Genomic DNA, 407787 nt, shown 5'->3' with positions numbered 1-407787 from the left:
ATCTTGAGGTTGTAAATCAGCCACTACACCATTGACTTGGCTCATGAGGTTTAAGAACAGGCAAAATAAAACATGCCACTTCTATTGTTTAACTGCCAGATCTTTGATTCATTGATCTTCACTGCTGTTGGTGACTTCACTGTGGATCTTTAGCAGGGTTTCCCAATAACTTAAAATACAATTGGAATATGGTAACCGTATTTATTTTTATAATGATAGATAATCATGTTTTGCTCTTCATTTGCTTACAGGCAACCGTTACCTGACACAATATGGACTTTCCCTAGGTGTATTCTGACTATGAGACATTAGTGGGGTGAGGGGGATGGGGAGGTGAGGTTTCTGTTAAATAAATCTATTATCTATGAGTTGTGTAGCTATGAGCATACATCATTACAAAGACGCCTTGGTCTACTTAGAAAATGAGAACCATTCATTAGGGATCTGATGAATTCTTGAGTGTCCTGTCCTGCCATGACCAAGGTCCCTGGTGGAACTTGACCTGTTCTCCTGAAGACACCAAGTGAGATGGAAAGTGTGACCAAGATCTAGCCCTCTTGTTCCTGGTCAAGAATAACAAGGTGAACAACAGCTCGTCAGCTTTCCCATGCTCACTCCACAGTACAATTACTTTGCAAGAGATTTCTACATACATTTGAGTATCTGACTATTATACCTATCAAAATTTCAACCTGGGTTGATGACCCACTGCACCTGAAATTTAAACTTCCTCCATGGTGTTGATATAGCTCTCTACCTTCATGCAGCCCAATAACCCCCTGAAATCTATGAAATCCTCCAATTTACCCTTTTGTGCTGAACTAATTTTCATCCCCACACCATTGATGGTTGTCTTCAGCTGCTGAGGATTTTTTTTCCACCCTCTTTACTTGATCTTCATCTTTCCTATCTACTAACTGGCTGGTTAAATTGAACTTGACCAAGCTATTAGTTATATTACTTAATATCTCCTTATACTCAGAAACAATTTTTATCCAGTAATACTCTTCTCAACCTTGAGGGACCACAAAGAGAATGTATAAAATTCACCACCGGTTGGAACGCACTTGTGTCTGCAATCTTAATGTTCTGTTTCAATGTTGACAGTACATCTGTTATCAACTTTACCAGCACATACTTCACAAAATCATCCTCAAAGGATCCTCTTGGTGAAGCATGAATGAAATTTCACATGTGAAATGTGACAGCTGAGGAAGGTTTTACAGAATACCAATTGGAGATGAATATGTAAGTCTTCACCACCAATTATGATCAGAATGTTTAATTCGAGAAATACATCTTCTTTTGATATTTGTTAGAATATGAAGGTCATTTTTAGTTGAACTTCATAGTCTAACATATTTAGTTAACCTTCAAGGGTGGCATGGTTGGTGTAGCAGTTAGGACCAGACTGCGGTTTGAATCCCGCGCTGTCTGTAAGGAGTTTGTACGTTCTCTCTGTGTCTGCATGGGTTTTCTCTGGGGGCTCCAGTTTCCTCCCACTGTTCAAAATGTTCCGGGGGGTGTATGTTAATGGGGTATAAATTGGGGAGCACGGACTCGTGGGCCGAAATGGCCTGTTACCGTGCTGTATGTCTACTCATTCATTCTTGGGATCTAGATGTTGCTGGCAAAACCAGACCCTTTGGGAATCAAGTTCCTCTTTATACCACTCTCATTTCACAGAACATGGCCATTGTCATCTACACCTTTCAAATGTTCATCTATTTACTAAAATCTGTCTTCACTGCTTTCTCAGGCAATGTTACAAGATTTGAATCATATTCTGGGTGGAAAAATTCCTCAAGTCCTAACTAAACCTCTAATCAACTCTATCTAGGCCTCTCATGCCTCATATAGTTAACCCGTCAGCTTTCCCATCTGTTGCATTATCAATAACTCCAAAGACTAGAAGTTTATTATCATAAACAGAAGGCACATCTTATGTTGCTGACCCGAAACCCAAGCTTGTTCTGGGGGAAGGGTTATGATGTTACCACCCTAATTAGGGGAATCAAGGGGGTAGAACCAATGAACAAGGGGCAGGCCAGCCATACACATACAAACAATATTAACAGTAGTTCCACCACATACACCCACTCGCAGGATGAAGTGGGTTCCATGTCCATCACAAATTCAATCTGTCTGGTGACCTTGTGACCGTCATAGTGCCAGCTGTGGCTCAGCTGTTGACTCCTGGACAGTCTGGTCATTGTCAGTGGATGGGTGTCGGGCAACTGAACTGAGACAGTTGGGGCAGGGGCTGGAGTAGGGTGACACGGTATGTGGTGGATGATCATGGGGAGTGAATGTGCTAATTGGTCTGCCGGAGTTCTGAGGTCTCCCACATACAACAGGTCCTGGATGGACACGTTGTCCTCGCGCCCATCCGGGTATGCCAAAAAGGCATATTGGGGGTTTGCGCAGAGGAGGTGGACCCTCTCAAACAGTGGATCAGACTTATAGCTTCTCACATGCTTCCAGAACAGGAGTGGTCCTGGGGACATCAACCAGGGTGGCAGCATGGTCCCTGATGCACACTTCCTGGGGAAGGAAAATAACTTTTCATGTGGGTGGCATTGGTGGTGATCTGATTGCGTGGAGCACTTTGGGGAGGATCTCTTGCCAGTGAGAGACAGACAGACCTGTCTGACCTCAGGGCTAGGAGGATGCCCTTCCAAATGGTGACATTCTCCCTTTCCACCTGGCCATTCCCTCAGGAGTTGTAGCTGGTGGTCCTGCTCATGATAATACCTCTGGCCAGCAGATATTGGCGCAGCTCATCACTCACGAAGGAGGACCCCCGATCACTATGAATATAGCAGGGGATATCTGAACAGGATGAAGAGGTTGCTTTAGTGATGATGGCAGCAATCATGTCTGGGCAAGGAACAGGAAACGGGAATACTCGTCAATGAGAAAGTACATGTTGCAGTTCAAAGAGGGCGGGGGCCCCTTGAAATCCATGCTCAGGCACTAAAACGAGCGGGTGGCCTTAATCAGGTACAACCTGTCTGGCTGGTAGGTGTGGTTTGCACTCCATACTGATTGGCAGTTTCTGGTCATCATCCTGATGTCCTCAACCAAACAGGGGAGGTTACGGGCTTTGACAAAATGGAAGAAGCTGGTGACCCCAGGGTGGCAGAAGGTGTTGTGCAGAGCTTATAAGCAGTCTATTTGTGCACGGGTGCAAGTTTCTCAGGACAGGGCATCTGAAGGCTCATTGAGCTTTCCTGGTCAGTACATAGTTGTGGGTGGAGAGTTCGATTCTCCACCTCAGAATCTTGTCGTTCTTGATTTTACCCCGCTGCTTGTTATTCAACATGAAAATGACTGCACATTGGTCAGTCAGCAGGATAAATAGTTTGCTGGCAAGATAGTGACTTCAGCCTCAACCATGGTGGGGCCTCCTTCTCGATGAAGGAGTGCTGGATCTCAGGGCCTTGAAGTGTGTGGGAGAAAAATGCTACAGGTCTGCCCACCTGGTTAAGTGTGCGGCCAGGGAAAATTCGGATGCATCACTCTCCACCTGGAATGGGGTGGATTCGTCCACAGCACACATTGCAGCTTTGGTAATATCACCGTTGATGTGGCTGAAGGCCTCACAGATGGGCTTATCAGCATAGTTGGGACCCACTGGGCATAATAGGAGAAAAACCCCAGGCACCTTTTCAGGGCCTTGAAGCAGTGGGGAAACTGGGAGCTTCAACAAGGGGTGGATGTAATTGGGATGGGGCAAATAACTCCATTCTCTACAACGCAGCTAAGTATAGCCAGGCGTGATGTGTGGAATAAACATTTATCTTTGTTTTAGGTGAGGTTAAGGCTTTTGGCTGTCTGGAAGAATTTTCGTTTGGCGTCATGGTCCTGCAGATTGTGACCGCAGACAGTGCCATTGTCAAATTAGGAGATTGTAGCCAGCAGCCTATGCTTGTCCACCATTTGGACATCTTCCCTCTGGAAGATGGAGACTCCATTGGTGACCCCAAAGGGGACCCCAGAAAGTGATAGAGGCAGCCATCCACCTGGAACACAGTGTACTGGTGGTCCTCCGGGTGGATAGGGACCTGGTGGTATGCCGACTTTAAGTCAGTGGTGGAAAATACCCGATATTGGGTGATTTGGTTTACCATGTTGACTGTGCAGGGGAGGGGTACACGTCCAGTTGTGTAAACCGTTAATGGTCTGACTGTAGTTGATAACCATTCAGCGTTTATTTCCCCACACTTAACCACCACTACCTGAGCTCTCCAAGGGCTGGTACTGGGTTCAACGATCCACTCAGTCAGGAACTGTCTCACTTCTGATTTGATGAAGGCCCTGTCCCAAGTGCTGCATCACCTGCTCTTGATGGCGACATGCTTACAGTTGGGGTTGAAATTGGCGAACAGAGGTGGGGAGGGAATCCAGAGGGTGGAGACCCTACAGGTCACGCGTGGTGGGCAGATTGCGGGTTGCTGGTTGGGCATGTTTGGAGGAGAGGGCAGGTGGTTTAAAAACTGTTGGTTGCAGACCATGATGGGGCCCATCATATTCCATAGTGACGCTCTTAAGATGGCACTGAAAGTCCAACGCCACTAGTACAGGTGCGCAGAGCTGTGGCATCACAAGGAGTTTAAAACTTTTTACGCACGTCAGCCCCACTACGCATCTGGCATGGATCTCTGCCAAGTGGGACTTAGAGGCAATAGAGACTCTGTAATTCACTGGTCTCATTGCGAGGGAGTAACACTACACCGTGTCAGGGTGGATGAAGCTCTCCATTCTCCTACTATCAAACAGGCAGCTCATCTTGCACCCATTTACCTCTGTCTATCATTGACCTGGTAAGCTGATGAGGGCTGCTTTGACAAGCATGAGTGAAGCCAGAGTAGCATTGCTGTCTGATCCGCTGTACTAGTTTGTGGTTTGGTAAGCATCCAAGATGGCGGCCCCCATGGTGTGCACACGATGCTGTTGTTGATCATCTGAAGTGATGTCATCCAAGATGGTGGCAGCCCCCACTGCCTGCATGTGGTGCTGCTTGGGTTGGAGGTTGCTTGGTTTTGCATACCTTCATGTAGTGTCCCTTCTTCCTTCAGCTAGAACAGACCACATCCTTTGCTGGGCAACACTTCCTGGGATGTTTCTGCTGGCTGCAGAAGGAGCACTTTGGGTGCTTGCCGGCAGTGGCGCCCATAGTCATGTCCAGATGTGGGGTGGCCTGCGATCATACGTCCCAAGATGGCGGCGCCTCTGTTCCCCATGCACCGGCCGCATTATCAGTTGAGAAAGAGTCCACATTGCTACTTCCAGAGTTTTAACTAGTTCAATAGCTTTCTGCAGCTTCAGCTCACCCTGTTCTAGTAGTAAATGGCGAATGTAATCCAATCTGATGCCTGCTACACAGGCATCTCAGAACAGGTCCTCCGTGTACTCTTCTGCTGATACGACCTTGTAGCTGCAGGCCCGTCAAAGGTCTCGAAGGACCTGAAGGTAGTCATTGATCAACTCTCTGGATTGCTGCTTATTCATGGCTAATTCATGCCTGGCATAAACTTCATTCACCTGAGGCAGTTACTGGCCTTTCAGAATATCTGTTACTTTGGTGAATATCTTGCAGTCTCTGATCATCGGGTAAACAAGGTGTTCGACTTTTGAAAACAGTAAGTGCAGCTTGTCTGCGTTGTATTGTACGATCACAGTGGAGGCCTGCAGAAGCTCGTTAAAGCAATGTAGCTAGAGTTTGAACTTGTCGGATGCTTCCAGTGATCACGGGTTGATTCATAGCCTCTCTAGTCTCAGCAACTTGTCCATTCCAAAGTAATTATGGTAATAAAATTGATGTGCTATCAATAACTCCAAAGACTAGAAGTTACCTGACATAGGCTTTTATTACCATAAACAGAGGTACATTTCATGTTGTCCTGAGACCCAAGCTTGTTCTGGGGGAGGGGTCATGGTGTTGATGCCATTATAAGGGAAATCAAAGGGGAGGACCCACAGGTACAATCAGCAAGGGGCAGACCAGCCATACACATACAAACAGTATTAACAGTGGTTCCACCGCACCTTCCAAAGAAAACAAACCCAGTTTATGAAATCTCTTCTCATTGCTGAAACACACCATCTCGGAAACAACCTCCAACTGCATCCTTCCTATAGGTGACAACCAGAATTACATCCAGTGCTACAGCTGTGACCTTGTATTTTATATAGTTGTACCATAACTTCCTTGTTCTTATATCCTTTAAATTTTGAATGTCATATCTATATTTGGATAAGAATGTAGATGGCATGATTAGTCAGTTTCAAGGTGATACCAACATTGATGATGTAGTGAACAGATTATCTAAGGTTACAACAGAGATACTTGGAGAGAAATGGCAGATGGAATTTAACTTGGATAGCACTTTGGGAAGTTAAATCAAGACAGAATTCTCAGTGAATGACAGAGCCCTGGGGATTGTTGCCAGAGAGATCTAGTTCTCTGAAAGGGAAAAGACAGGAAGGCAGGATGTGAAGAAGGTGTATGATATGCTTTCCTTCATCCGCTATGGCATTGATTACAAGAGTTGTGTTCTGCAAAATACTGGTTATTCTGCACTGGAGTAGTGTGTGCATTTCTGGTCACCACGCTCGAGGAAGGATATGATTAAATCAAAGGGTGGAGAAAAATTCACAAGGATGTGGTTTGGAATGGATGATTTGAATTGTAAGGAGAGATTGGACAGGTTCAGACTATATTCCCTGGAGTGAAGGCAACTGAGAGATGGCATGCTACGGCTGTATTAAATTATGAGAGGCAAAGATAGAACAGAGAATTAGTCTTGCCCAGGGTAGGGAAGTCTGTGTATGGAGTTAAGTTGGGGGGGGGAGGGATGGTGGGAATCTCATGGGCAAGTTTTTTGCGTAGACTGGTGGGTTTATAGGGTCTTATAGGGCCAGAAGGGGTGATAGAAGCAAGTACAATGTCAATATATAAATTTTCTGATATGTGCATGGATAAGAAAGCATCTTGGTTGGCATGGAAATGTGTCCTGCAGGGCATGTTTCCCTGCGTTATAACTCTAAGAAATCTATCCATCCTTCCCTCTCCCTCTCTACAAGTTAGAGCTAATTTTTTCCCTTATTTTTCCAAATCTGATGAAGGGCATTTGACCTGAATTTCTTCTTGCAGTGTTTCTGACGGGTCCACGAGTTCTCCCAGCATTTTCTGATTTTATTCTCTTTGTTCTGCATTATCATAATGAACTCATGGGTCTCGGCCACAACCTCATTTAAAATATTTTAATTTCTAACTTTTCTAGTTCTGATTAACGATTTTGATCCGAATCATTAACTCTGTCTCCACAAATGTTGACCATTTCCAGCATTTTTAGCTTGATTTCAGATGTCCAACATCAATGCAAGTTTTTTTTTCCGATGAGCAGCAATGCGTCCAAGCTCTCTGCTGCTCAGTCTCGAACTTTATCGCTCTATCACACTGCCAGTACTGCTTTCTCGCTTCCTCGCCGTACTTTGCCAACTCTGCGCGTCTCCCTTCCTAACTCCCTGCGTGCAGCGCCCTTTCCGCAGTCCGTGTCGCTGTTCGGATGCTGTCGCTCTGTACGCTGTGGCTGGCTCTGGGCCCCAGCCTGGCCTTTGCTGGGAGCCCCGGGGTGGTGCTGTTCCTGGCCGATGACCTTGGATACGGAGATCTCGGCTGCTTCGGCCACCCAAGCTCCCGCACTCCCCATCTGGACCGGCTTGCAGCATCGGGCCGGAGGTTCAGCGACTTCTACAGCGCATCCAGCGTCTGCAGCCCGTCTCGGTGAGAGGGAGGCCCGAGGTGGGGCGTGGGGCACCGGGTTGGGCCGAGTGTTGAAATTTGGTAGACTGTTCAACTCCTCTTTTGCGCCACTTCAAAGCCCTGCGAAATCTGGATTTAACTCTTTCAGTATTGCAACCCCCTGTGCTGCACGGGAATGTGACAACATTGATGATGAATCAACAAAAATTGAAAACTTGTGCAAAGCCATCTGCTCTGGTGTTCTGCAACCCAAGGAGATGGGATCCCATCTGTCCCAGAGCATCCAACCAAGCACGAACCCACAATTAAGGACCAGGACTGTCCAGTAGGATTTGAACCTTACACCATGATGTAACTTTCTGGGGTTGTGAAGTTCTCACTGGACCAAAAACTAAAATCAAATTGTCAAAGCACTATCAAACTGGGCTACGTGGTTAGAAATGTTTCATCCACACATTGCTTCTCAAACGATTAACGTTTGACTCATGATTTTCACCATTGTTGGTGACTTCACCCAGGATCCATGCCATGTTGCTCTATATTTTAAAAGAAAAATCTAGCGCAGGCACTTATTTGTACATTGATTGATAATTCCCATGTCCTGCTTCTTCCTTTCAGGGCAGCCTTGCTCACAGGCCGTTACCCAACGCGGTCAGGAATTTTTCCAGGCGTGTTTAACCCCAGTTCAAAGGGTGGACTTCCACTGAATGAAACTACGATCGCAGAGTTGCTGAAGCAGCAAGGATATGTCACTGCAATGGTGGGGAAGTGGCACTTGGGCTACGGACTAAATGGGACCTACCTACCCATCCACCAGGGTTTTGATGAATTCTTGGGTGTGCCATACTCCCATGATCAGGGTCCTTGCCAGAACCTGACCTGTTTTCCACCAGACACCAAGTGCTATGGCAAGTGTGATCAAGGTGTAGTCCTCTTGCCGTTGGTCAAGAATAACAAGGTGGTCCAACAACCAGTCAACTTTCCCAAGCTCACTCCAATGTACAATTACTTTGCAAGAGACTTCATTCTAAGAGCGGCAAAAAAGCAAAAACCATTCTTCCTTTACTATGCATCACATGTGAGTAGCGTATCATTGTAGCTTATGGCAAAATTTATCTCCAGGGCCAAGGCTTTCCTTTCTTTTCCTCTCAACCAGCCTTGTAACACTCTAGATCTCTGGAATGCATGAATTCTGTCGTATTTGTTTGATTTTCATCTCAACAAACTGAATTGAATTGTTCATTGTGATGTGTACTTAGGGACAGTGAAAAGCTTTGTTTTACGTAATATCCAGGCAAGCCAACTCGAACTTAAATAGAGCAGGATAGAATAGTAAAGCAAGGGTGCAGGGTGTAACATTACACTAAGAATGGATAAAAAATGGGTATAGTGTTACATAGAAAAAATGCAGGGCATAAGGAAAAGTTCAGCTACAACAGTGCAAGGGAATTATTTCAAAATGAGATGTGCACTGAAGTCTGATAACAGCGGGAAAGGCATTTTCCTTGAATCTGTAGGTTCAGGTTTTCAAGCTCGTATATTCTACCCGATGAAGGGGGGGGGGGTGGGGGAAGAGTGTGAGGTGGATCTTTTTTTTGAATATTTAATTTTTAATTTTTTTTCAAAAATATACATAATAAAATCTTCAGTATCAAAATATATTAAACTTTTTCTTACAAACCACAAAAACAACAGTCCCTCCCTCTCTCTCTCCCTCCCCCTTCCCATACATACAGATCCACATACCATCAGAGCTTACTTATCTTTTACATGTATAGAATACAGTTGGGGAAATCACGTTTGGATTATGTATAATAGTAACATTTATAGTCCTTTTTAAATTACTGTGTTTGGGCCCCTATGTGGTCTAGATTTGGCTGCCAGATCTTTACAAAAGTGTCATACACTTTAAATTATATGTGATTTTTTTTCTCCACCAGTATACAGCTGTTCATTTCCGCGGTCCATCATACTATAAGTATAGGGAAGTTGGACTTTGAAGTGTCGCAAAACATTTTTTTTGCTATCGCCAATGCTATTTTTATAAATGAGATTTTATATTTACTCAATTTGTTGCTTATTTCCATAAAATTACCTAGTAGATATATCTCTGAGTCGCCCGTGAAGGCCACTCCTGTTATCCTGGTTAATTTTTCTGAGATGCCTTGCCAAAATGGCCTCACCTTCACTCACAACCACGTAGAATGTAGAAAAGTTTCTGTCTCAGTCCCACATCTGAAAGACGCCTCTGATATTTCCGCTTTTGATCTGGTAAAATATAATTGGTGTAAAAAAAATTATATTGAACCAATCCATGTCTTGCATTTATAATTGATGTCATGCTGTCCTTACACCAATCTGACCAGCTTCTTTCTGAAATCACCACACCCAAATCCGACTCTCATCTTTCCCTTGACCTCTGTAACCCTGGTTTTGCACTTTTGCTCTGGAGAGCCAGTGCTTTTTTGTTATAAGTTTGGGTGTATTCCCCATCCAGATTGTTCGTTCCGTTTTACTAATTTCAGATGGTGTTAACGTCAGTCCCCATCTTTCTCTTAAGAACGATCTAAGCTGTGGGGGAGGTCATGTGATGGAGTAGTAACTGGTCCGGTGTAACCTGCCCTCTCTGGAGAAAAGTTTTTAAAAATGATTAGAAAGTAGAGCCTTGATCTAAAATAATTAAAAACCGAAAGTTAAATAGTTGCAGAAAAACTTGATGATGGCACCAAAAAAAGAAAACCTATACTGGTTAACAGAGAAGAAGTAACAACAATGACAGAAGATAAAGAGGAAGGCCTTACCTGCACAGTGGGTCCAGGAGTAGTCTCAAAGGAGGTAACCTGATTTGCAAGTTCTGCAGTTGAGCAGATTCGGGGTAGCACTACGCAGGGCGGGCTTCAGCAGTGGCTCATGGAGTCAAGAGAAGAAACACTATTGCACATGCACGAAGAGCCGCGCATGCCTGGAACTCATTTTAAACAAGACATTGAAGAAATAGGACGTCGACAACAGGTTATTTTAAGTATAATGGAAGTTAATTTAGAAAAAATGACTGGAGCAGAATCTGTATCAAACGAAGAACTAAATCCAGACATATTAGAAGAAACAAAAAAGATTAAGAAGAAAGATAAAATTTGTTTTGATTCAAGAACTGTATATATTGCTATAAATGTTAAGGATTTGATCATATTAAGGCTTTATTTAATTTTTTCTCGGAAAATGAATTATATATTCTCTGGGCGAGGTCCAGGAAAAAAAAAGGACAGTATGCTGCAAAATCAGGTGACAATTGTGGTTTATATCGCCACCCAAGATGTTAAAGGTGTTGTGATTGTCTTCAAGTTAGTAAAGACACCATAATTCTTATTTATTTTTAAGTTACTTGTGTCATTAAGTATAGTAAAAAACTAATCTTCAAATGTGTATTTTTAGAGAAATAGAGTTGGAGGATTTGAAATGCTGGTGCATAGAGGAATTTAGATTAATAAAATAAATACATTGAAATTTATAACTATTAATATTAATGGAATACAAAATCATATTAAAGGGACAAAAATTATTGACATTATTAAAACAGAAAAATTAGATATAAGATTTGTACAGGAAACACATTTAACAAGCAGAACATCTTAAAATGAAGAGAGATTGGGTGGGTTACATATTAGCATATCTTGTAATTCAAAAGCTGGAGGAATTGTTATCTTAATCAACAGCGTAATCTGTCAAAATCATTGTCTACGACAGAAGTTTATGATGCATTAATGTCTTTACTGAACTATAAAGCGCCAGGTGAAGATGGAGTTTTATAAAGCCTGCAAAGAATTATTAATTCATCCTTTTTTAGAGGTATTAAAACAAGTGGAAGAAACTCAGGATTTACCCAAATCTTTCAATGATGCCAAAAAAAGGAAAATATACTTTATTACCATCCTCACATGGACCAATATCTTTGTTAAATACAGATTACAAACTCATTGCAAAATTAGTAGCAAATATATTAACAAATTTTCTTCCAAAATTAGTAAATTAGACCAGATCGATAATGTGCGTAAATTTATTAATTTGATTCATACGAACAAACAAGGAAAGAATAAACCATTGCAGTAGCATTAGATGCTGAAAAGGCCTTTGATAGGCTTGAATGGAGTTTCTTATTTAAAGTATTATAGAAATTTAAATTACTAGAGCAATTCATTAACTGGATTATGGCTTTATATAATGGTCCTAGGGCAAGAGAATTGACTAATGGATTTATTTCAGACTCTTTTACATTAAGTAGGTCAACTAGACAGGGATGTCCATTATCACCTTCCCTTTTTGTTCTAGCTAGAGAACCATTAGTAGAATTGATAAGATCAGATAAAAAAATAAAAGGAAAACAAATAAACAATGAAGAATTTAAAAATTAGTCCATTTGCAGACTATTGCTTTAGCAATGTATAATAATAACTTGGAAAATGGAAATATATTTGAAAATACGGCATTGGAATATGGAAATGAATAATTGTATTCCATTAGAAAAAATTACTTATAATTTAAAAGATAATTTTGGACAATTTCAACAAATTTGGGAACCATATATAAAGTTTATTAGTGATCGCCAGATTCAATCCTCCAACTGTTAATGAGATAATAAAATAAAGGTTATATTCATTGAGTCAATAAAATTAGATAAAAGCTGGATGACACTTTTTTTCTATTTTTTCTTCTTTTTCTGTCCTTCTCTTTCTTTTCCTTCTTGGGGTTAATGGGGGGGTGGAGAGGGAGGTAGGACAGGGTGAAAATGAAAAATGTCATTATATGTATATATATGGATTTATGTATGTAAAATTTATAGTTTTGAATTATTGACTTATTAAATAAAAAATGTGTTTTATTTGTTCGAAGGACATGAGTTCCTTCTCTATAGGAGTCTTTAATATGTCTTTTGCCTTTGTCATTCCACACATTTAATATTCTATTGCCTAATTTCATAGGCAATAACACAATGGGGCTTTTATGGATATCCCTACTTTTTTTCCTATACTTTCATTAATTTCTTGCCACGTTCTGATCATATGTATTAGTATGGGATTATTTGTCTTTTTTTCTAGAGAATCCATTTATAGATAAATTCCTTTGCTTCCCCCTCCCCCATTGAATGCATTCCTATCTGAATCCAAGAGGGGGGCTGTCTTCCACAAAGAAGGCTGCGAGAAATCTAGCTTGCGCAGTTAGGTGGTATTTTTTAAAATCTGGAAGTGTAAGTCCTCCCAGCCCATAGTCCCATGTCAGTTTTTACAGTGCTATTCTTGGTATCTTACTATTCCATAGGAACTGTCTAATATGATTGTTTAATAATTTAAAGAAATTTTTAGGTAACTGAATAGGCAGCAATTGAAAAAGATACTGCAGTCTTTGCATTGTTTTCATTTTGACGCAATTAACCCTTTCCACTAGAGTAATCGGTCTTTCCATTTCTGCAGGTCTTCTTCTATCTTCCCCAAAAGAAGAACATAATTTAGTGTATACAGATTTTCTAAATTGTTGTCAGTTGCTATTCCAAGATGTTTTATTCCATCCATCTTCCTTTCATATTCAAAATGTGTTAATGGCATTATCTCGCTTTTATCCATATTTATTTTATAATCAGATATTATTCATATTTTTCTAATGTTCCTTGTAATTTTTCAAAAGATTTAGCCAGGTCTGATAGGTATAGTAGCTTATCATCGGCAAATAGACTAATTTTGTGTTCTTGTCCAAAACCAAAACTATTATTAAACATTTATTTTAATAAGAAAAAGTTTAACATTATATATGTTGAAAGAAGAGAAAATATGCAGATGTTGAAAATTTTCAATAAATATTTAGTTTGGCCCACGAATTAGTCCAAGTTTTTAATTTTGGCCCTTTGTGAATTTGAGTTTGACACCCCTGTTCTAGAGCCTTTAGCCTGTCTTTTATTTTGTTCAGCTCAGCCTCCATTTGAGTTATTTGTTCCATTCAATCTTCCACGATTTCTTTAATTTCTGATATAATTTCCAAATGTCTGTTATCGCTGATTCAGCACTCATAAAATGAATGTACAAAGTTTCCATCTTATTCAGGATGTTGGCTCTGCTGGGTTCAGCCAGTCCCAAGGCTCCTTCTGTGCCGCTCCTTGTCGGGCTTTCATTCGATGTTCCTGAATGACCTGTTGCTTCTTCAGTTTTTGTTTTTGGTAGACTTGGTCAATTAGTTCTAGCTTTATCCATTTTTGACAATGAAATTCTGATTTTTGAGCTTTCAAACTGACTTTGTAATACTTTTTATGGAGGGCTCTTTCAAAACACGTCAGCTCAGATCCTCTGCATGGCCATGCCCCGTGAGATGGGTCTTTTAATCTGTTGACAGTTTTCCAGAGGCAGAGAGAGGTATAGACAGAATTGATGGAGGAGTGGTAAATTTGCGTGATGATCTGAGTTGCATTCACAACTGGCTGCTCTGCCTTCAGTTGCTGAGCCCCTGAACTCTGGAATTCTTCCCCACTTATGTGGCGTACATCAGTCTGTGTTAAACCTACTTACACCAAATGTTTAATTTCTCTCCCAATATCTCTTGATCAGCTTGGCATCAGTCTTTGTCTGATAATGCCCTTGCAAATAAATATTAGAAGTTTGGATTGAAGAATCAATAGAGTTTTGGTTTAACTGCCAGTGAATGCTTGTAATACACAACTGTCTCCTTTGTTACCCTGTGCAATGAGGAACAGCTATATCAGAATGCTGAAGACTTCATCTTTTGAGACCAGGCTATGGGATAAATGTGAATCAGCTGAGAAGAGTTGTAGCCTGAGCTCCATCTGCTGGCAAAATGTTATTTTAAAAAATTAATTGTGCAATTCTAACATACTGTATGTCCTGCTTTGACCTATCTTTATGTTCTTTTAGTACTCTACAGGTCGATGTCCACAGGAAACACAGTGCAAGTCATGTGCAATTAGTGGGTGGAGTATTTCACACTACACCCTGCAACTTGCCAGTATTCTCTTCGGATGCTGAGGCTCGAGAAAGGGAACATGTGTGGGTAAATTTTATCAAAGGATCTGGGCCGCTACTATAACAGCAGACCTAATTTTACATTTTTTTTATTTGCAGCATACTCATTATCCACAGTTTGCAAGTGCAGACTTTACAAGAAAGTCTGAGAGAGGTCCACTGGGAGATGCACTAATGGAATTTGATGGTTCGGTCGGGCAGATAATGAAAGCTTTACGTGATGCCGGAGTGGAGAATAACACCTTTGTGTTCTTCACTAGTGATAATGGGTATGGTGAATTAGAAATAAAGGTACATAATCTTTTATCTTAAATTCTGAAAACTGAAACCCCTGAAAACTGAACATTTTTTCCATGGATATCATTTGCACGCCAAAGCTCGTGTTGAGCGCAAGACATGACTGACAAGACCCACTCCCGTCCAGCGGTTTGTCTCAGTGCTAGTAATTTTATGGTCTATCTTTGTATCTCACTTCATTTACCACACACCTCCCCACCACCCCCCCCCCCCCCCCCCCGACCCCTGTCCAGAGACTCAGGGGCATAGCTACGCAAAATAGCGCCAGTGCATCAAAATAAACAGTGACAAGAAGGTCTCGCGAGAGCTGGCCTTGGTGACCGTCATGATGTATTTGGCATTGTATAATTGAGAACGAACGCTAGGTAGAGTGTACTGAGCATTGTGAATACCTGGGGCAGCAGCTTTCAGCCAGTGGGGGGGGGGGAATGGCACCGCCACCACCGCAATTGCTTAATGTACCGCCATTATAATTTATTAACTGAAAAATTCTGAATTCCGAGAAATGTCTGGTCACAAGGGTTTCAAATAAAAGATTATGTACCTGTACACAGTTTTTTTGAGTGTCTGAAATTTGTTAGAATATGCAAGTCAGTTTTATTTCTCCTTCTACTTCTCTTTATTCATTTCTAAGAAACTGGTAATGCTGGGCAGATTCCCATTAGAGATCTTGCTGCCTGCTGGTTTTTGTTTGATAACATTAGCAGTTGAGCAGTTTATTACAACAACTATTTTGCTGAACTGTTTCTGGAGCAGGAAAGTGGTTCACCTCGTGGTTGTGTGATTGGAATTAATGCTACCTGCACAAAATCCTTCAATCACTGCAGAGGTGAACAAACCAATGTCATTGTCCTCTTCCAAACATTCTCAGCAACAAAGCCCTAATACTCAAATCAGCTCCATTGGGAAACTATACCATTAAAAGCTTTGTCTCAGGAAAAAAATTACCAAGTGAGCATAAGGAATGATTCAAGGATGTGGTCAAAGTCTCCTTTAAAAAAATGCAAAATGCCCACTAACTGCAGAAAATCTCTGGTCATGGTGCACACGGAGCATTCATAGTGGCATCAAGAACCTCGTCCTTCTATTGGGAGCACAGAGAATTTCAATGGACCTACACTTCCTGTCCCATGTGTTCCCACTCTGTGTCCCACAGATGTCCCGTGGATCAGCTTAGAACCCACAGAATGGAAGTGGAAGCTGATTATCCTTGATTGCCCAGCAAAGTCCAGAGAAAGCAGAAATATAGAACGCCTTCTCCAAAGTGACAAGAGATCAGCTCAGTTGTTCACAAAAGTCAAATTTCCTTAATGTTTTTAATGCACCAGCCTTTAATTTCCTTGAACATGTTTTCTAAGGATAATGTTCAGAAATGATTTGGTTTGTCACTTTTACTTGCCACAAACCATTGTTCTCAGTTGATGTGCCGAGAGCCTTATTTTATATTAGACCTGTTTTATACAGCATGCAATAGGACAGAGCAAAGAGAATTCGAGACTGATCTAACCCCCACTGAACATTGGTTCAGGAGAAGTTGTCCTGACTAAGGTAATTATTGTAGTAGCAAGACTCTATAACTGACTTCTTCTTTTTCAGCCCAGAACTGATGCGACGATCACGTGGAGGAAATGCGGGGCTGCTGAAGTGTGGTAAAGGCACCACGTATGAAGGAGGAATGAGGGAACCTGCGATTGCCTACTGGCCTGGCCAGATTACTCCAGGTCTGCCATTCCCGGACATCCAACCACTAAAATATTGTTCGTGCTCTAAGCTTGAACACATAATCTTACTGTAAACTGATGCTATCGAGACAGTACAGAGAAAATTTACAAGGATGCTGTCTGGATTGGAGAGCATGCCTTATGCGAATAGGTTGAGAGAACTTGGTCTTTTCTCCTTGGAGTGATGAAGAATGAGGGGTGACCTGATAGAGGTATACAAGATGATGAGGGCTTTGATCATGTGGAAGACCAGAGGTTTTTTCCCAGGACTGAAATGCCTAACACAAGGAGCATAGTTTTAAGGTGCTTGGGAGTAAGCACAAGGGGGGGGGAAATGAAAGAGGTACGTTTTTCACACAAATATAGTGGCATAGAGTGCACTGCCAGCAATGGTGAAGGGTATAGGTACAACAGGATATTTTAAGAGACTATTAGATAAATGTTTGGAGAGTTATGCAGTAGGGAAATTCTGGGCAGTGGTTAAGAGTAGGGGATATTGGGTCAGCTCAGCACTGGGCTGAAAGGCCTGTACTGTGCTGTAGATTTCTATATTCTAACTCAGATCCCATTAAGAGATCATCTCAGTCAGGATTCTGTCCAACCTCTGACAGGTTTATTAACCAAAGCATAGTTAGGAGTTCAGTGTTTGATCTGTATCTCAACTTCACTTGCTGTTTTTGCCCAGCATTTCTAGAAAATAAAAACATTTTGATTTCAACTTCCAACATTTTGTCCTTTAAGTGGAAGAGAGTTCTGAATTTTCAATAACCATTGATTTCACCCTTGCGTGACCTGGCCCCAATTTTAAAATTATATTTGCTTGAATTCTACACCTAAACAAATAATTCTCTTATCAGTAGTTTACTATTAATTCCTTTCATTAATCTGAAGACCTTGATTAGATTAGCACCCATTTTCCCATAAGATTTTACCTTCATTTATTTCTTGGAAGCATCCATTTTTGTGTTGATATGCATATTCATACTAAATGCTTCAATACAAATTATAAACCGACCTGTAATCATGATTGATTTAACTGGGGAGGGTGGGATTGAGATAAATGTTTTTCAAAAATAACTCTTGGCCTTTAATGGTGTGTAATAGGAATGGTTCCCCTTTCAGAAAGTAATGATGTTCTTTGCTCTTCAGGTCTGACCCACGAGCTGGCCAGCACCTTGGACATTCTACCAACAATTGCCAGCCTCACAGGTGCAAAGCTTCCACACATCAAACTCGATGGATACGACATGAGTGATATCCTCTTCAATAACAGAAAGGTACAGGTCATTATACAGTAAAAACCCTTGGTATCTGGCACCTATAGAGATTGGTCTATGTATATTTTTCAGTTGCTTGAGATTTGCTCTTATTATGCCTAACTAATGCACCTGCATTAAGAATAAATAATTTAAAAGACAAAATTATTATATAAGCTTCACATATATAAACCTTGAAACATTTTATTTTATTTTCAGCCACATTTTTTGAAAACATTTAACTGTCACTGCACCTGCAGATTCCTCCCCCTCCACGGAGCTATTTGAAGGACATGTTATTCAAGGACAAGGTTCTAAATTACTCTTTCATGCTGCTTCCCAGTCCAGCACATCCAATCTGTCCTTCATGGCTTCTTTTGTTTAAATTGTGATCAACAGATTCAGAACTGCAAGACTTTCAAACTATGTTAAATTCTGGCACTCATTCCTCAGGACCTCTTTACAGCTCAATATTTTTCATTATGCTAGATCTTTTATTGACTATTCCTTTGTCAGTCCTCAACATACTAACCCAAATGCAACGAGTCTAAATTGTACAAATTCACATACTGCATTGTTTGAATTACTGAAATTGATTTGCCCAGACCTGTATGTGACAATGTTACAAGCAGTTCTTACTGTACTCATATGGTACCGTGCATATTATTCAGAGAGCTCTAAACAACTCCCAAATATTTTCTGCATTCTGATGCTTCTTAGTTCCTCCCAAATTCATTCTAATTCTCAACATGATTTGTTGAGTTAAGATCCCTTTTAACTATTGTAATGTCATGCTTTATTAACTCCTATACTTTGATTCTTTGCATTTTAATTAATCCACCTTGAGGCAGATATTATGTGTATTTGTCATTAAATCAGGGAAGTGCTGCCAGATGTCCTTACCAGTTTTAATCATGGGATCAACACCGGATGATCTTGTTTCTGGCTCATTGTTGTGTGCACCCTGCTGTGCCCGGATGAGCTGCTGGTTCAAAATTGCTTCATTGGCCGTAAACATTTTGTGTTACCGAGGTTGCTCAGGGCAATTACCACAGACCACTGAGGTTGTCAGTCATTAGCAAGTTACTCTAAGTCCAAAAATATGGATGCCAAAAATCCGAACCACCTGAGAATCTGGACTTTTCAAAAACTCAAACTTTTAAAATTTAGCAGGCTTTTATGTGTGTTGCATGCATGTGTAAGCACCATAGAGAGGCACAGCAGCAACTTTATTTTTCTTTAAAGCTGCTCGTTTTGATAAATGAAGCACGCTGAATTTGCTAATGAATAAACTATCAAAATGGACCTGTTCATCTCTTTTGTATTCTTCATTAATTTGAATTTTAAAAGTACTACTCGAGAATCTGGAAGATCCGAACTGACCCAATTCCTGAGCAGTCCAAATTTTCGAACTTCTACTGTGTATATAATGCTGAGCCTCACTGCATTCTGATCAGCAAGACCAAACATTTATTGGTGATGGAATTGAATAGGACACGGGCTTCAACATAAATTGCAGTTGAGTGTTTGATTGCTGTGTCCATTATAATGTTTTGCAGAGCAAAAGGGACACCATGTTTTACTATCCAATCTCCCCCAGCAAAAAGTTGGGAGTTTTTGCTGTACGCTACAGGCAGTACAAGGCCCATTACTACACTCAAGGTAAGGCAGCTGGAGTGGACAAGCACAAAATGGGCACAAGTGAAACAAACTTGGGCAACTGTAAAAATAGAAAATGTTGGAGAAGCTCAGCAGGTCAAACAGCGTCCTTTATGTAGCAAAGTTGAAGATACAGAATCGATGTTTCGGTCATGAGCCCTTCATCAAGGTATGAGAAAATGCCGGTGAGCATATGAATAAAAGAGTAGGGTGGGGAGGGGGGGTGTGGCAAGGCAGGAGTTGATAGGTAGAGAAATGAGGGAGGGGATAGCTGCAATGGGTGGGGGTTGATGGTGGGGCTGTGTGGGTGCAAGAACTGGAAGAACAGGAAAAGGGGGGAGGGGAAAGAAAAGGCAAGCACATTTTAATGGAAACCAGTAAACTCAATGTTCATGCCATGTGGCTGGAGAGTCCCCAGGTGGAAAATAAGGTGTTGTTCTTCCAATCTATGGGTGGTCAGTACATAAGGTCATGGACAGACACGTGTGCGTGAGAGTGTGACCCAGAATTGAAATGGTTGGCCACTGAGAGGTCTCTGTGGTTGCAAATGGTGCAGAGGTGTTGAGCAAAGTGATCTCCCAGTCTGTGACCGGTCTCTCCAAGGTATAGAAAAATTACACACCGTGCCGATCATTAAAAAAAAAAGTAGAAAAAAGAAAAAGAGAATTACCCCCCCTCCCCCAAAGGAAAAGGGAAAAAAAAGAGGTAACTTTCCCATATAATGTGACAAGATCATGTTTTCCAAAAGCATTAATTACACATAGATGAAACATTACATGATTCTTCCAGAGGTTCCTTCCTCCCTTCAGGGATAAATGTCTTGATATAGGCATAAGGATATTGGAGATGGTGGTATTGGAGACCGGAGGGGGGATCATCAAAGGTTAACCCCCGTATATCTTAAATATGGGTTCCATATGCTTAAAAACATGTTGTAACAATTTCTGAAGTTGTAAGTAATCTTCTCCAGGGGAACACAGCTATGCATTTCTGACTTCCAACGGGTCAGACTCAGTTGGAAATCAGATTTCCAAGAAATGGATATGCATTTCCCGACCACCTCTAAAACAAGTTTATCAAATTTCAATTGATTTTTCCCAGGTTGAGTTTAGAAGACACCTGAGGAAATCTGCACAAGGTGAGGGGAGGAAAGTTTAGGGGAGATGTCAAGAATAAGTTTTTTAATCAGAGAGTAATAGATGCTTGAAATGCACTGCCAGGGATGGTAGTGGAGACTGGTACAATAGACATTTAAAAGACTCTTAAATAGATGCTTGGATACAAGAAAAACAGAGGATTAAAGGTTATGGGTGTAACGTAGGGAAGATTTAGTTTGTTGTGCATGTTTCTAGCGTTCGGTGCAACATCAGAGGCTGAAAAGCCTGTACTATGCTGTTTTGTAACCAAGAGTGGAGCTAAAATCTCAAGCAAAGGTGGGAAGGTGGGCATGAGCAAATAAGAAAGGCTACGATTAAATGAGTGACGGTGATTACAAGAGATAAAGAATAGGACAGTGGCACTATGGGAGAGAGATTTCAATGTATGAATAAAACTGCAAGTGAAGGCATTCACGATGTGACCCATTGATACTGCCATCCAAAGTATTCACAATTTATTCAAGGTATTATGTGAAAATGTTTACAGGTGTTTTCATTCATACTTCCACCAGGTTCCACTCACAGCGATTCTACTCCTGATCATGCCTGTCATTGGGATTCGCTACTCAGCTTTCATAACCCTCCACTGCTTTTTGACTTGGAAGCTGATCCTTCTGAGAACTATCCACTGAGCAGTTTTGACATTCCCAATTATAGCTGGATAATTGAGGAGATCAAGAAGAAAAAGTTGTTGTTTGAACTCGGAATGGAGTTTGGGGAAAGTCAAATTGAAAGGGGTGATGACCCAAATCTTGAGCCTTGCATTAAGCCTGGGTGCACACCCTGGCCTGCCTGCTGCATTAAAACAGAATAAAGAGAGGAAAGGAGGCAAGATGCAGGCAAATGCCACTTGTATTAAAATTTTAACTCATCTCAGAGAGGGCCTCTTGGACACTGCTGACTTGGTGAAGAAAGAAGGATAGCGTGAGCATTCTCCTGCTGGCAGGAATTCAAGGTGCAACCTGATTTATTCTGATTAGTCCTGAAATTAAACTTTGCCAATTGTTGTTTGGTTTTATCTTTAACAGCAGCTGCAATTCTTCTTTATTCTATCGTGTCTTCAAAAAAGTAAAGCTGAACAAGGTATCCTTAAAAAGAAGGTGAACAGGAGACCTTACTGGGTTTGATCTGTTTAGGCCACTGAATACATAACTACATCATTCACCTGACAAGCAACTTTTAAAGATTCCCTCTGAAGTCCTAATGATTCCTCATGATATGGGAAATAAGGTCAATTGGTACATCAAGATTCAAAGTGCTTTTACAACACAGCCACTTAGCGCCTGTGATGTTGATTTGCCTTGTCATTTTCTTGCTGCATTGTTGACTAATAGCATTTGTCAGTACAGGTGCCTAACCTTTTATCCGGAATTCCTAAAACTGGAAACCTCCAAAACCAGCATTTTTTTCGTGGATAACATCTGCTCATCAAAGAATTTGGCGCCAAACATGACCCAAAAGTGACCCTCGCTCAACTCCCATGTATCCCGTCATGTTCTGCTACTTTATAAGTGCCTCCGAATCGCTATATTCTGACGCCCATCACAGTGATTTCAGTCGGCCCAGCGGTGGCTCAATGGCTGTTGTCACTTCCCATAATCCTCCACGTAGCTGAAACCACTGTGCCAGCGTAGGGGAGCTAAGAAGGAAGCCATTCCCCTGGCACTGGAACAGAGGTGGGGGGGGGCGGGGGGAGAGAGAGAGATGGAAGTGCGACTTGGGCAAGCGAGGGGGGAGACAGCAGCGTGATTCGGGCAGGTGAGGGGGGAGAGACGGCAGTGCAACTCAAGTGGAGGAGAGAGATGGCAGTGTGACTTGGGAAGTGGGGAAGAGACAGCAGCTTACTCAGGGTGAGGAGGGGGTGGATACAGCAACGAAACTCGAGCAGGTGGGCGTAAAGGGACTGAAATCAAATTGATTCTGAAATCCAGAAGATTCTGAACAACAGCAAATGTCAGTTCCAATGATCCCAGATAAAAGGTTAGACACCTGTATTATTTCAAGCCTGAATACCAAAAGGCCTGTGTTATCCATTCTCCATTTTAACTTGTTCTTTTCCTCATCTTTATTCCTTCTACAATTCCAGTCCTTTGTGAATGATACTTGCACCTCATCTTCTTTGTTACCTCTTGATGTCCACTTGCATCAATAGTTTTTGCTTTAGCTGAGGGCCTTGGATTTTTCTTAATAGAGAGGAGAGTTGAAACAGAGGTGGCCATTGCATCATGGTCTTTTAACCTGAACTCCTTTTCCCAATCTTTGTTTCACAACCCTGGATTTATTTTGAGTTTCATTTGACTGACAGTTTCAACAGCCTTTTAATGAAGAGAATTCAGATTTCTACTCACCTTTTTGTGGAAAAGAGATTTCTAATTTCACTGACGAATGGTTTGGGTCTAATATTTTTTCCCAACCAAGGGGAATTGTTTTTCTGTGTATCTGAACTATTGAATCATGCAACCACTGTAAATAAGCTCAACCATCTAAACCCAAAGGAATCCAAATGAGGTATGTATTTTAACAGGTATTTTAACATGGACAAATATTGAATTTTGGATATCTAATTAATTTTTAATGATTTCCTTGAAAAGGAAGTGCTTTGTAAAACTAATATTTAATGATATTATTTTTGTGAATTTTTCTGAAGGGAAAATTAATCACTAATCAATCACTGGTTGAGCTTTTGTATGCTCAGGATATCTATTTTCCCCATTGGATAACTGCTTTTAGTAAACACTTGTTAAATGAGTCGGAGCTGCAGTTGTCGTCACCGAGGCTGAGGGTGCAGGATAGTTGAGGTGCCTCAACAGCTATGCTGGATTATCAGCTGATGATGCAAGAGTAGTTATTGGCATCCCGATGTTGCAGGTCCCTTTTTTTCATTTTTATTTGTGGACATTGCCACAGAGCTCGCGCATCAGGTGACTTTGTATCCACGATTCCCCCCATGTTTCCATACTCTGCTTGTGACCCATCAAGGAAAAGTCCTCTTGTCCCAGAGTACTCCTGGGGTCTGTAGAGTTGGACCCCATGAGCCAACACCTGTGAGAAGAAAGCAGATCTTAGCATAAGACCCTGAATTTAGGATGGGAGAAAGAGCCTCAGTGTGAAATAAAATGAATTATTTCTTTGCCTTCGTAACTGTAGTCTGCTGTTTTTTTTTCCAAAAGCCAAATACCTTTGGATAGAGGTTGATGGTCTCTGGGCAACACATTTCATCCAAAGGTTTTGTTCCTCTTCAGCCACTGAAGCTGTAATGGTCTCTGTTTTGCAACAAGTATTTATTACTGTCGCTAAGTGAAATGTGAAATTGATGGGAAGCTTGAAGCATTGCTCTCTACTTAGAGCAATGTTTTGAGGTAAGAAATTGCAAAAGACAGCCACCTTTCCATTCAGAGTAAATTATTTCTGCCTATTTTTATATATATCTAAAGTGATTCCTTTATCTATATACTTAATTCAAATGTGGATGTAAAACATATTCTTGCTTTACCATAACTCATTCACCAGCCCAACGTTCCTGAAATGTTCTCACAGCTGTACTCCAAATTTTAACTAGGTCCTACATCTCTAACGTTACTTTTTGTTTCAACTTTCTTGAGATAAACGTCTTTAAATTTATATTTTCCATTTTAACAGTTAAATCATAAATCCTAGCTTTTTTTGCCCCTTTTAAAACATATTTCATTGTCCTTTGGGCCCTAGTAAATATCCTCACTACCTTTTTGATGTGCCTACTTCCTTTATCAATGGCCCTCACAATCTGCTAGCCATCTGCACCACTCATACAAGCATGGTGGAAAGAATGATTTCCTGTGCCATATCATTCCAATTCTATTGTCAAAGCATTAAATACAGTGATTGAAACTGTCAATCACCATCTCTGACCTTGTCTTATGAACTCTCAGTCTGAGCAAAAATTATTGGACCTAAACAATGGACAGTTTCATTGCTTTAAAATTTTATTGACATAGAGACTATCGTCAACAAAAATATCTGTAAATATCTGTGAATGCAGATCAGATAAAGAGAGACACTAGTCCAACTGAAGTGAGAAAGCCATAATGCAAACAGGTAGCACTGTTGTTTGGTGTTGCCATGCGAGCATGCTCATTGCTGGTTTGCATTTGGCCAAACTTTGATGTCTTCCATTGAATCCACTCGATGTACTTCCGGACAGATGTGTAGATACCTGGGTGAATTTTCTGGCCACAGCCCAAACCCCAGTTGGTGATACCTAGTTGGTAAAATTTCCCCGTGCCAAGCACCTTGCACACCAAAGGGCCTCCGCTGTCTGTCTGCAATAAAAGGTAATGATTATGACACCCAGCATCCCAGTATACCCTTTGTTCCTCATGTAGATATGAACCAGGTGTATGGTGAAGAATGAGTGGGTTCATCTGCTTTGAATTTGATCCAAATCCCAAAGATTTACTTCTCTATTTAGTCCACCTCAACACTGACAAGTTTTAAATAATACAGTAAGTAAGTAGATACCTGACATCTGTCCGGTCCTGCCCATTTAAATCCAGCACACAGCACTTTATCATTTAGTGAGCCATTGTACCAGTCACCTTGGTTGCAAATAGCAGTTGGGATGATACTGATCTCTTGTTCCTGCAAAATATCTGTCCATTTATCTAAAAGAAAACCAATTTATGAGATTGATTATGGCACTGAAATACAAATCATGAGACCACTAGACCCCTCCACCCTGCTAAGATCATAGCTGTTTCTGATTCTAGTGTCAGCTGTGCATTCCCACCTTGCTTATTGAGTATCTATCTGCCTTGGATCTATTCAGGCGCTATGCTTTTACCACTCTTTGAGGAAGAGAGTGCCAAAGAATCACAATCCTCTTTTAAAAAAAAAAATATGCCCTCATCTGGAAATATGTGGAAGCTGTGGAGAGGATGTAGATGAGATTTACCAGGATGTTGACTGGATTAGAAAATATGTCTTATGAGACAAGGTTAGCAGAGTTGGGGCTTTTCTCCTTGGAGCGAAGAAGGGTGAGAGGTGACTTGATAAAGGTCTACATGATTATGACAGGCATAGACAAGGAAGACAGAACTTTTTTTCCCAGGGCGGAGCAGCAAACAACAGAAGACATCTGAATGAAGTGAAGGAAGGAAATTGTAGGGCACATCAGGGATACTTTTTTTTTACCCAGAGAGTTGTGAGTACCTGGAATGCATTGTCAGGGATGATGATGGAGGCTGGAACAATAAGGACATTTAGGAGACTCTTAGGTGCATGGATGAACGGAAAATAGAGGGTTTATGAGGTAGGGAGGCTTTAGTTATTTTTTTTGTAGATATATATGGGTAGGCACAACCTCGTGGGCTGAAGGACCTATACTGTGCTGCCATGTTCTATATTCTATCTTAATTGTGTAGTCTTTAAAGGTTTTTCCATTTAATAAGATCTGTACTGGGACCTTACCAACAGCCATTAGTTATTGTGGATTCTTTATGTGATTTCCCTTTCATTCAAAACTAACCTTTTTACAGATCAAGTCGTCACCTTTATTTATCATTCATACCATGCTCGCAGGGCAAAGACAAGATAGCATTTTTCCAGGATCACAAGGCATATTTACTTAAATATAAGTTAGAATTAAAAACATTCAAATATTAAGACGTATACAGTAACAGTCCATGATACCCCTAACCCCAAATGTTCTGGGAGTTCAGGAGTCTGATGGCTTGGGAGAAAAAGCGCTTGTCCAATCTGGTCGTAAAGGCCCGAGTGCTGCAGTATCTCCTACCAGATGGCAGAAAGGAGAACAGTTTACTTGAGGGGTGTGTGAGTCCTTCGCAATGTTCATTGCCTTTTGTCTGCAGTCAAGTATTGTAAATGTCCTTCATGGTAGGAAGAGAGCCCCCAATGATCTTTTACACTTTTTCAAACAGAATCAACTCTTTCTTTGCCGACATCCAGCACATATCGAGAGGGTGTTACTATTTAAATTTATTGATTGCAATTAAACTTCCATTAGATGATAGTTATCCACACCAATTAATTATTTGAGATTTGAGATTCCTTGAGCAGTTAACTTACCTTTCCCTTCTACCATGCCCCATCCAGCAGTGACACATGGCTTGAGTTCAGCAATATCAAGTCTCTGGTTCTGAAGGCATACTGGCTGAATGTAATTGGTGAACACAATCGGGTTTGTAACCTTGATGAGAGCAATGTCGTTAGCTTCTGTGTCTGGATTGTAATTTTCGTGCTTGATGACCTCTGCCACTGGTCTGGCATATGTATTTTTACTGAACCTTGAGATCTGTTCTAATCCAAACACCAGCATAATTTTCTCCACGTTGCTTAAGGAGGATAAACATGAGATTGTTACAAACTGGAAGGACATATTTAGCTGCTGTACAGCAAAACTGCAGATTGTTTGCATACACCTTTGTCAAATAATTTCTGAGATTTAAATACCAGCATTTCACTCTGTTTCCAATTTAATTAATCCAGTTTGATTGGAGAATTAGAAAATGTTGGAAACACTCACCAGGTCAGACAGCATCATCGGGGAGAAAAACAGTCAATATTTCAGGTCTGAGTCCTTGCCACAGATGCTATCCAACCTGCTGAGTGTTTCCAGCATTTTGTGTTCTTATGCCCCACATTTGCAGATTTTCAATTTTAATTTCTCGGTTAGAAAATTCAAGTTTACAGGAAAAGGGAGAGTTGACTTGGCTTCCTCCTCCTGAACATTATCAGGGTATATTTGGAACTAGAATAAAACCAGATTAATAAAAAGGAAGTAGTATCCCTACAATTGATGTACAAGTCTTTCATGCTTCTAATTGGTAAGACAATATTTGACCTGTTCACTGTAGTTACAGAAGTGCATCTTAAAATAGGACATCCAAGTTATTTTTTAAATTTCAAATTAACAGTTTAATGAGCCACATGAGTTGCTGAAGTAACTAAAGTGGGTGTTGTAATGAAGGGCCTGTATGAGGAAGAGAGCAGCCCTTCTCAAACACAAAGGTCAATAAAATCCTAACAAAGGAGCTTCATTTCAAACTATCCACCTTCCCTGTGTGACTGTAACATGTCCATGCAACAACACATGCCTTGTCTTTTCTCCATTAATTCACAAAGCTGTTTATTTTCGTTGGTAGGTTTGGAGACTTTGATCATAGAGTGTGCATTGTGTCCTGGAACAATGGTGAAATGCCACACCTAGTGAACACATTGGACCTTCCAAGTGTATGCAGCAGTGATGCGGAAATGTAGGCAGTAGTCATTTTCTCCTACCTATCTCACCAGAGACCTAGCTGGAATCTAGCTGACAAAAACTCTATTCCCACACCCACTCAGACTTGGTTGAATGAAACAAAAGATTCCTTTACACTGGAGATATCTCATCAGCACAATATCCTCGATACTCTCCTCAGTGTTTTGGGCAAAATGACTACCTCAGTAAAAATCTCAATGTAAAGACCTTTTCCTTTATCTCCTTGTAATACGCTGAGTGCTTGAGTTTGCTGACTGCATATTGGTTCTCAGGTTACAACAGAGATAACATCTCAAACTTTGGTTGAAAAGTACTCTGGGATGTCTTGGGAATGTGAAAAGTGCCATGTTAATGTGAGTCTTTTTGAACAAGGATCACATTCAAGTAAGTGGGAAGAGGGTGGACTGTGGTTTGTCAATCTGTTGAAATTATTGTGTTCTTTTACTTCTGGCTGAGGTCAAAAATTAGTGGTGGTGACAGTCCCCACAATGGTGAATGGACCAGTTGATGACAAGAGTTGGAATATCCAGGAAGTTGAAAAACAAAAACTGGCAGAAAAACAAAGAGGAAAGGAGTAAAACACGAAAATCTGCAGATACCGTGATTGAAGTAAAAACACAATGCTTGAGGTATGTTACGTCAGACTAGATGTTAATATCCCTTTTTGAACTCCTGAGACTTGCTGCCTAGACTCTGCAGAGTAGCATCTTCTCGATTATCAAGCGCCCTCCTCCCTCAAGTGTTTCACTGATAGACCCACGACACCTTCAGAAGGTTCAGCAGTGAATCCCGGCATCTGGGCTCATCCCCTAGATGATTCACTCACTTGAATGCCCAGGTGGAATCCTTTCTCCTCATCCAGAGACACTGACTACCCTTTTCAGCAGCTCTGGAGAGATCTTTGACAGCTTATCAGTGTTTCTTTCCTCGCACTCCCAACTCCCAGAATAGCCTTGATGTTGATGTGGCTATAAATCCTCTGTAGCCTACTTCAGCTAGTCAGACCCTTGAAACTCATCAGGTCAAACCGTGTACCATATATAGCATAATAACCAACATTTCGGGCTTGAGCTCTTCATCAAGGTATGAACAAAATGTAGGCAGGTGCCTGAACAAAATGTTGGGGGTGGGGAGACAGAAGGGAGGGATGAAAGGTATTGCTATCTGGTGCAGTTTCCATAAGAGGGTACAATAACTACACTTGTTTCAATGCACCTCCCAAGGTAGGATTCAGTTACTGCCAATGTTTAGATGCAACACCTTTGAGAGGAAACAGTTACCACTGCAGTAAAGGGGGTGGCTCTGAGGGATAGTCTTTGGGCTTATTTATGCTGTTAAGGAAGGATGCAACTGCAACTCCCATTCAGTGAGGCTCTCAGGTGTGGGGGGCGGGGGGTGGAGAATTACACTTGCAGATCCCTGAGGAAGACACAGTTACCACACTTTAAAAGTGCGACTTCTGTGATAGTAATGGAACACATACAGATCCCAGACTTCCCTCAAGTAGACTCTAAATTGGCACAGATACAGTTATTGTTTGCAGGATAGGCAATGTCTGAAAGTCATTGTGGAAGCACAGACTGGACTGGAGATTCAATCTATGAACACGTTCACCTGTTAATGTAAATCACTGAGTCTGTTAGGAACAGATTAATCAGGGAAATCCTTACTTGGCCACCTTGGCTTTGAAGCAATGAGCTGCAGTCAGCACCCAGTAGTTGTCGATAACAGATCCACTACATGTATGCCTATAAGTCCCATCTTTTGAAGCGATCTGTACACTGACCAACCAAGGCCAAGCACCTGGATCTGCATCATGATTCCCCAAAATCTCCGAACCCAGGTCTTCCTCCTCCTCATTCACTGCTGGGCGGTGGCTGCATTCTATAAAAAAAGAGGGGAACTGTTACTTCAGAGGGAACAACTATCACAATTGTAGAGATTAGCGACACCAAGCTACCACACCCCACAAGCAGTAGAGACCCTCCGACAAAGACCAACTCGAGTCAGCCCTAGCTCAGTGGCCAGCACTCCAACTTCTGAGATAAAAGAAAAAGGTTTCAAGCCCATTTTAGAGACTCAAGCACAATGCCAGGCTGCCCTTTTCTGTGAAGTACGAAGGAAAGGCTGTGCTGTCACAGGTTTTGGTTTACAGATAAACCATTGAAACTGTCTAGTTCCTTTGACAGCGTAGTTCAGGAAATGCAGGGAAGTTCTCACTTGCCTTCCAGCTAGGATTTAATCAGCATCTGATGTCACCAAAAATATATTTTGTGAAAGCTTTCTTTGTAAAAATTGGCATTGGTACCTCCATTTCAATAATTGTGGCACTTTAAAAATAGTGCTTTTAAACATTTTGGAAGTTCCTGAGGGGTGGAAAAAGCTTTGTAATTGGCAAGTATTTTGCTTGCCATTTCAGCCTGGACTTTGAAAATTGACATCACAATTAAACTCTAGCCCCAAGGCAACACTAAGACTCATCCACAGTATTGAGTTTCAGAGATACCAGCTTTACACTGTTGTTGCTGGGTTACTCCTCAACTTGTATTCCTGACATTGAACTCTGTCACATCACTGTCCAAAAGTACATTGCCCAGCTAATCATTGCTGGCAAGGTGTTATATCCATTGGGTCATCAGACCTGGAGACATTTTTGTGCAATACACAAAGGTTTTTAGCCCTTAGCTACTCTCCCACTTGAGTTTGAAGAAGTGAGAGCAGACCTGTGCAGAATATTTCCATGTGCAGTCTCACGAGGCCTCTAAAATATTGCAGCAAGATGTCTCTATTTCTGGTTGCTAAACCTTGTGCAATAAAGACCACCATACTATTTAGATTCCTTACTGCCTGCTGAACTTGCATGTTAACTTCTGTGATTCATCTACAAGGATCCCCCTTCAAACTCTCACTGTTTTAAATAATACAATACTGTTCAAGTTTTTTTTCTACCAATGTGGTTGTCCTCAAAATTTTCCACATTATACTCCATCAACCATGTCCTTGTTCATTCACCCACATCTGTAGCTATTTGAAGTCTGTACTTTTTTCTCACAGCCCAAACAGCATCCAGCCTTATCAATGCCAAGCTTGGATATTTTACATTTGATTCACTCATCCAATCGATAATGATTGTGAACATCTGGGACCGCAATACCAACCTTTGTGGCACCTTACTTTTCAGATCCTCACAAAGCAGAATAACCCATTTATTCTTATTTCTCCATTTTGATCTGATAACTAATTCTCAAGCCTCAAAGACAAGAGATCGCTCCAGTACCATTGCTTTGTAGTTCTGCTTTTTAATTTAGACCCAGGATTATCATACTCCTTCAGAAAACCTTTTCTTTTATCCTGTTCAAGTCATAGGTTCCCACATGAATTAAATAGTGCCCCTTCCATTTCATACCTCTTCATCCCAAGGACATGATCTTAAACTGGCACTGGATAGGAAATACAGCCTTTGGAATTCATGCTCTTGGACTGCAGAACACAGAATCTATCGCCTAAGTATCTTTCCTCCATTATCTTTACAATACTCTTCACTCTCCCAACTTCAGTGATTATCTGCAATGGTCCACTCTACAATTTTAATCCACACAGACATGTGTAGATCTTGCACCTGTGGGTGTCCAAGGTCAGTGACTCCTGCAAGTTAACCTTTGAATGCCTATACTTGTGCTTCACCCTAAGTCACACTGCCCACTTTTGACTGACCAAGCAACAATACTTTATTCTCAGGGTGCAACTACATCAGGGAATACATTTCCCCTTCCCCAGTACATTGCAGTGTCTGAATCTTGGACACCACCTCATTAATTCTGTGATAAATGTCCTTAAGCCACACACATTTCCTGTCAATGTGTTCACCATATATCTTATCACTTCCATCAACATCCACTTACTACAGCTGCACCATATCACATACCCTGCCATAGTTCTCTCACTACCTTGGACACCATCTCAAGGTTAACCAGTCCAGAAATCAATTTTAAAAAAAGATCTGCAGCAAAGTCTCTGACTTACTGTTCCAATATTTCATTTTGCCCATTCCCCACTTACCAGAGTTTCTGTGTTCAGCTGCATTAGTGGCACAACACAGAGTCAGAAGGAAGAGATGGAAGAAGGCAAGTTTCAATAATTGCATGCTTTTGATCTCTTACTGAAACTGTAATGCCCACCCAACTTAAGTTGTGACTCATAGGCATGGATTATTCACCTGGGGGAATGTTTTCTGCCCATATTTATTGTTACACCAAATGATGTCAGAGCCACCATTGTTACACTGAGTGACATCGAGGTTAATTGAAGTCATAGCTCAAGAATAATCTAGAGATTATTGTGATATTGTTGGCAACCTGGCTTCAACATAAGCCTGAATGTTGAACGGAAGATCTCGTTACTGTGATACCAGTATCAGAATTTCACAACAGCTTCTTCCTTAAATTTATCATCTCCAACATCATTAAGGACTTAAGAACGGGAATATCACGACTTCCAAGGTGGTATAACACAAAGATCTGAAGAGGTTAATACAAACACTAAGTTTAATTGTTTAACAATTTGGTTCAAACATTAAATTTAATAATTCAACCGTTCAGTTTGGTTGTTGTTATCCACGTTCGATAATGCGAGCTGCCCTGCCAACTCAGAGAAAGGAAAAGAATCTGCCCAGCCTTGCGCTGCCAGTCCTCTGCTTGGACCCCATCATGCGCCATTCTCCTGGAGAACTAAGTGGTGCATTCTGCCACATGACCCCCAACCCAGAACCGGAGTATTGGAGGTAGTTAGGTTGTTAAGTTGAGGGTGGGTTTGGTCATGATGGTGGATGCCCTCTGCGGCAGGGTTGTATCACCTGCACTGGTTGGTCAATGTCCAAGTGTGCCAGCTTGAGACGGTCCATGGAGACAGTCTTGTGCCTGCTGCCCATGTCAATGACAAAAATCATGGCATCGTTTTGCAGTACTCTGAAGGGCCCCTCATGGTTTTTGCAGAGGTGTATGGCAAAGAAAAACATACCGGCAGCCCTGGGAGTGGGGTGGGTCATATGTGATTGTGAGACCATGTCAGGATGTTGGGATGGGAGAAAGTGTGCCCACCTTCTCCCAGAGGTGCATCAGTATGGTCATAGGTGGTTCTTGATGTCCACATGCTTCCAGGGTGCCCCTGGGACTGTAACTGGGTGTCATACACCACCTCAGCTGAGAAAGTTGCCAGGTCCTCCTTTGGGGCAGTGCACTGCTTACGGGCTGACCAAGGATCAGATACTTTGACAAAGGCAACATGAGTGGTTTGTGGTTCATGAAAGCCATGAAATTCCTGCTCTCAAGAAAGTATCAGAAATGCTGGACGGCGAGGTAAAGAGCAAGGAGCACCTGGTTGAAAGCACTGAACTTCTGTTTAGGGAGTCTCAGGCAATGACTGAGAAAGGCGATGGGGCTGCCAGCTACCATTGATCAGTTGCTTCAGCATTCCACCCACGGCTGTGCCAGATGCGTTGACCATGAGGGTGGTTAGTGCATTGGCCCATGGATGTTCCAGCATTGTTGCCTTTGCCAGCGCTTCCTTGGTGTTGTCGAATGTAGTCATGGCAGCGTCGTCCCAAATGAGCTCTTTCAGCTTGTTGGCCAGGATCTTGAAAAGTGGTTGCATTATCCTGGCTGCTGCTAGCACGAAGCGGTGATAGACGTTGACCGTGCCGATAAACTCTTGGGAGTCCCTTCACAGTAGAGGATCTGGGAAACTTGCAAATGGTCTCGACCTTGGACAGGAGCAAGACCGCTCCATGCTGGTTGATGTGGTGACCGAGGAATTTGATGGAAGTGAGGCCAAACTGACACTTGACAAGGTTGATCTCCAGGCCATGCTCATCAAACCTCTGGCAGAGCTGTTGGAGATGTGCGCGGTCCTCCTAGTGAGAGTGGCTGGTGATGAGGATGTCAATGAGGTAGATGAACATGAAGTTGAACCTGCAGCTGACCATGTCCAATAGCCTTTGAAAAGCTTGGGCAGCGTTCTTGAGGCTGAAAGGCATGTACAGGAACTCAAAGAGCCCAAATGGGGTGATGAGAGCCATCTTAAGGATGTCATCTGGGTGGACCAGAATCTGATGGTCCTAGATGTGAGGGACAGGATACCGGTCAACTGTTCTGACTTTATTAAGATGGCAGTAGTCTCCACAGGGACTCCAGCCCCCAGACATTTTGGGGACGATGTGAAGTGGGGATGCCCATGAGCTACCTGAGCGGCGCACTATGCCCATTTCCTCCATTCTGCGGAACTCATTTTTTGGCCAGTTGGAGCCTGTTGGGGGGGGGGGGGTGTTGTGGGAGCCTACATGTGCGTACATGGAATGGCGGTCCAGTGATGGGGATAAGTTGCTGCACCCCATGCTTGGGGCTGGTCGTTGTGAATTGGGAAGTTATGATGTCTGGGAAATCGACTAGGATCCTGGTATACTCATTGTCAGAGAAAGTCACTGAGCCAAGGTGGGGTGCAGTCGATTTGAATGTCTTGAAATTGACGAGATGTTGTCCTTTAAAATCAACCAGCATGGATTTCGTCCGGAGAAAGTTGGCGCCCAGGAACATTTGTGAGATGTTGGCGATGTTAAAGGTCCACTTGAAATGGCAAGAGTTGAAGTTGAGTGGGATCTTGCGGACCCCATATTTCCTGATGCTGCTGCTGTTGGCAGTGGTCGGGGGAGGCCCCTTCTTTCTGGAATGAGTGTCAATGCTCTAGGGGGACAACACATTGACTTCTGCTCCCATGTCAATGAGAAAATGCCTCCCCGAATGATGATCCAAGATGCAGAGGAGTCAATTATTTTGGCCGTTGTCATTGCTTCTACCAACGTCCAGCCAAGGCATTTCCCAGATGTGTGCAGGGTGGTCAGCATTGGCAGCCATGGAGCCCCATCTTTGGTGGTAGTACCATCTCTTGTCCTTACTGGTGCTGTTCAAGGCAGGTATCACTGCCGCCCTTTCCGTGGAGGCTAGGGGCGTCCATATCATCTGTCAAGGTACAGCCATCACCCGTTGATGGTTGCTTCCCCCTGCTGTTTGGCTTACCTGTACAGGCTTCCAGCTGTCGTGAAAGCGTCATCCGTGAGGAGCAGGTGGATGTCCTCAGGCATTTACTCGAGGAAAACCTGTTCAAAGAGGAGGAAGGTCCTTTGTCCATCCAGCAGGGCGATCATTTCATTCATGAGCGTAGACGGTTTTCAGTCACCTAAGCCATCCATTTGCAGTAGCTTTGCCACCCTGTCACTACAAGAGAGACTGAATGTATGCTTGAGGAGTGTATTGATCCCTTTGTACTTGTTGTCAGTTGGTGGTTGGTGATGCGCCTGGTGGTTTCCTGGTCTAGCGCACTGACCACGTAGTAGTACTTAGTGGCATCAGCAGTTATCTGGTGTATGTGGAATTGGGCTTCAGCTTCTTCAAACCATACTTGCGATTGTGATGTCCAGAAGGTGGGCAGTTTGAGTGAAACTGTGTTCTGTAGATCCTCAAGCATACATTAGGATCCAACATTTTGCAATCCAAAAGAGGCTGTTTTGGGGTGGGTCACCACTCTAGTAATTTGTGAGTTGTACAAACACTGAGTTTAATTGATTAACAATTCGGTTCAAACATTAAGTTTAATAATTCAACAGTTTAAGTTGGTCGAAAACACAAGCCGATCTGACATCTCAGAGAGAGGAAAAGCAACCATCCAGCCTCGCACTGCCATTCCAATGCTTAGGCCCCATCACGCACCAGGCTCCTGCTCTCGCAAGAGCCCAAAACTCTGAACGACAGTTCGAGAACTAAGTTGCACAATCCACCACAAGGTCTCACTATTTTCCTGTAAGATCATTGGATCAAGCACTGGAATTGCTGACCCAGTATGATCAGAGGACCTTCATCGAGTAGACTGCAAAAATGTAAGAAAATCAATCAATCAGAGAAAATAGGAATGGAGCAATAAATTCCAGCTGTATGAGATAATGCCCACATTCACAAATTGTTTTTTATTTGGTAGGCCAGGTGGAATTTGGAAAGCACCCCACATCATGAATATCTCTCTCTTCACTAAGCATAATTTTTTTTTAAAAAAGTATATTGAACTGGAGTTCAATGTAGAAAAATGTGAGAGATATGACCAGTAGGTCATTTCCATTAGGAATGAACCTCTCACTGCTTATCAAATATCTTGGTATTTGGGTTATCTAGTCCTCTAAGTGTTACCTGTGGCCTAAATGGATCACTTTTCTCCTTGAATCAAATGGTTAAATCCCACATTAAGAATTTTATCATAAATTTGCATAATATTTCAGCGATGATAAACTGAACCCCCATTTCTCCCCTCAGATGTATGTAAAAGATTCCACAACACTCTTTCAAAAGGAGCAGGCAAGCTTCCTCTTGAAGTTAAGACCTTTATTCACCCTTCAAAGAACAAGGCCAAAACAGATCATCTAAGAGATTATCTACTTGCTATTTTAGGAGCTTGCTGAATCCACATTGGCCATAGTGTATCCAAAAAACACTTCATTGAGTGCAAGAGCTTTGAGATGTGCTAAGATCATCTAAGGTACATATTGCATGCAATAAAAACACAGAAAAGCTACAGGAACTCAACTAGTCTTGTTGTGTCCAGAGGAGGTAAAGATATATTACCAATGTTTCCTGCTTTTTTTTTAAAGATGCCTGCCTGCTTTTTGCCTATACCTTTGAAGAAGGGCTCAGGCCTGAAATGTCAGTAATATATCTTTAACTCCTATGGATGCTATGGACCTGCTGAGTTCCTCCAACATTTCTGTGTTTTTACTACAATCACAGCATCTGTAATCTTCTGTGTTTCACTACATATTACATGCAAACATTGCTTATTAGATCAGTGCACTGGATGTGCCTATTTAAGGACTAGGTATTTACCTTTTGCCTGACAAAGTTACAACTTCTGAACCAGGTAAATGTCCGTTTGGTTCAAAGACAGAACCCAAAGTGCCCACAATGATACAAACTGGTTAACTCTTGCTGGGAGCTCATCCTGTGATTCTCCAAGTTGCAACAAACTCCAGTTCACTTGCATTTGAGAATGCAATTATGAGTCAGTTTCTTCCTAGGGTAAAAATAACACATATAAGAGGACAAGGATTTAAGATGGGAGGGGGAATTTAATGGAGATATGCAGGGCAGGCATTTTGCAGAGTGGTAGGTGCCTGCAATAAACTTCCAGGGGTACTGATGGATACAACTGTAGCATTTAAGAGGCTTATATATAGCAGGGAATAGAGGGATATATGCAAGCAGCAGTTTTTTTAGTTTAATCTGGCCTCATGTTCAGTGTATGCCATAGTTCCTTTGTTTCATTTTCAGTGATGGTTGATTCTCCAGGTGAAGTACCAAAGGAATCCTGACCTGTCAACATTTCAAGTGAGGTATACAAATCAGATCTTGATTGACCTTTCATGTGGACAAAAAGCATAATGGCACTCTTTTGAAGATAGCTAAAGCATTTGCCATGGCAACCTAATATTAAGGTCTAAACCAACACCACTAAACCTGATTTAAAAACAGAAAATGCTGGAACTTCTCAGCAACATTAAACAAAATTAACATTTCAGGTCAAAGATTTTTCATGAAAAAATTAACTCTGTTGATCTTCCACAGATGCTGTTTTATTTACTTCTTCCAGCATTTTTGTTCTTTTTTATCTCAGATTTTTGACATCTGTAGTTTTTCACTATTGATTATCAGGTTAATATCTAATTGCTCATTACAAAAATTGTTTTTTCCATTTCCAACAAAATTTGCATATGACAAATTACTGTAATTCCAAATATAAAGCACCCAGACCTCTTGATTAGAACCTAGTCTGAATTCTAAATATCCAATATTCCACACTTAAGCTAACAAATCACACTACCAGGTGTTATTTTAAAAAAACAGTATCTCAATTGCCTAAATTGACTCAAGGTTTTAATCTCATTCCCAGCTATTTGTTATTTTATGTTGAAAACTTCCACACAGTTAGCATAATGCTGTTACTGAACCAGCGACTGGGACTGGAGTTCGAATCCCTCGCTGAAAGTAAGGAAATTGTAATTTCTCCCTGAGTCTGGGGTTGAGGGGGGTGTTTCCTCTGGGTGCTCCAGTTTTCTTCCACCCTTCAAAACGTACTGGGGGTTGTACGTCCAATTGGGTGTAAAAAGCGGCACAGGCTCGTGGACTGAAATGGCTTTTTTACCGTATTGTAGGTGTAAATTTTTTAAAAATTTAAATTGTTGACATTACAGTAGTGCTCACTTATATGTATCTGATGCTCTTTAATTAAATTAATTCAATAAAACTTTTTTAAAACTACAGTAGCAACATCTAGTTTGAAACTAAGAAGTGCAGTGGTAACCTATTGTTCAAATTGGCAGTGGCATCTATTGTTGAAACTTACAAGTGCAATGTACATTCAGTCCAATATATTGTTAGAGATTATGTTCTAATGGGTAACTCTCTGCAGTTGGCTCAAGGGCTGTAGTTTGGCCACCCCTGCTTTACATTCATTGATTAACATTGATTAATTTAAGGTTGAAAACTCAGTTGTATTCATCCTTATTAATTTAAAAGGTTAAATTAATTATAAGTTAAACTTTTAAAATTATTTTAAATTATAAAGATATAAAATAAAATAAACTTTTATTTTATGAGTTGTGTTTTAATCATAATAAAGTTCTTCATGGATTAGTGATCTATTATTCAAAAACCTGCTGACTGGCCAGAAGCAGGATAGTCCAGCACACAGTAAGGTGCTGATCAGATTTATACCCCTCACATTTTCCATCAGAGATGAGAGTTTTTTGATGACTTTCCCCATGGAATTCTCTTTTTTTTTAAATTTTTTATTTTTCACACTATAAACCACATTGATCAAGATACATACATTTTTCTTTTCAAATATATACAGTGTCATTTTCTCCCCCCCCTTCCCATCCCACCCTCCCTACCTCCCCTCCCATTCATTTAAAGTTCAGAATCTAAGATACATTAAACCCGTCAAACAATGTTGTCACTCAATAAAAATAAACAAGAAATTCCACTGAGTCAATTCTTTTCATTTCCTTCTCCTTCTGTCATTTTAGGTGGTAGATGTCCCCGGTAGGTTTTCTCTATTGTGTTTCATGTATGGCTCCCATATTTGTTCAAATATTGTAATATTATTTCTTAAATTATATGTTATTTTTTCTAATGGAATACATTTATTCATTTCTATATACCATTGTTGTATTCTCAAGTTATCTTCTAATTTCCAGGCTGACATAATACATTTTTTTGCTACAGCTAGGGCCATCCTAACAAATCTTTTTTGTGCACCATCCAAATCAAGTCCAAATTCTTTGTTTTTTATGTTACTTAGGAGGAAGATCTCTGGGTTTTTTGGTATATTGCTTTTTGTGATTTTATTTAATATCTGGTTTAGATCTTTCCAAAATTTTTTCACTTTTTCACATGTCCAGATTGCATGAATTGTTGTTCCCATTTCCTTTTTACAGCGAAAACATCTGTCAGATACTGTTGGGTCCCATTTATTTAACTTTTGAGGTGTAATGTATAGCCTGTGTATCCAGTTATATTGTATCATACGTAACCTCGTGTTTATTGTATTTCTCATAGTTCCTGAGCATAACTTCTCCCATGTTTCCTTCTTTATCTTTATGTTTAAATCTTGTTCCCATTTTTGTTTAGTTTTACCATTTGTTTCCTCATTCTCCTTTTCTTGCAGTTTAATATACATATTTGTTATAAATGTTTTGATTATCATTGTGTCTGTAATCACATATTCAAAATTACTTCCCTCTGGTAAGTAATTGCTTCCCAATTTGTCCTTCAAGTAGGATTTCAGTTGGTAGTATGCCAACACTGTATCGTGAGTTATATTATATTTATCCTTCATTTGTTCAAAGGATAATAATTTATTTCCTGAAAAGCAATTTTCTATTCTTTTGATCCCTTTTTTCTCCCATTTTCTAAAGGAAAGGTTATCTATTGTAAAAGGGATTCGCTGATTTTTGCGTCAGTTTTAGTTTTGGTAATTGGTAATTTGTTTTATTCCTTTCAACATGAATCTTCTTCCAAATATTGAGCAGATGATGTAATACTGGAGAATTCCTACATTGTACCAATTTTTCATCCCATTTATATAATATATGTTCAGGTATCTTCTCCCCTATTTTATCTAGTTCTAATCTAGTCCAATCTGGCTTTTACCTTGTTTGATAAAAATCTGATAGGTATCTTAATTGTGCGGCTCTCTAATAATTTTTAAATTTTGGCATTCTATGGAATTCTCAATCAGCACATCCTCTGACTCTATGGCAGAGTCCTTAACATCACCTTCACCCAATCTTTCTACATGCTGTGCCATAATCTGCAAGTTCTTAGTTCAGCCTCAAATTCCCAATATTGATTCTGTTTGTCTGCTCACTCCCTCTCATGCTTCCACCAAAGTCTTCCTGATACTCATCACTTGCTTTCATGTTCTGAGTGCAATTATCCTGCTCTTCACTCATTCCCAAACGTTCTAAAACTCTCACAAGGCCATGGCAGCTTGAGACCCAGTCCCATGTACCAACCACAAGTGCAATGACAGTCTTCAAGTCGTGAAACTTCTGTGGTCTCACCTGAAACAAAGAGTTTTCAGTTTTAAGTTCTCAATTCTGAAACCAGCAACTGCTGAACCAAACTTGCAGTAATAGGGAGAAAACACACCAGTAAAATTCAGGGACTGGAGGACAATAAGTGAACTCTTAAAGGCAGGAGTGGCCAAACTACAGCCTGTGGATCAACTGCAGTCCATTGCCCATTTTTAAGTGGCCATTAGAACATAGTCTCTAACAATAAATTGCACTTATGTACATTACACTTATTAGTTTCATCACCAGATGCTGCTGCCATAGTGAGTTTTATTGTATTCATTTAAATTAAAATTAAGAGCAACAGATACACAAATTCCTACTGAAATATGTGAGCACATCAATAAACTGTTCAGTAGTGTATTGTTATTTTAATGGAAAAATTCTGCAGGCATGCGGTGGTCTGATTATCACAACACTGCTACAATGCCAGAATCGGAATGGGTCTGAATCCTACATCATCTGTAAGAAGTTCTCTCCGTGTCTGCGTAGGTTTCATCCAGGAGCTCCAGTTTCCTCCCACCATTCCATCTGTACTGGGTTTGTGGGTTAATTGGGCAGCATGGGCTAATGGGCCAAAAGGGCCTGTTACCATGCTATATGTCTAAATTTAATTTTAAATGAATTTTTGATGGCACAGGGGTTTTCTGGTCTAAAAACACCATTTTTCTTGCAGTGTAATTGATTGAAAACTGCAGAATTTAATATTGTTTGGCCCATGATTCCTTATATTTTTCTGTATGTGGTCCACAAACCTCCCCAAAAGTGTTTGGGCACCCCCGCCTAAAGGGTTCGCCATTTTCATGGAATTCAGATATCTGGTTGAGCTACTTTCATTTCACTCCTTGCTCTTACTATTTTGTAAATCCCTTAAACCTCAATCCCCCAATTATTTTCTTCACTCTTTTGTTACCCATAAATGCCGCAATGTGCATTTTATCACCCTGTACCTGTGGGAAGTGTGTCTAGCTGCAGCACCTGGCTGAGAGCATCAACAGCAGCTATGATGCTGAGAGCATCATAGATAGGAGCTTTAGAGAGGTGGATAGGCCTCAAGAGCAGGCAGCAGGTAGTCAGGTTACATTCAGGAAAGGCTGAAGGGGTAAGTGAGAGTGCAGGATTACCCTGTGGCCATTCTCCACATTAGCAATTATATCATTTGGAAACTGTTGAGTGGTGCAGCGAGTCTTTAAGAGGAGTGTTGTGAGTAGTTCTGGTCCAGCTGTAGGAAGGATGTCATTAAGCTGGAGAGGGTAAAGACAAGATTCACAAGGATGTTACTGGCACTGGAGAGATTGAGTTAAAAGATCTTTTTTTTTTACATTGCCAGTTTCCTAATTATATCAGGCATTCGGAACCAGGAGCCAAGGACTTTGATACCTGGAGCACAGGTTGACCACTGAAATGGACAAGAAGTCTTGCAGCTATGGAGGTTACAGGAGTGCAGGAGGCAGTGCTGTTGAAGGAGGTGGTGGGATCCACGGATAATCAATGTCTCTGAGGGTATGCTATTTTGTTTCACTTTCTCTTGGTAGAGGCACTGGACTAGTAGCACCTCTGTGTGCTTGCTTACAGGGCAAACAATTGTCACTTTTGGTATTTATGTACATGATAATGAAGGAACTGTGAGCCTTAAACTCCCAGTCTTATGCAGAGAGGTCACAAAACAGTCTGATATGGGAAATGATCATCTTAATGTGGGTGCAACAGGAGGAGTTCTGTGTGATAACAATGATGAAATATCAATGGGACAGTGCAGATAGAACTTTTGTTCAGCATTTTCCCCATGTACTACCAGGAGGATTTTGATGGAACAATAACAGGACAAGCTTTATAGATAATTCCATTATGTATATGTGCTGAAAATATTTGGTTGGACAATGTATACGGAAGTTTGCTGTGTATCTAACCTGTTGTTCCCTAACTTGGGACTCATTGGTAGGACATGGTAGGAGCTTTACTTTGCCTCCAACCTTCCTGCACCAACCCTGGCAGTGTTAGTTGGGACAGAGTCGACTGAGCTAATTTGACATTGTTAACAACAAGCCCCCTCCCCACCCTTCTCCAAAGCATCCTATCAGTGAGCATTTCATGAAGCAGGGTGGAGGAAGTGTAATGCTGAACATCTGAGAAGGAAAATCTCCAGCTTAGGTTGAAAGGCGGGAGGACGGTGTGCGACCCACAACTGTTTTAAATATTACTTTCACACAATTAAACCTTACCTGTGGGTGACAGTGTAATTTATGGGAACTGAGAATAATATTAACTAGCACTCAGCATAAGTTCATTTTTGGTTCCTCATTCAATCTCTGGATAGAATATAGAAACATAACAATTAATACTAGCAACCTTTATATCATTTAACCACCAACCATCAGAATGAGAATGCCTAGGCCATCATTTACTATTTGGTTATAATACTCTTGCATACATATGACTGTATGTTACAGGGTGTAACTCCTGCTATATAATAATACTGAGCGTATTTTTATTAACCCGCTCTGTGCCTCAAGGAAACATTCCTGGACAAGTTGAAAGATGTACTATGTCACAGAGCTTGATATTCCTGCAAATTCTATTAGCAACCAACCATGGTATTAGTGAATGATTTTTGTCCCTGCAGCTTCCTCAATGGGTACTTGCAGCATCAGTCATAGTGTTACTTTAGAACGGAGGATAATCTGTTTTTTCATCTCCATTTTAAAAGGGGAAAATGCCTGTGTTGATTTCTTCTCATGTGACATAATTATTGCACGTCGGCCACCATTGTCTTTACAAAGTGAGATTTTGATTAAGTTGTGAGGAGGTCCAAGAAATTTGGCAATAAAGCTCTGCTCAAAGTACTTAGCCACGTGCATTTATAAACACGGACAAATACCACAAACCACATCCAGATTTATCAAACCATGCATACTTGTATTCACACAAATACAAGTATTCTTGACTGCATCCTCTTCATTGGACCCTCTGCCTCTCCTTTCCTAGTTAACTCTTGATCATTCTCTTCTTTGTTTCATCCTCCCTCAATCCCCCTCTCCTCAGTCACTATTTTATTTTTTTCATTAATACTGGGTGTTGCACGGGCATTTGAGTTATGACGACCTCCTGCTCTACTGCCTTAGAACAAATCTTGATTGAATGCAGACCTTTCTATCTACCCTGAGAGTTCTCTTCAGTGATTCTCACCAAAGTTTATATTCCTCCCAATACTGATTACAAACAGGCGCTTGAGGAGCTCCATGATGTGGTCAGTAATCAAGAGGTGGCCAAGACCGACGCACTACAGATCCACTGTGTAATTAGATCATGGATTTCCTCATCTCAAGACCACAATCAATGAGGATTGGTAATAACTTCTTCTCCACCATCTCCATCTGCACCGGAGCACCACAAGGCTGAGTTCTTAGCCCCCTGCTCTACTCGCTTTACACCTGTGACTGTGAGACTTGGTAAGACAATAACACCATCTACAAATTTACTGACAATACCTTGGTAATGGGTTGTATTTAAAAAAGTGATGAGTCAGCCTATAGGAGGGAGATTGAAAACTTGGCTGAATGGTGCATCAACAACAATCTTGCACTCAAATTCACCAAAACCAAAGAACTGATTGTTGACTTCAGGAAGGGAAAACCAGGGGTGTATGATCCAGTGATCATTGGGGAATTGGAAATGGAGAGGGTGTGCGAATTTAAGTTCTTGGGAGTCACTCTCTCAGAAGGATCTTTCTTGGGCCCAACACTGATGGCATTGTGAAGAAAGCACGTCAGCACCTCTACTTCCTTACGAGTTTGCAGAAGTTTGGTATGGCATCAGAAACCCTGGGAAATTTCTATAGATGTGTGGTGGGAAGAATGCTGACCGGCTGCATCACAGTTGGGGACACCAATACCCCTGAGCATAAAGCCTTCCAAAGGGTAATAGATGTAGCCCAGGATATCACAGGCAAAATCCTCCTCATCATCAAGAACATCTACAGGGAATGCTGCCATCGGAGAATAGCAGCAATCATCCAGGATCCACACCACCCAGTACATGCTCTTCTTACTGCTGTCATCAGGAAATGTCTCAAGACTCAAACTACCAGGTTCAGGAACAGCTGCAACCCCTCCATCATTAGACTCCTCAACAACAAACTTAATCATGTCATTGATATAATCAGTGCTGTTTATTCGGAGTACATTAATGGCTCCATTAGATTCAGTTTCTTCTTTCAATTTTGATTTCATTGCATAAAGGTTCCGACCTAGATTCGAAACCATTGGGATCAACTTGATTCTTGATCTAGATATCCTTCAATCTACCCAACTCATCTTTGGAAACTTCTCAATGTATCCTCAGCACCTCCTGTGTTGCTCCAGCTTCACCTATCTCTGCATGATGCTTGGTTCTGCAATCCAGGAGAATGTCTTTTATAGCCAGTCTCTTCCTATCGTGATTGAGCCTGAGCCAACTCTAGCTGCTAAACAGTATTCTTCTTTCATGTATCACTATAACATCTAGCAGCTCTCACAACTTCAGTACTTTTCAGTGTACCTCTGCCAGTTTAAGTTCAGGTACTTTCTGCTACTCAGCTGCATACCTTAAATGCCGGTGATTAAGGCGGTCTTTGAACTTTAAAAATGTCACCCCTAAATGGTGGGGGGTGGGGTCGCTTACACAGCAAGTATAAAATACAGACCTTAACAGCGAAGTCACAACGCTTCCCCACGACACGTGTAAAATCTGAAATTAACAGTCTCAGTGCTCCCATGCAGAGTCCATATGGCGAGTTTGACTACCGTCAGTTCTGTACAGGCTTTAAGTGGCCATTTAAAGGAACCAATGGTAGTTAATTTTAAAATATATCAATAAAATGTAAACCTTTACTGGGTTATTTGCTTTTGATATATTGTGAATTATATTAAATGTGACTAGCAGCGTCTCACCACTGGTCAGCAATATGTCAGACTTGGAGTAGTCTTATAATACAAAACCTATATTTTAGGTGAAAGTTCAGGTGATGTCTTCTACTGATTTATCTTGTATCTCAGCATATATGGTATTCACTTTGATTCATAGTGTAACACTACATTCAGTGTCATGCACAGATGACTGCCATTCACCTTCACAATGACCAACTTGCAGCTTGTGGGCACAACATTTTTCACTTTCTGGGGAATTGTATTTAGAATTAAACACTGTGAAATCACCTGAAAATATCTCCACTTTAGATAATTGAGGAAGTTGTTTGGCTAGAACACTACCCTGCAATGCACTTGAAAAAAATGTCCTGGAGGTGAGATGATTGACCTCACACCACCAATAGCCAATAGCCTCCTTGTGATGAGATGACTCCTGTCAGAGAAGGTCATTTTATGGCACCCACTGATTTCAGCCACACCCACTGCCCCTCGACGCCACATTTGATCCAATGCTGCCCTGGTTTCAAGAATGCCAGTCACTGTCTCCTCACCTCTGGAATTCAGCTCTTTCCCCAAGTTTAGAGCTAGCTGCAATGTGATTTGAAACCTTGTAATCCTAAAGAAACTCAAAATTAGTGCCAGTGACCATTTACTCTATCAAGCCCTTGTATAATCTTCAGCTCTTCTCTAAAGCTTTATTTTTCTAAAAAGTACCACCTATTCAATAGTTTGCACCTACAATGACTAAAATCAGTTCATTTATTTCCTACTCAGAATAAAAATAGCTATCCACCATGATGCTGATTCCAGCCATTTAAACCCGTGCCACCCAGTTACACCCAAATTAACCTACAACCCTGTACGTTTTGGAGGGTGGGATCAAACCAGACCACCCAGGGAAAACCCACAGAGACACAGGGAGAACAGACAAACTCTTTACGTATATAGCCTACTGACCGGAAATGGAACATATCACACAGGATAAAAGCAATCATATTTATTTCTACTTAAATATTTTACATGAGCAAAGGTATTGGACTGAACAAGGCAATCTTAGATCTAATTAGAACTTCCTTTATGAAGAATTATTTGCTTTCTTATTTCTTAGTATCTAATGGAATTGAAAAGAAACTTTTCAAGAAGGGAGCTTCCCCTGGAAACAACTCTCACTAAATGATCTAGTCCAGAAATTCAATCAGTTACAGGGCCACTGGGATTTGTCTATTAACCTCTTTAAAGCAATCACTTTATTTTAACCTTTGATGATATTACCCAATAGTAAGGAAGGACGAATCCTCTTTTGTACGCTCAGGATCATTAAGGTGTGATCTTAATAAAAGGTAGAAATGATTTCATGGACATCAGCCATCGAACAATTGCTGAAAGATCTGCTGAATGTAAGCCAGTGTACCACACCTCGCTGCCGGATCGTGGAATTGAAGGAATTCAGCAATCAATTCATGATTCATGCAGCATTAAGAATCACCCCGATCACAGCAGGAACCCCTGTCACAGCTAAGTGGTACCTTTTGAGGTACTTGCAATATTTTCATTGATGATAAAGCAGCAGATTTGTCAATTTATAAGCGTTCTCTTCAGCAATTACCCTCTATAACCAATTGTTGATTTTAAAAATGGGGTTCATGCCTGTTAAATTATTGGGCTTGTTCAATTCAACAGGTTCTGTCCATTCCCTCTTTCACTCCTCACCATCCTCCACCCCTCCTTCGGTCAGAATATACATCATTTGTGCATTTAAACAAAAGTGAACTTTCACTATGCTCCTGCACAAAAGATGCTGATTGAGTACATTAGACATTATTTCCTTAAAAATTATGGATTCAATTTGATAGCTGATTGAACAAACACCGTCTGACTTCTCATACAAATTGTTGAGTTGCTTGGGCAGTGGTCAGAAAACAGGGGAGTTCTTCATAGTCAAGATTTATACAGCATATAAACTACAAACCGTAAAACCTCCAGGTGCTGGAATCCTGAGCAAACAATTAGCTTCTGGAGGAACTCAGTGGAACAGACAACATCCATGAGTAGAATGGTCAGTGAATATTACGGGTTAGGACCCTTTATCCTGCTCACTATGAAGCCTATCTATGCTAATCCCATTTGCCCACATTAGGCTCTTGTCCCACTACACCTTTGATGACCAACTTAAATTGTTAGTGAGGTATCAAAGAACTTTGTTATATATCAGACACAAAGGTAAGTTTAATGATTAAAAATAATAATTCTGTAAATAATGGATTCATAGGCAGTTTCTTTCCTGCTGTTATCAGACATGTAACACGGCCATACACTTTTGTTTATTTACTTGTTTTATTTTTGCACTACTCGTAGTTCAGTATGGGTTGGCTTGCCTGGATAGTGTGCAAAACAAAGGTTTTTTTTAAAAAAATCAGTTCCTAAAAGACTGATCCCACTGGCCAGTAACTCAGCCAGTCACTCAAATGAGTAAAGTAATACCTGATTCAGATGTGAACAGGTACTTTTGTTCCAACTTGAGTTATTCTATTCTAGAAATAGATACCAAGTTTAAACTCAAAGAAGGTCAGGCACCTTGTGACTAAAAACAAACAGGCATCTGTATAAACCCTGGATTCGAAAGCAGAGTTTTTATTGATTCAGGAAGGCAAGGATTATTCACTGTGCAAGTTTACAGATTCATTGTTTATTCAGGATAATGATTGAAATAGATGTGAAACGGTGATGGGTATAATCGTGACAGATATAATTACACAGTAATAGACTGATTTCATACCTTTAGCACAATTTAATAAATTGCCACCAGAGAAGAAAGTAAATTCATTGTTGATGCTGAATTCTTTAAATAATTACCAGGGCAGGAATAATAAAGTTGTTAATTTATACTCTCCACATGTCCTCAACAGCAGCAGAAAGATGGGACAGGGGCCTTGGTTCCTCATTGATGATTTCATTGCAATATAGGAAAGTACCAACTGGAAATAATGTAGGATTAGTGTAAATGGGTGAGTGATGATTGGTGCTAATGTGTTGAGCCAAAGAACCTGTTTCTGCACTGTATCTCTATGACTATGTTCCAGGTGGAACAAGGGTTAAGTACTGAGTAAAGCTCCATAACACTATTCCAACAAATACTTACAGGGAAGATATAGCATAAGTTATGCGCAGAGTAAAATGCAAAATGAGAAAAGTAATGCATTCCCATATAATATTTCTCCTTTTCAAAATTAAACCTAGAGCCTACAATCATCTCCTTCTCTAATTGTAACTACCTTTAGGGTAAGGGTTAGGGTTATCCAAATAGTCATTGCACATAGGTAGTGAGCAGGCATAGTGTTTTATTGGCTTCTGCATCTGACAAGATGTTGGGGTGATGTGGGGGCATCATCAGGCACCTGATATGGGCAGTTAACAGGGTTGTAGTCCCAAAATTCAGAGCTGGAGACCTATTTGCAGCTCACTTGAATGATTTGGAAAGAGTTTGAATCTCACATTCTGATACAGAGGTCCAAATGCTCCCATTAAACCTCACAATGGAGGTGTGACAAGGTTGTCAGTTTAGAGAAATTAAATCAAAAATGTCGATGTCTTTCCTTAATTGTCTCCCTCCTGACGATTGCTTCTGCTTCAAGATGTTACTTGCCTCATTTCAGGAACATTGGTAACTCCCCACCATTCCTCTTTCTTTCCCTTTCACTAAAAAAAAACTCCACAAACGTTTCCATTCTATTTAGCAGAAATTAGGAAAGTTTGTGGGATTTCAAACCAGGAGATTTTGTTTTCATTTGCTTTTCCCATGTGAGGATATCTTCACCAATGTTGTTGTCTTCACCATCCCTTTACTGAAGAGATAATGTGACCGCTTCTCCCTGACAGTCATTTTCAGTTTATTTGACAAAGCAGCAAAATGCATCATGTTCTCTTCTTCACTCTGAAACAATAAAGCAAAATTAATAACATTTGCTATTTTAGTTAATTTTGAGGAAGTTCTGTGGTTCAGATTGAAGGGTGCCAGGTGAAGAGATGATGCATCAAGCAAAAGGTCAAAGAGTAAAATGAAATATCTCAGCTGAAAGGTTAAGCATCATTGTGATGGATAGCAGGTGAAGAATCACGGATCAGATTGAATTGTTCAAGTTAACCATCAACAGTACAGAGCAGTTTAAAGGGTGACAGAGAAATAATTGTTAACCAGGAGAAGCTGGTCTTGCCAAATGGTGATTTTGAAGCCTACAGATTGAAGGGGGAAGACAAATTTAGGGAGATTCCATAGAACCAATGAGAATGAACCAGTGCAGGAGAGAGTGCAGTGCCTTCATCTTGATTCCTCAATGAGATCCTGAGGATGCTCTGGGGCAGAATATTCAGCATTTAAAAGCAATGAGAAGTACCCATGTTAGAGAGGGGTGAGAGAGAGAGAGAGAGAGGTGTGAGAGGGGTTGAGAGAGAGGAATTAAGAGGGAGGAGTGTGAGGGGGGGTGATGAGAGAGAGGTGAGAAAGAGAAAGGGGTGAGAAAGAGGGAGGTGAGAGAAGAGGGGTGAGGTAAGAGAGAGAGGTGTGTGTATGTGTGAGAGAGAGAGCACGAGTTCCAACATGTGAAAGGGTATGTGATTCATTGGTACTCTGGTGGGTTTCTTTACTTCATAGGACATTTAAATCAGTTTGTGCATGAGAACCCTCATACAACAATGGTGTAAGTCACAAGATAGTCTGTTTAAATTATGTTGGTTGAGGGAATAGTGTTCATCTGAACACCAGATGGCATTCTATAGCTCTTGTGAAATACAATTATTGACCTTTTAAACCCATCTGAAAGGACAGATTTTCTTTGGTTTGAACAGTTCAGCTGAAGGACAGCCCCTGGCAATGCTGCAGCACTGCTTCAGAATAACACTGGTGAGTCAACTGAGTTTGTAGGCTTCAGCGTCTCTATCTGCATTTGAAACCATAACCAAGAGAGAATGACCACCAAGCTAAAGATTTAACCAGCAGTGAAATTTTAAAGTTCACATCTTGTGCATTGTAAGAGCAAACAAGTGCTTACACCGCCATGTATATGTGCGTGAACATGTGGTCCCGCCCAGTACATGGGCCTTGTGGTGGTACACCACCGGCCTACTCCAGGGGGCAACACCTGTACCTGCAGGAGTGTAAGGGGACAGGACAACACCTGGCCGGCTGTCAATCAGTCGGCCTGAAGGGATCAAGCCCCACCCGGTCAGGTATCAATCACCCTCCGGGATATAAACCTGCACCGGCCTCCTGAAGCTCACTCAGAATTACTGCAGCTACAGCCAGCCTGGCTCTGTGGAAGCCTTTGTGGATTAAAGCCTGTTGTACAGTCTTTACCTTGTGTGTGTCTGATTCTGGCTAACAGCACACCACAGGCCTCTGGAAATACAAGTTAAAATGTCAAAGTTTATTCCACCAGGACCCCCACACTCTCTCTTGATCAGGCCTGTGACAGTGATTGAAGGTTCCTACCTGAGTTAGTGCCAGGATCAACCGGCGAATTACACGATCTTCCAGTATGGAGGGCAAGCCAGTGAATTTGCTGATGCAATCCAAGATGCAGTTTATTGTCCCTTCCTGGCTCTGAGAGATGTAGGAGAATGTGTCAGGAAACTCATAGATCAATTTGTGGTGCAAAACAAATAGAATCCCATATTTCCAGACAAAGGCACAAAAAATGGTGACTGAAGCCCTTATGCAATATTCATTTTTTCTAAGTATTTCCATGTGACCTCATAAGGGTTGCAGTCTCATCTGTCCCTAACAGACCCATGCTGAGGTAGGATAATATCCCCCAGTCCCATCACAAAGCAGCTAGAGTCTGAGTACGGGCCAATGAACCAGAATGCATAGGACTTTATTCCCAGTGCACAGTCAGCTGGCGAGCAAAGATGGTGGATTTCTCTTTAACTTAATTGTACAATGGTGAGACCAAAATTTGTTCATCATCCTCGATTACCCATGGAAAAAATTAGTAATGAGCTGACTTTGTGAACCTCTGCAGCTCCATAAGGGATGGCACCATGAAATCCAGTGTGTGGAACCACTGGCAATGAAAACATATAGAAACTTCCAAGTCAGAGTTGTATATGCCTACCTATGCTGCTATGATTTCATCCGTGGAATGTCTGAGTTTAAAATAATCTGATACTTCATATGCACAAACTCAGTGTCACGAGATGTATCAATCCAAAACCCACCTTCTTCAAACCCTGCAGATGATGCTTCTCTGTTGGTTTAGACAACAGTGCCATTACATCCTCTGATCTCAGCACCGGCTCCTGCATCAGGAATAAACTCAGAGTCAGAACCTATCCTATTACTTCCCTCTCCTCTGATCATTTGACCGTGATTTTCTTCCCTCTTTCATGAAGTAGCAGACTCATCCCGGGCATATGGTCCACTGAACTGTGCTAGATTGACCAGCACATCTCCCAGCAGACATTTCCAGATGTATTCAGGACCTGCAACACAAGCAGCTTCTATCAAGCATTGGTAGTAGGGTGGTGCAGTTGTAATACTGGATCTGTACCAATACCCCAGGGAACAGGAGTTCAAGTCACTTCACCACTTTCACAACTTCAGATCCAAAAAAAATTAATGACCTTGAGATGTTCCAACCAGCACCACATCAGTGCACTGAGAATCCTGGGGTCTTCCTCTCCACCCAATCGGCCCCAACCCCCTTCATTCTCATTTAGCTCCACCTTTAAGAGAAAAGAACAGAGATTGATTAAATCTACAGCATATGTGTTAGTGGGCAGGGTCCACTATGTTAAAATGAATGTGCTGCCTAGGCTTCAGTACCTCTTTCAGACATTGCCTGTGGGATTGCCCTGGTGATTCTTCCAAAATTTGTTTTTGCGAATAAGGACATTTCTATGGAATGGAAAGGTAGCCAGAGTCTCTATGGAAAAATTGACCTGGCATTATAGTCAGGGTGGTTTACAAATTCAAGACTTTAAGAAATACTATTGGGCAGTCCAGTTGAGAATACATTGCCTCACTTTTTTGTGGGGGTGGGGTGGGGAGGTGTACCATCCTGGACACAAATTGGCCTGCACGTGGTAGGTGAGAAGATAGCAGAGGACTTTATAAGTGGGACACTAAATTGTTTTCTGGGAAAACAAGCAGCCATTACTAAAATAAATAATTTCTATTTGGAATAAAACAACTAATATTTAGGAATCAAAGTGACTCTGTCCCCAAAAACACCCTGACTCCAAATAAGACTAATACCATTGATGGTGGGTAACAAGATCCTGGACACCTGGTGTCATAATGGTATCAGGTGTGTAGAGGACTTTTATGAGCGAGGGCAGCTAATGATGATTGCACGATTCAGGAATAAGTACAATCTGTCAAGTAAGATGTTCCACTGCTACCTTCAATTAAGATCTTTTCTGCAGGGCAAGTTATGTCCAACTATGGCCCTACCAAAGTGAGTGAAATAGAGGTCCTGATTCGAAGGGGGAACACACAGAAGTTCATCTCGACAATGTATTTCTTGCTCCAAGCAGAAAGACCTAACCAGGCCTTCACAAATCAAAGCAGAGGTAGGAGTCAAACCTAGGAATAACGATTGATGAGCAGACAGGTCCGACCAGCATGACTGCAATTATTAATGTGCGGTACATGCTGGTACAATAGAACTTCCTTCACCAGCTGTACATGACGCTGCAAAAATTGAATTATCAGACCAATGCTTCAGATGGAGCATTGAGACAGGAAAATTTGTGCACACAACCTGGACATGTCCCAAGGTGGAACTGAGCCAAACCCTGGAAAGAAATTATAGGTAAAGAATTCCTACAGGACCCAGAGTTATTCCTGTTGGGGAACATAATGGACATAAGTCTCATGATGAACCTGTCCAAATTTCAAATCCAATTCATAATGATTCCATTGGCCATGAATTGCATTGCGGTTACCTGGAAATCCGACTCCTGCCTGAACATTGCATGCTGGAATACGAAAATGCAAAGCTGTGTTGCCTGAGGAAAATTACAACTCAAGAAAAAAGTATAATACTTTTGTGAAAATTTGGCAACTATACCTAAATTCCATAGGAGCACAATTATAGTGTGGACAATCGTGCCTCGCTATCCTACCTTCCCAGTCTGCCCCTTAATTGGCGGGGGGAGCAGGAAGAAAACAGCTTGAGCACTACCCGCCACGTGACAAACCTATAAACCTCTGATATATGTTTTGTACCTTTGTTGTGAATATCCTGAGTGTGTGTAATTGTGAGTTGAGTGTTAAGTATTAAATGTGGGGCATGGAGGGAAGGAGATGGAAAAAGCTTGAACTCTACAGGAAATAAAATTGACAAATGTAAATTGCAATTGATATTGTTAATATAATTATTGATAATGTTGACAGCTGTTTAAGATTGGAAAATAATAAATAAAATATTTTAAAAATCTACAGCATGTATAGGACAGAGTGGTTGAAGGTGGAGCAGAGAGAGGCAAAGGAAATTCAAAAACTGAGATAATGAAACAAAGAGAGAGAAATGCTGACAGAATAAATTTCCCAGTTCTAATGAAGTTTCTGACCTGAAACATTAATTCTTGTTCTCTATCTACAGATGCTGAATGACCTGTTTCAGCATTTTCTGCTTTTATTGGCGGAATGGGAGTCAGAAAGGGAAAATTAATGAGAAAGGACCATCTGGGAAGAGAGAGAGGGAGAGAAAAAGAGACAGGAAGAGTGTGAGAGAGAGGGTGAGAGAGAGAAAGAGAATAAATTACTTTTGAAGTGTAATTGCTCGTATTTCTTTTGATAACTCGCCAAAGTGGGCAACATAAGTACTTTGTACCACCTGTACTTCAAAAGTACTAGACAATGATCATCTGCACTGAGGGAGTCCAACTCCTTACCTGACTACATTAATTTCCTCCCTCAGCAATGCAGAGGGACAGTATGATGGAGGAAATGCACACCAGCTACCCTACACTTCTGATAATATCTCCCAAATCTGCATACTCTGCCACCAAGGCCATGGACAGAGTACCACCACCTGTAGGTTCTCCTTCAAGTTGCACATCCTCCTGTCCTGGAAATAGACTGCCTGCCCTTCACCATTGCTGGGGCTAAACCTTGGAACTCAGTCCCTGGTAGCATGCAGGAACACCTTCACTGTAAGGACTGTGGTTGTTCATCATCACCTTCTTGGGGACAGTTGGCAGCAGACACTAAATTACAGCTGCCCCAGTGATCTCCATATCCCGAAAAATACATCGATTAAAAAGTCAGGTACTCCCTCAGGATTATGTGTTCAAATGTCCTGAGGCCTGTCTCAGAGGTTCGAATACTTCAGTGACCGTGCTTGTGAAGGGTAAATCTTTGCTTTCTGCCATGGTACCAAGGCAGAGAGATGCAGTTAGGAGGGAGGTTTACAGGTTAGTGCAGTATGAAGTTTCCATAATTTGCAGTTGGCTTATTGCGATCATTATTGCCATCAGATGGTGCTGGTTTTGAGTGGAAGTGGAATGCATTTGTCAGCCTGGCATGGCATGCATTCATATATATCATCATCTTTACCTGAAAGAAAAGCATTTATAAAGGGCTTTCTGTGGCTCTTTCAAGACATCCTGAAGGATTTTACTGCCAATTACAGTACAACACTGATTATCCAAAATCAGATGCTCCAAAATTCTCATTTATCCTAAATGTTTTCAGAGCCGAACTGACTGAGGACCTCAGGCCCCCAACAGCAGCAGCAGTGGACCTCGGGCCCCTGGTGCCAGCTTCAACAGACGTCGGGCTCTCAGCAGCAGCTGACCTCAGGCTCTCGGTGACTGCGACAGCGGACTCAATCTCCCGGGCATAAACAGGGCCTTGGTGGGGAAGTTTTGGTGATCGACAGTGACCAGCATTTTCTGGTGAGAATTAAACTTTATTTTAATGCTTAATAGCCTTACCTTGTTGCTGTTGTTGTTTAAACACTTACAAATGATCTGTTTTCAAAAAATAACCGGTTCTCTGAAACAATACATTTATGCGAAATGGGCCAAATCCTGACCATTTTAGATAATTGGAGTTGTATTGTAAGTGTTTTTAAAGTAGAAAATGTGCCAGCTAATCTGGGCACAAGTTGCCACAGTGTGATAAGGGCTTAATAAACTATTTTAGAATTGATGGCCAGGCCACCAGTGAGAAGTTCCCATTCAGGACTTTACATCCTTCTGGGAGAGCATGAAATCTTTTGTCCTAACCTCTCATCTTTGTGACAAATCTCAGAGAGTAACATACATACCCTGAGAACAACACTGGTGTGTCAGCCTGGGCTTTGTGCTCAAGCCTCTGGACTGGGCCTTGAACTCTAAACCTTCTGACTCAGTAACACAAGTGATCCCAACACACTCACAGCAACATGCCGCACGAGCTTCACTGAGAATGAAGGTGGGGTGCGAATGTAGTGGAACCCAGTACAGGCTGGCCCACCTCTGACTCCATCTCCTCCTCACAAGATTCCCCAATAAAAGCTGAGCTGCCCTTGTCTCCTCCCTTCAGACCAGCCTTGGAACTGGGCCAGCAGCATGTGAAGACGTGCCTGTGTTTTAGGTTATTAAAGCCTTTAATCACTTGCTTCAAGTCCGCATGTGGTTAGTGATCATGCTACAACACTGAATATGAAACAGTCATTTATAAATCCAGTAGATAATTCAGGAGAAACTGCTTCCTCCAGAAAGTGGCTACTGTGTGGAACTTGACACTGCACAAAGCTGGTGCAACAAATGCCAGAGATGTCTATAACCTGGAGAAACATGCAAGGAAAGCAGGATTTGAAGATTTGGTCACATGGTTAAATCAAGTAGGGTGAATGGAGCAGAAATAGCATCAAAGGACTACTGAGATGACGGTCTGTTTCCTGTTGTAGGCTGAGTGCATTATGAGTGTTAATTACCCATAAAAGTTGAGTCAGCAGGTTTTGGCAGGCAGTTCCAATGGGCATCATTACGGCCAAACCTCAATCCTGTGCTTGCCAGTTAATCAGTCAGATGTACTAGGCCCTGTATATTCATCCACACTATGTGTTGATTCGGTTGCATTGTATTTAGTGCTGAGATTCCTGGCTCTCCTTCATTGTCATCCCTAGCTCAAATTTCTCTGTGCAAATAAGCTCTGGTTCCTTTCCTGTGAACAATACTTTACACATCTCTTCTCCACAATACTGCTGTTATATACTAGTTAACATCAATCAATCTCTGTCAGTTTGTAGTAGATCTGGGGAAAAAGAAATGCTCAGGTTTTACTGTGTGTTTTGGAGCCAACGCCATTTAATTAATACACTAGAGCTGCAAAACAGAGAATATATATCTCAAATTAATTATTCACTAGAATCTAAAATGTTATTTTCTAAAACAAATCTAACTGGTTTACCTTTAAATGAATTAATGGTTCCAGTGGCTCATTACCTGCCAGAGATGAACTTTTGTCAACAAGTCGTCATCTATTTGTGGTCCTTCTGACATTGCCCTGGCAACCATTTCCAGGAGAGACCCATGGTCATCTGCTTTTCTGATATGCTCTTTAACTGAGAAGTTTCTATGGACTTTACCCTAAAGAATAAATATAAGAGAGAAGAGACAGAAACAAAATGATGAGAGTAGTTTGTAAGCAGTGCCTTGAATCTGTCATAGGAACTAAGCAGACCTGACTTTATGGCCTTGCTTCCCTGTTGCCCCTTCCCCAGGAAGCTCACACTGACACACAGTCACTTTTTTACACACTTAGCTGGAGCAAAGAATGAGGCAGACTTGGGCACCATTAAAACCTTGATCCTCGATCAATGGAAATATTTCAAAGTGCTTCCCAGTTGGGAAATCTAACTATTTAATTATGGAGAAAACGGGGGTGATTAGTATAGTGGTTAGCACAACGCTGTTACAGCATCAGCGATCGGGACTGAAGTTTGAACCCCGCGCTGTCTGTAAGGAGTTTGTACATTCACCCTGTGTCTACGTGGGTTTCCTCCCACCATTCAAAAAACCTACTGGGGAGTGTAGGTCGATTGGGTGTAATTGGGCTGCATGGGCTTGTGGGCCAAAAAGGTCTGTTACTGTGCTGTATGTCTAATTTATTTTTAAAATTACGGGTAAATGTGCCACTCAGTGGTTAAATGTTGATTAGACAGATGTGTCCCAGTGCACATTCTCATCTCAAAGTTGAAAGATCATTGATTCCAGTCTTTTTTGAGAATTCAACAGACAATCGGAATGCATCCTGTCCGCTGTCAGGTGCATATGAACAAAAGTACATTCTCCCCGTTTTCCTGGCAAAACAAATCCATTATCCAACATTCTTCAGTTATCTTATCATTTACTTCATCTTGTTTGTGAGAACAAGCTGTTAGCAAACTTGAGCTATCTTCGCAATATTTCAAAAGCTACATCATTGACTAGTTGGGAAAACATTCCAAAGTTCTATTTAAAGGCAAGTTCTTTCCTTTTTACTGACTTAAACCAGAGATGAATCAGAAATCTACAAATAAACCACAGAAAATTAAACATAATCATCCATTGGCTATCAAGAGTCCAAGGTGGACTGTGCTGTGTTAGTTGAATATAAATGGCGAACAGTAAGGGAGGTACAAAGGAGATAGGAATTCCTGTGTGGAGGAGACATACAATCCAATGCCATCTGCTACAGAGAACACACTTTGTGTGGCCATCGCACAGAAATGGGAACAGGAGTCACTTTGCAATTACTTTCAGTGTCAACCAACATCTATTTTAGCCACTGATATTCTTTTATGAAGGTAAATGTTCCACAAATAGCAATGTGGTAAAAGAATAAATAATTAATGTTTAGTTGGGTCAAATTTATGAGGAGGAAAGCAGGAATAACTTCTTTGAAATAATTCTGTAGGATCTTTCACCACCACCTGAGATGGCTGAGCAACCCGAGAGAGAAGTCACATCTACAGGGTAACTTCACTAAAGATACACAGCTTCAATGAAGAGTTACTGAAATAACTGGTAAGTCTTTAATCGTTCAGAAAGAACATGAAGGGGAATGGAGGGGAAGAGGAAACCCCATGAGAATGACTGTTCACTGCACCTCAACACCCAGTCCATACCTTCACAAGGCTGCCTGTGCTGAGCAGAGAATTTGTTCGCTTTGGGAGGATGAGTGATGCTGCTTTGTCAATCTGTGCCTGGTTTTTGTCGTCTGCAAAGTTGCTCCTCCCTTCACAGCTGGCAGAGCATTTCAATGGCCTACCGAAGAATTGTTCAAAACTCTCGGTTCGCTTTTGACCCACAGACATCGACTGTTGTCCAATTGCATCCTGAAAGTAGAATTTATAGCATTTTAGTGATTTTCTGTGGCAGTTCAGATGGTGCTGGAAGCATTAAATTGTCAGCACTCTACATTTCACTACTTTGTGCCAACATTGAACTGAGTCACCGCAAAACTAGAACACATAATCACTGCACTTCCAGCTGCTGGAACTGACCACCACTATCCTGGACCAAATTATTCAGGAAATCTCTCTACAGTGATGGTCTGCAGCCTTGAGGAACAATGTCATTGCTTTAGAGCAGTGGTTCTCAATTTTTTTAAGGTGGAACGTGAGTGGGAAAACAAGGTTGAGAATTACTGCTCTAAAGAGAGTGAAGGGGAGAACTTTGGTTACAAAAAGAGAAGGATAAGGTCAGCATCAACACCTCAGCTGCCATGGATACAGAGGAGGAAATCAAATAGCACTGGGCAAACAGGGTTTTGCTTCCTTAACACTTTGGGTGCATTTTATGGATTTTGGGCTGCTAATCATTAAAATGACTTTAACATTTTCCTATCACATACCATTTTGTGTTTTCCTAACGTAGATCTACTAGTATATTCCCCACAAAGCAAGCTGTATGGGTCCAGTTGAAGCATGCCTGGACATGCATTCAGTACAGGTGCTATGCAAATGTTGACTTAGGCCTGGGTATCCTTGGAAGGCACAGAGCAAAAAACTACATCTGGCTGATTGACAACATTCTTCAAGCAGACAAAACCATGAAGTGCCATGTGTCTTTGAAAATTCATTTTTTACATTCGTATTTGGACTTCCCTGCTGATTGGTTTTCAAAGTATATTAGCATCTGGTAAAGATGGTGTATAGCATGTATAGGTAACAAGAAGCAAATGAGGTACTAGAAGAGTATGGAAAATGTAAGAAAATACTTAAGAAGGAAATCAGGAAGGCAAAAAGAAGACATGAGTTTGCTTCAGCAGATAATGTGAAGGTAAGCCTGAAGGGTTTCTACAAATATGTTGAGAGTAAAAGAAGAGTAAGGGACAAAATTGGTCCTCTAGAAGATCAAAGTGGTGGTCTATATGTTGAGCCTCACGACATGGAGGAGATTTTAAACAGTTATTTTACACCAGTATTTAGCTTGGTGTACAAGGAAGGAAGGGAAACAAGCAGTAGTGGCATGGAACATATAGATATTAAAGTGGAGGAGGTTCTTGCTGCCTTACAGCAAATATAGGTAGATAAATCCCCCAAGCCTGACTTGATATTCCCTCGGACCTTGAGGGAGACTAGTGTAGAAATTGCAGGGGCCTGGGCAGAAATATTTAAAATGTCCTTAGCCATGGGTGGTGCAGAGGATTGGAGGGGAGTTCATGTTGTTCCATTGTTTAAAACAGCTCCAAATATAAACCAGGAAATTATAAGCCGGTGAGCCTGACGTCAATAGTGGGTAAATTATTGGAGGGTCTTCTGAGAGATCGGATATACTTGGACAGTCAAGGGCTGATTATGCATACTCAGCATGGCTTTGTGTGTGGTAGGTCATGTTTAATGAATCTTATAGAGGTTTTTGAGGAGGTTACCAAGAAAGCAGATGAAGGAAAGGCTGTGGACTTTAGTAAGGCCTTTGACAAGGTCTCACATGGGAGATTAGTTCAGAAGTTCCGACACTAGGCATCCATGGAGTGTTGTAAAATGAATTCAAAATTGGCTGAATGGGAGAAGAGGGAGTGATAGCAGATGATTGCTTCTCAGACTAGAGGCCTGTGATTAGGTTGTGCCTCAGGGATCAGCCCTGAGGCCATTGTTGTTAGTCAATTATCTGGATAATAATGTCCACCTCACTGACAAAAGGCAAAGGAGGAAAAACCCAACACCCAACCCCAACCAACCAATTTTCCCCTGCAACCGCTGCAACCGTGTCTGCCTGTCCCGCATCGGACTTGTCAGCCACAAACGAGCCTGCAGCTGACGTGGACTTTTTACCCCCTCCATAAATCTTCGTCCGCGAAGCCAAGCCAAAGAATGTAGTAAATTGGATCAGCAAGTTTACTGATAACATTAAGATTGGAGGCGTTGTGGACAGTGAGGAAGGGTTTTAAAGCTCGCAGAGGGATGTGGACCAACTGGAAAAATGGGCCATAAAATGGCAGATGGAAATTAATGCAGAAAAGTGTGAGGTGTTGCTTTTTGGAAGCACAAACCAAGGTAAGACATACACAGTAAGTGGTTGGGCACTGAGCAGCGCAGAGGAATAAAGGGATCTGGCGTCACAGGTAGGGTTGTAAAGAAAGCTTTTGGCATCTTGGCCTTCATAAATCAACGTATAGAGTACAGGAGTTGGGATGTTATGATGAGGTTGTGTAAGACATTGGTGAGGCCAAATTTAGAGTACTGTGTGAAGTTCTGGTCGCCAAACTACAGGAAGGATATCAGTAAGATTGAAAGAGTGCAGAGAAGATTTACTAGGATGTTGCTGGGTCTTCAGGAGTTGAGTTTCAGGGAAAGATTAAACAGGTTGGTACTTTATTCCTTAGAGCATAGAAGAATGAGGGGAGATTTGATAGAGGTTTACAAAATTATGAGGGGAATAGACCAAGTAAATGCGAATAGGCTCTTTCCACTTAGATTGGGAGAGATAAATATGACAACATATTTTATTTTCAAGAAGCAAACCTTTTCAAAAAAATTGTTGCCCAGTGTAATCAGCAAGTCAGGCAGACAGTGTTGTGAGAGACATAGAAAATCTCTTGAAAGATCATTGATCTGAAAGGCTAACTGTACCTCTCACCACAGGAATTGTCTCATCTGTTGAGTATCTGAGCTTAGTTTATGTACCCTAACTTGTCGCAGACTACATTCAGAGATACCCGCAATCAGATGGTAAGTACCACCTTTACCCTTCCGTCAAATTTTCACACCATATCTGCTGTCCTCTAAATGCCGTCTAAACATGTAGATCTGATCTCAGCTTGTAACTCACTGCCCAGTACAGATACTGTCTTGTGATGATGACCAAGTTCTGTCATTTCCTGATTACCTGTGCTTGATCCAGGCGAGTGGCTCTGAAGAGCCTGGAGTCACTGAGGGACCGTGATAATTTGCTGAGTTGAATTTCTGTATGTCTATCTGTGGAGATGCTTGATGTCCATGAACCAGCTACACCCACGAGAGGCCTCAGCACATTGTCGGGGTCGACAGGCTGTTGAAATTCTGGAAAGGGCATGAAGGAAGTGATAGTGTGTCTGATGTCCAGAGTCATGATGCGTTCGCTCATCTCCTTTTGTTTCTCCACCTGTACCGCAGTTCGATCCTGCTGATTGAACACTATCTGCAGAAGCCTCTTGCAGGCGTAGTCCACTACCTTGGGCACGTATTTGAGCTGCCGTGCTTCGTAGCCGTGCAGGAGATGTTGCTGGCGATAAAGATACTGTTGCAATGTGATGGGTGGGATGTGCAAACTCACACCTGTGAAAACTGTTCTTTGAGAGTCAATGAACTGGGCAAAGTCAAAGACCAGGTCAATCTGAGTGCGGGTCTGGATAGAGAAGGGACGCTTGATCCGAACAAACTGTACAGCTTCACTGGGGCTGACCCGTGTGGCATAAACCAGGTAACATGCAATCAGGACTCCTGTCAGAGAACAAGGAAATGGACAATAGGAAGAAAATATTCATTAATATGTACTTCTTCACACACTCAGTGCTGCTAGAATTTAATCCCTTTTATTGGGATGAAATTCTAATAAAATTCACAGGAGCGTTGTTCGAGCCACGGAACATTACAGCACAGAAAACAGGCCCGATGGACCTTCTAGTCTGTGCCGAACTATTATTCGGCCTCGTCCCACTGACCTGCACCCAGTCCCTAGCCCACCATACCCCTCCCAAATTTTATTTATATGTTAAAAATTGAGCCCACATTCACCACTTCAGCTGGCAGATTCCACACTCCTACTATTCTCTGTCTGAAGAAGTTCCCCCTAAAATTCCCCATAAACTTTTCCCTTTTCACCCTTAACCCATGCCTTCTGGTTTGTATTTCACCTACCCTCAGTGGAAAAAGCCTTCCTACATTTACTCTGTCTATATCCCTTATAATTTTGTATACTGTTTCAAATCTCCCATCATTCTTCTACGCTCCAGGGAATAAAGTCCAAACCTCTGCAACAGAGGTCATATAGAATTCCTGGAATTAAATGTGGTAGGAAGAGGAAACCAAAATATGAAATTGCGTACAGGAGATTCAGGACAGGAAAATTATTATTTTTTATTTTTGACAGATGGTTGTGAGGCTGTGAATTCATTGGTGAAGTTGGTGAGTGCAGAGGCCAGGTGGTGACAGTCACTGGGTTATACTTATAGGGTGGGAATGGAAAGTCTGGAGCAGGCAGAGATGAAGGCTACCACCATAACCAACAGGTCAGACCCTTGTATATCCAGGAAATCTGCAGATGCTGTGGAAGAGTTCCGGAGAAACTCAGCAGGTCATGCAGCACCCATAAAAGGCAACCAACGCTTCGGGCCAGGGCCCTTGCTTCGGTGTAAGCAAAAACAAGCAGGCGCATATATTCAGTACGATCAAATTAAAACAATTTTCCTCATTTTGCACACATCTATCAATAATTTTAACCTTTGACTTCTGATTGACTAACCATTGCACCAAATGGCCTAATTTCCATGTTGTGATTTCCGTATGATTCAAGGGGCCACGTCCACATCTAAGATGGGACTAACAAATCTATGGTCACCCAATTCAACCTTGCCCATCTGGCCTGTCTTCTGCAGTTTTCATGAGCCAAAGATGCAGGGAACAGGACTCAGTGACTGATTCACCACTAGCTATGTTCATTGTTTCAGAACATATAACAGTAGCCAGTTTCGCAAATCTGGGTACAGGGAAGGGGGAGTCACCTTGGGGGGTGGGGGAAGGTGGCCACCTTAGTGCCAATAAGTGGTTAACACTACAAGGTTCGATAATGGATGAATGAATATGACACTATGAATATGAAAACTGTCTGGGTTCAGATAAATAGGAGGAAGTCTTGCAGACGTTGAATTGATTCCTCAACTGTCTCACAACTGATCTGTTTCTCAGCTCATTCCAACCATTCAGGCATCACATTTCTCCATAGCCTTCCTCTATTGACATTAGATTTGAATGACCCCGTTCCCCAGCATCCGAAACCTTTTATTAGGAATCGTTGCGCCTGAACAACTTGATGTGACTCCCATGAACTTCTCAGAAGAATTGTTCAGCTGACAGACCTGTTCTTCCGAGTCCAGCGTGACAATGCACCGCCACCCTGCCCTCCTGTACAGCAAAGGATGTCACCTTCACTGCATCCAGTATACACACCAGGGAGGATACTCCAAAATCTGCCATTGCGAAGTTGAAAAAGTAAACTGCAAATGAGAAAACAGAGTGGAAATCAAAGGACAATCTCCCAAATGGTAAAGGAAATTCCTTCCAATAACAATCTATAAGATGTCTGGCTCCTAATACAGTAATTTAATATTCTTGTAACAGGCAACTAATGAAATGTCTGTAGCACAGTGACACAGCACTGATATAACCTGCAGCAATCCTCCTCACTGTCTTTTGGCCACCATCAAATACCGCCTCATATTTACTGCTCAAGTGATCTCATAACTTGCCCCAGCATCAGCCAGTTACTCAGGCACCAACTGGACACTTAACACATTTACCAGGCACATGAACAATTTTTTCCAACAATGTGCACCTTATCCCAATTTAATGTTAAACACCTGCACAGACATTCACACCCAAACATAAAATTATCAGCAAGAAATGAAATAATAATTTAATGAAATATTTCAAAGATTTGATGAAATTCCATCTGAGGCCAGTCTCTCCCTCTTTGTCTCTATCTTTTTCCTCCTCTACTACTTTTTCCCCTTTTCTTATCCAGACTGAACCTGACGAACTAAACCTGATAAGATTCAAGCACAGTGGCAACAAAAGCAAATTCAGAGTAATTTAATCCGGGAGGCCTCTTCCATTAAACCATTGAATTATAATGATATTCTATACACAGCATAAAATTAAGATAATCATTTATAAAACATGAGTTTTACAGTCCTGGTAATTAGTGTCAGCAAGAGTCCCCAGACACCAATCTGACCTCAGTCCCCTACTCCCTGTTGTGACGAAGTGATAGCTAGCTTTGTGTATTCAATCTCTCAAATGTGAAACCATTCTGCTGAGCCAAGTGTAAATAGAAACGGAGATTTTTAATTAATGGCTTGGAAATCGCACAGTATCAGCCGTTTTCTGCCACCAGCAGATGCTGTTTGCTGTGTTAACATGAGAAGTAGAGAGCTGGCACCTCGTTTTAGACTCAGCAAGGTAAACGTTTCCCATTCCAGGCAGACAGCATCCACAGCAGTTACAGCAGCTTAGATTCAATAGTTTGGAAATTACATTGCTGTAGAGAAACGGAGGAAATCTAAAGCAAACAATGAGAAGCTGAGGAACTCATCAGATCAGGCAGCCTCCATGGGTCAGTCAACGTTTCAAGCCAGGACTCTTCATAGAGACTTCATTCAGTGATATGGGTCTTGAGAAAAGGTCCCAGCCCAAAACGTGATGCAACGAGTCCATCAAGCATCTTATTAATTGCCCATTGAACTACGCTATGACAGTTTTAATGTGACTCCAGTACGATTTTGAGCCGCAATGTGATGTTGCCTTTTTGGTAAACCAACAGAGGATTCCTGGCCACATAATTGAAATAGGTAGGAAGTGCCTGTCATTTATGAATGAGAACCCCAAGGCCAGTTGGATTTCCCCTCTCTCTCAATGCAGCCAATGCATCGCCCATTCCTGTCATCTTATGTCCACAAGTATATTATCCACAAAGCAAGCTGTTTTAGTGCACCCCTGGGCATGCACTCAGTGCAAGTGTTATGCAAATATTGTCTTAGGCCTGGAAGGCATCTAAGGATGTTGTTTAGAATTTTCTTGGCAACTACACAGCACCATCCTACATCCAGGTGATTGACAACATGCTTCAAGCTACAAAGCCATGAAGTGCAGCGTGTCGTTGAAAATTCTTGTTCGGCTTTCACACTGGGACGTCTTCCCTGCTGATCTTGGTGCAGTCAGTGACGAACGTGGTGAAAGGTTTCACCAGGATATTGTGACCATGGAATAGAGGTATCAAGGCAACTGGAATCCATCAGTGCTGGCCGACTATTGTTGGACACTGACACGAGAGGCATCAGATGCTGAGTACAAATGAAAATCAGCGGCAAAACATTTTTTAAGTCAGTTGAACAGACACAATGTGACAGCATCATTAACATTCATTTAATATTACTGTGACTTCCTACGTGTACAGCAAATCTGAAATTATCTTTGTGTTCATCTGGACTTGTTTATTATAATCCACAAATTTTTTTTGGGGCAAAAAACTTTCAAAAAAATTGTTGTCTAGTGTTATTGGTGAACTTTAGTCACTGTTGTAACAGGGGAAAACTTGCACCTAATTGGTGTAACGGTGTGAGATGGATAGCCACCAATGGCTTTAGAGCAGTTTGTATGCTCAGATGTCTGAAGAGGCTAAAACCAAGACCTAACTTGGAGCTCTCAACTGAATCAAGCTTACCTTTAATTAAGGATGCTTCTTAACCCAAGTTCAAGTTTGCAATAAATAGGTTATGGCTAATCAAGAAAATTTCCATTCCAATTCTCAGAATCTGACACATCCTGCATTAAATCCATATTAAATTAGAAAGGGTCAAAGTTTTCTATCAGATATTCCATTTGTTTTGTGGAATCCCATAACAGGAACACACCATCTGCACACAGCAGCAGGGTGCTATGGGTTAGAGTTTCTGTGTGGCCTTGCAGTTACCTCATCTCCATTCCCTGAGTCACTGACTTGGTTGCCAAAGGAAAGTCTCACCCAAAAGGAGGATGGGTTGGAGAGTCATGAGCCAGCAGCCCTTGGGTTCTCAGCAAACCACACCTGGCTTCATAGCCCATGGAAGCAGTTTCAAGGCTAATATGGCAGGTAACAATCAATGTGCTCTATCATTCCAACTGAAAATTGGTAATGACATTTTGCTACCTTCAAAAGGCTGAGAGCTTGTGCAATAGAACTTACTATCATTCTCCATGAAGACTTCAGGTAAATATGAAAATCCACTCTTTAACTCCAAGGGGTCTCCACAATAACTGTGTTCACCTGGCACCTGCAGATTTATCACAGATTTGATGTTTAACCTGTAGAAAGAAGGATAACAATTTTGTTTTCTATAGACTGTAGCTAATAGGAATCACATCTTTGTGCTGGGGGGAGGGGGATCACAATTCATCTTACACCCTTAAAAAAGAAAAAAAAATGTAGAGTTATACAGCATGGAATCAGGCCTGATGGCCCAACTCATTCATGGTGACCAAGTTGTCTACCTACGCTAATCTCAGTTGCCTGTATTTGACCCATATCGTTGAAAACCTTTCCTATCAATGCACCTATTTAAATTACCTTTTGAATATTACAATTGTGCCTGGCCCCACCACTCCCTCTGGCAGCTTGTTTCTCTGTGTGAAAAAGGTGTTCTTCAGGTTTCTTTTAAATCTTTTGCCCTCACTTTAAATCTGTGCCCTCCAGTTTTAGATTCTCCTACCTTAGGAACAAGGCTCAGACTATTTACCATATCTATGCCCCTCATAGTTTTCTATACATGCCCTCCCTCAGTCCAGGGATATCAGTCCAGTCCAGTTTATCCATCCTACTCTGCAGACCACTGGCATCCCTTTAAATCTTTTCTGCATCCTTTCCAGCTTAATGATATCTATCCTATAACTGGGCAACCAGAACTGCACACAATAACATTCAGTGTGTCTGGAATTAGACCAATAACATTAACACCAGTAACAATTCACAGACCAAAGACTGTGATACATCAAGGGATCACTAGAGGTGTCAAGAATAGGACACAAATAAAGACAATCAGAATTTTGTGGAGGATCACTAGAGGGCGGGGATAGGTAACTGATGAGGGCCAAGAACTGGGGAAGGGGTAGCTATCAGAGAGGGAGGAGATAACAGGTGCCACAGTCCTCTAGTCAACACTTACCCTTTGAACTGCTTGATGATGCTGAACTTCTCAATGAGACGAGTAGATGGCCTTGCCATGGCCAGAATGTCCTCAGTAACCCTGGAGAGTGAGAGGGAGATACATCATCTTTCTTCATTATCACTCAGATGGTGGCTGGCGAGAAGAGCACTTATTGCCGATCATTAATTGCCCCCAAGAAGGTGATGATGAACCACCTTCTTGAATCACTGCATTCCGCATGGTGTGAAGTACTCCCACTGTCCTATTTAACAGGGAGTTCCAGAGTTTGCTCTTCTAGTAATGAAGGCCAACAATATACGTCCAAGTCAGGGTAGTATGTGACTTCAGTCAGGTCTTCCAGTACGTCTACTGCCAGTATTCTAAGTGTTAGTGGGACTGAGTTTGGGAGTCTTGGAGATTTTCTGCAATGCATCCTCATAGATAGTACATATTATAAAAGGGCAGCACGGCTGGCACAATGTCTTTACAGCGCCCGTCTGTAAGGAGTTTGTACATTTTCCCTGTGGCTGCATGGGTTTTCCCTGGGGGCTCCAGTTTCCTCCCACCGTTCGAAACGTACTGGGGATGTAGGTTAATTTGGTGTAAATTGAGCAGCATGGACATGGGCTGAAATAGCCTGGTACCATGATATTTGTCTAAAAAAAACTAAAAGTTAAAATTTTCAAGAGACTCATAGAACAGGGAGACCTGACAATATTTATACTGAACAAATACTTAAATAGAGGACAAATAGAAAAGCTGAACCCTTAGCTTTATAAACAAATTAAGTGATTTTATATACAAAAGAACTTAAATCAAGCTTAGGCTCCAAATGGATTAAAGTGGTAAAATCTAGGGATCAGAATTCCATGGTGATGATAAGGTCTTGAAATGCATGGAAAGGAAATTCAATGGAGTGATTCCTAGGATGTGGATAAAACGCACTGGATAAGCTGGAGTTGTTCTCAGTGCAGATTTAGTCGGTGTTTAAAATAATAAGAGGAGAGCCAGTGATGAGGACATGGAAGTAAGTTACACAAGATGCAGAGGTGAACAGAGCTAAAAAGAAATGTGGCAAATTGTTGGAATGTGGAAGGTACTCCTTAACTGAAGAAAATTTAAAACAACTTATGAAATCGAATTGGATGTTTGAATGAAAGTATTTGTGGGAATGCAGGAAAGAGAGATGGGATTTCTCTTCAAAAGAATTAGCACTGGCATGTCTGGTAAAATAGCCTCTTCTTCGCATTGGCCATTCTGATTGATGTGCATGTTGACCCATCCTTTCAATATTTCCTCTTCCTTCACTCTCACATACTGATTATTTCCAGAATTTGCAAATCACATTTATTCAACAGCATTTCTTTAGTTACACTTTTAAAAAAAAATTACTCTCCATGCATATTTACATTCTGTGCCTTTCTCCAGTAAACTATTGCCAAACTGGAATCCCTCTGCCTACTTCCTACTTTCGGCTCCCTCGTAACCTGTCTGATGTTTGTGGGGATATACGTTTCTGTGACTGACCTACCATGCTGAGAACACGCCCCGGATTGCTTGTTGCTGCAAGCTCCAGTCACCAGGTCCCTCATAGCGACATTCTTTCCCTCCACACACCAGAGAGCAGATCAGATGGGGTGGCACTGCCTTGATGAGATGCTCTCGAGCTGGAGAGTAAGTGGGACGTGGGATGGGGATCTGCAAGGTCATGACAGGTGAGGAGAGGAAAGTTCCAAACAATTCTAAACCAGAACAAGCAGACAAAAGAGGAAGTGCAGAGTAAGAGACACACAGAGGGGGGTGGGGGGTGGGGGGGGGGGGGTCACTGGAGATGTTAGCTTGATACCAATGTCATAAGTAGTTAAGTTTAAAATTTACATTTAGCTATGGGGAAAAGAAGAGGTGAGGAACCATGAAAGTAAAAAGAGGAGAGGAGAGGGGAAGGAACAAGGGGAGGAAAGGGGAAAAGGAAACACAAAAGAATAAAAGTTTAGATTCACATTTTATACCATAATATTTTTATTCTATATATCTTATTATTTTCAAGTCAAATAGAAACCTATTTTTACAGAAACTGATTGGTCAGGTGGAGCACTGATTGTCTCCAGAAGTTAATTGGTTAGGATTGGATGGTTGAAATACTCCAAGAAATTCATTATTCAAGTGATAACTGACAAATAATCTTCCTCAGACGCTAATTCAAAATGATTCCATTTTGGGCTCAGTGGTATCCCCAACATTGGCACAGACTTTGGGAGAATGTCAAAAAGATGATTAGATATTTCATTCTTTCTGCTCTTCAGACTTTCAGTGCCGATTACATGTGTGATTATTGAGATGTCTCCAAGAGGTTTTCTGCACAGTTCAGAATTTATATCCTTGGAAGATGAAGAGCTTAGTTCATTGGAAGTGTTGGATCCTGCTCTGGCGGTGAGGTGAGTTCAAATTCAGTGTGTGGAGCCCAGAACTTTCAAAAGACTTTTTGTGTTTCAGTGATCAATGGTCACACACAATGGTACAGAGTGGATGTCAGGCCATGTGACAGTGAGCTGCACGAGCAGTGTTGCCTCGAGTTTGATTCCATTTGGTGCTTGGTTGGTTGATTGTGCCTCCTGTATTTGGCCCGTGGTAAGAAAAGTATCATCCATAGGGCTAGCCTGAGTATGGCTTTAAATATGCTCATGATTCAGGTGAGCACTGAGATATTCAATCTTCAGAAGACATAGTAAACTGCCACTCCTGCATTCACCACCCACTTCTCCCCCACTCCCTCCTTGACCTTGTGTGTAAATGCAAGATACCCAACAGCACTATTCAAAGAAGGGGAGGAGATTCACTGAGTATGTTGGCCAATATTTAGCCTTTAAATTGGGAGTCTGGATGACTGGAATCTGGGTCAGCAATTGTTAATCATTAGCCATGTGTGCCAAATTACATTGGTGATCAGTTAATTTAGAGAATTGACTGCAGGTCTGGTAATCATGAACAGGGGTAAGTAAAATCTTGCTCTTTTAAGATTATCTTGTGCTTTTTATTTCTTTGATTACTGAATTTTAATCAATGTTTATTAAGTAAATGTACACATGGATTGGAAGCAAAGGTCAGTTATTCGTGCAGAAGGGAAAAAGATTGTACACAGTAAATAAATTTACACAAAAGAAGAGCTAAAGAGTAGGACTAAAAATGCAAAATTTTAATATATATATGAATTATAGAGGGGAAGTGAAACAAATAGGAAGGATGGTGAGAGTGAATAGAAAGGAAAACTAAATAAAATGTGATTTCCAGACATGTAAATGGTAAATTGGTGGACAAAGGAAGGGTGTGTTGACAAGGTACCAAATGCAAAAGAGTCTTATGGCTAGATTGAATGTTCTGCATGTGCTTTTGCTGGAGGTCATTGTCAAAATAGCTATAAGCAAGGATATCATACAAATCTGAAATAAAATAAAGAGAAAGAGAACCTAGTTAAAGCAAAGGCAAGTTGTAAGACAACTAGTAAGTGAAAATTAATTTGAGAAGTATTCAAAAGACATCGAAGATTGTAAACACAATCTACTCCACGTGGTGTGGCCTCTCTTACACCAGTGGGACCAAATACAGATTGAGTGATTGTTTCACTGAACATCTGCCTGTGGATCTAGGCTTGAGCTTTCTGCAACCAACCATTTCACTTCCCTTCACCATTCCCACATTGATGCATCTGTTCTCAGCCTCATCCATTATCAGGGTGAGGTTAAACATAATCTTAAGAAGCAACACCTTGTATTCCTCCTGGACAGCCTTAAATCTAATGGCATGAACATTGATTTGAAACCTCTATTTGGTTCCAATGTTTATTTCCCCTACCTTGTTCTTACTTTTTAATTTTTTCCCCTCTTCCTATCTCTTGCACCTTTTGCCCAGTATCCCATCACTGTTAGGCCCCTCCCAACTCTTTTGCCTCTCCAAAATATTACCCCTTTTTACTTTAGTCTCAATAAGGGTTCCTGACCAGAAATGTGGTCTGACCATTTCTACCCATGGATACTGCCTCACCTGTTGAGTTCCTCCAACAACTCATTGTTTGCTCATAAATAAAACCCTGCAGAGATTTTCCAAAGAAAACTCTGATCTGACTGACCTTAATGAGTCCGCTGATGAATTAATGAGTTGATAAGGGTAATAAAGTTGTATTGCATACAGGATCTTTACAAAAAATAGAACCAATATCACAAAGTCATGACTGCCAGGTTTACCGATGGCAGAAAATAACTTGTGGGTAGATACAAGAACATCAGAAAGAGACAGGTGGGAAAATGTGAAATTCTTGATTTTGGCCGGAAAGATAGAAACAGCTTATCTAATTGGTGAGAGATTACAAACTCTCTAATGTTGTGCAAGTGCATGGCTTGCAAAGTCCCAACTCCCAGTAGAGGAAATAGTTGGGAAGCCCACTAGCAAGTAATCATTGAGTACAAAAATAGGATGGTTATGCTTCAGTTACGCAAGGTGAGACCACATCTGGAAAACTGTATAAAACGTGTCACATTGTTTAAGGAAGGATGCAAATATATTCAAAGCAGTTCAGAGAGGTGATTGCTAGCCTTTACCTGGAATGTGAGGATTGGCCTGCAAAGTAGGGTTCATATCCATTGGAATGTAGAAGTGACCTGATTGAAACCTATATCCTGAAGGGCCTTGACTTGGTGGATGTGGTGATGACATTTTCCCCGTGTTGGAGAATCTAGAAATAAGGCTCAATTTAAAAGTATAAAATATATTTTTTTAATATATACAATGTTGTATGTATTCCAAACTCTACCTCAGTGCAATGGAAGGAAAGACTTTGAATATTTTTAAGGCAGAGGTAGATTCTTGATGAGCAAGAGGTAAAATGTTACTATGGGTAGATGGGATGCAGAATTGGGGTTAAAATGAGATCATCCATGATCTCACTAAATGATAGATCAGGTTCGAGAGACTGAATGGCCTAGTCTTTCCCCCATCTTGTACATTTGTAAAATTGAAATCTGTAGGATTAAAGGGATTGCCTTTATGAATAAGAGACCAAAAAAAAAATGACACTTATAGAGAATTGTTTTTCAAACAACAGGTAAACGACAGAGTTTTCCTGGGCTTCGCATTAGAGGTGCTGTTCTTTTAAATATTTTTAAATTTTCTAAACTTGAGGACTCCAGCATTTTTTAATGTAGATGGCAAAGAAATTAGGAAAAATAATAACAGACCAGGAAATATGGACTGACTGATAAAATGGGAAAATGCATGTTAAGTAATACATTTTGGGAGGAAAATTTCAGAGCCTGGATAGATTTTATGGTGCAGAGAAACTTGCCAGGAACAAGGCAAAATAGAGGAAGCAAAGTTATGATGAGGGTATCAGTGGCATCTAACTTGAATCCCAGAAAAGTCATGATACTTGAAACGAACAAAGTAAATGTCAAAGGGAAATATAAGCAGAATTGGACTAATTGGATACCACTTTCAAATAATTAATTTTGATGCTTTACCACAAGGTGTATATTATTGTATTGCACATTTTCTAATAAAACTAATGTGTGTGGTTGACAGTTATTACCACAGTTACTATGTTTATTTGGTGATAAATGTTCAACAGCACTAAGTTAGATTAATTATGGATAATGCTACTAAACAAAGGAAGTTTGGACTCCCACTTTACAGCACATTGGGCAGGAGTTACAAGAGACTAGGGAGTCATCACCTTGAGATTGTAATCACAAGATATAGGAGCAGAAGTTAGCCCATCAAGTCTGCTCCGCCATTCTAAACATGAGTGATCCATCCACACACTCGGCCATCTCCTCGCTTCCTCCCTGTAATCCTTGATGCCCTAATTAATGAAATGCCTGTCAATCTCTGCCTTTAATATATGTGGCAACAAGTTCCACAGACTCATGACCCTCTGACTAAAGAAGTTTTTCTTACCTGTTTTAAATTGGTGCCCTTTTATTCTGACATTGTGCTCTCTTGTCCTAGACTCCCCTACCGTGGGAAAATCCTTGCACATCAACTCTGTCCAGGCCTTTCAGCATTTAAAATGCTTCTGAGGTCACCGTTCATCCTTCTGTACTCTAATGAAAACAGTTGAAGAGAAAACAAGGGTTAGCTCATATGCTAACCCTTTCATGCCTAGTATCATTCTAATAAATCACTCTAAATCCTCTCCAATACCAGCATGTCTTTTCTCAAATAAGATGCCCAAACTGTACACAGTACTCCAAGTGAGGTCTCACCAGTGCATTATAGAATCTCAACAATCCAAGTAAAAACACAGAAATGTTGGAGGAACTCAAGCTGGTCTCGCAGCATCCTTGGAGGTAAAGATATTACCAACACTTCTGGCCTGAGCCCTCCTCAAAATTAGAAAAAGTAGAGGGATGCATGCTCAACAATTCAAACTCTTAAAAATATTGCAAGATTGAGTGTGAGGGATAAAAGTGATTGGAAATAGTTTCCATTAAACTGAGTAATTTTTTTTTGCTTTTTAAACTGTTTATTCTTTTTTTAAAATTTTTTATTTTTCACACCATAAACCACATTGATCAAGATACATACATTTTCCTTTTCAAATATATACAGTGTCGTTTCCTCCCCCCCCCCTTCCCATCCCACCCTCCCTACCTCCCCTCCCATTCATTTAAAGTACAGAATCTAAGATACATTAAACCAGTCAAACAATGTTGTCACTCAATAAAAATAACAAGAAATCCCATTGAGTCAATTCTTTTCATTTCCTTCTCCTTCTGTCATTTTAGGTGATAGATGTCCCCGGTAGGTTTTCTCTATTGTGTTTCATGTATGGCTCCCATATTTGTTCAAATATTGCAATATTATTTCTTAAATTATATGTTATTTTTTCTAATAGAATACATTTATTCATTTCTATATACCATTGTTGTATTCTCAAGTTATCTTCTAATTTCTAGACTGACATAATCCATTTTTTTGCTACAGCTAGGGCTATCCTAACAAATCTTTTTTGTGCACCATCCAAATCAAGTCCAAATTCTTTGTTTTTTATGTTACTTAGGAGGAAGATCTCTGGGTTTTTTGGTATATTGCTTTCTGTAATTTTATTTAATATCTGGTTTAGATCTTCCCAAAATTTTTTCACTTTCTCACACGTCCAGATTGCATGAATTGTTGTTCCCATTTCTTTTTTACAACGAAAACATCTGTCAGATACTGTTGGGTCCCATTTATTTAACTTTTGAGGTGTAATGTATAGCCTGTGTATCCAGTTATATTGTATCATACGTAACCTCGTGTTTATTGTATTTCTCATAGTTCCAGAGCATAACTTCTCCCATGTTTTCTTCTTTATCTTTATGTTTAAATCTTGTTCCCATTTTTGTTTAGTTTTACCATTTGTTTCCTCATTCTCCTTTTCTTACAGTTTAATATATATATGTTATAAATTTTTTGATTATCATTGTATCTGTAATCACATATTCAAAATTACTTCCCTCTGGTAACCTCTGACTGCTTCACAATTTGTCTTTCAAGTAGGATTTCAGTTGGTAGTATGCCAACACTGTATCATGAGTTATATTATATTTATCCTTCATTTGTTCAAAGGATAGTAATTTATTTCCTGAAAAACAATTTTCTATTCTTTTGAGCCCTTTTTTCTCCCATTCTCTAAAGGAAAGGTTATCTATTCTAAAAGGGAGTAACTGATTTTGCATCAGTAATAGTTTTGGTAATTGGTAATTTGTTTTATTCCTTTCTACATGAATCTTCTTCCAAATATTGAGCAGATGATGTAATACTGGAGAATTCCTACGTTGTACCAATTTTTCATCCCATTTATATTAATATATGTTCAGGTATCTTCTCCCCTATTTTATCCAGTTCTAATCTAGTCCAATCTGGCTTTTCCCTTGTTTGATAAAAATCTGATAGGTATCTTAATTGTGCGGCTCTATAATAACTTTTAAAGTTTGGCAGTTGTAAGCCTTGTTTATACCATTCTGTTAATTTATCTAGTGCTATCCTCGGTTTCCCCCCTTTCCATAAAAATTTCCTTATTATTTTCTTTAACTCCTTGAAGAATTTCTCCATCAAGTGTATTGGCAATGCCTGAAATAGGTATTGTATCCTTGGGAAAATGTTCATTTTAATACAGTTTATCCTTCCTATTAGTGTTAGTGGTAAGTCTTTCCAATGCTCTAAGTCGTCCTGTAATGTTTTCATTAGTGGATAATAATTGAGTTTATATAGATGGCCGAGGTTTTTATTTATTTGTATACCTAGGTATTGTATTGCTTGCATTTGCCATCTGAATGGTGATTCTTCTTAAATTTTGAGAAATCCGCGTTATTCATTGGCATTGCTTCACTTTTATTTGTGTTAATCTTGTAACCCGACACTTCTCCATATTCCTTCAATTTCTTATGTAATTCTTTTATTGATAATTCTGGTTCTGTTAAGTATACTATAACGTCATCTGCAAATAAACTGATTTTATATTCCTTGTCTTTTATTTTTATCCCTTTTATTTTATTTTCTGTTCTTATCAATTCTGCTAGTGGTTCTATAGCTAACACGAACAACAAGGGTGATAGTGGGCATCCCTGCCTTGTTGATCTGCTTCAGTTAAATTGCTTTGATATATATCCATTTACTGTCACTTTCTCCAATGACCCCTTATATAATGCTTTAAACCAATTAATATACTTCTCTGGTAAACTGAATTTTTGTAATACTTTGAATAAATAATTCCATTCTACTCTGTCAAAGGCCTTCTCTGCGTCTAAAGCAACTGCTACTGTTGGAGCTTTATTCCCTTCTACTGCATGAATTAGGTTAATAAATTTATAAATATTCTCTGTTGTTCGTCTTTTTTTAATAAATCCAGTTTGGTCTAGATTTACTATTTTAGGTACATAGTCGGCTAATCTGTTTGCTAATAGTTTAGCTATTATCTTATAATCTGTGTTAAGTAAAGATATTGGTCTATATGATGCTGGTGTGAGTGGATCTTTCCCTGTCTTTGGTATTACTGTAATTATTGCTGTTTTGCATGAATCTGGTAAGCTTTGTGTTTTATCAATCTGGTTGATTACTTCCAGGAGGGGAGGAATTAATAAATCTTTAAATGTTTTATAGAATTCTATTGGGAATCCTGGTGTTTTATTATTTGGTAGTTTTTTTTTATTATCTCTTGTATTTCTACTATTTCAAATGATTCTGTTAATTTATTTTGTTCCTCTATTTGTAATTTTGGTAGTTCAATTTTAGTTAAAAATTCATCTATTTTGTCGTCTTTCCCTTCATTTTCAGTTTGGTATAATTGTTCGTAGAATTCTCTGAAGTTTTCATTAATCTCCATTGTATTATATGTGATTTGTTTGTCTTTTTCCTTGATTCCAATACCATTCTCTTAGTTTGTTCTGTCTTAAGCTGCCATGCTAGAATTTTGTGCGTTTTTTCTCCTAGTTCATAATATTTCTGTTTTATCTTCATTATGTTCTTCTCCACCTTGCATGTTTGTAGTGTTTCATATTTTATTTTTTTATCTGCCAATTCTCTTCTTTTAGTTGTCTTCCTTCATTGCTAATTCTTTTTCTATATTTACTATTTCCCTTTCCAACTGCTCTGTTTCCTGATTGTAGTCCTTCTTCATCTTGGTTACATAACTTATTATTTGCCCTCTGATGAACACTTTCATTGCGTCCCACAGTATAAACTTATCTTTCACTGATTCCGTATTTATTTCAAAGTACATTTTAATTTGTCTTTCAATGAATTCTCTAAAATCCTGCCTTTTAAGTAGCATGGAGTTTAATCTCCATCTATACATTCTTGGAAGGATGTCTTCTAACTCTATTGTCAATATCAGGGGTGAGTGGTCCGATAATATTCTAGCTTTATATTCTGTTTTTCTTACTCTGTCTTGCATACGAGCTGATAACAGGAATAGGTCTATTCTTGAGTATGTTTTATGTCTACCCGAATAATATGAATATTCCTTTCCCTTTGGGTGTTGTTTCCTCCATATATCCAAAAGTTGCATTTCTTGCATCGATTTAATTATAAATTTGGTTACTTTGTTCTTTCTGTTAATTTTTTTCCCAGTTTTAACCATGTTTGAATCCAAATTAAGGTTGAAATCCCCTCCTATTAGTATGTTCCCTTGCGTGTCTGCTATCTTCAAAAAAATATCTTGCATAAATTTTTGATCTTCTTCATTATGTAAATATACATTGAGTAAATTCCAAAACTCCGAATGTATCTGACACTTTATCATTACATATCTCCCTGCTGTATCTATTATTTCCTCTTCTATTTTAATTGGTACATTTTTACTGATTAATATAGCTACTCCTCTAGCTTTTGAATTATATGACGCTGCTGTTACATGTCCTACCCAATCTCTCTTTAATTTCTTGTGCTCCATTTCAGTTAAATGTGTTTCTTGCACGAATGCTATATCAATTTTTTTTCTTTTTTCAGTAAATTTAGCAGTTTCTTCCTTTTGATTTGGTTATGTATTCCGTTAATATTTAAAGTCATATAGTTCAACGTAGCCATTTCATACTTTGTTTATCTTTCCTTTCCGTTTCCTCATCATCACCTTTCCTTCTTATCCATTTCTGCTTTCTTGTTTTGAACACTTTATAAGACAACATTTCTAAAACATCAAACATTTCCCTTATTCTCCTAGCTAAAATTTCTTTAACCCCATTATCCCCTCCCCTTCCTGAGTTGCCCTTTATCCCTTGTCGGGCAACCACATCTCCCCTCTCCATTTGGAATTGCGAATTCACTCGCAAGCGTCAACTGATTTCGCAGTGACTGTAACTCCTCCCCACCCAGCCCCCCCCCCCCCAGAAAAGATTTCAATTTTCATATATAACAAAGGTCACTCTCTTAATTCCCTCCTTACTTCCTCTCATTCCCTTATTAATTCTTATCTATACTCTATATATTTCCCTTTAAATTGCGGATACACTCATGTACACACATATATACATACACACCTATATATATACACACACACATACATATAGTTCATGGTCATTTTTACTCTCGTTACATGTCTTCATCTCTCTGCCTGTTTTGTAGTTGTTCTGCAAATTTTCGTGCTTCCTCCGGATCCGAGAATAGTCTGTTTTGCTGCCCTGGAATAACTATTTTAAGTACCACTGGGTACTTTAGCATAAATTTATATCCTTTTTTCCATAGGATCATTTTTGCTGTATTAAACTCCTTTCTCTTCTTCAGGAGTTCAAAACTTATGTCTGGATAGAAAAAAATTGTTTGACCTTTGTATTCCAGTGGCTTTTTGTCTTCTCTTATTTTCTCTTGTTGTATATCTTAAGAATTTTACTAAAATGGATCTTGGTTTTTGCTGTGGCTGTGGTTTTGGGGCTAATGTTCTATGTGCCCTTTCTATTTCCATTTCTTCCTGTAATTCTGGTCTTCCTAGGACCCTGGGGATCCAATCTTTTATAAATTCTCTCATATTCTTGCCTTCTTCATCTTCCTTAAGGCCCACTATCTTTATATTATTTCTTCTATTATAATTTTCCATTATATCTTCTGAGCTAACAGCTCTTGTGTCTCTTTAACTTTTTTATTAGATTCTTCTAATTTCTCTTTTAAGTCCTCTACTTCCATTTCTACGGCTGTTTCTCGTTCTTCCACCTTGTCCACTCTTTTTCCTATATCTGACATGACCATCTCTATTCTATTCATTTTTTCTTCTGCACTTTTAATTCTTCTTTTTATTTCACTAAATTCTTGTAATTGCCATTCTTTTACTGATTCCATATATTCTTTAAAAAAAAATATATCCATTGTCTTGCCTTTCCCTTCTTCTTCCATTTCTCTATGTTCTTCTTCTTCTTCTTCCTCTGGGTTGGTCATGTTGTTTCTTTGTTTTCTTTTTACTCTCTTTCTTGTTCTCTTTGTTTTCTGTGTTCTCTTCCTGTTGCGTTGCAGCTGTCATCCTCAGCTGTGGAGATCGACTCCTCAGCTGTTCCCCCCTCCTGTCAGTGTTTTTTTTTTTCATGCGCGGTTGTGCACTTTTACTTGGCTCCGCGAGCCATTTTTATAGTCCTGAGCTCAGGACTTCCACTGACCTGAGGGAGCGGGCTTCTCTCTCCGCGGTGGGCCTCCTCGGACAGGTAAGGCCTTCACCTTCTTCTCTTCTTCCCGTTGCTTTCGACTTTTCTTTCTTCGCTGCCATTTTCTTCCCACCTTTACTTTTACTTTGTTTTAATTTTTATTCTTGTACCTTTGTGTTTTGTGTTTTTTTTTAAACTTTTCCGGAGAGGGCTGGAGTTCCCTGACCGGCCACTACTCCATCACGTGACTCCTCCCCATTAAACTGAGTAATTGAAACTCCCTGCAAAAGTCAGGTTGTAGCAAGATTAAGATGTTACCTATTCTAGTCAACCTCTTGAAATGGAACAGATGTAGAGAGGATGAGCACTAGGACCCTGCAGACATTTTATCCTCACAATTGAATCAGTTGTAAGTATCTGGTGACTTGTTTCAGTTGGTGGAGTTGGGGCTTATAAGTTACAATCCGTTGTGTTGGAAGTTGCTGGTTAAACCTCTTAGGTTTGAGTTCTGGAGTAAGAGCTGGCAGGACTACCATCCGTGGAGTTACAATTTTCTGATAGAAACCAGGGCTGGGTAAGAATTTCTTATTCAGTTTCTAGGACAGTAGGTTATGTTAGAGTTCATGGGTTAGAGATTACCAACTAGAATTGTAAAATTGAGAGTTACTGGTCCATGGAGTTGGGGTTACTAGAAAACTACATGGAGGAGATTGTCTTGAGCAGCTGACTTGACAGGGATGAGAAGGAATAGTTTAATTTCTCTCCATGTTAAACAGGTTGCAGTTTTTCAAAAGTTTGAATAAAAATATTTTTAAAATGTTTAAACAGAAGAATAAATCAGACTATATTTAAAAAGTAGACTGAGTAAGTTCTGAAAGCAACCATTTTCTGAGGAAGGGTGTGATAATTGATGCAGAGTCTGACTTACCGGTTGTAACTGCAGGCTCCTGCGGCATACAACTCCCAGCTTCCGGATGTTTCAAAACATACCCATCCTTACAATTGTATTTCTGGTCTGAAGCAACTGTATAGGTTTTCTGGTAAAGGACCAGCAATAAGTCTGTGCCTACACCACTCTCCACAATTCACACAAGCAACTGGTATCGGGTAACGATGGTGCCTTTGGTTTACCAGATACTTACAACTGATTCAGTTGTGAGGATAAAATGTCTGCAGGGTCCTAGTGCTCATCCTCTCTACATTTATACTCTGTTCCATTTCAAGAGGTTTACTAGAATAGGTAACATCTTAATCTTGCTACAACCTGACTTTTGCAGGAAGTTTCAATTACTCAGTTTAATGGAAACTATTTCCAAACCACTTTTATCCCTCACTCAATCTTGCAATAATATATTTTTAAGAGTTTGAATTGTTGAGCATGCATCCCTCTACTTTTTCTAATTTTGAGGAGGGCTCAGGCCAGAAGTGTTGGTAATATCTTTACCTCCAAGGACGCTGCGAGACCAGCTTGAGTTCCTCCAACATTTCTGTGTTTTTACTTGGATTGTTGAGTGTACAGGCCATAAGACACATACAAAAGGAATAATAGAGTGAGAATCTCAGGAGTGTTACTGGGAAATTCTGTGGGATAGCAGGGAAGATAAAAGTAAGGGAAGGTATGAAGAAGATATAGTGGGATTATAGTAAATAGGAAAACTGGAAGAGGAATTAGAAGTGTGCATTAAGGGGTGGGATAACAGGAGAAAGTTAAATGAAAATTAGGTGAAAATAATCAAGTCCTATCATGAAGGACATGCAGAATCGTACAACATGGAAGGTGTTCTGTGCTATCTCACAAATAGTTCCATTTCTGCTTTCTTTCCCTGCAAAACTTACAGGAAATGTCAAACGCTCCAATGAAAATTACTAGTGAATGTAAGGTAGAGACTTAGTTTGTTGAGTAGGTTTTTAATCAGTCAGCACAACATCGTGAGCTGAAGGGCCTGCAGTTTTCTATGAATCTCTTTGCACCAGCTCCCCAAGCAATGAGCTCCTGATGATGTTAAATTGCACAGTGGAAAAGATGGTTCCAGACTTGAGACAAATTCAACCCAAGGCTTTAACTGTCCATTTTCCTCCAAGGTGCTGCCTGTCCCAGAGTTCCACCAGTACATTGATTCTTGATGCCAGCATCTCATGTCTCCAGTAAAGCATGTCTCTTTCTTGCTAATTATCTTAAGTCTGACCCCTTGTTGCTGACAAGCTTGTTTCTAGAAATAATTCTGGCGTATTCTTTATATCAATAACTTTCATGATTTTTGAATGCCTCTACTTATTAGAGCGGCAAGGTTGGGAGTTACTATATAGTCTATGTGGTGTTCTCATCACAAGTGAGTTTACGTATGGCAAACACAGGGTCAATTTGGCAGAATTTGTTTCATTTCTCCACAGTTTAACTTTTCAACAGCTAAACACAGAACTAATTTTAAGTGTGTGGATTGAAGAATAACACATTTAAAAACAAAAAAGTGAAATCTGACTGATGAACAAAAGTGAGGATAAATAGATGGGTCAACCTTTTTCTTTCCACTCACATACCACTTTAAGTAATCCCTATGCCGCAAGTGCTCTGTGATTAGTAAGGGATTGCTTAAGGTGGTACGAGTGGGAAGGTTGAGAATAACTGCTCTCGACCCAATTGTTATTGAAATATTTTGCTTGAAAAAAAGTCATCGACCCATTTCTTTTGGAGTTATGAAACTGTGCACATAATGAGTCAATTAGGTACAATTATAACAGTGGTTTTTAAACATTTTTCCGCCCATAAACCACCTTCAACAATCCCTTACTAATCACAGAGCACCTATGGCATTAGGGATTACTGAAAGTGGTATGTGAGTGGAAAGAAAAAGGTTGAGAAACATGATAAAGGAAGAAAGTAGAGAGACGGGAAAGTTCACTGAAGAAAACAGCCTTGGAGAATGAAGGCATTCTGGCTTTGAATTCAGACAGAGGCAGAAATTTTTTGGATGACCTCAAGTCATGGAAGAAAGGCCAACCATGAAAGAGTTGGAATGGTGAAGTCCAGATGACAATTTTCAGTGGCAGATTCACGAAGGCAGGAGTGAAGTTGGTTTGTAGAAATGGGTGGTCTTAATGATGGGTAGATAACGTGTTATTAAATTCTCATTGGGAACAGTGAAACAGAACAAGTCATGAGACATTTCATTCTTAGTAACGACTTGTCTGTGCACAAATATGAGATCAGATGTTGAACTGTGTGCAGATGTTTAGGTCACTGTTGCTTTAATGGATACTGGGAGCCTCTGGTGCAAGGAGGTTCTGAACAAAACAAGGAAATCTGGAGGAGAGTATGGCACTATATAGCACAATGAAGGTATAAGCTTTGACATGATAGATGCTACATCAATGCTCTGACACATTATTCCATATTTCTGATATCATTTGGAAGAATGGTACATAAAATTATGAGGCATCAGGAAGTGAATAGTCTCTTTCTTCTCACGGTAGGGGGCTCAATATGGTGGGGCTAGGTTTAAGGTGAGAGTGGGCAGACTTAGAAGGGACTTGTGACAATATTTTCCATAGAGGATAGTGGATATATGGGATGAGCTGCCAGAGAAAGCTGTGGAGGTAGGTCACAATTTAAAGGACTGGTTCCTGGGTAGGAAAGGTTAACAGATACTGGCTTCATAGAACTAGCTCAGGTAGACCACTTGTTCGGCTTGAATAATTTGGGTCAAAGGGCCTGCTTCTGTGCTGCATTAACTCAATGACAGTCATATTTGGGTGGGGGAAAGCTAGGGTAGAGATAGGACACAATTTTTAATATCTTTGAAATCAAAATATCAGAGGCTCAAATTATAAATAACATTCAAACTTGATAGTTCACTTTGTTTCAAAGAAATTCTGCAGGTGCAATTTGCACAGTTCTCCTTTAAGAAGCAAGGACCTGACCTAATTTTAAATAATGGGATTAGCTTCAGCCAAACACACACTGATCCAATGGATTGTGCATTTGACAGTGAATAAGCAATTGGACAAATGATACCATCATCAAGGTTTAAACACGGACATACAACACCACTCCCAAAACATATAGATTCACACTGACACTTCACACAGGCCATTTATAAGTTTTGGTCACCCTGCTACTAGCTCCGTCATGCTGTTCTCAAATTCTGTTTAATTGTTCTCATGAGGTACCATATTACATTTAACATATTAAATTAATGGTATTTATTATTCATTGCTTGGGAGTAATCTTGCAGGTTACTTCTAATCTTTTGAAGAAAAATTGTGGCAAGTTGATAAAGATGTTTCTCCTTATTTGTTCACTTTGCTTGTCCAAATTAATCTTCATCAGTGATCAATATATTCTGTCTGGTGTACCATCCCTATGAAAGGCTAGCGTGGGTATCTGTGTTCATAGGTTCCCTTTTGATGAAATCTGAAAATTTACCACCTTCTCAATGCACTTTTTAATCTTGCATTGGGAACCTTGTTCTTTTTCATTTCTCAACAATATTCAGCTGGGGGGCTCACCGGCTTGCTGGAGACTAAAATCAGGCAAACATCTACTTTGTATATGAACCTTTGGAATCTTAAGGGAAGACCACATTCCTTGTCAAATAAGTCCCATGACACAGTTTAATGAACTCCTGTGTTTGTCACTCCATGTAAGCAAGATACAGTGGGGGATGCAAGCAGTAAGTTCTATTCTATCTTTAATTAATGAAGATCTCACTATTTTACTGGGTACAAACAGCTAAAGTGAAATTTAAGGCACCACGTTTTCAGAAAGGTTAAGGCTGCAGAAAATTGTTTTTCTGAGAGCACAGGCATGGTCTCCATGGGTTGTTTTATGTTGCTGTTCACTGAATCAAACTACCACATCTTTTATTAAAGATTACCAGTATTCAAGAACCAGTAGTGGCTGGTATATCAAAACCTCATCACATACAGTTCTTAAAGATAAACCCACATTCACACATGTAGTATTAGTGGAGATAACAAACCAAAGCAAATCACATCTACATGTATTGAAGAAATACATTCAATAACTATTTACATACAGGTTATACAATAGGTTATATATTTACATAGTTATATAGTGTATTTAATTGATATACAAGTTTTCTTAACCTCAGATCATTTCCACGCCTGAAATCTGCTGGATTACCTCCTCTGACAGGCTTGATTTCAGAGCACATGTACCTCCTGACCCATACCTTGCCCTGACACAAAGGGACCTGGGAGCCCTTCTGCAATGATTCACAAAAGACTAGTATACAGAAGTAATTAGGAAAGCTATTATCTTTGCCTCCATTTATTGCATGCAGAATAAAGTACTAAAATAAATAGGCACTGGTGAGACAACAGGACACAAGAGACTACAGCTGCTGTAATCTGGAGCTGCTATAGGAAATCAGTGGGTCCAGGGCTATCTGTAGAGAATAGTTGACTGTAACTTGTCTCCATTGATGCTGCCAGACCTGCTGCATTCCTTCAGTTCATTTTTGTTTCGTAAGACTACATTAGATGCTCTGCTGTGCAACATTGGTCTTGGTTTAAAAATGAGTTGAAAAGCATTTTGGCTTTTATATGGAGTATGGGCAAGTTGTTTTATAAGGAAATGATAGACAGGCTGAGTTTAAAAGAATATGAGGTGACTTGATTGTCAAACCTCTGAGGAACAGAGATTTCAAAGTGGATCCAGAGATGGCACTCTACCTTATGGGCAAATCAAGCATGAAGGCTCAGTTTTTAAAAATAAAAGGATTGCCTATTGAGACAGAACAGATATTGACAAGCAAAATGGTGAGACTGCTGTGGCGAGGATAATCAGGGTTGATGTTAAGTCAAATCAGACATGATCTTAACAATTGAGCAAGCTTAACTGGCCTTTCTCTTTTCCTACTTAATTTTGTATCATAGAACCGTTCCTGTTATTCAGTACCAGCTTCACTTTCCCAGTCAGTGTCCCTTTGGGATTGCATGGCCTTCCTGACTGATAAAAGAATCTTTCAGGCATTTAAGTACTAATTTAGTCCTTCTGAAATCTCTAAGGATTCATTTCACCAGACCTCCATAGCTTTGTAATCAAGCATGCTCAGATGCCCCAGCCTACAAATTGCTCATCACCTGACCATGTGATATGTGTCACCTCTTCCAGAACCTATTTCCCTCCACTTGGCCTGCCTCAAGCTTGGTCAACTGTACAAGCCAGGACTATCCTGTGTTGAAATATAACATGGCCTGTATACTAGCAGAATCAATGCCTGTGGTAATTAATTATACAGTAATTGCTATGTCATTGTTTCTGTCACCATATGGACAGAACATTTGGCCTCCATTAAACTGAGGATTTTTTTTTTTAAAAAAAGGATATGTTACAAAATGAAGGACTGGACAAGTGAACAGCCTGCAGTCTGGGAAATGAAGCGATCTTTGTTTCCTCTTCAGAAGGCAGCTGAGACAGCAAATCCATAGAATGATTCCACTTTGGCATCTACTCATCCAGGCAAAGAAACACAACAGCCTCAAATTGCAGGTACAGTGAAAGTTCCGGACCGCTTGGGGATTGGATTTTCGGGATTGTCAAGCAGTACCTCTGTAGCGCTTGCTAACACAATGCACGCACACACACACACAAAAGCAGAGTTGTCAAGTCCAGATTCTCAGGTGGTCTGGATTTCTGGCATCCAGTTTTTTGGTCACCCTTTTCTCAATGGCTGTCTTTGACACAAAAGTTGCAGCTCATACCCAAAGTGAAATGTCCAGCAGTTAGAAACTTATAAGTAGAAATGGTCAGTGTCTTTCAATCTGTATGAATTTTTTTAACCACTAGATGCGATTGTCTCAAGGTACAATTCTATATGATTAAATAAGTCCTGTTGGAAGCATTACGCAACATCCAGAATATTCATCAACCATTAACAAATTCCCTTCTATGCATTGGTTTACATATCATTGGACACACATCATTCCACTTACGTGATACCCTTTGGACAAAGGTGAATCTTCTGCTGCAACCAATGCTGTTTTCCTGAAGCTAACATTTGCACGCCAGAAATACATCCAAAATAAAACTGCCTTGTTCTCTTGAGTCATTTTAGTAGAAAAAATTCTGCATCCACTACAAGTCAATCCGGCTCAAACTTTCACCCGAAATCCTTTAACTAGTGTACAAGTGGTCACACAGCACCTACCCAAGTGTCTTGAACTACACCTCTTTGCCAGGATCCTTAACCCAGTCAAGTTATGAATCTGTTCAGATTTGATAGCCTCTGGTTTTAAAGTACTGAGTGAAGGTGACTCTTTAATATTCTCAGGATTCCTTTTAAGAGAACACATGCCTTCATCCTGTTAATAAATTCATCACCACCAGCAGTGTTACATCTCCCTTTCTATACAAGGCTGGTTCTATGCTTTATTCCCCTCCCTGGACCTCAATATTGTTCATTCTCAGGAACATCACTTACAAAGCAATTTGCTGGGTCCTCAAGAGCACTGACATACCCACCACATCTGCTGCTGGCTTCATTATCATTATCCCCAGTGAACTTGTTATCATCTCAAATTTATTACCCCACTTCCTTGAGTAGCATTATTATTACCTTGACAACATTGCGTTGCTTTTCACTAAGTGGCAAGGAGCTACCAAATATCCACTATGGAAGATAGTCAATTAACAGCAGTGATTGGTAGAATATATAACCATTTGTTCCTAAGTTACACTCTCATATACAATACAGATTGGAAGATTTAATGTAAGTGCTGCAAATAATGGGAAAATGTTTGCACTAAGCACAGATCATACCTTGAAGGTACATATTTGGTAAAACAAGGAAATGCTTTTTAAAACAAAACTCAATTGATACAACATGGAATGTACTAAAAGGATGGTAGAAACAAATTCTTGAAAGGGTATATTTTGGAGGGCTATTAGAAAATCAAAGGTAATAACTCAACATGGTTTCTTTATGGGCATTGCTTAGCTGAAAATTCATCGAGCCAGTTCCACTTAGAGGTCAAATTGATTGCCATGCTTCTGGGTTAAAATTTGTTCTGACATTCCCCATACAGGTACATGCATAGGAAAGGTATCGAGCAATTATGGACTGAACACAGGCATTTGGGACATCTTGGTCCAACATGGACAAGTTGAGATGAATGGCCCATTTCCAAGTTGTAAAACTAGGACTCCAGATTCCTTCCCATTAACCCAAGGATGTTGTGTCACTCCAAACTCTCAGATAGTTGCACAGGCCCCATGTTAAACATGGGTCTTTGATCATCTGCTTCATCTGGTTGAGTGCAGATGAAGCTATTTGAATAGGGAGTCACTGGGGAAGAGGGGTTAACAGTCCTTTAGCATCTGACTGAAGATAATTCATCAAACTTTCATATTAAAAAGGTGGAAAAGGAGATGATTCAAATGTATTTCACAAACCCAGAACATCCTAGAGCTTTCGGTACAACTATGTTGGGAAACAAGCTGTGAGGTAATGACCAAACTAAGTGATATTAGTTGAATTATATCCAAAATACAGGTAAACTTGTCTTTCAAAATTGTGCCATGGCATGTTCTACGCAACTGCAGATCAGATGGGTACAACTCAGCTTAAACACACATGCACATTTTACCGAGTTTTCAGACTGAGATCTGGTGATAGTTATTCAGCATTGTTTGTGTTTTAACACAAGTTTTGCAGTTTATTCTCTGATCGCCAAATTTCTTAAATTGCACGATGAGCTATTACATTTTCTGCTGGCATTTTAATATCAGACTGAGCTCCCTTTGTCCACCATTCTTGGAACCTTAACCCATATCACTGCCCTAAAGCTCCAATTGCAGCCATTTCAGACTTAAAATTGAATTACTGCACTGGAACTTTTCAAACTTGTCGTATTTGATCCCTGCAACTCACTGGTTTGGCTTCCAGTGCATGTCTGAATGCAATTTCTCCGTCCCCCAAACACAATAAACATCACCTCCTTCAAGACCAATTTTTTAAAAAATGAAGTCAATCACAAAACCCTCAAGAGGGTTGATGTCAAATTTCATCTGGTTTGTCTCCTGGTATAGTACCCCGATATATTTTTCTGGATTAAAGGCCTTACACAAAAATTAGAACTCCCTATCCATAGGGAGATAGAATAACTACAAAACTGCCCATGTACAAGGAATAGTGAATGGATTAATGTACTGACAATTATGTCGGAAGGAGATCAAAATACAGTAAAACCCCCGTTATCTGGAATTCAAGCAACTGGCAAAGTAATCGTAAAAAATAAATAGGTAAAAAATGTGGGCATTCAAAATTGGCACACCTTGGTGTTAGTTCGTCAAATGGAAAATTAAATTATCCCCATAGGTGCCAGATACTAGGGGTTTTACTGCATTCACCTTTATTCCCGCTGAAGGTGCAACAGGACAAAGTATGTGAACAAAAATACACACTCTGCTTTCTCCATCACATTATAGGAGTTTAACCTACATTTTCCTTAAATAGTTTCCCTATTGGAATATTCTTCCACTGCACAAGCTGCCTGTGGATTGTCCAAGGAAGACCATTGATTTAAATGGAATCAGTCTGCAAACCACCAAAGCTGGAGCTGACATAACCTGGAAAGACAATTTAGTGTTAAGTGCTTCTCAACATTAACTCCATCAAATTTCCAGAACTTTCTGAATAAGCTTTGAAATTTGCAGAGTATAGTCTCAGCAACCCAAAGAATTGATTGGATTTCCTGAAAGGCCAATGACAAATCAAAAAATTCTCTAAATCAAAAGCATTTATTCCACTGCTCCACCTCATTAAAAAATTTTTTTTTGTTTTTACAGGCATTGAAATGCAAAAGACTTTCTGTGAAGCTTCATCCAACAGTAAGCATCAGGAATGAACATTTCTGGCCTACAGTTCTTCCTCCTGGCCTTTGCCCAGATTGTCAAGTCTAGACTTGTGGCTAATACACCAAAGTACCTTGACTTTTAACCTGAGCTTGTAACTGAGTGGGAGATTGCTGATTGGTGGATGAAGAATGGGGAAGGGTGAAGAGGTTATACAAACAAAAAACAAGTCACATGTCAATCAATTCTGATGGATTTTTTCCAGAGTTCAAACTGGGACATGCCTTGACATTTTGTTTGTGGTCCATCACAACATCATCTACATAATGTGCAACTAAGCAAGGTGTAGAGAGAATATCCACACTCCCCCTTTCCACACGAACTATGAGATGTGACTACAAATACTTAATGGTAATAGAATCACATGTTGGAAGTTCAGCAAAGCTCTGGAAACCTGAAAGCAGAAACTATTAACAAGTTTCCAACTCCAATTCAAGGCCTATAACCATATCCCATCTCACCCGATCTTCTTTCGTTTTACGATAGGCAGGTGGTTAAACAAAAATTTCCACCAGTTGCAGTAATGCATTAACTGCTAGGAATGAATTGACAAGGACTTTAAAGCTGCATGCTGGAATTGGAAACAAAAACAGAAATGCTGAAAAAAAATCATCCAATATTATGTCAGGTGCTACTAGACAGGCTGAGTTCTTGTAGCATGTGTTTTAGACAAGGACACAATATTAACCACTCTTTCCATATCCACCTTCTGACAATACTTGTCAATTAGACTGAACAAAAATAGTTATTTCTCCAGCAAAATTATTTTTAAATCAAAACTTAACCACGAACAATTATGATGACAAAAAGAAAATTATGGTCCAGTCTGTTGAATGAACTATTGAAGTGAAATCTTACTGTAACAGTGCTTGTCTCTGGGCCACAGGGAAAATTACAAGCACACAATAGCCCATCACACTACTAACTCCGTCCTGGATGAGGCTGCCATTGCTTTTCTTCTCTCTAAGTTCTTCACAGCTCAAGTTACAAAAGTCCAAAAACAAAAGTAAAAAATTGTGCGTCACAAGCCAGGAGGCGCGAAGCAGGGAAGCTGCCTCAGTTCAACAGGCAGAGGAAGATGGTCAAGGGTGCCTTTGGTGTTTGATGGCCAGTGGGGAGGGGACGTTGGGAGCCATGGTCTGGTGAGCAATGCCCCCATCTTCAGTAAAGCCGCTTTTCGTAACTGAAAAAGAGAAAAAAATGTATAGATAACCATGGGATCTCTGCAAAAATCTGCACACAATTCCTGTCAGGCCAAACTTCCCTTTATTTCCCTTCTTCCAAGTGCCCAATTGTAGTTTTCAGTTATTTTCCCATCATATGAAACATTACATACAATTGCAGGATTTTGCTGCATCTGGCCCATACACATTTGATGGACACTTCATTGGCTTTAACACACCTTGAGATGATCTGAGAGTATCATTTAAAGGCACAATTTACCCAAGTTCGTTCGTTCTTCCAGCTGTAGGCACAAATAACCCATAAAACACATGTAGAGTTAAAATGGCGCAGAAATTCTAATATACCTAGATGTATACCAGTGTAAGAATGGCTTTGAGGTGGGGTGCCATTGATTGTTTCACTCAGAGTTCCCCCCACCATAACTTCATTTGCACTCTCAGTAACTGAATGGGTATTGCACAATTTTGCTAAAGGTATAGAGGACAAGGCCAACATAAGGATGGTCACTAACCATAAGCTTAGCAAGATTGTGATGTGCTTCATGGAAGGGATGGAGAGTCATAGGGAAAGAGGATTTTAGCAGAGATTTGGAGTCTAGGAATGTGGTCAAGGACTCTGGCTGAAAATTGAGTAAGAGCAATGGGGGGGGGGGGGTGAAGAGCAGGGGTTGAAACTCGAGGCTTCCACAGGGGTCTCAGGGAATTGAAGGGTCAGGACAGGATGGAAACAGAATTGAGGATTGTGTTTTGAGGGGAATAGGAGAATTATGGCCAAAAACAGGAGAGACAGCACTCCCTGTACCAGTTGAGGAATGGGTAGGTTTCAAGTGGTATGATGGAATACAAGTGATCATGCCTCCATAAATAATCTTGGTTCATCAGTCAGTAATCAGAAGATCAGCAATGATAGGAAGGGAAAGTGGGGGAGGAAGACAGGACACTGGCATCAGAAAGTTGCAAGGGAATTACCTGTAAAAACACAGAAATGCAGGAGGAACTCCACCAGTCTTGCAGCATCCATAGAAGGTAAAGATACAATATATTATCTACATCTCGGGCCTGAAGAAGTAGTTCAGGCCCAAAATATCAGTAATATCTTTACCTCCTATGGGAGGCAGCAAGACTGGTGGAGTTCCTTCAGTATTTCTATGTGTTTTTACTCCAATCACAGCATCTGCAGACTTTCATGTTTCATAAGTACCTGACAGGGTTCCTAACCCAACATTGCATCAGAAAGAATAACCAACAGAGGTTATTGCTTCAGCAACTTATTCTAAGCTCCTCTGACTGCTTCAAAGAGAATGTTACACAGCTGTCACAATGCTGAACTTCAGTGGGAATTCTTAACGTGAACCCAGGCTCAAAATCATTGAGCATGTGAGAGCAGAGGATCACCTCTAAAGTTGGGCACCATGGTCTGTCTAGTGGGCACTGGGGCCAATTGAGACTGCTCTATCAGCGCAGCCATCCTGACAAAGGGGTCAGCCTGCTCTGTACGATCCCAGTCGTTCTTGGCCCTGTAAAACCTTGCACAGGGCTTCATCCAGCGTATTACAAGTCCAGAATGCACAACCCCAAATTCATATGGGGGGGGGGGGGGGTGGTTTAAACTTCAAGCAAGGAACTTGAATTTGTAGTGTCACCAAACATTCAAATGCAGCGCAGACTGTTCAGTGCAGTGTGCTGTGGCAGACAACGTAAGACACTATTAATCTACTAATCGTTTGGTTTACTTACATGGCAAAAATGTGTATCTGATACGTGATTGCATGAGCAAAAGAGAAAGAAAAAGAAAAATGGATGGATAAATACAGCTCTAGCTTAAAATGTCACTGCCAGATACAGCACAACAGGCAAGAACAGCACATGCCTACGATACCAGCAGCTCCTTTCATATTATAACCAAGGCCACTAGTTTGTAGGGTTTCTCAGAGGAAGGGAGAATATGGAGCCTGATGTACAAACACCAGGAATAAATGAACCAATCCACAGAGCAGGAGATTGCAACATGTTAACACTGACAGACCAATGGCCCTGGTTTAGTATGGGTATGAGCTGGAGGCTGTTGCCAGGTTCTACACATGCACTAAAGGAGACCCCAGAGACATCATCTGCTGGGAAGGGAAAGGGAGGTGGGTGAGTGCATGATCCTTAACAATTTTCTTCCCTTCCTTGCACCTCCCTAGACTCAAAGGGACACTTGCACATGTTACTATTGGTATATCCACCATACACCAGGACTGATTGAGGGCATTATCTTAACTGCTCACTTGTACATACAAACCATTCACACCCAGAATTAAATAAATCAAGGAATCCTCAAAGTCTCTACGCCATCATCCTCACTTCTGTTTGATAAACCAGCTTCTATCTGCAAAGCAGTTCAGAAACTCAGGTAAATAAAGGAAGTACCGAAAATATTCTACAAGTAGTCACAGCTCAGGTGAAAAACAATAATCTGTCTGATCAGGTTTTATTCATGTCTCAGCTGAATGCATTCTCACAAGAGCCAGGTGTGGGCTCAGAACCCACGGCACAGGGTACATATTATTAAACCTATTCACCTTCGCAGAAAAGCTCTTAAACTGAGACTCATTCTGTCCTGTTGTATGGAAGCAAAACTATCTCACAGAATTAAATTATTCCATGACACAATATGAAGGGAAGCAGAATTCCTTAAAGGTTTTCTGATCAATAGCTTTTCCCAATCAGCGTTAGAATAATGTAACTAGCCAACTACATTACTCTCTATAAATTCCCAGTGCTCAAATTGCCTGCCACATTCCTATATTATTACATTGACAAACTTTAAACAGGAAGGTAGGATCTACATAACAAGGGAGCCAGAGTGGGCAGTGCAGAGAGAGTGAAGGTTGGAAGTCTGGTTGCCAGGAAGTTTGAAGAAGGCAGGCAAGAAGGAATGTATAAAAAACAATGGAACGAGGGAGGTGTAGTTTGGAGGTTTAGTCCTTCTGTACCACTGAATGTTTATGGGTCAAAGAAAACACTGACAACAATAATGGGTTAAATGTTTGTTCAGCCACAGATCACCTTCCTCGCCCATCTCAACCATACCTGGAACAGAAGGAGGTCAATTCTGCAACTCTGCTATTCTGTTTAAGCATACACAATGAAATGATCGTGAGGATGGGCTGCAGCTAATCCACCACTAAAAGCAGAAACGAAAATCTATGTTTAAAAAAGAGACCAGTTGGGAGACTTACGAATGCAGACCATGCACACCTCCTTCTACCTGAGCGGAGATGGTTCTCTTCTCAAATTTCAGCTCCCCTGAGTACATCATTGACCTGAAAAATGGGCAACATAGTAAATAGATCATGAAGTATTGGAGAAGGGATGGTGGGGAGAGGAGAAGGAGAAATATGGCAAATGAAATGGACAAGACAAATCACATAATCAAGGTGTACAGGTATACCTCGCTTTATGAAGGTCGAGCGTCCCTGAGAAGCAGCTCTTAAACCGAAAATTCATAAAGCCAAGACCCATTGACGACTATTGGAGGCAATTTTAATAAAAACAAAAACCAATTATACTTTCTTGGTAAAAGCGAACACTGGTTATTTTGCACAAGCAAATTTTCGTTATTTGAGTTATTCATAAAACTGAGTTTACCTGTATTCTCCAAATTTTCAGTGATCATCTAAAGCAGGAATGTTATGAATCTGACAACCCATCTTCTGCACATGGTTAATCTACTGCCCCACTACATTACATTTTATCCCAATTTAATGCAAGATATCTGCTGGGAATCAGAGTGGCCCATCATCCTATCCTACACTGACAATGGTTTGTAGCATCAGGAGAAATCCTTTCCATAATTCTCTGCAGCTGGCCAAGCTCCCAAAAGATTCAAATGGGAAAAAAACCCAAGGACAATTAAAGAAAGTACACTGTAGGAAAAATGACCGGCTTTAATTGGAGCTTTCCAACCTTGAGTTAATTGCATTGCGAGGTCAACAATGGTGACTGGCTAGAACATGGCAAGAAAACATAATATTGGAACTCACTCACCGAAGGATGGAAAGACTCTTGGCTCCAATATCCTGACATCCGTGCTGTATTCCTGCAATCAAGTAAGGTGCAAACTTGTGGATTGATCCCTTGTCCTGGATTGATCCCGAAACTCCTTGGGCCACTTTCACCTTATCACCTTCACTGAACACCACAAAAGAATCAGTATTGAGGTCAAAGATCGTGCAAACCAGTGATTTTCAAACTGCCCTCCAAACTCACATTCCACCTTAAGCAATCTCAATGCTACAAGTACTTTGTGATTGGTAAGGGTTTATTTAAAGTGGTGAGTGGGAAGGGAAGGTTGAGAATCATTGCTCTAGACCCAATTGTTAATAAAATATTTTGCTTGAGAAAAATTGTCATTGGGCCCATTTCATTTGGTATGATTAAAACTGGCTTTTAAACCTTTTTCTTTCCACTCACATACTGTACCACCTAACTCATCACAGAGTACTTATGGCATAGGGAATTCTTAAAGTGGAATGTGAGTTTGGGGGGGGGGGGGGGGGGGGGTGCAGTTTGAAAACCACTTACCCACTTACCTCAAATATGATAGCTGTAAGGATTTTGTTGCCAAAGTTTTTTTTAAAATTGAATTACACTTAGCAATGAAGTTAAAGTATATCACTACCCCAAAGGCTACAGCTTCTTTCAAAGGGGATGGAACATGGGGATCAACTTCTCAAAGGCATCACCCTGCTGCATCTTCCTGGCCCATGACAGTGACTCCCAAACCTACCTGAAGTATCGTTTCTGACTGTTTGTGCTTTTCTCCATGGCATCCAACGACCCCATTCCACGATATTTCTTCAACCTCACTCCATCGGAGAAAAAATACTCGCCTGGGGCCTCCGTGGTAGCTGCCAGCAATGAACCCATCATCACTGATAGGGGAGGGATAGGGATTGAAGAATGCAAAAGAGGATGAGTGGAAACAGAAAAGTGAAGGAAGAGCTGACATTAACTTAGAGCAGTGGCTCTCAATCTTTCTGCCCCCCCCGCCCCCCCCCCAATTCACATACCATCCTATGCCATAGGAGGTGTGGTCAGTAAGGGATTATTAAGGTGGTATGTCAGTGGAAAAACAAGGTTGAGAACCGCTGACTTAGAGGCATTGAGTTTTCCCTTATGAGTTCATTGCTACACTTGTCCCACCTTAGCTTCAATGCATGTGCAGGGGAATTCTACCGCTCGTAAGAATTGTGCGGAACAGGAAGAGGAAGAATTACCCCTCAAATAAAATTAACCAAGATCCAACTCCAAATTGCTATCATTTTCACACAGCCTTCTCCATCTTGATCAAGAACATATATGAAATTCAATATTAACCTGTCAACCGCAAATCAGGATTCTAAATCAAATGCTCAACCACATCCAGAGCAGAGCAAATGATCTTTTATACAATATGCCAAATCCAGAGGACAGATACTCTATATGTATAAAGTTGCATCAAAACTGAAGGTTCTCTCTGGTTTCCATTGGCCAATCACTTGGTTTTTTTTTACCCACCCCTGCATCTCCTTCCCCTTCTCCAACAAGATAGTCAAAATGGTTGAGACAATCATTGGGTGTCCCTGGTGTTTCCTTTCCACTTTGTAGCCAATGTATGGCCCAGCTGTCTTCCACTGCCTTAGCACTGCACTTGCATCACCGTTTCCGGCCAAAGTTCACCTGGACCCTCGTTCTCAGTTACGTATCATTAAGTTTATCACTTCCTGCCCCAACTTAATTCATAGCCAACAATATTGGACTTCAAAGAGTTTGCTTCCTGAACAATTTTAGGTGTATTTTATGGATTTTGGGCTACTGATCACAAAAATTACCATAACATTTTTCAATCACATACTTTTTTTTTTAAAGCTATACCCTATTTTTGTTATTTCCTGCCATATTTTAAGTCTACTAGTATAATGCTCACAAAGCAACCTGTTTTAGTCAGTCCAAACATAAGTAAATGTAGACTTGGGCCTGGGCTACAGACTGGCTATAAAAGCTCACATATACTGATTCTGTACATTACATTGACAATAGATTAAACACATGACGATGCACATGTTCTTCAGGGAACAGCATAGTGTTTGTACTTAAAAAGTAGCATTTATTGTCTTCGGGAAGATCCAATACAGCAGAAAGGTCTCATCAATGTTCCATCAGCTGTGATACATTCTGTGGCGAGTATATACTTAGCACTTTGGACTCCAAACATATTTAACCTCTCAAAATGGAGACTCCAGACTGGGTCCATGGGTAAATGGGGATATGGAGTATATGCACTTGTTGGTAGTCCCTGAAAACAGGTACACTGAGTCCATAAGGTTAAGCCTCAGAGATGCAGCATGACTGCACTTATTAAGTCTATGAACTCTACCTCAGTTGTAAAATTGATGACTTAAGACAAACCCTGGGCTTCTCACATGTGTTGTACAACATGTGCAGACAACCTGAGAGGTCCGAATAAACATGCTAAATTCAATAAAATTTAATTTCACATTTCTCCAACCTCCAACGTGATGCAGCAGATCTGAAATTATCTTTGTGTTCAGCTTGAAGATGTCTATCGTAGTCTGCAATTCTTTTTCAAGAAACAAACCTTGTTAAAAAATTTGTTGTCCAGTGTGATTATTACCTTTTTCCAATTATTGTACTGAATTAAAAATACACCATCGTGGAAACTCATCCCTCGCCTTTTTGCCCATCTCAAACCTCTTTTTCCACTTAAATTACCTTAAATATATTCTCACAAACAGCTGGGAAATAGTGCTTAAATTGGAGGAGCTGTCCCTGGAGGTAGGCAAGGAATTGGTTGATAACATCTTTAAAATACGAGTCCGTGGGTGCGTCTGTGTGCCAAAATCATCCATCATAAACAGACCAGAACATACCTACCAAAGAAGATGGTAGATAAAGTGGAAGGAAGGAGTTGCTCTGCGTACACATTAATTCTAGATCCATGAAGTCTCATGGTTATCACTTCAAACATGGACAAGAAAACACTTTTCTGATTTATCACTTGCTTCTCAGACTATGAAAGGGTGCTTCTCTATTTTGAACAATACTTGAAAGAAGCAGTGGCATGGTATATACTCTGGGTGATGTCTTCTGACAGTCACCACCAACATGGTTGGCTTGTATGAAAACTGACCGAGCTACCCAAGCGCTGATGATACACCTACCAGATTGGGGTCATTGGCAGGTAGAGTGAACCAAAACAAGGAACAAGTTAACTTTACAGTAATTTTAAAAAAGACTATAAATGTTACTATTATACATATCCAAACATGATTTCCCCCAATTGTATTCTATATATTCTAAAGATATGTAAGCTCTAACGGTGTGCGGATCTGTAGGTACAGAAAGGGGGAGGGAGGAAGGAACTGTTTTGTTTTTGTTGTTGTTTGTCAGAAAAAGTTTAATATATTGTGATACTGAAGATTATGTATATTTTTGAAAAATTCAAAAATAAAATATTCAAAAAAAAGGAACAATTTAGCTTAATCTCATCCTCTTCAGATGCACCTGTACTTGATAATACTTGTAGAAATGACAACTTCACAGTCCTTGTGGAAATGGTTACAAATCGAGGACACCTTCCATTTCATAGAGTTGCACACCAATTGTGTTCCATGGGTCGAACTCACCATGCATCTGGCAGCTCAAAACCAAGCATCTATGAAGCCAGAAGCTCAACGCCATTCAAGACAAAGCACTTTTGTCAGTTGGTTGACACCCCTGCAGCCACTAAAAATTAATTCCCCTGGCATGCAGTGGTTACAATGTGTACCATCAACAAAATGCACTGCAATTGCTCACCCAGCCTATTCATACAATGACCTCTAACATTTGAAATGGCTACAGGCAGCTTGAAAACTATCAGTTGCATATTTCCCATCACATCATCTCCAGTACATCAATGTCCCACCATTGCTGGATGTAAACCTGGAAACTCCCTAACAATATAAGAGCCCCTTCATAAGGTGGGTCACCACATTTCCAAAAGCAATCGGGGTAGACAATAAATAGCAACTTAAAAACACGTACATTCCAAGTACAGTAAAACTCCCAATATCTGGTGCCTTTGGGAATTGGCAAGATGCTGGAAAAGTGAATTTTCCGGTTGCCTGTAAATTTTGTATATTCACTTTAATTGCATGCCTTACCTAAACTTGAACAAGGATGGAAATATTGACCAAGTTACCTGTTGAAGCTCCCAAGGCCAGAGCCTTCACCACATGCCCAACTGTCTGGATTCCACCATCAGCAATGACCGGGACACCAAATCGACGAGCATATTCTGCCACTTTGTATACGGCAGTACCCTGAGGTCTGCCACATGCCATAACTGTATGGAAATAAATGATACATATTAATGACATTAGATTCACCTCCCCCAGTTCAGAAACCAGGCTACCACCTAGATCAAGGGCAGTTGAAGTAATACCTATTAAACCAGGACAAGGGGATAGAGAGAAATAATTTTTAACTCTTATGTCTGATCACACTCAGAAATATTACGATTTGATCAGCAAACCGATGGAAGAGAGTCCATGAAAATGAACTGTCATCTGATTCAGGCCCACTTTGAGATTAGCGCATGAATGCATTTAATGTTGACAATAACAATCTTGACATCATCAACTAAAAGTAACTTGTGCACGCCCAAGCTCAGTTTTGAGAATCTCTAGTTCTGGCTAGCACATGTAATCCACATCATTTAACAGAAGTACAGAAAATAGGTGTTAGCCATCTAGCCCTTTAAGATGGCTTCCCAATTCAATCTGATTATGGCTAATCCTTTAATTGCAAAACCATATTCCTGCTCTTTTTCCAAATCTTTTATGTCTTCAACATAAAGTATATACACTTTAGAGGTCCTTCCTTCTCCTGTGACCTCTATCCCCAAGAAGGATAGCACCCATTTTCAAGTTAGAACCATTCAGACTTGGGTCATATTTTCTTACATAATAGCAAAAAATTAGATACTTGAATCAGCCCAAAAAAATCACGAGAAATGCTGCATTTTTCTTTCCATCATTGCTGAACCAAAAACAGAATGAGGGAACTGCAATAAACACTGACCTGTCACAGATACCCAGATCATAGAATGACCCACAGACCAATTGACCAGACATTAAAGGCAATAAACTGTATGGACACTGGTGGATTTGCCCCATGAGTGTCCAGCTAAGGCCAACATTCATTAATAGTATGCTGCCAAAAAATATCAAAACGACAAGCTGAGAATTCTCAACCACAGGCAACAGCAATGCCAATAACCACAAGAGGGCAGCAGTGGACTCCAGTACTGGCCTACAGCAGCATGACACCCACTTCCTTAATTTGCTTACTCCAGCCAAATGAATGGGGCATTCAGATCCCTCCTCAGTCTTCTAAATCACTTCAACAGTTAGGACGTGCTGCATGCATGGACTTTCGCTTAACTGTCAACCTGCGTTAACACTCATTGCAAACCCAGTCAAGATGGCTGTGAATCCTCTTGGAATGTTGATGAAGTTACTAAATTACGTGTGGCTCTTTGCTATAATAGGAACCACTTCACACAGAAAAACCATTACTCAGTGTGTGCATGTTAAATTCATTAATGCTGTATTGCATTTGGAGCCCTGTTTAAGGCAAACATCAAATCTGTTCTTCTATCCCATCCTGCCCTCACTGTGCTTCTACATGTCACCTTCCCCCACCTCGTGTGCCAAGCTCACCTTCCTGGGTGATGCAGATTGAACCACACCCCATCCCAACCCGTAGAGCATCCACTCCTGCGTCAATCAGGTTTTTGGCTTGTGCTGCAGTTACCACTGTAAAGACAAAACGTAGTCAACAGTGAAGGAGGCGTCCCAATGACCAGGGCTCCCACAAAGGAGGGCAGACATGGAGAAGGCTTCATAACAAGCATACTGGGAAAGAGTGAGATTAGGTCATTTTACTCATGTGGGATAGAGACACACTAGGATATACAGCCCAAAGAAACATTTTGAACACAATCTCTCGTTCTAGCTATATCATTTAACAGTTCAATCTTGTAGTTAAGTTTAACATGAACTAATCACCTCTGACAGAGGGTCAGAAGGGGATTTATATAACCATATAACCACTTACAGCATAGAACAGGACAGTTCGGCCCTACTAGTCCATGCCGTAGCAAATCCCCACCCTCCTAGTCCCACTGACCAGCACCCAGTCCATACCCCTCTAGACCCCTCCTATCCATGTAATGATCCAGTCTTTCCTTAAATGTAACCAATGATCCCGTCTCGACCACGTCTGCCGGAAGCTCATTCCACATCCCCACTACCCTCTGCGTAAAGAAATTTCCCCTCATGTTCCCCTTATAATTTTCCCCCTTCAATCTTAAACCATGTCCTCTAGTTTGAATCTCCCCCTTTCTTAATTGAAAAAGCCTATCCACATTTACTCTGTCCGTCCCTTTTAAAATCTTAAACACCTCTATCAAGTCCCCTTTCAATCTTCTACGCTCCAGAGAAAAAAGCCCCAGTCTGCACAACCTTTCCCTGTAACTCAGACCTTGAAATCCTGTCAACATTCTCGTGAACCTTCTCTGCACTCTCTCTATTTTGTTTATATCTTTCCTATAATTTGGTGACCAAAACTGTACACAGTACTCCAAATTTGGCCTCACCAATGCCTTGTACAATTTCATCATAACCTCCCTACTCTTGAATTCAATACTCCGATTTATGAAGGCCAACATTCCAAATGCCTTCTTCACCACACCATCTACCTGAGTATCAGCCTTGAGGGTACTATTTACCATAACTCCTAAGTCCTTTTGTTGCTCTGCACTCCTCAATTGTCTACCATTCTATGTATATGACCTATTTAAATTTGCCTTTCCAAAATGTAGCACCTCACATTTATCTGTATTAAATTCCATCAGCCATTTCTCAGCCCACACCTCCAGCCTTCCTAAATCACCTTGTAATCTACGGTAATCTACCTCACTGTCCACAACACCACCAATCTTTGTGTCATCCGCAAACTTGCTTATCCAATTCTCCACCCCTACATCCAGATCGTTAATATATATAACAAATAATAGTGGACCCAGGACCGAACCCTGAGGAACTCCACTAGTCACCGGCCTCCAATTGGACAAACAATTTTCTACCACTACTCTCTGACACCTCCCATCCAACCATTGCTGAATCCATTTCACTACTTTATTTATACCTAATGCCTCCACCTTTTTTCCTAACCTCCTGTGGGGAACTTTGTCAAAAAGCTTTACTAAAGTCCAAATAGACAACATCCACAGCTTTCCCTTCATCAACCTTTTTTGTAACCCCCTCGAAGAACTCAATCAGGTTTGTCAAGCATGATCTACCCCTGACAAAACCATGCTGATTACTCCCTAGCAATCCCTGTACCTCCAAAAATTGGTAAATAGCATCCCTCAGAACACTTTCCATCAACTTGCCCACCACAGACGTCAGACTTACAGGCCTATAATTCCCAGGTTTGCATTTGGACCCTTTCTTAAACAGAGGAACCACATGCGCCACCCTCCAATCCTTTGGCACCACCCCCGTGGCCAGTGACATCCTAAATATCTCTGTTAATGGCCCCACTAACTGTTCACTAGCCTCCCTGAGTGTCCTAGAGAATATTTTGTCCGGTCCAGGAGATTTATCCACCTTTATCTTTTTTAACACAGCCATCACTACCTCCTCGGTCATAACCTCCCCACTATTTTTCTTTACTTCAACTGGTTCAACATTTTTTTCCCTAGTGAATACCGAGGCAAAGAAATCATTCAAAATTTCCCCCATTTCCTCAGACTTCTCACTCAGCCTACCCTCGCTATCTACAAGGGGTCCAATTTTATTTCTCACTAATCTTTTACTTTTAATGTACTTATAGAAACCCTTTGGATTTATTTTTACTCTGTCAGCCAAAGCCTCTTCATGCCTTTTTTTGGCCTTGAAGTGTTGATTTTCTCTTACCATTCCCACCAACCACCTGTAGCTCTGGATATTTCTGCTTAATGTATCGAATCATGTTTATCTGGAAGACAGAGTTTCCTTGGGAGGAGTCCTGGAAGCAAAAGACAAATTAGGATTACAAAACTCACCGATTACAAAACTCACTCAAAACATCCCTTTTTCAATCTCTTTCAAAGAGAGACAATTTTACAGTCAGCCAAAAGTGAAGATAGCACAGTCTTTTCAACATTTTATGTGGTTGAGGACATCTCCCTCAGTGCCACACTAAAGTATGGTCCTGCATTTACGTTAGTGACTCTGCAATGGAACTTCCTATGACCATGATTCAGAGGGCAGAGTGACTCATTGACATGAATAGAGCCTGGTTTCAAGGCTCCTTGGGGTCCACATAGCTGCGGCTGACATCGCGCTACAACCAATTCCTGCTTTGCTCTTACCAACACAACAACATCCACCCCCGCCTGCATCAACAGGTCCAGCCGATATTTGTCATCCTCCCGTGTTCCAATGGCTGCGCCACAGAGCAGCTGCTTCCGTGAATCTTTAGATGCCAGTGGGTAATCTCGATTCTTCTTCAAGTCTGTCCGTGCAATGATTGAGATCAGCTCATCCATGTCATTTACGATTGGCAGCTTCCCTGAAGGAATAAATCACAAATGAAGCCACCACCAGAGCTGTCCACTGCCAAGATAGGGTCAGCAAAACCCACAGCAGGACTCTGCCTCCCACTGCCACCAAGGGCAGAGCCCCACCAGAATTGCAGCATTCCCCAGAGGTCTCTATCCCATGGACATCCACTCCTCCCCATGAATCACACTACAACCATGGATGTTCTCTGCCCAGCCTCCAAATCGTTCCTCATGGACCTCCTACACATCTCCCCACAGAAGTTCCTCTCACATACAAGAACTCACCTTGCCATCCCAGTGCATTCCCGCCCCCACACAACTAATGCATCATTACAGCTATGGCACCTTTCTTGCTACGTTGTAGAATTTCATTGGCCTCCTTGAGGGTCACACCAGCTGGAGCAACAACTAGGTCTTCCCGCTTCGTCATCACCTGAACACAGAAACGCAAAACGAGTGAGTGTATATCCCTTATTGGGCCCTATACCCCATACAGATTCTACTCCACCTCCTGCATTTAGGCACTTATTGACATCGAACAATGGAAGGCCTGCATTCTATTCTCCGGACATCCTAAATTACTCGCAACTGTTGATAATTTGTAAATGCAGACCTGCTGCTGCAATATGTGAAATGTGGCTGCTAATTTGTGTACATCAAGCTTCCACAAAAAGCAATGTGATAATGACCATATAAATGCTTCGTTTTGTCATTTTTAAATGGTGATAGAATCTTTCAGCACTGAAAAAGGTTCCATACCCCTCCAGGACCATGGTGGCATTGGCATCCCTGCTTTCATTTCCAATCATCCAATTTTATTCTTCTTACATGCCTGATCAACTCACCCTCAGGTTCTACCACTCAACACACCCAGAGCGATGCAAAGTGGCCAATTAACCCACCAACCAGCATGTCTTTGGGACATAGGAGGAAGCCTAAGTGGTCACAGGGAGAACTTGAAAACTCCACACAGACAGCAAAGCCTACTGTATTGACCTGGTGACAAATTCTACAAGGACAAATATGGACCTCAACTATCAAGGATAATCTATTGCTCTTCTTTTACATTGAGATGCTCGAGCAATCCAAGCCACAGATTTACCTTTGTGAAGCAGCAGGCTATAATTCTGTAGTTTAAAATGAGCCAAAAACCTGACTCCAACAGAAAAAAAGGCATCCTTCACTTTCAACGCAATAGGCCTACAGAATAATGCTAGCTGTAACTGTCATTGTATATTTTATACCTCGTTCAAGGCAGTGTCATAATCCTTCTCCGAAAGGAAGTCAATATCCCGCGATGTGACGATCCCCATCAGCTTGCTCCCCATTTTCCCCGTTTCTGTGATTGGAATTCCTGAGAAGCCATGCCGTAATTTAGCTTCAAAAACATCCCCGACGGTGTGGTGGAGGCTCATGACCACTGGGTCGGTGATGAAGCCCTGCTCAAATTTCTGCAAGAAGTGAGACACAGATGTAAATTGCGCATAGAAAGAGGAGTGGCAACATCAAAGGGGAAAACGAGCTCACCCAAATACATTCTCATTAAGTACTGGGGCAGAGTCATGGTCCCCACTACACACCCTAGCACCACATCAATGAAAGAAACACTTGGGAGTTGCAAACTTTCCCCTCCAGCTCAGGTTGGTTAAAGAATATCTAAAAATTACAGATGATGGAAATCTGAAATCATAACAGAAAACAAGTCTGCAGCAACTATGGCAAAACAAACAGTTGTGTTTGACTAAAAATGTTAACTCAGTTTTTCTTAGATGGGGCCAGTGCACATGGTTGCAGTGACCACTCCAGCTCCAAAGGGACAATCTCTCATTGAGTTTCCTTGTCTTTGATCAAAAATACATTTTTTTAAAAATGATTTAATTCTATTTATTTTGCTTAAATCCTTTTCGCCCTCCCCAAAAATACATCTTTATGTATATGTGATTAGCATGGACTGTGTATTGTATGTGCACCCATAGTCCAGAGAAATGCTGTTTTGTCAGGTTGGATATGTACAGTCAGATAATAAATGAACTTTACCTCTGTGCTCTCAGATCTGCAAAATCTTTTGTGCATATTCTGTTCTTTTGATAGCTTATATACTGAGAAAAATGGAGGCAAGGAGGTGGACAAAGGTAAAATACCCAAGTCAGCCATGCTTTCTTTGAATGCACAGCAACCCAAGACACTGAAACACCCTCAAAAAGAAAAAAAAACATGCTTTACAAAAAGGATTATGTTCACAATAATCAATTCTGAAAATGGAACATTTCCAAAATGATTTGGTGAAACAAGTACCACTTTTTCATCATTTATATTCAGCTTAGTACGAAAAGGAAAGGGGAGATAGAAGGTGTTACAAGATCAAACCAGCAACTCACAAAGAAGGCATATCACACAGGGGTAAAGATGAACAATTACTTTATTAACAAAAATTCACCTTCAAACTTTAATTCAAAATCCCCCTTTTATAACAATGCCCACTGGTTACTATGCAAATTTCTACAACAGTATAAAACTAATAAATTCCCCAGCCGAAATATAACATATGTAATTAAAGTCTAAGTTATAATTCCAACCAGCCCACAGAAAAACTTAAGACACAAAACAAACACAAAACACACAAGACTCACAAAACTTCGATCTCAACCGAAGCAAAATCAAACTAAATTCAGTTTGTTTGGTAAACTGAAGTCAAAAGATCTTTGAGAGAGAGCACAAAATTCAAAGTTGTCTTCTTGTGTTGCTCGCAGGGAGAGGAACAACGGCTTGGTTCGGATCCTTCTGGCTGCCTTCGGAATGTTCATCCTTTTTGAAATCCCAACATTCTAAACTGTCCTCCAGACCGTGACTCATGCTCTGGGCCGCCTTCCACTCCACAGCACCCCCAGTGGTGGTTTATCGTCCAAATCCAGAATTTTTTTTCATTTTCTGCACGTGCCCAGTCCATCTTCCACTCTCTCAGCAGTCCACCTTCACCTTGGCTCTCTAAGGCAAACTGTCACTTTTTAACATAAAACCACACAACACATAGGCCAATACACAACACAGAACTCTGTAACAAAGGCAGAAGAGAATTAAAATGATGGACATTTAGCTTTGTGCATGCTATAGCGAAATAGCAATCTGGTTTTAGAGTTAAATTCCAGCAATGAAATGGGAACCCAAGCTTCAGACCAAGACACCAAACTATGGGTACAGATCTTTTAAAAAAAATAAATGGTGTAGTATAACACAGAATATAATTTACTTTCTTTCTCACTTTGCACACCAGGATCAGAGCCAAATCTATTTTAACAAATCCTGATTCAGTTCAACAAAAAAAAGAGATATTTTGCAAGTTCAGGTCTTCTAAAGCTCAGAGAAGCTGAAATTAATTGCAAAAGTCTCAAGCCAGTCATAACATGAAACATGCAAATGGAGCCCACCTTAACCTTGCGGACCTCATTAGCTTGAAACTCCGGGGTACAGTTGTGATGGATGAATCCAATTCCACCCATTAACTATAGAAAGGACAGAATAAAAAAAACACAATTAGATTTATCTAATTGTGGGGAAGGGGAAAGAGGGACTGGATGGCGTGGCTTATATAACTTTATATGTCCTTATTCCTGTCAAATTTTCATTGCTGATACAGAGAATGTTTTGCCATTTTCTGATGTAAAAATTGTGAGTAGTTTCATGGAACACTTTTCTCTTTTTAATGTACAAAACAATCACTGGAGGTGTTAGATCTTGAGCCCTCCAGAGCGCTTTACAGTTTATACACCTTCAGACATTGCTCTTCAAAGTTATAAATGGGGAAGAGTCCACTCAGTTCTGTGGAACTCAGAATGCACAGTGCAATTGACAAGTCGATTGGACCCCGTCCTGTGCCCATGTGTTTAGGGGAGTGGAGGAGGGTGGGGAAGAAAGACAGGATCAGGATGGTGTGGCAACCCGCTGAGACCATGTGTCAGGAGGTGAGAGAAGGACTGGAAGGTGTGGTAACACGTGTGTTTTGTGGGGAAGGGGAAAGAGGGACTGGATGGCGTGGTGACCTGCTGAGCCCATCTGTAAGGGGTGGGGGGGAGAAGAGAACTGGACAGAGGTAAACCCGGATTGCTTCTCCCAGAAAGTCTCTGTACCAAAAGTGGTGGCTTCCAGTTGCCAACATTTGGGTGTCTGCAGGGTCACGGCGTGGCGACCCTCTGCCAACTTCAGCACCCTCCCTCCACTTTGACCTGGTGGCTGGCCTGAGCTCATTGTTTATAGTCCATTATTTCAATAGTTCGGAACCACTGCTGCAGGAAAGGTTATGATTTTCCTTTAATTTCTTTTTGTGTCATAGCTGTGTTCATGTCACTGGGGTCTGAGAGCCAGCCTGTGATCACAGACCCCCCCCACCACCAGACAGAACAAATTCCCTTCTTTGTCCTTGAGTGGTCCTCCTCTCATCTTGGTTACCATCATTTTAATATTATGACGAAATGCCTTGAGATTCTCTTTAATCCTATTCACCAAGGGCTTTTTATGTCCCCTTTGAGCACCCCCCTCCTGCAATATCCTGTTTCAGTTCTCTCCTGCTTTCCTCAAAAGCCTTGTCTGATTTCAGGTTCCTAAAACTTGAGGTCCCTTTTCCCTTTTGACTAAATTTGGAAAATTCTTCTATACCCAAGATTCACAAAATTTGACATTCTCATCTTTCTTTATTGGCCTTTAAACAATTCCTACATGTAAAATGTGAATATCCACTAACAACTGTTCAAGTGACAGAAACAGTAGATGATCAATATAAAGCTGTCCCATCAACATGCCCTGGAATACCATACCCTGTACTGAACTCTCTATCCAATGCAAAGTACTCACATACTCAGTATCTCACCCACTTCTTCCTCTGACTCCAGGCATAAATTCCCTTTGTCCCACCAAACATTCCTGAATCCCTGCACTATACCCCATGCAGCATTTCTGTAACTTCCTGCACCAACTGAGCACGAGGCCAGGAAAATTCAGACAACTGGAAGGGAAGAGGAATTTTGAGATTTCAGTTCACTCTAAAGCCAAGAGGGTCCATGTTCCTTCTTCCAGTTTTTATGGTCTCATAGAACCATACATCACAGGCAATTTCTTCAGACCAATAACACAATGAGTTCGCTCTGTCCATCAAGCACCAATTTATATTAATGTTACACTAACCCCATTTTATTTTTCGCAGCTACTCCCTCCAGATTCCCAGTTTATTCAATCTTAAGAAGAACATTACTTCATTGTGGCTTGAATTATTTTAGATAGGGTAAAATACATTTTCTGCTGAAACATTTGTCAAACAATCCTAATTGTTTCCAGATTCTAAAGTAGAAATAACACATCTTTTTATTGCAAGCTGAAGGACCAGCAAATCTATGATCTGAGTCAAAATGGTGAGACTTAATTCTAAACACTGTTGCACACTACATCATGGCACAAAAGTCCTTATGGCACACCATACCTCTATTATAAAGCTACCCAATTAAGACCACTTTCATGCTTTTTACCTGTAGCAATAGTTTATTTTACCCCTATCCAATTCTTTTGAATGACATTGTTTATGATTTGAGCAATCACGTTCTACATCACAATTAGTGTGCATGCATAAAAATGTTGCCTCTGGCTACCTTGGTTCGAATGGCTTTATAAACACACATGAAGAAGGGCAGTCCTTCTTTCTCAAAACTCACCCCCATAGCAATTGCCATGCTGGATTCTGTCACAGTATCCATGGGAGAGGAGACAAGGGGAGTCTTCAAGGTTATTTTCTTGGTGAGAGCAGAAGTTAGGTCCTATTAGTGGGGGGAAAAAAGGTTTCCAGTGAAATAAAACCTATCAAACTTACGAAGTGTGATTTTCTTGATTATACATTCAAAACCTGTTGAACTTGGAGATAACCCAGTTAAAGACCAAAGTTTAATTTAGGGATTTGGGATTTTTTTCATAGGATACCACATATCCAAGAGTGAATCTAAATAGAAGATTAAAGGTTGAAGAACTGATTCAACAGGAAAAATATGCACACCGGAAATAAGTTTTAAGATGAAATTATATAACCCAATAAAGGAACATCCAGGTGTGCATAACAGGCCAGTAGCTAATGCAGGGATTTGTCTTGAGAATTTTAATCTAAAACTTCAATATTTCTATTTTATAGAAAGATGCGATTTTCATAGAAAAAGCGTTCAGCTTAAGACAAAATACATCACTGCAACCAAGCAGAGGTTGCACATGTAAATCTTCTCACACTTTTCTCACTACAGGGTCTATGACAAATCTGACAAACATTTCTCCCCTCAGTAATTTGAATGCTGCATAACAAGGTGTAGAATTAGCAGCTGAACTGCCTGACACTCAAGGAAAAGCATGGACAACCAAATTTAGGGGAAGTGCAGGACAGAAAGAAAACAGAGTGAAGGGGCCAAGAGAAGGGGGTGAAGAGTTAAAACAGAAGGTACAGAGGCCAAAAATGTCTGGCCATAATTTGGCATTTTATTAGAGTTCTACAGATCTGATGTTTACTGATTTAATTCATATAATTCTGCTTTCTGCACCTGACAGGAAACTTAAGTCTACTCACCACTTCATCTGCAGCAAAGTCAATAAAACCAGGAAGAATCAAGAAGTCACTATGGAGAATAAAGGGTAAAAAAGAGACATGAATAAATTAAACCAGTCAGCAGCAAGTATTCACAGGGGTTTGAATAAGGAGCTTGCCCTGGTACCAACAGTCCTTCACAAGCAAAACAAGGATTTTTATATAAAAACCTTAAAGGGAGCAAATAAAACCCAAGACAACTGAGACCAAAGAGTTTTGGTAGGCAACCTGAGAGAAATGTTGATTTCCATTGAAACTGAGATTACTGTTACGTTACACTGTCAAAATATACCATATTGTTAGATGTATCCAAAACCACTGCTACAACATTGTAATAAATTAACTTATTTGTAAATCCAAAAAATAAAGCAAAGTAGTGGAGAGAGAACTGGAAAAAGGAATCTGAATAGACAGCTGAAATCCTGGATAACAAACGTGGAATAATGAAAACTGGAAATGTCCAAGTGACCAGAAGGGATGTACGGAAAACTTGGAAAGCTGTTGGAGTAACAGGAGTAGGGAGGTTGGGGAGGGGGAGAGGCCACAGGGAGATTGGATACAAATTGTCCAATTTTGAAATAAAGGTCAATTAGAAAAGAGAAGATTAAAAGGAAGCCTATTTAGGTGGCAGACTGGGCCTGATCTAACTCTACAAAGGCAATGCAATGACCCTAACCTATATCCAATGATAGAGTACATGACATAATTGCTTCAGAATCAGGGTATGGGTTCACGTCTGGAAAAATGGACTGAAGAATGGCAGATGGAATTTAATTCAGGCAAGTGTGAGGTGCTGCACTTTTGGATATAGTAAAAGGTAGAGCAGAGGGACCTGGGAATACAGATACATAATTCCCTGAAAGCAATATCACAGGGGAATAGGGTTATAAAGAGAGCTTTTGGCATTGGCCTTCATAAATCAGAGTATTGAGCAGAGGAGTTGGGATGTTATGGTAAAGTCTGCAGTGTGACTCTAAGTTGGCACTAACTCTGCTCACTTAGGTGCTAAACATTCCATGAAACTATTCAAATGGCAGAGAATCCTCCCGGTTTCCCTATTTATTCTTCTATTTAAATTGAATTAATCAGTCCCTCACATGACAAAGCCTTGTATGTTCCTCCTGTAGTCTGAATGCTGATCTGAGGTTGCAACTGACTCACCCCACCCCTCCCCCTCACATACCCTAGGACCCTACTCTCCCCCTCCCTGTGGGCCCTTAAGGCCCTTCCTGTCTGTGCCAAATCACTTTTCTGCCTAGTCCCTGTGACCTGCACCCAGTCCATAGCCCTCCATACCCCTCCCATCCATGTACCTGTCCAAATTCTTTTTAAATGTTAAAACTGAGCCCGCATGCACTACCTCAGCTAGCATTTCGTTTCCCACTCCCACCATTCTCTGTGTGAAGAAGTTTCCCCCAAACATTTCACCTTTAACCCTTTACCCATGTCCTCCTTATGTCCTTTTGTATCTCACCTACGCTCAGTGGAAAAAGCCTACCTATATTTACTCTGTCTATCACCCTAATTTTAAATAGTTCTATCAAATCTCCCCTAATTCCTCTACACTCCAGAGAACAAAGATGTAACTTGTCTAACCTTTCCCAGAAACTCAGTACCTGAAGTCTAAGCAACATCGTTGTAAATCTTCTCTGCACTCTCTCCAACTTAGGGGACCAAAACGGCACAGTGCTCCAAATTTGGCCTCACCAATGTCTGGTACAACTTTACCGTAACATCCCAACTCCTCTGCTCAATACTCTGATTTATGAAGGCCAATGCCAAAAGCTCTCTTTACAACCCTATTCCCCTGTGACATTGCTTTCAGGGAATTATGTATCTGTATTCCCAGGTCCCTCTGCTCTACCATTTACTATATCCAAAAGTGCAGCACCTCACACTTGCCTGAATTAAATTCCATCTGCCATTCTTCAGTCCATTTTTCCACCTGGTCTAAACTTATGGCGCATAGGGAATACTGAAGGTGGAATGTGAGTTTTAACAATAAAAGTTGCCCACCTTTGCTGTTTCGGTTCCATGACTTCACTGCTTGTTTCTCTTACTTCTCATGACTCTGCGCTAGTTTTCTGAGTGAATACTGATTAAAAAATTAAGATCTCCAACCACTCTGATTTCAAGGGGACCAATTTTGTCCCTTTCTATCCTTCTGCTCTTAATGTACCTGTAGAAACTTAGCATTTCCTTCACACTGTCTGCCAAAACAACCTCAAGTCTTTTAGTCTTCCTGATTTTGAGGTTTTCTTGCATTTTTTAAAATATATACTCAAGTACTTTATTCGCTCCATGTTGCCTAAATCTACTATATACATATCTTCTGAACCAAATCCCACATGTCCCTCAAAAACCAAGGATCCCTATGCCTGCTAACTTTTCCTTTAATCCATGGGTCCCCAGGCCCTATTCTCCCCCAGCACAGCGGGTCTCAGGGCCCTTCTCTCCCTCGGCACCAAGGGTTCCAGGCCTTCTCTCCCCCAGCACAGCGGGTCCTGGGCCCCTTCTCTCCCCAGCACCTCAGGTCTCAGGCCCTTTCTCTTCCCAGCACTATGGGTCCCGGGCCCCTTCACTCCCCCAGCTCTGCGCCCCCTGACTGCCAGGTTCCTCCAGCACTGGGCCCCAGGCCACTATGCTCACTCAGTTCTGCAGATCAAGGGCTTCCACAATTCTGCATCAAACAATGGCCTGGATTTGTGGCTGAATTCTCTGGAGCAGGACGAGTTTTCTGTTTGTGGGTTGGTAACCGTCATATCTAACAACAGGCTGAGATGCACAGCCACATGATTCAGCACACAACCCAGAAACAAGTACAATGTCTTCAGCCAAGGACAACTCCAGAGCCAAAATAAAGAACTCCACAAACAAAGCAGCAGAAATTGTAAGCAGTGCCACCTCCCAAAACACTGAGAACTTTGTTGGCTAATGATACCAACCTTGGAACATATAACAAACACTCCATTTTAATATTTAATCATAGCTGCTTACTGCTAAAATAGATTTCCCACAAATTCCTCAAACATCTCTGACCCAAGTATTTGCTGTTCATAAAAGCAACAAGTCAGTGTACTCGACATTCATTGTACAGTTGATTCCATGTGATAGTATTACTTGCACTTAATGTTACTCCTTCCCTTTAGTCCTGATAAAGGATCCAAACCCAAAACATTGATTGATCCATGGATGCTGTCTGTCCTGTTGATTTCCTCCAGCTATTCTTTGTTTACCTCTGATATAGTGACTTGTCAACTGCGGAGGTTCCTTGGGACAAAAGTGTGCAATTTCAATTCTGCCACATGCTGACCTTTCCTTTAATCCATGGGTCATATACTCTTTCAAGTAATCAATATTGCTTGGAATTTACAACCCTAAATTGAACCAAACAATTAGTGGTAATATTAATGCTTTACAGGCTCTCATTACCTCTTCCCATTCAGTCTATGCTGCACCTGTCCTGGGAATACAGTAGAATCCCCTTTATCTGGCACCTACAGGGATTGCAGATGCCGGATATGCAACTTTTACAGTTGACTGAGACTCAATCTTCCAATGACTAACTAAAGAAGACACCGTTTAAAAGATATAAGACATGTCAATACGTAAAGTAATTTGAAAAAACATTGTAGTCTTCAATTATGTAAAGTTCACTTTAATCAAATAATTCCTATAACTTACAAAATTTAAATTTGAATCCTGGTCACTGGGGCTGTAACAGACTGCGCTAACCACGTTGGTGTCAGAATTAACCTGCCCTCCCCCATTTACAGATAAAGCCTTACTAATATACCTAATATAAATAAAGATAAAAATTCTTACTAGACAGAGATAGAGACTCTTTGGGAGAGTCGCACCAGCAGCAAGTGGCATTGGCCAGCGCCATTTTATTCAAGCACAACTTTATTCAAACAACTGCTGCAGGTGGGGCACAACTGGGGCTTACCGCTGGCTGAACGTTTACTCCCATCTTTACCAAGAAGGTGTGTGATGCTTCAGAGAACATTTACTTTTACAATTTAAAATTTTTTATTTCAACTTTTAATTAAAATGTTATTATTCATTCTCAAAAAAAAATTATTTCCTTGATTTTTTTGCTGTTTGTTTGGATTTCTGATTGATTGAATTCCGGATAATGGAGATTCTACTGTATTTGATAAGACAGTGAAGTGATTGAGAACAAAGTTGATCAGCACACACACATAACAAGGGATGAACTAAGCAAGGGCACTAAGTTATGACAAGGGTTGTCACACAGCTGGATGGACTCAGATTGCCCTTGAGGATAATGTAGGAGGAAAGAACATAAGCTAAGATAGGATCAAAAAGTGATTGCTTCTTTCCCTTCTTAATGCAACTTTGAGCAGTGGGACAAAGAATGAGAACTTGTGATATTTTCAGTACTAACCGGAATCTGACTTCTCAAGTGGAAGGATGGGTCAAGTCAGGGTGGCAAGATTTCATAACTTAAATAATGGAGAGGAATTTGAGAAGATTTCCATGAGGGTCTGGGAAAGAATGAATTAATATAGAGCTCAATTCAACAGGGTAATGATACAGAAATGATGCTTTTACAGCAATACTTTCCATTGTTTAAAACTTCAGGAAACAGAAACATAATAAAAACCTTTCATTTACTGTATTCTTTGAATGATTTTTGCCATGAAACTTTAGATGAATCCTCAATTACCAAGATCAAATTAATGGAAATTCTTTCCTTTGATCTTATAACGGTTTGCAGTGCAGTTATAGGAAGCTGGGAAGATTTACCTCTCTTAAATAAGTTATGATAACCTGGAATGCACTGCTTGAAAGATTATGGAAGAAGATTCAAAGATAATTTTCTGAGGGGAAACACGTCTTTAAGGAAAATACATTGGCAAAATTATGGCAAACAACAAAGCAGCAGGACTAACTGGGCAATGTCCTAATCTCATTAATTTCTACATTACCCATCTTTGAAGAACCCAGGCTGTATTTGCTACATCACCACTCAGAGCAGGGTTTCCAAAGCAAAGAACTAATTCTTAATCAGCTTCCTTTCCCTCACTCTTTTTGACCCACATGAAAATAAAGATTCTTTTCACACAAATTCTATTGTAACGACTACAGAACACAAACCTCAATGAACTACTTTGAGGTAAAGCTCTCATAGGACACAAACAAAAATCTCAAAAAGCTGTCAGATAAATACTATCTCAAAACAATGGGGGAATCCTCAGTCAAATATAAAAGTCTAAAAAACATCTAACCTTGTACACAAGTTGAGAGAGGCACAATTTCAATTTACCAATGCAAGGAATACAGTAAAAACCCTGGTATCCAGAATTCAAGCAAACAGCAGCCTCAAGCAAATGGCCAAAAAAAGTGAACGTTTTTTAAAAATTAAATATACAAGAATAAAATAATAGGTAAAAAATATACGTTTAAAATTGTAAAAGTAAATATTTGTTGAAGCAACACAAAAATCTTTGGTGAAGATGGGAGGAAATATTCAGCCAGTGGAGTGCTTTGCTCATGCTTGGTCATAGCAGCTGTTTGAATAGAATTGAATAAAATGGTGGCACCCATGAAGAAGAGATAATTGATGCTGCTTCTTGTTGGAGAGACTCTCTAAAGTGTCTCCTTATCCCTGCTTACTAAGAGTCGCTCCGAGTTATTCAGAGGCTTTTTTCTGTCAACTTGGTCGGGGGGGTTACAACATTATTGTTCATCTTTCAGGCAACTTGTAGATGCAGCGATGGTTAACTGTTTTCAAAGAATATGACTGAAAATGAAGTAAAATTATTTAAAGTGAAGTTTGTTCGATGTAAGTACAGTATTGTATTTTTATCTTTTAAACTGTTTTTAAATTTAGACATACAGCACAGTAACAGGCCATTTCAGCCCATGAGTTTGTGTCATCCAATTTACCTATACCCCCAGTACATTTCGAACAGGTGGGAGGAAACTGGAGCCCCTGGGGAAAATCCATTGACATCGGGAGAATGTACAAAATCCTTACAGACAGTGCAGGATTTGAACACCGTCCCAATCACTAGCCACTAACCACTACGCCCACCATGCCGCCCCAAATTCTTATTCTTAGTTAGGCATTGTAAGAGAGTCTCAAGCAACCAGAAAATACACTTATTCTGCATCTACCAATCTCCATAGATACCAGATACCATGGGGTTTGCTGCACCAAGTTTCATACTATATCAGGGTGAAACACAAAATTCTGTAGATGCTGTCTGTGATTGTAGAAAAAACACATCGAAATGCTGGAGGAACTCAACGTCTTTTCAGTGTCCATAGGAGTCAAAGATATATTGCTGATGTTTCAGGCCTGAGCCCTTCTTCAAGGAATAAGCAGAATAAACCAGAAGCAGGAAATCTCAGGATTCAGACAATGCTTGCTAGGAGAAGGAACAAGACTATCAAAAGGTGTTAATTGGATATGATAAGGGATGAGGAATGTGACAGATTATGTAAAATTTTATACTGTATATAGATATGTTTTAGAGGAGATAAATTATGGGAGGGTTTTTTTAGTGTAGGTCACAAACACAGATCTCATTTAAAATGCCAGAGCTCTGCTCAAGCCAGTCAGTCCAGGCTCCCAGTGCCTTTGTGAAGACAATGGAAGCTGAAGGACTTCACAAGTAAGTGTTAATTGGACATTTGTGGAGTAATGGATTATTATTTTGGAAAGCAAAAGATGAACAAATTCAGAAGATTGGGTTCAGTGCCGCAATCTGTCTGATGACGACCAACAAATCTCTCTCTGAAAACTGACAAGAACCTTCCTGAGTGGTAGCCATTTAACTTTCAAGCACAAAAGCCTGATGAAGATTCATAAAAGTTAAATTCTGTGCACAGTATAAGAATTGCCTGGTACCGGTGAACGGAGGAGTGAGAAGTGAGATTGGACTGTGAATCAAAGAACTTTTCTGAACTTACACACATATTACATACACATGCGCTTAGAATTAGAAGGGGGTTAAGTTAAGTTCATAGAAATATGTTAAAGTTTGATCCTGATTTTATGTTTAAAGTAACTTTTGTTTAAGTAACCATTTGTTTTGGTGAATTTCTATTGCTGCTGGGTTTTGGATTACTCTGGGCCCATCACATTTGGGAGTTCAGGAAGGTTCTTGTCAGTTTTCAGAGAAAGATTTCTTACTCATTGGACACAAACAGATTCCTTCTGATCAGCCACTTCAGTGTCTTGCCAAAAAAACTTGCCCCATCAGGGTTTTCCAGACAATAACCTCTTTCCTGTTCCTTCTTGTTTCCCTTATTTCAAGTGAAATATTATATAGCCAGCCATCACCTCTTGTTTCGACCACAAGGGTTCCCAACAAGCTGAACTTAGAACTCACAACCAGTCTTCAAAATGGGGTTTTCAAAGAAGCTTCCAAAACCCACTGCAGTAAACCAGCAGTCTCTCTCTCTCTCTCTCTCTCTGTCACACTTAGAGAAAAAAACCTGTTTGATGCTCTCTGCTTGCAAAATCACATGACCTTCTTAGAACAGCAAACTGCCTTCAGACAGATTGTGGAACCCAGACCCAATCTTCTGAGTCTGTTCATCTGTTACTTTCCAAAATAATAATCCATTACTCCACAACATGTCCAATTAACACCTACTTGTGAAGTCCTTCAGCAGTTTCCATTGTCTTTACAAAGGCACTGGGAGCCTTGACTGTCTGGCTTGAGCAAAGCTCTGGCATTTTAAATGAGAGCTGTGTGGTGAAGTATTTGTGTTTGTGACCCACACTAAAAAAAAACACACAATTTATCTCCTTTAAAACATATACAAAACATAACAATCTGTCACAGGTAAGAATTTATCATGTTTGCATGAAAGGAGATGGAAGGGAGAGACAGAGCTAAGGGAAAGCGGCAGAGGAAGAAGTGAGAGGGGGAAATGGAATGGAGAATTGAAATGGGTGGGAGATCCATGCTATTGCGGCAGTCAGAGCCGAAGTTCTCAACAAAGCAATCTCCAAGTCTGTGCCCATTCTCTCCGATGTAGAGAGTACAATGGTAGCACCTGATGCAGTAGATGACCCCTGCAGATACACAAGTGAAATGTTGCATCACTTGGAAGGACTGTTTGGGTCCCCAAATGGTGGTAAAGGAGGAGGTACATGCAAGTGGAGCATCTCCTGCAGTCACAGGGTAGGTCCCAAGGGGATGATTAGTTGGGAGGAAGGAATGGGCAAGGGAGTCACTGAGGGACCAGTCCTTGCAGAAGGCCAAAAGGGGAATAGGTGTCTAGTGGTGGGATCACGTATTTGGTGGCAGAAATGGTGGAGTAAGATGCGTTGGATGCAGAGACTGGTGGGGTGGTAGGTGAGGACGAGAGGAATCCTATTCTTGTTTGCATGTGGAGCCCAGGACAGATGTGCAGGTAATGGAAGATATGCGGGTGAGCACTGAATTGATGGTGGCACAGGGAAAGCCGTGTTGTTTGAAGGAGGAGGATATCTCTGATGATCTGGCATGGAAGTCCTCATCCTGGGTTCAGGTGTGACAGAAAAATTGAGAGAATGGAATTAAATTATAACCCACCAACTCCCATAGCTACCTCAACTACACCTCTTCCCACTTTGTCCTCTATAAGGATTCCATTGCATGGGATGGAGATTTAGGCAATAGGTTGTACTGATTTTGATCCAAATCTTGCCCCCATTCTCAGAAGTCAACCTCTTGAAAACATCTACTTGCCATTGTTTCTTAGACTATTCGATCATTAAAAATCCACATCTTGACAAGTTCATGTGGCAAATGCACGCACCAAAGGAAAATTGCACTACTTTTGAAAAATACTGTCTAGAAAATTAGGATTTAAAGCACATGGTTCTTGAAAAATTCTTCACAGAAAATAAGTGTTATTGTGGATTGCCAACATCAATTTGCATTGCCCTGCTTCATCCAAAAAATAACCTAGCTGTAACCTGAACAACCATACAATCCAAACAAGATCACATGATCTTGGGAATGAGAAAGATAGAAACTCTCATCAATAGAAATTAATTTCCTTAGATTTTAATCAGAGATTGACACATTCCACGGAACTAAGTATTCCTGTTTTGTCATTAAGGCAGAACTTTGTTCATTAACATTCCATAGATGGAAGCAGTCCAAGAATTGCTTGATACACAGGAACAGGATTAAGGAAGTATTTCACTGTTGGATGGATCAGCCATTAAACTGAGCCACTTCTTTAAGTGGATGCAAGAAATCTCATTGTACTAACACCAGCCAATATTCAGTACAAGCCCAAAAATCCAGACTGCTTGGGGGTTGGGTTGGTCCGGATTTTCCGGAATCTCTGGCAGTACTTCTAAAATTCAAATTTAAGGAGGAATAAACAAGAGATGAACAGGTAACGTTTGATAGTTTATTAGTAAATACAGCATGCTTCATTTATTAGAGAAAAATAAAGTCAACAAACGTGGTCACTTGTTGCCACTATGCATCTGTGGTGCTTACGCATACACACAAATTAAATTTTACAAGTTTGAGCTTTTTCAAAAATTCCAGATTCTCAGGTGGTCTTAATTTCTGGCATCTGGATATTTGAACTTCTACCGTTTATTCTTCAATCAGCATTGCTAAATAAAGTGCCTGCTCATCAGCAGAATACAGTCTTCAAAGCTTAATGTGCAAATCGATTGCCCTATCTTCTACAATAGAACTTATTCTAAAAGTCCTGACATCATGAAATCGTGAAGGCAACATAAACGTTGGTCTTTCAAGATGGATATGTTTGATGAAACAAGATGGGAAGGGCACGAGATACCAGCATTAAATTCAGACTTATTGGAAGCTCTGGAGAAAGAACTGGAAGTGTACAGTGAATGAAGGCCAACTTCAATTGGTGGGAAATTGAAAATATCTCATTGGCATTCTGAATTTCTTGAATTGCTCCAATCTGATAAATAAACCTTTTTTTCCTAAAGTATCTTCAAACTAATATCAGACATGCTCTCCAACCTGTTCCTCAGCCCCCATTCAAGCCATGTATCTTTCTGGTCCTGCACAAAGCAATCCTCACATACCATCTCTGATCATTGAATCATCAAATTAATTTCTTAAATCTAATTTATCCACTTACAGCAAATGATACATCTTTCATTGAATTAGCTCAAATTAATTGAACATGATTCTGGTCAAATGAAAAAAAAATCTTCCAACATTTAACATGTGATAAACATTTAAACAATTATGCCTCTTAGTAAAGAATGCTCCCAACGTAATTAGTAGCATGCACATCAGAGTCAGGAGAAGGCAAGTTCAAGACCATATCCAGCACAAAATCATGGATAACACTTCATGTAAACACCAGAGGTGCAGTTTCCCAGTTGAAGCGTGAAAGTGAGGTTCAATTTACCCTTCTGAGGTTGTACATCAGAGACATTTAAACCCTACAAAACTTTAATCTGGAAAAAAGGATAAGGCTCTACCCATGGAAACACAAGAACTGCAGATGCTGGATGCTATGAGCAAACAATGAGAATGTTCAACAGATAGCATGCTGGAGGAACTCAACAGGTCCGGCAGCATCCATGAAAGACATAAAATAGTCAATATTTCAGATCAAAACATTAACAATCTTTGTCCTTCCATGGATGCTGGCTGCTCCGGTGAGTTCCTCCAGCATTTTAAGTTGTGCTCCAGTTTTCCAGCCATCTGAAGCCTTTCTTGCATTCCATTGAGAATGGGCAATCAATGTTTCAGTCAACATTTTTCTTCAGCACTAATGCCTGACCACAGTTCAACAGCTTCTCATTGTTTGCTCAACCTTCTTCTCATTGAGCTGCAGTCAATGCAGTGAGGGACCTGGGGGCAGGGACCTGAGCAAGGGGAATAGGGTGGGACTGGGGGCTAATAGGGAGGGGGCAGAGGGCGGGTGCAGATGTTATCCGGAGGATTGGAGACTGGGAGATTGCTCCGGCGGGGTGAAACGGTGGTCCCAGGGGAAACCCGCCCTACAATTTTGGGTTTCCCTCTGCCTTGACATCACCTCAGGCAGACGCGAAGGTCCGTGTTCCCATTGCTGTGGGGCGGGTCACCGACTTCGCAGCCACTGCATTCGCCCTGCAACGTGGAGCCAGGATGCGGGCAACGTGTCCCTCAGGAAGCACCCGCGGGCGCCAGAACACTTACTTGTAAGTGAGCCCGTCCGCGGAAGCGAAGAGAATCTGTGCGGTGAGGCCATCCTCGGGCACATAGCCGGTGCCGCCGCTGATGAGGTAGTCGGCCATGCTGCGGAAAGAGAAGCGGCGAGTGAATGAACACAGCCCTGGGAGCCGCGAGCTGGCGGGCACCAGGCCACGGGGCTCGGGCTCGGGCACGTGCGCGCGCTCCAATTTCCGGACGGCGCCGGACCCAGAGGAGAGCGCGCATGCGCCCGAGGCCCTGGGAACCGTTGCCAGGACATCGCCCCGTTGGTTCCGCGGCGCCACGGGCCTCGTGGAGACTGGCGTTGCAGGAGGAGGGTTCCGGCCTGTGCTATCATTATGGAACTGCAGAGATGACTTGTACTTCTCGGGTCAGTCGCTTTGTGGTTTTTCCACTCTTATGTAACTGATATTTAGTAGAAATGATAAAAATTGGGCACTGCCATCAATATCACGGCTCTCCCATTAGCATTCACCAGAGAAGCTGCACAGAACCTTGTTGCCGAGTTTTCCAACTTTTACTCACAATGCATTGCTGTGGCATTTTATAGGATATAAATCCACATTCAGCAATGTGCCTGGTGACATTTCAGAACCATGTGCCAACAGATCAATAATGCAGTCATTGATCAATCTCAGACCACGAACCTTCCTTCAAATAACCTTAACCAAATGATTTTTTTTAAAATTAAGATTGTGGGAACTGAAAATTAACTGATGAATTTTCAAGAGGCCGAGGCTTGTTTGAATGACCGGGCTTTCCCTGAATTCTGTGAGCAACTTTTGAAAAAGTAGACCAATTGGTGGTAAAGTTACAAAGGGCCTTCATCAAGTGTAGCATTATTAACCAATGAATGTTTCAAGCCAAGTCAGCCTGGCCGTGGTGGTGGTGGGCGAAGCCAAAGTAGGGATAAAGAAGCCAAACACAATTCGCTGGAGGAATTCAAAAGGTCAAGCAACGTCAGTAACATGGTGTGTCTTGAGAATAGACTGAGGAAATGAAGGTACAGAACCAGGGGCGAGACAGGAGTCCCCGTCGGAGATGGTGCAACAAGATGGACAGAGAGGCAAAGGATTGGCAGACAAAGGGGGGATGGCCACAAAAAAAAGTTCAGGTGAAATCTGATAAGAAAACAATAAATGGAAGGGGAGGATTAGTTGAGAGAGCAGATCAATCCAGTGGGGGAGATGGGGTGGGGGGGGGGGGATTTTTCCACTCTCCTTTCCCCGCTACCCTTTGGTTCTGTCTGGTCTCTCTTTATACCACCATTCTCACATGGCAATCTTTGTCTTCTAATCACTCACTCCGTCCACCTGATGCGTGTGCTTATCTTGCCTCTCTGGCAACTGCCATCAGTTCATAATGTTTCACCTTTACATGGTTCGCCAATCCTATATTGGGAACCCCGTCCCACACTGTTCTCTTTACCACTGGTCTCACAAGGGGAGGGCAGACCTTACTGCATGACACCAAAATGACTCTATAAATTTTTTGTGCAGTAATCAGCTGGAATTTATTATTTTTTATAAAAATATCCTGGTCATTAGTTATAACAACAAAAACATTTTTTGTAAGCCCATCTTACATGTATCAATATACCTACAAAGCTAAAACTCTATGGTAATTTATTTTTAAACCTTCTAATGTCCTCAGTCAGAGCTATCATTATTACCCATTTACAGTGATGCTTTGAATCACATGGTTTTATATGCATGCACTACAAGCACGCGCTGTTGTTTTCATTCCTGCTAGTTGCTGCATATATCAAACTTCTGGTGTTTAAGCTACCATATTGTGGTAATTAGTATTTGTGAACCTATATCAATATCAATAATTAAAAGGGAAAAAAATCAAAAAAGGCTGATACTAATAAAGTTGTAATCCAATATAGAAAGATTTTACAAAACAATTTTGTTAGTATTCATGTAGGAAATATTACATTTAAGCAATCTACAACTATATTTATCACATACTATTCTATATTTTTACAACTACAGGTACACGATTCTTTATCTGGACACCTAAAATCCGGAAAGTTCCAAAATCCGGCAAGTGGGGACCAGCAGTTGGGGGAGGCGGTCGGCAGCCGAGGGATCAGCAGTTGGGGGAGACGGCCGAGTGGCTGAGGGACCACGGTCGTGGGAGGCAGCCGGGAGACCGGCGGTCGAAGGACTGGTGGTTGGGGGAAACAGCTGAGGGACCAGCGGTCGGGGGAGACGGCCAGGTGGCCAAGGGATTGCAGCCAGGGGACCGGCGGTCAAAGGACTGGCGGTTGGGGAAGGTGACCAAGGGACCAGCGGTCGGGGGAAGGCGTCCGATGGCCAAATGACCGGCAGTCGGGGGAGACAGCCAAGGGACTGGCGGTCAGGGGAAGCGGCAGGGTGGCCGAGGGACGGGCGGTCGAGGGAGGCAGCCATGCAGCCGAGGGACCGGCGGCCAAGGGTCCGGCAGTCGGGGGAGGCGGCCTGGCGACAGAGGGACCGCTGTCGGGGGAGATGGCCGAGGGATCATGGTCAGGGGAGACAGCCGTTGGGGGAGACTGCTGGGCAACTGGAAGGGGTTGGGGGTGGATAAGCAGCACAATTCGGGTGGGCTTTCCAAAATCCGGAAAAATCCGAAATTCGGAACACACTGTCCCCCAAGGGTTCCAGATAAACGATCGTGTACCTGTATATATTTTTTCAAATATTGCTAATTTGTCTTTTTTTACATTTAGGTTATACCTATGATATTGTAATTTTAATTTTGCTAGTTGTCTGTATCACTACTATTGCCATTACATTTAGTGATATAGGTAATTACGATTTACTAGTAACATTAGTACAAAAAACATTACTAAGGATTCTGTATGGTTTGGTACGAGAAGAGGTCCATGGAGTGGGAGTGACACCAACTCTAGTGATGGCATTGCTCTTTACACTGGCTTCTGAACTTCATTTTTTTTTCGGTCTTGATTAAGAGCTTTGGCTCGAAACATTGACCACTCTTTTCTCTCTCTCTGATGGTGCTTGACCCTGTGAGTTCCTCCAGTAGATTGAATTTGGCTTTAGATTCCAGCATCTACAGTCTCCTGTGTAACTCCAGTCTGTATTCATGTATTCAGATTAATAAAAAATAGGAAATGGTTCATTCCTGAGGCTATTGTTTACATTTTGTATCAAGGATTTGCACTTTTAATGAAAACCACATATTGAATATTTGCAAATAAAGACAAATGGAAGGAAGGATAAGATTCATAGAGGACTGTAAATTATTAAAACAGTACATTGATAAACTTGCAACAAAGACATATAAATGGGTAATTCAATATCAGCACATACTTTTTTCAATATTATGAAACTCTGGGAGATCATTCAGAAGATGAGATTCATCCCAGCTCTCAGCAGTGCAATAAAATCAAAGGCTTCATGCAGTGCCCTCCATAAGGTTTGAGACATGGACACTTTTTTCCTTTATTTGCCCCTATGCTCTACAGTTTTTTTTTAATTTTAATCAAACAATTCACATGTAATTAACGTGCACATAGAAATTACAGCAATTTTTATACACAGTCCCCTCATTTCAGGGCACCATAATGTTTGGGAAATTTGGCTTCACAGGCATTTGTAAGTATTCAAGTATGTTTAATTGCTTCATTAGTGCAGGTATAAGAGAGCTTATGATCACCTTTGGAATCTGGAGTTGCCATTTTTCAACATGAGGACCAGACTTGTGCCAATTAAAGTCAAAGAAGCTGTTATGAGGTTGAAAAATAAGAATAAAACTTAAAAAGACATCACTCAAACTTTAGGATTACCAAAATCCTAAGTAGCATTAGTACAAAAAACATTACTAAGGATTCTGTATGGTTTGGTATGAGAGGAGGTCCATGGGGTGGACCAGAAGTATGGGCTTGAGCCCCTCATCAGGGTATGGAAAAATGTTGGCAGGCATCCAAACAAAAGAATAGGGGGAGGGGTGGTCGCAAAGGCAGGAGGTGATAGGTGGAGAAGGGAAGGAAGGGACAGCAGCAATCAAATAAAGGAGGGTTAGGGGAGGAGAGATGGCTATGTGAAGGGGGGAAAGAAGGAGAACTGGAAGGGAGGGGAGGTGGAAGAGGAGAGCAGATTACCAGAAACTGGAAAAGTCGATGCTAATGCCATCTGGCTAGAGGGTGCACAAACGGAAAATCAGGTGTTCCTCCAATTTGCGGGTGGTCTTGGTGGAACAGTACACAAGGCCATGGGCAGACATATCTAAGTGTGGGAATGTGACACTGAACTGAAATGATTGGCACAGGGAAGTCTTTATCACTGGTGCAGATGGAGCGAAGATCCTCAGTGAAGCGATCTCCCAATCTGTGCCCAGTCTCTGATGTAGAGAAGGCCACAAAGGAGTGCCAGATGCAGTAAATCAATCCTGCGGATACACAAGTGAAGTGTTGCTTCACTTGAAATGCCTGTTTCGGGCCCCAGTCCATGGTAAAGGAGGAGGTGTGAGCAGAAGTATGGCACTTCCTGCAGCTATGAGAAAGAGCCAGGGTGGGGGATTGATGGGGAAGGATGAGTGCACGAGGGAGTCACAGAGGGTGGACCCTACAGAAGGCAGAGAGGGGAGGAGGGAAGAAGATGTGTTTGATAATGGGATCCTGTTATAAGTGCCGGAAATTCCGGAGAATAATGTGTTGGATGCAGAGGCTGGTGGGGGAGTAGGTGAGGATAAGGGGAATTCTGTTTGTTGCATCTGGGGGCAGAGGGGGCCAAGGCAGATAAGTGGAAAATGGAGGAGATGCAGATGAGGGCTGAGTTGATGGTGGTGGAGGGGAAGCCATGTTTGTGGAACAAGGCAGACATTTGGAAGACCTGGACTGGAAGACTTCATCTTGGGAACAGATACGGCAGAGACGGAGAAATTGAGAGAAGGGGATAGAATCCTTGCAGGGGACAGGGTGCGAGGAGGTGTAGTCAAGGTAGTTGTGGGAGTTAGTGGGTTTGTAATATATGTCAGTCAAAACCTGAGAAGCAAGCCTAGCTCTAACACCTGCACCAATTAAGTAATTAAACATGCCTGAGTACTCGCAAACACCTGTGAAGTCAAATGTCCCAAACATTATGATGCCCTGAAATGAGGGGACTATGTATAAAAAGTGCAGCAATTTCTAGATGGTCAAACCAAAATGTATACAAATAACCTTGAATAAAATCTGGAATGTGCACTTTAATTACATGTGAATTGTTTGATTACTAATTTAAAACGATGGAGCACAGGGACAAATGAAGGAAAAAAAGTGTCTTTGTCCTAAACATTATTGAGGATATTGTATGTGTCCTCCAATTTGCAGGTGGTCTTGGTGGAACAATACATAAGGCCATGGGCAGACATATAAGTGTGGGAGTGTGAAATGGTTGGCTACAGGGAAGTCTTTATCACTGGTGCAGATGGAGCGAAGATCCTCAGTGAAGAGATCTCCCAATCTGCGCCCAGTCTCCGATGTAGAGAAGGCCACAAAGGAGTGCCAGATGCAGTAAATCAATCCTGCGGATACACAAGTGAAGTGTTTCTTCACTTGAAAGGCCTGTTTCGGGCCCCAGTCCATGGTAAAGGAGGAGCACTAAGACACTACAACTTACTTTCTTTAACATGCACATGCACATCTGCATCATTTCATTCTTTTGCCACCCACCAACACTAAGTAACCAATTTATCTTTTGCAACGAAAACACCCAGAGGAAACTGGTGTGGTCACAGGATCAACATGCAAATTCTACACAGGCAGCACCTGAAGTCACTGGAGTAAACTGACAGCTATGCAATGCACAGTCCCGAAGTTGAATGTGAACTATCTTACTAAGAAATATTGAGGCCTAATATTATGTAGGAAACACGAATCAAAATGGTATTCAGAAGAAAAAAGAGCTGAGAGCATATATTCAAAAATTACCAGAAGTTGTGAATAAAGCCATCATAAAAACAAAAATAAAGCACGAAAGTCTGGAGACACTGTAGTTGAAGTAAAAACACAATATAGGAGAAACTCAGCTGGTTAGACACTACTTTATATAATAAAGATACATAACTAATGTTTTGGGCTTGAGCCCTTAAGGTAGGAAAAATATTGTTAGGTTCCTGAACAAAATGGTCGGGGGAGGGAGGGGTGGGTGATGGGCAGGGGGAGGAGTAAGGTCCTTAAGGCAGGAGGTAATAGGTGGAAAAGGGTGCTGATATGCTCTCCCTCCCTTTTCCACTTATTACCTCCTCCATTTGGGACCGTGCTCCTCCTGCTGACCCACCCCCACCATTTTGTTTGACCTGCTGAGTTTCTCTTGCATTGTGTTTTTACATCATAAAAACAAACTAAGTATTGGGATTTGTTTCTGGTATAGATGTTAGAATCAGAGCATGGTTATGGCATAGAGGTCATGTGGCCCATTGTGTCTTTACAAGAACAACTCACTAGTTGCACTCCAGAACCCTTTCTGGACAGCTTGCAAATTTATCTCTATCATCGATTCATGTAATTCCCTTTAGAAGGCCACAGAGAAATCTACCTCCCCTACGTCTACAGGCAGTGTATTCAGATTCCAACCATAAAGATTATTTTACCAAACAATTAAGTTGCAATGGTCAGAAATCAAACCTGGGGCTCCTGTGTGGCTGGAGAGAATTCTGCCACTGTTTTTCCTGTGTCACTCTTTATTTTGCACTTGTGACTTCTAGTCCTTGACATTGTCACAACTTATGAAACTTGGCTGTGTGCAAACTGACGGAGATATTTCTTACAGTATTGACTGCATTTCAAAAGTACTATATATAGTTCATTGGCAATGAACATATTGGAGCACCCATAGGTTAAAAAAAAATGCCTTACATTTTCTGTTTGTGTTGATTTCATGACAAGGTTACTGCAAAATTGCTGCTAAATACTACTGTTTTGACCAGACCCCTCACCATTTAAATACTATCAAATTAACCTTCAGTTTCCTCCTCTTCAAAGAAGAGTCCTGGCTTTTCTAACCTGCACTTGCAACTATAGATTCGTGTCCCAAGAATCATTTTCATAGATTATTTTAAACATGATGATTTTTGATTCTATGTATTCAATTCAGGATCTGTTTTACATTAAGAATTTAGAAGCATGAAAAAAGTGTAAAATGCAGAGATGACAAATAAAACCAGATCCACAAGGTTATACCAATCAGAAAAAGTTGAACAAACTTGGGCTCTTTTTCTTGGTTTAAAATAAGCAAAAGTGACCCAATAAAAGTCAAACTATAAAAGGCTTTGAAAAATGCATTCATGAGAAGTATTTTTCAACTTTGAAGAAAAGAAAAACCTAAGGTCATCGATGTCAATAAAAGATGATCCATGGAAAAGAAAGAATTCAGAAGAAACTTGTTCATTCAAATGGGTGAAAATGCAGGTCATTATCAAAGGAGGTCATTGATATATATATATATATATATATATATAATATGGATGTACAAATGGAAGCTGGATAAGCAAGTGAGAGATAAAAAAAGATAGATATGGTGATATAATTAAATTGGAAAAGAGAAGGCTTGAATAGATCATGAGAGGAGTTTGAGGAGATTCGGTGTGTCACGGAAGACTCTCGAAAACCTCTATGGGTGTATTGCGGAGAGCATTCTGGTTGGTTGCGTCACTCTCCGGACAAGAAAACTTCAGAGGTTTGCTAACGCGACCTGCGACATCACGGGCACCAGTCTTCACTCTACCGAGGGCATCTACAAGAGGTGGTGTCTTAAGAAAGCAGCCTCTATCCTCAAGGCCCCTGACCCCCCCCCCCCCCCCCCCAGGCCATGCCCTCTTCACTCTGCTACCATCAGGAAAAAGGTACAGGAACCTGAAGATGAGCGCTCAGTGGGTTGAGGACAGCTTCTTCCCCTCTGCCATCAGATTCCTGAATGTACCAGAAACTGCCTCACTTTGACTTTTACTTGCACTATTTTTATTTATTTTGTAAGGTGGTTTATAGAAATGTTTCCACTGAGACGCTGCTGCAAATCCACAAATTTCGTGACATGTTCATGAGGATAAATTCTGATTTGATTCTAAGCACTGACATAATCAGTTTAGACCATATGATCTTTTTCTGCATGTCCATTCTAAATAATGTTCTTGGTAATTCCATATAGGAAACCCACAAAGGCTGGCAAGGGCCCAGTGGAGTGGTTCTTGCAATATTTGATTCTATAATGTTACTCTATTTTTCTTAAAAGCTGTCTTGAGCAAATGCTTGAGGTACAGTCTAATCAATACTTAGTATAGTATTGAATTATGTGGCCCAATCGTGCTTATTTGTGCACTATGTACTGCTCATGTGGTTGTAAGATTTGTCATGTACATAACAGGCCAATCAATCCCTTCCTTTAGGAACAGATCATGAAGTTGCCACCGAGAAAGTAAATTAAAGATACCCATTATAAGGCTGAATGACAATTGGTGTGTTGGAACATCAGAAATGCTTGTTTTTGGGTGAGAAGTTAATCTGAAGCTCTCTCCATCCTTTCAGTGGATGTGAACAATGCCATAGTACTACTCCAAAAAGAGAAGCAAAAATTTCCCCATTGCCCTGGATGTATAGTTTGCCTTCAACCAAATCCTTAAGTCAGAACATTTAATGATTAGTTCTTTGCTCTTTGCTCATTGTGGAACTTGGCTGCGTGCTATATTTCTTACAGTATTGACTGCATTTCAAAAGTACTATATATAGTTCATTGGCAATGAACATATTGGAGCACCCATAGGTTAAAAAAAATATGCCTTATATTTTCTGTTTGTGTTGATTTCATGACAAGGTTACTGCAAAATAGTATGAAAAAAATTGCTGCTAAATACTGCTGTTTTGGGAAAGGTCACAAATAACGGCTGCCCATCTGTGACTCAGCACCTTGGAACTGGCCAATAATACAGTAGGGCCTAGCTTTAACTGCCTTACTATGGCAGGCAACACCTGAAGCCAAGAAACACACAGAGAGAAAGAACTGTCACTGCGAGATGCATACCATGGAACAAAATCAAGATGACTAAGAACTATCAAGAAAAATTCTGGCAGAATAATATAGATTATGGGAGAGGAAACGATAGAATAGTGGGAAGAGAGAGTTTGATGGATAGAGGAAGAGAAAGAGAACAATATCTTATACATAAAATAAAAACAACAGAGAAACATTGCAAGAGAAATTGTGAGCAGTGTAAATGATTAAAAGACATTTGTGTGTGTGTAAGAGAGATTGGCAGGCAGATCTAAAGAGAATCATATAGAGAAACTTCTGAACAAAGGGAGAAATCATCAATCTATATTAGAAAATATAAGGAATAGTAGCCATCAAATGATTTAAAAAATGTTGACGACTAGATAGTAAAAGAAATGGAGCGACAGACAGAAAGAGTCCAGAGACAGATGGACTGAGAAATTGTTGGAAAGGAACTAAGACAGACAGTTGCTTCGCTGTTAGTACCAATACAAGGTCAAATATAATATTGTTCTTCTAATATTAATAGTTAACAGAAATGATGTGCATAAAATCAGTTAACCAAGTGAAGACACAGAGCATATAAAATGTATTCACATTGTGCCTCTACAAAAATATTCTAAAAACCTCATGGGCAATGAATTATATAATGCAATTAAAAGATCACAAGATCCTTGTCCATGAGAATTATTATTCAGCAATAGTGGTTCATTTGGACAGTAACCTATAACCTGAATGCAGCATAAAATCAGTCCTGAACGATCCCACCCTTTATACCTCCACAACAAAGTATAAGAGGGAATTGATTGAAACAAATAATATCCTGAGGGGTTTTGACAGGGTTGATGTGGACAGGTTGCTGCCTCATGGGAAAACCCAAAACCAGGTCTCACTGTTTAATAATAAAAGATGGCCCATATAAGTGGAACGAGGAGAATATTTTCCCTGAAAAATGAGAATCTCTGAGGGATGAAAAGTTACCAGGTTACTTGTTGAGTTTACAGTCTCATCAACTATGACCTCATTAAATCATAGAACAGGCCCAAGGTACCAATTGGCCGATTGTTTGCAGTTCTGGTTGCCCAATTATAGGAAAGATGTGATTAATCTGGAAAGGGTGCAGAAAAGATTCACAAACATGTGGCTGGGACAGGAGGGGATAAGAAATAAGGAGAGGCTGAATAGATCGAATCATTTCCTCCAGAGGGTAGGGGGCTGAGGGGGTGACTTTATCGAGCTATATATGGTAAAATCGCCGTCGTCTGGAATTCAAGCAACCGGTAGACTCAACCAACCAGGAAAAAAATCGTGCAAAATAAATAGGTAAATATGAAAGTTTAAAATTGTTGCCCCTAGCAGTCAGTTCGCCAATCCATGCAACACACAATCTTAAGCAACCGAAAAATTCACTTATCCAGCATCTACCAATCCTCTTCGGTGCCGGATACCTGGGTTTAACTGTAAAATCACGAGGGGCATAGATAAGGTGAATGATAACATCTGTTTTAAAAGAGGAAGGGAGACTAAATCCAGAGGGCATGGATTTAAAGGGAGAGGGAAAGATTTAAAAGGCACCAAAAGTGGATCATTTTCACAGAAAGTGGTTGGTATGTAGAACAAGCTACCAAAGGAAAATTTCAGATTTATTGACAGAATACATACGTGATATCACATACAGCCCCAAGATTCCTTTTTCCTGTGGGCATGGCAGAATTACCACTAATTGGTAGTGCAAAAAATAAACATGAAAAAAATAAAAGAACTGTAAACAGATAACAAATGTAAAAGAAAACTTGCTGTGCGATACAGAGAGAACAAAAGAAAATCAATAAAGTGCACAAGTAAGAGCCCTTAAATGAGTCCCTGATTGAGTTTGTTGTTGAGGAGTCTAATGGTGGAGGGGTAGCAGCTGTTCCTGAACCTGGTGGTGCAAGTCTTGTGACACCTATACCTCTTTCCTGATGGCAGCGTGAGAACAGAGCTTGTGCTGGGTGGTGTGGGTCTTTGATGATTGCTGCTGACCTCCAACAGCAGCATTCCCTGTAGATGTACTCAATAGTGGGGAGGGTTTCCTTTCCTGAAGTCAGCAATCAACTGTTTTGGTGACATTGAATGGAAGTTTGCTGTTGGTTCACCATTCAGCCAAGTTTTCAATCTCCATCTTGTTTGCTGACTCCTCCCCTTCCTTTATACAATCCAATACCATGGTATCGTCAGCAAATTTGTAGATGGTGTTATTGTCGTGCTAAGCTACACAGTTGTAGATGTAAAATGAGTAGAGCAGGGGGCTAAGAACACAGCCTTGTGGTGCTCTGGTACTGATGGAGATTGTAGAGAAGTTCTTACCAATCCTCACTGATTGTGGTCTGGCGGTGAGGAAATACATGATCTAATTACACAGTGGGGTGTTAACTCCCAGGTCTTGGAGTTTGCTGATCAGTTTTGAAGGGATGATGATGTTAAATACTGAACTGTAATTGATAAAGAACATCCTGATATGTGCATATTTGCTGTTCAGGTGTTTCAGACCTTTGTGTAGAGCCAGTGAGATGGCATCTGCCGTGATAGACGAACTGGAATGAATCCACGTCACCCCTCAGACAGGAGCTGATCTGCTTCATCACCAGTCTTTCAAAACACTTCATCGCTGTTGATGTAAATTTACAAGGATGTTGCCTGGCTTAGAATACCTAGAGTACAGAGAAAGAGGTTAGGACTTTATTCCTTGGAATGTAGACAGTTGAGAAGGAATTTGATAGCGGTGTTTAAAATTATGAAGGGAATAGATAAACTAGATGCAAGTAGACTCTTCCCCCTGAGAGCAGGGGAGGTTGAAACAAGAGGACACAAGTTGAGAGTAAGGGGGCAAAATTTTAGGAGAAACATTAGAGGGTGCTTCTTAACTCAGAGAGTGGTGGCTGAATGGGACAATCTTCCAGAGGAAATAGTTGAGAGAGAGTCAATTCTTTCTTTTAAGAGGAGGCTGGATATATACATGGATAAGAGGGGGGGTTAGAGGGTATGGGCAGAGAATAGGTGGGGGGGAAGCTAGCGGAGTTGTTTGAGTAAACTGGCATGGACTTGTAGGGCCAAGATGGCCTGTTTCCATGCCATAAACTGTTAGATGGTTATATATGGTTAAATGCTACTAGTCAATAATCATTAAGGCAGGTTACTATACTCTTCTTGGGCACTGGTATGATTAACTCCTGTTTGAAACAGGTGGGTACCATTCCCTGCTGAAGTGAAACATTCAAGATATCTGTGTGAACACCTTGGTAAGTTGGTCAGCACAAATACTTGGTCAGGTACTTCATCAAGGCCAGATACTTTCCTCTGATTCACTCTCCTGAAGGCAGCACGCACATCATCCTCAGATACGGACACGATGGGATCATCAGGGGACATGGGGTTATAGACACAAGTACAATAATAATGTTTAAAATACATCCAGATAGGTATATGAAAAGGATAGATTTCATATTAGAGGAATATGGGCCAAAGATATGGAGAGGATAAGCAAATTTAAGTTCTTGGAAGTCACTATCTCAGAGAATCTTTCCTGGACCCAACACCATAATGTCATCATTAGCGTCTATACTTCCTCAGGAGTTTGTGGCGGTTTGGTATGACATTGAAAACCCTGGCAAATTTCTACAGATGTGTGGTGGAAAGTGTCTTGATAGGCTGCATCCTTTATCCAGAACCCTTGGGGGACAGTGTGTTCCGAATTCCGGATTTCGGAAAGCCCACCTGAATTGTGCTGCCATATCCACCCCCACCCCCTTCCAGTCTCCCGGCCGTCTCCCCCAAGCGCCGGTCCCTCGGCCGCCTCCCCCAAGCGCTGGTCCCTCATCCGCCTCCCCCAAGCAACGATCCCCCGGCCACCTCCCCCAAACGCCAGTCTCCCGGACACCTCCCCCAAGCACCGGCCGCCTCTCTCCCCACTCACCGGATTTTGGAGCTTTCCGGATTTTAGATGTCCAGATAAACGATCGTGTACCTGTACCTCTGAGAGTAAAGTCCTGCAAAAGGTAGTGGGCACAGCCCAGTACATCGCAAACAAAACTCTCCCCACTGTCGAGAACATCTACAGGGGATGCTGCCATCGGAAACAACAACAATCATCAAGGATCCACACCACCCAGCACACATTCTGTTCTTATTGTTACCATCAGGAAGGAAGTATAGGGGCTACAAGACTCACACAACTAGGTTCAGGAACAGCTGCTATCCCTCCTCAACAATAAACTGAATCAGGAATTCATTTGGGGACTCTTTTGCACATTAACTTTTTTCTTACTGCATTGCAGTTTGTTTACATTTCTTTATTTGCTTACATGTGTACATTGTGTACAATATCTTTTTCACTACCAATTCTAGCCCACAGGAAAACGAATCTCAGTGTTGTATGTGATGTCATGTATGTACTCTGGCAATAAATCTGAAATCTAAAAGCAGGCAAATTAAACTATCTCACTTAGAAAACCTGGTCAGCATGGATGAGTTGGGCTGAAGGGACTATTTATTTGCTCTGTGACTCTACTATGTTAAAATCTGTCCAGCTTCTGTTGGTTCCAGGATTCCCAGAACCTTACTCTCCTTCTAGCAAAGCAACATTTTTCAGCATATTTGCTATTATGTCTTCCACAAAGTCCAAAGAAAAATAAAAATTCATTAAACGAAAAACAAAGCAAGAAAGAGGAAGTTAAAAAAAGGATAAAAATAAAGGATTCGAAAGAAAGAATAAAAGAAAGAAAAATGTGATGAAAAAGGCAAAAAAAAATTCAGGGAAAAAAGAAAAGGAAGAAATGAATGAAGTAAATTTTCCCATTTTGTCACTTGCAATCCCAGAGCATCCAAAAGAGCTTTACAGGCAAGCAAGGACTGAAGCAGAGTCACTTGTATAAACTTGTACATAAATATTGGATATTAAAGGAATCAATGGAAACTAAGATAAAAGATTGGACATGATTTTAATAAAAGATGGAGCAGGGGCTAATGTCTGAATCTATTTCTTATGCCAAAGTTAAACTCTGAATGTAGTAATAACTAGATAATCAGTTTTGGTGCTGATTAGTAAATAAGTAAAATACTTCTGATGAGTGGTCACTGTTGATGTGGGAGAGAATAGAACTGGATAATAAAATATTAGAAAAGAGACAAATGTCCCATGAGAACAAACTTATGTTCCACAAAGGATTAAGCACTTGGGTCTTTATATTTTATAGGTCTGATTTAAATTTGGAATCCAAGTTTCCCTTGTTAAATTTTCCTTGTTTCAAATTAAATTGATGTAAAAGATTTATAATCCATCAAATCTTATCAAACCTTAAGACATTGGGATATTGAAGTTAAATAAACGTTGTCTTCCTGTCATCCCCACTATATTCCCTCCCCACCCCGACCCAAAATAATCAATGTCATGTAATTTACAGGTAAAGGGGAAATCTGAAATACCATTGCTTTTGCAATGTGCAATTAGTGAATTAAATTGGATTAGAGCATAAGAGTATAGAATATGACCCAACAGTAAGTGGAAACATAGCATTTTCAGTTGCCAGATAAGCAGAAAGTACTGGGTTGCAGCCTACAGTGTGGAAAACAAGTTATGCAGAAATAAAATGTAAAATAAAACTTACTCACATTGAATAATTATCTTAATTCCTGCAATAATCATAGGAGGAGGGTCTTGTAAACAGAATATTGAGTCCTTGTGGTGATGCCCCGAATAAACATAATCATTCTTACTTTATACCACCATGTAAACCAAGTTTAATATTAGCTTTGAGTTTCTTGATTCTCAAATCTTTTTCGAAAACATCTCGGTTTGGTTTGATTTCCATTTTGACTTGATAAACAAGATATCTCTCTACAGAGAGAAAATAACAAATGTCTCAAAACTATTATCTTTAGATACAGTTTAAACCCAGCACATCAGATTTAGGTTGATGAGCCACACCAGAATTATCAGAGCTCTGCACACAGGTGAGAAAGCCACGTCAACGTCACTTCACTTTGACTCAGCTAGAATCATCAGCTCTCCCTGGCTCAGCTGGGAGACCCACAAAAGAACCATCTCTCAGACTGTACTAGAAAGCGAAACTAGAACCATCTCTCCTCAACCCAACAGCTCTCTTGAACTCAGATGGAAGAGCTACCCTAAAACCACCAGGTCTCCTAGAGTCTACTGGGAAAGTCACACTAAACCCAGGACCTATTTTAGACTCAGCAAGAATTACATTATTTGATAATCACCTCTCACAGTAAATATTGTTAATGAAAGAATATTTCTCATCATTTCTCAAGTATGATGAAATCACCAAATTGTCCCACTGGAACTCAAGTAAGAATTGGTTTGTTTACATTAATAAAATTTGCAATTCTTACTGATCAAGTAGAGCTTGAACAGATGATCCAGTTTTCAACATGGAGGGAACTCCACATCTTTATTTCTTTATGAAGAATTGGTACTAAGTATACCATGGAAATATAGCATAGTAATCCATAGATTTTGACTGGGCTGCTATCCATAATTGTGATCCGTGGTATTTACTATCAACTGCTGCCCTCACTTTTAAGCTGTAGTTCTGGTGAACGATACAGTGAATGGGGCAACAAATGTGATAAATCAAGAAGCTGTGTTCTGGTGGATTGACGGAGGGAGGCAAGTCAACAGCTTTAAACTGATTAGGTGGGGGAAAGGTTCTAATAATAAGGTTTGATCAATTAAAATGAAATAAGAGAGTAGTGCCACAACGTAGTGAGGGGAGAAAGGTGTGACATGAAGGGGCAGAAAATATAAGCAAAAGAGTTAGGCAAAAACTGAATATGGAGTAAGTAATAGTAAAATTGAATGCTTCAGACACTTTATCTGAATGCATTTAGCATTTTGCAATAATGTAGATGAATTAAAGACACAAATAGTAACACACCAGTTTGATCTAATATTTACTTCTGAGTTGTCGTTGCACAGTGGCCAGGCTTGGAAACTCAATATTCCAGATTATTTAATGTTGCAAGTAATAGGTGGACATGGAAAGGGGGAGTGGTGGCCCCCAAAATGTTGATCTCATTATGATATTTGCAAAATGTAGACATATCAAAGAAGGGAATTACAATTAGCATAGGTGATTTTAATCTTCATATTGATTAGTCTAATCAACCTGGCAAGGGTTCCATGGAAAAAGAATATATAAACACGTTAGAGATTGTTTCTAAGAAGAGTTTGTTACAAAATCTACCTGGAACAGACTATTTTTGATCTGATCATCTGTAATGGATAGGAATAATGAAAGGTCTTATGGTTAAGGATCTCTGAAATTAATGATCACAACATGGTGGAATTTCATGGAACATAGACCCTTTGGCCTTCGATGTCAGCACTAAACACAATGTCTAATTAAATGCAAAGGATCCACTTCTCCCACACACCTGTACCCTCTCCAACACATCTGTTCAAACACTCCCACACTTGTTTCCACCTCGCCCATGAGCATTCCCACATCTCGAATGCACATTTCCACCTCTCCGATGCACATTCCACCTTTCTGACCCCCGTTCTACCTCTCCAACACACCTGATCAATCTTTCTTCCCCACTCCTGATCAATCTCTCTCCCCCACATCAGATCAGATTCTCCCACACAACTGATCAATCCCTCTCCCCCACATCCAATCAACCTCTCTCCCCCACACCTGATCAATCTCTTTCCCATACCCAATCAATCTACTCCCCCACACCCGATCAATCTCTCTCACCCACACCCGATCAATCGCTATCCCCCACACCCGATCAATCTCTCTCCCCCAGACCCAATCAATCTCTCCCGCACACCTGATCAATTCCTCTCCTACACACCTGATCAATCTCTCTCCCTCATGCATTCCATCTCCTAAACCTTCTTTTCTTCCTATATACTGCCTTATCTTCATCTCTCACATGTCAGCAACAACTCTGGCAAACATCACAATACCAATCTGTTGTATCTCACCTCAAACCCTGTTCCCTTCCTCCTACAACTGCTCCTGCACTCAGTCTATTTCTTCCAAAGACTTGTTTCACCTCATCTCATGCTGGTTCCATTTCCTGCACACATGTTGCAAGCGTCATAGACATAGACATGCACATTCTTTCTCAGATTTATGCTCTTCCATGCCACACTTGTTCCATCTATGCTGTGCTCCTGTACCATTTCATATCCCGTTCCACAACCAAAAATTCAACTTCTCCTTACCACTCTGTCCTATCACCCCTCAGACTTGTTCCATCTCTTCCATCCACCTGTTCCAACTCTCCTGCACACCCTCATACACTTGATTCATCTTTCTGCTGTGTTACACATCTGATGCAGCTTTCTCTGTCTCTCACAAAGACTACACATAATTCTTCATCCATATCACAAACCTGGTCCCTTATTCCCATATCTGTTGCTTTCCCTTTTTGCAGTCTTTTCACTTATGAACTAATGATCCTTCTTGAACCAACTTTTTAGCAATGGTATGTGAGGCACAAAACTATAAATTAATCCATTTTCACAATGACACTGTAGCATTTATCATAGAAAACTGGAAGGCTCCTAGTGGTCACATTATCTCTGCTGCTAAAGAGCATTTAGACCAAGGGTGGCCAACCTTTTAATTTTTAATTTAGACATACAGCATGGTAACAGGCCATTTCAGCCCATAAGTACTTACTCAGGGTGTAGGTTAATTGGATGGCATGGACTCATGGGTCTAAATGGCCTGTTACCATGCTGTATGTCTAAATAAAAATTAAAAGGTTGGTCACCCCTGATTTAGACAGTTTCAGCCATCCCAAGGGAACAATATCTAAAACAAGCTACAAAAACAAGTTGAAATAAAATGTCCAAAGCAATTCTTAGTAGCTTGTATACTAAAGTAATTAAACTGGACTGTATAAATTCTCTAGCAATAATGAGTATTTATAAAAATGTAGGAAGTACTATTCTCGAGTAATAATAATTTTTTTCTGATATATATTGGGATTCTGCCATGCACATCTTCACAAATAGTACATGACAATCTAATGGCAAGCAAACATGATGCTTATTACAAAAGTATTCCTTTTTAATGGAGAGAGTTGTGTCATAACGAGAACAGAATTTGGTAGAAATTCAATGACAATTGTGATAACTGTATCTGAAATCTCAGTTTCTAACTACTGAGGTTTTTCATGACGGCAGACCAATAGAGGGTGAACTAAGACTCTCGTGGAATCTTTGGACTTTACTCACCTCATGGATTAGATGATAAAACTGTAAACATCTGTGTCACACAGACAAGAAAGCCCTGGGTTTGACTGCACTATCTGACCTTAGCCAGAAAATAGGAGTGGTCTGATTCACATCACAAGTCCAGGTTTAGGAAGGAGACATTTTCCAGTGCATCTACTCTTGCAAAACTCCTTCTCACGGTCCTTGAAACCTCTTTCTCTGTTTCGCTCAACATCTTAAGTTCTCCACACTCTCATTCAAATTCTTTGTAAAATAGTTTTGATTAACTTGTCATCACTTCATGTGTGGTATTATTTTCTGTAGTAAAACTATTTCCACTAAAGATGCAATATTTAAACTTCCTTACCTCTCAGGCTCAAAGCCAGCCTGGATTCTAGTGGCAGTGTAGCGTTGTGCTGCTGTCTCATGTCCATGTCCATGTCCATGATGATACCCACTCAGGCATCCCACTCCAGGGGACAATTGATCTCCAGTGGGCCTGGTCAGCTGCATTTCTCCCACAATTGTCCGATAGTCAATTCGATAAAGATCTCGCTCCAGGCTGCTAATTCCACTGAAGTTCTGCCCATCCATTTCCCTTTCTCACAGGAATGCGTCTTCCTAAATCTTCCTCGTGCCCAAATGCAAATCTCTTCTCAACCACAGGTTGCCAGGAATGTGTGGGCAGGGATGGGAGGATTCTTTCTCAGACTGTGTACTGGCTGTCAGGGTGAAAATGCATCAAAACAACAAAGAAATGAATTACTAGTCAAACTTGTTTGGGTAACAAATCCTCCTTCATACTGCTCTGAAGTCCGCAAAAGATAGCAACAATTTTCAAACATGTATAAGGGATTTTTAAAAATAAAACTTAGAACATATTCTTTTCCTAACGTAACACTGGTGCAAAATATTTTAAAATAGATTACGTCCAATTCTAAATCTAATTTCATGTATGCTTTTGCTCTTTCACTCCTCTCACTCTCTCTCTCATCGACTCTCAGCTGATGTACATTGGAGAATATTTTTGTTCCATAGCCCAGCCCTGCAGCTTCAGATTAGCCCTATTCTGACAATGCCAGACGTCACTTTGTTAAAGAGGATTGGAGATTCAAGGGAGATACTGGTAGTTCCCGCCCCTTGAGAAACAAGCACTTGTGTCAACTGTGCTCTTGGTACCATTGCTTGTTCCCCAAGGAGCAATATAGCTACAAAGGTGAGCTTTCAACAAACACCAGCATAACAACTAAATAGTGGAAATTTCAGTGAATTCTATAGACTTGTTAAATATTATCTTCACATATTCTCCAATATTCTCCAATAACAGAGCAAATACATTAGGTCAGTAAAACATTTCCAGTATTTCACACCATATTGCTTTTCTCATAGACTTAGTCTATATACAGTTATACATATTTCTCCAGTACTCTCACTCTGCTACTCCAGTACATTTTGTCACTGTTGCTGGTATTCCATCAGTATGCTCATTGATAAAGCCTCATCCAGCATACAGCCAGTTTTACTTCTCTAATACCCTGTTCGAGAAAGTCTTCCAGAAGACTTAGTCTATGTTACCCCCCATACACTCATTTTATATTACTCCTCCAGTATACTCAGTTATTGTAGCTTATTCTCATGTACACTCATTTTATATTACTGCTCCAATACTCAATCAGTGTTCTCCCACTATGGAACTATGGGCCTGTTTTATAGAACTCTGTGCTCCGTCTGCAAATGGCATTTGTACGTTTGTACGTTTTCCCTGGGTCTGCGTGGGTTTTCTCCAGGGGTTCCAGGTTCCTCCCATCGTTTAAAATGTATTAGGAGTGTGGACTCATGGGTCGAATGCTGCTTATCTAAATTTAAATTTAAAATCATACCACAATTGTCAGCTTCTCTGATTATCAAATTGCAGCATTTATTCCCTCTCTCACCCTGAATATTCATCTGCCCCCGCCTGGCTCTGTTTTCCCTCTTGCTTCTTCCTTTATCTGGTACCTGCCTCTGTCCATCGTTCTTTATGCCTCTCTGGTTCTCCAATCACTGGCCTCTTTCTACTGGCTATCTCCCCTCTGGCCTCTTAGCCTTGATTAAGCATTCTAGAGATAAAAATAAATTTCTTCATCCAGAGGATAATGAATCCTTACCCAGGAGGACTATGAGCACCCAGTTACTGAGTATATTCATGATAGAGGTTGATAGATAATTAAATATTGGGGGAATTGTGGAATGTGGAAAAAGACTTGGAATATGACATTGAGATGAAAGATCAGCCATTACCTTATTTCAAATGGCAAACCTGAATTCACTTTTCCTATTTCAATGCCAATATTTTTTTCTGATAATGCCTGCTGTGTGTTATAACACTTCAGCAACATTTAATCCTACTACCTTCTCCAAATTTCCTCTTTTGCTGCTATAAAACAAATTGAAGGTTCATCCTGTACATAAGGATACAAGGAAGCCTTCAGATCATAGAAAGTTCTTGTTCTTATGCAAGATAACTCTTAACCATAGCTCTGTTTTGGATATATCTGCAAATTATTTGATAATTTATGAAAAAAAACCATCAATGCACAGCATTGCCACTGTTTCTTGTCTAAAAGTGGAAGATGATAAAGTTACACCATATGCTTATTAGTTGCAGATTAATAGTGTACAAGTGAAGTCACAAAGAGCATGACTCATTGTGGCAATATCATTGATATCAGGTCAATATTCACTGATCTTCCAAAGCATAATGTTTGCAGCACAGCATTTGGTCCTCTCCCCATAACACTTCAAATTCTTTTCTTTTACATACTTACCGTGGTCCATTATGAATCTCCCTCCACAACTACCCTAGACAGTGATTTGAAAATCCTAACCAGTTATTTTGTTCATGTTACTTGTGTTTGTTTTTTTTCTTCACTAATCATCTTTAGTCTACATCCCTACTTGTTGACCTGTCCAGCCTATTGACAGAGGAGTTAGGGCAGTTCTACTTCATCTGGCTAAACTCTTAGTAATTTTAAACCAGATCTTCTCTCAACACTTGTTCAAGGAGAACAATCCCAGCTTCTCCAGTCCATTCAAATAACTAAAGCCCCTCAGCCCTGATAAACAGGTTCTGCAACCTTTCAAGGACCTCAATATCTTTCCTCATGCATGACATCTAGAACAATGCTCCAGTGGCAGCCAACCTGCTTTACAAAGATCCATCAGAGCTTGCTTGCTCTTGTATTCTGTGCTTTGATTTGTCAAGCCTGTCATTAAATATATGTTTCTATCACTTAATCAACCTCTCCTGTCACATTTCCAGACATGTCAGTTCCCATGGTTACTTATCATGCTTCACATTTCTCAGCATTAGATTCCATTAATTCCATCACGTCTTCTTGAATCTAGTATTATTTTCCTCACTATTCAATTCATCTCTAGGTTTTGTATCATCTGGCAATTGTGCCCTGCACTCTCAAGTCTAAGTCATTAATATATACTAAGAAAAGCAATAAACCCTGAGGAACACCCTGTAAATATTCCCATGGTCTAGCAAAACAACCATTCATTGCTTCTCTCTCCATGTTGATGGGGTTTTTTTTCTGTAATTTGGATTGCAAGATCGTTATGTGACACCTTTTCATGTACAGTAAAACCCATTATCCAAAATTCAAGCAACCGCCAAAAAAATTGCAGAAAATAAATCAGTAAAAACTACAGAGATTAAAATTGGCATGCCTCATTGTTACCCAATCCATGTAACATGCAATCTCAAGCAACCACAAAATTTACTTATCTGGCATCTACCAATCCCCATAGGTGCCAAATACCAGTGGTTTTAGTGTACCATTTTATTTCCTTCCTTGACCCCCCCTCTGTTCCTTGATTAAAAGCACTTACCAATTTAGTTAGCCATTTACCAAATCCATTCTGGTTTTAGATTCATAGAGTTTTACAGCCCTTTGGCCAAACTGGTGAAAGCCAATCAAGCTCACTAAGTTCCATTTGCGTGTATTTTTCCATGTTTCCTATCCATGTACATGTTGAAATATGATTGTCTTTGCCCCATTTCTTCTGACAGCTTGTTCCACTTACCTACCATACACTGTATGAAAAAAGAGTCCACTGGTCTCATTCAAATCGTTTTAGACCCCCCTACCCTGGGAGCATTACGATTTTACATAATTCTATTGTCCCTCCTCAGCCTCCTAGATTTCTGGGAAAAGGTTCCAGCTTATCCAGCTTCTCAGTCCAGGCATCCTCATGAATCTTTTCTGCACCTTTTCCACCTTAATGATATCCTTCCATTAACTGGGAAATGAGAACTGCACATAACATTCTGAATGTGGTCTCACCAGCATCTTCTACAGTTATAACATGATTTCCCAACTCCTGTATTCAGTATCCTTACTGATGAAAGCAAATAGGCTAAACACTATTTTTCACCACCCAGTCTACCTGTATTGCCACTTATAAGGAACTATACCATTGGTCTCTTTTCTACACCATGTCCTGCCCAAGTTTGACAAAATGCATCAATCAAACTTCTCTGAATTAAATTATTCCTGCAGATTTCTGCAATGCTCCTCTAGTTCTTGTTGACTCTTGGGGACCTATAATACAACACCATAGTGATTGTCCCATTCATATTTCTCTAATTCATCCAAAGGTAAAACACAGGATTCTGTTGACACCATGGTAAGTGAAAAAACACACAAATGCTGAAGAAACTCAGCAGGTCAAACAGTGCCTTTATGTAGCAACGGTAAAGCCCGAAATGTTGGTGATGTATCTTTGCCATTGCTACATAAAGGCCCTGTTTGACCTGCAGAGTTTCTCCAGCATTTGTGTGTTTTTTCTCTCTTTCTTTGGCTTGGCTTCGCGGACGAAGATTTATGGAGGGGGTAAATGTCCACATCAGCTGCAGGCTCGTTTGTGGCTGACGTCCGATGCGGGACAGGCAGACACGGTTGCAGCGGTTGCAGGGGAAAATTGGTTGGTTGGGGTTGGGTGTTGGGTTTTTCCTCCTTTGTCTTTTGTCAGTGAGGTGGGCTCTGCGGTCTTCTTCAAAGGAGGTTGCTGCCCGCCGAACTGTGAGGCGCCAAGATGTACGGTTTGAGGCGAGATCAGCCCACTGGCGGTGGTCAATGTGGCAGGCACCAAAAGATTTCTTTAGGCAGTCCTTGTACCTCTTCTTTGGTGCACTTCTGTCACGGTGGCCAGTGGAGAGCTCGCCATATAACATGATCTTGGGAAGGCGATGGTCCTCCATTCTGGAGACGTGACCCACCCAGCGCAGCTGGATCTTCAGCAGCGTGGACTCGATGCTGTCGGCCTCTGCCATCTCGAGTACTTCGATGTTAGGGATGAAGTCACTCCAATGAATGTTGAGGATGGAGCGGAGACAACGCTGGTGGAAGCGTTCTAGGAGCCGTAGGTGATGCCGGTAGAGGACCCATGATTTGGAGCCGAACAGGAGTGTGGGTATGACAACGGCTCTGTATACGCTTATCTTTGTGAGGTTTTTCAGTTGGTTGTTTTTCCAGACTCTTTTGTGTAGTCTTCCAAAGGCGCTATTTGCCTTGGCGAGTCTGTTGTCTATCTCGTTGTCGATCCTTGCATCTGATGAAATGGTGCAGCCGAGATAGGTAAAGTGGTTGACCATTTTGAGTTTTGTGTGCACGATGGAGATGTGGGGGAGCTGGTAGTCATGGTGGGGAGCTGGCTGATGGAGGACCTCAGTTTTCTTCAGGCTGACTTCCAGGCCAAACATTTTGGCAGTTTCCGCAAAACAGGACGTCAAGCGCTGAAGAGCTGGCTCTGAATGGGCAACTAAAGCGGCATCGTCTGCAAAGAGTAGTTCACGGACAAGTTTCTCTTGTGTCTTTGTGTGAGCTTACCACCAGCAGATGGCATGCTAGTCGCTATTGCAGTTGCCTCACAGGGTCCTTGTTATAAAGGCCATTGAAAGTGACCATATGCTTACATCTAATCCTTCTCCATTTCTACAAATGTCAACCAGTTCTGATTTGCAAATTCAAGTGGGGGGTGTATGGGCTTCCCTTTATCCTCTCTCTGCTCTTCCATTCTCATGCAAAATTGTAGGGATCTCCCCCTGGTGAGGCAGTGAGAAAATGATGAAGAACATACCATTTCACTTGATCTGAAGCCGATGCTCATGCTGTAAGTTTCAGATTCGAGGCTGAAACCTACAGTGGGAAGTTGCTAGGTGACGTTTACTGGCAGAAGGGTGGAGCGTGAACCTTCTGTGGTCTCTTGGGATGACAATATCTGAGGTCTCACCACGGCACTCCTGATGTCCTTCTTCTCACCTGCTAATTGCAATGATCAGCTGAAATAATGAAAAGATCTCTTTATAAGCAGGTAAGATGCTTCATTCTCTGAGGAAGTTGGAATTAGTCTTTTTGCAAAATCTAAATTCATCAGTCTTTCCCAAATTCCTAAAGAGCAAGGCTCCAAATTTTGCAATTTCCCATTCTCTTCTTTCTTGTTTAATCTACCCCTTGCTCATTCTCACACTGTTTGCTTCATAGCTGTTGACAAGGACAGATTCAAATCTTTTTCACATTGTGAAGGATATGATAGACAGCCATGAATTTGGCCAACTACCTTTTTGTTATATTACAAAGCATTTCAGGATGGTTAACAAAGACACCTACACATCTTGTGAATCCCAATGGTTTGCTCTATAGGATTTCAGGTATAACATGACAGTCCACATTGAAGTTTTACTAACTGCTGTGCATGCTGGTTTGAGGAACTCAAGAAGTCAGAGCACTTATTTTGAGTCACTGTTTGGTCTGATGTGGATGATCAACATTGTTGTGTTTTATAAGTTGTTGTCGCCCCTCTGCATATCCAAAAGTGGTTAAAGTATGATGTCCACTGAATTCCCAAAATCACCTTTAGCTTTTCAGATACAATAACATCCATGCTACCACCCTTACCAAAATGATGGTAAATGCATAGCTCACATAAGACAGGTTAATGCAAATAGCTTGAATCAAATTGGCAATCTTGTTGAATGAACATCACATTCATTATCAAAATTTTGCTCTCTAAACTGTTCGATTTGAAGTCCACAGACAGTTCATTCCCTGCCACCCTCCAGAGCTTTCAATCTTTTCTGTAACTTGGGGATGAGTGGACAGGATCTGTTTTCTCAAGAAAGATAAATTCCTGCAAGCAATGGCTCTTTGGATGAACTGAACTTTGCTCTATGCGACAAATTCCACCTAAACCCACTGGTCATGTACAGCGTAGTGTTTCTAGTTGGCATGAAGAAGGCAGAGAAGTTGGCAACTCATCTACTGTTTAATATGGATTACGAAGATCTGCATAAGGTCATAGCCCAACTCTGCTCTGGAACTACTGACTTGCAGCAGATTTGGCAAGGAGATCTCTGACAGGCTTTTGCTATTCAGGGATACAATCAGCCTCATGGCAGATGTTGGCTGGATGCTTGCCTAATTAACTTGACGAGCAGACCGCTTTTGAATTGAATTGAATTGTTTATTGTATCATGTACTGAGATGCAATGAAAAGCTTTTTTGTGTGCTTCCCAGGTAAGTCAATCCACATTTAAGTTCGGCAGAGTGTGTGATAATAAAGCAAAAATGCAGCATGCAGTGTTACAGTAGGTCAAGAAGGTACAGTAGGTTTAGAGGAATGAGAAGGGATCTGATAGAAACATATAAAATTATGAAAGGCATAGATAAGATAGAGGTAGGTAAGTTGTTTCCATTGGTGGGAGAGACCAGAATATCAAGATTCAGGATAGTCGATTTGGGTCAAAGAAGAGGAGAAATTGCCAGAGGGTGGTGAATCTGTGCAATTTACTCTCCATTGAAGCAGTAAGGTTAGATTTTTTTTTAAAATGGGAATTAGGGGATAGGAGCAGGTAGATGAAAATGAACCTATTGTCATATCGTCCATGATCTCGTTGAGTGGTGAAGCAGGCTTGATGGGCTCTTATGTTCTTGTGTCTTTCACAGCATGAGCTGTGTGCAGCACATCAAGACAGTCCATGAGCTGGGCTTCGGTTTGCATTGATATATATAAATGTGCTGCATAGGGAAAAGTAGAGTTCAAACAGTGTAAGAGGATTTTTTTTTAAACTCATGAGATCCATTTAAGAGCATAATAATACCAGAATAAAGGAAACTTTCCTGGAATCTGGATTGTGTTTTCAAGTTGGTGCATCTTCTCCCCAATAGGGGGGAGGGGGGGTGGTATGATTGGTGTGTGATGGGTCTTTTAATTTATTGGCAGTTTTCCAGAGACAGAGCTGGTTTGTGTGATAGCTTGAGCTGCATTCATAACTCTCTGCAGTTTCTGGCAAGAGCAGTTCACATTCCAAGCTTGATGTATCCAGACAGGGTAACTTCTATAGTGCACCTGTAAAAATTGGTAAGAAACTTAGGGACATGCTCAATTTCCCAGGGATTCTGAGGAAATTGGTTGTAGTATTGATGTTAGACCATAAGACATAGGAGCAGAAATAGGTCATTCAGCCCATCGAGTCTGTCTTACCATTTAATTATGAGCTGAACCATTTTCCCACTCAGCCCGAATACCCAGCCTTCTCTCGATAATCTTTGATGCCTTGGCTAATCAAGAAATGCCCTGGTTGGACTAGGACATGTTGTTGGAGATATTTACTCCAAACAACCCAGAGCCTTCTGCCATCTCCACCTCAACACCATTGATACACTCTGTGACATGTTCTCCAGTGCCCACCCACCCCCTCTTTTACTGAAGATAATGATCAGATTCTTTGTCTTGCTGACATTGAGGGAGTTGTTACCCTCACAACATGCTTTGCTGCCTGCAATTCTTAGCGACTTCACTTCATAACCAATTACAGCATGCATACCTTCAATCAGTGCCCGTGAAGTCTATGAGGTCCAATCAGGCTCCAGTTTTGTCTGATATTGCCTTTTGGCAACCCTGATGGTCTTTACAGAGATCACACCTAGACTTCTTGTATAGATCAGGGTCATTTGAATACCTCAGACCTCTCTTTCTCTTCCTGTATCTTTTTCTGAGATTTGACTACAATGGTGGTGTCATCTGCAAACTTGTAGGTGGAGATATTTGGTCACATATCCATAAGTGGATAAGGAGTGTAATAAGGAGCTGATGATGCAGCCTTGCAGGGCGCCAATATTAAGATTTATTGTAGAAGAGCTGTTGTCACCAATCCCCAATATTTGTGGTTTTGCAGATCAGGAATATAAGAGTACCCTGTTGCAGAGGGAAAGCGCTGAAAATGAGGTCTTGGAGTTTATTGATGACTTTGTTTTGGGACTATGATGTTAAAGGCAGAGCTATATTCAACAAAGATAAGTTCGATATAGTTGCCCTTGATATCGGAATTAATGTGGGCCTTAACCATTTTCTTGGAAGCACTTCATTGTGATGGATCCCATAGATCCAAAGTGATCATTATTGGGCGTTTTGCCTTGTTTCTTTTTAAACTGGAATAATAGTGGACTTCTTAAAGCAGATGGAAACTTCAGCTTGTGGCAGAGAGAGTTTAGAGATGTCCGTGAATGCTCCTGCCAACTGGTTCATGCAGGTTCTTAAGACTCAGCCAAGTGCTCCATCTGGGCTAGTCACTTTTCATGGGTTCAATCTCAGCAAGGCCAATCTGATGTCTGCAGCAATTACCGTGGATACAGGTGTGCAGGAGGCTGCTGGGATTGGTGATGTTAACTCAATGACCTTTTCAAAGAGAGCAAAAATGCATAGAATATGTGAGGAAGGGATGCTTTGTTGCCTGTGATTTTTCATTTTATATTCAGACAGTGGGACTCTACCTTGATTTGATATTGTCTCTTGTTGACCTTGTAGATATCATATCTAGATTTCTTGTATAGATCAGGGACATCCAACTGGAACATTTCAGTCCTGGATTTCAATAGGGAGTGGATCACTCAGATTCAGCCATGATTTCTGGTTAGGAAACACTTAGAATTGTCTACTTTGACATGAAGTCTGTGATGTATTGTTAGCCACTGTGTTCTAGAATATAGACTAGGCAACAAACTCAAAGCAGTCACATTGAACGTCTTCGATATCCTCAGACCAGTGTTATATGTAATTCAGCTTCTGCTTTTAAGAAGGCAGAAAATCAGCCTGGTTGTTGATTTTCCAAAATGAGGATGAGGGATGAAGCTTGTAACCAATATCTTAGATTCCTCTAATAGGACAGAAGGAGTGGCTGTGAAATCTCCTACAGTGAGTCTAAACCCCTTGAACTCTTATTGACTGAGGTCATGTGTGGATAAAGAGATGGTGAGAGGACTAAGATGAAGAAACAACCAATCATCGAATGCTACAGTATCATATATGAAAGTGGGCCCTGTGACCAGCAAATCAGTCAAGTTCAATGCTGCTCCCACTGACATTCACATTTTTCAAGAGGACATCACTAAAAGCTTAGTAGGGTTAGAATTTTAGCTGATAATTTCCCCCTCTAGCAATCTAAAGGTTCATTGGAGTCAGGATGTGATAAATAATTCTGGGAATTACTAGACACTTCATAACGCCAACATTGAGGAAGGGACAAACATTTCTTAATTAATTGGATTCTCTGAATTAAGTATAAATAAGTGATTGAAATCTTCAAATCTTTTTATAGTAGGCTTATTATGTGTGAGTGCTCCTTCACCAACACAAAAACAGCTGCTGCACCCCTCCCCTATCGCCCCCCCCTCACCTCACCTGGTGTTATTCCATCTCCCATCAACTCCTTATCTTGGCAACCAGCTTGTCATTAGGGTAACTCTACACAATCTGCTTCCAGATTGTTAAACATCTCCTTCCTTCATCTGCAGCTGACTGACTGCTGTTGGAATGGTAGAGGATTAACTATAACAAGCTTCTTACAGATAGTTACGCTCAGTGAAATGACAGTGATTGAGTTTGTGTGTGCGTGTGTCTGTTATGTGTGTGTGTGTTTCTGTGTAATATGGGTGTGATGCTATTGTGCTATATAATGACGGATATATATATACAAGTGTGAATGTGTAGTGTTTCAGTATGGTATATTATGGATATATAAAGGTATATCTTCAGGTGCATTGGCATAATGTGAGTTTATTCATGATTGGGGTGGGTGTGATATAGGAGCAGAGGTAAGCCATTCAGCCTATCATATGTGCTCTGCCTTTCCATCATGAGCTAATCTACTCAGCCCATCTTCTGCCTTCCCTATAACATTGATACTCTGGCTATTCAGATGCCAATCAATCTCTGCTGTAAATACACAATGACTTGGCCTCCACAGCCACCCATGGTAGCAAATTCCATCTGTTTTAAATGGGACCCCTTCAATCCTTAAGTTGAGCCCTCTTGTCCTTGGCTCCCTACTATGGGAGAATTTTGCATCATTTTCTCTGTCTAGGCCTTCCAACATTCAAAATGCTTCTGTGAGGTCTCCCCTCACTCTTCTGAATTTCAAGGAGTTCAGTCCAAGAGCCGTCAAACATTCCTCATCTGCTAATCCATTCATTCCAGGAATCATTCTTGAGAATATTCTCTGAACTCTCTCTAATGCCAGCACATCTTTTCTTAAATAAGGAGCCCAAAAACTGTACCCTGTATTTCCAAGTGAGGTCTCACCAGTGCCTTATAAAACCTCAGCATATCCTTGCTCTTGTTCTTTTAGATATGAATGCATTATTGTATTCACTTTCCTAACAACCAACTCAAGGGCCTCCATGAGGACTCACAAGTTCCTTTGCATTTCCAAATTTTTAATTTTCTCCCCATCCAAATCATTGTCTGCCCTTTTATTCCTTCTACCAATGTGCATGACCATATACTTTACAACATTGTATTTCATTTGCCATTTCTTTGCCCATTTTTCTATCTTAGTCTCTCTGCAGCCACTTCGCTTCCTCCTCACTACCTGCCCCTCCACCTGTCTTATATCATCTGCAAACTTAGCCACAAGCCATTTATTTCACAATCCAAATTATTAACATACAACTTAAAAAGACATTGCAAAGTAACCCTGAGGTCTGAAAGCTAGGTCCTGGAGCTGTAGGCTTGTAATGGTCGTCTTGTAGTCAGGTATTTCTGCGTCTTGCCGTTGACCTTCTGCCAGGGTGAAATAATCAATACCTTGGGAAAGTGCACATACTTGTTGGAAAACGGCACGGGAGAGAGCATCAGCCACCACATTCCTTTGTCTAGAGTTGTGGTCTGCCTTCATAGTGAATTCTGAAATGTAGGATAAGTGATGCTGCTGATGGGCTGACCAAGGGTCCGAAGCTTTACCAAAAGTGAAAGTTAATGGTTCATAGTCTGTAAAGATTGTAAAGTCTCTGCCCTTGAGGAAGTACCAAAAGTGCCTGATCGCCAAGTAAAGCACCAGCAACTCTTTATTGAAGATGCTATATTTGGTCTCTGCGTGGTGAAGATGTCAGCTGAAGAATGCAAGTGGCTTCCATTGTTTGCTCATGTATTGTTCTAGCACTCCTCCTGTGGCCATGTCAGACGCCTCCATCCATGAGTGACTCAGAATGGTTGTGCTTGCCAGTGCATCTTTAATCTCCCGAAAGCCATTTGTAATTGTCTCCATCCAGCAAAGTTCTTTTTTATTCTGAGACATCAGGTCAAAAAAGGGCTTCGTGACGTGCCGCAGCAGGAACGATGCGACGGTAAAATTTTACCATCCCAAGGAACTCTTGGAGACCCTTGAGCATTGATGGCTATGGGAATCTCATGATGGCCTCCATTTTAGTGGGTAACAGAACCACACCCTTGCATGTGATTCTGTGTCCCAGGAATTCAATGGTTGACTGTCCAAACTGGCACTTCGCTGGATTAATCATGAGCCCAAAACTCTCGCAAGCGGCTAAAGAATAAACCCAGGTGTTTTGAATGTTCTTCATGGTGTGGTTGGGGACGAGAATATCATCTAAGTAGATGAAAATTAAGTCTATGCCAAACCCTACTGCATCCATCGGGCACTGAAAAGTTTGTGCAGCATTTTTCAGCCAGAAGGGCTTCTGCAAAAATTCAAATAAGCTGAATGATGTTACAATTTGCTGTCTTAGGCACATCTTCTGGGTTAACAGGTAGCCACGCACCATATCTAATTTTGAGAAAATCCTGGCACCGTAAGATTTTCTGTAAAGTCTTGTATGTGGGGCACAGGATAGCAGCCTGGTGTTGTTGCATTGTTTAGGTGTCTGTAATCGACACAGGGTCTACAGCCTCCCATGGCTTTGGGCGCCGTATGCAACGATGACGCCCATGGGCTATCTGACCTGCATATAATGCCTAACTCCTCCATTTTAGTGAACTCCTGTTTCGCAGGGCGTAACTTTTCAGGCGGCAGTTGACAGGTGGTCCTTGGGTCAAAGTTCACACAATGTTTCACAGTAGCGGTGGAGAACTGGGGGATAGAACGCCAGCAAAGTCTTTGAGGATTCTGACGACTTCATTCTTCGTACATTCGAGGGTGTGCAATTGTGGTATGGGTAACCTTGAATCTCCAAGGAGGAAGGTTTGGAAAGTCATGGTGTCCACCTTTCATATCCACCATTAGGAATTGATTGCGGAGGAAATCTGCTCCCAGCAACAGCTGGGACACAGCAGCAAGAGTGAACCTCCATGTAAACTTATTGGCATTAAATTTCCCAGCCACAGTTCTTGTCCCTTGCGTATGAATTGTGCTGTTATTTACAGCCATGAGGTCAGGACCTGCTCCTCTGGTTCAAGTGTCAAACCCTGAAGGAGGAAGGACGCTAACCTCCGAACCAGTGACCACGAGAAATTTTCGCCCTGAGAGCTTGACATAAAGCAGCTGTTTTGGTGGCCAGCCATTGTAGACATTATCAACAGCTGATCTGAGCATTTCCCCAAGAAACCACAAGGAGCATGGTATTTGCGGGCACCAGCACCCCAATGTTGGTTATAAAAGCACCAATTGTTAGTCTCTGAGTCACGTCTGTCCAGTAGAGACCGTGTTCTTGTCATTGGGACTCAAAGATTTGGTGCTTTGTGGCTTGACGCAGCATTTATTTTGATGGGTTTCACACCCTGGTGCTTCACATGCCAAAGGATGTCCGCCTGTGTAGCCACTGCTCAAGGGTCACTTATCCTTGATGGATAACATGAGGCGGATGTCTACTGAAAAATGCTCTAGAAATAGCTGTTCAAGGAGCAAACATGGCTCGTGCCAACATGTCACCCATAAGCTCTGAAGGGGCACAGTCTCATAGGCTCTGGATGTGGAGGAGCCGCACAACTCGCTTATGCCGGGAGAGCCTGTAAATACACAGGAGGAGTGCTTTTAGCACTTCATACTTGCTGTGTAGTGGTAGTTCCCAAAGGAAATCCACAACGCGGCTGGCTGTGTCCTGGTCCAAGATGCTCACCACATGGCACCACCTCTATTTTTCTGATGTGGAATTGTGCCTTTGCCTGTCTGAACCAGACTTCAGGTTGTGATGTCCAGAAGACAGGCAGTTTTAGGGATACTACTGTGCTGTCCGTCGCTGGTCCAAAAATCTGTTTTGGGCCCATCAGGGTCACCAAATTGTAGCCACAGATGTCACAGTGGGTAATTCGCCAGGAGAGTGTAACGAGTCGCAGTTGAGAGGAAGTTCAAACAAAACTGTTTACAGATGTGCACAACCTTTTTAAAAACCCTGCATCATGCACCCTGATATTGTCACTGCGTTATAACGTCATGACGTTCAGCAGCCAGTTCACTGGAACTTGTCGTGCCGCTACAACTGTCTCCTTTTAGCTTCTGTATATTACCCTCTCTACCTCTGAATAATCTATTCATCCGGCTCTAGTTCCCTAACGCAGTATGTAAGGAGCTGCAGCTGCATGCACTTCTTGCAGGTGTAATTATCAGGGACACTTGTGGTGTCCAAGATTTCCCACATGCTGCAATCGGAGCATACCACTGCCCTAGCTGCCATCTCCACTACCTACTCTGGTTTATTACAAAAAGATCTTACCTGGCTTTACCTGTAGCATGTCCTCAGCTTCTGCTCACCAAAGCCTCTAACTCTCCACTCCTACACTAGGCCACACACGAAATATCCGCTCCAAAAATGGCTGTTCTGCCTGTGCCTGCTTTACTTTTATTTGTTCCTGCTAATGAATCGTGATTTGATTGGATATTAATGGTGGGGACGTGAAATGGTAATCCTATTGAATGTCGAGATGTAGTTAGACTCTCTCTCATTGGTGGTCAGTGCCTGGCACTCTTGTGGCATGAATGTTACTTGCTATTTTACAGTCTATGCCCAAATGCTGTCCATTTATTGTTGATTACATGCATCGGTGCTCCATATGCTGAGGACCATTGTCTAGAGGAACTCCTGCAGTGATGTCCTAGAGTTGGCGTGACTGACCTCAGAGAGCCACACCATCTTCCTCGACACATGTTTAGTCACCAACCACTTGAATGATTTTCCTTTGCTGCCCTTTGACTTCTGTTTTAATAGATATCATCAGATTTACATCACAATGACCTTATATACATATATAAAAGTCAAATTTTGTAGACCATTTTCTATTGTTAAATTTATGGGTCACTAATTTACACGGATACTACTTTTGACTGCGGTGACTCTCTTGTTGTAGGTTTTGGGAGATCTGATGGGCGGGCAGCCAAGGCGTGAGTTCACATTCGAGGCATTGGGAGTTCTGATGGGCATATGGCCAGGCTGGGTGAAAAGTCTGCTTTCAAGGCATTAGGAGCTCCAAAGGGCAGGCAGCCAGGATAAAGTGGGAAATTGGCTCTCAAGGTGTCGGGAGCTCCAATGGGCGGGCAGCTGGCGCTGGGTGAGAAGTCAGTGTTCGAGGTGTTGGGAGTTTTGATTGGCAGGTGGTGTAGAGCTCGTCGAAAGAATCAAAGACTTGTTGATCCAAACCAAGGCTTTTATTAGCAAAAGACAGGAGCTCTTCACAGGTGGCCGACCAGTCCGGAATGATCCGACCTGGCTAGGGACACAACCCTTTAAGGCCCAGACAGTAGGCGTGGCTTAGCTCTCATCCAATCGCTGTAAGCACAGTCTAGATACAGTAACTATATACACTATGTACATTGGTGATAGATCTGTACTATCACAGGTGGTCAGGGCCAAGGAGAGAGTTCTTGACTGAGGTGTTCGGAACTCCGGTCTGCAGGACTTGAGTTGACTTGAGTTGACTTTTACATGAGATGTATGGAAAATTACAAATTTTTCAGCCAAATATAGGGGGCCGACTTTCATACGGAATCAACTTTTATATGAGTATACGGTAGTCAGGTGCTGATCTAATGTCAAGGGCAGATATGGTCATCATACTGACATATTATACGTCACTTACACACCAGAACCAGGATGAGTTGCAGTCTGCAGAATAAAATTATATATGCACACATTTGGAACCTGAGTTCCAAGCTATTGCTAATTTGTTCATGGAAGCACTTGAGAGGATTGGCCTTACACTCAATGTCTGCAACATCACCTACCCATAACACCATCTGACAACAACAGTTCAGAACATGATTCTGGAAAATGTAAGCAACTTCCTAGATCTTGGCAAACATTTTTCACGGAAAGCAGACACCAATGATAAGATTCAATACCTCCAGTATACCATAACTTGCATAACTTCCTAAGCATTAGGGCTGAAATCCTCTTAAGTGAAAGATCAGTCTAACGTATATCGAGATAAATCTGACCAAAGTTAAGTGAAGAAAGACAGACTAGGGTTCAATTTGGAATTAAAGAGATAAAATTCAGATTAGAATGCCAACTCTTGTCACTAAGAGTGAGGTCAAACAGTGAAAGGAACACAGATTGGGAGCATATGTTGTATATTAATAAATTGGATTTTGGAATGAATTGCTTTGTGGCCAAGTTTGGAGATGATCTGAAGATGGGTGGAGGAGCAAGTAGTGTTGAGAAAACAGGGTGGCTGTAAAAGGACATATAGATTAGGAGAATGGGCAGAAAAGTGGCAAATGAAATGCAATGTTGGAAAGTGTACAGTTGTGCACTTTGGAAGAAAAATAAACTGGCAGACTATTTTATAAATGGGGAGAAAATAGAAAATACCCAGGTGCAAATGGACTTGGGAGTCGTTGTGCAGGATAGCAGTGGCGAAGTCAATCATTTCAAGAGGAATAAAATATAAGAGCAGGAATGTGATGTTGAGTTTTTATAAGGCACTGATGAGATCTACAAGTACTGTGAGCAGTTTTGGGCTCCTTATTTAAAAAAAGATGTGCTGCCATTGGAGAGTGTTAAGAGGAGGTTCACAAGGATGATCTCGGAATGAAGGAGTTATATGAGGTGTGTTTCACAGCTCTTGGCCTGTACTCATTGGAATTTAGGAGAATAAGGGGGAATCTGATTGAAACATTTCAAATGTTGAAAAGCATGGACAGTGTAGATGTAGAAAGGTTGTTTCCCATGGTGGGAGAGTCTAGGACAAGAAGGCACAAATTCAGGAATGAAGGGCGTCCACTTAGAACAGGGATGTGGAGGAATTTCTTCAGCCAGAGGTTGGTAAATCTATGGAATTTGTTGCCATAGGCCTCTTTGGGCCTTCTTGCTGAAGATCAAACTGCGCTGGGTAGGTCACGTCTCCAGAATGGAGGACCATCGCCTTCCCAAGATCGTGTTATATGGCGAGCTCTCCACTGGCCACCGACACAGAAGAAGAGGTACAAGGACTGCCTAAAAGAAATCTCTTGGTGCCTGCCACATTGACCACTGCCAGTGGGCTGATATCGCCTCCATCTGTGCTTCTTGGCACCTCACAGTTCGGCGGGCAGCAACCTCCTTTGAAGAAGACCGCAGAGCCCACCTCACTGACAAAAGACAAAGGAGGAAAAACCCAACACCCAACCCCAACCCACCAATTTTCCCTTCCAACCGCTGCAACCGTGTCTGCCTGTCCCGCAACAGACTTGTCAGCCACAAACGAGCCTGCAGCTGACGTGGACCTTACCCCTCCTTCGTCCGCGAAGCCAAGCCAAAGAGAAAAAACGATAGGTTCTAGGACATCAAAGGTTAGGAGGAGAAGGCCAGACAGTGGAGATGAGTGGGAAAATGGATCAGCTCATGATTAAATGGCAGGGCAGACTCAATGTATGGAATAGTCTATTTCTGCTCCTTTGTCTTATAGTCATACTCAGTTTTGAATGGACAAGAGAATATAAAGATACATCAAACTGTGGAGTACACAAGACTGGCTGGAGTGCACAGGGCTGGGAGAGGTACACAAGGCTGAGTGCAGTACATGATACTAGAAGTGTTACATTGAGCTTGTGAGGAATGTACTGGGCTGAAAGGTTAAATGGCTAGGGGGTACATGAGGCAATAATGGGAACTGCTGGGAGTTAGGGCTGGGAGAGGTACATTTGGGAGGGAAAACAGCAGAAGGTAAACATGAAGGGATAGGAACACATAACTCAGGGGTATGTGAGACATCTGGGAGAGTGGGTAACACGGTAGGAAGGTGCACTGGGGTTGGAGGGTGCACTGGGCAGGCATGAGAACACAGGTACATGGCTAAGAGAGGAATGAAAGGTATGGCATATGCATGAGAATGGCAGTTGAATGTAATAGATAAATAGGAAATTAAATGAGTCATTGGCCAATGATGATGCAAACACTGTGGAAAGGCAAGTCTAAACACATTCATTCCCTCCAGTAAAACCACCTGTTTACCCTCAGGGACTCCTGCTGTTTTGATTTTTTGAGGATCCAATTCTCATCTGGACTGATTAGGTTGGCACAGGTCAGAGAAAGGGTACTTCTGGCAATGGGAAAAGCAAGTTGACAAATTGTGTTTCAGGAATCAAGGAATTCTATTCAGGGGGAAATAGTTATGGAAAATTAGAGGAAATATTGTATAATTGCTTTCTTTGAATTATCATTAAAGCTGCAGAGAATTTCTGAAAGGAAGTGGCAAAGTCCATGTGTACTTGTGTTGAATGGGTCAAATCCAAAGGAGATGGAGAGAGGTTTGGGAGACACGGTTGGAGACCTATCAAATACACAAACCATCTGAAAATTAGATTTAAGTCTGCAACTCACTGTTGTATATCATTTATTCTACATATGCATTACAGTACTTATTAGGTTCCAGAATGAAACTCAAGCACACAACCTGTTGACTTTGATCCCACTCATGAGAGAAATGTGCTTGATGTAAAAGTTGAAAAAAGTGAATTTTAAGATCTATAAATTATTTGTCTAAATAAGAAAAATATATTATTGATAACAATCTCAGGGTCACAGCACAGAAATAGGCCCTTCGCTTTAGCAAGTCTGCACTCACCATCAACATTTAATTATTCAGTCATTCTAATTACTGATTAATTTATTTTGCAAATCCAGCTTCAGGTGTTAGATGTCAGCACTTGCCTGAAATAAAATGTTCTGTCCCTTAGGGACAAATAATCCAATATATTTTCTGATTTTGGTGGATAAAATGTGACTCTTGTTCTCATTGACCTGATCAGATTTGGATGAATTAATTCTACACATCTGCTTGGAAATTCTATGAAATTGTTAGAGATTAATATTTTGAAACCTCAAGTTAAGACCATAATCTAAAAAATACAGAAAAAATATTGGTTTATTTATTTGAGAATATGTTTTTGAAATATGTTGTTTAAAATCTTTAGAGATGGGTACAATCTCAACATTTTTAGATAACATTAGGAATAGGGGTTTAGAAGAATATAGAAGAAACCCAGGGAAATGGTATTAGCTTGGATGGCATGGACAAATTAGGCCAACGGATCTGTTCTCATGTTGCATGGCTTTATGACTCGATATGACTCTTTTAAAGCATGATTATGAACTATTGAGAAGTTCCTATTGCCAATATAAAAAACTGCAGGCTTTTATTTCAAAAAATACATTTGTTAATTTCATTAGCCCCTAAAAAACTTTGACAGGGAAATTCTTCCCTTTCTAAACTGTTTACATGTGGTTTGTGCATTGTAACATCTTGCTTATTCTTTACCATAATAAAAGCATGAGGTAATGAAATTAAAACTTAATATATAAAAAGAGAATCAAGGTATTAAACATATTGGCTATTGAGTTGGACAGTAAAACCACTGGTAATCAGAAATAAAAACAGAACTCAGCAGGTCAAGCATTATCTACCTCCAACCTGAATCTGCCAAATGTTTCCAGCATTCTCTGATTGTTGAGTTGTTGTGTTGATCTAAAGGAGGAATACCATCACAAAATTAAACTCTTCACATTAGAGGTCCCAATATCCTCAATAACTCTCAGAAATGGCACAATTTTAAAAAAAATGTACAAAGGATATTCACAAGGATGATTCCAGGAATGAAAGGATTATCATATGAGGAATGTTTGATGGCTCTTGGCCTGTACTTGTTGGAATTTAGGAGAATGAGGTGGGTGGGAATGAATCTCATTGAAACATTTTGGATGTTGAAAAGCACAGGCAGAGTAGATGTAGAAAGGTTGTTTCCTATGGTGGGAGAGTCTAGGACAAGAAGGCATAACTTCAACATTGAAGGGTGTCTGCTTAGAACAGAAAGGCTGAGAAATGTCTTGAGCCAGAGGGTGGTGAATCAGTGGAATTTGTTTCCATAGGCTGTTGATTGGGTGTATTCAAAATAGAGATTTATAGGTCCTTGATTAGTCAGGGCATCATTATTTGTGATCAAATAGCAGGGCAGACACAATGTGCTGAATAGCCCATTTCTGTTCCTATATCTTATGGACTTAAAAGTCCAGTTAACACTGCCCACAAATAAGCCTTTTATGCAACATGAAGATCATGTCTGATTGAAAAATTATGTAAATTTACCCACATATACCAGAATTTCATTTCTCATCTAATAAATAAAGGAAACATTTGTCCCAGTCTAAGTAATGAAATGGCTGATGGAATTTAATACGGATAAGTGTGAGGTGTTACATTTTGGAAAGGCAAATCTAAATAGGTCATTTGCATTAAATGGTAGACTATTGAGATGTGCAGAGCAACAAAGGGATTTAGGAGTTGTGGTAAATAGTACCCTCAAGGCTGATACTCAGGTAGATGGTGTGGTGAAGAAGGCATTTGGAATGTTGGCCTTCATAAATCGGAGTATTGAATTCAAGAGTAGGGAGGTTATGATGAAATTGTACAAGGCATTGTTGAGGCCAAATTTGGAGTACTGTGTACAGTTTTGGTCACCAAATTATAGGAAAGATATAAACAAAATAGAGAGAATGCAGAGAATGTTCTCGAGAATGTTGACAGGATTTCAAGGTTTGAGTTACAGGGAAAGGTTGTACAGACTAGGGCTTTTTTCTCTGGAGCATAGAAGATTGAGGGGGGACTTGATAGAGGTGTTTAAGATTTTAAAAGGGACAGAGAGTAAATGTGGATAGGCTTTTTCAATTAAGAGTGGGGGAGATTCAAACTAGAGGGCATGGTTTAAGATTGAAGGGGGAAAATTATAAGGGGAACATGAGGGGAAATTTCTTTATGCAAAGGATGGTAGGGATGTGGAATGAGCTTCCGGCAGACGTGGTTGAGGCGGGATCATTGGTTACATTTAAGGAAAGACTGGATAGTTATATGGAGAGGAGAGGACTGGAGGGGTATGGACCGGGTGCTGGTCAGTGGGACTAGGAGGGTGGGGATTTGTTACGGCATGGACTAGTAGGGCCGAACTGGCCTGTTCTGTGCTATAAGGAGTTATATGGATACACATTCCAGTCAACCAATCTTATGGAACCTATGCTTGAGAGTCCTTGCCCACAATATCTGATGTCATCTGTACAATTAAATTTCAACATAAGTCCCTTCCTCAATTCTATTTATTCTTGTTCATTTGATTTATAAATAGAACAAAATAAAATGCTCCAAACTTTGAAGCTAACCTTTTCAGACGCACATTGATCAAATATCTTTGAGAAACAATATTAAGAGCTAATCTTAGGAGTTCAGGGACGAGCGAGAATCTGATTGAAGTGATTAAAATATGAAATTCCAAGTGTTTCCCCTCATTGTGAAATTAGGAATACAGCAGCATAATTGTTAAATTAGAAAAAAGGTTCAGGTGTAGCGCATGCAACGGCAGGGCACTGAAGTAAGACAAGCACACGAGGAAGATACAGTCGGTACTGCTTTATTGAACAGTTCACCCTGTTTATATAGGCCTGCTTGGCCTAGTTGTCTCGCCATTTTTGGCAGAAATAACGTCATGGGCTCAACTGGCATTCCTACCAGTGCTTGGTACAGCCACTACATGGCTTGCAGCCCAGGAAGAATGGCCACTTAGTCAGTGTGGTCCTTGTGGGATTACCGTGTTCAACTACCATCTTGTGTGCTGGAATGCCTATCAGGTAGCGAACCACCTCACAACCCCACCCCCCACCCCCAGAATCAGCTGTCTCTGGCTTTGGGTGGCCTGCCTCTATGGCACGGAGGTTGTAGGGTGACCGGTTGACTGATGTCCAAATGTGCTGGTTTGAGGCGGTCAATAGTAAATGTCTCTTCCTTGCCACCAATATCCAGCACACATTGTGTCTGATCACCCAGTAGGGCCCCTCATATGGCTGCTCCAGAAGCACTCGGTGTGCTCCCCATCATACGAAGACGCAGCTTTTCAGGTCCCTTGTGACAAACATTTTGGGCTGACCATGTGGTGAGGCCTGTTCCAGGGTCAGCGGGCCCAGTCGTTCTCTCAGTTTCTCAAGGTTAGCCACTGGTGGTTCATCCGTATCCCTGGCATGTCATCGGGGATGACTAGGGGAATGCCATACTGCTGAGGCATTGAAATCCTCCTTTGGTGCAATCCGGGTCCCTAGGAGGATCCATGGTTGTTCATCAATCCAATTCTGTCCCTTGAGCCAAGCCATCAGGGTGCCTGTGGAATCTTTCCACCAACCCATTGACCTGGGGATTGTATGCTGTGGTGTAATGGAGCTGGATCCCCAGGAGGCTGGCCAGAGCTGCCTAGACCCCTGAGGTGAATTGTGCACCCCTGTTCAATTTTATGTGCTCCAGGACTCTGAACCATGCCACCCATACATTTATAAGGGCTCTAGCGCAGGCCCCTGTTGAGTTTTCCATTAGCAGAATGGCCTCTGGTCACCTTGTGAAGCCATCTACCATCATCAACAGGTACCATGCCCCCCCCCCCCCGCCCCCATAACACTGGCAGGGGTCCCACAATGTCTGTGTGCACATGACTGAACCTCTGTCATGCTGGCTCGAATGGCTGGGGGTGGGGGCAGGGGGAGCGGGGTACGCTTTGATATATGCCTGCACCTTTGATGACTGACAGTGTGTGCAGGTTTTGGCCTATTGACTGACCTGTTTGCAGAGGCCATGCCAAATGAACCATCTTGATGGCTGGGTATATTGAACACTGGTCGTCTCCAAGCCTCTGGGATGATGAGGCAAGGCTTGCCAGTGGAAATGTCACATAGGAGGGTCTGGTTACCAGGGCCGATGCAAATGTCTTCTAGCTTGAGTCCCACCACTGCTGTCCTGTACGCAGGGATGTCGAGGTCCATCTGCTGTGCCTGGGCCAGACCGTGTATCAGGGTCTGTATCACCGAGATAGTCGGCCGAGATAATACATCGATCACCACTTTGGTCTTTCCGGCAATATGCTTGATATCTGTGGTGAATATGTAGGAGAGGTGCCTTTGCTGCCTGGCTGACCATGGGTCCTACACTTTATTAAAAGCAAAGGTCAATGGCTTGTGATCCATAAAAACCTTGAATCATCTCTCCTCCAGAAAATATCTAAAATGTCAGACCGCTAGATACAATGCCAAGAGTTCACAGTCAAAGGCACTGTACTTGAGCTTAGGGGGCCAGAGATGCCTGCTGAAGAAGGCCGGGGCTGCAATTGTCCATCGACCAATTGCTTAAGCACCCCCCGACTGCTGCATTGGATGCAACTGCCGTGAGGGCAGTCGGGGTGTCTGTCCATGAATGCACCAGAAGCATGGTGTTGGTCATAGCATCTTTGGTCTTCTGGAAAGCTTCCAACGTTTCTTTGTTCCACTTAATCTCCCTCTTTTTCCCTGCCATGAGTGAGAATAATTGGCACATGATGCAGGCTGCTGCTGGTACGATAGAAATTAATCATACCAGCAAACTCCTGGAGGCCCTTCTCCATGTGTGGCTTGGTGAAGAGCCTGATGGCCTCTACCTTTTCAGGTAGAGGTGTCATCCCATGTCTATTAATCCTGTGGCCCGGGAAGTCTATTATCTCTTGCTTGAACTTGCATTTGGTCGGGTTAATGGTAAGGCCAAATTCACTGAGGCGGGTGCATATCTGCCTTATGTGGACTGCATGTTCTTTGCAGTTGTGGCTGGCTATCAGGATGTCATCCAAGTAAATTAATGCAAACCTGAGATCCCAGCCAATCATGTCCATCAGCCTCTGGAATGTTTGAGTAACTTTTTTTTTTAGCCTGAAGGGCATCCTAAGGAACTCACCAAACCAAAGGGTACAATGATTGCGGTTTTAGCAATCTCCTCAAGGTGGACTGGGATCTGGTGATAGCCTCTGATGAGGTCGACCTTGGAAAATATCCGTGCCCCCTGTAAGTCCGCAGTAAAGTGCTGTATGTGGGTCACGGGATACCAGTCCGGTGTAATGGCCTCGTTAAGGGTGGCGGTAATCCCCACATGACCTCAATTCCCCCTGCTGCCTTCAGCACCATGTGCAGGGGGATGCCCAGGGACTGTTGGACCTCTGCACAATTCCCAGCTCTTCCATCTTTTAGAACTCTTCCTTTGCGAGGTTGAGTTTTTCGAGGCGGCATGCCCTGGCATGGAAAGGGGTTCCTTTGTGAGAATGTGGTTCTGTACCCCATGTTTTGGTTCTGCTGAGGTAAACTGTGGCACCATGCCAGAGGGGAATTCTGCCAAGATGCATGCTAACTTGTTCTCAACGACGGAGACAGAATGTAGGTGGGGAGAACGTTTGGAAAGTCTTGGCATGTACTAGCCGCCACCCCTTGAGATCCACTAACAGGCAGTAAGCCCTGAGGAAGACCACTCCCAGGAGTGGTTGTTACACTGCCACCAGGGTGAATGTCCACATGAACTGGCTCTCCTAGAAGCAAAGTGGTATGGTGTGGGTGCCGAAGGTTCTTATATTGGAATTGTTCACTGTCCTCAGGGATGGGCCCGGATTCCCATTATGGATGTCTGAAGCTGAGGGGGTCAGGATGCTGATCTCGGCTCCCGTGTCAACTAGGAACAGTCGCCCTAATAGGGAGTCCCACATGTGGAGGAGGACGGCACAGCTACTAACAAAGGTCGGCCGCGGTGTTTCCCTGGAGCATGCTGGGGGATTAGCATCAACAGGCCTCCGAACCCCACCGCTGGTGATAAAAGCAGTATTTCTCACTGGAAGGGGGAGGGGGGGGGTCTGTTGGCCTGTTGGTCAGCTGTGGTGGACTAGTCGTTCGCTGTTTGCGAGGCCTTGCGACTTGTTCCATCATGACACTGGTGTCTCTTTTTGCTTCCCAGAGCACATCCGTTCATGCTGCAACCTTCCTGGGGTCGCTGAAATCCTCCTCGGCAAGCAGCAGTTAGATATCATCTGGTTGTCGCTCCAGGAAGATCTGTTCAAAGAGCAGGCAAGGTTTGTGCCCAAACTGTCCGTGTGCAATCGTCAGCCAGTACGCTCACACTTTGAGAGCCCGAAAGTGCGGGTTAACAGCTCTTTTAGGGCCACATATTTGCCTTGCTCCAGAGGCTGCCAAAGGATATCGACAACCCTGGTGGCTGTGTCCTGGTCAAGCAAGCTCACCACATAGTAGTATCTTGTGGTGTCAGTTGTGATCTGTCGTAGCTGGAACTGGGCCTTGGCTTGCTCGAACCACACCAGCAGCTGCGAAGGCCAGAATGACAGCAGTTTCAATGAAACTGCATGGAGTGTTGCTTGTTTTTCCATCATTAGGTCCAAAACACGGTTTTGACTGGTCAGGATCACCAATGTAGTGCACAAGGAAGGTACCTTCAGTAATGCTTTATTGAATGGTTTGCCCTGTCTTATATAGGCCTGCTGGGCCTAGTTGTCCTGCCGCTTCCGGCGGAAATGACATCACGGGTTTTCCGACGCCAATTGGTCAGGTTGTACTTGTGCAATCAGATGACAATAAATTTCACTTGATTTCAAGATTAAAATTAAAATATTTTTCTTGGGTAATGGAATATAGGTAATGGCAAAAGAATTGACTGCAAATCTCATAGAATGGCTTGAGGGGAAGCCACTTTCTGAACACAACATCTGAGAACAATTCCATCGCACCTTACAAAGTCATCATGTGTTTGGAAAATGTCATTCTCTATCCTCAGAGGGTTAGTTTCACAGATGTGTCACAAGCTTGAAGCTTCAGGCTGTGAGGCATAACACATTGCTTGTGTATGCTCAGCTCTGCTGAGAGTACCACTGTGATTATAATTCTAATCATTTCAGTGATTGTCCCAGTTATTAATGGAACACTGGTTAATATTATCCTCTTAGAACAAGGCTCATAATCTGTCAGGGCAGATGGCCTCACATGACAGATTGCTCCAACACTCATTTGCAAAGTAATTATTAGCCTCTTATTTTATGTTCCTTGAAATTTCCTCCTTCATTCTCTTGCATAAAGCTGCTCAGGTGTAAAATATTTCTGACACTCTGCTGACCCCAAGGGGTGACAAATATATATGGCAATTTTATCCAAATCAATTTGGCTTGGATTCATCTCTGTGTAAGTGAATATGTCCATGTAATAAGTGTGGGCAATTTGTGAGAGCAAGTATACACTCACATAGATGCCTATTTCCATGACTTTAACCCACAGCTTATCTATGGTGCTTGAAATGTCAAAAATAAAAATGGTCCAATTCATACAGTTCAGCTCATTGAAGCTTCGGCAGCTTCTGGCAGAGCAATCCCATTAGTCCTATCTCCATTCACCTTAATTTCCTGTACTCCTCAACTTATTTTCTGTCAATGCCCAAAAAACAAAATTCTTTAGCCATTAAGTTCTTTTGCTACAGGAAAGGAGGGGCTGAAAGTCTGAAACCACATAAAGATAAATAAATCCCTGGGGCCTGATCAAGTGCATCCTAGGACATTGCAGGTCTCTAGGGAAAAAAATTGCAGGAGCCTCAGCAGAGATTTTTGCATCGTTAAGCATGGACACTGGGAACAGAAACACCACAAATTACCAAATTGTAATTAAAACCCTTAATCTGCCAAGGAAATCAGCCTCTGAAATGTGGCCCTGTGGTCTCAAATCCACTAAAGTGTTTAGGGCATGAGAGGGAAATAAAGAGAGGGAGGGGGAGTGGACATGTCAGAGAAAGTTCACAGGGAGAGAAAGTGAGATGTTTAGAGAGAGTGAAAGAGGGTTCAGAACAGAGAGAAAGGCTGAGAAGGTAACAGAGAATGAGAGATGAAGAAGGGATTAAAAGAGAGAGAGAGAGACAGTGACAAAGACAATAAAATTAGAGCATTTCTGGATGCACTTAATCCCTAAAGTTCACAAGAGGATTGCACTCCACTCACTGACACACATTAATGCAGATTCCAAAAGCACCAAAACTTTGCCGCCAATCTATCTCAAAACAAGAAGTGGCACGATGCCAAGCAATTACCACTGGCAGATATTGAAGGTCTCGTCATTCTATCAACATCTTGGGAGCTATCACTGACTCAAAAGTTGCCTGCACCAGACATTTAATAACAGTGGCCATAGGAATGGGTTAAGGTTGTGAAGTGAAAGATTGAGCCCTTCCTTCACAAAACTATTAATAAATAAAGATCAAAAGTATTAAGGGACATTTCTCTGGACCTCCATTGACATTCAGATGATACTTTAGGAGACTTTGTGTGCCTTTATCCATCTAAATTGGATTAGTGTGTGATCTTGTCATCCCAGTCACTGGCACTACAGCAACCTTTCCTCCAAGAGCAGCTACAGTTCATTTATGCCTGATGCTAGTCTACACCTGCCTCCCCAACTCTTTCTCCAGCTACTTCTTCAAGCTTCCACATTCCTAAATACAAAAGGAGGCCATTTTGATCCACTATAATGGCACCAGCTCAGAGTAATCCCATTTCCACCAGATTGATCTACCAACCCATCCATCGTTGCAATGTGGAAGAAACCAGAGCCCTCAAAGAATATTCAGACAGTCATGGGGGAAAACATGCAAACTCCACATTGACAGCACTGGAGGTCAGATTTGAACCAAAGTGCTAGACAGCAACACTAACTGTTGCACCATTGATTTACGCTGGGAACAACAGGACCCTGTTAGAACCAGCTTCTTGTTGTACTTCTCTGATCCAGATATTTAACTCAAGTGTCAGTGAAATGAAGTTCCTCTCCAGCTTTTTCATTGAATAAACCCCACAATGACCTTCAACAATGCTCCCTTCTGCTTAATATCCAATAGTGCTGATTGGTTTCAGCTACAGCTGCTATTAAATGTGGTTAATGTGTGCAAATGGAGAAAGCAGCAGGTTAGATGCTTGCTTACTACTTGAATCTTTCCAAAAGGGTGGGCAGCTTGGCACAACGCTATTAAAGCCAGCATCCCAGGTTTGAATCTGCTGCTGTCTGGAAGGAGTTTGTACAATCTCCTTTTGACCTGTGTGAATTTTGCCTGGGTGCTCTGGTTTCATCCCACCCTCCAAAAACATGAGGTTGGTAGGTTAATTGGGTGTAATTGAGTTTCAATTGCCAGAATTGGCTTCTGCTACGTTGTAAATAAGTACATTTAAATTTAAAGGATGGTGAATATTTTTGTGTATGAATGAACTTCTATTCACATTGGTTTCAAATGAAAGCTTGCTGCAAAATTTAACAGAAGAAAATGTATTCTTGAGTCATATTTTCTGCAGGTGTTTTCACCTTGACAACTTGTATGTAATTTAAATTGATAAAAATCTATAATTTGTTTTTAAAACTGTGGTACATATTACTCAGTCACAATGCTCCTCTGGCATTAAGATCATGGGCAACATTTTTTTCCTCACATGTGAACAAACAAAAACCATGTTTCTTCCCTGTGATTTGGGAGAAAAATGAATGCTCCACTAAACAAGTCATTGGCCTAGAAATCTACTCTTCCCTCAATAAGTAAGCCATACCAAATCCCTTTCTACAGGCTTAGACACTATTCCTGAAATCTTATCTCTCATTAAATTCCCTTTAAGCCCTTTCTAGGGTAGAGATTTCTCATCTAAGCACCAGACATGTGACAGTCTTAATGCAGTTAGCCAGAAAAGGCAATATAATCTTTAAATACCGTGCAAATGGATTCTGTGAAAGAAAAATATGTTCTTTTTAAACAAGTTAAATATTTGCTTATTCTTAAAAGCCAGGACCATCTCTGAACTTCTGAACGACCGAAAAATCAATTCAACTGCAGTTCCTCAGGAGTGATAGTCAGGTGTAAGTAAACATTTATTTTATCGCAGTAGATTGAACATAAAAACTATAACTGATTTAACAAAATAATTATTTCTGGATGAGCTACAGAAATTGTTACTTTATCTGAAATGTGAGTTAATTTTAATGTGAATATATTATAACAATATAAAAGCTGAGCTCAAGGCTCTCAGCAAGTGAAAATCTTATTTCTGTCCCAGACCTATCTTGGTCACATTTGCCTTACAAAACAACCATGAATTTTAGAGGCTTTTGCATTGATGTCAATCGAAGGTTGGAGAGGAGGTGTGTGAGGAGAAGGTACCAGGAATATGGTAGTGATTGCAACGATTCCTGGCTTTGTTTCAATCTTCACAGAGGCATCCAGTAGTGATTCAGCATTTGGACAGCATCCAGGAGTGTATTAGATTGAAGGAGGGTCCCAAGAATCTGACAGTATTTACAAAGGGTCCATTGCATGGGGTGGCATGGTTGACTTAGGGAAGGCATGGTTGGTATAGCGGTTAGTGCAACGCCTTTACAGCACCAGTGATCGGGACCAGACCGGGGTTTGAATCCCATGCTGTCTGTAAGAAGTATATACCTTCTCCCCATGTCTGCAAGGGTCTTTTCCAGGGGCTCCGGTTTCCTCCCACCATTCAAAATGTGTTGGGGATGTAGGTTAATGGGGTGTAAATTGGGTGGCATGGACTCATGGGCCAAAATGGCCTGTTACTGAGCTGCATGTCTACATTTTTTTAAATTAAAATGGTCATTAATATAGAGGATGCTAGGAGTGTATACATGGCGTACCAAGGTCATATCATTATTTGTAGGTAGTCCCAGAAAAGTATCAATGGTCCAAGGGTGTATCAGTGTTGACAAATGATCAATGTACAGTAAAAGTCCTAAATCCGGACAACTCGGGGACTGAGATTGTTGGATTTTCTGGGTTCTCAGGCAGTACTTTTAAAATTCAAATTGAAGAAGGAATAAAGAAGAGATGAACAGGTAAATTTTAGTAGTTTATTCATTATCAAACACAACATGTTTCATTTATCAAAACGAATATTTTAAAGAAAAATAAAGTCAACATGTGTGGTTGCTTGTTGCCACTGTTCATCTGTGGCACTTATGAATGCATACATATACACAAAAGCCTGCCAATTAAAGAAAAATAAAGTCAACGCTTGACAAAAATATAAGCATAAAATTTTTCACAACAAAAAAATGTGTAATGCTTGAAATTATGTTTTAAAATGAACATTATAAAAGAAAAAACCTTCTCTAACTCAGGGGTGTACTGTACTTACAGGGTATTGTAAGTTTATCATATTCTCAACCATCTTGAAGGTGTTTCATTATTTCATGTGCTGAAGTATGTGAAGGTAATACGAGGTGAGAGGCCTGGAAGTATTTCATGGGGGTCCTGAGTAGAAATTTCACAGGGCTCCTGGGAAAATATTACTCACAAGGGATCCTGGTAAAGTATAATATTTTAGAGGTTCCGGGGGATATTCCAAAGATCTGTACTCTGTCTTAGTATTTTCAGATGAGTGTTTATGAGTTTTCACAGGATGTCCTGCAAGTGTATCAGTAACTACAGAGATTACTTGGAGTAATCTCATGAGGCTCCCGGGACTGCATCAGGATTCACCGAGGTCCTATCCCCTTATCTGTGTTCAGCAATGGTTCTGGAAGGATATCAGTATAGGGACACCCAGTGAGTATTAATACCTGAGTGAATACAGACACCCATCTATATTTGCTGTGAATATCAATATTTGAGGATGAGGTGCGTGCTGCCTTCAGGAGAGTGAATCCGAGGAAAATATCCGGCCTGCATGGAGTACTTAGCTGAATATTAAAGATCTGTGGTGACCAACTTACCAAGGTTTTAAATATCTCACTCCAGCAGGGCATGGTACGCACCAGTTTCAAACAGGTGTCATTCATACAAGAGTGTAGTAACCTGCCTTACGACTATTGACCAGTAGCATTTACATCAACAGTGATGGTGCTTTGAAAGGCTGGTGATGAAGCAGATCAGCTCCTGTCTGAGGGGTGACATAGATCCAATCCAGTTCACCTATCGAAGAAACAGATCTACAGCGGATGCCATCTCACTGGGTCTGCACAAAGCTCTGGAACACCTGGACAGCAAAGATACATACATTAGGATGGTCTTTATCGATTACAGTTCAGTATTTAACACTATCATCCCCTCAAAACTGATCAGCGAACTCCAAGACCTGGGAGTTAACACCCCACTATGTAATTCAGTCATAGATTTCCTCACCGCCAGACCACAATCAGTGAAGATTGTTAAGAACTTCTCCACAATCTCATTTAGTACTGGAGCATCACAAGGCTGTTCTTAGCCCCCTGCTCTACTCACTTTACATTTATGACTGTGTAGCTCAGTACAACAATAACACAGTCTACAAATTTGCTGACAATACCATGGTATTGGATTGTATAAAAGAAGGGGATGAGTAAACATACAGGATGGAGATTGAAAACTTGGCTGAATGGGGCACCAACAGCAACCTGGCACTCAATGTCACCAAAATTAAGGAGCTAATTGTTGATTTCAGGAAAGGAAAACCAGAGGTATGCAATCCAGTGATCGATGAGGAATCAGAGGTGGAGAGGGTGAGCAAATTTAGGTTCTTGGGAGTCACTATCTTGGAGGAAAGCACATCAACACCTCTACTTCCTCAGGAGTTTGCGTAGGTTTGGTATGACACCAGAAACCCTGGAAAATGCTGACTGGCTGTCACCCTCAGGGTGCAGCCTGACTGGATGTCCTTGTTGCCCACCCAAACGCCACCCGAGGCTTGGCATTTCTGCTTGTATTGTTAACAGTTTGAGATATGAAACCCCATTGTGCCTAAGAAACTGGAAACACCATGTGGTTAGTGCACTGAGTAGGGCTGTGAAAAGAACTCATTGAGACTCCACAACAAAGGTAAACCCAGAAAATGATCTGGGGCACACGGACATAATCTAAAAGACTACATAGCATCTGGGAAATCTTCTGTGGTATATGTATGTAAACAAGTCATGCAATAGTATCATCATACATGAGTCATAAACATCTATGGTAGTTATTGTTAATCTACAAGAAAGCATATACATATATATGGATTGAGTTATCAGTTTGAAATGTTTTACCTTCTTTATCCCACAGAAATATTTTAGAGAAATGCTCTTTTAATTATCCTTTTACAGATAGAGGTGTGTGAGTGTGTGAGTTCAACTTTGGCAGTGATTCTAAGAGAGCAACAAAGGATCCCCATTCTCTGTCGCACTTCCATCACTAACCCGTGGACCAGAACACTATGCCGAAGCCACAGATGTTAGTGGTGGGCCTGTTACTTGCCAGGCTTGGTCCAGTCTTTACAGAAGGTAACAGTGGCTTGCTCACTGCTTCACTTACAATGTTTGAAAAGGGAAAGCTTCTGCATTTATACAGTGGATTTTGTCACTCCAGTGAGATCAATAGAGGTCTCTATTGTAACACTGAAAATGTAGCAACAATTTGTGCAGGGTAATACTGCAAATAGATGATAATGTGACCAGGTCACCTGTTTAGTGATAGAGGTTGAAGGATAAGCATTGTCCAGGATAGTCGAAGACTTTAAAATATATCATAGAATCTTTTCCATCTGGGATAGCAGACAACTTTTGAAATCTATTTTGAAGACCTTGGGTGTTGGAAGGATGGTTAAAGTTACAAATGGCAAGTTCATAAAGTATCTAAATGTGGTTTTTTTACTTGATGAACCTGCCTTCAAATGTTACCCTGACCAATAGGATAGGCTGGACCATGAGCAGGTTCTATAGTGCATTGAACCCATTCCACCATCCAGTGAGATATTGGATCTATACCTTAACTCCAATCAGCTGTTGTACTTCCATCTCCTTTCATAAACATGTCTTGTAAACAGATATTGAAATGCTCATGATATTTAGCAGCCATTGATCTTCACTTCCTCTGCATGAAGAAATATTGTCTAATTCCTCTCCTAAGTTACCCATCTACCTTCTGGGGATACCATACCTGCTTTATGAAATACTGTATCTTCTCTTAATGTAAACTTTTCAGTCTTGCTAACATTCCAGTGACTTTGCAGTGCAATCTATTTCAACCAATATATTCTTTCCAAAGTTTAGTGTGGTGTGATATGAACTTCTCTCAATGCTGTCTAGTTAGGTCTTAAAACAAATGATTTCTCACCAGTGTCCATCAACTAGTAGTACTAAGAATTAGAATCAGAATTTATTGTCATGAACATGTCACAAAATTTGTTGTTTTGAGGCAGCGTCACAGTACAAACATTTATATAAACCACATTACAAAATAAATTTTAAAAAGACAAAGTAAGGTAGTGTAAATTGCTCATAGCAGAGTGAAGAGGGCATGGCCTGGGTGTGGGTGCCTGAGGAAAGAGGCTGCTTTCTTAAGATACTGCCTCTTGTACATGTCCTTGATGGAGTGAAGATTGGTGCCCATTATGTCACAGGCCGAGTTAACAACCCTCTGTGGGGTTGTCCTGAGCAAAGGCACCTCCATACCAGGCAGTGATGCAACCAGCCAGAATGCTTTCCATGGTACATCTGTAGAAGTTTTTGAGAGTCTTCAGTCACATACTGAATCTTGTTAAACTCTTCACAGAGTATAGATGATGGCAAGCCTTCTTGATGATTCAATATGGAGGCTCCAGAACAGATCCTCAGAGATGTTGACACCCAGGAATTTGAAGTTCTTGTCCTTCTCCACTGCTGACCCCTTGATGAGGACTGGATCATGTTCTCCTGATTTCCTTCTGATATCCACAATCATCTCCTTGGTTTTGCTAATGTTGAATGCAAGGTTGTTGTTGTGACACCACTCAACTAGCTGATGTATCTCGTTGATGTATGCTTCCTCATTGCTGCCTGTGATTCTGCCGACAACCATGATGTCATCAAAAAAAATTGTAGATAGCATTTGAATTGTGCCTGGCCACACAGTCTTTGCCCTAGAATCTTTGCACCAATTTTTATTTATCTACATAGAACCATAGAACATTATGGCACAGGAACAAGTCCCTTTGGCCCTTCTAGCCATTTTCCTGCCTGACTGACTTGCATCCAGTCCATGGCCCTCCATACTTCTCCCATCCATGTACTTGTCCAAATTCTTCTTAAATGTTAAAATTGAGTCTGCATTCACCACTTCAGATGGCATCTCTCTCCACACTCCCACCACTCTCTGTGTGAAGAAGTTCCCCCTAAATTTCTTCCCTTTCACCCTTAACCCATATCCTCTGATTTGTATTTCACCTACCCTCAGTGAAAACACCCTCACCAACAAATTTGCAGCTCACTGCCATCTTCTCAAGGTCCAACAAGGATGGGTAGTAAAAATTGAGTTTGCTGGTGATGCCTAGATCCAAAAAATTGAATAAATTTATAAAACATATTTGAAGAATGGTGCTGCAATTTTCCAAAGGAGATGCACATCCACTGAATAGTCTCTAAAAACTCATTGTCATGGGACAAATATTCATCATAAATGTGACTTTTTAACTACCATAGTTTGTAAGCTTACTTCTACAGTGAAAAACATACTGGTTGCCCAGTGGGCTTGCCGTAACCATTTGTGAAGCATTCCTTCCAATGTCACTTTTCTTTATATGCTAAATGAGATGATCCAAAAAAAACCCAGACTCTTGGCAAAATAAAAATTTTCCAAAAAAAATGAATGGCCCAGTGCCCACAGGGACTGCTGCATACATCCATGCCGGGTGGCAGGGTGGAGCTGTGGGGAGGATGTAGAGAAATGTCAATGGGACACAGAGAGGAATAAGTGACCATGAAAGAATACTTAAAATTTGATATGATACATTTTGGAAGAAAACATAGAAATGCAGAGCATTTTTAAATGGTGATAGATTGAAAGGTTCAAGGAAGGCAAACAATATGTTAACCTGGAAGATTGCTGGAAGATTTGAGCTCAAAACTGAAGACATCTTACTCCATTTATGGATGGCCACAGTGAGACTGCAATGGAATATTGTGTACAGAACTGTTCTCCCTCCAGAAAGAAGCTTCGACTTCTCTGACAGCACTATTGTCATATTATGCAATACTCAAACATAGTAATTGCAGGGGCCACTGCCACTTTCCAATGACAATCACCTCATTAACCTCACTCAAGTTACTGTCAACATACTTCATCTATCACTGGCCACTAGGTCTCCCTGCAGTTTGGGACCAAATGGCTTAATGCTGTAATGTGAAATGATGGATTATTTCCTTGTGATTTGTGTCAGGTGATCCGTGCTCTGGAGGGCATGATCTTACTGTTGATATTCGAGAGAATAGTCCAGATGGAACATACATTGCAAACCTCACTGTGAATGGCAACCTGCTCTCTGGAGAAATTTACTTGAATCTGACAGGAACTGATTTGAAGTGGTTTCGTATGGAAGAGAAGGTCATCAAATTGAATGTGCTGCCAACCACACCTTTGGATCGAGAGGTACAGATAAGGGAAGCTTTCCCAGCAGCACATTATAAAGCTATGAGGGCAAGGTCTCCAAGCCCCAACCAGTCACATCAGTCTAACTCACACAGCATCTTAACTTAAAGAGAGAAGGGTGACTTTTCTTCAGAACTAATGAAAGGATAGCAACTGGACACATTTAGATTTTCCTTTCACTATACTATCCACCCTGTTGACTATTTGCATCAGTTTCTGATTTAAAAGTATGAAATTTCATTCAGTGTGATTCGATTAATATCTTGGAATGCCTGAACACTGTACAGTGCCAAAGACATACTTCACATGGACTACAGCAATTTAAAGAGGCAACAATAATCTCAACAATATTTGGTGACGGGAATTACATGATGGCCTTAGCAATAGTTCTCACATCTCAAGAACAAATACACTTTAAAAAAATATTGAGTGAGAAATTTACTGAAGTTACCCTGCAACTCAACTTTCAGTTGGGATTAGGCCTCCTGATAGGGACTAATGGTTACGTTTTTGAGAATGGGGCACGTGAAATTTGTACCCGTGGACTGTAGAACAGTAGATGAATGACTTTGGTGACTGATTGTGACTTCTCACCCTAACATTGTGTTTCTTTAATAGCTACTGACCGCACCCCTTCTCTTTGCCACGATCATCTGCACTGATCTTGTTTCTTCAGCTCAGGTACATGGATGACTGCTAATGTATATTAATTTAGTCCAATGTATTTCTGTATATGTGGATCTAAATAAAATAATTGATATGAGCTATGATTTAGTTAGGAATCCTGGCATTTCTCAGTTTCATGGGTTTTAACTTGACCTCGACATGAAGAGCAATTTATATCCTTCTCTTCCAAGCCAATGATGGTCCTGAACTAAACATTCCAGTTTGACATCAGCAAGCAGTGTTTATAAAATAGGCAATAGATACCTTGGCCATCTCTCCATTCAGCTATTTCTGAATAATTCATTAGTTGGAAACAGTGATGTTCTGGATACTTGTTACCAACTTGTAAATACAAGTCATGAACATGATTAGATCTGGTGGGAATTTTCAGCTTCTTTTTACATTGTTTGGAATTCTGTTGCAGCTGATGTATGAACTACAGCAAATCAGCTTGTCTTAATGTTCAAATAGTCCACATTAGCATTTCTATCTCCATCTATCTCCTCCCATTTAACTACATTCTTTCCCTCTTGTGTGTTTCCCCAGCTTGCCAATAAATACACCTATTTAAAACATTTGATTTACTCCCTAACAAAGTAAATTCAGATTCTGACCATTCTTTTTGAATAAGGGAGTGTGATTTTCAATTAAATTAATTACTAACTATTGAATCATAATAATCTTTCATTTCAGTTTCCCTAACATATGCACATGTGTTTCTTTATTCCTTGTTGTTTCTTATCTGAAAAGTAATGCATCCCTTTGTCTTGGAGTAAGGTCTTCCCATGTCACAAACATCTGCACTAGAATCAAGTGAAGGTTGCTATTCCCTTTGATCTTCCTACCCTCTTCCAGGTTGGTGACTACAATCAGGAATTTAGTTAAGTTAGGTCTGTAGAATCAACCCATTTTCCACTAGTCTGACCTTCCGAATTGGTACTGGCTCTATTAGTCCTAATTGATGACATGATTATTGACTAGACCATGGAATATAGTTCCACTTGGAGTAATTAAAAATACAATTGATTGGATAGGACAGAGAGCAATTAGGTGAAGAATCAGAGTGGAAATTAGGAATTTTTTTCTTTAATGCATAATTTCACTAGAATGCAGTAGGTGAAAGGGTATTGGACACAGAGGAATGGGATAATCATTCATAAAGGAAACATAGGCAATGATTTTGAGAAAACAGGTGAAATATGATTAACTAATTAGGGCTTCCAATGAATCAGCTGAATGGCCATATTGTATGATTTCCTGTTGTTTTCATTGTCAATTCACTTCTGACTGTCTCCTCCTCTCTTTTGTAATGTCTTGCCCAATACACTATCCACTACACGATCCACCTCATTAGCTCCATCCGTCTGCCTGTCTTGGACTTTTTATCCTCAATCTTTTTAAAAAGAAATTAAAACATATCATCTCATCTTCTTTCTTTTTATTTAAATCAATCTTAAAGGGGCATACATCCTGACTTGTATGTCTTGGAATCATAGAACCAGAAGCAAGGCATTTAACTTGTGTTGGTTCTTAGTAAGATCGATATTTCTTCGTATGCATGCCTGCATTTTGTCCACAAACCTGCAACTTCTTGGCCCTCTTTCACTTGCCCAACTTTATTTCACAATTGAACTAGTTTCTACACCCCATCAGCTAGGATGTTTCCAATCTCCACAATTGAAAATTTGAATAGATCAAAAAGCAGACAATGGAGGAAAATGGGAGAAACTTGCAGTGAAATTCATTCAGATGATGGTGTTTTATTGATAAATGAAAGAGTTAGTGAATGTTTCTGTATTTTTTCAGATCCATCACAGGTTAATGGTGCAAGTCCTTAACGAAAATGATAACTCACCAGTTTTTCTTGAAGAAAGTATTCAACCACTCAACATCAGTGAGGTAAGGAAGCTGCCTGTCTGTTGTCTTGCTCATTACAGAAAAATACAGGTTTATCCGGGATCCTGAACACTGGCAACCTCCAAAAACTGGCACTTTTTTGGTAGATGATATTACATGTAAGTAACATTAATTTCCCATAATAAATTCTCAGTTTTCAGAGGGAGACCCCCCCCTCCCCATCCGTCCCCATTATCCCCATCCTTGCCCCCATGGACATACTCTTTTACTTTTGGTGGAAAGGTGACTCTCAGCCCCCATCACCCAGTGAGAGAGAAGCACGCAGCAGCTGGCACAATGCAGGAGCAATGGCTGTCTTCCTTACCCATATTCCCCCATGCAGCTGGAACCGCTCCATAACTTCTGGGCTCAGCAGCATTGCACCCCTGCTGCTGTATTGGGAGTTAGATTGGGGGGGGAGGGGAAATGATGGATGGCGCTATACTATGAGGGTGTGCCTGAGAGCCAGCCCGAAGAGCTTGCGGAGTGCCTGAAAGCCACCGGCGCTCAGTTCCGTCTCCCCAATGGCCCATTCCTCCTGCAGCTCTGCAGCTCTGCATCTCTTTGTCTAGCCTGAGTTTGACCTCTGGCTCCAAGCAACTGATGTTGGCTGCCTTTTTGGCCGAGCTCCCAGACCACCCTATTGCCTCCGACCTCCACCTGACCAACACGCTGGTTGGGAGCCTCCTGTACGGCGCACGTCAAACTGGCAGCACCCTCCCCCCACCCCCCACCCCCAACCCCCATGCTTAGCCCTGCCTAGGGTGCAAAATAGTATGGCACCAGCCCTGGGTGAGGGGGGGGGAGGGCAGGGAGGACAGACAGAGGTGAGGGGGGAGAGATGGATGGTCAGTGTTGGGGGGTGTGACAGACTGCTGGGGGGGATGGATGGCAGGGGCTAGGAGCGAGGCATTTGCTTAAAGGGACCAAAATCAAAATGATTCCAAAATCTGAAAGATTCCAAACAATGGAAGGTGTCCAGTCCCAACGATCCCAGACAAAAGGTTAGGCACCTGTAGTTTGGACTAACTTTCTAGTGCAGCATTGAGAGAGTGCCATCCTTCAGGTAAGTGTTAAACCAAGGATCCATTTACCCTCTCAGGTGGTTATAAAAGATGCCATCACATTATTGGAGTTATAGTGTGGGAGTTGTCCTTGATGTCGTAGCCAATATTTACCTCTCAGTGAGAGTAAATGAAACAGGTGATCTGGTCATGATCACATTGCACACCCCATTTCAAAAAGTTCTTTATTGCACTTGGAATATCCTGAAGTTGTAAAGTACACAATATAATTGCATTTTTTGTTTAAATTTCTGTGAAATCTAAAATAAGAACAGAAAATTCTGGAAATATGTAGATCAGACCATCAGCGAGAAGAAAAGCAGAGTTAATATTTCAGGTCTGCAGAGTATTTCCATCATTTAAAAAAAAATTCTGTATTCCAAGTATGCAGGTTTATTATTTCCTTTAATCATCTTTAAAATGTGTTTTTGTTTCTCCTTGCACTCTCCCTCACACAGCTAACACCAGTTGGCAAGGTTCTCTTCACATTGCAGTCATACGATAAGGATGGTGATAGCCTTGTCTATGTGATTGACAGAACATTGGTAGGTAAAAGTTTACATCAATTGAGATCAACTTAAATGTCTTGAAAGTAAATACCAATATGGGTGTAAAAGTGATTTGGAATCAATAACTGCAGAAGGCCATTGGCCTTTCTTCACGACTATTGCCCATGGTAACTCTAGTACAGGGTTAGCCAATTCACATCATTCCTCCCACTTTACTCGCATTTCATTTTCAATTATTTATTGAATCCCCTTTTGGAAGTTACTATTCCGCTTGCTTTACTATCCATCATAATCTAAAAATTTTCTCTGGTTCTTGATCTCTCGAGTTGCTTTGGGAACTATCTCAAATCTACCTCACATGCTACCAACAACTTATGCTATTTACTCTACCAAAACTTTCATGACTGAGAATATCCACTATTATCTCCTGTTAATCTACTATTTACTAAGGATGGCAATCCCACTTCAATTTCTTTCTTTCCTTAATCAAATTGCTTATCCCTTTAATGGTAGGATAATCTTTAAATGTGCAATGAGCTCCTGGGGCTTGTAAGCATTATGAGGTAATAATGAAGATTTAAAAGAAAGTATGTGAGGTTGCTTCAGATCCCAGGAGCAAAGGATGCATTCAGAAGATGGGTCTACCCTTGGGTCATATAGCAGGAGCATCATTAACAAGGCTCAAAAAAATCCCAATGGATTGCAAGGTAGAAACTGGAACACTGTCATGAAGATAGAAAAGGGAAAATAAAGAGAACAGTGATAAGAATGTTTCAATGGAAAAGGAAAACAAGATAGAGTTTAGAAGCCAGCAATTTGGGAATCTAATGAGCATGTTTTCTCTGACTCCTTTCCTGTTGATGAATGAGAGATTCTTTCATTTTATTGATTTCTACCTTTGTGTTACAAAAGGATGCAGAATTCTTCAAAATTGACTTGCCAAGCAGTGGAAAAGTCCTACTGGCCCAAAGCCTTGATTATGAGATCAAGAAAGATTTGAATCTGCTGGTTTATGCCATGGTATGAAAACTCATCTACCATTTTATTTTTGTTCTCATGAGATTATGCCTGCAGCTTGCTAATGAACAGTCAGCCCCAGTAGAGCATTGACCTTGTGGAGTTATATCTATAGTTTCTTCCTGAAATCATGTCTCTCCTGACTAAACCATACTAACCATCTTCAGATTTATTGTCAGAACACATACATGACATCATATACAACCTTGAGATTCCTTTTTCCTGCGGGTGCAGCAGAATTACCACTAACTGGTGGTCCAAAAAATAAACTGTACACAGTGTAAACATGTAAACAAAGAAAGAACTGTAAACAGATAATGAATGTAAACAAACTACAATAGAGAGAGTACAAAAGAAAATCGATAAAATGCACAGGTAAGAGTCATTAAATGAGTCTCTGATAGAGTTCATCATTGAGGAGTCTGATGGTGAAGGGCTAGCAGCTGTTTCTGAACCTGATGGCAGCAGCGAGAACAGAGCGTGTGCTGGGTGGTGTGGGTCTTTGATGATTGCTGCTGCCCTCCAACCCCTGTCTGTCTTCCCTGTAGATGTACTCAATAGTGGGGAGGATTTTCCCTGTGATGTCCTAGGCTGTGTCCACTTTCTATTAGAGGGCTTTACACTCAGAGGTATTGGTGTTCCCATACCAGACCAAGATGCAGCTAGTCAGCACACTTTCCATCACACTTGCGTAAAAATTTGCCAGGGTTTTGGGTGTCATACCAAGCCCCTGCAAACTCATGAGGAAGTAGAGGCACTGATGTGCTTTCTTAATGATGCCATTGGTGTGTTGGGTCCAGGAAAGATCCTCTGAGATAGTGACTCCCAAGAACCTAAATTTGCTCACCTTCTCCACCTCTGATCTTAAGCTCTGAAACATTTTCTTTTTTTTGAATATTTTAAGAATTTTCAATCAACATGCAGTCAAAATGAAGAATAATCAAAAAGGAAAACATCAATATCAATAATATTAACAAAATAATACTAACATCGATCCTCATGTTAATATTAAAGAAAGTGAGAAAAAAGGTCAGTATGTGATTCAATTATTATAAAGAAAGAAAAATTACAATAATACTACAAAAATGCAAATTCAATGTCCATGTTGAATCAAAGGGAGAAAAGATAATAGAGAAAAAGAACAAGAGGAACCCTCCCACCCCCCCCCAAGAAAAAAGAAAAGAACAAAACGTAAGAAGAGAGCAAGAAAAGATTGGTTTCACCTAGGATAAACTCCACTCCCATCAAGGGACAAATAAGCTGACTTACCTAGAGTCCTTAGCACTCCAAGCACCAGGGAGAAGAGACAGGAGGGGGGAATCAATAAAGATTTACCCTGATGTATTCTTGAAAATGCATCATACCTGTTTCTGAGGTTATAAGTGATTTCTGTCTTCCAATGGGCTAAACCTTGTTGGGAATCAGATTTCCAAATAACTGCTATTCATTTCCTGACCACTGCTAAAGCGAGCTTAACCAATTTTAATTGCTATTTCGAAAGCGTCATTTTAGGTCTTGCATCTTCTAACTTCCCCAGACCCAGGTACCACTGCATCATTTTGCACAGAAAAGCTAATGAAAACGTTCAATCTGCAGGGAAGAAAGTCAAAGATTCTGCTAAGAACCATGTATCGAGAGAAGGTTGTAGAAATCAACATTGTTTCTGGCCTAGAGATTGCTGGTATGAATAGCAATGATTATTGGGATCTTTCGGACATATACACTCAAGAGACTATGCCTGTGCACAAAGGAAACATCCCACATCAAAATAACACTGATCAGTGGAGACTTCTGAGAAATGTTCTTCTTCCCAAAATTAACTCTGAAATAGGGTTATTGATTTGGCTCAAATGGCTTTGGAACCATTAAAGGTAATAAGGAGTGATGGAAATGGACCTTACACTGTCAAATCTAGGCTTGGTTGGACATTTATTGAATCTTTAAAAGGAATAAATAATTATGATCAGGATCAATTAGCTACAAGTGTTAACAGAATATCAGTTATTAAACTTGATGAGCTGTGGGAACAGCAATTCAAGACTGACTTTCCTGAAAGAGAGATTTGTCACAAAAGGAGACAAGTAATCTTGAGACTCAGGAAAACAAAGGTCTCACAGTTGAAGAGCTAGCTAATGCTGAAACTGAAATAATCTGTTTTTGCCAAAGAAAAAATTTACTTTTTATTAATTTTTTTAAATATATGGAACACTTCATGTATTTGCGTGTCACCCTTGCGCAGGGGCCATGCTAATTTTCTCTGTATCGTTCCAATTTTAGTATATGTGCTGCCGAAGTGAGCACAGAAAAGAATTTATTGATGAGATCTCAAGTTTGAAAAAGGGAATGAATATTAAAAGGGCCAGCCATATTCGTGACCTTAATCCCATTCTGAATGATGGGATATTAAGAGTTGGTGGATGACTTAGTAACTCACCAATGCCAGAAGAGATGAAACATCCTATTATACTAGATAAAAATGTTCATATTTCTGATCTAATACTTTGACATATTCATGAAGAGGTAGGTCATTGTGGATACAATCATACGTTATCCAAACTACACCAAAAATATGGAATACCATAGACCAGCCTACTATGTTAATCAGGAAAATTGTATCAAAATGCGTTATTTGACGACGTAGGAATGCCTGTCCTGGTCAATAACAAATGGCAGATTTGCCTTTTGATAGAGTCACTCCTAATGAACCTCCATTCACATATGTTGGAATAGATTATTTTGGACCTTTTGAAGTAAAACGTGAAAGAAGTATTGTAAAACGCTATGGTGTTATTTTCACATTTTAACTATGAGAGCAATTCATATCGAAATAGCAACATCACGACAAGCTCTTTTATCATTGCCCTTTGACATTTTTTTGCCAGACATGGTCAGGTGAAGGAACTACAATTAGACAATGGTACCAATTTTGTGGGGACTCAACACGAACTGAAGAAGGTGATTGACAACTGGAATCAAGCTCAGATTCATAATGCACTAAGGCAGAAGGGAACTAACTGGATTCTTAATCCCCCTACTACTTCACACCGTGGGAAAGATTGATTAGATCGGTGAGGAAGGTTCTCAATTCCATCCTAACAGATAGAACCTTGATGATGTGGGTCTTCACACTGTTTTATGTGTGGAGGCTATTCTTAATAATCATTCAGTCATAAAGGCTTCTAATGATTCACACAATTTTGAAGCACTTCCCCCTAATCATCTTCTCCTTAAAGGCCACTTCCCCCCTTGTCATCTTCTCCTCCTTAAAGGCCACTTCCCCCTAGTCATCTTCTCTTCCTTAAAGGCCATTTCCCCCTAATCATCTTCTCCTCCTTAAAGGCCACTTCCCCCTAATCATCTTCTCCTCCTTAAAGGCAGAATATCTTTCCCAGCTACATGAGCAACAGAAATGGACTACAATCAAACGTAACTTCACGACTGGGGACATAGTGATTATTATCAATGATTCGGCACCCCAATACACTTGGTTAACTGGAAGAATTCTTGAGACCGTTGTTGACAAGAAAAGGCTTCTATGTCAGGTTCAAATCCTGACTAAGAATGGCTTTCTGAACCATCTGATTAACAAGCTCTGACTTCTGCTAGAGGCAGAAAAGCCTGGTTGACTTTTATCTTATTATTTTATGTTACCACTATACTGCTATTTTATTGCACGATCTTTAATTAAATTTAACATTTTGATTTTCTTTATGTATGCAATTATTATTTGAGATGTAGGAGCCAAAATGTACATCTGGTATTGTAAGGGTTAAAATATGTCTTTATACTTGCTATCAGTGTGCATGAGGGGTGTGATTATAGAATTAGTTTTAATTTGGTTATTCATCATTGAAGAAGGGTGAGTGCCAGTTGCTATTTTTTTGTAGATCATCTTCAATTGTTTACCTATGTAATATTGCTATAGTTTGAAGATTATTTACCAATGTCTTCAATTGCTAGAAATGTGTGTCTACAAAATAAAGTCTTTGGAATGAGAGAGAAGCATCACAGACTGGACTCGCACTTAGTTCTCTAAGCGACAACAAGAAAATAGAAAAGTAGTCACTACATCTGCTATCTTCTCACCAGCCTTAGGCAACTCCAATTTGACCTCCCAATTCATAATTCCAAGTTAATTTACCTTTCCACAGAAATTTCCTGATGAATTTATTGTGGCTTTGAAAAAATTTCTGAAGTATAGGAACAGACAAATTTTGACAAAAAATTTTGTACTCTAGGCAGCACATTCATTTTAATACAGTTGACCCTTCCAACAAACTTATTGGGAATGTCACCCATTATTAAGATCATCCTCAATTTTCCAAAGCAAGGGAAGATAATTCCACATATAAATTCTGCAGGTTGTTACCTACCTTAATACTTAAATATTTAATCACAATGAGCAATCAATTAAATTGAGAATTTCTCTTAACTTGTTCATAATTCCGAGCCGTAAGTGGCATAACCGCTCTTGTTCCAATTGACTTTATAACCCAATATAATCCCCAAATCATCCAATTTAGACTGCGATATTTGTAATGAGTTAACTGCATCTTGATCAACATTTTAATTTAAGCAAATAAGATGCCAATCTATTTGCTAAGGTTTTGGAAATAATCTTATAGTCCATATTCAAAAGTGATATGGACCTATAAGATGACGGTTTCAATGGATCCCTATCTTTTTACTGTAATACCTGCTGTTGAAAAAGGACTCCAGGAGTGTGTGGGTCACTACTGCATGACCTAATACCTCCATAAACAGACATAGTAATAAATCTTTAAATTATTTATAAAATTCCAGTGGAAATCCATCCTCTCCTGGGGATTTAATAATTTTCAAGGAGGCCAATGCTTCCTCTATCTCAATTTTAGTAAAGGGAGCTTTTAACCCCTCCCTTTCTTCCAAATTCAAATTTGGGAGATCCAATAGTGATAGGAAACTCAATTTTATTCAAATCTCCCACCAATTGAGATTTATATAAATTAACATAAAATTGCTTAAAAGCTTCATTTATTTCCTCTGATTTGTAAGAGATCCTGTCCAAGTCTAGCTTAATCACATTTATTGATCTGGAGGCATGTTTTGTTTTCACTGCCAGGAGAGGACCTTGTGGGCTGTTTTCCCTAGCTCATGGTATTCTTGTTATCATTTTTTCCATTTTATATGTATATATTGTATTATACTTGAGTTTTTTTATTAATTAACAGTCTATGTTTATCCTCAGAGCCCACTCATTGAAGGTCCTGTCCAAAACTATAGTCTCCTTTTCAAATTCTTCCACCTCCCTTGTATACTCTCTTTTAATTCTAGAGGCATTCCTAATTATTTGACCTCTCTAATATGCTTTTAATGTGTTCCATAGAAGAACTTTATCCACAATGGAATTACAGTTGGTCTCACAGAATGTAGCTAATTGGATCCGAATAAAGTAAATATTTTCATTTCCATCCTAACTGTAATCTTTCACACAGGAAGTTAATACCAAGGAGAGATACAACACAACGGCAAAGATGACCATTAATGTATTGGATGGGGATGATCAATATCCAAGATTTCTTCCATGCGACTTCCTGATACATAGGAAGATCAGAATCTGCATCAATCCAATCTACACAGGAAATGTCACGGAAACAAAGCTACCGGTAAGAGGGAGATCATGAAAGTGGGAGAAATTATGAATTTTTGAACTCTTCCTAGGATTATAAGAACTTCCAGTCCAAAATAACCTTGATTGTAGCATAGTTTCCTTGTTGTCTCTCCCAGGATGGGGAGGGCTTAGGGCAGTCAGACAGCTTGTATGGAACTTCAGGAATTAGTCTTCTGGTCAGTACTATCAAAAGGCAAGAAACAAGATGTATTCACAATGTATTCACTTTCTTTGAATTCTTTTATTAACTATAAAATTGTTGGAGACAAGATAAAAATCCTTTTGATTGGCAATCAAGCATCACCCAATTGAAAAGCTGAGAATCTGTTTGCTTTCCAATAAATGTGAGAAAACAAGAGAGGGGATATTTCATGAAGTCAGACATTTCAGGTGATGAACTACAGTTCTGCAGAAGTGGGGTGGGTCAAGACAGGTCTTGTACTGGAAATCAACAACAATAGAACAGCTTTCTGTATGGGTTTTCCATAGACACTCAGTAACTCTACTCTCTTTTGCTTCTATTTCTCCTATTGTAAGGGGCACCAGGTAATGCTCGTGGCAACACTGTTATGCCTTATGGTAGACAAATGTTGAAGTGATTCATGTCTATTACATTTTTAATCTATTATTATGTATAATAAAAGGAATCTTTGAACATTGAGGTATCCCAGATAGCTGGGTTGCAGTGGTTTGGTGTAAGGTGGTGCTAAAGAAACCATCAATAGAGGAGAAAAGTCCCATTAGGAATATATTAATTACAAAAGGGGTCAAATGAAGAAAAGAGGGCATTTCTAGTTCTCTAATTGTGCCATTAATTTCTTCCTCTGAGAAGTACATTTGATTTCTATTTTCACAGCTCATTAATATCCATTAATAGCATATAGTGATTTACATGTGTCCTCCCAGATCCCACACATGTTAAATGCACTTTTTTTATTTTTCAAGTAATAATACAGAGGATAGAAGATGCAAGACCCATTTTATTGATCTGTACACAAAGTTTATGATGACCTTCCAAAGCAATACTAAAGACATGTTGCACTGTCAAACATTATTTAGTTTTTTTTAATTATTTTTTATTTTTTGCACTATGAACCATATCAACCAAAATATATAAAAATGTTTCTCATTAAATATACACAGTGGCATTTTCTCCCTTTCCCCCCCTACCCTCCCTCCCCCCTCCAAAACCAATAAATATTCAACATAAACAATACATTAAAACCATAAAACAATGTCATCACACAATGAAAAATAAACAAGAAAAATGGATAATCTACTTTTACACACTGAATCAAGTCGTTTTCTTATCATTTTAGGGGGTGGAATTCCGAGGCAAGCCCTCTCTGTTATGTTCCATGTATGGTTCCAAAATTTGTTCAAATAATTTGACTTTATTTTTTAAATTATGTTATTTTTTCCAGTGGAATACATTTATTCATTTCCATATATCATTGCTGTATTCTCATGCTCTCTTCCATTTTCCAAGTTGACATTATACATTTTTTTGCTACTTCTAAGGCTATCATAATAAATCTTTTTTGTGCTTTATTCAGTTTTAGGCCTAATTCCTTACTTCTTATGTTACTTAAAATAAAGATCTCTAGATTTTTTGGTATGTTATTTTTTGTGATTTTATTTAATATCTGATTTAGATCTTCCCAAAACATATTCACTTTCGTACATGCCCAAATTGCATGTATTGTTGTTCCCATTACCTTCTTACAGCGAAAACATCTATCTGATAATGTTGGATCCCATTCTTTTAACTTTTGAGGCATGACATATAACCTGTGTAACCAATTATACTGTATCATGTGTAATCTTGTGTTTATTGTATTCGTCATAGTTCCAGAACATAACTTTTCCCATGCTTCATTTTTTAATCTTTATGTTTAAATCCTTTTCCCACTTTTGTTTAGGTTTATAGCTTATTTCATCATTTTCCTTATCTTGCAGCTTAATGTACATATTCGTTATAAATCTTTTAATTATCATTGTGTCTGTAATCACATATTCAAAGCTGCTTCCTTCTGGTAGTCTCAGTCTGTTTCCCAATTTATCCTTTAAATAAGCTTTCAATTGATGATATGCAAACATTGTACCATGAGTTATTCCATATTTGTACTTCAACTGTTCAAATGTCAATAAATTATTTCCCAAAAAACAATTTTCTATTCTTTTGATTCCTTTTCTCTCCCATTCTCTGAAGGAAAGGTTATCTATTGTAAAAGGGATTAGTGGTATTTTTGGTATTTGGTCATTTGTTTTTTTTCTTTTCTAAGTGGATCTTCTTCCATATATTAAGTAAATGATGCAATATTGGTGAGCTTTTATATTGTACCAGCTTTTCATCCCACTTATAAAGTATATGTTCCGGTACCTTCTCCCCTATTTTATCTAGTTCTATCTTAGTCCAGTCTGGTTTTTCCCTTGTCTGGTAAAAATCTGATAAATAACTTAATTGTGCAGCTCTATAATAATTTTTAAAGTTTGGTAACTGCAAACCACCTTGGTTATACCCCTCTGTTAATTTATCTAACGCTACCCTCGGTTTACCCCCCCCCCCCCCCCCACTTTACACAAGAATTTCCTTATTATTCTCTTTAGTTCATTAAGGAATTTCTGTTAAGAGAATTGGTAACGATTGAAATAAATATTGTATCCTTGGGAAAACATTCATTTTAATGCAGTTTACCTCCCTATCAATGTTAGCAGTAATTCTTTCCAATGTTCTAAGTCTTCCTGCAATTTCTTTATTAGTGGCTGATAATTTAGTTTGTGCAAGTAGCTTACGTTGTAATTGTTATGTTATGTTATATGTTATTATCTAACCTGATCCCTAGGTATTGGATTGCCTGTGCTTGCCATTTAAATGGTGATTCTTTTTTAAATTTTATATAATCCGTGTTATTCATTGGCATCATTTCACTTTTATTTGCGTTGATTTTGTACCCCGATATTTCTCCATATTCCTTCAATTTCTTATGTAATTCTTTTATTGATATTTCTGGTTCTGTTAGGTATACTATGATATCATCTGCAAATAAGCTGAGTTTATACTCCTCCTTTATTTTTATCCCTTTTATTTTATTTTCTGTTCTTATCAGTTCTGCCAAAGGTTCTATTGCTAAGGCGAACAATGAGGGGGATAATGGACATCCCTGTCTAGTTGACCTACTTAATTTAAATTGGCTTGATACATGATACATATCTATTTGCTGTTACCTTCACCAACGGTCCATTATACAACATTTTAATCCAATTAATTTTTTTCTGGTAGATTGAACCTCTATAATACTTTAAATAAATGGTTCCACTCTACTCTGTCAAAGGCTTTTTCTGCATCTAAAGCAACAGCCACTGTTGGGTTCTTATTTTCTTGAACTGTATGAATTAAATTAATAAGTTTACAGACATTATCCACTGTTCGTCTTTTAAGGTTAAAATCCCCTCCTATCAATATATTCCCTTGTGTATCTTCAATCTTCAAAAAAATATCCTGCATAAACTTTTGATCCTCCTCATTAGGTGCATATGTATTGAGCAAATTTCAAAATTCTGAGTATATCTGACATTTTATCATTACATACCTCCCTGCTGGATCTATTATTTCCTCCTCTATTTTGATTGGTACATTTTTGTTAACTAATATGGCTACCCCTCTAGCTTTTGAATTATATGATGCTGCCGCTACGTGTCCTACCCACTCTCTCTTTAATTTGTTATGTTCCACTTCAGTTAGATGCGTTTCCTGCACAAATGCTATATCTATTTTTTCTTTCTTCAGTAATTTTTTTGACTCTTGTATTCCAATGGTTTATTATCTTCTCTAATTTTATTCCTTGCCCGCTCCAGTAGATTTTCTTTTGTCGTACATCTCAAAACTTTTACTAAGATGGATCTTGGTTTTTGATGTATCTGCGGTTTCAGAGCTAGTGATCTGTGTGCCCTTTCTATTTCCATTTCTTCCTGCATTTCTGTCGTTCCCAGGACCTTCAGGATCCATTCTTTTATAAATTCTTTCATGTCTGTGCCTTCTTCACCCTCCTTCAGGCCCACTATTTTTATGTTGTTTTGCCTACTCTAATTTTCCAACATATCAATTTTCTGAGATAACAACTCTTGTGTCTCTTTAAATTTTTGTCACTTTTTCCAATTTTCCTCTTAAGTCACTTACTTCCATTTCTACAGCTGTTTCTCATTCTTCCACATTTTCTACTCTTTTCCCTATTTCTATCATGACCAGTTCTAAACTTTGAATTTTATCTTCTGCTCTTTTCATTTTTCTTTTAATTGCACTAAATTCTAACGACAACCATTCTTTTAATGCTCTCATTTGTTCTTCAAGAAAGGGTTTATCTATATTCTATCCATCTGTTTTACCTTCTATTTCTCTGTGAAGATTTTGGTCTTCTTCCTCTTCTTCGGTGTCTGTACCTGTGTTTGTGTCTTCTTCTTCTTCACTTCTTTGTATCTGTGTCTCTTCTGATTTTCCTAATGAGTTGCTTGTATCACTTTGTCGGGCCTCTTCTTGCTGGCCCTCTTGCTGTTGGTCCTCCCTTCCTGGGCTGTTCATCTGTCAGGCCTCCTGCTACTGCTCCTCTTGCCGTTCACCCCGTCAACTTTCTTCCTCATCTGGTTCCTCACTCCCTCTCCTGCCGCCTTCCTCATCTTCCAGCTGAGAGCCCTGGTGTCAGGCGTCCCTCAACTGGTCGTGCCGTGGTTGCCCCCTCCCGTCGGTGTTTTCTTTTACCTTTGATTGTGCACTTTTGTTTGGCTCAGAGAGGTGGGGGGAGGGGGGGGTCGTGACTCCGCAGGGCTGGCACCAACCTCGGAGATCAGACGCTCTTCGCCACTGCCTTCTTTCTTTTCTGGTGACTTTTTTTTCCAGTTGTTTTAACTTTTTCCTTCTTGGATGCCATCTTCTTTCTCTTCTCTGCAACTTTATCTAATATTTCTTATATTTTATATTTGTTGAGCTTTGTCTTTTCTTGACTTTTTTTCTGTTGAGGGCTGGTTTTATCCTACCAGCCACTACTCCATCACGTGACTCCTCTCAAACATTATTTAGTTGACACTAAAAGATTTTGGAACATACTGAGGTTATGAAAGGAGCCGCATGTACATTCATATTTTTTAGTAACATACTATCTGATCTCATTTAGAGTCAACAGAAAGATAGGTATGGGAACTAGACAATGCCACCCTGATGCAATAGGAGACGTTGTTGCAAAGTTGGGTTTAAGGTAATGTATTAGGATGTAGTAAATGCAGTTTACCTCTCTCATACATTCTGGAGTTAACCTAACAATGAGAATATAATATGAGAAGTATCCAATTCTTTAGATTGATCAGTTACATTATATTGACAACATTCATATCTTTGCTGATTTGTCCTTTTTTAATTTTACAGTATCATGCTCTCAAGCTCTCCCCTGGGCCGTTATTAGCAGAGGATGGAGACAAGGGACTTAAAACACCAGTTTATTACTCAATTCTCACAGGTCTGAATTCTAAAAGCAAACATATTAGTCCAAGTGGACTCTCTGTTGCTTGAGTCAACCTTTTCTTGAAGTAAACCTGAAAAATATCTCAAGGGATAATAGAATGGAAGATAGCAAGTGTAATAGAAAGTACTACAACTGACAGTCTTTGGGTGAGGTTGGGTGAGATACAGCAGGGTAATCACTCTGCTGAGCAGGGGTGGGATCAAGAGGAGACCTCGAATGTGTAAAATTGATTGTAAAGCTGAGATGTTTCAGAATGTGTGCTGACATTGGGTCTTGGTGGAAGAACATAGTTCTGGGGATGGGAACACTTTAGGCCGGCAACAGGGGTCCAAGCTCAGCAAGTAGTTTTGGGGTCCAGCAATAGGGGAACTTGGATAAAATCTCAACAAGTGAGCTGGGTCTGGCTTAGAAGAGTATCAAGTTGAAACCCTAGCAGTTGGGATGGACTCTGGTCTCTGTTCAGCAATATGGAAGTTGAGGTCCAATCTCAATGGGAAACTGAGGTCTGGCAATGACAGTTTGGGATTGAAAATGGGAGCAGCAGGAAAATTAGGGTTCACACACAATGCATGTCATGAAATTAGGTCAGTGAAAGTGTGGGCTGGGTCTCACTGGTTCCTTCTATTCTTTAGGTGGTGATAATGGTAGATTTGAAGTCAACAATGTTACTGGAGCAATAATGATGAGGTGGCCTGTCCGGAGCTTTTTGAAGACCCCCTTGTTCTCTTTGACTGTCATGGTAAAGAAAATATAATTAATCAAGACTTACAGATGTGAAAATGTGCAATGAGTCCTTTCTACAAATGTCCAAGTGTTCTTCTGTGGGATAACCCATCCAAAGTATGATTGTCCATATTATTAAATGGTACCTATTTTCTTGCACCCTGCTCATTCATGGTCTGTTTGGAATTTGCAAGGATAACTCAACTCCATATCCATCATGGCCTTGGTTCAGATGTGGACAGAGTGCTCAATTTGTGAGTGAGATGAAGTGAGTTGAGAGCAACTATCCATGACGTCAAGGGAGCACCTTTCTTGTGTGGCTTCAAGGAAACCTAGTGACACTGAAATCAATAACAATCAAGCTTGTTCCCTGGCTCGAATCACCATGAAGTCATTTGTGTTTCTGGAAGTCAATCATTTCAGGTCTAGGGCAGAACAGCTTCTTTATCAATGATCTTCCTTCCATCATAAGATCAGAAGTGAGAATGTCTGCTGACGACTGCACAAATCAAATTCCATTTGCAACTTCTTGGATTGCGTAGTGAACTATTCCACCATACAGAAATATATGAACAAGACTGATAAATGAGAGTTAAGATTCATGTCTTACGAAAGCTGGGAAATGACCATCTCCAAAAATAGTTGATTTGCTGCTCCCTGTCTTTCAACTGCATTACCTTCAAGGGATTTCTTTTGGCATAAGGAGGCCATTTGCCCTATTGTATCATGTGGCTCTCAGAGCAAATCAATCAATCCTACTGCCCCACTATTTCCCTGTCACCTAGTCTCTCTTACATGCCCATCAACTCTCCTCTGATATTCCCTCCATCCATCCCATATTAGGGCTAATTTACAGCAGCAATTATCAACAAATGAGGATGTCATTGGGATGCAACAACTACCTGCTGCACCACTGTGAGACATGTCCAATAACATCCTGGGTGGGGCACCATTGACAAGAGAGTTAACTTGATCAAACACACAAATATTGAGGCTCCAATGGCCAGACATGATTCAGGATAAAACAGTCTCTATGTCTGTCACTCATCCACCACCTTAAACATATAATCCCTCCACTGATGTGATGTTGCTGTAGCATGTGCACTCCTCAAGGTGCACTGGAATTTTGCATCAAAATGTTTTCTCTTGTAATCTCTTCAGCCCAAAGGCAGGTGCTCTCCTAGGCCACACATATCAGCTTGCTGCTTCAAACAAAAGGATCTCCAGTGCATTGTGAGATACAGTTTACTGTGTTATCTCCTTGCGTACTTTCTTTGTATTATCGATGAATAGATTACTTGCCACAGTTTCTTCTTCCTATGCTCACAGTTTGGCTTTGCAAGCAGTAAATAACCCATTTTTTATCACTCATTGGTTGATATTTCATCACAAAAGCAATCCAAGTCAAGATTAGCTGTCAAGAATCACTGAGTAGTAATTAGAAGCAGGAACAATATGGATTTATTTTCCTATTTACTATGGTTAAGATTTGTTGCTTTGAAGAGCATCGGTAAATGTATCAAATGTTGTTAGACCAAACTTTGGATTCTGCTCTGAGCTATGAACTTCACAATAACAAGTTAGAGAAACTATGGAGAAAATGCAAATAAGATGTATATGGATGATATAAGAAATAAAAGTTAGAAATTTCAGAATAGAATAAACAGGCTAGGGCTTTTTTTCTGCAAAGCCAATTAGATGCTATAAAAGAATTTGATAGATGTACCACTTCTCAGAGAGTCCAAGGCAAGATGGCTGGTTCAATAAGGAATTCAGGAGGAACCCCCTTTAATTAGCCTATTGGAACTTGTTATCAAACATAAGTGCAGGGAACAGATTTATTGAAAGAGATGTTGGATAAGTCATTGAGAGAAAGGGATGTGTTGAAGTAGCATGGGAGGAGCTCATGTGCAGCATAAACAAGGTCATGGCAAGATGGCTGGTTCAATCAGGAATTCAGGAAGAATCCCCTTTAATTAGCCTATTGGAACTTGTTATCAAACATAAGTGCAGGGAACAGATTTATTGAAAGGGATGTAGGATAAGTAATTGAGAGAAAGGGATCAGTTGAAGTAGCATGGGAGGAGCTCATGTGCAGCATAAACAAGGTCATGGTCATTGTGGGCAAAATAATCTGTTTCTGTGTCATACATTCTATGTAAAGATCAACAGGCTTAGCTCAAGGATCAAGCTTGCATTTCCCATAATAAACATAATAAAGTTCTGCAAGCCTGATCTAAATGACCCAGTACAAATAAGGAAATATATATATAAATATATATATATATATATATATATTTATATATATATTTATATATATAAGAACTGTAGGACCACTATGACAGTATTAATTTGCTTTCTTTCCAGGCCTTCCAAGCAGATGATCCCATGAAATACACAGTGACAACAGTGTTGATTCGTGTTTTGGCCCGGAATCGTTATCGGCCACGGTTTAACACCAAGTATGAGGGATTTATTCAAGAGCAATCAAACCTTCTTGCACCAGTAGTTACTTATGGCAATAAACTCTTACTGGTAGAAGCAATAGACCAGGATTTCAAGCATGTGAGTTATATTACATCTTTATTTTCCGTATATCTTTACTCAATAGAGTCAGTATTGAAACAAAATATTAAGATGGGGCATTTGCCTCTGTTATAGGATACATGTACAAGACAGTTTTCAAAAACTGCATCTTCTATCCAATATTCACCTCAAGGGGATTGATATACTAAGTGAGGAAGTTTTACAGAATCTTTATCAAGTTCAACCTCACTGAACAATGGCTAGTTGGCCTATTATGAATAGAAAGGTGAGGTATCTCTATGTAATCAGGAAATATCCACTGGACACAGAGTTTCTCTCAACTCTAAAACCAGTCTGAAGTATTGCATTCAGTTTGGGTTCCACAATCCAGTAAATATATAAGGACTAAAAATACTGGAAATACTCAGCAGGTCAGGTAACGTTTGTGGAGAAAGAAGTAGAGTTACCATTTCACGTCTAAAACTATTGATCCGAACTCAGAAAATATATGCTGATCTTCAAGGAACTATTGATTCACTAGAACTGTGTAGTAGGACAGGTTGTATAAGTTTAGCTTATTTTGTCTTGTGTTTAAATACAGTGGTCATCTGATCCTGACACTTGAAATGATAGAAAGCTTGATAGCATAAACTATTCCTCTAGCATACTGTGTCTTTCAGGTGAGAGCAGAGATCAAAACTTGAATGGTTCTGAGAGATAAGAGAAAGCAGGGTACAAGGAAGTTAAAGTCATCTGAATTTGAAAAATATGGGAAGTTTGGACATGATAAATGTAAAATAACTTTTCATTGGTAGGAGAGGTTGCATTGAGAGGCCATCAATTTATCACAAGAATAAAGCCTAGAATTTTCTTTTCTACCAAAAGCTATTGAGATATGAAAAAATGCCTGATTAACAGAACATCTGCAGAAACCAGTAAAGATTCTAAAAATGTAAAAAAAGAAATGAACTTAACATCCTATAACTCCAACGTACCAGATTATGAACAAATTTTTCCTGATTACATCGAGATACCTCACCTTTCTTATCCTGAACCAATACTAAGTATACTTACATGGATCTATATCATAGTTCTTTCGATTAGTTTATTGTCCACCTATCACCTAACACATTACATCACTGAGATGCTTCATCATAGATCCATGATCTTGTTTTTGACACCCTACAATTCTGGATTATATGACCATAAACCTTTTACCACATCACCTGAACTGCTGGAATATTTAGATATATCATCATGGACTTACCAGCTTGACTTATTTCAATGCTGAAATACTTCATCATGACCCATCATCCCATTGGGGCTGTAGTCAGAGATGTTTACAGCCAAACATTTTTGCAACTCCATGTTCAATTAGTTGATTATGGGTTTGGCTGCATTGAAAAAAAATGAAATCTTCATTCTTTATCAGTGTGAATGTTTATTTCCTGACTTGTACCCATGTGTTACCCCAGGGGAGAAATCCAAATATTGTCTACAGACTGACACATCAGTCCAATCACACACAGCTGTTCCAAGTCACACAGGAAGGGCTCTTACTTGCACGAACAGATCAACTGCACGCACAGGAGAAATACATGATACAGGTATGAGTAGACTCCAACTTTAGCTCTAAAACTAATACTTGAAAAGTTATTTCTCTGCCACTTTTAAAGTAATTTTTAGGTCATAAGTCTGTAATTCTTTAACATTGATAAGCAGTTCAGTGAAGAGAACATTTTCTCCCTCCAGTTCTTTTAATACATTGTTACAAAACAAGTTACTAAATTTTATTTTCTAAATTTGTTCCAATCCTTGAAGAAGATCTCAGGCCTGAAATTTTGGTAATATGTGTATTTTTACCTCCTATGGACTCTGCGAGACTGGCTGAGTTCCTCCAGCATTTCTATGTGTTTTTACTAAATTTTGTTTGACTTGTGTATACAGCTTGTTGGAACTGACAAAGAATCAGGGGATGTGATCAGTACCAGGATCCAAGTTGAGGTTCTTCATTCAAATCAGCCAGGTAGGCCTGTCAACAAAGTCTCCTGCTCTATCAATTGTACATTCCTGTACTATAGCAATTTTAGCCCAGTAATGATCCTAAATCTGACAAATCACATGGTCATTGAGACCTGTGCAGGAGTTATAGATAATATTTTACCTATCGTGCCAAAAGGCCTCCACCACTGGAGGTTTTCCTTGTCATGTCTGTCAATTGACTAATAGAAAGAGATTAACAAATGTGATTAATCTGTGCAGTGACTCACAATGATAGCAAATATGCCAAAAGGTGCTAAACAAAGACAAGTGGCTTGCCAAGGTTAAACAGAGTGACAGGAGTCAAAAGCAAAGAGTGTCAGAAATAGGTTTGAAATAAATAGGCATGGAAGAATTATCTCAGAAATTCTTTCTCACCCTCGTTGTCTTTGTGTAATAGGGTGAGTGCTGTGGAACTTGTATGTAAAACTGTGGCAAATATCCAAAATTATTGGTCATAACCCTGATGGCAACACCACCACAACAGTTTCAAAGAAATTATGAACTTTTGGTTCAATGTGCCTACATGGGTGCCAAACTTAGCTCCATACCCAAACCCAATTCCCCAAACTGGCAGTAATGGAAATGATATAATCTTGGAACACAACCAACCCTCTGGAGTATGTATCACAGAGAGGGCCCATATGAATCAGAATCAGGATTTATTGTCATGAACATGTCACGAAATTTGTTGTTTTGGGGCAGCGTCACAGTGCAAACATTGATATAAACCACATTTCAAAATAAATAAAAATAGTGCAAAGGAAGGAGAAAGAAAAAGGCAAAGTGAGGTAATGTCTATAGTTCATTGTCCATTCAGAAATCTGATGCCAGAGGGGAAGAAGCTGTCCTTATATCGCTGAGTGCTCATCTTCAAGCTCATGTACCTTTTTCCCCTGGTCGCAGAGTGAAGAAGTCATGGCCTAGGTGGTGGGAACCCTTGAGAATAGAGGCTGCTTTCTTGATACCGCCTCTTGTAGATGCCCTTATTGGAGTGAAGTCTGGTGCCCGAGATGTCGCAGGCCCAAGTTAACAACCCTCTGGAGTGTTTTCCTGGCCTGATCATAAGTACCTCCACACCAGACAGTGATGCAATCAGCTACAGTGCTCACCTGTAGAAGTTTTCGAGAGTCTTTGGTGACATACAGAATCTCTTCAAACTCCTCACGAAGTATAGCCACTGGCGAGCCTTCTTTGTTATTGCATCGACATAGAGGCTCCAGGACAGATCCTCAGAGATATTGGCACCCAGGAATTTGAAGCTCCTGACCCTTTCCACTGCTGACTTCTCGATGAAGACTGGTCCACGTTCTCCTGGTTTCCTCCTGAAGTTCACAATTATCTCTTTGATTTTGCTAATATTGAGTGCAAGGTTGTTGATATGACACCACTCAATCTTTTTTTACAGTCCTTCCTTAATTTTCCAGAGATCTAATTTTTCAATGGTATGCAATTGTACAATGTTATACGTTTGAGAAAATGAAAGCTTCTGTACACATCTTCAGAAGCCCCTGGTTTTATGATAGGGTACAGAAAGTACTCCAGAAGTTAACAGATCTACTTTGCAGACATTCCTTTAAAACGCCTAAAAAACTGTGTTTTCCATTTGAAGTATTGCCCAGTCATTTAATAGGGTCCACTAAGCAGCTTACAATTGCTGGATTTGTGTTGAACTTCCTTCTGTTTGACATGCTGCACTGACACGAGCAATCTATAGATGCAGTTTATATTCTGCCTTTAAATGTGGCTGGATGACCTGAGGCTACAAGGGTTTTCAGGCACATTGTTAGATCCTCAGCCTCTGTACTAGAGTAACAGCATACTCTGTGGATATTACATTCCTCACTGCTTGGAATTTAAAAATATTTGTTCTTTGCAGAATTCAGCAAGAAATAAAGCATGCAGAATTTAAAAGGGTTGATCATTAAATATGCTGAATCATTTCAACCACACTGAAGGCATCATCAATAGTCAGTTTCATGCAAGTTTTACTCCCCAATGCAATTATTTAAAGTTGTTAATCTACAACTGAACTTCCCATTACCTGCACACTTTGTGTGAAAGTGCAGGATAACAATGGTCCTATTTCCAGGAACTCATGACTTGATTGTTAAACTGATAGATGTTTGTTTTGTGCTGTTGCTAGATTGAATATAGGTAATTATTTGCTGGAAAAGATTAATTTTATTCCAATACCAAGGAAAACAAGAGAATGAGAACCATTCTATAGGTAAGGAACACCTAGAAAGAATTTGTTGTATATCCATGCACTTAAGAAGCCAGTCAATCTGCCCTTGGTTTCCTGATATAAATACTGGCAGTAAAACTATATAGACATGAGAAAGAGAGATATGTGAGAGGCTGAGACAGATAGAAGGCAAGAAAGGTAGTTAGCATAGTGGGTACAGGAAGGAATTAAGACGAAAAGCATTTTGAATTGTGTATATGCATTCTCCGAAAAAAATACTTGCTGTGCCTATTTCAAATGAAGGTGCATAGTATGCTTCCTCCTCTCCCTCCCATTGTTTAGACCAGTTGTAATATTCCAAGATATCATTCCAGGAGGATAGCATTTTCAAATAAACTGTCTAAGGTTTCTTAGTACAATTTCCTGGCTGAGAGTTCCACTCAGGATTCTGATATTGTGGATGCAAAAGATGTTGATATGAAATTCAAGTGAAAATAAAAGATTTCAAAGTAATACTTGATAAGCAAAGTGATCTGCAACAATTTTAATTACAAGAAATGTTCTTAAGTGTTTAACGAGGAATATATTTTCTTACTGAAAGAATAGTGCCAGAAGTTTTCAGGTGTAAAGTAATATTTTAACTGTTAGAAGAAAGCCTGCAACACAATTGTACAAATACAGTCTTATTGAACAGTCCCAACCAAGAAATCTCTATGGAACATCTGAATATTAGGGATGTTAGATTCTCCAGCTATCCACAACAAAATCTTATTTTGCTTCAAAATATTTGAAAACTCTAGCATTGCTTCCAGGAGATTCAACTCATCTTTTATGAAATTTTATTATCCAATGCCTGTTTTTCCTATTAATACACAGTTCCATCTGGACTTACCAAAGAAAGTAGAAAATACAGTTTTAAAGAAATGGGACTTGTGGGAGGAATCACTGCAGTACTATTTCTCTTCATTATTTTTGCACTTGCTCTACTCATACGTAATGGAAGAGAATGGCACAGGCATCGCAGACATAGAGGCATGGTCGCCATTGAACAAAGCACCAATGTGGTAAGATATCTCGATTAAGTATGGGGAAAATTCAAGTGGAGCATAAAGCCTGGCACAAACCTGTAAAGCTGTATCTCTGCTGCAGACTAAATGATACAGTTTGACTCATGGAAACTGACTCCAATCAAGGCCATACTAATGGGATGAATGATTTGTTTACAGAAATTCATTATCTTCCAAGTGATCAAATCACTTGTATCTAGTTTGCCCTTCATGTCACTTTTTCCCCATTATATAGCATCTTCCAGACCTTGCCCATTCAGATAATGTGACTACATCCCTCTGAAGCCTCTCTGCAATTTTTGTACAGTTAATAATGCCACTGAGCTTTGTATTATTGGCAGGCTTACATAAATTTATAATACTTGATGCTGCCATCCAATGATTGATATAAGCTAGGAACAGCCAGGGCTCCAATACTGATTCTCTGGCCTTGAAACTTGAAATAAGCAATGTGTATTCCTATTCATGCATGACACAAAAGTGTTGGAGAAGCTCAGCGGGTCACACAGCACTGATAGGAAATAAAGGGTGACTAACGTTTCAGGCTAGACAAAGGGAAGGGCTCAGGCCTGAAATGTGGTTACCCTTTACTTCCTATCGATGTTGCGTGACCTGCCAAATTTCTCCAGCACTTTTATGTATTATACTATAACCCCAGTGTCTGCACACTTTCCTGTTTAACATGTATTCCTATTCTCTCTTTTCTGTTAAACATAATTCAATAATAGGGCAGCATAGTTAGTGAAGTGGTTAGTGGAACTCTATTACAGCGCCAGCGACCCAGGTTCAAATCCAGCACTGTCTGAAGGTGTTTGAACATTCTCCCCATGTCTCCACGAGTTTCCTCCGGGTGCTCGGGCTTCTTTTAATTTAAAATTTCATTTACAGCATGGGAGAAGCTGATTACAGCTTTTTAAACCTGTGCTCTTCAATTACACCCAAATTAACCTGCAACTCTGTACATTTTGGAGAGTGGGAGGAAATTGGAGCACTGGGGAAACCCACACAGACATGGAGATAATGTACAAACTCCATACCAACCTTCAAAACATACTTGGGTTGTAGATTGTGGGGTATTTGGACAGCATGGGCTATATGTTTAAATAAAAAAATATATACTAGTAATATTACATCAAAAGCTCCAACCCAATATCAAGCTTAACAATTTAACTACATTGACTATTTGTATGAGTCTACTCAAAAGATTGCAAAGGATGCTTTATATAATATTCAAAAATTTCACATTAGTACACAAAGTATCAGTCCTTATATTTTTTAAATTAAAGATGTGACTTAATAAAAACAGATAATGTTGTCAAAACATCTTCAGAGATTTTTTTCTTGCATGCTTGGTTATATATATAAAACATCAAGCTCTGGAGCAAATAACCAGTAATGTAGTGCCTCCACAGACCACCAATCCCGATCTCATACTATAAAAGATGTTTTGGTTTCCATTTCACATCTTTCTTTGCAGATAGTCACAGTCTCATGAATATTACTGTCGTTTTACTTATTTAAGACTTTCATGTACCTGAAAACAAAAATGTTGGTATATAAATTAGTAGGAAACAAGGAATTACAAAATAACAAAGAGAAAGGATATATCACTTAACTGTACAATACATCAGCAAATTTAAAAGCTACTTCAAAGTATCATGCAGCAATTTAACACATATCTGTTAACTAGTCAGGTAACCAAGAGCAAATGGTTATCAATGAATCCACAAAATAACCAGGAGCAACGAGTATCAGTGACTCAACCCATTAAGTTAACTATGGACATTTATGGTTCTATGAACTGTAGTATGCAAATTCAATCGTCTTTCATGCAATTATCCCCAAATCGGAAAATAGTTTGTGAATTATGCTACCTCTGGCTATAAATTGTCAACAGGCCACTTGGTGAGTCAAGGCTTAGCGAGAGCTACATTTTATATTTGTACATGACCAAACAAATATGTGTCAAAGAATTATTTAAGGATCAACGATTGTCCTAACTGGGAAAAAATTATTCATTTTCTCCCCCTCTCTTTCTTGGCTCCTTTTTCTTTTTGTTGACGACTCGGTGTCTGTCCTCAGAGATTAAAGTGGTTCCAGATGGTGAGTGAGAATTCAATTCTTTATTCTTCCAATGTTTCTCATTTAACAGAACTGATTATTTAAGGGATGTAATAAGATAGATGTATGCCTAATTCATCAAATCCAGTGGTCAACAAAATTGAGATGGAACTGACAGGCATTTACTGAGAAAAAAAAATCAACTAAGAATTATGTTTTGCTTATTTCATCTGGTGAAACAAAATGTTGTTTTCTAGTTTAAAATAATGCCAAATCAGAAATGCCTATTTGGTCCAGTAATCCTGTTTGATACAAGGTCCTTTGCACTTACTGTATTTATAATATTGATTTCTCCCATAAAATATTTTAGAACTTTTCTAATCTTTGAATGAGCTATCAATTAAAAGATTTTGGAGCTGGGATCCTGGGTTTAGTAAATCGTGCCGTGGTTTCTTGATCTATACCCTTTGTTAGTAAGATCCCACGATTTTATTTCCCTTTGTTTTAAACCAGCAATTTACGGAAATATTCTGCAGCTAACTCATTCCATTGATGGCTGAGTGTTGAGAGAGCTTCCATGGAGAGAGGACCTATGATTACTGTGATTTTCACATTAAAGAGTTTAAGGACATGTATTCTGAGCCTAACTTGTCTGTGTGATTCATATACCTGCAAATTTGCAAGACAAGGATAAAATGGCAAAAAAAATGAAGATATAAAACATTCTCACTTCACCTACTTTATCAGCATTTCTCCTCTGTTTCCTTTCTGCAATTCAGGATAACACCAACAAATCAGTGTCATCTTACAGTAATTTGGGCTGCAGAAATGAAGGGTACAGAATTGACAAAGAGGAATCAAATAATGAATGTGCCACCAGCAATCTGGGGAGAATCTCAAATGTACTACTTGATGCTGCAGCAGTTCAAGAACCAGAAAGTATGGTCAAAGTCATAATGACTAATGGAAAACAAGTGCAAATCACTGACTGTAAGTCTGTGTGTTTCAAAAGTAATGTAATGGCAAAAAAAAGTCATACCACTCCGAAGCATCAATGTTCAGAATGTAAGAATGAACACGACAGAGTATTTGAAGATTACTCATTACAAAGTGATCTGCAATCACCCAGAAGAGCAGAGAACAACTTAGAAAAGGCTGACATGGAGAAGGGGATGCACCATGAAAAGAAGGTGGATATTTCTGAATTCATAAAGGATACAGCTCATAAAGAAGTTCAACATCTGGAAACTATGCTGGAAGAAACTGGATGTTCAGTAATGGAGGAAGACTTTTCAGACGATTCATCTGTAGAATCAAATTGTTCGACCTCTGCCATCGGACAAGAGATTCAAGAAACTGCAGAGCAGAAACAACCAATGCCCTCCCCAGAACACGTGTACCCAGTGACTGCACCAACAGGACAAGCACACGTAAAATGCTCATTAAAAGCAGGTGCCCTGGATCCAAAGGTACAAATTGTAATCACAGAGCATTCAAAAGGCACAGATTACCCAGCCTTACATCAAACAACAGCAGATGAGCATCCAACAATTGCAAAGCAAGCAGTAGCAGATATGCCACTGGCAATACCACTGGTAATTCAGCCTCCAATATCAGTAATTTATGCAGTATCCACAGAGAATCCAAGGGAAGTAGATTATCTCATTCCAGTGGAACATCCATTAACAGTACAGCATCTCGTGGAAGTCACCTCTCAAGTATCCACAGAACAGCTGCAAGAAACGAGTCGCCCTGAGGAAGTGGAGCAGAAAACACTTACAGAGCAGCCATTGTCTGGTGAAATAGCAGTTGGAAATCCAGCGGCCATAGTAATAGAAGGATTAGTCATTCAGTGTCCAACAACAGGAGTGACTATAGAATTCCAAGAGGATGGAATAAATGCAAGTAAAACATCCACTGAAACTTCAGGAGTTACTGCAGAATGCCCAGAAACTGTAAAATGTTCAATACCAGAGATGACTACAGATTGTCTGATTGAGGATGTCCTCAAAAAGAGACTAATAGCAGGACCAGCTATCGAAGGTCAGTCAGCAAGAGAAGTAATTGTAGAGAACGTAGCAGCAGGGGGGTTAACTACAATTGATACAGAGGAAGGAGTGTCTACTAGAAATCACAAGAAAGCCAAGAAGAGTTCAGTATTGACCAAACAGCATGAAGAACAAGTATGGAAAGCTCAGTCATAGCCACCATTCACTATCAGTAGAAGGCATGAATCCAGAAGCTAGACAGCTAGTAGTCAAAGTAGCCAGACATAGTTCAGAAGTTACAGGTGCACCAGCATTGGATTAGTCAAAAGATGCGGCAAGAAAAACACTTCTGTAATTTTAGCATAGAGTATTCCAGGTGTTTTTCAGTTTTAACCAGGCTACGATGAAGAAACAAATACTCTCATACATTTCTCTTCAAGAGATCATCAGACTCCACTCACTTTAGAATATTGCTGAATCATCCACTATATGAAGAAGATAATGTAGAATTTACCTAACGTTGAATAAACAAGAAATAAAAACAACTGAGTAACTCTGAAATATTTATACACTTTTCCCTTCACACATTCCTTAGCCAACTATCCCTCCCCATACCTCTGAAATATATAGTCTTCAACAATACAGTATGAAAATCTCTTATCCAGCTTTCATTTGGGACAGAAGCATGAAATGTCTATCATTTAAAACTCATCCCTCCTCCACCATACCATTAACCTGAATATCTGAATTCTCAATGCTGTGAAAGACAGTGTGCCCAAATCAATTCTGCTATATCCAAAATGGCTGAAATACTGAAAAGCCCCTTTCAAATTGCAGCACCTGGGTAGCCCTCCTGGGACCCGGGTGTAGGGGGGATCTACGCATTAAATTGTCAAACCGGTGACCCAATAACGCATCACACACTCACCAGAAGTACTGTCGGATGTTCAGATGCTGGCTGTCCGATGACGCACACAAGTGCTGATGTCAAAGGAATAAGCGGGTCAGCCATTTTCATTTTCATATCAACCGTGGACAAGACCTAGGTAAGGTTAACTGGGTTCCCTAACTACCTATGAAGTAGGTCAGGGACCCTGTTGGATTCTGATGGGGGTGGACTCGGTTGGACCCTTTCAAGCTGCCGCGTAACTGGAGCGCTAACCATGTAATTTGCCTGGTTAACCCCATTTTACACAGCAGTTTAAAAGGGCCCATTGATAGAAATACATTTTTGTTACAGGATGGATGAACAATAGTGAGAAAATGCAGATGTTTGATCAGCTTCTGAAAGAAGATAGTTAATTTATCCTTGAAATTTGGCTGCCCCCTGGCATGGCCTGTATTTATTGAGAATATGAGTGCTGCTTCTCTCATGCCTGCTCCCATTGTCCCTAGTATCCCTCTAAACCAGTTGTTTTCAAACTTTTTCTTTCCACTCACATCCCACCTTAAGTAATCCCTATGCCATTGGTTCTCTGTGATTAGTAAGGGATTACTTAAGGTGGGATGTGAGTGGAAAGAAAAAATTTGAAAACAGCTGGTTTAATTGTACCTGATTGATTTGTTATGTGCTCAGTTTGATAACTCCAAAGGAAATGAATAATGACAATTAGTGTGTAAGAGTAAAGAGGTGTTGATGAGGCTCTATGGGGCACTGTGAGACCTCATTTGGAGTACTGTGTGCAGTTTTGGGCCCCTTATCTGAGAAAGGGTGTGACGTTTTCGGAGAGGGTGCAGAGATTTACTAGGATGATTCCCAGAATACAAAGGGCTAATGAATGAGGAGCGTTTGGCAGATCTTGGGTTGTATTCATTTGAGGAGATGAGAATGAGAGGAGATCTCATAGAGGCATTCTGAAAGGTTTAGAAAGGGTGGATGTGGATAAGATGTTTCCCTTGGTGGGTGAATCGAGGACAAGGGGTCATAGTCTGAAAATTAGAAGTTATCTAATTAAAACAGAGATTAGGAAGAACTTCAGCCAGAGGGTCGTGGATCTCACTGCCGCATTCAGCAGTGGAAGCCAGATCACTGGGAATATTTAAACAAGAAATTGACAAGTATCTCATTAGTGAGGGTATCAAGGGATAAGGGGAAAAGGCTGGAAATTGGAACGAGTGTAGAGTAGCTTAGTGTAGATTTACAGAACAGACTCGATGGATGGGCCTAGTGGCCTGGTTCTGTTCCTTTGTCTTGTGAATCTTGTGAAAATATTTCAGTAACAATTGGGTCGAGAACAGCGGTTCTCAATCTTTTTTTAATCACTCACATCCCACCTTAAGTAACCCCTTACTATTCATAGAGCCCCTGTGGCATAGGGATTACTTAAAGTGGGATGTGAGTGGAAAGAAAAAGTTTGAAATCACTGCTCCAAGGAACTGGTCACACTGACCATCTGAGACTAACCATGTTTATTTGTGTCGATGAAATACTTGTCCTGCCTGTCTTTTGTCCGTAAGTCTGGCTGTCTTGTCTGTGTGTTTTGCACCGAGGGCCGGGTCCTGCTTGTACAATCGGATGACAAGAAACTTGAAGTGGGCATTCTACCTGACCCGCAGTTAATAAGAATCTCAGGGTTGTAAGTGATGTCATGCATGGACTCTGACAATAAATCTGAAGTTGACATGGCTGGAGCATGAGGCAGCCCCAATGTAGTCACCATTGAAAGGGTGGTGGTGGGGGGCGTGCCTGTGTCGTCTTGCAGCATGGAGGGGGCGAGTCGTGCACCTTCCTGTCTGCAGCCTGTGTTGTGAAACCCGGAAGGGCGGCAGGCAGCAGCGAGAAGGCGGCGTCATTTCACCGGCAGCCACTTCTGGTTCAGTTTGAAACTCAACAAGTGAAGTGGGATCTCTCACATCCTCTATCTGGGAGCTGCTCGAGAGGGATTTTATTTTAAGCCACCCACGCTTCCGTTCTGAGTGTCGCCGGAGCGAAGACGGCGAGGGAGAGAGAATCCGAACCGCGGAGCCAGATCCAGGTGAAACGTCGCGGCGCTGAAGAAAACCTGGCGCAGGAGCCGGGATCGGGGAATCGTTCACAGCGATGTCCTTGTGACCGGTCCGTCGCTTGGAGATCCTCAGCCAGGATTCGCGGTAGGAAAACTTTTAACGCCTTTGGAAGCTAAACTTAAAACGAATTAATTATCTCTAACTTAGGTGAACTGTTTCCGTGTTTCCATGTTCTCCGATGCGTTTGTTGACGGTTCCCGTCACCGATTTACTGGTTCCAGGTACTGCGAGCTGTCAGCCTATAAATATATATATATATAGTTCCTGTTTTAAACGTATCGTTTACACGTTCGGACGATCCTGTCAATTCCTCGCAGAATTATGAAGAAAACGGGCCCTTCGGCCCAACTCGTCTCTACCGGCCCACCTGAGTCAGTCCCATCTGCCCGAGTTTGGGCCACGACCCTCAAAATCGTAAGTAAAAACACAACCTGGAGAGACTCGGCAGGTCAAACAGTGCATCTTTATGTTAGCAAAGATAAAGATCTCGAACCAACGTTTTGGGCTTGAGCCCTTCATCTCCATACCTTGATGTCGGTTCTGTATCTTTCTTTGCTAATAGAAAGGACACTGTTTGACCTGCTGAGTTTCTCCAGCTTAGTGTTTTTACTTCAATCATGGTGTCTGCAGACTTTTGTGTTTTGCTTCTTCCCTTCTAAATATTTTTTTAAATCTATGTACCAGTCTAAATGTCTTAAAGGTTGTAACTGTATACAACTCTACCACCTCCTCTGGCAGTTTGTTTCACATGCCTACCATCCTGTGTAGAAAGTTGCCCCTTTGGTCCCTTTTAAATCATTTCCCTTTAACCTAATTCTGTGTCCTCTGGCATGGGGAAACCTGATTATTCACCTTGTCTAATCCCTTCATAATTTTATATGCCTTGATAAGACCACCCCTCATATCCAAGCATTTTCAGTGTCTCCTTATCACTCAAGGCCTCCAATTCTGGTAACGTCCTTGTGAATCTTTTCTACACCTTTTCCAGTGAGTGACACATTCCCTACAGCTCGGCAACCAGATACTCCCTGTGATCTAAGCAATGTCTTGTACAGTTATAACAGGACATCCAATTCTTTTACTCAATGTTCTGACAAAGTGAAGTTTCCTTCTTCATCATGTCTACCCGTGTGGTCACTTTCAGAAAACTATGTACCTGTACACCTAGGTTTCTCTGTTTTTCAACACTCTGGTGTCTTGCATTAATTGTGTCTGTCTTGCTTTGGTTTAACTTCCATAAATGCAACTCCCTGCACATGTCTAATTTCGTTAGCCCATTTTTCCACTGAATCTGGATAGAACATAGAACAGCACAGACCCTTTGACCCTCAATGTTATGTCAACCTCTATATTCCTACTAAAAAAAATGAAACCCTTCCTATTTCATAACCCTCTTATTCTTTTGTCTGTGTTCCAATCTAAGGGTCTCTTAACTGCCCCTAAAGTTTCAGTCTCCACCACCACCCCTGGCAAGGCATTCCAGGAACCTACAACTCTGTTTTTTTAAAAAAAAACTTATCCCTGATATCTCTCCTCAACTTTCCTCCCTTCACCTTTTAGAGATATCCCCTGGTGTTTGCTATTCCTGCCCTGGAAAAAAGGTGCTGGCTGCCTCTGAGAATCTTGTAGATATCTATTAAGTCTCCTCACATCCTTCTTCAGTCCAAAGAGAAGGTCCAAGCTCTGATCACTTTTCCTCATCAGACTTATTTTCAAATCCAGGAAACATCGTGGTAAATCTCCTCTGCACCCTCTCCATAGCTTCCACATCCTTCCTATAATGAGGTGACCAGAACTGAACACAATATATTAAGTGTGATCTCACCAGAAATTTGTAGAGTTGCAACATGACCTCTCGACTCTTGAACTTAGTCCCCCTATTAATGAAGCCCAGCATCACGTTGGCCTCTTAACTAACCTATCAACCTGAATGGCATCCTTGAAAGATGTAAGGATTTGGATCCCAAGATACTGCTGTAATCTTAGATAATCTCTCTCACTGTCCACCAGTCACCAATTTTGATGTCATCCCCAAACTTGCTAACTGTGCTGATCACATTCGACATCTTCATTAGTGACTTGGATGAGATCAAAGTGGACACAATCCCAATCGCTGATAACAATCCTCCATTCAGGAAAATCTATCCTCCCGTAGCACCCGTGACACTCATCACCAAATTAATTTTGTATCCAATTCTACACAATACAAACTTTCTCACTAGTCTATCCCGTGGGACCTTTTCATATTATCCATATTCTCCTGAGATCGCCAACCACTCCTGATACTCTGAAGGTGATGGAGAATTTTTATCTTTAAAGTTTGCCTTTATTTTTTTTTATTTTAAATTTAGACACAAAATGATAACAGACCCTTCTGCCCCACGAGCCAGTGCTGCCCCTCCCCCCCATTAACCTACAACACCTGTATATTTTGGAGGGTGGGAGAAAGCTGTGGTACCTGTAGGAAACCCACCCAGACACTGGGTACAAACTCCTTAAAGACAGTGCCGCACTCAGACCTGAATAACTGGTATTGTAACAGCATTGTTGCTAACCACCATACTAACCATGTCATTGAGAGATGGGTCCCTCAATGTTGGTTGAGTTGTGGAGTTTCACTGTAGGAAGGTGTTGCTGAATAGCAGGAGTAGCTTGGTACAGGATCTTTTTTATTTGTTTTGCAAATGTCACGAGTAAGGCTCATTGTCTTCTATTTTTTTCACCAATAATGAATTAGTGCTTTGTGCACACAAAAAGTGCCATCTGAATAGTGTAACTGCATAACTGATGTTTGAGTATCTGAGATTTTGGAGTTAAAGCAATGTCAGTTCCCATCCATTAGTTCTACTCTAGGAAGATTGCTGGAAATCTGGTGCAGAATTACTTAGAGAAAATTTTGAGAAATTAAGCCTTGCTTGATACTGCATCGGAGTTGGGTATATTGTAGGCCTGGTCATTAACAACACAGGTTGCTTGAAATCAAGAATTAGACATAGGATGGAGTCAAATGTCAGCAGCCTGTTTAATTTGAAAAGGATACTCCACTGTTTCTTCTTGATTAACAAAGTCAAAAACATGTCCAATTTTGGTTTCCTAACTTCGATTGAGTGTACTGAGATTCGCTCGATTGGCTCCAGGGGTAATAGATTTGCTTTATGAGGAGAGCAATATTCTCTGTTGTTTGAAAGAATGAAAGATCTCATCAAATATACAGAATTCTAAGAGGCTTGACAAGGATAGTTGTGAGAAGATGTTTCTATGGCCAAAGAGTCCAAGACCAAAAGGTATTGATCACTTAAGATTGAGATAAAGGAAAATTTCTCAACCTTTAGAACTTGCTATCCCTGGTTAGCATTCAAATTGCTGTTCTTCAGTTTATTAGATTTTTAGGCATCAAGGAAATTTGGGAATAGGGCTGAAAATGGCAGTGAGATAGGAGATCAACCTTAATCTCAATGAATGAGAGGATAGGCTTAAAGGCCCCAAGGCCTACTTGTGCTCCTACCTTTCGTGTCCCATATTATCACGTTACTGTTTGTGGAAGCTTGTGTCCAAATTGGATGCTTGTTTCAGTAGCATTTCACTGGCTTTAAGGTTCTTGGTGATATCCTGAAGTCAGGAAAGAAGGTATCAAGGACGGTCAATAAATGTTGAATTTGTGCAATTTTAGGAAAGCTTAAGACAAATCTCACATGCCAGTCTGGCTAACAAAGTAAAATTCCATAGGATCCAAAGTTATCTCAATGGCATTGAACCATAGAACATTACTGCCCTCTTTCAGCCCATCTAGTCCATGTTGAACTTTTTTTCCTACCAAGTTCCATCGACCTGCTTCTGGACCAAAGCCCTCCCATCCATGTACCTATTTAAATTTCTTTTAAATGTTGTAGTCGAATCCACATCAACCACTTCCGCAGTCAGCTCATTCACACTCTCACCAGCCTCAGAATGAAGAGTTCCCCTTAAACATTTTAGCTTTCACCCTACATCTATGCCCTCTTGTTCTTGTCTTGCCCAACCTCAGAGGAAAAAGCCTGCTTGCATTTACCTTATCTATGGAGATTGAAAACTTGCTGAATGGTGCACTAACAATAACCTTGCACTCAATGTCACCAAAACTAAGGAGCTGATTGTTGACTTCAGGAAATGAAAGCCAGAAGTTTCCAATCCAGTGATAATTGGGGGATCAGAAGTGAGAGGATGACTCACTATCTTGAAGGATCTTTCCTAGACCCAGTACACCAATGGCATCATGAGAAAGCACATCAGCACCTCTACTTCCTCAGGAGTTTGCAACAAATTTTTAGAAATGTGTGTTGGAAATTGTGCTGACCGGCTGCATCACGGTCTGGTATGGGGACACCAATACCCTTGAGCGTAAAGCCCTCCAAAAGGTATTGGACATAGCCCAGGACATCACGGGCAAAACCCTCCCCACTATTGAGTACGTCTACAGGAGTGCTGCCATCAGAGAGCAGAAGCAATCATCAAAGACCCACACCACCCAGCACGTGCTCTTTTCTCACTGCTGTCATCAGGAAAGAGGTATAGATTCCAAAAGACTCGCACCACCAGGTTCAGAATCAGCTGCTACCACTCCACCATCAGACTCCTCAACAACAAACTCAATCAGGGGCTTATTTAAGGACTCTTACTTGTGCATTTGATTTTATTTTTTTTATTCTCTCTGTATTGCACAGTCAGTCTGTTTACATTTGTTAACTGTTTACAGTTTTTTGTGTATAGTTTATTTTTGCACTACCAATTAGTGATAATTCTGTCGTGCCCGCAGGAAAAAGGAATCTCAGGTTGTATGTGATGTCATGTATAAATCTGAATTTGAAATCTATTGCCCTCATAATTTTATATACCTCTCTCAAATCTCCTTACATTCCTTCATGCTCAAGCGAATAAAGTCAAGTCCTAACCTATTCAACCTTTCCCTGTAACATAACTCCTCAAGGCCCAGCAACAGCCTGTAAGTTTTCTCTGCACTCTTTCAGTTTTATTGTTATTGTTCCTGTAGTGTAGTTAGGTGACTTAAACTGCACACAATTATCCAAAATTGGCCTCACCAATGTCTTATTCAACTTTTTTTTGAATATTTTATTTATAATTTTTCAAACTTAAACAGTGTCAACAATACATAATAATCCATGATAATAAAAACACTACATTTTCCAATTATATACAAGCTTCTTCACCGTTGAGACCAATTCCCCCCTCCATCGTCCCCCCTCCCTTATCCCAATTAATATATCCAGAGACAAAATTAAATAGACAATTACCTCGAAAAGAGAGACTGCAACAATGTCGTCCCCTATTTCTATAGCATTTTCCCATGTCCCTGTACCTTCCAGACATATTAGGGACATAAGGACCAAAAAATAAAGCTAAACAATTACACATAAAATAAATTCTTACAAAAAAGTATGAACAAACTCAACAAAAAGACAGAAATCATAGGATTTGTCAGGATCCCACCACCAGCCTCCAGGTCTTTAAATTTTCATGACTCATACTAATTAAGATGGATAGATTGATCCCCACCCAAGGAGGGGGGTAGACGGGAACAGACAGAGTGACAAAGCACAAGGAACTGTTATCTTATTCAACCTCAACATAACATCCAACTCCTGTACTTAAAAAGTAACTGTTAATGGGTACTTTTGAAACTGTAAACCTGTTACAGTGTGGTTCCACAAAGCTTAGTACTTTGTCTCTACCCCTTTGTAGGACCAGGTTGGATAGATTTTTACAAAGGAGGGGAATTGAGGGATATGGGAAAAAGGCAGGTAGGTGAAGATGAGTCAATAATCTGCCTAATTAACCATATAACCACTTACAGCACAGAACAGCCCAGTTCGGCCCTACTAGTCCATGCCGTAGCAAACCCCACCCTCTTAGTCCCACTGACCAGCACCCGGTCCATACCCCTCTAGTCCCCTCCTATCCATGTAACGATCCAGTCTATTCTTAAATGTAACCAATGATCCCGCCTCGACCACGTCTGCCGGAAGCTCATTCCACATCCCCACCACCCTCTGCGTAAAGAGATTTCCCCTCATGTTCCCCTTATAATTTTCCCCCTTCAATCTTAAACCATGTCCTCTAGTTTGAATCTCCCCCTTTCTTAATTGAAAAAGCCTATCCACATTTACTCTGTCCGTCCCTTTTAAAATCTTAAACACCTCTATCAAGTCCCCTTTCAATCTTCTACGCTCCAGAGAAAAAAAGCCCCAGTCTGCACAACCTTTCCCTGTAACTCAGACCTTGAAATCCTGTCAACATTCTCGTGAACCTTCTCTGCACTCTCTCTATTTTGTTTATATCTTTCCTATAATTTGGTGACCAAAACTGTACACAGTACTCCAAATTTGGCCTCACCAATGCCTTGTAATTCTACATTATATTCTCTGCCATAATTCTCTGGCACATAGATGGAAGAAAAATAGAGGGTTATGAGGTAGGGAAAGTTTTTTTGGGAGTATATATAGGTCGTCACAGCATTGTGGGCTGAAGAGCTTGTCCTTTAACGTTCTTTCAGGATTAGGTCTGTCCTGTTCAGTATCTCGGCTCATTAGATATTTTCCACCTCCATTAAATTTCCAAAATTTGTCAAGAAAACAAAGCCATCTCATTTGATCTCTTGTCATACCTATAATTCTAAAACCTGAGCAACATCCCAAAACCCCACCCCAACTCCTCTAGTGCTATTACATCCTTCCTGTGGTGTGGTAACCAGGTACATGAATGTGAGGGGGTTGGGGGGTTATGGGCAGGGAGCAGGTAGGTGGTACTAGTGGAGTTCATTTAAATTGGTGCGGACTAGAGGGGCCGATGTGGCCTGTTTCCGTACTGTAATTGTTATATGTTATATGGTAATCAGAACAGGCATGATCTCGTTGAATGGTGGAGCAGGCTCGACGGGCCAGATGGCCGACTCCTGCTCCTAGTTCTTATGTTCTTGTGTTCTTATGTAAAATGTGGTAACAAGTTAAACTTAAATGTAGAGTGCTCAATAAAGAGTTTGCAATATGGGCAGTGATTGCTTTCTTTGGAACAACAATGGCAAGGAAGGTTTAATTGAGGTGGATAAATTAACGTGCCTAAAAAGAGTAAATGACAAGGACCTTAGTTGAGGAGTCAAAAATCAGGGATGTCGAATTAAAATAATTAGACAGGAGATGAGGAAAAGTTTTCATTCAGAAGGAATCAACATCTTACGATCTGCAGAGTGCCAGAGGCAGAACCCTCTTCACTTTCAAGAAAAAAATGTGAACTTGTCGGGTAATGACTGTAGGGGTTCAATCTTGCAGTAAAATGTGGGATTGACTTGATGTTTCCTTTGTTAACTGGCATAAACACAATGGGCCTTCTGTAATATAAACTTTTTTGAACAAAAATGCGTTGTCTAATTTCTCTATTTCTGTACTGGGAGGGAATTTTCCCAAAATAACAAACATATCAAAAATTGGCAAACAATGTGGTAGGATATTTGATATGTGATATTCTATCAGCATCTCAGATGACAAGTCAAATTTTATAACAGCAGGGAAGAGAAATAAAATTGTAGAGCAGCGTCCAGCATCTGCAGACTCCTATGTCTCTAGAACTAAAGCCAAGCCTGGCTTTTTAAGGCCTGCTACTTGTTGGGATTGACAAGTGCAAACAGTTCTGAGATCCTGAAAATGTAAAGAACAAACCAGAAAGGACATGAGGACAGAGCAAAGTACAGAAGAATGAGCGATTTGATGTAGATTGGAAGGGAGGTAGTAAATGTGCCTGTTCCCCCAAGGACACTTGAGAAACCTAGTTGGATATGGCAGTATTTTTAAACAGTTCTGCAATGCCCTGCACAACTGTTAATCCCTGACATAACTTCCGTTTTTGAGATTATGGAACAGAAAAATACACTGAAATGAAAGGCATTAAAAATCTGGCCAGCCTACTAAGCTGCCACACAGAATCTTATTGTTTATGCACCATAATTAAATGCCACTATATCACCCTTAATAATTGTCTGAGAGAAGCAACACCTACAATACCTTAGCTGATGAATGAAAATGTAAGTAAATTCAATTTTTAACCTCCTTTAAGGTGAAGAAAGTTGGTCTAGGAATGCACATGACATGCTTATGTTGCATGATAATTCAGCTTCCTTTCAAAATGTTATCACCACTTAATCAGCCTTCTCTTTTGAATGTCAGATGATCTTTAGAACTTGCTACACAAATAGGCACCTTTTTTTTGTGGGTTTATCAACCCCTGGTTTTAAATCCCTATCTAACCAAACCCCAATATCTTTAATTTACTACATAAGGCATCTGTCTTTCCAGATCTTCCAAAGCAAAATAAGATTTAGATTACAGATTTATTGTCAGAGTACATATATGACATCACATACAACCCTGAGATTCTTTTTCCCACGGGCGTGGCGGTATTGCCATTATATTGAGAGTGCAAAACAACTGTATTCAATGTACACATGTAAACAAATAAAGAAATTTAAACAAACTATGCAATACAGAGAGGAAAATAATAAAGTGCAAAAGTAGGAGTCCTTAAATAACTCCCTGATTGAGTTTGTCTTTGAGGAGTCTGATGGTGCAGGGGTAGCAGCTGTTCCTGAACCTGGTGGTATGAGTCTTGTTGCACCTACATCTCTTTCCTGATGACAGCAGTGAGAACAGAGTATGTGCTGGGTGATGTGGATCTTTGATGATTGCTGCTACGCTTCAATGGCAGCGTTCCCTTTAGATGTTCTCAACGGTGGGGAGGGTGATGTCTGGGGCTGTGTCCATTACCTTTTGTAGGGCTTTCCGCTCAGGCACATTGGTGTCCCCATACCAGACCATGATTCAGCCGGTCATTTTTCATCACATGACTAGAAATTCGCCAGGGTTTCTGGTGTCATAACAAATCTCAGCAAATTTCTGAGGAAAGTAGAGATGCTGACCTGATTTCTTCATGATGCCATAAGTGTGTTGGGTTCAGGAAAGATCTTCCGAGATAATGACTCCCAATAACTTAAATCTGCTCACCCTCTGCACCTCTAATCCACAGTGATCACTGGATTGTATACCTCTGGCGTTCCCTTCCTGAAGTTAACGATCAGCTCCTTGGTTTTGGTGACATTGAGTGTGAGGTTGCACCATTCAGCCAAGTTTTCAGTCTCTCTCCTATATGCTGACTCATTACCCCTTTTTATACAGCTTGCTACTGTGGTATCATCAGCGAATTTGTAGATGGTGGTGTTGTCATACCAAGCCACACAGTAATGGGTTTGTAGCGAGTGGAGCAAGGGGCTAAGAACGCAGCTCTGTGGTGCTCCGATACTGATGGAGATTATGGAGGAGATGTTCTTACCAATCCTCACTGATTGTGGTCTGGAGGTGAGGAAATCCAAGATCCAATTACACAGTGGGGTGTTGAGGCCCAGGTCTTTGAGTTTGCTGATCAATTTTGAGGGGATGATGGTATTGAATGCTGAACTGTAGTCAATAAAGAACATCTTGTTGTATGCAAATAAAAATACATCATCGTTATATGGATTATGCTAGACATTCTACACAGAATTGGATACAAGATTGCTATCAAATATTTTGTTGCACATGTATTAATCTAATGCCAACTAATTAGAAGAGTCTGCAGGCAATGTTGAGAGAATTGTTTCTTGCACAGAATTATGTGGAAATACAACACAGAAACAGGCATGAGCTCATACTGGTTCATTCCAGTGTTAATGCTCCATTGGTTAACCTCTCACTGCACTCAATCTAACCCTATCATCATATCCTTCTTTTTCTTTCAGAGATTCATAGAAATAAATGGTATCGGAAGAAACTTTAACCCATCGTATCTATCTCTCTCTCTCTCTCCCTTTCTTTCCCTCTCTTATTTAGTTTCCACTTAAATGTGTCTTCAATTTCATGCCAATAAGGCTTGAACTTAATTTAAAACAAAAAGCAGAAGTAGGCCAGTCAGTCATGTGCCTGATCTGCCATTGCATAAGATCAGAACAAATCTTTTGTCTCTTCCATTAACCAAGATTTCCCCTTAATATTTAAAACTTTGTTGATGTTTATTGACTGAACCTTCACAGCATAGAGAATTACAAAGTACCTTCCAATGAAGATATTTCTTTTCATGCATTCCCATTATTTTGAAATGTGTTCCCTGGTTACGGAGACCCTAATTCATTTTTCTAGTCAATCAAGTTTATATGTCTAGTCAGAATTCAATTCCTCTTTGAAGGATAATCTTCACATTCCCAGAAATTCAGTTAATAAACCTTTAGTTGCACCCCCTATTTTCTAAATAAATGCTCATGCTCTCAGCAGGAGACTTTAATCTTGTATTTAACTCCTTTCGTGATTAAAAAAAACAAATACAGGGTATGACTTGATAATTGCTCATTGTACCTGCACACTAACTCAATGATTTGTGTACATGAACACCCAGGTGTTCAACCTCTCACTGCTTATGAGAATTTTTTTAAACTTTTTCTACCAATGTGGTGACCTCATTTTTTCTCAGATTATTTTCAGACATCTACTATATTAACATAGTTTGACTGTGTTCCCGTGAACTCACACTACCACCCAACGTTGTGTGTTGAGTATACTAGAATATATTATATAGTAAGTCCTTGAATAACATCGTTTTGTTCCATGTTGTTTCCTTATAATGTTGATGCCACACTTTGTTGATGTTTGGGTTTGAACTGAATGCTGGTAGGTGCTGTCTCTTACAATTTATTGCTTTTCAAATATTTATTCCTTGATTTATCTCTGTTGCTATGAGCTCTGAATGCGCCTGGTGCACCTCTGCTGCCTGGGGTTACAAAAACCCCAGCTAATCAATAAAGTCAAGCAGTCGTAGCACTGTCAACGCTCCACCCCATCCTGAGGCAGCACCCCTCCCTCACCTTCTGTGATGATGACAACCAAGTGATTCTCTGCCCTTCACTATTGATGACCACTGCGGGATCCCAGTTGCCTCCCTCCCCATTCCAGCCACCGTTGCTATTACCGCCATCACTCACTATTTCACCAAAATTTATTAAATAATTTTTATTTGTTTTTATTAATCTTTTTTGAAATGTCTTTGTATCACACATTTATTTCAAAGTTTAATATCAGACGTTTTTTGGGTCAGTTTGGTGTGACCCGAAATAAACAGTAGGAACTTATCTGAGGAAGGACATCCTCGCCATGGAGGGGGTGCAGAGAAGATTCACTAGAATTATACCAAGGATGGAAGGACTTGCATCTGAAGAAAGGTTGGATAGACTTGGCTTGTATTCTCTGGAATTTAGAAGATTGAGGGGGGATCTTATAGAAACATCTTAAGGGATTAGACAGACTAGACACAGGTAGGTTGTTTCCAATGCTGGGAAAAACCAGAACCAGGGGTCACAGTTTAAGGATAAGGGGGAAGTTTTAGGACTGAGATGAGGAAAAATTTCTTCTCTCAGAAGGTGGTAGATCTGCGGAATTCTTTGCCACAAGAAGTAGTTGAGGTCAGTTCCTTGTCAATATTTAAGAGTAGGTGAGATTTGGCCCTTGTGGATAAAGGGATTAAGGGGTAAGGGGAGAAGGCAGGAACCGGGTACTGATCAGCCATGATCATATTGAATGGTGGTGTAGGCTTGAAGGGCCTGCACCTATTTTTTATGGTTTCTATGTTGACTCTTTTTTAAAAATCCTTGACCCTGTGGTAAATAGGTTTCGTTTAATGTTATTTCACTTAAAGTTGCAAGAACGTATCAATAATGTTAAATGAGGACCTGCTCCACTTGGCCATATCATCAGAATCATTGGTATAAATTGAAAACTGCTGGGAGTCCACCACTGATTCCTGTCGTGCACCCATTCAGAATCAGAATCTGTAATGGAATTCGTTGCTTTGCAGCAGCATTAAAAGTGGAAACATTGCTATAAAATTACATTTAAAAATAAATAAATCAGTGCAAAAATAAGAGAAAATAAGGTAGTTATTCTTCATTCAAAAATCTGATGGCAAAGGGGAAGAAGATGTCCTTGGGCAGCTGGGTGTTCGTCCGCAGGCTCCTGCACCTCCTTCCCGATGGTAGCAGTATGAAGAGGGCATGGTCTGGGTGATGAGGGTCCTCGAGGATACAGGCTGCTTTCTTTGTCCTCGATGGAGTGGAGACTGGTGCCCATGATGTCGCTGGCTGAGTTCACAACTCTATGTCATTTTTTGTTAACTTGTGCATTGGCACCTCCGTACCAGACAGTGATGCAACCAGTCAGAATGCTCTCCACTGTACACCTGTAGAAATTTACAAGTGTCTTTGGTGACATAACCGAATCTCCTCAAACACCTCACGAAGTATAGTCACTGGTGAGCCTTCTTCATGATTGTATCGACATGGAGGCCCCAGGGCAGATCTTCAGAGATTTTGACAGCCAAGAGCTTGAAGCTCTTGTCCCTTTCCACCGCTAATTCCTTGACGAGGACTGGTTTGTGATCTGATTTTCCCCTTCTGGAAGTCCACCATTAGCTCCTTGGTTTGCTAATGTTGAGTGTAAGGTTATTGTGGCACCGCTCAACTAGCTGAATCATCTATCTCCATCCTGTACGCTACCTCATTGCTGTCTGTAATTCTGCTGACAACTGTGGTCACCGGCAAATTTGTTGACAGCATTTGAATTGTGTCGAGCCACACAGTCATGGGTTACAGCCTCCCAACTTGAAAAAAATCCACTTATTCCTACTCTCCTTTCTACCTATTAACCAGTTTTCAAACCAAACTAACCCAAAATCTCATACGCTTCAGGATAATTTCTTGCATGGTACACTTTTTTGAGACATACAGCTCGGTAACAGGCCCTTTCGGCCCATGCTGCCCAATTACACCCAATTGACCTACTTCCCCAGTATGTTTTGAATGATGGTAGAAAACCAGAGCACCTGGAAGAAACCCATGCAGACACGGGGAGAATATACAAACTCCTTACAGACAGTGCTGGATTCTAACGCCAGTGCCATTGCTGGTGCTATAACAGGATTATAGGCCACTCAGGCCTTCTAAAAGTCCAGTTCTATGTCGACCAATTTACCTGTCATTTTTATTAGTTCCAATCTCAAAACATGAACTTATTTGAAAAATATTATTTTCCTTGTTTAACTCTGTGTTGATCCTGCCAGTTCTATTATTTTCTGACCTTATTAATAGATTCCAGCATTTCCTTTACTCCTGATGGCAGACTAACTGCTTTGATGTTTCCTAATTTCTCATTTAATTCTTTCCTAAATAGTGGGGTTGGATTTGCTATGCTCCAGACCACTGAAATCATTCTTTTCACCTAGGCAGACCAAGGAAGAGATTTCAAGATGTTCTCAAAATTTCCTTGAAGAAATGCTGATCCTTGGAGTCCCTGTTGCATGATTACTCAAACTGAATAAAGAATATTCAGCATGAGGCCAAGAGCCTCGAGCCCATATATCTGGAACACCCAGAAGCTCAGCAAAGACAGTGGAAGCAATGCGCCAGCTTGCAAGCTTCCCAACCATCTGCCCCATCAAGCACCTTCAGATTCATCTATGAAAAAAAGTTTCCAAATGTCACATGAGTCAACTTAAAACCTACAGAACCAAAGTATTCTTTATTCTGAGGTACTGTATAAGAAGAGATTCCCAAGTTACTACAGCTTATTCTTGATTTATGCCATTGTACTTTGTAAGCAGTGTTCCCTCTAAGCTCTACGTGCACAACAAAAATCACTGTGCGCATATCCTGTACCCTCTCTGATTCCTGAACATATTGAATAAGAGAACCATCCTGTATAACTTTAAATTTGACTTGTACATTATCTCTGCTAGATTAAAGACCTGATGATTACTGCACTACTCTTGCTCAATGCACCTCCAATTTGCTGATTGAGACTAACCCTACATTACTATCATTATTTGAGGGTATATAAACAACTGCCAAAGTTTTCTTGCCGCTTCCTGTTCTCAATCCATCTGATTATATTTCATGGTTTTCTGCGCCTCTCTACAGCTTTTTCCCCATTCATTATTATCAGGGTTCTTTTTCCATTTGTGTACCTTTTCTAAAGGTAAATGTTTAATTCCACACCTTTGTCTCTTAAACATCTCTCTGATAGCTCAGATTGTACCTATCTATGCCATTTTTCTTGTTTTGATTGCTGAATGCATTTAGATAGAGCCTCCAATATTGTCTTTGTACCATTTTGCCTTACTCTGATTCTAAATACAGATGTTTAATGATTGTGTTCTCCTGGGCCTTCCTGACCATTTCTGGCTAGTATTAACCTTTTCACTACTTTGTACTATTGCCTTGTCTTTCCTATTTAACTCCTTAAATTTTTTCATTCCATCTGGAGCCTTCCTCACCCAATCATTTCACCAACCCCTCCCTGACACTTACCAACCATTTGTTTTAAATGCATCCACAGCTCTAGTTATTAGAATTGTTGGGGCTGGTTCTCAACTGAGAAGTGTATCTCCTACGTAGTGTTAAAATATATTGGATCAAATATTAGTAGAGATATTCTTCTCTGACCTAAACCATGCACTCAATAAATTCATTGATTTAATTGCAAATTCTGCTGAATGTTGTGACCAATGAGTACCCTCAAAGAAGAGTTAGTAGCTTCTGAATGGATAATAGTGCAGAAGTTCAGTGAAATTATTATTCACTGTCTTTTGACATTTTTTGGAAATATGGAGATGAAGAAGGGTGGCTGTAGACTTGATTTAATGAAGAAGGGTGGCTGTAGACTTGATTTAATGAAGAAGGGAGGCTGTGGACTTGATTTAATGAAGAAGGGTAGCTGTAGACTTGATTTAATGAAGGGTGGCTGTAGACTTGATTTAATGAAGAAGGGTGGCTGTAGTCTTGATTTAATGAAGAAGGGTGGCTGTAGTCTTGATTTAATGAAGAAGGGTGGCTGTAGACTTGATTTAATGAAGGGTGGCTGTAGACTTGATTTAATGAAGGGTGGCTGTAGACTTGATTTAATGAAGGGTGGCTGTAGACTTGATTTAATGAAGAAGGGTGGCTGTAGACTTGATTTAATGAAGAAGGGTGGCTGTAGACTTGATTTAATGAAGAAGGGAGGCTGTGGGCTTGATTTAATGAAGAAGGGTGGCTGTGGACGATTTAATGAAGAAGGGTGGCTGTAGACTTGATTTAATGAAGAAGGGCAGTTGTAGATAATGTAATGCTCACTTCATGGAATTATTTCATAGCTCTATCTTAAAGACTAAATATTTGGAGGGAATAATCCAGGTACTTGGTGATTTCAGGAGTAAAAGCAAAGGAGGTGTTAATCACAAAAGAGAAGTGATTGATTGGGTGATACATTACCCATCATCAGTGTTTACATGGTTCATTTTTATTCAGATCGTGAGTGAGTCAATGATGTCCATTGGTGCTGGAGTGAAACATAATATTGGGTATATTTACTGGAACTGTGGTTCTGCATTTATAAACAGTTTCTGTGGAGTAATTGTGCTGTGTTGCTTCCAAGATGAAATTCAGTATTCATTCTGAATTAGAATTGTTGTGGGGGAGAATTAAGTTTTTTTTTCATCTTGCTCCTGTAATGTTTTGTTATCTAACGCTGATAGGCTGTGTAGTCAAACAAGTTCAATGCTGACCTCCAGTGCTGTGTTTGTGGAATTTGTTTATTCTTTGTTTGGCTATATTAATTTCATTCAGGTGTTCCAGTCCATCCCATATTCTGAAAACATTTTCAGGTTGGAAAGATTGCAAAGTGCCTCTAATATGTACCTGAGTGGTAGAATCGAGGAAAGCTGATGGGAATGTAGGGAGGCTATAATGAGTTAGGGCTGGACTAGGGTCAAAATGAGTATTTGGTGGTTAGCATGGCCCTCATGGGTGGAAGGGCCTGTTTCCATTCTGTATCTCCTATGTCTCTCTGGCTTTCACAAAGAAAAAATTCTGTGGATTGTGGAAATCTGAAATATAGACAGAAAGTCTTGGAATCACTCATCAACTAAGGTAAAGTATCGTGGAAAGAGAACTAATTATTATTTTCAAGTCTGCCTTTTTTCTTTAAAAAAATTTAGGTGAGTGTGGGGATGAGGGGGACTGGGAAAGAGAAAGGACAAGGAAAAAGTGATTAAATAAACAGCAGAATTATTAATAAGACCTGCTAAACAAGGCTATCAGAAGTTGTGAAACAATGGATTAGTCACAATCTGAAAGGTGGAGGGACATTTAGCTGAAATGATTCTAATTCATTAAAGCTAGCACTGATATTACAGTTGCAATGTGCTGTAGGACTTGAATCTCTAGTTGTATTCCTCAGTTGGCTAAATTCCCAACCTTGTCTCTGACACATAGAATGTAGGGACTTTTCTTCTCGTTCCATTCCAACCCCTCCCAAATCGGTCCAAGCAGGAAGTGAAAATTAAAGGACTTGATTGGGAGGCAGGTTCAGAACACAACTGGAGTCATGGAAAGAGCAGTTCCGTGATCACCCTACCTAATGTATGTAGTGCATGAAGTGGAGAAATAAAAACACATTACCTCAGCAGGCCTACAGCACAAACAATAATATGTCCTCCTGAACTGATCCATTCTGGTGATTATGCTCCACCCAAACTTCCTCTCATCTCTCTTCATCAACATAGTCTTTTCTCCTTTTGTGTGTTTATCTAGTTTCACATGATATATGTGTCTGCTACTTGTTTCAACTACATTAAGTGATATTAAAGTTCACATTCTACCCACTCTTTAGGTGAAGGAGTTTCTACCGAACTGGATATATTGGTGCCTATTTTAAATGCATATCTTACAGTTTTGGGCATTTAAAAAATTTTTTTGTTAAAAGCCTTGATAATTTTAAAGACCTATCTCATCTTGTCATCCTTCAGCTAGTTTTTCTGGACTGAAGACTATTCACCCCCAACCTCCACCAAATCTGTTGGATCACAATCACACTTCTGAATAATTAAGAGCAGTTAAGACTTTTTGACATAGTATGAACTGCAACAGGCTGACATTCTGTGATTGATGTTGACTTGTATCTGCCCAAAAGCTGTGATGGCAATAAAGGCACAGAGATACTGGAGGAATTCAGCAGGTCTCGCAGCATCCATCAGAGGTAAAGATATATGACTGACATTTCGGGCCTGAGCCCTTCTTCAAGGTATGAGTAAAAACCAGGCAGCCACCTGAATAAAAGGATGGGGAGGGATGAATGGGCAGGGGAAGGAGTACAGACCAACAGACAAAATGTGTTAATTGGATGGGATACAGGAGAGAAGAAAGATGAGAATTGACTGGGGGAGGGGGGTTGTTGTTTGAGGCTTTGTGGAAGCAGAGCTGAGGGAAAGGAGACAGAGGGAAAGATGAGGAGGTAGGGGCTAACGGAAACTGGAGGTCAGACAGACAGATAAATGAGTGCAAGATGGGCAGATAACGTGGGGGTGGAAAGGGCAAACTAAGTGGGAGAGTGAGAACCTGAGTGGATTGGAGGGAGTGGAAAAGGAACTCAGGATTTGTGGGTTACCTGAAAATGTAAAATTGGGCTACCCGAGCAGAATACAAGGTGCTGTTTTTCTACTTTGTCCTTGGCCTCACCATAGCAGTGAAAAATGCAGAGGACAGATGGATCGGTATGGGAATGGATGTTGAAAAGACATGAAACCAGAAGTTCAGGATGGCCGTTGTAGACAGAACGCAAGGGCACTACAAATGGGTTGCCTATTCTATGCTTGGTCTCTGTTTTGGCTATCATGTAATCAAACTGTTCTCCATGAACTCCTACATATTTAAATTCAAAGACACTTTGCCACAGAAAGCAATAACGTCTATTGTTGTTTGCATTGAAGTGTTGGCTATAAATAGAAAACTTTAATCCAAATAGCATTAGCTGTAGGCTATCACAGTAAATAATGTATAGTCGTTAATCATTTGTTGACATGCCAAATAAATAAAATTATTAGTCAAAATGTATCTATGGGTGATTTGAGGGCTAATGACTGACTCCATCATGCTTGTGGTTAAATCAGATTCTTTCTTTGGCTTGGCTTTGCGGACGAAGATTTATGGAGGGGTATGTCCACGTCTGCTGCAGGCTCGTTGGTGACTGACAAGTCCGATGCGGGACAGGCAGGCACAGTTGCAGCGGTTGCAAGGGAAAATTGGTGGGTTGGGGTTCGGGTTGGGTGTTGAGTTTTTTCTCCTTTGTCTTTTGTCAGTGAGGTGGGCTCTGCGGTCTTCTTCAAAGGAGGTTGCTGCCCGCCGAACTGTGAGGCGCCAAGATGCACGGTTGGAGGTGAGATCAGCCCACTGGCAGTGGTCAATGTGGCAGGCACCAAGAGATTTCTTTAAGCAGTCCTTGTACCTCTTTTTTGGTGCACCTCTGTCTCGGTGGCCAGTGGAGAGCTCACGATAGAACACGATCTTGGGAAGGCGATGGTCCTCCATTCTGGAGACGTGACCCACCCAGCGCCGTTGGGTTTTCAGCAGCATGGATTCGATGCTTGCGGACTCTGCCAGCTCGAGTACTTCGATGTTGGTGATGAAGTCATTCCAATGAATGTTAAGGATGGAGCGGAGCTGCTTGATGCTTTGGAGGTGAACATAACTGCTTTTGGTGAAAGGCTGGATAAATGCTTCCAAATTTTTATTTGGAAGCCAAATATGGTTTGATTCTATTTCATTCACCTGCTAAGAATGTTTAGGTTGGTAATTTTAAAAATGGAATTTGTGGCAAAATATGTGATTTTAGTCTTTCTCGTGTTTAGTTTGGAGAAAATTCTGCTGATCTGTTACATGGTGTTATGTTATTTAGAGATGATGACAGAGGGTCAAGAGAAGTGACATTTGGGTACAACCAGATGAGACTGGCATTGGCATAGAGAATGATAACTTATGCTGAAGAGCTCTTTGCTTTTACAGAACTATCATTCTCACGTTAGTTAACTTGAGATTTGTGAAATACTCCTCCCACTCAAAACTAGATTTGGATTCTTCAAAGAATTAGGTTAGATGATCTATTACAGGAAATACAGGTTTTTGTGCACTTGGATTCTGTCACTCTTAAAAATTTAACAATCATTTACCTCATTACAAATTTTGGCATCTGAGAGGTTTTTCGTCATTGGTAACAAATTTCCACTGACCTACCAGGAGAGGCCAGCAAGAATGTATGGTACACAAATATTGAAAAGAATAAGAAATAAGGCAAACTGTTTCAATGATATTAGATAGTAGCTAGTGCAAGTTAGAGCCTTTGGTTTGCAAGAGAAAAAGAGCAGGTTCAATGATTTTCCTGATTCCTGGGATAGAAAACCATTGGGTCAGAGTTGGTGCACTAAGAATGTGAAAAGGCAATTGGGTAAGAGATGTGTTTGGGCAGCACGGGGAATGCTGCTACAGTACCAGCGATGGGTTCAAATTCCACACTGTCTGTAAAGAGTTTGTACATCCTTCCCGTGTCTGCATCGGGTTTTTCCCCGGGGGCTCCAGTTTCCTCCCACCACTCGAAATGGCCTGTTACCATGCTGTATGTCTAAATTTTTCTTTTAAATTTAAAAAAATCTAAATTAAGATTGGGAGGACCAAGGATGCATTTGAAAATTGGGTAAGAGAAGGGATGCATTTGCCACAGCATGTAATGAACAAGCATAGATTCCATCTTGCAAGTTATTAAGGAATAAATGAGAGAAAATCTGCCTTGCGTCACAAGTCGCAGTCTGGAGTTTGAATCACATCTGTGAATGGGAACTTGACGGGCATAGTCACATGGTTTATACTTTAACTGTGTCTTTAGTAACAAAATCTGAGTGTGTATATTTGGACTTTATTTTCTTCTTTGGTCGCTGTTTACTGTTTATTTACACAACCATGGAATGGTACAGCACAGGAAAGCCCCTTTGGCCATAACGTCTGTGCTGACCATGGTGCATTATATTTAAACTAATCACATCCGCCGACCTGCAATTCACATCCCTACATTCCCTGGCTATTCATGTGCCTGTTAATCATTGTTTTTGGATCTACTTCCACCACCTCCCCTTTTTCTTACCATCCACATACCACCTTAAGTCATCCCTTAGTAGTATGGCATACATGCCATACTATGGTTAGTAAGGGATGACTTAAGGTGGTATGCCATACATCATGTTCCAGGCACATACCACTCTGATTTTTTTTTTAAAAACACCTTGCGAATTGCCTGTAAACTTTCACCATCTCGCTCTTTAGTATTTGACATTTCCACCCTGGGGAAAAGCCTCTGATTATCTCCTGTACCTGTGCCTCCCATAATCTTGTATAGAATAATAGGGATAAACAGCATGGAAACAGGCCCTTCAACCCAAATTGCCCATGCCAGCCAAGGTGTCCTCCCAAGCTAGTCCCATTTGATACGAGAGTTTATTGTCATCGGACTTGGGAGAGCTCAAGGGGAACATGAGCAGGCGATCTGTGCATTCTGTGGGGCCGATAAAGGAGGCAATATATGCCTGGAGGCGGAGGAGGTTGAGATGATTCCACAAGAGAGAAGGACCTTAATCAGGGAGAGGTCAGAATAGAACAAGCTTGTGTGTTGGACAATGTGGAGATTAAGGAAGAGGAAGTGTTGGATCTTCTTAAAAACATCAAGATTGATGTCCCCAGGGTCAGACGTGATCTACCCCAGGTTGCTGTGGGAAGAGATATCTGGAGCAGTAGCAATTCCCTTTGAATTCTCTTTGACCACAGGGGAGGTGCAGGAGGATTAGAGAATAGCAAGTGTAGTCCCCTTGTTTAAAAAAGGTAATAGGGAGAATCCTGGGAATTATAGACCGGTGAGTTTTACATCAGTGGGGTGCAAACTAATTGGATTCATAAGGATAGAATCTATGAGCATTTGGAGAAGAACAGTCTACTCAAGGATAGTCAGCAGGGCTTTGCGAAGGGAAGGTCATACCTCACAAGTGTAATGAGTTTTTTGAGGAGATAACAAAATAAATAGTTGAGAGTAGGGTGTAGATGTAGTCTATATGGATTTTAGCAAGGCATTTGACAAGGTCCCCTATGAGAGACTCGTTCAGATGGTAATGGAGGCTGAAACATTAGGGGCATTAAAGAGACTCTTACGCATATGGATAAATGAAAAATAAAGGGATACAGGGAAGGCAGGGTTTAGTACATTTTTTTAAGGAATATATGGGTCGACACAACTGTGGTGTGGTGTGGTGTTATATGTTCTATGTTCTAACCTTTTACATCCCAAAATAATTTTGTGCATTTCACCTTCGATTCAGATTTTCTGTTGACTTGAACAAGCCCTAGATTAGTGTCCTGAAGGATGTGTGCTCTGGCAGAATCTTACCCCCTTCCTCATTTGAAATGGGTAGCATATCTTTCTGCTTTACGTGTACATGTTTATTGTACTTCCTGTTTTCATTTTACATTTACTGCATTTTTGGGGGATTTTCCATGTGGCTGATTAAAATTCAGATTTTTTTAACAATTCATAAATTTGAATTGAAAATCTCAAAAAGGGATGCTTTGCATTGTTATATAACATCAGATCATACAAACAGGCATATTATCCAAATCATATACTAAAGATTTGCTACCTGTAAAACAGTAGCTTTCAAACTGTCCCATAAACTCGCATTCCACTTTAAGTAATTCCTATGCCATAGGTGGTCTGTGATTGGTAAGGGATTATTTAAGGTGCTATGTGGGTGGGAAGGGAAGGTTGAGAACCACTGCTCTAGACCTAATTGTTACTGAAATATTTTGCTTGAGAAAAATTGTCATTGGCCCATTACCTTTGGAGTTATGAAATTGTGTACACGAGTCAGTTAGGTACGATTAAAGCAGTGGTTTTCAAACTTTTTTATTTCCACTCGCAAACCACCTTAAGCAAATCACAGAGCACCTTTGGCTTAGGGATTACTTAAAGTGAAATGAGAATTTAGGGGGGCAGTTTGAAAATCTCTGCTGTAAAAGAATAAATGAACAATTTGCATGTTAATATTGTTTGAGAATAAATATTTTCCAGGAAAACTCTGCTACACTGCTTTCAAATAGTTCCATTTGATCTTTCTGTTCAAATAAAGGGGGCATCAAGCACTAAGTTCTTTACAAAGTAATAAATCTCCTAGAGAAGATGAATTTCTGCCTGAATTTTATAGAGTTTAAATATTTAGTGATACCTTTAAATCAGGTGTTGCCAACCCTACTCTCCCTGAATCATTTTCAACAGCAATAATTACTGTAATACCCTAAAAAAATTATTGAGCATAATTCATCTAGCACAAAAAAGAGCTGATCTAAAGTGTAGCAGTATCACTAGATGCAGAAAAGGTCATTGATAGATTAGAATGGGATTTTTTATTTAAAGTATTGGAGTAGGATAAATGTTTATAAATTGGATAAGAGTTTTATATAAAAATGAATATATTTCCCAGAATGCGGTATCTTTTTCAATTGTACCTCAAAAATTCTTTCAAGTAGTAAATAAATACTTTTATGGAAAGATAAAATGTCTAGAGTCTCTATAGAAAAATTAATGTGGAAATATGAAGTGGGAGACTTTCAGCTCCCTAACTTTAAAAATGACAATAGAGTAGCCAAAGTAAAATTTCTTATCTCTTTCTTTGAAGAGGGGTAAAAATCTTCTTAGGTAAAAATAAAATTAGATTAAATAGGAGAGAGAAAAGTATGGGATGAGAAATTAATGACTGCTGAAAGAGAAACTCCTTTATTGAAATATTTGGCATACAAATAAAGAGATTGGAATAAAGACTGATTTATTTCTTAAAACTCCTTTAACTCATAACAGACTCATGGAGTAGAGGAATTTATGAAATTTGGTTTTGGAAAGGGATTAGATACATTGAAGCAAGGGGCATTTTGAGCAAGGGCAATTGATGTCATTTGAATAACTAAGAATAAATGTGGTATTGTTAATAATATGATATTTTGCTATTTTCAAGTCAGAGCATATTTAAGAGATAAGATGGGTCCAACAATGTATTTACCAAAGTGTAGTGATATAGAGATTTTAATAAGAAATGGAAATACAAAGAAATCTATTTTGGAAATTTATCATTTACTCCAAATGGGGACCACTAAACTGGGATTCATAAATCAAGACAAAGATGGGAGTTTGACTTAAATGTGATAATACATGAGAATTGGGCTGATTTTTGTCGAGACTGTATGACTAATACAATAAATGTAAGACATAGACTGGTTCAGTATTTTTTATATCAGTTATACCTCGCGCCACAAAAAATAAATAAATTGAAATCAGATTTATCAGATCATTGTTTTAGATGTGGCAAAGTGTTGGGAACTTTTTTTTATATTCAACATGGTCTTGTGATAAAGTACCTCTGACTGGAATTAGGATGTTTTTTTAGATCAATTTACAGGAGTCCAATTTCCACAAAATCTAGAATTATTTTTATTAGTTAACATTATAGGGATAAGACCTAAGTTGAAATTAACTAAATACCAGGCAGAATTTGTTAAAATTGCATAAGCAGTGGCCAGAAAATGTATTGCAGTTGCTTGAAAATTTGACTCCCATCTAAGTTTGGAACGATGGAGTGGGGAAATGCACAGTTGTATTCCCCTTGAAAAAAATTACATATAATTTTTACAAATTTGGTACGCGTATTTACAAAAAATAGGATTGTTTTTAATTTTTCAGATTTCTAATTGTTCTTCTTAGCCCTTTAAGACCTGTTTGGAACCCTATTAACAATGAAATAGATCTGAATTTTAGTCCAGATGGGACTTAATACTTTCAGCAGTCCATTCTCATTCTTATTCTTTCTCTTCTTTCTTTCTATCTTAACACTTAATACTTTTTTCTTTTATGTTTTCTTGGGACTCAAGGAGGGGTGGGGGCAGTGGGGTGTTGGGGTATTATCATCAAGTATTTGATATTAAATACATGATTACATCTGTATTTTGAAATATATTTGAGTGCATGTATGGTTAAAATTTTTAAATAAAATATTTAAAAAAAAAGTAAAGGGGGCATCAGATTAATGATTTATGGGAAAGACTAAAATAATGGAACCTTGAACCTTTTTTTTGAACCATAGAACATAACTTTGATACAGATCTAACCTGCCTACTTAACATGTGCTCATTCCTCTGGATATTTATAAAGACATTTTCCAATCCAGGTAATATCCTCGTAAATCTCCTTTGCACCCTCTACATCGCTTCCACACCCTTCCTATAATGAGGTGACCAGAACTGAACACAATATACTAAATGTGATCTCACCAGAGATTTGTAGAGTTGCAACATGTCCTCTCTACTCCTGAACTCAATCCCTCTATTAATGAAGCCTTCTTAACTATCCTATCAACCCATGCAGTGACCTTGAAGAATGTATGGATTTGGACCCCAAGGTCCTTCTGTTCATCTACACTCTTAAGTAACCGATCATTAACCCTGTACTCAGCTTTCTGGTTTGTCCTTCCAAAATGCATCACATCACACTTATCTGGATTGAACTCCATTGCCACTCTACATCCTGACTATATCCTCTTGTAACCTTTGACAACCTTCAGCTCCATCCACAACTCCTCCAACCTTCGTCTCATCTGTAAATATACTGACTCATCCTTTGCCCTCCTCATCCAGGTCATTTATAAAAATGACAAAGAGCAGCGGTCTCCACTGGTTACTGACCTCCAGGCAGAATACTTTCCTTCCACTATTACTCTATGCTTTCTATCTGCAAGACAATTTTTTATCCTCAGAGCCAAGGTTCCATGGATCCCATGTCTCATGACTATTTGAATGAGTCTCTCACCAGGGATAAGGTCACCCTCAGCCTCCTACACTCCAGGAGAAAAAATCCTTAATCTATCTCGACTCTCCTTGTAACTTAACCCCTCCAATCTCCGTATCATCCTTGTGAATGGGTTTGATGCAACTTCACTGAGGAGAAGGCATTGTGAATTGCAACTTGATCATTTCAAGACTGTTTAGTTCAGCACGAGTTATGCCTATTGAATTTATTATTGACTAAACTTACTCTGGCCATCTAAAAATAGATCAGCTATTGGATTGGTCTTGCATCTTTGGAATTCTCTTTACAATTCAGCCCGATAAGTGAAAAGCAAGGGGTGTTTCTTGAAATTAATATGAAATGAGAGATATAGGATACCATCAGAAAAAAAAAAGTACTAAAGATTGAAGCATCCATAAATCTAAGCGTAAAGTGAGGAAGAAACAGTACGAGTCCTAGAAAAGTTACAAAATATAGCACCCATGGGGAAGAGAACTATGTAAACTTTACATTTCTAGAAATAATTAAAAACTGTTTTAGCAGTTTGTAAAGGAATATTGAAGTTGGAGTTGTTGAATTTCAAGAAGTGGAGAATGTGGCTGACAGACAGACATACAGTTGACTATTTCTAGAAGATTTAAGGACACCATATGCAAATCAATTTAAAGGGAGAAATCAGAAAATAGTGGTTAAAGGTTCCTTGGTGCATATGAAAGAGAGGAGCAGTATTAGAGTGTTCTGGTTAGGGTGCGAGTTCACTGTGAGTGATACTTATTTTGTATTGTGAGAGGGACAAGAATCTAAACCAGGATAGATATCATGAGTAATTCTTAAAGCCAAAGGAAGCTGCAAAGGGTTATAAGTAGGATCATGGAATGAATGAAATCTGGCTGATGGAATTCTGTCCATAAATAAGAGCTGCACATTTCAATGTGAGTAAAAATTAAGCATTGAAAAGAGGAAGCTTGGGGAAAGTGGAAGAGCTAAAGAATTTGCTGGTTCATATGAGTATCTGAAGCTCAGTGTGGTGAGTAATTTAAAGTAGATCTTGGACGTATAAACAGGTTGAAACTTGAATGAAACGGAAATAGGATCAGTGTGAACATGAGATTAGGATAACTGCTTGTGTTGTGTATAAATGCCACCATGAACGTGGATAATTACTATGTAATTTATTTTACTTGAAATGCTTTTCAGATATTCTGAGATGTGTTGATGTAGAAATCTTTTTTTTAGCCAAACTTCAGCATTATTCAACCACAACTTCTTGATTCACCTTGCTCTGTTTTGCCGATGCTGTGCTGTGAGCTATACTCCTTCTCGCAGGTGCAGAACAGAAAGTATCAGTTTCATATTTTTTAAAAAAGAGAAGTGTGGTTTAATGTTCTTTGTGCAGAGCAAGAATGAAAAGAAAGGTTCAGGCTGACTGCTAATTTTGTCAGTGACAAATGGAAATTCAGTGATCAAAAGTTAAATCATTTTGCCATGAGGAAGTATTTTCAATTTTAGACTAGCTGATTCCAACTCAGTAAGTTGTTTCCATTTTTAAAAAAATTGTAAAACCTCTGGGCTTCAGCCCACAATTCTCCGAGGTATCTCCTCTCCGTTATTCTGGCCTTTCTCTGCATCACCAATTTCTTTTGCTCCATTATTGATGACTGTGCCTTCAGCTCCTTAAGCAACTCCTCAATGTCTCCTCTTTAAACAAGATTGTGTTTATTGTAATTAACAGTTCCTAATGTTACTCTGTATCAAATTTCCTTTGATAATAGTCCTGCAAAATATTTTATGGAGTCGTACTGTGTTAAAAGACCCATTATGAGTTATTGTAAAATTTTGAGTGGTTTATTACCACTGCCTCCTTTGCTTTCAGGTTGAACATTAAGGAGCTTCGAGTGATGGCCATGCACCCACGGAGGATTCGTTTAAAACCATGGCTCCTAGCACAGGTTGACAGTGGGCATTATCCTGGACTCCTGTGGCTAGATGAACAACGGAAGCATTTTCAGATCCCATGGCGGCACGCCACCAGGCACATCCAAGCTCAGGATGACGACAACACCATTTTCAGGGTAAAGTGGCAATCGTCATAGATTGTGCCCGAGTCATCAGAGAGGGCTGTGAATCTGTTTCATATTGAGTCAAATAAAATAATTTGAACTTCTATAACACCTTCAATGTAGGTAAATATTCCAACATTTATTAGTGATATACTTGGACAAATATGAACACCAGGAAAAGAAAGTGCTTTTGGACGGATGTCTAAAATCTTAAGATGGTTAATCTGTAGACCAGAATATTGGACTTGGACCGTAGCTGATGGAAAAATTATATATGTTTTGTTTTGCCCGGGTAATGTTAATTTTTCTTCCATACTTAGGCTTGGGCGGTGGAGACAGGAAAATATCATCAGGGGATTGATGGGCCAGACCCTGCCAAATGGAAAGCAAACCTCCGCTGCGCACTCAATAAGAGCCGTGAATTTAAACTGATTTATGACGGTACCAAGGAAACCCCGATGCAGCCTTACAAGATCTACCAAGTGTGTGACATTCAGCAGTCCAACCGAGGCAACATCACTCCAGGTGGTGGATGCAGGAAACCATGGAGTAATCAGGCCTGCTCTCCCCTCTTTCTTCTTCCTTTATTCTGCTCTCCAATGTAAAACTGATTTTACATTGTACATTGACCTTTTATTTCCTTCTCTGGTATTACTTCAAATGCAGCTTAAAGATTATAGGTATTGGACCAGCAACTTAATATAGCTCAACTCTCCCTCTGTAAAGGCACATTGGTGAATTCAATAAATGATATAGATATGAGGTGCAGCCAAATCATAGTGTCTGAATAATACCAAATTTTTTTTTTTTAAGTACACCTGGTTCTCTAATCTGTCATTAATATTTAGTCCACTGTACATGTGATTTGAATTCCACAAATTTTGAACCAGTGAGAGAAAAAGAAATACCTCTTCACTGTCTTCAACATTCCAGCAAAATCTAAAAATATGTGGGATAAATTGTATAGATTCAGGGAGAATCCAATAAAACCAATCTTTTTCTAGGTTTTGAGTGGCCTGGATTCCATGCTGTTTAAGTCCATTGGAGAAACCAAAATTTGGACAGGTTCTTTCCTTTTTCAATATTTTATTGAAATTGAAGTTCCACATCAAAAAATACAGTGTACATAAGAATACGTATTAAAAGTTAAAAAATAATACATTACACTTAAATCATACCAGTTCATCCAAAGTACCCCACATTCTCAATTAAAGAAATTATATTACAGTAATATTTTATTATAAAAAGATCTAAACCCACTACTAAAAATGAAGCTGTTTGGCAAGGAAAGGAAAAAATAATTCCTTATGAGTCAAAACTTCTGCATTCATATCAAATCAGAGATTCTGAAAATAATTCATAAAAAGGTCCCCACAATGTTTGAAAATTTAAATTCGAATCTTCTCTAAATTTGAACATGTCATGTAGCCATTGAGCATGAGTAGGCAAAGCAATGTCCTTCCATCTGAGCAACAATGCCTGCCTAAACATGCAGCACAATGACAGGCCCATGAGCCCATGCCACCCAATTAAACCCAATTGACCTACAACTTTCAATATATTTTTTGAAGGGTGAGAGGAAACAGGAGCATCCGAAGGAAACCCACACAGACACCGAGAATGTACAAACTCCTGACAGACATTACAGGATTCAAACCCCAGTCCCGATCGCGAGAGCTGTAATGGCATTGCGCTAATTGCTACACTAACCATACTGCCCATATTTGTGATCTCTTGATTCAATCACATCTTATCTTTCACAAGGTTTCAACCCCTTTTTTTCACAGTGTTTTGACTTCTGTGAACTCAAAGCTGAACTGTTCCAAAACTGAACTCAAAATGTCTGAATTCGATAATATATTTATCCGTCATATGACAGTTACAATTCAATTCTTTGAAACCACATAACCATCAGTTTTATTTCTACCAAAATTCTTTTCTTTTTTCAAAACCATTCCATATCCATAACAACCTCTGACTTCATCTCTGTTCAAGAGGCTTAAGTGGTTTTGATTAAAAAACAGATGTCATCCTCAGCAGTTCTTGAATAATTAAGACCCACTTGAAATCCATTAGCTGTCTGTTCAAGAGCTGTGACTCCGAGAATGAACACTCTTCTCAGAAAACAATGGTTCTCTATAAATGTTCTGTCACTTGTTTGTGACCCTGTACCAACCCACAGCTAACTTACTAAGAATACAGATACAATATTTTAACTCTATTTTACTAAGACATTTTTATAAAAGAAATATAGTTTAACATTAAATTAAAGGTTAACTCAAATCTATTACAGTACTAAGTAGAAAGTGGTAATTTCAAGAAAGATGCACAGAAACGCATCAATGCAAGTCCCTAGCTGTCTGCCCCTCTGCCTATCTTTCTCTCCTCTCCCATCACCTCCCTCTCTCTTTCCATCTTCACCTCTAATATACATGCACAATTTTTCTTTCTGTTACTGTCCAAATATAGTAATTTATTTGTGTAGTTCTTAACCTTGTATATATTTGAGTTATTTGAAAGGAGGAAAGTGGAGATATCAGGGGTAAGTTTTTCACTCAGATAGTTGTGGGTTCCTGGAATGCCTTGCCAGGCATGGTGGTGGAGGTAAGGGCATTTGAAAAACTCTTAGACAGGCACATGTATATAAGAAAAATAGAAGGTTACGAGGTAGGAAGAGTTTAGGTTTATTTTGGTAAGAATATATAGGTCGGCACAACATCGAGGGCTGAAGGGCCTGTACTGTGTTGTAATGTTCTATGTAAATGCAAACCAACCATTGTGCATTGATGTGAGTGTGCAGGATATTGTATCAGACATTATGAATCTGTACACCATCTCTCCAGCTTACTCTTGGATAATGAACAAGTGCCAGTTTCAGTTTTTGTGAGATTTTTGACTAGGCTCCAGTTTTATTTGGTTGTGTCCCTATTGCTTCCTGAACTGATTTTTAAAGTAAAACCTCTTTTATAATTCTTTCAAAAGTGAGCTGGAAGTCTCTTGGAGAATCATTAAATGATTCAGTGCCGAAATGGCCACTTGACATATGTACTGACATTTTGAAAGAGTTACCCAATTGGTCTCATTCCCACAACTCTTGCACCATACTCCTGCTGGGAGTGACACGGTTGGCGTAGTGGTTAGTTCAATTCCTTTACAGTGCCAGCGATCGAGATCAGGGTTTGAATCCTGCGCTGTCTGTCAGGAGTTTGTATGTTCTCCCTGTGTCTACTCCGGTTTCCTTCCACCGTTCAAAATGTACCAGGGGTGTAGGTTAATTGAGTGTAAATTGGGCAACACGGACTAGTGGGCTGAAATGGCCTATTGCCGTGCTGTATGTCTAAAAAATTAAATTGGATCTTTGGTTTTCTGTTTGTAATTTCTGAAGTTTGAAAACATACACAAATACAGTTGTACATGATTTTAATCACTTTGTAAAATGAAAACTATTTTACAGCAAGAAGAGACTGCCTCGTGGCTTACAAATCATGTCTTTTATACTTTCCAAACCCTAGGTTTCTAGAACATTCAAACAAACTGCTCCACACAAGTAAATATTTTTCAGAATTCTCTTGGGATTTGTTAATCAGGGTCATGTCCCTTACCCAATGGTTTATAGTCTTTTACTACCTTACGAAATAAGAAAGTCATTATTGGCTCTAGTTGATAACAAGAAAGAAAGGAATGCAGCCAGCTTCTCTCTTCCAATCAACAATTTAAAACTTACATTCTCACTGTTGAGGCGAGACTAGTTACTCATGGCAGTTCTTGTTGTTGTAAAGGAGTTCTCATGCTTTGCAAAATGATTAAAGATTTGTTTGTGCGGCACTATTCGTATTTGTTTTCAAACAACCAAAGTTCCACTTTAACATCAGTAGTATTCTCACTGCGTTTTTTTTCCTAGCATATATTCAATTTCCTTCAAAAGAGTACTCTTGAGTTCCTTCCATTGATTCATAATCATTGATCGACTTCCTGCAGACCAGCATTGTCTGCCTAGTTCGGCCCATGCAACGATTTGCTGAGAGAGCTTGTGAGGAATGCCTGCTATCATCTCCCCAAACCTAAATCCAATTATCAGTGGTCAGTTCCTTATTTTTACAAAGGAAATTATAACTCAACTTGTTGGAAGTGCTCAGATGAGTAGAAATAAGAGTTTCATCAGTGAGTCTGGTTTCAATCCTCTGGCTGAATTCAAATTGCTATCGGGAACAAGCATTGTCTGCAACTTACTATTAACTATTATCTTGTGTGTTTTCTCTTTCCTCTCAGAGACTAATGACTACGAATGGGATGATGAGGATGAGGTACGTTCAACTCCCAGTGCAAAGTTCTGTGATGAGACAAGACTGATAGAAATTAGCTTTCAGTCAAATCCTGCCAAAAGTGATGCAGTGGATGATGGGAATCTGAAATAAAAACAGAATATGCTGGATTTCTTGGGAGAGGGTGGAGAGAGAAACCAAGTTAATGCTTGAGGTCAATGTAACCCATTAACCTTGGTTTTCTGTTTCTAATTTCTGAAGTTTACTTTTCTGGGAGTAGAATCCCTCTAATTCCTTATCTGAAAATGAACTCTTTCCAGAAACGGACTTTAAAAAAATAGTTTATTGATTGGAAATACAGTAAAAATATATCCATTTCAGAGAGTGTCCAGGACAATGGGATATAATAAAATTAGCAAGGGTGATATCAGAACTAATTTCTTCAAAAGGTAAAGAAAATCAGGAACTCTTTCTCTTGAGTGCCTATGAATGTTGGAAATAACTGAAGTTCTAGATGAAGAATGATCGATTATCAGTGGACGATGACATAAAGGCAGGTTGGTGGTGTAAAGGTGTCAACCACCAGTGACTTTATTAATAGATACTCTTGGGCAGAATGACTTGCTGCTGTTTCTGGACCAGGTGCATCAATGCCATTCATTCCAATGCCTCCAGCCCTACTCTCAAAATCAGTCACAAACAACAGGACTAGAACTGGGACTCCTGGTGTAGAATGGTACAGCACAGGATCAGGTCCTTTGGCCTCCATGTCTGTGTCAACCATAATGCCAATTCCATCTGCCTGCACGAGGTCCATATTCTTATTTTCCTTCCCAGTTCTTGGTGTCTCTTTAATCATGCTGCTATATCTGCTTCTACCATCTCCCTTGGTTTTGATTGGCTGTATTTGCTGACTCACTGCCATTAATTACTTGGTGCGGGGGAGCACTGAGACTTTGATGTTAAGGTTCATACAAGACAACCCCTAGTTTTTAACGTTCAAGGACCATCCTAAAGCCAGCATTATATGATATTACTGGGTGACACTTGCAAAGTTTTCTTGGGTTACCTTTAACAATAATTCTGTTTCTTTTTCCTCACAGCATCAGCTGCAAGCTTTGTTCCCATCAATGACCTTGGAAGGTGAGAATGAATGCCTTTTTTTTCATGGTAGAGGAAATGGAGGGGGGGGGTGAATAATTTATCATTATGAGATGGTGAGAGGTTACTAGTATCTAGTGTTACTAGTATCAAATGTTCCTAAGTGTCAAACTGTACACTCTGCACACATTTTGCCACCAAATGTTCAGGTGCAACCTGGGTTGCATACGAAAGCTTCCGCTAGAGACCACTTCCGTCTACTTATTTTCCTGCAGCTTTTACCCTCTCATTCTACTTTAGTTCTCTTGTCTACCAGCCCACTTTTAGGAAGCAGAGAGAAACCAGAGTCCTTGGATGAAGCTGACACACTCACACAGGATACCTACCCTTAAGAAGTTTTCCTTTGCTCTCTTCAAAGCATGCAGATGTTCATGTTTTATTACATTCACACAGGGATGTGCAAACTCCGAAGGTGAGGATTGAACTGAGTCCTTGGACCTGAGGTAGCAGTGCTAACTGCTGCATCACCATGTTATTTTCCCTCTCAAACACTCCTGGTTCAGATGCAGCGTGAGTTAGATGTAGGGTAACAACACTCTCTTCATTGTCCCATTAAAGTCCCTCAAATAGGTTGCAACATAAGTTAGATACAGGTAAATTCCCTTTACATTTCAGATGAAAGTGTTCTCTTTGGCTGTTGTCTGATGCAATGCTCTTTTGAGTCATTACTTTAAAGTGGTGTATTTTCAATTTTCTTGTTTTGTCTTTCTCGTACTAGATAATGCCAGCCTACCACCATACCCAGCCCAGACCTGGCCGAAACAGGAGACTGCATTGTCTGATTCCTGTATGAATGGAGGGCTCTCAAACCCAACACTCTCACAAGGAGATCTTCCTCAATCAAACCTTGATCACAGTGAACTCTCTCAGTCTAACATCGCACATGGAGGGCTTGTTCAACCAAATGTTACGCAAATTGCTCAGGGAACTGTTGATGCACTTGCACTGCAACAAGTGGATCAGTTCCCATCTCTGACCACGTCTGAAATGTTTATCAACTCTCTGCCACGTAAGTTACTGTTTCTCCTTATTGGCTTCCTCCAATTTGGGAAAATTAAGCAATTCACATAAACTTCCTTCTCCAAGACTTTAGGTACTTCATATTCGGCATTTAAGAGAAACTATACTTCAAAAGAATTTGGTAAGGGAATTTTGACCTGGTTGCCAGTGACGAACTGTTATTAATACTACCGCTTGATTTTTATCATATACTGTAAAAATCCTCAAGGCTGTTATTCTATCGCTGTTTCCTACTGAATGTCACAGTATCTCTATTACCCTTACTGAATAACTAAAAGGATCTAATGTCCATTACTGGTCCTAGCAGAGCAATCCCATCAGTCTCATTGCCCCTCTACTTATTTCTCAGTACCCTACAATTTATTCTCTCTCATGTACCTGTCAACACCCATTGGACCTCCTGTCACTTACCTGCATTACGTAGTAATTACGTAGTAGCAGCAACCTACTGACAAACACATTTTTAAGTTGTGAAAGGAAACCTTTATGCTCTGCAGAAACCCAAGCAGTCATGGGGAGGACATGCACACAGACACTTGTCTGTGACAACTTGCTCTTCAAATGTGTGGTAAAGTTATTTTCCACCAGCAATTTGCACCATATTTTTTTGTCATTGATCATTTTTGTGCCACATTTGATGCCTCCAGTATTATTGTATTGAACAAAGATTTGGGTGTATTTACAGAATAGTCTGTGGTCTAACTCAGGTTCTGTCTCTTCCTCTTGATAGTCACTGATCTGGATGTGAAGTTCCAGTATCGAGGCAAACAGATGGGATCGTTGATCACTGTCAGTAACCCTCATGGTTGCCGCCTGTACTATGGTGATCTCGGCCCCATCGCAGACCAAGTGGAGCTCTTTGGACCCATTACCCTGGAGCAGGTCCGTTTCCCCAGCACAGACCAGGTGTCCCATGAGAAGCAACGATTTTACACAAACCACTTGCTGGATGTCATGGACCGGGGTCTGATCCTGGAGATTCATGGGCAGGATATCTACGCCATCCGTCTATGCCAATGTAAAGTGTATTGGTCAGGACCCTGTGCCAATGGAACATCCAGACCTAACCCCATTGAGAGGGAGAAGAAGATCAAGCTTTTTAGTTTAGAGAACTTTCTTAGTGGTGAGTTGACTCCTTTTAAAAGTTAATATATGTCTGTTATTCACGTTAAGGATTGTTACTGTGGGAATGGAATAGTTCCCATTTTGGTTAACTTCAGCAATGTGATCTCCAGTGGCTGCATGTCAGAATCAGAATTTATTGTCATGAACGTGTCACAAAATTAATTGTTCTGCGACCGCATAACAGTGCAAATGTTGATATAAACCACCTTTCAAACTAAATAAAAATACTGCAAGAAAAATTAAAAGTAAAGCATAATTAGCAGTTAGCGGCAGCAATCGGGACCGGATTTCAAGTCCCACGCTGTCTGTAAGAAGTTTGTATGCTCTCCCATGTCTGTGTGGGTTTTCCCCAGGGACTCTGGTTTCCTCCCACCATTCAAAATGTACTGGAGGCATAGGTTAATGAAGCTAAATTTGGAAATTGGGTGGCATGGATGCAGGGGTTGAAATGGCCTATTACCATACTGTATGTCTACATTTTTTTTAAAATTAGATTTAAATTTAAAAAATTTAAGCCAGGCCTATGGTTCATTCAGGGTTCTGATAGCAGCAGGGAAAAAAGCTGTCCTTGGGCCATTGAGTGCTAATCTTCAGGCTCCTTACCTTTTTCCCGATGGTAGCAGACTAAAGAGGGCATGGCCTGGACGGTGGGGGTCCTTGAGGATCAAGGTAGCTTTCTTAAGACACCACATCTTGTAGATGTCCTTGATAGAGTGAAGACTGATGTCTATGATGACACAGGCTAAATTAATAACCCTCTAGAGTTTTTTCTTCTCCTAAGCATTGGCCCTCCGTACCAGACAGTGATGCAACCAGCCAGAATGCTAATTGTAACAATCATTATAACAACTTTCTTTTGCACCAGCAGAGCATTTGCAAATGGATCAAAAGCTTGTTTCACAACTGATGGCTCAGCAGTTAGAACTGCTACCTCAGCACCAAAGATAGGCTCTGGTGTCTGTCTGGAGTTTGTACGTTCTCCCCATGACTGCTTAGGGTTCTGCAGAGCATGAAGGTTTCCTCTCACAACTTAAAAATGGTCAGTAGGTTGGCTGCTGTTAAATTACTATGTAATGCAGATAAGTGACAGGAGGCCTAATGGGTGTTGATGAGCATGTGACAGAGAATAAATTGTAAGGGTCCTGAGAAATAAGGAGAGGGGCAATAGAGCTGATGGGATTACTCTACTGGGATCCACCATGCACCAAATTGTGTCCTGGTGTGTTGTGATAAATAAATTAAGTTATTTATATTGGGTCACTCCAAACTTTACAGGTAGTTAAATAATTGCTTTGAAATCTGGTCATTCTAGCAATGCTGGAAATGCAGTAGATTTGCTCTGAGCACGATCCAACAAACAGCATTGATAATGAACAGATAATCCATTTTCAGTGATGATTCCAGGTTTACTATTGGCTTCAATGCAGAGAATTGTTCAATTTCTCTACCTTGAAGAGGTATCAAATACCATTGGATATTTTAATTCCACCTGAATAAACCGATGGTGCTTTAGCTTAATGTTGCAATCAAAACTCTCAACATCATCTTTTATTTATACAATCCAAAATTATGCTAGAATTCTGAAATATTGCCAACCATGCTGGAAATACCCAGCAGGTCAGGCAGTGGAGAGAAAAACAATTTCAAGTGAGTATACTTTCCTCAGAACTGGTATCCTATCACATCCATCGCTTAAAAGATGTCAAGTGCTTCACAGAAGCAGCGTGAGCTATATAAGATGTTAGAATTTAAAGATGAGTCTTCAAATGGGAGCAGGAGAGAAATGAAGAGATTTAGGGTGAAACTTCCAGACCTTTGGGCTAACTTAGGTGAAAGTACAAACAGCAGCAGAATTATTAAAATCATCAGGTCTCAGGTTGGAGAAGCACAGGAATCCCTGGGGCGGGGGGGGGGGGGGGGGGGGGGGGGGTCAGAAGTGGAGCGGTAAGGCCATTAAAACAAAGATTAGAATTCAACATTTTAATGCTGAAAGTATTTTTTTTCTCCTTTCAATGATTAGTTTGGCTTAATAGTTGGCAGCCTTCACTGGGAGTTGCATTGCAGGCCGAGTGCACCTTCTAGGTTAGTTTGGAATGCGACATGGTTGGCAGTTGGCAGCAGCAGCATTCGAGCAATGCATCAAACCCTGCCCCACCTATCCAGACAATGCTAGAAGCTTCCGACTGTCCTCAGTTAGCATTAATTCATCAAACAAGTCGCACCAACAATGGATGAACTAATTCATTTCAAAACATTTTGAGAGCTGTTGTTGCATGGCCTCTGTTAGATTTCCCTCAAAATGTTTTTTTTTATTTTTTATTTTTCACACCATAAATCACATTAACCATGATACATACTTTTTCCTTTTCACACATATACAGTGCCATTTTCTCCCCCCCCCTCCCTCCTCCCATCCCACCCTCCCTACCTCCCCCCCCCATCCATTTAAGGTATAAAATCTAGGATACATTAAACCAGTCAGACAATGTTGTCATTCAATAAAAATACACCAGAAATTCCACTGAGTCCATTCTTTTCATTTCCTTTTCCTTCCGTTAACTTAGGTAGTGATTGTCCCCGGTAGGTTTTCGCTATTGTGTTTAATGTAAGGCTCCCATATTTGTTCGAATATTTCAATATTATTTCTTAAACTATATGTTATTTTTTCTAATGGAATACATTTATTCATTTCTATATACCATTGTTGTATTTTCAAATTATCTTCCAATTTCCAGGTTGACATAATACATTTTTTTGCTACGGCTAGAGCTATCTTAACAAATCTTTTTTGTGCATCCTCCAAATCAATTCCAAATTCTTTGTTTTTTATGTTACTTAGGAGGAAGATCTCAGGATTCTTTGCTATATTGTTTTCTGTTATTTTATTTAATATCTGATTTAGATCTTCCCAAAATTTTTCTTTCTCACATGTCCAGATTGCATGAATTGTTGTTCCCATTTCTTTTTTACATCGAAAACATCTATCAGATACTGTTGGGTCCCATTTATTTAACTTTTGAGGTGTAATGTATAGCCTGTGCATCCAGTTATATTGTATCATACGTAACCTCGTATTTATTGTATTTCTCATCGTTCCAGAGCATAACTTCTCCCATGTTTCCTTTTTTATCTTTATATTTAACTCTTGTTCCCATTTTTGTTTAGTTTTACCATTTGTTTCCTCATTCTCCTTTTCTTGCAGTTTAATATACATATTTGTTATAAATCTTTTGATTATCATTGTATCTGTAATCACATATTCAAAGTTACTTCTCTCTGGCAAACTCAAACTGCTTCCTAATTTATCCTTCAAGTAAGATCTCAACTGGTAATATGCCAGCGCTGTATCTTGAGTTATATTGTATTTATCTTTCATTTGTTCAAAGGATAAGAATCTATTTCCTGAAAAACAATTTTCTATTCTTCAAAATGTTAACCGGTAGTTTGTCTGGTCTTTTCTTCTGAACTGTTTTGATTTGGCTCCTGAAAACTGAGCTGCATTGTAAAAGCTGCCTATTTTTAGGTGGAATCTCTCTGAAGAGTATGTTGCCATGAAATTGTAATTTTCACAGTAAAATTTCCTCTGCGACAAATTTAAGTTTTACCGCACTATCTCACAGGTAGCCTGGCTATATGTGTAAGATTTGAACATTGTGATCCACTGTAATTCTAGAACAAGAACTAACTCAGACTTTTCTCACCAATTTTTCATCCACATGTTCATCATTCCTGCTTTCTGCTGAAGAATGTAATGACTTCTGAACTTTTATACCTGAAAGCCTGAGTGTCCCCTTTGCCTCTGCTCTTACTATTTGTCTCTTCCCATTCCCAAGGAGAGAGGATATGAAGGAAGAACAAAGGCAAAGTCTGTGACTGGGAGAAAGACGTCAGAACAGAGAGCTTGCATTTCTGCAAGTTAAATGTAGGTTGTAGCTTAGACTTTGTGTGGTATGTATAATTGCCTCAGCAGCTTTTGATGGAAAGTTGCAGAAGACCTTTGGTATCCCTCTGTAGCAAGCTGGATGCATGGTGAAACCACAATTTTGAATTCTCTGAACGTGAAAGAGGATAGTAAGAGTTGCTTCTAATGTAAGAACAGCATAGGACCCAAGCTTTCTCTTGACCAATCTATTGCTTTAACTTTGAATATTTTCTTCATTTCACAGAACTAATAATGTACCAGAAGGGACAGGTGAGCGTTGCCCCACTTTATGAGATTGAACTCTGCTTTGGAGAGGAGTGGCCAGATGGTAAACCCAAGGAAAAGAAGCTGATCATGGTGCAGGTAATGGGATATTGCTGGGGAAGTGACCAGTCTCTTGGTCTAGTTGTTGTTTGGATACCAAGGAGGGACAGGATTGGTTGGATCTTGCTGATGGACTGTTCACAAAAGCTCATGTGAAATAGCAGCCGTATTGTCTGGACGTCCTCCCTAGGACAAATTCTGATGCTTACGTTTTCTTCCCGATGTTATTCTCCATTTCAAACAGAGTTGAATCCACCACCAAATAAGCAATGATCTTGTTGAATGGTGGAGTAGGCTCGAAAGGCCAAATGGCTTCTTTTTCTTGTTCTGATGTTTTAAAGATTTACTCCTAATGGGTTCCACTGTCCAGGGGAGGCACCCGCTTGTGGTAGGGTCTGCGCATGCACAAGTTACAGATTGGCTGGCTGGAGTCCAGGTGTGGTATGGCCACCATCTACAGAGCTCCTACTTCCCTGTAAATAGTTATTGTTATAATCTCTCCTCTCGAGTCGTGCCATTACCACCACGTCGACAAACATTCTCTTCCAAGAAATTTTCTGTCTAAATGTTTTTCCTAAAAAGGATCCAACTGTTTAGAACCTTTCCCATCTTCCTGTGAAACATCACTGTCCACATACATCAACCAGCTTCAGTACCTTTGTGTTGTAAGATATTTACTTTAAGAGATTACAGTGATGTGATTCTTGAGATTCTGACAGTAAAGATGTTCATAAAGTAAAATTTGTTACCATCATTGCAACCATCAATCAGGGACTTGTTTAAGAATTCTTCCTTTTGCACTTTATTGATTTCTCTCCTCTCTCTCTCTCTCTCTCTGCATTGCACAGTCAGTTTGTTTACATGTGTATGTTGGGTTGGGGTTTCTTTTTTGCACTACCAGTAAGCGGTAATTCTCCCTCACCCGCAGGAAAAAAAAGAATCTCAGGGTTGTATGTGATGACATGTATGTGCTCTGACAATAAATCTGAATTTGAGAGTGTGACATAACATTCAATCTTTTTCTTTTCTCTCTGGTGGCCCATTTAGGTGATTCCAGTTGTGGCACGGATGATGTTTGAGATGTTTTCTGGAGAGCTGTCATTTGACAGTGGAAGCATTCGTCTCCAGATTTCAAACCCAGACCTTAAGGACAATGTGGTATTTCAGTTTAAGGAACTCCATCGGTTGCTTCAGACCCAGCAGGGCCATGGGCAATGGCCAATGCAGCCTGGTAACCCACAGTGAATTACAAAGCCCACAGGAAGAAGAAACCAACCCTCCAGACTTCTACCAAGCTTTTGGGTCATGGCTCTAAACCTGCTGCTAACATCTTTCAAGAGGGAAGATTAAGAGTTTGAATACAGGCAGACCAAGGCAACCACCTAAACATCACACACCTTGTGCTGGCACTGGCTGAGTTTATAGTTTGAAAGAGCACCGATTCCTCAGCATGTATTTGTGCATCTGCCTCTTTGGTTTATTGACTTTCCTCTAAGAAAGGGCTGCTTCATCCTGCTTCTATCAGACTGCACTATAGTGGAGGAATTTCTCAGACAACTTCTCCATGTTTTTTTATTGATAAATTTATCTGAATCTCGTTTCAAGACCCTGAATTGTGCTCTATTGTCTGATCCCACACTGCACAAATTGTGATTTGTAAACTCTTGAGGACTTGGAGTGTAATTCCTTTCACAGAACACTGAGGGGATACTGTGTGACATTTATTTTGTAACTCATGCTTCTTGGCAATTATTATTACCATGATCATTAGCCTGACTTCAAGTTTGAAAAGAACCAGAGCTGCTAACAACAGAACATATATATATATATATATATATATATATATATTATATATATCTGGCACATCAGCCACACTTTCCAAATTTGGATGGAATGCTTCTGCAATACAAGTTTTTTTTCAATGCATTTCTTTCTAGTTTTGTCAGTTAATGAAATTCGATTATCTATCTCTTGAGGATAAAATTTATATAAAAAGGATTGATGTGGAACGTTGCATAATATCCCATCTTATTCAGCCACTCTTGTAATTTAAGCCACCAGCCCTGGTTCTGTTCATTTGTGGATTCCAACATCTTTCTGATGGCTGAGTGAACAGAACTGCCCACAATAATCATTAAAACCTTGTACAGTTTAAGATAACACTCCTCCTCCAGTACTCAATCAACTGACCAATGAAGACAATCTTCTCCAAGCACCTTCTTCACCACCTGCCTATCCCACCATTTTCATGTCCCCCAAGTCTCTCTCTTCTACCACACTCCCAAAGCCCTTAGTGTTCACTGTGTAAGTCCTGCCCTGGTTGGACCCTGGCAACATTTCACACTTGTCAAACACTATATGCTTTTCCTTGGCTCCACTTTCCCACTTGTAGAAGATCCTGTTGTGTCACAGAAACCTTTCTGTGATTTAGGCCAGCCATTCTCAACCTATTTTGGGGTTTTTCTCTGCTGATACGATGGGTAATTGACACTCACTATCTGATGGTCTGATTGAGAATCAGGTTTTTTGCCGAAAGTTATTGCTCTGTGGCAGCAGTATTACGCATTACAGGTGTAAAATTGGTGTGAATTACAATTCCATAAATACAGTATAACTCCGATTATCCAAAATCAGATTCTCCCAAATCCTCATTTATCCAAAATTTTTTGGAGCTGAACTAACCTTGGACTTCAGGTATTTGATGGCGACGGCAGCAGACCTCGGGCTCCTGGCAGCAAAAGCAATGGACCTCTGGGGACAGCAGCAGCAGACCTCAGCCTCCCGGTGGCAGCGGGGATCTCAAGCTCCCAGACAAGAGCAGGACCCTCAGGATCTCGGCACGAGCAGGGCCCCGTTGGGAAGTGTCGGTGATTGGCTGTGGTCAGCATTTTTTTGGGTGAGAATTAAATATTTTAATGCTTAAAAAGCCTTACCTTCTTGTTTGTTGTTGTTTAAACACTGTTAAAAGTGATTTGCTGTTGCTACTGGACTGTTTTTAAAATTGACTGGTTCTCTGAAAAAACAGTTTATCCGAAATGGGCCCAGTCCTGACCATTTTGGATAATCACAGTTGTACTGTACAAGGTTAAAAAAGTGCTAAAAAGAGAAAAAGAAAGTGAGGTAGTGTCCACGTTAAACAGTTCAGAAATCTGATGGTGGGGGGGGGGGGGGTTGGGGGGAGAGGAAGAGAGGGAAGAAGCAGTATTTGGAATGTTAGCAGGTACCCTCAACTGCATTTTAACAAGTGCATCTGAAACCTTAGTCCAGGAGATGGAAAATGGGATTACAAAACATCTCGTTTCTTTCCTATCACTGTCGGCATAAGCTGGATTCTCCTGTGCCATAAATTAAATAATTCTATAATCCCAGTTCTTGAATTAAACTGTCCAAATTATCCAATCTTCTTAGAATGTGACATTGTGTGGGTTTTGCATTTTGTCAGGTCATTATATACATTAGGTTGAGTTAACCATGTAGCTTCAGCAGCAGCTTGAAGAGCCAACTGTCCTTTCCATGTAGCTATGGGGTGAATCCATTATGGTCTACCTAGCCTACCCCGTTGAATCTGCTTTTACTAACTTCTGCAGTAACCCAAAGTGCATTCCTCACATCCAAAAATGTACCAGTCATTATGAATGTGGCTGAGGTCTGAATTTGCCCAAATTGTGAAATAGTGAATGGCAAGTGACACCCACTGGAAAGATGGGCTTGCATTTACCCTCCCTATATTACAAAATGGTTTTGTTAGGTGTTGCTCATCTACTTTCTGCTGTAAACAAAATTTCAAGTCCTTATTGCACATGGGGAATTCCTCAACTTCCCCTTTTTTTTGTCACTGACATCTGGTATTTTTGGTTTTTTTTGGTGGGGGGGGGGGCGTTGAAGCAGAAAAGGGTTTTTGCTGAACAAAGAAAAACATTTTCATTGCACTCTGGTTGGTCCTACTCTTCCCAATTTGAATGATCAGTGGGTGGTAATGGTCCGTCAGGGTTGGACATTCAGAAGGAAGGCTGTTACAAGGGGATTCATTTTATGCCATATACTCTTGTTCAGCAGGAGTCTGAACTAAATAGTGCCAAAAGTCGAAGTCTAACCTGCACCTGTCTCACTTGGCACAAAAGCAAAATGCTAAGCAGCTGAATAAATAGCATCTGCAGCGAGCCATATATGAATAAATTCAGTTCAATAGCATATCGAGCCTGGTGTAAAAGTCATGCTGCCTGCTCACTGGAATGATTTACTTCAGTGTAATTATTCCGTGGTATTTCTCATCCGGAAGAGGCCAAATTTTTCAAGTGGCTCGCACTAGGCAATCTGGTGCTGGTCAAAGTAAACCTTCACCTCTAAAAGGATGTGCATCCTGATTATATTGGGTCACTCCAAACTCTTTGCAGGTAGTTAAATAATTGCTTTGAAATCTGGTCATTCTAGCAATGCTGGAAATGCAGTAGATTTGCTCTGAGCACGATCCAACAAACAGCATTGATAATGAACAGATAATCCATTTTCAGTGATGATTCCAGGTTTACTATTGGCCTCAGTAGAGAATTGTTCTATCTCTCTACCTTGTTTGGAGTGACCCAATATAATCAGGATGCACATCCTTTGAGGTGAAGTGCCATTGGATGTTTTATTTCCACCTGAATGCAACATTAAACTAAAGTTCCATCTGCTCAATCAAAACTCCTCACAATTCATTTGGTGGAGATAACAGAGATTCTCACATACCATGTGCTCACTCCAACTGGAAAAAATGATGTGCATTCACTGCTCCTGTAGGCAGTTTGTTGTAATCCAACAAACCCAAAGGATATTTGGTTTGAAATGTGACTGAAGCTTGGGGAATACTTCAGTGGGAGCACCCTTATTGATTTATCGAGAAATGCTCCAGATTTTAGATTCTCCCAAATATCCCCTCCACATCCAACCACCAAGACCTCAATGCTAAGCATTTAAATCCAGTCACCTCTCACTTTCCAGTAAGTAGATACAATCCTAATCTGACCAATATCTCCACGAGACAATCCATGAATAAATCTAGTAAACCTTCCAACATAGCAACACCCCCTCCCCCCTTAATGAGATTGATTGAATAAAGTATTCTGTGTGCTCTCACCTGTGCCCTATTTAAAGTATAACCACCCTCTTTTGGTGTTCAGTTTCACAAGCAGAAACCATCAGTAATTACTTGCTGTGCCCACCTTCCAGCCTTTAGCAAATTACCCTCTGTGCCTTAGCTCTGCAACTTCTCACCATTTGGATAAATGCTGTTTTGTTTTCAGCTAAAATGGACAATTTTGTCAGATGTCTACTCATTCAAGGAACCAATCTCGATATCCCTTTTTCTACTCATTCAAGGAACCAATCTCGATATCCCTTTTTCTACTCATTCAAGGAACCAATCTCGATATCCCTTTTTCTACTCATTCAAGGAACCAATCTCGATATCCCTTTTTCTACTCATTCAAGGAACCAATCTCGATATCCCTTTTTCTACTCATTCAAGGAACCAATCTCGATATCCCTTTTTCTACTCATTCAAGGAACCAATCTCGATATCCCTTTTTCTACTCATTCAAGGAACCAATCTCGATATCCCTTTTCCTACTCATTCAAGGAACCAATCTCGATATCCCTTTTTCTTCACCACTTACCTTTGATTCACCAGCAAATTTAGCAATCCTATTATGTCATTTCTATGACTTTCAATAATTTCCAGATGATCATTCTGACACATCTTGTGAACAAATAACTCATTTGTGCCTGCTCTCCATTTGCTGCTATCTATTTGTATATTCTCTCTATCATGCTGAAGTTCTCAGGAATGATAACTGAAGCCACTCTTTCTGGGACCAGCAGGTACTTATCGAAGCTCTAAGGTTGAACTGAACTTGTTCAGTTCCTGCTTCTCTTCCTGCAGCATCAGTAAAGAATGACTCTTATGCAGATGAAATAAAGTAATTTTCAGTACATATTCAATCAGCAATTAACCTGAAATTACAGTTGATGTTTAAATCACACTAGCAAGGTCTCCCATCCAGTAGAGTCATACCAGATTACAGTTTGATAACATTGGCATAAAATCAGCCTTCACACGAACCACAATGTGCACACTCTGCATTTTTCCATTGATGTTATGAACCAGTAGAACCAAATCCCTCCTCAACATGTTGACTTCTGTGAATTAACATCAAATTGGAAAGAAAGTGAAACCAGTAACACCTATGCAACAGAGCAACGTTTACACAACAGAATCCATGGTATCCCTGATGCTCCAAATCTGAACACTCACTGCTGCCATCTGTGTACTAGACCTGCAATTGATCTTTGATTCCAATATTAGAGCAATGTGGAGTCATCATTATTCTGTATAACATGCTCTTTAAGATAATCAGGACAAAGCAGAAATGATTGGAGCACACTGCAGTAATTTGGAAAGGAGGAGCTTATTCTGCCGAAGGTTGATTCCCAACTTTAAATACACCCCATCTGTATTCATAAGTCACTCACCCGCTGTCATGAGAGGTTTGCTCCTGCAGTTTATGAGCAAGTCCTTATCCTCAACACTTCCACTTCAAGTTTTTGTGTTAGTCTGGAAGGTTAAATATGATATCCAAAGTGAGCTATCAAATTGCACTTCAAAACTGGCTCAGTGGAATGAAAAGTAGAATAGTGGGAGATTGCTTTTCTGATTGGAAGCCTGAGACCAGTGATGTGCCACAAGGATTGGTGCTGGGTCCATTGTTGATATCTATAGCAATGATTTGGATGGCAATGTAATTAACATGAGTGGTAAATTTGAAGATGACACCAAAATTGATGGTGTCATGGTCAGTGAGGAAGGATATCCAAGTTTACAACAGGATTTAGATCAGTTGAGAAGGGCCAAGGAGTGACAAATGGAATTTAATCCTGACAAGTGTGAAGTATTGCACTTCATTGCATCAAATCAGAGTAGGCCTTGAGGTGAATGGCAGGAATGTTGTAGATCAGAAAGGCCCAAGAAAATGCATAGTTCCATGAAAGCAGTGACTCAGGTAGACAGGGTGGTTAAGAAGATATTTAGCATACTTACCATCTTTTGCGGAGTAACGTTCAAAAATTGGGATTTATGATTCAGCTGTGCAAGACATTGGTAAAACTATGCTTGACTACTGTGTACAGTTCTGGTCACCCAGCTGTAGGAAGTATATCAATAAGTTGGAAAGAATGCAGAGGAGATTCAACACAATGTTGCTGGACTGGAGAGTTTGAATTCCAGTATGAGGGTGGGTCTTGATTCCCTGGAGTGCAAAAGATGAGGGGTGACCTTATACTAGTTTTATAAAATAACAAGGAGTATGATAAAGCAAATGCTCAGTTTTTTTTCCCAGGGTAGACAATTCTAGAACCAAAGAGCACAGGTTTAAGATGAGAGGGGAGAGATTTAAGAGGCATCTGAGGGGGCCATATTTTCACTCAAAGGGTGGAATTAGCTGCCAGAGGAAGTTATAGAAATGTGTATAATTATGATTTAAAAGACATTTAGATGATTATATGGAGAGGAAAGGTTTAGAAGGCAAGGAATCAACTGCAGGTAAATGGGCCTAGTCCATAATGGCAACTTGGTCAGCGTGGACTAATTGGGTAGAAGGGAACTGTTCTGTCCTCTTTATGTAGCATCTGTAGAAAAAGAAAGAAGGTGCTTTGGTCAAAGACCCTTCTGAATTGGGAAAGAAATTAGAAGATGAAGTACAAGCCTAGGTATAACAACAAAAACTTGTAGTGGAAGTGTTGAGGATAAGGACTTGCTCATAAACTGCAGGAGCAAACCTCTCATGACAGCGGGTGAGTGACTTATGAATACAGATGGGGTGTATTTAAAGTTGGGAATCAACCTTCGGCAGAATAAGCTCCTCCTTTCCCAAACAGCATCAGCCATTAGGAGAGGTGGATCAGAACAAAACATTACAAGAGAATAGAGAGTAGTGCAATCTTTATCCTCCAGCCCACTCATCAAGATTTGAAATTAATGTTGCAGCACACAGTACTGTAATGTGTACATAATTCCCTTTTTGTCCAAATAATATGAAACTCACAGGTTTATTATTCATTTTTTTTTTAATTGTTCTCGAGATGGCTACAACACCAGACGGAACAGCACTGGTACACGCTCAAATCTTCACCCACCCCCAGGATTGCATCCCTCCCATGCAGCTTGACAGTACAGGCCCCGAACGCTGCTGCCATAAAACAGCCCACGCCCACTCAGCTCATCATTAACTAGTTTTGACCGGTTATTCAGTCACAGTGGCAATCTTCACAATCACTGCGGAAAAACATTCCCACATCCTCCTTTCTCCCCCAATCCTGCCTCTCGCATTTTGCTGAAGGTCAGGCTCAGATCCACAACTCCACATCCCAGAGATCCATGGCTCCACTTTAGGAAATTTTGGATTTTGTGTTTTCTTTTAAAACTAACACTCTGCCTAGATTTTATTTAAAGTTGTGACACAGCTCAAGTTACACTGCCAATGCTGCCCTTTGTCTATTAATCATGAATGGTAAATAGGATTTTCATTTTAAAAGTCATTAAGAAAGTCTCTTTGTGCTATGCACAATAACCTCCCCTCCCCTTTTCCCACTTCCCCACCCAAAAAAAAATCCAAACCAAACTCCTCCCTGAAGGAACTCTGGCAGATTAAAAGCTGGTTTATTCCAGATCCTCCCTTTTACACACAAGCTCAAAGCAACTGAATTTCCACTGCCAGTCTTTTTGGCAGTTGTTCATTCATGCTGTTGTTCCTCTGTTGAAGCCATCTTGAAGCTGGGAAGGGGAAATAAAATCCTGGACTTCCCCCAACCCTTTGCATGCCCTGATGCACAATGCCAGGGAAGCTCCAGCCATATGGCGTTATGCAGTAGGGTGTTTGGCACTTCTCGCGCAGGTTACAGACCTCTGCTTGTGATTGTTTGCCCCGTTTGCTCTGCTGGTACCCAGCCATGGCGTTTTGTTTAGTTTATATTTGCATTTCCAGTCTGTTTGTTTGGGATACGGTCCTCTGTGGAAAGAATAATCAATATTTTAAAAAATAAAATCTTAAGTTTTTAAAAATGAAGGAACATGAATCCAAGGAAAGCAGAATATTTCTTCATGACCTTTCAGTTCAACTCTACAGATTTACAGAGGATGAAGATGCCTTGCCTATTGTGGTCAAGTTGGTATGTGAATAGCCCCAACCTGGTTCCACTGCACAATAGCATCTGTGTTTCCAAATCACTCCACAGAACACAAAAAGAAAATGGAAAGTACCTAACACAGAAAAAGTAGAGGGGGCTGGCCTCGGATGGGATGAGGAGGAGGAGGAGGAAGGGATCACTATTGGCTAGATAGATTTTAGGGACGGCAAAGGTGTTGATAAGTTTCTTCAGGATGAGGTATAGATGGGCTGACAGGAGACTAGTCTAAGGGGGAAATAGCAACAGCAAAGCAAGATAGTCTATAATCATACTCGGAACTATAGGTGCGGGAAATGCAAGGTTCCTCTCAGGTTTGAGGAGAGTGGTGTGCACTTGCCTGAATCTTATCCAATGAAACTAATTAAGCTGCTTTCAATCTGACAGGGTAGTTGAATTCCACTGTACCAACTTGGTGAGAGGTCGATCTTGGTATCCGATGAACATTCTTTGCTGCTGGGCCATTCACACCAACCAAGAATTCTAGTCAGCCTAATCTCAGCCTATTCCCTTGGAACCCTCATACAAAAGGCTAAACAATCCATATAAAGCCATCACTCAATTGCAATCGAACCACAGAACCAACTTTCCATGGATTGATTTTTTTTGATGGGTCGTTCAAGTGAGATCTTGTCCACATGGATTTTAGTGAGGCTTTTGACAAAAAAATGCAATACCAATATTATTGTCTTCTCAGAAAGTTCAATTGTCACTCGGGAACATCATTATCATAATTCCATAGTTGTGTGCCTTAATTTGAATCACATCAAATCTTCATTCCTCAGAACTTTTCCTTGAATTTTTCCCACCACTGGGGTTAACTTGACTGGCAGTTATTTTTTCTTTACCACATTTTAAAATGGAGGGCCTCCTGCCCATTCCATCGGTGAGCCCAAGCTCCCACTTCTGAATTTCTGATATGATCAGGAAGCTGTCAGTGCCCATGTCCATTCAGGAGATTCTTCTTGCATCAGCACCCAGTCCCCAAGAGCCAGTCTCCCACAGTCTCTGTGAGGCCATCAGCTGCTGAGTACCTCACTGGTCCATTGCCGTGGTCACCTTCTCGCCTCCCAGGTTTCTTCTCAGCAGGAGAGTGGGGGTGGTGTTCTGCTCTGGTGCCTCATGCTGGTGAGCTGATCCCCTGCCGATTCTCATGAGGTCTGCCATCTTGGGCACAGATCTCCATGGTTTCACAGATGTTAAAAATAAAGATCGCTGGCCCATTCTAGAGACTGTTTAATATCTGTACAGGGCATCGGAACCAGGCAGTCGTACCCCACAGAAAAGTAATGCAGCTCCAACTCGCCACTCTCTTGAGTCTGCACCAGTGGCACTTCTGCCATTTTTTTTCCTTCACTCTAATGCTCTCTCATCCTTCCTGTAGTGTTCAGTGCTCAAGTGAAATCTAACCAATTTTTTATACAAGTGTAACATTATACTTTATGCCTCAGCCTGTGAAAATAAGAATACCAAATGCCTTTTTCATCACCCTATTGACCTGTTGTCACCTTCAGGGAACTATGGGGTTGCCCAAGTCTCTCTGTACATCAATACTCATGAAGGCCCTTGCCACTTCCTCTGTATGTTTGATCAGAATCGACTTTGAAAGGTAATAATCATTCATCACCAGTTTTCTTTTCCCCCCTTTTGACCTCAAATCTGCCTGCAATATGTATTTTCTTACTTATCTGAAGGTCCCTGCCACTTACTCAACATTACCTCACATTTGACAGGATTAAATTCCATTTTCCACCACCCCATCCAACTCTCCAGCAAATCTATGTCCTCCTCTATCCTTAAACAATCTTCGTAACTTTCTACAACTCGACCAATTTTTGTGTTCATTGAAAACATAACTAATCAGATCACATACCCTCTCAAACAAGCCGTTTATGCCATAAACAACAGAAGTTCCAGTAGTGATCCCTGCAGCACACCACTTATTGCAGGTTTCCAATCAGCAAAAACCCCATCCACTTGTTCTGGAGGAAAATACTGTCCAGTCCAATTCACATCTACTAGCAATCCAGTGAACCTCTACAGGAGATAATGTGCATTTGGATGTTGAACATGAATAGCATGCAATACTTTCAAATGTTTAATGAGGAGGAAGGGAAGAGACAAAAACATCAAATTAAAGGAGAAAAGTCTGTCGCATAATCCCAGTGACCCTGCGTCCCCCCCTCAAGGTACTCTCCACTCCAATGTCACCCTCCAACCTCAATTCAGTGCTCACAGTTGGGAGACTCAATATCTTGAATGGGTTTATTTTAATGGAGTGTGCCAAATTAGAAAATTGTAACAAGATATGCTGAAAGAGATAAATAAATCTTACTGGGTCCTCAATTATAAAGCTTTACAGCACAAATAACTGCCTCTTTTAGTCAATTCCAGGTTTTTTATCGATAGAGACAGCTCTTACCTGGGAGACTGATGCAAGTCATGGATTTGTGAACACAGCTATCGGAAGAGGCGCGTAAAATCTCTCAAAGCCCAGCAAACCTTTTTACATTCATCAGAACTGCAAGAAGTGAAAGAAATGCATTAAAAAGCAACTGGGTTAAATAAATGCAAAGCTCTCCACCCTGCATCAAATCAACGAGGTCGAATGAATTAAATTAGTGCTCCCTTTATCTAATCTCATACAATGCATGAACATACTGGTGCCTCAAGTAAAACACAGACTTCGTACCAAGCACACAGAGGAAGTGGTGTGAAAGTATGTCAGAGGTATTCCTCCACACTGAATAACAGCGAGTAAAGCCAAACATCACAAAATGTCTTCTTAATTAAAACAAAAATTTAAACATAAAATCCAGTAACAGGCCATTTCGGCCCACAAGTCTGTGCCACCCATTTACACCCCACTAACCTACACCCCTGGTAAGTTTTGAATGGTGGGAGGAAACCAGAGCCCCCAGAGAAAATCCATGCAGACATGAGGAGAACATACAAACACCTTACAGACAGCACAGGTCTCGAACCCCAGTCCAGACGCGATTGCTGGTGCTGAGATGAATAATTATCTAGAGGTGTATAACTAATTGAGATGAACTGCTCACTGACCAGCCTCCTGCAGAATAGACTGCAGCATTCATTTACGTGAACAAATCCATTCTGGCCTTGCTCTTTGTAAAGCCTGATTGCATTGAATCTTGATGGGGATCAGGGATTTTACAGATTTGTTGCAATCATTCTTCATGTACAAGAGATTGCATACTAACAGGGCATAAATGTGCACACACACACAGGTACTCTTCAGCAAGGATTAATAGTGATAAGGAACATTGGCTAATTTGGGCTTTCCGTGCAAAAGCCACACTCCAGCTGCTAACGAACAATGGACTGATATTAACTCTATGGACAACACCGTGCACTCTGCATTGTTTAGCTTCCTTAAAGCTCCAGCATCCTGGGTTCAATCATCTCCCCTGGTGCTGCGTATGTGACGTTTATCTGTTCTCGGTGTGAGATGTAGGAGGAAACCAGAGCACTCCATGTGACATAATGTTGGCTCTCGTGGCGTATGGCACAGGTTCATGCTGGAATATCATTGGTATTGCAGATTGGATTAGACAGCAAAAAAGCCCAAGACCTCAGAGTGGGGTCATGTGGGATTAACCATGATCTTGTCTTTTTTTTTAAATATACACACACTCCAAAAGATCCCTAACACAGGAGGCACAAATTTCAATTAAAACCATTCCTTCCTTTATATTGTGCAAGCTCAAATAGCTGAGAGCATCATATAATTCGAGTCATAACTTGAACACAGTCAGCACTTCATGCTTTACAGACTTCACAACCAGCTTCCACTCTAAATACAGGTCTGAGCACGTTGCAAATTTCCTGTCTTAAAAGTTCTTCTTCCCTATAACCAGCCTCCCTAAAATGGAAACTGGTTAGTCCACAGTAAGTTGACAGGAAGTCTCTGGAACGGTACATTGGTGATCAGTCAGTGTAAATTTCTGAGCACCACTCTCTTATTTTTTATCAGCCAATGCATCACATGAAGAACAAATCAGGTGAATTAGATGTATTAAGGATGACAATGAACTGAATTGCTGAGAACCTCAACATTTCTCGGGAATACTGGCAGCAGACATTGGATATCAAAGAGATGTGCAGGATTCAGTATCGCTTTAATCCATCATCTAAATGAAATCACATCTGATATGGCTCAGACTCTTATCTACCCTATAGCTCTTAACAGATTTTCCTTTAAACATAATTATAAATTTCAGAATTGAAACCAACAAGGCAATTAACTGCTGTTGGCAGCAGAGAATTCAAGCCAAATACATTTTTTTTTCTAATTTCATCCCTGAAAGACTAGCTTCCAATCTTTAGGCTGAGCCAGTTTTAAATTCAATCTGCAATCAGTTTGTTCTATCCATCTATCTCCCCTCTGTTCGCCTAATAATTGAAAATGTTGATGGAAGTCATCCTGAAATCAAATAAATTCCAGAGAATGCAATCCCAGAATCTGTAACAAAGAAAACCTCTTTGCAACAGCATTGTTGTTTTCAATGCCAAATGATAAACTGTACCCAGAATACAGCAGTAACCAAACTCCAAAAGTAAGTGCAAAAGAGGATACCCAATGATGTAAAAGTTATGTAAATGGAATATTTTTGCCTAGCAACCCTGTGAAACAACTCTGACTACATCTCTCTCACCTGGTGACTTGCTTATGAAAGTCCGTCAGCTGCTTGTGTGTCACTGTGACAGCACCCGCTGCCGTTTCCTTATGTAATGACTTGAGTGAAGTTTCCAACCATCTGCAAAATGTCTGGAGGGAACAGACAAACATTCAGAGCAAAGTCAATGTGATTAACATATTGTCTAAATTTCAGAGACACGAGTTCATGGTCTTACTGCAGATGGATTCATGCAAGGTTATCAAAGGGAACAACTCAATGAATTTTGCCTCTATACAAGGAGACCAGGGAAATATACACACAAACTCATGCATGCACAATGCTTACTCAATTGTATACTGTATAGCGTATAAGCACCCTCACACAATGGTAAGAGGGAGTTTAAAGTTCAAGTGGCCTTGCACATCCAGAACTACCCAGGATAATGGATTTCTCACAGGTCCTACATTCTCATGATATAGCTCTTTACAGCTGTCGCATCAGTACTATTCCCCCACTTATTTCCCTTTAACCTATTCTTGCTCACTCACCATTAACTCTCCAATACAAGAGACCATTTACAGTAATCCATTAACTACAAGCTCATTTTTAGGATGAGGGGGGAGGTCAAGAGTACCTGGGGAATTTACAAAATTAACAAATCGAACCTGGGCTACTGAGGATATGTCAAATTTGAGACCCAAACTGGGATTTTTAGAATTGCACATTTCCCCCTCCCCAAAACATTTTGGAAATCCTGAGACCAGCATTACTGGGTGTGTGAGAATGGAAAATTCATCCTTGGGAGGAATAAAAGGAATCAATAATTGTGCAAAACTGCACAAATTCAGCAAGTACCCATTTACGTGGAGAGACCAAAGAAACTGGGATAATTCTCCGTAGCACAGGAGGAAGACGAAGGATTTGCACTGCTCGGATCTGGAGTGCACTGCTCGGATCTGGAGTGCACTGCTCGGATCTGGAGTGCACTGCTCGCATCTGGAGTGCACTGCTCGGATCTGGAGTGCACTGCTCGCATCTGGAGTGCACTGCTCGCATCTGGAGTGCACTGCTCGCATCTGGAGTGCACTGCTCGCATCTGGAGTGCACTGCTCGCATCTGGAGTGCACTGCTCGCATCTGGAGTGCACTGCTCGCATCTGGAGTGCACTGCTCGCATCTGGAGTGCACTGCTCGCATCTGGAGTGCACTGCTCGCATCTGGAGTGCACTGCTCGCATCTGGAGTGCACTGCTCGCATCTGGAGTGCACTGCTCGCATCTGGAGTGCACTGCTCGCATCTGGAGTGCACTGCTCGCATCTGGAGTGCACTGCTCGCATCTGGAGTGCACTGCTCGCATCTGGAGTGCACTGCTCGCATCTGGAGTGCACTGTCTGGATAGATAGTGGAATCAGATGCAACTGTAACTTGGAACAAGAAACTGGGTACAATAAAAGAATCTGTGCAATTTGCTGCCCATTAAAGCAGTGGAGGTGACCTCAGTAAATATATTTAAGACAAGGTTGGATAGATTTTTACACAGTAGGGGAATTAAGGGATTTTGGGAAAAAGGCAGGTAGGTGGAGATAAGTCTAACATTGAAAGGCTGAGCAGGCTCAATGAGCTGGTGACCTAATCCTCTTCTTATTTCTTATGTTCTAAAAAAACTTGCCAAATTAGACGAAGAGAGTCAAAAGTAAGACTAATTGGAGATGAGGAGTCAAATGACTTACTTCTGTGCTGCTAAACTGCATTTCAAATAATGCAATCTTACTTGATAATTACCCAGAGGCTGGTAAATAAAATGGGAAAAGTTCATCACCATCACCCACACCTGCCTTGCCCTGTGCAAACTCTAGCCCCCACTCCAATGTCAGTTAGTAAGCATATTCGCTTTGACTGGAAACTTACCGCTCTGTCAATTTGCATGATTTCCCATATAACCTCTGCTAGATCTGGCAGGGTGTATGGGGGAAGGCAGAAGCACACAGCTTGAAGTAGCTGGTTGACTAGCTGCTGTCCATGTTGGGCCATCACCTGCTTGATCAGACCCTCTCGCAGTTCAAAGTCATCCTCATGCTGTGGAAACAAGACTGATTATTGTACATTTTGTTCAGGCCCCTAAGTCGCAGATTGAGATTTTCTCACAGCTGTACGCACATCGTCAAGCTCTATTTAAACTGAGAAATGTACTTCTGGGCCCAAATTTCACAGTACAGTAAGCAAGACTGGTGAGAAGGTCATCTTATAAACAAAGAGTTCCAAGGATGACATCAAGTTTGGTTTTTAGAATACTCCTGTAAGACAAATTATTATTGTATTTTTTTTTATATTTTATGGAAGTGGACACCTCCAGCAAAGCCAGAATTTATTACCCAGCCTTAATGCCCTTAGCAGCCAGCCATCTTTGTGAGCCTCTGCCATTCTTCACTGAAGGTTTTGTTGGTTGGACAGAACATTTCAAGATTTGGCCTCAGTGACAATGAAGGAATGGCACTAGATTCCTGAGCCAAGTGGATGTGTGCCTTGGAGGAAGCCTGTAGATGGTAGTACTTTCATGTGCCTGTTATTCTTACCCTTCTAATGGCTGTAAATTTGGGAGCGTGCTCTCCTAATAATCTTGAGGAGAAAATGCTATGCATTTTGTAGGTACCATACATGGTAGCAACTGGAATACTGGTGTGGAAGAAGTGAAAACTCAGGGCAACAAGGGTACATTAGCCTGGACACCTGGAAAATTATCTTTTGCAACATATCATAGGATCTTTAACATCTGCCTGAATAATCAGTCAAAACTTTGCTCAAGTGAAGAGACTTTTAATCAACACAGCTCTGGAAGGGGTCTTGAATCCATTAGTGAGTGCTGCCAAATCCCAAGTGCAGCACCATCACGTCAAATCAATGATAATTCAAACTTACATCTTTAGCAACCCCTGTGTGGATAAGATCCCGCAAGAATTTCATGGTACTGCAGTTAGCGTCCCTGTGGTCAAGGATGACAGCTGCAATAGCACAGTTCAAGATGTGAATGATGATCTGACTTTGGAGGAGTGTAGTTGGGCTTCGCTGAATAAACCTACACAAGGAGAAAATGGGAGAGAGAGAACTGAAATGGCACTTGAAGTGAAATAGGTTTAGATATTTTTTAAAAAACTTTACAAAGATGAGAGGTTATAATCATCAGGAAAGACTAAAGACATTGGGCTCTTCTCCCTACTGAAGAGAGATGATTGAATAGAAGGATTCATAGATATTGAAAGAGAATTTAATAAGGCAAGTGTAGAGGATGCATTGTTAGTTGCAGAGAAACTAGCTAAAGAGATACAAATTGGGATATCTTTAAACTATTTAGAGACTTAGAGCAACAGCTTTATTTGTAAATTCCACGGAAACCTTATTCATTAACAGAAGAAAGATTGGAAAGGAATTGTTGAGGCAGATCTTATAACAAGAGACATTGTCCTAAGGAAGATCAGTGAGCATGTGACAAGCAAATACTGAAAGGCAATTGTTCCATGCAAGCCCACAACACTCCCTTCCACACAAGAATATGTAACACAGTCCTCAATGTACCTGGTTGCCAGGCGGAAAAGATCATCCACTGTGTCAGGGTGATCCCGGAAGCCATTTGGTTGCTCAAGCAGCTGAAATGTTGGCATACATAAAGCCTACAAAGAAAATCAATAGATAAAAAGGTAACTGCCCTCAGCCCACCCATAAATGATGGCCTAGCACCAGCATTGCCATTCACTTCATCTTTCAACTCTGAAATACTAAAGAATATAGTTGTGGAGGCCCACCTTGTCCATCCATCTTTAATTCCACATAGATTTTACAAATATGGAAGGCCACCAAGGTCTAATCTCTCCTTTGCTGACACACCTCCCAGCAGGGAATCTTAGCTAATAATTGCAGTTGGGAATAGTGGCCTATTTTTTTTCTGCCTCTCAGTGACTTCAATTCCAAAAATCAGCTCTTGTGACCCTCCAATTTAGATCAGCTACCTTGGTATGATGTTGAATTGAACCAGGTACCTTTGAAAGTAGCTTTAAAATTATTTTTTTTAAATTTAGACATACAGTATGGTAACAGACCCTTCTGGCCTACAAGCCCCCGTCACCGAATTACATTCAAATTAACCTAAACCCTATACGTTTCAGAGGGTGAGAGGAAACCATTGCACCCAGAGGAAACCCACGCAGACACAGGGAGAACATATAAACCCTTTACAGATAGCGCTGGATTCAAGTCTGGATCACTGGTCTGTAATAGCATTGTGTTAACCACTAAACATATTCAATATAAAATCCAGCACCAATTATTTACCCACAGGATTTTAAGCTACTTTCTTTATCAAATAAAAAGTCAATCCTTTCCCAAATTTCTTGATAATGAAAACACTCTTAAGTCGGTGAGATAAGAAACTATTTCTTTTAGCACATGTATGCCAGTAGGACAAGTCAGCATAGTTCATTCAGCTGTGACAAACTGCATATGTAATTCATTACACAAAAAAATTGAATTATTACTGGTTGAAATCTAGCAGAAATCAAGCAAAGATTGTAGTACAGCACATCATTGTAGTTGGAGAGGAGAATGAAGGGGATCCACAGTTTTGTAATTCTGCAGCAGACTCAGTTCTTCAAACTTGGTTTTCAGGAACTCACTACTACAAAACTCTACATCTACTCTTGTGACTAACCCTCAGCTCAACTTTTATTGGACTTTTCAAAATTGTAACCACATAGATATCGTATTTAACACGTACAATGCCCTAAAGTGCATTAGGACCAATGCCCAAAGAAAAATCCATATTGAGTCACAAAAGCACATGTCAGGACAGGTAACTCCAGTTAAAAGGCAAATTTTTAGGTTCACCATAATGGAGAACATTGATAGTGGGTGGGAAGGGCTGAGGAACGTGCTTGAGGGAATGTGCAGGTGTCAGCCTTAATGCAGTCACAAGATGTATATAGTTCCAAGCCCACTCTCAAGCTTGTAAAAAAACCATTTCCAATATGCTCCACATCATCAACCTCTCAGATAATTCCATCAGTGCCTTGGATGGTGTCCTTCAGCAATACTGAGTTGATGTGACTTACCTGGACCATATCCAGTAGTCCCTGCTGGCATCCTTCCTCCATTCCATACTCATCAACCAAAATACTGCCAAGGTAGAGAAAGCAGGAATGTGGGTGCACCAGATACACATTTACCATCTAGAACGAGAAAAATGGGATCATATGGGATGGTAACAAACACCACTCTCCCTATACCATCCACTTACAATCTATAATAATGAGTGACATTAGATTCATATTTCTTGCCATGAGGTTCAGGCAGCTATAATTATTTTAATTTTAAAATCACCCCTTTACTGAGGAACGAAACACCCTCAACAGAGCATCCCAACATGAAACATCTGCAACAGCTAGATGCAACTTTTCCCTCTTCTGCCTTTCAAAGTCTTTTTTTCAACAGAGCAGTTGAAAAAACATCTACCTGATGTTTCGTGTTAAGAGCAATGAAACCTAATCTGTTGAAAGGTGACTTTATAAGGACTTAAAACAACAGAAAATGCAGGAAAGCCATTCCTGGAAATAAAGGCCATAGAGATGGATTAAACTCGGGCAAATTCAGAACTATATTTGGACATTTTTCACACAGGTTTGGAAAGTAGAATCAAAAGCCCTGCATAATATCATGTCTATATTAATGGACAAATAATTCAGAGAATGCAAGTTCAAACTAAACAGGCTACGTTAGAATTTGAATTAAGCTTTCATAACAAAATCTGTAAAGAATAGGCTTTTAACAATAAGAAAGGCAGTTAAGTTATTGTCATTGGGGAAGGAACCTACCATCCTAACAAAGTCCAAAGACATCAGTGGCGTATCAATATGGCTGATCCCCATTTTTCCCTTGAAGTACACTAATAAGATATTCAATAAAGGGCAATTAGGAATGGAGGAAAAGATTGTAACGTTGCAGACATCCGGAGATTTTGTACAAAGACCTTTGGAAACATGCTGTGAAATGGATAGGGAAAGCACAGAATTGGGATTTTTTGCATAATTCAGATATTTAATTTATAACTATTGTTCAAGTTTGTTTATTTATCATCCAATTGTACAAGTACAACCTGATGAAACAGTATTTTCCAGTCAGTGGAAAACACTAAAAAGAGGGACCAACACATGCAAACAATACATATATACAGTAGATACATACAAATATCAAAAGTAATAAATATTGTCAAATAGATAGTAGAGTCACAGAGGGTTTGTATGAGCAGTTCATTGGTTGTTCAGTAGTCTTCTAGTCTCTTGGAAGAAGCAGTTTCTCAGCCTGCTGGTTCTGGTTCTGATACTCCCAACCAGAGTAGCTGGAAGTTGCTATGTGTGGGGTGGAGAGATCCTCAATTATTTTAGGAGACTTCTTTAGACAACAACCCTGGTAAATCATGTCGATGGGGAGTGGGGTTAAGACAGACCCAGGAGATGCTTTCTACCGCACTTAAGGTCCTGTGGATTGTCCTCCAATCCGATGCTCTAAGCAACCATATCACACTGTCATGCAACTAGCTAGGAGACTCGCCATGGAATTCCTGTAGAAAGGTGATGGGATGGCAGTTGGTAGCCTTGCCCGTCTCAGTCTTCTCAAGAAGTGCAGTCACTGTTGCACCTTCCTGACAAGTGAGAAGATGTGTGCCCAGGATAAATCACTTCTTAATTTGACTCCAAGGAATTTGATGCCCTCTCCACTACTGAGCTATTAATGTGTAGTGGAGGGTAGTCATCCATGGTCCTCCTGGAAGTCTACAATCATTTCCTTTGTCTTGTCCACATTGAGACTCAGGTTGACGTTCTGCTACTCATCCAGACTGTGGCCTTTCCGTTAATAAGACCAGGATCCAATTACAGAGAGGGGTGTTGAATCCTAGCGAGGACAGCTTCTTCATGAGCCCCTGGGGTATAACTGCATTACACACTGAGCTGAAGTCAATGAACAGCAGCCTGATGCATGAGGCATCAATCTCCAGGTGGGTCAGGTCAGAGGGAAGGGACATGGCTATAGCATCATCAGTGGAATGGCTCCATCTGTATGCAAATTGAAATGGTTCCAGTGTAGCCGGGAGGTATGCTTTCCTGCGTTTCTTACCTGATGCTCGAAGCATTTCATAATCCCAGGAGCATAGTCCTGAAAAGTCTCTTATGGTCCTCATATACAAAGAACATCTTTCTGGCAGACATAATTCTTCATTGGTCTATTCAGATCCCTGGATATCCAATGGTGCTAGTTTCAGTATTTCAGAGGGGAACACAGCAATGCTAATCAATAAACTTCACAACTGAGTTTTTGATGCTACTTTGCAGCTTTAATGCAATTAAAAGATAGTAATATAATATCTGACCAAACAGAGAAGTCCTGTGGCTCATGTATAATTGAGATCCTGTGTAGATTTGGAAGATGGGAGTGACATTCACCCACAATCGATGTACAACAAATTAAGAATACCTAAGACATGAAGAATGTTCAGGGTTGGTCCTCCACTATCAAGAATTTACAAGAATGTATTGCTACTTTTGGTACTGGCACTACCGACATGCCCAGGCTGCATTCAACTGAGTGGCTCCTCTAAAAAGTTACCCCTACATCACATGGAAAATACTACAGAATGTTTAAAAACTAAATTATCCTTCATTATAATATCACCCTCTGGTGGTGGGTTTTAAATATTGCAAAAGTACCACATTTCCAGATGTGTTGAATCTAAGTGAAGATTACTTTGGTTGCTCCATGTCAGAGCAATAGCAGAACTATTTCAGGATCCATACCAAGGTAACCCAGTACTTCAGCGGATATCATCTTTTAAATTCCCTCTCGACACAAGAGCAATGCGGAAAATACAGTGTACGTTCTCAGTCACAGCAGGAAAGATGGTAAGCTGCTGAGGTGAAGAATTCATCCCTTTCATTTCAAGGTCCTCTATTCAAGACAAGTTAATTGTCATCTGATTGCATAAGTACAACCCGACGAAACGGCATTGCCCGGTTCTCGGTGCAAAACACGCATAACACCCATACAGATAACAATACCTATGTAAGACTGGCTTTCATATAGACAAATAAGTGAATAGATATAGTTTCATAAATATGAGTCTCAGATGGTTAGTGTGAGCAGTTCCTTTGGTTGTTCAGCATTCCCACTGCCCAGGGAAACCAAATGGGTTTGCCCTGTACTCTAGTTTCCTCCCACATAGCAAAGATGTGGTTGGTAGGTTAATTGGTTCCTTTAAACTACTCCTGGTGTAAATGGGTGGTAGGAAAATCAGGAAGGAATTGTTGAACATGCAAGAGAAAATAGTCGCAGGAAAATGAATGCAGAATTGGGACCGTTGGGTTTATTCTTAGAGTAAGACTAGATCCAGACAGCTGAATGGGTTCCTTCTACTCACGAGGAAATATGAGAAAATAATAAACAAAAGTGACATTACCATTGAGCTATCCTCCGTCAACATCCTTGGTATCACTGTTGACTGGACACCTAAATAGACTACATCAATTTGATGGTGACAAGAGAAGGTCAGCAGGTATCTGCGATGAGTAACTTACCTTGTGACACCCCATGCATTGCTATCTATGTGACAGAGTTCATAAGTGTGATGGAACATTCCCCACTTGCCTGGAGGGATACAGCACCAAAAGTTCTTATGAAACTTGACATCATCCAGGGTAAAATGGTTTGCTTGAATGGCAGGGCGTCAACTACCTAAAACATTCGCTTCCTCCGACAGCACCTCCCAAACTTGCAACCTCTGGCATCAAGGCCAAAGGCACCAGATGCATAGGACCACAACTGCAAGAAGAATCGCCTACAACTTTTATATTATCCTGTATCACAGATACCAATCCTTCTTTAGCATTATTGGATGCCACATAACATATTATTCGATCCTTTGCAAGGAGTTCTTTTTTTTAATTAATTTTTAAATTTCGACATACAGCACGGTAACAGGCCTTTTGGCCCACGAGTCCGTGCCGCCTAATTACACCTAATTAACGTACAACCCCCAGTACATTTTGAATGGTGAAACTGGAGACCCTGGGGAAAACCCATGCAGACATGGGGAAAACGTACAAACTCCTGGGATTCAAACCCCAGTTACTAACTGCTAAGCTAACCCTGCTGCCCCTAGTAATAGTAAATAGAAAAATAAGATAAATATAACCTTGGAAATAAAGGGACAAATTCTTCACTCTATCGTCTTACTATCTTTCTTTCTGTCACTGAGGTTGGATACTGTGACCTTTGTTTAGCTTATGCATCCAAAAATATCAGCTATAGTATTGGGGTAACACAACCCTTTATCATTCCCTGTAGAACTGCAAGTGTACCTTCAGCAGAAGGACGTGGTGGTTTAAAGTGCAAGTTCAGATTCAGATTTATTGTCAGAATACATATATAACATCATGTACAACCCCGCCTTCTCAAATGCAATTATGGAAGGGCAACAAATGTTGGCCGCAATGCCCAGATTCTGAAAATTAATGTCTCTTCCTAAACCTGTAGCAAAATTGAAGTCAGCAGTGAAGCGCAGTTCTGGTACAACACTCAACAGTCACCCTTCCTCATTTGGAATTACAGCTTTTACAATTCTCCCGTAACATGTTCCTGTTACACACCATTATAAATTACAACCAGGAGAAATGAAAGTAGTCTCTAGATCCTATTTCATATTAGTCTGAACTTCTAATGACTGGGAGCAAATTACCTGACTCCATGGCTTTGAGAAACTCAAAATGGGGGAAAGAAAATAGGAAAGGCTCATTATTGAAACCAAAAATCAAGTTACTCACAGATATTAAAAAGCAAGAATTTTAAAATACTGCAAAATAAATCAAAACATGTCAATCCTCAATTCACTCATGCCCATCCCCTTGCGACTGCCTCTGGATCACAACCAGACCTCTCTTTAAAAATGTCTCTACGTCTTCCTGCCCACTCACATCATACTAGAAGTGTGACAAAACAACCTACCTGAGTGACTAAGGGCTGAAGTAGGGCTGCAGAGCCTTTCCCCACACAACGCACAGCAAATCGTAAACACCGGCAGCAGCGCTCCACGATACGATTGTCCGCTTGGTGCTTGTTCAGGGTTTCAGATAAGACGGGCCAGATCTTTTATATATAAAAAAAGGGAGGGTAATGGGAAATAAACTGTATTTATAGAATAAACAGCAGAAAACCAAGAACATGGAATTTCTATTGCAAGTTGATCAGCACTAGAAAACCTTATAAGATATGAATTATGAGCAAGACCAGGCTCGATTGCTTTTTGAACCTGATCTTCCATGTATTAAGATCGTAGCTAAATCTTTTCAACATCATTATCCAATAGTATTCCATAACTTTGACATTAACAAAAAAAATCTATGACTGTGTTTTGAATTAACACAATGATTAAGTTTTCACAGCCCTCCAGGGTTAAGAATGCCAATGGTTCACCAACATATGTGAAGAAATTTCTCTTCTTTGTTCTAAATAGCCCACACAATTTCTTGAAACTGCCCTTGGCCCGAGGCTCCTCCGCCAAGTGCAACATCTTCGCTGCATCTGTCTTCCAAGCACTTTGAAGTTTGTAAATTTCAAATGAGCACAATTTCTATTCTTTTGATCTCTAAAGAATTCAGCACCAGTCTGCTCAAAATCTCCTCATTTGGCAATCTAAACAGCAAGTGTATGGTGCAGATGTACAAATTCAGATGTACAAATCAAATCCAATATAACATTCAGAAAAACAATGGACACAATTCTGCTCAGTGCTGATCCGGGAGAAAAATCATATTCTGTTTTTGACCTGTAGATCTCCATGAAGCAGCAGACAGTCTGTGAATTAATAGCTACCTAAGCAACAGCCAAAAAAAAAAAATCGATGGAGGAACTTAGCGGGTTGAGCAGCATTAGTGGGAGAAAAATAGAAACAAAACATTAATTTTCTACCTCTGACGCTGCTTGATCTGCTGAGTTCACCCAAGAGATTGTTTTTTGCTCTCTACTTAACTGGTTTGTCAAATCTGTCGAAAACATAAATGATTCTTCATTTACCAGTCCAGAACAATTTTTTTTTAAATTAAAAATCTACTAATAAATTGTTAAAAAATAAAATATAACCAAACAGATCACAAAGGTAAGCCTCCTCCTACTTGTTTTGATTCTTTGCAGACATCCCCAACCATTTAAATGAATGAAGTTGCCGACAGGGTCCAATCAAACTTAATCCAGGGTTAATGAGCATATTACTTAGGACATCACTGCAACTTTGCATTCCATCACTGGAACTTATCATCACCATTCATCTTGGAAAATCATTAATGAGGCCACCAAGTTCAAAATTTCCATATTTGCCCAGGAATCCCATAATTGGTTGATTTTTATAAGGATAACACATTTTCTTGCAATATCTGACTTAGTGAGATGGCACCTAATGAAACCATACAAAAACAAATACATCAGCAGTTTAACCTCCCCACAAGAGCAAACTAGGGAGAATAGAAAACATAATCTCTTGTTCTTCTAACCACAAGAGTATAGAACTAATCTGTATAATTCATGCAACAAACTCACCATGCCAGATAACTATCTAGTGAACCTTCATGCAGCCCTCTATGTCAGCTAGTGTTCCTTAGGTAGGGAGACTAGATCTATACACAATATTACACATACAGTCCATACAATTGGAGCAAGATCCCAATTCTTGTTTGACTGTGTGACAGTGGCTTTTTCTTCAAATTGGTGCTGTCCAAAGGTGTTAACCAAATGCTCTTGGATGGGAATTAGATATGATCATAAAGCCACAGCCAAATTATGTTCTAAGTTGGAAGTTTATCTGAGGTGAGGGTTTTTTTTTCCATGCTATTTTTCCCTTCTATGTTGAGAATCTATTAAGAGGTCTGTTGAAAAGCTACTGAAGTATAGAGTGTAAACCTTCTGCAGGCATTGGTGCACTGGTGGCAGAGAGAATGCATGCTTAAGACAAAGAACTACAACTTTGTCTATGATGCTTTATCATTTGCATCTAAGACTCACTTGGCTCTGTGATGTTGATTCAACCAATATTCAATGAAGGAAGACAAAATAAAAAATGGGCAATGTCAAACCAGTCTTTCCCGCCAATTTATGGTGAAGCAAATTCCAATGTAAAATTTGACATGGTGATAGATGTGTGGGGGTTAGAATGAAATGTAAAATAACCCAAAAACATATCCATACCCTAACAAACGACTCATCCATCAGTAGCACTTACTTCATGTATCACCTTCTGACATGGATGAGTCTGTCCGTTTTCAACAATTGGATTTGTGTGTCTAAAAATACAACCAATTTAAATCATTATTAATGTAACTCACATATTACACACAAAAACACAAGTAGGCACATTAAATTTATTCTTCATTTGTTCAAAAGTAATAAATCTTCTGTCTTCAAAACATCTGGCCACCTAAACTGAGTGGCCTTTTTACAATGAATATAGTCACCTTTAATTAAGGGCAATATTTCATTTTTATCCCAATTAATCTTATACCCATATACTTCATCATATTCTTCCAATCTTAAATGTAATTGATGGAACAAATTGATAGGGTCTGTCAAATAAACCAAAACATTATCAGCAAACAGATTTATTTTATATTCTTCTTGATTGACCTTTATACCTTTAATCTTCAAAATCTTGCCTCATTAGTAGTTGTGCTAAAGGTTCTACTGCTAAAATAAACAAAGCAGGAGATAACTTCTGCACAGGTACAGGAAGTAGCATCAATGTACTCGACGATGCAGCAAAGGGAGAATGGGGAGTGGCAGCCCAAGTACCATTCTCTTAATCTATTAGTATCCTTTATTTCTAAGTTTATGCTTCCTGGCAATCTTGGTTTTAATCCCAAGTTACTTTTAAATGTGGTCAAATGTGATCTTAATGGAGCCACACAGATAGCACAGGCAGAAACTTCCAGGGCAAGCTGAGTTGAGTACAATCCAACCCACTGCACGCAATTTGAACTTATAGAGCAGTACGATAGTTAAATCAGTCAAGTTAAAGAATTTTTATAACAGGGATAGCATTAATTGGGGAAGATCGTGTGCAGGTAGCAGATTAATCACTGTGCAGTTGCTGGGTAAAGATTAATGACTGGGATGTCCTATCAGACAGATTGCACAGAAGGTAAATACTATGTTCAATCCCTGAGCAAGACGAGTGTTAATCTTGGTGCCAGTTTAAATTTATACATAGTTTAAGGGTTAATTCTCAAGTACAGCTCCCATTTTGTAACGGGGGGCCAAAGTGAGGTCAAAGGTGTTCACAAAGATTGGTTGCCTTAGACGCAGAGAAAGCCTTTGACAGAGTAGAATGGAATTATTTATTCAAAGTACTACAGAGGTTCAACCTACCAGAGAAATATATTAATTGGATTAAAGCATTATATAAGGGACCATTGGCGAAGGTGACAATAAATAGATATATATCAAAGCAATTTAAATTAAGTAGGTCAACTAGGCAGGGATGTCCATTATCTCCCTCACTGTTCGCGTTAGCTATAGAATCATTGGCAGAACTGATAAGAACAGAAAGTAAAATAAGAGGGATAAAATAAAAGAGAAGGAATACAAAATCAGTCTATTTGCAGATGACATCATCGTATACTTAACAGAACCAGAAATATCAATAAAAGAATTACGTAAGAAAGTGAAGGAATATGGAGAAGTTTCGGGGTACAAGATCAACGCAAATAAAAGTGAAGCGATGCCAATGAATAATACGGATTTCACAAAGTTTAAGAAAGAATCACCATTTAGATGGCAAACACAAGCAATCAGATACCTAGGTATTCAACTAGATAATAATCTAGGCCATTTATACAAATTAAATTATCAGCCATTAATGAAGAAATTACAAGATGACTTAGAACATTGGAAAGATTTACCACTAACAATTGCATTAAAATGAATATCTTCCCAAGGATTCAATACCTATTCCAATCGTTACCAATTCACCTAACAGAGAAATTCTTCAAGGAGCTAAAGAAAATAAGAAGGAAATTCTTATGGAAAGGGGGGAAACCGAGGATAGCGCTAGATAAATTAACAGAATGGTACAAACAAGGGGGCTTACAGCTACCAAACTTTAAGAATTACTATAGAGCAGCACAATTAAGATACCTATCAGATTTTTATCAAACAAGGGAAAAACCAGATTGGACCAGATTAAAGCTAGATAAAATAGGGGAGAAGGTACCTGAACATGTACTATATAAGTGGGATGAAAAGCTGGTGCAACATGGGAATTCACCAGTACTGCACCATCTGCTCAACATTTGGAAGAAGATTCACATAGAAAGGAAAAAAACAAATTATCAACCACCAAAATTAATATTGACGCAAAATCAACTAATCCCTGAGCTCTTTGGCAGCACATAAACTAAAATTGGAACAATAGAGAAGATTAGGATGGCCCCTGCGCAAGGATGACACGCAAATTCGTGAAGCGTTATTTTTAAAATAATATTTTTAAAAAAGAATACAACAAAAAAGAAAAAAAAAATCAACTTATCCCCTTCACAATAGATAACCTTTCCTTTAGAGAATGGGAGAGAAAAGGGATCAAAAGAATAGAAAATTGTTTTTCGGGAAATAAATTATTATCTTTTGAACAAACGAAGTGCAAATATGGTATAACTCACGGTACAATGTTTGCATACCACCAACTGAAAACCTACTTGAAGGACAAATTGGGAAGCAGGCTGAGATTACCAGAAGGAAGCAGCTTTGAATATGTGATTACAGACACAATGATAATTTAAAGATTTATAGCAAACATGTACATCAAACTGCAAGAGAAAGAGAATGAGGAAACAAGCTGTAAACCCAAACAAAAAAGGGAACAAGATCTAAACATAAAGATAAAGAATGAAACATGGGAAAAGTTATGCTCCGGAACTATGAGAAATACAATAAACACGAGGTTATGCATGATACAATATAATTGGTTATATATCATGCCCCAAAAGTTAAATAAATGGGATCCAACAGTATCAGATAGATGTTTTCGCTGTAAGAAGGAAACGGGAACAACAGTACATGCAATTCGGCCTTGTGAGAAAGTGGAAAAGTTTTGGGAAGATCTAAATCAGGTATTAAATAAAATCACAAAAAGCAACATACCAAAAAAACCCAGAGATCTTTCTTCTAAGTAATATAAGAAGTAAAGAACTTGGACTCGATTTGGATGGAGCACAAAAAATATTTATTATGATAGCCTTAGCTGTAGCAAAAAAATGTATTATGTCAACCTGGAAATTAGAAGATAGCCTGAGAATACAGCAATGGTACATAGAAATGAATAAATGAAAAAAAGAAAAGAATTCAATGCTGCTCAATGTGTTATGGAAAAAAGGTTATACTTTTGTTTTAAGGTATACTTGTTTTAAGGTTATACTTTTGTTTTAAGGTACCCAGCAGTACTGAAGATTTTGTTCCTGAAGGATTTTTTTTCCAGAACCCAATGAAGCAAAAGTGTTTGCCTGAGAAAGAGAGATGAGAACTCGGTGATAATATTTTGGGGGAGTGAGTTGGGAGCATGAGCCTGGCCTCTGCAGAGTCATGCGAGTGTGTGTGGTTTTGATCACAACTCCTATAGATCAGGGAAGTAAGGACATATTACTAATAATGTACGCCTTTGGTGGGGGTGGGGCGGGTAGTTCTATCTTTTTCTTATTAATACACTTAAATAACTATATTATTAATTATATGGTTAGCGTTTTGAATAAGAGAGGAATGGAGATGGACAGATGTACAGTTAGTAGATTATGTGGAAGACTCGATGGCTGATAAATGGACTTAACCCTAATTATTCTAATGTGTTTTCTATGTACAAAAGAAATAGGGACTTTTTTTTTTACATTCTGTGGCCTTGTGAAAAAGTGGAAGGGTTTTGGAATGATTTGAGTCTATTATTAGGATAAATTATGAAGATGCAAAAGGATCCAAGAATTTTTCTACTTGGGGATATATATGAAAAGGATGTACAAGTGAAAATGGATAAAAGCCAAGAATTTTTTTTAAATATTGCAATAGTGGTTGCAAAGAAATGAATAGCGATAACATGGAAAGTTGATAATGAGGTATTATTAAATGGGTGGCACAGTGAAATGCAAAATTGTATACCTTAAGAAAAAAATTACATATAGTTTAAGAAATAGAGTTGAAAATTTTTCTAGTATTTGGAAGCCATATATGGATTTTATGAACAAATTTCTGTCCACCTTTTCCACCTTATCCAATCCTCTCAATTAGAAATTAATAATAATAATAATTAATATATATGATAATGCTATTTTATATGTAGTAGTAGGTGTTTCTTTCTTTTATCATACTTTTGGGAGGGAGGGGGGTGGGGAAAAAAAACTAAAAGTTCTTTTTTGTATCACTGCGTATGATCAAACGATTATTCATGTATTCATTAAATTTTTTTGTTTGTAATGATACAAATGATAAATTAAATTTTCAAAAAAAACTATAGACACAATTTTTCTGGTTGAGGCTAAACAGTTATAGACAGAAATAAAAGGGTTCCTTGGCAAATGTCCTGTCTTCTGATGCCTTTCCAACATTTATGAAACACATCCAAGGTGTGATGAATACTCTCCATTGGCTGTCTTGTACAGTTCTAACATTTAACCCATCCTCTTCCAAAACAAAGGACCCTATTCCTTAAACAATCTCGTACAACCTGTGCAACATGTACGCATTTACAAGATAAAAATAAACAATTTTCTACACTTTATTTGTCAAGAGTAGTGGGCACATGGAGGGGACATACAGATAGAGTTTCAAAGTTACAAATCATTCCAAACTTGAATTGCCAAATCCCAGAAAACTCTATCTCTATCTAATCGCATATTATATTCAATACACAAACTGTGGTGATGTTGCAAAAAGATCCCCACAACTAACAAAGAATAAAATATCCCTAGGTTGCAAAATTAAAAGGAGAAATTTTCAGTGCAAATTGCTCACCATCTGAAAGGGGTCACTAATACTTAGGATGTGATCTGGCTTAGTTTTTCAAAACTACTGTGCCATCAGCCTACAGTCAAAATGATCATATGCTATTTCTCCCAAATACTTGGTTTCTTTTTCATAGAATCTTGCAAAAGAAAAAGGACCTTTAGTCCATTATGTTTCGCCAGCCCTCAAAGAGCTATCGCTTACATTTTTTCACACAAGGGATTCTACATAACAACTCACTGTGTCAAGTTTCTGCTTGTCTCTTTTTTTTTGTTTAATTATTTTAACCAACCTTCCTATTATTGGGAAGAGTTTCTCATTTACTCCATTTAAATTCTTTACAATCATTATCACTTCTATTAGATCTCCCCCCCAGATCTTTGTAACTAATTTCTCTAAACTCTCCTATACACCAACAAACACTTGTCCCAGGTACCAGTTTCCAAAGCAAAAGCAGAAGTGCTCAGCATACATAATTTTCCAAAGACTTGACCAACTTTGCAAAGCGCAAAGTCCAAAAATTGAAACAACGCATGAGATTGAGACTTAGTGATTCAGAGTTTAGCTGAATGTCTTTACTGTTATTCTACTCTGCTCTTAATTTCAAATTTCCAGATTTTACTCATCTTTCTTAAGCAATAATGTAGCCAGACGGGACTGATTAAATACAAATGCACCATTACAAAAGTACAATAAACTATTAATTGAACCACTATTAACCTGGAAGATGCAATTGCACCAATAGAATAAGGCTAAAACAAAAATCCACCGTACCTAAAAATAACAGCCAGCCGATCCATCCATATGGTGGGATCTGAAGCTAGGTCACAGCTGGGTTCTTGTGCCAGGAGCTGTAACAAAAATAGTACTTAGAACTTGGCTTGAACAAACTGAGATGGGGAAGGGAGAATGTGTAAACAACTCAAGAGACTGCTTCAATAGACAATAGGAGCTGGAGTAGGCCCTTTGGCCCATCGAGCCAGCACCGCCATTTTACAGATCATGGCTGATCACTACCATCAGTACCCCTTTCCAGCCTTATCCCCATAACCCTTAACTCCTTTGCCCACTAGAGTCTTATCTAACTCTCTTTTGAACATAATCAGCGAATCTGCCTCTACCACCCTCTGTGGCAGAGAATTCCACAGATTCACACTTCTCTGGGTAAAAAAATGTTTTCTCATCTCCGTCCTAAAGGGCCTACCCTGTATTCTTAAACTATGCCCTCTAGTCCTCGTCTCCCCCATCATTGGGAACAAGTAATCCGTCTTCACCCTGTCTGTCCCCCTGATAATTTTGTACACCTCAATCATGTCCCCCCTCATCCTTCTAAACTCCAATGGATACAAGTCCAGTTTTTCTAGCCATGCTGCATATGACAACCCTGCCATCCCTGGAACTAACCTTGTAAATCTGCGCTGCACACCCTCTATAGCTAGTATGTCCTTCCTCAAAATTGGAGACCAGAACTGGACGCAATACTCCAGGTGGGGTCTCACCAGGGCCCTGTACAACTGCAGAAGGGCGTCTCTGTTCCTATACTCCAATCCCCTCTTTATGAAAGCTATTAGAGATGAAAAGTCCACTAAAAGGTCGGAGGGCGCAATGCAAGACAACTGCAGCTTACAATGAGGAGAGGGTGGGGGAGGTTTTTGATCATGTGTTTGAGTAAGAGTCTGCTTTTTACCTTTTTTAATGCCATGACTTGCACAGCACACAGCTCGCTGAGGCATTCAGAAATCTTCTCGAGAGGAAGCCGGCAAAGAACAAGTGCTGTGCCTGTGGTTAAAAAAAAAGAAATAATCAAGTATACAGCCCAAACCTGACTTGATCTACATTTTATCTTCATTCACTGTATGTAACAACATCTTACATGACCACTGTTTATTACCTACCCTTAAAGCCATTGTTCCGACAACCAAAAAACCATCCGGTCGGTCCCAAGCATTTTGGACAACGTAGTGAATTTTGCTTCAAAATACTATTTTAGGTCCAAAATCTATAAACTGTGCTAATAATTAGTTTCGTTATTCTGCTATTAGAAGTACAATATTTCATTCACCAGCCAACATACTAAATCAAAATTTTAACTATACTCATGCTTCTAGTCTTTCCACTTTGAAGTGGACACCAGTTCAATTTTGAAATTAAACTTTGTCCTCCCCAATCAATAGTCACCACTTTACTTCCACAACCACCTATTTAGTGCACACCGCTCAAACTCACTCACCTCACTGAGACTGACAAAAGTGGTGGAGCAATGGGGGAAAAAAATGGATGGAATTGGTAGGATTTAAACTTTATTTGGGCGGCACAATTAGTACAGCAGTCAGCACAATGTCATTATAGAGCCAGCAACCCAGGTTTGAATACATCGCTGTGTTTCCATGTCTGTGTGAGTTAACCTCAGGCGCTCCAGTTTCCTCCCATCCTTCCAAAATGAACTGGGATTTTAGGTTAATTGGTGTATTGGGGGAGGGGGGGGTGTGGGCATGGGCTCGTGGGCCGGAAGGGCCTGTTACCATGCTGCAAGTCTAAATTGTATATTTTCTTGCCGGTCATACCAAAGTTCACTTAATGAACATCCAATTTTTTTTTTTGTAATTCTTTATTTATTGCACTATGAACCATATCAACCAATATATTTACAGATGCGTCTCTTTAAATATTCACAGTGACATTTTCTCTTTTTTTCCCCATCCCTCCCTTCCCCTTCCCACCCCCATCCAAATATTGAATATATAAAATACAATAAAATATCTTTATACAAAAGGAATACAAACAAAAAAGACGTATCATCTACTTATACACATTAAATCTGCTCGTGTTTATCTTCTTATCATTTTAGGTGGTGGTGGTCCGAGGCCTGCTCTTTCTGTTATGTTCTATATATGGTTCCCAGGTTTTTTCAAACATTGTAACTTTGTCTTTTAAATTATATGTGATTTTTTTTTTCCCAATGGGATACACTTAAACTTACTTATATATTCCATTAATGTTTATAGTCATATAGTCCAACATGGCCATCTTATATCTTTATTTTCACTTCTTCTCCGCCTCTTCATCACCTCCATCCCCTTTTTTTCCATTACTGCTTTTTAAGTTTTCCTTTTTAATCTCAATATATGACAACGCACTTAAGACATGAAATACCACAACAATCCCCACAAGCAATAACCCTTTGACCCCAAATGAACCTCCCCTCCTTGGATTGCCCCTTGTCCCTTGACGGCAACCACAACTCCCCTTTCCATTTGGTTTGCGAACTTACTCGCAAGCGTCAACCGATTTCGCAGTGACCCTTATTCTCCTACCCCCAGCCCCCCCCAGAGAACACTATTTTGCTATACATATAACAAATCTCTCTTTTTTTCCCCTCTTCCCCTTCTCTTATCCATCTTTAAATCTTTATATATATACACATTATCTTTACTTTATATTTTTATATATTTTTGTATATTTTCTTGCCAGTCATCCTTCTTGTCACTCCTCCTCCTCTCTTTTCCTGTCCTGCAAATGTTCAGCAAATTCTTGGGCTTTCTTTGGGTAAGAGAACAGTCCCCAGGAATAAATACTTTTGAGTACTGCTGGATGTCTTAATATAAAGTTATAACCTTTCTTCCATAAGATTGTTTTCGCCCTATTGAATTCCTTCCTCTTCTTTAAAAGTTCGAAGCTTGTGTCCGGGTAAAAAAATATTTTTTGTCCCTTATATTCCAATGACTTATTGTCTTCTCTAACCTTCTTTCTTTCCTGCTCCAGTATGTTCTCTCTTGTCGTATATCTTAGAAGTTTTACCAATATGGATCTCAGTTTTTGATGTGGTGGTGGTTTCGGTACTAGTGCTCTATGCGCCCTTTCCATTTCTATTTCTTCATGTAAATATGTCGTTCCCAACACCTTCAGGATCGATCCTTTTATAAATTCCTTCATATCTGACCCTTCTTTGCCATCTTTCAGGCCCATTATTTTTTATGTTGCCTCGCCTACGGTAGTGTTCCAATACGTCAATTTTTTCTGCCAATAAATCTTGTGTCTCTTTAATTTTTTTCCCCGCTCTCTTCCAACTTCCCTCTTAAATCATTTATCTCCATTTCTTCAGCAGCTTCTCGTTCCTCCACATTTTCTACTCTTTTTCCTATTTCAGTCATGACCAACTCTAAGCTTTGCATTCAGTCTTCAGCTCTTTTCATTTTTCTTTTGATTGAACTAAATTTTAATGACCTCATTTGTTCTTCAAAAAAGACTATCTAAATTTTGTCCTATTTTACCTTCTTTCCTTTGAAATTCGTGATCTTCTTCCTCCTCTTCTTCTGTGTCTGTATCTATGTCTGTGTCATCTTCTTCTCTTCTCTTTATCTGTGTATCTTCTCTGTTGAGCTGCTTCTGTATCCTTGCTGGGCCTCCAGCTGCTGGGCCCCCTGCCGCAGGCCGACCCGCTGCTGGGCCCCCCTGCCGCAGGCCGACCCGCTGCTGGGCCCCCCTGCCGCAGGCCGACCCGCTGCTGGGGCCCCCTGCCGCAGGCCGACCCGCTGCTGGGGCCCCCTGCCGCAGGCCGACCCGCTGCTGGGGCCCCCTGCCGCAGGCCGACCCGCTGCTGGGGCCCCCTGCCGCAGGCCGACCCGCTGCTGGGCCCCCCTGCCGCAGGCCGACCCGCTGCTGGGCCCCCCTGCCGCAGGCCGACCCGCTGCTGGGCCCCCCTGCCGCAGGCCGACCCGCTGCTGGGCCCCCCTGCCGCAGGCCGACCCGCTGCTGGGCCCCCCTGCCGCAGGCCGACCCGCTGCTGGGCCCCCTGCTGCAGGCCGACCCGCTGCCGGTCGCCCCATTGCAGCTCATCCTCTTCCCGCCCTCCATTCTCTTTCTCACCACTCTTCTTTTCTTCTTTCTTGTTTGCTTCCCCCAGCCGAACGGCCCAATACTGTGCGTCTCTCAGCTGAGTCCCACTCCCGCCAGTGTTAACCTTTTCTTTTGCTTGTGCACTGTGCATGCAGTGCCTTCTTGGCTCTGAGAGCCATCTTTGAAGTCCGCCGGTCGGGAGGACACTGCTCTGGGGACTCACCAACATCGGAGATCGGCCACTCCTCTCCAAGCTGGCTCTCTGCTCCGACGTCCAGGTAAGGCCTTCTTCTTTCTTCTCCAGTGGTTTTCCTTCTTCCCTTTTCTCTATTATTCTTAATTTTTCTCTTTTGGGTGCCATCTTCTGTCTCTTCTCTGTAACTTTATCTTTCTCTTCCTGTATTTTATGTTTATTAAGCTGTTATTTCAAACTTTTTTTTCTTTTCTCTGGAGAGGGCTGGTTCCACTCGACCAGCCACTACTCTATCACGTGACTCCCCCCATGAACATACAATTTGATGCTCAACAGACACATTCAGACCATTTCACAAAATAAAATTAAACTTACCTTTTAGGAGGCCAATGGCAGCTTCATGGGAGAGGCTAAAGGTGTCAAGGGAACGAACAATCTCCAGAAGGCCATCAAAGTGCTGAGTCATATGATCACGGCAGGAGGAGCAGATGTTCTGAATGGCTTTAGCTGCTGCTGAAGCAAGGGTTTTCTCCCGTAGTCCTTTCATCAAATAATTCAACACCGGATCTGGGAAGACAAGAATGGAGTCAATAAAAATAAGATCATCTTTGGAGTTACTTATTGTATGCAGAACTTACAGCACAGAAAAAAGGCATTTGTGCCAATGAACCACACCAACATCCTCAGCATTTGCTTTAATCAATTCTTTCAATGGATCCTCTCAATTCCTTTCTCACTGCGCCCTAAAAGAGATATTTGCTTCAACTACAACTCACCAATTAATACTTTCGGGTAAATATTTTTATTCCTGACCACCAAATCAATGTCCATCTAATAATTTTGATATTTAGTTTTGTACTCCAGCTGAACTATCTCTATATCTAAAACATGTAATCCTTCATGATCTTTAGAGATTTCCATTAGTTCAACCTTATTTTTTCTAGAGGATGTCTAAATTATGATGCAACTGTTAGAAAAATTAGCTACATGTCTTCCGTGACATTTCTCAAGCTCAGCCAGCAATGTGATCATTTCAGCATAAAGACCATGATTTAAATTTAGTAACAAAAGAACCAAGAGGAATATGTGGAATTACAGTACGTTATGCAGCAAGTTATTATAAAGCTCTCAAAATGAAATCAGAATAAAAAGGAGAAATTAGTAGGATTAAAAAGAAAAATAAATCAAAGGTCATTGAGATAATCTGAATCGCTGTGTCGATGAGCTGCACAGATAGGCAACTTTAAGTACATCTGTAAGGAGTTTGTACGTTCTCCATGATCCTTTTAGTACGAGGATTGTAGGTTAATTGGTGCAGCCAACAGACTGTACTAAATTGTCAATCAAAATAATGGAGAAGCACAAAATAAATAAAAATACCATTTAAAAATTCAGGACAAAAGTCAATTGGAATATCTCAAAGTATTTTAAACAAAGTGAATTTAGCCTGCAGCCAAATGAAACAAACGTGCAAGCACTAAAATCCGACATAAGCAAAAAAATAAAGGCCATGGAATATTCCCAGTACAGAAATTTGTTGATGATTTGTACACACCTTCTTCCATCCAACTTAATTGAAAACTTACCGCAAAAATCTTTTAATTCTTTTTTCCATCATATAATTGTCTACTAACTTCATAGATGGTGTTTGTCAAGGACATCTGAATTCTCTTCTCTTCAAGGTACCTTCTTACTATGTGACTTCCCCACCAGGAAGAAAAATAAATGGCTTTGCATCAAGTATAGTTGAAAGATGCATTCAGAACCCAGAAAAGAATATTATCCATCTTAGTAATAGTACTGTACAATGATTTTACACACCTAAGAATCTGGGATTTCTATCAACAACCTCGTTCAGTTGTCCAACTAGTTCAATGCTAGTGAATCGGACTGCAATGTGCACAGTGTCCGGGAGCTGGACCACAGCCTCCAGCACTTCAGCTAAGGTAGGGTTATTGTCACTGCAACAACAAAAAAAGCAATAAAGTTAGCAAACTAAGTCTTTTTTCCCCACAATTTAGTCTTACATGCAAGTAATAGTCATGTAAGGAAATGGATTAAATATTTTTGTAGCACACAGCAAAATCCCGAACAATTAACGATTAGTTTATAGGTTTTGATGGTCAGAACTGTGAAAAGACACTAATACATAAAACTTGCATCTATTTTTTATTGTCCACCAGAATAAAGATAGAGGATTAGACTGTGTGGTAAGTAAAACACCAAATATTGTTATTGTTGCTAGTGCAGACTATGTGCATTCGTCCTGGAATCTGAACCCATCAATTTTGACAGGGAGAGGAAGTTTTTAATAAATACCCTGTATTTCCATGGGTGGCAACTCAGCATACAATCAAAAACACTGAATGATAATTACTTCCTTTCAGATCCACAGTGTCTATTAGGCCAATCTGAATATTTCCCATCCAAATGCCACTTTGCCCAATAGATTTACAGCAAAATAAAGCATTTCAATTTATTTTTAAGCAACAGTAGGTATAAACTCATGGTTAGCACAAAACCTTAGGTGCAGGAGCATTTTTCCTCAACCACAGTACAACTTTGATTATCCAAAATTGGATTCTCCAAAATCCAATATCCAAAACAAATCAGAAATCCTCATTTATCCGAAAATTTTTTGGAACCGAACTAACCAGGACATCGGGCTCCCGGCGGCAGCAGCAGCGGACCTTGAGCCCCAGCGGAAGCAGCAGAGGACTTCAGGCCCCGGCGACGGACCTCGGGCTCCCGGGCTGAAATCTTTGGCTCCCAGCACAAGTGGGGCCTCAATGGGGAGGTGTCGGTGATCAATGGTGGCCAGCAATTTTTTGGTGAGAATTAAACATTATTTTAATACTTAAAAAGCCTTCCCTTGTTGTTTGTTGTTGTTAAAACATTGATACAAGTGATTTGCTGTTACAACTAGGCTGTTTTTAAAAAAATGACCAGTTCTCCAAAAAAGGTTTATCCAAAATTGGCCCGGTCCCGACCATTTTGGATAATCCAAGTTGTACTGTAATACAATACACAACAAATAGTTTAAAATAGTCATAAACTACAGCACAAAAATAAAATCAGCCCTTCTGCCTACGAGCCTGTTCCCAATACAAATCATATTTAAGAGGTAAAAATGAAGTACACGAAAATATAGAAAGGGATAAAGAAAATAAAGGATAGTTCAGTCAGGAGCAAGTCAATCATCCAAAATAGCATTCTCTGTGGAAGTCTTCATTTTTACCATTCATTCAACTACTTACGGATCCACACTCTTCGCTATGGAAGTCATGATAAAGAGAACAGCTTCTGTGATCTCCCAAGAAGGTCCACTGTCTTTCAATGTAGAATAGAGCTTACAAGATAAATAAGACATTATACATTACACAAAGTATTAGTAATATAAAAACAGTGATGACGAATTTCATCCCTCAAGAGAGTTCCGCCATTAAATTAAATCAAGGCACATTGGTTTAATAACTCTATTTTAAAAATGTTAACCAGTGAAGGACATTTTGGCCACAAATATACTCTTTTTACATGCAATTAAGGCCAATGTAATTTCACTATCCCCCTACAATTTGCATCAGCTACACAACTCTGATACATTGTTCAGTTTATCCTTTTTGAGCACTCCTAAATTTTAATCAAACCAGTGATTTCAAAGTCTGGAATTTCTTCTTATATTACACACTTTTGGAGAATTAACATGTATTCCTAAAAACTTACCTCTTTAACCAAACTTCTGTCATCTGCCTTAATATCACCTTCTGTGGTTGGGTATCACATTTTGTTCTTACTCTTGTGTGAAAGGTCTTCAAACTAATGGGCTAATGTTTCTTTGATGCTGAAGATGTATCTTAAATCTACCTGCCACCTATCTTAAGGTTTCTTCCTTCAGCTTGATACCAATGTTTATCTGATCACAATCTTTTAATAGATCTCACAAATGTTCTGAGTGTTCAATAAGCCAGATAATTTCAAGTGTTATAATTTCCAATGTGTACTCTACTCACCCATTTAATCACCTTGCATTCTGATATACAATTGCAATCCTACCCAGCAATTTAAAATCCTGGAAAAATAAAAAAGAACCCCCATCTTGTATCTAGCAATGGAATGAATTTCAAAAACAGCAGAGCGGGCATACAATCAATCCCCACCATCGAGAAAATCTAAATGGAACGCTGCATTGGAGAGAAGCAACATGGATCCACAGCACCCAGGATACGCTCTGTTCTCAAAAGACTCGTACTACCAGGTTCAGGAACAGTTACTATCTACTGTCAGACCCCTAAACAAAAAACTCAATCCGAGACTCATTTAGGAATTCTTACTTTGCACATTAGTTATTACTGATTTTTTTCCTCAGTATTAGTTTGTTTACATTTCTTTCTTTTGTATCCATATCTTTTTCTTCAGAAATTCTACCTGGTCCACAGGAAAAGATTGTCAGGGTTGTATGTGACATCATGTTTGTACTCCGATAATAAATCTGAACTTTGAACTTTTCAGTCATCCATGGAGTCTTATAATCACCCATAGAAAATATCTTCCCCTTGAGGACATTCACAAATCAGATGAGATTTTAACAACAATCCTATAGCTTTTATAGTCACTGTTAGTATTAACTAGCTTTTTTTTGAAAAAACATTCACAACTATTAGGGTGGGATTTGAACTCATTAGATGAATGTTGGTTCAAATTTCCTGGTTATTCGTCTGGTATCAAAATTGCTGTATCACCAGAAATCAATCCTAAAGTACTACCTTCAGAATTCAAAGGACTGCATACAGACAACATTGCCCTTAAACCACAATTTGATTTAACTCTGTGTTAATCTTGGGAATTACCTGTGTAAAACACTCCATTGACCCAACGAGGAATATCACATCTTTCACAAGATCTGAAACTCTCATCCGGAACTCTCCAAAGTCGTCTGAATCATCTGGAATTCCTTCCTGCAGATGAAAGAAGCAGGAAAAATAGAAATAAATCGTATAGCTTGGACAATGGTAACAGCAATAAAGGCGACGAGAATAAAACCCAGAGTTTCATTAGAGCTGTATTAATGAAGTAACCGCATTCTTGCAGGAAACTGGACCATGAGAACGGATACAAAGTTTTCACAAGGATTGGTGGCAGCTGACGTCAGTCTCTTATCCTGATTGGATCAACTGGAAACAGAGGGTTTAAAAACAGGGTTGGCTTTGCAGTTATATCACCATCAATTTATGAAGGACTTTAAGTGAAAGGGGACAGAAGACATAACTGGTAACTCAATATATAATTAGTTATTTTAAAAATTCCATGCCTTCATCGATTGTGCACAAAACATGGCAACGGTTTCCTCCTGGTCACTCTGATAATTCCTCACCGAGAGTCAAAAATACGTCATCTCACCTGGCAACTCAGGTTAAAAAAAAATTGCACACCTTCCTCAAAAACTTACGTGATCTGGTTCTAGCTGGCAGTGTCGGGCCAAGGCATGAAGCAGTCGCTGGATATAAGGACGAAAAACAGCATGGCGTGATGGATCATTCATTTTATAAAGGTACTCTCCCAATCGGTACCAGAAGTTAAAGCTGATTTCCGCTACCTGAAGGAAGAGGGAAGCAGAGAAACATGACACAGAACAGTATAATTTCGGTATAATTACCCAAATAATGGTTAGCTCTCAGTTAGGGCAACACTGTTACAGCGCCAGTGATCAGGTCCAGGGCTCGAATCCATCCCACGTGTCTGCGTGGGTTTCTCCAGGTGCTCTGGTTTCCTCCCACCCTTCAAAATGTACTGAGGTTGTAGTTCATTTGGGTATAATTGTGTAGCACAGCCTTGTGGGCCGAAAGGGTCTGTTACCGTGCTACATGCCTAAATTTACAATTTAAATTTAAGTGCAACTTTGACAACACAAAAACAATGATCATGGAGTGAATATTCCTTAAGAGAATATACATTCCTCTTAAACATTACCAAACACCTTCAAATCACTTTTGCCAAATACACTGAGGCCAGTATTTTTCAACCTGTGGTCCATGGACCACTATTGTCTATGCGTTTTGTTATAGGTGGTCTGCAGCAAAGACAAATATTATTGATAAAATAATATAGATAAAATTACATGTAAAAGATTTTAAATTTGATGACAAAAAAACTTTCAAAATTTTCCCACCAAAACAAAACTTTTGCTGGGGGGGCATCTGGGAAGGGGCTTGAACTGAGCAGCCACCAACTCCCTAATTTCCAACCCCCAACCCATGGTGGTCCATAGGTTTGTTGTAGATGGTCTGAGGTAAGTAAAGGAATACATAAGGTGCTGTGTGGCTGAAGAAAGGTTTGAAACTGTTGACTAAAGCTATCAATGAAAATTTATAACCACCTTCTATTTCAATTTTGTTTTAAAATAACCTTCATTATCACTGAAGGAATCAAAAATGTCTCAGAGACAAGATGCATATTGAAGGTATAGTTTTAAAAAAAAAATGAGACAACTGAAATCTGAATCAAAAACAGCATTTTTGTTTTATATCTGAACCTTTGTCTGAATCATAGTTTAGTCCATTGCAAACCTAAGTTCATTATTAAGTCTAGTGAATATTTCAACCTCAAAAAGCAGGAGATAATGAGCTTGGTGAGGTCCACTGTGCTGAAAATAGTGGCTGCAGTATTTGAGTGAGCAATAAATGCAGTTTCAACTGCAAAGCAATTTTTTAAAAATATTCCATGTTCATGAAAATCACGATATCAATGTTACTTATTTTGTTTCCATCAGTGCAACAAACCATCTCCAAAAATGACCTGTATGTAGACTACATCCTGTAATTGCACTGTTTTGCCTTTTTCCACAGCTCCACAGAGACCATGAGAGTGCCAGTGTTCGGCATTATTTAGAAGGATAATAATAATAATGGATCCAATAAAGTAATATACAGGTCAATATTTCATTACTTCACAAGGACAAGCTGGATATTATACCAAACTGTCCTTTCACCTCTCAACTATCTAACTTCAGAAGAGGTTGAGGAAAAAGTATCATCCAACCCATCATGAGCAAGGCAGTTTAATCACGACTCTGTTACCCCACCTCATATTGTGCATGTCCCGCACAAATCAATAATAATTCCAATGTCCGCAGGTCCCCAAGACCTTGTCCTGGGGTCTTCACAATCACCTCCAGAAACGTCTCAGATAACTCAGTAAAAATCCGACAGTAATTCAAAACTCTGTAATGGAAGGGGATAGAGATCAATATAAATTGCAGAATAAAATACATTCCATCAAGATGCCTCTTTTAAAAAAAAATATTATGGAGGTGCAAATTAAAACTGTATTTTATGCAGTAGAGACCCCCCCCCCCTTACATCTCACAAATTAGAATTATTGATTTATAACGGCACAAAAAGAGCAGGAAGTTTGTCTATATAAGTCAAGCTGCAGGTAGACTATTTTGTAAGGTCTGGTAACCCTATTACAAAGCCCAGAGAGAATTCATGAATTCATCCAAAATTGCCCTTGAAAAGACAGTACTGAAAAATATTAATTTTAATTTTTAACTGCAGACTTTGGTAACAATGTAAACCACCCCCCCCCCCCCCCACCGGCTTTTGCGATAAGATTAAATATGAAAATATTACCAGTCCACAACTCTGATTTAGTGGCCTAGTTACTCAACAACTATGCTATCATTGCAACAATGTCCACCATGAATTCAACCTAGTTTATATTAGAAACAAAGTTTAAAGCCACAGGGAGCACGGACATCAAGAGGAGATTATTTTATTATCCACAGACAGTCAAGTACAAAAAGATTTGATTCTTACTTATCAAGATCCTCGCGTGCCACAGCCATATGATATGCAGATTCTAGAGTTAGGACACCCTGAAACAGATGCAAAGCCAAAGGTAGAGATGTCTCTACATTCTCAATGGCATAGAGTGCTGAACAGATACAATCAGATGCAGCCTCGTGCAGGTTTGTCGAGGTATCATCACGTTGCTAAAACAAAACAAAAAAAAACATTTCTCAGTTTCTCAACAAACAAGGACCCTCAATGAAACATGTTAAAGGGGACACTGGCGGAAGAACAGATTTCAGCTCGTTCGTTATGCTCTTGGCATTCTCTCCAACTCCAAGGCTCGTCAAAAGAAAAAGTCTATGTTGGTGGAAGAAGAACCAGGATAATTCACAAACTGTACAAGCTACATTGGCCAATTATTTCCCTTAGGAGCCTGCTACAGTCATACTTGTGCTACATCGCTGAAAGGCAACACTTGCATTACCATTTTTGGCCTCAACCAAGCAATGGAGATAAAGAGTATGAGGGGAAAGTTATTAATTCTTTAAGGAAGAGTGATATCACAAGCACAGACAATAAATTAAAAAAATCACAGGCAACTAAGTTACTGTCACTTGGTGTCTCACCTGGTTTCAGTTGCAGTGATCAGACTGTTCCAGTAAATTGCCAGAAATCTGTCATCATGAAAATATCTAAAACAATTACATACCTGTGTGCTCCTTAACTAGGCCCTGGCCAACAAAAATCTATCGGCAGCTGTCAGTGAACATTGCCAACTTAAGGAAATTAGATGCCAGTTGATGTAATAAGCCTATATCGAATTCAAACCATCTGATTGTCAGTGAACTTTCTCTGAAGTGATGAATCTAATCACATCTCCCCGAAGTATTTATTTTGTCATCTGTATTTGTGCAAAACCCATCATTTCATCATTGTCAACTGGAGTCTATTCAAGCTGCATTATTAAAACATTCCAGCCATGTTAAATCATATCACTTGCTGTTATTCAGTTATTCTCTAACAATGGAAATGAGGTTTAATATGAATGCAAGTTAGATTTGCTTTGCATATATAAACTGCAACTGGATAGCTTGCTCTGAAGGACTTACCAAAATCTGAAAAAGGATCAACAGTAGTCGGTTATTTGCCATGAAGTTGCTATCCAAAACACCAAGATTAAACCAGCTGCCTAAGCATCGAAACACTTTGATCAGCATCTTCTCCTCGTTGCCACCTCTCTCTGTACAGGCTGTCTAGGGAAAAAGAGATGACTATTATGGACCTTTGTGACAAAGCAAAGGATCTTCCTGATTTGCTGAACCTGTGAATTCATGCAGGGGGCTGCAAAAGGCAGACTACTCTCTGATACACATCTTTACATATCACGAAGGCAGCCTACTCAAACACTAGAGGCAAATAAATTTAATCTCATCCAAAATTTGAAGTTAAACATAAACTTTAAAATCCAAAATTAAGTTTAGCCTCCATAAGCTTTTTCCGCTTTTTCCTCATACAACTTTTAATTTAACCCTCTTCATTATACTCAATCTGTCTTCTTAGCAAGTTTCTTCTTCAATTCATCTATACAATTTACACCAACAATTCCCCGTGAAAGCGACTTTTTATTTCCTCACCTAATGGAGGTTCACTTGATTGATTCCTGCAATGTGGAAAAAGTGGTACAATGGGAGTTAAGATTGCAGGACCCATGCTTGAAACTTGAGACAGGAATGAGGAACATACAATATTTTTTACAAAGGAGAAAATAAATTTTCTCACTCCGGTGATTAAAACCAAGGATCAAATTTTCAAATTAAAGGGCTAGCCATTCAAGACGGAGTTGGAAAAAATCTTCACCTATAGGCAGATGGTCCTTTGAAATTCCCTAACCAAGATTGCGGAGGTTCAAGTATTTAATGCAAAGTTCAAAATTCCTTTTATTGTCACATAATAATACATTCAAAATGTAATATACATTGCTCATATAATATTCCTCATATAAAATATATTATTTAAAATTATATTCAAAACATCGATCATGAGGTTTTTAGATATTAAATCAGGTGATTTTGGGTCTGTTCAGAAAAACACAACTAACATAAAAGTTCAACCATGATCCTAATGAATAATAAGTACAAGGGGTTGAAGAGTCTATTCCAGCTTCTGTATTTGTATCTTTTTGTTCCCTTATTCTTCTATATTCAAGAGGTTCATTACAAACTTTCAGCACAGGGATTCTTAGTGAAACACGTGAATAGTAACAACCCTCAGTACAGGGATCACTCTCCACTGACGGTACTACCATTGAGGTCGTCAAGAGTACCAAGTTTCTTGGTGTGCACTTGGGGGAGAATCTTACCCAGTCCCTCAACAGCAGCTCCATAGCCAAGAAAGCCCAGCAGTGCCTCTACTTCCTGCAAAGGCTGAGGAAAGTTCATCTACCACCCTCACTACATTCTACAGAGGATATTCTGAGAGCATTCTGACCAATTGCATCACCACCTGGTTTGGAAACTGTATCACCTCAGATTGTAAGACTGCAGAGGATAATGGAGTCAGCAGAGATCACTGAGGTCTTTCTTCCTACCATGGCGGACATTTACAAGACACGATGGGCACGGAAGGCAAATAACATTGTGAAGGACTTCACACACCCCTCTTGGAAACTTCTCTCTTTTGCCATCTGGAAGGAGCATTCGGGCCCACATATCCAGATTGTGCAACAATTTTTACCCCCAAGCCACCAGGCTCCTCAATTCCTAGAACATAAGTGTACTAGTATATCATGGTTTTTATTACTATTTATGTAAATCTGCTCCATGGTCCTGGAGAAATGCTATCTCATCTTTACTGTGCACTGCATTAGGAGTGAACAACAAATAAAGGTGACTTGTCTCAGTATCTTTAAATTTGATAGTGAAGGTTAAAAATACAATGGTAAGAAAAGGAGTAATTTGTTATTTGACCTTCCATTACATTATTTTAAAATGAAAGATTCACTGCTCTAACAGAGATCTGTCTCTTTTTTTGTTTCTCACTTTGTCTTAAGAAGCTGTAAAAATTGATTTCAGGGAGGATTCCTCTTATGAGCTTTCCAATAATTGAGGATTGGGACATCAGATAATTGCAAAATAATAAAGTAGTGAGTGATTAGATTTTACTTGTTTTGGGAGTGTGATCTACCTCATGACCAACTCACAAAAACCATTATCAAATTACTTTGCAGCAGCTGATATATTATAGAATTGGAAATAAAGGTGATAGATTTATCAAGCAAATGAGCAGAGAAAATACTTAAAACATTGTGCACAAAAGGGCACTTGGTAAGTTTCTCAATCTCAGGACATCAGAAAGATTTGAAGAATAACTACTAGGTAACAATGAATCATCTGAAGGTGGCAAATAGAACAATAGCAAGGTTATGCAGAAGAAAAATCAGAAGGAAAATGGATACCCGAGCACCATGAGTTGCAAAACAGGTTTACATAAATACAAAATATTTGAAATGAAGTTAAGGAGCTGGAAAGACCAGAACATGTGATGAAAACTGAAAAAAAAACTTGGCTTTAGACAATTGAAAAATCCTCAGAGAAAGAAAAATTATGGATGGATGACCTCATGGACTGAAATTATATTTCAGCCTCAGGTGAAGAGGAGAGAAAACCAGGAGGGGATCCACAGCATACTTTATAATGCTATAAAAGCATCCAAATTGAAGAAGAAATTATTCAAAATTAGGTTGAAGTTTTGATTCATATAAGCACTTTGACATCACGGGATGCATCACAAGGTGACACAAGAAATGCACTGCTCAAGACAGCAAGATTCTGCAGAGTTGAGAATGCAGCATGAATGAACCTCTGCTTCATCTATACCTCCCAGTTTCTCAAGAAAGCAGTCAACATGTGAAAAGACCCATCCCAACCTCGATCTTCTCCCCTCTTTGGTTGGACAGAAAAAAAACCCCTCCAGATTCAAGGACAGTTTCTTTCCTGCTGCTGTCAAGACTTTTCAATAGAGCTCTCTTTGGTGAAAGATGCCGCTACACTCTGTTAACTGTACTTTTCTCCATTCCCTACACTACCTTTATACTATACTCTGCTGTATTGACTTACTGTAACACTACATCCTGTCTTTTGTTTTATTGCACTACCTGCTGTACTTTAGTATAGGTTGACACGCATTCAAAACAAAACTGCTTTGCTCTTTCTCAGTATGTGTGACAATAAACAATTCAATTCATGAAATGGGGGGGTTTGACACAAAACAGAAAGAAATATAATTCTATGGTGGCACAAGATTTTAAAAAAATGTTATCTTCTGCATTAGAAGATGGAACATTTGTTACCTTCCAGGTATTACCATTATATACATACATACCAGCATGGATACCACAGTACTAGAGGAGTACGCCAGGTCCTCGATTATTTCAGTGCGGCGGTTGGCTCCAATTCGAAGGGAGCGACTATGAACTTCTTCTGGGAGCACAGTCAAGATTTCTAACAAGAAGGACAGGGATGATGGGTCATTGCCATACCTGAAATTAAATCAATGCCACGTCTTAGATTAAAAGCAATTTGCAATCACATCACCACACTTCCCTCCACTTGCCACTTGTTTGTTTCTGTCCATGCATTTCAAGACTTAAATGGATAATTAAAATGTAACTGGAATGAAAACTTGTCAAGGACATCTCTTAGTACAGGGCAGGCTTCCATGTTATCAGTACACTTTCTCAGAATCAAAATGTTTGCTTCATACTTGGAAAAGCACCACCGCAATATGAAGTATCTCTTTTTTTCCCCCTCACCAGATAGGCCTTTTCATTTGCTAAATGGGATGGACAAACAGTTTGCTTCATACCTACCACCTTCCCAGTGAAATGATGCATAGCAAGGGGAAGTAAATGAAGGGATTATCTCTGAATATTTTATGATCAGAAAGTAGCTCCTTCTGTGTTCTCATGAACTTGCCCCAGAACTCGCAGACACTTACTTTTCAGTTAACATTTGCACACAGCCTTTCCATGAAGCCATTTGCAAGGCAAGATCTGCAATTGCCAGAGCCAGCTGAAGAGAGAAAAACTATTTCAGAACCTATAAACCAACATAAAAAACACATTCACTCTGCAAAGCAAAAATCTCAGCAGCAATCAAAGTTGAACCATCTTCCAGTCACTTGCTCAACTGACAATAATTTCTACTGAACAATTTGACAGTAATTTTTAAATCTCAGTCAACAGTGGACAGATTTATCTGGGTCAAATGTACCCCCAAAAGGATAGCAAAAAAATTGAGAGAATCTGCTGATGCTTCTTGTGGTAACTGTAGAAAACCATGGTTTGTTAAATAAAGGTCAACAGTTCTATAATTTTGAAATTTTATCACATCACCCAACTACAGGAAAGATACAAGATTGAAAGACTACAGAGAAGATTTACTAGGATGTTGCCAGTTACAGGGAAGGGTTAAGCATGTTACAACTTTATTCCCTGGAGTGCAGAGGAATGAGGGGAGATTTGAGAGAGGTATACAAAATTATGACAGATATAGAGAGAGTAAATGCAAATACACTTTTTCCACTGAGGTAAGGTGAGATACAAACCAGAGGACATGGGTTAAAAGAGGAAAAGTTTAAGGTGAACATTAGGGGGAACATTTCTTCATACAGAAAGTAGTGAGAATGCGGAATGAGCTTTCCAGCTGAAGTGGTGAATGTAGGTTCAACTTTAATATTTAAAAAACTGAACAGGTACAGGGAGGGGTATTGACTGGATGCAGGTCAATGGGACAAGGCAGAATAATAATGATTTCTGCATTATGGCTCTATGTCAAGGATAACAGTGTTTGCTAAATCTGAGAGAGGAGAATGCAGATTGGGAAAAAAAAATGAAAGAAACATTTCATAGCTGATCATCCTGTAGATCACAATTATTTTCACCGTTATCCATCATCTTCTTCAAAAATATGGTTCAATCTATTTCTCCCTATGTCTGGCTCCTAAATCTGTTTATTATGGTTGAAATCCTTGGTTCGCTTTATGTGCAGTTTCCCATAATGCACATCTGGCCTTTGAAAAATACATGCTGAGAAAGGAAACAATAAGCAATAATGTTTAGGAATGAATAACCTGAGAGTACTACTGTGCATCAAAATAGGAGGAAAAAAAACATACTTCATTGAAAAGTGTCATTAAATAAACAGAACAAAAAAAAGAGGGTCATCAGTTGAGTAACTCCCACAAATGACTTGTACAGTAACATTCAGAGATAGAGATAGGATCATTATGTAATTCTCATTCAAAACTGACCTGTGTAACAATCACAGGAGACACATCTTTCAAGTTTTGTATATGGGTTAGTAGTGAATCTCGTAGAGACGCGTGTGTTTCAGGGGGAAGTTCATTAAATGATGTCTGAATTTTCATCTTCATTGTCTGAGCCGCAAAGTAGCAGAGCTCCACCTCTTGCTGCAATCGAAGCAGCTGGTCTGCAATTTCCCAAGCATACACCTGAGGGGTGAAGGGGGAAAGGAAGTGTTATGAGAGGAAGACACAATTCATCAGGAAATCCTAGGTATCTTAATCCACCACTGATTTATGGAGTTGACAAATTACATTTCATTTCATCTCAATTGTATAAGAAGTAAACACAAAAATAATACAATATCCTGAATTCAAGCAACTGGCAGCCCAAGCAACCGGCAAAAAAAAAGAAGAAATAAATAAATAAACAGAAATTAAATAAGAATAAATAAAAATGTAAATGAAATTTAAAATTGTAAAAGTAAATGTTCCCCAAAGCAACGCACAAATCTTTGAAGATGGGCGTGAACATTCAGCCAACAGAGTGCCCTGTTGTGTCCCGCCCACAGTAGCTGTTTGAATAAAGTTGTATTTGAATAATATGGAGCCAGCCAATGCTGCTCGCTGCTGGGGTGACTCTCCCAGAGTGTCTCCCTATCCCTGCCGAGTAAGAGACTTTATTAGTACATTATTTAGTAAGGCTTTATCTGTAAACTTGGGGGAAGGAAGATAATTATGACGATGGCATAGTTAGCACAATGCTGTTACAGTGGCAGCAACTGGGGTTCAAATTTACGTTTTGTAAATTACAGAAATTACCTGATTAAAGTGAACTTTACAAAATTAAGAACTATAATGCTACTTTTTTTTAAACAGTCTTTTAAACTGTTAATTCTTAATGCAGGTGTATTAGTTAGCCATTGTAAGAGTGAGTCTCAGGCAACCAGAAAATTTGCATATCTGGATCTGTAGATAGTTTTTGCAAAGCTGAACATTCACAGAAACCACAAGATAATTGCACACCATCTTCTGGTACATATCATGACATATAGCAAATGTTGCATTGATGTGGATTTAATGTCTACAGCAAATGATATTCAAGATTGTCCAGGCATTGTGAGAATATCTATTTGTACATCTCCTTTTACTCATCATACTCAAAGATTTGAACACAAAGTTGCTGGTCACTTTCTTGTACCTGTACTTACAGCCCCATGGGCTGAACATTTAATGGCATTAAGGCTTTTCAATCTTTAATATGTTGTTATCCATGTTTAATAACTCTGTTTTTCTCTCTCCATTAGCAAAATTTAAACAGTTGAGCATGTCCTGAAAGTATTGTTACATTGCAGACCAGCAGCAATGGAAATTCACCAACTATATGCGTGCGTGCGAGATCCACTGTCAAAACGCAGACTTTTAAACTGATGCACAGAGTAATCTCAAAGGAGATGGGAGAGGCTGAATCACCGGACTGCCAAAAACTCATGAATCCCTCATCAAGTTTCTTCCAGAGAAGTATCCTTTCATACAAACGGTTGCCTCAACTCCCCTTTTCCTTGCGTAGGGAAATGAAACACATGACTTCCATGATGTTTCCAAAACCCAAGTATGGGTCAATCAATCAAAGAGACCTTTTCCTTGGTCACAGTGGGGTTCAAATAATTCCCTTGACAAGGAGAATCAGCTGAACTGTCCATTATCATAGAGTCATTCCTGCTCAGTGTTTGATGATTTGGCCACTGGTCAATAAAGTGCTCCACACACAGGACTCTCTCACCACCTGTGTCCTTGGAAAATGTCCTTTCTCCTCTCCAAAATAGAAAATTTCCATACAGCCTGTAGAGCTGATGCTACCCAGTCTCTCCAAAGCTGTGAATGGTTGCAGCCTGTACTAGCCCTTGAAATGATACTCACACTAAATGAAATGGGAGCTCGTAATAGTGTACGTTTTGCAATTATTACATTCTTGCCCATGTACACACTCTCTAATGCCCTCATTAATCGGTCAATTGCTTACCCCCAGGGCAACTCTGGCTTCCCCTTTGACATATTTTCTTTGCCCAAGCCATCCCTCCCTCATCCTCTCTGCAACTTGATACCAACTTGCTTTCTCTTCTTCTCAGTTCTGATTAATTGTCTTCAAACTAAAACATTCAACTCTGTTTCTATTTCCAAGATGCTGCTTAACATTTTCAGCATGTTTTCATTTATTTTTTCAGATTTCCACCATGTACAATTTCTATTTCCTGGGTGATTCCTTATCGAGTATATGATCCCCTCATTTTAGATTTTCTAGTTATGAAATTCAGCTTTTCAGTGTTCACACACCCTCAAGCTATTTTTTTTATATTAAATATTTAAATAAAATGTTCTCTCGTTCCAAACTCCTATAGAATCACCAGACATCCTCTGGACAAGCCATTCCAGAAATAATCAACAACAACTTCATATGGGAAAAGTTTTTTCCCTTAGTACAGTGTTCTCAACCTTTTTTTCCCCACTCACCTTAAGTAATCCCTTACTAACCACAGAGCACCTATGGTATAGGATGCCACAGTGCTCTGTGGTTAGTAAGGGATTACTTAAGGTGGCATACAGTGAGAAATAAAAGGGTGAGCACCACTGCTAAGACAAGGATTAAAACTCCACACAGTACTCTTGTCACAGCTTTACCAAACCCCAGGACCAATAGAGTAAGACCTGTTTACCCTTGTATCCTAATTCTCCTGTAATGAAGACTAACACTACATTTACTGGATTTGCACATTAACTTTAGCCTTTTATGTACAAAGATATCCAACTCCCTGTAACATTTAACAGTTCATCAGTGAAAATATTCTTCCAATATTTTGGAAATTCCAAAATTTCTTCCAACCAAAATGAAAAATCTTCTATTTCACCAGTAGCTTCTTCTCTTATGTACATTTATCCCTTTGTAATATCCTCCATTTTCCTGAGAGCTTTACTTTCTAGCAAGTTATCATTAAGCCACTTAGACATGTCATTCTCAACCTTTTTTTGATTATGGCTCCCTTAGTACACTGCTCAATGCTAATGGGCCCCATCTCTGTGAAGCAGCCAAGTTAAGTTGGTTTCTTCCATTCTTCTCTCCAACTGACTACACAAAAAAAACAAAAATATTTTATGATTTCAGTCTGTGCCCCCACCCCATGCTGTGCTCCCCACCCCCTGCTGTGCTCCCCCCACCCCCTGCTGTGCTCCCCCCCCCACCCCCCTGCCCTGCCCCCTGTTGAGAATGGCTGCAATAGACAGTACATTCAATCAGGTAATTGCCATATATGGCAGTCCACTTATAACAGAATAACATCTTAATTCGTTCTTTCTTTCTGTACTCTAATCCTCTATCCATTCCTATGAAAAACCTAGTCTCGTAAGCAATCTTTCATAATACCTAATGCTTTGGAAAATCCCTTATCCTCCCTTAAGGTTATTTTGATTCTCAATAAAAAAAATCATGGCCAGTCTAAGACAATCTATCATAAAACAACAATGGTTCTGCTTAAATGAAATTTTTCAAAGTAATCTTTAAAATGGTTTCAATTGATATAATCATTCACATTGTATAATGTACTTATGCATTGAAATTCCTACACTCCGAGGTACAACTATGGAGGTTTGATAGAGAATTCAATGTCATCTAGAATCAGAACTCATTGTAATGAACATGTCACAAAATTTGTTGTTTTACGGCACCATCACAATGCAAACATTTATATAAAACCATCTTACAAAATAAATAAAAATAGTGCAAGAAAAAGAAGTCACAGTAAGGCAGTGTCTACGGTTCATTGTCCATTTAGGAATCTGATGGCAGAGGGGAAGAAGCTGTCCCTTCGCAGCTGAGTGCTCATGTTCAGGCTCCTGTACCTTTTTTCTGATGACAGCAGAGTGAAGAGGGCATGGCCTGGGTAGTGGAATCATTGAGGATAGAGGTTGCTTTTTTAAGACACCGCTTCTTGTAGATGTCCTCAATGGAGTGAAGATTGGGGCCCATGATGTTGCAGGCCAAGATAATAACCGTCTGGAGTTTTTTCTTGTCCTGTGAGTTGGCCCCTCTGTGCCAGACAGTGATGCAAACAGCCTGAATGCTCTCCAAGGTACACCTGTTGAAGTTCTCGAGACTCTTCAGTACCATACTGTAATGGAGAGGCAGCGTCCACCGCCGAATGGCGTTGCTGCGCTCCTGTTCGGAGGACACACTACCTGCCAGTCAAGGTCAAAGACTTATCCCAAGCCATCAGGTGCAGTCCAGGTAGCCTGCCCAGACTCAGCCCTGACCACCCAATTGGCTCAAGTGCATCACCTCAGTTCACCCCTGCTGAGCCCCTGCACTTGGCTTCAAGCCATTGGCCACAGCAACCAACGGGGTCCACACTGACACTTACGATTGGCCCCCCAGCTTTTCCCCCAGAACTATAAAAGACCATGTGCCCCTTTATTCTACCTCTTTGGATTCCTCATGACACGCAAGTAACACCTTCCACAATGGGTTGGGGGGAGTCTTGAGGCTAGGTGGCAGAGCCGTGTCCGTACCGGTCAAGGGGTGGGGGCACGTAATATTACCTAAACTGATTGTTGAATGTGTATGCTCTTGTAACTTCCCCAGTTTCTATCGGTTTCCCCCTCGTCATCCGAAAATGTATATTTACCCCCTACATATTGTGTACTTGTAGAAATTTGCTTGACATATCAACCCTGTTGTCTCAATTCCATCCCTGAAATAAACGTGTGCTTTGTACCTGCACTTTGGTCTTAACCTGTGGGACCCGCAGAAACCCGAACAACACGTACCAAATCTCCTCAAACTCCTCACAAAGTACAGCTCCACAACAGATCCTTGGAGATGCTGACACCCAAGAATTTGAAGTTCTTGACACTCTCCCTCGATGATGACTGGTTCGTGTTTCCTTGATTTCCTCCTGAAGTCCACAATCATCTCTTCAGGAGATATCCTATCACTCTTCAGTCTTCTTAGTAAGCAGAGACATTGATGGGTCTTTTTCACTGTTGCCTCAAGGTGATGGCTCCAGGAGAGGTCTCCTGAATTATTGACTCCCATGTACTTAAGTATACTACCGGTCTCCACTTCTGCCCCATTAGTAGAGACAGGTTCATGGTCCCTCAGCCTCTACTTCCTAAAATCAACAAGGTGATGTTGAGACCAAGATTGTTCTGGCACACCCAACCAGATTCTTGACCCTCAACCTGCATTATTTTATTTGTTAATTATCATCTGGATAAATGGCTTGCAGTTTCCCAACTTCTCCCAATAGTTTTGTCTACTGGCTAATACACTTGTATCTTAACAGAATATGAAAAATGTGAAAGATTAATTCAAACATACCTATTATCTCTCTGTTGCCTTTTTTGCAAGGATATAGGCGAATAGGGAAATTGCCAGCAACATCTGATTTTTTAAATTATTTCTTATTATTGAGTTCATTGTTAGATTCTTGCTTCCTACCAATTCTGGATTACTACTATGAAAGCACAAGTTCACCGTCTCATTTATTTCCTTATTCCCCATTATAATTTCTCCTTTCTCAGCATCTAAGGAGTCCACATCTATTCTCGCTTCTCAATAATTGCAGAAGTTCTTACTACAGTTTTATAATGTTTCATGTTAATTTACAATGACTAATTTCTTCCTTTCCAATTTTTTGGTTTTTCTTTTCTGTGAATTGTTGTTCAATGTTGAACTTCTCTTTCAATTCAGTACTATTCTTTTCTTTATTCAACACCAGATAGATCATTGTGTTCATGGAAGTATTGCAGATTATATTATATATAAATATGTTTTTAAAAGAGATAGATTGTGGGGGGGATTTAGTGTCGGTCACTTCAAAAACAGATACTTACACCACATCTCATTTAAAATGCAAGAGCTTTGGTGAAGCTCGACATTCAGACACCAATGGCTTTGCAAAAGTCAACGGAACTGCTATGGAAGGCACCTCAGAAATAGGTGCTAATGGAACAAAGCCTGGGCTTAAGTGCTGATAAATATCTTTCAAGGATTGGATTTGGAGCCTTGGGAGGGATTCTGGTTTTTACAAGCAGAGAGAGAGGACAGAAAACAGGATTCTTCTCTTAGAGAGAGAAAAAGAAAAGTCAGTTCGGCAGTAGCTTTTGCTGCAACATGACAAGCTGGCAGGCTTGTTGAAAACCCCATTTTGAAGATGGGTTGTGAGTTCTAAGTTCAGCCTATTGAAAACCCTTGTAGTCCTTACAAGAGAAAATGGCTGGCCAGAGTGTTTCTACTGAAATAAGGGAAATAAGAGGAACTCTGTGATGACCTGGAAAAAGAGGTTATCATTGGGAAAACCCATGATGGGGTAAGTTTCTTTGGCAACACACTGAAGTGACTGATTGGAGGAAATCAGTTTGTGTGTCCAACGAGCAACAAATATCTCTGAAACCAATAAGAGCCTTCCTAAGCAGTAACAGTTTACCTTTAAGCACCAGTACCTGGTGAAAATTCATAAATATTAAATTCTGTGCACATTATAAGAACTTGGAGAAGTGAATGATTGAACTATTAAAGCAAAGAACTTTCCTGAACACATACTCATTGCAAACACAATTAGAAGCGGGTTAAGTAAGTTAACAGAAATAAGTTAAAGTTTGATCCTGTTTATGTTTAAAGAAAATTAAAAGAAACTTTTGTTTAAGTAACCATTTGTCTTGGTGAATTTCTATTGCTGCTGGGTTTTGGTAACAAAACTTTATTTCTAACTAGAGATACAGTAAAACTGTTATCCAGAATTCAAGCAATTGGAATTTTTTTTTAAATCACAGAAAATAAGTAAGTAAACAGATGGAAGTAGTGCAAAATTGGTGCACTTCGCCGTTAGTTCACCAATCACGCAACACGCAGTCTCAAGCAACTGGAAAATTTGCATATCTAGCATATACCAATCCCTATAGGTACCAGATACCAGCAGTTTTACTGTATATACTGTACTCATTGAGAACAATGAATTATTGTTTGCATTCATCCTACATTATCATACCAATGTTTGTTATTTTCATCAACTACTTCTTGGCAAAGCTATGTCCAAGTTTAGACCCTGGTTCAATTTTGACCTCAAGTACTGTTTCGTATTTTCATGTTTTCCCAATGATCAGGTGGATTTCTTGGTAAAACCTCACCTTTATAAAACTTATTATATCAAATACATTTAATTCTAATTACAACATTAGTTATTCTATTTTGTTACAAAAACTTCACACGAAGGTATTTTAATTTCAATTTTTAAAAACATATTTCTTTGATTTGACTACATTTACTAATATAACTTACTTTCACCTCCTGTCACACATTGTCTATTACTACAATGGAGAGCTCAATGGTTTGGACTTCAAATTTACTCCTTCCTCCACCCACATTTTATAACCAATTGAAGCATCTTTTGTGGAGATAAATAAATTTGTAACCCATTTAATTTATTTTAAAATCATTCATCTTAAAATATTTAAATTCAAATTTATTTTGTGTGCATCTTAAAATTGCTTATTTTTGATTATCCCACAGCGGGGTGGAACACACAATATCCATCAGAAAATAATGAAATTACAGTACTTTGCAGGTGAAACAGCAATGAGAAAATGAATTAATATTTCCAGCCGAATCTGAGAATGATGACGGGGTTTATCACCCTCGATGTAACTATATTATCCTAACCCAATTTTGACCTGGTTTACGAGCACACCAAATATTAAGTTCTTAAAATGGCCACTTCTCTTAACTCCACTTCTCTCAATCCTCGTTTGATTATTTTTGACCTTTTCGGCCACTATTTGTGCAACTTTGGAATGTTTTAAGCAGAACGTTTCCGAGTTTCTCGAGTACCAACAGCATTTTTCTACTCGATTTAACCAAACTCTCAGACTAAATGCATAACATTTTAAGAAGGTGAATTATAAAACTATTGATGCAGATTTTTTTCCGATGTTAATAGCAAACAAGGGCCTGAAGGCAATATCAAAGGGGAATCTCACAGACTGAACCACCAAAGGCTGTATTTTTTTGTGTGTGGTCTCCAATCTCTGACTTTAAATGGAAGTTGTGGAGCTTGCTCTCTGGTGAGCCCTGATCCCCAGTGCGGTGTTTATTTCCGCCTCCGCCGGTCTCCCAGCCCCAAGATGAAACCGGGCCCGAGGGCTGCGTTCAGTCCCCTTACCGATCGCTGGAACTCGCCGAGCCACACGGAAGCTCGCTCCTTGCCGGCCGGATCCGGGTCGTGGTAAAGCGCTTTGACGGCCTGGTAAACGACAGTGAGCGAGGGCCTGTCCACGGCCATGGCGCCTTGGGCCCGAGGCCCCACTCGAGCTGCAGCACGAACGCGGTGGCGATCGGGAACCGCTCGATCCCCCAGCAGCGAACCGCTTGGTTTCTTCCAGGGGCTGAGACTCGATGTCAAATCCAGTTATTTAATTTAAAATCGCCTCGGAGTGTCTCCGAGCCGCCATTGAGCCCACACCGGAACTCGGCCTCACACCACAAGCGCTCCGATTGGAACACCGGGCTGTGCGTGCAGACAGGAAGTGTCTGGGGGGAAGAGAGAGGGCGAGCACGGACTCGGAAAGGCTCATCCCCCCTCCCCCTCCCCCTCCCCCTCCCTCGAGGCGCGGCGGCGAGATCCTGCGCGTGCGCCGCCAAACCGGGCCAAGTGTGGCCCGTTTCACGATTCTCGGCCTATCGTGTAACCTCGGCAAAGAGGTAGAGACGCCACAAGACTCGCAGCGCCAGGTCCAGGAACAGCTGCTCGCCCTCCACCATCAGACCCCCCCCACTCAGGTCAAGTCTATTGTCATCGGATGGTACAAGACCAGCCCCACCCAACAGCTCACAGACATTCAACCAGTCATGACCCACATCAAGACAAACAAGACATGAGAATTCATAAATAGTTTCACGAGCATGAGGGTCTCGGATGATCAGTTAGTTCCTTTGGTCGTTCAGCGTTCTCACTGCCGGTGGGAAGAAACTGTTCCTGTTGGTGCTGGCTCTGATACTCCTCCTGTATCTCTTTCCTGACAGGAGTCGTTGAAAGTTGCTGCGAGCAGAGTAGAGGGGGTCCTCCATGACTTTGTGCGCCATGATCTCGGGAGATGACATCGTTTGGTGGTGGGGGGGGGGGGGGACCATTCTTATGGTCCTGTGTATTGACCTCTGATCAATTTCTCTACAGCAACCACACCACACTGGTGCAGCCAGCCAGGACACTCTCAATGAATGGAGTTCCTATAGAAGGTTGACGTAATGGTAGCCTTGCTTGCTTCAGTCTTCTCAGGAACTACAGTCGACGTTGCTCCTTCCTGACAAGTAAGAAGATGCTGAGTGTCCATGATAGGTTTCAACAACAAACTCAATCGGGGACTCCTTTAAGGACTCTTACTTTTGCCCTTTGATTTTTTTCTCTCTGTATTGTACAGTCAGTTTATTTACATTTCTTTATTTGCTTACCCAAAAGGAACTTATTTGGTGAATTTCTATACACCTCTCGGACAGTATACATGAACCATGAGGCTATTTTGTGCTTGTGCATTTTACCAATAAGTGGTCATTCTGCCTCGCCCACCAGAAAATGAATCTTAAGGTTGTTGGTGATGTCATGGATGAACTCTGACAATAAATCTGAAATGTATTATTAAATACTTGTTATTTGATGAAAAATATTGCAATTTGGAATACTAGACAGGACAATATAGTAGCATAATAGGCAAGCATCATAGTTAAACAACAATAGTTATAAGCTTAAAGTCTTGTAACCCCTTATGATAGGAGGGCAAGAAGCATCGCTTTATAAAATTATAGTGGAGTTTGAAAGTACACAACCCACACCCTTTAAAAAAAAGTCAAAATTAAAATGTTTCTTGGCGAGAGAAGAATTGCCTGGGTTTCAGGGTTTGAGTTACAGGGAAAGGTTAACCAGGCTAGGACTTTATTCCCTGGAGCGTAGAAGATAGAGGGGTGATTTGATATAGACATTTAAAATTATGAGAGGGACAGATAGAGTAAATGTAAATAGGCTTTTTCTATTGAGATTGGGGGAGATTCCAACAGGACATGGATTGAGATTGAAGGGGGGAAAGTACAGGGAAACATGAGGGGGAATTTCTTCATTCAGAGGGTGGTGGAAGTGTGGAATGAGCTTCTAGCCAAAGTGGTAGGTGCAGACTCGATTTTAATATTTAAGGAAAAGTTGGATAACTATATGGATGAGAGAGGTGTGGAGCATTATCGGCTGGGTGCAGGTTAACGGGACAAGGTGGGAGAAGGTGTCCGGCATGGACTAGAAAGGCCAAATTGGCCTGTTTCTGTTCTGTAATTGTTATATGGTTATATAGATAAGACATGAGATTTGTGAAAACACATCTTGGCGATGAACAAGTACAACAATTATTTTTGTTAATTACATCAATAAATAGGGGAATAAAAGGCCTTTCCTTTTGATACATCTAGCCTTCAAACATTTAGTTACATTGAAGGAAAGAGCATTGTTTAATTAATAACATGTCTATCTCATTTAGAAAGCTGCAGAAGATTGCATATCAGGTGTGCAAGTTGTCACTGAGCCACACAGTTGTTTCTTTCACTGACCATTAGTGCTGAAATTATTAATTTCATTTATTTACAATGTGCAACATGCCACTCCTGCAGTCTAGGTTTTCAGAAAGATGCCACTATGTAGGTTGGATGCATAAGTGTCTTGCCCCGTCTACAATCTAATTAGTAAAATTCATTGGTAGTATAACTGGTTGAAACCAGTTGGCCAGGTCACAGTATTTGTCAAAAGGAACTTATTGGGTGAATTTCTATGCACCACTCAGATTGACACCATGAGGATATTTTGTGCTTGTGCATTTTACCTTCATTTCAAATTTCCTCATAGATTGGAATTTATCTGTTATGTTCCAATGCAGGCTGAGTTTAGAGAAAAATACATTTCTCTTGAACTATTGAATGCCAGTGCAAAATCATGTAAGCTACATATTCTACAGTTTGGTGAAAGAAGACTTGGATCCATGTTTACAAAAAGCAGAGAAGTCCTCCCAAGTATCAGGTAAACATTTATTCTCTCCAACCAACCTTATCAAAACAGTAATCTTGTTGTTATGGGATCTGATGTGCATAATTGAACTCTAATGTTTCTGAGATTATTCGTTTTTTTAGCTTTGGAATGTTATAAAATATCCCAAAGGAGATTTGCTACTACCCTCAGAAGGTAGTAGCAAATCACATTCACCTTCTTCCCCCATCAGTGGTTGCATTTAAATCAACTTGTAACAAGTATTTAGAAATAAATAAACAACTTGTATGACTATAGCAGCTTTGAAGACTTCCCACTATGTTTTGCAACTGAATAAAATATGATTATTATAATACATGAACCAAATCACCTACCCAAAGCTAGTTCTCACAAACATCAATACATAGGCAGGTGCTCCCCTACTTACAATGGGTCCAATTTATGATGGGTTTACTGGAATGCAACCCCATCATAAGTTGAGGAGCACCTGTAAAGCAATCAGGTCATCTTTCTCAGTGATGATGTTTGAGGAATAAATGTTGACCAAGACATTATGGAAATAACTTGAATGAGACATGGGAAATTTTACTTCAACTCTATTGGATCTTGGTTTAATATCTTAGCCAAAATACAGTACAGCATTCAACTGGAGTGTCAGATTGGATTATGTTGCACAATCTCTATTGTCAAATATGGACTCTAGGCTTTCTGATTGAGAATTAAGAGAGTTCCCAAGAGAATTACAGCTTATGTCATACGTCTAAATCTCCAAAGGTTCACTGAATTATCTTAAGAAAGCTCACATGGCTTAGGCTGAATTTGCATAAAACATACCAAAAACATTTCAACCAGATCTGGTTTGGAACCAAAGAGAAGGGAAGATGATAATGGGTGGGGGTGGCTGGGAAAGGGGACGTAAAAGGGTGGAAGGTGAGGTGCAGGAGTACTGAAAAAAGAGAGAAGGTACTTATTGCCTGAAATTAAAATATTCTATGTTCATAACACTGAGCAGTAGACTGACCAGGTAGAATACGAGATGAGTTTACATTGAGCCTCACTCTGGTGGTGGAGAAGGCCCAGGACATACAGGTCGATGTGGGAATAGGAAGGGGAGTTAAAATGGAATGCAATTGGGAGGTCAGAATACCCATTGCGGACAGAGTGTGGATGCTCTGTGGAAAGTCCCCACGTTTGCATTTGGAGTCTACTTTGGGAGCATCGGTGAGGATAGAGGAAGTGCATGTGAATCTTCACCTCCCGTGGGAGGACTATTTCAGAGACTGATTGGTGGTGAAGGAGGAAGTACAAGAATTACACTTCCTGGAGCTGTGGGAGCAAATGTCAGAGATAATGGTGAGGTGGATGGGGAGGGATGAGTGGATAAGGGAATCACAGAGAAAGTGAACCCTACAGAAGACTGAAATGGATGGATAGGGGAAGATGTGATGTGCTGAATGAAGAGGCTGGTTGGGTGAAAGTTGAGGACAAGAGGAGCCTGATTGTTGTTCTGTTTGGAGGGGGGAGTGAGAGCAGAACTTTGAGAGATGGAGGAAATGCAGAAGGCCCTATTGACCACAATAGACTGTCTCACCATCAGACACAGCTGCCGCTACCCACCTGCTCTTCCCCTTCCCTAATCTTTTTGTCCCCTTTCCCACCCAGTCCCCTACTCATTCTCACCTTCCTCTTTACTTCCATCCACCTGCACCCCATCTCCCCTCTACACTCTCCACTTCCTAACCCCATATGGTTCTGTTATCTTGATCAGATTCTGGCACTGACAATCTATGACTTCTAATTACCCACTCCATCTTGTTTGACATCTTTCTCTCCTTTTCTTCTTGCCTCTATCTCCCTTTGGCTGCTCCGAATCATCCACCTTGTTTATGGGATTCCAGTCCCACCCCTCCTGCCCTGTAATCTTTACACTGGCTTCTCTAATCCATTTAAACATTCTTTTTCTCCTACTGAAGTTGCTCAACTAGCTGAGTTCCTCCAGCAGATTGTGTATAGGAACATAGTGTAAATTATGATACAAATGTGGGGCAGTCATCAAAAAATTATACAGAATAGAAACTTGTAAAACAAAACTATAACAGCCAGAATTATTATAATTTGTTTATCCATTGAGAGAATGAAAAATACAGGGCTCGTCCGGGATTTGAACCCGGGACCTCTCGCATGTTATGATTTGAAAGATCCCTAAGCGAGAATCATGCCCCTAGACCAACGAGCCCTTCTAGACATACTCAACTACAATTTCTTCCTAAGAACCAATATATTTATGTGGGTTTTTTTTTGTGTGTGCAAACAGTTTTCAAGGGAGAATCTCAAGTTACAGAACCACACTTTCCATTTAGCATTAGGCTTGCTACATTGCCAAGAAACATGGTCTATTCCAGACCCAAACCTGAAACACAATGATCCAGTTGCTTTGCTGCACAAGATGCAGGATGACTCACGAATTGAATATTTGTGCAGAGCAACGGCTATGTGTTTCTGTACATTTTTATAATGCAGGGAAGCCATATACCTCCAAGTACTTCTCAAATACAGGATTATTGTATTTATCCAGTGCTACATAGATTTGGATTTATTTATACAGCGCAGAACATATTTATAGGTCAGGACTGCAACATTTCTGTGCATTTGTAGAGTTCAGAACAGCTCTATTTCTACATATTTATACAGTGTGTTTGTGAAATTGTTTAAGCTAGTTTTGTGTTTCCATGCTTTATATAGCATTAAATAATTACTGGTATGTGTTACTATCTTTTCATCCTGTAGAGAATAGCTGTGTGATTCTGCAAGCTTTCACATCTGTGTTACATATGAAGTATTGCCTGCTGAACCACAGCTGACAATCATTTTCAAAGCTTGATGTTTTATGACTACAGAATACTCCACTCACAACCTTTATGTCCACTCACCTGAAGTCTGTACATGTGCACCGCAGCAGGGATAGCTGATAGCAGTCAGGAACAGGAATCTTTGTTGATTTATCCAATTACCGTATTTGAATGCAACTATTTTTTTATGAACCCATGTATCAAATATCACCAAAATATTGCCTTTCTCCTCACTAGCCACTGCATCCAACACATCTTTCATTATTTCCGCCAGGTGCAAAGAAATTCCATCATTAGCCATGTGTAGCCCTCCCTGCCCCTCTTCACTTCCTTAGAGACTACTGCCTCCATGAATCCCTTGTCCATTCATGCCTTTCTACTCTCTCTCCATCACCCCTGATACTTTCCCCTGCAACCACAGGAGGTGCAGCATATGTTCTGACACCTCTTCCCTCGCGGCCATCCAGGGACCAAAACTCCCTTCTCCATTCCATACACCTGGCGTGGCTTTCTCTACATCAGCAAGACCAAGATCACAACTTGACCATGGTACACAATAGCCATCCCAAAGACCCAGTTCAACTCTCTTTCCAATTCACACAGCTACCTGTCCATCCTCAGCCTTCTTCACTGCCAGGGTGAGACTCACTGCAAACCCCCTTCTGGTCCATCTGTCCCTGATGTCTCCCATAACTACTATTATATCACCCTCCATATGTATCAGACCCCATCACTGGTTGCCAATTATTATCCTCCATCAGCTGCCTCCACTTTCACAATCATCTCCTCTCCCACCCCCCTCTGGCACAAACCAATCACTAATCACCTGCCTCTGGCTCCTAACTCCATTCCTCCCAATCCATCCATTGTCCTTCACCCCTCCCTGGTTCACCAATTCCCCACTAACCCCTTTCTCACCTCTCTCCTCCTTATTACTGGCTATCCCTCTGGATTGTGAGCAGTTTTGATGAAACTCAAAATGTCAGCAATTCCGTTTCTCTCAATTGATGTCAGTGATTCCTCCTCCTGCCCTCAATGTTGCTGCTCAACCTGAGTTGTGTCAGTAGCTCCTTGTGCAACCCCCCCCCCCCCACCAACACTCCAATTAATGCTGTTTGATGAAGAAATTTTTTTTTGTCTCGTCTCAGATCCCATTATGTCATATCTTAGTTCTGATCAGCCAACTCATTTCAAGTAAACATTTTATCTTTCCTACTTTATGTGTCTGTAATATATTTTGGCCAGCTGATGAGAAACATATGTCTGCTTCTTTGGAGGGATGTCTTTGTAATCTGAGCCTCCAGCCCCTTTATCCACTGTAAAACAGCAAAGACTTGGCAGTTCTGAAAGATACATTAAAAATCCTCACTTTTTAATGCACATTGATTTGCTGGCTTAGGGGTATGGCTTTCACTTAGTGGGGTATATGTAATTCTAAAGTTCAGGATATACTGAGTTCAAATCCCTGTTAAGCTGTTTATTTTACATTTCCTGGAAGAAATTTTAACATTTTTGAATGATTTCTTACTGATATTATTTGTTCCATTTAGATAGCATACCCTTTTTATATCCTCTCTTCCATCTTCTGACCTGAAAATGCTGTCAAGGTTGATCATCTTCCTCTGCAAGATGCAATTTAAGATATTTGACTGTGGAGAGTATTGCAGCCCCAGCCTAATCCTGTTTGGTTGTGGGCTTCAATTCACTTCAGAGACTTGCACATAGTGTGACCAGGAATTCCAAATGGAAAGGAATTAGGTGTTAAATTATAATAAATCTTTTTTTTTGCGTTTTATTCAATTTGAGGCCTAATTCTTTACTTCTTATGTTACTTAAAAGAAAGATCTCTGGATTTTTTGGTATGTTATTTTTTGTGATTTTATTTAATATCTGATTTAGTTCTTCCCAAAAAGTATTCACTTTCGTACATGCCCAAATTGCATGTATTGTTGTTTCCATTTCCTTCTTACAGCGAAAACATCTATCTGATAATGTTGGAACCCATTCTTTTAATTTTTGAGGAGTGATATATACCCTGTGTAACCGACAGCATCGAGTCCACGCTGCTGAAGATCCAGCTGCGCTGGATGGGTCACGTCTCCAGAATGGAGGACCATCGCCTTCCCAAGATCGTGTTATATGGCGAGCTCTCCACTGGCCACCGTGACAGAGGGGCACCAAAGAAAAGGTACAAGGACTGCCTAAAGAAATCTCTTGGTGCCTGCCACATTGACCACCGCCAGTGGGCTGATAACACCTCAAACCGTGCATCTTGGCGCCTCACAGTTTGGCGGGCAGCAACCTCCTTTGAAGAAGACCGCAGAGCCTACCTCACTGACAAAAGGCAAAGGAGGAAAAACCCAACACCCAACCCCAACCAACCAATTTTCCCCTGCAACCGCTGCAATCGTGTCTGCCTGTCCCGCATCGGACTTGTCAGCCACAAACGAGCCTGCAGCTGACGTGGACTTTTTACCCCCTCCATAAATCTTCGTCCGCGAAGCCAAGCCAAAGAGAACCAATTATACTGTATTATGCGTAACCTTGTGTTTATTATATTCTTCATAGTTCCAGAACATAACTTTTCCCATGCTTCATTTTAGATCTTTATGTTTAAATCCTTTTCCCACTTTTGTTTAGGTTTATATTTTATTTCATCATTTTCCTTATCTTGCAACTTTATGTACATATTCATTATAAATCTTTTAATTATCATTGTGCCTGTAATCACATATTCAAAGCTGCTTCCTTCTGGTAATCTTAATCTATTTCCCAATTTATCCTTTAAATAAGATTTCAGTTAATGATATACAAACATTGTACCATGAGTTATTCCATATTTGTACTGTTCAAATGTTAATAAATTATTTCCCAAAAAAAACAATTTTCTATTCTTTTGATTCCTTTTCTCTCCCATTCTCTAAACGAAGGGTTATCTATTGTAAAAGGGATTAATGAATTTTGCGTCAATAATAATTTTGGTATTTGGAAATTCGTTTTTTTCCTTTCTAAGTGGATCTTCTTCCATATATTAAGTAAGTGATGCAATACTGGTGAGCTTTTATATTGCACCATCTTTTCATCCCACTTATAATGTATATGTTCCGGTACCTTCTCCCTTATTTTATCTAGTTCTATCTTAGTCCAGTCTGGTTTTTCCCTTGTCTGGTAAAAATCTGATAAATACCTTAATTGTGCGGCTCTACAATAATTTCTAAAGTTTGGTAACTGCAAACCACCTTGGTAATACCTCCCTGTTAATTTATCTAACGCTACCCTCGGTTTCCTCCCTTTCCACAAGAATTTCCTTATTATTCTCCTTAGTTCATTAAAGAATTTTTCTGTTAAGGGAATTGGTAACGTTTGAAATAAGTATTGTATCCTTGGGAACACGTTCATTTTAATAGTTTACCCTCCCTATCAATGTTTGCGGTAATTCTTTCCAATGTTCTAAATCTTCCTGCAATTTCTTTATTAGTGGCTGATAATTTAGTTTGTACAAGTGGCTTAAGTTATGATGTAACCTGATCCCTAGGTATCGGATTGCTTGTGCTTGCCATTTAAATGGTGATTCTTTTTCAAATTCTGTATAATCCGCATTACTCATTGGCATCACTTCACTTTTATTTGCATTGATCTTGTAGCCTGATATTTCTCCATATTCCTTCAATTTCTTATGTAATTCTTTTATTGATATCTCTGGTTCTGTTAGGTATACTATTATGTCATCTGCAATTAAGTTGATTTTATACTCCTTCTCCTTTATTTTTACCCTTTTTACTTTTTTTCTATTCTTATCAGTTCTCCCAAAGGTTCTATTGCTAAGGCGAACAATGAGGGGGATAATGGACATCCCTGTCTAGATGACCTACTTAATTTAAATTGGTTTGATACATATCCATTTACTGCTACCTTCGCCAACAGTCCATCATACAATGCTTTAATCCAATTAATATATTTTTCTGATAGATTGAACTTCTGTAATACTTTAAATAAGTAGTTCCACTCTACTCTGTCAAAGGCTTTTTCTTCATGTAAAGCCACAGCCACTGTTGGTTTCTTATTTTCTTGAACTGCATGAATTAGATTAATAAGTTTACAGACATTATCTGCTGTTCACCTTTTCTTAATAAATCCAGTTAGATCTTATTTTACTATTTTTGCTACACAATTGGCCAATTTGTTTGCTAATAATTTTGCTATTATTTTATAATCTGAGTTAAATAGAGATATTGGTCTATATGATGCTGGTGTTAATGGATCCTTCCCTGTCTTTGGTATTACTGTAATTTTTGCTGTCTTACATGAATCTGGCAAGTTTTGTGTTTCTTCTACCTGGTTCATTACTTCCAGGAGAGGAGGAATTAATAACTCTTTAAATGTTTTATAAAATTCTATTGGAAATCCATCCTCTCCTGGTGTTTTATTGTTCGGCAGTTTTTTTTAATATATCCTGTACTTCGTCTATTTCAAATGGTTTTATTAATTTGTTTTGTTCCTCTTCTTGCAATTTCGGCAGTTCAATTTTAGCTAAAAACTCCTCTATTTTATCATCTTTCTCCTCATTCTCAGTTTGGTATAATTATTCATAAAATTCCTTAAAGTTTTTATTAATCTCTGTTGGGTTATATGTAATTTGTTTGTCTTTTTTCCTTGATGCCAATACAGTTCTTTTAGCTTGTTCTGTTTTAAGTTGCCAGGCTAATATTTTATGTGTTTTTTCTCCCAGTTCGTAATACTTTTGCTTTGTTTTCATTATGTTCTTCTCCACCTTATAGGTTTGAAATATTTGTATTTTTTTTTGTCTGCCACTTCTCTCTTTTTTGTTATATAATCCCTTTTTACTAGTTCTTTTTCTGTACTTACTATTTCCCTTTCCAACTGCTCTATTTCCCGATTGTAATCCTTTTTCATCTTAGTTACATTACATATAATCTGTCCTCTAATGAAGGCTTTCATTGCATCCCATAATATAAATTTGCTTTTCACTTAATCTGTGTTTATTTCAAAATATGTTTTAATTTGACATTCAATAAACTCTCTAAATTCCTGCCTTTTAAGTAGCATGGAGTTTAACCTCCATCTATATGTTCTTGGTGGGATGACAGGGGTGAATGATCTGATAGTAGTCTAGCTTTATACTCAGTTTACCTAACTCTCCCTTGAATATGGGCCAACAACAAAAAACATATCAATCCTTGAGTATGTTTTATGCATACTTGAATAATATAAATATTCCTTCTCTCTTGGGTGTTGCCTCTTCCACATATCTGTAAGTTTCATTTCCTGCATTGATCTAACCATAAATTTGGCTACTTTTTGCTTCTTTTTGCTTGTCTTTTGTCCAGTTTTATCCAACATTGGATCCAAATTAAGGTTAAAATCACCTCCTATCAATATATTTCCTTGTGTGTCTACAATCTTCAAAAAATATCTTGCATAAACTTTTGACCTCTTTTCCTGATGGTGCTTATATATTGAGCAAATTCCATAATTCTGAGTATATCTGACACTTTATCATTACATACCTCCCTGCTGGATCTATTATTTCCTCCTCTATTTTGATTGGTACATTTTTGTTAACTAATGTGGCTACACCTCAAGCTTTTGAATGATAGGATGCTGCCATTACATGTCCTACCCAGTCTCTTTAATTTGTTATGTTCCACTTCAATTGGATGTGTTTCCTGCACAAATGCTATATCTATTTTTTCTTTCTTCAGTAAATTTAGTAGCCTCTTTCTTTTAATTTGGTTATGTATTCCATTAATGTTTATAGTCATATAGTTCAATGTGGCCATCTTATATCTTGCTTACACTTCTTTTCTGCTTCCTTGCCACCTCCATCCCCCTTTTTCCCATTTTCATCTCTTAGTTTTCTTTTTTTAAACTCAATGTACGACAACACATTTAAAACATAAAATACTCCAACAATTCCCACACCCAATAATTACTTAACCCCAAATGCTCCCCCCCCCCCCCCTCTCTGAGTTGTCTCTTATCCCTTGCTGGGCAACGACAACTCCCCTTTCCAATTGGATTGCGATCTTGCTCGCATGCAACAACTGATTTTGCAGTGACGGTTATTCCATCTCCCCCCAGAAAACACTTTTTTTTACACATATAACAAAGCTCTCTTTTTCCCCCTTACTTTCTTCCTTCCCTTTTCTTTTCCCTCTTTAGTTCTTTACATATACATTGTTTTTACATCTTTATATATACTTTATCGCCGTTCTTCATTCTTGTTATATCTCTTCATCTGTCCTGCAAACGTTCTGCAAATTCTTGTGCTTCCTCCAGATCAGAGAAGTCTATTTTGCTCCCCGGGTATAAATATTTTAAGCATGGCTGGATGCCTTAACATGAATTTATAATCTTTTTTCCATAAAATCATTTTCACTGTATTAAACTCCTTCCTCCTCTTGTCTGGGTAAAAAAATATTTTTTGACCCTTGTATTCCAATGGCTTATTATCTTCTCTAACTTTATTTCTTGCCTGCTCCAGTACATTTTCTCTTGTTGTATATCTTAAAATTTTACTAAGATGGATCTTGGTTTTTGATGTGTCTGCGGTTTTGGAGCTAGTGATCTGTGTGCCCTTTCTATTCTGATTGCATTTATGGCTGAGGAGACTGATGGTGGAGGGGTAGCACCTGGTGGTGAGAATCTTCCTACCTCTTTTCCTGATGGTAGCAGTGAGAATGGAGTGTGTACTAGTGATGTAGATCCTTGATGATTACTGCTGCTCTATAATAGCAACGTTCTGTGTAAATGTTCTCAATGGTGGGAAGGGTTTTGCCTGTGTCCTGAAGGGCTTTATGCTCAGCAGTATTAGTGTCCCCATACCAGACTGATGCAACTAGTCAGCACACTTTCCACCACAAATTTTCCAATGTCATACCTCCACAAACTCCTGAGGAATTAGAGGTGCTGACGTGCTTTTTGCACAATGCCATTAGTGTGTTGTGTCCAGGAAAGATCCTCCGAGATCATGACTCCCAAGAACATAAATTTGCTTACCCTCTCCACCTCTGATACCCCAATAATCATCTGGTTTTCCCTTCCTGAGGTCAACATTCAGTTCCTTGGTTTTGGATGTTGGTGCATCATTTAACCAAGTTTTCAATTTCTCTCCTGTATGCTGACTCCATTCCTTTTTTTGTACAACCAATGACTGGTATTGTCATCAAATTTGTAGATGGTGTTGCCACACAGTCAGGCGTATGGCAAGTAGAGCAGGGGACACAGATCACAGCCCTGTGTTGCTCCATTACTGATGGAGATTGTAGAGATGTCATACCAATCCTCACAGATTTTGGTCTGGAGTTGAGGAAATCCAGGATCCAATTACACAGTAGGGTGTTGAGTGCCAGGTCTTGGAGTATGCTGATCAGTTTTGAGGGGGACGATGGTGTTGATGCCGAACTGTAGTCGATAAAGAGCATCTTGATGTATGTATCTTTCTTATCCACGTGTTTCAGGAGCTTTGTGCAGAGCCAGTGAGATGGCATCCACCAGACCCGTTGTTACAGTAAGCAAATTGGAACTGATCCATGTCACTGCTCAGACAGAACCTGATAGCTTCAACACCAGCTTTTCAAAAACACTTCATCACTGTTGACATGAATGTCACTGGTCAATAGTCATTTAGGCAGAAACAAAACTGAACATTAAATTTTATTTGCATACTTTATAATCCCAAAGACCAGGGTCAAGTAATTCATAGCATGAAGCTCATCAATTATGGGAGCTTATTTACCCAAGACATGCAATTAAGTAGCCTTGTAAATCATTCAGATTTAGTACCACAACATTTAAAGAAAGAAATAAAGCTGGACAGAGTACTTGGCTTTGATGTAGGCACTGGTTTGGACATGACAAAATTACTCCTACTTTAGTCGTCCTTATAAAATGCTCTTCACAAATATGGGATGAGTGTCTAAATTAGGAGACCTTTCCTACAGTCAAGCGACATAATTGTATCAACAGAATTGTATCTTTCAATATGCCAGATTGGTATTTATTCTCCAAAGCCCCTTGGGCACAAGGTTGTCAATTAATTAGAAAATTTTCCAAACATTATTGATCGAGCAAAGCAGCTCACATAAATTCCCTGTATTTAAATTGAATTGCATTGTTTACTATTACAAGTACCTTGGTATCAAGCAAACCAATTCATACAACAACTAATACAATAACAAAAACCCACATAAATTAGTGCTTGTAGTAGTGTTCCAAGAAGTCAGGATATAAAGTACAAAAATGTAGTGAAAATAAAGAGCAAAGTAGTTAAAACAATGCAAGGCATCACCTGTTCCCAGCGAAAGATCCATTTTCAGAGTCTGATAACAGAAGGAAAGAAACAGTCCTCGAGTCTGGAGGTTTGAGTTTCCTTTAATAGGTCAGCAATTTTCTTAAGATCGTTTGTTTTTTTGCTTTTTTTATTTTTCAAACTTTGAACCATATTGACCAAAATACACTTAAACATTTCCCTCTTGGATATACAGTGTCATTTTCTCCCCTTTTCCCCTCCTTTCCCTCCCTCCTTCCCGCCCCCCTCCCTACCCACTAAACATTCAATATATACGATACATTAAACCTATTAAACAATGTCACGACACAATGAAAATAAACAAGAAAATTGTGTCATCTACTTTTACACACTGGGTCAGTTCATTTCGACTTCTTCTCATTCTAGCATTTTAGGTGGTGGAGGTCCGCGGTAGGACTTCTCTGTTGTGTTCCATGAACGGTTCCCAAATTTGTTCGAATACTGTGATATTATTTCTTAAATTGTTATTTTTTCCAATGGAATACATTTATTCATTTCTATGTACCATTGCTGTATTCTCAGGCTATCTTCTGATTTCCAGGTTGACGTTATACATTTTTTTGCTACAGCTAAGGCTATCATAATAAATCTTTTTTGTGCTTCATCCAAATCGAAGCCAAGTTCTTTACTTAGAAGATCTCTGGATTTTTTGGTATGTTGATTTTTGTGATTTTATTTAATACCTGATTTAGATCTTCCCAAAACTTTTTCACTTTCTCACGTGGCCAAATTGCATGTACTGTTCCCATTTCCTTACAGCGAAATCATCTATCTGATACTGCTAGGTCCCATTTATTTAACTTTTGGGGCGTGGTATATAGCCTGTGCAACTAGTTATATTGTATCATGCATAACTTCATGTTTATTATATTTCTCATAGTTCCTGAGCATAACTTTTCCCATGTTTCATTCTTTATCTTTATGTTTTGATCTTGTTCCCATTTTTGTTTGGGTTTACAGCTTGTTTCCCCGTTCTCTTTCTCTTGCAATTTGGTATACATGTTTGTTATAAATCTTTTAATTATCATTGTGTCTGTAATCACATATTCAGAACTGCTTCCTTCTGGTAACCTCAGCCTGCTTCCCAATTTGTCCTTCAAGTAGGTTTTCAGTTGGTGGTCTGCAAACATTGTACCGTGAGTTATATCATATTTGTCCTTCATTTGTTCAAAAGATAATTTATTTCCCGAAAAACAATTTTCTGTTCTTTTGATCCCTTTTCTCTCCCATTCTCTAAAGGAAAGGTTAGCAGAAGATATAGTTGATGGAAGGGAGATTGGTTTACATGATGGCTTGGGCTACATTTACAACCCTCTGCTGTTTCTAGCAATCTTGGGCAGAGCAGTTTCTATTGTCTAGTTGTGATGCATCAAGACTGCAAGTTAATTTTAATGGCACATCTGTAAAATTTAGGAGATATCAAGGACATACCAAATTTCCTCAGGTTTTTAAGTGTCTTGATGTGTTTTCTTAGTTGTGACATCAACTTAATTGGACAGACATGTTGGTAAAATTTATTCCAAAGAACTTTAAGCTCTCCACCATCTCACTTCAGCAAAATACACACACCCCTTCCTGAATATTTTGGGAGTTCCCATCTCCTACAAAACCACCATGCAACAATATGCATTCTTCATTGAACGAAGATGTTCTCCTGGCTGGATAGTAATGGTAGACTGAAGGATACTGGACCATTATTTAAAACAGATGTGGGAGTTAAATTTCTTGTAGAGGCTGGTGAATCTTTAGACTTTTACCACAAAAGGGTTTGGTATTTTTGATCACTGGTGATATTTAAAGTTTTTTGAAAAAATAAATTATTGAACAGTTGCATTAAGTAAAACCTGTTGAAAACTTAAAATCAAATTTTAAAAAGTTGCCCCAAGCCCAAGTGATCAAGCCAGGACAAAAACATTATTTGTGGAGTTCCAGACAGCATCTTAGTGGACAATTAACAGTCATTTATAGTATACCTTTGTTTTCAAATTTTATTCACTCTGCATTCATGCATTTTTCACCTAAATATAAATTCCAACATTCAGCCTTTTAATTGAATCACTAATTATATTTTCATTAGGAGTCAGCATAAATGTAGGACAAAAGTCTTCTATAATGTGCAGAGCTGTACTTGATATTCCTCTGCACAAGTTTCTCAAAAACTGGCAAAATTCCAAGTGAACAGATTAATTCACTGACCTATTCAACAGCAATCTCTTGTTTTGCAATGATATATTTACATTTTATACTTGTGTTCAGTTGATAAGCTTCAAATAATTTGTTAACTGATAATTAATAGTATGAAATAAGATAGTGTGAAATAAAGACCACAATATTTTAGGGCAACCATTCTCAGCTTTTTTTGGGGATATGACCCCTGAAGACATTGCTCAAAGTTTATGCCTCCCACCACCACCACCAGTAATCAAGTTTAGATAGTTTCTTCCGTACTTCTCTACTACATAAAAAAACAAAAATATTTTATGATTTCAGTCTGTGGTCTTCCTTAAATGTGTTGTGGCCCCTTGTTGAGAAGGGCTGTAATCTAAGTTACAGTTGTGATTTGAAATGATCTAAAAAATTTGCAAAAAAATCAAGACAAGCTTAAAATTCACAATGTTTTTAAAAAAAATCTTTATTGAAGATTAGAATTCAACTTAAAGCAAACATTTTACATTAAAATGTGCTAGCGTTGAGAGTACAACTTCAAGCACATTGCAAATAACTCTGATCATGGGCCATTAACAGTTTAAGTGGATTGGTAAAAAATGTACCAACATGCTGAATATTCAACTGATGAACTGCATCCATTCTCCTATAATAGGTCACTCTTGTCACATGATTTTAATTTAATTCACAAAAACATGCACCACTTGAAATTAGGAACGGGGGGGGAAAACTGCATTCTGTACACCGATTATTGGTACATTCCAGATGAATCCAAACTTATGTTTTTTTTGTATAATATGCAAGTTCTTCACGTAATTTGCCTATTACAATACCCTGTCTGCATAATCAAGTCATGCACCACATAACATCTGTTCAAGCAACGTTTGACTGCATATACGTCCGTGGTCCAATCAGGTTATAATAGTTCAGAAATCCCGATCAAAGAACGGGACATAGCTTCCCACTCATGACACATATCTCGTGTTTCTTTTACACAAGGCCAGGTTTATAATAGTTTCTTGATAGTCATAATAAACACCTGTTACTATAATATGGTATGTCAGAATCACATAGCATTCTATTTCACAAATGCATCATGAACATTAAGTGATCCATGACTATATTTGCTCATTATGCAATCAAATCGCATAAAATCACTCCTTTATTGAACAGATTCAGTTGATTTGTTTTTAAATGTAGATTTCTTATTCAAAATACAGAGACAACCTGAACCTCAATCTCCCAAAACACTTGGGCTAACATGACTGAGTTATTATATTTGCAAAAAGAAAAATCAAGCTAAAAAGCCTTAAAGAATGTCAACATCTCGAGTATGCATCTATATTTTGACTAGGTGAACTCTAATATTTGAAAACTAGTTTGGTTAAATTTTGTACAAAAACTTCTTAACAAATGCATTATTCCTGTCCCAAGATTAAGCCAGCATTTGAGGAATCTTCCAGAAACTGATTTTGTAAATGATGGATTTTTATACTTTGTAAAAAAAGCCAAGAACAATTAATATTCCTAGAATCCAAATTGCTTTTGTCACTTTGTGGAAACATCAGTTGTCAGTGCTGGTTTGATTTGGTGACCAGACTAATGGGAATATGGTCATTTCTTCTATTATCTTAATACCCTACCAAGCCATTCAATTGAATAGTTGAATTTGAAACTGGGTAGCAGTTAATTTGAAGAGTTCAAAATAAATGTTGCTCTTGTCAATAATGTTCATTCATCAAAAGAATTAAAGTCAAATGCACTGGATATTTCAATGTCGCATTAGCAGCATTTCCTCTACGAAGCCCACTGAAACACCTCTTACTGCAATCTGGAAGTTGGCCAATACAATTCTACGTGGGGGGGGGGGGGGGGAGGAGGAAATGGCAATGCAATGCTACTTAAGATATAGGAACTAAGTGAACAGACCAAATTCACTGCAACTTGCAATTCAACAGCAAGTCATTAAAGGGGCAACAACTAATTCTCTCCACTTTGTAACATTTCCTTGCAAATATTAAAAATCTATTTTTAACTTGTTTGCAATGTCAAAATTAAATGCCATATTCACCTCCAACAAGGAATTAATGCAAATAAAAATTGCAGGGAGGCTGGGAATCAGGATCTGGGGAAATGTAGGCATAGAAATTAGCAAAAGCCTTCAGTCACAAGCAAAAAAAAAATTTAAAATAAAATCACAGTATGGACAAGTTACAGTTACAAATATTCTTTGATTGTTGGTCTGCAACCCTCTCAAAGCAACCTTTTCCCCATTAGATTTCAGCCTATAAAGAAATGTCACTGTTTTTGAAGAATCCAATGTCTGTCGAGGGCGAGACTATAGGAGAGAAGGCTTGGTGCATACTTCTATATCTAAGGTGGTACAGCAGGATGGAAAATAGAGACACTGAAGGTTTTGTGATAACATTTACATTAAATAAAAGGTACAGTAAGGCCCCAAGGTTATCACTCTAAACAGTGTCAAGTTGCTCATTTAATGGCACAACCAACTGAGAGTGTCAACTGACCACCAGGACACCAAAAATTAAGTGATCTGCAAAGAACTTAATCCAATTTGTAATGTTTTATCTGGTGCTTGAGTTGAAGAAGAAACAAAAAGCCAATATATAGTGTTCAGCAAAATACCATCCAGTTGTAATCTGAGAGACTTTCTGCAATTCCTCAATCTGCACAATCCAAATTAGCTGAATGACCCATTTGGAGATGTCACCTTAATTACCAAGATTTCATCATATCTAGTCAAACACCATTACTAACCTATTTTTGTTTTCCAATTCAATGAAAGATGATCAAAAATGTCCAGTTTCTCAAAGCAAATATAGCTGATCTGCTGTTCCTTGGTCTTTTTTGATTCAAGAGGATATTGCAAGATACATTGCCCACACAGTGTGGAAAGACATCCACAAATAATGACATGCTTCAACCTATGTACAAATGTGACACTGAATTTATTCAGCAGATGGCTGCAAGGGTCTTAATGAAGTACGTTAATACATTTTCTCCAAATACAAGATGGTGGTAAATATTGAATGAGTTGAACACATTTAGATTGAGAAATATGTATTCAAAGCTAGTGATTGGTAGAATACAGAGCTATTTTTAATCCTAGGGCAATTAAACTTTTGCAAGTTGGAATAAAAACCTAGATTTCCATTGCTAAACTATTACAGCAACACAAGACCACTGAAAAGCTAAGGGATAAATACAATTGTTATTGTAATCTATAGCATATAAATTGTCTACTTGGAGAAAGAGGTCACATTGTAGAAAACACTGAGTACATGAGATCTTGGGAGTCACTAATACCAGAGAAAATTGGAGGAAAAAAAACCTTTGCCAAAGTACTTTCTCCACCCTCAGAATATGACATCTGGGTTGTATTCAGTCAGTTCATTCAAGCTTTGTGAAACAGTTGGTCTCCTCCTGCCCATTAATTTCATATGAAAATAGGACAATTCCATTGTCACCATGACAGCACATTACAGAAAGATCAATATATGAACACAATCTAAAAGGTAGCCAAGGTAGTTTACTAAAGATGCATCTTGCTCAGTGCTGAATGTTGCAGCAATACTGCCTTAAGCATTTCCAAAGTAACAACTGTAATCTCTTCATCCCTCCTTTCTCAGGTATGAACAAGAAAGCTGATCAAAACACACTTCAGTTAGGTCCTGAATTGCTTGAAATCAAGCAGAGTTCCCTGGAAATTATAGAGATTTTGAATGGGTTTATCAGATTATTTCTACAACATTTGACCAAAGGAGGGGAATGTACAAAGTAAAAATACAATGCAAGTAAACATCTAATTATATGTTAATCTTTAGGTACAAGATGACTGCATCATTGGATCCCCTGCCCCGCCCCCCCCCCCCCCCCCCAATAAACACCTTATCTATTCCATAATCGAACTCTGTGATAGGCAGAAAAATGTGATGAGTGAAAACAGCACATTGTAAAAAATAAATTATCCTCTCTTCATGGAATGGATTCTTGTTCCCGCTGCAGTGGTTATACTTAGAACTCATCATGCCTTACTAAGGCCTCCCCGAAGTCTGTCGCCTGGCTTCCCACAAACAGGTCATACTTTTTGACTATTTCTTCTTTTGTGAGTTTTCCATCCTGAAAAAGATTTTGAGGAAGGATCAGGAAAAAGAAAAAGGTTACAAGAGAGCAAAGTAACTCAAAAGCACAAAAATATCAGTAAACAATCCTGCTCCAAAAAGTATTCCAACCATTGTCTCCAATTCTTAGTCTCTATTTCTGCAATTCTAATTGGTTCCCTCAAATTATTCCACAGTAATTTTCCCTCGAGAGAATGATTGCAACTTGTCATTCATGTTAACTTTATGACCTCACAAGTTTTGAATTGATATCTGCTGATGTTGAAGACCTGAAATGTTAAACTGTATCAAATCCCTACAGGATACAAAAACAAAATTGCCTGCATAATGCAGCCAATCTGGGTGAATGCAAATTGAGAGATACAAGAAAGGATGGTGGAAGGAGAAAAAAAAACAAATACTGGGACAGCAAGTTACAGAACTTTGAAATGAGAGAACGTTGACTCAATCTGTGGAGAGAGAGAGAAAAACTGAGTTAATAATACAGATAGATGACCTGGCATCAGAACTGATCAGGAAAAACTTGTTTTCTGATAATGAATTTACTATAGAGTTCTGAAGGCTGTAAACATGCCTGTTTAGAAGATGAAATGCAGTCTAGCTCAAGTACTGTTTTGTTTGGACAGTGTAGCTGACCAAAACATGGTCAGATCAGGAATGAGATGGAGAACGTAGCAGGCAAGTGCCAGCTTGGTTGCTCTTGTAAATTGAAAAGTTCACCATGCAGATTACTCAGCTTACATTTGGTTCCTCTGACACAGACATCCCCATCGAGAGCACTGGATACAATACATTGGAAAAAGTTCAAGTCAATTGTTCCTTCATCCAGAAGCATTGTCTGGATTCCAATGTTGTGAAGGAATAGGGTAAAAGTCATCCAGAAGCTTTGTCTGGATTCCAATGGTGTGAAGGAATAGGGTAAAAGAAAAATGTCAAAAAGATCACATTGGAGAAACCTAAATTGGACATTGCTTTGCAAAATACCCGTCCAGTTCACTCTGGTGATTAAACTTTCAGCTATCTGTCGCTTCAGTCCTCTGTCCCATTCGCAATCTAGTGTCTGCCTGCTACCCAGTTCCAAAACTCAACTTAAGGTCAGGGAACAGATCTTTTTACCAGGGTAGCTCTGATGCAAGGCCAACTTGTATTCCTCTCCACAAATGCTGTTTGATCCACCAAATATTGCTAAACCTTGTGTATTTCAGATTTCTAATTCTACACCTCATTTCTAGCATTCATCATCCCAAGTTAATTCATCCAGACTGTTAAGCTATGATTAACAGACATTCACCATCCTCTTTCAGAATGGCATCAATTGCAAGTGTCCTGGTCATCCTCAGGTTACACAGTAATTCAACACATTTGTGCTCTCCACCTCTCCCCTCCTCCAATTTTAAAACAAACCTTTTAACTTCTGATGAAAGATGTGACCAGAAACATTAACTTCTCTTCAAAAATGCTGCCTAATTTTCTGATCATCTCCAGAATTTTGCTTTTTGGAATCATTTTCTCAGGACATTCCATAAAATACTTTGAAAGACAAGCTTTTTTTCCCCCCACTTGTGACTACTTGTGTTTCAATGTCTTTATTTGTGCATAATGAATTCTGTCTTACGAAACTTATCTAAACACAGGTGGTTGTCAAAAAGTGACAAGAGCTCTACAGCCTATTTACATGACAAAATTATAAGCTACCTATACACAGAAAGCTATTTGCTTCAAGGCATGTCTCAAATGGGCAAAAACTGTTTAGAGAGTACCTAGTCACATATAGCTGAAGGAACAGTCTCTTGAGCTGTGATGAAAGTAGTGCCAGCCTAACTATAGACTCATCACCAAGTCCAGTGAGCAAGCAGAGATAGATCACATGCACAGCTTACCTTGTTTTCATCAGATTCATACACTAGATGGCGGGCTTCAGCCTCAGCATGGTCATAGTCTGCTGGCAGGATCCAATCTTTGGTTTCATCCTTGTCCATTTTACCATCTTTGTTGCGGTCTCTGAACTCTGTGAACTGCTCACGCTCAGTTTTCACCCACTCGGGCTCATGGCCATCACTGTCTGCAGTATACATATCACCTGAAACCAGCAAAAGAGGTCAGATATATTAACATAATTTTGGCTTGTGCACCAATCCAGTTAGCAATATTATTTCTGCTTCCTTATTAAAGGTTATAAAAGCCAATGTATTCTGTCTGCAATGCATTATCCACTCCAAATCAGACTTCTTTCCCAGTTACAAAGATGAAAATCAAAAACATAAAATGGTGGTAGAACTTAGTGGGTGAGGCAGTATAGAGAGTGAAGAAATCTAGGTTGCAAATTCTTCATCTGAACTTGAATCAAGAAAACTGGTGTGTTTTGAGTTGTAGAGTGGGAGAGATAGAGAGTACAGAGCAAATGCCTATGGCTAGCCACAAATAAAATTAACAAGGTAACAATTTAAGAACTTGCAGTTGGAAACACAAAAATTAGTCATATCTGGGAGAGGAAAATAAAAATTGGATAGCTGTAACTCATTAAATTCACTAATGTTCTGAAGTCTAAAAGGTTGAGACAGATGCAAAGGGAATGGAATTGGAGAGATCTGAACAGGAGAGGGATGGAAGATTAAAGTGACAGCAACTGGAAACCCAAGATTGACCTTGCAAACTAAACATAGGTGTTCTGTCAATTGCTCAACCAATGCACAATTTGATACCAAGCATAACTTCAAGTAACTTGAATTTATCACTGTACTTACAGATTCATAACATATCCCATTTCAGTAATATTATGGTTCTGGTACTTGGGAGGAAATTAATGTATCATTTAGGTCAGCCATTCTCAATTCTTTTTTGACTATTTAAGTTGCTTGAGAAGAAAACACACCTTTTATTGTGCTTTGCCTTCTGGGGTGGGCCCTATTGAGAATTACTGATTTTGATTCCTATGCAATTTAGCTTCCACCAATTGTTTCTACGTAACCCAATATGTCAAAATTCTTTGTTTCTGTCATGATTTCTGCTTCAACCACAAATCTCAGTTCATGTTCATTATCCCTTCTAGAGAAGCCAAGCTTCTAAAGCAGTGGTACAAACTGACATCATTTGATTAGGTAAAACTATCATACAATTTAATTCTGCAGTCCTCATTCTTCCAATTCTGGTCTACTTACCAATATATTCTTCCAGATCAATGAAGCCATCTCCATTTTTATCAATATCTTCCATGGTTTCCTGTCAGATAAGCAAGGCATTTTGTTTTTTTAAAAACCTAGTTGTAGATTTTTTGAAGGTGCAAACCAAATGCAAAGGAGTTCTGCTTGACTCAGAGAATAGCCAAGCAAAATTGTTAGAATTAACTTGACCTGTTCATATTGAAAGTTCTGACCTAGATAGAATCAGCACATCTACACAAGCAATATCCTCCTATCAAACACAAAAACACCAGTTGCAAGATCTCCTAGTTAATGAATGAATCAGGAGAAAATTATCTTTCAAAAACAAAAGTGTCCATAATACAAATGGAACAATGGAATACTTGGAAGAAAGACCAAGATTTAATCATGCAGTGTAATGATTGTACTCAGAATATTTTAGGACAAGATGAGGGCAAGGACAATTTTTAAAATAGTTAGGAAAATTGGACAATAACCAGCACAAATTAAATTATTCTGGGTGAATGGTTTTTGAATCAATAAACAGATCACTGGTCTTTTTTTTTATCTCCACTTAAAAAATCTCTTAGTGTTTAACAAATTATATTGTTCCATGATGCACAGTCAAGTATGTTTATCCCTTGCATTGAATTTGAGAAAGTAATTAGGTACCAAGAGAAAAAAGAATGACCTATCAAAGTGGAAGAAAATTAATATACAACAAAGAGTGACATGGTACAATCAGGCTCACCGAATGATTTTTCTACTGCAGTATTATATGTACTGTGTTTTTAAAAAAAAAAAATTAAATATGGCTATGCAGAAGTACTGACCAACACTACAATCTCCTTCATGTGGTCATACTCCTCTGGATGCAGGAAAGCAGTGAACTCCTCCTTCGTAGCATACAAGTCACCATTCTGATCAGCCTTTTTAAATCGTCGCTCATCTCTCGACATCATTTGTTTGTAGTTGTAACCATCATCAGCATCTGCATCTTCTGTGGAAATCGAAGCACATTTTTGTTTAGAAGGGTGTATCAGGATGGTGAAAAGTCCAAGGAAAGAGATAATCCAACATTGATAAAGAGACCATTCAGAAACAAATAATTCCACAGTAAAAGATTCTTAAATGGTAGTGTCTTTCAAAACATTCATTGCATTAATGCATCCATTTTTAAAGTTACTTCTTTGCTGTTAGCCCTGCCGAATAACCAAAACAGAGCTCAATTTCTTAGCTTTCTTGAACAAGAATATGTCATGTCATTCTTTTACAGGAAAGACAATGTTATTCTTTTAAAGAGACTATGTGATGTATTTCCATAATACATGTATCCTATAATGTCAAAACATTATGATTCATGTACTTAAGAGCCTTACGAAATATACTTTCAAAATCTACTCAACAGGAAGATAGTGGAATTCACTTTTGCACTCCTCAAATCAGGACTCAAAATTAGCTCTGGATATCAAATAAAAGGGAACTATGAAACTGTTCAATGAAAAGTGTAGGTTCTTATTTCTAATATCATTCATCCCAGAGAAGAAGCTTAGATTGTAGGAAAGATTTAACTATGATAAAAATGTTACCAATTTACTATATCATTTAAATATCCCAGCATCTTCTCAAAGGTCTTTAGTGAAACATCTGTCAGAGATCCAATCCTTTTTAGCAGCACATAAAAAAGTGCCTCTTCATCTGTCCAAAAAATGTACAAAAAAATTAAATTCTAGTAAACTATTTAGTACAGAAAACTGGGTCAGACAGTCCATAAATTTCTGTACAATAGAGGATTCACTGTCCAGTAAATAACTAAATTACAATAATCACTTTTCATACAATTCTTATTGACAAGCTAATGAAAGGACATTTTATTCAATCAAATTCTTGCAGCATCTGCTCACACCTCTCATATTTAGGTGATATCAAACAAAAGCTTGTTTTTAAAATATTGCATAGAACTCTGATCAAACAGAGTTACAGTCAAGGCAGTGAAGGTGGCATGTGCCATGCTTGCCTTCATCAGATGGGGCATCGAGTACAAGAGCTGGGACATCATGTTGCATCTGTACAAAATGTTGGTGAGACTGCATCTGGAATATTGTGTAGTTCCAGTTGCCATACAATAGGAATGATGCTATTAAGCTATACACAGTTCAGAAAAGATTCACAAGACTGAAGGCCTCGAGTTATGGATAGGCTGAGACTTTTCTTCTAAACCTCAGAAAAATCACAAGGGGCACAAGGTTGACGGTCAGTCTTCTCTCTGGGAAGACTAGTCTAAACCTAGGGGCATAGGTTTAAAGGCGAGGGGAAAGATTTAAAGGAGTTCCAAGAAGCAAGTTTTTCCCACAGGGTCGTGAGTATATTGAAGGAATTGCCAGACATAGTGGTAGATGCAGATACAATTATAATGTTTGAAAGCAACTTTGAGAGATGTATGCATAAAACAAGTTTAGAGGGATATGGGCCAATTGCAAGAAAATGGGACAGCTCAGGAAGACTTGCTTGGTGTGGGCATGATGGCTGGTGCACCTGTTTCATCCTCAAGACCCAACATGCCTCACACGACTCATCTAGCTGCTCATCAACTGGAACATTCTTCCAGAAGCAAAACATACTAATGGATTGACCAAGTCAGTTACAGAAAATTAGTCAAAAGATTTCCCCACCTTTTCTCACATGCTAGGCAGGGAATTTCAAGTATTGACCAAAATTAAAGCAAATTTTGAATTGGCTCAATATATACCAAATTTACTTCTTGACAATGACAATTAGGCAGGACCTTGCAGCACTAAAAAAAATTGTTATTCCCAACTAATTAATACTTTATAACATTTAAGAACATCTGGGGTGAATAGTACAAATTGTTCTTCATAGACGAATGCAGAGTGGGGAAAATGCATTCAAGTCTGTGAAAAGGTGCAATGATTGTTTGTATCCACTACCTCAAATCACTTGCTTGAGTGACCATACAAATGCGAGGTGAAAAATCTTAAAAGCATATCCCAACGAAAATTAAAAGCAAACTTAACTGAAGCTAATGCCGATTACACAAAACTTGCAGAACAGAAATATGCCATGTGGCACAATTGATCTGCACCAATGTTCATTTTCAACTCTCGTTTCTTCCAATCCTATTAACTGATCAAGAGTATGCCAGCTCAACAAAACTTCTTGAGCAAAACAAATCAATAAAAGGCCTTGACAGTCTGCTTTAGGTTTTAGAATAATATTGGTCAATAACAAGTGTCAAGGAAGCAGGGGCTGCAGTAGAATAATTACAATCGTTACCACGTAGAATGAGTCCATACTGGCTCTATGCAACTAATCACTCCTCTGCACAACTCTGACCTTTCAGATAATGATCCATCACCATTTTAGTGGCAGCATTTTGAATGCTGCCATTGAAACAGCCTCTGCAGCTAATCTTTAAGTGCATTCTTGAACCTAACTATTTCCGGCATGAAAATATTTTCATTATGCCATTTAATGTTTTCAACAATCAACCTTATTTTATGTTCCCATGGTCATGATCTGTCTATAGGAATATTTTATTTATCTGTTCTATGCCCTTCATCACATTCCCATGCTTTTTTAAAAACTTCCACCAGAATAACTCCAGTTTCCACTTAAGTAATCCATCCACATAATTGCAGAGATATAGAAATTAAGTGCCCCTACTGTATCCTCTGTAAAGCCTTTAGATTTTTTTTAAACTACGTCATATTCTAACCTTGTCAAGAGTTTCAAAAGAATAATCATGGCTTCTTTGCCCTTGTAACATTTTCTTCTATTTAGAAAGCCCTGCACCCCAAATACTTTCTCAACCGGCTCTGCACTTTCAATGAACAGTGTGCATGAATCCCAAGATCTTTCTTTTAAGATTCAGATTTATTGTCAGAGTACATATATCACATATAACCCCAAGATTCCTTTTTCCTGCAGGTGTGGCAGAATTACCACTAATTGGTAGTGCAAAAAATAAACTATACACAGTGTAAACATATAAACAAAGAACTGTAAACAGAAAAATGTAAACAAATTGATTGTGTAATGGAGAACAAAAAGAAAAAGTGCAAGAGTCCTTAAATCAGAGCCAGTGCTGGGGGGGGCATTTGCGGGCACTGCATCCCAAATGAGGTGCAGTCCCCCCCCATAATCACAGCTATTGCTCGCAGTCATAACCGCCCCACCCACGTCTAGTTTGACGCACACTAGTGACCCTCCACCCACCCCAAGCTGCATCACTAGCATGCATCAAGCATCACGAGGGGCTAATGATGCTTGACGCCATAAAAGTGGCACTCTTGGCACCTATATCAGAGCGGGGCAGATGATGGTAAGCATCCCCCTCCCCCGACCAAGTTTATGAGCTTTGCACCATGCCCTCTCTAACATTCATTCTGAGGCTGATGCTACCTTAAATGAGTCTGAGTTTGTTGTTGAGTCTGATGGTGGAGGGGTAGCAGTTGTTCCTGAACCTGGTGGTGCAAGTCTTGTGGCACCTATACCTCTTTCCTGATGGCAGCAGCGTGTACTGGGTGTACTGCAGCGTTCCAGTAAATTTACTCAACAGTGGGGAGGGTTTTGTTTATATTGTCTCATCATCCTTCCTCCTACCAAGATGGAATACTTTTGCATTTCTCAGCTTTTAAACTTCAGCTGTCACTTTTCCACCCATTCTCCCCAAAGTCCTCACACTTCATTACACCTTTGTTTAATGGAATTTGCAAATTGTGCCCAGTACCTGAAGTTGTGTGGACAAATTTTTATTATCTAGAAAAATTCACTTTGAAGTTTATTTGACTTTAGAGAACAATATCAAATAGATCTAAAATTTACAGGTCAGACCAAGACTTTATCCCTCAAATACTAAAACGTGACAGCATTCTGAAACTCATTCTGTCCAAAAGAATATGAATACTGCAATCTCACATCTGAGAAGGATATTCAGAGCATGGTTCAATAGTTAGTATTGGAGGCAGGATATGGATCAGTCATGATCTGAATTAGTGATTTTCAAACTGCCCCCCTAAACTCACATTCCATGTAAAGCAATCCCCATGCCACAAGAGCTCTGTGATTGGTAAGGGATTGCTTAAGGTGGAATGTGAGAGGAAGAAAAAAGGTTTGAAAACCTAGACCCAATTGATATTGATATATTTTGCTTGAGAAAAATTGTCATTGGCCCATTTCCTTTGCTTATGAAACCGTGCACATAACGAGTCAATTAGATACAATTTAAACAGTGGTTTTCAAACTTTTTTCCTTCCACTCACATACCACCTTAAGCAATCCCTTACTAATCAGAGAGCACCTACGGCATAGGGATTGCTTAAGGTGGAATGAGAGTTTGGGGGGGGGCTGTTTGAAAACCACTGATCTAAATGGATGGTGGAACAGGATCAACAGCCGACTCATTCCAATGCCCATAGTCATGTAGTCAACTGAATCAAAGAAACTTCATAAAAGTAATATAACCACTTATTCAGATAGGAGAGGAACAGAGAAAAAAAAGAAAACCCAAAGGGAAAACTCTCGTTTGAAGAGCAGCACAGGTTGCAAATACATCTACAATTTCTGATGAATATGAACTTTTACCGCCAAACTACTCAATTTCATAAGTGTATTTGACTGAAGTCAACTACTCTAATATTCCTAGAGCAAAGGAATTCTTACTGAATCATTCATTCAGTATGGTAGATCAGCACCAGAATTCCACCATCCGTTTTACAGCCATCAATCCAGGTCCTGCAATTATTTGCATGCTTTTCTTTGTCCTGCCTGCTGCTCCTTACCCATGTAGAAGCCGTATGTTACATTTCTGTATTCCTCCCAGGAGACAAGACCATCCTGGTTACTGTCGAAATCTGGCCACTGGCGCCCAACATTCTCGAAGATGTACCTCTTCTGAGCCCGCTTTATCCAGGCCTTCAGCTCTGCCTCCGTCACAAATCCGTCCTTATCCTCATCTATTTTAACTACTATCATTCTATAAATAGAGAGACAAAAAATGTGTAGATGGCAGGGTCAGACTCTGGACCTTGAAGGGTTTTCAAAATTAACCTACCCAACAGGAACCCATAGGTCGCATTTTTGTACTCTTCCCAGCTGACGAGACCATCGTTGTCTAGATCATGACCCTTCAACTGACGGTAGACATCCTCGTAAATCCAACGCTTTTGAGAATGTTTAATCCATTTCTCAAGTTCCTCCTCTGTTACAAACCCATCCTTGTCTCCATCGATTTTATCTACAATTTTTCTGTTGGGAGAGTCAGAAAACCCAGGAGAGGTTAGGATGAAAGCTGAAAGAAGCTGATTGAGAGGCACTTTTACATGGGGTCCAAGGAATTCCAGAATCACACAGCATCAGATTCACATGCCACTGACTTCCATGTACTCTCCTCCTGGTGACTTCAAATAATAAGCAAACAGCAACCAAAAATCTGATTACAAACTTAAAGGCCACAAATCTTGGTATTGGACATCTAGTGGGCCAAATGTTTGATATTTAGAGAACTATAAAGAGCAGTTTTTCCTGAATTTCTGCTATTTTGAGCATCCGTATACATGTAAAAATTCCTTTGATTAAAGCAATTAATAGTATTAGGGGCAAACAGGTGTCAAGGAAACAAATGGCATCCAAGAGAAAATGCAAAGGTTGTTAGTGCCATTCTCTGGTATTAAGTGGTCATGTCAACCCTCAACATACTGTCTCCCATCCAACATCCCACCACTTCACCCATCCCAGACATGCATATGAAGGACTCCCATCCAGCAGACAATCTTTACAAGTCTAACCATTTGGAAATGCTGTGGGGAATGATGGATGGGGAAAAAAATATACACAATCCAAATCTTATCTAAGAGTACCAGATAAGCTCCATAGCAACACCTCTTTATAGTGGACATCAATCAACAGGTTATCACGGTTCTTCACAGTGCAAGTATACTGAGACAGAGCAAATCTACCTAATATTTATAGTTTGGATTGTTATCAGGGAACTTCAGGGCTACCTAAAGTGCAAAATTACTCTCTTAATTTGAGAAGGGAAAGCCAAAGAGTGATCAGATGAGTACTTTTTCCACAAAGAGGGTGGAGGGCATATGGAACAAATTGCCAGAGGAAGTGGTTGAGGTGGATATAATCATAACATTTAAAAACTATTTAGACAGGAACACGGGTTGGAGAGATTTAGAGGGATATGGGCCAAATGCAAGAAAATGGGGCTAGCTGGTGAACAACTTGGTAGACTTGGAGAAGTTGGGACGAAGAGCCCTTTTCCATGCTGTTGAAAGTTCCATGTCTCGAACTCCAAGCTTTAATGTGCTGGCAAATAAAATCACAATGAGCATCCTCTAAGAACTGGATTTGTACAGTACATTGAAATTAGAAAATATCCACTGAATTACCATGCATGTTTGTTAAAATTTGTTTCCAGATATTTTGCCAGACCCTCTAGAAAAAGAAAACCGCACCCCAACCAACACTCTCCTGACTGACATTAAAATACTACGACTGTGTGCCCACAACATCCGGGCACCTTCTCTGCACATTGTACATTGGATCATTTAAGACCACTTTCATATTAAGAGGGCAAGTGTCTGGCCAACGTAGCAGGATTAGCAAGATTAGTAAACAGAGGATGCAATTTAAGTACACTTTGGGTTCAGTCCAGTAGACTATTTAGTTCAGAGAAAACGATGAGTGGAAAAGAAGTTAATTAAATGTCAAAGACAGCAAATCACAATAAAAATGCAAGTGAAAACATTCCATGGAATTAAGAGCAAATAACATCCATTCTTTCTCTAGAAAAGACACCATAAATAAAGTAAGTTTGTTAGTTCTTAACCTCCAAGCCTTTTGCTTCCTACTGAAAAGCAGCATTTTAATAACTTGAGATTATCCATGGACTAACCTACCTGGCTCCAGTTTAATCCAGCAATAACATTTATTCTGGGAATGTAGCATTCCTTTCCTCCCCCCCACAGTACCCTTTGGTCACAAAAAAAAAATCAAAAAGGGCATTACAATAAATGTTCATATTAAAACTGTCAAATCCCCAAATATAATTCAGCACATTTTGATCAAATTTCCCAATGGGAAATACAGCTCAGGGCAAGAAAAACAAATTCTGACAGAAGTACCAACCAGCCCAAACAGTTGTAGCAAATACCAGCCATTATCCAATTGTGGCTCAGGGAGATCCAAACATTTCAGAGAAAAGCAACATCGATCTAACCCAGCAGAAACTTTAAAAAAAACCCCAGATAGTAACTTTTTTTGCAGAAAAAAATTGATCAAATATGCAACAGTTTAACATTTCCCACAACTTCATTTTTTTAAAAATACAGCATGGCTGAAGGTCCTCCTAGCCCATGAACCCCGTGTAGCCCAATTAACCCATCAATTCCATGGCAGGTCACAGAGAAGTGTACAAACTCCTTACTGGCAGCTTCAGATTAGAACTTGGGTCAATGGTGCTATATTAGTCTTGTGCTAACCACTATACCAGTCACTCCCAAAGTGGGTGGTGGAAGGATCCAGAGGGGTGGTGTGGAAAAAAGGGGCAGACCAAACATTTCCGGCAAACTCAGCCTGCAACACTCGTCATGTGCTATCTGTCAGGTGAGGATGGGGTGGGAGTAACTGCCAGGGACAGTAACTAGCCCAGGACAGGGACCGACCAAGTTATAACAAAATATGCGCGGTTCAAAACGGTGTTTATACGAGGTATACCTGAATTTCCTTCTAATGTTAAGTAGTTTTTAAGTATTTGATTTTTTGGTTTCACATTCTTACTTGTATTATTGTGTCATGTACTTTTCCTAGAAATTGCAATACTATTATATTTTCTTATGTTTTTTTTCTGTTGCATTTTGTTGTGATTGGCATATTTTTATTGCAGAATAAAGTATGACCGCAGCACAGCAAACAAAAAATGTGTAGGCAATATAGTGTGAAAACTGAAGACAATTTTGTTATAGGTGGGTGAGATGTAAAGTTACCCTTTCATATGAGAGAGAAAAAAAGAGAGTGAGTGAGTGAGAGGAAACCACTGCACTACACTAACTACACTGCCCAGTTTGTAGATCCAGACCCCTTTGATATACTATGCTCAATTGTCAAGGAGATAACAATTTTGCCAGTAATGGTTAAGCAATTAACAATCATTTAAGGATTTACCATACCATCATCAAGGCTGTGGTGTACAACTTCCATCAAGAAGAAAAAATGTTTTGTTAACTGGTGATATAGAACTGAACATTTAACTGGGATCCCCCTCTGTTTAATCACAGGTCATAATTCGCCATTAGTATTTACAGTATCTCAAATCCTGCACCCTTTCACATAAAGTACAAAGTTGGATTTGCAGTATTACAGAACACATTCAGCTCCATCCAACATTTCCAAAACAAACAAATTGCTGAGCATTTTTGACACGTTCTTACACACCCAAGCCTTTCTTTGCTCTCCTCAGGAGTGAGCTGGTCAAATGTCTTTGCTTCTTCAGCTCCAAGGAAAGCATCATGGTCATAATCGAAGTTCTCTGCATCATCGTGTACCTTGTCACTCAACTCCTTGTCATGGAAGGTTCGATCTTTCTTTTCCGTGGGTTTACTCAGAGCATAAATACCACACATGGTGAGGTATAAAACCAGCTTTGTCAAACCCATCATGCCTGTAATTTTTTCTGAAAAGACAAAGGAAACACAAAAGATTGGTTTTGGGAGAATAACATTTTGAAAGTAACATGCAAAACTGGGCGATATATTTTTTGGATAGATCATAGCATGCTTGGAATACAAATTACAGCAAAATCCTTGGCAACCGGCACCCATGGAAACTAGTGAATATCAGGCAAGTGAATTTTCTGGTTGCTCGAGATTGCATGCTGTGTAGGTCAGCAAACTGACCACTGTGGTTGAGGGGAGGGGGGCCCTAATTTTACATTTTTGTATTTTTTAACCTATTTATTTTCTGCGATTTATTTTTGGCGGCTGCTTGAATTCCAGATACTGGGGATTTTATTGTATCAAGCTTTGTTCAATTGCCTTTTATTTTAGTATTTGCCTTCTCCATGATTATTGATTTTTGTCAGCAATGTGGCCATACATGGTACCTCTGTCAGTGGTTTACCGACTTATCATGAGAATACAAAATCTGGAACTTTTCTAGAAACAATTCTAACTCCACATTCCCATCTACAAGGTAATGCTTGCTACAAAGCAAGTGCATACATTCTAGTGCACTGTTTTATATTCTTTAATAAAGATGATCACTTAATATAGGCATTGAACCCTACAAACAATGAGTGACTGAAAAAAAGCATCAAACTCAATCACTATCAGCAGATCCATCGATTGTTGTGCTCTTTTAGAGCAAGTGAAGCAGAGGTCTGTCTGCTCTGATGGATTTTAAAAGATCCTATAGTGCCGCTTTAAAGAGCTTAGGCAGATAGGGGAGCTGAAGTGGCAGGAATCTAAAGCATTGTAATATCCTTAAAAGGATGTATATAATTACAAATAATTTCTTATCAATCTGGCAGGGTAAAATCTAAATTTACTTGTTACTTGATTTTAAAAACCTCACTAATCTGTTATCTCGCTGTAAAATTATTTTATAGTTACGAGAATTATTTAAGATGAGACAAAGTGCCAATATAATCTGACCCTACAGATTTTCTCTGGACAGATTTTGTGTTGCACTAATGTAACATTTTGTATTTCATCACAGTACTGATCAATGTTTCTCAACTGGATATGCAAGACAAACTGTCAATGCCAACAAGAAACCTTTATTTGTAATAGTTCCTCAAACTTGTACTAAAACAGTAAAAAAAAAGCACAAGTTAACACTGCTAGGAATTCAATATGCAGCTAAATCCCAATTCAAGCAATATAGCAACAAATAAATAGCTAAAAAAAAAAGAACATTTAAAATTGGTGCCCCTAGTGGTTAGGTTACCAATCACACAATGCAATCTCAAGCAACCTGCAAATTTACTGATCTGGGATCTACCAACCACCATAGGTGCTGGGGATTTTACTGTGATATGCTCAACATTATTGCCAAATGCAGATATATTAACAGCAATGATCTTGAAATCATTCACAACTATTTAGATTTCAGATTTATTGTCAGAGTACATATGACATCACATCCAACCCAGAGATTCTTATTTCTGTAGAAAAAGCAGAATTAATACTTGTTGGTAGTGCAAAAAAACACCAACTCAACATACACATTGAAACAAACTGACTGCAATACAGAAAGAATAAAAATCTATAAAGTGTAAGAGTCCTTTAATGTGTCCCTGATAGAGTTTGTTATTGAGGAGTCTGATGGTGGAAAGGTAGCAGTTGTTCCTGAACCAGGTGGTGTGAGTCTTATGGTACCTATACCTCTTTCCCGATAGTAGCAGCGAGAACAGAGTGCTACAGGTTACTAGAGGAATGATTTTTTTTTGCTCATTGTCATTTCCATTAAAAAAAGCTCTCAGCCCCATACAGATCACTACTTCCATCATAAAGAAACTACTTCCTCAGTTTGCAACATCTAAGCTTCCTAGAACCCTGCCACTTGTATACAACTCCTATACAGGACAGACACTTTAGATTTACATTCCACTTCAGGACATTCTCCAATGTATTTCTGTACTACCTTTACTGAATCAATTTACACATGTGGAGCTTAACTATATGAAATACCCTTAATATAGTTAATTAAATGCCAAAATTTAGACATCAAACTACTGGTTTTGTCAACTTACAAATTAGCCTATGCAAAATTTAAACTATTCCTGCTATAAACAGGCCAAAAGACAGCTCTATATAGATCTTAGTTCCCTCTAAATAAGAACTTTATATCAAAGGGCATGACTACATATCTAGTCTCTGTATATCTGCAAAAAAAAAACAAAAAAAAAACAGGAAAGCAAAGCAATTAGAGCATCTTGAGATAGATACCAATTTTCCCCCAAAATACTACATTTGTTTAAGTTTATTGAACAATCACAGGGCACCATGGTTGATTTAGCAGTTAGTTCAACATCTTTACAGTGCCAGCATTCAGGATTAGGGTTTGAATCCCATGCTGTCTGTCCCTTCTCCCCTTATCTGCGTGGGTTTTCCCCAGTGGCTCTGGTTTGCTCCCACCATTCAAAGTGTACTGGGGGTGTAGGTTAATTGGGTGGCATGGACTTGTGGGCCGAAATGTCTAAATTTAAATATACAAATTTAAAAATGCAACCCCATTCTATAATGAACTAACAATGTTTACCATAACTCCTAATGCTTAGACTGTAATAAACAGGGAACATCAACCATTTAAAGCTTATCCTACAGATTTATCCTTAAACCTCCATTCCAGTTATTCTTTTCATTCCTCTATCATACAGATCACAATACTTTCCAGGTCAAATTAAAATAATAATGTTGGGTTTCAAATATTAAGAGGTTAAATTTCTATGGAAACAACAAAAGCTAAAATTGTCAACTTTGATATTTCTTATTTTGAAGCAACAATCTCTTTTTAGATTATAATGTAGTTAACTGAAAAAAGATATCTATACTTCAGAAGTTTTTAAAAACAGGGCCACATGTATTTGGATTCCACCTTTTGTTCCAAACCATTAAGAAATCACCAGCATTGTAACTTATGGAACTCAAACAGTCATAACGATCCTTTCATATTACAGAATTAAATTATGACAATCATACATGAAAGTTATGGGCAAGGCCCAAAATCTTACTTAATTTTCAAGGTGCCATTTAATTACATTTTAAGCACACATTTGAAAATACACACACACATGATATTTCAGGAACCCCTACACCTCCACACACAAAACATATCAAAGAGGGACAATTGCGAACAAAGATTTTTTCACTGTTGAAAGGATTAAATGTAACACCTAAAAAATAGCCATTCCATCATGAGATGAATCTAATGATGTTAAATGCAGGTGACAGTATCATTTAACACAATCAAGCTTAGCATTGGACAAACATGACAAATACACACACTTGACTGATATTTACTTCCCCAAGAAATTACTAGACCCAGCCAGTCAAACTTGGTCTATCTCACTCAATTCTGCACCAGGAACAAATTTTTCAAACCAAACTGATCATAAAACACCATTAAAATACATCCACTCCAGAAAATAGGGGGTAACCGAAAACAATTAATTCTGAATATTCAGATATAAAAGCAAGTAATCTAAAGATGACCAGTTGCTATCCAAATGGGCAAAATCACCAATTTACATCCTACAAATGGTTTGGTCTCAGTCCCAAACAAAGTCTTCACACATAGTGGAGAATTTTATGTTTTCTTTTTAGGTAAAATGTTTAAATGATGCAAGACCTTAAAAACAAATCTATACAAATTATTTAGGGATTTTAAAAAAATTAAAGCCAGAAAAATCAGGTAAACATAACTAAATGCTGGAAAACTAGAGCAACACATAAAATGCTGGAGAAACTTAGAAGGTTAACATTTCAGGCCAAAGCTCTTCAGAATTTTTGTTTTCTATGTAAGATCCCTGACCCAAGTTCCCCCAGCATGTTAAAACCAGAAAAAAAAAATCAAATTTTGACATAGCATAGGATCATTGCTGAACAAACTTAATAACATTTAATTTAATTAAACAAGAAAACAATAATGAGTCACACTACAAAGAAGAGGTGGAAAATCTCATAAGGTGTAAGAATCACCCAAATCTCAACATGGACAAGATGAAGGAGATGACAGTGGACTTCAGGAGGACCAGGAATGATCACCCAACACATGAACATCAATAATTCCAATATTAAGTTCCTTGGAGTCAACTTAATAAGTGACCTATCATAGACACACAATATCTCCTCACTTGTTAGAAAGGAACAAAAGCAAATGCACTTCCTGAGAAGGCTGAAGTGGGCAAGGATACTGGCCACCATTACGTCAACCTATAGGAACTCTATTGAGAGCATCTTGGCTGGCTACATCACAAGTGTGGTATGATTGGTGCACAGAAATGGATCAGAGGTCAATCTACAGGATTATAAGAGTGGCAGAGAGGATCACTGGAATCTCCCTCCCTCATCGACAGAATCTACCAGGATCGTCTGACGGGGGCAAGCAAAATTGTTCAGGACTCCTTCCACCCTGCACCTTTTAACTATTCCCATTGATTAAGAGATACGAGAGTATCAGAGCCAGAAATACCAGATTGAGATGCAGTTTCTTCCCACAGGCGGTGTGAATGCTGCACGACCAAAAGAACTGCTCACACTAACCATCTTAGACTCTAATCTTTAATTAATATTTATTTTTATATATGAAGATATGTCCTGCATATGTATTGTTTGTCTGTATGTACATTATGTCTGGTTGTGTGCCTACATATTTTGCCCTGAGGACCAGAGTGTTCTCAGCTTGTGCAATCAGATAATAAACTTGAAATATTATTTCTTAAATATCTAAATCCTTTTCAAACAGATATTATCAGTACCGTTTTGTAATCCAAATTTACAATTTTAAGCCTGGACTCATCACTAATAAGTCAAAAGGTTGTGGATTCTAGACTCATTCCAAAGCCATGAGGCACCTTAGCCCAGTTAACATAATGTTACAACACATTTTCAGCATGACCCACAATAGACCCCACAAATGTAATTTCCCAATATTTTTGTCAAGATGTATTCTACATAAATGAAATAGATAACTTAGGTTATCGTTTTAATTATTGAATTTTATGCCTCTGTTCACCTTATATGTAATAAAAAATTAAAACAAAAATTAAAGAAAGAACTCCCAGAGATAAAGGAAAAAGAACGTTATTTTGTTAATAGCAAAAATAAACTATTGCCTGGGGTTACAGGAAAAGGATCAAACGTGAAAGAACCCAAGTCTGAAAATAGATAGTTGTCAAATACCTTGATGGATTTGGTCTAATGGCCCAATAATTTGAAATAAATTGAGTAGGTATGGCAATACTTTACAATTCGAAAACGAATTTAAAGAGAAATCACCATAATGCAAATCAAACAGTTTTTTCACAAAAGTCACCATTATTGAAGAATATTTAATACACAAAATTACTCAAACACAAGCCCCATAATTTCTTGGAGAGAATATAAATAAAAATCATGCAGATTCTGATATAATAAAACAATAAACATTAATACCCACCTCTGCACACTTCTTAGATTGCTTCTGCGCTCACTCTCATAAGACCCACCGGAAATAGCCCACTCCTGAGCAAACGGAAATAAGACCCTTGTTACAACCAATCGCTGAAAGCCTCCAGAATTCCCGCCTCACTTTTGACGTCACGTTTGCCGCTCTTCATTGGTTCGTTATCGCGCGAGAAACGATTGGTCGCAAACCGCCACGTCGCGCGCCCCGTTGTCTTGTTCTCACTCGCTGCGTGGGCTCCGGGGGTGACAGTAGACGTGATGACGTCATGTCTTTTCACCATGTAGTGCTGGGCTGTCGGAGATGAACGCGATGCTTCAGTGTCTGGACTGGAAGTGACGGCTGAGCTATGGTTTGTATGTCGCATTTGGAGGAGCCACAAGCATTGAACAAATGAACTATTCTTGTTTAAAACGGAATGTAAAAGACGGTTTGAATATGAGAGCCACAGAGTTCCCAATAGATATCGATCAAACCTACTCCATTCACTCCCAATAGATATCGATCAAACCTACTCCATTCACTCCCAATAGATATCGATCAAACCTACTCCATTCACTCCCAATAGATATCGATCAAACCTACTCCATTCACTTCCAATAGATATCGATCAAACCTACTCCATTCACTCCCAATAGATAGTGATCAAACCTACTCCATTCATTCCCCACAACCTGTACTTTCCTGTACAAAATGCCTCTACTTTCTCCAAAGTAAAAGTCCACAAATACTCTGGTTGAATTGAAAACACAATGCTGGAGAAACTCAGTAGGTTAAACTGTACTTTAAAAAGCTCAGATAAAAATGTAACCAACGTTTCCGGCTTACCTTGATGAAGGGCTCAAGCCCTATAAAAAGTACACCAGCTGAGTTTCTCCAGTATTGTTCTTAACTATACTTTCTCTAATTCTATTACCCCGCTATTTATCCTGTGTTTACTATTTCATCTTAGAGTCCAGTCTTCTTTGACTTGTATTCTCTGTATACTTTTGTTATTTATTTGCTGCATCCTTTCTGCTCACAATTTCTAGCATTGAAATACATCTGGTACATTCTCTTAAGTATAATAATTTGGAAACAGACCCTCCTGCCCAACTTTTGTGCATACTGAACAGGTTTGTTCCATTTGCCTGTGTTTGGCCTATATCCCTCTAAAACTCTTCTGTCCCTGTACTTGCTGAAATGTAAAAACACACTAAATTCTGGAGGAACTCAGCCAGTCTCAAAACATCCATGGAGGAAAGGTATACTGTATTACTGACATATTTTCAAGAGAATCTATGTTACAGAAGTGAGTTGTTGGATGTCTTAAGGATAGATAAATCCCCAGCTCATGATCAGTTATATTCTAGGAAATTGTGGGAAGTTAGGCAAGGAATTGTGGGAGTCCCGGCAGAGATTTTTGTATCTTAGGTAAAGTGCTAAAAGAGTGGAGGATGGCTGGTTTTGTGTCTTTATTTAAGAAAGGGTGCAAGGAAAAGCCTGAAAATTACAGACCACTGAGTCTAATATCAATGGTGAGTAAGTTAAAGGAGGAGATTCTGAGAGATAGGATGTATTTACATTTCAAAAAGCAAAGGCTAATTTTGGATAGTTAGCTTGGCTATTTGCATGTGAATTTTTCATGAATTTGATTGCATTTTTGAAAAAGTGACCAGGATGAGGGCAAGACACTAGACATTGTCTGAAAGAAATTTATCCAAGGGTTGACTGGTCTAAAGTTAGATTTTTAAAAAACAGGTGTAGTATTCATTATAACTTTTATACATGATATTTTTTTAAAAATTAAATTTAAATTAAAAGTTTAGACATACAGCATGGTAACAGACCCTTTTGGCCCACAAGCCTGTGATGCCCAATTAACCTACATCCCCGGTACGTTTTGAATCATGGAAGGAAACCGGAGCACCCAGAGGAAATCCACACAGACACGGGGGGAATGTACAAACTCCTTACAGACAGCACCAGATTGGACCTAGGTCATTAGTGCTGTAACTGCGTGTGCTCACTGTGCCGCCCCTTCACTAACCTTGCCACCCATTTATCCTTTGTCCACATATATCTTAGCTGGAGCTAATATATAAATGCTCAATGGAACAATGTAGTTGCAGCTTTAATCTGCTTTAAACTTTTACAATATCTGAATTTTAGAAGGAGTTTTTTTAGTCTTTTAATTCCTTTTAAATTTAAAATGGCTGGCTTTAGAAATCATCCCCAAACACCCTTGAGAGGTAATGATCATCTTTTTAAACTGCTCCAGTCTTATGTAAAAGATACTTCCACAATGGTGGAAGTTTAAGGATTAATTCCAGTGATGATGAGCAAACAGCAATATTCCCTCATGTCAAAATGATCTTTCACTATTCCATGCTGTACATTACCAGGGTATATCATTATACGGAATGAGAAGTGGTCTTATTAGTGCTGCATTTTCCTTGGAAATCCTTGATGAGGAAATATTGAGGAAGATTTATTATATTTCTGTGACATTTTGTACATATCCTAGATGTTTTTAGACTATGTAGAAAGAGCTTTGCTAGGAATTTCCTTCTGTTCTCCCATGTGGCAGTTGTAACTTCATTGATACCCTGACCATATCATATAAACCACGATCTTTCACCAAGGGTATGACCATAAGCCATTGGAGAAGAAACAGGCTATTTAGCTCATTGTGTCTGCCCTGCCATTTAATCATGAGGTGATCCATTTTCCACTCAGCCCCACTGCCTATAACCTTTGATGCCCTGGCGAATCAAGAACAATTCAATCTCTGCCTTAAACCCAATGACCTGGCCGCCACAACAAATTCCACAAACATACCAGCCTCTGGCTGAAGAAATTCCTCTGCATTTGTTCTAAGCGGGCGCCATTCAATCTTGCTTTGTCCTAGATCCTTCCACCATGGGGAAAAAAACCTTTCTGCATCTACTTTATCCTTGCCTTTCAACATTTGAAATGTTTCAATGAGATCTCCCCTCATTCTCCTAAATTCCAATGAGTAAAGGCCAAGAGCTTTCAAACATTCCTCATATGATAACCCTTTCATTCCCAGAATCATCCTTGTGAATCTCCTCTGAACCTTCTCCAACATCAGCACATCCTTTCCTAATTGAGGAGTTTAAAACTGCTCACAATACTCCTTAAGGTTTCACTAGTGCCTTGTAAACACCCCTGCCTGTACTTGTCATATCTCTGCTATTATATACCTCTTGAAATGAATGCCAGCATTGCATTTGCCTTCTTCACCACTGACTCAACATGCAAGTTTACTTTCAGGCTACCCTGAATGAGGACTCCCAGGTTCCTTTGCATCTGGGTATTTTCAATTTTCTCCCCAAGTCTGCCTGTTTATTTTTTCTACCAAAGTGCATGACCATACACTTTCTGACATTGTATTTCATTTGCCACTTCTCTGCCCATTCTCCAAATCTAAGTCCTTCTGCAACCTCTGTGTTTCCTCAACACTACCTGTTCCTCCTTGGTATCTCCATGTTTCCTTAACTGTATCATCTGTAAATTTGGCCAAAAAGCCATTCATTCTGTAATCCAAATCATGAATATACAACATTAAAAGAGTGACCTCAACACCGACTCCTGTGGAACACCACTCGCAGCTGGCAGCCAACCAGAATATGATCCCTGCTCTGTTTCTTGCCAATCAGCCAATGCTCTACCCACACTAGTATGTTTCCTGTTAAGTAGCCTCTTGTGCAGCACCTTATCCAAATTCAAATACACAGTATCCACTGCATTTCCTTTATCTAGCCTGCTTGTCACTTCTTCTAGAATTCCAACAGGTTTGTCAAGCAAGATTTTCCCTTAAGGAAACTATGCTAGCTTTGGCCTATCTTGTCATATGCCTCAAAATACTCCGTAACTTCATCCTTGACAATCAACTTCAACATCTTCCCAACCACTGACGTCAAGCTAACCAGTCTATAATTTCCTTTCTGCTGCCTCCCTCCCTTCTTGAATAGTGGAGTGACATTTGTGATTTTCCAGTCCTCTGGAATCTATTGATTCCTGAAAGATTATTACAAAGCCTCCACAATCTCTACCGCTACCTCTTGCAGGACCTGAGAGTGCAATCCATCTAGTCCAGGAGATTTATCCACCATTAAACCATTCAGCTTTCTGAGCACATTCTCCCTTGAAATAGTAACTGCATTCATTTCCCTTCCCTGATACTCTTCAACATCTAGCACACTGATAAAATCTTCCATAGTGAACACCAATGCAAATTATTTATTTAGTCCTTTTGCCATCTCCTTTTCTCCCCCATTATTATTTTTCAAGCATCATTTTCTAATGGTCCTATATCTACTCTCACCTCTCTTTTACTCTTTATAAACTTGAAGAAGCTCTTTGTTATCCTCTTTGATATTATTTGCTAGCCTACTTTCATACTTCATCTTTTCCCTCCTTAGTTTTGACTTCCTTAGTCAGCCATAGTTGTGACAATTTTTCCATTCAAATATTTCTTCTTTTTTGGAATGTATATATCCTGCACCTTCTTATTTCTTGCAGAAACTCCATACATTACTGCTTTCCCATCTTCCTACTAGAGCTCCTTCCAGTCTACTTTGGCCAGTTCCTCTTTCATGCCAGTGTATTTCTCTTTACTCCACTGAAATAGTGACACAGCTGACTTTAGTTACTCCTTGTTAAATCTCAAATTGAACTTAATCATATTGAGATTATTGCCCTCTAATCGTTCCTTTACTCTGTTCTCTAATCACCTTTGGTGCATTGCACAACAGTGTATAAGATTCTTAGAGGGACAGATAAGGTGGATAGTCAGTGCCTTTTTCCCAGGGCAGGAATAGCAAATACCAGAGGTCATCTGTACAAAGTGAAGGGAGGAATATTTAGCAAAGACATTTTAGGTAATTTTTTTTTACACAGAGAGTTGTGGGTGCCTGGAATGCCTTGCCAGGGGTGGTGGTGGAGGCTGAAACATCAGCAGCATTTAGAGAATCTTAGACAGGCACATGGATGAAAGAAAAATGGAGGGTTACGATGTAGGAAGGGTTTTGTATTTTTCTTTGTTAGGTATATGTAGGTCGGCACAACCTCAAGGGCTGAAGGAACAGTACTATGCTGTAATGTCCTATGTTCTGTCTAACACCCAATCCAGTATAGCTGATCCTCTAGTAGGCTCATAACAAGCTGCCTTAAAAAGCTATCTCATAGGCTTTCTACCAGTTCTCTCTTGAGACCCAGTTCCAACCTGGTTTTTCCAATTTACTTGGATGTTAAAATCCCACATGACGACCATAACATTGCCCTTCTCCCAAGCATTTTCCATTTGCTGTTGTAATTGTTCACTGTTTGGAGATCTGTATATAACTGCCCACTGTGTCTTTTTACCCTTGCCAGTTCTTAACTCATCCCACAATGATTCCATATCTTCCGATCTTATGTCACCTCTTTGTACTGGATTTTTGATGGCATATTTTGGAATTATTTTTTATGTTGCATCAAATAGTGCCTTTCCTGCCCTGGAAGTACTCAATGGACGTGTAAACTCAGCTATATTTTCATTTGGTTAGTAATATCTCTACTCTCAGAGAGTTTGCCAGGTTAGGGTGCAAAAAAACTTTATTTCTCAATCATTTTAGTGATATGGAATTGCTTGATAAGTTGGTAAAAAGGTTTCCAGTGCAGAATTTGTTCAGATGCAATTAGAAATAATTATGATATCTGGAAACATTCAAGTTAAAGATTATAAAAGCACAAACAGAATCTGCCTTCCAAAAAATGTAAATTCAAATCTATCTTAGTCCAACAGCTACGAGGCTACTTAGCCTAGAGAGTGGCATCAACGTTGGTCTGTCACGTTCCCAGAGTCCAAAGTATGTGCAGCTTTCATCTTCTGCCTCAACATTATTAATCTCTCCTTCTCCTCCTCCACCACCTTCTCCTTCTTCATCCTCTTGTTCTTCAGTCCCAATTTGCTTCTGTTTACAGGGCATGGTGTGTAGTGTAAAAACTTGATTGCATGTCTTACAGTGGTCACACGAACATCTTTCAATAATCTCTTCCCACTCGTCTCCTACGTACAAAGCGAATTGATGTCATCGTGAAACATACAAGGGTAGATATCAGAGCCCTGGTTCTTTCCAAACTATTATCAACTGCAAATATATATTAAAATTTACAGATTATCTTGATCATTGGAGTTTCACAACATGACTTTCCTAACAATATTAGTAAATTTGTCAATTGCACCAAATTTGGTGCTGTTATGGCCAGTGAAGGAGAACATCTATATTTATAACAGAATTATAGATCAATTGGGAAAGTGGGCTAAGAAATGGATAATGAAATATGAGATATTGCATTTGGTGAGTCAAACTAGGGCAGGCCTTAGACTGTAAATGGTAGAGCTTTGAACAGTGTTTTAAACGGTGCAGGATGGTAGAAAGCTCTTTTGGCCCATTAAACCTGTGCCATCAGTTACACCCAATTAACCAACCAACCCTGTACATTTTGGAGGGTGGGAGAAAACTGGAGCACCCAGAGAAAACCATTGCAGGTAATGGTGAGAATGTACAAATTCCTACAGACAACAGTGAACTCAAACTGTAATAGTGTTGTGCTAACCACCACACCAATTGTACCACCGTCAGCACTGTGGAAAAGAGAGTCATAGGTGTATAGGTATATAATTCCCTTAAAGTGGTAATTCAGCTGCATAAAGTAGTGAAGATGGCATTTTGAACTTGCCTTCATTCATGGGAGGGGCCATGAGGGGATAAGTCTTACAAAGTGGAGTGGGTGATCGGAAGACAAAGGCTGTCAGTAACTGGAATCTGATGATTCGAGGTGAGAGAAGCCTGTTTTAAAAGAGTATAGATACAATTTTCAATTTCAGGTAATGGACCCCACCCTCTCTATTCTTCATCTGTACCCCTTCTTCCTCTTTTGTCCCCCTTCCCAACCACCCTTACCGAAGCCCACCAGCATTCTAATCCCCCCTCCTTTGATGGTTCTTCCCCTCCCCTATCTCCCCACTGGATTCTTCAGCTCTCGATTTGGTGCACAGACACACAGCTCTTCAATTTGTTAGCTTCCCACAGACTTCATTAACAAACTTCATTAATGAGTTGAGATTGACATTGATTTCTTTTCTGGTACCTGGGCTTTTATCTTCTTTCCCATCTAGTAACCGTTCAGTTCTTGTCCATATTCTTTGATGCTCCTGATTATTGGGGACCCTGATGAAAATACACCATTATTATTCTGATATGTTGACTGAAGAAAATTTCAACTGCAGATGTTCTTGTTTGCCAGCATTTGTCTGGTGAAGCTTTCTCAAATTAAAACATTGATACTAATGGCAAATCCTAATAGCAGCTCCTACCATTATTTTAAGATTGGGTACTATTTGTACTGTCTATTAGATGGATAATTATTTGCAGCAAATATCAGTTTGGCACAGATGCAGTGTACATCAGATTGGCAGCATTTGCTTCATTGTTAGGTTGACAGCAACATACAATGAATGATATTTGTCATGCATGCTGGTGACTGATGTTCTGTGAGAGAGGGGGCATTGAGTATTGGATGTCAGCTATTAACACAAACATGTTTAACATACAAAAAAAAGGAGAAACAGATACTAAACATTGGAGAGTACAGAGGTGTGACCAAATATTGCAATGGGCTTGACTGTGTTTACCTCTCACAATATTCTGAAGTGTTTTGAACTCTAAAAGATCCTAAGAAGGATCGATGTCCCTCAAAAAAAGTGAGGGACAGCCTTTATTGACATAATGCATGAAACATCAAAGAAGCCCTCAAGCATCTTGAAGCAAGACCTGTTCAATCAGGCTGCAAACAGCATCAAAGACACCAGTTCTCAACTTTTTTCGCCTATGCCCCCCCCACTACCCCCCCAGAACTATGCTAAAGTTAATAGGTCTCCTTCCCCCGTGAAGCTGTCAAGTTATGGTTTCTGCGATACTTCTACTGATTACATAAAAAAATTAAAATATTTAAATTACATGAGTTGAAAACAAAACAAGGTTTTTTACTTAAATGTGCCGTGGTCCCCAGGGAGTGCCATTGGGTCCCTGTTGAAAATAGCTGCTGTAGAACACAGATAAATCAACCAGCAGAAATGTTCAATATTGGAATGGCCAAAACTTGTACAAGTTGTTATCTTAATATACATTTAGAAGATATAGATGGTACTGACCAAGCCAACATTTACTGCCAGTTCTTACTTGTCCTGGAATGAACATTTCTATAGGTCTGGAATCACATAGGGACCAGGTGAGAAGGAGAGCAATTCTTTTTATAAAGGGCATTTTTCTGATGATCAGCAAGCTTCATGGTCATAAATGTTGTGACAAAACAGGTTTTTTCCTCCCAGATTTAATTAATTAATTGAATTTAAATTCATTATGATCACATGCGATTTTAACTCTGTTCCTAGTCCAATGGATCCTAGTCTAGTATGGTATTTTCAAATAGTTAATCATTGGGAAAAAGAGACAGTTAAAATTTTTATTTTTTCTGAACACTTAATGTTATAGTGGATTAAAGAGATTAAAGAGATCACAGTTGCAGGCTACTAAATTTATGCCCATTTTACCCACTACTCTTTGTTGAAATCATTCCAATCAATGTATGCCAATTTCAAAGTTTTAAAATAGCTCTGATGAAATGCACTGATGAGCTTTGTGAAATTGACAAAAGTAATGCATCTCATTTTGACATACAGTACATATAGTCATTGTGGTTGACCACACCATTTTCTTCGATCAATCTTTCATTGTTATCCAGCTGTATGGAACTGCAATTACCTGGTTATATTCTTATCTATGGAGTCAAAACTTGAGAATCACCAGCCATGGCTTCTCTTCTATGCCTACATCATTATCTCTGGTTTCTCCTGAGGATCTCTCCAAACTAGCTTTCAACTATTTGAAAATGCTTCTGTTAAATACTTTGGGATAATTTTCCTTCTTTGAGTCTGCCATCTATTGATATGCCAACTCTCTCTGCTTTGAAAGAGAATGAAGGATCATTGTATAGCAAACAAAAGTATCCAGCCCAGATGGTGTAACCATCAGAAATGTATTATCCCACAGATGTAAACAAGAACAACTTGCATTTGTTTACTGTAGCAGAATATTCCAAGGATTATTCCTGGGCATTCTTAAACAAAATTTGACACTGCTATATAAGGATATATTAGGAAGATGACCAAAAGCTTAGTCAAGAGGAAGATTCTTGACTTAAGAAAGAGGGAAAGAAAGAAAGATGGTTATTTATACATGAAATTCCAGTGCTTAGTGTTTGGCAGAATTGATTAAAATCAGAGATAATTAGAAGAATGTGGATATCAGAGTATACAAGGCTATAGGAGATTACTGATGGGGATGATAGAGGCCCTCAAAAAGTTTGAACATGAAGGTAAGAATTTTGAAATTAATTTGTGGGTTAACTGAGAGTTGACAGTAATGGAGATTAGGGGTGAACAGGGCTTGGCACAAGTTAGAACTAGGGCAGTGGAGTTCTAGGTGACCTCATTACAGAAACTAGTACTTGGAAGGGCATCCAGGAGTGTACTAGAAAAGTAAGACCTAGATCTAAAACTGAATAGATGAGGGTTTCAATAGCAAATGAGCTGAGACAGTGGCAAACATTTTTTTTAAAATTAACTTGTTTTGCAGGTGATATGGATTGAGAAAATAATGATTAGCCATCTTCTAGAATCGTTACAGTTATGGAAGTGGGAATAAGTGGAGTGGTGATAATGTTCTCAGATTGAAATTTCATCTCATGGTCAAATATAATATCAAAGTTTAGCTTTGAAATGTTGCCATGAAAAGGAATATATTCTGTGGCCAGAAAATAGAATTTGTGAGAAGGACAAAGGAATGGTCTTCCTAATAGTTTGTACAAAATTGCACACGAGCTGGCACTACTGTAAAATGCTCAGGCTATTTATGGAGTGACTGACTCCACTGATCCTGGGAAGTTACCTGCTCTAACACCTGAGTCTGTACCATTAGACCAGAGCAACATGCAGAAGTGTCTAGGTTCCCCCTTGTATTTGAATCTGAAATCAGACGTTATCCACTGTAGAAATGTAGATGGTTTATATAGGAAAATATCAGGAAAAGGCCTAATTCTTTTGTTGGATTCCTTACCAATCTTTGTCAATATTCTTTCCATGAACTAACAGCGATCTGGCTGTGTTTCTGAAATATCCAGTGCTGAGAACATCATCAGAGCCTTCATGTGTCTCCTTTCCAACCAACACCTTTTTTCTTTTCCAAACTCCCATCTTACAATTGGCTGTAATATTGCCCCTGATGGGAATGTTCCAGCAAGATTTTTGAGCATCCTGAGCGAATTTTTCAGAGCTAATGACTGAGGTTGAAGAGCTTCTTGAGTCACACAAGGAGACCTTGGGGAGATTGACATTGGCATCTTTGAAAGTTATGGAGAGTCCGGTATAAATTATGTGAATAAGTTCTTCCCACAGCTCGAAGACGTGGTAAGGGTACTTATCCTGGAGTTGGAGATAGAAGGTACTTTGATTGGCTAAGACCAGCTTTAAACAGTGATTGACCTTTGCGTGGACACTCAGTTTGACCAACTTCATTGGGAGCATCCTTTCAATGGAAGACAAAAACAAAACTACAATTTATCCTAAAATCTTTTCTCTGACACATTTTTTTGATACATGTTTTTTAATCCAGGCTTTTCTCATTAATCTAATAGATGGAATTTGTCCCAAGGTGAAGCATTACCAAGTTAGAAGGGATGATGTATTACCTCCGATGGAAGCGTGAGACTGCATGTGTTCCTCCAGCATTTCTGTGTTATTACTACAATCACAACATATGCATACTTTTGTGTTTCACTTGAGTGAAGTCAAGAGTTCATTTGATTTGATTAAAGTAATGCAGTAAAGTATCTGTATCACACTTGAAATCTTGTCAGTTCCCCCTTAATTAGCTATGGCAATTGAATAATTTAACTGTGTGGGATTTATTACCATTAGAGACAGGCATTTTGATGCCTTATTTATTTGACAAAACCAGGACTTTATGCAGAGCAAAGCCATATAGATTAGCAATCTTATAAGAACATACTGAAAACTCTTAATTCTATCCATCCAGACTTCTGGTACCCTGACTTTATCATTTACACAGTTCCATCACCACTTTCTGGGACAGGGCCACCACTATGTGAAAAGTGCAAGTTGAATTTCTTGTGAAGCTACTGGATGATTTCTGAGTTATTTGATAGGTAACATGATGTCCTTCCTGTCCTCTGTATCAATAGAGGAAGTCTGCAGATGCTGTGATTGTAGTAAAAAACGGAAATGCTGGCGAGACTCAACAGGTCTCACAGCATCCATAGGAGGTAAAGATATATAGCCAATTTTTGGGGCCTGAGTCATTCTTCAAGGTATGAGTAAAAAGCAGGCAGGTATCTGAATTAAAAGAAAGAGCAGGAGAAGGAGTAGAGACCAACAAAGTTAATTTGATATGGGGTGGAGGCCAGGAGAGAGAGAGGAAATGTGAGAAGTAACTGGGGGAGGGGATTGGCTCTGTGAATGCAGAGCCAAATAGAATACAAGGTGCTGTTCCTCCACTTTGTGGGTAGTCTCAGTCTGGCAGTGCATGAGACCATGGACAGACATGTCAGTAAGGGAATGGGGCAGGGAATTGAAATGGATGAAGATCCTCACAATTACAGCAGACAGAGCCGAGGTGCTCAATAAAGCGATCTCCTTATCTGCACCCAGTCTCTCTGATATAGGGGAGACCACAACAGGAGCACCGGATGCAATAGATGACCCCTGGAGATTCACAAGTGAGGAATGGTTTGGGACCCTGAATGGTGGTGAGGGAGGTGGTGTCGTTCCAAGGTGGGGGGGGAGACTGGTCAGAAGGGAGGTGTGGATTGAGTTATGGAGGGTGCGGTCCCTGCAGAAAGTGGAGACGGGGGGGGGGGGGGCGAAGCAGGGAAGATGTGTCTGGTGGTGAGAATGATGTGTTGGATGTGGAGGCTGGTGAAGTGCTAGGTGAGGGCTTGGGGGCTCAGGGGACTAGAGCAGATGTCCAGGTAATGAAGGATATACGGGTGAGAGCTGAATTGATGGTGATAGAGGGGAAGCCATGTTGTTTGAAGAAAGCCACCTCCGATGATCTGGCATGAATCTCATCCTGGGAGCAGATGCGACAGAGATGGAGGAACTTAGAGAAAGAAATTGAATCCTCACATGGGGACTGGATGTGAAGAGGTGTAGTCGAGGTAGCTTTTGGAGTTGGTGGATTTGTAGATGATGACTGTTGAGAGTTTGCCTCCTGAGATGAAGACTGACAGATTGAGAAAGGGAACAGTGTTTCTAGAGATGGACCAAGTGAAGAGCTTATTATGGGTGCTCAGGCAGCACCAAAGTTAACTGTCGATGTAGTGGAGGAAGAGTTAAGGGTCCTTGCCTGTGTAGGCTTGTAGCGTGGACTCTCCACATAACCAACAAAAAGGCAGCCATAGCTGGAGAAATCAATTAACCCATTGTAAAGGTGATATAGAAATCTGGAATTCTATTACCTAAATATTATTGAGACTCCACAATAGAAAGTTCATTTTTCCATATATTATTTCTCTTGTTTTCTAGCTATGCACAGAATTTCTACGATTTTTTCATTTATCTCTTCCCATCATTTGTATCTTAAAATGTATTAAATCTGAAAGTATTTTCCAGTTGTTAACTGAAAATTTATCTCTGTTCCTCTACACGGAGGATGCCAAGCTCCAGACTATTTCCAGCGATTTTTATTCTGGATTTCGATCATCCACATTATCTTCCTTTGTTTTTGTGAAGTTGGAAATTTCAAACAGTAAGCTTGATTGGGCTTTTTACGCAAGGATGATAAATCAATAAAGAAATAAAAATGTTGAGGTATGCACCAGTCATGATCTAATGAAATGGTAGCACTGATGTCAGGAACTAAGAAGCCTATTCCTATATTTCTATCACCAGTTAATGTCCATGTTGAAATAGTCGCATGAGAGCACTCCTCAATCATCCATTCATGTTGATAACTGTCATTTTACTCAAGCTTTTAGCAACATTTCTGAACAATCACACTTGTGAAATTTGTTCACATTAGTAACCAATTAGGAGGAATCAATTTTATTTTGCCTAATGTGTTTTCGCAGGAATGTATTTTCTTTGTGGTGTGTTCCACTTCAGTCCTTTAGACTATTTTGTAACATTTTTAGGTAATTTTCATTTTTAGCCAGTTATTGTAAAACTGCAAAAGAAAATAAAAGTTGGGATGTCATGTTGCAGCTATACTAAACATTGGTTAGAGTATTGTCTGCATTTGTGGTAGCCACAATACAGGAAGGATATGGTCGTGATAAAGAGCACAGAAGGGATTCACAAGAACATGGCAAGAATTAGAGGCCTGTGGTTATAAAGAAAGATTGGATACATTGCATTTATTCTCTCTGGAATATAGGCGGTTAAAGGGTTAGAGAGTCTTGTATATTTATGAAGGGCTGAGATAAAGGGTGAATAGTCGTATCTCTTTCCAAAGGCAGAGGAGTCCAGATGAGAGAACAAAAAAAATTAATGTGAGAGGGAAGAAATGTGAAGAAGATTTGAGGGGTATTTTTTTCCACACAGAAGGTGATGAATATCTAGAATGAGCTGTCAGAGGAGGCAGAAACAATTACAGTGTTTAAATGGCATTCGGACAGATACCATACATGGACAGGAAAGGTTTTAAGCCCTTTAATAGAGTGAAAAAATGCGACTGTAAAGGTGGAGATTCTCCGCCCTTGCATCGCAGAACTTACCATCATAAATGCTCTGTGGGCAGGAAATCCAATCCCTCTTCAACCTTGTCAGAGGTGCAGCGGAGTGCTCCGCCACACATCATAAATGTACTGTCGCTACAAACAACTGGCTAGGGGCAGGCTGATGACATTGCGATGACACCATCAGCCCACGACTCAGGAGCCACCACCAGGGCTCCAACAGTGATTGGTGCTGGGGTTAGGGCTCCCTCCTGCCACCCAGAAATGTCCTCTTCTCATTACCACTCTGCCCCTTGCTCCTTCACCAAGGCCGTCGAGACTGAGGAGCAGGAGGGCAGTGAGGAGCCGGAGAAAGCTGGAGGCCCAGCTGGGGCAAGTAGAGTCAGAGCCCACTGGGGCCAGAGGGCGAAGGGACCTGGGTGCTGAGCTCCATGGCCCAGGAGGAGGGAGGACAGATGCTGTGGAGTGGAGATGGAGAAGCAGAGCCGAGGAGTCTGATGGAGTGAAGAGCTGGAAGGGCAGTGCCAGGCAGAAGAGCTGGAAGAATGATCAATGGCTGTCTGTGTTTCCCAGAGTAGTTCCAGCTGCGTGGGAGATTATGGATAACATTGCTCAGCACATATGTTAGACCTCATGGCAATGGGAGGCGCTACTGCACCACTTGCCATGCCTCCATATGCTCCGGAGTACACTAAAAGGTGCCGCTCTTCATAAAAGCGACACAGGAGCAGTCTTTTAGGGCTGCTCCATATTTTTCTCCATGGATGGCCAGCCTCAAGGTGGAGACCTGACATAAAAAGACCTATAGAGGGATAGGTCTAATGAAATCAAATAGGATTAGTATTGATAAGGGTCATGGTAAACATGGGCAAAGTAGGATGAAAGAGACAGTTTCTATGCTTTCTGATTCTAATTTTAACATTTCTGTTCCCTCAGGAGTTGAAACATGCGAATTAATGGAAATCTATTCTGAGCAATCGAGTAACCATCGACTTATCAAAGATCCTATCAACAATTTAGGAAAACTATCTCTCTCACAATCACCTGGTTATCTTCATATATCCTTCTTCTCCCTCAGTCCATTTGGATTTGTTGTCTCTGCTAGCAATGATCAAGATATTTGGAAGAGGTAAGAATGGAACAGAGGCAGTTATTCCCAAAGTCAGGAGTGTTGGGATATTGTAGATGTCCACAAGGTTTCCACGTCGAGTCACCTGAATTTGAATTACATTTTAATTAGTCAAAATAACATCTTTCTGGCAGAGCTTTCTACCCATTAGCTCTACAGGTAATATGTTCACTAAGATGTAGAAATGAGACAAGTAAAGAGCTGGTGTAAACCCTGCTCAACCTCAATATAAATTGTCATTCAAACAGCGTGGAGGAGTAATCAGCTTGCAATAATAACAATTCCACAATTATAAGTTCTGGACTGGAAACCTCAGAAATGTAAAGATATTACTGAGTGAAACACGAAAGTCTGCAGATGCTGTGAAAACACACAGATGTAGTAAAAACACATAGAAATGCTGGAGAAATACAGCTGGTCTTAAGAGTCCATAGGAGGTAAAGATATGTTACAGACATTTCAGGCCTGAGCCCTTCGTCAGGGAAGAAGCAAAGAACATGACTTTATCCTAATGCTTTCCTATTTGTTCTTTGCTTCTTCCCTGACGAAGGGCTCAGGCCTGAAATGTCCGTAATATATCTTTATCTCCTGTGGACGCTGCAAGACTGGCTGAGTTCCTCCATCAGTTTTGTGTGTTTTTAATATAAAAATATTACTGCAGTAGTGCTTGAGGTCTTATTTGAAATGGGTATAAATGACTGTATTTGGATTCTACCACTCTCACTGAAGCAGAATATCTGATAATTTACCACATTTGACATTAAGGCACCGATGTGCACAAAATAGATGAGTTTTTGGCTAAAGATCTAAGAATCATGCAATATTTATAATGTGTACGGAGATGGGCTGATCGAAAAACAACAAATGAATCTAATTCACCTTCCAACTCTTTATTCATAACCCTCTAGTGATCAGGATTTCTACCTCTAGCACCCTTTCAGATTGAGTTTTTGACCCTTGCTATCCTCTGGATGGAAAACAAAGATGTCATGTTCCATTTAACCAATTAATTTAAATCTGTGTCTCTTGGTGTTTAATCCTCAACCAAGGAAAATAGTTTTTTTTTCTCCATGTTGGAATGTTAAGCATCTCCTCACCCTTCTCTTTTCCAAAGAAAACAATCTCACCCTTGTAGGTACACTTTTCACACCTGGCAACATTTCCTGTAAATCTCCTTGGTAGCTTCTCATTTATATATTTACTATACTAACAAGAATTGTACAGAATGTTCAACCTCTGTTAACATCATAACAAATAAACGTTAACAGTTTTTGCATAACTTCCCTCCTATAGTATAGTAATTTAGTAAAGCATTTTGTTTGCCTTTTTAACCACCTTATTAACTTGTCTTTCTACCTTTAAAGAGCTCTGAATATGCACTCAAAGATCCCAGACCTTAATATCCTCCCATTTATTGTGCATTTTTTTGCTGAATGTGCTCAATTATATTACGTCATTTGCCTGGATTAAATTATATTTTATGACCAATTGACTAGTCTATCTATCTTTAAGTTTTAAAAAAAAAACAGATCCCTGTCAACAGCATGGCCAATGGTTGGTATTAAGGAGCACCTTAAAGAAGGAAATAACACGATCTTGGGAAGGCGATGGTCCTCGTGTTATATGGCGAGCTCTCCACTGGCCACCATGACAGAGGTGCACCAAAGAAAAGGTACAAGGACTGCCTAAAGAAATCTCTTGGTGCCTGCCACATTGACCACCGCCAGTGGGCTGATAACACCTCAAACCGTGCATCTTGGCACCTCACAGTTTGGCGGGCAGCAACCTCCTTTGAAGAAGACCGCAGAGCCCACCTCACTGACAAAAGGCAAAGGAGGAAAAACCCAACACCCAACCCCAACCAACCAATTTTCCCCTGCAACCGCTGCAACCGTGTCTGCCTGTCCCGCATCGGACTTGTCAGCCACAAACGAGCCTGCAGCTGATGTGGACTTTTTACCCCCTCCATAAATCTTCGTCCGCGAAGCCAAGCCAAAGAAGAAGAAAGAAGGAAATATAAGTTAATATATTGGAGAGATTCAGAGAGTTTTTGAAGTTAGCATTGGCAGCTGAAGACAGAACTATTAGAAAGGTTTCAGTCCGTGGTGAAACAATTGAGGGTTGATTAGAAGGGATTTTACAGGTTTCTGCTCCAAGTTTTCATTTAGATGAATGGAATTTCACCTGATTCCATGGATGTGGCAAAGAATGCCTCAATCACCAGGACCTGAGATACCCAACAATTTATTCATAAGCATTATGATTCTCAATAATAGTCACCATGACATTATTAACAATCAGAATTGATTTAATTGCACAGAAGAAGTCCTAAAATTGGACTGCTCAGGGATTGGGTCAGTTTGGATTTTCTGGATTCTCAGGCTGTCCATCTGTGGTGCTTACGCAATGCACACAGTTACACGTGCACATAAAAGCAGAGTTTTCAAGAAATCTGGATTTTTGGATTGTTCATATTAGGGGCATCTAAATTTTCTGACTTTTACATTAAAAAAATGTCATAAACTTAAAGTACTCATCTTGGGCAAGGTGCTGCATTAGCAATAACAAACAACCTGATGGGCAACAATCTGTGGTTTTAGTTGAGACATGTACAATGACCAGTTCAGGGAAGAAAATCATCTGTTCTTTTTTGAAGTATTGTGGGTTTTTTTTTAATGTGAACCAGATAAAACTAGCAGAGTATCAGTTTGAATCTCTGTAAAGAATGGGATATCTGAAAGAGAACTGGTTTGGAGTGCAGCCCACATTTTATGCCAAAGTTGGCCAGGATTCCTCAACTTACAATAGATTCTGGTCTGAATCTCTGACCTGAATAAAATCACTTTCAAAAACTGCAGACTGTGCAAAGAGGTTATATTCTTGGGATCGAAGGAGCTTGTGTAGTGATCCACCTTCCACACCGAGTTGTGCAGGACTGAGGCTTGGAGATCCAGTGGCAGAATTTGCAGCTTCTGTTACACCTGTGAATAAATCATGTCTATGTGAAGTTGATTGATCCATCTTTAATCTGCCCTTCTTGTAATTCTCAGGCCAGTTTTTTTTCCAAATTACTGCACTTCAGTTTTGCTCCTGAAGACATGTTTCTGCACGAAAGATTCCATTTCAACTCTATAATTCCAGTAATTGACAGCTGAGATTCACAAACAAAAGGATTTATAATGGTATCAAACACTTTCTGATTGGATCAGGCTTTATTCAACTGACACCATTCCAGTGAAGGTCAAGTATTATCCAGATTGGGTTAATTAACGAGGTGACAGCTGATGGTGGTGTCATAATAGTTGTCAGGGCATCACTTTCCCAGTGAGATCATAAATGTACAGCAGAGTGGGAAAAGCAGAAATATGGAGCCTACTCATCAGTGATCAGCTGTATCCACTCTTGCTAAATACCGCACATACTCATGTAAAAGTCAAACATTTCTGGAGTGTAGCGTGCCCGCTACCACAAAGTGTGGAAAGAATGACACACACCCAGGAAGTCGACGACTGGTTTATTGCATTGGCAACTTGGCTTATATTCTCTCCCCACCACTGATAACAGGAGTGATGTCATGGCAGCGCCACACTTGGATTGGTTGGCATTCCCGCTGTTGCTCGTTGCTTCCCGCTGAGTTGGTTGTCACCTGGAACAAAGGTCGTTGGCCCCCGCAGGGTCTGCAGGATGCTGCCTTCGCCGGCCATCTTATGTACTGGGTCGTGTCCCGGTTAGCAGGCCACTAAATTTAATGTTAAATTTATTGGGTCATCTATTACATGGAAATTACCTTTTGAAAGGCTGAAATTCACAAAAAACCATGTCAGTAGCAGAAGTTCAATTGATCTCTAAATGAATAAAGAATAAAAACACAATGAATTAAAGTAACAATTGGAATCTGCGCATCAAAACACGTCCTACCAAGTAACAAAAACTATAAATAAGTTGTCGTAGCTCTTAAAAATATTTTCCTCTGCTTGCTGTTTTATTTGTTTCCATCACACCCAACATTTGAGCTTAGTGAAATCTACTTAAAGCTCATGATTACAGTATACTGTATTACCATTACCGGTACCTACCATAATACTGCACACAAGGCCGCAACCATGCCATACCTGCTCACAAAACTAACCCTAATTTCATATTTGGGGCTATCATTTTCTATACTGCATTTTTTGTTTTTAATGCAGTCATTGTATCTTAAGCCAAAAAAATAAAATTGTCAAAATAAATAATAATAGAAACAAAAATAATTACCAGTAGTTCCACACGGCATGAACCTTGACTTCACTGCTTTCTATTAAACCTGATTGCCTTTTCTTTTCCCTCCCCCTTTCCTGTCTTTCCAGTTCTTTTACCCACACAGCCCTACCATCTGCCCGCCCCCAGTGCTGCTGTACCCTCCCTCCTTTCTCCACCCATCATCTCCTGCTTTTGCCACTCCTTCCCCTCTCCTTCTCTTTTGTTTGGACGCTTGCCAGCATTTTCTCATGCCTTGGTGAAGGGCTCAAGCCTGAAACGTTGGCTTTGCATCTTTGCCTTTGCTATGTAAAGTCCACTGTTTGACCTGCTGAACGTCCCCAGTATTTTGTGTTATTACTATACCCCCTCTGCACCCTCTGTATCTTCTGTACCTCTCCTGTAAGATGCACCTGTGCATCCTGGTCCCTCTTCTGCACCTTAAACTTTCTGTACCTCCCCCACAGTATCCCAACGTAGTTAATTATCCCTCGAAGAGATAGCGAGGAACTTCCTCCACAGTCCACTCCCCTCTATCAGGTTGCTGACACAGTTGCAGGATGAACCAAGGCTCTCCCAAGTAAGAAGGCAAAAAAGCAGATTCTAGCTCAGGATAATGACCCCTCGGGTTATGCATCTGATCTGACCGAGTATTGTACTGTACTCCTTACCTAACACTCCAGTCTCCGTGTCTATTTACTAGAGAAGCTCTCGAGTTCCACCTACTGGCCATTTTGCACTGCTTGCAGATTGTTCTCTGCCCTGAGTGAAACACCTAAGTCTGCAAATTTAAGATTACTACTAGCTAGTCCATCCTGTGCTGCAAATAACTCAGACAGCCCATTTCTACTGAACTTTCTGTATTCTTTGGGCGATGCTATCCCTGCTCATAAAGTAAAACAGGGCAAAGAAGAAGTAAAATTCCTTGGCATCATATTTAGTGCAACAGACAGGAAACTCACTGAGGACAGAATCACTCTGATTGTCCAAACTCACACTAAAGCAAGTGAGAGCTTTCCTGGGATTAATTAACTATTGTAGACAATGGATTTCCAATGTTATTATCTACATCTTACACTAAGTTATTGTGGCCTTAAAGAACGTAGAACATTACAGCACAGTACAGGCCCTCAATGTTATGCCAAATTGCGCAAATTGGGATTGTACTCGCTGGAGTTTAGAAGATTGAGAGGGGATCTCATAGAGACATATAAAATTCTGGCAGGACTGGACAGAGTGGATGCGGATGGGATGTTTCCAATGATGGGAAAATCCAGAACCTGGAGCCATGGTTTGAGGATAATAGGTCATGAGGAGGAATTTCTTTACCCAGAGGGTGGTGAATCTGTGGAATTCATCGCCACAGAGGGCAATAGAGGCAGGTTCATTAAATCTATTTAAGAGGGAATTAGATCTATTTCTTCAGTATAAGGGTATTAAAGGTTACAGAGAGAAGGCGGGGACGGGGTACTGAACTTTAAGATCAGCCATGATCTCGTTGACTGGCGGAGCAGGCTCGAAGGGTCGAATGACCTACTCCTGCTCCTATCTCCTATCTTCTATGAATGACGTGAATGATATCTTATGGCTAGCCGTACTTCAAGGGATAGGCACTTAGCGGTATCGGGGCGAATAAAGTTTTCCATACTCCTGCTATCAAGCAAACAGTTCATTACATGCCCGTTTTCATGAACATCCATCATGGACCTGGCGAGTTCATGTGGTCTCTCTTGGGGCCAATATGGACTTACCATCCGTGTCTGATGAGGGCCTGAGTTCCTAAGATGGCGACCCCCGTGACTCGCAAGTGGCGTCGCTGGTCCGCAGAGGGGATGGTGCTGATCTTGCTGTCTGGGGTGATGGCTGTCTGCATGTGGCGCTGCTAGGTTTCTCGGGTGGGTTAGACTGACAGACTTTTGAGTAATGTCCCCTTTACCACCCCTAGCTTATACTGCCTTCTTGGCAGGGCAGTGTTTCCTTGGGTGCTTGCCCTGCCCACAGAAATAAAATTTGGGGAAATTACCCACCTCGGCTGCTGAGATCAGGTCGCTAAAGGAGTGTGATGATGTGCGAGACAGCGTCCGTCCCAAGATTGTGGTGGCCAAGAGGCCAAGTAGTCGTCCAAGTTTTGGAGGGCCACCTCCAGCAACTCTGTTAATTCATCTGCCCTTTGCAGGTCAAGTACCTTCTGCTCCTTGAGTCGCTGTCTTATGTATCTGGACTGGATGCCAGCCACATAGGTCCTCTGTGTTCTGGGTGGCTGTCACAGCTTTATTGTTGCATTGCCCTGCAAAGAGCCCAGAGACCCTGTAGGTACTCGGTGCTCGACTCACTGAGTCACTGCTTTCTAGTGGCCAGGAGGTGTCATGCATAGGCCTCGTTTACCCTTGTGTGATACTGAACCTTCAGTGTACTTAGGCCTCCGCATACAATTTGGTATTATTGGTCATTGGGAAGACCAGGGGTCTGACTCGTGAGAAGAGGAGTTTCAAGTTCTGTCTTTGTCCCTATTAACAACGTTCGTGGCTGCTCTCAGGAAGTCCTCAAAACAAAGTAGCCAGAGTTTGAACGTGTTTGTGGAGTCAGAGGATAGAGGGTCTTTGTTGAGTCTCTCTGATTTCAGGCATTGCTCTATTTTATTTGAAAATTTTTAGTCAATAAAATTGAAACACCATCAATCACCACAAAAGATTGTTGTGAAACTGATAGGCTTTTTATTGACTATAGGCTGGAGAAACAACCAACTTCATTGACTGATCATGGCAGGAGGACTGAGGAACATGTAAGGGGTAATGGATAGAATCGATCTCAGGAGGCATGTCCAGCCGGCAGTAGCCAATCATAGTTTACCACAATTCGTATGTGATAGGAACATTTTAAGGTGATAGTTTTGATCACCAGCCCAAAATCCATAAAATGCACCCAAAGGTGTTCAGGAAGCAAAATCTTTGTTGTCCAGTGTCATCCTTTACAAACACGTTTTTGGACCACAGAAGGAAACATAAGCACGCTGAGGAAATGCATGTTGGTACACTCCAGACACATAACTGGGGGCTATGGATCAGGTTTGAAGCTGCAACTGGGAAGCAATTCGCTCTGTCCATAGGCATCATTTATTGAGAGTTGTAGGTTACACTTCTGCTGTTATTGTACTGACCATAACCACACCAGCAGTGCGAGTATAAGACAGCTTTCTTTTTTCTTTGGCTTGGCTTCGCGGACGAAGATTTATGGAGGGGGTAAAAAGTCCACGTCAGCTGCAGGCTCGTTTGTGGCTGACCAGTCCGATGCGGGACAGGCAGACACGATTGCAGCGGTTGCAAGGGAAAATTGGTTGGTTGGGGTTGGGTGTTGGGTTTTTCCTCCTTTGCCTTTTGTCAGTGAGGTGGGCTCTGCGGTCTTCTTCAAAGGAGGCTGCTGCCCGCCAAACTGTGAGGCGCCAAGATGCACGGTTTGAGGCGTTATCAGCCCACTGGCGGTGGTCAATGTGGCAGGCACCAAGAGATTTCTTTAGGCAGTCCTTGTACCTTTTCTTTGGTGCACCTCTGTCACGGTGGCCAGTGGAGAGCTCGCTACTATATACACTAAGAGGTCTTGTCTCTCTGCAAGACCAACCTGGAAGGCTAGACTGTAGCTCTGGACTGCTTTATAGGCAAGGTCACCTGGATGACCCCTGGTGACCTAGTGGTGTAATTCCATATCATCACAGTTATAACTCCAGATTAACTTCAGTAGTCAATTCAAGTTTATTGTCATCTGATTGCACAAAATAACATTCTCTGGTATTCGGTGCAAAACAAACAGACACACAACCAGATACAGCACACATACGGACAATACATATGCAGAGGAAGTATTAGTATATACAAATAAATGAATATTGTATCATGAATATGAGCTGGTTAATGTGAGCAGTTTCCTTTTGTAGTTCAGCCATTCTCACTGCTCGTGGGAAGAAGCTTGCTCAGCCTGATGGTGCTGGTCACAATTCTGTATCTCTGGATGTAATATTGAAATCCAAAATAAATGTCCTGTTCCCAATAGAATTTCCTGCATGAATATAAATGATCATTTTACTAATAGTTAGAGTGGCGAAATTAAACATTACAAGTTAAATGAAGAAAGGACTGCTAAAATATGTGGAGGTCAAGGATGGTTCTGGTTTCCACCCGGACCATTTGGTGGAACTGGTGTTCCCGTCGGAACGCTTGGGAAGGAGCACACGAAAGATGGCTGCACCCTCGGGGAAGGCCAAGGGTGCGATTCGGGACCATCTGACAACGCTATTCGTGAGGAATCTGCCGACTTTGGCTAACAACGAGCGGCTAGAAGAGATTTACAGCGAGCTGGGGCCGGTGAAACACTGCTTCGTGGTGACCGAGAAAGGTGAGGGAGGAGAAGAAGGGGCTGCACAGGTTGGGGAGTTGACAACGTGTTGCTGATGGGGGCCGTTCTGTCGCGGTTCGGATTTGGAGTGGTTGGTGTCATTGGAAGGGTGATGTGACTGAGGTTTTTGCAGGCCTTTCCCCTCCCCATTATCCTCGGAATTATCCACCCACCGGAGGGGAAAAAAAAGCTTAACCCCTTATTATGATTACCCGCTCATCTGTGTTTTATCTGCCACAAGCTCCCTTTAAAATGGAACTTATAAATGTCAACGCTCCAGTGAATCTCGGGCAGCAAAACACGAGCGACAAAGGTTCCTTGATGATAAATGTCGACCCCATATCCCCAAAATCTTAAAAGATGTACTTGAACATTCAGAGAGAGAGAGAGAGAAGTCGGTGGTGTGGCTATTGACAAAAATGGGAGAATTAGACATTTAATGCCATTTAATGTATTGATAAAGTAAGATAGTTAAATTATAATGGGGTTAGTGATATGCCTGCTGATCTATGTCATTAACATTGTTGAACAGAATCTGCTGGAGGAATTCAGCAGTTCAAGTAGTATCAGTAGGAGAAAAAATGTCGATATTTCAAGCTGAAACCTCTTATTGAGACTGGTTAAATATGGGATTAAAAAGTGTGTATACAGAACACATGGTGAGAGGTTTGATGAACCATGTAGAGGTGAAACATAATCGACAGGGGCAGTTGTTTGGCAAATGGAGGGATAAGAAAAACCAAGGGGTCAGGTGGAGGAAGATGAGTCAGAGGTGATGGAATTATCAAACGGTTAACATAACGGTAAGTGCAACAGTCTTACAGCGCCAGTGACTGGGCTTCGAATCCAAGGCTCTAAGGAGTTTGTACGTTCTCCTCATCTGTGTAGGTTTACTCTGAGTGTTTTGGTTTCCTCCTGCCCTTCAAAACGTGCCAGGGTTTGTCCTGGGTAAACTTGTACCTCTCACTTTGTTCGTTTTAGATTGGCCACAGTGTTTGAGCTACCGAAAGAAAATAGACACACACGCCGAGAGCACTTCAGTTTATACAAATCTTTATTACAAATTCTAAAGCTGATATCAAACTATAGTATGCAAGCCCTTCCCAATTATACTTATCAACGCCTGGAGTGGTCCTAACTGCCGGGGCGCCGGTAGCACCTTCTCCTCCACCTCCCCCGACCGGGACATTGGCTGGATTCTAGAAGGTCGTCTTCTTGCTGAGAGATGTTGCCACCTCTCGGAGAGTCTCAAACTTCAGCAGCGGGACCAAGGCTTATATTCCCCAAAAACTGCTTACCCAAGCACCTATTCCCAGCACAAAAAGAAAGACAAGTGAGCAAGCTAGCATGCCTAGGCTTCTATCGAATCACAACTTTCAGCTTATCACTTTGAATACAGTGGTTTATTTTGCGTCAAGGTTAGGTCTCTGCCTGAAAGACTGCGACCAAAACAAGCAGGAAGATTAAATGCTCTTGGTACACAGATGTCTTTTTGCCAGATAACTGCATCTCTGGGCCCCATGGTGGAATTTAGCTTATGTCTGCTGAGTCTCAAGCAGGTTACTGATTCTCAACCCTGCAGGAGCAAAAACATGGTTTAAATCCTCCAATACAGGGTTGTAAATCAATTGGGTGTAATTGAGTGACACTGGCCTTTTACTGGACTGTATGTCTAAAAAAAAATTAAATTTAAGGCAAAGGCCGCCAGATCTGGAAACTGATAAGACAAGTCAAGAATGGTGGTATAAAGAGAGACTAGATAGAACCAAAATGGAGAGAGTGGGGTTGGGCAGAGCATCAAGTGGGGAGGTTGACACATCGACAGGTTGGAGACAGCGTATATTGGGCCCAAAGATTTATTTTTTTGTTTTTCTGGACCTTTTAGATTTGAGTTTTATATCAGAATTTGAGTCAAGTTGACATAGTTCAATTTAATACATGTCCTTCAATTTTCAGTCCAGGATTGTGAAGTTGTGATTTGGATGGAATAATATCGTGTGCTCCATTATACATTCCTGGATGTACAAGTGGAGGTGTACAGTGTTGTGATGTAATTTTTCAAGCAGTTTGATGCAGTGGAGTGAATTGAGATTCTTTTTTTTAGGTAGCAAGATTTGTCGTGGTTTTGGGTATGTGACATATTCTCTACCAGAAGATGCCAAGAAAGCTCTGAAAGAAGTGAAGTTCTATGATGGCCAGAAACTCTTTGCTTCTCTTGCTAAGAAGAAACTTATTGGCTTGAAAAATGGTGAGTGCTATAGCTTCCAGGACAGAAAGGCTGTACTTTTTAAAAAATGCTTCATGTTTAAGGAGAATTTGTATAAGCTTTTAAATTCAAACCATGGGTAACTAGTAGTGTGGTAGTCAAACGTTTGTGATAGATTATAGATATGTTTTTGGGAGATAAATTGGGGCAGGTTTTTTAGTGTAGGTCACATACAAACACTTTAAAACCGATCTTATTTAAAATACTGGGGCTCTGCTCATGCTAGACAGGCTGGCTCCAAGAGCCTTTGCAAAAGCTTTGGAGAGTGCCCAAGGGTCTTCACTAATGGATTGTTTACAAAAAGGCAACAGGTGAAAGAACTCGTCAGAGCTGCAGGCTGTCTGGAGTGGAACTTGCTTGTCTAAGAGGGTCATATGGTTTTGCAAGCAGAGAGAAAAACTGGCTTTTTCTCTGTGAGAAAGAGAGAGATCAGTTCTGTAGTGTTACAGTTCAGCAACAGCATCTGGGACTGGAACAGGACAAGCTGGCAAGCTTGTGGAAAACCCCATTTGGAAGACGGGTTGTGAGTGCTTAGTTCAACCTGGACAAAACCTTTGTGGTTCATACAAGAGGAGAGGACTGGCTGCCTAATGTTTCACTTGAAATAAGAGAAACAAAAAGGGAACTCTGTGGTGACCTGAAAAAAAGAGGTTATCATCTGGAGAACCCTGAGGGGGCAAGTTTCTTTGGCAAGACACTGAAGTAGCTGGTTACAAGGAATCAGTTGTGGGGGTCCAGCGAACAATAAATCTCTCTCTGAAAACCGACAAGAGCCTTCCTGAATGGTAACTATTTACCTTTCAAGCACCTGGTGAACTTCATAAATGTTAAATTCTGTGCACAGTCTAAGAATTGCCTGAAAACAGTAAACTTGGAGGAATGAGAAGTGAGATTGGTCTGTGAATCAAAGAACTTTACTGAACTTTACACACATACACGTGCGCTTAGAATTGGAAGGGGTTTTAGTTAGGTTAGTTAAGTCGATAGTGATAAGTTAAAGTGCAATTCTGTTTTCATGTTTAAAGATAATTAAAAGCAACTTTTGTTTAATCATTTGTCTTGGTGAATATCTATTGCTGCTGGGTTTTAGGGTCCTCTGGGCTCATAACATGTTACATTTTCACAAAAGAACCTTGAACAAGTGAGCTGAAAGTTAATGCTTTGGACACTCTTAATCCATGTTGTAGTTATCATGGATTTAAAACTGCTTGACCTCTGCTGTACCACAGAACAGACCACATTCATGTCTATGCAGAAAATGTAGATTCATGGCTAATCAATGAGTGTGCTTCAGTGCTCCTGTTTAAGGGAATGGCATCACAATGAAATTCCTGTGAAAGATCTTAGTCAGTCAGTCAACCCATGTGAGAATGGTGCTAACCCACAGTGTAAAGAGAGTTTTATGGGTCTTTAAACCAGTTATGCCAAATGTTGTGAAGTGATGAATTGTGATGACAGTGCAGACTTCCTGCTCAAAATAATTGAAATGCACAAGATGCTGGCTTTCTAATAACTTGTGTATCAAATTATCTGATGCAATCCCAAGGTATTCAGATTGGTTAGGTGCTCTCAGCTCTGATACATGCATGTTTGGACTTCAGCATTACTGGGCTGAGGAGAGGAATGGGACCCATTGTTAATGCTTTGGACCAATATTCATTCCTATCCCTTGCAATGAGAGTGTGTCTGTGCATGTGGGCACAAACACGGAGGAAGAATGGGATGTAGCTTAATTGTTGTTGTGAACAGTCTGTTCACACTTGCTGACTTGGCAGACAATGAACAAGTCTCATTGGTGAAATTATTCTCCAGCAAGAACTAGCACTTTCAGGTGTTTCCAGAGGAACACTATCCACTGCATGCAACAATATCAACTTCATAAAGCTTTGTGCTCCATTAATGCTTTGTTTCATTGATTTATGTTCTTCACACAGTAATTGTGTGAACTTTTCATGAACTTAAATGCAGTTAATATTATTTTTTTAATTTCACAGCCACTAAAGAAGCTCCCAAAGTAAATACAGACAAGAAAATACAGAAGTACCGGAGAAAAGCAAGGTTGATTATTCGAAACTTGAGCTTTAAGGTATGGAATTAGGAATTATTTTGTGGTCTAATATTAGTTGTAATCCGTTCCTGTTTGACTATCCCCGAACTGATCTGTTTGCCCCTTAATTATGATAGGTTTGATGATCAAGTCTCTGATTTCATAAACATCAAAAGTGCTGGAAACACTCAACAGTTTAGTCACACACCATGGAAAGAGAAAGAGTTCATGTTTCAGGAACTGAGAAAGACAAAGGAAAAGTTTAAGTTACCCAAAAGATGGGGAAGAAATGGATAAAATGAAAAGAGGTTCAGGCTAGAGCTTCTGGCTAGGGTTGCAGTAAATCACACGATTTACCAGAAGGACAATTAGAGAGTGACAAAGAAATGTGATGTTTTGCAAATAGCAGGTCAGGATGTGCTAATACAGAGGGAGAAAAAAAGCTAAGCCAATATCATAGATCAGGGGTGTCAAACTCAAATTCACGGAGAGCCAAAATTAAAAACTTGGACTAAGTCGAGGGCCGAACTAAATATTTATTGAAAATTTTCAACAAAATCCGCATGTTTTCTCTTCTTTCAACATATGTAATGTTAAACTTTTTCTTATTAAAATAAATGTTTAATAATAGTTTTGGATAAACTCTTTCCAGAAGCATTAACAAATGAGAAATAAAATATTCAATAAATAATATTTCTCTATAGACGATTTGTCAAATGTTGCTAGTGTGCTGTCGAATAGTAAAATGTGAGGGCTATTGAGAATGTGGGAGAATAACATGATTCCTGAAACAATCAAATGGGTGACTGATTGTGGGCATGAACTCTAACAGGGTTATTTGCCATGCCCTTTTTCCATTGGTACAGATATCCTTTGATTTACACACTTTTCAAGTTTTATGCCTAATGAGCTTGTATCCAGGTGCAGGACCATTTTTAACCAGGAATATATTTATCACTGTGACATGAAACTATTGGAAGATCGTTTTATCCTGAGATTAAAGTTCATAATACTTACTCAGGCCTGTGTGCGGGAGGGCGGGGTTTGCGGGCGATCGGGTTGGACAACGACAGTGCGGGGGCATCGGCTCTCGCTGCAGGGCGGCATCTCGGCGGATCAGCGGCCCCGTCACCATGAGTTGCGGATCGGCCTGCGGCAGGGAGGGGGAGTGGGCAACGGTCCTGGCGAGGTCAGGCCTGAGGCCTCCGGTTCCGGGCGCTGGGAAGCGGCCTTGGCTTCCCCTGACACCGGCCAGGCTCCAAAACCAGAGTCCACGGTGAGACCCTGCAACGTAAACAGAGGAGGTGGGGGCGATTAGCGGGATGACGCCAATGCATTCTGGGATTTGTTGTATTACTGTGCATACGCTATACTGGCGCGGCGGCCAGCGGGCCACCTCTAATACATTTTTGAAATGATCTTGCGGGCCAAATATGACCCACGGGCCAGAGTTTGACATGTGTGTCATAGATGGATGACTTTAAACAAAAATGGACAATCTTTCTACTGACAGAAAAAATGAGTCATTTGAAGTTGGAGAATTTGATATTGACTCTGGAAGGCTGCGAGGTATCCAAATGGAGGAGGAGTTGCCATTCCTCAAAATTGTATTGTGCCTCGTTATGTGTAGGAGGCCACAGAAAAATGGGTCTCGACATACAAACCTTTTTGCTGTAAGTCATCCTTCTGTAATGGGTGGCGTGGTGAGAGTAGTAAATATCCCAATGCTGCTACAGCACCAGTGATCAGGACTGGAGTTCAAAACTCATGCTGTCTGTAAGGAGTTTGTATGTTCTCCCCGTGTCTGTGTGGGTTTCCTCCAGGTTTCTTCCCACCATTAAAAACATAACAGGGGTTGTAGGTCAATTGGATGTAGTTGAGCATCATGGCATTGTGGGCCGAAAGGGCCTATAACCATGCTGCATGTTTAAAATTACAAAAAAAAAATTAAAATATTGGTTCAGCTCTCCATTAGCATTCTCCATGGGGCTGTGTATCAAACACAAGCAGTGGAAGGCACAAGTGATGAGGTGGGGGGAATAGAGAGGGCAAGATAATGCCACGTGAAGAAGTCATTTGACCAGGTCCACTTAAGTGATGAACTTTAGAGAGATTAAAAAATGGATGAGTGGAGAAAGACAGGCACAGATTTGGGAGATGGTGCCTTGCTTTTTTGTAATTCTTTATTTATCGCACTATGAACCATATCAACCAATATATTTACAGATGCATCTCTTTAAATATTCACAGTGACATTTTCTCTTTTTTTTCCCCATCCCTGCCTTCCCCCTTCCCACAATAAAACAATATCTTTATTCAAAAAGACAACAAACAAAAAAGATATATCATCTACTTATACACATTAAATCTGCTCGTGTTTATCTTCTTATCATTTTAGGTGGTGGTGGTCTGAGGCCTGTTCTTTCTGTTATGTTCCATCTATGGTTCCCAGGTTTTTTCAACCATTGTAACTTTGTCTTTTAAATTATATGTGATTTTTTTTTACAATGGGATACACTTGAACTTGGTTATATATTCCATTAATGTTTATAGTCATATAGTCCAATGTGGCCATCTTGTATCTTCATTTTCACTTCTTTTCCGCCTCTTCACCACCTCCATCCCCTTTTTTCCATTACTGCTTTTTAAGTTTTCCTTTTTAATCTCTATATGACAATGTACTTAAGACATGAAATACCACAACAATCCCCACAAGCAATAACCCTTTGACTCCAGATGAACCTCCCCTCCTTGGATTGCCCTTTGTCCCTTGACGGCAACCACAACTCCCCTTTCCATTCGGTTTGCAAATTTACTCACAAACGTCAACTGATTTCGCAGTGACCCTTATTCTCCCCCCCAGCCCCCCCCAAAGAACACTATTTTCCTTTACATATAACAAAGCTCCCTCTCTTTTTTTCCCCTTCTTCCCCTTCTCTTAGCCATCTTTAAATCTTTACATATACATTATCTTTACTTTATATTTTTGTATATTTTCTTGCCAGTCTTCCTTCTTGTCATTCCTCCTCCTCTCTTCTCCTGTCCTGCAACTGTTCAGCAAATTCTTGGGCTTTCTTTGGGTCGGAAAACAGTCTATTCCATTCCCCAGGAATTAATATTTTGAGTACTGCTGGATGTCTTAATATAAAGTTGTAACCTTTCTTCCATAAGATTATTTTCACTGTGTTGAATTCCTTCCTCTTCTTTAAAAGTTTGAAGCTTATGTCTGGGTAAAAAAAAATTTTTTTGTCCCTTATATTCCAACGGCTTATTGTCTTCTCTAACTTTCTTTCTTGCCTGCTCCAGTATGTTCTCTCTTGTCGTATATCTTAGAAGTTTTACCAATATGGATCTCGGTTTTTGATGATTTGACAGTTTCGGTACTAGTGCTCTATTTGCCCTTTCAATTTCTATTTCTTCATGTGAATCTGTCATTCCCAGCACCTTCGGGATCCATCCTTTTATAAATTCTTCCTTTCTGACCCTTTGCCTTCTTTCAGGCCCACTATTTTTATGTTGTTTCGCCTATTGTAGTTTTCTAATACGTCAATTTTTTTCTGACAATAAATCTTGTGTCTCTTTTCAAAAAAAATTTTTTCACTCTCTTTCAACTTCCCTCTTAAATCATTTATCTCCATTTCTACAGCAGCTTCTTGTTCCTCCACATTTTCTACTCTTTTCCCTATTTCAGTCATGACCAACTCTAAGCTTTGCATTCAGTCTTCAGCTCTTTTCATTTTTCTTTTGATTGAACTAAATTCTAATGATAGCCATTCTTTTAATGACCTCATTTGTTCTTCTATTTTACCTTCTTTGAAATTCGTGATCTTCTTCCTCCTCTTCTTCTGTGTCTGTATCTATGTCTGTGTTGTCCTCTTCTCTGTATCTGTGTATCTTCATCCTTCTCTGTTGAGCTGCTTCTGTATCCTTGCTGGGCCTCCAGTTGCTGTGTCTCCTGCTGTTGGGCCTCCTGCTGCAAGTCGACCCGTTGTTCAGCCTCCCGCTGCAGGTCGACCCGTTGTTGAGCCTCCCGGTGCAGGCCGACCCACTGCTGGGCCTCCTGCCGCAGGTCGTCTCCTTGCCGGTCGCCCTGTTGCCGCTCATCCTCCTCCCGCCCTTCATTCTCTTTCTCACCACTCTTCTTCTTTCTTGTTTGCTTCCGATACTGGGCGTCTCTCAGCTGGGCGCTCCTCAGCTGAGTCCCCCTCCCACTGGCGCAACTCTTCGCGCATGCGCAGTTACACACCTCTTCTTGGCTCTGAGAGCCACTTTTGAAGTCTGCCAATCGGGAGGACATCACTCCTCTGGGGACTCACCAACATCAGAGATTGGCCGCTCCTCTCCACGGTGACTCTGCTCCGACAGGTAAGCCCTTCTTTCTTCTCCAGTGACTTTCCTTCTTCCCTTTTCTCTGTTAATCTTACTTTTTCTCTTTTTGGCGCCATCTTCTGTCTCTCCTCTGCAACTTTATCTTTTTCTTCCTGTATTTTATGTTGATTGAGCTCTGTTTTTTCCAGCTTTTTTTATTTTCTCTGGAGAGGGCTGGTTCCACCCGACCAGCCACTACTCCATCACGTGACTCCTCGAGATGATGCCTTCTTTAAGAGAATTGCCTTAGAAAGAGATTGAAACTGAAGTTGTGATTTGTAAAAACGGGAAGATTGCAAATGAGCTTTTTTTTGTATAATCAGTTTTTTTTTGCAAGGAGTATTAGAGATGAAAATGTGGAAGTATTGATCATCCCCATTATCTGTGACTTCTGTTTGCCATATTTAAATATTACACCTGAGACAGCGTAATATTTGGTCTAATGATGTTTTTTCTCCTCTCAGTGTTCAGAAGATGACCTGAAGAATATTTTCTCACAATATGGGACTGTACTGGAGGTTAACATCCCTATAAAAGGCAAGTTTTAATTGAGGAAAACTAGTGCTTTAAATAGTTAGATGTTGAAATGTTTGCTTTTGGAGCATAGCTGCCAGTGGAAGATTGAAGGGTCCTGAACCTGAAATGTTAACTTTTTCTCTTTCCACAGATGCTGCTGAACTTAATGAGTGTTTCCAGCATTTTCCATTCTTATTTCTGATTTCAAATATCTGCATTTTAAAATTTTTTTATTTACTGGGATATTTGTTTCGGGCAAGGCAACGACCCACTCAAATAAAAGATATTTTTTGGGGAGAAAAAAGTAAAGCAAAATGACAAAATTGTTTTCAACTGAGATGAGAAGTTTCAGAGATTGACAATTCCCATAATTATTTTTTAGATTTATTGTCAGAGTACGTACGTGACATTCCTGAGATTCTTTCTCTTGCAGGAGGAAGAATTATCAGTGCAAGAAAAAACATACACATGTAAATAAAGAAGTGTAAACAAATTGTGCAGTACAGAGAGAGAGAAAAAGATCAATAAAGTGGAAATGTAAGAGTCCTTAAGTGAGTCTTTGATTGAGTTTGTTGTTGAGGAGTCTGATGGTGGAGGGGCAGCAGCTGTTCCTTCCTGAACCTGGTGGTGAGAGTCTTGTGGCACCTATACATCTTTCCTGATGATGAGCTATTGTGTGTTTTTTATCACGAGCTGTCAGCAGTGTGAGTTTGTCAAGCTGGCTGTTGCATTGGTAAAGGAGACCCAGGCAGGCAGGACCCTCAGTAAAGTCAGAGGATCAGTTTGTGAGTTGCTGTGTGGTGCTCTCCCATTAGATAGCTCACCGGTTAATTGCATAGTCTCTCACTGCTTGAGTACAAGTAACAAATGAAAACAGAAAATGCTTGGAACTCAGCACGTCAAATGGCCATAACCAGAACAAGAAACAGAGTTGGAGAATTTTAAAGATGTAGTTTCCACAAGGCAACATCTTCAGCCTAAAATGTGGATGGTGAGGGTTTCCAACATTATCTTTTTATTTTAAGCATTTGAAATTTTTTTGTTTTCAGTAACAAATTAAGGTAGGCTTATTCAGGATTATTTTTTTGTCATGTAAAAGAACCCCAGAAAATGTATTATTACATGGAATTTCCTTTATATTGATGAACGAAAGGAACAGAACCCACAACAGCCATCATCTGAATGTTTCAGTCCACATATGTGGAAATTATCAGTAAAATATGCATATAACTTTATTTGCAAAATTTGCATTAAGTTGCTGAATGTTTTTGGATATTCTCTCTCTCTCTCTCTCTCTCTCTCTCTCTCTCTCTCTCTTTCTCTCTTAGATGGGAAGATGCGAGGGTTTGCATTTGTTCAGTTCAAGAATGTTCTGGAAGCTGGGAAAGCCTTAAAAGGAATGAACCTGAAGGAGATTAAAGGTAATGAGAAAATATGACATGGGGAAGCTGTGGTAAGGAAGTTTGAAGGGTGCAGGGTCACTGGGAGATCTGTAATTTTGGGGTGAAGGAAGCAGGAGGGATTAGGGGAGTGATCATGATGTGATGGGTGCAGGGTGGAGATGAGGCAGAGGGGGCTGGGTGGAACAGTGATGATTTGTAGAAAGTGGAAGTGGAAGAGGAGAGGGAAGGGGTGTCTATAGGTGAAGGGCAGCTGAGATGGTGGTGGGTGTGGAAGACAAACAAAGTAGAGAGGAAAGGTGGAAGAAGGATTGGGGGAGGAAGAAGAGTGAGAATGGGATGGTGGTGGCAGTAAGATAAAGGGTGGTGGGGGTTATTGGTGGAATGATGAACAGATGGAAGTAGAGGAGTCAGATAAGAATGGACTTCTCTGGAACAAAAGAAGAAATGATTGGTGGCAGAAATGGCGTGTGCAGTGGATTGTGTCTGACCTTGTGTTATTCATCCAGGTCGTCCTGTTGCGGTGGATTGGGCAGTGGCAAAGGACAAGTACCGAGTGATAGTGGATACAGGTAAAATACAACAACATGTTACAGTTTGCAGGTAGCTTTCCAATTGACAAAGTAGATAGGAAGTAGGAGGTTCTGGAAGATTTTCTAGTATTTTCCTTTTTGACTACTTTTCTTGGGTTTTGTTGCCCACCTTTACTGTGACACTAATGAGATTTATGAAGTTTACATAACATAGAAAAGTAGGTCAAGGTAATTCACAAGAGTATCATCAAACAAAGAGGATAGGAAAATGGGAAGTTTTAGAAATCTAATACAGTAAAATTCCCAAATGCAAGCAACCGGCAACCTAAGCAGTTGGCAAAGAAATTTTTTTTGAGGAAATAAGTAAATCAATGGAACTAAAAATGAATAAATAAAAATTTGAATAAAAGTTTAAAATTGTAAAAGTAAATATTCTCCAGAGCAGCACACACAAGATGGGAGCAAACATTCAGCCAGTGGAGTGCTCTGGTTGTGCCTTGGCCACAGCAGCTGTTTGAACAAAGTTTGAATAAGGTTGTGTTTGAATAAAATGCAGCACCCAGAATGAAGAGCTAAAATTAAGTCTATTAGGATTTTTTTCTGTAAAATTTGGAGAAGGTGAGCTAATTATGATGGTGGCATGGTTAGCACAATGCTGTTATAGTGCCAGCGACTGGGGTTTGAATTTAAATTTTGTAAGTTACAGGAATTATCTGATTAAAGTGAATTTTACATAATTAAGGACTATAATACTAATTTTTTTCAGATTATTTTAAATTTTTCACTGTCTTTTTTTTTAAACTGTTTATTCTTAAAGCAGCTGTATTAGTTAGGCATTGTTAGAGTGTGTCTCAGGCAACCGAAAATTTGCATATCTGGCATCAGCAATCCCCATAGGTGCCAGACACCGGAGATTTTTACTGTAAATGCAAGAGAGCAGAGTTTGGGGAGGGTTTTCACATTTGGTGCTAGGACAGCTGAAGACAGGGTTAACAGAGGTGAGATGATTTCAGAATATCCAAGGGCCCAAATATGAAGAAATGGAGTGATGTCAAAGAGTTATAGGATTTACAGTTGATGGAAATTGGAAAGGCAAGGGCATGGAGGTATTTGAAAGCAGTGAAATTTTTTTTTAAAAACTAGGCCTTGCTGAATTACTTGCCAATGTGCCAAGTCAAGCAATTGTTTTCCTCTTGTGGTGGGTGCCTTTTGGAATTCTCAGTGCTGTATGTGGTTATTATTTACAGGAGCTAGGAATGAGATCGAGGATGAAGAAGAGGATGATGAGAATGTGGGTGACAACAAAGAGACTGAGCCTGTAATGGAGCAGAAACCCAATGTAAATCAGAAAACAGCACCCATGAAAAGGTAAATGAGCATATATGTTAATTGTTCCAAGGATTGATTCCCTATCCATGCCTCTAGGATCTCCTGTCCTTCAAAAAGAGACCGTCCCATCATTGGTGTCACAAGAAAATGAACCAAAGGAAATGAACAGTTTAGTTAGTTGTGTTCATTGTTAACTTTACAGCAAGAAATATTCAGAAACAGAAAACCTTGAATTAATTTCCTATGACCCCTGCTTCCACATCCACACTCTAAAAGCTGATTCTTGTATCCTTCTGCCACCTCATTCGGATCACAGACTAGACTGGGTAGGATGTAGAGAAGATTTATCATTTTGTGCCTGGGATGGAGTTTCTGAGCTATAGGAAAGACAACAGGGTGGGGGGGGGGGGGGGGGTGGGGGGGATTTCCACAGAGTGGGGGAGGTTAATTAAGGTGTACAAAATTATGACATTGGTCTCAGTCCAACTGAAAAGAATGCCGTCTGACTTGACTGGTCCACCACTATTCCCAGTGGTTCGAGAAAACCCTCGCTCCTGTAACTGGGTACATATTAACCTGCCTTTCGGTTTTAATCTGATTCTAATTACAGATTTATCGTCAGAGACATGCCACCCTGAGATTCTTTTTCCTGCGGGTAAGGCAGAATTGCCACTTATGGGTAGTGCCAATGCAAAACATGCACAACATACATAATTAAACAAATGAAATATAAATGTAACCAAATTATGCAATACAGAGAGGAAAGATAACAATAAAGGGTAAAAATAAGAGCCCTTAACTGAATCCCTGATTGAGTTTATCGTTGAGGAGTCAGATGGTAGAGATGTAGCAACTGTTGTTGAATCTGATGGTGCAAGTCTTCTGGCATCTACACCTCTTCCTGATGGTAGCAGTGAGAACAGAGTGTGTGTTGGGTGCTGCTCTCCAGTGGAAAGCAACGAGAATAATTGAGAGTTCATGGCTTTTGAAGACAAACTTTTTAACTGTGATTTCAGATAAGTATTCAGTTCTAGTTCTTTCTAGCACTTATCACTAATGTTCAACTATTTTATTTTTGTCCACTTTTTCAACACATTAAATAATTCTAAGCAATTTTCTTAAATCTCACCTCTAACCTGTCTTGGAGAGAACAATGGCAGCTGCACAAAACTTTATTCTTATTGTGCTCAGATTTTTCTGACTCCAAGATGAGATTGCCACGACAGCCAACAATTGATGCTACAGTCTGATAAATCTGATTGCGAAGACTTTGGCTTATGAGATGTACTGGATTATGGATTATATTGTAACTATGTCACAGGAACCAATTGGTTGGCCCAATTTGACCATGATCAGAATACATTGTGTTTCAGATCAGAGGAGGAGGAGGAGGAAGCCATGGCATCAGATGATGAAATGGGAGGGTCAGATGCTGAGACTGATGATGATAGTGATGTGTCCATTGATGGATGTTCAGAGGATAGTGATCTGGAATTAGAGGAGAAAGATGGTGAGTGATGTGCTAGCTAAAGCCTCTTTCAGACATGTATTTGAAATTTGGGACCTTTGTAAATGGCGGAAAAGAAGGTTGAGCAGAATCTGTACCTCTAAGGGACAAGAGATTTATGTGATTCTATCTTTATCCTTCCAGGTGAAAAGTCTGTGAAGAAAAAAAAGTCACGGAAGTCCATTCTTCCAGTGGATGTGCATGAAGGGCGAACGATCTTCATCAGGTCAGGATAGAACCCTGTTTTTGTGAGAGTGGGGAGAAATTCAAAAGTAATTTTGTGTAACTTTGAAATATAGTCTGCCAATGTGATGCATCAAACTCTAACACTGCAAAGAGCAGACAATCTAGTTTCTTTGAAGGAGTATTTGCACAGTTACCAAAGCCTACTAGATCAGTAGCACTTGTGTGTCCAACCCTTGGGGAAGATTTGGGGGGAATGTACCTATAATTTGGGGCAAAGGTGGTCATCAAAGTCAGAGGCTTTTCATCAGGAGTTCAAATCCTCTGTCTTGATCCTTCATGCTCATCAGAAAACAACTAACAGGTTGTAATCATGGCCAGGATCATCGTGTTGACCAAGTTACCCAACTGAGCAATTCAAAGCCTGTTTTTGGCCCTATCTCTCCAACCTTTTCTCTCCAAATTACTGTCTAAATGTCTCTTTATACTTGAACTTGTATCTGACAGCTCGTTTCTATATTCACAACCCTCTGTAGGAAAGCCTGCTCTTCAAGTCCTTTTGAATCTTTCCCCTCTCACTTTAAATCTGTGCCCCCTTATTTTATCCCTTCGTACTGTGGGAAAGTAAGCTATGACTAAGTAGCTTTTCCCCCTTATGATTTGTATACCTGTATGAGGTCACCGCTCTGCTTCCCATGTTCTAGGGAAAGAAATCCCATCTTATCAAGCCTCTCCATATCACTCAAAGTTTCCAGTCCTAGTAACATCCTCATTAATTTTTTTACACACTGTTTTCAGTTTCATGATATATTTCTATAGCTGGGTGAGCAGAACTCTATACAATATTCCAAGAATGGGTTCACCATCTCTTGAACTGATGTCCCAACTCCTGTACTCATTCCCCTGTCCAATGAAGGCAAGCATGCCAAACAGCATCTTCACCACCCCGCGGCCAGTTTCAAGGAACTTTGTACCTGTACTCCTAAATCTCTGTTCTATGACAATATTTTTCATTTTTAAATTTTAACATGTAGCATGTAACTGGCCTTCTGGCCCATGAGCCCATATCCCAATTAACCTCCAACCCTCGTACTTTTTTTGAAGGGTGGGAGGAAATTGGTGCACCAGAGGAAACCCAAGGAGACATGGGGAGAATGTACAAACTCATTACAGACAGTACCGGATTTGAACCGGGGTCACTGGTGCTGTAATAATGTTGTGATAATCACTACACTAGCCGTGCTGCCCTAAGGGTCTACCATTTATTGTACAAGGTTATCTCACCAAAATGCAACACCTCACACTTGTTACAATCCACCTTTATTCTTTGGCCCGCTTTACTTGTTCTAGATCTTTTTGTTGCCTTAATAACTTGGTGTTGACTATACCACCAATTTTTGATATCTGCTAACTTGCATACCATGCTAACAACATTGTCAACCAAGACGTTAAAATAGATGACCAATAGCAGTGGACCCTGCACTAATCCCTGCAGCTCACCGCTGGTTACAGGCCTCCAATCTGAGTAACCCTCTACTACCACCCTGTCTCCTACTATCAAGACAATTCTGTATCCATTTGCTGTTTTGTTGGGTTGTACTTATACAATCGGATGTCAATAAACGTGTCTTGACTTGAATTGGCCAGCTTGCCTTGGATCCCAGGTAATCTGACCTTTTGGACCTGACACCATGTGACTACCATCCTGCCCTCTTCAGTCTTCTTGGTCACCTCTTCAAAAAGAAACTAAATCAAATTGTGACCAACAATTTTCCAGCTATGTTGACTATCCTAAATTAATTCCAATGTCAAAGTTACTATTCTTATTTTTGGAAACGATCTACCTTGCTTTTATCAAAAAATTTGAATATTCTTCTATTAATTTTTTTTCTCAGGGGGGCTCTCTTAGCATTTGGGGAAGAAAAAAGCAGAGTTCATCCATTCTTCTACTGTGGTCCACTTTGTCAATCACTGAGCTACTTTCTGCTCATTTTCTGCACTAGCCTTTATCACCTAGTCTACCATGCAAGATCTTGTCAACATCCACCTTTTTCCCATGCACAAAGCAATGTTGACTGCCTAATCAAAGCTTGTCTTTGCAAATGCTGATAGATCTCGTCTCTGAGAAGCCCCACCAGTAACTTTCCCACCACTATTATTAGGCTCACTGACCTGTAGCAACCCCTCTTCACAAGACACATAATTAGCCATTTTCCAGTCTTTCAGTACCTCAGCTGTGGCTGTATGCAAATATCTCTGCTCTTGATACAGTATAGATGTTAAATCTTTCGGGATTCTCCTTATCCTGTCTGCCAAAGCCATCTTGTATGTATTTTGCAACCCTTCCCTCCCCTATTTTTCCTTCAATAAACCCCTTCAAGGGATCTGCTTGAAACCAGCTGCCTGTACCTAATATATACATCCTAACCATATCCTTCATGAAACAGGGCTCCCTACTCCTGACATCCTTGCCCTTGATTGTTGCAGACATTTTCTTTTCCTGAAATTTTTTCCTATCTTACCTTCAGACAGCCTTTACCATTCAGCTTTTTAAAGTTTATGGTTGATGCCATAGAAATTAGCAATCCTCCAATTTATGATTTTAATTTGAGCACCACTCCTGCCGCCTTCCATAACTATTTTAATACTAGTGAAATAAGGATAGAAAAAACTATGATTCTTTCAAGCAGTCAAGCCCACTCCTTGGTCTCTGCCTTTCATAGCTGGTCCTTGATGGTTATGCCTGCAACATATTTTTCGAGCCTTGAAGGTTTTTCCCTTTGATCTCCAGTCCCTTAACCCCATTGATAGATCATTTCATACCCAGCTATATTCTATGGAACACCTGGATTTAGTTCTTTCTGTCCTATTTGATGAATTTATGCTTTTGATTCCAGCTGTTGTCTCATGATTAATCTCATGTTTCAATTTTGCACCCCATTTTTTTCCTGCAGGAATCTCTCTTTTGACACTGAAGAAGATTCACTGGGAGAGCTATTGGAACAGTTTGGAGATCTGAAATATGTTCGTATTGTCATGCATCATGACACAGAGCACTCAAAGGGTGAGACAAGAGATGCAGAACTCTGCATAATTGCTCACATTTGTGAATAATGAAAATCCTATATAGTTTAAGAATAGTGGAGACGTGAATGATCTAATGGCTGGTGAGAGGGTGATTGGTGGTGGATATTAGAAAGAATATTGAGTTCAAAAGTTGGCACCAAGGCATTGGTAAGACCAGAAGCAGTGAATGCTGTGTCCATTTCTAGTTGGCCAGCTTATAGGAAGGACATCTGTATATTAAAGGGTGAGCAGAGAAGTCTTGTGAGGGTTTTCTGGGACTAGAGAGTTTCCAGTGACATTACTAGAGTTGGTGTCAACTGGTACAGTAACTCATGGTGTCACAACATTCCCCCCCCCCCCTTATGGTCTGAGTGTACAAAAGTACAGAGAATAGAAGAAACGGGTGTGTATTCCTTGTATGTCCAGGGCGGTGGTGGTGCTGAGTGGGGTGGGGTGGGGGGGGGGTGGGGTGGGAGGGTGGGAAGAGAAAGGTTGAGGTGCGACGCAGAGCGGGGGGGGGGGGGGGTGGGTCATTTTGGTTTCACCACCTCTCTGATGGTGTCATTTGGTGCAGTCAGAACCCCCCCCTAGTGACGCCAGTGAGGAATTGAGGGAAAAGTTAGATAGGCTGCATCTTTATTCCCTCATGTGTAAGAGGCTGATCACAATAGAGGTTTATAAAATTGTGAGGGCCATTGAAAAAGTGAATGCTTACATCAAGGTACTGGTGAGACCGCACCTGGAGTACTGTGTCCAGTTCTGGTCTCCATATTTGAGGAAGGATATACTGGCTTTGGAGGTGGTCCAGAGGAGGTTTACTAGGTTGATCCCTGAGATGAAGGGGTTGACTTATGATGAAAGATTAAATCGTCTAGGATTGTATTCGCTCGAGTTCAGAAGAATGAGAGGAGATCTTATAGAAACATATAGGATTATGAAGGGTATGGATAGGATAGATATAGGAAGGTTTTTTGAGCTGGCCGGGGAAACTAAAATGAGAGGACAGTTTCAAGATTCGGGGGAGTAGATTTAGGACAGAGATGAGGAAAAATAGTTTTTCCCAGAGAGTAGTGAATGTTTGGAATTCTCTATCCAGGGAAGTGGTTGAGGCTGCTTCATTAGACATATTTAAACTTCAGTTAGATAAATTTTTACATGATAGAGGAATTAGGGGATATGGGGAGAAGGCAGGTAGGTGGAGTTAGGTCATAAATTATATCAGCCATGATCTTATTGAATGGCGGAGCAGGCTTGATGGGCCATTTTTGGCCTACTCCTGTTCCTACTTCCTATGTTCCTATCCTTTCTCCCAGGGTAGATGGTTCTAAAAATAGAGGGGATAGATTTGAAAGGGACCTGAAGCACGCACTCGGAGGGTGGTCCATATTTGGAATGAGCTGCCAGAGGAAACTGTAGAATCAGGCACAAAACTGTAATTCAAAAGACATTTGGAGTTTTTTATGGATTGGAAGGGTTTATAAGGATATTGAACAAATGCAGACAATTGGAGCTACCCAGAATGCCTTCTTGGTATGGATGAGTTAGGCCAAAGGCCCTGTTTCATGCTGTACAATTCACTGACTCTTTCTTGAGTTGTTGATGCTGGAAACTAGCAAAGGACCTGAGGTGCAGTGACTAGGAAGGCCTTGTGGATTTAAAGTCGAGATCACCTTTAAATGCAGGGCAGTATTATGTGAGTTGATGTCAAATTGGAGGGTTGTGAAATGTAGTTACAATATTGACAATGGTATAAGTAAGTAAATTAGCAGTGCATGTAACAGGCAAAAGCAGTAAATGTGAATTGAAATCTATCTATAAACTGATTAATGAAATTAAGATAAAGGATGAATTCAAAGAATGCATATAAATGATTTTCTAGATCAATGTGGTGAGGAAAAAATTAGGAAACTAATTTGCATCTCAATGTATTTGAGACTGAATTAATAATTGTGTTATAAAAAGGGTTTTTCAAAATTGTGACTACATTATGTTAAAAATGTTACATTGAGTTTGAAAATTATATGGTTCAATCTAAAATGGGGATTTCAAATAAAACAAAGGAAATTATGGATGTATGAGGGGCAAGTTGGCTGTGGTTGATCAGGAAACGACATGAAAAGGTATGATGCAAATGGTACATGGTTTAGGTAGATGGTAGCATTTAAAAGAATAATGCATGGTATGTAAAAAGGAATTCGGGCACAAAAATTGTAGCAGGAAAAGGGATCTATACCTGAAGGAAGACATTAAAATTAGTATTAAATTCAAGAAAGAGGTTATTATAAAATTGCTAGAAATAAGAGTAAGACTGAGGATTGGGAGCATTTTAGTCCTCAGCAAAGGACAAAAAAAAAAATTGATAAAGAATATAATTTGAAAACTGACCATAAGTATAAAAATAGTCTGGAAGAGCTCTGTGGCTGGCATTGATTCAATGTGCTTGAAGAGGACAGCACGAAAAGGAAATGTGGAACAGCAAAGTTGATTTGTCTTGTTGGATCTTTTACTTTTCACAAACACTAAGTTTCCTTTTGTTGCAGGTTGTGCCTTTGCCCAGTATGTGACAAAAGAATCAGCCCAGAAGTGTTTAGAAGCAGCAGACAGCCAGTGTGAGGTGAGGAGCTTGTCTTTACCCGAAGTACAATATCACTCCCTCGCAGTGGCTTGCCTCGTAACGATAAATGTATATATCACTGTTCCATCTCTGAATCTCTCACTCCGAGGAGCATGTGGATTCCCATTCCTCTATGTGGATTGCCATTCCTCTTCTTCCTTCTCTTCCTCCATTCTTTTATGGCCTTTTAAAACAAGAAATCAAAAACCTATCATTTGAATAATGGGTTTTTTTCATTCATTGGTAGTATTCTGCAAAGCTCCAGTCATTTCCATAAGCCAGGGGAGGAAAGCCCATTCAATGCATTGATAAGGGAGCAACAAGTAAATTCCATGCAACCATTCAGATTTATTGAGAGTACATACATAATATCACATACAAACCTGAGATTCTTTTTTCCTGTGGGTGCGGCAGAACTACCACAAATTGGTTGTGCAAAAAATAAACTATATACAATGTACATATATAAACAAAGAACTGTAAACAGATAACAAATATAACAATGTGCAATACAGAGAGAACAAAAAGAAAATAAAGAGCACAGGTCGGAGTCCTTTAATGAATCTCTGAGTTTGTCAGTGAGGAGTCTGATGGTGGAGGGGTGTTCCTGAAGCTGGTGATGGCACCTATATCTCCTTCCTGATGGCAGCAACAAGAACAGCATGTTCTGGGGGGTGGGCGTGGTGTGGATCTTTGATGATTGCTGCTGCTCTCCTAAGGCAGTGTTCCCTGTAGATGTACTGAATAATAGAGAGGGTTTTGCCTGTGATGTCCTGTGCTGTGTCCACTAGCTTTTTGGAGGGCTTTACGCTCAGGGGTATTGGTATTCCCATACTAGTCAGTGATGCAGCTGGTCAGCACACTTTCCACCAGACCTCTGTAGAAATTTCCAGGGTTTCCAATGTCATAGCAAACCTCCGCAAACTCCTAGGAAGTAGAGGCACTGACGTACTTTCTTCATGGTGCCATTGGTGTGTTGGGTCCAGGAAAGATCCTCCGAGATTGTGATTCCTGAGAGCTTAAATTTGCTCACCCTCTCCACCTCTGATTTCCCCCAATGATCACTGGATTGTTCCTGAAATCAACAATCAGCTCCTTAGTTTTGGTGACATTGAGTGGTGCAAGTTTGGGATGGGGGGGCGGGAGGGGGGGTGGTTGGTGCTAGGAGCAAGGTGGTTAGTTGTTTTCACTATTGAATAAAGTGTCTGTTTTTGGAGGAATGTGGTGTTCAGAATCCCAGATAAAAGGTTAGGTACTAACTGGGTTATTGTGCTTTTTGTGGTCATCATGGATTGTCTTGCTTTTAATTCGGATTACTAATTTAATTCAAATTCCTGCAATTCTTGGGTGGGATTTGAATTTGGCTTTCCGGATTGTTAGTCCTGTAGATGACACTTTCTTTATTCTAATATATCCTAATTTCAGAGTATCATCTTCCAAAGCATGAGCTACGATATCCCAAATTTCAGTCTCTTTCATCCAACAAATCCAACTCTGTGGCTATTACTTTATGTAGTTTTAATTCATTGATAAAACAGATAAAGTAACAGCCACAGAGTTGGATTTGTTGGATGAAAGAGATCGAAATTTGGGATATTGTAGCTTTGCATTAAGACTTTCATAACAATGAATGACAAAGTATTTACTGTATAATAGAGATATAAAACTTATATGAAGATACAAATAATATAAAAAGCTTTTAAAGAGATACATAAACTTTTCTCCATCGTTTGAAACACACCGGGGTTGTAGGTTAGTTAATTGGGCAGCACGGACTCGTGGGTTAAAATAGCCTATTACCATGCTGTATGTCTTTTTTTTTAATTTAAATTCTTCTAGTCTTGTATTTCAATGAAGCAGACAGAAAGATGTCATAATCTTCTGTAATGATGACCTTGTCTCATTTCACCTGAGGGATATCTTGCACTCTACCTTATTGTTATGTGATCCTCCACATCTTCGTTGGTGGAATGCCATTTATATCCCCTGATACTCAATTGCTTCCTAAACTGTATCCTTGCTTGTTAACCATTCATCCTCTGCTTTGCTATTATATAACTCATTGATTCCTTGATGTATGTGTGGTGAATGTCTTCCAAGCTGACTGTCTCCCCTCTGGCGAGCCTTGCTGTACTAACATTGGCTGTGCATTATCTCTACTGTTAAGGACACTCCCCTTGGATATAACTGTATATGCACCTATTGTCTTTCATTATTGTACCATGAGTTTCTGCTAATAAAAGCCATGATTATTGTTTGACCACATCGTCTTTGTCTACTTCATCAACTGGCACTTCAGTATGTCAATGTGACCCAGGTCATAGTTGATATACGTTTTCTTTGGTTACACTAGTCTGATGAAACCTTGATATGTTTGGGTTTCAGAGTGGAGGTCTCAGGCTAGATGGGAGGAAACTCAATGTAATTATTGCACTCAGTCGTGATGATGCCAAGATATTGCAAAAGAAAAAGTCAAGCAAGCCAACTGGAACACGCAACTTGTACCTGGCTCGAGAGGGCTGTAAGTATCCAAAGAAAGAGTTGATCATTCCCTGTATGATTAGCCAAGATTTGTTAATCAGATGTCAATCATACCTCAAATACAAGTTTGTAGGGGTTCAAATTCATCACCAGAGATCTGAGTCAGAGCTTTATTGGATGCAAAATTAAACTGAGAGGCATGACACTATTTCAAGGATTCTCATGATCAATATTCATTTATTGATCAGCATCAATTATTTTGTTATTTGGAAAACTTTGGTGGATGCAAATGCATCACCAGATTTCTTTCATAGTAACAGTGTCAAGGGTTTAAAAAAAAATCTTCATTGATCACAGAATACCTTTTGGCTTTAAGAAAGGTGCTAAATAATTTAAAATCCTTTTTTTAAAGAGTTAATATTCCTATGGTCCTGCACCAGTATGCAACCTGAGAATTTACATTTAACAATATTGGTAGGGTGGAATGGAATTTATAGACAATCTAATTTGGGAAAAAAAAAGCGTTGAAGTGGTTGGAGAAAAGATTATCTATTTTTGTACATTATGGGAAAAGATCTCTGGTGCACATGTCTGTGGCTTTTGATTTTTTTTCCCATTCATCTACGATGTAATTGGATTTAAGAAGCTTACTTCTTGTTCTTTTCAGTTATTCGAGCTGGAATGAAATGTGCGGAGGATGTGAGTGCCTCAGACATGACCAAGAGAATGCGGGTGAGTTACTTGATCATCTCAATATAAATTGAATTAAAACCTCTGTACAAATACTATTACTGTACCATATTTTTTCTTCTTTTTCTCCTGCTGGTTTTCTGGAGATTGAGAGAATGCTTTCAAGCAAGGTTTAGCGCAGTAAAAGACATCTACAGAATATCAGGTCGTCAAGTATATTGGAGACCATTACTCAATGGGCAAATATACAAATTTCTAGAATATACAAATTTATCCAGTAACTGGATGCAAACAAAGAAAGCAAGGTGTGTGTGTAGCTCTAGTACACTGCTATTATGACCATTCATTCATGCTCTCCTCTACAAATAACCATTCTTTCAAAACAGGCACAAGTTTGAAGCAAGGCTAACTCCACACTTACTTTGTGTTTAGTTTGAGGAACTTAAACGGCACAAGCTGAAGGATGTGAATATTTTTGTCTCGCCAACAAGGCTATGCATCCACAACATTCCAAAATCAGTGACTGATCAACAGCTTTGGAAACTTTGCTCACAGGCCGCTGGTTCGAAGGAAGCACGGATAAAGGAGGTAAGAGCTGGTGGTGCTTATATTCATGGTGTTGAGGAGAGAGGAATGCACAGGCATGAAGACCCACATTGGTCTGGAAACTTGACAAAGGGAGGCCATAACTCCAAATCAACATTCTGTTTGCAGTGATATTGCTTGAGAGAAGGAGCTTGGGTAGCAATCCCATTAAATCCCATTTTATTAACAGTGTTGATAAAATACTATATATGTTGACTGTATAAGATTACCCCCCCCCCCCACCACCCAGGATTTCCACTTGAAACATAGATTTTGTGCTATACTCACTGTATAAGACCTCCCCAGTGGACTGATGCTGTCACAATATTTTAAAAGCACGTTGCCCAGTAAAGGTTAAAATTTTATTAGCATATTTTTAAATAAACCACTGTTGGCTACTTTAACAGATTGTTTAAAGTCTGTACAGAACCCACAGCAGTTGGACTGGGTGGATGGACCTTGTGGGGGAGTGCTGGGAGCTCACTGCTAATGTTCAGATTTTCTACTTGGCTTGGGGAGCGTTGAAACTTCGCGATTAAGGTTCAGATTTTATACTTGGCGTGGGGGAACGCTGAGACTTTGCTGTAAAGGTTCAGATTTTATACTTGATGTATAAAATAAGCTCTGGTTTTGGGGTGACATTTTTAAGATTCGAATACAGTAAACCGACATATATGGTACTATGTTTTGAGACACTTTTTCAAAAGCTGGCAGTTGCATTTTTAATACACAATGATCACTCTATGCTCTGTGCTACCAAGATCAGTCAGAAGAGTTGACTGGATGATCCATTTTCACTAAGCCTAAGGTCCCTTAACTATCACAGCATCTGTTCTTCAGCTAATCTTATTCTTTGCATATGATGTCAAGAATACCTGAGAACACCAGAAACAGTAAGGCAATAATCTACAGCCACATTGGTTGAATTGAAGAATTATAATCTAGAGATAGCTGTATTTCTAATTCCATCATGTTAGTACATGACTGGCATCTGCTTGACACAGAAAAATTTCCAGATTTGACCTGTCCACTGAAAGGCAAATCTAGTCTTGCCTGTTGCAGTCCAGTCATCTTTTTCTTGAATATCAGTAAAGTGATGGAAGAACTGATCAACAATATTTAATCATCATTAAACTAGTTTTGGTTAGTTTGTATTCTGCCAGGATTGCCAAACTCCTTGTTCCCTTTCAAATAAGGACAAAGGGGTTGACTTTCAAAGGTGAGGTGAATATGATCGCTCATAACCACAAAGCAGTATTTGCTTGAATGGGATCAAAGATCAAATTGTGGGTGGGAAGATTCTTTGTGGATTGAAGGCATACATACCAAGCACAGGAAAATGACTTGTGTTGCTGGTGCAGGAGTGTGGCAGGCTTCTGTTGATTCCTGGTGTAGTGCCTCAAGCAATGAAATAATTAAGTTTGCATGCAGGAATTAGACAGTATCGTGGTTTGGCATGTTAAGTGACAGGTAAATATTTGTAATGTGCAAATGCAAAGCAATAACCATAACAACAGGAAAGAATCTACCGGTACTACTTTTCGTACTGTGCACTCCATGGCTTTGCTGTCATTACATTCGAAGGATAGCCATTTACAAGGAATTGAACTGAGTTGACACTGGGAATTACTGCCCATTTCATTGCTTTGTGGTTCAAATCACATTTTTGCAAACAATTAGAAATGGGCTGGAGAAACTCAGTGGGTCACGCGTCATCCATAGGAAATAAAAGGCAATCAATGTTTTGGGCTGAACCCTTTGTCAGGAATCTTGAACAAAAATTAAGGTGTGGTACTGGCTGCAAAAGCCACATCCTGTGTGAATAGTAATATAGCACTATTTTAATTATTGAAAGGGATTATGTAAATCTATAGTTTTTGAATCAAGTAATTTTTTTTGCTTTATTTGCCTTTTTTTGGGGTGAGGGACCATAGCATCATAAAATGCCTTTTAAATAACGATTTTTTTTCCTTCAGTGTCGGATAATGCGGGACCTGCAGTCAGCAAAACCAAAAAAGGATGCACAGTCTCTGGGCTACGGATTTGTTGAGTTTTTGGAACATAGGCACTCTCTGGCAACTCTACGTTACCTAAACAATAACCCAGAAATCTTTGAGCCACAGAAAGTGAGTGAAGCCATGTTTTGTGTGACTATGGCACCTCAAGATGAGGTGGCATTGGATTTCCCCCTGCATCCTATCTCCAGGCTGTGATACAGAGGTACATTTTGGATAGAGATAACGAAAGCTTTCTGTACTTTGGGTTTGAGGAGTGCAGCAGCTATTAGCTTTCAGCCTCCTGGGACACGTCTTTAGATGCAATACAGATGGGCAGGAAGTAAGTCTCTTATCAATTGTAAAATGGGTTTTGACAAGATTGCTTCTGGTCAAGATCTCAGTTACTTTCAAGCATGCAACAAGTAAATATCACCTTTTCTCCAATGGTGAAGTCCAATTTATCCCTCAATGCTTCACCTATTTCCCCTAGTGGTAGTGTTTCCAAGGGCTTGCATTTGACCACAGAAGAGGCAACTCCTCTAACATCACTGATATGGGGCTGAAGTGCTAAGCATTCTAGGGCAATGCATTAGAATTCCTTGTTGTCACCATCCTAAAAGTAAAAGGCAAGTTTAAGCTTATTTGTCACAAAATGTTAGTCGAATGAGAAAGGTTCTTCTGCAAGCAGACTAACAGGATATCTCTAGCATTAGATACAACTATATATAGAGCACAATTTACAAAGTGTAGGATTACAATGAAAAGGAAGATCAATTAGTGCCAAATGAGAGCAGCATGAAACCACTGTTATGAAGTTCATTCAGGAGCCTGATGACTGCAAACTAAAAAAAACTGGCTTTAAGTCTGCTTGTCTGTTCATTCGCACTATCTGATGGGAAGAGGGAAAAGAGTATGTGTCCAGGGTGTGATGGGTCTTTTGGTATGTTGACTGCCATTCTGAGGCAGAGAGAAATGTAGATGGAGTCCCTGGAGAATTGGGAGGGGGTGGGGGGGGCAAGTTTTTAAGCTTCATTTACAACCTACTGTAGTTTATTCTGATCTTGAACTGAGCATCTCTCATACCACACTGTGATGCGTTCACCAAGTATGCTTTTGATGGGCCACCTGTAGAAATTTTTGAGGGTGTGGGAATATGACAAATTTTCTTAGAAAGTAGAGTTGGGTGGGGGGGGGGGGGGGGGGGGGAGAGCAGGTGCACTTTCTTAATCATCGTGTCAGTGTGCTTGTCCCAGCCAGGTCATGGGAAATGTATATTTTTAAGAGTGTGAAAGAGGGTCATGTCTCCATTAAAATAAACCTACATTCCTTGCTCGGACTGGATGAGAATTTATGGTGCTTTTAGACTGAATCTATGCAGAATCTGTTATTTGATTCTCTGCTTTCTGTTCTTCCCCTGGAACAGAGACCAATTGTGGAATTCTCCTTGGAGGATCGGAGGAAGCTGATGGTCAAAGAGATGAGAGCACAAAACAGATTGGTAAGGGCTCAATCAAGGACATGATTTACTCGTGATGGGGCACCCCAGTGATTACATCTGACATTCCATTTGATTATGTGCAGCACTCAGACAATTCTGAAGATCTGTTATGCATATTGAAAGGATTGGACATAATAGAGACCCAGTTAGACCATGTACCTGTATACAGTAAAAGCCCTGGTATCTGGCACCTAGAGATTGATAGATGCCAGATAAATGAATTTTTCGGTTGCTTGAGATCACAGATGGCATGGATTGGCAAACTAACCGTGAGAAAGCGCCAATTTTACCTATTTATTATCCACAATTATTTTGCCAGTTGCTTGAATTCCGGATAACAGAGATATTACTGTATTTGGGTTTCTCAGTTGCCTGGGTGAGAGTACTGATAACCCCGTGCTAAACATCTGAGGGTGGATGGGTCAAGTGGCAGATGGTGAGGATGAAGTGGAAATTGGGGATGAAGGAGGTTGGCAGATTCCTATGACAGTGTGTCTGGATGCGTGCACTGAATTCCTGGGCGAGGGCTTATAGCTGGATATATGGGGGGACAGTTCATCCTCTACAGTTTTGTACCTGGGGACAGAAGGTAAGACTGACCTGACCCCCACACCCCCTCCATAGCCAGGTGTTCATAATCAGATATTTAAAGCTGCTGAAATTGTGTTGGGGATAGGCAGAATTTATGTACCTACCCGTGAGAAGGCCATTCACATCCCTGTATGAATTCCATCATGGCAATAGATTTAAAAAAAATAAGATGAAAGTTCATGGGAATCTTGCACCTATGAAGCCTTCTTCCAAAGCACACACAAGCATAATAATAAAAGGATGAAAGGAACTTGTCATCTCCCAGTCTGTGACATGCGGCTTCCTCTACATAGGAGGGACTGAGCACTTTCGCTCTGTATGCATCAGTGACAGGGACCTCCCAGTAGCCAACCATTTCACATGCCCATACTCACATGTCTGTCCATAGCCTCATGTACAGTCCCACCAAGACCACCAGTAAATTGGAGAAACAACACCTGATATTCCATCTGGGCACTCTCCAGCTGGATGGCATGAGTATTGACTTCTCTGGTTTCTGCTGACCTGCTCTCCTTTCCCCTCCCTTCCCTCCCCCCATCTTTTTTCCCTCAGCTCTCCACCCCCTTCCCTCTCTCTTCCCCTGCTTGCTGCTATGCCCTCCCTCCCTTTTCCACCTATTACCTCCTGCCTTTGTAACCATGCACCTCCCCCATACTTTTTATTCAGACACCTGCCAACATTTTTCCATACCTTGATGTAGGGCTCAAGTCCAAAACATCGGTTATGTAAAGGACACTATTTGACCTGCTGAGTTCCTCCAGCATTGTGTTTTTACTTCAACCACAGCGTCCACAGGCATCTTTTACTACCTGTGACACAGGCTGCTGGTCGTGCATTTGCCTCATCTGCTAACCCACAGGAATTAAGTGGAAGCAAATCATCCTTGTCCTTGAAGTACAACTTGAGCAAAACAGAAGATTTTATTAGTTAATTGATAGCTTAATCTGTGAAGAGTTTGAAGATACGCGGAGGCTTTGATAATATGCTATATAAATGCAAGACATTTCTTCCACTTCACCAGTAGGTGCAAACACTTATGTCTGAGGTCCTGATAGTATCTAATTTGAAGAGTTCCTTTTAAGTGTATGTGCTGCTCTCTCCAGTTTCAACCACCGGAGTGTGCTGCAGCGCTGCTGTAGCTCAGTTTGGTCCCTGTATGAACACTAGCTCTGAAATACACACATTCAGACGATAGATTGAATCCTGACGTTTAATTGACTGAAAGTTGAACCTTTAGAAGAAATAATTTAGCGTAGATGGCTTTTTTTTTGTAATTCCTTTGCGGGTTTATCTTTTCACAGAAGGTACAGCAAGGTAAAGCAAGGATTCTGCCAAAGTCCAGGAAACCCAATAAATCTCCAAGTGATCAACTGCCACTTAAATCTTCTGACAGCTCACAAGGCAAGAAGATGTGGTCAGGATTTTGCACCAAGCCCGAGGTAGAGGAGGTGGAACTGGCTAATGGCAGGAAACGGAAGAAGGTGTTGCCTTTGCCATCACATCGAGGGCCCAAAATACGGTATGAGTTTATCCCAGGGAGTTCATCGTCAAATCACAGCAACAGGAGGAGACCTATTCTTAGGCATTGAAAGAGTTGTGACATTTAGCTCAATTGTTGATATTTAGCTCAATTTATGAAAGCTTCTTTAGAAATTTTTTCCATCATTTTCTCAAATAATATATTTCTTTTGAATTTATTTTAATTTACAACACAGTAGAAGCTGATTCCAGCCATTTAAACCTTTGCCGCGTAATTACACCCAAATTAGCCTATGACCCTGTAAGTTTTGGAGGGTGGGAATAAACCGAAGCACCCAGGGAAATACCCAGACAGCAGCGGATTCAAACTTGCATGGCTGGCGCTGTCACGGTGTTGTGCCAACCACTATGTTTTCCGTGTCACCCAAGGTTTCTGACAAAGGTTCCATGTGTGGGGGGTGGGGAATGCTTTTCTTTTGCTAATTATTTAAAATATGACCTCTGATAGCTTGTCTAGGTTTGTAAGTTTGCATGCCTCTGTTAAGTGGGATAGGGATACAGATTAGAAAGAAAAGGCTTTTGGTTACGACATCCTGAATGTGCAATGACAAAAGTGAGGCAGCATGCCCAAACTAGAAGTTAAATACTTATCTCCTTCAAAAAGTAGTACCTACCTTGCACTATAATACTGAAGTATGAAAACTGCTGCACTTTATTTATAAAAAGCTATCTTTCCCAAAGTTAAAATGTGTATAGATCCACTGAGGTAGGCCACATTCCAATTGCAGAGGGAGGGGGAAGAAATACTCTGAACTGAACATGCAGCTTTGATCATTGGTCACCATTCAAAGGGAATGGGGAATTTCAGCTCCAATGAAAGGTTAAAGACATTATATTAGTTTCCTATGATGGAGAAGCACAAATTTGAGTTGGAATAAAATGCTTCTCAGATCATGAAAGGCGTTTATCCAGTGGTATACATTTAGATTATTAATGGGTGGATCAGAGGGTAGATGGGATTTTTCATACAGAAGGTGGTAAGAGCCTGAAGGAATGGTAGAGGCAGATTCCCTCATTACATTTAAAACAAAACATGTCAATTAAAAAAAGAATGCCCCACAAGGATACCTAATGTTGGACAATGAGATTGGGTTGGTTAGTTTTTTTTGACAGGCAGAGACATAATGGGATACATCTCCTCATGTATCTGTTTTTCTACAATTCTATGATGCAGATATGTTTAATAGTGGATATCACTCTCTTCACTGTATTAGATGATCAAGGATTAAAGCCATCAGAGAGGGTGGCATGGTTAGCACAGCCACCACTATGCTGTTACAGCACCAGGGACACAGATACAGCAGTGACTGTAAGGAGTTTGTACATTTTCCCTGTCTGCATGGATTTCCTACATGTCCTCTGACTTTATCCCACCCTTCAAAAATGTACAGGGATTGTCAGTTAATTGGCTGAATTTGGGTAGCACGGGCATGCGGCTGGAAGGGCCTGTTACAGTGCTGTATGTCTAAATTTCAAATAAAAATTTAAAATAATTTTAAAAATTTTAAAACATAAAAAATTTAAGGAGATTTAAATATATAAATTTAAATTTATACATTTAAATCTCTTTGACGTGACCATATAATCCTGAATGGTTCTGTGCTGAGTGTGTGTAAGTGAGATGAGGCATTAAAACAAGATAGTCCTCGAGGGATCCCATCGCATTAATTGAACAAAAGGAAGGGAATCTCCACAGTGAACATTTTCATTTCCAACAAATATCATTGGAGTAGATTATCCAACTGTTAATTTATTGTCATTTATGGAACTTTTTTGAGTGCATATTAGATACTGAATTATATTAGATATATGTCAGAGTTGTGATTGTTCTTTTAAATATGGGGCATGTATTTTTTCAGTAGAAAGGATTTAAATCCACAAAAGGTATTCACCAAAATAAGCAACAAAAGTGCGTGGGAGATCTTTCTTATCAAAATGTTGATCAGTTCTTTGCAATGAACATGGCAACAAAAGGCAATGGGTCAAGTAAAAGTTTGCAACAATGGTGAGATTAAGTCAAATTTCTCAATTTTGCACATTGCACACATATAACAGACTAGTAGCGCCTGAAATAGTTCACCTGCAATCCACTTTCATGCCTTTGTTATTGCCAGATTTGACTGCAGTGCACGCCTATTTATTTCCTGATTTCCCTCCTTTTTTATGAATTTAGGCTTGTCCAAACATTCTTCCACGTATCTCTTAAGATAGCAATGCTATTGGATAAATTATTTAAGATAGTAAGTGGGATTTTCTCCTTTATTGGGGATTTATGCAAATATTATTTGGCGCAAAAACCTATAACTGGGTAAAAATTGGCTAGGTAGGGTTAGTGCTGGAGAAACTGAGCTGGTCACGCAGCATCTATAGGAAATAAAGGATAACTTGTTTCAGGCCTGAGCCCTTCATCAAGGTATAATCAAAAGGTAGACAAGCACCTGAATAAAAAAAGGTGACAGGAGGAAGGAGTGAGTGGAAGCACAGGCAAGGGGTCATAGGTGAATATGGGTGGGAGGTCGAGCAAAAAGCTGGTGATGGAGGAGGGGATAGCTTGTTGAATAGAGTGGGAAACTGGAAGAAAGGAGACAAGGATAGGACAAGAGAGAGACAAGGGAGGGACCTAACGGGAGCTGGAGGGGTCGATGTTAATGCCATCTCATTGGAAAGAGCCCAGATGGAATATTAGGTGTTCGTCCAATTTGCAGGTGACCTCGGTTTGACAATGCACGAGGCCATGGATGAACATCTGGGTGTGGGATTAGGGTGTGAAGTTAAAATGGTTAGACACTGGGAGGTCCCAGTTATTGCAGAGCAAAGGTGTTCTTTTTTTTGTATATTTTATGTATTACTCAAAATAAAGTGTACAATCAAAAGTAAAATACAAATATGCATAATATTTTCTCCCCTGTAGCCCCCTTCCAACCTTAACCCCCCCCCCCACCCCCCTCTAAACTACCGTAAAAAAGGAAAATAGGAAATCAACTCACATAACAATCGTCCAATGTTGCCATGGTTGGTGCAACCCAACAGCAGGAGAAAAAAAATCACTACAAATTTAAACCTATATATTTCATACACAGGCTCCACATCTTAACAAAAAAAAGGATAATTATTACATAAATTATACATGATCTTTTCCATTGGAATACAAGACATTTCCATATGCCACCGTTGAATACTTAAATCAGTCTCATTTTTCCAAGTAATAGCCAAACATTTTCTTGCCACAGTTAACGCCAGTCTCAAAAATGCAATTTGAAACTTATCTAATTTTAATTCCAAACTCCATTTTTTAATATAACCCAATAAAAATACCATAGGGTCAAGCAAAATTTTGATTTAAATAAACCTTCTAAAATTCCATAATTCTATTCCAAAAAGGTTTCACTGTCTCACACAACCAAATAGAATGTAAAAAAAAAGAACCAGCTTGTTTGCGGCATCTAAAACATAAATCAGAAGAAATAAACTTATATTTCTTTAACTTCTCAGGAGTTAACCATATAACCATATAACCACTTACAGCACAGAACAGGCCAGTTCGGCCCTACTAGTCCATGCCGTAGCAAATCCCCACCCTCCTAGTCCCACTGACCAGCACCCGGTCCATACCCCTCCTATCCATGTAACGATCCACTCTTTCCTTAAATGTAACCAATGATCCCGCCTCGACCACGTCTGCCGGAAGCTCATTCCACATCCCCACCACCCTCTGCGTAAAGAAATTTCCCCTCATGTTCCCCTTATAATTTTCCCCCTTCAATCTTAAACCGTGTCCTCTAGTTTGAATCTCCCCCTTTCTTAATTGAAAAAGCCTATCCACATTTACTCTGTCTGTCCCTTTTAAAATCTTAAACACCTCTATCAAGTCCCCTCTCGATCTTCTACGCTCCAGAGAAAAAAGCCCCAGTCTACACAACCTTTCCCTGTAACTCAGACCCTGAAATCCTGTCAACATTCTTGTGAACCTTCTCTGCACTCTCTCTATTTTGTTTATATCTTTCCTATAATTTGGTGACCAAAACTGTACACAGTACTCCAAATTTGGCCTCACCAATGCCTTGTACAATTTCATCATAACCTCCCTACTCTTGAATTCAATACACCGATTTATGAAGGCGAACATTCCAAATGCCTTCTTCACCACACCATCTACCTGAGTATCAGCCTTGAGGGTACTATTTACCATCACTCCTAAATCCCTTTGTTGCTCTGCACTCCTCAATTGTCTACCATTCAATGTATATGACCTATTTAAATTTGCCTTTCCAAAATGTAGCACCTCACATTTATCTGTATTAAATTTCATCAGCCATTTCTCAGCCCACACCTCCAGCCTTCCTAAATCACCTTTTAATCTACGGTAATCTACCTCACTTTCCACAACACCACCAATCTTTGTGTCATCCGCAAACTTGCTTATCCAATTCTCCACCCCTACATCCAGATCATTAATATATATAACAAATAATAGTGGACCCAGGACCGAACCCTGAGGAACTCCAATAGTCACCGGCCTCCAACTGGACAAACAATTTTCTACCACTACTCTCTGACACCTCCCATCCAACCACTGCTGAATCCATTTCACTACCTCTTTATTTATACCTAATGCCTCCACCTTTTTTCCTAACCTCCTGTGGGGGGTTAAATAGTTAAATAGAGCTGATGTATAAAATTATAATGAACCAATCTATATCTTACATTCACTAATTTAATCATACTATCTTCACATATGGTCATCCAATCGTCCTGAGAAATAGACAAATCTTTTTCCCACCTAAGTCTAGATTTATAAATATCTGGCTTACACATCTTATGTTGTAATAAAGCATTCATCTCAGATATAAATCCCTTTTTACCTCCCTTCAATAAGTAAACCTTCAAATCTAGATCGTCTAGGCAATCTTAATGTACGTCCAAAATGATCTAAAAGTAAAGCTCGAACCTGATAATAAGTAAACAAAGTATTTGAAAAAATTCCATATTTCTCCTTCATTCTCTGAAACAAAATAAAATACCCAGCTTCGTAACAGGCCTCCACTAACTTAATATCTGTTTGTTCCCATATTTTCAGAAGCTGATTATTCACTGAAAAAGAAAAAAGTTTATTCTGATACAAAGGAGTTTTCGCCAAAATTTTACCTTCGGTATCTATTATTTCATTCTTCTTACTCTATAATTCCATTAAATGCTTTAACACTGGCAAATTATAACTCTGTAGAAGTGAGAATTCTATTTATAAATAAAATGATCCATTCTTTGTTCACTAATCTGAGACAATTCAATCTTAGCCCAAACCAAAGGTTTATCCACTTTAAACATTCTATTAATAAATTTAAATTCTGCCGATTCATAATAATGCTGAAAATGAGGAAGTTGCAATCCTCCTAAAGCATATTTCCAAGTCTATTTTTTGCAACAACTCCTTTGCCATTTTACATTTCCATTTTAAAAAAGTCCTCACCAAATCATTCAAGTTTTTACAAAGTTTTTGGGTGATTTTACATGGAATGGACTGAAAACGATATTGTATACAGGGAAAAATATTCATTTTCATGCAGTTTACTCACTCTCTCAAGGTTATTGGTAAATCTTACCACCGATTTAAATCATATTTAATTTTAGACAATAAAGGCAAATGATTCAATGCATATAAATGATTATAATTATCATCTATTATAATTTCTAAATATTTAATTCGATCAGACCACTTAAAGAGCCAAGGTGTTCAATTAAACGATTGCCCAGTCTCTCCAATATAGAGGAGGCCACAAGTGGATAAAGTTGTCGAGTTCATAATGGAGGCAGCACCAATGCAGTCATCAATGTAGCAGAATAAGAGTTTTGGAGCTTTGCCTGTGTCAGCTTATAGTATGAATTGCTTCACTTAACAACAAAAAAGTTTTATTTTCTGTTTGGGGCCCCAAATGGTGAGGAAGGAGGAGTGGAGTAAGTTTTTTCTTTCCAGTTAGGACCCCCAATTTTTTTTCTTTCTTTCATGTTTGAGGCACCAAATTATTTTGCATTTCACTTGTGAATCTGCAGAAGTCATCAACTGCTTTTGATGCTTCCTTTCTGGCCTCCTCTGCCTCAGAGAGACTGACCTCAGATTGGGATATGCCAGTGGCCACCCATTTTAATTCCATACCCCATTCCCACACTGACATGATTATCCATGGCCTCACGCACTGCCAAACCGAGGCTACCCACAAATTCACCTAATATTCATTCCGGGTTTTCTCCAACCAGATGGCATTAACATTGAATTCTCCAGTTTCTATTAGGCTCTCTCCATTCAGAGGGCTATCCCCTCCCCCATCACTTCTCAGTTTTTTTCCTCTTCTGCCCTCTCACCCATATCACCTATGGCCTGTGCTCCTACCCTTATCCCTGCCCCTTTCTTCATCCTCTCCTCTCCCCACCTTTTTATTCAGGTTACAGCCTGAAGGGCTCAGGCCCAAAACATTGGTTGCCCTCTACTTCCTATAGATGCTTCATGACCTACTGAGTTTCTCCAACACTTTTGTGTTTTGCAGTGCAATCACAATGCCTGCAGACTTTCGCGTTTAACTCTACGCTGGGTTGTTTTCTTTTAGTTGAAATGAATGACGGGGATGATTTGGCTGAGGTCAATAAAATAATAAGGGATTTAAAATGAGCCATGAACAACATCTATTCCCATTATCAGATAGCTCAGTAAACTGGAGGCTTGGCCAGGACAAGGTACCTTTTTATCAGGACAAAAGGTCTTTCTTGAGGGGTAGTGAAAGATTGCTTTAAACCATATCATTGACTTTGCCAACCTCACAGAATTCTGGCTGGTTTTAATATTCTGAACCATTTCTCATTCTAGAATGAGAGATAAAGGAAAATTGCCACAATCCAAGCCCAAGAAGGTGAAAGTGAAAATGAGTCGGGCGAACAAGATGAAGATGGAATCCATTACAAAACAGGTGAGAGTGGTGATTGGTGGAGAAGATGGGGAGGATGGGAGTTGGTGAGGAATATGAGGAGCTATAGGGTAGGATGGAGAGCATAGAATACAAATGGCTTCTGGATTGATTCCTGGCCAGGTTAATCTCCCTTACCACTGTGTTTACCCTTCAGTTAGTCCTTTTATATCTCACTGAAAGATGGGTTAAATTAAGATGTGTTTCCTTCTCTCTCTCTCTCTCTCTCTTTCTCTCATTACTTTTACTGGAGAGTGCTCCTTTTGCAAACATCTGTCAACTGGTTTGTTTGTCGTGGCTACCAAAGTAAAAAAAAAACCCACAAGATGTGCACGGAGGGCTATTTTGTTATTGTGATTGGGAGGTTTGAATGGTGCCACTTCTATCTGTGTTGCTGTACTCTGACCTGACTCAGCCTTCAGGAGAGCTCCCAGGAGGTCACAGTTACACTTCGCAAGATTGAAACTTTTCATCTGACTTGAAGAGAACAATCCCTAAACCCACATCATCATCCACTCCTCTCAGCTGCACCTGGGAGATTGAAACCTTTTGGAGGCCTTGATTGAAAGCCAACCAAGGAATCATTGCAATTATTATTGTAAAAATGTTATGTCAATTCTTTACTATTGTTTAAAAATCTTTTGAAGGTTGGAAAGACCAAGAAAAATAAACAAGAGAAGCAAGAGTTGAAATTTAATTCCCTGGTTGAGCAGTACAAGAAAAAGCTCCTGGCTGCTTCCCCTGGCCCTTGTTCAATGAAGAAAAGTAAATGGTTTCAGGACTAAAGTGAAAGACAGGAACCTCCAGGATGAATGGAGGAGCAGATCTGGAATGAGACTTGAATAAAGTACATTTAAATACATAAATTTTAACATCTTTTGGTAACATTATTCTTTGGTTGAATACTTATGATCAGCATTATACTCAAGGTCCTCTGGATGTTCAAGGAAGCTAAAGAAGCAATTATTTCTGCAAACTAATACTGAAGACAGAAGTCCGGCTGGTGGAAGGATAACTGTGCTTGAGGGGTTAGACAAGAAGTCGGCAGATGCTGGATAACTAGAAAAGTGCTGGTGGAATTCAGCAGGCCATGCAACATCTGTGGAAAGCAATCGGCAATCAATGTTTCAGGCCTGAGCCCATCAGGATGCCAAGATTGGCAAATGCCCGAACAAGGAAGGTCAGAATCCAAGAGCAGGGAGGAAGAGGAGTGTTTGAGGGGTTTGACACATGTGTCATGCCATGAATGTTTATCTCTAAAGCTTGCTAACTGCATTAGATTATCTCAGCCCCTTTCCTGCTCCACAGGTTTAATAGTATTTCTTTAAATTGCTTGGATGCTGTTAATGGAATAGCTGAACCAAAGTATACTCTCTATTGAAGTAAAACACGAAAGTCTACAGATCCCGTGATTAAACACAACACTGGAGAAACTCAGCAGGTCAAACAGTGTACTTTATAAAGCAAAGATAAGAATACTTAACCAACGTTTCAGGCTTGAGCCCTTCATCAAGGTATGATATCATACTTTAAAGGCTGAAGCCCCAAACATTGGTTATGTATCTTTATCTTTGCTACAAAAAGTGCACTGTTTGAGAGTTTCTCCAACATTGTGTTTTTACTGTAGTCTCTATTGCCCGACTCTGTTCCACCTCAAATACCTGATTTAAGACGGTTCCACTTTCTCCCACAACCACCCTCTCATCTTACATTTTTAAAAATTTAGACATAGAGCACTATAACAGGCCATTTCAGCCCAGGAGTCCATGCTGCCCAATTCACACCCCATTAACCTACACCCCATTACCTTTTTTGATGAAGGGTGGGAGAAAACTGGAGCCCTCAGAGAAAACCTACAAAGACATGGAGAGAACATACAAACTCCTTATAGATAGCGCAGGATTCAAACTCCAGTCAGGTCCCAATTGCTGGCGCTGTAAATCGTGCTGCCAATCTCTACATCAGATTATTTCCATAAATCCAGCAACGTGGGAGCTATCTTATTCTGTAAGTAACATCATGGACAGTCCAAAAGCAGTGCTATTCCTCCCAGTATTATAGTATTGATGTCCAGGTCTGGTCACTATGCTCTCCCTGTGAGGATGCTGATTCAACCACTGGGGTTGTAGGTCAATTGGGTGACACAGGCTCATGGGCTGAAAAGACCTGTTACCATGCTGTATGTCTAAAATTTAAATCACTTCCCTTTGAATTCACCCTTGCATCTTTTTCATTTGTTGATATTAGGCCTTGTCATTTTATAATTGATCTGAAACTTCTAAGAGAAACAAAGGAAGTTTTCCCAGAAGAAAGATGATCTTTCCAAGTGTTGAATACTGCCCATTTCAAAAATCCCATGTACAAGATGGTTCATTTCATATTTTATTCTATAATATTTCCCTCTCACAACTTTACAAATCTCTCAATGTTCATCTTGATTGCTGCTAATTTATAATCTTTCATTTAAACTTCTTATGACAAACTTTCAAAGTACTTGGTGGCTATAAACTTGGTGGAGGGCTGTGTTAATTATGATATTGTTGGTCTTTTGGCCAGCTCCATGGAGGGGGAAGAACCTACAGATGGTTAAATGTTTTCAAAGAATGTGACTGAAAACAAAGTAAAATGCTTTAAGATTTATATATGTTCACACAAGTGAAGTTTATTCAGTGCAAGTACGGTAGAACATTTTTGTCTTTTAAACTGTTTATTCTTAACGCTGATGTATTAGTCAAGCAACTGGAAAACTTGCTTTTCCAGCATCTACCGATCCCTGTAGGTGTTGAACACCAGGGGTTTTACTGTGCAATAGTGACAACAAAAGCAATGAAAGATGCCTTATAAATGCACATTGATTACAGGATACTTCTTCAGACAAGCTGAGGTTTATAGTCCAGAACTGTACAATGAGTGGCATGGTGGGAAGGGTACAGAAATTGAAAGTTACCCAAAACCAATATTCTGTGGGTTAAGAAGAGCAGCCAGATGTGTGCTGAAAGGTTGCATGCAATTACAATACAGATAATTAACTAAGGTTTGTAAAGCTGCTTCAACACCCTACAGGGCAGTGAGTTGGAGCCACTCCCGCGGCAGCTGGATCCTATGATGCACCCTTCTCAGTAACCGCAGGATGACACACCTTTTGGTTTTAATCAAACATATCAAAGCATATTTGGTTCATGATGTGGCCTATTTACATGCCACCCACACCATTGTGGTCTCCCCATGCAGCCACTAACTAAAGAATTAATTGTAATTGCACCTAAATCAGTGGTTTGATTTTTATCAAGTTACTCAGTTGAGACCCCATCCCTATAAAATGCTTCTTAAGTCTCAGTTGAGACCTAACCTGTATTTTAGACTGAATATTGACAGTAAAATGATCAGAATTCTGCCTTGGGGATAACATGCTTTCACTTTTGAAGGCTGAGTCTTTAGCCTCTTAGCTAAGGAACCACAACTGACCACAGTGCTTCACAGCTGGGAGAGAGCCTTAATTAGAACAGGATCCCAGCGATCTAATGGAAGACCAATCATTTCTGAGAAATGCATTTTGGGGAGTTTTTCTTTACAGGTGAGGAAGGACAAATGTAAATTCATCTAAAATAAAAGGCTTAGTTAAAGTTATTCCACCTTTACGTATATTCTAACAATGATAAAATAACTGGATAATGTTAGAGTTTGATGAGAAATGAACAACATAAACAATTAAAGAATGCGATTTTTGGAATATGCTAATTTGGGGTTGTTGCACCTTCCTTCCCAATAATACAGTAGTGATGTTAAGATCCAGTCTTTAAGTTCTCCCTGTGAAGGTACTGATCATAATCTCTTCCCCTTTAATGGATGCACCATTGTTTATTTTCCCCTTGTTGATGTGCTTGGCCGTGTCATTTTGCAATTGTTCGGAAACTTCTACATGATAGAAACAAAGGAAGTGTTGAACATTGTTCCTCCCAAACAAAGATATCCCCTGAAATGAGACAGACATCTTTTACTCTATAATCCTTTCCCCACCACCCTCGCAACATTACAAATACTTACTGTTCACCTTCATCATTCCAAGTTCACTTAAATCCTTTAACCTCCTTGTCTCTGTATTTTACCAGCTGCCACTTTTTATATAACCTTTTCCCAATAACCTCTTCCCTCAAGTCAGCCAAGTTTTGGATGTGGGGCCCACACCAGAGTTTTGTGCAAAAGTATGTTAGCCAAGTGAGCTGAGCCACATTTGGTTAATTCATGAACTCATGATCCCCCATCTGTCCTCTTGGCTGGCTGCAGAGGGTTCCTTCCAGTATGTGAGGAAGAATTAGGAAGCCTTTCTAGTGTCCTGCCAGTATTTATCTCTCACTACTGGCTTACTACTGCTGGTGTACAATGTGTCCAAATTAATTGTGATTCCAGCTTTCAAGAGACTGCACTTTATTGGTGGCAGCACGTTTTGGGATATCAGGTGGTCATAGTACTCAACCATGTTCAATTAATTGTACCTTCCTTGGTCTTCTTTCTCAGCTCTTCTTCATAAGTAGTTTTCAAGCAATCCACTGGCTGCTCGTTCTGAAGCATGGCCTTCCTAAGCAATTTTTTTCAGCATTTTCACTTGTATGGCCGCAGTTTATGCAGGATGTTTTAGCAGACTATATGATGGTGGACAATGCAGTGTCACAACATGGAACCTGTACATGAACAAGGGACCTCTTGCAAGTGATCACAAATCTATACAACCTGCCACAAATGCCAATAATTTGTCAGCGTTAT

At 40.1% G+C, this 407787-nt stretch overlaps 10 protein-coding genes, 1 long non-coding RNA gene, 2 other non-coding genes and 1 pseudogene across 52 annotated transcripts; 6 read left to right on the top strand and 8 right to left on the bottom strand.

Annotated features, from left to right (window-relative positions):
* Nucleotides 1-7534: 7534 nt before the first annotated feature.
* On the top strand, nucleotides 7535-94777 carry arsa (arylsulfatase A). Of its 15 annotated transcripts, XR_011348064.1 has the most exons (18): nucleotides 7535-7792; nucleotides 8390-8849; nucleotides 14890-15059; nucleotides 16684-16808; nucleotides 17958-18085; nucleotides 19624-19726; nucleotides 21393-21835; nucleotides 28592-28764; nucleotides 37498-37559; nucleotides 38117-38211; nucleotides 42136-42308; nucleotides 53132-53278; nucleotides 55407-55609; nucleotides 58599-58708; nucleotides 70367-70498; nucleotides 86506-86672; nucleotides 89970-91177; nucleotides 94260-94777. XR_011348064.1 is itself a non-coding variant. In XM_069908821.1 (7 exons), the coding sequence occupies exons 1-7, from the start codon at nucleotides 7575-7577 to the stop codon at nucleotides 21692-21694; spliced, it is 1506 nt and encodes a 501-aa protein (XP_069764922.1). In that variant the 5' UTR covers nucleotides 7535-7574; the 3' UTR covers nucleotides 21695-21905. The 15 variants fall into 15 exon arrangements, 1 of the variants encoding a protein (XP_069764922.1); XR_011348073.1 differs by lacking the exons at nucleotides 37498-37559; nucleotides 38117-38211 and adding an exon at nucleotides 61771-61857; XR_011348065.1 differs by lacking the exon at nucleotides 37498-37559.
* Nucleotides 21875-32364, bottom strand: LOC138748495 (acrosin-like). Of its 3 annotated transcripts, none has more exons than XM_069908825.1 (5): nucleotides 32195-32363; nucleotides 29806-30019; nucleotides 26944-27209; nucleotides 25378-25520; nucleotides 21875-21968 (listed from the first exon to the last, which is right to left on the bottom strand). In XM_069908825.1, exons 1-5 carry the CDS (start codon nucleotides 32277-32279, stop codon nucleotides 21930-21932), a joined length of 747 nt encoding a protein of 248 aa, XP_069764926.1. In that variant the 5' UTR covers nucleotides 32280-32363; the 3' UTR covers nucleotides 21875-21929. The 3 variants fall into 3 exon arrangements, with proteins under 3 accessions (XP_069764926.1, XP_069764925.1, XP_069764924.1); XM_069908824.1 differs by lacking the exon at nucleotides 21875-21968 and adding an exon at nucleotides 23546-23922 and having other exon boundaries at nucleotides 32195-32364; XM_069908823.1 differs by lacking the exon at nucleotides 21875-21968 and adding an exon at nucleotides 24825-25178 and having other exon boundaries at nucleotides 32195-32362.
* On the bottom strand, nucleotides 48357-81259 carry LOC138748492 (protein tyrosine phosphatase domain-containing protein 1). 2 transcript variants are annotated; one of them, XM_069908814.1, is made up of 13 exons: nucleotides 81087-81259; nucleotides 74010-74155; nucleotides 69595-69947; nucleotides 68082-68162; nucleotides 67106-67224; nucleotides 64242-64379; nucleotides 62015-62607; nucleotides 58810-59019; nucleotides 57146-57289; nucleotides 52328-52429; nucleotides 51923-52003; nucleotides 51195-51305; nucleotides 48357-49640 (listed from the first exon to the last, which is right to left on the bottom strand). In XM_069908814.1, the coding sequence occupies exons 3-13, from the start codon at nucleotides 69771-69773 to the stop codon at nucleotides 49491-49493; spliced, it is 1908 nt and encodes a 635-aa protein (XP_069764915.1). In that variant the 5' UTR covers nucleotides 69774-69947; nucleotides 74010-74155; nucleotides 81087-81259; the 3' UTR covers nucleotides 48357-49490. The 2 variants fall into 2 exon arrangements, with proteins under 2 accessions (XP_069764915.1, XP_069764916.1); XM_069908815.1 differs by lacking the exon at nucleotides 52328-52429.
* Nucleotides 89903-121863, bottom strand: LOC138748493 (inosine-5'-monophosphate dehydrogenase 1). Of its 4 annotated transcripts, XM_069908820.1 has the most exons (15): nucleotides 121629-121727; nucleotides 110449-110497; nucleotides 109559-109660; nucleotides 107288-107362; nucleotides 105107-105313; nucleotides 104208-104295; nucleotides 103671-103870; nucleotides 103234-103324; nucleotides 100972-101067; nucleotides 99450-99593; nucleotides 95994-96138; nucleotides 95252-95395; nucleotides 94444-94527; nucleotides 92957-92973; nucleotides 89903-91218 (listed from the first exon to the last, which is right to left on the bottom strand). In XM_069908820.1, exons 1-15 carry the CDS (start codon nucleotides 121724-121726, stop codon nucleotides 91118-91120), a joined length of 1641 nt encoding a protein of 546 aa, XP_069764921.1. In that variant the 5' UTR covers nucleotide 121727; the 3' UTR covers nucleotides 89903-91117. The 4 variants fall into 4 exon arrangements, with proteins under 4 accessions (XP_069764921.1, XP_069764917.1, XP_069764918.1 ...); XM_069908816.1 differs by lacking the exon at nucleotides 92957-92973 and having other exon boundaries at nucleotides 91102-91218; nucleotides 121629-121861; XM_069908817.1 differs by lacking the exons at nucleotides 92957-92973; nucleotides 107288-107362 and having other exon boundaries at nucleotides 91102-91218; nucleotides 121629-121862.
* On the top strand, nucleotides 121833-205261 carry LOC138748491 (uncharacterized). 5 transcript variants are annotated; one of them, XM_069908810.1, is made up of 18 exons: nucleotides 121833-122013; nucleotides 165372-165486; nucleotides 169227-169300; nucleotides 172511-172687; nucleotides 175600-175808; nucleotides 176427-176489; nucleotides 178281-178373; nucleotides 179893-179979; nucleotides 180856-180963; nucleotides 186435-186605; nucleotides 192027-192117; nucleotides 192756-192862; nucleotides 195214-195411; nucleotides 196848-196979; nucleotides 197320-197398; nucleotides 200477-200664; nucleotides 202750-202770; nucleotides 203508-205261. In XM_069908810.1, exons 4-18 carry the CDS (start codon nucleotides 172621-172623, stop codon nucleotides 204930-204932), a joined length of 3039 nt encoding a protein of 1012 aa, XP_069764911.1. In that variant the 5' UTR covers nucleotides 121833-122013; nucleotides 165372-165486; nucleotides 169227-169300; nucleotides 172511-172620; the 3' UTR covers nucleotides 204933-205261. The 5 variants fall into 5 exon arrangements, with proteins under 5 accessions (XP_069764911.1, XP_069764912.1, XP_069764910.1 ...); XM_069908811.1 differs by lacking the exon at nucleotides 165372-165486 and having other exon boundaries at nucleotides 169231-169300; XM_069908809.1 differs by lacking the exon at nucleotides 165372-165486.
* On the bottom strand, nucleotides 183155-183261 carry LOC138749111 (U6 spliceosomal RNA). The gene has a single exon (XR_011348424.1). It is a non-coding gene; the product is annotated as a U6 spliceosomal RNA (small nuclear RNA).
* A 2199-nt stretch (nucleotides 205262-207460) lies between the features above and the next one.
* On the top strand, nucleotides 207461-249319 carry LOC138748576 (interferon regulatory factor 6-like). 7 transcript variants are annotated; one of them, XM_069908997.1, is made up of 11 exons: nucleotides 207461-207806; nucleotides 221065-221366; nucleotides 224786-224851; nucleotides 234387-234585; nucleotides 234894-235122; nucleotides 238843-238877; nucleotides 239939-239978; nucleotides 240715-241005; nucleotides 241747-242139; nucleotides 246308-246426; nucleotides 247435-249319. In XM_069908997.1, the coding sequence occupies exons 2-11, from the start codon at nucleotides 221320-221322 to the stop codon at nucleotides 247630-247632; spliced, it is 1617 nt and encodes a 538-aa protein (XP_069765098.1). In that variant the 5' UTR covers nucleotides 207461-207806; nucleotides 221065-221319; the 3' UTR covers nucleotides 247633-249319. The 7 variants fall into 7 exon arrangements, with proteins under 7 accessions (XP_069765098.1, XP_069765099.1, XP_069765097.1 ...); XM_069908998.1 differs by having other exon boundaries at nucleotides 221061-221366; nucleotides 234894-235098; XM_069908996.1 differs by having other exon boundaries at nucleotides 221061-221366.
* Nucleotides 249320-254468: 5149 nt separating this feature from the next.
* Nucleotides 254469-305002, bottom strand: tnpo3 (transportin 3). Its single transcript, XM_069908242.1, has 23 exons — nucleotides 304636-305002; nucleotides 296435-296635; nucleotides 295121-295194; nucleotides 294506-294662; nucleotides 291235-291378; nucleotides 290150-290325; nucleotides 289414-289552; nucleotides 287782-287928; nucleotides 287183-287290; nucleotides 285593-285684; nucleotides 284157-284296; nucleotides 282711-282902; nucleotides 278994-279085; nucleotides 278081-278157; nucleotides 272550-272610; nucleotides 270284-270424; nucleotides 265345-265461; nucleotides 263816-263910; nucleotides 263162-263318; nucleotides 262154-262321; nucleotides 260283-260395; nucleotides 258026-258124; nucleotides 254469-255428 (listed from the first exon to the last, which is right to left on the bottom strand). Exons 1-22 carry the CDS (start codon nucleotides 304753-304755, stop codon nucleotides 258064-258066), a joined length of 2772 nt encoding a protein of 923 aa, XP_069764343.1. The 5' UTR covers nucleotides 304756-305002; the 3' UTR covers nucleotides 254469-255428; nucleotides 258026-258063.
* LOC138749119 (U6 spliceosomal RNA) lies at nucleotides 274697-274795 on the top strand (annotated as a pseudogene).
* Nucleotides 305003-305054: 52 nt separating the features above from the next.
* LOC138748306 (uncharacterized) lies at nucleotides 305055-336937 on the top strand. 3 transcript variants are annotated; one of them, XR_011347926.1, is made up of 4 exons: nucleotides 305055-305252; nucleotides 305647-305780; nucleotides 307382-307521; nucleotides 335565-336937. It is a non-coding gene; the product is annotated as an uncharacterized lncRNA (long non-coding RNA). The 3 variants fall into 3 exon arrangements; XR_011347925.1 differs by lacking the exon at nucleotides 335565-336937 and adding an exon at nucleotides 312310-313106; XR_011347924.1 differs by lacking the exons at nucleotides 307382-307521; nucleotides 335565-336937 and having other exon boundaries at nucleotides 305647-306110.
* trnap-agg (transfer RNA proline (anticodon AGG)) lies at nucleotides 309635-309724 on the bottom strand. Its single transcript is given in 2 exon segments — nucleotides 309635-309670; nucleotides 309689-309724. It is a non-coding gene; the product is annotated as a tRNA-Pro (tRNA).
* Nucleotides 321284-343408, bottom strand: LOC138748305 (calumenin-like). 2 transcript variants are annotated; one of them, XM_069908241.1, is made up of 7 exons: nucleotides 343304-343408; nucleotides 337580-337817; nucleotides 334191-334384; nucleotides 328951-329117; nucleotides 328136-328196; nucleotides 326858-327057; nucleotides 321284-324975 (listed from the first exon to the last, which is right to left on the bottom strand). In XM_069908241.1, the coding sequence occupies exons 2-7, from the start codon at nucleotides 337801-337803 to the stop codon at nucleotides 324871-324873; spliced, it is 951 nt and encodes a 316-aa protein (XP_069764342.1). In that variant the 5' UTR covers nucleotides 337804-337817; nucleotides 343304-343408; the 3' UTR covers nucleotides 321284-324870. The 2 variants fall into 2 exon arrangements, with proteins under 2 accessions (XP_069764342.1, XP_069764341.1); XM_069908240.1 differs by lacking the exon at nucleotides 334191-334384 and adding an exon at nucleotides 333919-334112 and having other exon boundaries at nucleotides 343304-343407.
* A 147-nt stretch (nucleotides 343409-343555) lies between these two features.
* On the top strand, nucleotides 343556-403898 carry rbm28 (RNA binding motif protein 28). 7 transcript variants are annotated; one of them, XM_069909581.1, is made up of 20 exons: nucleotides 343557-343661; nucleotides 358049-358241; nucleotides 368968-369111; nucleotides 371124-371215; nucleotides 376009-376081; nucleotides 377389-377481; nucleotides 377970-378032; nucleotides 379241-379361; nucleotides 380696-380832; nucleotides 380974-381055; nucleotides 383967-384076; nucleotides 386619-386692; nucleotides 389078-389213; nucleotides 389841-389905; nucleotides 390296-390451; nucleotides 392425-392574; nucleotides 393869-393943; nucleotides 395836-396053; nucleotides 402930-403029; nucleotides 403674-403898. In XM_069909581.1, exons 2-20 carry the CDS (start codon nucleotides 358220-358222, stop codon nucleotides 403809-403811), a joined length of 2049 nt encoding a protein of 682 aa, XP_069765682.1. In that variant the 5' UTR covers nucleotides 343557-343661; nucleotides 358049-358219; the 3' UTR covers nucleotides 403812-403898. The 7 variants fall into 7 exon arrangements, 5 of the variants coding, with proteins under 5 accessions (XP_069765685.1, XP_069765682.1, XP_069765681.1 ...); XM_069909584.1 differs by lacking the exon at nucleotides 368968-369111 and having other exon boundaries at nucleotides 343556-343661; XR_011348258.1 differs by lacking the exons at nucleotides 343557-343661; nucleotides 358049-358241; nucleotides 402930-403029; nucleotides 403674-403898 and adding exons at nucleotides 366681-366863; nucleotides 397288-397382; nucleotides 401151-401223.
* Nucleotides 348893-361520, bottom strand: LOC138748810 (Golgi-associated RAB2 interactor protein 1B-like). The gene is made up of 5 exons (XM_069909585.1): nucleotides 361071-361520; nucleotides 358157-358326; nucleotides 353476-353943; nucleotides 350450-350529; nucleotides 348893-349364 (listed from the first exon to the last, which is right to left on the bottom strand). The coding sequence occupies exons 1-5, from the start codon at nucleotides 361260-361262 to the stop codon at nucleotides 349084-349086; spliced, it is 1191 nt and encodes a 396-aa protein (XP_069765686.1). The 5' UTR covers nucleotides 361263-361520; the 3' UTR covers nucleotides 348893-349083.
* Nucleotides 403899-407787: the final 3889 nt, after the last annotated feature.

Source organism: Narcine bancroftii, chromosome 13 (genome assembly GCF_036971445.1).
Source record: "Narcine bancroftii isolate sNarBan1 chromosome 13, sNarBan1.hap1, whole genome shotgun sequence".
NCBI lineage: Eukaryota > Metazoa > Chordata > Chondrichthyes > Torpediniformes > Narcinidae > Narcine > Narcine bancroftii.
The sequence above is the reverse complement of the archived record's forward strand: the minus strand, read 5'-3'. Positions and strand labels throughout refer to the sequence as shown.

Excerpts from the sequence above, each read along its gene's own strand:
- rbm28 (XM_069909580.1), top strand. The coding sequence starts at position 366,707 with ATGGCTGCACCCTCGGGGAAGGCCAAGGGTGCGATTCGGGACCATCTG. Across the intron at positions 378,033-379,240 it reads CCGAGTGATAGTGGATACAG|GAGCTAGGAATGAGATCGAG; the intron begins GTAAAATACAAC and ends TATTATTTACAG. Across the intron at positions 403,030-403,673 it reads TGGAATCCATTACAAAACAG|GTTGGAAAGACCAAGAAAAA; the intron begins GTGAGAGTGGTG and ends AATCTTTTGAAG.
- LOC138748576 (XM_069908997.1), top strand. The coding sequence starts at position 221,320 with ATGAGTCAACTTAAAACCTACAGAACCAAAGTATTCTTTATTCTGAG. Across the intron at positions 239,979-240,714 it reads CCCATCAATGACCTTGGAAG|ATAATGCCAGCCTACCACCA; the intron begins GTGAGAATGAAT and ends TTCTCGTACTAG. Across the intron at positions 241,006-241,746 it reads GTTTATCAACTCTCTGCCAC|TCACTGATCTGGATGTGAAG; the intron begins GTAAGTTACTGT and ends TCCTCTTGATAG.
- LOC138748305 (XM_069908241.1), bottom strand. The coding sequence starts at position 337,803 with ATGATGGGTTTGACAAAGCTGGTTTTATACCTCACCATGTGTGGTATT. Across the intron at positions 334,385-337,579 it reads GAGAGCAAAGAAAGGCTTGG|AAAAATTGTAGATAAAATCG; the intron begins GTGTGTAAGAAC and ends CTCTCCCAACAG. Across the intron at positions 329,118-334,190 it reads GACCTATGGGTTCCTGTTGG|AAGATGCAGATGCTGATGAT; the intron begins GTAGGTTAATTT and ends CGATTTCCACAG.
- LOC138748491 (XM_069908811.1), top strand. The coding sequence starts at position 172,621 with ATGCCGAAGCCACAGATGTTAGTGGTGGGCCTGTTACTTGCCAGGCTT. Across the intron at positions 172,688-175,599 it reads TGGTCCAGTCTTTACAGAAG|GTGATCCGTGCTCTGGAGGG; the intron begins GTAACAGTGGCT and ends GATTTGTGTCAG. Across the intron at positions 197,399-200,476 it reads TCTTCATTCAAATCAGCCAG|TTCCATCTGGACTTACCAAA; the intron begins GTAGGCCTGTCA and ends ATTAATACACAG.
- arsa (XM_069908821.1), top strand. The coding sequence starts at position 7,575 with ATGCTGTCGCTCTGTACGCTGTGGCTGGCTCTGGGCCCCAGCCTGGCC. Across the intron at positions 7,793-8,389 it reads AGCGTCTGCAGCCCGTCTCG|GGCAGCCTTGCTCACAGGCC; the intron begins GTGAGAGGGAGG and ends TCTTCCTTTCAG. Across the intron at positions 8,850-14,889 it reads TCCTTTACTATGCATCACAT|CATACTCATTATCCACAGTT; the intron begins GTGAGTAGCGTA and ends TTTTATTTGCAG.
- LOC138748492 (XM_069908814.1), bottom strand. The coding sequence starts at position 69,773 with ATGACCTTGCAGATCCCCATCCCACGTCCCACTTACTCTCCAGCTCGA. Across the intron at positions 52,004-52,327 it reads GCTGGTTGGAACATCTCAAG|GAGCCGGTGCTGAGATCAGA; the intron begins GTCATTAATTTT and ends TTCCTGATGCAG. Across the intron at positions 51,306-51,922 it reads ATCTGCAGGGTTTGAAGAAG|AGCCAGGAAGGGACAATAAA; the intron begins GTGGGTTTTGGA and ends TACATCTCTCAG.
- tnpo3 (XM_069908242.1), bottom strand. The coding sequence starts at position 304,755 with ATGGCCGTGGACAGGCCCTCGCTCACTGTCGTTTACCAGGCCGTCAAA. Across the intron at positions 279,086-282,710 it reads TGCCATTGGCCTCCTAAAAG|GCACAGCACTTGTTCTTTGC; the intron begins GTAAGTTTAATT and ends TTTTAACCACAG. Across the intron at positions 270,425-272,549 it reads GTCAGAAGGTGATACATGAA|ATCTGGCCCGTCTTATCTGA; the intron begins GTAAGTGCTACT and ends TATATATAAAAG.
- LOC138748495 (XM_069908823.1), bottom strand. The coding sequence starts at position 32,279 with ATGCAATTATTGAAACTTGCCTTCTTCCATCTCTTCCTTCTGACTCTG. Across the intron at positions 30,020-32,194 it reads AGCTGAACACAGAAACTCTG|AATGCAGCCACCGCCCAGCA; the intron begins GTAAGTGGGGAA and ends CTTTTTTTATAG. Across the intron at positions 25,521-26,943 it reads GGGCATGGTAGAAGGGAAAG|ATAAATGGACAGATATTTTG; the intron begins GTAAGTTAACTG and ends GTTTTCTTTTAG.
- LOC138748810 (XM_069909585.1), bottom strand. The coding sequence starts at position 361,262 with ATGGATCAATCAACTTCACATAGACATGATTTATTCACAGGTGTAACA. Across the intron at positions 358,327-361,070 it reads TTGAAAGTGATTTTATTCAG|GTGACTCGACGTGGAAACCT; the intron begins GTCAGAGATTCA and ends ATTCAAATTCAG. Across the intron at positions 353,944-358,156 it reads GGATATATGAAGATAACCAG|GATGCTCCCAATGAAGTTGG; the intron begins GTGATTGTGAGA and ends TTCCATTGAAAG.
- LOC138748493 (XM_069908820.1), bottom strand. The coding sequence starts at position 121,726 with ATGGCCGACTACCTCATCAGCGGCGGCACCGGCTATGTGCCCGAGGAT. Across the intron at positions 105,314-107,287 it reads ATGAGGTCCGCAAGGTTAAG|AAATTTGAGCAGGGCTTCAT; the intron begins GTGGGCTCCATT and ends CACTTCTTGCAG. Across the intron at positions 94,528-95,251 it reads AAGAGTCTTTCCATCCTTCG|GTCAATGATGTACTCAGGGG; the intron begins GTGAGTGAGTTC and ends CCCATTTTTCAG.